At 44.8% G+C, this 520580-nt stretch overlaps 4 protein-coding genes and 1 long non-coding RNA gene across 14 annotated transcripts; 3 read left to right on the top strand and 2 right to left on the bottom strand.

Annotated features, from left to right (window-relative positions):
• The first annotated feature begins 7957 nt into the window (after positions 1–7957).
• Positions 7958–18979, top strand: SRP19 (signal recognition particle 19). Its single transcript, XM_075932006.2, has 5 exons — positions 7958–8134; positions 11306–11381; positions 12634–12705; positions 16966–17077; positions 18388–18979. The coding sequence occupies exons 1-5, from the start codon at positions 8097–8099 to the stop codon at positions 18519–18521; spliced, it is 432 nt and encodes a 143-aa protein (XP_075788121.1). The 5' UTR covers positions 7958–8096; the 3' UTR covers positions 18522–18979.
• A 17120-nt stretch (positions 18980–36099) lies between these two features.
• On the bottom strand, positions 36100–63314 carry REEP5 (receptor accessory protein 5). 2 transcript variants are annotated; one of them, XM_075932004.2, is made up of 5 exons: positions 62926–63314; positions 62149–62242; positions 43567–43705; positions 38087–38255; positions 36100–36473 (listed from the first exon to the last, which is right to left on the bottom strand). In XM_075932004.2, exons 1-5 carry the CDS (start codon positions 63041–63043, stop codon positions 36424–36426), a joined length of 570 nt encoding a protein of 189 aa, XP_075788119.1. In that variant the 5' UTR covers positions 63044–63314; the 3' UTR covers positions 36100–36423. The 2 variants fall into 2 exon arrangements, with proteins under 2 accessions (XP_075788119.1, XP_075788120.1); XM_075932005.2 differs by lacking the exon at positions 62926–63314 and adding an exon at positions 62445–62699.
• Positions 63315–67826: 4512 nt separating this feature from the next.
• Positions 67827–112277, top strand: DCP2 (decapping mRNA 2). 6 transcript variants are annotated; one of them, XM_075932000.2, is made up of 11 exons: positions 67827–68291; positions 81313–81464; positions 82347–82474; positions 84008–84106; positions 92881–93033; positions 95262–95374; positions 95456–95563; positions 97638–97773; positions 99636–99743; positions 102706–102757; positions 103695–112277. In XM_075932000.2, exons 1-11 carry the CDS (start codon positions 68218–68220, stop codon positions 103859–103861), a joined length of 1290 nt encoding a protein of 429 aa, XP_075788115.2. In that variant the 5' UTR covers positions 67827–68217; the 3' UTR covers positions 103862–112277. The 6 variants fall into 6 exon arrangements, with proteins under 6 accessions (XP_075788115.2, XP_075788116.2, XP_075788118.2 ...); XM_075932001.2 differs by having other exon boundaries at positions 67836–68291; positions 103698–112277; XM_075932003.2 differs by lacking the exon at positions 67827–68291 and adding an exon at positions 79439–79553.
• Positions 112278–112487: 210 nt separating this feature from the next.
• MCC (MCC regulator of Wnt signaling pathway) lies at positions 112488–512527 on the bottom strand. 3 transcript variants are annotated; one of them, XM_006134467.5, is made up of 20 exons: positions 512100–512527; positions 478643–478887; positions 443494–443705; positions 439281–439331; positions 225372–225485; positions 209019–209161; positions 200805–200947; positions 185050–185213; positions 178786–178992; positions 165855–166001; positions 165423–165512; positions 164366–164514; positions 159468–159608; positions 157828–157928; positions 154836–155019; positions 142454–142688; positions 137538–137744; positions 135988–136085; positions 119643–119765; positions 112488–117356 (listed from the first exon to the last, which is right to left on the bottom strand). In XM_006134467.5, exons 1-20 carry the CDS (start codon positions 512237–512239, stop codon positions 117176–117178), a joined length of 3075 nt encoding a protein of 1024 aa, XP_006134529.2. In that variant the 5' UTR covers positions 512240–512527; the 3' UTR covers positions 112488–117175. The 3 variants fall into 3 exon arrangements, with proteins under 3 accessions (XP_006134529.2, XP_025046187.2, XP_006134530.1); XM_025190402.3 differs by lacking the exon at positions 439281–439331 and having other exon boundaries at positions 512100–512524; XM_006134468.5 differs by lacking the exons at positions 439281–439331; positions 443494–443705; positions 478643–478887; positions 512100–512527 and adding an exon at positions 410275–411119.
• Positions 343328–345815, top strand: LOC149524156 (uncharacterized). 2 transcript variants are annotated; one of them, XR_016349893.1, is made up of 4 exons: positions 343328–343730; positions 344110–344237; positions 345333–345459; positions 345680–345815. It is a non-coding gene; the product is annotated as an uncharacterized LOC149524156 (long non-coding RNA). The 2 variants fall into 2 exon arrangements; XR_016349892.1 differs by lacking the exon at positions 343328–343730 and having other exon boundaries at positions 344028–344237.
• Positions 512528–520580: the final 8053 nt, after the last annotated feature.

Genomic DNA, 520580 nt, shown 5'->3' with positions numbered 1-520580 from the left:
ATGCAATTTCTGTGTCTGAGCCTTTTAATGAAGTAAGCTCTTTCAAGGTATGCCACAGTTGTATGAGATGTTCAGTTTACACCAGTCCAATGTTAAATTAACTCTTATGCATTTTATGAAAATAATTAACTTTAAATATATGTGTAATTAAATATAGATTATGATCAGCATCCATTATGGACCCATGAAGGATTCAAGCAAACACTCTTTTCTGGTACACAAGGGATTAACCCTAGCTTCAGTTCCTCTTATAGCTCAACTGTAAAAGCTATTGGAGAGAGAGAAAATCAGGAGTAAAGCTGTGGGGAGCATATTCATATGCAACATAAACCCCAGAATGGAGAATTCTTTTATGTATGTATGTTTCGTAATCTGTTTTGAGGTATGTTGCTATAGGTTTATTTTTGCTTGTTACCATTGTTTTATTTCTACTGAGCCTTTCCACCAGCTTACCAGTGATTTAAACAATGAACCCCAGGTTTGCCAGAATTTAAGAAGTTCAAAGGTGGTATTAGAAAATTAAACTTCATAGCCAAACTTGTGTAGTGAATGGGATTTGAGAATTTTTCACCTTCGCCTATAGATTTTATAAACTACACACAAGGAAGAACAAAGTTAGTCCACAAATTAACGAACATTTGCTTGTTAACACATGAGCCATGAAACTGTAGAATATTTAGGTTACGTGTTAATTCAAAAAATATTTTGTTGCACGAGGGATAAGGGATGGCATGAAATAGCACGTTATTTTGAAATTTGGTACTGTGTAGATATGCCAAATTTCAAAATAAGCTATTTTGAAATAGTTTTGAAATAAAATACACAATTTGCGTATCTTATTTAAAGTTTAGGGTGCTGTGTAGATGCACCCATGGTCTGCTAAACTGACTGCTGAGTTCCTTTCTTACTCATTCTAGAATTTTCCTAGCTAGTTTTTCCCAGATGAGGGAAAGGAAAATGAAGGCAGCCAAGAGGATATTGAACATATGTTTCTTGTGAAGAGACTTTATTAACTAGTATCTCCATATTAACTAGTGTCTCCATATGAGAAGTTTCAGGCTTATCTGCCATAGATTTTGAGACAGCAAAAAAAAAATCAGGTTTTGCAGTCATCCTCAGCTGATGAAAGGAAGTCTTCCAGAGGTAAACAGTCCAAAATTCAAGTTGGAAGAATGAAAACTAAGAATATAAGAATTATTGTGTACCTGTTTCTCTTCCCTATTTCTTGCTGTCCTGTGAGCAAAAGCCTTTGTCATGGTCAGAGCTGAGCTGGAGGGTTGTATCCTACTAGCAATGCTTCTTATTTATAACTAGAAGATTTACCCACCATTGCTCTGCTCCTTACATTAGTTTTTTTTTTTCATTTAAATCATTTTTCTGGGGTGGGACAGGGGATCAGGGGTTCAGTATGCAGGCTACCCTGGGGAGAGAGGACAACCCTAGACCTCTGTCACTGAAGGAGCTTGGGGCCAGTTGAGAAGCACCTGTTCATGGCTGCTACAGCAGGCATAACCAGGGGAGGGTTTCATGTACCCCAGCTGGGGGACAGACAGACAAACTCACTCTCTGAAATATATAGTAAATAGCAGTCCCTTTCTTTATCCATGCTCCCTGCTGGCCCTATGGGGTTATAGCTGTCGCATTCCCCATATCTGGCCCCTTCCTGCTGCCCCCCTATGGTAATTCTACAGTACAAAGTCCCTCCTACTAGATCCTTTCCTTTCCATTTTATGAGAAACAATCTAATTCCAGGCATGTTCTATTGTTTTGGCACAACCAAATCCTGACCTTGCTTTAAGTTATGATTAGAGGAAGCTGCGTACCAAATTGGGTGGTCCTAGCTCTTACCAGTTAGGTGGAGTTCTTGAACAAATGGACTCATAGACAGATGCACATTTTTAAAAATATATAGTAAGAAAAAAAAACATAGTAAAAATGTTCTCTGCCCTGCTAGTAAAGGAACTTTAGCTTGTGTGCCCTGGTGTGGATTCATTTCAAGCCAGCTTTTCAGAGAAAAAATTCTTTCCCTTGTAAAAACAATATTACTCACTGGATAGAGATAGAAATGTAGCCGTGTTAGTCTGGGGTAGCTGAAGCAAAATGCAGGACAATGTAGCACTTTAAAGACTAGCAAGATGGTTTATTAGATGATGAGCTTTCGTGGGCCAGACCCACTTCCTCAGATCAAACAGTGGAAGAAAATAGTCACAACCATATATACCAAAGGATACAATTAAAAAAAAAAGTGAACACATATGAAAAGGACAAATCACATTTCAGAACAGGAGGGGGATGCGGGGGGGGGGGGAAAGGAAGGAAGGTAAGTGTCTGTGAAGTGATGATATTAGAGGTGGGAAGAGTGGGATGTTTCCTTCCTTTCCCCGCCCCCCGCATCCCTCTCCTGTTCTAAAATGTGATTTGTCCTTTTCATATGTGTTCACTTTTTTTTTTTAATTGTATCCTTTGGTATATATGGTTGTGACTATTTTCTTCCACTATTTGATCTGAGGAAGTGGGTCTGGCCCATGAAAGCTCATCATCTAATAAACCATCTTGCTAGTCTTTAAAGTGCTACATTGTCCTTCATTTTGCTTCACTGGATGGACATTCTGATGGTGAAAGGTCATCTGATAAGTTCTCATTACATGATGTCATTCATCTACTGTTTGTTCTCATCCAGGGCTTTAATTGAACTGTCTGCGTTTTTTATTCCCTACCAGGAGACCACATCTAAAATTGGTAATCCCCATCTGGAACAGGTTTGCAAAAATCTAGTTGATATGTTATAATTTCCAAGCATTATAGGTACTTAGGCTTCTGCAGCATTCAGAGGAACTGTTCCTTGCTTGACAAAGAATCCTTTTGCTTGTAGCTGTGGGATTTAGGGATGTAAAAGGGTAATTGGTTGAGAATTTAACTGATAAACTTGATGCTTTTTTGGTTTCCTGTAACTATAAAACTCTGTCCAGGGTGCTGGCAAGCATCAGGATGCTGGGATCACTGGTGTCAGAACTGGGACCAGCTGTCAGGGCACCATGCTGGGCACACAGGACTGGCAGCAGGGATCCCTGGATAAAATGGGGTGCTACAGCGCCCTCTCTATCCCTAGTTCCCTGGTTAGATATTTAACCATGTAACTGGCAGAATTTTAATTGGTTACATTGCTATTGTTTTTACATGTTATTTATATCCCTTGGGGGACTGCTATAAAGATCCCACTGAGAGCTTGTGAAATTTGCTCCAGTGCAGAGGGCCGGTACAAGGCTTAAACACCAATTAACTATCTCTAAAATCCTATTTTGAGATTTTTAGTAGGAATTAAGTGCTTCATAAGCTTTGTGCTGGCTCTCTGCACAGGAACAAGTTTCAACTTCAGAGAACATTTCTCCATCTATAAATTCTATTACTCTTTAACAAGTTCTAGCCACAACCTTTCCCTTCATTTTTTGTTTTTTGCTTCTGCTTGAGACTTGCTTTTGATGTTGATGTCCTAACTCTAATGTACCCTTCTTTCAACAGTATTTGCGCATATTTTGTTTAACATTCAAATTCTGGATTTAGTCTTGCTATGCAAAACTATTTACTACTTGCGGTGCTATATAAAATTTATTTTTATTACATTTTGTCAGAGCAGAACTTTTTTCTGTTAGCATTTACTTAGGTCCAGGTATCTGTCTCCTTTGTCAGTATTATGATTTAATTGCAAAGGCAGTTGCTGGGGAGGCACTTGGAAGATGCCAAAGGATACCTGAATTGATGCTTTAAAAAGGCTATGTGGTTTCATTTGTGGCTATTTATATCTAGTTCAAACTAAATTTAGATTAATTGGCTAATCGAATAGTCAATGCAATTTGCATCAACTATTTGATTAGTTAATAAGAGCGCTTCCGCCTTTGAAGTGTAGCAACAGCCTGAGAACTGTTAATACACTTCAAAGGCAAAAGCACTGCAGGGAACAAGCAGTCCTCCACTGGCCCAGTGCTCCCTGCGGCATTTCAAAGCGGTAGCACAGCATGGCGCCTGCAGTCAGCAGGGGAGTCCACAGTTGACCCTGGGTTCCATACGGAGCTGCTGCTTTGAAACGCAGCGTGTAGCTGGTCACAAGTTTCACGCGGCACTGCTGCTTTGAAGCACCCCATTCTCTTCTCCTCCCCTTGCTGCCTCTTTCTGATAGAAACATCAAGGGTGGGAGGGGAGTGACTAGTCATTCACATCCCTAGTTCAAACACAGAATCAGAAATGTAGGATTAGAAAGTCATCAAGTCCAGCTGCCTGCATTGTGGCAGGACCAAGAAAACCTAGGTCATATCCCTGACATGTTTTTAAAACTTCCAATGATGGGGGATTCCACAGTCACCCTTGGAAGCCTGTTCCAGAGATTAACTACCCCTATAGTTAGAAATCCTAACTATCTGCTGTAAGTCTCCCTTGCTGCAGATGAAGCCTATTACTTCTTGTCCTGCTTTCAGTGGAAACAGAGAATTTATCACTGTCCTTGTTAAGTCTCCTCGCGGTCTTCTTTTCTCAAGACTAAACTTGTCCAGTTTTTAAAATCTTTCCTGATAGGTCATGTTTTCTAGACCTTTAATACTTTTTGTTGCTTTTCTCTGGACCTTCTACAATTTCTCCCCATCTTTCCTGAAATGTAATGCCCAGAACTGGACACAGTATTCCAGGTGAGGCCTAATCAGCACAGAGTAGAGTGGAAGAATTACTTCTCATGTCTGTCTTACAACATTCTATTACTGCATTGCAGAATGATGTTTGCTTTTTTGTAACTATATCACACTGTGGAGTTATATTTAGCTTGTGGTCCACTATAATCCCTAAATCCCTTTCTGCGGTACTCCTTCCTAAACAGTCACTTCTCATTTTGTATGTGTGAAACTGATTGTTCCTCTCTAAGTGGAGTACTTTACATTTGTCCTTATTGAACATCATCCTGTTTACATATCCATCTATGCCTGCATATTCTGTACTGAGGGTTTCAGTCCTGTCACCTTGCATTTCTAAAATGACAATACTTAAGCTTTGACTGTATCTCCTATCTTCAATTTCTGCATTATCTTACCCTCATTTCTTGTATAAAGTTAAAGCTTCTGCTCAATTCTGCCTAGATCTTCATGAGCATTTTTCTCCTTAACACGCACGATTTTCTAAAATCTCCATTTAACTCCTATGTCCACTTCTAACTTCATTATTTAATACAGCATTAGGAACAGTTACTCAGTTAATATCTACCTCTTTTCTTTTGGCCTTCCCTTCACTCCATTCTGTGAAAAATTACAGCTCTCAAGATCATGGGTGAAATCCTGGCCCAATTGAAATTAATGGCAAAACTTCAGCAGAGCAAGTATTTCTCTCAACATATCACTCCTGTGTGATTTGCATTATATATACTTTTGGAGAAGCTCAAGCTCTAGCATGCTGAAAATATTACCTCTTTTTAAATAATGTAATTGTTCTAAATTCTGTAAGCATTTAAAATGGAACAGAAATTAGAAGTTCTTTAACAACTCTCTAGAATCTTGATTGCACTGTAGTATATTTTCCTTCCTGTTGTCTTTAATAGTGACATTCTTTCATAGTGACAAAACAGTACATTCCTGGCTGAGTGGGAGGCTATCTCTATGCTGACATATGTAGGTACTACAAGCTAATTTGACAGAACCCTCAACTGAAATAATATTTTATATATTTCAAAGTTACTACTTCATACTTTTCAATGCCCTACTGTTAGACCAGGACTGGGCCCTGATTGCTAAATACAGGTCCTCCACCTGCTTCGTATCTGTATCACTGTGTATTTAGTCAAGTCCGACAAGGGGAGATTAAACAATAACTGGTTTATTTACAAATCTAAGGAACAAACATAAAATAAATCCGGTTGTCATAAGTTAAAATTGACAAAACCCTAAACCCCACAACAGAACAATCCAACCACCATCCCGACGTCTGGAACTGGAAGGTAAGTGGATGCCTTCAATCTGGAAAACTGTGGCGGAGGCAGGAATGGACCTCAAGGTTCAGTAAGTGAGTGGTCCTCTCCCTGGAACTTCGATCTTCTTTCTTCTGCTCTTGACACACCTTCCTGAGTGTGGTATGAGGACCCTAAATGAAATGGATAGTGTGCGTGCAAGACTCGCCCCACTGCATACCCTGCACTAATAAACCAAGCCCTGTTTTGGGTTTGTTTTAATTATTTAGGTTTCATATTTAAGTAGCTTGTTATAGTTTTGAAAACTTTTTTCTTTACTAGGAATCTGGAACAAAACAGAGCTAATATCTCAGATTTAAAAAGCTACAGCTTTTTTCATGCCTTTAGCATTACACGTGTTCCCCTCTTACTGTTGCTAAATTAGCCATTAAATCTCTAAGTAGAAGTCATTAATTGAAATATTAAATGAAAATGTATTGGATTGTATTTTCTTTGCAAAGAAAACACCCCAGTAAGATGGAGAAATATACAAGGTTTACTTCTACTGTGCAAAAGAGAATGAGGAAGCCAGACTACACTTCTGGTTCCACAAGCAAGCAGCTCAAGCTTTACACCATGACAAGTCCTATGATAATAGTAGAGAGGTAGCTGTGTTAGTCTGATCTTTCTAAAACAAAAAGAAAACCTATGTAGCACTTTAAAGACTAACAAGTTGGTTTAATAGGTGATGAGCTTTTGTGGGCCAGACCCAGCTCATATTCTGAAAGAGAATTGGCATGACCATATATACCAAAGGAATACAATGAAAAAAGTGAACACGTCATTAAACTGACAAATCCAATTTAGAACAGAGAGTGGGGCCAGAGAGAGGGAGGGAGGGAATAACTGTTTATAAATCAATGAATGGCTAATCAGGGCTTCAAAGAGACTTTTACACCAGATTACAAAGAGAAACTTCAGAACTTTCATTCATGCTTAAATTTGACATTTTACGAATGGGCTTTAACAAAGATGCTAATTACTTTACACATTATAAAAACAGCTTCCCTACTTATCACCTCTAATTAGCCATTCATTGACTTATAAACAACTATTCCTTCCCTCCCCTCCACCTTCTGTTCTAAATCTGATTTGTCAGTTTAATAATGTGTTCACTTTTTTCATTGTATTCCTTTGGTATGTATGGTCTTGCGATTCTCTTTCAGAATATGATCTGAGGAAGTGGGTCAGGCTCAGGAAAGCGCTATTAAACCATCTTGTTAGTCTTTAAAGTGCTACATCGTTTTTCCTTTTGTTTTAGCAAGACTTATGATGGCAGTGATTCTAGGCTGCTAGAAAGGCATGTGGGGCGGCTTAGGCTGCTCCAGGAGCAGGGAGTGAGAGGCAGGGTGATCTGGTGGTGCCTCATTCAGGCTGGCGGAGGGGCTGTGCCTGTTTGGGGGCCTGCTCTTCAGCATAGGGCCCTAAGCCAGGGTGGCCAGTAACTTTTGATGAATTTGGTAATCAGGCAAGGGCCTTGCTCTTCCCACAGGGCAGCTACTTTTTCCTTGTGGGTACTTGAGTACAATGTGTTCCTTTTGTACTTGTACTCCAGTATCCAGAAGGATACTTTGGCTTTTTCTTAAATACAGTTTTTTCAAAGTAGCAGCACTTTTACTCAAGTCACTTTTTGGGTACTTTTTCCACTAGTGCCCCAGCCTTTGTTAGTCCGTAAGGTGCCACCAGGGGGCTGGTTTTACAGCCCTTCTAGTTCTCCCAGCCCTGCCTTACGACGCTGCGGTTACACCGGCCTCGCAGCTGCGCACTATCCGCCACACGCGGGGGCCGCTAGTCACGACGTAAAAGGGTGACGAGCACCCTAGACCGCTACAGAACGAAGCTAAACGGCAACTGGCCGCCCGGCTGGCAAGCCCAATTCAACTCCCGCGAGAGTTGGAGCACAACACACGCGACGCCCCGTGTAGCGTCTTGCCTGAGCGACAGGGCTACCGTCCAATAGCAATGTGGCAGCGAGAGCTTGCGCGAGTCTCTGGGCGGGCTTGCCTCGCGAGTTCGCTGCAGCTCTGGCAGGACGGCGCTCGGCTGCTGTGGGGAGCGAGCAGCGCGAGCGGGTGGACTGGAAGGGGGAGGTGGTGCTGCCCCTCCCCCCCCAACCGCTATGGCCTGGGCCGCCACCTCCCCGGCGGACAAGGAGAGGTAAGGGGAGCCCCGGGGGCAGCGCCCGCCCCGGGAGGCTCCGGCTGCTCGGTCCCGTGGCGCCGCCGGGCTTGGGGGGCCCTGAGCTGCTCTCGCAAGTTCCCGGGACGCCTCGGCGCTGCCCCGCGCTCCCTGGCGCAGTGGTCCCGGCCCGGTGCAAAGGCGCGTGGGGCCGCGCAGGCTGCTCCAGGGGCAGCGAGCGAAGCGCCGGGTGACCTGGCGGTGCCTCGCTCAGGCTGCAGGAGGGGCTGTGCCCGTTCGGGGGCCTGCACTTCAGCGTGCGGCCCTAAGCCGGGGGGGGGGGCAGTAACTTTGGACGGAGGGGGCCGCTCCGAGAGCTTGGTAAGAAGTCAGGGGCCCTGATATTGATGGAGGGGCTGCGGGGTCTGGGATGGAGGCTGCTGCGGAAGGGAGCTGGGGGTAGGGAACGATTTCCTGTAAAGAAATTAAGGAAGAGTTTATACCTGCCCACCTCGCTTGCGGAGCTGCTCAGGGTGCCTGAACTAATTATCTACTGTCCTCTGAGTCCTGACCCTGTAGACGGAGAGGGTGGGAAAAAGCCTTTGGGCTGGGGGGGGAGGGCGCAACATTAAGGGAGGTCGGGAGGCAGAGTGAGAGTTGATGCTGAGAGTCTGGCAGCTTCAGGTGCTGTCCCTGTGCCTATAGAACAGAGGTGGGCAATCATTTTTGCCCAGGGGCCACTTCAAAAATTTGTGAAGTAGCCCTGGGCTACAATTGGCTGGAGGGTGGGAGAGCCCCTTCTCTCCACCCCACCCCCCACTAGGCACCCATGCCCTGGAAGAGGCTTGGCATGCTCCCAACCCCCAGGCCATTCAGGGTCTGGGGGTCGGGGAGTGCGGTACTCCTCCTACCCTCCGAGGAGCATGTGGCACTTTGATGTGCCAAGGGCTCTTTGCAGGGCTAGGGCAGGGTGAAGGAAGCTTCACACAGCTCCCCAGGCCTTGATTGGCTTGGGGGCGGGAGAGTGTGCGAAGCCTCGCCTCTCCTCCCACTCTGGGAGCAGGCGTAGTGCTTCAAAGTGCCACATGCACCTGTCAGGGTGAGAGGAGGCTTCATGTGCTCCCCTTTCTCCAGGCCAATTAAGGTCTGGAGACAGGTTGCATGAAGTCTTCTCCACTCTGCCCCTGCCCTGCACATGGTGATTTGAAGCACTGTGTGCTGCTCGCAGGGTGGGGGTGGAGCAGCAAGGCCTCCACAGGCCAGATCTTCTTCTCAGCTAAGGATATTAGATACTGTGTAATTGAATAATTGTGTAACCACATACAATTTTAGTGGTTACCAATAGGGATGGCAACCAGTGTGCTCCTAGCCTGGCTCCTGGGGAGCCCCTTGCCAGTCAGCGCTGCTGCCCCTCTGTATCAGAGATGGCAGCAGCCTACAAGGGGAGCTGGTTTTAAAAACTGGCTCCCACCTTCTACCCCATGCTGCTGCCTGCCTCCCTCTTCTTCCTTCTCTCTGCCTTTGACACAGAGGCACCTGGGGGTGGGGAAGGGTGGAGTGCTTTTATAGTCAATAGGATTAACCGATAAGCCCAAATTTTTTGGTTAATCATGTAGTTGACATTCCTCTTCTCATTTCCAGGAGCTAGGCTATCATCAGTGAGAGTGCTTGCAAATAGAAGCAGCACATGTTCTCCGCTGCCCGCGTCCTCCGTGGCTTGGCTCCGCGTCTCCCTAGTCTGCTGGGGGGGGGCCCAGCAGACCAGGGAGATGCGGAGCGGCTTTTCTTGAGCGAGAAAAGTGAGTGAGAAAAGCCTGGTCTTCTGGGGGAGGGGGGGAGGGGGGGGAAGCACTAGCTCTCCTCCCCCCCCCCCCCGCCCCCCCGAGCAGACCAGGGAGACGTGGAGCAGCTTTTCTCGCCGTGGAGGCCGCGGGTGGCGGGACCACGGTACATCTGGGTGGTCCCGCCGCCCCCGTTCTCCGCGGCGAGAAAAGCCCCGTTCGTATGTAGGGATCCGACATAAGTCGGATCCACGTAATTCGGGGACTGCCTGTACACTGTTCAGTAACCTTCACGGCTACATGTAGGCGCACTCGGTTCGCAAGAGGAGCTACCCCTCCTCAACCTCCCCATGCTGCTACCTCTGTATGACAGGCAGCAGCCAACTGTCACCCTCCCAACCCCTTGCATGTAACCACTAAACATTTCAGAAGTTACTCATTTATTTAAACAAATTTTAACATCCCTAGTATAATCATCAATGTAGTGAAGGTTAGTAAGAAAGTCCTGCTTATTCTAATAAAACTAGAATTTGTTTCCAAATGAAATTGGAAGATGACTAATTAAAGCTGCATAATTAGCTAATGGAGTTCTGTTGCAAGATTTCAAACCTTGTAAGTTAATAGCTTTTATATCTGCTTAAAATAGGACAAAATTGTAAGGGATATAAAAAATTCATATTTCTGGGCTTTAACTATGCACTAATTTTATACTGGAGGGAAAAGCTCTCACTATGATCATTACATCATTATCCACAGTATGGTGGGTGGGTGGGTGGGTTTTTTTTTGTTTGATTTATTTTTTGCATTTTCTCCTGAATTGTTTGGTACTTGCACAGTCTGGCTATTATGAAGTAAAACCATGATATGATTTGGTGTAACAGTTTCTAAGTTTTAGAAATGGGTATTCCTTTAGGGCAGGGGTGGGCAAAAGGACCTCCTGTGGGCTGGATTCAGCCTGCCAAGCAGGTGGATCCAGCCTGTGGGGGAGCGTGCGAAGGGTCTTCCCTCCCTGACAGGAGCACATGCTGCTTTGAAGTGCCATGTGCTGCTCACAGGGCCAGGGCAGAGCAGAGGAGGCTTTGCACGCTGCCCCGCCCCCAGGCCATGATTGGCCATGGGGCAGGGAAGTGCAGGAAGTCTCCTCCCACGCCAGGGGCATGGGCACCTAGGGAGAACATGGTGGGGGAAAAGGTACTCCCTCACCCACAGACCAATCATTGTCTGGGGGTGGGGAACCTGGAAGTATCTGGGGCCCACCCCTTCTGCTTGATGCCCCGCCACTTCCTGTGTGGCCCGGGGCCACTTCAAAAATTTCCTAAGTGGTCCCTGGCAAAAAATTATTGCCCACCCCTCCTTTAGGGGGTTTTATGTACTTTAGAAGACACTATAAGCCAGTATTTTCCAATAAATTTGTATTACTTTTTTTTAGATTCATCTGCATCTATCCAGCTTACTTAAATAACAAGAAGACAATAGCAGAAGGAAGAAGAATACCTGTGGACAAAGTAATTTGTGGGTGGCCTGGGAAAACTAAGATGCATCACAATAGCTTGGAGGGAGTTTGGGAAGGAACTAACAATTGAGGACACCGCTGCTTTTTTTTGATGAGAAGGGGAGAAAATTGAATTCTGTAACCTATATGAAGACTGGGCATTGGTGTTAAAATGTGAATTCAACATGGGAAAGACTGGGTTTGCAGCTTCTTGTTTTCACATGAACAAGGCTCAAACACAGCAAGACTGGATGCAACCTCAAAAAACTGGAAAGCTTACTAGCCCAGGACAAAATCTTGCAGTGATGAGGGGAACAAATACTGATCACCTGGACAAGAAGGATTTAATAAGGCTACCTTAATAATTTGCTTGTAATTTGGTGATCTAAGTAGTTTAGATATCAGTATTTTTCACTCTTGTTTTGACTGTAGAGGCCTCTGTGATATCAAGGCTGTCTGACAATAGAACACATTTACATAACTAAATGTACTATTTCTTGTTTGTTCTGTGTCCACAACTAGTGCTCAGGATCCAATAGGAAACCCGCTGATAATGGAATAGACATACACTATATAACTTACTGAGATGTGCCATAGATTAAACAATGACTACTAAAACATCCATATTCTCCATATGCTTTGTTAGATTTTTTTTTTTTCTGTGATAGCAAAAAGGCAATTTTAACTTGAACTAGTAGCTGAGTCTGTCATTTGAGTGATTAGGCCCCTACCTCTCCAATAACTGATTTCCTGGTCTTCTGTTCCTTTCTCTTCAATCTCTGACACAGGCAAACACCCATGCACACCTGCAATAGCAAGTTTCTGCACCTGGGTCTCAGACTGGGCTTGTGCTATGAGCTAATAATAACAGAGTAGACATTGCCTTTTGTCTTAGAGCCCAGGTGTCAGCCCAAGTGAGACTGTTGCATAAGCCCATGAAAGTACTAAATCTGTCCCCATCCTTCCTGAGTTCCTACTCAGGCCTGTCTAGAGCTAATATTTCAATCCATGCTGCTGCTTTCCTTTGGTTCCTTTCTTTTTATATATTCCAGGAAATGTACAGGTTCTGGTTCACAAATAACTTTCATAAATGGAGAAGCAAGCAGATCTGTTTTCTCTGTTCTTTGTGCCCTCCCTCTCCCTAACTGGTTCTTCCCCTGAGGGATGTCAGGAACCCATCCAGTCAAAACCTAATTAGTATGCATTTGTTTCTCAGCAGTAAGTAATTTTTAAAAGAAAATATAGTAATTTAATTTTTTTAATAGGCTGTTGAAAATCCCACATCTACAGAAATCCAAGATGTATGTGCAGCAGTTGGACTCAATGTGCTTATAGAGGTAATATGAAATACATTTGGATAAAGACTTAATTTTTCACATATTCAAGAAAATGTGATGTAGAAAAAACATTGTCATGCAAACTTATTAACCAAGTCCTTTGATTTCTTTGACTGTAAGTAAACTTACAAGTTAAGTGGATGTTGGCACAATTGAGTACAAAAATTTTGAAGTATGAGGGCTAGAGAGCATCTTATAGTAGATTTACTGAGCTCAGTCTTTTTAGCTTATCAGAGTACAACAGGTGTCTTTTAGTGTTTAACTGCTGTGATGAGAAAATATAGGTACCGAAGGGCTCGTTAACCTATTGGAGAAACAAAAAACAGTCTCTGCAAGATGAAGCCAGACAATTGTGCCTAATTTCTAATTTAAATTTTGTTAACATTAAAAGTAATTTGCATTTAGGACTAACTAGCAAGAGAAGTTGTTCTTCTCTTGGCATCTTCACATCAGAACTGGGTGCCTTTCTTGCAGATGTGTTGGCCAAATACAAGTTATTGAGCTTTGTGTAGGAGTAACAGGGTGAAATTCTAGTTTTACCTCCTGAATGTGTGTCATCTTTTTGCTTTAAAATTGTTTAACTGCATTGTCACACAGTGCATTTTGACAGCAGAAAAGAGTAATTACCTTACATTTAACCTAAAAGTGAATAGTGTAAAGCTTCTATCTTCACAAAAGCATTTAGATTTTCATCAATATGATTATCTTTGTAATGTAAAGAATTTAAATAGATTTTTTTTGAGAGGTAAAGAACACTTCAGCTGTTCTCTGGTGCATGAAATGCCTAATAGTATAAAATAATACCTAAAACTTGACCATTTGGATACAGATTTCAAACACACCATCTTAAACGTTCAAAAATCAGATTTTTTTTTACGTACAATCAGTTGTAATAGTCTATAATATCGTAATTAAAATTGAAAAATTTATATTTAAGGACCTTGATTTATTTCCAAGCATATATACCTTTATTACTATGCTTTCAGAGAGCTGGCTCTATTTTTTTCTTGTCCCTTTGAAACATAAATAGCAGTCGTGACTTGTGAAATGGAAGCAGAGCCAAATGAAAGAGAAGAACTTTTTACTAAGCATTGCAAAGGGTTTCATAACTTTCAAATGAGCCTCGCATTTGTATTGATAACAGTTTAAGAAGTAGATCATTAAATTGGTTTCATCAGCATGTCAAGGAAAATTTTAGAACATTGGTTGTTTGAAAGGGACTTTCAAGTACTTCTGTCTTATGATTTCAGTAGTCCCTTTATAGCCTTCTGAATCTCTGATGCATATCGACATTCCTTGGCCTGCCCCTAGTATGCTGTATGGAAGCTATAAAAGCCCCTTAGCCACCTGAGGAAGAGTTCTTCAGCTGTGATTTCTGCTTAACACAGCCTATGGCTCTCTAAGCATGGGAAGTATGATGGAGATATAAGGTCTTAACACTGTGGTGTTGAGCTGCTGAGAGGCATCCATGTGTTGAACTTTATCTGCCTAAATTATACTAGGTCACTCTTGAGCTATCTAGAATCCCAGGGCTTTTAAAGATACCTTTCCCCTCATGCACTAGAGGTGCAACATGCAATGTTCTCTGTCTTTAAGAATGTCAAAGATTTATATCTTTCCCTTTTTTCTAGATGAGACTCTTTCCTTTGTGTTCTGTGTGGATTGCTCTCATGATGCCACCTTCATTTCTAAGTTACAAGCTTCAAACATAAAATTGACTAAACTTTAATCAGATTTATCAAAATGCAGTGCTGATAGAGTACTGAGATGTAATGTTTCATACTCCTTTCAAATAACTTCCATCAGGGCATGTGGCTCATCTCTGGAACTTTGGGAGCATTGACTTTACCAGTATGTTTAACACAAATAGGTATGCAAAATGCATTTATTTAGCATGGGAGGAAAGGGGCTACAAGCTCAGGAGCCAGTACACATGGGGAGCTGGCCTCTCTGCCCCATGTAAATGTTTAACCACTTAAATCTTCAGTGGTTACACACTTACCTAAATGAATTCATTTTAACAGCAGCATGGGGGAATGGTGCACATGTAACTGATGAGCCTGTTTAATCATTTCACATCCCTAGTATGCAGCTAAGTTGCATGTAATTAATTTTCCTTTCATAACTGCTATTACATACATGGCACAATTAACCATCATTAAAATGTATTTTAAAAATCCTAAACAAAATTTGCACAAAATAGAAAACCATAGTTACCTGATGGTAATATATCTATTTAAAGATGAAAATATTATTGAGATTATTCAGTAAGTATAGTAATTCACAATACTTAGAATTTTAAGTCCCATGTATGGTTTCCATATGTCTAAACCAAGGCTTTTGGTTTTAAGGTCAGAAGGGTCCATTAGATTGTCTAGTCTGACCTTCTGTATGTCACAGGTCACTTCATTACATCCAGTTACCCTGTGTTGAGACTGATAATATGGGTTTGGTTTAAACATATCTTGATTTGAAGTCTACAAGAAAGGAATCCCCCACTTCTCCCTGGTGGTATGTTACTGTAGTAAATCACCCTCAAGGGTATTTTTTTCCTAATTTGAGTATGTCTGGCTTTAATTTCTAGCCATTTGTTCTTATGTTTTTCTCCACTAGATTAAGGAGCCTTTTATTACACAGTACTTTTTCTTACTTACTATAATCAAGTCACCTTTCAATTTTTTTGGATAAACTAAAATCAAATTCTTGAAAAGGATGCAGTAGTTCGAACAGGGTGAGAGCCGTTGAGCTAAATAGATTGAGATTTCACAGAAGGGATTTTTTTTTCCAGTTCTTGAATAATTTCTGTAGCTTTTTCTTCACCCTCGACAGTTTTTCCATATCTTTATACAGTAAACTTCCGATAATCCGGCACCTTTAGGACCCGGGGGTTCCGGATTATCAGATATGTCGGACTATCAGAAGGGGGGGCTATGGAGTCTGGAGTGGGGTGGGAGGGGATTCCACCCCAGACCCCTCATAGCCCCCCCTTACGATAGTCCGGCTCTGCCCCAGGCATCCCTGATTCAGCCGCTGCTGGTCAGTTTCAGCAGCAGCTGAATCGGGGATGCTTGCAATAGAGCAGCTGGGGTGCTGCTGGGTTGGTCCCGCAGCGCCGACGGGCGGCGCTACGGCACCAACCCGGCAGCACCCCAGCTGCTCTTGGGGACGCCTGGGGCAGAGCAGCTGGAATGCTGCCGGGTTGGTCTCGCAGCGCCAAAGGATGGCGCTGCGGGACCAACCTGGCAGGACCCCAGCTGCTCTGCCCCAGGGGTCCCCGATTCAGCTGCTGGTCAGTTTCTGCAGCAGCTGAATGGGGGAAGCCTGTTCGGCTGCCCCAGCACTTCCGGGTTCCTGATGGTGCCGGAGCATTGGATGCCGGACTAATGGAGTTTTACTGTCGTATGGACAGCCAAACTAACATGGCATTCCAGTATCTGACTCACCAATGCTAAAATCACCTTTGTACTCACTGGTCCCCTTTTTATGCATCCAAGGTTCCCATTGACTCTTTAATACAGAATCCGAATAGGTGCTCTTGTTCAGTTGTTTTGTTCTGACTTAAGTTTTTTCAGTAGCTGCTTTTCACGAAGCAGTTCCCCCTCCATTTTGTATGTGTGCCCTGTGTTCCTGTTCTTGCATGAATAACGTTGCATTTGGGTATTTTAAAATGCCTTCTGAGCAAATGGGCTCAGGTTATCAAGTGATACAGGTGGCTTTGATGGTCCTGTCCACATCATTTGTTCATTTCTTCACCAATCTTTGTATCATGTGTAATTACTTTTATCAGTATGTCTTCAAGCATCTCCCTGCTTTTTGTGTTCTCTTCCTCCTTCCCCCACCCCCAAGAGAAATCTGGGCAAGGATAGCTATTCTTTCCTTTGAAATAATATTTTCTGCTGTTTTAACAGTATTCACTTTATCCTCACTAATCCAGCTCATACCTAGATTGCCTTAACTTCGGAACAAAATTTTAGGAAATTTAGTATACATACAACTGAGCTAGTTACAAGTCTAGCATGTGAACATATTTTCTCAATAAACATATGAGACAGTTCATTTTCAAAGCATGCACCTGGGGTCCACGTGCCTATGACCCCTCCCTCAAAAAGTTGTACATCTATGAGCAGGGTCCACTGGTTATGGACATTTTAGTACAGAGCAATTTTAAATTCATATTTCTTTAATGTCTGCTTATATTATGAAATTACTTTCTGGCTGTCAATCTCTAGTTTAACTGTTTTTCTTTTTTCTACATGCTAGAAGAACAAGTTGTACCCTAGAGAGTGGAACCGTGATATGCAATATAGGGGCAGAGTGAGAATTCAGCTCAAGCAGGAGGATGGCAACCCATGTTTACCTCAGTTTCCAACACGTGAGTGGAGTATTTGTTGAGGGCATATGTGCAGTGAGAACTTGAGTAACTATGCATTTTATCTACTTGTAACTTTTTCTGTGTCAAGCTGTGTTTGTGTCTCCCACACTAATGTTATTGTGACCAGTCTGTTAAAATATTAATAGAGAACCTTGTCGTTATGCATTTTAGATCTACCATTTGACATGTTTGGCCACTGTAAACCATAGAAACTGGTAGCTAAATGTTGTGAACCTTAGTGAAAACATGATTCTATTTTAGAGATTAGTCTTTAGTCCTGTTTTTCCTCACTTGGCTTCATTCTCCTTTTAAAAATTGGGACTTGAACGTTGTTTTGGCACACTGGGTGACCATTATCTCCAACAAAGCAGCAGCGCTATTTTAAAGTACCGTGTTGAGGTAGAAAGTTTCTCTCCAAAACCACTTTTTTTGCTTCCAAATTGTTTTTTCTTGTGTAAACTGTTGTCATACCTCAGTTAAATTTCAGTGCAGTTGACTCTAGTAATCCTGTTTGACATTGCAATTTTCTGCCTAGAATGCTCATAGGAAATCTAAAAAACTGGCCTAACTAAAGAAGCCTTATTAATGTTGACAGATAAGTAAGGGACTAGTGTGCAAAAAGGATAAGGGCAAAGATCAATCCACAGGGTGGAAGAATGAAACTGCTGGAAACTAGAAAGTGTCATTGATGGTATGATGGCCCCATGAGTTCCACTGATCAAAAGGGGAAGCTAGAGTCATGGAGTCTTCTGGAGGGAGCAAATAGTTAGGTCAGTATCTTGCCTCCTTGCAACATGTTCTGGTTGTCCATTCGCTTGTCCTTTTGAGGTCCAGACTAGCCCCAGCTATTTACAATATTAGCACACCAAGCCTATATAAAGATGACATTATGATGCCTTTTGGAGGCGTGATCTTCCTCTCTGGTGTTGCTTGTGAAGCAAGTAACTGCTGTGGGAGAAGTAAGGCGGAGAGGGAGGTCTAGGGCACCTCTTATGTATCTGCAAACTTGATCATGATCTGATTGATAAAGAGCAACTCAATTCCTTGATTAGGTCCCAAATTATTGTGACTTTGTTCTATTCCATTAGTTCTAATGATTCAGTTTAAAACTGCTCTGCACAAGTTCCCCCAGCAAACAGTGAGTGCCCTACTTCCATAGAGCACCTGGTTTCCCACCAGTACAGGGAAAAGAAGCAGAGCTTGTGTATCCAACTTACTGGGGGTTCCAGGTAGGCCCTAACATTAGGTAGGGAGTCTGTTAAAAGTTTTACAAACATTCATGCTAATTAACCCTTGCCTTTTGTTTCTAGGTAAATCAGTGATGCTATATGCAGCAGAAACAATTCCAAAACTGAAAACAAGGACACAAAAAATGGCAGGTAGTGACCAAAATCTCCAGCCAGGAGAGGGAGGCAAAAAAGGCAAAGGAAAGAAGAAAAAGTGAGCCTGTCACTGGCACTTTATGACCGGTGTGGATGGGACATTACTATTCATGAATTTGAACTGAGATACTGAAAGAGAAAACTGGCAAAATTGTACAGAGTTGTCTTCAATTTTTTACTGAACTGGAATGCATGTGCCTCACATTGTGTAACAGTATTCAAAAAAAGCCCGAATCTTAAAATAGCAATCAGTTTTAGAAGTTACAAACCACATAGACAATTTGGAAATGGAAACATGATCCTTTTCATGGATAAATATGAAGTTGTTTGGCTTAAAAAAAAAAAGCTTATTTTATGTGGACAGGATATTTGAAGTTCATTGCCTCAGTACAAAATGCATGTGTGCTGATAAAAAATTTTTCTTAAGTCTGGAGCCTATATATCACTGTACGAGGAAAATTCAAAATGAAGTTATCATAATCATTCACGAATGTTAAGTGTAATAAAGGTGGAAAAAACACATTTTGAAAAGCTAATTGTATAAAATATTTCAGTGAGAACTTACTTTGTTCTTTTTTCCTTAAGAGGCCTATTTGAAGAGAAGATATTTTCTACATCTCACTCGTATTAAAAGCTTGTGACTGTCTGCCTTCCCTTATCAGGTAGAAGGTCACAGGTTTCTCTTATGCTGCATCTCCACGGGGGGCAGAGGCACAGCGGGGAAATGGCACAAGCGGGGACTGAAGCTAGCGCTGGTTCCTACTGCAGGTGCTTCTGCTTTTCAAAAAAGAAAGTGCCACAGGGAGCACAGGGCTATCAGGGACTCAAGCAGTCCCTGCTTGTCCTGTGCTCTCTGCAGCCACGCCACCCACCCACCACCACCACCTCCTCTGAGAGGCAGCAATGATGGGGGGGGACAGGAGCCAATACTGGGGGAAGCCTGCTTAAAACTGGCTCCCCCCAGCACCATCTCCAGGGTGCCTCCTGCATCCCCTGCTGCTTCTATCAGAGGCAGCAGGGAGGGAATAGCGGACGCTGTTGTGAAGCAGTCCCTGTCCACAAGGGTCCCAGTGGGGAGCTGTCTCTCCCCCCGCCCCTTCCCGAACAGGGGCTGGTGCCAGAGCATTTTCTGTTCATGGTGGTCAATGCGGGCTGTCAGAGGCTGGTCTGGCATGAACAGGGGCTGATGGACTCAGTGTGAGTCAGGACTGAGCAGTCCCGGCTCATGCTGATCTCTGTGCCTCTGCATTTTAAACATAGAAAGAGCCCAATGGTTCTTACTACCTTTAAAATGCATAGGTGCAGCAATAAGGACAATCAGGACTGCTCCAGTTGGCTCCTGGAGCTGCTAGCCCTTCTGCGGATCCGTAGAGCGGTTCTTAATGACTAATTGACTATATGATTAGCCAGATAATTGCATTTTTAACATCCTTAGTGCTTATTAAATCATGCTAGTACTTGTTAATTTGTGTTTACAGATACTAGAAACTACTCAGTTTTATCCATACACCTGTATGCGAGTGATGGTTCAGGCCCTCTGCCTAAGGATGATATTTTTCTCCTGTCCTGGATGTCTTCCCTGACGTACGACTTTTGTGTGGTAGTTGTTTAAACAGTGTTCAAATGTATGGACTAAATGTTGAACCTGTCTAGTCCGGCACTGTGGGCTGGCAGCATCCTTGGTCTGCCATGATTTTTAGTTATCCATGATAAGTGGACAATGAGCTATGGCCAAGTTTCCTGTAGCCTCAAAGTTCTACTGGCCCTGTGCTGTTTAGCTCTAATTTACTCCTAAATGGCTTCTAAGAGCTCAGTAAGTAGTGGCAATGTTGGTAATGCTGCTAGACAATATTGATCTACCATAGTTCAGCAAAATTGGTGGTTTGGCACTGGTCAGGTGCTCAGGGTGCCAAACTAGAGGGGTTTAACCTGTATTAGATTTGACTATGGTGGATTATGAAAGCACAAACAAAGATATACTGCTTAATTTCAGTTCTACCTTACTGATCTCGCAGTCCATTTCAGCCAGAGTTACTAACATCTATTTATATACCACTGTGAGGAATCCAAACACTTGGCTTTACAGATGGCAGCAGTTTTAATTCTTGACTGCATAAAAACGAGCCTCACAAGAATTTCAGAGGTTGATCTTCAACTAATATTAGAACATAGCTAATGGTTGATACACCATGTAAAACAACATGTCTGCTATTTGGCTCATTGTAACATCCCTAATTTTAATGCAGGTTTTTTGGTAAACCTGTAACTGTTGGAATTTTCAGTGGTTATATGTTACACATGGGGTGGGGAGGAGGTGGCTCTGCGAGAGCGAGTGCACACAGGAAGGTGTAAGTAGATTGTATTGTTTGTCGAGCCCTGTATATAGTATTATGAGCTTTTCCAATATAAAGGTGGTGGTTTGTTTTTTGGCTCCATTCATATGAAAAAGTGGGTTGTGCCCATGAAAGCTCATGATACTATATATATTGTTTTTGTTAGTCACTGAGGTGCTACAGAACCACTTTTTTTTTTTTTAACTAAGGATGTGAATGGTTAGCATCACCCTTAGTGCGTAATACTTATTGGTTAAAGTTAAACAGCAGGGCTTGTAGGAGATGTCTGGCAGAACAGCATGAATGGCAAGAATGAGGTGTAGTCAGTGGCAAGTCTCCTGAGAAGTGGCAAATGAGGCAGAAATTATTTTAGTCACCCTGACCAGTGACTTGCATTCCATACCTTTGATATGCCTCCAAAAAGGGTGGGATTGTGCACTTACACTGTCATTCATTGCCCCTTATAATTGCAAGGCATACTAGGAAAAAGAGAAACACAGCACTTGTGTCCAAAATACCTAGGCTCAACACACTGTTATACCTTCTTCACTCTCACTTGCTAACTCCTGTCCACTGTTGAGGAGGGAGTGACTTTGGTTTTCAGCAAAACAAAAGCCCCAGGCACATTTCTTTTTCCCTTGCAAAGTTGTGTGCAGAGAGGACAACCTGGCACCATGCTTTTGATATAAGCAAAGGCAATGTGAGACTTGTGAGAGACTGATCCTTGTGAACAAAAATTGAATGTTCACATTTAGGCAATTGATATTTTAAAGTATGTATGTGAGGTTACATACCGATGGGATGTGAAGCTACAGTTTAGAATGGCCAAGAGTACAGTTTTTGATAGCCTCTATTGGTGTACTGTCTGGATTAAACAACAGCATTTTAATTATATTGCCACTTCAGTTATTAAATGCAGTAAATACGTATTACAGGTTGTTCATCCCTTAATGGACTCCCAGGTCCTGCAACATCCATGGTCTGGCGATTACAATCCTGAAGCACAGAGCCTAGGAACAGGGAGGTCTAGCAATGGGGTTGCAGCGCCATAGGGGGCACCCGTGACTCAGCCGAGAGCCCCCGTGTGTATGTGGGAGGGGGAGAAGGTAACCCCAGCAGTGGAGCTCTGGCCATTGTGCTCTGGCAGCTGCAGGGCCAGAGGCATCCAGAGAGGCCTGGGGCCCTAATCTGGTGACAACCTGGGTCAGGAGAGGAGGGATCTTTCCTGATTTGGCAAATTCCCTCCTCCTGGGCCACCCAGGTCCCGAGAGTGCCCGACCAGCAAGGTTCAACCTGTAGTTTGTTTTCACTGTAATGCATTTGTTTTGAAAAGGAGCTGAAATGCTTGACAGGGGTGATTGGCCGTCTTAACTCCCTAAACTGATTTGATTAAATGAAACTACCAAAATGGTCAAAGTTGCTGAGTACAAAACTGACTGCACCTTGTAACTAACAGCTGGTAGTTAGAGAATTAAATTCACAATGTTGAAGGCCTTAAAAAGAGAAGCTATTCTTCAATCCCAAATACATCCAGGAATGTGTTTTTGTACACTAGCTTAATAGCACTGCTGTATGCAAAGACAAGTTTAATATATGTAACTCAAACTCCATAAATTGGTTCAGGAGCATCTCAACTTTGACCCTTCTTTCTGAGAGTGAGTTGAAAAAGGTTGGCTTGTAATTTTCTGGCCTCCTAAGGCGTCTGTTCTGAACTTTTCAACTACAGCAAGCTCTAAAAAACCAATAGTGTTATCTATGTGAGGTGATAGATACTGATCCTAAAACCTGGCTGGCTGGCTGTCTTCTCTCCCATGACATCCTTCTCAGGGAGAATGGAATTTTCAATAAACATGGACCACTCATGTATAATAGAATCTGACTGGGCCTTCAACAACTTAATATTTAGAATGAAATGTCAGATGCTACAAAAAAGTATGGTAAAAATCGATCAAAACACCTCGGCTATGTCTACTTCGTGCATTGTTGCACAAGACATGCAAATGAGGCTGTGCCTCATTTGCATACCTAATGAGCCACCATTTTGGGGGAAGGGGTTTTTGCACAAGAAGGAGCTGTCTACACTGGTCCTTCTTGCACAAAATACCCCTCTTGCGCAGGAGCCGTTCTCCCTGAAAATAAGCAGCAGTATACTGAAGAAACTCTCCCATCAACTCCCCTAACTCCTTGCAAACCAGTTGGAGTACTGGAATTAACTGGAGTGTGATCAGCAGTCAATTTAATGGGTCTTTACTAGACCCACTAAATTGACGCCTGGGAGATTGAGCTCCACAGCATTAATTTTCTGGCAATTGTAGACAAGGCCTGAGGCTCTGTCCCATGCAAATGTAGAATATTTTAAAGATAATGTTTCTCTTGAGAAGAATAGCCAAGATTGTTAAAAAGGGTCGCTTGAAGTTAAGTTCCTAAATTCATATTTTCAATGAGCACTAAAGATGCTCAGTGCTTATGGAAATCAGCTACTGAATTGATTTGTTTAATGATAGAAAATTTTAGAGGTAGGCAACTGTAACAGTTCAAAGTTTCTCCTTCATTGGCTTTTATTTTTAAAAGCATTATGTAAGGCTAGTTCAATCAGTTTCTCTAACATATTTTACTTTAGGGAATTTTAAATAAACGGTTGTATGTTTGTTCAAAACACATGTGCCTTTAGGGGTTTGATATATGTACATAGTTTTTGATGCCATAGCATAACAATGCCTTTATTTTGTTTATATATTTCAAATTACAAGTTGTACCATTTAAAAGCTTTTCATATCCTGACTCTTATGAATCATCTTTATTCTGCTTTAGAAGTCTCAAGTTCTCTTCTATTGTGTTTGAAAATGACGCTAAGTTATAGCCAGTTCCTAGCAACATTTTATATATAAAAATATACATGATAAACACTATAATCTATTTTAGTATATGTAAAGTAATGGGAATTTTAGTAGTAAAAGAAATATACTGGGGGAGGGAGGAACCCTGAGTGCTAATTAATTGTTTAATGTTCTAGGAATGCTGTCAGTTGATTATTTTTTAAAAATAACATTTTTTTAATGCTGCAGTTTTTCTAGTGTGCTCTTTAAGAACTCTAGCTCCTATGTCAACATTATAAACTTTTTGACCAGAAAGAAATCTAACTACAAAAAAATATATCAAACTTTTAAAAACCAATTTGGGGGACTACAAGGGATATAACTTGTTTGATATAACAATACTTTTATGTTATTTTAAAGTAGAATGAGAATGAAAATTTCTGACAAGTGTGATTTTTTTTTTCCCAACCTGACAGTGTCCCTGTAACATTTTCTTTAGACCAGATGATTGATATTACACAGAGCAAAGAATGCTTTGAAAAAATGAAGTCACACAAGAAAAGAAAAGAAATTAACAATAAAACAATTCAGCAGTCTAATAGATTAAACAGGAACTTCATTAACTTTTTTCAGATTTGAAGGCAGAATCTGCTGCAATTGAAATGCAGAACCTTGCAGTGAGCTCTTAATGTAAAAAAAGTAAGTGAGTTTCAAATATTTTATTTAAAAATGTACATTTGATTTGGGGAATTAAAAATTCCCACATATTGCTTTCCATCCATACCACAGAAGACACACTTTAAGAAAACAACTTTTTCATAGTACCTATGTGAAGAGGTTTAAAAGTCATGTCTGCTTTAGTTTTGTCATCTGTAAAAGTAGGATGATACACACTACTTTGTAAAATACTTTGAGATCTTCTGGTAAAAAGCAATATCTAAGCTGTAGGTATTTTTTATTAAAACTATCACTCTATATTACCATGAATACCTGAAAGTTTGTATACCTAAAACTTAAGAAGAATATGCTATTTATTAACATTTACTGCTTCAAAATACTTTTTTCCTTTAAGTAAGCCAATCCAAGCATTTTACATAAAATATCCCATTGTTACAGGCTGGATTGTTAGCACAGCTTATTAGTATGGTTACCTAACATTTCCATTACAAGACCTTGTCTTTAGTAGCTTGTAACTTTGCCAACCTTTAACAGTTTGAGATGAAATTTTCCATGCTAGGTGTGTGCGTTTTTAAAAAAAAAATTACCCAGAATAATTCAGTTGCTTTGGAAACTGATTCTAGAGGGGGAAATAGCTTGTTTTGACCATTTAAAAAAACAACCCCTTGCGACCTTGTCTGTCTAAAGTTCTAGCAGTCAGGAGTGGTTCAAGGCCAGCTGTGGCAGCTGGCGCCCTAGGCAGGCGCCACAATCTGCGCCCCGGCCTGCATGGCCATCAATGGCTGTGACGTCATCATCAGGCGCCCGAGCCAGCGGCGCTCTAGGCAACTGCTTAGTCCGCCTAGGCTCACGGGCCGCCCCTGCTATCAGTCCCAGGATTTAAAAAAGGGACTTGGAATTTGACTTTTGTGTTAGAATATATCTTTCGCTACTCCTGTGATGATGTCAATTAGGCCAACTAATGTAACTCTGAAAAATAGCAGTTGACACATGCTCAGTAAGGATTTCTGAGATTTTAGCCGTTACATTCCCAAAGATTCACTCCACACTTGTGAAATGTGATGAATTCTCCCCTGGGGTTTCAGCTAGAAGTAGGGTACCACTGAGCTCTCTGTCCTGCCAGCTTTGACTCCCTCTCACACTGTGCTGCTGTGACAAGCTGCAGACCCCCTCCTGGACTTACACTTTGACTAGCATACACAAGATAGGGACACACCCAGTTGCCATTACACACAGGCTCTCTGTGCAGCCATTGCATGAGAACCAACAATTAAGAGGCTGTAGCCGAAATGATCCCCAGTTTTCCAGCCTAGGATCCCAAAGTCGTACGGTCGTGCCCTGGTCCATACTTCAACCAGTATGAATTTGTTGTCCAGTAGGCTTCCCTCTCAATGTGGAAGGATAATATGCAAAAGTCTGTCTGAGCTAAAATTCCCAAACACTTCACTCTAACTCACTGATTTAGATAAAGTGTAACCAAGTTTATTAACTACAAAAGATAGATTTTAGGTGATAAGTGATAGTAAGCAAATCAAAGCAGATTGCCTACCAAATAAAATGCAAACTGAGTCTTAGATACTAGAAAGAGCAGATTTGAATTAAGTCTGTCACCCTTAATGATTGTACAAACTGGATGCAGATTCTTAATAGGCAAATCACTTGCTGTGCAGCTCAGAATCCTTGGGTCTTTTATACATCATCCTTTTGCCTGAATCCAGCACTTCTCCCACTTCAGTCTTTGTTCCAAAGCTACTTCTAGGAGTCTTCTTGTGTGAGGGTTGAACACCAGGAGATGTTGCTCCCTGCCGTATATAGCTTTAGCATAAGGCGGGAACCCGTTGTTTCAAAGTGGTTCCTAGACCAGTTTGTGGAAAAATATCGACATCCCAAGATGGAGTCCAGAATCATGTGGCCTGGTCACATGCCCTTGTAGAGCTATGGTAGCCATTACAGGCTGGTGTGTTCCCAGGAAGGCTCACCAGGTGGTAAAAAAGCTTCTCCTAAGGCCTATTATTTTCTCTAATGGCTCATTGCCCAGAACAGGCCATTCCCAACTTGCTAGCTAGACTGAAAACATATCTAGTGGGTATGTAACAAAAACGATACATGCATGAAAAATGGCATAATCATATTGAGCAAAGCATAACTTTTCCAGTGACACCTCATGTGACCCATCTTGTACAAAATACATCATGATTATGCCATAATCATCATAATATAACTATGAAGAATATGGGGTGTATTGTCACATCAAGTTCCAGCTGGAGATAAGGATGACTTTCCTTGCAACTGTAAGTCTAGCTGATGTGGGCTATATCAGATGCAAACATGTAACTTGAGAGCGGGGAGCCTGTATTATCAGTGCCTCCTGCTAGTTCTAAGCAGAGTACAGGAGGAAGCTGGGTGATCTGAATGCAGAAGTGACAAGTGCTGGCCCATGGGAGACAGGGGGAACAGATTGGGACAAGGAGCCTAGATGTGGAAATTTGGAGTGAAGACTTGCGAGACAGGAGAAACTGAGAGCTGAGGTACAGGGAGAGAGCAACTGATTGGACAATGAGACAGACTAGTTGGGTGAGTGGGGGGGAAGAGTGGGAGACAGGAGACAAATCTGAGCTGGAGTGGAGAAGCATTGGCTGGGGAAAGACTGGAAACGGAGCTGGAGTGGAGGAAAGAGTGGATGAGTGGTCTCAGGAGGGGAATTGAGTCAGTTTACATGGAAGAAGGGGGAGAGAAAGACTGGATGAAGGGAATGAGGGACTGATTTAGCAAAGACACTTTATTTGGAGGGAAACTGGAAATGGCTGGACAAGAAACATGGGGTGGGAATGGGAATGAGAAGCGTGAAGTAGGGAGACTAATGAGGTGTGAGTGGGACTATGACTAGGAATGGGAAGAGGCAGGATGGAGAGAGGAATGGGTTGGAGGAGGTGGGGCTGACTAGTGCTTAATTTCAAAAGAAAGAGGAGGGGCAGGAGCTCGAAATAACAAGGGTGTCCTCAGCATAGATATGATGCATGCAAGGTCATACCTTAAATGCCACTGACAGAAGAGGTGTGGGGGCAGAGCCATGGCACAGATTAAGCAGGGGGGCTGAAAGAGTCAAGAAAAGGGCCAGAAGTTTCTGCCCGCTAGAGAACGCTCCTCTCCAGTGTTGCTAGAACAGTTTTTAGCATGTGGATGCTGACCTGCACCCCATGTCCACTCCATGCACCTCCCCATCCCCTAGAGTTACACCAACAGTTGGGACCCAGCGGATGGGGAGAACTTAGGGCCGAGTGGGATCTAAGGCTGGTCATGGAGCCCCCAGGAAGCACAGCACTTGGGACCCTGGCACAGAGCTGGCGACAGGTACACTGTGTCAGTAGCTGGGATGCCCAGTGCAAAACCTGGTGATGCTGCAGCACCCTCTTCACCCTTACTTCCCCTCCCTGTGCTTGCAGTGTATCCAGAGATTCCTGAGTCGCAGCATCCCTGTGCTGTCAGCAAATAACCATGAATGACTCCTGCAGTGTGCCCCATCTTCCTTTAGCGCTGATCCACATAACAGATGACAACTTACTATTATGCAGTTACCCCTTGCTCAAAGGGCAGTCCAACGTTGGTAGTGATGCATGTGAGTGTATTATACCACATGTAGACAACACTGTTTAAATCTTGTAAATGCACAAAACTAAGTTAGGAACTTTTATTCAAACATGCAAAAGTTCAGAAAAGCCCAGAATTAAGGTTGTCTGTGAAACTGATAATAATTACAGATAATAGTTCTTCCCTACACAATTGTGATTCAGCACCATAAATGGAGAACCAAATGAGTTAAGGATTTTTAGACAAAATACACTAATTAGCATAGACTATCATAATACATGCCCACAAGGGGACAAAATGAGCGCTAGACTTTGCAACATTATGTTCTTATTGACGTGTGTAATTAACTACAACTGTTAGTTTATTGACATCTGTGTGGTGTAAGGACTTAAAACTCTTTATTATTATGATGGACTCCTTGTTGTTTTAACAAACTCCATCTTGGACAAGGGACTCCATTTTGTCTTACTAAATTCCATCTTGGATTGTGCCCTGCACTGGAAAACCAGCACCATCCGGTTTTTCCCACCAAAGCTGAAATCACCTCAGGGGTGCACTACGGTGCACACAGCATGGGACATTTTGCACACTGCACAGAGACAGTGCACTCAGCACCCTTACTGCTTTTCCCGCCTAAGGAACTTTAAAAGAACTGTAACCTGAGCGGCTCTTGCTCTTCTCTTCCTGAACACTTTGCTGCTCGGTCCTCTGATCCTTGGTTTGTTGCTGCTTCTGGTCATCCTGCTGTCACTCTATGGCAAAGGCTCAGGTGAGGCCTACCATCCGGCTACAGGATAGAAGCTGCCTGAGGACTGGAATCTCTGAGCTGCTGTGGGCGCCTCCCTTCACAGCCTCCAACAAAGGATGTGGGGATTTGTGTCTAGGAGACATGCAGCAGAGCTCTTAGGTTCCTTTGCCTCATACCAGAATCCTGGTCCTTACGATGAAAGCCCTCTGAAACCTAAAGAATCCGTGATTAGCCCAACATCTCCATGGGATCACCTAGTGTTCCTCCCTGACAGCAAGTTCCTTGCTGAATGGTAGAAGGTCCTAGACTTGACTCCTTCCTCCAACTATAAGGTTACGTCTACGTTGGCAAGATTTTGCACAAATACTTTAAACGCAAGAGTTTTTGAGTTAAAGTATTTGCGCAAGAGAGCGTCTACACTGGCATGAGCTTTTGCACAAAGATGTGCTTTTGCGCAAAAGCATCCATGCCAGTGTAGACGCTCTCTTGCTCAAGAAAGCTCCGATGGCCATTTTAGCCATCGGGCTTTCTTGCGCAAGAAATTCATGTTGCCTGTCTACACTAGCCTCTTGCACAAGAACACTTGCGCAAGAGGGCTTATTCCTGAGCGGGAGCGTCATAGTTCTTGCGCAAGAAGCACTGATTTCTTACATTAGAACATCAGTGTTTTTGTGCAAAAACTCGTGGCCAGTGTAGACAGGCGGCAAGTTTTTGCGCAAAAGCAGGCACTTTTGCGCAAAACCTTGCCAATGTAGATACAGCCTAAGTGTCATCTTCCATCTGAGCCAGATACCTATAAAGTATATTAACTTACCTGTTGTACTGGGGAATCCTTTACTATCTTCTTCTCTCTTTTGGTTTGAAGGTGTGGGGTTGGTTTACTGGTTGTACTGGGGTTGATTTGTTTTGTGTTGTCACATGCTGACATGTTTGTGTTGTACTGTTCAAATTCTTTAATAGACTGGCTAAATTTATATCTGAGTTGTGTTTTTATTGGGGCCATAAGAATCCACTGGTGATAGATACAGTTGTCAGGGGACCTGTGCTTCTGGTGTCAGGAACAAAATCAAAATCGAGATCAGATCCTAGTTCAAATTGTATCAGTTTCATTTTGTTACTGAGTTCCTGGGTAACAGAATTGGTGACCATGGCAGGACCTGACAAGGATTTTTGGCCTTGCTTGGGTCCGGGGCCCAGTTCAGACTTGTATGAACTGTGCCATACATAGCATATGATTTTAAGTACACCAGTTGAATGTTGGCCTAGCGGCTCAGGGAGGGAGAATCCTTTTCCGGGTCAGAGATTTTTGAGCACACTCTGCTTGAAATCCGGTGGTGAGCAGTGTTGGTAAGCCTGGGACGTCCGACCGCCACACTTGCCACCCGGTAACGGGCGGTGTTTTCCCCAGCTTTGCCCGTTTCCCCTACTTGTTTGCCTGGCCTATACCGGAACAGCGGCTTAGGCTTAGGCTAAGGCTAAAGGGTTGTCAGGAGCTTGTGTGTGCTGACTGCTTCCGAGCTGTGCCTTCCCTATTTTGGAGCCCAGGGTAGTCTGGTTACCCAGCTAACCCAGTGCCAGAAGTGAGGCATCCAGTGTGATAATGACGGATGGCATTGCCGGCCGAAACGGAAGCTCCCTCGCATATATTGTGTATACCTGTCTGCCAGTCTAGGGTGGCCTTGACCTGACCTGGTACATGGAGTGCCTTGTGGAACAGTTGGTGTCTACCAATACACAGAGTTGAGCCATGCCTGGAAGAGCCTCATATGTAGTCGAGCATGGGGCACAGCCACATGGGGCACAGCCACATGTCCGAATAGGTGCAGGCCTGTACACGCTGAAGCGTTCTGAGGAGAGCGTGAAGCGTGGCCAGTGGCTCAGTGCTTCCTTTGGGATCATTTGCTCTTTCTGAGCAGGATCCCTTCACCTGCTTGATGTTGCTCTGTTCGGGACAAGCACCATCTGCCTCCTAGCCTGGAGGACTTTAATCACTCGGTGACAGTGTCAGCGGGGGGACCTGGTGCATTTTGTTCTGCACTCCTGGTCCAGCTTTCTTCAGCACGTTCCACTGAGGAAGTACTCCATTATACTCCATCCCAGGTAACTTGTCTCTGGGACGGATTGAACCAGGCTGCAGTGAGTTTCTTGCCCCTTTTAGAGCTAGGGGCGAGTCTCTAACAGCCAGAGCAGTAGCTCCTCAGATGGTCCTGCCCTAGGCAACAGGCACTGACTGAGCATACCCATATGCCAAAATAAAGACACCCCACCCTGCGCCTGTTTTGAGATCATAAGATGCAGGCATGAAAGACTTTTTAAAAAATTATTTTTTTACAGATACTGCGGGTGAATGGAACGCAGCAGCAACGCCGGTGCCCACTCTTTGTTGTTTATGTTCTGCGGCACTTTTGTTAATCCTCATGCTCTTTTTTTCAAAAGCTTCTCAGGAGACTGTACTACACGCAACCGATGCTGGTGGCAGTTGAGAAGGAACTGCTGTCGGTGCATGCCTAACTGTCATTCCGAGCAATTGTGCAGCACATGCCGGCAGCTGGGGGACTGCTATTGAAAGATCTCTAGGGCCATGAGCACAGTGGGGCTGAAGCACCTAAGTGAAGCACCCACGGGGACCATCAAAGAAGAATATCCATCTCTGGAGATATTTAGAAGCAGGTTAGGGATGGTCTAGGGGACTGGACTCAATGACTTCTCAAGGTCCTGTCCCGTTCTAGTGTTCTATGATATAATGCATTTCTTCTGACTGTAGCTTCTTTTTTGCTCAGGAGAGACTGGTTACTAGAGAGCTAGATCCACAGAAGTTTAACTTTGCAGTATCCCCAACGGGCAAAACAAAACCTAGCACCAATGGAGCTTAGTGAATGGGCCTTTACAGCTTGAGCTATAAAGCCTGCTGACTCTCAGCTAAGGTTGTGTAGAGGAAACTCGCTCTTTCTGTCTGTAAGTGGACTAAGTGTCACTACATGGAACAGCATTCCACATCCAGAATGTGCATGGGTTATATTTGCACAACATTTTTCCTTGAATTTGCAGAATCATTAATGAAAAAGTTGCACAAAGGTACCAACTTAGACTGGAATGCAGACTTAACTTTTTTTTTCATTTGATACTCCTCTTAAGTGAGGTTTTTATAGAATAGTAGCACTGGCAGGGCCCTAAAGAGGTGCTCAAGAGGATGTCAAGTCCAGTCCTCTGCACTCATGCAAAACTAAGCACCACCTACATCATCCCGACAGATGTTTATCTATCTGCTCTTAAAAAATCTCAAATGATGGAGATTCCACAACCTCCTTAAGCAATTTATTCCAGTGCTTAATCACAAATAGGAAGTTTTTCCTAATGTCCAACCTTAACCCCCCTTGCTGCAATTTAAGCCCATTGCTTCTGGTTCTATCATCAGAGGTTAAGGTGAATAATTTTCTCTCCCCCTCCTTGTTATGCCATTTTAGGTACTTTAAAGCTATTATTTCCCTCTGCCTTCTCTTTTTCAAACTAAACAAACCCAATTCATTCTTCCCTTATACGTCATATTTTCCAGATCTTTATTAATTCTTGTTGCTCTTCTCTGGACCATCTCCAGTTTCTCCACATCTTTCCTGAAATGTGGTGTCCTGAATTGGGCACAATACTCCAGTTGAGGCCTAAAAACAAATGCTGGGTTCTCAAAGCTATGGTTTTCATTTCAAAAGGTGCCATTTGGTAAAAGGATAGAAACACAAATGGCTTAGGATTCTTGATATAGCAGTTTTGCTTCCACTGAGTGATCACAGTTTAATCAGTTAGTGTGAAAAATTCTTTTAATGGTTACAGCATTGTCACATTTCCTTCTTTAAGAGATTGCTATAGTGTGTTTGCAGTTACAGGAGATGAGGTGGAAGTGATGGAATATGTATATGCAAGCAGAGAAGGGAGGGTTTGATTGCTCTTATCTGCCATTTAAGGCCCCCTGCATTACTGCATGATGTCACTTGAGCATGTGTGCTTCCAAAGGCTGAACAACCTATAGGAAAGGAAAAGGCAATTTGAATCCCTTGTTTCTTCTCTACATAGCCTCTTTTATCCCACAGGGCTTGATGGTCACTAGTAGGGAGCAGAGGAGATCAAAAGTCAGGAAATGTGGCCTTCCATTGCTATCCCTCTGTCCAATACCTGCTCTTTAGAGCTTCAAAACTGCCTCTAACACACAGGCACACTAACTAAGAGTCCCAACCATGAAGTATTAAATACCTTCTGCAAGATCCTGCTAAAATGGGGGAAAGATGACAAGTGTGTATATTGTGAAGATGCTTTGCTTTTTTAACGCAGTAGTTTTCCATATAGTTGAGGACAGACATATTGAAAAACATTATTCCAGTAGTATAAGATACTGCTCTTTATTTATATCTTTCTATTCAGTACATTACATCTGCAGCACAGACAAACTAGCTACGTACGGTATACTAATTTTCCAAACTGCTGTGAGAAAGCTTACAGAATGGTACTGAACTGACAGGAGTTATTTTTGCTGCAGGAATCCTTCCCTTCCCTTTTAAGGCTACTGGAGTGAACAGGTCCTCTTAATCTGCACACCTTTGAAGAATCTTTCCAGTCACCTAAAGATTCAACTGATTAAGCCTCAAAGAATTTAAGGGAATGTTTTGTTATTGTACCATTTGAATTCCCTATACAGCAACTTTTATTAGTAGGAATCCACATAACTTAAGCAGCACAAAGCCACTTAATGTTTGTTCCAAATGATTTGCACTTGGACAAAGAATTGTTTAAAAAAATTGAGGGTTGTGTTGCACTAAAACATAGCATTTTAGTCTGATCAAGTAGACGTTGTTGTAAACACAAAATATTCAACTATTAGGTCCTGTACTTAAAGACTACTACTAAATTTCCCTTTACAACTGTCTAAAGGGCTTCGTGCCTCTAACTAAGATGAAATTTAAGAGATGTACTCTTGAGAGTAAAAAATGAACTGGGTTGAGGACATAGGCTATTTCATTGTGTCCCTTCAAGGAGGCTGGTGGGCCTTGGAAAAAAAAAAATCTATAAACTCTTGTTTTCCCAATCTCTTTAAAATAGGGACAGTAGTTAATGGGCCTATCAGGAATAGTTTGTTTATTTATACAGTATTTAGATTTCCAAGTACTAAACAGCAGCAATACCCATGAAGTAAACATTTGAGAATTTAAGTGTAACAGCTTCTAAAAAGGAAGCTGGTAGTAATGTTAGTGGCATAAGCTGACAGGCTTGTGCAGAGCTGATTTAAAATACTTAAAACAAAATAGGTTTTGGCCCCCTCGAATTCCACCAAATCCATTTTAGTAGATTTCCACTCAAATTTAGCACTCATGGTGGTAACTAAAGCTTTTCCTCAGACTATATGTTGCAGTTAAAGTGAAACCCTGCAGAGTATTTTGTTACTATCACACTGATATTCTAGTTCTCAGGAAGTTTTTAGTGTGCTGTTCACATTAAGCACTTTTGTAAGCTGCATGAGTGCTGTAAATTAGCCAAAGTTACATCTATCCAATGCGTAGCACCAGGGATTAAGTGATTTGATGCTCTGAATTTCCTTATCAGCTAAAATAGTTTGTAGGAAACAGTTGCAACCCTCCCAACTTTAGCTAATCCGCAGTCACATCTTACGCCTCCTTTGCCCAATGTCCTTAGAGTTCAAGGAAAAACTTACACTCTGCATTGGAAGAGTTGAAAGAAGACTGTAGAACTTTGAATAGTTAAATACCAATCCTTTGAGCCCTTCTACCTAGAATCTTTGCTCTGAGGCATTCAAATAGGGCAGGAAACTCAGTTTGAACTGAAAATTACAACAGCCCTTCCTATTACAATTCTAGAGGACTAAGGCGGCAGGGCCTGCTACGACAGAACCCAGCAGTTATTTAAGGGTCGGTCATAGTTAGTGTGGACTGTGGGACTGCTCCACTTGCACAGTTTTCTTTATCTGCTGTTCTACACAGGAGTCCAGCTTATAGCAAAAAGTGGTCACAAAGCAATGGCGAGTTCTACCAGCCAAACACACACACTATATATATACTTGTCTGCAAGCTGTGTTATTTCAAGTTCTCCATTCAGCTTGCAAACCTGGCCTGCAGAGAAGAAATACACCTGAGTCACTTAGCATTACTTACTAGCAATGCAGCCTTGCTCCATCCCATTTTAAGTTGTTCTCTTGATTACAGATTGGGAAGGGAGGAAATTATACCTCTTCATTAGTCTAGCTTTGATTTAAAAACCCATTCCAGATATGGCCCCAAAGTGGCTGTATTATACTTTTGTATTATTTCATCCATTGAGAGATCCTGATGAATTAACCCTTGCTATCTAATTCTCAAGTTGGAGAATTCAACATGTTTTGTGGAAAACTAGAAACCTTCATAGGTTTTACTGATTTCTCTACATTAATTGAAATGTGTTTTCCTTGAAGTATGTGGTCTGGATCACAATTATAAATATGGAAGAGTTATTTATATTTTAAAAATACTGCAAAGCATGCAAGCGCTAAGAAAACATCACTGGACACAAGGTCAATTAAGAGAACATGATGTAAAACAGAATTTTGTTGTGCACAATGTGAGTATACCTCAACATTCAAATAATAAAACAGCAACGCTAACAGATGCAAGCATAGATTCTGAAGGACCAGAATATTTTGATTTGCACATTTGCATTGTTCTGTTACTGTCCAAATCAAGTAACCTACATGTTGTACTGCCCCTGTAACAGGTTTTCGGATGCCCATACATTTCATGGAGACTGATTTGATTATTAACAGGAAGACCACCCATATCCTTCTTACAGATTCAGAGCAGACAATGCATTTTGCATGTAGAGAAAGAAGGGGTTGGGAACAAAGAAGGTAAAGAGGTAAGCTCTATGATTAGTATAAATTGTAACTAACTTCATCAGCTACTTCTAGAAATCATTGCAGTAGAGCTGATTCATTTACAGTTGATTTCTTCTTAGTGTAATTTTAATTGTAAGGCACTCCATTCCTGAACCATTTCACATGCCAAATAACATTTATCAAACATGGCAGGGGTTAATCTTTTGTAGTCTATTTGTACTAACTATTCAGTGCGGTCATTTCTGGGGCAAATAACTTCCCACCAGTATAAGCCTGATCATTTGCACTATTGAGCTCTTTTCTGTTTAAGAACTACCATTTAATATTCAACACACACACTTTGTACTAAATACTTCAGGTTACAAGTGGTACATGCAACAACATAGAATCTTCATGACTGACCAGATGCATAGTGCAGTTGGCTTCACCAGTGAGGAACATATTTCAAGCCACTTCCCTCTGATAATTATTTCTTATGTATGCAAGCATGAAAATCCATGTAAAACACATTACTTTTGCATACAAAAATGATACATTACAGGAAGAACCAGTTAAATGTTAATGGTAAATACAGATAATGCATGCACAAATAAACTTTAAAGTGCCGAGTCTGTGGGATAGATATTTTATTTAAATTTGTGTTCATGGCAAGATGAGAGACTACTGAAAGGTCTTTCCCCTGCATGGAGATGAATAAGATAAAAGTTTTCAGTAAGCTTTAGATGATGCCCATTGCACTGCATTTAAGTGGAAGTGCTTACTTTCTATACAGACAACATCAAATAAGCACACTTACAGCACGTTCCTTTAATATATCAAAAATGTTTCCAAGGCAACATTATTAAAATTATTATACCACAGTCTCCAGTAACATGAAGCTGTATAAAGGAGATGGGGGGGGGGGGGGGGAATCTTTCTTCATCCTGCTAACATTTACATTCCTTTCTTCTCATCGCCCAGTAAGTTCACTGTAGCTTTCTTGGCTGGAAGAGGGAGGGGAGGAAAAGTGTTAAATTTCTATACTGTTACAAATAAGTACCCTGGGTAATCACTATATACTGCAGATGAGATATAAAAATCTACCAGGGGGGTCTAGTGCATGCTGGGAACTGGCTTTTAAGCAGGCTCCCCACACATACCGGTGCCCCTGCCTGCCACCCCATGCTGCTGCTTCTGGTACAGAGGCAGCAGAGTGAAGTGGCAGCTGGCTCCCTGGGAGCCAGTGCATGTCAGGAGCCAACAGACTTGGGCTTATGACAAGGCGAGCAAGGATGTTGCATTGGGCCCCACACCTTCAGAGCCTTGCGCTGCCCGGCACCCGCCTACCCCCGCTTGCCTGGCTGCTCGCTTGCTGCCCTGGCTGGAAGCCGCCTGGCCATGGGATGCAGCCAACCACAACATGCCACCTTGAGCCCCACAAACTCTTTGGCCAGGCCTGGGAGCCAGCTGGCTCCCAGCATGTACTGGCTCCCACCGGTCACCTTGCTCCTGGAGCCATATGTAACCATTTGGTAAACTGGTAAGGTAATGCTTATCAGTTATCCATTTAAATGGCTACATTCTTATATCCCTAGAAAGAAGTTACTGTGCTTTAAACCTAGTTTACCAAATGGGAGGTGTTTGTCTCAGGAAGGATAGGAACGACAGATAAGGAATGAGTCATTTACATTCAGGTAGGGCAACTGAAGGATTAGAGAATAACGAGGAAATCAAAGATATTTTAATACTAAATAAAGCGTTTCAAATTTTCAGAAAATTCCAAAAATTATTCAATAAATTCTAAATCTGAAGGGAGAAAGGCGCTAACACTCCAAGTTCAGCTACATCCCCATTTATCCGTATTTTACATGAGACATTGACAGAGCAGTTTTCCTGCCTGGCTTTCTTGGGAGCTAAGTAAGGACTGAACAGCCACCAGCCTTCTTCCCTCCATGCCAGCCTCTCCAAACCATTTAGCTCAAGCAATTGTACATCTAGTCACTATGGGGGTTTCACTTTTCTCCAGAGATGTAAATCACTGTTTAATTAAAGAAAATGTTGGATTGAGCATATGGGGTTTCTGGGAGAGGAAAAATGCAGGCACTTATTTCACCTCAAGGGCTGAATTCCAAGTAATAACAATTCGTCATATTAAACATCTGCCAGTTTTTCCACAGCACCACATTCTTAAGTACTTCAGGTGACCCAGAATTCATTACAATACCTGTAGTTGTAGTGATTGCCTTGTGCAATGTGCTGAATGAAGTGTTTATCCCTGTGGTGTTCTCCCTAACACCACAACTTTATGGGCATGCTAAGCAGTTGTATGGACAAGCAAAACAACTGGACCATTTCATACAAGCAATGTCCTTCAAGGGTTCTGTTGCTTAGCATGGACACACATGAAAGAAGTATTCTCTACATCTAAGTCCTCTCTCCCCGTTACTTTCGCCTTAAGTGAAGTTCACTACAAGAACCAAAGCAATACACACCCCAACAAACCCCTGCCAAATCAGCATCTTTTAAGACAAAAAAAAATGGTTTGAAAGGTGTCAGCCCTGAAATTGTCAAGGTAAATTCCCAGTCCTTGAGGTCAAGTTTACATTCTTGGTCTCACCTTCTTTAGTAATGACATCCGCAGTTTCTGCAGCTTTATCTTTCAGATCCTTCACTACATTGTCCAGTTGAGCCTCATGCTTCAAGAAGAAAGGACGGATAATTCGGTTGTAGAGCAACTCTGCCCCATTGGAAGGGCTTGGAGCCATGCACCACACCAGAAAACCACACTGCACAGAAAAAACAAAATCAAGATTGGCATTAAGAGAGGAAGGATAAGATTCAGGAGAATCACAGAACTGGAAGGAACCTTGAGAAACAATCAAGTCCAGTCCCCTCACTCACGACAAGCCCAAGCACCATCCAGATCATGTCTATCTAACCTGCTCTTAAATAACTCTAATGATGGAGATTCCCCAACATCCCTAGGAAAGTTACTCCTGTGCTTCACTAGACTGAGAGTTTAAAAGTTTTTCTTAATGTCCAACCTAAACCTCCCTTGCTATAATTTAAGGTTATTTATTTCAGTTTGAGGCAGACACACAGTGTGGGAAATTTCAGCCTCAAGAGTTGAAATTTGGTAAAGTTATAAACCAACTCAAAGTAGGGCTTTCTAATGGGAAGTGTCAGGCAATTTTAATTGGTGGTTGGAACAACCCTATCTAGATTATAGAAACTCTGATATTAAGGGGTTAGAATTCACAAACTGGGCCAAATACAGATCTTTTTATAGCAGCACACCTGGAGGGTAGTGAGCTTTAGAAAACTCCTGAACAAGAGGGATAGATCATATTCTTTAACTGTTCACAAACAGGTTTTCGGTGTACTCAGACTTTGTCAAAAGGGTCCATCATGATCATCTAGTCTGACCTCTTGCACATCACAGGCCACAGAACCTCTATTGTTCCATAACCTCGGGCTGGGTTACTGAAGTCCTCAAATCGTGGTTTAAAGACTTCAAGTTACAGAGAATTCACCATCTATACTAACTTAAACCTGCAATTTTTACTATTTTGTTTTAATTAAATTTTACTATTTTGTTTTAATTCCCTTTGCAAGGCCCAATTCTGTTTGGCTTTTGGAAGTTTTTCATTTTATCTCTACACTTTCTGACCTTCAAGAGGTAGCCTTCCTTGATAATCCCTCTCATCTTCCATTCTTAAAAGGATAGCAAAATGTCTGTCTTAAAAAAAAAAATCACCTGTTTGAAAAGATTGCTCTGTAACTCTTCCCTATGATTTTCCCCCTTGCTTGTGAAAGCCTCCTGAACATTCAGATCCTTGAGTTCAGTTAACTTTACTTCCCTAATTAATCCCCCCCCCCAAGTTAGCTCTCTTAAAATCAAGGACCCTAGCTGCAGATCTATCTTTGCTTATCCTTCCACTTTTAGTTTAAAATAAATGTTCTCATGCTCCCTTAAAGCAAGGCTGTCCTCTACAACCAGTTCTTTTAGGAGATCCTCACTGCTCACCAACATCAAATCTAAAATGGCATCAATTCTTGATGGTTCATCAATTATTCAGTGAAGAAAATCTGTCATCTTACCACATCCAGGAAATTCTGGGTTCTACTATTATTAGTAGCACTTGTCCTCTAATCTGTATCTGCGAAGTTAAAGACTATTTAAAAAAAGTCACACAATCCCCAGTATTATTTATTTCTTTAAAAACATTGAAGAGGTCTCTAGCCATATCAAAACCCAAATCACACTGACACATTGCTTCAAGTTAACTGTGCGCTTATCTTGTCCTTTATAAAAGGATTGTGCCACATCTCCATTTTCTTTGCTACGCTTCAGATTTCCTTTTGAATTTTCCAACAGATCACATGGTTATAGCTGTTCTTTACTGAGGTTGGTGAAGAAATGGCCATTAGGGAAAAACACCTAATTATCATTTTGGTAGTTACATGGCTCTCTTCATGATAGTGCCTAAAAGAGTTTGATCATTACAAGGCAAGGAAACCAAGTACATTTTAATCAATTTTTCAGTTATTTTGAGGGAGTAAATCTTCTGTTGTAGTCTTCATAATCAAGTTGTCATGGTGACATAATCCTTAGGAAAGTATCAAAGGGGTTATAAGACAACTTTAATCTTTTTCTTCAGGTAAAAAAAAATTATAGTAGAGTTTCAAAGCTCTCCCAATTCCCATGTTTCTAATGAACAACCTGATCTTTTGAGGCTTTGGTTTAGACTTTACTGCACAAAACCCCACACCACCTTGCACCTTACCCACACACCAAGATCCACTATATATCTTACATCTGGAGTTTTTCAACTAGGGACATACAGATTAAAAACTAATTGTCTTATATCCACAAGGACTTTACATGGTTAGTTAACTTGGTATATTTAAAAAAAAAAAAACCCACAACATCCCCTCCCCAAAGTTTTTTTTTTACAATGAATGCACAGTCATAACATTACATAAATGAACTTCCTTGCGAGGAAAAAGCATAGCCCTTTTAGAGAGGGACAACAGTTTCCTTGTGAATCTTTAGCCAGGATCAACTGAACAGTTCAGCTGAGGGATTTGTGTAGAAACTTGTCTTTAAAATAAGGTGTTTTCTGGGAAAGAATATCAAACCTTGTATCTTTCTGCAGTCTAGGGATGTTAAGAAAAGAAGTTAATCATGTATTTGACAAAAGAATTGTTGAATACATGATTAATTAACAAGGGTTAGCACTGCAAGCACTCAGTCCTGGCTTGGACCACGTCCAGCAACTACCCTCCATTGCAGCTCTGCATGAAGAGTATTTTAGGAGCCAGCAGTCAAGGCAGCCTGGCTCAGTCCCAACTCGAGCTGGCTCTTGGGAGCTATCCTAGCTGCAGCTCTGCAATAATACTTTCCTTGCAGAACCATAGCAGGGGTAGTGTTCGGGAGCCAAGATTGAGCAGGACTGCCTGCCCACCAGCACCTATATGAGGGCTCTACAGAAAGTACATAGCAGTCAATTGCCCAGTAGAGCTTCCTCCACCCAGAAGTGTTTTTAAAAATGGCCTATTGAAATGAACACACACAAATTCAGTTTGAGAGTCTAAAAATATATGACATTTTTGTTGGCAAAGACAACCTTAAGCATATTAGGGAAGTTATAGTCTGTAGTTAAAGTGTAGCTGATTATTTACAGCCTGCTGAGTATTCAAGGTGCTACAATTCAGTGGCAAGGTACTGTAGCTCCAGATCTGCTCTTTCAGAAAGACAAGACACATATATTCCAAATCTGTATCTTCTCCTTCTCATCCCAGCGCCTCCCTCTCCCCCCCGGATTTATACTTTTTATTGCTGTCTTTGGAGTTACTTCTGCTAATCCCTTAAGTGGAGACCAATGCCTTGAGTCCCTTGACAGCACGGTATACAGTCCCCTTGTCTAGCTAAATTTTGGTTAGAGAATCAGATTTCCTGTGCTACACATGCTGTGTGCTCATCCTCACAGTAACTCTTGCCAATTTCCTCCATCTCCCGCTAACCTCAAGAAACTGTCACCGTTGCAGTTTGCTCTCAGTGTGTTAAAATGAAAATCGCTATACTAATCAGTCTAAAACAGCATTTCCCAAACTACGGGCTGCGGCCCGGTACTTGGCCACGGGAAAAAAAATACCAGGCCTCAGCATGTCTGGTGGCTACCGGCTGGGCCGGCCTTAGGCCGATTCGGGCCCCGGACCCCTGAACCCAGAAGTGCCAGTGAGTTACAGAGCTAGGGGCCCTGCTCCACCAATATGTGGAGCTGGGTCTCTCCCCCAGCTCTGCCTGGAGCGGCACCGCGCCCCCCTCCCCCCCCCCGTGCGTCCTCCCACCCTGCCCCCAGAGCATCCCCACCGTGTACAGCTCCTCCTCACCGCCTACTGCTGCCTATGTGCGGCATTGCACGTGGGCGGGGAGGACGCCCGGGCATGACGTGATGTCACGGCCCAGAATTTTAAAACTCTTCGGAGGCACGTGATGGGGCCACACTGGCTCCGGGTTTGGCCTCAGCGCGGCCTCCAGCCCTGCAATGTAGAAGGCAGAAAGGAGGGAAGGGGCTTGGGCGGCGGGGAGGGGAGGGGAGGCGGTGGCGGCGGGCTTGGGCAGAGGCAAGGAGGCAGCAGCGGCGATGGCGGCGGGGGGGGGGGGGAGGGGTGGAAGGAGAAGGCACCAATGGACAGGGTGCAGTAGAGAGAGAGAAATGCCAGAGAGACAAGTGCAGACAATGAGGGAAAGGGTAGGAAGGGAGGTGTCAGTGGGAGGGGACACACGGTGATGCTGGGAGAGGAGAGGGGAAGGGCATTGGGGGCTGGAGGACGAGGTGCTAGGAGAAGGCTTGAAAGAAGGGGTGGGCATGAGGAAGGCCAGGATGGAGCAAGTCATGTGTGAGGGCACAGAGTAGCAGGAGGGGAATGGGGCAGAGAGCAGTGAGAGGGTGGGTATCAGGGAAAAAGGGAAAAGGTGGCAGGTGCAGTAAGGGAAGGGGGAGGCACCAGGAGGGTGCAGGTGCCAGGGGATTCTGGGGGTGAGGAGGAGGGGAGAGCTAGCCACCGGAAGCAGCACTGGATGGGGGAATCAGGGCAGGCTGGAGAGATTGGGGGGCCGGTGGAAGCAGGGCTGCCGGGAGGTGCGAGGTTGGGGGCAGGGTTCTGGCCGGGGAAGATGGGGGGGGGGGGGAAAAGAGAGAAGCGGCTGCCGGAAGGAGGGCTGGACGCGGGCAGCGGGGCTAAGCGGGGGAGAATTGACTGCCCAGGAGGGGGCTGGGGGAAGTGGGACTGGCCAGAGGCGCAGCGGGGGGAGCAGGGGGAAGGAATGAATCAGCCTGCGGGGAGTGGAACTGACCCAGCCATATGTAGATCTTGGGACACTGCCCCCGTTGCCCCCGCCACAAAGCATCAGTCCAGCCTGGGGATTCTATTGTCGTCCGTCATCCCCCCCCCCCCAAACACTCACCCCTCAAGTAGTTGCAAACTGTCTGGCTGGTAGACACACTCATGCAGCCTGCGCACATTTACCAGCCAGGCAGTTTGAAACTACAAACTGATACATCTAGTAATAATACAACTTACCTAATGAGAAAATACCAGACATGTTATATGTCTGGTATTTTCTCAGTTTGTTTTTTATGTGTTTATATTTTTGGGCTGCAAAAAGCAGTACTGAAAAAAAAAAGGGTTCCAACTAAAGTAAAAAGTTTGGGAAACCCTGGTCTAACCAGCTTTCTGTCTGTCTTACAGTCCATTTATCCAATCCATATTCCTTAACTTGCTGGCAAGAATATTGTGGGTGACCATATCAAAAGCTTTGCTAAAGCTGGCACTGGGGGTTTTGGGAGGACCAGAAACAACTTATTTGAATATTCATCATTTGACTAATGAATATGCAAATGAACATTACCAGTCCCCCAAAAGTTCTTGAATGGATTTACTGATCCCCGTGTCAAAGTTTGGGAACCCCGGTCTAAAAGTTAACTATGACCCAGTAATGGAGAATCTTACTGCCATTTACTTATTTAGTAGATATTACACTAATATACTGAAATTCTTATTTTAAGGTAAAGGGTTGAACTAACAAACCTTCAGCATGTAGTAGAAAGGGAACCAGGACAGAAAGATGTCAGAGAAGAATTCTGCTATGCTGAAGATGCCATACACAACCCAATAGGTCAGCCACTGTGTGTCGTCTTCTTTGTTGGGGCTTTCAATAGCCTTGATTCTGAAAAGGAAAGCATAATAGGTGAGTAGGTCAGCAATAGCACCTCATTTACAAAATACACTGATCTGTACCAAATGTGTTAGGATATAGTGGAGAGACTGATCGCTTTGATTTGCCTGTGAATATTTACATGGGAGGATGAGATGAATAATTTTTTCCACACTGAGGACTTGCCCAGATAGGAACACAAGAACAGCCACACTGTGTCAGACCAAAGGTCCATCTAGCCCAGTGTCCTGTCACTGTAAATTACTCACAGGTTCCATATAAAGCAGCACAGGGATTAGCCCCCCTCAATTGGAATGCACCTAGTTCCTCTGCATACTAAATATTACAGTCTAAACCAGGGATGTAAAATCCCTTTTAACTGCTTAACCACTTAAACCTTATGATTAACCGGTTAACTGATTAAAGGGGGCTGGAGCGCCCCTGCCACAGGTAAGGACTGCTCCCCTGTTGGGCACCCAGGATCCAGACACTGGAGCCACCTCCTGCCCATAGCGGGCCCTCCGCAGGATTGGAGCAGCCCCTTGCCCGGCAGGCAGGGAGCTGCTCCAGGCCCCACCAGTTAATGAGAACCGGAAATCATCACCCATTAAGGGTGATATTTACTGGTTAGCCTTTCATATCCCTTGTGTAAACAGTAGAACCAAAATGCAGATCTGTGCAAAGCTACTGATGTTATTGTACTAGTTCCCTAGACCAAAGCCCAACTCTCTGGCCTAACAGTTTTAAAGTGCAATGATTACTTTAGCACTCTTCTATACAATGATTCTGCATGAGCAAAACCCAAATTTCACATAACTAGAGGCAAAATCATGAAGTTATGTTGTTGACCTTCATGTTATATCAAAACCCACCATTTACTAGTGAAATGCAATATAAAGGTTTAAACAAACTAGCTATCATTAGAAAATTAGCATGTAGATTCAAGAAAGTCTTACAACAGCCTGACTATAAAATAAACTAATGCACTCTTCAAAAAATAACTTAAAAAATAATAAGATTTATTTGGGCATAGGCTTTCATGGGTAAAAACCACTTTGTCAGATGCAAGTTTATGCCCAAATAAGTCTGTTAGTTTTTAAGGTGCCATAGGACTCCTTGCTGTTTTTTGCAGATGCAGACTAACATGGCTACCCCTCTGAAACTCACTCTTGTTATTCTGTGGCCGAGAAGAAAGTTAATCACCTTTATTTTAAATTGGATCTGAGCATCTAAGGGTTCTTCTACACAGCAACATTATTTTGGAATAATTAGTGTTATTTTGAAATAAGTTATTCCGCATCTACACAGCAGGCAGTTATTTCAAAATAATGTCGAAATACTGGCACCCTGAGAACTTTACTCCAGCTCCCGTAACCCACACTGTACAAGGAGTAAGAGAAGTAGGAGGAAGAGTGCTCTATTTTGAAATGAGTGCTGTGCAGGTGCTCCCTATTTCAAAATAAGGTATTTCGAAATAAGATACGCAATTGACGTAGCTCAATTTGCGAAGCTTATTTCAAGTTAAGCCCTGCAGTGTAGATGCACCCTAAGTGTTGTAAATATTGAATCTTATAGGCCTTGAATTTTCTAGAGAGTGCAATCTAGAGTTTCTGTAATATGTGGAAAGAAGTTCTAGATGGAGGGCAAGCAACTACTACACAGTGCTTGAGAAACTGGATATGCAGTTTGACCCAAACCATAATAACCTGGAGTTTATGTCTTTACATCAGAGGGTCAGCTACTGAGGAGAGTGTGGCGATCCAAGAATCCTATGTGTTACAGAGAACTCCTATGAAGTGTTATTATTTCAGGCAAGTTAGAGGGAAGTTCCAAAGACGGAGTTGTTATTAGATAACCCAGGTTAACAGATACACAATTTGTGAAGGTGGTTTTAAGACAGCTCCCACATGTTCTGGCTCCCACCTGCTGCCTCTGTATCAGAGGCAACAGCATAGGGGAGCAATCAGCTTACTAGGAGCTGGTATGCACCTGTAGCTGGCTTTTAAGCAGCAGCTGGTTCCTTGGGAGATGCATGTAACAGTTTGGGTAACTGATTACCTGTTTAAATGGCTACACTCTTACCCCCCTAGTACTTACCCAATTTGGTTTGTAATTTTCCATATACAATTCCTACTATTGTTTGTTATTGAGCTGAGAGTGAGAGGAGAATCAGTTGCATGAGGTTTTCTCTTAAACGTCTGTAATGCTTACTGACCCCTGTAATTCATGGCTATTGACAGTTCTGCCTTTGAATACCACCTCTGTTTTATGAAATGCTAAATGCCTTATAGTGCTTCAGATCCTGGTTCTACAAGTTTAAAAAAAAAAATCAATAATGTGACAGGGTTTACGGGTTAGAATAAACAATGGAAAAACCCTCCCCGGTTGACTTAACTGTTTAACCAAATTATCTTGAAGCACAGTATGGCACAAAGATATCGATTTAACTTGTTCATTATCTGGACAGAATAAACATCCTCAACTTTTCTGAGATCCTACAATTGGCTATTAACAGAATATGCCTGCCATGACCCACCCAGCACAGTTGTGGTGCTCAAGCCACTATGCAGGCAAAGCAACTGGAAGAACAGGTTTGTCAAAGAGTGCTGTTAAGGATTGCATTTCCACTCCACTGCTGCACCATAATTACACTCCTTGGAGTGGGGGGGATGTGGAGCAGTGACAGATAGGAGAGGGAGGAGAAAAGAACTGCATTGATGAACGGTCTAAGGGCAAAGCCTTCCGCAAGTTTAATGCCAAAAAGGGACCTAAAATCGTGGCAAAGTTTTTGCACCACTTTAGTGTTGCAGTCTGGAAATTCTTCTATAGTTGCATTTACATTAGAAATGGACATTTGAGATTGTGGGATAAGCACACCAACTGGATATTTGTGCTAAAGCAATCAACTGTTTAATTGTTAGCAATTTTGAGGCATGCTACAGGCTCAGGAAGAAACTATTGCACACAGAAAGCTGAAGGAATAGAAGAGAACAGAACAGAAATGTGAAATCCAAGAAGTGAGGGAGACACCAAAAATGAATGAATAGCTGACAAAGCAAAATTATATTTGGATTAGCTCTAGTTTGGTCAAATAGCAAGAGTTAAACAAAGGGGCTGCCAAGTGCCATTTGAAGTGGGAGGAGTACACACGGTATGTGTGGAAGAACGAGTCTGCCCATAACGGAGCCAGTCCCCAGCTCAAGGGCCAGAAAGAGTTCAGACCACGGCCTAGGCCACAAAGCTGGGGGGCCACTTTTCTCTAAACATTTGTTTTTGGGTAGCATCCATGAGGTGCTAGGTGCTTCACAAACAAACAGGATGAGGCAGTCCTTGCTCCAAGGAGCTCAGACTCTCAATAAAGCAGTTGATTTTCTTGGACGTTAGCACAGCGTTGCCAACACCGTGATTTTATATCATGAGTCTTGAGATATCCAGGTATTTCTCTTAAAGCCTGAGATCCTGGAATTATGCAATCGATCATATGAGAAATTAAGGCATTTATTTTTAAGGCAGGGAGAGGAAAGAGTAAAATTCTAGCCCTGCTGCTTTCAAATAAGAGCATGAAAAACATGAACCTTTACAAAAACTCAAACTACATGGAAAATAAAATTTTATCCAACGGGGTTTTTTAAATTATGTTTTTAAGCTAACCTCAACTAGAATGCTTGAAGATGGGAGTATTGAGAAACTCAGTCTCTCCCAAACTGTACTACAAATGTAGGAATCCTTTGAAAATGGTGTTGATGGGAGAAGAGTACTTCCCACCACACCAACCTTGCACCAAAGCTGAAAGCAAGCACTTGTTCCTAAGAACAAATGTTTTGTGTTAATGCCTGTGCTGTACATTGGCAACGATGAACATGAAATAGAGGCATATAGATAAACCCCACAATTATGAGTAATAAGTGGGATATTTGGCTTTATAAAACAAGACAACTTTTTATGGTTATGTACAATCAAAGGAGGGGTTTGTTACCCAACTTTCTGGTGTATCTACATTGTGCAGTTAACCTGAGCTCTTACTCAGATTTAACCTTAACTCTTCCCCTCTCCAGTTACTGTCCAAGCAGGGCAGCAAAATTACCTCTCCCCTAGGTCTGGAAGTGAGTTAACCCCAAAGTTAGCTTAATTTCCTCAGACTCTGCTTTAACTTGAGCTAAAACCGACCCACTTTGCAGAAAGGATGCAAGCAACAAAAAAAAAAAATCACTCTAGTGTAAGTAATCCTCCCATAGCCTTCCTACAATTCCCTACTAAAGGACGCACAACTTTTCCCTTAATTCAAAACAGACTGGGGGGGTGGGGGGAGGGGAGGAGAGAATCTTAGGCTGTTTCTCATTACTAGGAGCCCTGGGATATGTCCCCAGATACACAGGCAAGTGCAAATACAGTAAGCAAAATAAGGCTGTGTGAATGTATCCAACAGCTCTGGACTAACCTAGATGCCCAGAACCATGCGCTAGTTACAGAGATTAACTGTGAATCCTTAGTATTTGTCTATTGATCAGCTGACAACATTCAGTTCACAGGTAGAGTTATATGCACAGCAAAAACCATAACAACCCTGTTCTGAAGCTGTCCTATTTAGATGCTATGGGACGAAGTCCACTGAGGAAGAAAAAAAAAAAGATGGCATCTGCCATCATTTTAGAGATACCTGTCACCCTTTCTAAGGTATCGTGCAACACGCCAGCTGAGAGTAAGTACCAAATACATTTGTCTCTAATATGTATATAGTATTATTCTTTATTAATATACTGTTGTGAGGGAAATGGATGAAATGTATCATCTCCGCTGATGTCAATTTATAGCTGCAAGCTAGGGTGGTTAGAAGGGGCAAATATTTGGAGTTGTGACCTGCCATACAGGCAAACTCTAAACACCCCATCTGCCAAGACAAATCTCAAGTGTAGATCCATTTTTGGCACAAGATTTTCCACCATTTTAAAATACACTCCACTATGAGAGAGCTCACAAAAAGCTTCACATTCAAAAATCAGCAAGCACATTATAGTTATTAAAAAACCTAAAGACAAAATTCTTGGCCATTGATCAGTCTGGCAGCTGTTACTGGTATAAAATACTACCTGTGGCAGCACATTTGCAGCAACATGAATAGCTTCCTCAAAACAAAGCATATATTTTATTCAAGCAAGGGGTAAAGAGAGGCCCACTTGCACAGTCTCAGTTCACTTCAGCAGCTAATTCCATCTGTGGCAGGGAGAAAAAGTTTGTTCTGTATGTCTTCTTTCTCTGAACATCCAGACCACCCCATTCTCTCAGCTCATGCAATATACCTTTCCCTTTTCTAGGGTCTTTTGAGCTTTTGGATCTTTTTATATCTCAGGCTTTAGCCCAGGGGTGGCCAACCCATTCTGGGCAAAGAGCCAAGATAGCAATGGATCCAGTGCAAAGAGCCGGGGCAAAGTTGTTTAAAAAAAAGGGGGGGGGGGAGACTGCCCCTAAAGGAGCCGCAGGTCGCGTTTGGCAAAGCAAAAAAACCCAACACAACACCCTCTAAAAAAGGTTCTGCCCCTTTAAAAAACTGCATTTAAATGCGTTTTGAGGCTTTTTGGCCACAGCAGGCTTCCACCGCCTGTCACCATCTTTATTTTTGCAGCTTTCATGGCTGCGCCAGACGGCTCCCCTGCCCAGGTCAGCACAGGGAGCTGGGAAGAGAGGGGTGTTTTTGGGGGGGGCGGCTTTCAAGCCACGGGGGGATCACAAGACACACCCGGGGGGTGAGGGGAAGAAGAGCCACATGCGACTCCCAAGCCTCGGGTTGGCCACGGCTGCTTTAGCATTTGAAAAAATAAGCTATTCTCACCAAGTTATAGCCAACTTGTCCTAATGGTTATCTTAGGAGCTGGCAGCCTCCCCCTCCTCCTTGCAAAGCTGCCAACTACTGTTCACGTCCCTATTATCTAAATGCTTTATGTTTTCAAAATGCTGAATGGTTGCCACAATACCAATGAATTTAGGAAAAGTATCATCCCCTTTTAGAAATGGGAAATAGAGTCAAAGGAGCTTAAATGATATGCTCCATGCTCAAGTGACAGTGCTGGAATTAGAACTCAATTTATGGTTCCCAATCTCTAAACACAATCCACTATGCTGCCTCTCATTACATGAGTATTGATTCTGTTAGTGTTCTTCCTATGTAGCAAAAATGTTGTTTGATCAAAATATTAACAGCATAAATTAATAATTAAACTCTGCTTTAGCTTAACTGTTTCTGCTTTTTGACATTACCACTAAGGGTGTGTCTACACTACATGGCTCCGTCAACAGAGCCCTGTAAACTAGTTTACCCGACAGTCAATGAAGCAGGGATTTAAATAATCCCCACTTCATTAAAATAAAAATGGCCACCACACTGACAATCAGCTGATCCTGCAGAGCGGCAGTCTAGACGCGGATCGGTCAACAAGGGAAGCCTTGTCGAGGCATAAGGGAGCAGTTTCACGAGGCATAAGCGAGCAGTCGACAAAGGCTTCCCTTGTCGACTGATCTGCGTCTAGACTGCCGCGCTGAGCCGGATCAGCTGATTGTTGGCACAGCGTGGCGGCCATTTTTATTTTAATGAAGCGGGGATTATTTAGATTCCCGCTTCATTGACTATGTTGAGTAAACTAGTTTACATGGCTCCGTTGACAAAGCCCTGTAGTCTTGACACACCCTAAGAGTTGAAGCAGTGCAACTGCCTAAGTGACCTTATTTTTTTAGCAATTACAAAAAGCAGCAAGCATATTAAAAAATGTTTCAGATGCTTTTCTTAATCACTGAAGACATTGTCTGTTCCATTATTAAGTATATCTATATTTTAAGACACATGCACAGCTAGCAATTTTTTAAGTATACATTTTTTTTTGGTAGGTGGTTCTCTATCAATGGTTATGAGAGTGGGTACATTTAACAGGCTAATGTTCTGGAATGCATAGGAGAGCATAGAAAATATTAACAGCATTATTTAATCACTGCCAACAAACAGGTTTTCTAATATTGACTTTTGCCCCCTCTTTTAGTAGTCTGTATATTCCATTCTGTACACTTAAAGCCGGTTGGAAATAAAAGGTTTGTTTCTAAGGACATGTCTACACTGCAAAGTTTTGGCAATTAATGTTAACACATAAAAGTCACAAAAAAAGTTCCCAAAGCACGTTTATGCTAGCTCCCTCTGTCAACAGAGCATAACCACATGTCTAGCTCCTTCATCAACAGACTGTACAACGCAATGTGGATATGCATCCCACAGTGCCTACCGACATCTTTCACTAGGAACTGTAGGTATGTGGAATGGAACGCAGAGCATCTTGGGAATGTGAAAAGTGTCTCATCGGGCACTTTGTTTCCTAGCCCTCCAGCGGCTTCTGGCTCCTTCACGCTATTTATTAAACTGCCAGTCTTTGCTGTGCACTCCAGTATCAGCTATGAGAAATCATGCATGCCACATTTCTCTCCTATGCTGAGTTGAATGTTGTAAGGCCATCACACACTGCAGCAGAGCTACTGTTGAAATTACAGGACAGAGGAAGAAGGGTTGTCTGCCTGCAACACTGAGTGACATGCACAGCAGCAACCTGGCATTGCATTTGTCTGTCACAGAGCATCTGTGCAGGACAGATCGTTACTTTCGGGCTAGGGAAACCAGCACTGAATGGTGTGATTGCACTCCCATGCGAGTGTGGGATGAAGACCAGTGGCCACAATTTTAGGAAGTGCAAAGCCACCTTCCTGGAGCTGTGTGCTGAGCTGGCCCTTGAATTGTGGCACAAGGACACCCGTGGCAATTGCTGTCTGGAAATTGGCAACTCCTGATTGCTACAATTCTGTTTCAAATCAATTTGGGAAGGGGAGGTCACATTTTGCTGCAGAGGACTGTGATTCTGGGAAATGTGGATGACCACGATTGGACCTTTGCAGAAATGGGTTTACCTAACCAAGTGGGGCAATTGATGGCACACACGTTCAATTGTAGCATCAGCCCACCTTGCCCCAGAATGCATCATCAACCAGAAGGGATACTTCTCAATGGTGCTTCAGATGTTTGTGTATCACCATAGGCATTTCACAGATATAAATGCATGATGGTCTGGAAAGAATGAAGACGCATCTTCACAAACACTGAACTGTACAGAAAGCTGCAGGCAGGGGCTTTCTTTCCAGCCCACAAAATTATAGTGTGGGATGTGGAAATGCCCATAGTGATCCTGATTGACCTGGCTCACCCCTTACAGCCCTGCGTCATGCAGCCTTACAGGAGGCATCTGGATAGTATCAAGGAGCAGTTCAACAATAGTCTGAGCCTATGCTCCATGGTAGTGGATTGTGCCTTTGGTAGATTGAAAGGGAAATAGAGGTGTGTCTACGGCAGGCTGGACCTGATGGAGGATCATATCCCCATGATGATAGCCCCATGTTGTTTCCATAATCTGCATGAAAATAAGGGTGAAATGTTTGTTAATGTGTGGAGTACTGAGGCATAGCACTTGAGCGCTCAATTTGAGCGGCCAGACTCTAGGGCTATCAGAGGAACTCACAGGGCTGCCATTAACATCAAGGAAGCTTTGAGGAACCACTCTGCCAATGAGGAGTTCTTAAATGTTTCTTTTGGGATGGATTCTCAGCTGCATCCTACTCTTCATTCAGAGTAACACATTCCTATGAAAGAAAGAGATGTAACAGCCTTCACTATGGCCTGAGCAATTGGTTTCAGTTGTGAATCAGAAAATAAAATCAGTGTTCCATTAATAATGTTTACCTTTATCAATCACTGCAAATGACAGTCACACACCAAGGATGACTGTTTACTGGTAAAGGAGAATTTAGGTTAGGGAAAAGTCTCACAACTGGCAGAGTCACAATTCTGATAGGGAATCAAGTGCGGTGGAAATTGTGCATTCCCAGACTGTGAAGAGTGAGAGAATGTAGAGGGTGGGTTGCTGGACAAAGAATTTTATATTTGTTGCAAGGGAGGTTGATGCCACTTCTGGTCACTCTGCATTTTGGTTAAACACTTCAGCATCTCTGTTTGCTCCTCCATAACTTTGATCATCTGGTCAGTGGCATCTCCTTTCTGTTTCCCATCTCTCCTCCCTTTCTGGAATGGATCAAAACCTCCCTCACAATTTCCTACCTATTCTGCCTCTGTCTCCTCCTCAGTTGACACAGTCTGTCAGTGGGAGAAGTTTTTCTGAGTTCTCAAGGCCTCCTCTGCAACACAGAATGTAATGAAAGAGGGACTGGAAAATTCCTGCTTCAGGTTGAAACATTTCACTCAAAAGCACCTTTCAACATATGCTGCCACTTTCCAGTGACCCACGAGAGACACACATCTTTGCAGGCACTGTAAACACGGTGGCTGTGTCTACATTGGCATCCCTTTCCGGAAAAGGGATGCTAATGAGACACTTCGGAATTGCAAATCCGCGGGGGATTTAAATATCCCCCGCCGCACTTGCATTTACATGGCTGCCGCTTTTTTCCGGCTCGAGGTTTTTGCCGGAGAAAAGCGCCAGTCTAGACGCGATTCTCCGGAAAATAAGCCCTTTTCCGGAGGATCCCTAGTAGGAATAAGGGATCCTTCGGAAAAGGGTTTATTTTCCGGAGAATCGCGTCTAGACTGGCGCTTTTCTCCGGCAAAAACCCTGAGCCGGAAAAAAGTGGCAGCCATGTAAATTCAAGTGCCGCGGGGGATATTTAAATCCCCCGCGGATTTGCAATTCCGAAGTGTCTCATTAGCATCCCTTTTCCGGAAAGGGATGCCAATGTAGACACAGCCGGTGAGTTTTAGGAAAGGTAAAGAAGGAAATTAAGGGTGTACACACTGGCACATAAGAAAATACACCCCTGTCTTGTGCAGCAGATATGCATGGAAATAATTGTAATGATGCCTCACTTGTCCACAGGCTGGCATCACTCTGATATCTCACTCCCGAGGGCAAGTAGCGAAACTTGGGCTCTGTTTCTGGATGCTAACAGTAGTTGCTTTGCTCTTTACATGCCGCTTTGGTTCCTTCAGTACTGACTGAAGAACGATATGGGAGAATATCATAGCAGGGGGTAGGGAGAGACAGGACACAGCAGCACTGCCACAGAATCTGTGAGAGAAAATAAATACCTCAGCCAAAAGTTTCTAAAGCATCTCTCTTTAGGATTCAACTGACATCTTGGTGCATCAACAGCCTGATTGGACATAATGTCTAACTATGCCAGCTCACAGAAACACAGCTACCGCCCTTCGTTTGTGACCTCTCACGTACTGCAATCCCCAACGTAGAGCCTCTTACTCTGCCTCTCTTCCCTTGTTCCTGCTCCACCTCAAGCTGTTGCTGAGACTCACCATGCACTTGAAAACAGTTCTTGGCTGCCTGCCACATCAGGCGACACTGCTGTGAGCCCCATCTCTTCATCTATAATTTCTTCTTCCAGGTTAAGTCCTCTTTCTGATGAATCCATGCCTCCAAAGAATCCACAGGGCTCTAAGTGGTGGAAGTGGGGTTTCCACCAAAGATTGCATCCAGCTTTTTATAAAAACGGCATGTCTTGAGTGCAGCACCAGAACGACATTGTTTATAGTATGACTGCCTCAGCTACTTTATCTTTTCTCTGCACTTTGGTGTGTCCTGATCACACACAAGAATTGAGAAACGTGGCCATCGGTATTCTGTTTCCTATGGGTCACTTTCAGCTCGGATTGCAAAGACTTCTCTCCTTATACACTGCTGCGATCCAAAAGCTCCGTGGTAGTGGTCCAAGCACAAGAGCATTTGGAATGACAGCCAGCCATTATCAGCTGGGAAGAAGCCATTAGAGCACTCAGTGCCAAGCCAACCAGCAGAAAATGGAATTTGAAGTTCCTGGGGTTTGCATGAAGGAGGAGCAAACTGCTATTTACCTGGCAGCAGATCTCAAAGTGCTGTCCAGAGTGGCTACTTGGGCATTGTGAGAAAAATCCTGGAGTTAAATAAAGGCAAAAAAAGCTTCCTTTTGTAGTACACAATGCAAGATTATCAACAGGAGAGGGGACAGAAAAAGAGTCCCTCACATAAGTGGAAGTTTGTCGCCAAAACTGGGTGTTTTTCATTATTTTTGTTGTGTTGCAGTGTGAACGCTATTGATTTTGTGTCACAAGAAGGGTTTTTTTTTATGACAAAACTTGCCAGTGTAGACATGCCCTTAGTTATGCCACAAAAACCAGCAGGATTTGGGTCCTTGATCATAACACATAAAAGGAATAAAGTTTACACAAAATAATCTTCCTCAGGTAGCAAAAACATAAAATAAAACAGGTTGCTGATGGCACCATAGCTTACATAAACATACACATATAGGGATGTCACTAACTTAAAATTAAAAAAAAAAAATCAGACTCCTTGAAAATTGTTACTTGCTATTATTACAAAATTATACTACTTTTCCATTACAGTGATTTTAGATTAACTGGAAAAAAACAGATTCTCCTTCTTCTACCCCTTAGTTTACTTTGTGACATTCATGTAAAAGGAGAAATGAGATATAGAGTGAAAATGAAAGGCCAACACAAACAAGAAAGAGAAAACTTAACAGAAAAATACAATTAATTGTAAAACCATACAAATTGGTAGGGGGATTGTGTAATGATGCACAGCTACTTTCAAACTTGCATTTTGAAACTGACTAATTTTAGGCAGTCAATGTGTGCGTGTGTCTGCTGTTTGCTTTTAAGAAAGAGGAAGAACTGTGGTTGTCACAGGAAGCAACCCAACATTAAGATCAACTATCTCAGAAGTTAGAGATGGAATATACTTAATCGTTAACTTCTCAATTTGCTTGCTGTAGACTGGGTTGGAGATGAGAACCTCACATGGTCTCTGGTCCACATGGCTAGCAATACACATGGCCAACATGCTCATCACATGAACGAACAGCCAAGGAAGAAAGCATAGTTTTGAAACAGTTTGCGTAAATACCTTATTAAATGTAATTTTAAATGAGAAAACTAGACAACCCATGAAAATTAAACTCAGACCCACTTTGGCCTAGAAAAAAAACTAACGGGGAAAAGTTTGTTTTTCCTCTTCACCTTCTAAGATCTGAACCATTTTTCCGATGTAGATAACTGCTTTGATAACAGTCACATGAAGACCATGTGACAATATGCTGAATTTAGTTCACTTTATTCTCTCATCTCACATGTGAGCCACAGCTTTCAGTCTTACTTAAAAAATGTAGTTAGTGTCACAAGAGATGTTTTTAGTGAACAGCAGGATTTTTCTATCCAACCCCTGTAAGGTAGATTTCGCTAGTATTATTATACTATTCAGCATACTCAAATTAATATGTGCATTGCTCTCAAGAAGGTCCAATTAGTTATGCAGTAAAATTAAGCAACATTAAATTAGCAAGAAGCAGTTTATCCTTACAGAAATTTCTTATGATCAGAAAGACCCTGTAGCATGAAATTGTAAGTACCTATTCAACATGAAACAAAGTCTAACTTATAGACGTACATGTTAAAATGTGTTTTTAACATACAATGATGTAGGTTGTTCCACAGAATATCTTTTTAGCGTCCAAGAAATAAGACTCTGGTAACAGATAAGTATACTGCAATATATACATTCATGGACAGTTAATTTTTAAAACATTAAGCTTTGGCATGTAGCCCCCTGATCAGGGATGTTTGTATATTCAACACAGTTTACTGAAAACACAAGATAGTGGACAGGTTAGCCATAAGATACTTTTCAAAGCATCGACATCATCCAAGGGACCACCTTAGCCAGGGCTAAGCAAAATATGGCCCAGGGGCCAGATCCGGCCTGCTACCACACTGGATCCAGCCACCCTGCCAGAAGCCACGCTGCCGCAGTTTAAAAACACAATCCCTGTGGCTCTCTGTACAAAGTCTCCCCCTCCCTGCAGAGCATCTCCCCATCCCCAGCACAATCCTCAACTCCTATTGGCCAGAAACAATCGGTCAAGAAGAACTGACTTCAGCCAATCTCTCAGATGGCTGGAAACAGCCAGCCAATTGAAGCTGAGAGATTGGCCTGAGAGACTGGGGCAGCGCAGTCTCTTCCCTCACCTGAAGCGGAGAGCCACATGGAGGGAGCAGGCTAGGGCTGCAGCAGGCAGGGAGCCCTGCTTGCCTTGGAGGTGCTGCAGCCTGCTGGCAAGGAGACACTTAGGTAAACTCATCCCAGCCAGTGTCTGCCTCTGGTACCCCAACCCTTCCTGCACTCCAACTCTCTCCCCTAGATCACCATCCAAACTCTCTGTACCCCCTACACCAAGTGATAGCTCCCTCACAGACCCTGTACCCCCTCCTTCATGCCTTCCCCAGGCCAGAATCCTTTCCTGCATCCATAGTCCCTCCTTGACCCTACACCACAATCCCCTGACTCAGGTCACAACCCCCTCCTCAACCCAATCTCCTGTACCCCAGTCCCTTACCCTGTGCACCCCACCTCCAACCTAGATCCTAAACCCACAGAAAAGTGTGGCCCTTGACCACTTACCAAAATCTTGGAGTGGCCTCCCACCAAAAATTATTGCCCATCCCTGATCTTAGCCCAATGAATTGGGAATTTTTGTACTCCCCTCTCCCCACAAATAAATAGCTGTATTCACTTTACCTAGAAGAAAGCAAAAGAGGGTAAGTTACATTCAGAAGGGAAGGAAATAAACAATAAACCCCCAAGCCACTGAACACATCTGATTTGCCACTATTTGCCTCTGAAAGAATGTGAAAAGAGGTCTTTCTTCTGAGTCACTGAACAAAGCTCAGCATCAGTTTTTGGATATCAGCCTGCAGTAATTCTCCATGCACTCATATCTGAATACTTACATACCAAAAGATGCATTCAAAAAACTTACATTCTATAGTGATGAATGCTGTTAAAAAGTGTCCATAAAAACAAATGCTGCCCACATGCATAAAATGATTTGATTCTGACATATACAATGTGACAACTAATCTTAGAAAACGTGCCAGTCACAACTCCCATGTGGATATTTGTTATGAATTGAGTTCCAAGAGAAAAAAAATCTACTTTTTCACCAAGAGATCTTAGAGAATGAATATCAAGCATATATTTGTGTTACAAAAATGCTGAATAATTACAGTGACCTTACTATGCTAAGGGCTGCACAAACCGAACAAAAAAAGAAGATACCTGTCCCAAAGAGCTTACAATCTAAAATGCCTTTTAGCTACATTATATTTCTCTTAAGCTACATCTGTACTGCGCATTCTTGCAGAAGAAGATATGCAAATGAGGCGCAGCAATGAATATCATATAATCATAGAATATTAGGACTGAAAGGTACCTCTAGAGGTCATCGAGCCCAGTCTCCTGCCCTCATGGCAGGACCAAATACTGTCTAGACCATCCCTGATAGACATTTATCTAACCTACTCTTAAATATCTCCAGAGATGGAGATTCTACAAACTCCCTGGGCAACTTATTCCAGTGTTTGACTACCCTGACAGCTAGGAACTTTTTCTTAATGTCCAACCTAAACCTCCCTTGCTGCAGTTTAAGCCCATTGCTTCTTGTTCTATCCTCAGAGGCCAAGATAAACAAGTTTTCTCCCTCCTCCTTATGACACCCTTTTAGATACCTGAAAACTGCTATTATGTCCCCCCTCAATCTTCTCTTTTCTAAACTAAACAAACCCAATTTTTTCAGCCTTCCTTCATAGGTCATGTTGTCTAGACCTTTAATCATTCTTGTGGCTCTTCTCTGGACCCTCTCCAATTTCTCCATATGTTTCTTGAAATGCGGTGCCCAGAACTGGACACAATACTCCAACTGAGGCCTATCTAGTGCAGAGTAGAGCAGAAGAATGACTTTTTGTGCCTTGCTCACAACACACCTGTTAATGCATCCCAGAATTACGTTTGCTTTTTTTGCAACAGCGTCACACTGCTGACTCATATTCAGTTTGTGGTCCACTATAACCCCCAGATCCCTTTCTGCTGTACTCCTTTCTAGACAGTTGCTTCCCATATCGCTGCGCCTAATTTGCGTACCTAATGAGCCACCATTTTGCACAATGGGCTTTTGCACAAGAAGGAGCAGTCTACCCCTCTTGCACAGGAGCCGTTCTTCCTGAAATAAGCGGCAGAACGGCTCCTGCACAAGAGAGGATTTTTGCGCAAGGAGCAGTGTAGACAGCTCCTTCTTGCGCAAAAGCCCCTTGCACAAAAATGGTGTCTCATTAGGTATGCAAAGAGGCAAGGCGATATTCATCGCCGTGCCTCATTTGCACATCTTCTTGCACAAGAATGCGCAGTGTAGACGTAGCCTTAATGTATTGGTGTACTTCAGTTGTAAAGTACAGTAAGCTTCCGATAATCCGGCACTGTTAGGACCCAGGGGGTGCCAGATTATCAAATATGCCAGACTATCGGAAGGGGGGGCTATGAGGGGTCTGGGGTGGGGTAGGGGGATGCCACCCTAGACCCTCATAGCCCCCCCTTCCGATAGTCCGGCTCTGCCTCAGGCGTCCCCGATTCAGCCGGTGCTGGTCATTTTCAGCAGCGGCTGAATCGGGGACGCCTGAGGCAGAGCAGCTGGGGTGCTGTCCAGTTGGTCCGGTAGCGCCACCCCTTGGCACTGCAAGACCAACAATCCGGCAGCACCCCAGCTGCTCTTGGGGATGCCTGGGACAGAGCAGCTGGGTGCTGCCGGGTTGGTCCCACAGCACCGAGGAGCAGCACTACGGGACCAACCAGGCAGCACCCCAGCTGCTCTGCCCCAGGCGTCCCCAAGTCAGACGCTGCTGAAACTGATCAGCGGCTGACTCCAGGCTGACTCAGTTTCAGTAGCGGCTGAATCAGGGAAGCAGGGCGAAGAGCAGCTCCAATTGTCCAGCTGCGCAGAGCACTTCCGGGTTCCTGCTGGTGCTGGACCATCAGGAGTGCTGGAGCATTGGATGCCGGACAATGGAGTTTTACTGTAGTTGTTCTGCTTTAGGCGTGCAGGGCTTAGGCTAAAGGGATATTTAATTGTGTTGCAGATGTTTGGGCTTGGGTTGGAGCCAGGGCTCTAGGAACCCCGTAAGTTGGGAGAATCCAAATGTTTACAACACAATTACAGGGTTCCTTAGCCTAACATGCCTGAGTCAGCTGGAATAGGCCAGCTGTGGGTATCTAACTGCAGTGCAGATATACCCTCAGGTTTAGGGAGACCCAGAGCATGGGGTTGCATCCTTGACTGTCTTGCCTTAATAGGACCTATCATCTATGAACTTACCTAATAATTTTGTAATTCAATTAGGCTTTTTCATAAGAATAATGGCCATACATTGTTTCAAGAATGTAGCATTAAACCACTAACAGTGTGAAACTGAGCTAACTTTCAAGATGTCAGAATAGTCAAGAGAAAAAACAAACATTGCAATATAGTTTGCATTTTCTCTTGCAAACCAGTGAGGTGCAGGCCATATGCTGGCCATGGACAGCACACTTACAAATGCTGTTCACTATATTTAAAAACACAAGCACTTTTGCGTGAAAGGCAAACATCAGATTTTTGAAAGCACATAAATACTGTTAGAAAAACTGCCATTTTATGAACAGATTTGGAAGTTTTTGCATACATTTCCAAGAACTTTCACAATATTTGTATTCTGTCCCTAACAGGAAATAGCTTTAAAAATAGAAAAAATAAAACCTAATATATTGTTTGTAAAAGGTAACAGATTGAACTTGCTCTGCAGCAAAGGCAGTCAGACTGCCTCCCCATATTGTCTTGTGGATTTTTCAAAATATTTTAACCCCCCCTCCCTCCCTTTCCCTCTCCCTCTCTCCCTCTCATTTACTTCCAGTTGCTATTCCTACTTCTTTTTTCTAGCATCTTCCACAGCAAAGTCATTTTAAAGCAAGGAAGCCTCCTTAAACGGGGATCTATTCTCAGATCGTTTATACATTGCTATTTTATCATGGCCTAGGTTATATGGTTATACTAGATCACTGCCCTAATGAATATCTCGAAGTGTATCCTAAACTAAAATATCCGTATCAGACTTAATTCCTATTGTTACAATATTGGATATTTTTCTCATCACTAGAAACAAATGCAACATATGATTCAACCTTTCATAAAGGCATCAGACTTCCAAAACCAAAAGCTGGAACATAATAAGAACAGGTTTTTAAGCATTAAGGTTTCCTAACATCTTAATACTTTGCCATCTAGTACATGCAAAAAAAAAAAAATCTTCAGGAATGGAGGGGGCGGAGGGTAGAGAATGACAAATTTTCATATTTCCATTTTAATCATATAAACTCAATTGAGTTAACCCATTACCATAAACTAAAAATATTCAGAGGAACGATACAATTCAAGAGTATGCCAATCAGAGGCACTATGAAGAGCTTAATCCTAATAGTGTAATTTCACAATGGTCATTTACAAAAATATTTTAAAATACCCACTAAAATTGGAAAAAATGTACCTCCTTCCTTCTGTGGAATTGAGGGATAACTAGTAAGACAGATTGTTCTTATAACGGAACAGCTCACACAAGAGAAGCACCAAAAAGAGGGATAGACATTTAGAAATTTGGCCACCTTTTCTAGCATGTTCAAGAGGAAATCCTCCTAGCCAGCAAGCTAGAATTTTTAAGCCACACTCTTTGACTATTATACTGATCCTGAACAAGTAATGTATAAGGTAGTATGTTAATGTTTTATCATAACTTTTCAATAATACAAAAAAGATAAAATAAAATCAGCTAACATTCACGACAGAAAAGACAAGAAGTCATGGAATTATATTTAAAGCCACAGGCACTAGCCTCCCTGTCCAACTGATATTTGATCCCATGTATGTTTCCGGAATTCCAACCCTTTATTAGCTTTCTGGGCAGAGCCTAAACTGTGCAGTAGTCACCAGTCTTACTCCGCATTGTTCATTTGTTTTGCAACAACATCTGCCCACTTTGGTTCCAAAGTGGTGAGTCTTTAACTTAATTAAAACTTAAGAATCATAATTTATACCAGCTATAATGAATCTATACCAAGGGCTAGCTTTAACACAGTTCTACAAATATAAGCATCTAATGACTAACTTTTCACCTTGTAGGGAGGAACTCTATTCTCATAGGCAAAAATCCATAAACACTTTTTTTTTTGTTTTTTTTGTTTTTAAAAGAGCCCCACAGGCAATGTTTTGGCAAGCTGTGAACATAAGGCCCTTGGGAAGCTTCACCATCTGCACATTTCACTAGCACACATTCATCCAACAGACTGTCTCAAACTCAATTAGGAGAAAACAATGACCATCTCCAAACCACCATAAGTTTGAAATGCTACAAACACTGAATTGCATGCGAATTATCCCACAGAAGGAATAACAAGAATGGAACACATCTCACTCCAGAAAGGTGCTCCAGGCCTCCCCTTTCAGATGGTTTGTGCGGGGAGAGCACTGTGCCGGTAGGGTGCGTTTGAAGCACTTACGAGATGTAGGCAGGATAACCGAATCCAATCAGGTTGCACAGTAGCGATGCTCCATAGCCGATCACAAGGTACACGGCCAGCACGCCAATGATAGCTACCCAGGGAGAAAGCAGAGAGCGCATTAGAAAGGGGAAAGAGACCAGCTATAGATAGATGGGGCGTGTCCTTGACGGTTGTGGTGGAAAGGAAACCAAACTAACGAGTCAGCTCCTCGCTCCCCGAAGCCCCAATCGCCTATTACCAGCCCTCCTCCCTCCCCCCCCAAAAAAAAGCCAGCCGGTGGGGCCGCTCCCGACCTGTGACACTGAAGGGGTACATCAGGGCAGGAAGCAAACCCGACACGTCAGCCTCGCTGGCTAGTCAATTTCCACCTCCCGAGAGTAACTCGCTCGCTCTCCTCTTTCCTCCCCTGCACACGCCCGGGATCAGATGCCATGCACGAGGGAAGGGGGGGAAGGGTCTCTCTCTCGGCGATCTGCGGGGAGGGGCAGGGCAATGCACAGTGCGGCTCAGGAGCGTCCCTGCAGCAGAAATGGCCACAAGACGAAGGCCGGGGAGCAGTAACGGGGGGAAGAGGAGGAGTTGGGCTGGTGTAACTGGAGAGCACAACATTGCTGTCGCTCCTCAGCTGCCAGAGACACCCAATCCCGGACATACCGCCGCCTCCCCCAAACCCCGTTACATAACCCAGAGCACGGCACCGATCCCAGCTCCCGCCCTAGGGCCGGGCTTCCCCCACGGACCCGCAGCGGCGGCAAGCCCGCGGCAAGCACTCACCGATGGCGATGTAGGATCTGCTCACCCCCGTCTTGCTCTCGATCTTCTCCAGCAGGCTGGTCATGCAGTTCTTCTCGTGGAGGAACTTCTCAAACCGCTGCCTCATGGAGGCCGTCATGGCGATACCGCTCGGCTGCCTGTGGCTGGAGAGCGCGCCGCGCCCGGATCCTGCAGCCCAGCCTTGGCACTACGCGGCAGGGGCTGCAGTGGCTCTGCTGGCTGCAACACCCTGGCCGCCGAGAGGAGGAGGCGGCAGCATCATGGGATATGTGAGCGGAGCGTCAGCCCGGCCTCGCTGCCCTCCCCCTCCAGATCACTGCAAACACCACGCCCAGCCCCGGCGGCAGCTGCTGCAGCGGGCTGGGTGCTGCAGGCTCTGGCGAGCTGCCGGCCGGCGCCTGCACTGTTACTATGGCAAGAGGCGGAGGGCGGTGTTTGGGGAGGATAAAACAGGCAAAAGGGCCAGGCTGTGGGCTGAAAGGCGACGGGAGTTCGGGGCGGGGTTGGGGAGACATTTTCCAGGACGTCAACCCCTCAGTAAACAGCCAAGAGCTCTCACCGTGTTGTGAGCATGCGCTGCCGGGCGGCAGAGACCTAGAGATTATCCCCTTCAATTTTCCTCCTTCTCTCCCCAACGCAGCATACAGTGCCCCCTAACAGTCTCTCTCTTTCTCTGTATGTGCATATATATATGTATATGCGCTATCAAATCACTAAACTGGTACTAATGGATACTTAGCTGAAAGGCACAAAAGACCTGTCACTAGGGAGGCCTTGAATTTTTTTGAATGTTAGTGATATTATGTGCAAATAGATCTACATCTTAATTCTTGGTTGGAATCCATTCTTATTTTATATTTGTTTACTTTGAACAGGATTTTCAGTACCCAACATTGTGTATGATTTCATAGGTTAAAAAGAAGACTGTCAGTACTTGGGAGTACAGACTATCTAATTATAAATTTGAGACAGAGTCAGGGTAACACACTAGAGAAAGGATGAAATGAGGAAGAACAAATGTTATGCACTTTTACTGGGAATATGTATGACTGTGTGACCATCTACAGGCAGAACTAAACCTGGGACCTCTAGAGCTTCGTGTAGGACAGGGCTACTCAACACGTGGCTCCTGGGCCGCGTGCAGCCCATGGACTGACCATTTGTTTGCAGCCCATGGTGCAGTTTGGGTTTATGTGGGGCTCAACACATGGCCTGCAGGTGGGATCCTTTGAATATGGCTTCCTCTGAGAACATGCTCCACAACAGAGGCATCTCCCAGGCAGGGTAAGCACTGAAAGATGCAAACAGATGTGCTGGCTGGAACAGACAGGTATAGGTGATGGCATTTCTAGCCTCCAGGGAGGAAGTACGGGGAGTGCTGGGGCATTGTGGGAAGTGCTTTGTATTCATGCCCGTCAGTGTGAAATAAGCTATTTGCATATATATTTGCATGTGTTGCAGCCCTCAGCATGTGCTGTGAGTATTATTGTGGCCCCTGCATCATCCCAGCTTGAGCTATAAAGCCATCTGGTTCTCACTTTAAACTGTAGAGGTCATTCATTCTTATCTCTCACTGTAAGCAGTCTAAGTGCCACTACATTGAACAGTCCCCCCTTCCCCTTAGGTATGTGGGTTACAACAGCATCAGAGTAGTACTAAAAGTTTGTAACTTTACCATGGAAGTCAATTCTGTCATAGGTTTAGAATAGTTTCTCTGCCAACAATATGTAATTTACAAAATATGATGCAATCTTGGAACCTTTCTTGGCTTGCTGACTAGTAAATCTCTTTGTTTTAGCCCTTGTCCTGTACCAGAAGCTTCTTGATGTTACACCTTGATTCAGTGATGTGGTGGGAGCCTCAAGGGTTAAAGCCAACTACCCAGTGAAAACTACTGGATGATGGTGAAACAAATGATTTTTTATTAAATGGAATGATTCTTTTATCAAAACCAAATAGCTTTCAAATGATTTTAAAAAACAAGCAATTACCTAATGCTTATACAGGGTGGAAAAACATAAACTTAGCTATACTTAACTAATTACAAACTTCTTTGATTACAATTTAACTATACCAAATTACTTGTTTCTAATTCTCTTAAGGCAGCGCAGCATGCAAGCAAAAAATACAAAAACAAAGCCAATATAATGATAATATAAACTTCGTCCACAGCCAGCCCCTCTATGGTTATTTTAGGCAGCTGGTGGAGTTAGTCATTAATCTACCTCTACAACTTAACAACTCCTGGGTTACTATTTTTAACACTTATACTTAGCCTAAATACAACACCACTACGCAACGCAAGATTATACAATTTACACGGTGTAGTTAATAGAACTCAGTTACACTTTACAAAATTACACAGTGAAATTAACACGATTCAACTGTTAACTAAACCAAAACCTAATATATTTAAGCACTTCGAAGAACAGTCATTACTGCACAAGGTGCGTAACTTCCTTTTTTTTTCTCCAACTTTATCTTCTCTCTTTAGTGATCAAATCCTGTTCTGGATCCAATTGCCATCTGAAAATAGGATCAAAATTAACCACAGAATGGCACAAATTACTTGCTCTAGTGCCTTTTATGTTACATATGAAGTGCTGTTGTAGCTGCCGATCCCAGGATTTTAGAGAGTCAAGGTAGGTGAGATAATATATTTTAATGGACAATTTCTTATGGTGACAGACAAGCTTTCAAATTTACACTAAGCTAACCCAATGAAGAGCTCTGTATAAACTCAAAAGTGGGTCTCTTTCACCAGCAGAAGTTGATTCAATTAAAGATATTTCTAGAGCCCAGCACAGATACAAATTTCTAACCACAGATTTAGATATTCACAGATACAAACTGGTATCTGCTGATCTACATTACTCTGTTTTCAGGAACTGCAATGGTCAAATGAGAATAACATAGTGCCGCCATAGCCAGCATCCCACACCCGCAGCTTCACCTATACCACTCCAGTGGTGCTGTTCAACCCCAAACAAGAAAAATGGCTGGGTGTGGGGCTAGGGTGGGTACAGTCACATGGCCAGAAGAAACTGCTGGTGTAAGGCCCTGGCTATGACGGCACCATGTTCTCATTTGGCTGTTGAGACTCTTAGGAGTAGAGCCTTGCCTAGTGGATCAGTGGATACCAATTTCTATCTGCACATAGAAATTTGTATCTGTGTAGGGTTCTATATATTGCCTCACCTACCTTTACCTTTTCTATGATACATTTCAACTCATAAAATAACAATGTAAATTAAGTCATTATTATATATTATTGAACTAAAATAAGTGCCTGTATATGGGGTTTGTACCAAGTCACCACAATCAGTTTCTGAGGCATTGCACATCTTCAAACTTACATCAATATAATTAAGCCAGTTTAATTAAAATGGTGCAAACCATAGTGTGAACACTTATTTTGATGTAAAAAGGCTTTGCTTAAGTTTACCTTTAACCTGTGTATACTCAATTTAGCTAAACCAAATGAAGAATGTCCTGGTTTAATTAAATGGGTTAAAGTCATACCTTAAGTTTAAATCCAGACAATTGCGCACACTAACAAGACCTAAATGGATTTTAAAAGGTAGGATCATTGACATATGCACTCTTGATCAGCCAGAGACAGCAGAAGGCAGAGAAAACAAATAATTAAAAAAAAAAAAGGACAAAAGAAGGTAGAGTCAGAGATGGAAACATACAGGCCTCATCTACACTAAGAAAAGTGTGTTTGTATATGTCAATAATAATATGAACATGTAAATATCCTAGTCTAGATATGGACTAGGATATTTATGTAGTTGTAGTTATGTTAGCTGTTCAGAGTACAAAATATTTAAAATATGTCTCTGTGAGTTACGTAGCCCACATTGGTACTAAAATAATTGAAGCTAGAGAGTTTGATTAAGGCACCTGGTTGCACCTTGAGCCTGGGCCAGGCCCAGATGGTAGCTGAGCAAAAGCTGAGGAAGCCCATATAAGGAGTGAGATGAAAAGAATTTTTTAGTTTTTGTTGGCTTATTAAATGTCTATAGAGAGGTAAATCTATAATAGTCCCAAATAGGAGTTGTGGGAATGGGTTTGAAGGCTAGCTAATGTAGGAAGAAATCCAGGGAGAAAGTTATAGTTCCCCTCCTTTTTATTTCTACAATTATTAAGGAACGAACCCAATTTGTTAGTTCTTCTCTGAATAACATCATTTGCTGCCATTTCTTAGAGCACTTATAGCTTCTTTTAAGGCTTTGTAGAACTTGTGTAGCATGTACTACAGGTTCTGCAGCTTCTTTTGATCATATATGTTACTAAGAAGCACCTGTGTTTTACAAATACATCTTCATGTGATACTATTAATATTTACATATCTGGTTCTGTGTTTCTGTAGCAGTAGTTTTCTTCTAGGCGTATGTGTACTTCTGGGGATATGCAGATCTTCCAGGGGGTACATCAATTTATCTAGATATATGTCTAGTTTTACAACAGGCTACATAAAAACACTAGCAAAATCAATACAAACTAACATTTCATGCAAACACAATGAGAAAGTAAAGTTTTTCAGCCATAGTATGCCGTGGCATTTTTGTATGTTTGATTTTATAAGCAAGTACTTTTTCAGCGAGGTAGAACTTGTGAAAAATCAAGACAAATCAGAGACCTGAAAGTGGTGCAGTAGTCTGGAAGAGTTGAGAACCACTGCTCTATAGCATATATTCTCTTTTAAGGGACAAGCATCTCATATGAGTGTAGATGATTGCTTGTCTCAGTGTATCATTGCAAGCTCTTGTTTTATCATTTTCCCTTGGCCTATAAATACTAGAGTGCATGCTCCCAACACTGGAATTGTTCCTCCATTATAGTCTTTCCCAGATACTAGACTCATCCATTTTAAGCTGCTTCTTATAGCTCTCTATTTCAGTTTATATTATTACTGTGTCATGCTATAATCTTGTAAATCACACAAATGCTATATGTGTATGTGATGATGGGGTATGTACTCCCAGGCTACCATGGAAAGCATTATTGAGGTTGGGAAGGAGTCAGTTAACCAGATAGAGAACATGTGAGAGGAATTAGATGGCACAAATAACCCTGTATTAGTGATGAAGACTACCTGAGATAGTACAGCTGACATGTTTTAGAACTTGGCTAGTGACTGGAGGGTCCATTAGCTAGAATCCAGAGTACAGAACACGTTTGAATTCCTGAATTTTTTACCTTGGAAGAGGGGAAACATCTGGCTGGAGGACCAAACTGCATATCAAGAGAAACCCAAGTCACAAGTAAAAAGAGAAATGGTAGAGCATGCAAACAAACAACTTGGAGTCAGACCTGGAAAAACCTAATCCCCAGAGCAGCCAGGAAGAAATAACTCAGTGGTGAGTGACCCCACTACACATTTTAACTAAGTAACTTTTGAATTTTCAGCTTCTTTTATTCTTGTGCTTTAAGAATTGCTCTGCCTTTTTCATTTGAGAATCCATTTTTGCTGCTAATACATGGATTTCCTGCTTTCCCTGCATATTTTAGCAATAAGGGTTAGACTTATTACAGTTTCTATATATTTGACTGAAAGCTGGACACGTCCTCAACACATAATGGTTGCCCTATTGTTGGCATTGTTTCCTGCTTTCTATGTACCTTGAATTAGCATATATAACCTACACTCGAGTATAACCCGCACTCATGTATAACCTGCGGCTTTTCCTGATTGTGTAGAAAAGTAACCTGGGGACGAGTATAACCCGCGTGTTCTATACGCTAATTCACGGTGATTGCACATACCAGCTGCCAGTGGAGGGAATGGAGAGCATAGTGCAGGCGCGCTGGCCTGCACATTCACCCTTAGGCCCCGTGCAGCTGCAGCCAGGAGCAATCCACGCTCCTCCGGATGCGGGAATGGAGAGCACAGTGCAGGCACACGGGCTGGCCTGCAGGAGGGGAGCCACACTCGCTCCCCAGGTCCCGCGCAGCCGCAGCCTTGTGAGTAAAAATAAACGTGTATACCCTGCGGACATGTATATCCCACGGGGCAGGAGGGGCGGGCGGGTGCGGGCAGGCGGGCAGAGTTCGTAAAAACGTGTATAACCCGCAGGTTATGTACGTTAATTTACAGTACCTGTCTATGGCCAATTTAATTTCTGTGAATGTTTTCTCAGTCATCTTGCTCTATGTCTTTCTCTGGACTTTTTGTGTCTGTCTATCCTGCTGCTTGGTGTATACATATTAACCTTTCTAATTTCTCATCCATCTCCATTAATAACCATTCATGAGCTCCTTTTTATTATTTACACCCAAGAACAAATTAGTCTTTAAGTCATTTAATATTTTACATTGGCTTTTTAGTTTGTTATATGAGAAACTCCTTTACTGTTTCCTCCTCTTTCTGTATTTCCATCCTGAATATGTATCTCTCATAAACAAGATTTTTTGGAGAGAACACACAATGATCCTCAAACTTTTTATTTTTTCAAAGCTTTTTTCTTTTTCCCCACCAGTTGTATAGAATGCATAGTATACATTGAAGGCTTCCATACCTGATCAAAAGAGTACAGAAATGATGTAACAAGACTTACTATTGCTCTGTGTAGCTACAGCCTATGACTGCTTTGTCCTCCTTTCTGGGTTTCCTCCTTTCTGTGCCAACAGGAAGGAAGTGTGTTGCAGCAAACCAAAGACTGCATCTAGCATGTATAGGACGTGTGAAATCTATATTCTTCCTACAATCCTTCTTTGCCCTGTCAGTTGGGATTGGTGGGGTTGATCTTTGTCACCAAGCATTCTCATCAAGTGCATTTTCAAGCTGACACTAACCTTCTTCATGTCCATTGTTACTTTGAAGTTTTTTCCCCATGTTTCTAGATATTCTTGAGGTCTTTGTCCTGTGATTACTAACTCTTTCTTCCTATAGAGCGTACAACCCTGTTCTTGTTGCAATTCCCTGCCTCTTTCACTATACATCTTTCTTCTTTTGCAACTGATGAGCAAGGAACTTATAGGCAGTAGCTGCCTTCATGCAAGCTAGATAGATGAGTCTCAGGAAATAAACCTTGTGTATTAAATGAGGAAGGGAATAACCAGTGGAAAAATGTGATTATTATTAAAGGCTATCATAATGTATACCACAAAGAGGAGTGGGGACTAACATTTTACAAGCAACTTTAATTCTGGCATATCATAACTTTAGAGTGTTAAGCATTCTTTTAACTATTTTTGCTATCTAAGTTTTAAAAAAGCCAACTGAAAAAAACAAATTCCATCATGTGAAACTACATAGACACACATGGTTGGAATCTCTAGATCCACCGCAGAGATCTCTGTCACTTGAGCAGAAGGAGTAATTGGTAACAGTAGCTAGGCTAGCATTTTCTAAGTGAACTGGTCACTAGAGGAGGCTGACCCACATTCTGTCAGTGGGGTTCAAAATTTCTTGGCCAAGGTATAGTCAAAGTCTGGACTCCTGTGGGAGGGGTTCAGCCTTGTGCAGCTCCATTTAGGAAAGGTTGGAGGGAGGCACCTGCCCTGCCGTGTTATGTGTCAACACCAAGCATTGGGGGCTCACACTGTTAACTCCATGTGGGGCTTACAGTGGGAGACCGTGGCAACTCCCTGCTTTGATCACCTTTGACCAGGGACATGCAAAGCTGGGTTGCCACAGTTGGTTTAAACCATAGATTCCCAAACTGGGGTGCACGAGGCAAACCAGCCCCTCCATCAACTACCCTTCCCCCCCCCCCCAAGAAAGAACCTGCGCTGGTGTTACCTCCTGCAAAAATGGAGGTAGCTCCAGCTTCCTGCGGCATGGTGGTTGTGGGGGGAGTGTCCCGCAGCTGCACGACAGAGCTGGCGTCTCAGGAAGCGCATGCTCTGCTTCCCTTCCCCAAACAGCCGGCGTGCTTCCTGAAAAGCTGGGTCTGTTGTGTACCAACGACTTCTTTCCACATGCTGCCTTCCTGCGTGGGGGGCGGGTGAGGAGTGGGAGTCTTGGGTCCGCGCCAGTTCCAACTGCTCAGACAGCGCGTGCCTTGCTCCTTGCATGCTGCTTGAACAGTTGGAGCTAGCGTGGACCCAGGATTCCCTCCCACCCCACCCAGGAAGGCAGCAGGTGGAAGGAAGTCACCAGTACACAACAGACTTGGCTTTTCAAGAAGCACACTGGCTGGTTGGGGAAGGGAAGCACATGCACTTCCTGAAACTCCAGACCTGGCGCTGTGGGACCCCCAGGTACCAGCCTAGATGTCCCCTCCCCTTGCCCAGACCCCCACGAGTACCCTACCCAGACCCTCATGAATATCCTGCCCCGGACCCCTCCCTTCTCCCCCGGCCCTCCCCTGCCTTCTGCTCAGGGCCCCACCAGCACCCTGCTCCCTGCCCAGACCGCATCCAGACACCCACCTGCACCCTGCCTGTGCCTTGGAGCCAGACACCCACCAGCACTCTGCCTCTGTAGCCAGACAGACTGCCCCATCTCAAACAATCTTGCTTGCCCTCTAAGATGTCTGTATACAGAGCAGAGAAGGAACAATAAGAAGATCAGCATAGCCATTAAGCTTTGATCTGCTTTGACCAGGATATGCAAGTTTCTGACTCTGAGTAACGATTAAGGAAATAAGCTAAGCTCGAGGCTGCAAGAAAACAATGTCCCGTACTTCCAATTTAATCATCTCAATTCTCTCTTACAAGTGTAAATTAAGTTCACAACTCCCTTGTAACAACTGGTCTCACAGTGGACAGACCAGCATCAATTGGCATTACAGATAAGAAAGAGAAAATACGTGACCCAATGGGTATATAAGATGGGCCCAGCATACACTCACTTTGAGTGTCAATCTACCATTTACCTGCTGGTCGGGTTAGGTGGTTGACCTCCCGAGGTCCACGGGGACGCCCACCTCATATTTTCGTCTTTCCGAGGAATTGAGGGACCGATCCTGGCCTGACACGCTGGGACCGAGTGATGCAGAAAGGGGTAAAAATTGTACCTGTATGTGTCCTTTTGTTTTAGTGTATGCATAGAATAGAGCTCTTTAAAGATTAAGCTGTCATTTGGTACCATTATTTTCTATTTTCTATCTTTATTTCCCTTGTAACCATTTTTTTAAAGATCTATCTATCTATCTACCTACCTACCTACCTACCTACCTACCTACCTACCTATCTTTGCCAGCAGTTAAGAAATAGAATAATAGCCATTGCAACCACATGATTTATAAGCTTCCTCAAATAAACCTGTAACTGTTTAAGCTTTAACCTGACTCCTTCAGTTGCTGTAATAGAACCAAGCACAATTTAAAAGAACTTCAGCCGGTCATAAAGGGACAGATATAGGGAGAGCTTGGGCGTTTGGATTTGTGTCACACCCAGGTGGCAAATTCTGTTGGGGCGCTTCTCAGCCTCCCCGAGGCTGCCCGCTGCGAAGGAATTATGAATTCTAGCAGCTGAAATCTGAAGCGTAATAAGCTCTTTCTATACACTTATTGGGGCGCCCTTCAACCTCTTCCAGGTTGCCCACTGCAAGGGACCCCGGTCTCAGCAGTTGAAGTCTCGGGTGTATAGTACACACACACACACACACACCACTCACTGCCCTGACCGTCGGCTGACAGCCTCCTAGCTAGACACCCACCAGCACCCTGCTCCTGCCCTCTCCCTAATGGCCAGACACCCACCCCAGCTTGCTCCTGTGCCCTATTTTCCACCCAGATTTTGCACCGCATCCCTATCCCACTCACTGGCACATTGGATCCCCTGTCCCACACACTGGAACCCTCATTTTTGGCCCCACCTCAGAGTGTAGAGGGGCTCACAAATTCTACTTACTCTGGAACCCCAGAAGAGTTAATCTGGCCTGAGGCCTTAAACCTTAGTCCTACCTCCCCTCCCCCCATGGTGCTAGGGTGCCAGGGGAAGGAGGTGTCTCAGTTCGGGCCATCTCAGAGGTGCTTGGAGGGGTTGTTTTTTTGCATCTCACTTGTGTGGTCCCTGACTGATTTTTCTGTGGGTCAATGACCCCTGATCCAAAACAGATGCCCTGCCCCTCCCATAAATAAAGACAATGCTGAAACATTTGTGTTGGGCATATTTTATTTAAAAATGAAGCCTGGCCAACAAGCCCCCAATTGGGGCCAAGCCCCCATCTGGCTACAGCATTATAACACCCCTGTATTCCCACACACCCCTCAACCCTGAGCCTATCATACACTGGAACCCCCCCATCCTGAGCCTCGCACATCCCTAGTCTTCTGCCGCAACACTACTGTACAATCCACTCACTGCAAATCTGTGTCCTGAGCCCATCATACTTCCTACCCCCCTGCCCTGAGCCCCTCATATACCCCAACCTAAACTCCCGCACCCTCACATCCACAAGCATGTGGCTTGCTCAGTATCCCAACCCTCCACCTGACCCCAACACTCTCCAGCCTGGAGACCCCTCCCTGAGCCACCAGCCTCTTCTCCACTTCCTCCTGCACCCAAATTCCCTCCCAGAGCTTGTACCTTTCACCCCTTCATCCCACACCCAAATCCCTCATTCCCTTATTTCAAACCTAGGATGCAGCAGCATCCTTCACATTAAATTTGATTTGTTTCTGCTATTTCTTATGTTAAATTACATTTTTATTAAATTTTTGTACCAAGAAAAACTATTTGTGCATATTTTTAGCTTTCAATAATTTTATACCAAGATTTTGTGTTTATTTTTAAACTACGAATTGAATTTTGTGTTAAAAGGGGGGTTGGATGATGGTAAAGAAGAGGTGGGGAGGTGTGAGGGTTTCTCAAAAATCCAAAGGGGGACTAATGCCAAAAAGTTTGGGAACCACTGGTTTAAATTGTGGGTGGGAGTGAGCTGCAATTGCACCTTCTGGCCACTTGCATGTGCTGTGCCCCTCGTGGAGCAACCAGTCAGGCACTTTCACTCCTGCTGCTCCTCACTTGAGCCTGAGGATGTTGGAGGTGTCCGCAGGTACAGGGTGTGTGTTGATGCCAACCACTTTACTATGCAGCTCTAGCTTGCCCTGATATGTGGCCAGTCCCTCCTTTACCATTCAATTTTGAGGTTTGGTTAAAAGTCTCTGGCAGTCCAGATTTGCCCTGTGGTCTGACTATTGACTACTCTGATATATACTGACACTTTCTTCATGATTTTCTTGACATCTGTCATATTCCCCCTTGGGTAGACCAATATATAACCAGAACAGCAGATGTAATTTTAGTTTCTATATATTGCTTGACCATGTTATGGCACTATGCAAATAAGATTAAATGTTATAAAAGCAAACAAAAAGGCAGCTGTGCCACTGTAGTGTTTTAAGCATAGATGTAGTCTAAATCCCATAGGGCCCTCCCAAATTCACAGCCATGAAAAATGCATTTCAGGCTGTGAAATCTGGTCTTCTGTGTACTTTTACCCTATGCTATATAGATTTCACAGAGGACAAGCATTTCTCAAGTTAGGGGGATCCTGACCCAAAAGGGACTTGCTGGGGGGTGATGATATTGCCATCCTTACTTCTGCACTGCCTTCAGAACTGGGTGGCTGGAGACTTAGCAGTTGCTGACTAAAAGCCCAGCTCTGCATGCTGCTGTGTAGAAGTAGGGCAGCCGCAATACTATACAATACCATGCTTACTTCTATGCTGCTCCTGGCAGTTGCACTGCCTTTGGCACTGGACTTGCAGCTAGTGCTCTCCAGGTGCCCAAAATTGAAGATAGCTCAGTTGCAAGCAGTAGTGCCACAATCTTTCCAATACTCTCCTTTCAGTCAGAACCCCTATATTTACACTACTGTGAAAATTCAGATTTAAATAGTTGAAATCATGAACTTGATGATGCACAAAACTATGACTATGAAATTGATCAAAATGGATCATGAATTGTGGAGGGTCCTACCCATAACACTTATTAGATAGAGTTATAAAAGCTGCTTCTTTTTCCCTTCATCCCCTCAGAAAAGATGGTGGGCTTGTCTCCTCTTCATCTCTGCTCCTCCCCTTGGAGCAGGAGTATGTGTCCCTGAGAATGAAGCATTTTAAATTATGTGCAAGCTGGGCAAGGACAACTCTCTGCACTTAGCAGGGAAACACTACTCCCACACCTTACTTGAGCTCCACCCCTCTCAAGTGAAGGTATGAATAGATCATATTGTGGCAGTGAAAAGTGTTTGAAAAATCCCAGAGCCTGTGAACCATGCATTGAGCAAACACTGGTGCGAGCTTGGGAAGGGACTTGTACGTGGGTTGTGCTGATCTATTTTTTTAAATCTTATTTTAACTGCCAATTCATTTTATTTTAGTAGTCTGAGAAGATTATGACCATCTGAAGGCTATTTGGAGGGCTCTGTGAAATGAGTTGAGGTGTTAGTCCAATGTAACTGTCCCCATCACAACACTACTATAGGCTTTGTAAACCCAGTCTCTCTTCATCTAAAAGGCAATTCTTCAAACATCTTTGTCTACACAAGGAAATTAGGCCAATATTAAGTATGGGTACGGCTACACTGTGGTTTTTTTTTTCTGAAGGTATGAAAATTACGCTCACATTTGGATATCATCTTCCGATTCTTTTTCCGGAAGAGACTTTCCCGCTATTTGGCCCATCTACATGGGGCCAAATGTCGGAAAAAACCCCACCCTTTCGGAAGCCCCCATATTCCTCGTAAAGTTAGGTGTACAGGGGCTTCCGAAAGAGGGTTTTTTCCGATATTTGGCCCCGTGTAGATGGGCCAAATATTGGAAAAGCCTCTTCCAGAAAAAGAATTGGAAGAAGATATGGAAATTCAAGTGCAATTTGTATACCTTCTTCAAAAAAACAACAACACAGTGTAGCTGTACATTTTGTTGTCAGGGGTGTGATCAAGCCATGCCCTGGAAGCAAAAAGCTAAATTTACCTAATCCCAGTAAGGAGTACATTCAATGATGGGAGAATCCCTCCCATTAGTGCAGGGTGTGTCTTCAAAGAAGCACTACAGCAGCATAGCTATAGCATTTAAAATAAAGACAAGCTTGTAAAGCCAGAAATCTTGAACTTTTCAGAGATAGTCAGATGAGCTTTGGATGTGTAGGGGCTCTGAGGGAGATCAGGCAAACATTAAAGTAGACACACCTATCCAAGCTGCTTTGAGATCAAACAGAAAATCCACAGTTCTTCGGAATGTTGAAAAAGAAATCCCGAGAAAGCAGGCTGAGAGGGGCTTTTACTCTAAATCAAGGGGATCATGATTACGGGCCCACTCCTGCTATTGAAGCATGACTGTGGCCTGTTTTGTTTTGTAAAATCTGTAAACAGTTTTTTTAAAAAAAGTGCAATGGACACCCTCTATTGGCTGCAGTTGTAAAAATTGTTTTGTGTGACTTAGAACTTTTGGCATTGAAACGTTTTTGTTTTCCTGACTACATTTATTATATACATATTTCCATTTTCACAATTAATTAAAATGCCAGGATTAAACATTTATTGAATCTGTAGCATAAGTTGGACAGAACTTCGTTTTCTTTACCATAAATATTTTGAAACTTAAGTAACAAATAAATCATTAGAAGTGTAATATTTATTTTAAAGACAGCAAATGAAGTATCAAATGTTTTTCCTCAAGGTGAATCCTATGGGTGGTCTAGAGAGGCTGAGCAAAGGTAATTCAAAAGCTAGATGTATGTTGTACTAGTGGATTCCTAGCAGCTAAGTAAGAATTCCTCACAGTAGACAGAGGAATGCAGTGTGGAGAAACAGAACAGCATTTTCAGGATGTGCTACAAAGTCAAATAGTTCTGTCACCATGGCTAGACTCTAGAGGAGAAGCCCCACCAGCTTCTCAAGAATACTGGAATTATTGAGGCAGTCTGAACATATAAGATAGCATTGTATGTAAAGGCAGTTGATACATAATTTCCAGATCACTTAATAGAAATTCTCTAACAAATACTTCAGAAGCAGGTTGGAGTAGAAGTGTTTACCTGGAAAGCAAGAGATGATGTGTGCTAGCCAAACATCACCAAGGATTTTCAACACCTTGGGGGGAATACAGGCCAAGTAGTAAAAAAGAGTGAAAATACAAAACATTCTCAACAGTCTCTAGAGCAAATGTTCCTTTACTATACAAAGCACAAAAACTACCTTGTTGTAGACTTCTAGTCCAACTTCGGGAAATTAGACAAACTGTTAGATACTACTGCAGTGACTGTCAAGGAAGTATTTCAGCAGGCACAGTATCCCAAACTGTGTCATTTTTAACAGTGAAACCTAGTTTACATGCAGGGAGCTGAGAACAAGGATTTAGAATCATATTCCATAGTAAGTTGGTTGCATTAAATTGTTTTTTAAAATGGCTACGTCTTATTAAAGGCAGCTGCAATACGCAAAGAAAATATACATAGAAAGCCATCTTGAATAGAAGAAACACTTCCAAAACAGGCATTATCCAGCCTTGTAGAAAACTTGATGTCAAGATACATGATGGTTGCTGTCATGGTAGGAGTGAAGTGTCAAAATGCCACAGGGTTAAGAGAACCAAATGCTGCTATCATAAAGATTTGAACTTGCTCCAACAACATCAAACCCCAGGAAGGTACAAGAGAATTGTGAAAGATCTGTCTTCTTAAGGCTGGAGGAAAACACTGTTGTTACCAAGTAAATTAAAAGGTGCCAAAGGATTCCTGGTTTTAAAAAATCACGTAAAGAGTAACATTTATTCCGGCCTAAGCTTGTATGGGTAAAACCCACTTTTGCGCAAGAGTCCTTATGCAAAAGGTCTTCCACAAGAGAGCATCCACACTGCCATGTGCTTTTGCACAAGAGATATGCTTTTGCGCAAGTGTTCATGGCAGTGTGGACACTCTCTTGCACAAGAAAGCTTTGATTGCCATTTTAGCCATAAGGGTTTCTTGTGCAAAATATTCATGTTGCCTGTCTACACTGCCTTCTTGTGGAAGAGCTCTTGCGCAAGAGGTCTTATTCCTCGTGGAAAGAGGAATAACTCTTCTGGAAGAAGCCCTGTTTTCTGATGCTGTACAGTAAATTTACTTGCATAAGAATGCGCGTGCAGTGTAGACACTCCGCAAGTTTTTGCACAAGAACAACCATTCCTGCAGTGTAGACATAGCCATATATTTTTAAAGGAGCACAATCAGTATAGAGCCCTGTAATACAAAATTGGTATCTGCAGATATCCGCAGCATTGAATTTGTGTTCTGGACTGACAAGGGATGCAGAGGTCCCAGAAGGGGGTATTATAGTATGACTAGCGTCATGTGTAGGAACCCTGAGCTCTCTCTGAAGGAAGTACTTGATGAGAGAGACCAGGCTACTAGTGGTGCAGACAGAAATTAAGTCCTGCCTGCTGCCCTACCCTGGTTTTGGTTCTCTCAGGCTATGTCTACACTTGCGGCTTCTTGCGCAAGAACTCTTGTGCAAAAACACGTCTACACGGCCATGTGCGAGATGTGCTTTTGCGTAAGAGCATCCATGGCAGCGTGGACGCTCTCTAGCGCAAGAAAGCTCTGATGGCCATTTTAGCCATAGGGCTTTCTTGCACAAGAAATCCTTGCCGCCATCCACACTGCCCTCTTGCGTAAGAGAGCTTACACCTGTTAGAAAAGAGCATAGCTCTTGCGCAAGAAGCCCTCTCCTACCATGCTTTACTGTAAATCTTCTTGCACAAGAGTGGGTAGGCAGTGTGGATGCTTTGCAGAAGAAAGGCCCTTCTTGTGCAATAACCCGCCACTGTAGACATAGGGGCTGCCTCTAGACTCGCATGATTTTGCGGAAATACTTATTTCTGCAAAAAAGCGTCTAGATTGGTACAGATGCTTTTGCACAAAAGCATCCATGCCCAGTATAGATGTGCTTTTGCGCAAGAAAGCTCCAATGGTCATTTTAGCCATCGGGCTTTCTTGCGCAAAAAATTAAGATGCCTGTCTACACTGGCCCTCTTGCACAAGAGGGCTTATTCCTGAGCAGGCACGTCAAAGTATTTGCGCAAGCACTGAATTCTTACATTAGAACTCAGTACTCTTGCGTAAATTCTCACAGCCAGTGTAGACAGGTGGCAAGTTTTTGCACAAAATCTTGCCAGTCTAGATGCACCCAGACTGTAGACCCAGCCTCAGTGTCTCAGCACTGCAATGACAGCAGGTGTAATGCCTTGGGGCAATATTTTAGGGAGTCTTTGTTTCTTTTCCTGTGGGTCATCATGGCCAGGCAGGGGAGCGAGAGGCACCACACGTGCGTGCATGGGGAGATTATGTTAAAACATTCCTCTGCTCCACGCGGTCGCGCCCGCCAATGCAGGGACCCTCAGCTGAGTCCTGTCCTGACCGCGCCCGGGCGTGGCCCGTGGGAAGGCCGAGTGCGGGGGGCGGGCGGGCACGCGCAGCGATCTCGAGCGCTAGGAGCAAGGGGGCGGGGCCCGTGGAGAGACCTCGCATCTCCTACCCCGCGAGAAACTAGAGCGACACAAACCTTCCTCACGCCGAGGCGTTTGAAAGTGCGCATGCTCAGCGTTTACTCCGGCCTTTCTACAGAATCCCACCGACGATTGGTGAACTGCTCACATTAACGCCGCCGATGATTGGCTTGACGGGAGGTGACGTTTGAAGGGAAGCTGGCGACGCTCACTTGCGAGCTCTGGTTGGCCTGTTCCACGGTAGGGCCCGCCCCCCCAACCCTAGCGGGAGCGGGACGGAAGCGATTGGTCCCGCCCCCTCGCTCGGTGGGTTCGTGTGCTAGGCCTCCCCGCCCCCCTGCGCTGCTCGGGCCCTGTGGCGTCGGGATGAGCCGCGCTTCCCCATGGAGAGCAAACGGGCCGAGATTCCCAGCAGCGTCCTGGACGATCTGTGCAGGTAACAGCGGCCGCTTCCCCAGCACCCGGGCGCCTGGAGCCGCTTTCCCGCCCCCGCCGCTCCCCCCGCTTTGTGTCGGAGCCGGTACCGCCCGCTCCGGATGGGGAAGTTGCAAGTGAAACTGGGGCGGACAAAGGGCGCGCGCCAGGCTAGCCCGGTGATGCCCGTTGCGGTAGCTCCGAGCGAGTCACTACGCGCGCGGGCCAGGTGACGTCGATTGGCTAACGAAGCGATGGCGGCGCTAGGAATGAGGAAACCGTTATAACTTTCTCAGCCTGGCCTCGGGGAGTGGGAGCGCTGCCGCCCGCCCGCCCTGCGAGGAGCTCAAATGGGGCTCAGTCAGTAGGGGGCTTGGGATGGCGAGCGGTTCGCGTGCTGCTTGAGTGCTCCTGCCGGTGGGTGAGTGGTCTGGCAGCGAGTTCGGACCCGAAGTAGGTTATGTGACCTGGCCTGTGATATGGGGGTGGAGGGGCGGCGGTTTCTGTTGAAAGATCTGGTGGCAATTCTTAGGAGGAATTAAAACTGCACCTTCAGCTGCTGCTCAGCCTCACTAAGAGCCATCCTTTCATGAGTATTCAAAATTCCTGGAGAGAATTGAGGCATGTTTGTTTTACATTAAATCCTCTGTGATTTGTCAAGTTGCAGTTATAATGTTACAGTTCAGTTTTTGTGGGGTAGGAAGCTTGGTTATAAGCTAAGAATGTAAAATTCCAGTTAATTAGTTAACCAGTTAAAGCTAAGGTTTAACTGTTTAGGCAGGCCCCTGACCCCTGTGTAGGCATGGTGGCTGTCTTCTGGTCTTTGCTTCACCTTTACTCCCCTGCCTGGTTTATCTATAAGAACTAGGGATTTGAACGGTTGACTTGAACAGACCATTTTCTGACCTTACCTGCTTCTTCTGTGTCTTATCTTTTCATTTTGATGTTCCTGTTTATTGCTTTTTTCTCTAGAAAGTAACCTCTTGGGAAGAACATTTACCATCAAACAGCAAAATCCACAAAGTAAACTATTTTATTAGAGAGAAATTATTTTTCTCTAGTTAGTAACAAAAGTACATCCTGTGCTTTGAGTAATAATCTTGGAAATGTTATGTACCAGAATAGTTGTATGCTATGGCAGACAAGCCATCATGCAACGGGCTGGCAAAATTTATCTTCTATTTGGGATAATTCATTATTCAGTACCATGAAAACGTATTTAAAAAAAAATTCTGTCTCTTAGCCATGCTCACCTGTGGAGTTAATCTGGCAAAGCTCAAAGGTTGGGTTTAAAATAGTGATCTTTTTTTTACCTCATGCTCTTAGTATCCTCCATTTTTCATTGTGTAGACCACTTTGTAAGAGAGAGCATCTAATTATCTGCTTTTCCTCTAAATATTACAAGTCCCTGTTATGTGAGTCTCAAAATCTTTTTAATTGTGCAGACTGCTAGGAAGATCGCTGCTAGTGGGGTCCCTACATTATAGTTTGAAACTTCGTGCTCTAATAATGCCTTGTCAATGTTAGAAGTTTTGAAAATGTAATGTTAAACCATCTAACCTCTGTCCCTTTTTTCCTCTGACAGTCGATTTATTTTACACATTCCCAGTGAAGAAAGAGACAATGCAATCAGAGTGTGTTTTCAGATTGAACTTGCCCATTGGTTTTACTTGGATTTCTACATGCAGAACACACCAGGATTACCTCCGTGTGGGATAAGAGACTTTGCTAAAGCTGATATCCGTTTTATTGGTACACTATTGTTTGTTCAGTGCTTGTGGATAAACTGTGTACTCCGGTATGGTAGTGAAATCTTGTTTTTCTACGTAAGTGTTTGCATAACAGTCCCTTTGTTTGAGTGAAACAAAACTAGCTTAATTAGAAGGTCTTAATAGTTATTGCTGCTACAATATAAGAGCTTTAAAAAAAAAAACACTTGCTATCTTTCCCCAGTTTCCAAAGAGCCTTGAGAATTCATTAGCTTATTGCTTGATTTGGGGCCTGTCATTACTTTATCCCGTAATTGAGAGTTAAGTCAGGAGTTCCTTTTGTGTCCAGCGTGGTCAAGCCCAGGAGGGGCTAAATATAAGGGTTCTCTCTCTCTGGCATATTCCTTCCACTAACTTAATGGATTTCTGTGGAGATAGTGAAATGGGTGTTAATTTTGCTAGAAATAGAATAAAGTCTCTGGGTTTTACATGGCATGCAACTGTGAGGGGTTATGCTACTTGCTATATGGTTCTTTCATGATGTGTTTATTTAGTAATTCAAATTATTTATAGCCTCTCTTATGGTGGATTTTTATAATTTTCATGAAGATTCTTATACCTGAATACATGGCTTAAGCAATATTTCATTTGGGGTATTCTACACTGAACAAAGGCTTCTCTAACTTTAAAGAGGAATCATTGTATAAATTGCTTGCATAGAAGTTGATAAATCACCATTTGGTCTCTGAGTCTGCAGAAAGTAACTCCTTAAATGGATTATTCATGATATCTTAATTTTTGGCTCCAGATAAACAAAAGCAAAATGCTATTCTGTACAGAAAGTGGTGCTTGTAAACATTTGTTTTGGGTGGGTCTCTGTGCAGTTAGTTTCCTTAACATGTTTCTATACTTTTTGGGCATTGCCCTTTTTTACTGCCTCAAGGTGAAGATGTGCAAAGGGTTTTGGATGAGTGGAAGGAGTATAAAATGGGAGTACCAACCTATGGTGCAATTATTCTTGATGAGACGCTTGAAAATGTAAGTATAAAATTAATTTGGGAACATTTGTACAACAAGAGGGCTGAGTAGAAAGGATGTTAACTAGCTTTAACAGCCCCAGCAATTTTTTGTACTTTATGATCTTTTGTCTGAAGATGTGGTTTTTAAACATTACCACTTCACACTTCTGTTGAGTTTCTGTACATCCCTTGGTTGTTAGGTAGGCTGTAGGTGTTATCTTTATTACTATTATACCAAAGGCAGTTGTGTATTTTCTTTGTCTTTACACCACATTTTATTGCTTAATTAAAAAATATAATCCTATAACAGAGTTAGTAACTTTGATAAATCTGGTAATCTGTAATGCTAATGGAGCATATGATAAGGCCAGGCAAAAATGTCACTTTGAGAACTACGACAAATCTATGAGATCAATATTCTTGCCAGCAAGTTAAGGGAATGTGGATTGGATGAATGGATGGTAAGATGGATAGAAAGATGGCTAGAAGGCCGGGCCCAGTGGGTAGTGATCAACAGCTCGGTGTCAGGATGGCGGTCGGTTTCTAGCGGAGTGCCCCAAGGTTGGGTTCTAGGACTGGATTTGTTAAATATCTTTATTAATTACCTGGATGAGGGGTTGGATTGCACCCTCAGCAAGTTTGCAGATGACACTAAGCTAGGGGGAGAGGTAGATGTGATTGAGGGCAGAGATAGGGTCCAGAGGGACTTAGACAAATTGGAGGTTTGGGCCACAAGAAATCTGATGAGGTTCAACAAGGACAAGTGCAGAGTCCTGCACTTGGGACGGAAGAATCCCAAGCATAGTTACAAGCTGGGGACCAACCAGCTAAGTAGTAGTTCTGCAGAAAGGACCTGGGGATTACCGTGGATGAGAAGCTGGATATGAGTCAACAGTGTGCCTTTGTAGCCAAGAAGGCAGATGGCATATTAGGTTGCATTAAGAGGAGCATTGCCAGCAGATCCAGAGATGTGATTATTCCCCTTTATTTGGTGCCGGTGAGGCCACATCTGGAGTATTGTCCAGTTCTGGGCCCCCGACTATAGGAAGGATGTGGACACATTGGAGAGGGTCCAGCGGAGGGCAACCAAAATGATTACGGTGCTGGAGCATATGACCTACAAGGAGGGGTTGAGGGAGTTGGGTGTATTTAGTCAGCAGAAGCGAAGAGTGAGGGGGGATTTGATAACAGCTTCAACTTTCTGAAGGGAGGTTCCAAAGAGGATGGAGAAAGGCTGTTCTCAGTAGTGACAGATGGCAGAACAAAGAGCAGTGGTCTCAAGTTGTGGTGGGAGAGGTCCAGGTTGGATATTAGGAAAAACTATTTCACTAGGAGAGTGGTGAAGCACTGGAATGGGTTACCTAGGGAAATAGTGGAGTCTCTATCCCTAGAGGTGTTTAAGTCTCAACTTGACAAAGCCCTGGCCAGGTTGATTTAGTTGGGATTGGTCCTGCTTAAAGCAGGGGGCTGGACTTGATGACCTTCTGAGGTCTCTTCCAGCTCTATGGTTCTATGAATGGGTATTCACTACTGCATTGCTTGGATTCTTCAGGTACTGCTGGTTCAAGGATATTTAGCAAAGTCTGGCTGGGGATTTCCAAAAGGGAAAGTAAATAAAGAAGAGGCTCCACATGATTGTGCTGCTAGAGAGGTAAGTTCCATTGATGAATGTTTAAAAATTGCTTAACCCTGAATTTTGAAGGAACAGAATCTGGACACTATGTCAAGCAAGCAGGAGAGTTATTACATACACAGCACTGGGTGGAGTGTCACTTGTTAAGCTCAGTGAACACTGCTAAACAGTAGGTTACGACTAGTTATATAGGATGCTCAATGGGCAGATCAAAGTGATGGGGGGAAGAGTGGGGAGATCTTGGACTCCCTGGATAGATGCTAATATTAAGGCAAGATAAGAGCAATAATATAAAGTTACATAGTATTTCCAGTAAAACAAGTATTTAAACAAAGCAGACATCAATTATCAATCATCAGTTAAGTGGTGATATGTCTGTCAGCTTCAAGAAGGTTCCTCTTCAGGATGTGGTCCATCTGGGGATTAAAGCAGAGACCATTAGGAGTACTTAACAATGGTACAGTTGTGCCTAGCACCACTGAGTGTCATGTCCTGTCTCCCACCCTGGGCTAGGTGTGCGGGGTAGGGAGCTGGACGGTAACTATCATGTACTGTAACAAAAAACAGGACTATGTAACACTTAAAAGACTAACAAGATGGTTTATTAGGTGATGAGCTTTCGTGGGCCAGACCCACTTCCTCAGATCAAATTTGGAAGAAAATTGGCAGGACCATATATGCCAAAGGATACAATAAAAAAAAATGAACACATGTGAAAAGGACAAATCAAATTTCAGAACAGAAGGAGGGTGGGGGGGGAGGTAAATGCCTGTGAGCTAATGATATTAGAGGTGATAAATGCGGAAGCTATCTTTGTAATGGGTAAGATAACTAACGTCCTTGTTAAGACCTAGGTGTAAAGTGTCAAATTTAAGCATCAATGACAGTTCAGAGGATTCTCTTTCAAGTCTGGTGTTAAAAGGTTTTTGATGCAGGAAATCAGATTGTTCAGACAATTCCCTTTCTGGTTGAAATGGCAGGAAACTGTTTTTTCTTTGTGATCCTGTCTAATATCTGTTTTGTGGGCATTGATTCTTTGGCGAAGTGTCTGAGACGTTTGTCCAGTGTACATAGCAAACGGACATTGTCAACACATGATAGCATAAATTATATTTCTGGATGAGCAGGAATATGTGTTCTTGTAGTCATACCCCACTAACACCAACCCTGGAACTTTCCCTTACAGCAACCCGTTGCCAGCTTTGTCCACATATTCATTCTGCTGATACCATTAGTGGACCTAATCAATTGAGTTATGATCAAGAACATCTATTCCTGTCTAGAATATTTTAGTCTGCCTCAGAAATTTTCATCCTACAATTTAAAAAAAAAAAATTCTTTGACAAAGTAGTTTCTCACATGTTGAGAGTAGGAAATTCTAGCAATCTCATGGTGTCTTTCTACAGAAAGCGCCTCTTAAATTATTCTTATTCTTAGTGTCTACCACTACAGCATTTGGTCCCGTAAATAAGAAGGTGGTGCATGAAAGAGGTCACTTTTCACTCAAGATAAAGTTGCTTAAGTCTGCACAGTAGGGCATATTAAATTAAATCCGATTTTAATTGTTTTACATTTCTACTTTTTATTATTTTCCTAAAGAAGGTGGCTTTAAGTAGCTGTTACCATTAAAGCATGTTATTTGAAACTAAGCGTAGTCTGTACATTAGGGGTCTCAAGCTCTGGTTGGGGATGTCCTACCGACTAGGAGTAACTATAGAATCTGGCCTGGACTACCAGCAGGCCAAGAGGAAAGGGAAGCTGTCCATTACTGGCCTCCAAACCCTGCCTTTTCTCTCTCTCTCCCCCCCCCCCCCCCAACATGGCATCCTGTCTCCACAGACGCAAGTTTGGGGATTGCCTGTGCCATGTGGCAGCAGTGGTCGTGAGCCCCTGCACTCCCAGTGGTGGCTGGAGCTATGGAGGGAAGCAGAGCACACTGGAAAAGTGCACTTGTTCCATTTCACCACTGCTCCTGTTGCCTCAGGTTGTGCTGTGTGAGAGACCGCTACCACCATGCAGTACCAGACCCCCGCTCCTGGTAATCTCCGAGGCTGCATCCTCAGGAATGAGGTGCCAGTGAGGAGAAGAGGGTGGGACTAACCCCTCGAGTCTGCTGAGAGTCCTGAGCCAGATTGTGCAATTGCCACAAATCCCACAGGCTGGGAGATTGAGACCCCTTCATGCATTTCTTAACTGCTAGATTTTTTTTATTTCACTCTTTGTCAAGCTCTGTTTGGACATTCAGATTCAGTTTACTCAAACAGCATTTTCATTTTTTAATAAATACAACTACCTTAAGTGCTTGATACATAATGGGAAATTTTATCAAAATTTATCACAGAAATTATGATCTGTATTTAATTGAACTGAGTCATGTTCTTCAAGATTTTAGAACTCCTTGGTAGTGGGGGGTTTTTTAAGACTAGAAGAGGAAATGTTAGTTTTCCTGCTATTTCAGCTAGGGATGTGAAAGCTTAACTGGTATGCTGCTTAATATTCCAGTTAACCAGTGTGAGCGGGAGCTGCTCTCAGCTCACCATGTGCAAGGGGCTGCTTCAGCCACACGGGGCCTGCAGTGGACAGAGGCTGCTCTGGCAGCCATGGAGGGGGAAGGTGCTCCAGCCCATCTGAGCTGGAGCACTCCCCTTTATTCTCTCCCCCCCCCCCCCCCAATCAGTTAACTAGTTAAACAAAATTTAATATCCCCAATAATTAGAAGAGGTGAATTTTTTACATGGGGTACTGGTCTTGATCTTAACTGTAGCGGACTGAGCAGTCCACAGTAATGCCATCTAGACCGCCTCTAATCTACAAGAATGCTCAGGGAGTGTATAAGACAGTTTTGCTCATAGATAAAACGATGGATATGGAGAATCACATTGAATATCATAAAATACCTTAAAGCTGTAAATCAAACTAAATTTAGATAAAAAGCCACAAGACCCATATAAAGATTGTCATAAAGATGGTGCAAAGTCTGTAACTTGGTGGTTTCCTTTAAACTGTAAACTACATAGCTCAGAATTCAGTCACTGGTTACAGTGCCAAACATATGTAAATGGGACATGCATTATACATTTTAAGTCAATTCCTGTGCAAGAAAAATTTAAAATTGAGTTTTAACTTACAAAGCTAAAGGGTCAAGCCAGCTAATAAGCATAGACAATGCTATTAAGTTCAAATGACACAGCTACATTTGTTAGGAATGTGAAAAACAGCAATCCGGACTAGTGTATCTAGGCCTACTTAAAAAATGTCAGAATGAACATTGGTTTTCTGCCCATGTGTGGAATAAATGTTGTGTGCTGAGGTGTATGGATGTGCACCACCAGTAGAAACAAAAAATCCCGGTATTGCATGTAAGTGTAAATGAAGTAAAATTATGAAATGCATAGACTAGTCAAAATATTAAAATAACTCCCTTTGAAAGAATAAAATTACAGAAAATATATGTGCATTGCAGGAAGTACTAAGAAATAACAATAATACAAGTATGTGGGAGATGAGTGTAAGCCCGACTTAGACTCTGTGTGAGACACCAGCTAAGCTGGCTGTTGGAGAAATCTTGAAACCATGCATTTCCTCTTTTTAAAAAAAAGCACTCCATAACTGTTCAGAGTAGACCTCAGATTGCATCAGGTCTGAGTCCTGAGCCAGGCGGTGTACCCTTTCGTTGGGTCTGTGGAAATATGCACTAAATACTTACTCCTGGGGAAGTTCTGCGCCACTGTGCACGCGCAGAATGCATTTCCCTCACAGATTTTGTTCCCCGCCCCCAACCGAAAATAGATTGTCGGGGAGGCGCTGCAGTTATACATCTTATGTCTCCCTACACTCCCCTCTCATCCCCGATCTGCTGTGGCACCAGAAGAGAGGGCAGGAGGCTGAGGGTTAGGGTAGCCATCTGTGGAGAGAGGGGCCAGTGGCTGCCTTCCTCACAGTGCTCTGCTTGAGGGGCCAGGTGGGGAAAAACAGGACCTGTTTAGGGGACAGACAGGGACACATGAGGCTGCTGGGAGGTCACAACTGTGGTTCAGAAGGGCTAGTGCTTTTAGGGGAGCAAATTATGGAGAGGGCAGAGGAGGTAGTGAGGTGACAGGGTTGAGCCATTGGCTAATGGAAGTGGGGATGCAGAAACACATGTTGGGGGAGTGAAGGAACACATAGGGACAGGAATGGTAGATGTACCTGACAGAGAGATGCTAGAGATCAGTCCAGGGTCTGCATGGGGAAGACTCTCCAGCTCCTGACTCCCCACCCCAAACAAATAAACCCCAGTAATATTCTTCCACCCCAGATCCAGTAGCCCTTCAGGTCCAATTCCAGGCTTCTTTCCTGTCCTTCAGCTTCTTCATTACGCTGACTACCCCAAGCTGCTGTATTGCTTTTGGGGAGTGTGGGAAATAGGTGTAGTTTGAGTAATAATTTATTTAAACTACATTCTGTTTTAATATGTCTAGTAAGGAATCTTTGTCAAAGAGTTCCTTAATCTATTTTGTTGTCAGACATACTTGCTGATATTTATTTTGAAATAAATTGCCAAAATAATTGAAACTGGCATAATATTTGTTGCTTTGACAGTATTTTAAAATTTGGCATTTTTTATTTATGTGCAGAAATTTTAACATTTTGGCAGAGTTCTCCTGGGAGTGCATACTGGAAAAGGCCACTGTACAAACTGCATTCATTTACTTTTATATTTTAAAAAGTATACCTATCACCAGGTGACAAGATTGTACAATGCTATCGAATTTTTGACAAAGATTTTGTGACTGACTGACAGTTATGATGCAGCCTGCAATACCTTCATTCAATTTTATGAAGCTGAATAAAACCTCTGAGTTAGTTTTAACATCCTTGGAGTTTACTATTGAAAATGAAGTTGTGTACTGCTACTGTGAGATTGTTCTATTTACCCTTCCCATGAAAATACTTTCAATGACACGGGCTGATTAGGCAAGTTTATTCAGGTTGTGACCCTGTCAAAAAAGTTGCCCATTTGAGAGGTATGCAAATACTAGTTCACATAGTATTGTCCCTGGACAATCCCATCAAATACCATACTTGCCACTTATCTTTCATTAACAGACTGTGTTCACCTAACTGACAGTTTACATAGAAAAAAGAGCCTTGTGCCCTGCCTGTATTCTGCAGCTGAAATAAGGCAAAGTCCAGAGGTGCCCATGCACCTCTTCCCTTGGATAGATTAGAAAGAGGCTACAGCTCATCAGATTTTCTTTCATCCCACTTTTGAGCAGTGTTACCTTTAATTTTTTCCATCCATATGTGAAATAAATTTTTGCTATGTGAACCAAGGCATATGTGAATGTGCATCACCAGTAGAAACACGTGCTGCTGGCAGTGGGTGCTCTGCTAACCAGTTGGGGAACATTTGAATCTCTCTTGGGTGGTTGCCCAAATTCTCAGGTTATAGGGAATACTGGTGTTGAGTCTTTGCAGATACTCAAGTTATTTCTACACTGTTTAATACAGTTAACAGTGAATGCAGCTGGAGCATATGTAGATAATTCCCAGTTGCTATTGATTGATCTAGGGCAGAGTTCCCTGAAAGCTGTGTGGTTGGGTGGCTATGCAGGAGAGATTGGAATGCCGAGCAGAGCACCCACAGCCAGCAGCATGTTTCAACTGGTGATGCACATCTGCACATAACACAATGTTTTCCATACACAGATGGAAAAAATTGAAGGGAACATTGATCCAGGCATATACCGTAACTCTGTATTTCCTAGTTTTTTACGAATTGGGGCATTACTGAACTTAACATTCTAAAAGGGCACAAGCTATTATTATCACTACCTTTAACTCTGGGTTAACAAAGGTGGTTTTTGTTTGCCATTTAATCTTTGTTCTTTTTGCTTGGAGATATGTTAAGGAAATAGGGTTACTCTGGCAGCAACTCCTGTCTGCAGGGGTCCCAATGGGAACCTGTCCCTCCACACACACACACACCCTACCCCACCCCTGTGGACAGGGGCTGCTGCTGTGAAGCAGCCCCTGTTCACAGCAGCCTGGGCTGGCTGCGACCAGAGACTGCTCTGGCAGTAGCTCCTGCCTGTGGCCAGCTGGGAAGCCGCGAACAAGGGCAGCTAGACCTGGCATAAGCCAGCACTGAACAGTCTCAGCTTGCATGGGTCTGGGACTGCTGAGCCTCTGTGACTGCTGTGCCTCTGCATTTTAAATGTAGTACAAGCCACCCGGCTCTTATTACATTTAAAATGCAGAAGCACAATGGTCCCAGAACAAGCCTCCCCTTATCAACTAATTGTGTGGTCAGTACAAATTGTATCGACTACATGATTAGCAAAATACCCATTCCTTAATGTCTTTTTAGTTTAACAGCATTCAGCAAAACTTTCATATTTCCTCCCTATCTTCTGTTCTAACCCAGCACTTGCCTTTTACGTAGGAGACTAGTTCACGTTAAAAGCATTAGGCAAACAAGGGAAAAAAGACAGAGCTCTTGGATTTGTCTCCAGACTATAAAACAAGTTGACTTTCTTTTGGTGAAACACACAGAACTTTTCTGTGTCGTTCATTTCATGGATTAAATACTAAGTTATCAGGACATAGGAAAAATAGTCTTTTTAAAGGCTTTTATGTGAGATTATCTAACCCAGCTCCTCATTATGAAACAGCCTCCCTGAATGGCTTGTTTTTGTGAATATGGTCTTACCACACAAGGGGAATTTAGACATCCAGCTGCATTTTATTTTGGTCCCTTTTTATTAATCTTGGAAAATTTCTCACGGTATATGAAGCAGTAGAAGGTGTGTTGCTTCCTAAAATCTGTACTCTGAATGGTCTACCCACAACTGCAGAAATCTTATTTACAGATTTTTTTTTTTACAAATTATTTATTTTTCTTATGTATTTGTCAAGATCATAAGTGAGGGAACAATGCTAACTCCATAGAGACAAGTTGGACTGTGAAAACTGTTTAATCAAGAAGTGTATATGTAAAGGTTGGCACAGATGTCAGTGAAATGTCATATGCTGAACAGACTTTGCTTCCAACCAGTTTGGTGTGTACCTTGGTTCACAGATGTACATGTGCAAAGGATATAATTTGTCTTCAGTAAGATTCCTCAGGGCTGTTTTTTGGTAAGATGTTTACAATATTTTCTGTCCAGAGCTTTGATCAAAAGCTTCCAGTAATGATAGCTGTTTTTAGTTTCTAAAGTGACTTATTTGGTGAATGAGGAGATATTGGAGTCCCCTCACCTCACATATTACTTTGCAAAACATAAAGGCTATGTCTAGACTGCCCCCTCTTATTCAAGAGAATATGCAAATAAGGTGAAGTGGTGAATATGCTGTGCCTCATTTGCATACTTAATGAGCCACCATTTTGCACAAGGGGCTTTTGCGCAAAAAAGCTGTCTTGTGCAAAAGCCCCTTGCAGAAAATGGCTGCTCATTAAGTATGCAAATAAGGTGTGGCAATATTCACTGCTTCGCCTCATTTGCATAGTCTCTGGAGTAAGAGGGGGCAGTCTAGATGTAGCCAAAGAGCCTTAAATGTCAAGATGATTACTTATTGTTCTAATCTTCTCAGTAATGATACCTGGTAACAGTATAAATACTGTATTATGAAGTGGATGAAACCATTTTTTTGTTTAAAGAATTCTGCATCTAAACTTGGTTTGTGCTCATATTGAAGGGGCAGGTTTGTATTTTCCAATGGTGAATTGTGAAATATTCCAGTAAAATGTTGTTCCATTATTTTGTGTGTGTCAAGACTTAACACTTTGATTCCTTCTGAGCAAAAGGTTGTTATAGTATGTCAGCAGACAGAGTAATTCTAAATTCTGTTTCCCTTTTTTCAGCTTGAATGCTTAGTTTTAATTTAGTAATATTATATTTTTGCTAACCTACAGGTTATTCAGAGTAATTTATGGTACTGTTGCCTTTTTGATACAGAATAGACATAAGAATGAATATTATGTGGGGGTTCACATGGTAGTAATAGTACTAAAGATAGGAGAGAATTAAAATATAGCAATCAAGTTAGGAACTTTTTAATTTTTTTGTAACTCTCTGGATGTCTAAACTCTTTAGAGCCAATGTGTTTAACGTTTATCTGATGCAACATACTTTTTTTTTTTTTTTTTCCACATATCCAATGGGGATCTGAAAGGTTAACCAGTTAACTTGCGGATGCTGGAGCAGCTCCCCAGCTCTCGCCTGGAGCAGCCTCTGTCCACGGTGGGCCCAGGCAACCTGCAGGCAGGGGCTGCTCTGATGGGAGCTGGCAGCAAGCCTTAGCGCAGGGCTGGGGGCAGGAGCTCTGTAGGCGAAGGGCTGCTCCAGATGGTCTGGAGTGGTCCCCAACCCAGATCCCACTTCAGTTGATTTTAACCAACACCTAACCAGTTAACCTAAAGTTTAATCCTTTAGCTGATTAACTGAGATTTTACATCCACAGTGTCCAGCATCATCAACAAGCAGCTACACTGTTTTTCCTTGTATTTGCTTGCCAGTGTGGAGAAGCATCTTAGAGCAAAGATAAATTGGGGTAAATTAATTTCTCAGCATTCCCAGAAAAACCCTTGCTCTTTCACAGATTGTCTAAATTATTTTCCACTGCATGCTCTATAGCTATAATGTACAAAATCTGAGGGTACAGCGGTTAACTTCTCCCATTAGCAATCAAATGTCTATGCATTTGTGAAAATATTACAGTTGCTATCAAAGAACTAGTATAAAGTTCTGATGTACCTTCAAATACATTTTTGTAAGGCACAATTTTAATTTGACCTGTCTGATTCTCAGGTGTTTGAAGAAACTGGTTTTGATATTAAAGATTACATCTGCAAAGATGACTTCATTGAACTACGAATCAGTGATCAACTGGCACGTTTGTACATCATTCCAGGAATTCCAAAGGACACACAATTCAACCCCAAAACCAGAAGAGAAATTCGGGTACACATAGTTATGTTCAATAGACTTTTTTTTTTTCAGATTTCTATTACCTCAGTAAAGATTGATTAAGGTTTAATATTAAACAAAAGGTGGTGAATGCAGCATGAAGAGTGTTGGGTTATGTAAAATGTATTAGGAGTCTGGGGTGGCTATACGTTAGTGGTTAAGGAGCTATTGCCCTTTAAACATGTTTTTCCCCTTTGTCCTGGCAGCCTTGGGAGATGGTTGCATTGAACAGTGTCTTGTTTTGTTTTCGCACTTGTTCTGTAAAAATATTTTCAGGATCAAAGGGCTTTTCTCCCTCCTTATAAGCTGCTGATTAAGACAATATGTAATGCTGAATCAACTGCAAACCAGTAATCAAACAGGGGTGGATATAATTGTATTTGTCACCTGCTTATTAATATTCATTGTGTAGAGTTAATACCAAATAAGATTTTTAGGGAAAGCAGTGATAAGATGTGTGAAATTAACATACGAAAATAGATAAAAGGGTGTAACTGGTGCCAAATTATGGCCACTCAGAACAATGTGTTGGGGGTCCAAGGTTAACATGCATTGGCAATAAAGCAGTTTTGTGTACCTCATCTGCTCCTGCATCTCCTGTTTCTTCTCTAACAGAGACTGCTGGTCAACTGCACATTATGACATCTGGATTTATCATAAATTGGCACTGTAGTATACAGGCTGACTCTTAACAATAAAGCACATCCCACTTTCTCTTCCTGTAAATATGGAAAAGCTAACTGAAATGAAAAAACCCTCTTAAGTCTTTATTTTTTATAAGGTTATAAATATTTCTGGACACTATGTAAACCTTCATATTGGAAGAGTAAAATGGGCTTGCTTTCATTCTGTAAACAGTATAAACCAGATGTAGTGTATGACTGAGAGCAGGAGTAGATTTGGTTGTGGGACTTACTGGGAGCCAGCCAGTGTGTGGGTGATCTGAACTCAAGTGGACTTCTAGACACTGTTGTGATGGAGAGGAAATTAAAGCACCTAATGTGTGAAGTTCTTGTCACTGCCTGTGACATTCATTGCCTCCTGAAACTTGAATTTGAGTCTTCGAGCAGATAACGTTTTAACTTTTTATATCTATTTTGTTTTAAAACTAGAATTAACTCCCTCTTTAGCTATACCTTTTGACTACTGAGTGTAATAGGGACGACAGCCCTTTATTAAACATTCCTTTTTTCTCCTTAGGTTGGCTCCCTAGAGGTATAAATTACTAGCTCCTTGTTTAAGCACCCTATTGACTTGATCTAGTTAAAACCTTGATTTGCATTTTTATGTTTTGGGTAAAGGCCCTTCAGTCTGCCTTCCAGTATGCTAAACTCTGAGCGTGTCATATGAATTGCAGAATCATGCTAGAGCTGAACTGATTAGTGTGAGGGGTTAACTGGTCTTTGCACATTATTTTTTCTTAGTTCTATTTCGCATATAATTTAAAATCATGATAGCCAAAACCATCTTTGTAAGCAACACACATTATGATAGCCAAAAGCATCTTCACAACATTATATAAAAGGCATTTGCCCTGCCCCCTCCTCTTGCCTGTCTCTTTGCTTTTGTTTGTTTCCATTTCTTTGTCCTCTACCATACCCTGGAATCAATACCCTTAATGGTGTTTTTCAGTTCTGTTGACCTCAACATAATGTATGCTGAGGTATACTCTTGAGTGATTGCTGCTGATCTAATTCTGTTTAGACATAAAATAAGATGGGCTAGAGTTGGGGGAGGAGCAGGGAAACAGGCTTTGAAAGTTATTTGTATTTTCTAATTACCATTGTTTCATTGTGTACAATCAAGAACTATGTTGTTGCAACCTTATTTTAAATGGGCTGACTTTCAGTATGAGAGATTGCATACTGCATTCCACATTTTAGGGATCTTTGTCATCTCAGTGTTTATGCATTGTAACACACATGTGGTGGTATATCTTTTAATGGATCACCTTCATTGGTGTAAAAGATAGGCTTTTGAGTTGCACAGAGTGCTGTGCAGGTGTCTTTCATTCTGCAACCAGCACAGCTACAACAACTCTGCAAATTTGAGAGAGTGTCCATTACTTTGTGCTTGTGGCCAGAAAAGTGATCCTAACATTTTAAGTAATTCAGATCTTTGCTGTAGTTCTTTAAAAATTAAAAAAAAAATTGTGCATGATGTGCATTAGCTTAAGTCCCTTGATGGCTTCACTAAAGTAATTACTTTTTTCTGTGTTTCAGAACATTGAATGGTTCTCAATTGACAAATTACCATGCCATAAAAATGACATGACCCCAAAGTCCAAGCTAGGTTTGGCGCCTAACAAGTTTTTCATGGCCATTCCCTTCATCAGGTATGTTCAGGATAAGCCAAAGTCTAGCCTCTTGTTTTCAGGACACAGTTTTTTGTCAACAAAATCTAAACTTGTTCACAGACCATTGAGAGAGTGGCTTTCTCGAAGGTATGGAGACTCCTCTGATAGTGACAATGGTTTTTCATCTACTGGGAGCACGCCATCCAAGCTCAACTTGGAGAAAACAAGGTGAGAAACAAGATGAGTATGACATGTCTCGACATTTTTATAAATCATTGGCTATACAAAGCTGAAGAATGTCCATTCTCTTTCAGATTGGTCTTATAATAGGTTAAAGAGAACTTCATAGGACTGTTAGTAGAATGGAGAGGTTAATAGTGCCCTGATGTGCTTGAAGCTATAGAAAACTTTAGAATATGGCAAAACAGATAATGTCCAGAGTTCCTATATGGGAATATGAAAATCAAGTGAGAAACTTTTTTATAAAAGCTGAATTTTTTTTTATCAGAAGGTAAAATGGATAGATATGTTTTCTAAAATAATCAGTACAGAAAGGATGGAGAGGTGCCCAAAATGATGGAACAAAGAGAGAAGCAGTAATAGCTATGGTACTTAATTTCAGTTTTAAAGAAAGTTAGATAAAAGTGGCAGATGAATTTTAACTGATAAATGCAGAGTAATGAATATTGGAAAACAGAGAGAATAAATAAAAAATATAGTATGATGGGGGACTAAATTAGCTGTTTTCACTTGAGAGGTATTGGAGTCATGGTGCATTCTCTGAAAACATTCACTTAATGTGCAGCAGTAGTCAAAGTATACAATACAGTAACAATCTGATAGTCCAGCACTCCTGATAGTCCAGCATCAAAATGGCAAGAGCCTAGTGAGTGAGCTTCAGCAAAAAATGAGTCACAAGGTAACAGCGACAGCAGCTGAACTGAGCAAAAAGGGTAAAAAGGCTTTTAAAAGAAAATATTACAGTATACAGTATGTATAATAAAAAGGGTTAAGAACACTTTATATACAGTATAGTGTGTGTGTGTGTGTGTGTGTGTGCGCGCGTGTGTATATGTATATGTGTATATATAAATGAATAAAAGCAGCTTATAGTACCTTCTGATAGTCTGGCACCATCTAGGTCCCATAGGTTCTGGATTATTGGAAGTCTACTGTATTAGGTATCATTAAGAAAGTGATAGGACATATATTAATGCCCATATTGTGAATACTACATGTAGATGTGGCTGCCTCAATCAAAAAAAGATATCTTGCATTGAAAATTCAGAAAAGGGCATAAATTAATAGGGGTTTGGAATGGCTGCCATTTGAGGAGAGATTAATAAGACAGACTTCTCAGCTGGGAAAAGAGATGACTAAGGTAGTGGAAAAAGTGAATAGAGGCGTGTTTGTGGTTGTTTTTTTCCCCCTCCATAACGCAAGACCTAGGGGGTCACCAAATGAAATTAGTAGGTAGCAAGCTTAAAACAAAAAAGTGTTTTGTCACACAATGCACGGTTTCAATCTGTGGAACTCCTTGCCAGAGGGTGTTTTGAAGTCTAAGACTGTAACAAGGTTCAAAAGAAGCTTGATAAGTTCATGGAGGGTAGGGCCATCAATGGCTGTTAGCCAGGATGGGCAGGAATGGTGTCCCTATCTTGTTTGACAGAAGCTGGAAATGGACTTGATTACCTGTTTTGTTCATTCCCTCTGGGACACCTGTTATTAACCACTGTCAGAAGACTGGATACTGTGCTAGAAGCACCTGTGGTCTGACCCAGTATGGCTGTTCTTATGTAAAACCAATGTTATGGTGATAGAGAGGGAATTGGGTGAAAAAACAATCTTGTAACATGTTAAACCACTGGGAGATGATCTAACAAAATTGGAAGTAGGGGATCTTAAATGTAAACAGGAGGGTTTCTTAGCAGTTGTGACTTGTCAACTTGGATTGGTTTGAGAAGTTGCTAATTCAGCACCCAACACTGCTGTCGTGTTAAATTTAAGTATCTAGGTGTTATCTTGTTATCTACACAACCCTAGAGGTGAAAGGATTCTAAATATAATAAATCTTTTATTTTTTGCCACATACTGTTGTCTTATGATGTCCTATTTTTGCCTTTGTGCATAGCTCTTCCCAATAACCAGTTTAGTGAGTGGAGAAAATATTAAGATCCATTGTGTGTCAGCTTTAGTTTACCTTGTAAGATTGAAGAAGCAGAGCAGTATGTGTGTTTTCTGTTCAGTCATCATAGTCTTGAATCAAAGTTCTTTTGCAGATAACTTTTTTTTAATGGGTTAGATCCAAACTTCGTTATAGCCAGCAGATGTTTCCAGATGGCTCTCCAGGAGACCAGTGGACAAAATACAGACAACCACAGCAACAGAAGCCATATAACAATAATCATTCTGAGATATCTGAAGCTTTAAAAATAAAGGTAGGTTTCATTTTCCAATCCATTAGATTTGTTTGGAGCTCTTAAAATCAGTGGTAGCTTTGTTCACTTTTAACTTTTTGTTGTATGGGGATAGATTCTTGGGTTTATTGCTCTGTCAGTGGTGGATCGTGGTGCCCCTAGGAGTAGATCACCATGGCCAATTGACTGTGCGGCTGCCTCTTTTGATGCAGCCCAGCTGGAGCGTGGCACAACCATGGTGGGCTGAACGCCATGGCCAGCTGGGCTGAAACGTAGAGGGGTAGCTGCCGAGCCAACTGGCCACGGATTCAACCTGCCAAGGTTGTGCTGTGCTCTAGCAGTTAACTTGTTAACTTTCCAGCGTGGGGTGGGGTGGGAAGAGACATACGTGCATCCCTGGCTCTTGTCTCTCGCTCCAGGAGGGGGCGGGGCTGGGCCTGTTCCGCAGAGCCGGCATATGTGATGTAGTGTGCTGGGGACTGGGCCATGCCATGCTGTTCCCTGTGGGCTGTGTGCGGGGTTGGGGAGCCCCTTCCCCAACACCCCACTGTGTCCGGCCAGGCTGGAGCCAGTCCTGGGCTCTGCCTGCCGCAGCCCCGGACCTGCTGCCAGCGGACAAAGGGCTGGGTCAGACAGGGAAGAGACTCTTGCCCCCTCCTTGCACCAGTGCTATTCTTGGGAGGCTGCAAGTCACAGCAATGATGCCCTGTGGCGGTGGGGAGGCAGAGGTTGCACTAAGGGATGATGGGGGGAATCAGGGGGCTGAGGGGAGTGAGGCTGGAGATATAATTTTACTTTGCAGAAGCTGCACTTTCCTTTGCTCCCCACTTCTTTGCCTCTCTCCCCAACTAGCTATTCGGCTGCATTCTCACCCTTTCACCTTTTTTGTTACTCCCCTAGCTCCATTCTGCTTCCATAATTTCTCCAGCCTCCAAACTTTCTCCCAGACCCTGCCCTCCTCACTCCATCCTGAACCCAACCTCCCACCCAGATCCTGCATTCTTGTCCCACTCTATGGCAATTCTGGCCCACACATTGAGCTCCTCATTTTTGTTCCCACCCCAGAACCTAATTGTGTCCACAAAATCCACTAACTCTGTAACTCCAGAAAAGTAAAATCTGGCCTATGGGAAACCCTAAACCTCGGTCTTCCCAATCCCTTCCCCTCGCCCTTTGGGGGCTTTAGTGCCACAAGAATGAGGTGTCTCAGTTGGGGACCACATCGGTGAGGGAAGAGGGGGTTTTTTGCTTCTCTCTTGTATGGTCCCCAGCTGAATTTTCTGTGGGTCAGTGTTGATCCAAAAAAGGTTCTCCACCCTTAAATAAATAAAGAAAACATGGGAACCTTTTGTGTTGGACACAAACTATTTTACTTTATTTAAAATGAAGGTTGATAAACTAACATAGTCAAAACATTTAATCTGTGTAATAATTTAAATTAAACCATTCTCCCCAGCTGCAGCACTAGCAAGATGGCTCTGGTGTAATTATGTAACTGAGTTTCCACTAGCAATGGGTAGTCCACGGAAAAGTTTGGAGAGGGCAAAGCCTCAAGAAAGGTGTGGGATCTTGGGGAAGGGATGGGGTAGATCCTGGCTTTCCCTGGCAGTGAAAAAGTGATCTTGGATGTGAAAACGTGGGATACTACTGCTTTAAGTGTTGGGACTTCATTATATTCTGGAAAATCTTGTAATTAGACTGGGGAGTGGATATCAACAGGCAAAGAGTGCTTTTCCTGCTACTGGCTTGCTAAGTAACCTTGAATGATAGCTTTAACTTCCTTTAAAATGATTTGAGGTACTTGAATGACAGTAGCTATATAAGTGATATAAGGTATGACACTAGCGCTTTTATTTGTATTACCTTTTTCCCGGATGTGGCAGACTCAGAACATGAGGGGTAATGGTAGAAAGCAATATCAAGATACTTCTAGCCAAAAGAAGAGGACAAATGGGGTCCACAGCCAGCCAGCAAAACAGAACAATACATTGGTAAGATTGATAGCAATAGTTCTCATATTGTTAAATTTTACTAAAATCTGTTAATGTGTGGACTAAGGTTTTGATGATGGAATGTTAGATTTGTATGTCCATGAAAACAGGTCTAAATGCTAGTGTTCAATATATGCGCTGCTGCAGAAAATTGACATTTCTCTCACATGTACACTTGCAAAGCATTGAATAATTTATCCAATTAGCATTTTTAACTGAATTCCAGTGCATTTTAAAGTAAGCCTTCAATAGATGGTTTCCTGCAATATTCCAGGTGCTTGATAAAACAGTCTAGTGTTGTACATTGCAATGTTAGAATACCTTCCGCTTTAAAATGAATATACAGATATTTTACTGTGGTACAGCAAAACCATTGAATTCTTGAAAATGTAAAGTATATGCCTGTCACTCCCATCTTTTTTGCCTGGCTACAATCAGAGGTGTAGGCTTCAAACCTACTATTTTCATGGCACAGTGGGATCAAGTTCTACCTCTGCAAACCCTAAATCCTAATACATTAACTTATTCTGTCACATAAAATACTACTAATTCCCATCTCCTTACCACCATAAACCCCCCCCCCCATACATTGATCAGGGAAAATCTTGTTAAACATGTATTTTATTTGTTTTTGACGGGCATTTTTCTGTGAATAGGTTTTTTCACTTGTGCTCTCCAGGTGGCCTGGTTCTACACTCTCTTGGCTTTTGCAGTATTCTCCATTTGGCCAAGCTCAGAAAACTGCACCATCTTCCCAATACCAGTGTGTCAGGAACTAGAGGGGATTTTTAGCCATCTTCTCTGGCTCATCTTCATGGCTTCCTAGAGATCAATTGCTGCACTGATCTCCAGGCGCCTCAGTTTGTCAAGCATACACTTTTGGTTCTCTTCCTTCTTTGCTGAAAATCAGACTTCAACTCTGACTTCCTAATTCTCTGCTATTTGATTCCATTAAACAGTTCAGGGAGCATGTACTCTTGGGAAAACAAGGGAGTGAAAACAGGCTTCTGCAGCCTGGATCCTGGTGAGGCAAGGGGAGAGAGCAAAATGTCAGGAGGTTGGTGGGAGAAGAAATGTGGACTTCCGCAAACTTTGAGAAAATTCTGTATTCCAAAACCTTGGAAGCATAAGAGTACATGGGATCTTGATACGTGGGGCACTTTACACCTTGTAGCTATTGTTACAGGCATTGTGTAAACTTGGGTATGTATTTCTGCCTCAATTTATGCTTGGCTTTAGGCTTTAAATGTTTTCACAGCCATTAGGTTAGGAAAAAAAAATCTTGTAAAAAATGAAAACTTAGATTTTGAAATACAGTTCTGACTTTAGGGTTCAGAGAGGGTGTGGTGTGGTGTGTGTTTTTTTTTGTTTGTTTGTTTTTGTTTTTTGTTTTTTTGCTTGCATCAATTTCCATGGAATATCTGGGTCCTGCTTTTGTTCACTGTAGGAGTACATGTACATCTCATTATGGTTAGCAGTTAATTTCTTGGAGAGTGCACTTCTGACTCTGCTTTTTTAATGTATTTCAATCTGCCCCTTTTTCTTTAAGCAAATAAGCATGTCTGTGAATCAAATTTCCACCTATCAAATATTGATGTGATATCTATACTCTCAATAGCTTGTCTTCAAGCTCTCAGCAGGCTGTAATAGCGGATACTTAGAGGCAAAGAAGCTTTTTGATTTGCTTAAAACCTTGAGAGAGAGCTAGTATGTATGTAAATGGCCCTGTTTCACACGTGCAGAAGATTAATGAGTAATCTTGCTAGATAATTCTTTATAACAGTATCACAGAATTCACTTTTTAAAGATAATAAGCTAGATGCTTTGATTTAAAATGTATATTTGATGCCTAATTAAAGAACAGTTGTTGGTATTTATTAGCAGTTACATCTATTCATCTTTGAATGCTTGCTTATGTCCATTGCACTTAAATGTGCCTGTGCCGCTTGCACGAGGTCCTGAAGCTTTTAACCTGTACCCACTGGGCCAGCCAGGGAGCCCCCTGGAGTGGCACCAACATATCGGCGAATATATATACCCCTGCTGACCCTCCACCCCCTCAGTTCATTCTTACCGCCCATGATGGTTGCTGGAATGTCTGGCTTGCTTTATGCAAGTGCGCCCTTAGCACCTCTTATCTTTGGGACGTTGACATCGTGCAGGGGATTCACCTGCAGACTACCTACCTCCCGGGGGCCCTCAACACAGCAGGGCATTCTCGGCCCACAAATGGTCTCTCTAGGTCGGAGGTAGTAAACCTTCTTTTCCGCAGTAGGAGGACTCTGCCCCCCCCCCCCCCCCCCCCCTCCTCTGACCTTTTCACATCACAGGTCAACAAGAAGTGGCCCATTCCACCAGAGCCCAGGCCTCCTCAACAGCATTCCTAGCGCAGGTGCTGATCCTAGACATCTGTAGAGTAGCTACGTGATCATTGATCCGTACTTTTTACTAACCGTTATGCTATTAAGCAGCAGGCTAGACAGGATGCAGCTGTTGGCAGAGCAGTGCTGCAGTCTATTTGTCCTTAGGTTCCGACCTGTAGGTATGGCTTGGGAATCACCTAAGTGGAATGGACATAAGCAAACACTCGAAGAAAAAATGGTTACTTACCTCATAACTGTTGTTCTTTGAGATATGTTGCTTATACTTATTCCAATCCCACCCACCTCCTCTTCGTTGGAACATTCAGCAAGAAGGAACTGAGGGAGTCGAGGGCCAGCAGGGGTATGTATGGGCCAGTATGCTGGCGCCACTCCAGGGGGGCGGCACCCTGGCTGGCCCAACGGGTACTGCTAAGAGTAAAAAGCTTCCAGAACTCGTGCACACCTTAGTGGAATGGACATAACCAACCCATCTCAAAGAACAATAGTTATGAGGTAAGTAACCTTTTTTATTCCTTGTGAGAACTGTTAAAATTAAGGCACATATTATGAATATAATATATGTAAATTTTTTTAATCAGAAATGTGAAAAAAAGCTTAATCCAAGAAGACTTCAGGATAACTTTGAAACAGGCAAGTATATTAATATTAATGTGTTCACAAACATTTGTCTTTCACTTGAAATAACTTTTTGAGACTACAACTTATTACAGTTCATTCTAAAAAGAGAGAGCTTTTATTAAATGAAGATTTAAGATCCCTTTCTTTAGCTGTGAAATCTGTAGGATGGTAGAATATGCAATTGCTTATAGTTGACAATTGATTAAAAAAAATTGATTCAATCTATCTGTGGCGAGTAGAGCTGGGTTCGGGCGATCTGCGCATGTGCAGATCGCTGGACAGTACGGCTGGCGAGCAGAGCTCGCCGCGGTTTGGCGAGCCCTGCTCATGGTAGTGTGGCAATTGAAGCATCTGAGGTTGCTGAAGGTGCAAGGACTATTCTGAAATTGCCACTACCTGACTTAGACCCCAAGGGGCTCTCCGGCCCCCTCCACTTCTCCAGTCTCTTCTTTGGGAGAGTGTCCAAGCAGTTTGTCATTTTAACTCAAGGGTAGTCAATAAGCAGATTGTGGGCCAACTCGAGACCACCAAATGCTTTTGAATGGACTGCAAAATCTTATTATTTACGTATGTTGTCTTCTCTGGATCTTGACTATACCTTCACCAAGAAAGTTGGACGTATGTTTTGTAGAAGAGAATTAACTGGGTAAAAACTGCTGTTAATGTAGCTCCTACAAAAATTGTTTTGACCACTAGATGGCCAATAAAGATAAGGAATTGCTTGCTATGCTGCTTGTTTGAAATCACCATATTGATAAAATTGCCCGTGAGTAAATTTTAAATTAAGTTTAATATACAGCTTTTAAAACTTAAATAGTAGCATGTTTTCAATGGCTTAAATAGTAGCATGTTTTCAATGGCTGTTTCATTGAACATTACCAGTTAAAATAAATGTTCTATGGGTAAAGGTTTCTGTTCCCCACCCCCCCCCCCTTTTTTTTTTTTAAAGCAGATGCAGCATATGATGTGTGTTTCTCCTTTGAAGACCTGCTGGAACATACTGAGGGACACTCTGTGGCATGTAATGGTCATTACAAAGTCACTTTCTCATCAAGAGCGTTTTTGAACTTCAAATTTGACCATGATGCCATAATGAAAAGTTTTGACCTCTGTTAGCAAGCCTTTTGTGGAAGAAAAAAGATCAGAGACTTACCTGTTGCAGCTGAGTGGGTTTCTAATCCAGCCTTACTCTTTCTCAGGTGTTTTTTTTGTTTTTAAAGCAATGCAGGGACTGATTGGTTTGGAAGGGTTTATTCTCTTTACAGTATGGAAGTGGCATAGTGAAGTGTCTCGCTTTTGTGGATAAAGGCGGAACTGCATTTAAAAAGTACCTTTCCAGTGTTTGATTCACTAGTTCCTGCTTTTGCAGTAGAGGGCATTCTTTTTTTTTTAATAATATAACTGAAATATTTTAGTGTTGGCTGTGTACTAACACACAACTTTGAACCTTCTCAGATGTAAAGTTGTTTGCTTATTTTCTAGACTTTGCTGTAGTATAGCAATTAAAGTAATTCTCAGAGGACACCCATTTTCTCTAGCCTAGCAATGTTGAAATATTGGAGCATTTATTTTAAGTTATACATTTCAAGTCTTCTAGTTTGACCTCAAGTTTTGCAGTTCTCCTTTCCTGTCATCTACGTTATGTTCTTGCCTCTCTGTCATGCTTGAACTCCTTTCAGAATGACTTATGGTCAGTAGCGCCCAAAACTAAATCCACAGGGTCCCCATTCTGTCCTGACTTGCATCTTTTTCCTCTTCTGTGGAGATACACTTGCTGCAGTGATTTGGCTTTTCACATTAACTTGTTTTCTGTTCTTCCTTTGTGTCGATTAGAACTGTTCTCCAACAGGAGAAAATAGGATGCAAAACCTTTCACTTGCAGCTACTTTAAGATGGAGGAAGGAAAAGTAAATTTTGTGGGCAAGAGGATTATTACATATACTAAATATTTGTATTGTGCTGGATATAAATAAGTTTCTGGTCTCTAAATATAAATAAGGCCCTTCTGAGGAAAGAGGAGAATTGAGGTAGATGCATGGATGACCAGAGAATGTCATGTGCCACTTAGTGGCATAATCAAGTTTGCAATAATTTTCTAAATGTCCATTATAGTGTTCTATACGGTTGTCCTTGGAGGCATCTACTGTAATGTGTTTTTTCTTTCTCTGTCTTTTTGTCTTTCTCTCTCGTCTCAGCAGCCAGTAACTATATTTTGTGTGTCTCTTTTTAAATAAGTGGAATGTTCTTTCAGATTAAGCTAGGTAGGTGTGATGTAGTCATTCAGTCCTCTAAATTATACAGTTGTCTATCAGTTGCTGTTCCAAAGCAGCATCTCTTCTGTGGTCCAAGAATGTATGTCATCCACAGACAACTTCTTATATCTTTGGCATGGTATCTCTCAAAACTCTGTCCCTGTCTTCTTGCAAGCCCCCTATAATAGGTATTATATTTGCTCTCAATAAATAAGATTTAGCTTATTTTTATCCTTTAGTCTCTTCCTCCCTTTGGCTCAAGGAATCTACGAATTTTTAGTTAAAATATTTCCCACTAGGAAAGCTGAACTACTATATCAGTTAACAGGAGAAATAGACTCTAGTTTTTCCATTAGAAAATAAGTCCTAGAATTGGTCAGTTTTATTTTTAAAATAATTATTCTTCACTTGCTGGTATCTTACCTGTGACCATTTTACTTCCACCTCGTGGTGGTGGCTTGGCATCCCAAAATAATGTTCAATGGTTGCTTAAATCAATAAGCCCCATAGCCTACCTTAAAGCTATTCGTGTTGCCTAAATTCTCCTAAAATCAGTGGGAGTTAGGTACTAGTACATTTTGAAGATCTGTGCCTAAATGCAAAAGTCCTATCATTTAATTGAGAGGGCTAGATAATAAAGCAGGGGTGGGATGAATGTGTGAATTTACCTATTCAAATCCAAATGGAAGCAAAGCTTTGTTCAGTCTTTTTCGTTTGTGTCTAGCTCATAAGGAATCAAAGTTAGTTGTCAGACCTCCAGGTGGCTCCAGGAAACCTTTATTTCTAATAGGTGGGTTCCAATATGTTCTTTGTATGCCTCTTCACTTAATGCACCATGGATTAAATAAAGGGAGACTGATAGAGAGCAATGTCAATTTTAAACTTCTACTTGATGACAGTTTGGGATGTGAAATTGTAAAAGCAGAAGTGGTATAAATAGGATATGTAGGTGCTTTACTTGCTGGTATCGCTGAGTAAAGTGGGGTGTGTGGGGGGGGGGAGGAGGTTATTGTGAGGAATCTTCCTCCCCACCCCCCAAAAAAGGGTATAGAAAACCAGCCTGATTTTATGAAAATTAGCATCAAAGTGAGTTGAAAATAAATGTGATAAATATGCAATAATTTCTGTCTTTGTCTCTTATAAGGGTACTGTTTCAGAAATCTGAATTCAAAATCCTATTTGTGTTGTCATAGTTTCTACTTTCTCAAGGTCTCAAACAGGTTATATGCCAACACATTTAGTCTGCTATCTATGGATTTCAAGGTACCCTGCACTGTGAACATTTCAGATTGTTTAATCTTAAGAGGTCTTTTATGTCCTTGTTATGTGTTTTATGCTCAAAACGTTGGCTGAATGAATTAATAATTTTATACTTGTATTCCAAAGTGTAGGAGTACATTTTACTGGAATGTCTGTGTAAGACTGTAGAAGCAGCAAATGATTGAGTTTTATCCACTGGCTTTTTGTTCATTAAGAGAGTGGGTGGGCATTTGAAGAGAGGCAAGATAATCTAGTCAAATTTGGTTGCAAATGGACTTCGGAGATCTAGGAGTTTAGCATGAAGATGCTTGAAAAACGAGCATGTCCGTCTTTTGTACTTTGAATAAAACCCATTTTAACACTCACCTGCATTACTAATCAAATTGTGACTCTTGCTTATCTCTTATCCTTGACGTTAAGATTCCTGAAATTGAGGAAGACTGTTTAACAGACTAAGATCAGTATAGGTACTGGAAATCTGGAATTCACGTAAGTCTCTAGTACTAGATAAACAATTTATTTCAGTTTTTTAATAGGGCTGTCAGTTAACTGCAGTTAACATGATTAACTCAATTGCGATGAAAAAATCTCAATTGCACTTAAACAATAGAATATCAATTGAAACTTACTGTATATTGGATGTTCTACATTTTCAGATGTATTGATTTCAATTGCAGTACAGAATACAAAGTGTACCATGCTCACTTTATATTTTTACTACAAATATTTGCACTGTAAAATGATAGTGTTTTGCAGTTCACCTTATAAGTACTGTAGTAAATCTCTTTAATCATATAAGTGCAACTTACAAATTTAGTTTTACATAACTACATTAAAACTATGTAAAACTTTAGAGTCTGCAAGTCCACTCAGTCCTGTTCAACCATTTGCTCAGACAAATAAGACACTTCTTGTTTAGTGTCACCTAAAAGTGGGAACAGGCATTCACATGCCACTGTTAGGTATTTATATGCCAGATATAGAAAACATCCACAATTATTTAAATAGTATTCTTATTGTTTAACAGTGTGATTAATCTTGTGATGACTTTTTTTAAATCTCTTGATAGCTTCAGGTTGTTAGTGCAGTTGTGTGCATTTCTTTACCCACTCCTCCCATATTTTTTTATGCAGTGTACTGGGTTTTGGTTTTTAATTTGAGGATTTTGTGACCACAGACTTCCTTAGCATGTTTTGTATCTTGGTGGTCTTGGTACAGAGGAGGAAAAGGTTTTATCTCACTATTGAAAGCTTCTCTTTCTGTATGTTTCGTTTGTAGTAAGTTTCTCTTAAACTACAGGCTTGCATACCATGGTCTGATTGATGATAGTTTACTTTTGAGATCTACAAGAACAGTCTTTACTGTATTTATTCTTTGACTCTTAAAATGCTCCATATATATAAAAACTATTGCGTTTTAGCATTAAGGCACACTGTGCACGCTGGCTGTTTCTAATAAGTTTCATTTAATAAGAAGAGTGTATTTTCTGCTGTGATCATTGACCTGAAGTGTGTGGATTTTTTCCACTTTGATTTGCCCTCTGTTCTCCACTGCCTTCATCTCTGACTGGCCTGGATACTTTTGTACCTGTGTTGGAACATGAGATGTTACTGTTGAGCCATATGGCCAATTGTATGGTGTTTTATCTCAGTAAGCTTTTCATTTTCAGACTCCTGGTTCAAATTCTGATTTAACATCCTAGGGTATGTCTACACTACAAAGTTAGTTCGAACTAACGGATGTTAGTTCGAACTAACTTTCATAGGCGCTACACTAGCGCTCCGTTAGTTTGAATTAAATTCAAACTAACGGAGCGCTTAGTTCGAACTAGGAAAACCTCATTTTACGAGGATTAAGCCTAGTTCGAACTAGCTAGTTCGAATTAAGGGGTATGTAGCCCCTTAATTTGAACTAGTGGGAGGCTAGCTCTCCCCAGGTTTCCCTGGTGGCCACTCTGGCCAACACCAGGGAAACTCGTATGCTCCCCTCCTGGCCCCGGGCCCGGACCCCTTAAAGGGGCACGGGCTGCTACGGTGCCCGTGCCAGGTGCAAGCCTGCCAGCACCCAGCCAGCAGACCCTGCACCTGGCACGGATCGAGCCACCCACCTGATGCCCCCCAGCCCTCCCCCTTTTCCTGGGACCAGGCTGGTGGCTCCTGGGAGCTTGCCCAGGACTGCAAGAGGCGGGCACCTGCTTGGGCTAGTGCAGACATCGTGGACCTCGTCCACAATCTCCGCAGTAGGCACAGGAAAGTGGCTGTCTAGGGCAGGAGAGCTGCCAGCCTGGCCACCCAGGAGCAGGTGTGCAAGAGAATCAAGGGGGTCCAGTGAGACCCCCCGACCCTGAGCCCACAATGGCCGTCCTGGGTCAGACCAAAAGTCCATCTAGCCCAGTAGCCTGTCTGCCGACAGCGGCCAACCATAGGGACCCTGGAGGGGATGGACCGAAGATAGTGACCAAGCCATTTGTCTCGTGCCATCCCTTTCCAGCCTTCCACAAACCTTGGGCAGGGACACAACTCCTACCCCCTGGCTAATACTACTCCATGGACCCAGCCTCCATGACTTGATCTCACTTCCCTTTAAACTCTGTTCTAGTTGTAGCCTTCACAGCCTCCTGCAGCAAGGAGTTCCACAGGTTGACTCTTTGCTTTGTGAAGAACAACTTTCTGTTACTAGTTTGAAGCCTGCTACCCATTCCTTTCCTTTGGTGTCCTCTAGTCCTTCTTTATGGGAACTAATGAAGAACTTTTCTGTATGCACCCTCTCCACCCCACTCATGCTTTTAGAGACCTTTATCCTGTCCCCCCTCAGTCTCCTCTTTTCCAAGCTGAAAAGTCCCAGTCTCTCTTCATATGGGACTTGTTCCCAACCCCTGATCATTTTAGTTGCCCTCCCCTCTCCCAGCCTTTCTCTTTTCCTCTCCCACCTCCTTTTCCCAATCTCCCCCAGTTTTGTTCAATAAAGACAGATTCCATTTTGGAAGGCACGTTTTCTTTATTTTGCACATCAAGAAGAGGGGCTAGGGAAGGTGGTGAGGGAGGGGAAGGAGGTGAGGGAGGAATGGGGTACGAGTCCCCGATGGGGAGGACTGTGCTGGCTCTGCGGGCTTCTGGGGGTGGAAGCTCTCCTGCAGCCCCCCAATTGCCCCCTCTCCCCAGATGGCAGCCTGCAGCAAGTGCAGCCGGGCTCATGGCCGAGTGGTGTGATATGCCCAGTGTGGGTAGTCTGGGTAATCCAAGCCAGGACTGCTTTGCAAGCGGGGCACCCCTGAGACCTGTCTGTCCGGGGTGGGGGTCGGGACCCTTTAAGCACAGCCCTCGGCTAGCCTGAGAAAGCATCTCCATGCTCTAAGTCCTCATCTGATGCCCTGCCGGCACTGCTTCCGGCCATCCTTAAGCCCGGTTCAGGGTCCACTTAATGTGGACATGCTAGTTCGAATTAGCAAAACGCTAATTCGAACTAGTTTTTTAGTCTGGATCTGTTAGTTCGAATTAGCTTAGTTCGAATTAACTAGTTCAAACTAAGTTAGTTCGAATTAACGTTGTAGTGTAGACATACCCATACTGACTACTTCAGGCTAGAATCTGAAATGTCTTGTATTCTGGTGTCTTTTCACTAGGTAACTCCAAGGTATGTTAATCTTGTAAAACTAAATTTACTGGAATTTATTCTAACTTATGATGCACTTTAAACCAAACACTTTATGAAGGAGTTAGACGTTATTCCTCAAGCTCACTTTTTCAGACTAGTTTGCAGTTTAAATGTAGGCACAAGATTTTTAAACCTATATCAATGAAGCTAAAACACACAGCTTTTGGAATTACCCTAGACAAAACCATTTTTGTTCTTAAATTGTATGGATCCAGAAATATTTCAAATGCAGGTGCAAATCCTTTTGGAAATCTTAGGCATAGTCTGTGGAACCTCCAGGTTGAAAACTACTCTGTGCCTGGTCCAAGTTGAGTCCACTTCAGCATTAAAGTACTGAAGCAGCCAAAATATTTAAGATGTGAAATGTATACATGAAACTAATTCACCCACAGTAGTGCACTATAAAGGCTCTTATGGTAAAATGTTTGGAAAGCTAACTACTGCTGAACATGAGTAAGCTCTGGTCATGCTTTTTTTCTTTTAATACATGTAGCAATGTTCTTCAATAATGGAAAGAACAAAAAAGGCTAAAAGCTAGTATTTGTACTGCATCTACACTGTAGATGAGCACTGATAAGAAATGCAGTGTGTTCTTTCCCAAGTGTGCATTTTACTACTGTTCTAAGTAGGTTTTGAACTTTACTGAGAGTGTGACATTGCCTATTAGCAATTCCTTACTTCATGGTCACATTCAGGATGATGCAAGAACAAATGTCAGTCTTAAATGTATTTCTGCTGGCCTAATGCTTGTGTTTAACTCTAACAGTGGCAGCTTTTAGAATAAAGTAAAAACACAAACATTGATTTTCATGGTCTGTAACGTGACTCTGTTGTAGAACAATCTGAGAAACATAAACCAAAATGGTGGCATGCTCTATATTGCAGAATGGCCTGTGCTCTAGGTAGCTTGCCAGCTACTAACATGCAGGGTATTTGGGGAAGGAACAGAATGGGATTTAAAGAGCTTTACTCAACTACTTCTGAAGGTATTATATGATTTCTGAATGGATAGGGGAAAAAAACCATACTATATTGTAATTCAGGAAAATGTGTAGAAATAACTTATAATTTCATGGTAAATTTGGCTATTAAATATAAAACTTACTTTTAAACAAAGCCAGCATATCACTGTTTAAAAGTTAGTTTCACCAGTGTTTAAATGTGCTAGTTTCTCATACTACTATGAAGTTTGTTACACACCTTTTTAATAAGATATAGAAATCACATTCTAAATGTTGGAAGTGCCACATTGAGAGATGCTCCACTCTTTTCAAAGAGACTGTGTAAATAAAATGCTATAATTAAAAACTTAATTCTGAGTGTGGTAAGAATATGAATCTGGTAAACTCTCATGAGGACATTTGGATAATCTTTTTATTCTTGCCAGTTGGGAACTTTCCTGTTACATAGAGAACTATTTTAGGTGAACTTATATGCTAATAAATTTGAACAGTTACTTTGTTTTTAGAGAACAAGTATATTTCTCAGTCTTAACAGTGACATACAATATCCAAAGGAAATGATTCCATACGGTACAGTTTTTTTCCTGATTATCATTGCTTAAATTTCTGCAAGACAAGAATTTGTTCTGGGATGTGGAAGTATTCTATTGAGTAGGCCAGGAATGAGTGGTACTTTTAAGCATGTGCTCCATCTTTGATAGGTGTAAATGCTCATACTAGCTTAAAGTTTTTGTAGTAGTATGCAAAATGACTCTTTTGTTCAGTTTCTCTGAGCTAATCCTGAAGTGTGCCATTCAACTTCCAAATATAGGTAAGATCTGTAACTGCACTAACAGGCTATGTGTGTGTTTGAAGCATTTTTGAGTGTAATTACTGATCTAGAAAGTGAAACATTGTTAGTTAGAAACAGCCCATGACTAAATGTTTTTGTAATTTTAGCAGTAAAAAGTGCTCTAAAGGATTTGACCTTCTGGATAAAATTCATATTGTAATGAGCACGAACATAACTGTGGTTGGTTTGAAATTTCACATCTCTGCTGCCCAGGGTATCTTACTTTCTTATACTGTAGAACATTTTGACTTAGGTTGCCTTAAATGCATATTAGTAGCACTGTTTCTTCAAGTGCCACTTATGGGAGCATTACATTCTTGCAAGTATTGGTAAAGGAAACAAACTGAGCTGGATTCTGAATTATTTATGTGAGCAGGATATATGGGTGTTCTTCTGACAGTGTGGTACATTAAAAGCACTGACAATAAATCCTCTCAAAGTATTCACAAAATGTGTCATTAAAAGAATCAAATGTGTGCAACTGTACGTGCTCTTCCATTTAAATTGTTTTCCTTTAATGTATAATGAAGAGCCTAATTTATAAATAAATTTGTAGAGTTGTTGTACAAGGAGTTCTGAGAACTTTGCAGGCTTCATCCTGGGTTGTCCAAGTTATTTTTAAAAAATTCCAAAGTAGGTGGAATATAAAAAGGTGATATTCTCTAGTGGAGTTTTGTTTTCTACTCAGTCTAAGTTTTTTTTTTTTCATGATTGTCAGAAAAGCTGATAAGACTAAATTAACTTAGACTATGACAACGATGTCAGGTTAACAAGTGACACAGTAGCATTAGAAATATTTATTCAGAATATAAGAACATTTGTAAAATAAAAAGTATTATAAATGTCTCTGTATAAATAAATGCCGTTTTTACAATTATATATCAAACACAAAATAGCTATTTGACAGCAGCTAAGGAACTAAAAACACATTTAATGTGAATCCATTTAAGTGAAGTCTCAAATTACAATGTATAGTACAATGTTAAATGACATTTTAAAATGAAAAACTTCCAGTATAAACAGTGGAATACTGACAATGCAAACTTAGTCACATGTGCTTTGTAATAACTAATACATTCAAGCTGGTGTAAAGGTTTTATACCTTAATTAGAAAATTACTTTTTCAGAACACTATGAAATATAAAGTTTCCATGCACTATATAAGACTCAGACATTTTAAAAAAGTCAGACTGAGATACAAATTTAACATGGTTGCATGTGTCTGTTAGACAATGAGAATTTACTAGGTTCTTAAATAGAACCTATATCTTCTTCCACTTAAGTTATTCAATGCTGGAGTATTTGTTTAAATTTTGGGAGTTGGGTTGCAGTTGATGTGCGTTACTTCTAAAGAAGTTAGACTGCACATTTGTCAGTTCAGATAAAGGCTACATACTACTTCGAGCTGGTATTTCCGATTGTTGCATAACAAGTTTTTGGAAATTGTTTAAGGTGGTCACTGTTTTCATGACTAACGGTGTACTAAGGCTACTGCTACTGAAAACCTATTACAAGAAGCACTAGAACATTAAAACCAATCAAAAGTTTGTTTTAAAACTATTTTCACTACTATTTTCTATTAATCCTATCCCTACTCCCTTTTCTAGTGTACTAACAAACTGAACCAGTACTGTGTAGGTACACACCTCTCCCTTGTAACTTAACATTGCAGAGGCTGTAGTAAATAGTACTGCCTTGCTCATCTCTACCAACATTATGGAAGAAGTGTTTGGTCAGTCACTTTTTAATCATTGATATTTGCTGTAAATTCACATCTTTACAGTAGTCTTAACGTATTTAAAACAAATCTGCTGAAAAACTCAAAGGCAAGTTACTATTAGCATAATCACAATATAATTTATGATTTTAAATTAGTTGGAAAACATTTCTTATCTAGTGGACAGCTGTGTACAGTGTTGGCTTGATCTTCCTGCACAGTGAAAGAATATGGAGCTAATAGAACCTGTCCTATTTTGAAGAACGAGACTTTGAAATCTCAACTCAAAACCATAGACTATTAAACAGAATATAACTCTTGACCCATTATCTAGCCACTTACTTAGGTTTGATGGAGAGGTTTAAGTCTAAGGACTTGAATCCTGCTTAAGCTGTAGGCTGATCTCAAGGAGGTAATGTAGTTGATGACATAAGGAACAGAGTCCTTGAACCTGGGGGAACTGGCTTAGAAATGATATGGGGGGTGGGGGATATGCACTGAGTTGTGCACACATTCTTTTAGTACCAGCAAAGATTTCTCTAGGATAATGTACAAAAGGCACATGGTCTGATCCTGCTTGCACTAAAGTCCCATGACAAAACGTGCTGAGTTTAGAGTGGAGAAAGCTGCACTCATACACAATCCATGTGAATATTGTTCAGATGGGGTTTGCAAAAATCATCTTTTGCAGCCTAAAAGTAGGAAAGCTTACAATTCTGTGGGTAAAGAGGATTGGTTCCCACCCAAGCTACAAGGTGGGTACAGGCTGGCTTGGGCCTAAGTTTTAAGTCCCAGCTCAAGTTGTTTTCTGACCTTACCTCCAGAACTGGAGTTAGTAGTCCATCAGGCCCACACTCCTTCTGCCTGGGGGGTTCATCCAGGGCAGGCTTCATGCTCTGGTCTTACCATCTGCTTCTCTCTTACTATGCAGTGGAGTGAGATGCTCTAGCCCCTCAGCACTCAGACTATACAACACATGCAGTATAGCATGCTGGATTTAACTCCCTAAAGGTCTGCTTGCTTTTCCATCTAACCCAGATTCAACAGTTGTAATTGAGGTCCTTTTGTTTTCAAATCATGCATCTAAGTAATGTTAGTCTTTTTCATTTATGCAGACTAGCTACTCAGCTTTCACTGCTTTTTTAAGGAAAGAACAGCAATTGTCAAAGGAAAGGGCTAGAGCTGGAAACTAGCATTAGGAGCCACTGGGCTACATCTACACTGGGTTTCTTGCACAAGAAGCTTTTTGTGGAAGATATCTTGCGCAAAAGTTCTTGCATAAGAGCACCCTTGGCAGTGTGGACACTCTTACGCAAGAGGGCTTACTCCTCAGGGGGAGAGGAATAACTTGTGCAAGAAGCTCTCTGTTCCAACACCATACTGTAAATTTACTTGCCTAAGAACGCACGTGCAGTGTAGATGCTCTGCGAGTTTTGCGCAAGACCAGCCATTCTTGCACAAGAAGCCTGCAGTGTAGACGTAGATGAGAAGTTTAAATCCTATCCATGGCTGGCTGTGTTGAACCTGCATCCTAAAAACCTAAATCCCCTCATTGCCCCTGATTAGAAGTGCCAAAGGCTTAATTTAGGCAAGGATTACTAGGCATATAAAACCATAGCCACAGCCCTTTATAATACTTCAAAAACTAAATGCTGTGAGACAGGTGGGAATGAGAGAAGACTTCTGAAAAGCAATTTTCCAAGGAAAGCACTTCAAGCTTGACCAGTATGAAACAGTGTTGTAGTAATACATATTAATAACATTACGTGGCTGAATAGTGATAGTAACATTACTTGGCTGATACAGTTAAAATAAAACGTCAGTTAAGTGCTCAGACAATCTCAGTAATAGTGAAAACTAAAGAATCCTGTGATCAAGGCACTGCAGAGCTGGATGTGAGCCATGTCTGCAACTACACCTTTTGCTTTCTACAGGTGGCAAGCTGATCTTTGTGCTTCACTCAGCCTTTACTTAAAAAAAAAAAAAAAAAAAAAAAGACTCATTCAGCCTTACTGTATGCAACTTGCAGTCACGAAAGACAGACTGGCTTGAACGGGTAAGTCCGCACATCAGAACTGCAACTTATTAAAAATAGCCTATAAATGTAATTTTACATCAGCCATCAGCAGGCTATATTCATAGAACTACTCACATTGAACTAAGAGCCAGCTATTTGCTCACTCATTTTGTTTGTCTACATCTCTATCTACATGTATACACCCAATCCCATGCATATGTTTTAATAATGAATAGGCATGTTCCTGATAAGTACGTACCCTTTTGGTCAAGACAGTGTAAGTGCAGAGGGGGGTTTCTGCTCTTGCTCTCACACAAGTATAATGGAACCCTGTGCTGGTCTAATACTCTGCACCTAATACAGGCTTTCGAGCCTCTTAGAAAAACAAAATCCAGCCTTTTCTAAAATACATTTTAAACAAGGTTTTCTTCAAAATTGACATTTGGTGCTAACATATAACATGAACAAAAACTTCCTTGTAACTTCCTACCCAAAGTTGGCCCATACCACCTTCACTGTAAACTGAAAGCATATGCCCTACACAGCCTGCAAGGTAGGGGTAGGCAATTTTTGCAGGGGGCCATGCCACAAATTTGGTAAGTCATCTTAGGCCATGCTTTTCCCCCCCATATATTAACTGATGGGATGAGGAGTTGGGGAGGGAGTTTAGGTGCAGGAAAGGATTCTGACCTGGGGCAGAGGTGTAAGGTGCAGGCTTGGTTCAGGAGGCACTTACCACAGGTGGCAGCATAGCAGGGTGATCATGCAGGCTACCTGACATACAGACCCATGCTTCTGGAAGTAGTGTGGAAGGCTATGTCCCATGGGAGGAGGAGATGAAGGTAGTGGGTCTCCATGCACTGCCTGCACCCACAAGGACTGCTCCTATGGGCCTGTTTCCAGTCAGAGCTGGGAGGAAGGTGCTGGGAGACAGGTGCAATGTGCAGAACCACCTCCCTTTTCCACCAAGGGGGCACAGACACATGCCAGTAGGCTGGACAGAAATGTCAGGCTGCATTTGACCTGCTGACTGTATTTTGCCCACCCCTGTGGTAAGAGCATAAGAAATAAAAAAGTAGCATTATTGGGTTTCTAGTTGCTATGACCAGGAATCTTGCCTGCTAAAACTACTCTGAATTAGCAGCAGTTCTCCTCCATCTGTTGAGCTGGGTGCAGTGTGGACAAATACAAGTTTGGTGTAAGGTACAAACCAGGCTTCTGTCTTGGATACCTTTCTCCACCAAATGTATGCACATATGATGGATGTAACAGCAACAGCAGCTCTTACTGCAAGATTCCAGGACAAAGAGAGCTTGGAACTGGGAGAGCTATCAAACTGCTTTAAGATAAATACTTGTGTATGTTTGGGCATAGAGTATATTAAAAGTAATGTAACATATCACGATCAAAATGAAAGTATGGTGAGACTGCCACCTGTTAGTGAGGATGGAAGATAATTCTGCATGTGTGTGTATATACACACACACAATTAAATATACCATGAATGTAACTAGTGTGAAGGGAAACTTTACCTTCAGGCACTGTCCATTTCGAGCAGTCATCAATAAACAATCCTTTGCTTAAGCTTAAAATAGTGTCTCCATTCCTCCTGGCTTGATTTGACAAAGCTACAAGGTTGATCTATGCCTGTATTAGGTTTCATATCCTTTATAGAGTTCATTACCTAAAATCAGTCCAAAAAATTGGCACTAGATGTCATTTATATTTAAAAAAAATTAAAGAGAAGTTTCATTGGTGTGAGGTCTTGAGTTCTCCTCCTCCAGCAATGCTATTCTTTGCTTGAGCATCCTCACTTGAGTCTCATGCCTCTCAACCATGGCCATCATTTGTGACTCCAATTTCTTCAGTTTGTTTTGATGCTTCTTCTTTGCTTTTTCATAAGCAGCTACAAGATTACTGTTAGAAACAGACAGCAGTACAAAATCATTCAACACAGCATGCTCAAGTTAAGCACCTAGAAACTGACTCACCTAAAATAAGTGGCCACTTTTGAAAATGTGGCAAAATGATTCCTCTCTCAATGTGACTATCACATCGAGCATGTTTTTTCAAGCTTTACAAAATGATTCTCTCAATACAAGATCTTGTTTTTAAAGTATCAGCCATAAAGGAACTAATGATCCTCCCAGAAAAAGAGTTATCAAATGAAAGCCCAAGGGATCCATATCACAAAGCTGCAAGAACTGGATCTAATTAGTGAATGAAAATATCTTTGTTGGAGAGCTCTTAGCTATGTTGCTTTAATGCCACAAGCACTATAAAACACTAACTGATCATTTATTGTGATCAATTACTCTATGCTTGCTGCACAAATGTACTACACAGTTCCAGGTTATCGTACAATGTTTGAGCATTGTGGGCCTGATCAGTGGAGGTGCTGAACACCTTCCTCTCCCCTCTGGTGTGAATATGAGTAGAGGCTGCTCAGTATCTCACAGGATTGGACCCTACATGCATACCAAAACACTTTGTGATAAGGGGGCACTGTCAGATAGGTTTATGATCAAAAGTTAGACGTAATTAAGATTTATAAAACATGAAAGCTTTAAGTAAATAATAAAACTCCTCATCCACTGAATTATTTTTAAACTGTTTTAGTCCCCCTCCTAAGCCTATGCCAAAAAAAGAATAGGAATAAATAAAGAGGTGTGAGTGCCTGAAACTAGTAGGTGACACAGCTGCATCTCATTTGGCTGTGGTGAATGGAGTACAAAAAGGAAGTTGGGGAGTGTGTGCACATTTATAATAAGGCAGGTGAGCTCTGAAGGAGGGACAAAGGGGACAGGGACTTGGGAAACCTGGGTTCAAATCCCACCAAGTATAAACCTGGACAAATAATTTAATCTCTCTGTGCTTCTCCACCTGTAAAATGGGGATAATTGTACTTCCCAGTAAGATAATGCACTGATGAGCTTGAGATGATCAGGTATTATAATAAGGAAGATGTATAAGTGCCGAGATAGATCTTGAGAGTTCTTCTTTGAAGTCCAACAATGGACATTTTAGTTTCCAAATGCCCTCTCTCCAACACCTGTTGCCTCCCCTTTCACTCAACAGAAGACACTAAATGGATGCTGGTAGATCAAGTCTTGCCCATCAACTCAATTGCCAAGACTTCCTTTAACGGTTCATGAGTGATAAATGACATAGTTACAATTGTTGGTGCCTTTTCTTCAAGGACTCAACCATTCACTATCAGTCCAATTGATGCACATCATCACCTGGGGCACAGTCCATATTACAGGCAGTCCCCGGGTTACGAACAAGATAGGGACTATAGGTTTGTTCTTAAGTTGAATTTGTATGCAAGTCGGAACTGGCTCCAGATTCAGCCGCTGCTGAAACTGATCAGCGGCTGACTACAGGAAGCCCTAGGCAGAGTAGCTCTGCCCCCGGCTTCCTGGAATCAGCCGCTGATCAGTTTCAACAGCAGCTGAATCTGGACTCCTGGGACAGAACAGCTAGGGCACTGCCGGGTAGGTCCCCGCAGGACCAACCCGGCAGCACCCCAGCTGCTCTACCCCAGGTGTCCCGCAACAAAAGCCTGGTCAGCTGGGGGGGGGGGGGGCACTAGCTGCGCCCCCTCCTCCCCTAGCAGACCAGGGAGACCCGAGCAAAGCCGTGGAGGCGCAGAGGTCCCGCTGCCTCTGCGGCTTTGCTCCTGTCTCCCATCTGTGCTGGGGAGTCACCCCCCAGCACACCAGGGAGACCCGGAGCAGCTTTTTTCGCCCCGGAGGACGCGGTGGCGGGACCGCTGCGCTCTGGGCGGTCCTGCCGCCCGTGAGCTCCGGGGCGAGAAAAGCCCCGTTCGTAAGTGCGGATCCGACGTAAGTCGGGGACTGCCTGTACTGTCAGCACTAGGACTGAGTGGGAGCGTGGAAGGAAACTTGATAATAGAGTTTGAAGGAATAAGAGATACATGAGCTAGTCCAGGGAGGAGTGAAAACAGTAATAATTCACAACCATGACTAAACAGAACTGTTTTATAACACATGCTATTTTTAACCACAATAAAATCTACCCCTGCCCTGCCTCCCCTCCCTCAGTGACCAAGATTACGCTCTCAACCCTAACATTGCATCCTATAGGACACACTACTGGAAAGTAGAGGAGGATGTAGCAATTGCTCATAGGTAATGCAGCAGAAGTCAATGTGTGCATCCATTCACTAAGATTCCTTACCTATTTGCCCTTTTCAGGTCATTAACAAACTCTGCAGACTGCTGATGTCTGATTTCGCTGCTCTTTGTGAGTCTCTCTAAGGCACTCACTAACTCTTGCACTCTTGCTTTCAGTTTCTTCTCTCTGCACCAGGACACAAGGAGTGAGGAAATTAGTTATCCATACAATTTGTATTTTCCAGTGTATAAACAGCATTCAGGAAGCTTCTGTCTGTGTTAGATTTAAAAAGAGGAGAATATTGTTTTATGCTTCTTTGGTAAGCAAAGATTTCATTTTATGAAGTTAAATTTATATTACATTAATTTTTTTAAAAAAAGCAAAACAGTAACAATTTACACAGGACTGTAGGATAAAAAAGAAACATGGTCAATCAGATTGTCACTTAGTATGGTCTTGTCCACCCTACGTCTCTCTCACAGAAGCACAGAATAATGTGCAGTATCTACAGAGTTAGGCAAAGAGATGCATGGAAGAAAGTCTTTAACATACGGCAGGTTTTTTATATATTATAATTACTTAAGTGGGCAACTCAGATAGTAAAGAAAACACTGTAAAGGGAAATTAAACCTAAAGCTAATATGTAGCGAAAAATTAACTGAAATGCAGTCATGGCAGGAGAACTAGAGAATGTGCTAATCAAACATTATTAAGAACTCATTATTAGCAAAAACTCTAGCATTTCCTTCTGAGCCCTATGCAACCTTATTTTTCTTTTAACATAACTGTGTGTGTGTGTAATAAACGTATAATGCTACCAATGAAACTGCACAGTTACGCACTATAGTGATTTCTAGAGGGTGCACAGGTATTTTTCTGAATAAAAGCCACAAGAGCCGTCTGAAGCAGTTTCAGGATTGCATTAAGATAGCTTTGCTGCCAAGGTGTGGATTGGAATCCTGAATTCATAAAGTGCACTAATACTCAGATGCATATTAGAAAACCTACTCAAGGTTAGAGATTGGGTATGCCGTCTAGTAAAGCCACTGTAATGAATGTGTTTAATCGGGGGCCGGCCTGCCTCTTAATGTGGGATCTGCTAAAATAGTCTCCATTTGCTGTAAATGTCCTTTTTTCCCAACCCAAATTAATCAACAGTATTTTTTAACTGTGCTGACATTTTGAGCTTTATTATGAATTCCATTAACTTGACTCTACTTAGCTTCTTTCAGCCATTAAACTTTATTTACACATCTGTTGTTTGATTTAAGCTTCTCTTGTTTCCCCTCTGGATGGCTGTACTGGTCCATGATTCCGAGGTCCTTAGCTGGAAATCCATGGTGGGCAATTTATAGCATAAATTAAGGTTATGGGTTTAATCAACAAACCACACTTCGTTATAAATTGCTGCTATTTATGCTAGAGGCATCATCCTGATATGCAGTCCATAAGGGAAATCCAAAAGTTATGGCTGCAAACAAGACAGTACTGATCCCAGTACCACCTATCTGAATGTGGTCATTGGACAGTGGTTATTAGACTCTCAAGACTGTTTGGCACGGCTCCCCATGCAATGTAAATCTAATTTTAAACAGAATGCTTTTGTTTACTATGTTAGCCAAAAAAAATATTCCACAATTTGTGCATCTATGATACAAACAACCCAATTTAACAGCCTGTCTGCTTTAACTCCATTGTACACATGATATAAGTCTTTTTAACAGAATAGTGTATGCTATGTACCAAATGTACACTCAACCTCCCACATTAGTGATTACACTTTCTCCTACACAACTGTAAAATACAGAAGAGCTTGAATTTGAACCATGTTATTACCTCTCTGAAGGTCACCGCAAATACCACTTTACTCTACATATCCCTGTTATAGTGACTAAAAATAAATATTTCCTCCTGTTAGCCCTGCAGAGCCAACAGAAAAGTGAGCGAAAGCTAGATTTTGGTTCACTTTAGTTTAGACAGAATTTAGTCTAATTGTCGACAAAATTGTTTACTACATTTCATTTATAAAGTTAATCAGTAACACCTGTACAAGTCGACTGAGTGCTCTGGAGGTTGCAGTTATGGCAGAATCTCATTATGATATGGTTGCACAGGTGCTTAACAGGAAGATAATGTTCACTAATACAGGTGTTACTGAAGGCATATTTTGGCTAGCAGAACTGTTATTGCTGGAATGTATGTGCCAGAAGAGAAGTACCTAGTTTGACTTTCTGGCCCTAAGCTGGGTTTGCAAGGTTCAGTTAGGAAACAAGCATTTTTTAAATTTTAAACCCATGGTATCCAAGCAGTTCTGAAGCAATAACCACTATAGTGGCTACTACTATAGCAAACTAGCCACATTTAATCTGAAAATGCAAATAATTTTGTGAGACTCCGGAAAGATTAATTCTTGTCTCAATGTCAACAGAAGTCTTCAACACGGGTTTTAATCAACAGAGATCACCACATTTTGCAGAAATTCAATCAATGGGACAATTTTGTTTCATTGCTAAACCTTCAAAATCAAATCTTTCACTGCAGCACCCCTCAACTTGGGCTCCATATTTTCATCCAGTAACTATGACCGATACAACATGACAGAAAATGATGATTCACAAAGCCATGTTGAACTAAATATGGAAAAAGATTTGGAAACTGCAGTTTTCAAAATAGCTAACTGATTCTGTCACAAAAGTGCACCCCACATTGTCAAAACAGATTCATTTTTTGACTGATGGAGCTGACTTTGAAGTTTGAGTATATCTTCTTCAAACAAATGTTTGTCCAGGCCAAGCAAATTGACAAGTTCTTGAGAATTAGCAATGTTGAACTGAAATGGGTTTTTCATGAATAAAAACAACATCATGAAGCTTTCAAAATTTGCAAAATATTGGCTGAATTTCATTGCCAGGTTTTCAAGTTAATCTCAAATAATGCTGACAATCTAGGTCATCACACACAAAGTCACTATCTCCAGCAATTTTCTGCAATTTTAGGAAGTGGGTGAATTCACCTGCCTTCATTTTAATAATGAATAGCTTAATGGCTAAGGCAAAAAGTAAGGTATTTTCAAAAGTTTTTTGACAACCGATTGTAGCTGTTCTAATCACCAGAGTCCAGCACACAAACACCCATTCAAAACAAAAACAGATCTCAAAGGTAGCATAAACAGTACTGTACTTGCACAGTGAAAATTTAAAAAGAAAGATACTCACTTGAGAAACCCATTTAAATGAATGCCAGGACAAGCCTGGCCAGCTTAAAAACTGTGCTGCTTCATACAAGAATAATTTCACACAGAGAACTCAGTAGTACTTTCAGAAAGGCTTCGATGATACATACCAGTAGAAAACTAGTACCCGGGAATACCAGCTGTGGCTTACGATGATGCATGAGGATTTCTGCCCTAAGTGGCATATTTAAGCTGTTCTGCGAACTGGCGGAAGTCTCCATCCAGCAGATGGGTCAAATTAATGGATAGTGAGTGGCTTTAGAGTTTAGAAAGATCTTCTAAACTTTTTTTTAAATTCTCTGAAAAATGTAGTTTGATTTGAAAAATGTTTTGAATGCATCTATTTGAGATTTTTATTGTTCAAGCCAACTAGCCACACTCAACCGGCCAAATAGCCACATGCGGTACTGGACATCATGGTTTTAAATTTGATACATAATAACCGAGGCTTGTCAAAGAACAGCATTTCTGTATGGTGCCTGGCTAGTCTAAATCTGCACTCTATTAGAGTTGAGGAACGACGCACTTTAAAGACTAGGGATGTTAAAAATAATTTAATACAGTAAAAATCTTACCAGTTACATGGTTACGCGTGCTGTGGACTCTGCAGTGTAAAGCTTATGTTTATACTGTGCAGTCCACAGCAAAGCTTCTCTGGGTGCATGGCTGCAAGCCCCTGCCACCCTGGTTCCTGGGGAGTCTAGCCAGACAGGAACCCCCCTGTAACATCCATCTTGCTTGCCTCTTCTAGATGCCTGGAGCACACAGGGCACACACACAGCAGTAAAATCAGCACAGTCTTTGAAGCCTTGACAGGAGGCCCGGATATGCTAGCTCACAGTGACCCTGGACAACTGTAAGCATAGATATGAGGGTGATTGAGCTAATCGCTGACCAAGAGGCAGCAGAGGAGTGCCCTTGACTGAAACCCATATTGATATCACACACTCGTCCGGGGGGAAGGGAGGGGGAGGAATTGCCCGCCCAGTAAAGAATGTCCAGTACTCACAATTTAGTTCTCTCTCTTACAAGTGTAAATTAAGTTGAAACGCCCGTGTAAGAACTGGCGTCACAAAGACAGACCAACACAATTTGGCATCTTAGATAAGAAAGAGGATACGGGCCCCTATGGGTATAAAGATGGGTCCAGCAGCACACACACTCTGAGCAACAGTCTACCATTTATCTGCTGGTTGGATTAGGTGATTGGGCTCCCGAGGTTCCACGGGGACGCCTACCTCGTATTCGTCTTTCCTAGGAATTGAGGGACCGGACCTGGCCTTATACACTGGAGTTGAGAGGCACAGAAGGGGGTAAAAATTGTACCTGGATGTGTTCTTTGCCTTAAGTATACACATAGACTTAGAGCTCTTTAAAGATTAAGCTGTCACTTAGTACCATTATTTCTATTTTCTATCTTTATTTTCTTTGTAACCATTTTTAAGATCTATATTTGCTAGCAATTAATAGAGCAATAGCCATTGTAACCATATGATTTATAAGCTTCTTTAATAAACCTGCAACTGTTTAAGCTTTAACCTGACTCCTTCACCGTTGCTGTAACAGAAACAAGCACAATTTAAAAGAACTCCATCCGGTCATAGGGCAGACAAAGTGAGGGAGAGCTGGGTGTTTGTATCGTGTCGCCTCCACAGGACACATCCTTTGGGGGCATCCGTCACCGTTCCCTAGGCTGCCCTCTGCGAAGGGACCCTGGTCCTAGCAGCTAAAGACACGGATGAAATAAGCTCTCCCTGCACACCCTTGGGGCATCCATCAGCCTTCTCTGGGCTGCCCGCTGCGTAGGGACCACAGTCCTAGCAGTTGAAGACTCAGACGTGACACACTCTGCCTGCAAATTCTCGGGGGCGTCCATCAGCCTTCCCTAGGCTGCCTGCTGCGAAGGGACCCTGATCCTAGCAGTTGAAGACTCGGGTGTATAACACACACGTACCACGCACTGCCCTGACCATCGGCTGACAGGGAAGTGGCTGAGTTTAACCAATATCATTAACTGCTAAACATCAGCTTATCAGTTAAACAGTAACACTCCAACATCCCTATTAAAAACTACTGGACACCAAGAGTACATCTACACAGCAGGGGTAAAATCAAATTAAGCTACAATTGCATAGCTTAAGTCAAAATAGCTTAATTTGGCTTTTGGCTGTCTACAGCAGGAAGCTGAAGGAAGAACACTTTTCCTTCAACTTCCCTCACTCCTTGTAACTTGAGGGTTACAGGAGTCGGAGTAAGAAGTCCTCGAGCCTGACATTATTTCAAAATAAAGGCTTGCAGTGTAGATGTGCACTATGTTATTTCAGAATGATGTCGGTTATTCCAAAATAATGGTGCTGTGTAGATGTATCCCAAGTTATCACATTGCAGTGTGTGAAACCTTTTGAATTCCTCAATATGCTGAGATTCTTTGGAGTTGTTGCTCAATCAGACCACAATTCCAGTGCTGGCCTGAAAGTGGCAGTATTTTATAACTACAGAAAAAGCCATCTAACATGCTAGTTTAACAAATTTCAAATCCTTCTTCAGTAACAGAAGGGTTTTCCCAAACCAAAAATCAGGGAAAACCGGCATGCTAGTTACTTATACCTATGTACTATTGTCAAGATACCCTGGTTATATTAAAATGAGAGAGTGGAAAGAATCTTTTTTAAAGGAAAGTCTTAATTCTTTTGCTGAATAGACTCATGCCTGTTCTTATATTTCTAGTCTTTTTCTCCCTTTTTTGGGGGAGGTGAGGCTCTGCTTCCAAGTGCAAGGTGCATTTCTTTGCCCCTGCTTTAGCCAATATGAATAAACAGCAGTGTACAGATAATTGACCTTAGTTAACCAAAACAACCCCCCCTTTGTGAGCGAATCAGAGATGAATGAACTAGACATTCCAGAAGTTAGTCACATTGCTTTAATGCGCTTCTGACAGGTGCCCTGATACTACTACTCTTAAAGAGCCATTTAAGAACCTGAACAGAGTAGCACAGAGATTGAGTGCTTGCCTGCATTAAGAAAGTGGGTGGTTGGGGACTTGGATGGGGAGAGGAGAAGATATATTTATACTGGCCTGTGACACAGTATGAGTAGTAAGTGAGCTACGATGCATATACACAGTAAGTAAATTTTTTTTTTTTTAAAAAAAAGAAGGTCCATTTAAAATAAAGTATAAGCTAGAAAACACTGCACTGAAACAAAGACAAGACTGCGGCAACTTACACAAAGAGGAACACTTCAAGGCAGTAATTCATTTTTAAAAAGTTCTCAATACATCACTTGTGACAAAGTCCCAGTGTACAGCTACTAAAGTGCTAGGGAAGGAATGATAAAAGGGAGCTTGCTTTGTTTTTTTAAGATGTTTAAGTGCTTTCCTTGCACTAAGAGCAAACAAGCAACTGACTTGCTTCTGTTACATGGTGAGGTTGTTTTTATAAACTCCACTTTGCCAGTGAAGGAAGTTCTCAACCAATGCACTCTATGGATTAAATCTCTCTACCTCTACCTTTTCTTCCCCATTTCCAGGTTATTACAGACAGGCTGCCTGGGAGAGGAACTGAATTGTTACATTTCCTGCCTGATCAGTCCTCAGTACCTCCTAGATTGGTCAAATTCTTTTCAGGTGCAGCTTGGAGACTCTTGAGGCTTTATGCAATGTGTACTGTACCCCTTCTTCTTCCACACTTACTAGGATCCTTCAATGTGGGTCACACTGCTGAAATAAATCTAATTTGTAGTAGCCAGATTCAGGTAGTTCTGTTAGTTTGATGCTTTTTTCAGTGAATTGTTGCAAGACTTCTCATGAAAGACATTCACAGCAATTAGATGGAGTGAAGCAAGTATCCAGAGGGATCCAACACTTCTGAATTTTGAGTTCCTGCTATGTACTCGATTATTATTACATTCCACTGAGTTAAATGGGCCCTCTACCGAAAAGCATTACTCAGGCATATGAAACACTGAAGCAGCAGCAAAAGCAAAGAGTTATTCATCCAACATCTAATTTGTTTTGGAATTTGTTAAACTGAGATTTGTTTGAAGACTGGCAGAATAACCAAAACACATGAACTCAAGTTCTCTCCTCCCCAAGTGTTGTTTTTTCCAGTTTTACCAGAATGCTAGATATTTCATCACAGCTGCAAACTGCTAGTATATTAGCAGTCTCTATTCCTTTTTATAATCTTGTGAGAATATTCTCTGTGTCGTCAGAGCCTCCTTACTATCCACTGTTCCCCAATTAGCAAAGAGATGCTATTTTGGCATATGAAAATTCTTCTGACATTTATGCCCTTCCAGGCATTGTTCTGTAGTTTATATCTGACAGATAAGGAACTTGAATGTGCACTGTGTATTTCATTAATGCACTAAAGGACTATGTGCATTGATGGAATTTTGAGCACAGCTTCACTCTCCTGATTGCTATTATAAATCAGCAGGATATGAAGACTCAGCAAATACAGAAATAGCACATGTAAAAATAAGTGCTATTTATAACACAGCATCTCTTCAGAACACATCTATGTTGGCTGTTGTGTCTGTATTTAAACTTAAATGAGAGAATTATCTATTTTAAAAGGAACACTGACAACTTCTACATTCAGAAGCTGTTTCAACCTTACAACTTGTTTTTGTTTAGCTTGATGAAGAGCAGCAGCGCCTTTGTGCTCTCACCTCCCACACCTTCCTTTTTCCAATTGATCCTGCAGCAAGAGGGAGTTGAGAAAAACATAGCAGAAGCACCTCATGTCTTGTGTGAACTGTACGCAGAGAAAAATGGGGCATGTGTGCACTTGCAGGAGTGAGCCTATGATCAGAAACAGGCCTGCAAGCAGATCCAACAAGAAATTGTGGTTCTGTTTTGATCAGTTAATAACTTCCTGCTCCAGTGAAGAGTCAGCAGGAAACTAAACAAGTCATTTGGGGAAATCCCAAAGCACATTTTGTTCTGAAGGGAAAAACTACTCTGAGTATGTGCAGGCTCTGAAAAACGGTACCACTTATTCATTGAAATTAGTATTAATGGAGATTCTTGCTTTCCTTTTTAAGACTAAAACAATTGCGGAGTGGAAGTAAAGGGGACAACTGCTGAGTTGCTTTAAAGAGCTTTGGCTCAGGCTTATGAAATGGTTTCAGAAGCAAGGGTAGTTAACAAGGCCCCAATGTGTGTCTACTTTCATACATCTAGCCACACCAAATGATGTGAATCCAATTTGGGCAGAAAAATCCCAAACCTTGGCCCCACACAAAACAGCAAACTTTTTGAAGTTGTGTGTCAGTTTGGTTTCCCCATACTTGCTGTAGGTTTGGCCCATGGTGTCTGACCCTACTCCTAATGCCTGAATCTCCTCTTATGAGGGCATGTATCACATCATCCTGGAAGGCATGGTGACACACACTTGTCATTTCTGATTCAGACACCCATGCAGCTGAATCCTCTTCCCATTAGCATTTTAAACTAATAACCAATGCCAGCACTGCATGCAACATCCCTAAACCAATCAAACACAGCGACATAGGCCATGCAAGATGGAACTGGTAATATGGAACACAAAAGAAGAGGAGGCCACACAAATATTTGTTTCCTAATAGCAACAGCAATGAAACATCCATAAAAAGCTAGAGGGGAGAAAAAGCCTTTTTGAATTGACATCTGTCCAAGTCACATGTGTGTTTGGACCAACAGACCCCTGTAGTGTTGTTTCCTGCCACAAGTTTGGCTATGCAGAGGAGGAAAGGTGTGAAATGCTTCAAAGCTCGCCTTGCTGTTGTGTGCAGGAGTACTGCACTCTTCTACCCTGTGGCCTGATTATCAGTGGTTCAGAAGTCACAGCTCTCAGAAACCCATGGGAGCTGTGGGGGTATGGCACCTTGAAAATCAAAGAAGTGATGCTTATGGATGCAAGGGGTTCTGCACAATAATTAGAGAGGCACAGCGGAGACACTCTCTAGTCAAACTTCCCTGCACAGCTTTGTTCCTCACCTGGAGCTTTTCCAGTTCTAGGCCTCCTCAGAGAACACACTGACAATTCTGTCAAGATGGAGAGTAGCTTAGCTATTTGGGTGACTAACCTGTCGTCAGCAGAGCTACTCATTCTAGTTAAAAACAGATGAAAGTGATAATGGTTATTTGTGGAAAATGACAAAATAGCAATCTCTCCCCTCACACTTCTGAGGAGTCTGCACCAGAACGCCACTACACTTTACCACTCAGGATTTCTCTGTTGGCCGTGATTTATTGTATTACATAGCATAGACACATTCCCATAACCCTGTGATGTACTTCCCAAATCCCTCAATGGACATAGGAAAACTCTTCGACATGTGAGAGACTGGATAATGGTCAAGGCATGAAAAGTCAGGGATCCTTGGATTTTGCAGATGGCTGTGTTATTGTGACTTCATTGCAATCTGCCACAAAATTTGGTTCTGGAAAGAAATGTGATAGGTTGCTTTTTAACACTAAAAAGCTTTATTGACATCTGCATGTATGCTTTGGGCTGCAGTATAGCACCCAGGGACATTTCACTGTGGCACTTTTTTAGTTGTCTCTGTTCTTTTTGATCATTACAATATGCTATAATTTCGTTTTCCTTTTTTGGTCTGCAAGAGATGGCTTAATTTGTGTTTAAAATAGGCCTGAATTTTGGAGGCACTTATGTCCAGATCAGGATCCTAACGTGACGGCTTGAAATAACTGCCTTCAAGAGCTGAACTAAAACCTCAGATCCAAACAGCCCTGAGCTATGCAGAAGACTAAATGCAAATTTTGCCATTTGATCTAAATGCAATTGGTAGTATGTGAAGAAATGGCCACCTTCATGATTCAGCACAGCTTTCTGTGACACTGCTAATTTCCAAATATCAGAGAGACCTATTTCCAGGGTGCTGATGCTGCGACAAGCATAGGGAGCTCTTTGGTACATCTATGAAGACTACACTTGAGGACACAAAGGAAATTACAGAAGCTATAGCGAAACCAGACAACTTTTCAACATGCTAATAGAAGTGTCTATAGCCCTTGTTTCAAGGCAGGTGGAAGAATGATAAATCCTGAGCAAGGAGAAGTAAGCTCTGTCGAGAACATTTTTGTTAGTGCATTAAGCACTGGAGGAGGGGTGAGTGACTGGCAAACTGTACACCATAGCCTCATGATGCATAGAACTAGCTCGGCATATGCAGTGCACTGCCCACTTCACTGCACTAATTCAACACCATTCTACTAGGTGAGTCTCCATGCCCATTCAACCCTGGGCTTCTCTGCCAACGCTGTCACCATGGGCACAAAGCGGAATGGGAGCTTTTCGGATGTGAGCACCAATCCTCTGGACTGAGATCACTGACTCATTTCACATGGGCCCTGAATGATCATCAGATATAATGAGTTTTGGCCAACATTGACCTGGTCTGGATTTGAAGTGGTGACCCTCAGGTGAAGGACTGTGTGTCCCATTACTAGTCCCTGGAGTATCAGTCCTTCTGGCCAAGCATTTTAATAAATATAAAGAATTACAAAAAAAAAAAAAAAAATCTGTGCAGACACCAAAAGTATTATAGCTTCAGTTTTGTTGCAGATGGTTAAAGAAAGTGAGAGGGCCTAAAGAATCAGAATATTGATATATGGTCCTGAGGGGACGCAACCAACCATTTTTCACAGAATTATAGGAATCAGAGACTGAATAAGACCCAGTTACATCATCTTATCCATCTCCCTTCAGGAAAGTTCATTCCCTACAGGACATTTTTCTCATTTCCTCCTCTTTGCAGAGTTGCTGCCATAAGCATCCATGAGCTAATAAATACATGTATCAAAGATGAAGTAAAATGGACAAAGCTACAGTCCCCTCTCCTACAGCTTGAAAGAAGAGCACAGCAGGAAGGCATATACTACTTATGAGACTGTCAACAGTCACTGCTATGCTGAGCCTCCATTATTCCTGGCAACTGGGAATTACAACAAATCCTCTCTTACAGCCACCATCTCTGGTGAGACAGCACACAGTGCCAATGCTATGCCACCACGCTGCTGGGAATATTTTTTCACTTCATCCCAAACATAAGACATTGCCTTCCAACAATTTGTACAATTATTCATTGTCTTGAGACTGTCAAACTTTGGACACCCATCAAAGTATTCTATGAGACCACAGAGAGAAGAGAAATACATTGCAAAACATGTGTTTTGGAAAATGGGGCAGATTTACATTCGGCCAGAACTTGGCATAAACAAAGCAAGCAAGCCAATCAAGTCAGCAAGCCTGTCCATCCCAGTCTACAATAGTGGAAACCTGGTAGCCCAAATATGACTTTATAGAAGTGAGGAGCAATCTGCGCTAGCGAGTGGACCACATGAGTGGCCTTCCATCTTAGTGGGCCGCAAGATTCACAAGCAAGACAGTCTCCCAACACAGGATAGTTCTGCCAACTGCCCTTGCATTCCTACAGTTTGTGGGATGTGCGGATTGAACCACAGCAGTGCTTCAACTGGATGCAGAGGAGGCGCACAGCTCTCTCAATGTTGTGTGCAATCAGCACAAACTTCACTTCACATGCCCTTGCTTTATGTGCATGTCACTTTCATAACAACAGTAGAAAAAATACTCTGTGGGTGAAAAACAGAACCTGGCAACCCTGTGCATGGGCAACAGTAAACAAAACGTCTTGTGGGCCACACAGTGAACCCCAATGGGCCACATGCAGCCCTCGGGCCACAGGCTGCCACCACCACTTGATAGCATGCAACTTTCAGATAATTACTACAGGCAGTCCCCGACTTACGTGGATCCGACTTATGTCGGATCCCTAGATACGAACGGCAACTCCCGCACATGCGCAGCAGCATTCCCGGGGCTCGCTCACCTGGGTCCTAGGATCCTCCTCGGGCCGGCTCCAACTGGGGTCCCGCAGGGCAGAGGAAAAGTGCCTCCCCACGCCCGCTGCCCCCCCCCCCAACCCCCTGCCAGCAACAGGCTGCCCCCTCCCCTGAGCAACAGGCTGCCGAACAGACAAAAGCAGCCTCTCTGCCCCTCCTCCCCTCTATACATGCCGGGCTCCCGGAGCGCAGCAGCGTCCCCGGGGCTCGCTCACCTGGGTACTAGAATCCACCTCCTCCTCCTCTTCGGCCGGCTCCAACTGGCCTCTGCCTGCAGCAGCTGGCCACAGGGACAGGGATCCCGCAGAGCTGCCGGGCAGAGGAAAAGTGCCTCCCCACGCCCGCTGCCCCCCCCCACGGCCTCGCATCCTGCACGCCTCCCCCCTCCCCCCCTGCCAGCAACAGGCTGCCCCCTCCCCTGAGCAACAGGCTGCCGAACAGCAGACAAAAGCAGCCTCTCTGCCCCTCCTCCCCCTATACATGCTGGGCTCCCCGGGCAAACAAAGACTCCACCAAAACAAACAAAGTGCTGGCCTCATTGTGTTAGCAAAAAAAGGACCCTCCTCCTAGAACCCTGGGTGGTGTGTGTAAATAAAGCTATTAGCTCAAAGCATGGTGCAGAGCTGTTTGGTATTTGATGAGTTACTCCTTTAGTCCTGAGTTTGTCACAGGGACAGAAATAGATGTGAAAGCTTCTGAACAGGGGAACAGACAGCAAAACAAACATTAGAGGGGAGTTAACCTTTCCCTATGCTATCCAAAACTAAAAAAAATGTTTGGCTAGAGTTTCCCCTACAATATGTACCAGTTCCGACTTACATACAAATTCAACTTAAGAACAAACCTACAGTCCCTATCTTGTACGTAACCCGGGGACTGGCTGTACTTTGCGTGTGGCTTGTTTATAGAAGAGAAGAGGAAAGAGGTCTACGGTGGAAGCACATTAACAGAGTTTCACAGTGTACAAAGCCAAGAGAAACTCTCAAGTTGGTTCCAAAGCAATTGCGATGAGAGAACCTGAATAACTGGCACAAATACAAATATGCATCAAAACAGTAAGGTAAGAATATAATCTTTTTGTTGGATCTCCCCAAATCATTCATTTACGAGCACTATACTGACATTCTAGGGAACACCTAGACCAGTTGGGTGAACTTCAGAAGCTAAGTCAAGGGTCAAAGTTGTCTGAATGCAGGAAGACATTAAACACACCCTGCAGCAATCAGCACCCTTGGTGATGCTGCTGCAAAACCAGCTACAGGGCATGAAAAAGTAAATGCTTCCAAATTATTACGTCAATGTCTATTTTTTTCCTGCACAAGGCGATCTCCTTCTGCTTTTTCACAGCTATACACCATTTTAAAATATAATGAGCATTACTTCAATAGAGAAGGCTCCCATATGCTCTGCAGCAACTGCATAAAATCATGTAGGGGAAAGCTGTAGGTTTTGACAGCCAACAGGAGACAGTTGGTGCTTTTGGCAACTAGGAAGGTGGGGGAGGTGGTTTGGGCCTATAGTACTCTGAAGGGATTTGTGGCTTTTTGCCAAAGGGAAGAGCTGCACCTCCTCTTTCCCTCTCACTTGCGGGCAGGTTTGGAGGTGAGTGCATTTTTGAGGAATGTGACCTCCTTTTACCAGTTATCTTGGTGCCTCAGTATTCACCATTATGTCTAACCAGCACAATGACTGGATGTTTCTGCTAATAGAAGCAGCACTGAGAAATGTCTCTTAGGTTCCAGAGATAACTTTCAAGAGCTTTTCCCTCCCATGTTCACAGACAGAGGAAGAGAATGCTGCTTCAGTTCACTTTCAGCTCACATTTGGAAGGTTATCTTTGCAAACCTAACAGCAGAGCACATCCTTGTAAATGAGCGCTTACATTCTAATGCACAATGCTTTTTCAGAGGGGGGGGGGGTCTTCGCAAATTTCATTGATAGGACTCAGGGAGTATACCAGACATTGAAAATACATCCTTCTGACATGCAAGTGGGAGCAGGACTGAGAAATCTGCATACCAGCTCTCACAGCATCAGTCATCTCTTCCCCAGCAAAATGTCGTAATTCAGCTCACAGTGGCATTTGCTGTTGTGCGCACACAAACATCTTTATAGTTGCATTAATAACAAAAGGGTCCTTTTGTGGCTTTGCAGCTATATACATCTTATTTAGATCACAAAGCTTCTATCTACATTGAGAGGAAAACCAAGTTAACAAAAATTATACATTTTTAAACAGCCATTACTCATCAGGGTTTAGCATAGTTTCTACCATCTCTGGAGACAGACTTTTTGACTAAGAACTCTCTTAAAAACCAGACTACATAGGGAGGTTAGCCTATGGCTTGGTTTGGCTGACATGGTTCTCAGCCCAAATTCTTCTCCCCACTGATCATGGAAATCGTCCTTGAAGCAGAAGGCAATAAAATCCAAAAGCTACAGCTAGAAAGAAGACACAAAATGCTGACCTAGCTCTGTGTGCTAGGACTGGTTTCCATTCGGCTGAGGCCAAAAAAGCCTTGGATAATGATTACTCAACTCACTTACCCAATGGAACACACACTCACAAATAACAGGCCTGGGAGGGGAGGAGGGAAAGAGAAGAGTGTGAACATGCCCCCCCCCCCCGCCCATAGTCTTTCATGGTACACATGGGGCTGATTCCGGCTGAGCTAGGAAAGATAGGGGTGGTGCATTGCCCCGGCCTCCCTCCCCCATGGCTCCAGGCAGTGGGGGAAGGCTTGGGCTGATCCCCCATCCCCCCCTTCACCTAGTAACGAGGCTCCCCACACAGAAATTCCTGCGTGCAGGACTGAATACATTACAATTTTTTAACTACTACATGTTTTTGTTTTTACATCCAAGCTAAATATTCAGCAACTGCAATTTCTAGAGTAGGAGGCAAATAATGTGAGCTGTATTGATTTTATTGTAGTAATGACCTTACTTGTATATAATGCCTTTCATCCTCAGGGATCCCTATGTACATTACATACTTAAACTGAAATGAAATGGCCTCAGATATGAAACAGAGCAACTATCTGACAGACCACACCAACACTATATGCAGCTTTTTGGCCAGAAAGACAAATAAATATACTTTTCAAATGGGAATGGTTAGTGTAATTTTAGGTAGGTAGCATGTAATCAGCATAGGGAGCAGCCAGACTGCTGGTCTCTTGCCCCCCGAAAAAGTTCTACAGGATTGATAAAGGCTAAATCTTTACAACTGGAGGCTAGTGGAACATATATAGCAGGGGTTGGCAACCTTCAGCCCGCAGCCCATCTGTGTAACGTGCCAGCAAGCCAAGAGACATTTAGTTTACGTTGGCTGTCTGCACGCGCACAGCACCTCGCAATTCCCAGTGGCTGAAGTTTGGGAAGTAGTGTGAGCTGCAAGATAGCCCACCATTGGACAGGAATGGTGAATTGCAGCCATTGAGAGCTATGGGGGGGGGGGGGCCGTGCTTGCAGTCGTTCATTGCACACAAAATGTCTTGCAGCCTGCCAGCTGATTATCCTGATGGGCTGTGCACCAAAGATTGCTGTCCCCTGATGCATACAAGTTACATTAAGGGATCTAAATAAACATTTTCACTTTAAGTCACCACATGCACCACACAATTGCTACGACTACATATGGGAAAATACAGTAGGTATGCAATAGCCCTCATTTTACAAGTTTGGTTATTCATGGAAAAAAATGTTATCAAGACTTTAGTTTGTAAAGCATCTGAAAGCCAAAACTTTGTATAAAATAGCAACTGTATCATGAGAGGACACTGTTGTGGTACTCAATCAGATGGTGAATGCTGTTTTTGAATCAGAAAAACTATTCCCTGCAGCAGCTAGGAGTTCTTCAGTGGTTTCCCATCCAATTACTGACCTGAGGCCAAACCTGTTTAGCTGGAGCTCTGGATTCTAATCCCAGCACTATAATAGGTTTCCTGTGTGACCCTGGGCAAATCACACAAACTGTTTATGCCTCAGATTCCTCATGAATAAATTAGGAATAATAGTTATTTCCCTACCTCTCAAAGGTTTTGTGAGGCTATAATTCATTCACATTTCTGAGATGTTCGCTTTTTGAGCTCCTCTCTAATTTAGGAATAGACAAACTAACAAGTAAAGAGCAATAAGAAGAAAAGGAATTGTTATAAAACCGTAGTCCTGGTTCCTTCTCATAGGCAAACTTCTGATGATCACTAAAAATGTGCCAGATTAAAAGATACAACCCAAAATGAAATCTTATCCTAGGATTGTGGAATAAATCAGGTCTCCAGGAAGTGGAAGAGGTTGCTTACCGTCTGAGTGAATTTGTTAGTTCAGCAGCTAATTCACTCTCATTGTATGGTCTCAGCTCAGCTAGGGTTAATGGTGGTGTGGTCCCATCTGTGCACTCCTGAGAAATGAACAAGATCATCTTACTCAGAGTTACTCATCTTTGCAGAGAGGAGGGGCGGATGACTCCAAGCACTTTTAAACTCACAACTGCTTTTAAAACTGAGCCAAAAATCAAGTAAGTAAAAACACCACAGGCATCATGTAGAAACATCAAGGTACATCAATGCACATAGAGATGGGTCAATGCATTAAAATCCACAGAGTCATTCAACGTTTTATAAATCATCCCACAATAGTAAATAATTTGCCAAATTCTACTATACATTCTCTTATTTCACTTTTGACAACAGGTTTGAAGGGAAAAAACACAGTGAGTAAGCAAAAATTCAAATGATGTGTATTCAAAAACACACACACACACACACACACACACAGGAGGACACTATTCTGTAATTTTGTTTGCTGCTGAGGCTTTGTAGGACCATAGGAACAAAGGGACACAGCAGCATAGACATTGGATTATGGAATTTCTAGGGTACCCCTATTTCCTCAGAAAAATTATAAACCTACCTATAGTAATGCATAGATTTTGTGTTTACCTAAGGAACGCTTATTCCCCCTGCCCCAGCTATTGATTGGTACCTATCTGCACTGCAAGTGGATTTTATAATAAAACCTCCAGGCATTTCCTAATGAAATTAACACTTATCTTGGTTTATTTCTGGATGCACAGATCACATCACTATTGACTTTCAAGGAGATTCAACAGTCAGGTGACAATAAAGTTGGCAATAGCAGCTAGTGTGCTAGTGCCGAACGATTGTCATCTTCCCAGAATTAATAACTCTGCATTTTGCTCAGGGGACATGGGCTTAACTTTGAGTGTCTGTGAAGTGCCTAGAGAGCCCAAGATGGAAGATGCCATGTAACTAATGCTAAAATATGTCATGGCCAGAATCCGTGATTTCCAGACACCTCTGTGACATTTTCCTCTTCAGCCCCAGGGCGGTAGGGCTGGAGCTGGAGGCCAGCATGTGTCTCAGAACTCTTAGTTGCAGGTTGCAGGGGAGACCTTGGAGCTCTGGCCCTGGGCAGTTCCCATAGCTTTGAGCTGCTGTGGGGCAGCGGTGGGGACTCTGGCATTCTCAGCCACCATATGTGGTGGGGACCCTGGATTTTGGACCCACCACAGGAGGACTTGAACTGCAGCAATGGTTGCTGAGCAGCCCTTCCCCCATTTTGTGGTTTCTCATCCATTCTGTCTCAGTTACTTTTACTAAAAGTCATGGAACGACTTCTGAGAGTTTTTGTTTATTGCCCATAACTTTTACTAAAAATATCCATGTCAAAATCTTAACCTTATATATTATTACATGCCATCTGGAAGAGGGAGAAAGGCTTTGTACATGGGAAGGGAGAAAGCAGGCCAGGTTAACATGCTTAAAACAGGGAAATGAAATGTCTTTAGTTAGGTTTACACTGATTAAGGAGACTTCCATTAATTCCTGACCTTGCCCAATTTGTCTTTGCTGCCACTACTGGTGGAGCTGAGGGATCTCATTTTCTGTTCTTTTTGCTCTTCTACTTCAGACTTCAGGTGCTCAATGTGTACTAGGTAAGCCTGTTCTTGGGCTTCTCGAGTACTGAGTTTCAGTTCCAGGGCTTTCTTCTCTTTCTCTAACAGGTACAGTTGTGCCTTTAGCTCTGCCATCTCTTCCTGTTTAGGAGAGACAGATCACATCAAGATACCACTTCACACACTGTGCACAAATGGAGTTTTTAGTGAATGAAATCACATATGTGCTGCTTGCCAGCATGGTGCTTGAATAAATTTTTCATTTAGGAACTGCTCGTATTATTCAAATGTATTATCTAAACAAAGAACATTTGCAGACATAGGCAGCAGAAAGGAATTTCCAAGTGTAAATACATTATTGTTATTGAATGTAATTATATAAAAACAACCAAGGAAATGTTTGAAAAGCTATACCCTTGAGCCATAAAAGGTCCCAGGCACAGAGAAGTCTGAACTGATATAATATATATTTACTTTTAGCCACACCAGCTTGCGCTAAGACTCCCAGGACCAAATTCACAGGGATATGTAAAGGGGTAAGTGATATTATTACTAGATTTGCTCCTTACTTTGGAGTATGCTCATTTATTAGGGTTACTCCTCAGAGGGAGAGGGGTTCAATAATTCTATCTATGTGCTGCTTGTGTCACTTGAGTTCTCAAACAGAGTTTTACTTCTCCCTCCTTCCAATGGAGCTATTCTGCAGCAACCTAAATTTTCCAGAGCTGAATTCTTTCAACCCTAGAAACAGATGCACGCAGACGCACACAAGCACGTACCCGCGCGCGCACACCATGTCTGAAGACCAGCTAATCAGCATTCACAAGCTGATCCCTTATACCCTGGACTCAGACTGGGTTGGACCGCAGTATCAGGCTCTGACCCTCATGTGCCTTTGGACTCAACGGGCTAGGCTGAACAACACTTAAGATGCCACTCTCATATATCCCCAGGTTCAGCACTTCTCAATCCCCACTTTTATTACACAACCATCCTGCTAGTAACGCACTTGATGAGCAAATCCCGCAGGATTTGTGGGTGCTGCAGCAATCTTTAGTTTAAGGTACAAGGACCACTGCTGCAGAGCAAATGGGGAAGCCAAAAACCCAACCCCCCCCCAAAATCAACAACCCACCTCCAAGAGGAGGGGATGAAGAGAGACAGAGAAGCAACCAAATTAACCATGAAAACTATTTATTTCCAGGTAGTAATCATACAAGGGGAGCCAAAAACCAAAACCGTTACAATATTAAATCTAACTTAAATCTGATGCACAAAAGTTAGAGCTAGCAAGCCATAACTGATCACATACAGCAGGGCCAGGAGGCTATATCTAAAAAAGAGAGCGCAAGCGAGCGCCCACACGCACTGGAGCTCACCAATCTGTGACGCTTCAATCAGTCAGGGTTCCCAGGTGGCTGTGGGTCCAGAGGGCTGCAGGCAAGCAGAGCCCCCAGCACAATCAACCAGGAAAAGACGAAGTCCCCATTGGAACTAATGCAGTATTTAGATCCAGGCATTAGAACCCTTAGTTGAGCATGGATAGGGGTTTTGTAGGGAAACGAAATGGTTCAAAAGGGAACACAAGATTTGTTTATGGGTAAACTGATGATTCAAGAGAATATTCCAAAATTGTTCTGTTCAGGCTGGACAATAATAACTGATCATTCCTAGCTATGGGTGGTATTCCTTTGAGAGAGCTCACAACACAAGTGGGCAATTTCAGTAATTTGGATACTGAAGAATTTATTACTAGAGGATTTATTACTAGAATTGGTCTGATAATGACTGATATGAGTGTGCAGGTGTAGGTTCATTAACATCTGGAGCAGAGATTTCTTATCAGGCAATGCTTTCCTTCCTTTTGGGTCCCAGAATTCAGAACAATTCTTGCTTTGGACTTTGTTTTCTATTCTGTATGCTAACAGATGCCTTTTGCATCTTTGATTCACATGTGGGTAGAGAAGTTTGCAGATGGGTTTAGATGTGTCTTCTCTGGCCTTTTCATTGCCTTTTGTAAGTCTTCTGTTCAGCTCTGGTTCAAGAAGACACGGAAGGGGGAAAGGTCTTTCATGAGTCAGTCAAGCTGAATACTATGTCCTGTTTCCCTAAGAACACAGAGCTGCTCGGTAACAATATGCCGAAAACAGGTGAGAAAATCTAAGACAGTCTTTTAGTATAACTTATCCTATATGTTGGAAAGGTTCGGCAAATAGGTTCTAGTTTAGTCTCCCCTCTGAATCTGATACACAGACGAGAAATACCTATTCTTGACATGAAAGAAGATTAATTTTAGAAGTTTATTGCTGCAGATAATTCTCCTACCAGTCAGATTGTTACAATCGTGCTGCAATCTCTCTTATGGCAAACTCCTTGTTGCATGTATATAGTGTCAAAGTGTCCATTTCCTACACCCACAAGCTAGCTCTGCTCTCATACACCACCTCGGATACTTAAAAGAGGGCAATATCAAGGAGGAGTAGGGAAGTCATGTACAAAGCATGTGTGTGACCATTACTGGAAAATGGAGTTCACATTTCAAAAAGAATGTTGGAAAATTAGAAAGGGACCAGAAAGGGGCTGCAAGAATTATTTGAGGTCTGGCCTAACAATGAAAGACTTTAAAAGCTCCATCTATTTAATTTATACCAGCAAAGTTTAAGAGATGATTTGATCATGGCCAGTAAGAACCTACATGGAGAAAATTTTTGCTCTCTTTAAATCTAGCAGAAAAAGTTGGAAGCTGATGCTAGACAAATTCAGACTAGTAATAAGGTAAACATTTTTTATGAGGGTAATAATTAACCACAGGAACGATTTATTTAGGGACATGGTGGATTCTACATCACCTGAAATCATTGCATTAGGACTTAAAATTACAGATTAACACTACCCCTCTAACAATGAGTAGTCCTGTGGCACCCTGTTTTGTCTCTAAGGTGCCACTGGACTACTTGTTTTTACATTAAGACTAGATACCTTTCTAAAAAATAGGCTATAGCTCAAACAAAAATGAGCTTGACAAAGAAATTACGGAATGAGATTCTTAGCCCTGCTACTGAAAATCTCCATCCTCTGCTCCCACCCCAATTCTATGTTGCAGCACAGTGTTAAGGAATTGCTCTGAATTGGTGACTATTTGAGTGCCTTAAGGATGATAGCTTTTAACAGGCCCTTCTATTCTGAAGCAATGTGAAACGGAGGTGACTTTGTTCTGCCTCAGTGCACAAACCTTAGAGTATTTTCTCAGAGTGGTACATGCACAAGCTTGTGAGTGAAGTAATGAAACATTACATTAGACGTGCTGTCTCATGCTTTCGGTCTCCCTTGAGCACCGCTGCTGCTATCTCCTTATTGCAAGCATGTGGCTTGTTGATTACTGTGTCTTAAATTAGACCTATGGACTGAAGACCTTGCTTAATGCACATAGACATGGGCACTGCTAATGCCCTCTCTACCTACCTGGGCCAGAGGAATGTGACCTCCAACCCCCAAGTGTCTTGATCAACACTCCAGAACTGTGATCCTAACAAACAATCTTTCAGAGAGCAAGGGGACTAGGCATGCTATGCCCTGATAGTGAGAGTGGCAAGTATGCCAAGGGCTCCATGTTTAATGCAAACGTGTGTAAATAAAGCAGGATTGTCCATCAATTGCTGTTCAGTTGCTATATAGCTAATTATGCTCCAGAATTATAGCATTCTTTAAAAAAGAAAAAAAAAGTCTCTTCCCTTATCTGGGTTGCATCAAAATACGAAGAGGTACAGTGGGGCCTGACTGAGTTTGCAGGCATGCTGATTCTACAGCCCTCATTCATGTAGTTCTTATTCATGGCCCAGGCGTGTTACCAGGAAAGTCTGATGACAACTTAAAATAGCAACTCTAACTATTTTGTTGTTGATCTTTTCAGCAGAAACGTCAAGTGAACATGCTTCTTGTTTGCTCTTGAATGTAGTGACAGATTGCTGCCAAGAGTGGTTTGATGAGTTGGGTGGGAAAAAGGGGGAAGGAAAAACTCAACTATCTCCTAGATGTAAACTCCCCCTTGTCATATAACTTCCCAGTTCCCCACTACCACCTTCCATAATGCAGTTCTGTCCTGCAATTCAAACACCTAGCAGCAGAGAAAAATGTGGGGGCAGCACAACAACTTAATATAAAAATAAACAATCACAAAGGACGCTGAACTGATTGCATTGGATGTGGTAGGGGAAAGCAATGGGATCACAGTGCTATGTATATACAGTAAAACTCCAATAGTCCGGCACCCAATAGTCCGGCACTCCTGATAGTCCGGCATCAAAATGGCAAGAGCCTAGTGAGTGAGCTTCGGCAAAAAATGAGTCACAAGGTAACAGCGGCAGCAGCTGAACCGAGCAAAAAGGGTAAAAAAGGGTTTAAAAAATTAAAACATCACAGTATACTGTATACAGTATGTACAATAAAAAGGGTTAAGAACACTTTATATACAGTATATAATGTATACAGTATATATATATATAACCAGTTTATAGTACCTCCTGATAGTCCGACATATCTGATAATCTGGCACCACCTAGGTCCCATAGGTTCCGGATTATCGGAAGTCTACTGTACTAGGGTTCCTAACAAATAGTTAGGTCTAATAAGGTGCACAGGATACAGGGTAGTGGGTATGCTCCCACCTTTCAGAGACAGCAAGGCTAGGCTATGCCATAACCTGACAGAGACGGGTAAGCTGTGCACGCTCTTGCTACTGTCACAATATCCTTTGGGAGGTGTAAGTTTTACAGTGGTCCTGAGCATCACTGTTAGTTACTTCTCTGATACCATGAAGAAATCAGGGGCACAGACAGCATGTTATAAAATACCTTCATTGCCATGAGTTCTTGCATCAATACTGCATTTTCCAGATCTAGCCTCTGGCTGTCTCCACGAGGTTTGACATCATAACTAAGGGGATCAATATGGATGCTCTCCAGTTCCAACATGGTCAGCTTGACTGCTGCCCTGTCATTCTTCAGCTGCTGGATGTAATCCTTCAACCTCTGCTCATCCTCCTTTGTGAACTCTGTATCACAGCTACTTGCAGTTGAGCTGGTAGTGCTGGGAAGATCAAAAACAGCATCACTCATGGGGAGAAAGTTCAGGTCTCTAGCCTCCTCCTCCTCCTCTTTCCAATCCTCATTTCAACTTTGTTTTATTAACACTACACATCTAATTCACTCATGCATGTTTACACTCTCAGTTACCATAGAGTATAATTGTATCAGCATCATCATCAAACATTTACAGAGGACTGTAGTGCTAGCGTGAATGACCATGGTGACTTGTCTGTGACCTGCAGTGGTTTGGCGCTCCAGGACACCCCACCAGCTGACAGCTCCAGCCCTACTATCCCGGGGCTGAAGCAGAAAATATCACAGAGATGTCTGCAAGTCACGGAATCAATGACTTTCTTGACATACTCCTTTTCTTTACCAGGGTTGATGGTACTGCACCACGTAATGCTCAATCCCATAAATCCATGCATTTTTCAGGTGACTTTGCAGGGGGTGTTAGGCAGGGCTGAGGCATGTACCCCCTTTTCATGTTGATGGAGAGATTAAGAGCACTATGTGCTCATATGTTTTTGTCCTTCTTTTGACATGGCTGAGGAGTATGAAAACACTTTTGAATATAATGAGCAACAGAAGGAAGGCTAAAATGGCCAGCAGGATCCGTTGTGTATTAACAGTTTTACAGAAATATACTATAGGAATTAGCACCTTGGAAACTCCTATATTAGACAGTCCATTTTCAGTTTAGTCTGGACCATGTGTTGCAATATGCAGAACACAGACACAGACATCTGCAACTTTAAAATACAAAGAAGAATAAAATAGATTGTTCTTCAAACAAACAATAGAAAATATCACAATACCGAGTCAAATATTTCTTCATAGCAGAGCCAAGTAATTAGTTTTGTTAGAATACCTGCTTTTGGCACTAGACTTATAATTAAGTGCTTGTTGAATGTGTCATGCTGGGAGCAACACAAACTAAAATCCTGTATCTACAGAGCTGATATAGCACAGGCAGCAACACAGAAAGTGTCTGCATGTCATGGCACTATCTTTCAACTATTAGGACTGAATTTGAAACAATGACCAGCTACCTCAATGCTCATTTCCACAAGACATCCAAATCCCTCAACTTGGCGGTAGCTAAGTCATGTTTTACAGCACTTCTGCTAGAACACCATCACCTGACTTCATGGCAGCATTCTTTTTCCAAAGGTCATTTCAAAAGAAAAACTGCCAGACAATTGTATTCGCTCCACACGTCACATAATGAAGAGCTTTCATAAAGGGAAAACAATTTCTAGATAAGGAGGGCGCCTCAATGCCCCATCTCCATCTATGTTCATTTCAGTGTTCTAGGGAGCAGAGATTTATGGAGGTTAATTGCAATGCTGCTTTAGTTCCTTAACATTCCACTGCTGAATATAATTGCAATAACAGTAAAAGGAAAAGAAATAGCACTGCCTTTTCTACAACCCTACGCAGACAAAGCTGCCCGCTGTCTCCTGAGGACCTGTAATCAGCTGCTGGGTGAGGGTTAAGTCATCCATTAACTGTGCCTGTCTGGAATGCTGGATGATCTCAGTTATCAGCAGGGGAATAAATCACATTCTGTATTGAGTAGCATTATTTTTCAGCATTTTTTTGAGAAGGAAAAAACCCCACTCTGTGGACTCCTGCTGGAGCCAGACTAATGTAATGGAAATACACTTGGCTTGCACACTTATGCACTGCAGAAAGAGGAGGAGGGGAAAACAGGTTGGTTTTCTCTGTTTCTTCTCAATTGTGCTTGTGCTCACTCTGTTGATTTTAAGTTGCATCAGATAATTGCCAGTGGATCTTTCAGTGGATTCCAAGCCCAGGGCAGCCTGAGAGGAAACAGAGAATTGGCAGGGCTACAAAGACTTCCTTAAGTCTTTTCCCCTCATGAAATATCACGTTACATGGCTTTACTACAGCATTCTGCTAATTTCATATGATTTCGTCTCTCTCTTAGGGATAACAGGCGCCGTGTTTACTAGAAGTGAAAACCACTTTTTTCAGCTACTAATTCCCATCTGCAGTAAATCAGAAATCAGCTGGCCCATCTTAGGTAAAAATACATGCAGGTTTTAATGAGGTCTCCATAATACTCTGCTTTTCATCAGAAGATCTCAAAGCTTGTTATTTAATGAGGTCTCACTAGACAGCTATGGATGTGAACATCAGGAAATACAACAAAATTAGTATTCAATTCTATATTCGAGTGATGCTGTAGATCTCTAAGACTTGCAAAATAAAAAGATCTCCAAACTTACGGGGGAGACACACACACCACCGCCACCCATCCTCACAATTTTAGTCAATGTTAACCTTAACTTTTGTTTACAGAGAAAAATATGCTCCTTGCTCTCTTTGCTAGAAAGAAAGAGAGCCCTCAGAATGAAAACTGAGCACTGCCCCGTAAATCTGCTAGGAGGACTATTCCTCAAGAGCCCCAAGTATTTACCATACCAGCCACAGCTGCACAGAACTGACCTTTCAGGTCCACAGCTGTAGGTCTCTCCAGTTTTTGGCAACTAAGCCACAGCTGTGGAAAGCAACAGCAACTCAGGTTTCTGCCAATGGTGCTAGAGCTGTCTTTAGTTCAGCCCTGGCTGCTTGCTTGCAACTGAGCTGGCTCCTCTGCTGAAGTACTAGTGAGGCCTCTGGTTACAAGGTGAGGAATTAATGGAGGAGCTGTCTGAATTACAGGCAGCAAGTACAAAGAGGACAGAAGAGAAAGAGAACTGCCCTTTGTCCCCCAATCTTGGTGCCTGAATCCCTCCCACCCACTGTGAGAGATGAGGCAGAGGCAATATATGGGCAGCAGAGGAAAAGGATATATAGCCTTTTCCCCTACTCAAGAGGCAGAGACAGGCCCCAATGCCTACCTTTCCCCCTCCTGAATTGTGGAGAAGACATTCAGTGTGTGAGATGGCATGGCTAAGTGCTGAAACAATGCCGTGATACATTTGTGATACTGGATTATGATGCCACATGAGGCTCCTCCAAACACACTTTGATGGCTCTCACAAAAATCTTCAGGCCAGACCTACTTCCTCAGAGAGAAACATCTCAGGCTAGATACTGTGTAATGCTGAATTTGCCAGACTCTTCTGGCTATGTCTACAGCTGTTCTTGTGCAAAAACTTGCGAAGCGTCTACACTGCATGTTTGTTCTTACGCAAGTAAACTTACAGTAGAGTGTCGGAAAAGAGGGCTTCTTACACAAGAGTTATTCCTCTCCCCACGAGGAATAAGCCCTCTTGAACAAGAAGGCAGTGTGGATGGGCAACAGGGGTGGCTTGAGCAAGAAACCCTTATGGCTAAAATGTCCATCAGAGCTTTCTTGCACAAGAGAGCGTCCACACTGCCATAGATGCTCTTGTGCAAAAGCGCATCTCTTGTGCAAAAGCTCATGCCAGTGTAGACGTGCTCTTGGGCAAGAATTTTTGCACAAGAACTCTTGCGCAAAACAGTTCTTGCACAAGAAGCCTGCAGTGTAGACATTGCCCTCTATGTTTTCGGATGGAAAATCAGGATAATATGCATGAGGCTTCCTAGGTGAACTGAACAGGCAGCATGTCACAAACAGAAAAAATAACCAGATACATGATATGTCTTTCATTTCTCTAACATACAGGTAGGAGGAAAATATGAAACTCCCTCATAACTCGAGCCCGCTCTCTTCATCATTGACATCTGAAAGATTTCTGAATGATGCCCAATTAATTTGTATATACATTTTCTGTAGAGGTTACATGGTGTAATATTAAAAGGTGTACACATATATCTGCACACACACTACACGTGCATATACACACCTATATTTGAGAGAAAGTTTGTGAGTCTGTCTGTCCATTTCTCTGTTTGTCCTCCTAAATGGTAAGAGATAGGACCACCATATTTGGTATACAGCTTCCACTTATAACTTAAAGCAAGGTCAGGGTTTGATTGTGCCAGGAAAATGGGATGTGCCTAGAATGAGATTGCTTCTCATAAACCACACAGAAAAGAGACAGAATCACCAGGCAGGTGAAAAGGGCTGGCTGGGTATGTGGCCCCCCCACTCTATCTGGGACTACCCCAGGCACAAGCCTCCCAACCTCCTGGTGCTCTTTAGGGAGGGCAGGAACGGGGGCCTGAAGATTTTCCCCCACCCAATTAGTACAGTAACATTGCTAGCCGTTCCCCTTCGTCAGTGAGCAAGGGGAAAGCGTACAGTGTGTTCTCTTCCTCACTCTGGCTGGGCAGCACCTTCACTCAGACCAGTAGAATTTGAACAAACAGTATATTGGGCTATAATTTCAAACACATTGGCAAAAACCACCTCCCTCCTTAGGAAATCTGTTTGCTCTATGTTGAACTGTGATACTGAGAGCATGCCGCACACTTCGGGATTTGGAAGCATTAACATGATTCCTTATCAACATTTCCACCTTTCAGCCAACATAATCCTTTATTTCAGCTACTTATCCAAAATCCATGAGGTGGTTCTGATAGGCAGATTTAGCACTCGGTTTGGATAAGTTCAGATGGTAAGCAGTAAAACATGTAGAAATGCATTCCCTTTGCACGCAATGGGACATACTGTCCCTCCTGCATCTTTGTGGAAGGTTGCAGTTACTAGCAGTGCGATGAATACAAAACAGCAGTCTTAGTCATTCCACAGCAGCAATCTCCATCTCTCTCTTTTGTTTAATTCTTTTTACAGGTGCAATCAGTTGGATCTTCTTAGAAATGAATGCTCCTCTATCCATTAAAACAATTACGACTTCCAAAAAGCTATTTTTATTTTCAAAAATGAATTGGCAATATAGTTGGGTGGCTGCCAACCAAATACATTGAGATGATAGCTATTATTTTATTCACTTCACTGGTAACAACCTCTATGCTGGTTTTTCATTTCATCTCAGATGCTCCCTTTTACAATCTTTAACCCCCTTGTCACCAGGGGTTGCCTGTGCTTGTGTTCAGTGATTTGACATTCAGCATTTCATTCATGATGCCAAAATTAAGGCTGGGTCAGCACTTCCATTATAAACCTGTTTTGTGGGGTATCAAACTGCAGGGAGAATTATTCATTTTATTGACAACGTCTTAGCCAAAGAGAGGAGTTTTTTTTTCCTTCCCTCTTTACAAAGATTTAAAGAAAAATGTGCCTTGCAGTTTTGAGTTAGAAGATCTTCCTTATTACTATTTTTCCTTGCATGGATCAGGCTGGTATCTTATTTTGCAGTTATATCTACTATATAATTTGGGAGAGTTTGTCTGTGTGTGTCAGTCTGTCCAAGAACCCCTAAACAGTAAGAGCCAGGACCACCAAATTCAGTATACAGCTCCCTCTTATCACAACTTAAAGCAAGGTCAGTGTTGTGCCAGGAAAATGGGATGTGCCTGGAATCGGATTGCTTGTCATAAAACCATACAAAATAAGATAAACTCACCAGGCAGGTGAAAGGGGGTGGCTGGGGCATTCTCCCTCCCCATCCAGGACTGCCCCAGCCCCAAGCCTCCCACCCCCCAAGTACCCTTTAGGTGGGGGGAGCGGCTAGAGCCCACCTTCCCTGATTCATACAGGGACACTGCTGGCTGTTCCCCTTCATCAGGGGGCATGGGGAAAGGGCACAGTTTGCTGCATTCCTCACTCTGGTTGGAGACTGCAGGGGGCAGATGGGACATGCGCCCCTCCCCCCAGCTGCACCTGCTGGACTGCAACGGCCATGGAGAGGCACTTCTCACTTGGCCTCAAGCTGCTGCAGTGAGAGGGGGCTAGGGTAGTTCTCTCTCCCCAGGGCAGCCTGAATACTGATCACCTCATCCCCAGCCTCACCACAGAGCAATGATTTAAATCAGGGCTACTCAACATGCGGCCTGAGGCCTGTTCGTTTGCGGCCCACGGTGCAGTTTGGGTGCAGGTAGGGCTCAGCACATGGCCTGCAGATGGGATCCTTTGAACATGGCCTCCACTAGAACACGTTCCACAACAACGAGGCGTCTCCCATGTGGAGTGAGCATTGAAAGACGCAAGTGGATGGGCTGGCTGGAACAGGCTGTTGGTGTTTCTAGTCCCGAGTGAGGGGGTGTGCTGGGAGCACTGGATCACTGTGGGAGGTGCTTTGTATTCATACCCGTCAGGGTGAAAGAAGCTATTTGCATATATATATTTACAATTATATGCAACCGCACTTAAAAGTTGCGGCCCTCGGCATGTGCAGTAAGTGTCATTGTGGCCCCCGGGGCTTGCACAGTTGAGTAGCCCTGATTTAAATGAAGCATGCACATTTTCATTTTATTTTCCAAAAACCAACAATTAATTGAGTTAAGGACCTGAGCAACACCGGGTGAATCTTCAAGTATAATAGACAAATGTTTTTGTTACAGAGGTTAAGTGTAATCAAGTGAGGAATTTGTCCATTACCATGAACTATTCCCAAACTGTGGTCCACAGAGCACCTGCTGGTCTTATTGAACCCTCTCCTCAGTTGTGCCTACTTCTACAGGCCCTCATGTTCTTCCACAACAAAGAAAAAGCCTGCAGAAGCAGCTGGACTCGAGCCTTACAGCCTCTGCTAGTGGTTACTGTCACAATAGAGAGGAGACAGAATCCACCTTCAGTGATTGCAACCCATAGTGGGTGGGGCCGCAGCTGCTGCCAGCCACCAGATGGAAAGAACCATGGAGTATGGAAGGGTAGCAAGTCCAGGGCAGCATGGAAGGATGAAAGCAAAAGAAGGGCGCCAAGTGGCAGGGAGGTGTGTGCAAGTGGAAAGGAGGAGCAGGTAGCACATGCAAGATGAGATGAAAAAGGCAGCACAGAAGCATATGCAGAAAGGTAGCAGGAAAGAGAAAGGACGAGAATGGATGTCCATATGATGAAATGAAGAACAAAAAGAGCGAGTGTCAATTTCCTTTATAAAGGACAAAACGCATACTGCATTAGTCAGAAATATATACCTATTTTTCTAACATCTATGCAAACACTGTAATTGCCACAAAGATGTTAGGTGAATATGAATAGGAAAGGGTGCTCATAAGATTCTCTCTATTTATTGAGATGTGATCCACATTTTGGAGAAGTCTGAGAACGTCTATGTTACATCATCTAACTGCCTTTGTTCTCTGGATGTAAAAAATGGGAAAAAGGGGAGATTTTGTGTTTAACTGGGCTATGTAATAGTGTAGTCGATTAACCAATAAGAAAAAGCTTATAGGTTGATGCAATAGACTATACACATTTCCCCCGCCCTCCTGGTCAGTATATTTTTTAGCGGGTTGGCCAGCAGCCTGGCTCAGTTCTAACTTGTGCCAGGTCCAAGACGTATCCCTGCTGAGACTCTGCATTTAAAGTGCATTAAGAGCCAGGCAGACAGGCAACCCAACTCAGTTCCGACTCACAGTGGACAGGAGCTGCTGCCACTCCATACTGCTGCCTCTGTATAAGAGGCACCAGCGGGATGACAGGAAACTGGTCCACGAAGGGAACTGATTTTTTAACTGCCCTCCGCCCCCTTGTGGGCCAGCTCCCACCTGCTATCCCGTGCTGTTGCCTCTAATACAGAGGCAGCAGTGAGGAGTGGCAAGTGCACTGGCGGCCAGCCTCACCCCCAGGGACTATAGAATAGTCAAGTAACTGATAAGAATTCATGAGGTTAATCGACTATTCAATTAACCAATATTTAACATCCCTAAACTGGGCAAATGTTGCATGTATTCTCTTGATAGATGTGGATTTAAATAAGGAAAAGCAGAGTGGTCTGGTGGAATCAAAATATTCTGAGACTCTGACTGCGCCTGACTGGCCATATGCCCTTAGGTGGCCACTGACAGTAACATCTGTTTGTCTCAGACTCTCTAGTCTATAAAAAGGAGTTAATATTTAGTTAATTTTTCTCTGTAAGGAAATTGCAAGGATTCAGTCCCAACACTGAATGTATATGACATTACAGCTATAACATCAGTTGTACTCTCGTGTGTGTGTGTATAACCATTCAACTGTAACAGGAGTACACTATCAGGTGAACTGATATTACTATTTGATATCAATATCAAAGTAATTTATCATTTAATGATAGAGGAACAGACTCAAGCTAACAGGTCTCACACAAATTTACATATACGCATAAAATGTATAGATAGACATTTATACAAACTCCTTTCACCTTTACCTTCACAGATCATATTCTACAATCTTCTACCTGTTAAATATGAAATTTCACTCTATTCTAAGCATGTGTACATGCAGAGACATCTAGCCAACCAAAGCAAATTTTGCATACACATGCAGTCAGTGGAACACTGAGATCATTAGTTGCTTTGCTCCACAAACCCAGAGTGCATGTTTGTAGAATGATTTTTTTCAGCTTTCACTCAACTAAATGAAATCTGATTTTCACCAGACTAATGAAACTAGGGAAATGTCCCTGTCAAATTTTCAACAACAAAGCAAGGTAGCCAAAAAAAAACCACCTCTCTCTTCTTTCCTGGAAATCAGTTCAATTGTTTTCTGTGAGCGCGGGGGGGGGGGGGGGGGGGGGGGGGGGGACCATTCCCTGATTGAGCAACCAATTAGTCACAGAAAGACAAAACTTTGAGATTATAAACAACCAAAAATAACTGTGTAGAATATAAATGCTTAAGCAATTACAGGTGTGTTGCTATGTGCGCCAAATATACTAGCATATACCCAAACACACACAAATGCACATGTATACATATTTTTGCACCCAGACTATGAAAGAAAGGGTCAAGTGACCTGAAATAGTTTTGTATATTGCACTTCTAAGCAAGTCAATATTTTCATCATCAAAAGCTATTTATTTGCTAGTAAGTAACATGGTGTTACATGAATTTATGAACTCAAACATCATCTCCTCTTCAGAGTAACTCTGAAACTGTGGGTTATTTTTAAATCAAAATGTTTTGGTTTTAGACATTTACATTTATCCTCATATTTGATGTAGAATTTGGCCACATTTCTTAGTCTTTTCCTGCTCTTTAGACTTGTCAGCGACAATATAGGAATTGTAGGAAAAAATGATAGCTAACCAATTCTATATAAAAACAAAGGACGAATTTGCTTAAGAAACTGAGTACATAATTTTAAGTGAATCTGAGGGATAGAAACTGTAAATTAATCAAGAAAATTTTCACCTGTCTTCTGCTATATATGTGAGTGTGTGTGTGCATGTCTGTGTTCAAGAATACCTCCTGAATGGTAAAAAGCGAAGACCACCAAATTTGGTATGTAGCTTGGTAAGAGTATGGTTGTGCCAGGGCAATAGGATGTGCCTGGAATATGATTTTCTCTCATAGAATGGTAAGGGAGGGGTCTGCTAGCAGGGACAGTTATACTATAGAACAAAGTTCGGAAAAATCCGACCCACCAAGCCACTGGGATTCGGCCCGGAGACACAGCAGGGAGCTTCAGGTGGCTTCCTGCCTGCCCAGCACCCGCATGCTGCTTAGAAAAGCGGTTGCAGGGCCATTTGTCTTTCAACAGCTGCAAGCCCGGGGGCGGGGGAGGAGGAGGAGGAGAAGAGGCTTCTTGTGCTATCTCCATTCCCAGCACAATCCCATTGGCTGCCTGCCTGAAGCACAGGCAGTATGCAAAGTACCCCTCCCCTCAGGCTTGTAGCTGTTCACAGAAACACATAGCTCCTGCAGCCTGTGCAAGGGAAGGGCAGTAGTGCAAGCAGCCTGTCTGAGAAACGTGCTTAGCTACTGGCTGGGAGTCACCCAGGTAAGTCTCCCAGCCACAGCTTGCCTCTTGACACTCCAGCCCCCTTCTGCCCCAATCGTCTGCCCCTCCAACTCCTGCCCCCATCCCACATAACCCAAACCTTCTGCTCCTCCTCCTGCACCATACTCCCTCCCAGGTTTTTTTTTTTTAAACAAAAAAAAAGCAAAGGTGCCAGTATTCCAGGGGAAAAGTTGTTGAGCTCTGACTGGAGGTGCTGGTACTGCATCTGGAAGTGCCGGTACTGCATACTGGGCAGTACCATTACAAAAAAAGCTCTGCCCCCTCCCAAGCCCTGCACCTGCCTTAGGTCATGAATCCCTGCAACCCCTCCAGCACACCAGTCCCTACTCCAGGTCCCACCCCCCTCCTGCCTAAAATCACAGCCCAAACCACAGCACTGCCTTTTGCACCCTAGGCCCCTGCCCTAGGTCACAACCACCTCCTTCACCCAAACTCCCTCCCAGCTCCCAAACCTCCTCCTGCACCCCAGGCCCTCACCCCAAGCTCCCTTCTGCACCCAATTTCCATGCACCCAATTTCCATCCCAGAATGCACATCTCCATTAATAAAATGAAAGAGTGCGGCCCTTGACCACTTTCCAGCTTCTTGGAGTAGCCCCCCCCATTAGTGTTGCCTCTAAGCTGTGTAGCTGCACAGGTGATTAATCAGCCCCACCCAGCCAGTCAGCTCTGTTTGGGACCCATCACAAAGCTATGAAGACATTATGTGGCTAGCGCAACTACCTTCCACATCCTAATGACTCAACCAACCAAACAAGGGATACTTAAGAACAATTTGCACCTTCTCTATCAGCTTCATGTAACATGAACACTCTAATTCACTATTTTTCCCTTCCTTCTCCTCCCCATTATCCCCTATTTATTTTGGAACTGGATTTTTAATACTCCAACTGAAGAAGTGGGTTGTACCCACAAAAGCTCATGATACCATCTCTACATGTTTTGTTAGTTTTTAAGGTGCTGCTAGATCAGGCCTGCGAAAAATGCAGGCTACGGGCCGGATGTGGCTTACCAAGCCACCAGATCCAGCCCCCGGACCCTGCGGGGAGCCCCAGGCCAGCTCCCTGCTTGCCTTGCCCCACCTGCACACCACTCAGAAATGCAGCTGTGGGGCAGTTTTTCTTTAAAAAGTCTAAGTCCAGAGGGGCGGGGAAGCTTTAGGAGCTGCTCCTGACCCCAGTACAAGCCCACTGGCTGGTTTCTGGGTGGGAGGCTGATTCAGGAACCACTGCTGGCTGGTAAGTTTCCTGGCAGAGCCTACCTCTGGCACCCCAGTCTCTCCCTTCCCCAACCTTCTGCCCCCAACTCCTGCCCCCTACTCCACATACCCAAATCCTCTGCCCTTCTCCTGTACCCATATCCCCTTCCAGATCTGGCACCTCAAACTCCCTGCCCCAGATCACAGTCCCTTCATGCCTTTGTTCACAACCCAAATCCCTGACCTAGGTCACAATCCTACCCCCTGCACCCCAGTCCAGTGCCCCAGGTCACAGCTGCCTCCTTCACCCAAACTCCCTCCCTTACCCCAAGCTCCCTTCTACACCCAAGCTCCATTCCAGACCCCAAACCCCCTCCATTAATATGGAAGAGTGCAGCCCTCAACCACTTCCCAAACTTTTAGAGCGGCTGCCCCCATCAAAAATTATTGCTTATCCCTGTGCTAGACTATTCATTGTTTACGTTTTTTCTAGATCTTTTTTTCCATTTAAGTTTTATTATTTCTAAGGTCTAAGAAAGTCCAATATCCTGTTTTTTTCCTTCTGGAAAAATCCCCTACAACCTGCAAAAAATGTGTCCACTAGTCAATATTTGTCTAGAGTGTCAAATGTTAAAGGGAAGTTTTTGGGATAGCAGGGTTGTTATGAAAAATCATAACTGGTGGCAAAATAATTCTTTGCTTCTTACTCTGTTTTTGTAAGAAGTGAAATGGTTATAGCTGTGACATTTAAAACCAACAATAGTTGAAATGCTCTAAATGCTTAGGACACCTTGATGGGAGTATTTTTTTGGTTTCCAGTTCCCTGGAAATCTGTGATATATTCATATAATAGAGGTGAAAAAGAAGTACATACTTCAAGTTTCAATGAGACAGAAAGGAGGGGAAAGGGGTTAGAAACAGAATTGCTGAAGTAAAATAAATGTTATGGTTTTGCCTTTTATGAGAGAGATCAAAGTTCAGAATCACCCGCTTGCAACAAATCTATACAAAACCCTTCTTGGATGGAGCTTGCTCAATGTCTGAGAATAAGCTCACTGAAGCATGGTAGTAGTGATTTAAAAAAATAGAAACAAAAAGAACATAGCAGACTGACGTGAGGATGGATAGCTGAATAAATGGAAAACAACAATCTACTTAGGTCTGCAACCAAAGGCCTGGGGATTAATAGGTTCGATGAGTTGCAGTTACCTGGTGTGGCTGTTGGATGACAGGCTCTCCCAGGGCTGTACGTTACAGCCAGTGATTGCATAGGCTCCCCCGCAGCTGCCGTCTAATTTCATCAGCAGGGCTTTTGCTGCATTCTCAGCAGTCTTCCTGCAGTCATGGGCTCTCTTGAGCATCTGGGTAATGTTCTCATCACCTATTTGGTCCCCTAGTTTGAAGCAAACAATCAGTGTCAGAGCATCAAAGAGCATAATAAAAATTAACACAAGAAAACAGACTCAAAGATATATTCACTTTTGCTGTGACATTAACACCTAGCCAGCAATTTGTGACTTAAGTGAGACTCATACAGTGAAAAAGAGCACAAGGATGACATGTATTCATGTGGTTTGTACTAGAGGTAAACATACAATGCTACTATCAGACAGGACAAGTAAGAGACAGTTTGCTCTGTGCACGACTGTGCTTTATCCTCATTTAAGCCAAGCATTTCACACCCACAGTCTGGCAGTCTCTAAATTACATCCCTTTTCTCAAAAAAAGGATGTAAATCCCCGTCTAAATAGCTGTTTTCCTTTCAAAAAGCCCCCTTTCGGGGAAAAAAACGCAGCCGCAATTATGCAAATGAAGCACGGGAAATTTAAATCCTGGCTTCTATTGCAATTTCGAAGAGTCTAATTTACATCCCTTTTTCGAGAAAGGGATGTAGTTTAGACATAGCCTCTGAGTTGGGCTTTGGGTGCTAATGTAATATCAAAAGAAACAAAAAAAAGAAAATGCCAGAAAATTCAATGTGGGGAATTGCGCAACATCCCTCTTTTAACCAAACTGTTGGTCATGGAAGCTGCAGGAGGAATAATGAAAGATTTCATGCTGTACTTCCTGGCTTTTCTCCACAGCTATCAAACCTTTAACACTATACACACACCCAATAAAACAACCACGCAACAAATTTAAACAACAACATATTATCCCAACCCCTTCATCCCTTTTCTGGGTTTTCGGGCGACACCAGAGACTGTCACAGTTATTCTCTCAAATACCAGGATGTAGAGTAAATCCAAGACTTAGTAAATATGGCTTCAGTATCTTAGTCTACATTTTTATTCAGAAGCCAACTCCTGAGGTGCTTATTCAGACTTTTTTTGGTCAGTTCTCAGGCAAATTTCCCACTGAAGCCTATGTCAGTTTTACGTGAAAAGGACTGAGTAAGGGCATTAACACATTTGGTGCCAAATCCTATTTTAATTAACAGAACATCACAACCAGATTTGTGGTGCTATACAAATCTTTAATAAAGATGTATCCTGGAATTTGTGTGAATTTGGAAAATGTACATTTTTTTCCCCAATATGAGAAGATGGTCCCAGGGCTGGGGAGAGGGGTTGTTCTGTGTATAACTTTAAATATAACTAAACTAATTTTTAAACTAATGCAAAACAATAACTTTTGTCAGGCCAAGACTGACTAAATTTCATAGTGAAGTAAAGTTTCACAGACAAGCTATAACCTCCTGAACAAAAGCAAAGGTGTGAATGGTAATGCCACATTAAAAACAAAGTTGGCAACAGATAGCTATCGTCAGTTACACCCTCTCTTTTATAACCTGAACATGGAGAGGAAAACTAACACTATCCTTTTGGATTTACTTCTTGACCAGCTATCTAAGCAAAATCTAAGATCTAATACCCTAATATCCTTTCATAAAGGAACAGCAGTACAAATTCAATACCAGACTGCTAAAAGGAAGAGCTAGATTCAAGAGAAAAAGGGGGGGGGGGGGGGGGGGGGGGGAAAACACTAAAAAAAATTTGCTATGGCCTTTCCTGCATGACACACACTGCAAAGAGAAACTCACCTACACAAAGGCTTGCCCAAACCACTAGGAGAGATGCAAAGTAAACTGCCTGGAAACAGCACAGTAACTGTGGATCCCTGTGTCTAGCCTGCAGATGCAAGAGTTTGAACTCATTTATCTTGTGGCTTTGAAACCAGCTGGTCATTTAGTCCTTAAAAGCTCTCAGTTTACATTTCAGTGATTCTCGAGAACCCAGCACTATAAATTACCATCAAGGCAGTGTCTAGGTCTCAGCACAGAATGGAAAGCTATTTTTCTGTCTGAAAATTTCATATCCCTTCCCCCATCCCCAGCAAGATCCAAGATTCTTACTACCACCTTTTCCCATCAGTAAGAAAACGGAGTCTCTGTAAAACTAAGAATTAGTTTCACAGTGTAAACACATATCTTCTGGAAATAAATATGACCTTTGTGTGCATGGAACTCACATGTACCATGCTGAAAATGGATCAATAAACAGGCTCACACTGTCATTAAGATAGCACTATGCCCCAAAGAACATTTTCAAAAGCAGTTTTAACTAGTGTCAGTGGTTGCTCCTGAGTATCAAAATGAAATGGAAGAAAGAAAACAGAGGCTGAGCCCAGTCAGTAAAAAATGAGAATTAAGATATTAAAACACAGAGTATTATGGGAGATTGGAGGTAAAGACTGCATGTGGTATTTTATCAGCATTATGGTATAGCCGAGTGCACTGATTTAAGACCAGATTTTATTTATTTAATTTATTTATTTATTTGGTAACATACTAATTTTGTGGGCAAATACTGTGGCTATGTGCACAACTGTGGTAATGCCAAGCGCAAATTATGTAACCCAAATCACTACATGTAGTATGTGAAGTGCATGCTCAGAGGTATCAGTTTAATCACTGTGCCTGGTATATAGTTATTGCCCATTAAAAGTAACCCCGCAAGCCCAGAAGATGCATCTCTTGTAATACCATACTTTTTTTTTTAAACTTGCTTGTAATATTTTGTTTCAGTTCCGGTCCTAATGTGTGTGTCAAACATTTTATTTATTCAATTAAAAACATAAAAATAAGCAAATACGTGACTGGTGGGGAGCATGCAGTCAGGAGATGATTCATTGTTGCAACTAGATTAATGTTAACTAAAATGCCGAATGGGATTGAGAGAGCGACTCATTGAGATCTTACCAACAGACCCAACGCCTGCAGCTCTGAATTGACCAAGAATGAGATTCTGTTCACTTTCTGCCAAAGCCAGCAACAGCTCATATGCTTCTATGCACTGTTCACTGAAATAAAAATACACACACACACAATATTTGCAACTTAGACAGCAGAATCAATATCAGCAATCAACACTGGACAAGTGGCAGTTGAAGAACTAGATTATTCCCTTCTACTTGTAAGATAACAGGGACATTACAGGACTATAGCTCTGCCAGTAATTGATTTTTTAAAAATTTGATGGCAGTTCTAAAAATCAGAAAAAAAACCTGGTTCTAGTCAGGACAGATCTGAACGTTTTGGAAATATTCGGAGAATAGAATAAATTGATAAAAAGCCTGTTTTGGGTCAAATGAAATGTTTTCCACTTGAACTTGGGGTCTTTTCATTCCCACAAGAATATGCCAAGCTACAGAGTCACTCTCTCCTTCTCTGGTTCACTGACTAGCTAAGTAAGGCCTGGGCAAAATACAGCCCGGCCCACCGTATTACCGGATCCAGCCCACCGTACTACCGGATCCAGCCCGTGAATGTGGCAGGCAGCCCAAGGCAGGCTCCCTGCCTGCACAGCTGCCACCTGCACACTGCTCAGAAAAGCAGCTGCGGCGCCGTTTCTTTTTAAAACTCGTGAGCTTGGAGGCAAGGGGGGGGGGAAACCAGCCAATGGGGGCTGCCTGTTTGAATAATAGGCAGCACATGCAGCATCATGCCTCCCTCCAGGTCCTAGTTATTGACACATGCGCGTGGCCCTCTGGAGACATTTTTTACAAATATTTTAAAGTAAATATAGTTATCTGGGACCAAATCCTGAGAACTGTACCTCACTGTTCCTATGGAGCTCAACTTAAATCACACAAGCCAATGGGAGTTGTGAATTCTTTCTTTATACAACCACGCTTGTGAACAATGCCAGACTGACAGTAAGAGAAACTGAAGTCTCCTATTTATCCACTGGACAGCTAAATCACAGACAACTCTGGAGCAGCATTGAGCCAATATCCCCCAGACTTTACCTGGGGGATAACTGCAAGTGTGTAAGAGGGGAGTTTAGTAATTTTATCTACTGAATCTTTAATTTCTTGTTGGGACATCGAATGATCATGGCTACCTATGCGATGAGGACACTAGACTGCAAGCACCCAACGCACTTCAACTAGGGCAAGGCACAGACTTTACATTAATTTAGTCTAACTAAAGAAAATAAAAAAAAATAGAAAAATATTCCCAGCAACACCTATCACATTAACATCACTTTTTTCTTTTTTCATGCACATATAAGAAAGAGGGAGAAAAACTACAATCTTCACTAATTCTAACCTGCATTCTGTATTAACAAAAGGAAGAGGAAAAAACTCTTTAGTGTGGCAGGGTTAAACACATTCTTGATGAAACACCTCTGCATATATTTGAGCTACATACCGGAATATAAACAAACGTAACTGCTTCATGGAAGTTATCTAACCAGTGCATCATTACTTACACCATAATGGAACAGAAGCAGGTTTACAACTGCAGAACAGCAGCTTTATCTCCTAAACTTTTGTAGCATGTCATGTCCCCTCACTTTCCAGGCTGAAATTCCCAGGCTGCAAGTATTTATATACCTGTACTGCAGTGCAAGTCTGAGTGCAGTGGCATTGGATTCATATTTTCCAACCAGCATGCTCATCCTCTCGGCATTGCTCTTGCACTCTTCCAGCGTTATTGTCAACAAGTCATTCTGGGATTTTAAGTGCTCAATACGGCTGTGGAGAAGGAAATAATTGTTAGCCAGAAGTCTATTTGTATTGAAAATACTAAACCGATCCCAGTTTAGAATACCAAAGAACATGTGGCCAGTAGTATTTTAAAATACTACAGCTACATTGCTCAGTTCCATGTAGTGTGATGAGAACCTTGGAGGATGTTTACTTGGATCTGGAGCCATCTCCACCCACTAAAACAACAACTGAAGAACCAATCAAAGAATAAAACATCCCTTTTGGAATTCTCTGTTGCTTTCTCTTTGCAGCAAGCCTATGTAACAGTGTGGTCTTATCACTATTAGCCTTATCTTCCATCTACCTTGCCTTCCTATCTTTGGTCACACTTGCACTAGGGATGTAAAATCTTGTTTAATTGGTAAACCAGTTGAATGTGGAGTGGGCGGGTGCTACTGTGGCCATGCTGGAGTGCCCCCTTCCTTCCTAGCACCTCGGCCAACCGTGGGCAGGGGCTGCTCCAGCCAGGGTGGAAGTTCTCCGAGGGCACAGGCAATGCCTAAAACTCTAGGACACAACTGATTGGTACTGTACCTGCACGCAGTGAGCCAGTGTTATTATACAGGGCCATATCGGGCAGAAGTGTGACAGTCAGTCCAAAAATAAATGGGACAGAAACTGATATAGTGCCTGTGGGCACACCTTCAAAAGGCCTGCTGGATTCACCAGGGTACCTATCGGACATCAACTGGGAGGTTGAGGTAGACAGAAGTTGATGACACTGAAAGTAACCTCTCCCTTTTCTTTTATAGGTTTCCTGTCTCAGAGGCGGAGCTGAGAGCCGTGCTGGTGGTGGTGGCCATAATTCTTCTTAGAAGCAAATAAAGCATTGAGGCCCAAGGACCTGAGTGGTGCCCTCGAGTTCTTCCTTCTGCTCCTAAAATAGCAAGGAGACTTGGAAGAGGAAGATCCTGGATTGATTGCTAGAGCTTGTGAGGCAGTCCCCAAGACTGAAGCCAAAAGCATCACCTCATGGTTACAGCAGAAGCCAGTGTCCCTCGCCGCAATGTCTGTTGAATCTAATGCCACCTGGAGAGAGGCTCTGGTATCATTATTCCCCTCGTACGAGACCTAAGAACTCCTGCCTAGAATCCTGAAATTTGGCGGAGTCCCACAAATTGTACTCGTATCTCCCCAATAAGACGCATTATTTGACATATGAAGTTGGAAACCACCTGTTTCCTCCTTAACAGGACAAATTTATTTGAATCCTTCTGTTTGAGGGTCAAGTTCCATCAGCCTTGCTTATCCCTTTCCTTAGCCGCTGATACAACAAGGGATCCAGAAGGGAGTGAGTACACACATACGAATGCTCACTGCCTGGCACATAATATTTCTTCTCCGCCCTTTTCAAAGTGGGCATCAGAGAAGCTGGGATCTGCCATCCACTTTAGGAGTACAGGCAGTCCCCGGGTTACGTACAAGACAGGGACTGTAGGTTTGTTCTTAAGTTGAATCTGTATGTAAGTCGGAACTGGCGTCAGCCCGCTGCTGAAACTGATCAGTTTCAACCGCGGCTGAATCTGGATGCCAGTTCTGACTTACATACAGATTCAACTTAAGAAACCCAGGCGTCCCCAAGTCAGCTGCTGCTGAAACTGATCAGCGGCTGATTCCAGGAAGCCCGGGGCAGAGCAACTCTGCCTCGGGCTTCCTGTAGTCAGCCGCTGGTCAGTTTCAGCAGCGGCTGACTTGGGGACGCCTGGGGCAGAGCAGCTGGGGTGCTGCTGGGTTGCTCCAGTAGCGCGGCTCCATGGCGCTACTGGAGCAACCCAGCAGCACCCCAGCTGCTCAGCCCCAGACGTCCTGATTCAGTCGCTGCTGAAACTGACCAGCAGCGGCTGAATCCGGACGCCTGGGGCAGAGCAGCTGGGGTGCCGCCGGGTTGATCCGGAGCGGCGTTGCGGGACCAACCCGGCAGCCCCCCAGCTGCTCTACCCCAGGGGTAGGCAAGAAAAGCCTGGTCTGCTGGGGGGGCACTAGCTGTACTCCCCCCCCCCCAGCAGACCAGGGAGACGGGGGTGGCGGGACCGCCCAAGTCCTTCACGGCTTTGCTCCGTCTCCCTGGTCTGCTGACCTGGGAGACGGGGAGCAAAGCCACGGAGCACGCCCGCAGCGGGACAGCCCAAGCGCGCCTGGGCTGTCCCACTGCTGGCATGCTCCGAGGCTTCGCTCCCCATCTCCCTGGTCTGCTGGTCGGGAGACGGGGAGCAAAGCCTTGGAGCACGCCCGCAGGGGGACAGCTCATGCGCGCCCGGGCTGTCCCGCTGCGGGCATGCTCCAAGGCTTTGCTCCCCGTCTCCCTGCAGACCAGGGAGACGGGGAGCAGCTTTTCTCGCCCCGGAGGACGGGGGCGGCGGACCGCGGCGCATCTGGGCGTCCTGCCGCTCCCGTCCTCCGGGGCAAGAAAAGCCCCGTTCGTAACTGCGGATCCGACATAAGTCGGATCCGCGTAACTCAGGGACTGCCTGTATGTGGAGAGCCTGAAAATTAGGGATGTCACTGTGTAGACAACTACACAATTAACCAATAAGCCTGGGTTTATCAATTAATCCTGTAGTCTACATGCATTCCCCCCTCCTTGCTGCTTCTAAAGGCAGCAAGGAGGAGGGAAGATGGAAGCTGGGGCCCGTGAGGAGCGGACTTTTAAGCCAGCTCCCCACTGATAGAGTCAGCGGTGCTGATTGGAGGGACAGGCGGGAGCCAATATGCACAGGGAAGATGGCTTTTAAGCCAGCTCTTTGCACATGCTGGCTCTTCAGAAGTGCCTGCCCCTCCCCTGCTGCCTCCTACAGAGGCAGTGGGGGCAGGGGCAGGTAGGAGCTGGTGCTGGGAGAGGCCAGAGCAGCTTCTGTCTGTGGGGAACTTGGGTCCCCTGCAGACTGGGGCTGCTGTCACCCCGCGCTGTTGAATCAGAGGCAGCAGTACAGGGTGGCAGACAGGAGCCTGTCTGCACAGGGAACTGTTTTTTAAACCAGCTCTCCTCATGGACTGTCTCCAGCCTGCCACTCCACACTGATGCCTCTGATAGAGAGGGAGCAGCACAGGGTGTAAAGGGGCTCCCTCGGAGAGGGACTGAGCACACATTGGCCACAGGCCATGCCCCTGGGGACTATCGAATAGTCATATAACCACTAAAATTTGATGCAGTTACGTGACTATTCAATTACATGCTGTCTAACATCCCTACTGAAGATCATCTTGTGGCGATGAGTTGCCTAAGTAAAGAAGTTCCCTTAATGATAAGGGGAGATGGCACTAAATATTTATACTAACACTATTTACAACAGACAACCATAGAACACTAGAACTGGAAGGGACCTCGAGAGGTCATGGAGTCCAGTCCTCCCTGCCCTTACGGCAGGGCCCAGTACCGACTGACCATCCCCAATAGATGTCTGTCTAACCTGCTCTTAAATATCTCCAAAGATAGAGCTTCCACACCCTCCCGAGGCAACTTATTCCAGTGTTTAACCACCCTGACGGTTCGCAAATTTTTCCTAATGTCCAACCTAAACCTCCCTTGCTGCAGTTTAAGTCCATTGCTTGTCTTATCCTTAGACGCTAAGGAGAAAAGTTTTTCTCCCTCCTCCTTGTGACACCCTTTTAGATACCTGAGTCCCCTCTCAGTCTTCTCCTTTCCAAACTAAGCAAGCCCAATTCTTTCAATCTTCCCTCATAACTCATGTTCTCTAGAACTTTAGTCATTCTTGTTGTTCTTCTCTGGGCCTTCTTCAATTTCTCCACATCTTTCTTGAAATGTGGTGCCAGAACTGGACACAATACTCTGAGGCCTAATCAGCACAGAGTAGAGAGGAAGAAAGACTTCTCATGTCTTGCTCACAACACTCCTGTTAATGCATCCCAGAATCATGTTAGCTTTTTTGGTTGACTCATATTTAGCTTGTGGTCCACTATGACTCCTAGGATACCTTTCTGCAGTACTCCTTCCAAGACAGTTGCTTCCAATTCTGTATGTGTGAAACTGATTGTTCCTTCCTAAATGGAGTACTTTGCATTTGTCCTTGTTAAACATCATCCTATTTACCTCAGACCATTTCTCCAGTTTGTCCAGATCATTTTGAATTATGACCCTATCCTCCAAAGCACTTGCAACACCTCCCAGCTTTGTATAATCTGCAAACTTAATAAGCGTACTTTCTATGCCAATATCTAAATTGTTGATGAAGATATTGAACAGAACCAGTCCCAAAAGAGACCCCTGCAGAACTGCACTTGTTATGCCCTTCCAGCATGATTGTGAACCGTGTTACTAAAATACAGGTGCATAAGTGCATGGCACCAGAGGCACTATAAATGGCTCAATGGATACCACTGAGAGAAAAATCTCTGGCAGTGGGGCATGCCTAAAGTGGAATGAACTTGAACGAGCAGTTGAAGAACAAAAGTTCCATAGTGTGCACTGATCTACCCTGCTTCAAAGTGCACTACAGAAATGTTAGTGTGCCCCACTAAGATCCACATGGACAATTAGTGCAAGGCAGGCTGGGGTGAAGTAGATGTTTATCCCAGCTTGCTGCCAAGCACGTATTTTCATAAACATGCTCTAACACTTTATCTGTCAACAAATAAAAGGCATGCTAGACTGACTAGACTGGATTACAGCTGCCAACCATGTACTGGGAGTCAAATATAGGAGATATGTGACAGGCAATAATGAAAACAAAAACAAAATAAATTGTAGGCAAAACACTACAAGTAGTTCTAAACTTCCATCTTACCTATTTAATCTCTCTGTTTCTACTTCAAACTCTCGGATTTTGTTTTCAGAGATAGCAGATCCATGTGAATAGAGTGTCTGGAAGATTTCTTGGATGTTGGAGCAGTCTTGGAGAGAATGGGCCAAGTGTTCAGCCACACTGCTGGACACCTGCACAGAGTGATTAATAAACCTGCGGTGAGTGGACAGCTAGTTTTTAAAAATACTATAGATTTTTAAAAAATAATCAGGCTCTCTGCAGAGCATCTACACTTAAGAAAGCCGAGCAAGAGGCTCCAGGCCAAAAACTGCTCTAAGTTACACAGGTATAAATCAGGAGTAGCATTCTCCTGGATTTATATTGGCGTTATCAGAGCAGAATTTGGTATACTATTCTCTTCTAGGCTATGTCTACACTATACTGTTCTTCCGGAAAAAGCTATGCAAATTGCAGTTTGCAATTTGTGTCACTTTTTCCACTTCTTTTTTTGGAAGAGGCTTTTCCGACATTTGGACCATCTACACTGGGCCAAATGTCAGAGAAAAAATATTTCGGAACATCGCTTCTTCCTCGTAAAACGAGGTTTACAGGGATGCCAAAAAAGCATGTCTGCTCTTCCAAAAAAGATTTCAGAAGAACAGACCCATTCCCTGGACATAGAGTTTTTCCAGGATACCTCTGGTATCCCAGAAAAAACTCTGTGGTGTAGACATAGCCCTAGAGATGTCTGACCTCCTCGGGGTACAGCTGCCTAACCCTTACTTATGTGAGTAATCCTCACTCATCTTGTCCCCTTGAAGTCAATAGGATTACTCAGGTGAGCAAGAGTTCAAAGGTCTGGTCCTCTGCCACCAATGGATGACAAATGCATGGATAACATTAATGTAAAACTGGGAGATTAGTATTACTTTATTCTGTCTTTCCTGTTAAATATTTTCCATGAAATTAGCTTTGAAATAGTAATAAACTGTTTTTGTTTTTAACAACATAACAGTCAACCATGGCTCTTTCCTGCAATACTCATGTTAGTATGAGCTGTGTGTGCAGTTTATTATTTTGATGTATTATTAACACTCACCCCTATGCTGCTGATTTCTGATCCTAGGACAGGTCGGTCAGACGATGAAGACTCTGACCTGGTCTTTGAGAGCTTCACCCGTTCAGCAATCTAAAAGCCACAAAGCTACACAAGTTACAGACAGGCATCGCTTTCCCCTTGTTCTGCACAATTATGCAAAATGCAGCATCGTTCACACATCATGCTTGGAAATCACACGTGAAGTTGACAAACGAAAGCTGGCATCTGTGTTGTGACTACGAGAGACTTAAAATTATTAGCACTCTATCTCTTCCTGCAGCTCAAGTTCACAGGCCCGCTTAGGGCCCTAGAAAACACCCCTGGGATTCTAGATATTTCCCAGTTAATCGCATGCCTGCACAGCAGCTGTGCACAATGAAGTCTGTGTCTTCCAGATAATGAGAGGCATTACTGCAGCACACAACAGCTCACCTTGGCAATGGGAACGTCATTGCTGCTACTGCTCGTGCTCAGCTCGCCAGTACTGGGGTTCACAGGTCGGTTTGTGGAAGTGAGACGACTGGGGCTGGATGGGCCTGTTGCCTGGATGCTTTGTAAACGTGTCTGCAGTTCCCGAACCTAAAATCAAGTGTAACATTCTTTCATTACTTTGATAATCAGCTAGGTCTTCCCCCTCTTCTATAGCATCCAGCTGATGATTCCTGGCAAGATCAGGGAAGTTCTGCTTTGGCCTGTGATTAATACAAAGAGGGATCCAAGAGGGCTGGACACTGATTCAGAACTCTCTCCCACCGCCAGCCCCTTCTAACTTGTTCAGTGTGGAAATACACAAATCCGCTGCTACACAGCAAGTTTTACTTCCAGCTTGTTTCATATAATCCCTTAAATGCAACATTACATGTATAAGAATCTCCTTCTTTGAAATGAAATTAAGATAATGCTTCAGACTTAAATTAGCGCGTGTAAAGAACATGGCAAGTAGATAAAGATCCTATTGCTGGAGTCTTCAATGGCTGAGAGAGACGCTAAAGCTGATGAAATACTTCTCATGCATAAATATCCCTGAATGACTTCACTGCATTAAAAGGCCAAAGTAATTGAAATGTAAATAATTTATTAATACTTTCAAAACTACAATTAAATAGAGCACCATGGAGTGAGTAATGACAAGAATGGAAACTTCTAGAAAAAAATCCAATCAACAGTTTGGAGAAGTTCTCAATAACCACATATTTTGTAAAAGCTGCACTGTCCTCATTACATGCCAGATAAATACAGAATCAACCTCAAAATAGTTTTAGGGCTAAGAAAAAATAAAGGTTTAAAGAAGCCAAATGGCATTGCTGTGTAAGATTATAGGGTTTATTTTAGAATAATACTTAAACAGAATAAATGGCCTGCTTGAACACAGCAATTATACCACATGGGAAATTAGCAGAGCTCATTTTTCTGCCGAACTAGCTGCATGGCATCAAAGGAAAAGGGAAAAAACCATCATCTCCAGTTTGAAGGGGAAAATTCCCTGAATGACAGTTTATTTTTAACATATATTTAACTGTGTGTGGATTCTGATAGAACAATGAACAGCCAACGTACAATTGATGATATTTTGCCAAAAGAACCCTAAATTGCATATGACCTGTTTCACAGCCACTTGTAAAATTCATATTACAATTTCTAGACCATTGTACAATTATGATTTTATACATACATTTACAGTAGCATCAAAATAGGTTTAAGATTTCATGCAGAAGCCCTCAGTCAGTAAATGCCAAAGTTAGTTGTTGCATTAAGGTTTTGGGCATTCCCCAAGCTCCACAGCTCTCAAAGGGTGCGTTATACACTGTGGCACTAGATCAAATAAAGTACTCAGTTTGAGCTGTGAAAAAACTGTACCTTATTTCAAAATAGAGTGCTATTCCAACAAGTCCCTTGTGGAACGAGGTTTACCGGGATGTTGGAATAGTGTGCCCGTTATTTTGATTACATTTTGAAATAATGGGCGTGTGCTGTCATGCACAGTTGGTAACTCAGGCTCGGTTACACTCAGGTAAACCATGGTCACCCATGTCACTTTTACACTAATGCAGATATATTGAGGGGAAAAAACTACCATACAGACAAGACCTCAGTTAAATCCCCATCAAATTTTACCAACATATGCAAGAGTATTTCTCTTCACAAGGCTATCTCTATACTAAACTCTGGCTTTCATTTCCCAATTGTTTAGACCGGAAAGCTGTGCCAAAAAAACCAAAACAACCCCCCCCACAAATCCCCCAAAACAAAAAAACCCCACCAACTCCACAATGACTGTATTTATGAGAAAATTATCTCTCTCCTTTGCCTTATTCTGCATGTCCCCCCCCCCGCACACGCATGTGCGCCACATCTTTGACCAGAGATCAAACCTGGAAATTTCAGTCCCAAAGCTGAAAGTTTTTCAAAGTTATGTACAACTTTTAAAAACACCCGTTAAAGTGAAAAGGGTCTGAAATCTTAACCATGTGAACACTATTGTACCCAGGATGCTCTTTACACGGTCTCACACATACATTTTTAAAGCCACCTTCCACAGAATGTTCCAATGTTCTCAGTGCAATCAAACACTGACCAAGAGACATGTTCTCTGCTTTATACTTTATTATTGAGCAACAATTACTGACAATGATTACCAAATCAACTGAAGAGCTTGAAAAGCATTATTTGTAATAGAAAAAAAAATGAATCAAGTTTAAGAACAGTCAGGAAAAAAGTTTTTACTAAGGAAAGTGCATAGTCAAAAAAGAGCACAGTCTTATCAATCAATGTACACTGTCCTCTGCTTCAATACTCTGTTTTACAAGGAAGTGAAAACAAAGAGCAGTAACAAACGTAGACTGTGATGTCCCTTTAATATACAAATCTAGAAACTTAGTGAGTAGATTACAGGCTGAATTATTTAAAAAAAATGTGTAAATGAAATGAAGAATGCTTCCATTCTGCAGTGAATTTATAGTAAAGTAGAGTGAATGTATAGTAATATTGAATACAGTAATTTTGAGAAGTTAAATATAACAAATTTCTCTTGCAAGCTGATCTCAAAGGCTACATCTATACTACAGAGTTATTTCAGGATACCAGAGTATCTTATTTCAACCTACGGTGTAATGTAGTGAAGTGTAGACACACCCATAATAAATACATCACCAATCCAAAATCTGATTACTGAGCTGCCCCACTTACTGGAGAGCACAGAAGCAACTCAACTATTCCTGGTCACTAATACTTTCTTAATAGAGACGAATTCACCATCTCCTCAGAAAGTAAATATCCAAGTAACAGGTAATGGGTAAGAGAAATAATAAAAGCCTCCTCCCACACTGCCAGGAGCACAGGGCGCTTTGAAGTGCCAGACACTGCTCACAGGACAGGGGAGAGCAGAGGAAGCTTCACGTGCTCCCCCACCCCCAGATCCTAATTGGCAGGGGAGCGGGGGAAGTCTCCTCCCATGCCAGGCGGATAGGTATCTTGGGGGAATGTGGGGTGGGACAAAGGCACTCCCTTCATCCCCAGACCAATTGTTGACTGGGGGTGGGAAATCGCTTGGCCCTGCCCCTTCTGCTCCATGACCCGCCCCTTCCTGTGCAGCTTGGGGCCACTTCAAAAATTTCCAAAGTGGCCCATGGCAAAAAATTATTGGCCACCCCTGGTCTAAGGTAAAAGTACTGTGAATTGGGAAAATTAAAAGGCTCACACAGTTTGACACTTTCATGGTTTGCAATTCAGAGACTGTGAGGCCAGTTCATCTGTACTTGGATAATTTACTATTATCCTGTATATTTCCCCAGCTCTTCTGGTAATCAAGAGAAGAGAGAATGTGCATAAGTGGAAACTCACTAAGGAAATGAAGATGTCCATTAACCACACCAGGAGTCCCTTTTGCCTAGGATAATATATTGATGATATCCTCATGTGAAATAAGAATGGCTACATAAAAGGCATGACATAGGATAGGAACTGCATATACCATGCAGCTGGATGTCAGTATTGCTGAAATACACTGTATCCTGATATATCTTCTGTCATCCTGAAGAAAAGGCTCTAATATCTGAGCCAACAGTCTTGTGTGTTCAAGCTACTTCTAAAAAGCAGAGTAGATGAAGCTGTACTTGCTGGTGCGGTCTAAAATCCAGTGCTATGAGCAACATGTCTAACATGACTGACTCCATTGTGAAGCAGCAATCCATCTTTTCCCTGGCAGAGGCAAGGGCCAAGAAGCAGTCTTCCTGTTCAAAGGCTGGTTCATGACATCTGGGAATTCTCCATTTAGAGATTCTTCAATATTACTGACTGAGGTACAGAATTCCAGTGGCAGCAGGTGGGCCCTACTAAGCATTCTCTTAGAAAGAAAGTAACAGCTTAGGAAAGGCTTCTGACCTCTGAGGAGTAGTAAGTATGCTCTCTCACAGCATGAGGTAGCATTCTTTGACTTCAGAAGTCTATTGAGTATCCTCTCATTGCCAGGTGGCTTATGTGAGACTGTCTGTAGAAGAAATCTGTTTTTCATTTTCTGTGTTGAGAATCTTGTACACCATTCTTCAAGGAGAAATCAGACATGAGATAGCTTGAATAAAGCAGTAATTTAAGCAGGAAGCACTGTCACCACATTTATCGATGGAGACAGTAAACTGGGCAAGTACTGTGCACACAGCACAAATTATGGGAGAAGTTTCCACACTAAGGCTATGTCTAGATTATATCCCTCTGTCAAGAGAGGGATGCAAATGAGGCACTTTGAAAGTGCAAATGAAGTGGCGATTTAAATATCCCGCGCTTCATTTGCAAAATTGCGTCATGATGCTCTTTCGAACAAGCAACATATCTAAAGTAAAACCGCGGTCTAGATGCAGTTCTTTCAAAAATGGCAGGCTAGACGCAGTTCTTTCAAAAATGGCAGGCTCTCTCAAAAGATCCTATAAACCTCATTTTTTCCGAAGTGCCTCATTTACATCCCTCTGTCGACAGAGGAATGTAATCTAGCTGTAGCCTAAGAAAACGTTAACTGAGTTTACTCCATGATACACAGAAGACAAGGCAACCCAACTGTGTATCCCAAGGCTGATGGATGTATTAAGAATACTAAATAATTTACAGAGAAACTGGTTTTATATGTTGTATTCTCTGCTAGTACACACTGTTGTTACTAGTCTTATCGGAATACAAATTTAATTTATTTCTAATTAGGTTTATTAAAATTAAGTAATCCTTAGTAACACAAGTGAAAATGAAACCAGTATATGTTTAATTGCGTGTCTAATATTTTTCCTTAGAATGCAGAGGATTGGACTAGCAAAGGAAAAAAAAAACCCCCAAAATTATGAACCACTGAATGAAAAAAATGGAAACAGGATAGGAAACAGAGAACCTTGTCATACTTTATATTAAGATTGCATTTATCATTTATAAAGCATAGAAAAATGATTGCTAGACACATAAGTATGTTGGAGACATGAGTAGTATGGGTCATAGATGATTACAAGTACATTAGTAGCATATGCTCTAGTGAACATATTGACTTGTTGATTTCTGTAACAATTAATTATCCATGTAGTCAAACATTTAACTTTTTATAAACTATTTATGAATTTACACTCAATATAAAATATGACAAAACTCTATTTTGATGAAGAGATAATTAGTGGATTAATTCCCAATTCTATTTCAATAAAAAGTGCGTCAGGTGCAAAATCATTTCTACCTCTTCCTTAATTTGTGACTAATTATTTAGTCATTCAATACTTCCCTAAGAAATGGAAATTTTACAATTTTAATACTTTATTATTATTTTTCTGCTATAAGCAAAATTGCAAATTGCAAAACATGCAAAAAAATTGCATACCATTTCCCCACCTGATTTATTCATGCAGAACACAAGTCTTGAAGGTGGTAGGATGGAAGAACGCAACATTAGTGTATGACTCAGTCTTCTGACCATTAAAGGTATCTTGAGCAGTCAGTGCCTTTTCTAGTCTCTGGGTCTTTATGACTTTTCAGACACATCCAGTCCTAGTAATTTTCAGTGGGATGCGGAAGGAGCACTGGTGTGAGCAGGGACTGAATATGTGGATCAGGAACAGCACAATTATGTTTTTATACAATGAAAAAAACCCTTCTGTGTTAATTAATGAAGGTGCCAACATATTCTCAACAGTTTCAGAACAGAAATATACATACAACATTGTACATACTGACTCTAAACTTAGGGAGGCCCAAGTGCACAAGGCTAGCTGCAGCTTTCTTCTAAGCATTCTGTAGTTCTTGTAATCCTGGATACAAGTCTACAAGTCCCAGCCCACAATGCTTCATACTGATCCTTGCAGACCAGTGTTGGGGCATGTCTCTCCCTTGCAGAAGGAAGATAATGAAGAGAACGATTAATTTTATGCAAAATGCAAATTGTGTGTATCCTTCAGGTTACTGACAAATCTGCAGAACCCTTAAACCACTGATCATCACCTGGTCAATAGCAATTGACTGGTTGATCCCGAACATTCTCCTAGTAAATCATGCTCTCCAGTGGTGGGGCAGGGCAGCCGCTAAGGCAGGCTTCCTGCTTGCCCTGGCTCCATACTGCCAGTTCACTCCTGGAAGTGGCTAGTGTGGCTTCAAGCCCCCATGTGTGGAGTGGGGAGAGGAACGCGTCTATGTGCTGCTCCTGCCTTCAAGCACCACCTCCTGTAGAGCCCACTGGCTGGGATGGGGATTGTGTGAATCAGAGTTGAGGAGGAGGTGCCAGCAGAGAGAGGTAGCATGTGGAATCATGAATGTGCTGAGCATCAGGGCCGTAACAAGGGCAAGGCGAGCGAGGCACTTGCCTCGGGCGCATAGCTGAGGGGGCATAGACAAAATATAGAAAACTAGCTATTTGAAAACAGCTACTTATTTTCAGACAGCGCCACTTCCTTCCCCCACCCATTAGCGTCGGCCAGCCTGCAGTTTACATGTCAGGCTGCACGTTGCCACTCCATGATCCAGCAGTCACCAGCCTTGGCGGCTGCCCAACTCATCATCTGTTTCCAAACAGCACAGGAGGCCGGGCACCAGCTCAGCTGCGCCAAGCGCCACCATAAGGTGCCCTAGTGCAGCTCCCAGGAGTGGGGCACGGGGCAAGGGGAGAAGGGGCTCAAATTGCCCTGCACAGGGGGCAGAGGTGCAGGGGGTGAGGTGCAAGTGTCAGGCTGGGAGCCAGGACTCCTGGGTCTTGTCTCACCTGTGCCAGGGGAGTGGCTCTAGGTCTTAGCAGTATGTGATTAGAGCTGAGGGCCTGAGAGTTATGATCCCTGGGTTGTATGGGTCAGGGTCCAGGCCCTTAGCCTACTGGAGTCATGGTTTCCCCTCCAAAAACTGGAGCTCATGCTGCTGAGCCACCTGTGCCAAGTGCTTTGAATGTGCTACACAAACCAAGAGGACAAGGCAGTGATTGTGGCTTCTTGCAAAAATAATTTTAGTAAACTAAAATGAATTAAGAACTACCTTAGAGCTCATCAGGTCAGGAGAGATCATCAAAGATATCTATCTTACCAATAGAACACAATGTAGCGCATAATATTAATGTCAACGTGATTATTGATGAGTTTGCCTCATTAAAAACGTGCAAAGTACAATTATAAACAAATACCTAATAGTACCTGACATGGTGATATTTTAAAATTATATGTATATATGTATTAATTGATTGTTTCTGCAGATCTCAACTAAAATAAATGTTGTTATTATTGTGTATTTTCCCTTTTTCTACAAAATAACTACTATGAATATATACACGAGGGAGTGCAATTTTATATTCTTGCCTCTGGTGCAAAATTAGCTAGTTGTGACACTGCTGAGTATGATATATCAGGCTTATATTTTTTATATTTCCTCTGTCCTAGTATGAAGTCCAAAGGTTTTCCTGATTCCCCACATTTTCCAGAATAATTCTGGAACCTTTGACTATTGACTTGAAAACAAAAGGAGAGTCCTTTATTGTTAACTTGATATTTCTCTATAAGCAAACAATGGTGGCTCTTAACTTGCCTTTCCCTCTCCTCTGTTCATGGGGCAAGCTGTGAGACAAATGAACCCCTGTAAGAATTAAAGCAGCCTAAAAACTGTTTTAACTGGAGCTACCACGTAATGGTCCCCAAGAGGCCACTACTCCTTTGTCTTTTCAGCATCTGGAATGTCTTCTCCTATCCCTGACATTGGACTAACAGGAGGGGGTTGGAACAGAGATTCAGGAAAAATGAGCACTCTCATATGCCAGCGGAGCGTTTAAGGTCTGGTGCTAGTGGGATCAAGAATCTGGCCACTTGTGAGGTCCACCTGGGTTTTCAGAGGAGAGGAGTTTGGAAGCAAGTTCTAAATGTCCCTTTTCTAAAATGACTTATTTTTAGGGAACAGGAAAACTGGTCAGCTCAAAGGAATTCACGCTGACACACAAAGTTTCTTCGTGCTAGTCTAGGTCACTGGTTCAATATGGTCTTGGGCAATATGGCTAGTAAATCACCATTTGATACCTGGTTCGTTGGCCTCGGTGGCTGAGTTGGCAGACCCAGTTCAGTTCACAGTGGACAAGTATTCACAAAAAAATAAACAATTTTAAGTCTCCCCTGTATCAAATGTTACAGTTACATAGTGACATGCCCCGTAAAGCAGAGAAATGTTTAATATGTTGTATGTTAAAATATCTTGCCAGGTAACGACAAGCATGTAGAGTACGTGTTCCATCCGTTTCACTAACTTGACTTTGCTAAATAGCTTTTCTGCTGATGTCAAGCCACTGGCTCCTCTGAGCAATTGTAAATGGCACTTGCCTGATTCTGATCTGATTTATTCGTGTCAACTCCACGTATTGCTACAGAGTTGCCCAGTGTGAATGGGATTAGAAAGAGGCTGTATGTGTGCGCAAAAACCACTTTTTACCTGCAATAGCTGTCTCCAGACTTTAAACAATTTTCTTTTAGGACATCTATATCACACAGAGGCAGGGTAGAGTTCTGCATTGTGAAATTAGCAGTTATATTATGGCCATCCTATAGCAATAAGTAATTGTGTCATTTACTAATGACTGGTGAGAAACAAAAATCCGTATTGCATGTCATTTCTTAACTACTGCTCTGCAAAGTGGTACAAACTGTTCACTGAATGCATTAAATATCTAATTTAATTAAAACTCTAACAAGCCTCAGAAAACCTATTGAGAGCACTTTGTTTGATTACAGGCACTGGGCTAAAGTACCAGACATATTGATCAGCTCAGCTCCAACTATTTTATCTATCCAATTTAATTTGTGCAGAACAAAAACTAAGTTTTGGCAGTGTCTCCTCCCCCCACTTCCCTGGGGAAATAATATGAAGTGACTCTGGGTTCAGGGTTACATATATAAAATATTTAACAGGTCAAAGAAAACATTTATTGTGTGGCAGCTATGGACATAGGTTACATTATAAATGCAAACATGCTTTCTAGTGCAACAATTACATTGTGTTGTTGACACGGTCACATATAATAAATAGATTCCTCCAGGAGAATTAAAGTAATTATTCTGCATATTAAGTGTGGAATTCAAAACATATTTAATAAAATTGAATTAATGAAAGAGGCAGAAAATTATTTTTAGTTGTGTGTATAATCTATAGTCTGTCTTTGATTTTCTTATGTTGTGACTTAACGCACAGGATAGTTAGTGACTTAGTTGCATTTGGGAGCTTACAAGTGATACATCCATTACATTTATATTAAGAGGAGTTTTCTTAGCTTTTTTTAAAAAAGAATTTAAACTGGCTTGTTCAGTATGGTATAAGGATCACAGGATTGAGAGATTCAGGGCTTTTCACCTGTAAAGTCACTGATCTGAATCCAATTCAGTTCAATAAATAACTTAATACTGTCACCATCCATTAACTTTTATGATGGCTCATGTGAAATGAGGTGATCATCTTCAGTTCCTATCCGAGAGGTTTCCACACATGCACAAAAATTGCTGCTCTATGCAGCATCTTTATTAGAATGCCCAGCAGAGAGGCCCCACAAATGAACTGATAGGATGACTGAGCTATGCTCTCATTCCTAATCTGGGTCTACAATAGCAAAATTTTCAATACATTTCCCACTAGTGCTAACACAAGCTCAGCTCCATGGGTGTTCATGATATTAGAGGTCCTAATGTCAACACCAGCAGCATTTTCAACTCCTAACTGATTAGGCCTGCTCTGAGTAGGGTTATAAAACATGGCATTAACACACTAGCAGCAATGAACATTAGGGCTACCAGTGTCGTTGACCCTTTTTGGAACTTAACCAGTGTCAGCAACAGTGGCAAATATTCTCTTTCATACACAGTAGCCTAGATGCAAATCTTTCGGGTTACAACTGAGGTGACCTTTCGTGTTCTTGTGGGCCTTTCACAAGCATTACATTCATACTGCAAAAAATCATTTGCCTTATTTTCTTAAACAAATTCTACCTTGTTCCCGCAGATTCCACCCCAGCCACATCCTTCTTCTCCGGTCTGAAAATTCTTCCTTCCTTCTAGGTTTGGCTTCTGAATTCTCTATTAGTTTGCTTGCTTTTTCACTGTCTCACCTTTTTCACTTACTTACCTCTTTTCTTCTCAGATCTCATGTTCTGAACCTCCACTAGTTCTCACCTACTTCTTAATCCCTAGTCCATTTCTTCTGAGCCATCTCAAATATGTCTCTTCAGCTACGTGGAAGACTGTTTCAGTTCTGACATTCATATTATCTGCAAGTTTTTCCATCTCAATGCACCTGCTTTTGCAGGTAAGCAGCAAGTATATTAAACACAATATATATGGTCCTGGTCCATAAGGCACATTCACTGCACTTTTGCCATGCTGAAAATTGACCGTTTAGAGCTGTTCTTTGTTTTCTGTCATTTATCTGTTTTCTGACCCATGACTGTATGGCCTTTCACGCCATGATTTCTCAAATTCCTTAATGATGTCCTGTAAAGCAATTCTAGAAATCTTTTTGAAAGCTCAGCTTGTTTTTCTTTGCCCATTATTATACTGAACATGTTCAAAGAATTTTAATAAATTTGTGAGATACAATTTTCCTTTGTAGAACTGTTCCTGTTAGACCCTATTATATTAGCAAAAAAATGTTTTACCGTTCTATTATATTACAAAAAAATATGTTTTATCGTTTATTATTAAATCATCATTTACATTAATTTATCAGGTAAACAATTAAGACTTAGACCACGTTTACAATACCACGTATGTCACTCAACGGTGTGAAAAAACACACACTCTCTCTCTTCCTGACATACCAACTTCCACTAGTTTAATTATGTCAATGGAAGCACTCTTCCCCCCTCCAGCATAGAGTGGTTACACAAGAGATATTACAGTTGCACAGCTACCTTGGTACGTTGTGCTGCTATAAGGTCTCTAATGTAAGCACAGCCTTAATGATCTGTAATTCCCCAGACTTTTTTTTAAAAAAAAAGAGATGCAACATTTGCTATCCTCCAGTACTCTGGTGCCTATTGTGGCTGCTCAGCAAATTCATTCCTTAACACATTTGGATGCTTGCCAACTAGTTTCACTGCCCTTTAATTTGTCAGTGTGTTCCAGTGCTGCCTCTTTAAACACATCAACCTCTTGTAGTTCCTAGTTTTTATTACCAGAAAATGTAGGCCTGAGTTTAGTTATTGCAAATGTCCATGAGGACTGTACTTTCCAAAACCTCCTAAAGGCTGACATAAACAGACATCCTGAATAAGAACATTCTCCCAATAAGTCTTATGGAACACAACCTTATATTATGCATAGCTGAGGTATATTTGCACAGCTGAAGAGGAAAAAAAAGTAAATATTATAATCTTCGTTATTGTGAGAAACCAGCAAACACTTTTATGTACTTTGTCTGTAGCTCAAAATGTGGCAATAGTTCTGGTGAAAGTGAAAATACAGTGTCAAATATTCACTCAGTCTGAACATCACAAGGCTGAGAACTACTTATACCATATGGTACAGCCGCTCCCCGAGTTGCGAACAGTCAAGTTACGACTGTTCGCACTTATGACCAAAGCTCCCATGGAGCAGTCGTAAAGGCGGTCCCCGAGTTACGAATGCAACCCGCGCTTATGAACAGTGTGGTCGCGTGTAACTCAATGGGGTCAGAGTTACAAACAGCTCGAGTTACGGCCAAGTGTTTGGTCCCTAACTCGTTTGTAACTCTGAGAGAGGCTGTATAAGATTACACTGGAGACAAACATTTTGCAAGGGAAAAGAAAATGCTCAAACGCAAATTTAGGCATACATACATGCATGTATACACACACACACACACACACACACACTTTTAAACAGTGCCTCAGACAAAAAAAAAAATCTAGTAAGCACTATGGAAGATTAAATCTATAATTGGCCTGAGCATCAAATAAACTCTTTATATTGTGGTGGAGAGGAAGCTTTGTTGAGTGAGATGATCTATGGCTGGATACTCAAAGACTAGAAATGGCAAACGATAAAGTCTAATGCCATGGTGAAGCGCACTGATTTCTTCAAAAGATTGCATTGGAGGAAAAGGTTGCTCTGCTGCCAGTAGGTAAAAAACAACAATTTCAACAATTTACAAAGAATACGGATCTCTAAATTTTCACTCACTTACAGCATAAGGTTTGGAAGAAAAATCATATACATTCTTCAAAACCAAAATTAGTCACATGCAGATGTTTCGTGGAACACTGTAAAACTTCCTATCTTGTCTTGTAAGGAGAGGCAGCAAATAATGTAGAAGAATACTAGAGACTAACAATGTATTTTTTAAGCTTTCATATTTTCCTTTATTTCATTTCCTTTCTTAATTCAGAGTCTTCATAAAGAGCAATCATATCGCCAGATATAAAAAAAGCTGGAAAATAGAGAGACAGATACTGGGCATGTCTGGGACTACTTAAAGTTCAGTTCACAAAGAATTATTTCCCAGTGACAGGAGTCCTGCTCTTTTTCTTTCTCTGAATCACAAATTGAATTCTCAGAGACAAAGATCTACTTGGTATTCATAGGAAAATCCACTAAATGAACATCGGCTTTATCTATAAACTTACACATACTTTCCCACCCACGAATAACATCCTTTCAGTTAACATATGTTCTATGATATGAGGCTTCTGTATACCTCGACTGCTCATCACATAGAAACTCCTTGCAATTTCTTTCCATTCACTCCTACCTCTTTACAACTCATATTACCTGAAGAAGAAAAGAAAGACAAAAAGGTGCAAGAAAGAAGGTGCAGGGTATCACCTCTCCACAGTTACAAACTTATGTGGTCTAGAACGAGCAGATCAGATCCCTGTTACTAGAAAGGCTCCTGTATGTACTCTGCAGACAACTGGCAGTCTTACCCTTCTGCGCAATCTGTCCCTTTCTTCCCGGATAGCATTCATGGTGGCCTTGGTCCTGTTCAGCTCCTCCTCTTTGCTGCACAGCATAGCAGTGAGGCTCTCATTTTCTTCCCTCAGACCAGCCAGCTCTTTTTCCCACCGAGATCTCTCTTCAGACAGGTTTGGATAAAGATCCCGTCCCAGCACACCTTCAATCTCCTCTACTGTCTGCAAAAACACACAGTCATGGTCAGACAGAAAGGAGCAAAAGAGGAGAATATTAAAAAGGAATAATGATAATAATACTGCCATCACAAAAGGATACAAGGGGAATACACACATACACACAATTTACTTTTTATTTGAAGTTCAATGAAAGCTGTTTTCACTACAATAGTTTGTAACCTTTATACTCTTCAGCACTAAGAGCTCATGGGCAGAAGATGGGTGCTTTATAAATAAAGAGAAAATCACCCCACTGAGATATACAATAATTACTCATTTAACACGTGCCCGCTTAACACATTTTCTCAATAGCACAATTTTTTAAGGGAACTTTTTCAAACAACATGACTGTTCCCAAAATAACACGAAAATAATCAAGTGGTGGACTACTTCACGCGGAGGTATAAGTTGGTGAAAACAGTGGTAATATGCATGAGTGGATGAATACACGTGGTCACAGTGCTCCTATGCTCACTCATGTGTTTATCTTTGTGTTTTGAAAATCGCAGTAACTTGAGTTGCTAAATAGCTTGTGTTGCTAGATATCTAATGTTGACGTTGACGACAGAGCACCAACAAAAAACTGACTTTGTTACCACCACTTGTAACGCAACCCCCACCTTTTCCATTATTTTTAATGGGAAAATTGACCCAGCATAGAACGTTTTCGCTTAGCACAAACATTTTCAGAAACACATCTATAGTGTTCAATGAGGAATTACTGAACACTAACAACAGTGTGCAGTTGGCATTTATACAGCACCTTTCCTCAGAAGGCCTCAAAGTATAGCACATTCACTATGCCTCACAATGGATAAGTGTTGTGCCTCTTTTGCAAATGATTTAACTGAGTACTGAGAGGGTACATTTGCACAGCTGCAGGAATTGTGCATCCCAGCACAAGTACCCAGACTCATGATAGTTCAAGCCAGCTTGGGGGAGGGGGGGAGGGGGCAAGCAGAAGTGACAACTCAGTCTAGCCACATGCATACATACCCAATGCATCCAGGCAGGCTTGTCAGAAACCTAACCTGATTTATCATCTGTGTTACACTGCTATTTTTAGCATGCTCAAAGCAGAGCTAGTGCTGGGAAGCACCCTCCCAGTTGCACTGTAGATATACTCACCAGTGCCAGATTGTGCCTGGCCTATCAATGGGCATGTTGGGCTGGGAAGGATGCAAGGAACCCTCACATATTAGCATGACAGGAACAAGTGCAATCCCACCTTTGAGGGACCCCAAGGATGGTTCTTTCCATAGGGTTCCCTGGAAGGGCATGGGGAGATGGAGGAGCAAGAGTCTTGGCCAGGCACACTGAGTGAGTGGGATGGGGCACACTATGACTTAGGATGGTGCAACCTATGTGTTCCTTCTGTGCACCTCAGAGCTCAGGGAAGATAGGATTCTCTCAGGCACAATCCCTTCCAGAGCTTCCACCCAAGATGGTGCAGAGCCACACTAACGCCTACACAAAGTCTGTGCACAAAGAAGTTAAGCGATTTGCTCAAAGTTATGCTGCAAGTCTATGGAGAAGTAGAAAGAGAACCTGCATATTCTATCAATTTCCTTCTGTAAACAAACACTGCCATGTTTCTCCCTCATCAGGTTTATAATTGGTTTACAGTTGTAAATATAAATATAATGATTCACACAGTTAGGCTCTAGAGCAAGTACCAAAAATACACTATTCATTCAGAGGTTCCTATCCTCTTTTTCTGATTAGCAATTACTTATAATACACAACACAGAACAAGTTGCTATCCTTCATAAAGAATGAACCTTCCACCTAAATCTACAGATCTCCAATAATCAGATTCAGAAAACAAGACATGTCACTTCAAGATAATATAATGCTTCCAGGAGCATATAACATTCTCATTGCATGAATGAGTTTCATTCTTAAAATGTGGGGGTGGGAGAAGAAGGAGGAAGAAATAAAAATTCCTGAGATATGGTAAAAAGAAAAAACAGGATATTGTTGAAGATTCTCTTGGTAATGGAGACAACATACTGGAAAGCTACTCAAGCAGTCAAATCTTATTTGGAATAAGAAGTTTTGTATTTATAATTAAATCTTTTTAACAGCCATTTCACATGCAATGAAAACTTCCACCTAACATATAGCCTGTGTCAGCACTGCTAATCTGCTTACACTATATTACCACTACAAATAAACAAAGGTAAAAACAAAATAAAAAATGGCCTGCAGAAAAGGTAAAAGGATACCAGCCCCTTTTTCCAGTGCTTCCTTTTGGAAAAGCTGCATAACATGGTAAATGCACCTAATCACCTTACTGCTCTGACAAGCATGTTGATAACCACCATGTACAAAATTAACTGAACCCAAGTTATCATTCTACCCTTATGCTCTCAAAAAGTGACATGAAAACATCTATTTGCTAACTGAACGATCTGCATTTCTCTGGATGTGGCGTGCTCTGCTTCAGCACTGGTTCGTTGGCTAACACATGAATAGAAGGCAATTGCTACATACAGGGAACTATTTCCTGTGGGAACTAATGAGTTATTGAGTTTTTCTTCATTCTTGATTTTACAGTGTTACAGTTCCGTTTGATAATGCATGCTGATGCATCAAGGGTAAATCCAGACTCCAGTCTTGCATGTCATGTGATCGAAGTTCTGAGCAGCCAGGAATATGGCCGACGGTTAACACACAGCACTGGGATTCAAGATTTGTCCATTAAACATACGCACTCTTCAGTTGTTCCTGCATTTGCATGATAATAAAGAAACTCTTTGAAATGTTCTTTTCAGAGAGCCCATGACCCCTGGTGCTGTTACTATTCTCACATCAACAATCCCAGACTAAGGTAAACAAGTGATGGGGATAGGTCTCCTCAAATTGATTATGCCTACAGATAGTGTGGTGGAGGAAAGATCTTACTGACAAGAGAACAAACTGCTGCTGCTCATGTTGTAAACATCCGGTCACTGGTTATACAAACGAGAACACATTTAAACAAAAACAAAATACAAAGTATTAAAAATGAAACTTCTGTTTCCTACTCTGCTATCCCACTGAGTTGACTTCCTACAGGAGCTCTAGGTCCTACCCTATCTTAGGAACAGGAGGGCTCTCTCAGTGATTCAATACAGCCAAGGACAAGCACACCAACAAATCTACAATGCATCAAGGCCTTGTTTGGACAATGATAGTTACTGTGAGCGCTTCATTTTAATGTGCCATAAAATACTGGATCACATTCAAAGTCTAGATCCCAATTTTTCAGGGCACTCCAAACAATGTTCCTCTATAATCTTTTCTATTCAACTGCTGATTTTTTTCCCATCCATGTGCACGATAAATTTTGTCGTGCACTAAGGCAAGTGTGCACGTGCATCATCAGGAAAAATAAAACCTAGTTGTGGGTGCTCTGCTAATCAGCTGGGTGGCATTTGAATCTCTCCTGAGCGGTTGCACAACCACATAGCCCACAAGGAACACTCTAGGGCTATGTCTACACTGGCGCGATCTTGCGCCAGAGCTATGCAAATGAGGCTAAGCGTGGAATATTGCTGAGCCTCATTTGCATATTTAATGAGCCACCATTTTTGTGGAAAAGGCTCTTGTGCAAGAAGAAAAAACCTCTTGCACAATGCCGCTACGCTGATTATTTTCAGGAATAACGGCAAGAGGGTTTTTCCTTGCGCAAGAAGGGGCAGTATAGTCAGCTCCTTCTTGCGCAAGAGCCACAAAAATGGCGGCTCATTAGATATGCAAATGAGGCTCGGCGATATTCCACACTTAGCCTCACTTGCATAGCTCTGGCGCAAGATCGCACCAGTGTAGAATAGCCTAAGATATCTCTCTCTCTCTCCATGATGACAGTCCCCCAGAGAGCTACATTCCTCAGGAACTAAGGAACTCTCAGTCTGAAGGATGAAACTCAGAGGGCGACATCAAGTTTTCCTAGCAACAGGCTAAAGGCTCTGGAACTTATGTAGAGAAGGTCAGACCTCACTCCTTTCAGAGCGTTAAGTGTAATGCTCACTTCACAGTTTAGCTTTCCCACTGCCACAACAAACAAACAACAACAAAACAAACGGGGGTAGGGAGAAGTAAGCAGGAAAGTAGATGAAAAAATATTGCCTGGTTTTCTTGTCTTTGTCGCAAAGCAACTAGCCCCATTCTTTATATTCTGGCTAAGATGACGATGAGAGGTCTCAGATATCAGGGTGATCAGAGTACAGGAGATGGATTAGGTAGAAAACTGGAAGAAGCTTTACAATATAAAAAAAATAAAACTCAAGCTTCCCTCAATAGCAAATTCCTACATGTTTGATAATGAAGTATGAGTTTGGTCACTTAATGCTCCACAGTTAACAACCAACTGGCCATCTACAGCAATGGTTCTCAACCAGGGCTCTAGGACCTCCAGAGGGGCCATGAACAAGTTTCAGGGGGCCTGCCATGCAGGGACAGTATTTGATTTGCTAAGGCCAAAGTTAAAAAGCCAAAGCGCCCCCGCCTGGGGATGAAGCCAAAATCTCAATTAAAAACAGCTTCACAGGGGCCTGCTACCTTCGAATACCAACCCTGGCTTTTATATGCAGAAAAGCAGTTGTTGTGAGGTAGGTGTTCTGTCTGTGGAGTTTTTATAGCATGTTTGGGAGGCAGGCTTAGAAAGAAGACAGCAGAAGAATAAAATGAAAGACAAGATTGAGAAGATGGCTCAGGAATTGAAAAGGTCTCTGCTAACACAAGGACTGTAAGCCAAGCAGAGTATAAAATAATTTGGGAATCAAGTAAGGTCTAAAACTCAGAATCTTTCAATTCTCAGAGGGAAAAGGTTTTGCATATCTGGGGTATATGTAGACAATTAAATACAGACAGAGTAGGAACAAACACACAATCCTCTTTATGGCAATACATTTTCCCAATCTCTCAGAAAAAACCTCCTGACACAGGCAATTCTGTTGTCCGAGGAAACTGTAATTGCTCTCTTATTGATTCTTAGGTCAGACAACATTTTCCAGAGGCAGTCCATTAAAAAAATTAAATAAAGTACATTTTATTAACTTTTCCTGATCAGAGTCTTTCAGCTAAACAAAGCAGGGAAAATACTTTAAAAGATGTTATTGAGGAAAACATCTCAACATCCATTTTCTTTCTGGAAAATTCAAATAGCACAATCTACCTAGACTTATCTGTTCTGAAATATGTCTCCCACAAAACAACTTCCAATGAAGGTTTTTAATGGGAAAAAAAGATATATGGACTCTGAAATGAAATGGTAAAGAAACTGGTTGGTATGATTTATATTGTGATCTGTAGTCTGTCTCCGGAAACTGAATGCTTATACATTATCTCTTTGATTTTCCATCTGTTATAAAACACAACTTGTCTCACCTGTTTCCTCACATACACGAGACAGACTATTATTCCCTTGCTTCCAGGCTCTTTGTTGCATGTTACCTATCACTTGTGCTTTTGGACACTATTTATTGTTTTGTGATATGGATAATAAATAAGACCAAGATCTAATTTTAGAAGGACTAGCTAAATTGTAAGCAAATTTAGTTTATCTTGTCAGAAATAATAGAAAGTACAAGCTATGTCTGTATTAAACTACTAGTTTTATGTTGTAATAAAAAGCAAAAGGCTTACAATGTTTACATTCAGGAAAGCAATATACAAGATTCTTTAAGATGCAGCTACCAGCCACACCCACCAACTAGCAGTGTGACCTTAGACAACTGACAATGGACTGTGTGAACTTCTCTAAGTCAGTTCACCTATCTGTACCATAGTCTGTGCATCTTTAAAATAAGGTGAGGCTTACCTGTATTTGCAAAGTGCTTTGAAATCTATGGATGAAAAACTATACACAAGATCTACAGGTAATTTTTCTGTGACAATGCACTCATATGCAGTGTAGGTATACTACTACTGTACCTGCCTCACACGATGTTTTGAAACACAGTAAATCTTTGTGAAGTAGTCTGAAACTCTCAAATGAAGAGTGCTATGAATACGACATATCATGTATCCCAGTACGTACACAATGCATTTAGTGACTAGTTAATGATGTTGCACCTTAATAGCTAGGTCACAATGTTCACTGGCAGTGGTGAGCTGTTCAATGTGTCTGTCCACTTCTGCTACAGACAGACTGCAACTGCTCTTCTTCCTTCCACAGACTACACTCTCCAGCCCCGTCAGCACTCTCTGCAGTTCTGAGTTCAAGTCACTGCAGTTATCTATGAAACAGAAAGAACACATTAGACATACACTGGGTATCGCAAGCTAGAAAGTTACCATTCAATACATGCCTTATAGATATATAAAAATAAAGATATAATACGTGGCTCTTTGCACTACTATCCATAGCTATTTTGGCTCGTAGTCTCTAATTGGTTGGCCACTCCTGTACTAAAATCTCAAATTACTCAAAATCACACAAATAATCTTCTCATCCACATATTTGGTGTGGCCATTGTTGTTTGAAAAACCTTCTCCACATTTTAAAAGATATCATGTTTAAGCACATTCCTATGTCACTGTTCCAATTTTTTTTTTTTGGGGGGGGGGGGGGGGGGGGGGGAAGAATATCACTCTTTCATCGCTGCAGCTTCTCCTGATTTTTGTGCCCAGCAAAACTTTGTCAGAATCAAATTGGTCCTTTGCCCAGTTCACTCAGTGATGATATAATCCAATGCTCCTTTAAAAGAAAGGACTTTGGGGATTTGTGCTCAAACTACTGCCAAGTCTCCAAAAGCTTACACAAAAGTCCCCAGAGAGATTATTTTACAGAGCTATAGTTTCATTTTCACAGCTGTTTCTTCTTTGCATGAAGCTAAAGAGAAGACTGGGAATATTTGTGCCCTTGTTTTTGAGGCTCTACATCATGATCATATTCACAAGATCCTTTAGGATGAAAGCATCACCATAATTCTAACAAGGTAAGGGTCAGAGGACCCTTCCCCCCACTACACACAAAAGAACACTCTGTTTCGGGGTGTCATCCACTCACCCTGATTCTGTGAAAATAAAAAATGATCCCTATTGCTTTGTGAACTAACTTCACAAATGCATTACCTCCAACGCACATTCAGTGATAAACATCAGCAGTAGTTCCTGATGTGCACCATATCATTGAACTCATGCTTGGGTTCAGATGCTTCTTGGATGTGTTCATTTATGGGCCACTAATTAGCAAGGCATTGTGCAATAATCAGTTATTGCATTATACAGCACAGAATAGATTTATATTTCATGACAGCGCATTACTTTCACAGGGGATACAAACATTTAAAAGGACGGTATCCATTCATGAGGTGTTATTCCTATGGTATTGCTACTGGTAAGACCTCATAAAAGTTAGACTTTGCAATCAAATATAAAACATAAGGCTGATGTTTTCAAAGGAGCATAAGGGAGGTAGGCAGTCAAGTCTCACTGAAATTCAATGGGAGTTCAGCACCTAAGTCCCTTAGTTCACTTTGAAAACCTGAGTTTAAAACGAAGGATAACAGCTGATTATGAAAGAGTGAGATGCAAGGAAACTATGAAATAAAACTTTAATTTCACAACCAAATTCTCATCTAACACTTTGATTAATACCACACAAATTGCCAAACCTGATCACTTAAACTGCATTCACACATGTGCAAAACCCAGACAACAGTATGCAAAAAAAGAACTAGATAAATTTATGGAGGTTAGGTCCATCAATGGTTATTAGCCAGGATGGGTAGGAATGGTGTTCCTAGCCTCTGTCAGAGGCTGGAAATGTAGGACAGGAGAGGAACTCCTTTGATAATTCCCTGTTTCCTTCACTCCCTCTGGGGCATGAAGCATTGGCCACTGTTGGAAGACAGGATGCTGGGCTACGTGGATTTTTGGTCTGATCCAGTATGGCCATTCTTATGTTACAATGTACACATTTTATGTCTGCAGTTTAGGCAGCTATTTTAAAAAAGGCCTAATTAACATATAGGGCGTATCTAGACTATGCAGAACGGTCGAAAGAAGATATGCAAATTCTGCGGGAATTAAAAGTAGTGAAAGTAGTTAAGATGCGGCTTTTTCAGTGCCCCTCCCCTTGAAAAGCTGCTCTTCCTCAAAAAAGGAGGTTTACACAAGAGGGGGAGGAAGGGGAGGGTTTCGTTGAAAAAAAGCCGTATCTTAACTACTTTTAGTTTCGAAAGCACGATCAGAAGAAGATACGCAAATTCCCACAGAATTTGCATATCTTCTTTTGACCGTTCCCCATAGTCTAGGGAAAAATAAAAGCAACCTTAAAATCAAAACAAGTACGTCCTACAATGTGCCAGTGATGCTCTCATTCAGTTACACAGGCGAAACACGTAGAATTTCATATCAAGCTCAAGGTCTCTGTCCTTATCTTCAGGATGGATCCATGGCCTATTTCAATGACCCTCTAAAGCCCCACGAGAAAACCACGGCCAACAACTATGCTCCACTGGCACAACGGACTCTTTAACACAGTGGTCTCCAACCTTTTTACAACCAAGATCACTTTTTAAATGTCAGGACAAGCCAAGATCTACCCCATCTCTTCCCCAAGATCCCATACCTTCCTTGAGGCCTCGCCCTCTCTGTTCCCCTCCTCTCCATCACTTCCTATCCCAAGTCCTTATTACAGGGGGTTCCAACCTTTTTAAGCAAAAGATCACTTTTTGAATTTAAGTGCAATCCAGGATCTACCTCAAACCCAAATACCCTGTCCCCGCCTCATTCATGCCCCTTCTCCGAGGCCCTGCCTCTGCTCACTCCGTTCTCCCATTCTCCTTCCCTTTCACCAGGCAGGGGCAGAGGGTTGGGACACAGGTTCTGGTCTTGGGCTAAGGGATCTGAAGTGTGAGGGGGCTCTGAGCTGAGCCAGGGACTTGGGGTTCAGGAGGGGGTGCAAGCTCTGTAAGGGAGTTTGGGTCGGGGGGGGGGGGGGGCTCAGGGATAGGTCAGGGGCTTGGAGCTGGCTCCAGCTAGACACTGCTTACCACAGGTGGCTCCTGGGTGGTGGCGCAGTGGGGCTAAGGCAGGTTCACCCCTGCCGTGGCCCTGCGCCACTCTCAAAAGCAGCCAGCAAACTCCCTCCATCCCAGGCCCTGTTGTCCCCCTCTCCCCATTCTGTGGAGATAGAATACAGAGTGGAAGAAAGGGCACCCTAACATCAGCACCCCTCCTCTTCCTTCCCTGCTCTGTACCACAAGCAGGAGGCGCCAAGGGGTGGGAGGAAGCTCCCAGGCAAAGGGCAAGAGGTGCGCAGCAGTGGGGGGAGGGAGAGCTGAAGTACCAGCACTTGATAGCCTCTTGGCCAAACCAGTCAGGATCACCTATCAGAGGCTCCAAGATCTACCAAAAGATCCCGATCTACTGATGAAGACAAACGGAATATGTTAAGCAGTGGTCACCAACCAGTAGATCCCGATTTACTGGTTGGTGACCACTGCTTAACATATTCCGTTTGTCTTCATCAGTGATAAGCATAATATAAAAGCTGATATAGAACAGAATAGCATCATCATGTTATCTCAAAATCAAAATGCAGAATTTGTTCCTTGTTTAAGTTACAGTAGCAATATCGTGGACCCTTGTCTTCATGCAGTATTTTCAACCTTGCATATGGAGACTAACAAAAGTGTTCTAAAATTCTCTTTGTGTAGGAATAGATTTTAAGCAGAGTAAATGTGAAATTACTTCTGGCTAACAGGAATTCATGTTAAAAACAAATCCATCAACATATTAATGGCATGATAAATATGGATAGGCAAAGCAGGGTCTGAGATCCTGCAATCTGTATGCATGCAAACTCCTACTGAAGATATATGGGCAAGAACTTCCCACAAACTCAGCTCTCCCACCAAAACAACTACAGTAGACGTCCGATAATCTGGAACCTATGGGACCTAGGGGGTGCCGGATTATCAGATATGCCGGACTAAATTGGTTATTTTATATATATATATATATATATATATATATATACACACACACACACACACACACACACACACACACACACACACACACACACAGTATACATTATATACTGTATATAAAGTGTTCTAAACCCATTGTATTGTATATACTGTATACAGTATACTGTAATGTTTTAGTTTTTTTAAGCCTTTTTTACCCTTTTTGCTCAGTTCAGCTGCTGCCGCTGTTACCTTGTGACTCATTTTTTGCCGAAGCTCACTCACTAGGCTCTTGCCATTTTGAAGCTGGACTATCAGGAGTGCCGGACTATCGGATGCCGGACTATTGGAGTTTTACTCTAATAAGCTTTAGTGTTAATAATCTGTACGGAAGCTTATTTATTAATAACATGCATTTATGAATCACAGATGCCCCACCAAGAATACTTAATTGTAAAATCTACCTGTTTTGCTTCTGCTCCTGAAACTCAGTAATATGTTTGTATATATATTTTGCCTCATTTTATAACAAATTTCCCTCACAAAATAAGACCTTATATGCTAAGCTCTAGCCCTGAAGGAATGTTTCTCCCAGAAAATAAGACTTTAACACAATGTCAGAGACCCCCACATTTCAAAGGGAAGCTAGCGTAAACCCAATCACAGGATTTACGAGATATAGCAGAGCAGATTAACAATGTTAGCTCTTGATGTTTTTGTTGCCTACAGCTGAAGAACAGCATATCTAAAAGCATTAGTGTATCATGACACATTGATGTAGTTGGTCAGTCAATGAGCTTGCTGCATTAGTGCAGTATGCAGTGCCATGTTGTTATCAGGTCATGGTGAATTCACTTGATGTGAATAACTAAAACAACGATTTATTTTTAAGAGATACTAAACCTAAACCAAACAAGGAAGGACAGAAGGATGCTTGTGTGGGGAAGAAAGAAGAATACCTTATAAGCCCATTATGAAAATAGGTAGTTTTGTGTAGCAATGTTTCTTTGTATTTCTACATTTGCCTGCCGTGCTGGAAAAGAACGGTTACTTACCATGTAACTGATTCTTCGAGATGTGTTGCTCATGTCCATTCCAATTAGGTGTGTGCATGCAGCATGCATGCGTCATCAGAAAATTTTCCCTCAGCATTATCCTTAGGACCAGCGGGGAGCCCTCTGGAGGGCGCCAGTATTTCGGCCCACATATACTCCTGCTGACCCCCTCACCCACTCAGTTCCTTCTTACCGGAATAATCCGGAGAAAGGGCGGCAGGCGGGGATTTGGAATGGGCATGAGCAACACATCTCGAAGAATCACATTTACAAGGTAAGTAACCGTTCTTTCTTCGAGTGATTGCTCATGTGCATTCCAATTCGGTGACTCCAAAGGAGAACCTATGGAGGAGGGCTGGATGTTGAAGCTACAGAGGAGTGGAGGACCGCCCTGCCCGGGGCAGCGTCTCCCCTGGCCTGATGTGTTAGCACATAGTGATTGGCGAAGGTATGGACAGAGGACCATGTCATGGCTCTCCAGATGTCCAGGATGGGAACCTGCACCATGAAAGCGGTGGAAGCTGCCACAGCTCTCGTGGACTGCGCTCTAATGGGTGGAGCTGATACCCCCCCCACTAGGGCATAGCACTCCTTGATAAAAGTGGTTATCCAGGAGGAGATCCGCTGTGAGGACATGGGTTGACCCCTTGCCCATTCGGCAATGGCCACAAAGAGTTGCAGTGACTTCCTGAAAGCTTTTTACTTAGAAAGGACAAAACCAAACGCCCTGTGCACATCTAAAGTGTGTAACAGCTGTTCTTTCCCAGACACATGTGGATTGGGGTAAAAAAACTGGCAGAAAAATGTCCTGGGAGGTGTGAAAGGAAGACACCACCTTAGGCAGAAAGGTCAGGTGGGAGCGGAGCCTAACCTGGTCTTTAAAAAACACCGTGTAGGGGGGAGCCGAGGTGAGTGCCCTGAGTTCGGATACCCGCCTGGCAGATGAGAGAGCCACTAGGAGAGACACCTTATACGACAAGTACAGAAGGGAACATGTCGCTAATGGTTTGAATGGGGGTCCCATAAGTTTGGAAAGGACCAGGTTTAGGTCCCACTGGGCTGGTAGACATGTGGGTAGAGCCCGTTCAACCCTTTCAGAAACCTGTTGACCACTGGGTTAGCAAACAGTTTTCCCCCCTTCCCTCGGGTGGAAGGCCGAAATGGCCGCCAAGTGAACCTTGATGGAAGAGGAAGAGAGGTCCTGGAGCCTGAGGTCTAACAGGTAATCCAGGAACAAGGGGATCACAGTTTACCTTGAGTGTACCCCCTTCTGGGCAGCCCAGATACAGAACCGTTTCCACTTAGCCAGGTATGTGGTCCTAGTGGAGGGCTTCCTGCTGCTCAGTAGGATTTCCTGGACCCGTTCTGAGCACTGAAGTTCCTCGGCCATTAGCCATGGAGCTTCCACGCTGTCAAATACAGCAAGTGCAGGTCTGGGTGGTGGAGCCTGCCCGTGTCCTGGGTAATCAGGTCCGGGAGCAGCGGGAGGGTCATAGGTCTCTTGCATGACAGGTTGAGGAGGGCTGAGAACCAGTGTTGCCTGGGTCAGGCCAGGCGATTAAAATCAGGGTGTTCAGGGCATCCCTGAGTAAGACCTTGTGGATCAGCGGGATTGGTGGGAAGGCATATAGTAGGCCCTGTGGCCAGGTGAGAAGGAGAACATCTGTCCCTGTCCCATGAGGGAGCAGAATCGGTGGCATTCCTGTTCTGCCCTTTAGCGAAGAGGTCCAGATGGGAAGATCCCCATGCACGGAAGATAGATTGGGCTACATCCCACCTCAAAGACCATTCGTATCCTGCAAAGGACCTGCTCAGTTTGTCCACCAGGATGTTTTGGGAGCCCGGGAGGTACGAGGCCGTCAGGTGGATATCCACCCCGACACAAAGTTCCCATAGGTGAATCGCCTCCAAGCGCAGGCGAGGGGAATGAGACCTGCCTTGCTTGTTTAAATACACCACTACTGTCGTGTTATCCAATAGGATGGAGGACAGACTTGCCCGAGGTGGGGAAGGAAAACTGCACAAGCCAGTCGGACTGCCTGGAGCGCACTGATGTTGATATGCAGGGAGATCTCATCCGCAGACCACATACCTTGTGTGTGAAGGTCTCCCAGGTGGGCTCCCCAGCCGGTGTCCGACACATCTAAGACAGTCGGGTGGATGGTACTGCCTGTAAAAAGGTACCCCGCAGAGACTTCTGCCTGGATGGTCCACCAGTTCAGCACGAGAAGACAGGAGCAGGGACCATCACCACCCTGTCCCACGAATGGACGACCGGGTTGTGGGCTTGTGATAGCCACATCTCTAGCAGGCACATGCACAACCTGGCACGTTGCACTACATAAGTGCATGTGGCCATGAGACCCAGGAGGCGCATGCAAGTCCGAGCGGTAGTCACTGGAAAGTTCTGGAGCTCCCTGACTGCCACGTGTATCATGAGAAACCAGGAGCTGGGAAGGGAGGCTCTCGTCAAGGTAGACTCCAGGGTGGCTCCCACGAACTCTATTATCAGAGTGGGCATTAGGGACTTGTCCAGGTTTAACAAAAGACCTAGATCGTTGAAGAGTTCGCGCACCACAATGATGTGAGTTCGCACCTGCGACTGCAAGCCCCCCCCCTCCCCCCCCAGGAGCCAGTCTAGAAAGGGGAACACCCAGATACCCATTATTCTGAGTGCAGCAGCTACCACCACCATGCACTTGGTGAAGACCCAAGGGGCAATGGAAATACCAAATGGGAGGGCAATGAATTTGTAGTGGTCCGGGCCCACAGTAAATCTGAGGAATTTGTGGTGGTGGGGAGCAATGGAAATGTGAAAGTAAGTGTCTTAAGTCAAGGGCAGTGTACCAGTCTCCAGGGGCTAGTGAGGGAATTATGGACACCAATGTTACCATTTTTAACTTTGCTTTGGCGATGAAGGAGTTGAGGGCTCTTAGATCCAGGATAGGATGCAGGCCCCCTTTGGCTTCCAAGACCAGAAAGTAGCAGGAATAGAACCCCCTCCCTCGAAACTCAGAGGGGGAGGGTACGACATGTTCTACTGCCCCTTCCATAAGGGGATGTTGGACCTCCTCTTGAAGTAGAGGCTCGTGAGAGGGGTTCCTGAAAAGACGACAGAATAGGAGGTTGGGAAGGGAGAGGGGAGTGGAAAGGGATTACATAAACCCTTTCCACTATCACGAGCACCCAGCGGTCCAAAGTGACCGACCGCCAGGCTAGGTAAAAGGGGATAAATGGTCCTGGTAGAGAAATGGGGAGACTGGAAGGTTGCCCTCATAGGTCCCGTCAAAACCCCTGACAGAGACCAGAGGGTTTGTTGGGGGGCCCCTGGTTGTGATCAGGGGTCAGGTGAGGGCAACACCAGTTGTTCCTGCTGTTACCGACTTCTCCCGCCGTAGGAGTAGAAGTGGTACATGGACCTGGGGAGGTGCTCTAGGAATATTCCTAATCAGGGTAGCCGGGGTGTCCATGCCCAATGATTTTAGGATAGCAGGGGTGTCTTTCAGGCCATGGAGCCTCTGCTCAGTTTACTCATAAAAGAGTGAGGGGCCTTCAAAAGGGAGGTCTTGTATGGAGTTCTGGAACTCTAGGGGAACCCCAGAACCCTGTAGCCAGGAACTGCGGCGTAAGACCACCCCAGAGGTCATTACTTGGGCAGCAGCTTCCACCTTGTCTAGAGCCTCCTGGAGAGCTGCCCTGGAAATCATTCTCTCCTCCTCATGGAGAGCTTTGAATTCTGCGCAGAAGTCTCGGGGAAGTAGGTCTGTGAATTTGTCCATCGAGGCCCAGGTATTAAACGCATACCGGGACAAGAGGACCTGCTGGTTTGCAATGTGATACTGGATACTACTGGACGTGTAGACCTTCCAGCCTAGCAGATCAGTTTTCTTAGCCTCTCTGTTCCTAGGGACAATGGCGGGCTGACCTTTTTCTCTTTGATTCACAGCTTGTACCACAAGAGAGCCCGGTGGAAGGTGGGAAAAAAGATGCTCATTACCCTCCTGGGGGACAAAGTATCTCCATTCGGCCCCCTTATCTGTAAGAGGGATGGACGCGGGAGTCTGCCACAAGGCTCTGGAGATCTTGGCCACTGTTTTGTTAATCGGGAGGGCCATTCTAGAGGGGCTCCCGTGTGAAGGATGTCCATCATGAGATCGCAGTCATCAGATACCCTATCCGTCTGGACTCCCAAACATTGGACCAGATGTCGGAGGAGGTCCTGGTGGGCCCTGGTGTCCATAGAGGCCATGGATGGTCCAGGGTCTCCCAGAGCCTCGTCAGGGGAGGAGGATGATAATCTCTTTCTGACTTCTCTGGCAGATAACCTCAAAAGTGCCGGAGCTGCACTCCCTGAAGGACCAGGAGACTTCTGGCTGGGAGGCAGTGACTGGCCAGAGGTTGGTATTCTGAACAGGGGGGGGTCACCGAGGGAAGGGCCCAAAGACCTGATGCAACCGAAGCCGACCTGGAAAGAGAATTTCCCTGGGCTTAGTGATATGCCCAACGAATCCAAAATGGCCACTAGGCCTGAGGTTGAGGAGGCCACGATTGCCGGAGCACCGGTACCAGGACTGATTGTGTCCATTGCTGCTGGTATGGACGAGGTGGATTATGGTGCTGGAAGCGGTGCCATGACTGGGACAGGGAGCCCCGAGAAGACCAGGTAGATTCCACCTCGGAGTCAGACGTGTACTCCGAGGTGGACCAGGGAGTAGCCGAAGCAGATACCTGCAGATTGGCTACGTGCCTGGCCACAGATTCCGGCTTCCCAAGATGCCGAGGCGATGGTGGTGGCACAGTGGTACAAAAATTGGTGCAGAGGTAGGTGCTGGAACTGTGTGAGCTGGTGCCGGGGTACGGTACCGCGGTGCATCCGGTGCCACGTCCTTATGGGGCACCGCGGGTAGGGATGCGCTGCTGGTCGGTGCTGCGGGTGGTGCCGGTGGAGCCAGGAGGGGAGGGCAGTGGGCCCGGGCCTCCGGTGCAGAGGTCTTGGGCTGTTTCGACAGCCTAATTGGAATGCACATGAGCAATCACTCGAAGAATTTAAATGTCTCATATCCTTGCTTTTACCACAACGAATGAAGTGGTAAAACTAAAGAAATAACAAACACTGAAAAGTAAATTGCATTGCAAAAATTATGATTAAATATTATTAGTAACACAGATAAAGAATACAGCTCAAACTTTTCAAATGTGGGTACCTGAACCCAGGCAACAAATTAATAGGCATTAACAACCCAAATTTGAAAAGTTTGCCTATTGTTTTTAAAATACAGAATTTTTCTAGTAATGTTTCTGTACTTCAGTGTTATTAAAAATTTTACAGCACTTTGAAATCCTTGGGTAAGAGATACTTCACATGCATTACATTGTTATTTTATTACTATTAATACTACTGTGATAATTGAAACATGAGACTTTTATAGTCACTCTTGTATTTGTGATCAGCTCTACCTTAACTCTAAAGCTAGAATAATGAATTCAGCCTGAGATGTAAAATGACATAAAACAACCTTTTTTCCCCTTTCGGCTGTTTACAAGAGCCAAGTATTTTTTATATTATTAAATTTGAATTCACAACTGATTACTATGTCCAAAGGTCAGCTTACCTCAGAGAAGAATTGCACCAAATTATTTGTTTGGAAATGTTCTTACAAATGAGATGCATAGGCCTAGTACACTGAATTTTTTTTTTTTTTTTAAACAGTTTACCATACACAGAGAAGCAAATACTGTATATTGATTAACACTTATATAAGCTCATGGAAAGATTCAGGCTTGAAATTTGGCAACAAGAATTTAAAAAGACTGATGTTTGAATGATTTACTATATTGGTGCTTATATATGGTACACCTATCTCTGTTACACAGATCCAATTTACTTAATAGACAAGCGGCAGAGGGAAGGGAGAAAGTGTTATGCATTTATTAGGGCTGTCAAGCGATTAAAAATTTGAATTGTGCATAATTCCCCCTTGAAACACCATGATGGCATTTCAACAGAGCAGCGCTGCATGGAGCCTGTGATCAGATGGGAGTCCCCAGTTGACCCTGTGCTCCATGCAACACTGCCCCTTTAAGGCACTGAAGCGGCACTTCAAAGGGGCAACAGCACAAGCTGGAGTTAATTTTTTTTAACATGTTAATCCTGTCCTGCTTTAATCACAGGCATTAACACAGGTCAATTGACAGCCCCAGTATTTAATAAATATACAATATTTTTGAGCATCGGCCATGGGGGGACAAAACTTAAGAGAAATCTTTTAAAAGAGCTAACGTGGAAAGAAAATCATAATAAGGATCACCCTGATAATACTAGTCTCCTAATCTATAGTCCTGATTGGCAGAAATGGCAGCCAGTCTACAATAGAGTATTGATGAACAAGTAGGACAGAATTTTTGTTTTCACTGAGTGAATGAGAGAAACGACAGCCTGAACATAATAGGAATCCCACTATAAAAGAAACCAAATGTTTTTATACTCAGGGACAGATTCAATGCTGGTTTTCACTTCATATAATCCTTCTGAAGTCAATATGGTTGTGTAAATCCTGACTCTAGGTTTTGGTGTCAAATCAAAGTGTCTGACTTCATGTGTTTCAAAAAAAATTCCAGGTTTAGAGTTGAAGCCTTTTGCCTTAGTAGGTTTTATTCTTAATTGAAAAAATAAATGTGGCATTCAGGCACGTATCCAAAAACATATATTCTTCAGTCTAGCACATGAATTATTGAAAATAAACTCAACCATTAAAAAAAAATAAACCCACAAATATGGAGTCCCTCTCACAAGAAAAGCCACATGTTCTTTTGGCCCTCAGTTTCCAGCCTGTCAAGCCTTTTGATCCAGCCTGTGGCCCATCCTGTCATGATCCCAAGATAGGCTCTCTGCTTGCTGAAACCCGAGGCTTTTCAAAATGACTGGTGGCTCCCTCTATGCCGAGGGAGGAGAGCGAGATACTTCATGTGCAGCCCTCGTGCTCATGCCAATCATCACAACTCCCTTTGGCCAGTTCAGCAGTGATGACTGGTCTGGGGGAAGGGGCAGCACACAAAGTCTCCCCTCTGCCTCTGCCAGGGGCATGCTGCTCTGAGCAGCACATGGAGGGAGCCTCTTCCATTTTGAGCCGCTTGGGGCTACGGTAGGCAGGGAGTTTGCCTCAGAGCTCCTGGCCAAGAACCACCAAAGGTAAGCACGTCCTGGCCAGAGCCTGCCTCTGGCACCCCTCCCCCCACCTCTGGCACCCCACTGCACCCCCCAACTCCCTAGCCCAGGTCACTACACAAACTAGGGATGTTAGATATCAATAATTCAATAAACATGTAACCACACAATCTAAGTGGTTACACGATTACTCACTAGTCCCCAAAGGCAGGACCAGCAGCCAGTGCACTCCCAGCCCCATTCCCAGGGAGCCCCCTTACCATCCCGCACTGCTGCCTCTGTTTAAAAATTGGCTCCGTATGTAGACCAGTTCCTGCCAACAGCATGGGGTGGCAGCAGCCTGTCTGCAAGGGGCTGACAGCTCTGTGGGATCAGGTGCTCATGAGGAGCCTGCTTAAAAGCCAGATTCCCAAAAGCACTGCCTTCCGCCTCCCCCGCGTCTTACTGTCTCTGATACAGAGGCAGTAAAGGAAGGGAGGGAGGGGCAAATGCATGTAGTCAATAAGATTAATTGATAATCCCAGGTTAATTGTTTAGTTGAGTAAACACCAACATCCCTAATCCAATTGTCAGCACCCCCCACGCCCAGGTCACAACTCCCTCCCAGACTCTGCACCTCCTCCTATGCCCCTTCCCCAGGCCAGAATCCTCTCCTGCACTCATACCCCCATCCCTAACCCTACACCCCTCCTCCTCCAGCTCACAACTCCCTGCCAGGCTCTACACCCCCTCCTAATATCAGAGTTGAAAAAGACCGACCTCCTATATCCCTAGCCCAGGTCAAAATCCTCTCCTGCTCTCCTATCTTCTCCTGGTCCTTGCACCCCAATCACCTGTCCTAGGTCACAAGCCCCTTCTTCACCCAAACTCCTCAGATCCCACACCCTTTCTTGCACCCCAATCGGTTACCCCAATCTCCCTTCTGCACCCAATTTCCATTCTAGACCTCACACCCGCTCTATAGAGAAGTGCAACCCTTCATCACTTATCAAAATCTTGGAGTGCTCCCCCACCATCTGGGGAGGAGGTGTCCCAGAGCCCCAGTGCCGTGTGTGCAGCTTCCCTGCAGAACCTGGAGCACCCCTGTGCGGCATGCACAGCTGCCCTGCGTATCAGCTGGGCTAGCAAGAGATGAGGAATCAGCTGGGAGGCCAATGGACCAGGGAGGGGGGGCAGCAGCAGGAAGATCCAGAAATGACCTCCTCTGGTTTGGCAAAATCCCTCATCCGGGACCAATCAGGACCTGGGAGGTCCACCCTGCACTAACTATCCTTTACTTTCCTGGGGTGGATTATTCACAGGAATTCTTATACCGACAACAACCCAATCACTGTACGACAGGTGATGTGTCACAGAATCCTTCTGGGTATAAGAGGGATCCTCATTCTTTTTGGGGATGGCAAACAAGATTCCCCCTTCCAAGATAAATCTTAAAGTTATAATGGGGAAGAGCGTGCCTCTCTCTGAAACAGAATCTTTGGCCTGAGATAAGGGCATAACTGGAGGGTGGCAGATAAGCTATTGCAAACAAAAAGAGTGAAATCAAAAAGTATAGTATTAATTGAATCTACACCGGGACACAAGCATTTTCAGATGGACACATCCAACTGACATTAAAAATCAGCTGAATGTCTATGACGTCAGTGAGACTGATGCACATTTATCTGAAAACAGAATTTGACCCTCTGTATGAGTGTAAGGAAATAATTAAAAAACATCTGATATTTTCATCTTTGTCTCTTCTTGGATAAATCACACCAGACTTAGGATTTAGTCCAACTTTTTCACCAAGGCATGCTGGCATCTGGACACTGTGGTAGCCAGTATCTAATAAACACCTATGATAGAAGGAAGGGGGAACTAAACTACAGCCAAGGATATATCCCTGATTTACACTGATGTGAATTAAGGATATTAAGTATTGGGTAATTGACTAATTGAATAGTCAATGCATTTTGCATCAACTATTCGATTGATAGTTGGTAGGGCACCTCCGCCTTTGAAGTGTAGCAACAGCACTAGCTGTTGCTACACTTCAAAGGTGAAAGGGCGGCATGAAGCTCAGAGGTAGCTGGGGACTCCCCAGCTGATCCCAGGCTCCCCGCAGTGCTGCCTCTTTGGGCTCCCTGCAGTGTTTCAAAGAGGCAGCACTGCAGTCCCGAGCAGATCCCTGGCTCCACATGGCACTGCCACTTTGAAATGCCACATGCAGCCTTGGAACACTCCAGCTGGCCCCAGGCTGCACGTGGCTTTTCAAAGTGGCAGCGCTGTGTGGAGCCCAGGGTCTGGCCCTAGGCTTCAAGAGTTGCTGTTTGAAGTACCCCTTCTTCTCTTCCCCCCCTTGCTGCTTCTATGTGAAAGAGACAGCACCGGGGGGAGGGGAAGCGACGAGTCTACTAGTCTTTCATATCCCTAATGTGAATGAGAACAGAATCTGACCCAGTAAGACAGACGTTTCCCCTCCATTAACATCACTGATGCTCCAAGCCAGTATGCAGTAATCTCTCTAGCTATCCCAATACTGATATCTTTATTGCTGGGATCTTAGAACCAGATCTCTACAGCTAGTACTAACTATACTTTACTTTTTAAGTTTGAAAACCCCAACCTAAGCACAACTGAAAAATAATAAAATTACTGGACTCTTTGCCATAAAAAACCTTCCTTAACTAGGGTTGTAAATACACCTATAATTTTAATTGTTTAACCAGCATCTGGATAGCATGGGGCCCCCCCATGGTGGGGGTCCTCTACAGCCCAGCCCTCTTTCGGTAGTGGAACTGCTCCAGTTGAGTGGGTCCTGTTGACTGTGCTGCAGAGAAACAGGGGTTGCAACCCACCCACCCCCGGCCTTCAGTTAACCAATTGCCAGGTAAGCATGCTAGTAAAGCTAATGCTTACTGGGTAACTGGTTAACATCGTTATCCTTAACACTCCACAGCATAGGTAAGTGTCATTTAGAAACTTGCTACCTGTATATAAATTAACGGCTCTCTGAAAGCAACAAGTCTTAAAAGTCATGGCCTGGCGACAGAAGTATACAGCACATGGCTCTGCCTCTTACTGAATGTCTCTAGATGCCTTTATTTCACCTCTGCAATTTCCAACCATTTACATTTTATAGTTAAATAAACTAGCAGCATTTAAAACAACCTTCATTCATTTATAAATAACATACTTTTGGTATTTGATAAAATAAATCAGGAACGGGATTAAAAAAATCTTTCCAACTAATCAGTCAACTATATGGTCAAGTTGGTGTGTGTGTGTGTGTGTGTGTGTGTGTGTGTGTGTGTGTGTGTGTGTGTGTGTGTGTATACACACACACACACACACACACACACACACACACATCTTATTTTAAAGGTGGTGAGTGTGCTCCCCCCTCCATAATTTCCCCTCCCCCCCAAAGGGCGCTCAGTCAGGCTCTTCAGTTCTTCCTGACAAGCTCATTTTCTGTTCTCTCTCTATATGGCTATTCTAGTTCTGATGGCCTGGGACCAAGGTACTGAGATTTTTTTAAAGGCTATAATTTATTCTCCTGGAAATTCTCAACACTTTTGGTTTGATTAAGGAGATCTGGAATGATTTATATTCTTGTGTCTCTGGGCATTCTGATTAGCATTTAAAGGCTACAATGGCTTCCTACTAGCAGGAGACATCCTGTCTATTCAGAAACTCACTAACCCATGTCAGCAGTGACCATAGTGGACTGGTTCTCTGGCACTGAAACAGAAGTCTGATCCTGGTCCATGCTGCGTGAATCTTCATTAGCCTCATGCTGGCTGTGGCTGAGCTCTGATCGTAGTTCAGAATATTCATCTTCCTCCCTGAAGGAAAGCCACAAGAAAAAAAATATTACTGAAGGAATAAGCAATTCTATAGAATGCATTTCAGTCCTGTACTAACAGTAAGTAGGGTACACACTTGACAACAAACTTTCTCCAGCTTAACTAGACTATTACGTGGACCAGAGTATGCTTTCCATAAAACAAACTGACTTCCTGCATTGTACTCCCAACTGCCATTTATGTGGTGGTAGCGTATAGTGTGCATTTCTGTATCTGAAGTGTCACTGAAGTTCTTGTGATCCTTCCAGACCATTGTTCACCATTAGAAAATGTACTGCCAGATTAACAGTGTATTTGTGTCTGTGTGTCACTCTCTAAACTCTCCTGTTGTCAAGTGTGTTTTCGTTTGAAATCTATTAATCAGATTAAATTAGAATGGCAGTGAACTGTTGGACAAAAGGGCCCCTTGAATATCACTGTACATGCTTTCACTGTTATTTGTCAAGTGTGCTTCTTCAAAAATGTTTGCACTATATTGGATATTACCTGCAACAGCAAGATTTATAAAAGTTGTCTCCTTTCCCTGTTTTTGCACTTAAAATTCAAGGAATTGGAGATGGAGATAAGGACAGTGGTGGAATATGAAATTGGCGCCCAATGAAACACTTTAAAATGTTTCTTTTCTGTTTTAATGAATTTGCTAACCCAACTAAAAATGACCTTTAGAAAGACCTGTTTTAACATGAGAAAAACCATCTTCAGTTTTTTGTAATTATTATTTTGTCACTTTCAGATATGTACATTTTAAACAAGAAGAAAAACATCAGCAGTATAGGTACAGAAACAACAAATCAGAAACCTCTGACGAATTAACTGTTCGCTCATTTGGGTACTCATTAAGTGAAGTATTTTGTAGAGGTTTATTTTGCTGCTGTTTCAGCAGAGGCAGATGATTTTAGGGTGAGGAAGAAGCCAGCGGGAATAGAGTTCTTTAGTGAGGGAGGGAAAGCAAAGAGCTTTGAGGGCACCTCCAGCTGGGCAGGAGGCGCCTGTGGTCTAAGAGGGTAGTTTGGTACAGTAATGAGCACTTTCCACTTCTATTCACGTCAGTGGGAGTTGAGAGCTCAATACCTTGCAGGAATTAGCCCCTAAGGTTAATGTCTGTTGGGAAAAATAGCTGAAAGGAAGATAGACAGGGAAACACTACAGTCTGTAAAAAACAGTCCAATCCATAAGAAAAATTTCTTGTTTGCCAAGCAGGATGTAGTAACACTACCCCACTGTCATTTTAATAGGAATGATCGCACACTTCTAACCCCGAGAGGCAACTCAGACCACCACAGAAAGCTATATCTTTATCATAAGCACTTAGTAATTATTATACAAAAATTAAGATTGTAAGGTTCAAATTAGGATTTAGATTAAATCAAGGTCTTTATAGGTGATAGGCAATATAAAAGTGAGAGAACCAAACCACAAACAGCATGAATTAAAATACAGGCTACTGAAGACACATAAATGTGAGTTAATGTTCTGTGTATAAGTTAATTATTAGACATAGCATAAGCCAATGATAATTAGCTTTAGACAAAAACAAATTACTAAATGCTCAGAGTTCTTTTCTTTTGGTCTAAAGGGTAATTTATTTGTTAATTTATCCATCAACCTGCTTTGCAATTAGTGATTCATTTTAAAATGTGAATCACTTCCATGAACGGCTGACCTGATCATAAAAATGATGATTGTTGTACACACACGCTAATCAGCTCTGACTTGTTCCACTTTCTGGAAGAGACTGGCTTTCTTGGTTAAATGACAATAGCTAAGATTGTCAAATTGACGTTTGGTTGTCAGACAAATTTTTCAAAGTTTGCCTTGAAATATGCATGGAAAACACACCTCTTTATACTGATGTAACTGCACATTAAAAATGAATGCAAATGGTATATTATCCACTTTGTGTTTGTAGTAAGTTGAGGGTCAGTAACGTGGAGTCAGCAGGCCTAAATAGAGGCCTGTAGCATGAAAACAGCAACAGGCCTGCAATCTAGCGAGCAAGACTTTGGTTCAGGAACACAGGAGCCAAGAAAGAGGCCCTACTGATAACTGTAACTGGGTAAGTTAAAGCATGGAAGGTCACAGGGAAGCACTAAGTACACACTGTAAGCCAAAAGGGAGTAACGGAACATCTTAAGGAATGTCCTGGTACAAGAACTCCCTAGGAATTAGGCACATACCAACCTAGGTTCAGGACCAGGTCGGAACTGACAGGATGACAAATAGAAGAGCCCCCCTTGCATAAGGTGAGGGGTGGTATCTAGGCAACAGAGGGTGGCAACCGAGTACGTAAAGAAATAATGTAAGTTGTTTGTACCTGTCTATAAAAGGACACCACAAAGGGTGCTCTCCGGCCAGTCTTGGGGAGAGGGAGGGGGGCGGCGGCACACTAGGCACATGAACGGCAGGTGTCATTGCCTAAACTTAACAGAATGCACAGTAGCTTAACTTTGACTAACTGCTGTTAATATCTGTTATATGGCAATAGGCCTGCCTGGTGTCGGTACCTTGTCAACATGGGCCATAGTGCCCAGTGGTGTAACATTGGATTGATCTCTGTTACCAACTGGTAGAGCTTCACATTTGACAATAAACCTGCTCGACTGATTTCAAACCTTGCCTGCATCGGTCATTTCTGGGGCCTCTCAGAGATCTCCTGTGTTGACCCAAGTGCACGGGGTCTAACACTCTAGATAAAGATACCGATTGTTACAGATGCAGCTGAAAGTTTATCATCACCGATGGAGTAGAGGTCCTGTCAGCAGCGCGCCAGGACGACCCTGACCAGACGACACTGACAGTTCAGACCACCTAAGGTACCGAGGTACGACAGTGTTCACAACAGCATATTTCACACGTGCAATTTATCTTTTCTACTGTAGGTATTTGAAGAACACCAAGCTGCACCATTCACTTTTATACATGCTTATAATTTTGTGTATGCAACTAAGGTGCTGATTTTTGAACATAGGGGCTTTCTAGTTTAGCAGCTGTTCAAAGGCAATGCAAAATCCCACTCTTCTATCCTTTTCCCTTCCCTTTTAGAACACTGATGTGTGCTGATTTCAATAGGATTTTGAAGTGAAATGGTTATACACCAACACAGAATGTTTAAAAATGGATTGAAAAGTAACAAAGGGGTACTGGGCCAGATCCTCCTGTACAATGAAGCAGTTGTGTGGTTGAGGTGGTTCAAAACTATTTTAAAGCCTGCTTAATAATGCTCAAAATGGCAAATTCTCAGCACCTCCTCTTCCGCATTACAGCATTCTGGTGGGGTGTTGCCAAGGTGTGTACACACAGATTCTCTCAGTTTCAAGCAGAGATTGGTTTCATCACAGTAGGTGTTGGCCATTTTTCAACTTTTGTTATATTTTAATGAATGCTTTGTAAAACACTTTGAGAGCCTCGATAAAAGGCACTGTATGAGTGCTAACCATTATTAGTTTTTTATGATGATGTCCATTATTCTCTTTCCCCCTTTTCTTCCTGGGTTTCTACATAACCCATATTTCTAGATTAATATTCTGTTGAGTAATGCCCTAGAGTTCATGGCTACACAGCATTTAGTCACAAATGGTTGACTGGTTAGATTGTATGTCTTTTGACAGCTGCTAAGAATCCTTCGTAGATACCAACAGACAAGAAAGTCCATAAGCTGCATAGACCTATTTCAGCACTAAGCTGAAAGACAAACCTCTCTCTCTCTCCTCTTCTCCCCTTCCCTTCTTTTGCTGGGCTCTCAGACATGACTATGTAGCTGATCCTGTTCTCAATCACATGGCGAGGTTTACTTTTTTTTAAAATCACTGCATGACAAATGCATTTTCTTACTGAAGCCATGACTAAAAACAAACAAAATATTGCATTACGATGAACTTTTCTTGGCCAACAATTCTCACTTTCAAAACAGACACAGTATTATCTAATGTCTTATTTGGTTTGGGACCTTCTTTATTCCTCAGAGTTTGATCTTGTCAGGGTATAACAGACACACCCTAATATGCATGTATTTTTAATACACTCACACTGTTGCTTCATTTGGACCTACCCATTTGACTGGCTTTGCCCTTTTGTGATTTTGGTTCAAGCCAGTGGATGGAAAGCAGTTCAGGAAAAGACAGTTAATTAATGTATCAAAGTCTTCTGAGAATGGAAGGAATAGAGGCTGGTGACAATTTTACTTGCCCACTTCCAAATGACTGGTAACAGGGGCTCAGAGCTCTGATGCTGCAATGAAGAAAATTTACATTGAAAAGAGTATGGAAAGCATGTTCTGCCCCTTTCCTGCATAACAGTTCCAGTTTAAACAATCTTATTCTGAATTTGGCTTAAAGCTGTGACTCAAATTTTATGAATTTAACCAAAATGCATTCACCTACAAAAAAAGAAAGATGAATGTATCATTGTTCTGTGTGGAATTTGGAAGCATTAGGAATACTTTAATATTTTGTGTGTGTGTGTGTGTGTGTGTGTGTGTGTGTGTGTGTGTGTGTGTGTGTGTGTGTGTGTGTGTGTGTGTGTGTGTGTGTGTGTGTGTGTGTGTGTGTGTGTGTGTGTGTGTGTGTGTGTGTGTGTGTGTGTGTGTGTGTGATAAAAAGATTCCCTGCTCCTGAGTATTTTTATTACTCGAAAAATAATAGCAAAATAGAACTGCATAAACTAAGTCTCTCTTGACAACACCGAGCTTTATCAAAAGTTATTCACTAATTAAAGGGCTGTTGTATATCCACACTATGCTGTTGCATCCTCACAAGTAGCTCTTGTATTGGCACAGTTTCCTGTGGGTAGCTATTCCAATGTGCAACTGGCTGCAGAGTGTTTTGAGAAGGGTTTGCAATGCCTCATGAAGCAACTACAGAGTCACCTGATGCAGGTTTCTCAATAGCATCACTCCATGGGCATCCTACTAGATTGTCAGCTGCTTTTCAATTGAAGCAAGGGATGTGAAGGCGTGAAGGGGAATTGTGTGACTGTGTGCACGCGTGCAAAAAAGGGAAAGTGTGTGCTGGGAAGTGTGAATGTTGGGGGAGAGCGGGTGTCAGCATTCTGTCTATTTAAGATCAGACAGAAGCTTGAGCAATCTCTCCACTCCCTCTCCCCAATGTAGTAGTAGCCTGCTCTGCCTGCCTGCCGGGGAGAGCAACATTCCACATTAATAGTTCTGATTCGCACTGAATTATACCACAGCCTCCTCAGCTATCAGGAGCAGCAGCCTGAGCAGCTCATAGAGCTCTTCAGTGAGCAATGTCAAAGCTTCCTGGAGCTTTGAGACGGACTCAGGCCTGCATAGCTGGATGCAGGGCAGCAAAGTTCAAAACAGCGAGCAGAGCACTTGTGGCCAGCATTGTGGGATGCTGGGGGCAGGCCAGTTATGTCAACATAACAAACGACAGTGTACACTGACATTGTGTCACCTTAACTTTGCCACAAAAAGGTTTATGCCTCTCATCGAGGTGGTTTTATTTTGTCAGCAAAACAGCAGAGTTTTGCAGGTAAAGATGCTTTGGTAGAGCACTCTATATACACTTTTGTTGGCAAAAGGCAACTTTTGTCAACAAAACGATGTAATGTAGAGAAGGCCTAAATCTTTTCCCCAGACTTAGGCTACCTCTACAGTTGTACATGATCAACAAAACTATTGTCGCTCATGAGTGCTTAAAACCCTCCCCTTTGTGAATGAGAAAGTTTTGCTGTGGCAAGGATGAACTCTGCTTTTTTGGCAGGAATACTCTGCTGCCAACAAAATGAAAGCAGTTCACTGGGATAAGTATTTTGTTGTCAAAGGTGCCAACAAACAGCATTTACACATGCTGAATTTTAGCAACAGGGCTGTGTCAACAAAGTCTTGTCACTAAAAGTTGTGTGGTGTAGACATACCCTTAGGTTGCTCCTAGGACCTCTCTTAGAATCTCTCTCATGTTCATGTTAAAGTAGAATAAGGCACACATGTCCCAATGTACGTGGCATTAATTAACCTACATTTCTGCAGGATTCCAATAAAGCAAGGCAAGAGAAGAAGCCTGATATGTTGTTACAGGAAAATATGAAAATGACAGGAGTGAAGAATTAATTTTTTCTTCCCACTATCTTTAGAAGTGGAACAGAAGTTCTCTAAGCTCATGTTGTTCACAATTTTTTTAAAAAAAATGTATTCTCTGTCAGAAAACCTTAGCTACAATGTGAGCATTAAAGAAAAGCAAAAAGAAAGAATTCTTTGCTTACAAAATATTTATCACTGCCACAACAGGAGAATCAATTCAAATAAAAGTGGCAAGAAACATTGTCTAGGGATCTGAGCACAAAGGACTAACACAGGATGCCAAGTGGATGGAGGTTGTGCCTAGGTTCTTTGTCACAGTGGCAGACCCTGAAGACACTTAGGCCTTCAGGGACATGCACACTTTGCATCCTTTCAAAGATGCAGTGTACATCTCATTTCAGATTCAAATCTGTGTCTCACTTTGCCCTGGATGTTGAAGCTGATCTTGTGTGGAGATGTATGCTTTTAACCTTCTACAGCATCTGTCAAAGAAAAATATCCCATAATTTCAATATGTTTTCTAGTTTAGTGGTTTCAAGGTCTCAGTCCAAACATTTCTGTGATGAGTTTTATACTCTTTTCCTTCATTTTCTGATACACGATCAACCTTCTTTGATGGGAAAAGCCTGGCAACTCTGACTCTTCCCATGCTTTACTATTTAGCCTGTCTTTGCCCATTTACAGAGTGGGACACAGTTTGGGCAGTTTCATTCTCAAAATAGGGCATACCTTCTGGAAAACTGAATATGAGATTATTTAGCACCCTATCATCATCTTTACCTACTGCAGAATTTGCAATATTACCCTTTCAAACAATATTAATACAGGTTGAACCTCCCTGGTCCGGCACCTGCAGGACCGGAGCAGTTCTGAAGGAGTGAGTTTGCCCCTCTGCTGATGGAGTCTGGGCACTCCCAGACGGGCTCCCTTCCTGGCTGCCGGGATCCTCTGCCCTCTGGGAAGCAAAACTTCTGACTCCACAGCCAGCCCTGAACCACCACGCTCCCAGCTTCACTCCCTGCCACTGGGCTCTCAGGATGCTGCCGTACCAGAGAATCCCGTATCAGGGAATTTCAACCTGGACAATGTGACTATATTTTTATGCTGTAATTATGGATATTGTTACCTTCTATAATTTAAGATCCATCAGTTTGCTCTTTTACACACATATATTTTCCTGGACATACAATTTAAACAAAAGGGCTCCTGGCTTAATAGCCAGTACATATGAGACAAAAATAAAAAAAGTCATTAATGAAAAACATGCAGGAAAATAAGCAAGAAAAACTGCATACTACTACATGGGGAAAATTTTAAGTATAAGCTGTAGAGAGATGTGAACTCTTTATTTTCCAAGTGGGTATTTAGGTTTAAAATTCCTAACTTGCCAAGAATCTAAGATAAGTTCCCAATAAACTTGACAGCTTGTGAGGTCACAGCAAACTCCTTCACAAAGTAATGGCAAAAGTAATGGCAAAAAGGCCACAATAAGCTAAGAATAGCCGATATGGACAGATGGATGAAAAGAATGTTTCTTTTTGGTGAAATCTAGAACTTGCATGAAGAATTAGCTAGTACTAATTGAGTAATGTATTAAAAGAGAGGTGTCCAAATGCTGACATTAACTGAGTATGCAACATTAGCTTGATTTGCTTTACTTTGCATTTCATGGGGACTGCTGAGGCAAGAAGGTGCAAGTCTTCGAGCCAATTTTAGTTTCGCCTCTATTATGGGATTAATTCAGTCTTGGTTGAGTTTTGGATGGCATAGGAGAAAGATAAAGGGAGATGGGGAATGGGTTGCTTTGCCTTACATACTTCTATAAATTACTTTTCTTGCTACACGTACCTTGTTCCCAACTCCCTAGTATATACACTACACTCATTTTTGCACACTCACTGAATCTCTGTCATAGCAAATCTAGTTATACCATTTTTACGATCAATTATTACACACCACCTTGCATTCCAGTTCTGAATTGGGCCCAAACTTCCACAGGAGTTGACATACCTTATTGTTGTGCCCTGTAGTCGGTCAATCTTCTTATTTAACTCAGCAATAATGCTGTGGAGTTCTGTGATTCGTTCCTCATAGCGTAGTGTTGTTCGCTCCTGTACGTCTTCATGCTCTCTCATTAGATGAGACTGTTCACACTAACGCAAGAAGAAAACAAAATAAAAAAGGAAGAGGATGGATTTTAAGGCTAAACATATTGACATTAATGCACATAACAAAGCGTTGCCTAATGTCTAATAGCCTACCAGTCCTCTCACCAATTTTCAAGTGGCCTTCGAACTTGGTACAAACCAGGGACTTTACAGGCAACATGCCAAATGACTAAGGATGTCATCTAAGTTTGATAAAAATAAACCATATTTCAGCTGCCCTCATCTTGAATATACAGTCTCACCATTGCTCAGAAAAGCCTGGAATATCATAACCTGGAACTTACAGTCCGTGAAGATTGTCATCCGGACAGCAATTGCCTGGACTCCTCCCAGGTTTGCCATTCCTTCCCATACCCTACAAAAATATATTATTTTTGATGCCCACTAAGTCATCCCATTATGATACTGTTTTGTAGCATCAGATATTATGATATAATGTAATAATAATAATAATAATAATAATAATAATAAAGCAGCTTCCAAAACCTTAAGACATACTGTGGTGATATGCTAGACACCATGTCATGAAGTTGTGACTGTCAAATATGTTCCATTAGACAGAACTATAGCCAATTCCAGACACAAGCAGCATATTTTAACACTATCATGTATGTCTTAGGCCTCCCAAACATTTCAGGTGCATCCAAGTGTTTCACGATAGATCAAGGAGATACTTTAGCACAAGACAACAAATGTGGCTGATACTCCTCCATCATTCTGGTTGAAAGGATGCAGTGAGGTAAACATGTTTAAAAGAGACAAATCCTAGAGTATCTGTAAGTCTTTCTCCTTCCCATTAGGATTTTAGTTTTTTGGTCTAAAAAGGACGTTGTACAATTCAATTATTTACAACACAATAAAAAGTTTGTCACTGAGTGCTGAAACAACAAGCCTATTACTTGTATTCCTGTATGATCCACACAACCCTGGCTAACTTTCCCTCCAACAGCATTTCAGTTCGGCCTCATTATGGTTCCAGAGCTAGAAGCCACATGCATTCTATTTATAGCACTAGTTATGGTAAACATTAATTAGGTTTAGTAGCAGATTAGAAGTCTTGCCCTTTCCAATCTGCTTCTGTCCCCATGAAGGAATCAGCTAGGCCCCTCCCCCTCCTGCAGCCACACAATAGGGATTGTGCTCCTGTTAAAATAAAATCTCAGCTTAACACTGATCTAAGCATTGGTACATCAACTGAACATATCCAATGCCTTCTACTAAAACCATTTCTAAATACAAAAATATCAGAAACTACTGCATGAATTCTCCTGCATTATTTCATCAAAAGTCACTTGTCCTGTATATCACTTTATATGAATTATAATACAGTAATGTAATACACAACACATAAAAAATTCCTATCTACAGTTAGGGGTGTGACAAGATTTTCATAGTATCCCCTTATGTTCATAAAATATGACTTAGGATCATCATCTATATGAGAATAAACTTCCTCCAAACTGAAACATGATGTTAAGTTGACTTTTTTTTTTAAATACAGATAATACAAACAGAAATCCATTTTAATATTTTTAAATTCCAGGCGTACAAAGAGTTGTGTTGATTTTCATTCTAACTGCTGTAAAATGTACAATGACTTTCACATTATAAATCTCCCTTTGACAAGATTATGTTACAATTTAATTGTGCAGAACTCTACAGTGTTTTCTGTCCAAATGAAGACTGAACTAGCTTCTTGCCAGAAGACTGAACTAGCTTCTTGCCAGAAGTATGATGATCAGACAATGGAGCTACCTTTGTTTTCAACATAGAGGTACAGGATGCTGACACTACAGATCCCATTATATTGTGAGATAAAAGGTTCCAACTTTTGCAGGGTGGAATTCCATTTGGATGAAGAGTGTCCCCCTGTACATTATCTCCATACTGGCGATGAGGGAAGCTGAGGGCCAAATTCTTGAACTCCTGCAGGCCACACAGTCTACCTGACACAGCTACTGCAGGCAGACATCAATGTATCGCCTTACTTCTCATATGCTACCCAGAAAAGGATTAATTTCTCTGTTCCCTCTGCCTCCTCCATGCCTCAATACTTCACCAAATAACTACTCCCTCCTCCAGAGTGTAACAACACAGGGAATAAAGTATCAGCTTAACAAAAATGCTAGACAGATTAAATGCTGGGAAAAATGGAAAGAAAGTGGCTTAACTGCACTTTTCTAAAGCAAATTTCCTGTGACACACTTTGATGCCCACAAACACTGTCTCAGCGTTCTCCAGCCCAGGGAGTTAGCTGCTCAGTGTGGGAGGGGTTTTTTTTTTTTATTATTTTCTGTTTCTGAAAGGCTATTCAGACAGAGTGTATAACTATTTGACAATAAATAAAAAGCCTACCACACCAGATTTCATCTCTCTTAGCGGACCACAGAAAAGCTAAAATGTTGTTTATCTTGGCTGAAGATATACTGACTCTTGCTAATGCACTTCAGTGACAGCATCAGGGTTACTTTCTCTCCCTCACACTCTCAAGTCATTGCACAGCCACCATTCTTCACAATAATCTTTACTTGGTGACAGACACGTAGTGACTAACAGAGGAAAGGATGTTTTAAAGACAGAGGAAAAGTGTGTGCCCTGGAACCAGCTTCAAGTATTTGTTTAAAATGGTATTTGGCTTCACGGGGGCAACAGTAAACGGGAGGAAAAGGGAGGCCAGAAGGTGGGGATCCATCCTCCTTTGCCTTGGTATAATGCAAATGATTTCAAGGACAACTTGTACAACTTGGCGAGCCCGGTCAGGCATTAATGAGTATAATCTAAGTGTAAATGTATGAGCAATAGACGACAGGAGAGGGATCATCCCTTGATGACTACCTGTTCTGTTCACTCCCTCTGGGGCACCTGGCACTGGCCACTGACAGAAGACAGGATACTGGGCTAGGTGGACCCTTGGTCTGACCACCATGGCTGTTCTTATGTGAAAGGAGACAATATAACCTATTATGCAACTTAGGCTCTATGGAAGAACCATCTCAACAGAGGACTGCCTCTCTATTGGCCAATTTTTATCCTTAGGTTTAAATTAGGGACGTTAGAGTGCGGTTGTATAACTGTTTAATGGTGCTGATTAGTCAGTGGGGAGGTGGCTTTGCTGCAACAGGGAAGGGAAGCTGCCTCCCCAAGAGCCGAGCCGGCAGAGGCTGGTGGCCCCAAATCCCAGGGAGGCTTTGCTGCGGGCTCTGTAGTATAAAAGCTCATTTAAACGTTAAAGCCTGCAACGTGTAACCATGTAACTGCTGAAGATTTCTTCAGCGGTTACAGGGTAGGGATGTTCGATAGCCGTGTAACTGCATGAAACATTAGTGGTTACACAACTCTCCGATAGTCCCCGGGGCATGGCTGGCAGCCAGTGTCCTTCTGAGCCCGCTCACAGGAAGCCCCCTGCTACCCTGCGTTGCTTTCTCTCTATTGGAGACAGGAGCTCAGGGTGGCAGGTGGGAGCCTGTCCGCGAGGGGAACCACTTTAAAAATGAGCTTCCAGTGCGTACTGGCTCCTGCCTGCTGCCCAAGCCCCTCATGGACACTGGTGGCTTCCCCAGCAGCAGTCCTTATCCTTGGGTGGTCCAAGCTCCCGGCAGACAGAGGCTGCTTCATGGCAGTAATTCCTGTCTGCGGGAGCTTGGACCCCCTGCGAACAAGGGGCTGCTGCCATAGAGCAGCCTCTGTCCGAAGAGAGCCAGGGCCACCGTGGACAGAGGCAGTTTTGCGGCAGCCTCCCCTGCCCACATCCCTCCCTGCTGCTGCCTCTCTATCAGAGGCAGTAGAGCAGGGTTGGGAGGAGAGGGGGGGAGAAGAAGGGGAGAGAGAGGCAGATCTAGTGCTTGAAGGGAGATGGCTTTCAAGCCACCCCCTCATGGGCACTTACTCCTGCTCCGATACAGAGGCAGCAAGGGGAGGAAAGGTGGGGGCACGTAGACAACAAGATTAACCGATAAACCCAGGCTTATTGGTTTACCATGTAGTCATCTATACATTGACATCCCTATTACACGGTTACCTATTTAACCGAATTTTAACATTCGGAGTTTAAATTTGACACTAGTGGTCACTGATAAAATGTTTCTCAATATGCAACCTAAAGTTTCCTTCCATTAAATGTCATCACATTATTATTTATATCCCATTTAATTGGGTTCCTTCCTTCCTTCCTTGTACCTCATAGTTGTTTCTTAACTAAGATGTATGTACATAGCTCTTACAATCTGTTCTCACATATCAATTACTTCTTGTTACGAAATAAATGCCTCAGATACTTGCTTTCTTCTCAGCCTTGTTTTGGTCTCATATTAACTAGAATTATTAAAGGCACCATTTGGCAGAGAAGGAAGGTACAAGAACAAGCCACAGATTCCTGGAGGGGATTGCACATCAAGAGCAGCTGCCAGAAAAAAGAAAGTGTTTCCAACAAATTTTTTTGCCTAAGTGACCCAGGGTTTCTGGGAGAAGACTGCAGAGGTTACAGAACCAAGTTACCATGCTTGGGAACACCTTTGGCTCGTTCCAGTCTGATCCCCTCAATAAAGGGAAGTGCTGGGAAACAATCATCAGGCCAATACAAATTGTGAAGTGAGGGAAGAGAAAATACTTCAGCCTCAGGATGTTCGCACAAGTAGGTGTAGCTGCCTATAATCTACGTGTAGCAACTTGCAATACAAGAACCACCAGGAGATACATGTGCATTACACTTATTGTACTCAGCTAGAGGATAAGATCAAAATCTAATCTCAGTGCTACAATAACAAAATCCCCAGAGCCTCAAGCATCTGCATGAGGTGGAAGTAATCCTAGTAACACATTATTTCAGGAAGAATATAAGTCATTATCTGAATCTGCTACAAGAACTTGTTAGACAAGTTTATTAGGAGCTAAAATTTTTGGTTAAACAATATTGTATTTTAATTTACGGCAAGTGGAAGCTCGTAGGATGCCATCAATTAATTCCTGTATCTTTTATATGCTTTCTGTTGGCCCGAGTCCCTTCCTAACAACCCACATGGATAAGAATGAATTGTTTTTGGTGGTGCAATCTGTGTCATGTTTCAGGCTACATGAGAGTATGGGTAAACCACCTCCTCTATTTTCTATCCATTTAAACTCTAAGCAGTATTTCTAAGTATTTACTTAGCTCAGATCTTGATTTCCTGTCATCCAGCAAGCCAAAAGAGCACAAGAAGAATGGCAAAGATGAATCTTGTAACTAGAACATAGAGCAAGGGTGGGAAACTTAAAGCCAGGAGACCAGATGCAGCTCCTGGCTTGCCCAGATCCAGCCTGCTGAGGCTAGGGGCTCCTCCCTGGCACGGGGGTGCTGGCGAGCCAGTGCAGGCTCCCCAGCCATCCTCCACACAGTGCGAGAGCACACAAAATCTACTAGCCTGGGCTAGGGTTGCCAGGTGCCCGGTTTTGAACCAGACAGTCCAGTATTTGAGCTCTCTGTTCGGGAAAAATTGAGAAAATATAAACGTCTGGTCTTTTCTAAAGAAGATGTAATGTAAATTGTGATGTAATGTCAAGTGTGTCCGGTATTTTTGTTGAAACCATCTGGCAACACTCGTCTGGGCCCCTCCAGGGCGCTCTCTGGCATGCAGTCGGAATGTGGGGAGTGGCTTTCTTCTCTTCGGTTGGGGGGTCATATCAGGGAGGGGTTTTGAGGCTTTTTTTCCCTTCTCACTTGTGTGTGGTCCCCAACTGATTTTCCCGCGGATCAGAGCTTGACTTTTGGCAATTGTCTCATCTAGGATTTCAGACTTTTGTCTTCCACTTTGCATCACTGCAGATCAGAGTAATAGATTATTATAGTCCTGATGGAAATGTGTAATTATATGTGGTGCAGACACACTGCTATAGTATTCTATAAGGCAGTGGTGGGGAACCTTTTTGGGGTCAGGGGCTGCTGACCCACAGAAAAAATCAGCTGGGGGCCATACAGATCAGAAGCGAAAAAACCCCCAATACTGACACCTCACTGACATGGCCCGCAACTGAGGAGGAGAAAGACAACTGAGGAGGAGAAAGACACTCACCCAGCCTAGAAGATTGTGTGCACTCAAGCCCCAACAGGAGTGCCAGCGCGGGCATGTGAGAGGGCGGGGGGCTCCTGAGCTTTAGGGGTTGGATCCAGGCAAGCCGGGGCCTAGACCTTAGGTTTCCCACCCCTGCCATAACATAGGGGAAAGGAAGCAGCAGTAACTAATTTAAGATAAATTCCTAATTGCAAAATCCCTAGTTTCCAAAATCATCATAGCATCGCATCTATTGTGGTGTTTTCTTTGGGGTTTTTTAAAGCGACCTAGGGGACTGCGCTCCCTGCTCGCTATGGTCACCAACAGTCACCTCTCTGGGAGTAGGTATTTGGCCAGGGGGGAGGGTGCAAGAGCAGGAGAGGAGCAGGAGTAGGCAGGGGGTGAAGGGATCTCAGCAAAAGGAATAAGGTGTTTGGAGGGAATCGGGCTCGGATGGCAGAAGGGACCCGGCACGGCCCAGGAGTGGAGGAGGGCAGATTGGATGGCAGAAGGGACCCAGCCCCAGCAGCTCCTCCTCGGTGGCACAGACCTCCAGGGTGTGAAGCGGGAGCCGGGGCTGGAGCAGCCCATGCCCAGAGGGGACGATGCTGAGGCTGGCCACAGCAAGCAGCTGAGGATGGAGGCGGGCTGCGGCAGCAGCGGCATGAAGATGCAGATGAAGTGATAGCGTTACTCTGTCACCCACAGGAAAATGTTTTATAGAAGAAAGAAACAGACAGACATTCACAAATGGCACATCTTGGGACTATAGTCCTGTAGGTTTGTAGTCCCTGAAAAGTCCTACTGAGAAGGAGGAGACTACCTTGAATCAACCTTGGAAAAAGAAACATTTATACAAAAAGCTTTACACAGGCTGTATTTTTCTGTTCCCGCATTTCTCTTTTTGCCTGATCCATCACTTAAAACAAGAACTAGAGCTTCAAATATTGGCTGTTTCTGTTCACACAGGTCTCAACAAACTTTCTTCAGTGCTGACTTAAATGGCTTTTTATCCCCTTTTAAAGTTTGCTTGAAGTTTCAAATTAATTTGAACCCCAAATAACACAACTATCTTCTCACTCTATGTTTTACTTAAATTCCATGCACTGTCCCTGGATTACAGTTTGGTTTAAATCAAACCCAGAAGTGGACCTCTATTTATCTTTGAATGACACATAGTGGACTGCACTTGAGGGAGATGGGAAGTCACTTTAGAAATATGGGAGAACAGTGGTTTTGATTTTAGTTTGTCCTTGCAGCAATATGCTGATTTGTAGGAAGTTATTCAGAGTTGTAAGTCAGAGGAGGTGCCAGCACATGTATATATAATGTTTAAAGGACCCATTCCAGTGGTCTCTGATGAAACCAATGCATAAAAATAAGTCTGATACAAGGCACTAGATGCAAATGCTTCCATTGTGGCACAAAGGTGAGCTGGTTTTTAGAGTGGGGAGGACAGGTGGAACAACTGCAGCTCTTCAGAAGACACTGTATGCTGACCAACAGACTTTTTGCTAACAGCAGAGTGGTGAAAAAGCATAGGTTAATCCCAACAGGATTCATATACATTAAAGACAAAGGGAGCTTTAGGCAACTATCCAGGGCTGCTGATGGGAGATGGGGAAGTTGCCCCAGATGTCATCCCTACCCTCTGCACCTACACTGGCCGGGACATGGTGAAACCTGTTGCCAGGCCTGCAATTGGCTCTAACCAGCACACCACAACCAGAAATCCAGAGTTCCCTAGCGTGTGCTGATTTCAGTAGGCATGCCCAGCACTGGTGCCCCAATTTCCTACAGTTATATAAGCAGCAGTACTATCCTGTGTGGCATACAAAATCAATCACTGGTGGGGGAAAAAGGAATATGCAGCATCTGCTAGTCAGTCAGTCTCTCCCTCCCCTTTTTAAAAAAAAAAAAAAAAAAAAAAAAACCTGTAGTAGATGAGAATTTGTGCATGCCTCCATTTAAGGGCCTATTGTACACAATGAAATGGTGATGAGAAAGTAGAATCATACTAGTATTAGAAGAAGCAGTAGCAGAGTGTAGATAAGAGAGAATACAGCCAGACACAGAGAATCCTCCCAGGTCCCAATCTCTCAGGTATTTTAGAGTATGAATTACAGTCCAGAACAAAACAAAAAAATAAGTAACAAGAAGTGAAGGAAAAACTGGCGAGAGAAAGGACAAACAAAAGGTCTGCATCAGGGCTACTCAACATGCAGCCTGTGGTGTGTTTTGGGTTAATGCAGGGCTCAACATGTTGCCTGCAGGTGGGGTCCTTTGAACGTCATCTCCACTGGGAGCACGCTCCACAACGGCAAGGCATCTCCCAAGCAGGGTGAGCATTGAAAGATGTGTTGGAAGAGAGAGGAGGTGCTGGGAGCGCCAGGGCATTGTGGGAAGTGCTGGCGGCTTAGCATTGTGGGCAGAGCCTGAGAGGTGCTGACTGGTCACACTGGCTATGTTTAGGTCCAGCTCTGCGGCTGGGAAACCCTGCCTCCATTCCGCATGGAGCAATGGACTCTCGCATGGGGACATCAGCCTTTCTGGGAATCCAGGACAGGACTCCCAGACACCATTCTTTTTTGCCTCTTGTCTCCAGACTGACTCACCCAGCTCCCCACCCACTGCAGGTTGGAGCGCTCTGGCTTGGAAACTTCTTTTTACAGTAAAAATCACTCCTAGAAATGCACAACCTTAGGCCTCAAACTAAACATCCAAACACTTGTATACAATTTTATTTTTTAATAAGAAGCATTAAAAATGGCAACAAATGGCTTGTTGAATGATCAGAGGGTCTTCAATCCTGTTTGGATAATGGAATTCGGTTTTGTGGAGATCAATGGAAAATCAATGTGTCTTCTTTGTCAAAAGACTATCGCTGTGTTAAAGAAAACAAACCTGCAATGGCACCATGAATCTTGTCACCCTGAGTTCAAAGATTCGTATCCACCTGACAGCAATTTGAGAAAAATTCCTTATTGGAAGGTTACCAGACTCAACAAGATATGCTCCGTTCGCAAGTTAAAGGCAGCGATGCCGTTACAGTAGCTTCCTTCAAAGTGGCTTGGCACATAGCTAAATCAAAAAGACCTTTTACTGAAGGAGAACTGATGAAGCAGTGCTTCTTGGACTGCAGCGAATCACTTTCTGCAGAATTTAAAAGCCAAGAGGATATAGTTAAATAAATATCAAAACTGCAAGTGTCCAATTCAACTGTAGTAAGACAAATTGAAAGCATTTTGGGCGATCTGTTTTCTAAATTACTAAAAGACATTGAAAGCACTGAGTATTTCAGTCTGGCAATGGACAAATCTACTGGTCATTCAAGACAACTCATGATTTGGGTGCGTTTTTTCCATGGCAAAAAGTATGTAGAAGAAATGCTTACTCTGCTACTTTTGACATGTCAAACTAGGGGAGAGGTCATTTATTCTATGTTAATGGCATTTTTTGAAGAACCAGGAAAATGCACTGATTTGAATAAGCTTACTTCAACAATAACTGATGGCACTCCCTCCATGGTTGGAAAAGAGAAAGGGCTATTTTCTTTTCTGAAGAAAAAGCCCGTTTCCAGATTTTTTTTCATATCATTGCAATCTGCAGCAAACCAAAGAGGATTTCTCAAGAGCACAATGGATAGTGTCACAAAAACCATCTCCTTCATTGCTGCAAATGCCTTGAAACAGACAATTTTGAGCTTTTGTTGAGGAGTGCGAAACACAGTATGGTGACTTGGCAATGCTTGCAGAAGTTAGATGGCTGAGTCAAAGCAAAGTGTTAGATAGTTTTATGGATCTACTGCCTGCTGTACAAATGTTTTTGGAGGCAAAGGATTGCCAGGATTTACTGTTGTGTTTAGACAAGAGACATTCCTGGTAAACGTGGCTTCTCACTGATATGACACGCCACTTAAATGCACTCAATCTTAAACTTCAAGGCAAAGGAAAAAAACCTGCCTTCTCTGATGTGCAATGTTTCTGCATTTGAAACAAAATTGGCCCTTTTTGCAGATCAACTTCATGAGAAAGACTTAACTCACTTTCCCATCCTCAACTCAAGTGACACAGCTGAGTGAACATACATCTTTTTTACCGGATTTCTTTTACGGAGTACATCTCAGATCTGAAGACTGAATTTTCTTCTCGTTTTCCAGATGTCAAATCCCTGAAGACCGTTCTTGAATTTACTGAAAATCCATTTTCAGTTGAGGTAAAGGCAGTCTCACCTTCAGCAGCGAGATTTGGTGTTAAAAGGGCCACATTTAAAGACGAGATGATAGAATTGCAAAACATTAGTATTCTAAAAGCTAGGCACATGGATGAGGACACTGAAATATTTTGGATGATCTATGCACAGGAAGACATGTACCTTGCATTACTGAAATGTGCCAAAAAAAAGTGCTAACTTGCTTTGGGTCTACATGTGTCTATGAAAGTTCATTCTCCTCCACGGGAATCATCAAGTCAAAACTGCGCGCTTCTCTTACAACAGACATCTGGTCCACTGTCTCCATGCTGCTACAATAGAATACAAGCCTGATATGAAACAGCCGGTGAAAAGTTTGCAGACACAATCTTCACATTGATTGTACTTATATTACAGTAAATTCCAGTACTGTATCTGCAGTTTTTGTTTGATTTGTTAAAATTGTGAAGCCAAAACAAAAAAGGATGTTGATATATGGTCTTCTGTTGATATGTGTTGTAGTAGTTAAATTCCGGAATTGCTCATTAAAAGTGCTGTCATATGAGTGGAAGTCGGGTATATATTGCATTTTATTAATAATCAGAAGAACTGACTTAAATGGGGTCTGCATGTTGAGTAGTCTTGCCTTAATCTTTGTATTCATGCCCGCCAGTGTGAAACAAGCTATTTGCATAGATTTGCACAGATGTGGTTGCATGTACATGCAACCACACCTAAGCTGCGGCCCTCAGCATGTGCTGTGAGAATCGTGGCCCTCTGGGCTTCTAAAGTTGAGTAGCCCTGGCCTACATATTACAGCCACAAGCAGCTGACAAATACGCAAGGGAGCTGAACTCTCTTTCCAGTCTGTTTCTGAAGGTTCTCCCTCCCCCGCACTGCATAAAATTGAAGGAAAGTCAAAATATAAGTAAACAGATATGTTCTGTGTCAAGATGACTCCTGGTGCATACTGTAGAACGCTCTGGACAACAACTGAAATTCTGCACATGCAGTGCTTTTAGAAGATGATGTGTATGTACATGCTGAAGTGGCCACAAATTTCATGCCCTATTATCCTCCTGCTCGATACTTTTCAAGAACTGTGGCAAAATTTGTTCAGAGGGCAAAACAGTGGACTGGCACAAACTGCCAACATACACAATGTGTACCATACCCCACTGGCCCCAAAGTTTGACAGTACGAGTTAGAGATGTTAAAATATGTTAATACACAGGGGACAAATCCAGCTCTTGCCTGTTTTCCCCTGCCCCCGCTGCTGCCTCGGATACATGCATGAGCATGTGCTGGCTCCCCACGTATATGGGCTCCCGCCTGCCCCCCTCCAGTGCTGGTGCCTTTGTATCTGTGGGAGCTGGCACATGGAGGAAGCCAGCTTAAAAGCCTGCTCCCCCCCCTCACACACACACTGCCTCTAACCATGTGGGTTAACCAATGAGCCCAGGTTTATTGGTTAACTATGTAGACGAGTGCACGTTAACATCCCTAGTATGAATCAAAATAAGGAGATGAGCTATGAAGTCACTCAGAGATCACCTTCTTCAACATGCACACCTGGGCTGATTCAATGCGAGTTCCTGAAGACAAACGGAAGTTCAAAGTTTGCTTCCAAAGCAGACTTAGGGAGTGCTTTTGACACTTGTAAATTGTGTCAGACCTCTGACTAAGGTGTGTGTTCAGATAAACAGTCATGCTCCCAGAACTGCTCAAGGGACACTGCATGTTTGCTGGAATAGTTATGGGACAGTTTGTATGGAGGAACACTCATGACTTAGTACTATTTGTCAGCAGCACCTCGTCCTAGAGCTTCTCCTTCTCTGAATAAAAAGGGCAATAAACCACTAGTAGTGTTTTATTGAGAAAGTCTCACTCAGAATTGTCTGAGGTAGTGCAATTAATTACTGACCTCAATCTGACTTATTATGAGCAATGGAGATTTGGAAACATTCAAACACACGATTAGCTTGAGTTTATAGCCACAAAATACCATTGAAATCAAGAGGAGCTTAATAGGAGTTAAAAAGAAAAGATTTAAATATTTATCTGGATTACAGGAACATGCAGAGTTGTCATCACAGATAATCTAATATATAAAGGAGAATGTTCGTAAATTTGTGTGCTAATAACTTGAACACTATAAGAGCTACCACAACCAAACTTTACATGGGATAACCTTTCATCCAGGAGAAGGTTTTAAGGTAATTTAGGACCCGATCGGGCTCGAGCTCAAGCTACAAAAACAAAAAAGTAACCCGCGCCGCTGCAGGGGCCGCCTCGCCCACCCTAGGTCCCTGTGCCCACCGCCTGCGCTCCCTAGCGCCATCCAGGACTCGCCCCCTCCCACGAGGTTACATAAGCGACCCTCTTCCCTCCTCCCCTCCTCCCCCGCGCTGGCACGCAGTGCCCTGACCCCCTGCGCACAACGGCTTGGGCACCCGCTCTGCCCCTGCAGCCCCGGGCGCGAGCTGGAGCATCCCTCCCACATGTAACCTCCCCTCCACCCAAGGTTGCAGCCCCTCCCCAGGGATGACGTGGACCTATATTTTAATCCCTATAGCAATCAGCACAACTTTCCTACCATTCAAAAAAAGATAACGGTCTACTGTTTTTCTACATTTTGTTCCTCCAGTTTCCCAAGCAACGCCGGGTATCTCCAGCTAGTAAAAAATAAAGCCAATGTTTTTGAAGGGTTATAAACCCTCATGCATCAGAGCACAAACCAGCCTCTATGTAACAGAAATAAGTAGGAAACTCACTTAGTCTAGATGGTAAGTCCCCCAAGTGACACTGCAAGATTTCTTATGTCTTTCTTTGAAGCAGCTGGTGCTGTTCGAGGCCAGAGATATGATACAGGACTGGGTGGCCCTTTGGCATCTGATCCATTAGGGCAATCCCTGTGTTGGTATGGGGTGGTGCAGCTACTCTGCATTCTTGACAAAAGGCCTTGCAAACACAATTTCAAATGAAAAAATAAGAGAGGCATCACCTCAGTCTGTAAACATAACAGGATATGGGAGCAATCACCTGTCAGTGTTCTATTTCATAAAACTCTGTTTCCTCTCCCCGTTATCTTCAACTGCTTCTTCTTCTGGCTCATTTCCCTCTACTTTCAAGCATGTTATTTCCTCTACATTGCAAAAATCAACTTTCCATTACAATTCCTATTCTATTCTGGTTCTAATATCAGACCCATTACTGTGGTATCTATTGCCCATCTCCAAAATACTCATAATATTTATTCACCCTGTAACCTTTGCTTTGATTAACCTCTTCAATCAGGCTCCTATTCCCTTCTTTGCATCAAACAATTGATTACTTCCTTTTACATAAATCTCGGAGTAATTCTAGATTATTTTCCCCTCCCCTTTCCTCAGTTCTGTCCTCCTTTCCCTACACAAAAATAGAAAGTTTCATAGTGAAAACATATGAAACTTTTGCTACTTTGCACATGGAACTCAGCTACACACAGAAAAACTGTCACTGACATGTGGAATGAGGGTTTGCAACAAACTCCTGAAACTCTGCCACTCATATGTGTCTGGGTAGAAAGATGTATTTTGTTTCAGTTTTGCCTACAGATTTAGGAACCTAAAAATGTGTGTGAATTGCAGCTGTACTACCATTTCCATGGGTGATGCTGAACTTGAAAAATTTCATGTTTGTGGTTCACAAATCTCCAGTTATAACCCGGTGTCTATGACTTTACAGTTTGTGGCCACAGAAATAATTGTGATATTGTCAATTGAGAACTCTGATTTCACTGAGGGACAAAAATATAAGAAGCTGGGCTTTGGGGAGGGGCAAACACATAGATCATGTGTAAAGATTAAAATTAGGTTTATATAATACTGATAGATCACACACTGAATAGATTGTGAACTAGGTGACAAACTGTAGTTTTCAATGGGAATTCAGCATCAAATGGGAGTGATTCTAGCAGGGTTCCCCCGGGATTGGTATAAAGCTCAGTGCTATTTCATGTTTTCAGTAATGATCTGGAAGTAAATAGAAAATCACTGTTGATAAAATTAATGGATGACCCCAAGACCAGCAGACTGATAAATAATGACGACAATACAGCTGTCATACAGAGCAATCTGGATCATTTGATAAACTGGGTCCCATTCGAAACAGCCACATGGAAAGATACATACCTATGATCAAGGAACACATGTCATGCCTATAGAAAGCACCTTGAAAAGCAATGACTCTGAAATTGATTTAGGGCAATGACTCAAATGGATTTAGGGCAGGAGTGGGCAAATTCCAGCCCATGTGCCAGATCTTGTCCACAGGGTTGTCCGTGGCTGGCCCCCCACCTCCATGTTTAACTGTGCCTCCATAGGTATCGAAGAATCACAGCTCGTTTTGGGATGTTAAAATTTGACTAAATTGACTATTTGTTTAGTCGATAAGGGCACTTCTGCTTTGAAATGTAGCAAGAGCCACCTAACTGTTGCCACATTTCAAAGGCAAAAGTGCTGCGCAGAGGTTCACCTTTGAAATGTTCAAGAGCCCAGCAGGCGCTCTTGTGCATTTCAAAGACTGAAATGCTGCATGGAGGCTGGTGCTAGCAGGGAGTCCTGCTGGGGTTCTTGTACATTTCAAAGTGGAAGCACCACATGGAGACTGGGGCCAGTGGGAGACTCAGACTGGATGCCTTTCTAGAAGATATGGTTTAGCCAAACAAACTCAATACACAGATAACTGGCTGAAACTTAATGGACTTGTGATGTACAGGTAAACTAGATGAGGTAACGATCCCTTCTGGTTTCACACTTTATGAACACATGAACAATATTTTGAGCCATTTTAGAAATGTAAGGCATATAAAAGGTGCCAGAGTGACATTTGAAAAAGAAAAGGTTTTGTGTCTAAAGACGACTACAATATAGGACAAAAAAAAACAACAAATGGTCTGGTAGCACTTTATAGACTAACAAAACATGTAGATGGTATCATGAGCTTTCGTGGGCACAACCCACTTCTTCAGATGATGTTATGAGTAGGGGATATGAAAACTCAAAATAAATAGAAGAGAAGCGGAGGGGAGGAGGGAGGAAAGAAGGGGGAGAGGGTAGAGAAAGATGCTCTGTCTCCCACCCCCCCTTCCTTTTTACTGGAGAATGGGTGTTAGACCAAAGCAGATAAAAAACAGAGTCAGTAGACAGATTGCTAAGGCAGGAAGGATACCATTCAGAAAGCTGTTAGCACCTCAGTGATAAAGTCCCTACCATCCGAAATCTCGATTAAGCCCAGTAGCATGTGAATTGAATTTGTGTATGTAATGTAATTCCAGGCACTTAAACATCACAAGTTTTCCACATCTGCCTTCCTGCTTGTTTTTATTCTGGCATGAAAGCAACATTTCTAAGGGTAAAAGAATCTAATACTGATCTTCTCTACTTAACATTAATTGTGATGACAACTGTAGATATATGGACATTTGTTCACTAGAAACTGGACTGAGATCAGCATATAATATGTCAAAGACCACAACAGGTTGAACCTCTCTAATTCATCACTTCTGGGACCTGAGTGGTGCTGAACCAGAGAATTTGCTGGACCACGGGAGGTCAATTTTGTCTAACAGCATTACCAACATTTCCACTGCTTACTGGACTCTTAGGAAGCCACGGATATTGCTGGATCACAGTGTGCTGGACTAGAGAGGTTCAACCCCGTATTAATCGGAACTGGATCTAAACCTGCCACAGAAATTTAAAAAACACAAAAAAAAACAACCCCACACCTTTATTCTATCATCTAAGCCACATATATCCATCAGTAATTTATATTTCCTGATACAGTATATTGCCAAACGTTCCTTATTATAACTGGTTATTTATTCTGGCTACCAAGGAAACCAGTTAAAAGTTTAACCCATGCCATCAAAACATAAACAATTAACATCTTTGGCAACAATATTTGTTATGGTTTCTTCAGGATATTTAAACACTCACCTGTGCCTTTGCCAATTTTTTTTCCAGCAGGTCCCGTTCCCTTTCTGTTTGCTGCAGACGTTTATTAAGCTCTACTATATCTCCCTTTAGCGATGCCAGGGCTGCTAAATGGAGCTGTAAAACAATCAAAATGGATCCAGGTTAAACTTGTCTACCAATGTACCACTTTTAATGTAGCACTACCGTAATCTACTGGGAGGCATCAGTGTGATGCCTAGTGCAAACTTTCACATTTGAGAACTTCTAAAACACAAAATGGAATATAGTAATCCACATGCCGCTGAATGCCTTTTCCTGCAAACACTCCAACAAGGAGCATATGCTGTACTGAGAAAGAACACATATGACATAAGTAAATATAATGTAGTATAAGTTGGAATAAAAGCTATCCCAGAAGATACTAGCCCAGAGACCTGTGTTATAAAAGAAAGTGCAGCGTTCTTTCATCCACTTGAATGATTACAGACATAAGAGCCAGGGCCAGCCCACAACATTTTGGCACCTGAGGCAGGGAGCTCAAACGACACCCCCTCGCTTGGGCCAAAACTTTGAAAGGTCTCAATTCTGATTTCTTCCTGTTCTACTCCTCTCATGGCACTCCATCTCTGTGCATCTAGGGCAGAGAGAATACATATGCACCAGCAGCAGATATTTTCTACACTCTGGGTCCTAGTGGCACCCCCACCCCCAGTCTGGCGGCCGCCTCTGTTTGCCTCATGGTAAGGCCAGCCCTGATAAGAGCCCATGTAACCCTCCTATAGAGAACAATGCAGATATGGCATTCAAGAGTTCATAATTTTACTTTGAGAAATACAAATTCCACTTACAGAGCTACTATTTTGCAGTTGTCTGAGAATTTTTTCCTAAAAACTCACTTTGTTGTTTAAAATCATTAAACAAAGCTTTACTGAAATTGTAACTGAAGGACCTAACCTGCATTACATTACAATTCTAGATAGTTTATCTAGCTTGAGTGATCATACTAAAGGCAAAGTCCTATCCTTACAATTCGTAGTTATTTGGTAGATCCCAGAGATATTTTACAATTTCAAAGTGTGAATTCCAATACTCTTTTAATGCTTTTCAATCTTCACTGTATGTCTTCTGTGTATCAGTATTAAGGACTCTTTGCATTCCCCCCCCCCCCCCCAAATAAATATGCAATTCCTAACTTAATATTGAAAATTAAAATTAAGCACATCCAGCTATAGAGAACATGCTACTAATAACTAAATTGAAGAATGGAGAAAACACCCAGAATAGAAAACAATAAAAACAGAACAAAAAACTGGATGCAGATGGAATACAAGGCATATCCCCAACTTATTTGATGTCATGTGCACATTTACAATTACTAGGAAAATTGTGGCAAATGAGCAATCAACTTCAATTTCTACTTTAAAAAAATTAGATTGAAAAATCCTCCCCCCTTTCCTGCATTTAGTTACCCCATTCATAGTTCAAGAGGCATACCTGGGAGGTCGACAAATGCCTTTGATGGCGACCGCGGAACGTCCAGACTACCGCGCTGAGCCGACAAACAGCTGATCGGCTCAGTGCGGCAGCCATTTAAATTTAAATGAAGCGGTGATTATTTAGACTACCCTGCATAGGAAAATGAAGCGGTGATTTAATCTACATGCCTCTGTTCCCAGGGGCATGTAGTCTAGACATACCCTTAGTCTGCTGCCATCTATATCTATGGCAGCCAATGGCAGAGTATTCCATCCCCTCTAGTTCTGGTCCTCAGAGCAGGGGCAAGCAAGATCAGGCACACAGGCCGCATGTGTTCTGCCAAGTCTTTTGATCCGGCCTGCCCCACCGAGACTCCATGGTAGGCAGCCCGCCTGCTGTAGCCCAAGGCTGTTCAAAATGTTGGACAGTCACGCGCCTCTTTCTTTTATTTTATTTTTTTATTTTGGGGGGAAGAAACAGCCAATGGGTGCTACATTGATTGGCTGGCGGAGGGAAGGGGACAGAGAGCACACAAAATCTCTCCCCTCCTCACCAGGGGTGCTCTGTGCCATGTGTTACATAGAGGGAACCTCAACTGTTTTGAGCAGCCTGGGGCTGTAGCAGGCAGGCAACCTGCCTCTGGGTCTCTGTTGGGTTGAGTCAGGAGTCACCTTAGTAAGTGCCTCCCGAACAAAACCTGCCTCTAATACCCCATCTCTTCCTGCTTCCCAACTCTGCACCCCAGGTCACCACCAGTGTTCCCTGTAAACTGCCCAGCAGCACAGCTTCACAGTTGATTCATCAGCCCTGCCCAGTCAGAGGCTCAGAGCATGCAGCTGACTGACTGGGTGGGGCTGATTAATCACCTGTGAAGCTGTGCTGCTGCAAAGTTTAGAGGGAACATTGGTTACCACCCTCTCCTACTTCAAGTCACCACCCAAACCCTCTGCCTCCCTCCCAGACCTGGATTCCCTCCTACATCCTCCCCCAGGCCAGAATCCTCTGCACACCCTGCACCCAGGTCACCACCCAAACCCTGTGCACCTCTTCTCCCAGACCCTGCATCCCCGCTTACACCTCTCCCCCAGGTCAAAATCCACTCCTGCATCCATACCCTCTTCCTGGATCCAAATCCCCAGCTCCAGCCCATAACCCACTCCTTCACCCAAACTCCCTCTCAAACCTCACACCCTCTCCTGCACCCCAAACCCCTACCCCAAGCTCTCTTCTCCACCCAGCCTCTATAACAGACCCCGCACCCCTTCCATAGAAAACTGCAGCCCTTGACCACTTACCAAAAATCTTGGAATGGCCCCCTCATCCAAAGTTATTGCCCACCTATGCCGTAGATGGTGACAACTTACTATTGCTATCAGTTACTCTGGTAGCTCAAGTGGCAGAGAGGTCTGTGTGGTAGAGCTAAAATTCTTGTAGACTAAAACAATGTGATCTTGTAGTTAAATACTATCATTATGCACATGCACTAGGAGGTTAAATAAGGCTGTGCAGGCAACCTTAAGTTTGCTATTTCCTAACTTTAAGTGTGTGACTTCATGTAGGCCTTGCATGAACAATGAAAGAATAGTAGTAAGGAAATGGGTTAACAATGAAAAAAGCATAAATTCATAAACAGCCTTGTAAATAACATGTCGTTAGTAGATAAAGAAATAGTAATAAGAGTAATGGGTGATAAGTTGCAGCTACAGGTCTACTTATTAGTACACTCTGCAGCTCATGAGCTGTACAGGGATTGGTTCAAAAAATTAGCAGACCAACCATAAAGGGCAAGATGTATTAACACCCATGGTGTTAAGTGTCTATATAAGCCAATTCATAATTATGTATGTTGGACGTGTGGTATTCCCTGAGCCCACCTCCTATGCTTGAGCCTGATCAACTCAAGTGTTCGATTGTATGACAACGAGGAACACGCAGTGATGAGTCCAGAGTTGAACTGATTTCTTGGATTCCAGACGACTGGGCAAAGTGTTCTGGATAAGATGAGTAGAAAAACTCTTAAGCTTTGTCTACACTGCATGGTTTTTGCTCAAGAAGCCTTTTGTGCCAGAGTTCTTGCACAAAAATGCACCCAGACCTCAAAAGGCATCACAAAAGTGATGTGCTTTTGCAAGAGAGTGTCCACACTTCATGGATAATCTTGTCCAGGAAAGCTCTGAAGGCCATTCACAGAATGGCCATCAGAGCACCTGTGCTTTTTCCCCCATAGGGGTTTCTTGTGCAAAAACTCCTCCGGAGCGTCCATACCTGTCTTTTTGCACAAGAGCTGTAGAGCAAAAAGGAGTTATTCCTCGTGGGGAGAGGAATAACTTTACCGGCAAAAGCCGATTTTCTTGCGCAAAAACCACGTTTTGAGGTGTGGATGCTCCGCTATTTTTTGCACAAAAACCTTGTAGTGTAAACATAGCCTTAGAGAAAATCCCAGCATTGTGCAACCCTAATGCTTCTTTAAACACAATTTTGGTATGTGTGTATACACACACACGCACACACACACACACACACACACACAAGCCTAATTATGCTGTAGAAATTGGGTCCCTTCATGCAGTATGGAAACCTTCTTACTTGCCCAGTTGGACACAGGAGAATTTATTTTTCAAGCACTGGGTTACACTTTTTACACTATGCACTTTGGACACTCTTGCTATAGAAATGGTCACATCTATACATTTCTTATCTTATGACTTTTTTCCCTTAGTATTAGGTTATTGGCTCTTCTAATTAGTGCTCAAACAAAGTAATACCACACATACTTCTTTAAAAAAAAATCAGGGAAAAATCTTTAGTTTTTTACTAGCACTACTACTGAGTACAATAAAGTGCATCTGTCTCACAAAACTATTTAACACACACCCCTCTCCCAAGCTACAATTCCCTAAATTGTATAAAATCAGTGTGTGTCAGCCAAGTAAGTATCTCTTCCCCTTCGCACATAATTCTTCAATGACTACCAGCTGTGGTCCTAATTAAGTAACAGGCCAACAATGCTCACATACTGAATGGCAGCATAAAAAGACACTGTTCATTTCAAATTTTACATTTAAACTCCCTGGGCTTCCTTATCAGTGTTAACATCTAAGAGTACCAATATTGAAAGCATATTACATATTTCACCATTTATACGGTTTACTTTTTAGATGTAATTCACTGTGACCAACAAAAATAGTTTCATATTTCTTAGTCAATTTGTATCACAATGCTGCAAAGTTATGATTGTTCTAAATTTCTATTACTACTAGTTTAAAAAACATATGTTTATTATTCTGTAAAACCTTATATTTATTATTCTGTTTATAAAACTTAAATTTTGGACTTCCTTTAACCAAAGAACCCCCCTTTCCCTTATAAAATTTAATTTTATTGACACTTTAGTATCATACAAAGCCAAATGTATACCAAATAAGGAAGGAAAAACCCCAAAATACTGAAGTGCTCTGCTAGAAAATATTACATCAAGCCAAAACAGGACACAAGGTTGAACACCTATTAGCAGGGCTGGACAATCTATGTAATCTAATCGCCCGTGGCGAGTAGATTACAACCCGGAAGAGCCGGGTTTAGGCAATCTGCGCATGCGCAGATCGCCAGACAGCACAGCTGGCGAGCGGGGCTCGCTGCGGCTCAGTGAGCCCTGCCTATTAGAACTTACATACACGTTCATATTGTGGGTCTGCATCTAGGGATGGTAAAGGTTAACTGTAAGCATATACCTTACCGGAATGCTTACCGGCTAACTAGAAGGTCCTCACCCATGGTGACCCTTATCACCTGGGGCTACTGCCAAAGCTACCCCCGCTGCTTGAGGCCACAGATGGAGCTGCCCCTGCCATGTGGGGCAACAGCAAGTTGGCAGTTAAAAGATTTATTTAACAGGTTAACTGGTTAACTATTCTGGGTGGTTTTTACATCCCCAGCATTTACTTCACATTGCTTAATGTAAGAGGAAACAGTCACAGTAAACAAGCAGTTTGTCATATTCAATGGCAGGAATCAGCTTCTCTCCATCTCCACAATGATTCATATCTTTAAAAACTGCTGTACTGGAAGCAAGGGCTGTGGAAGGAAAGTTGAAATTCTCATGATTTTGACAAAGATCACTGCTAATTTTGCCCCCCTTAAAATCCAGCCAGCTCACTGGCAGTCTCGCAGGTCCACAAACACAAGTTTCAGCACAGTACTGTATCAGGGTCGAGGCTACAAATTAAAATTCTAGTTAGGAAAAAAAAGGAGAAGCAGTGAGTGGAGTTCCCAAGTGCTCTTAAATCCCAATGTTCAAGTGCTCTATAGACAGAGGTAATACATCATATAAACCAGGGGTGGAGAACCTTTTTTGGGTAGGGGGGGCCAGAAACACACAGGAAAAAAAAAATCAGTCAGGGTCCACACACAAGTGAGAAGCAAACACACACCCTTGCTGACATGGCCCCCTAACTGAGAAGACAATACACCCCACATTCCCTTCCCACCCCAGAGTGTAGGGGGACCCAGCCTATTAGATCTTGTGAGCTCCAGCGCCACAGTGGGTGGGGTAGCAGAGGGGTTGGAGTGCCACTGTGGACTTCCCAATGCTGGGGAAAGCCTTGAGACTTGGGGCCCAGACCCAGGCAAAATGAGGGCTGGGCTGCATGTGGCTCCCAGGGCCTGAGGTTCCCCACTCCTAATATAAACAAAACATTTAACATTTTTGACCTTTAGTCACACACAGACTAAACTTGCTCTGACTGACTATGTCATGTCCTGTTTCAGTGCAAGAGATTTCGACAGTGTTTTCAACCTCAGATCTATACCTCTCAACATTTAAAAGGAACAAGTTCTAATAGTTTAGCCTCCAAATTGTAAGCTTTATTTGAATGGTGTTACAGGACAGTTTTTCCATTACAGGTAGTCCCCGAGTTACGCGGATCCGACTTATGTTGGATCCGCAGTTACGAACGGGGATTTTCTCGCCCCGGAGGACTCGACCGGCGGGACACCTGGTCCTGCCGCCCGCCTCCTCCGGGGCGAGAAAAGCTGCTCCCCGTCTCCCTGGTCTGCTGCGGGAGCCAGCAGACAAGGGAGACGGGGAGCAAAGCCGCGCAGGACCCGGCCCGACCCGCGGCGCTTCCAGCTGATCTGGAAGCGGCCGCGGGTCCGGCCCCGGGTCCTGCACCGCTTTGCTCAGCGCCTCCCTGGTCTGCAGACCAGGGAGACTCTGAGCAAAGCCGCACAGGACCCGGGCCGGACCCGCGGCGCTTCCAGCTGATCTGGAAGCGCCCCGGGTCCGGCCCCGGGTCCTCCGCAGCTTTGCTCCGCGTCTCCCTGGTCTGCTGGGGGGGGGGGGGGGGGGGGGACATGCAGCTAGTGCCCCCCCAGCAGACCAGGGAGATGAGGAGCAAAGCCCGGGGCCTGTGGTCGAGCAGGTGGGGCGCTGCCGGTTGGTCCCGCAGCACCGCTCCTTGGCGCTACTGGACCAACCCGGCAGCACCCCAGCTGCTCAGCCCCAGGAGTCCTGATTCAGCCACTGCTGATCAGTTTCAGCAGTGGCTGAATCAGGACGCCTGGGGCAGAGCAGCTAGGGTGCTGCTGGGTTGGTCCAGTAGCGCCGAGGAGCGGCCACGTTACTGGACCAACCCAGCAGCACCCAAGCTGCTCTACCCCAGGCGTCCCCAAGTTAGCTGCTGCTGAAACTGACCAGCGGCTGACTACAGGAAGCCAGAGGCAGAGTTGCTCTGCCTCGGGCTTCCTGGAATCAGCTGCTGATTAGTTTCAGCAGCAGCTGACTTGGGGATGCCTGGGGTTCTTAAGTTGAATCTGTATGTAAGTCAGAACTGGTGTCCAGATTCAGCGGCTGAATCTGGATGCCAGTTCCGACTTACATACAGATTCAACTTAAGAACAAACCTACAGTCCCTATCTTGTACGTAACCCGGGGACTGCCTGTATACATTTGAAAAGTATCTAGTGGATCCTGATCCACACTGAGGCCTAGATACTCCTGCAACATCTAGAAGCAGCAGCATTCATCATCCAAGTGAAAATGGTCAGTATAAACGCATGTTTTTTCTACAGTTTCTCTTGTTTTCCCTTTCCTTATTACTGTCTGTAACATATACTTGCCCATCTTTTCTCAGACTGCTGTTTTAGGCAGAGACTGAGTTTCACACTCTGCTTGTGTAATACTTAGCAAAACATAGCCACAATGGGGCCTCTAGAAGCGGCTATAATTCAAATTATAAACAAGCAGCAGCTGAAAAGATAAAACGGACAAAAAGGATAAATGGTAAAAAACATTTGTATTTTTAGAATCTTCAGTTTAAATAATCCAAGTAATTATCTTTACAGTGTCCCTTTAAGAGAAACTGATTTTCTATAAATAAAAGACAATTTATTACTCAAGAAATTTATAGTTGTGATTTTTTTGGTATCCAGGAGTTGCAGAATATGAAAACTGGAGACCTAGAGAGAAGAGAATGGAGGCAGTCAAGTGGGATTATACTGCTTTCTCACTGGTAAACAATGACAGCGAAGGCAGCATCACTGATATACAGGACTGAAATCTCACACTTAATGCTCAAGGTGGGCTGCATCTTAATGATACAAAATTAGAAAACATATTAAAGACACAGCAGTTTATGATGATTAAGTCTGTATAATCAGACATTGTGAATCTTTTAGTGTGCAGTAAATACTGATTTGAGTCCTCAGGCTGTAACTCCCAGGGAGAATTATATGAGCACAAAAAAAAAAAAAAAAAAAGAGTTCTCTGACAAGGCCTTCATTGTTCATAAATTTTTAAACTGATCCAATTTAGTAGGTGTTGGCTTCTCCTATTGAACAGAAACTAGTGCATTTAATGCACCCAATCAATACAAAACAGTAAGCAAGGCCAATGTATTTTACAACAACAAATGAAAAGGTTCAGAAGACCCCTTGCTTTTTTCTCAGTGAGTGCTCAAGGAAAGCAAAATTCTTCCTGTGAATTAAGAATTAGAGGCAGAGGATAAATGTGCTATACTGTACATTTTACAATTAGAAGCCATGGTTCATTTGAAATGTGATTACATATGCACAAGCACGTGACTCACGCCTACAAAAACCACACACAATGCTCTTCTATTCTTCCAATCAGCTCTGTGCTTAAGTGCCTGAAGGGTAATGTACAGGACTCTCATAAGTTTCAATGTGCCACTAGCTCACAAGAATGGAGCAAGAAAGCTGGGAGATCTACCATAATTTCAGATCTACTATCCTCTCTTCAGGCTGGTAGGCTCCTAGCTACACAATGACTCTTCTGCCTGCCAAGGTCCAGGAAGAACAGAGCATTCCTTCCCCCCTATTAAATTGTTGCCAACTTTAAAAGTAACAATTTTGTTGCATATGTGCAAGGCATCTGCTGGCTCCATGTAAATCTAACTCTGTGCACCAAGCCTGGACTGAAAGTGTTTAAGTGGCAGTATTCACCATTGAAAAGGTGGTTTCTGTGAATGTAGTATACTGGTTCCTTAGTATAGGGGAAAACTGCAACATGTTAAATATTACTCTGAGATTACTGCTGGCAGATATCTGCTTATTAATGGTGACCACAGCACATCATAACTTAGAGAGTTAATGTGATCTAGAACAGAGGTTCTCAAGCTGGGGAGGAGGAGGAAGAGATATGAATTTTTTTTTTTTTTTTTTTTTTTTTAAGGGGAAAGTGGGGGAAGGAAAGCACACTGCACACATTTTACCCACAGCAAGGAATAACTAGCAACACTGACTCCTCCTGACATCATATCTCCTAAGATGGAACTGCACATTTTAAGGATGTTAAAATGTGGTTAATTGACTAGTTGATGGAATTTCCACCGACTAGTCAATAGGCACTTCCGTATTCCTCCTTTGAAACCTACAAGAGCCCCAGCTGTATGCAGAACTCCGCATACAGCCCAGGGCCAGCGGGAAGTCCCGCTGACTCCAGGCTGCATGCAGGTGCCTGCTTTGAAATGCACAAGGGTGCGCAGCAGGTGCTCTTGTGCATTTCAAAGCCATGGAGGCCAGGGGCAGCAGGGGACACTCAGTCCCCGCTGACCCTGGGCTCCATGCTATGGACTCCCCTACCCCTTTGAATTGCACAGCTGTGTAGCGGCTGCCACCTCTATGCAATTCAGAGGGGAGGCAGGGGAGCTCGGGCTCAGCTGGGGAGTCCCCAGCTGACCCTGGGTTCAACAGCAGCTGCCCCTTTGAATCACACAGAGGTGGCATTTTAAAGGGGCAGCCCGCTGCACATTCCCACTTCAGGCCCCACCGCTCCCCACCTCTTTCTGCCCTTGCTCTGCCCCTACTCAATCCCCTTCTGCTAAGCCAGGGGTGGGTAATTATTTTTGACCAGGGGCCACTTCCGCGTGGCTTCAGGTGGAAAGGGCTAGGCCAGGACACTTCCTGCTTCCCCACCCACAGATCCCTGATTGGTCTGGGGGTGGGGGGAACATGCAAAGTCTTTGTACTGCCCGCTAAGAGAGCCGCCAGCTGTTCTGAACAGCTGTCTCTTCCCTCTAGGTAGCCATGCCCCTGGAGATAGGAGACTTTGTGTGCTCCCCACTGCTGCCTCCAGGTCAATCAATCAGGGCCTGGGGAGGGGGAGCACGTGAAGTATCTTGCTCCCTGCCCCCACCCTGCAAGGGGGCACCACACTGGAGTCAACCACCAGCTGACTGGCCTGGAGGTGTGGGGAGCACACAAAGTCTCCTCCCACCCTGCAAGGAGCATGTGGTGCTTAGAAGCGCCACACCCCACGCAGGGTAGGAAGAGACTTTGCATGCTTTCCCCCACCCCAACCAACCAGGGCTTGGGGGCAGGGGAGCATGTATGAAGTTTCTTCCTTCCCTGCCAGGAGCATGTGGAACTTCTAAGCATCGCACACTCCTTTCAGGGCAAGAGGAGACTTTGCGTGCTTCCAGCTTCCTTGGCCTGGGGGTAGGAAGAGTGGCAGGGCCTCCCCAGGCAGAATCAACTCTCTTGGCAGGCCAGATCTAGCCCGTGGAGGCCCTTTTGCCCACCCCTAAGCACTGCTCCTGCCCCAATCCTTACCATAGCTCCCTCCCCCAAGCAATGCAACTTGGGGGATTACTGAGGGGAAGAGGGATCTGGCAGACAGCAGGGGTCAGCCTCCCACTGCACTCACCAAAGCACAGGACTCTTACATTAATCCATTTGCTACAACACAGTGAGTACATTTAATTGTAAGCATTCATCACAATCTCAGTTTTGCTCGTTACCTTGGGTTGTTGGCTCTGAATCAATGCCTCACTTTTTTAAAGTATTTAGTTAAAAAAATCACGCTTTTTTATAGTCAGTATACGTACTTGTATGGCTGAGGAGCATACACTAATACAGACACAAAAAGGGGGAGGTGATCAAATACGTTTTAGAACCCCTGATAAAGAACAAGAACCAACCTGGGAGAGACCAGCCCTTGACTTCTAATCCAGACTTAATTTACCTCAGGTTATAAAGACTTCATTGTCTCTGCCCTAACTTCCCCATTAGTAAAAATGTGGATAGAGAATACCTACTTGCCTGTCAAGAGGTGAGGTAAACAGTTAATGACTTCTTGTTTGCACAGTGTTCAAAACATAGTGTTTGCATTGTGCTTTGTGAACTACTACTCTCTGAAAGTATTATTAGCTTTATTAGATCTGCAGATACGCAGGTTTAAAAATATTTAAGGATTACTGAAAACAAAATTCACACAACAAAGACAGATGGGATGTCAATCTGGACTGGATAAAAATGGAGCCACTGATGTTGAAAACAGGAAGTCTTCACTGTGCGTGTGATAAGTAAGTTGTATGGGTGCTGACACCTGGTAAGTTCCAGGATGAGTTTTAGCAAATACAGACTTCTGTTGACTTTGCCACTGAAAGCCACGATCTATAGCCTGTTAGAGTGAATACCATGAACTACAAAAAACATTGTCAATGTTAATTCATTTCAGCAAAAACCACTAGGAGTCCAGTGACACCTTAAAGACTAACATTTATTTGGACATAAGCTTTGAAAGTGGGTTCTAGCTCAAATAAATGTCAGGCTTTGAAGTGTTAGAGGACTCCTTGTTGCTTTTATAGAAAACAAATACAAGAATGCCCAGAAGATAATGAACGTGATGCCAATATTTAAAAAGGGCTCTAGAGGTGATCCTGGCCATTACAGACCGGTAAGTCTAACTGTCAGTACGGGGCAAATTAGTTGAAACTATAGTAAAGAATAAAATTGTCAGACACACAGATGAATAGAATTTGTTCTGCAAAGGGAAATCATGCCTTAGTAATCTACTAGAGTTCTTTAAGCAGGTCAAGATGTGGACAAGGGGGATCCAGTGGATATTCCAGAAAACCTTTGACAAGGTCCCTCACCAAAAGCTCTTAAGTAAAGGAAGCTGTCATTGGATAAGAGGGAAGGTCCTTTCATGGACGGATAACTGGTTAAAAGACAGGAAACAAAGGGTAGGAATAAATGGCAGGTTTTCAGAATGGAGAAAGGTAACTAGCGTTATCCCCCAAGGGTATCTCCTGGGACCAATCCTATTCAATTTATTTATAAATAATCTAGAGAAAGGGGTAAACACTGAGGTGGCAAAATTTGCAGATGATACCAAACTGCTTAAGATAGTTAAAGACCAAAGCAGACTGTGAAGAGTTTCAAAAAGATCTCACAAAACTAAGTGATTGGGCAACAAAATGGCAAATGAAATTTAATGTTGATAAATGTAAAGTAATACACATTAGAAAAAATAATCCCAACTATACATACAATATGATGGGGACTAATTTAGCTACAACTATTCAAGAGAGATTTTGGAGTCATTGTGGAGAGTTCTCTGAAAACATCCACTCAGTGTGCAGCACCAGTCAACAAAGCAAACAGACTGTTAGGAATCATTAAAGAAGCATTGAAAATAAGACAGAATATCATATTGGTTCTATATAAAACAATGGTACACCCGCATTTTGAATACTGCGTACAGATGCAGTCGCCTAATCTCAAAAGAGATATCTTGGCATTGGAAAAGGTTCAGAAGAGGGCAACAAAAATTGTTAGGGGTTTGGATCAGATCCCATATGAAGAGAGATTAAAAAGACTGGGACTTTTCAGCTAAGAAAAGAGGAGACTAAGGCGAGCGGTGGGGGAGAAGGAGTGTTAGAGGCCTATAATATTATGACTAGTGTGGAAAAAATGAATAAGGAAAAGCTATTTACTTGCTCTCATAATATAAGAATTAGGGGTCACCAAACAACATTAATTAGTAGCAGGTTTAAAAACACATAAAAGGAAGCTTTTCTTCATGCAGTGCACACAGTCAACCTGTGGAACTCCTTGCCAGAGGACGTTGAGAAGACTAGGACTTTAATAGGGTTCCCCCCCTCCAAAAAAAAAAAAAAAAAAAAAAAAAAAAAAAAAAGCTAGATAAATTCATACAAGTTAGATCCATAACTATTAGCCAGGATGGGTAGGAATGGTGTCTTTAGCCTGTTTGTCTGGAAATGGAGGACAGGAGAGGGATCACATGATGATTACATGTTGTGTTCACTTCCCCTGGGACATCTGGCATTGGACACTGTCGGAAGACAGGATACTGGGCTAGGTGGACCTTTGGTCTGAACCAGTATGGCTGTTCTTATGTTCTTAAGAATGCCCTATGGAAACCTATCCAACTATGTAATAGTGTAGTATAATCTGTCATTTTATTCATTTTGAAATAATTGTTTCTTACAATTTTTAAACCAGTGACATGTCAAACAAACCACAGATGCGTCAGGATCTGGATGAGAAATGTGCAGACTGTATCTTCATATAGTAAAAAAAGTACTCCATGATGTCATTAAAACTTTGTATTATCTGGACATAACCAATTACCACCTGATCACCTTAATTATTTGCTGTTTCCTTTTCCCTACCTCCATCTCTTGATCTGCTTTGTCTCTCTTAAAAATGTAAGCTCTTCAGGGCAAGCACTGTGTTTTCTTTTCCATTTTACAACATCTAGCATATTATAGGCACTACAAATAACTAATATATTCTCTCTGATCAAGATGTTCAAATAAAAATACATCTCCACTCCAAAAATCCCAGCAAGTGTCCATGCTACATTTCTACAGAACAAATCTGAAATCCCAGGAAGTTTATGAGGCATGGCAGTGAAGATGGTGTTGATTACAGAGACATGCAAAATGTAGTTGGAATACCATTTAGGAATTGAAGTGATGGCAAGAGGACAATAAATGATGGTTAAAACATTTGGGTAGCTTATCCTGCTTCCCTTCAAAGAGGATACAAACTGCCTGTCAAAAATGGCTAAAAACAAGACTTACCAATATGGGAAAAGCAGTTTGCAATGTGAACTAGTATGCAGAATTGTGCGAGACACGTCACTGGTATAATAAAAAGCACATTGACACAAAGATTCCTTTCATTGGTATTTTTAGTTTTAAATTTAGAGATTTTAGTGTTTAGAATTTTGTCATTTATCTGCATTTTATAGTGAAATGCACATAAAAGACTATAACAGTACATCCACCTTGCCTTCTCCCCAGCCCAAATCCCGCTCTGCATGTGTGTGCAGGGATTGGGAAAATGGGGATAAGGCTTCAGAAGGGAGGACACTAGTCCATGCTCGTGTTTGATTACCTTGAACATTAATACACAGCTGGACAGGACATTAAAGTAAACAGCAAGTATTTAAGACAAATTGCAGCTAGGATACATACAACTTAGTCACAACTGAGGGAAACATTTTGAAAACAAAAAGTCCATCATAAAAGTAGGGATTTTTTTAAAAAACAATTTCTTTTATGATCTGCAGTTTGTGTGTAGCCATTTGTTGTATGTAAAAATCGCGACATTTGCGTTGTTATTCACATTTCAGCAGTTTTACAAGAGGCTACAGAATTTCTTGCCCATCAACGTTCGTTTAAAGTGATTGACATATAAACGAATAGCTCTCTCAACAGTTTTCATTCTTTTACACTTATTTTCAATAGCTGTTTTTCTACCCGATACTCTGCAAAGATGCATTTTACCGCCCAAGTGGTAAGATGAATGTAATCAAAGTCCATTTCAGCAAGTGCACTGACAAGGCTGGAATGGAAAATCCTACAAGAGCAATCACTGTCTAGAATTAAAAAGAGGACGGCTCAACATTCCCTAAAACAATATGTTGTATAATCTCTAGGACATAAACCTGAAATACCACAGCCAATTGCCCTTGTAAGTAATTATCTTAGGAAAAGCCAAAAATCACTCAAAAATGCTTCCATTATTATTGATGCAGGTTTCTAGAAAAACATCCCAATAAATAATTGTTTTATGTTAGACCCCAAAGGCGCAAAAACTGCTACTACAGGTAGGGCTTCCATGGTCCGGCACCGTCAGGGCCTGAGTGGTCCTGAACCACAAAGTTTGCTGGACCATGGAAGGTCAAGGCTTCCCTCCTGGCTGTTGGCCCTGATCCCCCACTGGCTCCACTGCCCCTAGCCTTGCCAGGGCTGTGCTCCCACTTAGGGACAGAGTTGTGCTTTCCTGTGCTAGGAGCGCCAGGCCCCACTGCCTCCAGCCTGGCTGAGGCTGTGCTTCCCGCTCTGCTTGGGCTGCCCTCCCAGGTGCCAGCTCCGCTGCCTGTGGCCTGGGCAGGCTTATGCTCCCTGACACCAGCCTCAGCTGGGGCTAGTACTCTCCACCATGCTTACCCACTGTGGCCAGGGCTACACTCTCCACCACCAGGCTAGCCCCTGCACCTGGCCAGCCATGGATGTTGCCGGACCCGAGAGGCCCATATTTTAGAGGTTTAACCTGTATATTGAATGACTTATGAAACACACAGGCTGTGACTTTCCAGTTGAAGTAATTAGGTCATATTAGGCATTCCATAGTCATTTCATATGGTTTTTTCGATATTAAACAAATGGCATGCCAAAACAAGCCAGGATGGAGCCAGCCAAATTGTAGCAAAACAAAGAATTTATTATGCATGTGTGCTCTTTGAACACATCTTCTGCAGATTTTTTGAATCAAAGCAATCTGTTCATGGTACTTTTAAAATAAATTTTTTTTCTAAAATGATCACTTTTCCATGCACATTAACATTTTCTAATACATTTAATATGCCTGTGAATCTTCCTAAAAATACTTTGAAATAATTCCAGACTACTCTTGCTGATCTAGTCATAGTAGGTAGAGATTAGAAAAAAATACTACACAGCAAAATCCCTAAGGGACTGAAATACTGATCAACGTACATTTTCAGTGCTGCAGCCTCAGGCGCTAATGAGAGTAGGGTCAGGATCAGAACAATATAAAACAAATACATACTATAAAGGAAGGGAAAATATCTCCCTTTTAAAACTTGCATAGGACAAATGGAGTATAATGGCAAACAGCTAATGTATACATTACTAATCTGCACCAGAGCTAGATTCAACCATAGGCACATAGTGCAACAGCTTTAAGGGTTGTGAGATTATATAACCATCTCAGCTTTAATAATAAAAGTTTCTATCCACCATAATTGTGAATAAAAGCTTGAAAATGTGATCCAAGAATAACCCACACAGCAATATTTGCCTGTGTCTGCAGACAGACTACAACAATTAATGGTCTTCATGAATCTCAATACCAATATCCACCACAGGCCTGGCCCACCCAGCCAGGCGCACACACTCTGACTGATGGGTTAACTACTAGTCTCACTGCCTGACTGGAAATGAGGAGTAGGGGAAGAGGTGCAGCACTTTAACAGTGTTCACTGTGAGCTGTGCACTTGTGCGGCCACTCAGGAGAAATTCAAAAGCCACCCAGCTAATTAGCAGAGCATCCACAGCTGCCTTTTGTGTTTCTACTGGTGGTGCACATTCACACATACCTCAGTACCCACAAAAAATTATTTTGCACATGAATGGAAAAAGTCTGTACATGGATGGAAAACATAAGAGGGAACACTGATTGCCACCTCAAGTAAGGGCTGAGTTCACAGAGCAAGAGTCGAGTTATAAAGGGTCTTATAGCATGCAGATTGTCTTAATTCAACCCCGTCATACCTATTAATTGCACTCGCAAAATGGAGTCTTCTCCCCAATTATCAGCAAAGATTTGATATGAGAACTTTGCTATGAATTCACATTGTTAAAACGTCATTACTTTCACAAAACGCATGTCACGGGACAGATATTACCATATTGACTAAAAATCAAAACTACTTGCACTGTCGTCTTGAGTATTCTGAAATCACTTCAGTACCAAGCCTACTGTTTAAGTGTGCCAAGCAAATTAAAATGACTCTGTTCAGTTTTACTGCTATCAAGAACCCTGTGAGCTACAGTCAAGAATCACATCAAGAATCACATCATTTTTATATTATTGCTACAGGAAATTAGAGATTTTGCTGCTGATCTTCTCTCCCTCTACATACACACACGAGTCCTATTCATGGGGTGAAGAGCTCAAAAAGGATGGGGGGAAGGATGTACAGAATTCTCTAGTGACCCTCGCCAGAAGGTTCTTTGACATGTCAGAGTAGTGGAGATTCATCTACTCACAGCAGTTAGAAGTGAGGAAAAGTTGTCCTGTGGCTTGGAGGCTTGGACTCTAGTTTGGGACTCAGAAGATCTCCCCAGACTATGCTGCAAACTTTCCTGTAAGTTTGGGCTATACAGTTTCTCAGGGTTTCAGATTCCCCCCGTCTGTAAAATGGAGATCATACTCCATAAGTTCAAGAATTTGGTAAGAATTAAATTATTCATATTTGTTAGGTGCTCCAGATACTGTGCTGTTGACTGGCCAAATATAGGTAGATGGCTCTGGAAGGAAGAGACGAGACAAACTTCTCTTTCCCTTCCAGCAACCATGTATAGGAAGTTTCACTGTTATAGGATACCTATAGGCCATTTTCTTCCACTACTTGATCTGAGGAAGTGGGTCTGGCCCACAAAAGCTCATCATCTAATAAACCATCTTGTTAGTCTTTAAAGTGCTACATTGTCCTGCATTTTGCTTCACCTTCCATAAAGGATTGCTTTTCCAATCAGAGATCATCCGCTGGTATGATCCTGTTTCCACAGCTGATGGAGAGGGCTGAGCTTCTCACCGGGGCGCACACCCACATACATTCCACTGCCAGGTGTCACTGGGAGGCCCCCTCTCTTGTGGCTTTCTACATCTGGCCTGTGTTCTACTAATGGTAGATGTCTGGTATATTTTTCAGTCTCTAATAGCCAATAATATTTGGCTCCCCCACTTCTTATATATTTTCAAGAAGGGTCAATAGATTGTGAATGTGTTATGTGGATCGTTCACTGGTTGTGTATAACTTAAGGTATGTTCACTGTTTTGTGCAACAGTTTCAAAACCTGATGCTCCCAGCTGGATTCGCTCAGAAGTGTAATTGTTAAAGATGCAAAAGAAGTTCATTGTGGGTCAAATGCAGGGTATTTGTAAACAGAAGGTCAGTCTTACAATGCATGTCTTTGACCTCTTTTCCTCTAAGCAATCACCTTCTGAACTGTTGTGGGGGAGGAGGGAATGAAAATTATGTCCACGCACTGTCCTGCATGATTGTAATGAATGGACAAATACCTTATTTTTATAACAGTGGTTATTCATGCTGAAGAGCCAAGACTGAAGATATGAGCGCTAAAAAGCACAGAGTCATTTCAAGATAGCAGAAGTGATTTCACTTTTCCACAGCTTGAGTCTCTCTACTAAAAAAACTACAGTTCAGTTAAAAATCAAATGATTGTCTCATTTTATAAACTGTCCTTGGCTCTTTGGTCTCCCATGTGTAGTTTAGCTGAAAGGTGGTACTGAATGTGTGGCCTTTATCTGCTTAGGGCACAGTTCGTTTTCAACAATCAAAGAAAAGCCCAAGCAGCCTGAAGAAAGTTTTAAGTATCATTACTTGCCTTTGTTTCCCTGAAGCAGCTAAATGGAACTCAAGAGTGATGGAAGATAACACTCATTATGTCCAAGTACTGTAAGTACCTGCTTAGCAGTGCTCAGCCTGGGAGAGAGAGCTCTTATCTCCACACTGTCTTCCTTCCTTTTAGCCTCCATGGTTACTTTTGATTAAGACCTTCACAGGAAACTGTCCCTTTTCCTGCCCCCAGACTCAGCTCATGTCCAAAATGGTCCATCTCCTCTCCACAGATAATGTGGTTAGTCCTTATGCTCACACTGTAGTGAAGGCTCAGGGGCCCTCCACCCAAGATAAGGAATAATTTACTGGGATTGTTACAACTACACTTAACAGAAACGGTTTTAAAACCTTGTCCCTTTAAAAATGCTCCTAGGAGAAAACATACAAAAACACTGCATTAGAAAAATTTTACTGAGGTTGTGACGTCTAGGAGCCAGAATTAAGGCAGCCTCCATTTGGCCTCCGTATGCATATGTATTATGACACTGACAGACTTAAATTACATATTGTTTTTTCCCCAGGATTCTTGCCTCAGTCAGTTGGTGAAGGGCGCTCAAGGACTCAGTCAGGACTGTTCAGGATTCTGATGTTTCCAGAATTCCTTTATTTACCCTAAAAGTTGGAAGATGTGAACTATTTGTAAGTACTGGAAACAGGCAGGTCTAGACCCTCCCATAGTTAGAGGCCCACCCCCTCATTTGAAGGGGAGGAGCCATTGAACTCTGACTGAAGCTGAATACCAGAACAAAACATGAATAAAGAAAGGGGACAGGAGTAGGGTTGCCAACTTTCTAAATCACACAAAACAGAACACTCATGTCTGGCCCTTCCTTCTCCGAGGCCTCACCTACGCCCAATATCCCGCCCCTTCTCCAAGGTCCCACCCGTCACTTGCTCCCTCCCCCCTCTCCTCGATCACTTGCTCTTTCCCACCCTCATTTACTTTCACTGGGGTGGGGCAGGGATTTGGATTGCAGGTTCCAGGTGGGGCCAGAAATTAGGGGTTCATAATATAGGAGAGGGTTCTAGGCTGAAGCAGGGAGTTTGTGTGCATGAGAGAGGGAGGGTGTAAACTCTGGATGGGGGGGTGCAGATTCTGGGGTGGGGCTGTGGATAAGGTGTTTGTGGTGAGGGGGTCTCAGGTGGCACTTACAGGAAGTGGTTACCAGGTCCCTACACCCTTTAGGCGCATGGGCAGCCATAACCAACACAGCTCTGCGTATACCCTGCAGCTGCGTACACCCTGCAGCCAATGGGAACTGCAAAGCTGGCATTGGGGGTCAGTGGCAGTGTGCAAAGCCTCCTAGTATGCGGCCACCCAAGCGGCTGCAGGGACCTGATGTCCACTTCCAGAAGCAGGGCAGAGACAGGACAGATAGAGCTAAGAGGCTCTTTAAGGCCCCCATTGCACCACTAACTGTAACTATTACTTGTAATAATGGATTCAAAATATGGATGTGAACGACTAGTCGACTATCTGATAAGCAAATGTTTATCGGATAGTTGACAGGCTAGTCAACTTGTCGCTCCCCACCTTGCTGCCTCTATCAGATAGAGGCAGCAAGAGGAGGTACTTTAAAGCAGCAGCGCCACATGCAGCACGGGGCCAGCTAGGTTGTCTCCAGGCTGCACGTGGCATTTCAAAGTGGCAGCGCCGCTTGGAGTCCGGGATCAGCCTGGGATTCCCCAGCTGACCCTGGGCTCAGGGCGGCACTGACACTTTGAAACACCATGTGGAGCCTGATGCTGGGTTCTCTAGGATTGTTGCTACACTTCAAAGGCTGACGTGCCCTATCGACTAATGAAATAGTCAATACAAAATGCATCGACTATTCGATTAGTCAACTATTCAATTTAACATCCCTAATTCAAAAATTCTCCTGCTCTTTTCAAGATCTCTCGGCAATAAAAATTAATTCTTATTCCCAAAGCACAACTGGGGATTTTACAAAAAAACTGCATTCACTGTATCATAAAGGTTCACTGTCTTTTAGAATGACCTGTATGATCTGCTAACACACTATATTTAAATACACAGAGTTTGTCTTGGTAAGCTAAGCCAGTGGTCAATCAATCCAGCATCCTGCTTTTGGCAGAATCTGATACTTCAGACAAAACTGAAAACAACGAAAAAAAACCCTATACTGTACCTGGGCAACCATGCAATGTTGTATGTATGTATCTATCTAATCTAATTGATCAAACACACACACACACACAAACACACACACACACACACACAGTGGCTGACTAATGCCTCCGCAGCATTACTTCCCATTCTTAGCTTCCACAACTACAATTTTAAATAGTCTTAATATTAACAAACAGTTTCTTAAATACAAATAAAGGATTTGACTATCTCATCACTTGCTATAGCAAAATCCACCGGCTGTCTGCACACAAGTTTGAAAAAGATTAATATAAATAAACTACATTAAAAATTAACTGCTTTTTCTCACGTAATGAGATAACATACAAAAGGAGGGAATCATCAGTTTTCCTTAAACATTTAATAACTTACATTTAGGGGGAAGAACAGTGGCAGACTAGTGCTCTTTCCTGATGACTTTATATTTCTATTAACTGGAGGATACTAGTGCAATATGCTTTTTAATCAATCAGGTATATTGTGTAACAAAGATAATTGTTTAACATGGGTAGTCATGATTGTGACTCAGCGTTAAAGGTATGCATTTGAGAAAGAGAAGCGCTAAAGCGGAAACAACTGGAATTATTTTGAGGGCTTGTTTATGATACAATAATACAATGTCATTCTTGAACAGGCTTTTGTGTCAGAAAAAGTATGTTATATTCAGATGTATACTTATCCTCAGCTCAAAAAGTACAGTCAAAAACATGCTAGAATAACCTTCTCAAAGAAAATTCCCAAGATCTACACAAACTTCCTCTCTACTTTTTCCAGGCCACAATCCTAGTCAAATAAGTTTCTCCACCCTATTGCATAACTCTGTCCAAATACATTTCTGTATTTCTTTCTTTAAGGAATTCATTCAAAGTCTCTTTACCTCCCAAGAAAGTCTGGAATAATAAATAGAGCCTTACATCGTATAGTGAGAGTCATTAAGTTGGGCTGTCTCAGACGAAAGACAGCAAACGAGTTGTAGCGTTTCAGGGCCTCTCACTGAAAATGCCCTTCTCACTCTGCCCCCTCTTACTAAACCAAAGGGTCTATTAGCTTGAGCACTTCCGATATTCACAGCTACAATGGGTAACGCGCATAGGAGCGAGAAGTATCTAAGGGTGCATCTAACACTGCACCCGTAGGTCGAAATAAGATATGCAATTTGAACTATGCAAATTGCATATCTTATTTCGATCTATTTTCAAAATCTTATTTAAAATTAAACCGCTATTCTGAAACGTCCCTTAACCCTCGTGGAACGAGGGTTACAGGGACACCTGAATAGCGAGCCAGTTATTTCAAACACACATTTTAAAATAACGAGCTAGTTCAAAAGATGCGGAATAGCACCACAGTCTAGACATACCCTTTAAGATACCCATTTAGAACTTTATAGATCAAAACTAATGCTTTAAAATTCATGTAGAAATCAACTGGCATCATGTGTTGAATAGAACACACAGGGGCAATTTGCCATCTATGCAAAACATTGTTTAGTGCTGCACTTGCTGCAATCCTCAGATATTTTTCATCTTCTAGCATGACCCCATGTCATAGCGTTAAGAACACCACAACTCTGAAGTAACTGTGATAAGTTCCCTACCCCACTGAAAAAGTCAAAATCTTCTTACCAGCAAAAAGTGACAAGCAGCATTAAGATCTGTTGCTCTGGTGAAGGCAAGTTTACCTAGAACCAAGTGTGGCCATAATTTAGAACCTTTGGAGCCAGAAGCAGGTATCAAACACCTCCTGCGTGCAGAGCAGAGTTACAAATGGCAGGAATACTCTAAGTCATCTCCACACTGAAACTAGGGATGTGATTCTAAGCCCACATATATAGACTCGAGCTAGCTCTCATCATGCCAGTATGGAGTATTCATAGCAAGGTAGCTGCAGCAATACAGGCAGCAGCAGCAGACACACCTGAGACTGGTGAGTAGGTATTGGGCATGGCTAAACAGTGCTGTCACAACTGCCACCCACAATACCATAGGTATGACTATTTATACACACTAAATCTCATCATGCAAAGTATATGTATGTAAGCGGGAATCACCCTTACCTTGTAGTGTAAGACATGGCCTTAGTGAATTGTTATCTGGATACTTTTTCTGGGTGCTTCTCCAAGCCTAGAACCAAGTCCTGTGCACTATGGAAAATACTTATAACCAAGTCCCCTGATAGCATTCCAACTGATTGATGGCAATACTTGGTAAACATTGATGGCAAGACTTGGTAAACAACCAAGAACCATATGAAGGTACAATTAATTAAAAAGCAAACTTGAAGCTAAGGCCTGGTTGGTAGATCCTGATGCTAAGATCTTCCCCTGTAGGTCATCATATCCCTTTCTCCCACCTTAGATCTGATTTTGCCATTTTAAATAATAATACTGCTGAGCGAGGAGACTACATCTTCCTTTTTTGTAGAGTACTTCCTACAACATATCCCTGATCCCAAGACAGTCTTTGGGTACTCCCATAAAAGTGTGTACTAGCTGTTTTAGACAGAGAAAATAATTTACTCGCCAATTCAAAGTCATCTCTAATCTCTGCAGGGTACATCTTAATTGGGACTCTCTGCAATTCATGATGATACTTCCAGGTGTTTTGGTCAAAAAAACTCACTCAAGATTAAAATGTTTCTGAAACATTGTTTAATGAACAACAAACCTTCACTGTACGTGGTGCACACACATCTTCAAAATATTGATAAAAAGCTTAGCCTAAGTTTAATACTTTCAGTCACAGATGAAGTAATAAAAAAAGCTTCTCCAACAGTTGTATGGGTTTTTTCAAAAAAGGGTCCCCTCCCCCCCGAAAGAACCCCGTTTAGACTGCGGTTTCTTTTTCAAAAAAGTGAACTCATGCGATTATGCAAATGAAGCACGAGATTTGTAAATCTGTGCTTCATTTGCATTTTCGATCGGGCTCATTTACATTCCTCTTTTGGAAGAGGAATGTAGTTTAGACATAGCCTTTATGAACATGGTTCTGTGCTTTCAACAGTAATTGATATAGCTGTAAATCCACATAATGTTCAGGAACTAAATCTTGTGCTCTCTGCTGCCAATATAGGAATATTACTCTTACCGAGAGGAGCACAATACAGTAGTCCATTTTCTGCTTGAAGTAGAGCAGATATTGGATTCATGTTAATTGTCCTAACTAAACGGGCTCAACATATTTGAGAAATTTCAGCTCTTCACACACATTATCTAATTAATGCTAAGCTTTATCAATCAATATAAAACAGTTCTGTGAAGACGACAGGCAGGTATCATTCCTATTCACTCATGAGGAAGCTCAGAGAAGGACATTAAATCCTACACCTGCTAATTTGTGGTGCCTCAGGTGTGTAGTCTTCTCCCATTTTTAGAGTAGCTAAGTACCCGCCAGTCCAGCTGACGTGAACAATAGGGGAATGTCTAGACTGCATCCCTCTGTCCACAGAGGGATGCAGATTAGGCAGGTCAACATTGCAAGTGAGAGAGGGATTTAAATAAAAAAAAATTAATGGAGATTGCCTATCTCCTAGAACTAGAAGGGACCTTGAAGGTCATCGAGTCCAGTCCCCTGCCTTCACAGCAGGACCAAGTACCATCCCTGACAATTTTTGCCCCAAATCCCTAAATGGCCTCCACAAGGATTGAACTCACAACCCTAGGTTTAGCAAGCCAATGCTCAGACCACTGAGCTATCCCTCCCCCATCTGTTGAGAAAAAAAGCCTGGGAGGCATAAGGGATCTGTCGAAAAAGGCTTTCTTTCTCAACAGATCCCCCTATAGACTGCTGCATTTTGCTGACAAAGTGCTGAGTTGGCAAAACGTGGTGGCCATTTCTATGCAAATTAGGCACGGGATATTTAAATCCCTGCCTCATTTGCAATGTCGACCTGCCTAATCTGCATCCCTCTGCCAACAGAGGGATGCAGTCTGGACACACTCAGCACGTCTGAAGATCGGTCAAAAATTGTTTCAAGCCAAGCGTCAAATAACTGACAACCAAAAAGTAATGCACATTTTCAAATATTTGTCTCTAAGGCTATGTCTACACTAGCAGGTTATTTATTTCAAAATAATTCCTGAAGTAACTATTGCAAGATAAGCGTATTCCTCTTCACAAGCAGGAGTTATTTCAAAATAACAAGCCCATTATTTCAAAACAGGTTTGGTAGTGTGGATGCTCGCGATTTCAAAATAAGAGGAGTTATTTTGAAATAACTCCCCAGTGTAGACATGCCCTTAGTTACATGCCTAAGCAAATAGCACTGGTAGCAGGAGTCCCTGGTTCTCAGCTCCATGCTTAGTCACAAGGCCATACTCCTGAATTCTATTATTGAGTGACTGTTACTCATGAGGACACACTGATCCTTGGAAGGTAGATGAACCCTCCACAAAAACTTGGATAACAAGTTTTACTCTACTGCAAGCATGATGAGTGGACAGGGCTACCCAACATGTGGCCCGCAGCCTGTTGGTTTGCAGCCTACGGTGTGGTTTGGGTTTACATGGGGCTCAACACGTGGCCCGCAGGTAAGATCCTTTGAACATGGCCTCCACTGGGAACATGCTCCACAACGGCGAGGCATCTCCCAGGTGGGGTGAGCAATGAAAGATGCAAGTGGACAGGATGGCTGAAACAGGTGGGTACAGTGTGCTGGCCCCCAAGGAGGTGGTGCCGGAAGCACCAGGTCATTGCGGGAAGTGCTTTGTATTCATGCCCATCAGTGTGAAAGAAGCATGTATACGCAACCACACTTAAGTGCTGGGAGTATCATTGTAGCCCCCAGTGCTTCCACAGTTGAGTAGCCCTGCTTTAGGATGTCACCTGATGAGTCAAGATACTATCGAGCCTGACTTTTCTGCCAGCATGGGAATCCTTGAACCCTGTCTTGCTGAGCCAGGCTCTTAAGCCTCCTCCAGCACACACACTAGGGATGTTAGAGTTTAAACAAGCTGATGCTTATCGGTTAAACTCAGCTGGCTCCTAGCAGGGCAGTGCAGCGAAGCCTCCTTCCCAGGAGCCCAGCCAGCAAGAGCTGATGGCTTCCTGTGAATTAAGGATTCACTTTCGATTTCCTGCAGTTTTAAGTTTACTTCAGAAAACAAATGAAGAATGTTTGTGTTAATTAACAAATATTCTCTTGCACTCAAAAAAATATCAGAAATTAATAGTGATCTAAAGAACAATTCAAGGACAGCATAAGTGAGCTGACACTGTGACAAAGGGACATTGAAACTATAGGATCCATTATAGTAACCTCTGAGAGGAGAGTCAGAAAAAGGTGTATGGGTTGCATAGACAGGTATTTATTTAAATCTTAGCCTATGCCTCAGATTTGTGATTATACACTGCATCAGATTCAAGTGTACCAGTATCAGCCAATTGGAAATCAAGTTTTGGTTTACATGTTCAGCTGGATGATTAGAGGAGATTTATATTAAGATTGAAAATAGAAGACAAGAATTGTATAGCTTGTGAGAATCACAAACCCAGGTAATAAAAAATTAACATCCTAACAGCCATATGCAGCATGTACACAGAAAAAAAAACACACCATCTTTTTGCACTCTCAACAGGCAGAGGAAGTGCAGGTTTTATTCCTAGCTGAACAGATCCACAAACACCCTACTTACTATCTATCTATCCCATCCTACTTCCCTCATACTTCACCACTCAAATTGGGAAAAAAAGTGCTCAGGGAACCAGTATAGGACCCATGCAGACTGGTCATAATGAAATGTACTGTGTTCTAAAATAAAGGAGACAAAACAGTTTACTCAGCCACCCTTTACCCAAGCTTCTAAGCGTGACAAAACAAGACATGTTTATGGCATTTACCTGATGCAATTTCTGTGCTGCATAACGAGACAAGACAGAGGATAACAGAAAGGTGATCATTTGAATCATCAATAAGGGCACTTTGGCTTTGAAATGCAGCAAGAGCCTGCCCAGCTGCTGCTACATTTCAAAGGTGTTCCGCCTTTGAAATGCACAAGAGCCCCAGCAGGAACTCTTGTACAACTCAAACGTGAAACGCAGCTGCTGTACCCCGCTCCCTCCCATGGAGAGGGAGCTGGGGGGAGGAGGGACTGGCTTTTAAGCTGGCTCCCTCCAGCACCTCTTCCTCTTCCCCCCCTTGCTGCCTCTGATTGACTAGTCAGCTGAGAAGCAAAAGCTTGTTGGATAGCGGAGACACTAGTCTGTTAGTTACTTTACATCCCTAGTGCAGGAGGGATGCGGGTGCAAGGTCTAGATGGGAGGTAGGGTGCAGGAGCAGGCTGGAGAGGTTGTCTTGCCGGGGGGGAGGGGCGGGGAGGAGGAGGAGGTAGGGATGTAAGTGACTAGTCGACTGTCCGATATGCGGTGGTGGACCACTGTGGACTGCAGTCTGAGAACCACGGATGTAGACCAAACTATTGTAGAAAACTGGCCAGAGACCTGTGCCCAGTAATACCTGCACCAAATTTGTACCGATAGTTTGGAAATTCATTACCAACAACCAATTTGTGTGAATCAGAGAACATGCAAACACAGTATGTGATTGCAAAGGTTCTGACAGCTTCCTGTATTATGTTTGAAGTGCTGGGATGATTTTGGTCAGGTTCTGTAGCCAATGTGATTAGACACTTCCCGCACATTGGCAGCTCTTGTGCTGAAGGGCTAGCAAGGCTTGGATCTCCAATTCACATGTTTCCAAGGATATTATTGTGTAGTATTTTATTAGTGTAAGTAATTAAAATCTTACAAATATATGGACAACTCACATTGGTATTCTATTATTAAATACAGGCAGTCCCCGAGTTACGCGGATCCGACTTATGTCGGATCCGCAGTTACGAACCGGGCTTTTCTTGCCCCGGAGGACGGGAGCGGCGGGACGCCCAGATGCGCCGCAGTGCGCCGCCCCATCCTGCGGGGGTGAGAAAAGCTGCTCCCCGTCTCCCTGGTCTGCAGGGAGACGGGGAGCAAAGCCGCGGAGCACGCCCGCAGGGGGACAGCCCAAGCGCGCCTGGGCTGTCCCCCTGCGGGCGTGCTCTGCGGCTTTGCTCCCCATCTCCCTGGTCTGACCAGGAGACCAGGGAGATGGGGAGCAAAGCCTCGGAGCACACCAGCAGTGGGACAGCCGCAGCGCGCCTGGACTGTCCCGCTGCCCGCGTGCTCTGCGGCTTTGCTCCGCGTCTCCCCAGGTCAGCAGACCAGGGAGACGGAGCAAAGCCGTGGAGGACTTGGGCGGTCCCGCCACCCCCGTCTCCCTGGTCTGCTGGGGGGGGGGGGGGGGGTGCAGCTAGTACCCCCCCCCCAGCAGATCAGGCTTTTCTTGCCTACCCCTGGGGTAGAGCAGCTGGGGGCTGCCGGGTTGGTCCCGCAGCGCCGCTCCGGACCAACCTGGCAGCACCCCAGCTGCTCTGCCCCAGGCGTCCCGATTCAGCCGCTGCTGGTCAGTTTCAGCAGCGGCTGACTTGGGGACGCCTGGGGCAGAGCAGCTGGGGTGCTGCTGGGTTGGTCCAGTAGCGCCGAGGAGCCGTGCTACTGGAGCAACCCAGCAGCACCCCACCTGCTCTGCCCCAGGCGTCCCCAAGTCAGCCACTGCTGAAACTGACCAGCGGCTGACTACAGGAAGCCCAAGGCAGAGTTGCTCTGCCCCAGGCTTCCTTGAATCAGCCGCTGATCAGTTTCAGCAGCGGCTGACTTGGGGACACCTGGGTTTCTTAAGTTGAATCTGTATGTAAGTCAGAACTGGCGTCCAGATTCAGCCGTGGTTGAAACTGATCAGTTTCAGCAGAGGCTGACGCCAGTTCCGACTTACATACAGATTCAACTAAAGAACAAACCTACAGTCCCTATCTTGTACGTAACCCAGGGACTGCCAACACATTTTTTGGTGCCAATTACTAAATTTGTGGTTTAAGAATACAGAGAACGAAGAAAGTTTTCCTGCAGTACTAATTTAAAAAAAAAAAATCAAGTAAAACCACGAGTATGCTAGTGAATACAATTATATCTGTCCAATGGAAAAAGAGAGGGCACTTATTCCTACAATACTATGAATATGGAAATTAGAGAGTTTCCACTGTAGTTATTATAAGGGACCTGTAGTTTTGATTAATCTATACTTGACATGTTAACAAATTAATATGTTCTAGTCTCTGTGCTAACTGTGGAGACATCAAGTCAGAGTTAATGCAGGTGGGTTGTGCCCACAAAAGCTCTTGGTACTATCTATATTATTTTGTTATTCTCTCAGGCTACATCTACACTGCAAGCCTGAGAGAACAACAAAAATGGCCATTTTTCCACAAAAAACTGTGGAGTGTCCATACCTCAAATGTGCTTTAGCGCAAGTAAATCAACAGTAGAACGGCAGAACACAGGGCTTTTGCCAATGTAGGTAAACCTCCTTCTATGAGGCATAACTCCCTTTTGCGCTATAGCTATTATGCAAAAAGGCAAGTGTGGACGCTTCAGAGGGGTATCTTGCGCAAGAAACCCCTATGGGAAAAAGCATAGGGTTATGTCTAGACTACATGGCTCCATTGACGGAGTAATGTAAACTAGTTTACTTGGCATAGGCAAAGAAGCGGGGATTTAAAAAAATCCCCGCTTCATTAAAATAAACATGGCTGCCGCGCTGTGCCGACGATCAGCTGATCTGGCACAGCGCAGTAGCCTAGACACTGATTGGTCGGCTGGGGAAGCCTTTGCCAACCGACCCTGTAAGCCTCATTTCACAAGGCATAAGGGATCAGTTGGCAAAGGCTTCCCCAGCCGACTGATCCGCATCTAGATTACCGCGCTGTGCCGGATCAGCTGATTGTCGGCACAGCGCAGCGGCCATGTTTATTTTAATGAAGTGGGGATTATTTAAATCCCCGCTTCTTTGCCTATGCCGGGTAAACTAGTTTACATGGAGTCACGTTACTGGATTGTGAGGGGAGCAGAAGGGTCACTGCTGCACCCATGGGAGGGGGTGTTCGCCCCAAGGGTGGTACAAAAGGGGGCCACGTGAGGGGTCAGACAAGAGCTTATTTTCTTCTGATTCTGTGTCTGCTCTTCATGTATCCGTATAATGTCTGTGTGTGGAGCTGGGAGTCTGTGCTCTGTGTGGAGACTGGAAGTCTCTCTGAATGTGCTTGAGTAATGGGCTAGGAATGTTTGCCTATGGACATGCTAATGAGCAAAGCTCCAGGGAACAATGGGCCTCTGATGGCCAAAGACACACCTGGTCACTGGCCATGTGACTCCCTCCAGCTTGGAAGAAGCCAGGGGGGGGGGGGGGGGGGGGGAGTATAAGTAGGCCATGTGACTGACTCCATGTTGTCTTCAGATCAGTTTCTGACCCCAGGGAATCACGAGCCAGGAAGAACTGTGGACCCATCCGGACATAAGATGTGCAACAAGGACTTTTAAGCCAGCAGCTATAACATTTCTGCTAGAGTCTGCAGCGAGAACTGGGAGATTCAATGCATGTAATGTATGATTCTTTAACAACCTTACTCTCATGCTTTTCTTTCTTGTAGTAATAAACCTTTAGATTGTAGATTCTAAAGGATTGGCTCCGTGTGATTTGTAGGTAAGATTCAGAGGGTAAATTGACCTGGGAAACTGTGGCTGGTTTCTTGGAACCAGACAGAACTTGTTCGGGATAGGTGAGATTGGGTTCTAAGGCCCCTCACCTGTGTATGAGGCCTGGGGCCATCTGAGGCACGGATATTGCTGGGGTGTCAAAGGGGTTTCGCTTGTGAGGCTTCAGGCAGGCAGCTGAAGCGCTCTGTGGGACTGGTGGGCGGCCTGTTTGGAAAGGTCTCCAGGCTGTAAGGAGCCCCGCATTTGAGCAATTTGCCCTGAGTGGGTGCCCTCAGCTATGCCCAGACCCGTCCCGTCACACATGGGTCTGTCGACGGAGCCATGTAGTCTAGACGTACCCCAAGTGCTCTGATCGATTGATAGACATTCACAGAATGTCTATCAATCAGAGCTTTCTTGAACAAGACCAGCCATGCAGTGTGTATGGTCTCTTGCGCAAAAGCACATCACTTTTGCGATGCACTTTGAGGTGTGGACGTGCTCTTGCTCAAGAAGTTTTTGTGCAAGAAGCCTACAATGTAGACGTAGCCTCAAGGCACATCTACACTGCAGGGCAAAAGTCAAAGATACATAACTTCAGCTACATCAATTGCTTAGCTAAAGTCGAAATAGCTTAACTTGACTTTTGGCGCTGCCTACTCAGCAAGAAGTTGAAGGAAGAATACTCTTCCTTTGACTTCCCTTACTCCTCATGAAATGAGGGTTACAGGAATCAGAATAAGTTATCCTCCATCTCGACATTATTTTGAAATAATGGCTTGCTGTGTAGAGCACATTTCGTTGTTTTGAAATGTCTGTTATTCCTAAATAATGCTGCTGTGTAGATGTACCCTAAGGTGCTACAGGACTGCTTGTTTTTTTAGTTTCTGTAAGTTATAGACTAACAAGGCTACCCCTCTGAGATTTGCAGGCTATAGCAGAAAGTCCAGCTTTTACAGCTCATTGTATACCTTAAGATTACTGTAATTCAGCAGCCAAAAACTTAAGAAAATGGAAAAAAATAAATAAATCAGACCTGCAGCCAAGCTTGAGTTAGATCCCATTATCTAGGGACATGAGGAAAGGGACCCAGAGTAAAACAAGATATAAAGCCAGGCTGAGTTCCAATGTTAAGTATAGTGGATATAAAAAAGGGCTGTACATTATTTATAGTTAAGAAGCAGGCACGTAGGATGGGAATTGAAATAAAAGATACAGCTCGTATTAGTTCCAGCTTGTTCACATTTGATGCAAGGTCTGTACTCGTATCAGAATGCCTTGTTTCCCCATTATACATTAATCATAGCAGTGAAGTCTGTTGTCAAGCACCGTAAAACACAGAGGCAGCTGAGAAGACTTCTTATCATTTTAAAACAAAAGCAAATTAGTTCTTCACAAAGCAAGTATCAGCAGACAGAGAAACACCCATTCAGGCTACGTCTAGGCTGCCGCTTTTTTCGGAAAAAGATACGCAAATTGTTTTTTCAGAAGAGGCTTTTCTCCAAAGAGTCTACACTAGGCCAAAATTTGGAAAAACCTCCTCTTTTGGAGGAATACAGGGCTTCCGAAAGAGCACGTCTGCTCTTCCACAAAAAAAGTTGGAAGAGCAGATGCGTTTCCTGGTATCCCAGAAAAACTCTGCAGTCTAAACATAACCTCAGATAGCAGTATCAATTTTTACAAGTCTGTTATGAAGCTGCACCAATCTACATTACTTTTTATTTTAACAAGGAACAAATATTGGGGACTTCACAGTTTGAAAAATTACGTGTTAGATAAACAGTACTGTGAAAAGGCATCATATACTGAAAGCAGTGTAGGTTTATTTTTTTAGCTTAAGAACATCACCAATAATGGATAACTAAAAGAAAAACCTTCATAGGCATCTGGAATTCAAACTACTTATTTTTTCATGAATGAATGAACTGGAGCAGGGCACAGCTAAGTGACTTATTTTAAAATTATGAAACCAGTGAATGCTGGAAACATGTTACATGTAATATATTTGGATTAAAGTAAAGCCTCCAATATAGTCTTAAAGAAATTTTGATCCCAAATTTACATAATATGGTCTTATACAAGAATAGTGACCCAGTGAAGTAAACTGACAGGAATGATTACAAGCCATGCACAGGAGCGGTGCAGAAGCATTTCCTGATAGTCCTAGTCTTAATATTGTGTGGAAGAGGGATTAAACAATGGGACAACAACATCTGCAAATGATACTTAACTGGGAACTGCTGCAAATGCCAGTGAAAATGGAAATAATACAAGGACTCAGATGGTTTGAAAATTAGAGTGAACTTGGAAAAATACCAGCTACTATAGCCGGGGAAAAATAATTAGAGAGAGTGTCAATGGGAGGAAGAATCCTGGAGAGCAGTAAAGTTGAGACAGGTAAAGAGGAAAATGAAATGGCACCAAAAAGGGCTGGCAGTCCTTGAGGCTGCACAGGCAAAGAAATCATGTCATGAAGCATGGAAGTGACTATTGTCTACGTGACTCTTGTAAGAAGTCATCTGCAATAATTCATTCCATTCTGGGAAATTCAATACCAGGAAGATATTCATGCACTGGAGGAAATTCACAACAAAAATATTTAAAGCAAGGAAGTGATTAATGTATCTATAGTACAGGGGGTTGAATATGATGTCCATCATATCAGATCTGAGCACCTGTGAAGTTAACATGCAAGATGCATATTTTGGCTAAGGAACAGGATAACAGGAGAAAGAACAACAGACTACATTTTGAAAGGATATAGAACCCAGTGAGGAATAGAACTTGTGGTGCACAGTAACATAGCTAGGAGTAATGGATGGAATTAAGACAGATCTATTCAACAGTGAACAGCCCTCATTGGAGGTTGTGGAAACCCCATTACAGTACTTGCGAATTTTAGAAAGCAGGATAAGGTACTAAAAGACATGTAAGCTATCCACTTGATACACCTTCTCCATAGCTAATCTCGAGTGATTCATTTAGAATCTCTCTCTGGGTTTTATATCCTTTATTGCCTTTCTTTAGAAAAATGGGAAATAGGAGTAAAACAAAAAGGCAAAAAATTTGAGAGAAAATGAAAAAAAAAGTGTTTTCAGTTTTGCAAAATGTGAATTTGCCTTAGGAAATGTCACTTAAGCCAGCATTACTACTACGCTTGCCCCACAGGACTATGTTATATCCTCACCTCACAAACAGGCTACTAGCTCTTTTAAAATACCTGTCTTTATAGTAGCATAAGGAGTATGCCTGGATTCCTTAGGAAACTGATTTAATCACAGCATTGAATGATTACACTTCAGGAATGCATCTAAAATCATTAACTGGGTAGCTCGGTCCAGTTCTGATCTTTCCTTTGGTCGATATTACATCTTGCACGTCAAAGCGGACTCAATCATAATCCCCTACAGCACTTAGCAATTACAACAGCTGATGTCTTTCTTGGTAAGGGACATCACATTACATTGCAGAGTGCTGACTACAATTCTTCCCAGATACACTTTTAAGAGCCAATTATTTTTGTTTACAATGAACACATCACAGACTTGCACAACAAAAACCCCAAATGAGAACATGAGAGGAATAATAAAACTAACACATTATGGCCCCTATCAAATACAAAAAAGCTACTTTAGTCCAGTTTATTAAAGTGGGGCAAAGTTAAAGTTTCTGAAAGAATGACATGGCTGCTGAGACAAAGGAACCACAGAGACCAAGGTCTCTGGTATCCTGCAATTAAAAACACATGGCTGGCTTGTGCCAGCTGACTTAGGCTCACAGAGCTGAGACTAAGGGGCCATTTAATTACTTGGGTGGTAATTCAGATGCTCGGGCAGTAGCCTGGGCTCTAGGATCTGCATAGTGGGAGTGTCCCAGAAGCGTATCTGTGTTAGGCTACGTCTATACTACGATCCTCTTGCAGAAGAGGAAATGAGGAAAAACAGCTCTTGCGCAAAAGGGGTTTTTTGTGCAAAAAGGTGCCATCTCCACAGTGCTTTTTTGTGCAAAAATATCTTGCGCAAAAGGGAAAGGAAGAGGAAATGCAAATGTGTGACATATGCAAATGAGCACTCCATTTGCATTTCCTCTTCCGCAAGAGTATGGTAGTATAGACGTAGCCTTAGTCTGTAACTTCAAAAATAAGAAGTCCTATGGCACCTTAGAAATGAACCAAAGTTTTTTTTTTTTTTTAAATTATCAAACTTTTATGGGCAAAACCTCCTCCAAGGTAGGGGGAGATGGGAGAGGAGAGAAATACCTGCCAATTGTGGTGCCAGTGCTAATGAGGCTGAGTGGACTGGAAGTGTCCCATACTTAATTTTTTATGTCAGCTGGGTGTTGAATGTTACATGTTGAGTACTTTTCTCCCACCCCTTCCCTTCTTTTTCTGTTATAAATTATGAGGGTCCCCCCTTTTCTCTCCACTCTGCTCATCTGAGGTAATGATAATATAAGGATGTTAAAGACTAGTCGACTATCCAATAAGCATTTGCTTATAGGATAGTTTTTTGACTAGTCGACTAACCTTTCAAAGGAGGAATGCGGAAGTGCTTATTGACTAGTCGATTAACCCCATTTTAACATCCTAGATAGATAGGTTAGCCTCTAAGATGCTATAGAGCTACTCATTTTCAATGGAATTGAACAGTCCCTGAGCCAGAGTGTCCTGAACCCAAGTTAAATGGCATGAGTCGACCACGGGTTTTTAATTGCAATGCAGACAAGCCATAAGGGAACAAGCCGACAGAGTTTGCCAGTGGAAGGAGTCAGTGAAACAGGGTTGTATGTTGTTTTTTGTTTCCTTAATTTTCAGGTACTCTACAAGGAAGATGCTGCTATGAGAGGAAAATGATGTGTCGCCAACACCACTGCTAGCTCTTCCTCTGCCTATACTGAGAGAGACCCTAGGAGACAGTTGTACACAGACACACTGGTTTTGACTTGTTGGGAATGTGGCCTGCATATTCCTGCCTATACAAATTTGGCAGGGGGATCCACCAGGTTTGAGAAGTGTCTATTGATAAGAGACCCTCAAGAAGCAGTTAACACAGGTACAAAAAGTGGCAGCTTGTCTTCATAGCATCCAGGAGTGCTGAGATGTCACCAACAGGATGCAAGTGGAGACATGTGGGGTGGTGAATGCTGGCCAACCAGAGATAACTACAGCAGCACCAGAGGAAACAGAATCAGTTGCTCTGGGAGAAGAAGATTTGCTCATGACCCTACAGGTTATTTATCCACTAAAGTAAAGAACCATTATGAAGCACTGGCAACAGGTGGTGAGGAGTAGACCCCAATAGCCAAGGAGGAGCAGCCATTTGCTCCAATGTCTGGTCAGCTCCTAATCACCACGCCTGAGAGATGGAGATGTAAAATACTAATGGTTGGGGAGTCCCTTCTGAAGCATCCATCTGACATGATGATCTAGAAGCTACCAGAGGCCTGCACCTGACACAAAGGTTACTGAGGCTCATCCATCCCTCTCACCACTACTCCACACTGCTGCTCCACACATTAATGTGGGCATTAATAATACTGACAGATTATTGACCTGGTCAGATCAGCAGAGACCATAGGGCATTAGAGGTAGGGTGAAGAGGTGAGGGGTGCAGATTATGTTCTCATCCATCTGGTTGCAGGATTGCAGGTGTGGGCCCAGGCAGGGACATATGCATCCTGGAGATGAATGACTTGCTGCACAGATGGTGTCAATGGGAAGGCTTTAACTTCCTTGATCATGGGATGCTTTTCCAGGAAGAAGTTCTGCTGGGAAGACATGGGTCCATCTGACCAAGAAAGGTAACAGTCACTTCACGCACCAACTCAATCTGGGTGAGAAGAGCTTTAAACTAGAGTCAAAGGGGGGCAGGTAAAAAAAAGTCGCAGGTAAGTGTAACAAAAGGGGATTTGAACAAAGGATTTAGCCCTTTTTTTGAGGGGGGCATGGAAAGTTACAATAGTGTCATAGGAGCAACAAGAGGAAATCTCATCAACATCTAATACATCTCTATACAAATGTGAGGAATGTAGGGAATAAACAAGAAGATTTGGAAGCAAAATAAGATCAATTATTACTTGAGTGGCACCTCAGAGACTTGTAGGAGTAAGTCAGAACTGGAATGCTGGCATAGCAGGAAGCTTGCCCAGGAAGGACAAGAAGGGTAAAAACAGAGATGATGATCAACAATACGTAAGTTTCTTCTGAGGTCCAAAAGGAGGTGGTGGGAGACCAGAGACTTTCAGCTAAATAAAGATAAAGGGGGAGGAATGGTAGTGGACCATGGGAGGAGGCTATCAAATTAGGAAGAGGGAGGTAGATGACATACTTCTAGAACAAATAGAAATAGATGAAACACAAAATGTAGTAATGGAGGATTTTAACTATCCAGACATCTGTTAAAGAAGTTAAAAGGCAAAACACAAAATGTCCAGTAAGTTCTTGAAATGTATTGGGAACAATTTTTTGTTGCATGAAGCAATGGAAGTAATCATAGGAACAGACATTTTAAACTTGATTCTGACCAACAGAAAGGAATTTGTGGAACCTGAAGGCAGTCTGGGTGAAATCCAGAAAGGTTTCAGGATTTTAAGGAAAGGAAGGAACAAGAGGGATAGAATACAGACAATGGGCTTCAAAAAAAAGCATATGTTAACCAACTCCAGGAGGACTTCCAGGAGACAAAATTAAAGTCATAACTCCAAACTAACCCAATGCAAGGGAAATATAGGAAGAATATCAAAAGGACAATATGGCTCCATCAGGAATGCTAATGATCTATAAAAAGTGAAAAAAATAGACAATTTGCTAAAGAGGAGTACCAACGAATGCCACAAGCATGTAGCAAGCCAAAAAAAAAAAAAAAACCCCAAACCACTAAGGTGCAAAATTAGTTACTTCTAGAAAACACAAAAAGGTAGTAAGCGCATGTCATCTAATTAGGAGGAAAGGAGAGCTCACAGCTTATAGAATCTAAAATGCTGTGCTCTTCAATACCTATTTTGCTTCAGTATTTACTGAAAAAGTTTAAGGGTAATTAGTCACTAAACAATATTAAATAGGGAAGGAATGCAAGCCAAAATAGGGAATACACAGGTTAAAGAATATTTAGATAAATTAGATGTACTCAAGTCAGCAGAACCTGATGCAATTCATCTTCACATACTTAAGGAACCACCTAGGAAATCTCAGAACCATTAGCAATTATCTTTAAGAAATACTGGAGGATGTAGGATGAAAGAAGACTAGTGCCCATCTTTTAAAAGGAAACAATGAGGGAGGATCCAGAGACTTACTTCAATACTTGTAAAGATACTTAAAATTGATTGTTTAATAATTTATTAGTGTATCTATGTAAGCACATAACGAATGGCCAAACTGGGTCAAACCAACAGTCGGTCTACCTCAGTATCTCATCTTCTGGCAATAAACTAGATGATCCCTCGTTGATACTAGAGTTATAAAGAAGAGCCAGCATGGACTTGTCAAGAACAAATCATGGCAAACCAACCTAATTTCCTTTTTTGACAGTTACTAGCCTAGTAGATAGGGAGACGAGTAGATGTGACATTTTTATTTTAGTAAGGCTTATGACAGTCCCACATGACACTCTCATAAGCAAACTAGGGCAATGTGGTCTAGATGAAATTATGACTGCATTGTGGGTGCAAAACTGTTTGAAAAACTGCACTGCAAGTAGTTATCAGTGATTTGCTGACAAACTGGGAGAGCACAGGAGGGATCAGTTCTGTGTTTGGTACCATTCAATATTTTCATTAACGACTTCCATAATGGAGTGGAGGTTATGCACATAAAATCTGTGGATGGCACCATACTAGGAGTGGCTGCAAACACTTTGGAGGACAGAATTAGAATTAGAGCATGACAAATTGAAGAATTGTTCTGGTTTCAACAAGCTGAAATGCAATAGAGGCAAGTGTAAATTACTTCAATTAGAGAGAAAAAAACCAAACACAAATACTAATGGAAAATAAATGCCTGGGTAACAACAGCTGAAAAGAATTTGGGAGGTTATACTGTCTCATGTAATTAGCGATCCAACAATAGGATGCAGATCAAGACCCAGTAACAGGAAGCCAGATTTAGCAATCATGGCTGGAGTCTACAGGCAGGGCAGTTCATACTCACACGCAAAACATGCAGCTGCATAGCATACCACGAAATTTGGGGCTCCAGCCACCCCCATCCCTATCCCCCAACTTAACGCCAGGTCAGCAGCTGCCAGTCCCATCCCTCAGTTGCCTCTCCTCATCATCCCCCAGCCCAGCACTGGTCTAGCCACAGCCCTCCCCCAACCCCAAGCTCAGCATCCAGCCCCTGCTCCCCAGGAGGCGGTGAGCAGCCATCATGGGTTGAAGGACTCAGATGGAGCAGGGAGCAGCTGACAGCTGGAGAGAAGTGGTGCTTTCCCCTTAAAAGGGCCACGTCTCTCTGGCCAGCTCCCTGCTGCTATTCCAGAGTCCTTTCCTAGAATGGACATCACTGCAGTAAATGGGGCCTGGTCTGTCTGGTCCAGGAGAGTTGGCAACCACTTTCCACCACAGCTTCACCCCTCCCCCGAGGCTGGGGGACACCAGTGCTGGGCTGCGTAGGGCAACATTTCTCAACTACTCGAGAGAAGTCTGGGAGGTACATCAACAACTGAAATTTGGAGAAAAATGAATTTTTGTTTTAAGTTTGAGCGCTTTTTGTACTTTTTACACCCCAAAATTCTATTGCCCGCCCGGCTAGGATTAAGTTGTTTAAACAAATGTGTTGCAATGGTAGAAAAAAATTGTGTGGGTCTGAAAACCATAGGTACTGGGGGTACTTATACTTTTTTTTAAAGGGGTACTTTATAAAAAAAGGTTGAGAAACACTGCTCTAGAATAAGCTTCCAGGAGGCTGTAGAATCCCCATCACTGGAGGTTTTAAAACAAGTTAAAATAGGTTGGACACACACTTGTCATCTAGGTTTAGCTGGTCCTGCCAAGGTGAAGGGAGCTGGACTAGACTTCTTGAAGGCCTTTTCAGCCCTACATTTCTATATCTAACTGAAACATACAGTAAAATCCTGCAAAGCTAGAAGAACTGACTTTAAAAGTGTCTAAAAATAAATTTAAAAGAATGGATTGCTTATGACTGCTCTCAGGATGGCCTCTCTCCCAGAGAGTGAGAGTGGGATCCACCCTGCTCTGATTGTGTGCAAGTCTGGATTTGCAACTAGATTCGGAAAGAAGGAACTTGCAAAATCGTCACATATTAAGCCGCTCTCTATTCTGCATATGCAATTACTGCGGCATGAATACTTATGATTTACAGGTATAACTACACAAGGGACCAGATGTACTGTCGCCTTTCAGAATTCATCTGGAACCATTTTTAGTGTAGCTAAAACGTTCCTCCCACTGGTGCAGAAACTGACTGAAAGATCTCTACTGTAAAATTCCTTCCAGCTTCAAAAAGACAAAACTTCTGCATCTAATGTGCGCGCCAAGGGAAAGAGGATTTGGGCAAAGAGAACAGCAGAGCTAGCTGCTGAACCACAGAGGAAGAAACCAACTCTATTGAGGAAGCAAATCTAAGCAGTTCTGTGAATACAACCCCCAGATAAAACTACAAATGTCAGATGAGAGTTTAAGTTCTTAAATAATTTATATCAGGAGTTAAGAGTAACAACAATTACAAAGGCAGTTATAACTGTTAAAAGCTACAGTGAAACTGAAGCCAGAGTTTCAGAGAGGGCCTGGTCCAATACAGAAATTCCAGCCAATTATCAGGATCCCCACCCCCACCCCGAGCACCACCAAAGGCCTCAAGCTGCAAAGTCCTGAGAAACCACCCAGTGCTGAAGCACTTCCCACTAGGTCAATTAGACTACGTCTACACTGCACCGCTATTTTGGGATATCAGAAGTATCTCGAAATAGCTATACTGTATCTTTTGAGCGTGCCTGTTATTTTGAAATATCACTATTCCCATGTCCCTGTAAGCCTCATTTCACAAGGAAGAAGGGACATTTCAGAATACTGATTTATTTTGAAATAAGTGCTGTGTAGACAGCTGATTTAGAAATTTGGTGCTATTTCAAAATTAAATCTAAATAAGTTATGCAATTTGTGTAGATCAAATTGCTTAGTTTATTTCAAGCTCCAGGTGCAGTGTAGATGCACCCTTAGTACCTCCAATGTTTTGACTACACTGAGCCTTCTGAAGGCAACTGAAAATTGCCATTTGGATTCCAGCAAGTCAACAAAATCCCAACTGCACCAAATTTACTTAATCCTCTCACCAGAAGATACAACAAAATAGCAATGACTGTAGTTTAAAGTGTAGCTCTCATGACACCATCTAGCCTACCCTTTTAAAACTAGCATAAAATAGGTTTGTGGCGTTTAAATATAAAAACAAATATTTTACATCAAGTTTGTTTTTAAAAACAAACCCTATTCCTTGATTGAGAACAGGCCCTTCCCCTCGTCTATTAACCAGAAAGCCTGTGGCAAGGACAAATCAGCAGTTGCACTCAGGTACCTACTGCTGACAGAAAGGCTCACATCTGCAAAGCTAGAACACTTCTAGGGAAAGAAGACTCCCTCATGTCCTATTTTCCTATAAAAAAGCTATGTACACATATGTTTGAAAGGTCTAATCACCTTGGAGAATAGGTGCTATGCATGCACACATTCAAACAAAATGGTGACAGAAGGGTGAAGGCCATTGCTGCTGCTGTTCTATATACAAGGAGATCAGTACTATATACCCAATAACCTGAAGAGAATGAATGCAGTTAGTATCTTTAATCTGCCCTGGGGAGTTGCCAAAATTTGGAGCAAGCTCCCCCATCCTACTAACAGCAGCAACACCATCCCCCATTTTTATTCAAATTTGTTTTTGTGAGCAGTTCTGGAATGGGGTGAAGTGGGCAAGTACCGTCACCAGTAATGGGGAACCTTCTGTCCTGTGGGGCAAGAGGGAAAAAAAAAAAATGTATGGCAGTGGTCTTCAAATACTTGAAAGTCTATCATATCTCCCCCTTTAATCTCCTTTTCTTCCCAAATTAAATAGCCTTTGCTCATACAGCTTTGATCATCTTTGTTATTCACCTTTGGAACCTTTCCAGTTTCTCTTCTCGCCCTCTTCTCAAATATCTTCACTGGCTTAATTGCTCCTTCTGCATTAAATACAGGCTCCTTGTCCTGACCATCAAGCCCCTGTACAACACTGAACATGCCTATCTCTCGCCTTTCACCTGCCAAACCGACTTCACTTTTCCCCATCACGCTCTTCCTGGATTACACTTCTCGTGTCTCCTTCCCCCAGTCTTGTTCTTAGATACTGTATTTTTGCAGACCCCTATATACTTGCAACTGTCTCCCTATTTTCTGAGTAAAGTGTGTTCTCTCTCTTACCTATCATCCTCCAAGTCCCACTTCCTTTGCCAAGTTTTCCTACAGCGACCTTCTTAATGAAGTCTCTTGTATTTGAAATGTCTCGTATTATTTTTGTCACAGTTTTGTCAGTTCATAAACTGCAGGACTGAGCTTATGTTTCCGAATTTTGTTTAGTGCTGAGCACATTTACAGAGCTCTGTGAACAATTACTAACTGGACATTTTTGTCTGCTACACCGCAAAAGCTATGGCTGGGTTGCTACTGACAGGGAAGAAGCTGTCAATCTGGCAGGCTTGTCAATTTTCTAAATTTTATCTTGAAAATTAATGTGGCAAAATAAACTGGAACATCAAAATTCTGAAAAAGAGGCTGGTAGCCTAGCAGAATACTAGCAGCCCAGAAGTACACTTGATATTTCACACTCTGATCTTCTGAGTGTTTTGGGGGACCTTAAACATCCAGTCTATAAGGAGGTGTGAGGAAGAAGAAATCTCTCTTCTCTATGAGCGTATGTGTGAGAACAAAAGACAGAAAGATAACTAAAGAAAAGATGAGAGAGCATGAACATGCTTGTATCTGCTTCCCCAGCTAGAGGCAAGGTGCCCCAGCAACAGATGTGGAATATACAATGAGTACAAATGAAAATATAAATGTTATTTCTACAAAACCAGTAGACACATATGAACAAAATGTCCTGTGTACTACATACTATTACAGAATGACAGGGTAATGTGCTGACTGGGAACACCAAATTTGCCATAATAGATCAGGACAGTCTGTCAGGTGCAGTATGTTGTCTCTAACATTGAGCAGTATCTGATATTTAGAGGGGGAAAAAATTGCATAGCCAATGCGATACTCTACATGGCAGATAAATTCTTTCCTAACTCCATAGGGAAATCAGGCTGAGGTGATTTTAACAGTCTTCTAACTGCCCTGAGTTGCATAAAAGATGGTTAAAAAAACCCACCCTGAGCCTTATTTACACCACCACCACTGCTGCTCTCGTCTACCAGTGCAGATACAACCCTAATGAAGTGTTTAATGCATCACTTCTAGTGCTTCACAAAAAAAAAATAGCAACATACACTGCAAATGCAACTACAGATAGGAGATCTGACAGTGTGGGGAAATTAGGGTTGCCAGGTGTACCGGACAGTCTGGTATTTGCGCTCTGTCCAGCAAAAAGAAGTCAGAAAATACTGGACACATGCGATGTAATTTTCTGATTTTTCTGGCTGCGCACCAGACAGAAGCCTGGCATGGGGAGCAGCTGGAAGGCAGGGCCACGATCCGTGCTGGAAGCCTGTGATTGCGCAGACACCTGGCAGGGGCGGGGGGAATGGCTGGAACTCCCAGCCACTCCTCCCGCCAGCTGTCTGCGCAATCACAGGCTTCCAGCACGGATCGTGGCCCTGCCTCCCAGCCTGGGAGTCCCAGCTGGGAGGCGGGGCTGCAATCTCCACTCTGGGCGCATCAGAAGCCCAGTTGGGGAGTGGCTGGGAGCCGGGGCCTGATCAGCACTGGGAGTTCTCTACAATCATTTCAGCTGCAGGATAAAAAGGAGTTCCTCTAAATTCTTCTATAGCCTTAGCGGAATAGAAAACAATGAAAATAGCATGCACAATTACTTCTAAATCTCTTTACATAGAGATGGTGTAGGATGAAGACTGTTTATAATAAAGTTAAGCATAGCATGTGTGTTCATGGCAGTGTGTGGTTTTTTTTTTTTTAACTTGACAAATTTTTAGCCTGCATGTTCGGTATTTTTACTACCCCCCTCCCTCAAATTGTTATTCAAAGTTAGGAAAGGATGGTAGGAACCTTCCTTTGCAAGAAAAAGGAAAGGACTGGCTGTGGCTAGGGATGTAAAGGGTTAACCAATTACCGGTAAGTGATTACCCTGCAGCCCAGCGGAACTGGAGCAGCGCCTAACCCAAAACAGGCAGGGGAGGCTGCTCCAACCAGCTGGGCTTCCTGCTCTGCACCACAGGTGGGGGGCTGCTCCAGCCCAGCCAAACTGGAGCACCCCTACCCCCAGCCCACAGTGTTACTTTAAATTAAAAGATGTCAAAAAGCTGCAAAACCATCCTCCCAGTCATTACTGTTAATAAAGTCATTTGTTCTGCAGACTAGACCTCAATGACTTTTTCATAGAAGTTGTTTTTTATAACAGAATTTGTTAAAAAGATAATTTACACTCTCTGAGGTTCACTAGTGGGGATGAGAGGGAGACCCATCCAACTTCCTTGTCTTCAGGAGGGTTGCTAGGCTACAGGGCCAAGGATATGTAAGAGGATCAGGCAGAAATCCCGTATGACCCATCTCAGCATGCCAAAACAAGCAGAGACTAGATAGTAGGATAATACAGCCTGTATTTTCAAGATTTCTCAGATAAGCTGGCCCAAACCAAAGTGCTTAGGTTTAAAAGCAACCTTGGAAGCTTCATGGAAGATTTAATTCTTTCAATGCCTGGCTGCGGAAGAGGGACGTGTGAATTGCATATTCCCATCCTTTTGTATCTCGTCTTGATAGAACCTGCCTAGAGACAGGCACTTCTCTAACTTTGAACCTTGTCAGCAATAGTATGTTTTGCCAATTTCTCATCAGCTCCACCACACTGGTAGAAGTTCTTGTTTACACAAGGTTCCAGGAGGGTGCTGGAGCTCAAATGTGTTCCTATTGAAAGCAAGCATACATGCCATGGTGATTAAAGCCCTGATGTCTGCTAGCTGTTCTCAACAACAGCATGATGCCCTCTGAGCTGAATCTGTGGAAAATTTTGTTAAAAAAAAGTCACAAAAACACTGTAAACAAGCTTTGGATGCAGGCAAAAGGCTATCAGAGCAGCTGCTACAGGACATGTGGTATCATAAGGGGAAAATAACTACTGCAACACGAAAAAAAGTCATGCTGGGATTCAGAATCATTATTATTTGTATTGCAGTAGCAGCTATGAGTCCCAGAAAAGAACCAGGACCTTATTGTGCTCAGCACCATATGAGCACAGTCCCTGCCTTAAAGATTTTTACACTAAGGCTAGCTAAGGAAATGCAGAAATTAAAGATCCAATAGTAATGCTAACAGCAACTCAGTGTTCTCTCCATACATTTCCTATTACTATAATTACATATGTGAATTGAAAGGCTACATCAACATATTCTGCTCCCTTATTACATCTTTGCATTGTCCTTATTTCAGGTTCTTTGCTGAAAATCTTTCCCTCCAAGCCAATGAGTTGTTATTTCTTGTTTTCCAAAAAGCCTTGAAACCTATTATTTTAGGCCACAATCAACCCATAAATACAATCTAGTGGTCTGGGCACAGGATTTGGAACCAAGTCAAGAGTTATAATTTTGGCACAATCCTGCCTCTTTTATGGCGTTAAATATGTCACTTAGCCACTCTACCTCAGTATCTATAAAACAGAGTAATTACAATGTGGATTAAAAAAAAAAAAAAAAAAAAAAAAAAAAGAGTCAGGAGAGCAATTTAACTTGTCACTCCTTCCAGCAATATTATGTAACATATAGAGCCACAAAAAACAGGATGGGGAAATTTATAATCCACGCAGTCCCAAGAATAGTTTTCAGCAACCTTTGTTTAAAAAGGTATGTCTTGTCCATCCACGGTGGCACTCTGACACATCTGTAAAAGTTTCTGGGCATAGTCCATTAGGTAGCAGAGATGAGAACTAAACATTAGGTTAAGTCTATTCTAGCACTTTTTTCTGTATACAACTTATGTTGCTCAGAGGTACATGAAAGCATACAAATACTGCCTTTCCTCACAGTAGTGCTAAGAGCATAAGTTACACCAGCAGAAGCACCAGTATGGATAGCATTATGCCAGGGGAGTGCTTGCTGAGGGTGATTTAATTATAGCAGCAGATCTTACACGGGGTGCAGCTGCATCAGTATAAATGTGCTGCTGTAAGCTCTCAAGTGTAGACATGACCTTAGTCACAGAAAAGAAAAGATGCAAAATAAAAAAGGACATAACACACTGAAGTATCTGGAGCTGGCTATCACTTGCTATTTCACTGCTCTCCTGGATCTTCCTTGCAGCTTCCGCAATTTAGGCAACATCTATCACTGCTATCACAGCACATGACTTTTCAGAACCTCCAACTGCAGCCAGCAAATGTAAATACTAAGACTTTCCTCTGCTAGGCTGTCCCTCCCAGCCCCCTCCTCCTTGGCCGACTCACTCTCTTCCCCCATTCCCAGCCCCTTCGCCAGTCTTGCCAAACTTTTTAACACCAGAAATTCAAGGGAGCAACAGTCATGAAAAACATGGCAAGTCATGATTATCTGACTACAGTATTCAGCAGAAGCAAAATAAAAGCGTGGGTGGGAGAGGGATGATTAAATATTAAGAAGCTTTATTAGTCTGTCTTGGTGCATACAGAGACATAAGAGGAAATAATGACTGTTCGTCGCTACATCCAGGAAAAAAAAAAAATCAAACTCACCTGATAGTTTGTTCTTGACCCAGATATGTACTTCTGATTGCAGGTTTTCTAGTCCCCTCCCCTCCACACACACTGCGCGAGAGGGAGAGTTGAATGACCTAAGTTAAGTCTCAAGGGAAGCAAGTAGTAATCTACTAACCTACTAACCAGCAGAGCTACCCTTTTAGTCTCATGTGTCCTTCTTCTAGATCTTTTCCCTTTTGTAATCCTTTCAAGTCCGATTCTAGCCACAGCTATGAGTTATATGATCTGCCTGTGTTCACAGCTGCTTCCGTGGTACAAGCCCTTCTCGTGTGTACGTGTGTCTGTTTGTTGGAGGGGGAGGGGTCCTTAAGAGAAGAGACTAGTGCTTTATATCCAGTCTCAAGCCATGCCCTGCTTGTTTTCCAGAACAGGAATAAAGCTGCATTCTTCAAACAGGAAAAAAAATGCAGAACGTTTAACTCAGGAGATTGTTTGTAAATAAATCCACACCCTCCTCACATCCACAGCTAAAGTTAATAATGGGCCAGCATGGAAGTTGTCTGGCTTTTAATGTGTGTCATGCTAATTATTCTTTAGCACCGGAGTCCAATAAAAGAAAGCATTTTGCATACTTCAGCATTATAGTCCATGTTCCGCCCCCCCACCGCAGCAGTGCTGCTAGACATCCTAACCAGACTCCTGCATACTGCAAATATTTAATTCTACTTCTTTTACAGTTAATACATAATGTCACAAAATGCAGAAGATGGCTAATTATTACTGAAAATCGCTGTCTTCCTGTTTCCCTTTAAGAGCTTCTTATCCGCATTATCAGGAAACCTTTGGGTAATCAACCTCCTCCCTTTTGTTCAAAAACATTGATGCTGACTGACCATGAAGCAAAAACAGATCAGTCCTGAGTTCAAAAGCACTTTGCATTCTAGTTGCTTCTCAGACAATGCCCAGTTAAAAAGCAGCCGATTTTAGTGCAGCACAACACAGCCATGTGCACTTTAAAATAGCCTTGTAGTAACTTTTAAGTCAAACTTCCAATATTTACTTCTAAAATACAATGCCCTTACCTTAAGGGTTTCTTCCTCACATAAGTGGTGAAAAGAGTGATTTTTGCCTCTCAAATCCTACAACTGTTCAATCCATATATCTTTCTGCACCCTCAGTCTCTACAATATCTTGTAATGAACTCAAAGAGACTCCACTTTAGTTTTCCTTCCCTCCAGCACAATTCACTGTAAGTGGATCTCACTGCTTTTAATCACGTGAGACAGGAGGTCATATTTATCAAGACTAATCTCTTATCAATTAGAGCTTTCAATTTGATCCAGACCAGAGATTACTTTAAGTCTCAACACCACCTTGTTGACCTTCCCAGGAGGCTGAAGAGCATTTCCTTTTGTATGTCTCATTTCCAGGCAGTACAGGAGATTCCTGATTAGGTAGCCCAGATTGGTTACTATGCAGATTTACTACCATCTGCAATATGAAATTTATACACTCTGAAATGGAGTATAAAGGGATCTGAAGCCTGACACAGGATTAGAAGTTAATTGGGGGAAAAAAAAACCACACCAAGATTTCAGTCTTAGGGAAAGGTTTCACAAGGCAATCATATAAATCTAAATAGGCTAGTAGTGAACACTATAAAATATTTTAACCAATAACAATGCATGTGTATATTAAAAGTATGACCACTAACAACTTCCATATTCTGTTTAATAAGGACTGAATGTTATTTAGTATAAGAATTATAGCAGCACCCAAAATATGCTAGGTTCAGTGCAAATATACTGTACTTGAAATCTAAGGATAGCCAATTGCCTCTACAACAGCATAAGAGAGGATGAGCATTTACTGTATAGGAAGGACTAAGGACTAGTCTACACTTGAAATGCTGTAGTCATGCTACACTGCAGCAGTTGCGTTGCAGTAGCACTTCTGTCTGCATAAGTAGTGTCTTCACTGGCGGGCTTGTAAGTAGACGCAGTAGCCACATTAATATGAGAATTCCCTCATATACATAGCACGGTCTACACAGGGGGTTAGGTCAGTTTCACAGCCTGGATCAGGGCAGCAGTATGAGTGATATAATTATACTGACCTATTTCCTGGTGTAGCTGTGCCATAAACACAAAAGCAAAGATATGCCATAAGCATGTAACACATTATTAGCACCCTGCTGACAAGAGTCACCTTCCGAAATCCATTCAAATGATACTTCACAGAATCTAAACATAGTTCTGAGTTTCATGGCACCAAAGCACACCTAGTATTTATTGGTGTATCAAGTATTTATTGGTGTATCACAGTACAGATGCTTACAATATGTTGACATATGCACACAAGGCTGCCTGTCCAGAGATAGATGTCAGTTGTCACCTTTACGGTCAAACCCCACTAAAAAAGGTAAATAATTGCTGGCACAGACTAATATTTCTGTCTCTCTCTCTCTCTCTTTTGCTATATGCACACTACAAAGCATTTTGCTAAGGAAGAAATCCACTCCTACAAGAGTAGAGCAGTTACAGAAGAATGCCTGTCTCACATGCACACCTTTGCTGAGAAAAACGACAAACAGGAGGAACCAATATTCAACTAATGCACGCTCAAGGAGATAAACTAATATGCCATTAAATCCTCCAAAGTATGGTAGCAGGAAACCATTCTTTTGATAAGTTCTGAGAGAGAGTGAAGGTAGTTCAATCAACAGTACAGACATCAAAAATGATTGTTATTGTCATTATTGTTTCATGCCTTGAGAAATTTACAGATTAAGATCAATATACAATTTAATGGTCTGCAAATAATTATAGAATAATCAGGCCTGGATGCACAAAGGATTTAGGCATTGTGATGATGATCATTGCAATGTCTAAACTTTAGGCACCTAAAATAACAGAGAAATAACCCTGCAATCCACAAAGCTTGAGTAAGATGCCTAGGCTCCCCTGAATAGTGTGCAAGAGTGCCTACAAGTCACAACCACAAATGACAACCAGAGCCACCTAATCTAATCAGAGAGTGATGCTGATAAGTGGGGTGCATCCTATTGAAGGTAGGTCTACACTTGCACTTTACCAACAGAATTTGTGTCATTCATAGATACTTAAACTCCTCCCCACCATGAACGACAGTTTTGCTGCCAATAGGGAAGTGAAGGACTATCCAATAAGCCAGGGGTTCCCCAACTTGTTGATACTGGGGACCAGTAAATCCTTTCACAAGCTTCTGGAGGACCTGTAATGTTTATTTGCATATTCATTAAGCAAATGATGAATATGCAAATAAAATGTTTCTCATCCTCCCAAAGCCCCCAGTGCCAACTTTAGCCCACAGAAAAGTCAATCAGGGCCCACACAAGTGAGATACAAAAACACAACCTCTCCAACCCCTCAAACCTCACTAATGTGGCTCCCAATTGTGTTTGTGGGTGCTGGGACAGAGTTCTGGGGAACGGTGCCAATGAGTGCTGGGGCAGGGGACAGGGTGCTTGTGGGTGCTGGGGCAGGGTACTTGTGGGGGCTTGGCAGGGGGAGGGGACAGGTACTAATACCTGGGGATCCTGTAGCTGCCAAGACCCAGGAAGCGTGTAGGCTGTTCTCCTGTCCCCCAAAAAGCAGCAAGGTACCTGACACACTGGTCTGTTGCACACCTGATGCCTTCCTGCTCGGGGGGAGAGGGGAGTCCCAGACCACGCCAGCCCCAACTGCTTGGGCAGTGCGCACCTTGCTTCTCCGCTCCCCACGGCAGCACAGCGTGGAGCCTGGGGTCAGAGGTGCCCTATTGACTAATCGCCTGAGCAGTTGGAGCCGGCACAGTCCCGGATCTCCACCCCTCCCCCATGTACAGGAAGGCAGCAGGGGAATAAAGTCCCCAGCACGCGACCGATCAGCGTTTTAGGTACCGCGCCAGCTGTTGAGGCAGGGGGGAGAGCAGCCTGCGCACTTCTGGGACCTGGCGCACAGCTGCAGAACTGCCCCCCGACCCTGCAGGAAGCCCACGCTACCTCCATTGACCCTGGGAGTTCAGTGCGGCGTTCATCTTGGGAGTTGCGGGCAGAGGGGTGGGATCTCTCGCAAAAAAATTTCTGAGGCCTGGTATTTTTTTCCTAAGGACCTGTACTGGGCGGGCCACGGACCACAGTTTGGGAAACGCCGCGATGAGCAAATGCTTATTGGATAGTGAACAGGATAGTTGACTAATCGCTTCCCCCACCTTGCTGCCTCTATCAGAAAGAGTTATGGGGGGGGGGGGTGGAAGAGGAGGCAATACTTAAAAGCAGCAACCACTGCTTTGAAATGCCACATGCAGCCTGGGGCCAGCTGGGGTGTCCCCGCGTGGAGCCCAGGAGCAGCTGGGGACTTCATTGCTGACCCCGTGCAGCACTGCTGCTGCTTTCAAATGCTGTGGGAAGTCTGGCGTTGGGCTCCTCCAGGCATTTCAAAGAGGTAGCACAGCGTGGAGCCTGGGGTCAGCTGAGTCCCCAGCTGATCCTGGGCTCCATGAGGGGCTTTCACCTTTGATGTGTAGCAACAGTCCTAGGGCTGTTGCTACACTTCGAAGGCAGAGGTGCCCTATTGACTAATCAAATAGTCAATTAAAAAATGCATCAGCTACTCGATTATTCAGTTAGTTGATACTTAACATCCTCAGCTGCCACAAGTGCAAATGTGAATGCTGCTTTGTCAGCAGGAGCACTCTCACACCAACAAGGCAAAATACATTCATTGGAGGTAGAAGTATTTTGTCAGCAGAAGTGCCAACAGTATTTTCACATACTGACTTTTAGTGACAGGGCTGTGTTGACACAGCCTTGTTGCTGAAAGCTGAGTAGTGGAGACATACACTTAAGGTGCCTAAGTCTGGGCTTCAGATAAGTACCTATCTCTGCCAGTGATCCATCTACAGACTAGAGCAGCAGTACACACATTTATATGATTAGAGAGCCACATTTTTGCAACCACCATTAACCTAAAAAACCACATAACTACGGAATGTCCTACAGCCCCCACAAGCATGCACATACTTCCCCCCCCATTTAACTAACATTGCATAGAGGGGTTAAGAATGCAGGAGAAGGTTTCAGGGTGTGGGAGAGCTCTGACTAAGGGTATGGGCATGAGGGGTTTGTGGTGCAGGAGAGGGCTCAGGATAGGAAGTTAGGGTGTGGGAAAGGGCTCAGGCCTAGAGCAGGGAGCTGGAGTACAGGATGCTTACCTCAGAGAGCTCCCATTCGAGGGCAAAGCAGGATCCCTAATTACCCTAGTCAGGTGGCTCTATGCACTGCTCTCATGTTTGGGCATCCCCCTCACAACACTCATTTGCCAGGATTCCTGGCAATAGAAACTGCAGGTGCAATGCCTGCAGGTGAGATCAATGATTAGACAGTGTCAGCACTTCCCCTGATTGCTACACAGCTCCAGCCCATCTGGAGGGGGGTGGATAGGGAACAGCAGCATAGGGACAGCAGCATAGGCCTGCCCACTCACTAGCTGGATTAACATAAGGGCTACGTCTAGACTGGCATGATTTTCCGCAAATGCTTTTAACAGAAAACTTTTCCGTTAAAAGCATTTGCAGAAAAGAGCATCTAGATTGGCACGGATGCTTTTCCGCAAAAGCACTTTTGTGCAAAAGCATCCATGGCCAATCTAGATGCGCTTTTGTACAAAAAAGCCCCGATTGCCATTTTCGCGATCGGGGCTTTTTTGCGCAAAAGGACTTTTGCCCGAATGGGAGCAGCATAGTATTTCCGCAAGAAGCACTGATTTCTTACATGAGATTGTCAGTGCTCTTGCGTAAATTCAAGCGGCCAGTGTAGACAGCTGGCAAGTTTTTCCACAAAAGCAGCTGTTTTTGAGGAAAAACTTGCCAGTCTAGACACAGCCAGGGGCTTTAAGAGCAGCAGCACAGGGCCCCAGGCAAAGAGGCTCCCATAAAATCATCTGGACTTTTGGTGGCCTCGAGATGTTTTTGTGGGCCCTTTGGCTGCAGTCCCTAATATCCCTGCATTAATCCAGCCCTGCTCCTTCCCAGAGTGCTCCCAGTGAATCAGCTGTTCATGGTGCTCCTGATGGCATTTTGAAGAGCCATCGGTTCCATGGCAATGAGCAACATGTGGCTCACAAGCCATGGACTAAGTATCACAGGACTAGGGGAAAATGAGATAAACAGAGTAGCACCTATCTTGCATAGGGGTCCAGTCTGGTAGGCATGTTCAGAGGCCACCTAACCTCAGTCAAAACAGCTGGGGGAGAGAAATAGAGAAGACCTTTCTTTCTAACCTTTAACCCAGCAGCTAGGATAGTCACCTGTGATGTGGGTGAGCCCGACTTCAAATCTTACCTCCACTTACTGAGACAGGATTTGAACTGTGAACTGCCACCTCTCTGACAGGTGCTATGATGACTGGACTATCAAGCAATGGATCCAAAACTTTTTCAGAGCAGGGGACTGGGTGTAACTTCCAATTAGGGTTGCTAGATGGCTGAATCAAAAATACTTAACACCCCCTTTCTCCCCCCATGGGAAAAAATTCTGTTGAAGGGGAAAAAAGGGGGAGGGAGACCAAAGTTATTGAGGGGGAAGGGGGGAAAAAAGGACTCCAAGGACTTAAGCCACACAAAAAAAAAATTAAAATAAAACAGCATCAAAACAGCATGTCCCCTTTAATACTGAGTGCAGGGATAGGAACAGGGGAGTGGTTCAGCACTAAGACCCAGGGGAAGCAGTCCCCTAGGTCTTTTGGCTGGCAGCCATTTTGTGCTGGCAGCCTTGGGGAACCAGGTAAGCATGGGGACTAAGGGTGGGCTGTTGGGGGCCAGTGGGGGTGGGGAGGCCAGGCACTGAGTGTTTGTAGGGTTGCCAGGTGCCTGGCATTTTCGTCTTCTGGCTGGGGAAAAATTCAGAAAATACCAGACATCTTAGGTGTCTGGTATTCTCTGAATTTTTTTAATAGACCGGAGGAGAAAATACTGGACTGTCTGGGTGAATACTGGACACCTGGCAACCCTACGTTCCAATCCACCCCCCATGGATGGGTTTCTCTTTTCCTTCTTGGTGGGGCATGCTCCACTGTTTGAGGACCACTGCCATACAGTTCAATTGGCACACCCTGAAAATTCTAGGTACGCAAACATGATTAGCACAACTACCCGATCCTGGGAGATGGTCTTGGTTACAATAATCTTGCTGTCCACTGAGATGAAGGTGGACCATTCATGAAGCCTACTCACTAGCTTAGGTTGCCCATCACTGCTCGAGGAAGCACGCTTTCTGGTTGTTGGTACGCAAAATTGTTCTATCCTACACTGGTGATGGGAAATTAAATTATAGCTACCAAAACTTTGCTCCTAATACAGGCAGTCCCCGGGTTACGTACAAGATAGGGACTATCGGTTTGTTCTTAAGTTGAATTTGTACGTAACTCAGAACTGGCTCCAGATTCAGCCGCTGCTGCTGAAACTGACCAGGGGCTGACTACAGGAAGCCTGAGGCAGAGTTGCTCTGCCCCCAGCTTCCTGGAATCAGCCACTGATCAGTTTCAACAGTGGCTGAATCTGGATCCTGGGACAGAACAGCTGGGGCACTGCCGGGTAGGTCCCCCCAGGACCAACCCGGCAGCACCCCAGCTGCTCTACCCCAGGCGTCCACAACTAAAGCCTGGTCTTCTGGGGGGGGTGCACTAGCTTCGCAAGAGGGCCAGTGCAGACAGGGAAGAAATGTTTTGCGCAAAAAAGCTCCGATGGCTAAAATGGCAATCAGGGCTTTCTTGCGCAAAATCACATCTAGACTGGCCACAGATGCTTTTGTGCAAAAGCATCTGTGCCAATCTAGACGCGCTTTTTGCGGAAAAACTTTTCCGTTAAAAGTATTTCTGCAAAATCATGCCAGTCTAGACGCAGCCACAAGGTTCTGCTCTGCAAGTCAAAAGCATCAAAGCTAACTTAGAAGAATCGAAAGCTTATCTCTCTCACTAACAGAATTTGGTTCAGTAAAAGGTATTACCTCACCTGCCTTGTCTGTCTAATATCCTGGAACCAACATGGCTACAATCACCCTGTTTATAATTAGAGCTGGCTGTTTCTTCATATAGTTTAAGACAATAGCAAGGTCTTTTCATTATCTCCAGGAATTACTGAGCATAAATGAAGCAAACTCACAGTTCCCTCTAATCTTTTCTTCAAATTGTTTCCATCCATGTGTGGAATAATTTTGTGTGCACTGAGACGTGTGAATGTACACCTCAGTAGAGAAAAAACCTAGCTGTGTGCGCTCCGCTAATCAGCTGGACCACACTTGAATCTCTCCAGAGTGTCCACACAAGTGCACAGCTTCCAAAGAACACTGGGCTTCCAGAACTGTGAAAGGACTAGATATGCTGATCAGAGCATCACACTGATGTCCACTGCAAGGCAGCCCTACTGATGGGGGTACTCTCAAGTGGATGATATCCAACATGAGAGCCGGGCAAGAAGCTTACCAACCAATAATGGCAACCATGATTAGTTATAGGAAAAAATGGTCCAAAAGATAAGATGCCTATTGCTAAAAAAAAAAAAAATAACATAACACCACCATGGTGATCCCTGCATGACTGGAAGCACAAAAATGGCTTCTGTAGCAGAGCTCATCCTTCAGTTTCAGCAACAAAATCCCTTTCTTGTCTTCCAGTGGAAGAAACTTTAGGGTCAGATTACTAAGGAGATAAAATGTTCTTTAATACCGTAAAAGCAGTACTTTAAAAAAAGTAAAATAAATCAACTATATTTCCCTCTCTCCCCAAAAAATCATGGAGTGTCTGAAGTACAATACAGTAAAAATAACGACCATTAGGAATTGTTCTGTCCCTTTCCCTCAGACAATAGTGAGAAAGATGTGTTGTTTTATTAAAAGCCTCTGCCTTGCCCAGCACTCTAAAAGAGGTGATGTTCTGCTTTCATACATTAAAGCAATGTTAGCAGCTCCAGCTGACCTACTTATGGACATGGCTGATTCTACTGAAGAGCTATGCTAGACCATCTGTTTGCATGACACAAAAATTTGGTTGGAACATATCAGCCAAAGGCAAGAGTGGGTTCAATAAGATATGAAAAGTAAGCCAGCAAAAGACACTGAAAGGTCATTAGATGAAGTAAATTTATGTACTGTCTAATCTGAATTATTTATTTTAGTGAAAGAAAATCCCTACAGACTTGTCAAGCTAGCCAAGACATTTGTAATGGAAGGAAGGGAGAAGTCTAGAGAACATAGTCAACAATAAATGTATTATTTAAAATCACTCAATACGTAATTTCTTCTTTTTGTATCTATTGTATCTCTACATTCTTCTGTGAATTCATTTGGATCACTCTGCAGAAAGCTAAGAATTAACAGAAGAATAAATTAGGGCAAGGCAGCAAGGTTTACAGTGGTGATGACATTTAATCAGCTAATGGCATTTAATCAGCATTTAATGGCATTTAATCAGCTAATTGATTAGTCGATGTAATTTGTATCGACTAATCAATTAGTTGATAAGGGGGGGAAACCGCAGAGCTGTAGCGGGGTGAGCTCCTGGCCCCAGGAGCTATCGCCACTGTAGCTCTGCCTTTTAAATGTATTAAGAGCCACTAGGCTCTTAATACATTTAAAAAGCACAAGTGCAGTAGGGAGGACGGGTGCAAGATGGGAATCAGCTGTTTCCCAGCTTGCGCCTGGTACCCCGCTATGCCTCTGTCTCCCTTGCCCCCCATGGAGATGGTGCTGGAGGGGGATCAGCTTCTGACAGAGTCAGCAATGAGGGGAGGAGGAGCAACTAGTCAAGTGTTATTAAAATGTGAACAACCGTTATTAAAATGTGAACAAAGCTGTGACATGTTTCCCAATCTTTCTCTCCATTCAAAATAAATTTTTGCTTCCAGATCATCAATACTCCAGACAAAGGAACTCTTTTGGAGTAGCAGTGGACTCAAGGAAGAGCATTATATCTCAGAAAACTAGCAGACAGTGTTGAAGTAACAGTGACTGCCCATGGGGGAAGAAGAGGTATATGTGGTGGAGGCAGCAATGACTAAAAGACTGCAGTTTCTGGGAATTAAAAATTACCAACACATATATATGTATATTAAACAAAAGAACAGCTTATTTCACTAGTATACATAATCTCTTAAATTGATATACACAGATAAATAATAATATAAATTCTACCCATGAAAACTTCAATTAAACCCTAGTTGCTAATAGGAAGCCAGAGTCAGAAATCGGGCAAAGAGTAGGGCTGAAACATGACAGGAACAAGGCTGGAACTTGTTGCCCCTAGTTCTCAGGTGTATTTTCATATCTGAACAAAGGATTCTGCAGAAATTGATGGTGGGCGGGGGGATAAAGCCGGCACAGGAGTGATTGCATCTAAGGGCATTGAGCAGACACTGAATTGCTTCTGTGGCTGGGTTTAACAACTAGTGTGACTTTTCCAACCATCTTCTGGACAGTCTGGCCAATCAGGTGATTTTGCTGCAAGTCAACCCTGATTCAGCTCCACATTCTCTGTGGCTCACTAAAGAGGTGGAGCCACTTGGTCCTTGGCTCAGCTGCAAGTCCTAATTCCTGACACTGAAGTAACATCCTGCCTCTGATTTTTAAACAATAAATACTGAAAACTCACAAACTAGGGATATCTGATATTGTGTAACTGAATAATCATGTAACCACATCAAAATTTAACGGTTCCATAACTATTCGATAGTCCCCAGGGACGGGGCTGGCAGCCAGTGCGCTCCCAGCCCCTCTCCCAGGGAGCCCTTGCCACCTCACGCTGCTGAAACTGGGTCCCCACACACACCAACTCCGGCTAGCTGCCCTTTTGGGGCAGCAGCAGTCCTTGTTTCTGTGAAGTCCAAGCTCCCTGAGGACAGAGACTGTGGTGGAATTCCACAGAGCAGCCTTTGTCTGCTGTGAGCCTGGGCCCGCCGCAGACAGAGGCTGTGCCATGGCAGCCTCTCCTGTCCTCCCCACTGCCTCTGATAGAGACAGCAGCGGAGGGAAAAGAGGACAGAGCCAGTGCTCCCTTAAAAGCTGCCTCCCCACAAGCACTGGCTTCGACCTGCCTCGCCCCGTCTCTGTGGGAGGCCACAAGGGGGGGCAGATAGCTCTCCATGTATATTGGCTCCTGCCCTCTCCCCCTCACCCTCTAGGCTGCTCCCTCTCTATAAGAAGCAGCAGCAACACAGGGATGGGGGAGGGCTTAGGTGGCTCCATGGGATCCAGTGTTTGTGGGGAGCTAGCTTAAGATCTGGCTCCTCATAGGCACCAGCTCCCGCCTCCCCCCGCTCTGGAAGCAAGGCGGGGGGAGTGCGTGTAGTCAACAGGATTAACTGATAAGCCCAGGCGTATCATTTAATTGCATAGTCGACTACACATTCACGTTCCTAAATTAAAGTTTAAATTCAACCAAATGAGGATAGATTTTGCAGTGGTGACAAACAATATGTGATATTATTTACACACACACACAGAGTAAACTTCGACTAAGCTCTTTGGGGCTAGAACTGTCTTTTTGTTCGGTGTTTGCTCAGCACCTAGTAATATGGAGTCATTAGGCTGTACCAGAATATAAAGAATCAACAATATGCTTTCAAAGGAGTTGAGCAACAACAGTCTCCTGTGCAATCCCTTGGCCAACTCCTGACTCATCCCGTAAACTCCCTGCATGCTGGGATGGATTGAGCCCCCAAAGAGTGAAATATAACACCCTTTCTTCTAGAGCTGATTTCCTGCAAACTGACCTGTGACTTCAGTCTTAATACCCAATTACCTCACTTGTGTAGCTATAAGACAGACCTGAATTGCAAGTTTGATGTAGGTGGGGTTTTTTTCTTTTGTTTTAATCAAGTTCACTTAGTTCAACAATGCATCAGTGTCAACTGTGCCTTGTGCATGTGAATAAAATGTGTAAAGAATGTGAATGTCAGTTGCTAGCATTGTGTCCAGCAGTAGCTCAACCTCCAGAATGCCTTAAGTAGAAAAAAATATGGTACACTCCAAACCTGAACACAGTCCATGCATATCTATCAAGGCTGTTGTTGAATCTCTCTCCTGTGGTATTGGAACGCTGACTGAAAACGTAGTACTCTGGTAACTCAGCTTGAATTATCAACTCATCCAAAGGACTAAAACTGACACAGATTCTTCCCCGTACAACAATTTATATTTCCACTTAATACATGTAGTTTTGATAAGCAACAGAATTGTTGAATATATTTGTAATTAGTTAGGAAATTGTTAATATAATTTCATTTCATGTTATCCCAGAAATCTGTATTGCAAGAAAAACTTTGCTATGAAAGGACTTAATTTTGTTTCCTTTATAAAGTAGTACATAAGTTTCCCTCTTGCACCAAATTATGAGTGGGAGAGGAAAGTATGGGTTTTATAGTCTTCCATTCCAACAAAACATAATGTATTATTTTTTTACTGTGTCCATTTGCACAATTTTTAGTTTTTAAGCAAAATTACACACAAAGCACCAGTTTGTATGCATTAAATTTAATATTTATTTCAGTAATAAGGAACTATCATAATTAAGAAATAAGCCATAAGGAGCTATTCCACTGCCCCAAAACATTTTTCATTTTCTATAGACAAAATTCTGCTCTATTTTACAATGGAAGAACTTAACTCTGACTGACAAAGTCCCATAACACATTCTGCATTATTAGCAGAGACTGTTCTGGGATGCTATCAGGAGGAGGTTGAATCCAGGAATAGGTGCAGGGGTGTATGCAACTGGGGTGGGTTTATGAACTGATGGGTTGCCAGGTGTTTGGTTTTGAACCAGACAGTCCAGTATTTGAGCTTTCTGTTCGGGAAATAAATTGAAAAATATAAATGTCCAGTATTTTCTAAATAAGATGTAATGTAGATTGTGATATAATGTCAAGTGTGTCCGGTATTTTTGTTGAAACCATCTGGCAACCCTAGTTGGGGGAGCCAACTCTCAATGCAGGCACTGGGAATGGCGCAGGAAAGCAGACAAGCACACAAATTGAACTGGCTTAACTTGGGATATATTTTTATATGATTCAGTTAAACTGATACTTGGACAGGTAACTCTTAAATTGATTTTAAAATGTTTTATATCCTTTAACTTATGCTTTTCAGAGTCATTTCAAGAAGTCTTTATTTCACATCAATAGCTATTCTATTGCTTATTACAATAGTCCATGTTAGTTCCCTTCAAGCACAAGAAATTAGATTTCTGCCTACAATACTGTGAGCCAGACATGGACTTAAGTGGCTTCTAAGAGTGTGTCAATGATAAGTGAAAAAGACTCTGAATGGACACAGATTTTGTGTAATGATTAGTTGCACTCAATTGACAGAATTAAAGGCCAGAAGGAACCTCAATAATCTAGACTGATCTCATGCTTCACACAGGCAACAGAACCTCACCCAGCAATTACCTGTCCCTGTAACAAGCTTAATGTGGCTATTTAGCAACAATGTTTTGATAGAACTCTTCTGGAGCGAACAAGCACATGCCTTACCATCTTGGCTGTACCAGTCCATCCTGAATCTCCAGAACCACTTTCAGCACAAGGAGCTCAGTATTGCTGCTGGAAGTCGGGACTTCTGTGTAATATCTAAACTCAAAAGACTGCATTATGGGAGAGGACATGGAGAATTGGTGCAGCAACAATGCTATTGGCTTCCGATCCACAGTGGGAAGAAACAACTGTAGGTTGTACTGTTTCAGTCACATTTGAGCTTAAGATCTCATCCCAGTTGTTGAAACCAGTTTGGTACAATGAACACTCATGGAACAACCAGTGTAGTTTTTCTGAGTGGGTACAAGTTCATACACATGTTGCAAGCACTGTTCCCTCTAACCCTTTCTATCCTTGGGCAGGTTGAATTTTCTTATAGGCAGTTTGAAATTTCTTATGTGCAATACCAATATTGAGGTGGTGTGCAGATGTACACCACCAATACAAACAAAAAACATATATATTTTTAAACAGTCCATAGGTGTGGAAGAAAATATATTTAAATGAGGCATAATTAACAAGGAGAAACTGCCATTAGAATATATGTATCATCATCATTTCTAAAAACTCAAGCTAGTAAACACACCAAAATGCACATTATCTACACACAGCTTAGCTTTAAGATGCTAAACAAATCTATGAGTCAACTAGAAATAGTCATGCTCTCCTTGCAAATACTGTAGCCAGACAGACCCCCCCCCATCTCATCCATCTTATTTGCCTCTTTGAGGTTCCTGAAGCATACAGGGCAGAGAAGGAGCAATAAAATCAGCATAGTCTATGCTGGCTCATCTGATCCTGAGAAGCTGAAAACATAGATATGAGGAAAGAGCGATTAAGGCAATAAGCTGACCTCGAGGCTGCGAGAACTGCCCCAGCTGGCACCCATGTTGATACGATCACACATAGTCCCTGGGAGAAGAATCTCCCAGGGTACGTCTACACTACAACGTTAATTCGAACTAACTTAGTTCGAATTAGTTAATTCGAACTAAGCTAATTCGAACTAACGGATCCAGACTAAAAAACTAGTTCGAATTGCTAATTGGAACTTGATTTTAGGTCTAGATGCACTAGTTTGAATTAGCTTAGTTCGAATTAACTAATTCAAATTAAGTTAGTTCGAATTAGTGCTGTAGTGTAGACATACCCTAAGAAATCAGTGCTTCTTGCAGAAATACTATGCTGCTCCCATTCGAGCAAAATCCTTTTGCGCAAAAGGGCCAGTGTAGACAGCTCAGATTTGTTTTCTGCAAAAAAGCCTCAATCGCAAAAATGGCGATCGGGGCTTTTTTGCGCAAGAGCGTGTCTAGATTGGCATGGATGCTTTCCGCAAAAAGGGCTTTTGAAGAAAAGCGTCCCTGCCAATCTAGATGCTCTTTTCCGCAAAACTTTTCCTTTAAAAGCATTTGCGGAAAATCATGCCAGTCTAGATGTAGCCTCAGTGTAAGGCGAGAAATGAGTGGTGTAGGGCTCAGGCTGAGATGGAAAGTAGTGACGGGGATGAGAGACGGGGCTGAAGCAGGAAGCAGGGAGGCTTAGGCTGAGATGGGTACCAAGTAGTGTGGTATTCAGGCTGACACAGGTGGGCTCAGGTTGAAATTGCGGGATACACTGAAGTGGAAAATGCTGCGACAGGAGGACTCAGGCTGAGGGTAAAGACAAGAGATGGGACAAGGCTGAGGCATGAAGAGCAGGCACAGCGTTTTGAGGGGTGCACGACATGGGCTGGAGTATCAGGAAGCAGTGAGGTGTAAAGAAGAAATGAGGAGGGATTGGAGGTTGAGGAGGGGAGAAGCCCTGACCCAGGAGTCTCAGGCTGAGGGGGCAGGAAGCACTGACGCAAGGTGAACACAGGCGGAGGTGGGGGGAAGCACTAAGGGAGAGGGGCTGAGCCTAAGGTGGCAGGATAGCTGAAGTAAAGGGTAAGGCTGAGATGGCAGGAAGAGTGAGGAGAAGAGGTCAGGATGAGGGGACAGGAAACACTGAGGTGGGGGGGGCTCAAGCTCAAGAGTTGGTGTGGAGGCTCAGGCAGGAAATGGGGAGGCTTAGACTAAGATGGAGTAGTTAGTCCTGAGGATTTCAAGAGAATGCAGGCATCCTCAGGCTGAGGTGGGAGGGTGGTAAGTGGTGAGGAGAGGGGAAGAGCGGAGGCAGATAAGCTCAGCGTGATGTGGTGGGAAACACTGGCGGGGAGGAGGGGGCTCAAGCTGAGGTAGAGGGAAGAGCTAAGGGAGAGGGGCTGAGCCTGAAGTGGCAGAAAGCTGAGGTAAGGGGTAAGGTTGAAGAGGCAGGAAGGCCTGAAGAGAGGGGCTCAGGCTGATGAGGCAGGATGCACTGAACATAAGAACATAAGAACGGCCGTACTGGGTCAGACCAAAGGTCCATCTAGCCCAGTATCCTGTCTACCGACAGTGGCCAGCACCAGGTGCCCCAGAGAGGGTTGACCGAAGACAATGATCAAGCGATTTGTCTCCTGCCATCCCTCTCCAGCCTCTGACAAACAGAGGCCAAGGACACCATTTTATCCCCTGGCTAATAGCCTTTTATGGAACTAACCTCCATGAATTTATCCAGCTTCTCTTTAAACTCTATTATAGTCCTAGCCTTCACCGCCTCCTCTGGCAAGGAGTTCCACAGGCTGACAACACGCTGTGTGAAGAAGAACTTCCTTTTATTAGTTTTAAACCTGCTACCCATTAATTTCATTTGGTGTCCTCTAGTTCTTCTATTATGGGAACTAATAAATAACTTTTCTTTATCAGCCCTCTCCACACCACTCATGATTTTATAGACCTCTATCATATCCCCCCTCAGTCTCCTCTTTTCTAAACTGAAAAGTCCCAGTCTCTTTAGCCTCTCCTCATATGGGATCCGTTCCAAACCCCTGATCATTTTAGTTGCCCTTTTCTGAACCCTTTCCAAGGCCAAAATATCTTTTTTGAGGTGAGGGGACCACATCTGTACACAGTATTTAAGATGTGGGCATACCATAGTTTTATACAGGGGCAGTAAGATGTTCTGGGTCTTATTTTCTATCCCTTTCCTAATAATTCCTAGCATCCTATTTGCCTTTTTGACCGCCGCTGCACACTGTGTGGAAGTTTTCAGAGAACTGTCCACGATAACTCCAAGATCTCTTTCCTGATTTGTCGTAGCCAAATTAGCCCCCATCATACTGTACGTATAGTTGGGGTTATTTTTCCCGATGTGCATTACTTTACACTTATCCACATTAAATTTCATTTGCCATTTTGTTGCCCAATCACTCAGTTTGGTGAGATCTTCTTGGGAGTCCCTCACAATCTGCTTCTGTCTTGACTATCCTAAACAGTTTGGTATCATCTGCAAACTTTACCACCTCACTGCTTACCCCTTTCTCCAGATCATTTATGAATAAGTTGAAAAGGATTGGTCCCAGGACTGACCCTTGGGGTACACCACTAGTTACCCCTCTCCACTGAGGTGGGGGGCTTAGGAGATGGGCAGTGCTAATGTGGGGGGCTCACACTGAGGGGATGTGAAGTGCTGAGGTGGTGGGTCAGGCTGAGCTGGGGAGAAGCAATGAGAGGAGGGGCTCAGGCTGAGGTGGTGAGAAGAGGTGGGAGGGGTCAGACTCAGATGGTGGAAAGAGCTGAGGAGGCAAGAAGCGCTCTTGTGAAGCAGCTCAAGCTGGGAAGAGGGGAACACTGAGGTGAGGGAGTTTAGGCTGAGGTGAGTGGAAGTGCTGAGGTGGGGGCAGGCAGGATGAAGACGGGGAAGCGCTGAGGGAAGGGACTCGTGCTGAGGTGGGATTTGCTGAGAGAAGGGGGTTCTTGCCGACTCAAGAGTAAGGGGCTCAGGCTGAGGTATTGAGAAACGCTGCTGGAGGGGCCTCGGGTTGAGATGGCAGGAAGCGCTGAGGGGGGGGAAGCACTGAAGCGGAAGGGCTCAGGCTTAGGAGGTGGGAAACACTTAGGCAGGAGTCACTTTGAGGAGGCGGGAAGTGCTGAAGTGGGAGGGACAGGCTGAGGTGCCAGGAAGAACTGATAGGGGAGGGAGGCAGGCTGTTTTGGCGGGAAGCACTGAGGTGAGGCTGCTCAGGCTGAGACAGAAAGTGCTTGTGGTGAGCTCAGGTTGAGGTGGGATGAGCTGAGATGAGCAGTGAGAAATGGGGGCTCTTGCTGAGTCAAGAGTAAGGGGCTCAGGCTGAGGTTGTGGAAGCACTGAGGTGGGGGGCTCAGGATGAGATCGGGGGAAGTGTTGAAGTAGGGGAAACTCAAGATTATGATGGGGAAGTGCTGGGATGGGGGGCTTCAAGATGAGGGGTGGGAAGCACCTAGGTTGCAGCTTCAGACTGAGGTGGTGGAAAGTGCTGAGGTGAGGGGGCAGGAATTTCTGAGGCAGCAGGAGCCACTGAGGCAAAGTGAGGTCAGGCGGAGGTGGGGGAAAGCATTGAGGGAGAGGGCCTGAGCCTAAAATGGCAGAAAGCTGAGGTAAGGAGTAAGATTGAGGAGGCAGGAAGGCCTGAAGAGAGGGGCTCGGGCTGGGGAGGCAGGAATCACTGAGGTGGGGGGCTCAGGAGATGGGCAGTGCTAATGTGGGGGGCTCACACTGAGGGGATGTGAAGTGCTGTGGTGGAGGGTTAGGCGGAGCTGGGGGAAAGAGCTGAGGTGGGGAGCTCAGGCTGAGGAAAGGGGCAGCACAAGGGGCTCAGGCTGAACTGGAGAGAAGCAATGAGAGGAGGAGCTCAGGCAGATGTGGTGAGAAGAGGCGGGAGGGGTCAGACTCAGATAGTGGACAGAGCTGAGGAGGAGGTGGGGCAAAGCATTGAGGGACAGGGCATGAGCCTAAGATGGCAGAAAAGATGAGGTAAGGGGTAAGGCTGAGGTGGCAGGAAGAGCTGAGGAGAGGGGCTCAGGATGAGGGGGCAGGAAACACAGAGGTGGGGGGCTCAAGCTCACGAGGTGGTGTGGAGGCCCAGTTGATAATACAGGGAAGCTCAGATGAGAGGAGAAGTCCTATAAGACAGGGTAAGAGAAGTGGGAGCTCAAGTGAGAGATGGGAATAAGGCAGAGAAAGGGTTCTGAACTATGGTGGGCTGAGGCTGAGGTGGTGAGCAGCAGGACACTCAGACTGCGTCTAAACTGGCAAGTTTTTCTCAAAAACAGCTGCTTTTGCGGAAAAACTTGCCAGCTGTCTACACTGGCCGCTTAAATTTACGCAAGAACACTGACGATCTCATGTAAGAAATCAATGTTTCTTGCGGAAATACTATGCTGCTCACATTCAGGCAAAAGTCCTTTTGTGCAAAAGCTTTTGCCCAAAAGGGCCAGCCTAGACAGGTCAGATTTGTTTTCCGCAAAAAAGCCCCAATAGCGAAAATGGCGATCGGGGCTTTTTTGCACAAAAGTGCATCTAGATTGGCACGGACACTTTTCCTCAAAAAGTGCTTTTGAAGAAAAGCGTCCCTGCCAATCTAGATGCTCTTTTCTGCAAATGCTTTTAACGGAAAACTTTTCCTTTAAAAGCATTTGCGGAAAATCATGCCAGTCTAGACGTAGCCTCAGTGTAAGGCGAGAAATGAGTGGTGTAGGGCTCAGGAAAGTACTGATGGGAATGAGAGACAGGGCTGAAGCAGGAAGCAGGGAGGCTTAGGCTGAGATGGGTACCAAGTAGTGTGGTATTCAGGCTGAGGCAGGTGGGCTCAGGTTGAAATTGCAGGATACACAGAAGTGGAAAATGCTGCGACAGGAGGACTCAGGCTGAGGGTAAAGACAAGAGATGGGACAAGGCTGAGGCATGAAGAGCAGGCACAGGGTGTTGAGCGGTGCACGACATGGGCTGGAGTATCAGGAAGCAGTGAGGTGTAAAGAAGAAATGAGGAGGGATTGAAGGTTGAGGAGGGGAGAAGCCCTGACACAGAAGTCTCAGGCTGAGGGGGCAGGAAGCACTGACGCAAGGCGAAAACAGGCGGAGGTGGGGGGAAGCTCTGAGGGAGAGAGGCTGAGCCTAAGGTGGCAGGATAGCTGAAGTAAAGGGTAAGGCTGAGATGGCAGGAAGAGTGAGGAGAAGGGGTCAGGATGAGGGGACAGGAAACACTGAGGTGGGGGGGCTCAAGCTCAAGAGTTGGTGTGGAGGCTCAGGCAGGAAATGGGGAGGGTTAGACTAAGGTGGAGTAGTTAGTCCTGAGGATTTCAAGAGAATGCAGGCATCCTCAGGCTCAGGTGGGAGGGTGGTAAGTGGTGAGGAGAGGGGAAGAGCCGAGGCAGATAAGCTCAGCGTGATGTGGTGGGAAACACTGGCGGGGAAGACGGGGCTCAAGATGAGGTAGAGGGAAGAGCTAAGGGAGAGGGGCTGAGCCTGAAGTGGCAGAAAGCTGAGGTAAGGGGTAAGATTGAGGAGGCAGGAAGGCCTGAAGAGAGGGGCTCAGGCTGAGGAGGCAGGAAGCACTGAGGTGGGGGGCTCAGGAGATGGGCAGTGCTAATGTGGGGGGCTCACACTGAGGGGATGTGAAGTGCTGAGGTGGTGGGTTAGGCTGAGCTGGGGGAAAGAGCTGAGGTGGGGAGCTCAGGCTGAGCTGGGGAGAAGCAATGAGAGGAGGGGCTCAGGCTGAGGTGGTGAGAAGAGGTGGGAGGGGTCAGACTCAGATGGTGGAAAGAGCTGAGGAGGCAAGAAGTGCTCTGGTGAAGCAGCTCAAACTGGGAAGAAGGGAACACTGAGGTGAGGGAGTTTAGGCTGAGGTGAGTGGAAGTGCTGAGGTGGGGGCAGGCAGGATGAAGACGGGGAAGCGCTGAGGGAAGGGACTCATGCTGAGGTGGGATTTGCTGAGAGAAGGGGGTTCTTGCCGACTCAAGAGTAAGGGGCTCAGGCTGAGGTATTGAGAAACGCTACTGGAGGGGCCTTGGGTTGAGATGGCAGGAAGCGCTGAGGGGGGGGAAGCACTGAAGCGGAAGGGCTCAGGCTTAGGAGGTGGGAAACACTTAGGCAGGAATCACTTTGAGGAGGCGGGAAGTGCTGAAGTGGGAGGGACAGGCTGAGGTGCCAGGAAGAACTGATAGGGGAGGGAGGCAGGCTGTTTTGGCGGGAAGCACTGAGGTGAGGCTGCTCAGGCTGAGACAGAAAGTGCTTGTGGTGAGCTCAGGTTCAGGTGAGATGAGCTGAGATGAGCAGTGAGAAATGGGGGCTCTTGCTGAGTCAAGAGTAAGGGGCTCAGGCTGAGGTTGTGGAAGCACTGAGGTGGGGGGCTCAGGATGAGATCGGGGGAAGTGTTGAAGTAGGGGAAACTCAAGATTATGATGGGGAAGTGCTGGGATGGGGGGCTTCAAGATGAGGGGTGGGAAGCACCTAGGTTGCAGCTTCAGGCTGAGGTGGTGGAAAGTGCTGAGGTGAGGGGGCAGGAAGTTCTGAGGCAGCAGGAGCCACTGAGGCAAAGTGAGCTCAGGTGGAGGTGGGGGAAAGCATTGAGGGAGAGGGCCTGAGCCTAAAATGGCAGGAAAGCTGAGGTATGGAGTAAGATTGAGGAGGCAGGAAGGCCTGAAGAGAGGGGCTCAGGCTGAGGAGGCAGGAATCACTGAGGTGGGGGGCTCAGGAGATGGGCAGTGCTAATGTGGGGGTTCACGCTGAGGGGATGTGAAGTGCTGAGTGGAGGGTTAGGCTGAGCTGGGGGAAAGAGCTGAGGTGGGGAGCTCAGGCTGAGGCAGGGGGAAGCACAAGGGGCTCAGGCTGAGGTGGGAAGAAGCAATGAGAGGAGGGACTCAGGCTGAGGTGGTGAGAAGAGGTGGGAGGAGTCTGACTCAGATGGTGGAAAGAGCTGAGGAGGAGGTGGGGGAAAGCATTGAGGGATAGGGCCTGAGCCTAAGATGGTGGGAAAGCTGAGGTAAGGGGTAAGGCTGAGGTGGCAGGAAGAGCTTAGGAGAGGGGCTCAGGATGAGGGAGCAGGAAACACTGAGGTGGGGGGCTCAAGCTCAAGAGGTGGTGTAGGGGCTCAAGCAGGAAATGGGGAGGTTTAGACTAAGGTGGAGTGGTCACTTGTGGGAATTTCAACGGGAGGAAGGCAGCTTCGGGCTGGGGTGGGAGGGTGAGAAGCGCTGAGGAGAGGGAAGAGCCGAGGCAGATAAGCACAGCCTGATGTGGTGGGAAGCCCTGGCTGTGAGGAGGGGGCTCAAGCTGAGGTAGAGGGGCTGAGCCTGTACTGGCAGGAAAGCTGAGGTAAGGAGGAAAGTTGAGGAGGCAGGATGGCCTGAAGAGAGGGGCTCAGGCTGAGGAGGCAGGAAACACTGAGGTCGGGGGCTCAGGAGATGGGCAGTGCTAATGTGGGGGGCTCACACTGAGGGGATGTGAAGTGCTGAGGTGGAGGGTTAGGCTGAGCTGGGGGAAAGAGCTGAGGTGGGGAGCTCAGGCTGAGGAAGGGGGAAGCACAAGGGGCTCAGGCTGAGCTGGGGAGAAGCAATGAGAGGAGGGACTCAGGCTGAGGTGGTGAGAAGAGGTGGGAGGAGTCTGACTCAGATGGTGGAAAGAGCTGAGGAGGCAAGAAGCGCTCTGGTGAAGCAGCTCAAACTGGGAAGAGGGGAACACTGAGGTGAGGGAGTTTAGGCTGAGGTGAGTGGAAGTGCTGAGGTGGGGGCAGGCAGGATGAAGACGGGGAAGTGCTGAGGGAAGGGACTCATGCTGAGGTGGGATTTGCTGAGAGAAAGGGGTTCTTGCCGACTCAAGAGTAAGGGGCTCAGGCTGAGGTATTGAGAAACGCTACTGGAGGGGCCTTGGGTTGAGATGGCAGGAAGCGCTGAGGGGGGGGAAGCACTGAAGCGGAAGGGCTCAGGCTTAGGAGGTGGGAAACACTTAGGCAGGAATCAGTTTGAGGAGGCGGGAAGTGCTGAAGTGGGAGGGACAGGCTGAGGTGCCAGGAAGAACTGATAGGGGAGGGAGGCAGGCTGTTTTGGCGGGAAGCACTGAGGTGAGCCTGCTCAGGCTGAGACAGAAAGTGCTTGTGGTGATCTCAGGTTGAGGTGGAATGAGGAGGGCCTGAGCCTAAAATGGCAGAAAGCTGAGGTAAGGAGTAAGATTGAGGAGGCAGGAAGGCCTGAAGAGAGGGGCTCGGCCTGAGGAGGCAGGAATCACTGAGGTGGGGGGCTCAGGAGATGGGCAGTGCTAATGTGGGGGGCTCACACTGAGGGGATATGAAGTGCTGAGGTGGAGGGTTAGGCTGAGCTGGGGGAAAAGGCTGAAGTGGGGAGAAGCGCTGAAGCGGAAGGGCTCAGGCTTAGGAGGTGGGAAATACTTAGGCAGGAGTCAGTTTGAGAAGGCGGGAAGTGCTGAAGTGGGAGGGACAGGCTGAGGTGCCAGGAAGAGCTGAGGTGGGAGGGAGGCAGGCTGTTTTGGCGGGAAGCACTGAGGCGAGGCTGCTCAGGCTGAGACAGAAAGTGCTTGTGGTGAGCTCAGGTTGAGGTGGGATGTGCTGAGATGAGCAGTGAGAGATGGGGGCTCTTGTGAGTGAAGGGTAACGGGCTCAGGCTGAGGTAGAAGCACTGAGGTGGGGAGGCTCAGATTGAGATGAGGAAGTATTGATGCAGGGGGTACTCAGGATTTTGAGAGGGAAGTGCTGATGTTGGGGTCTTCAGGATGAGGAGGTAATAAGTGCTGAGGTTAAGGGCTCAGGCTGAGGGGGTGGAAAGTGCTGATATGGGGGGTCAGGCTGTTTTCGTGGGAAGCACTGAGGTAACAAGAAGCACAGAGGTATGGTGAACCCAGGTGGAGGCGGGAGGAAGTGCTAAGGGAAAGGGACTGAGTCTGAGATGAAAGGAAATCTGAGGTAAGGGGTATGTCTGAAGTGGTAGGAAGGGATGAGGAGAGGGGGTCAGGCGGAGGGTGCAGGAAGCACTGAGGTGAGGGACTCAAGCTCTGGGGTGGTGTGAAGGCTCGGGCAGGAAATCGGGAAGCTTAGACAAAGGTGGAGCAGTCAGTGGTGGGAGATTACAAAGGGAGGCAAGCAGATTCAGGGTCAGGCGGGAAGTGCTGAGGAGCTTAGCCTGAGGTGGGAATTGCTGAGGCAGGGGAGCTCAGGCCAAGGTGGGGGAAGAGCTGAAGAGAGGGGCTCAGGCTGAGGGGCAGGAAGCACTGAAGTGGAGGGCTCAAATTCAAGAGGTGGGAAGTGCTAGTGTGGGGATTGGAAGTGCTGAGGTAGGGGGTCTGTCTGAGCTCGGAGAATATGTGAGGTGGGGAGCTCAAGCTGAGGAAGAGGGAAGCACTGAAGGAAGGGGCTCAGGCTGACCTGGGGAGAAGCAATGAGACAAGGGGCTCACGGTGAGGCGGGGAAAAGTGTTGAGGCGGGAGACACTTAGGATGAGGATGGGAAAGTTCTGAGGTGCAGAGGGGTCGATTTGAAGAGGTGGGAAGTGCTGAGTTGAGGCACTCAGGCTGAGGTGGCAGGAAGAGCAAAGAGGGGTAAGACTCAGATTGTGGAAAGAGCTGAGGAGGCAGGAAGCACTGAGGTGAGGTGGCTCAGGCTGAGGAGGGGGAAACACTGAGGTGAGGGAGTTCAGGCTGAGATGGATGGAAGTGCTGAGGTGAGGGCACGCAGGATGAAGACAAAAGCGGTGAGGCAAAGGTCTCCAGTTGAGATGGGGGAATTGCTGAGGCAGGGGGCACTCAGGATTACAATGGGGAAGTGCTGAGGTGGGGGGCCTCCGGGTGAAGAAGTGGGAAGCATTGAGATGGGAGTCAGTTTGAGGTGGCTGGAATTGCTGAGGGAAGGGTCTAAGGCTGAGGTGGTTGAAAGAGGTGAGGTAAGAGGCTCAGGCTGAGGTGGAGGGAAGTGTTATGGTAGGGGGGTAGGAAGCCCTGAGGTGGCAGGGAGCACTGAGGCAAGGTAAATTCAGGCTGAATTGAGGGGAGCACTGAGGCAGGATGCTAAACTGAAGTGGCAGGAAACTAAGGCAGGAGCTCAGGCTAAGGAGGTAGAAAATTCTGAGGCAAGGGACTCAGGCTCAAGTGGCAGGAAGTGTTGATGGGGGAGGGGCTCAGTTAGAGGAGGTAGGAAGTGTTAAGGTGGGGGCCCCCAGGGGTGAGGCTGAGTGATGAGATGGGGACCAGGCGAAGTAGAAAATTCTGAAGTGGGGAAGGGAGGGATTAAGAAGGGAAGGGCTAAAGTGGGATCAGAGGCTGAAGTGGAAAGCAGCTGAGGAGTGAGGACTGTGAGAGAAAATACTCACATGGGAGAGGAATAAAGAATGAGGAAAATATAGAAAATACTGAAGGAGAGGAGATAGGGATCAAAAAGATAACCATGAACTGTCTATTCAATTTGTATTAAGAATTTGGAGGAGCACAGTAAAATAGCTGTCAAGGAAAGATTAGAGGTTTTCTCTTCGAAGTATAATTTTATTATAAAGTTTTGTTAGAAAGCAGAATCCCTGTAAAAATATAAGGATCCAATAGAAATTTTTTGCATCTGGAATTACAGGGGCCTCTCTTGCTCATACTATGTTTTCACTGCGGATGTGGAATGGACTAAGCTCTGTCAAAAAGTTGTCTTAACTTCTTCCTTTTTCTCTTTGCAGTACCTACAAAGAAGACAGCAGAAAACCTCTAAGAACCAGCAAGCAAATAGTAAGAAAGAAAGCAAGTCCCTTAAGGCAGAGGAGAAGGAAAGGAACTGTGGACAGAGTGAGCACCCCATAATTAAGGCTCAAGTTAAAGTGGATATTGAGCATTTTAACATCTTGAGCAGTGTGACCCCCCTATAACTGGGGTTCAGGTCTGTGCTCTCTTGGCAGCTTTCCATAATGCTCCTTTAATTGGCTACTGAGAGTGACTCCCCTGTAATTAGGGCACAAGTAATGTTCCTATGATTTAGGGTAAAGTCTCTTGGCCCTTCTCACTGGGTACGAAGTTGGGATATATATATATATATATATATATGTATTAGCATATCAAAAAAGGGAATTACTTCTTAAGTGTAGTACCAGTGTTTTCGAGGCCAATTCAGTCAGAGCGGATGTGGCTCACGCTAAGCAGTTATGCGGAGATAAGAATACTAAGACACGGAAAATGGCCTTATTCAGACCTAATTTAATCATGTTAAATTTGCAAATGAATTTCAACTCATCTGTTTGTCTCTGAGGTCTGGATTTGAAGATTGGTTTTTTTGTAAAAGAATTACTACTTTTAAATCACTTACCATGTGTCCAGGTTAGTTAAGTGTTCTCAAAGTGGTTTTTCTATGTTACATATTTTGTATCTGATTTGTGTCCATTTAGCCTCTGACACACAGACTGTCCAGTTAGGACAGTACGCATGGCAGAGGGGCATTGCTGACACATGATGGCGTATTTCATGTAGTAGATAAACAGGTGGTTGAGCCCCTGATGGTGTGGTTGATTTAATTAGGTCTGTGATGGAGTTTCTTGTATAGATATGAGGACAGAGTTGGCAATCAGGTGTGTTGCAGAGATAGCTTCCTGGGTTAGCGTTTCAATGGTGTGCTGTGAGGCTAGGAGTAAGTATTTAACATGATCAAATAAGATGTGAATAAGGACTTAGAACAGTTAACCTGCAAAAAGGTAATTTTCCCTCTCTTTTTACTAATGCCTACCCATCCTGCACAGAGAATGGGCCACATCCACCTGGACTAAAGTGTCCTTCTTGACATAGGTCCTACTCTTCCTAAGTAACTACCTTCTTTTCAACTGCAGGTACGAAAATATATCCTAAACTTGAGGATTTCAAATCCATCAGTATCATGCAGTGATTTTCACCCATGAAAGCAAATGCTAAAATAATACCATTAGTATTAATATCCCACAGGAATTCTTCTATTTGTAGAAACTGAATAATATAGATACCCATTTCTACCCAGTGAGAACTATACTGCTGTAATGAGGGGAAAGTGAGCTCTTTGGAACCCAGACCAGTCAGACCTCCCTGTAACAAGGGCTCAGGTCTATCTTAGCGTGACAAGCCCGTGAATACGGTGCACGTCACGAGCATGCCAAACCCCTTTTTCTTGGGGCATACTGAGGCTTTGGCTGCCTGGACCAGCGAGACCTCCCTGTAACTGAGGACAAGATCTCTGCCCCTCCTCATTCGGCGTCCATGCGCCTTTAGCTGGTGACTTAAGACTGGCCACCCTGTAACTGAGGGCAAGGTCTCTGCCCCTCCTCGTTCGGCGTCCATGCGCCTTTAGCTGGTGACTTAAGACTGGCCACCCTGTAACTGAGGGCAAGGTCTCTGCCCCTCCTCATTCGGCGTCCATGCGCCTTTAGCTGGTGACTTAAGACTGGCCACCCTGTAACTCAGGGTCTAGGCTGCCTCCCTCCTTGACCTACGGAGGCGGGCGCAGGGGCCTTTTTGGTAACGTGGGCAGCGTGGTCTCCCTGTAACCAGGGTTCGAGCCCCTGCCCGTTAGTCGCTTGACATTCCGCTGCCGTAGCCCGCTGGTCCGAACGAGGGCCCTGTAAGCAGGGCACAAGCCTCATCAGTCACTATTCCTCGTGCCCCCGCCCCTCACAACTCTACCCGAGCAACTCTGTCCAGAGTCCCGGCCCCTCGCACCGCCTTGCCGGCTCATCTGGAATTCCGCAGCCTCTACCCCGCTTCCCTGCCGGGGACAAGACATCGTGCAGCAGCTGCTGGTAAGTTCCCAAAGAGAGGTTCCCTTGCCTGTTTGAAAGACGACGGATCAGAACCCGGTACCGCTGTCGGGCACACAAAGTCAGTGGTGTCAAGTAATTTCCCACTGCCCTTAATCGTCTAACTCTTGATGCCGTTGTGTTAAGAATCGTGACCTGCGGTGTGCACTAAGTGTTGAGGGGCAATGTGGAGATGCTGGCTTAGAAACAGGATTTTGGTGGCAGCATGGTCAGCCGGGGAAGGCCGGGCAGGCGGAGGAAAGCCGCTCCGCCTCGCTCGCTCGGGCTCCGTTTGCGTTGGCGGCGGGGCGGGGCGGGGCCTCAGCTCTGTCCTCGGGCCGCCTTTATATCTCCTCTCACTCTCTCCCTCCCTCCGTTTGCAGCACCACCGAGGAAGACGAAGAGGAAGAGGAGGAGGAGAAGAAGGAAGCCTCTAGGAGCCGGCAAGCAAACAGGAGGAAAGGAAGCAAGTCACGGAAGGCAGAGGAGAAGGACAGGGACTGTGGACAGAGTGAGCACCCCACAATTAAAGCTCGGGTCACAGGGGCTACGGAGCTCTTTCACACCTTGAGCAGCGGGACCGCCCTGTAACTGGGGTTCAGGTCCGTGCTCTCTTGGCCGCTTGGCCTCATGCTCCTCTAACCGGCCAGCGAGAAGGACTCCCCTGCAATTAGGGCCCAAGTCACCATCCTGTCGCTTACGGGGGATACTGAGCTCCTTGGAACTCCGAGCAGCGTGACCTCCCTGTAACTCAGGGTCAGGTCTCTGCCCTCTTGCCCTTTCGGCATCATGGCCTGTTGGCAGTCTGGTCAGCTGGACAGCCCTGTAAGGAGGGTTCATGTCTCGAGCCTCCCTCTCTCTCTCTCCTTTGTGGGGACAGACTGAGCTCTCTGGACTCCTGGGCAGCGTGGCCTACCGGTAATTCGGGATGAGGCCTCTGCCCTTTAGGTCCTTGGCACTAGGCCCCAGGAAGCAGCCGGTCTGAACGGGCCGCCCTCTAATTGAGGTGCAGGTGGAATCCCTCTGGTTGAGACGGGATTAGGACTAACTTTGGTGCCGCTGATCCCGTGGCCTGCCTGTAACTTGGGTTCAGGTCTCTGCTCCCTTGCCCTTTTGGCTTGGTGGGCTGTTGGCAGTCCAGCCCGCGTGACCCTCCCTGTAAGCGGGGTGTGGGTCGCCAGTAGCGAGGGCTTAGAGCCCGTTTTCCACCGTGGCCTGGCTGACCACCCTGTAAGCAGGGTTCCGGTCTCTCCCCTTTTGGCGCTCACAATAATGCTTTCGTATCCGGCTGTAACCAGAGAGCTTCTCCAGCCCCTTGCTTCTGCGGGGGAAGGATCTTTGAACTGTGTGACCTCCCTGTACCGAGGGTTCAGGTCGGCCCTTGCGGCCTCCATACTGTGACGCTCTAGTGACTGCCAAGTGAGAGCGACTGCCCTGTAATGAGGGTGCATGTCGCTTGTCCCTGAGTGCTGAGGCTCATTCAACTTTCTGGTAGCTTGAACTCTTTGACCACCCTGTAAGCGAGGGCTCTGGTCGGCCCTTTTGGCCTCCTGCTATTATGCGCTCGTGGCTGACTAGCGAAAAGGACTCCCCTGTAATGAGGGTGCAAGTCCCGTGGCCGCGGCTCCTGGGGGGACATCGAGCTCTTTGGAACCCTGAGCACTGAGACCTCCCTGTAACGAGGGCTCGGGTCTCTGTTGGCAGTCTAGCCGGCGTGACAGCCCCGTAAGTACGGTGCACACGTCACGAGCTCCCTCCTCCCTGCCTGGGCCCCCCCCCCCACCGCTTTTTCTGTGGGGCACACTGAGGCTTTGGCTGCCTGGGCCAGCGAGACCTCCCTGTAACTGAGGACAAGGTCTCTGCCCCTCCTCATTCGGCGTCAATGCGCCTTTAGCTGGTGACTTAAGACTGGCCACCCTGTAACTGAGGGCAAGGTCTCTGCCCCTCCTCATTCGGCGTCCATGCGCCTTTAGCTGGTGACTTAAGACTGGCCACCCTGTAACTGAGGGCAAGGTCTCTGCCCCTTCTCATTCGGCATCCATGCGCCTTTAGCTGGTGACTTAAGACTGGCCACCCTGTAACTGAGGGCAAGGTCTCTGCCCCTCCTCATTCGGCGTCCATGCGCCTTTAGCTGGTGACTTAAGACTGGCCACCCTGTAACTCAGGGTCTAGGCTGCCTCCCTCCTTGACCTACGGAGGCGGGCGCAGGGGCCTTTTTGGTAACGTGGGCAGCGTGGTCTCCCTGTAACCAGGGTTCGAGCCCCTGCCCGTTAGTCGCTTGACATTCCGCTGCCGTAGCCCGCTGGTCCGAACGAGGGCCCTGTAAGCAGGGCACAAGCCTCATCAGTCACTATTCCTCGTGCCCCCGCCCCTCACAACTCTACCCGAGCAACTCTGTCCAGAGTCCCGGCCCCTCGCACCGCCTTGCCGGCTCATCTGGAATTCCGCAGCCTCTACCCCGCTTCCCTGCCGGGGACAAGACATCGTGCAGCAGCTGCTGGTAAGTTCCCAAAGAGAGGTTCCCCTGCTTGTTTGAAAGACGAAGGATCAGAACCCGGTACCGCTGTCGGGCACACAAAGTCAGTGGTGTCAAGTAATTTCCCACTGCCCTTAATCGTCTAACTCTTGATGCCGTTGTGTTAAGAATCGTGACCTGCGGTGTGCACTAAGTGTTGAGGGGCAATGTTGAGGGAGATGCTGGCTTAGAAACAGGATTTTGGTGGCAGCATGGTCAGCCGGGGAAGGCTGGGCAGGCGGAGGAAAGCCGCTCCGCCTCGCTCGCTCGGGCTCCGTTTGCGTTGGCGGCGGGGCGGGGCGGGGCCTCAGCTCTGTCCTCGGGCCGCCTTTATATCTCCTCTCACTCTCTCCCTCCCTCCGTTTGCAGCACCACCGAGGAAGACGAAGAGGAAGAGGAGGAGGAGAAGAAGGAAGCCTCTAGGAGCCGGCAAGCAAACAGGAGGAAAGGAAGCAAGTCACGGAAGGCAGAGGAGAAGGACAGGGACTGTGGACAGAGTGAGCACCCCACAATTAAAGCTCGGGTCACAGGGGCTACGGAGCTCTTTCACACCTTGAGCAGCGGGACCGCCCTGTAACTGGGGTTCAGGTCCGTGCTCTCTTGGCCGCTTGGTCTCATGCTCCTCTAACCGGCCAGCGAGAAGGACTCCCCTGCAATTAGGGCCCAAGTCACCATCCTGTCGCTTACGGGGGATACTGAGCTCCTTGGAACTCCGAGCAGCGTGACCTCCCTGTAACTCAGGGTCAGGTCTCTGCCCTCTTGCCCTTTCGGCATCATGGCCTGTTGGCAGTCTGGTCAGCTGGACAGCCCTGTAAGGAGGGTTCATGTCTCGAGCCTCCCTCTCTCTCTCCTTTGTGGGGACAGACTGAGCTCTCTGGACTCCTGGGCAGCGTGGCCTACCGGTAATTCGGGATGAGGCCTCTGCCCTTTAGGTCCTTGGCACTAGGCCCCAGGAAGCAGCCGGTCTGAACGGGCCGCCCTCTAATTGAGGTGCAGGTGGAATCCCTCTGGTTGAGACGGGATTAGGACTAACTTTGGTGCCGCTGATCCCGTGGCCTGCCTGTAACTTGGGTTCAGGTCTCTGCTCCCTTGCCCTTTTAGCTTGGTGGGCTGTTGGCAGTCCAGCCCGCGTGACCCTCCCTGTAAGCGGGGTGTGGGTCGCCAGTAGCGAGGGCTTAGAGCCCGTTTTCCACCGTGGCCTGGCTGACCACCCTGTAAGCAGGGTTCCGGTCTCTCCCCTTTTGGCGCTCACAATAATGCTTTCGTATCCGGCTGTAACCAGAGAGCTTCTCCAGCCCCTTGCTTCTGCGGGGGAAGGATCTTTGAACTGTGTGACCTCCCTGTACCGAGGGTTCAGGTCGGCCCTTGCGGCCTCCATACTGTGACGCTCTAGTGACTGCCAAGTGAGAGCGACTGCCCTGTAATGAGGGTGCATGTCGCTTGTCCCTGAGTGCTGAGGCTCATTCAACTTTCTGGTAGCTTGAACTCTTTGACCACCCTGTAAGCGAGGGCTCTGGTCGGCCCTTTTGGCCTCCTGCTATTATGCGCTCGTGGCTGACTAGCGAAAAGGACTCCCCTGTAATGAGGGTGCAAGTCCCGTGGCCGCGGCTCCTGGGGAGACATCGAGCTCTTTGGAACCCTGAGCACTGAGACCTCCCTGTAACGAGGGCTCGGGTCTCTGTTGGCAGTCTAGCCGGCGTGACAGCCCCGTAAGTACGGTGCACACGTCAGGAGCTCCCTCCTCCCTGCCTGGCCCCCCCCCCCACCGCTTTTTCTGTGGGGCACACTGAGGCTTTGGCTGCCTGGGCCAGCGAGACCTCCCTGTAACTGAGGACAAGGTCTCTGCCCCTCCTCATTCGGCGTCCATGCGCCTTTAGCTGGTGACTTAAGACTGGCCACCCTGTAACTGAGGGCAAGGTCTCTGCCCCTCCTCATTCGGCGTCCATGCGCCTTTAGCTGGTGACTTAAGACTGGCCACCCTGTAACTGAGGGCAAGGTCTCTACCCCTTCTCATTCGGCATCCATGCGCCTTTAGCTGGTGACTTAAGACTGGCCACCCTGTAACTGAGGGCAAGGTCTCTGCCCCTTCTCATTCGGCGTCCATGCGCCTTTAGCTGGTGACTTAAGACTGGCCACCCTGTAACTCAGGGTCTAGGCTGCCTCCCTCCTTGACCTACGGAGGCGGGCGCAGGGGCCTTTTTGGTAACGTGGGCAGCGTGGTCTCCCTGTAACCAGGGTTCGAGCCCCTGCCCGTTAGTCGCTTGACATTCCGCTGCCGTAGCCCGCTGGTCCGAACGAGGGCCCTGTAAGCAGGGCACAAGCCTCATCAGTCACTATTCCTCGTGCCCCCGCCCCTCACAACTCTACCCGAGCAACTCTGTCCAGAGTCCCGGCCCCTCGCACCGCCTTGCCGGCTCATCTGGAATTCCGCAGCGTCTACCCCGCTTCCCTGCCGGGGACAAGACATCGTGCAGCAGTTGCTGGTAAGTTCCCAAAGAGAGGTTCCCCTGCTTGTTTGAAAGACGACGGATCAGAACCCGGTACCGCTGTCGGGCACACAAAGTCAGTGGTGTCAAGTAATTTCCCACTGCCCTTAATCGTCTAACTCTTGATGCCGTTGTGTTAAGAATCGTGACCTGCGGTGTGCACTAAGTGTTGAGGGGCAATGTTGAGGGAGATGCTGGCTTAGAAACAGGATTTTGGTGGCAGCATGGTCAGCCGGGGAAGGCTGGGCAGGCGGAGGAAAGCCGCTCCGCCTCGCTCGCTCGGGCTCCGTTTGCGTTGGCGGCGGGGCGGGGCGGGGCGGGGCCTCAGCTCTGTCCTCGGGCCGCCTTTATATCTCCTCTCACTCTCTCCCTCCCTCCGTTTGCAGCACCACCGAGGAAGACGAAGAGGAAGAGGAGGAGGAGAAGAAGGAAGCCTCTAGGAGCCGGCAAGCAAACAGGAGGAAAGGAAGCAAGTCACGGAAGGCAGAGGAGAAGGACAGGGACTGTGGACAGAGTGAGCACCCCACAATTAAAGCTCGGGTCACAGGGGCTACGGAGCTCTTTCACACCTTGAGCAGCGGGACCGCCCTGTAACTGGGGTTCAGGTCCGTGCTCTCTTGGCCGCTTGGCCTCATGCTCCTCTAACCGGCCAGCGAGAAGGACTCCCCTGCAATTAGGGCCCAAGTCACCATCCTGTCGCTTACGGGGGATACTGAGCTCCTTGGAACTCCGAGCAGCGTGACCTCCCTGTAACTCAGGGTCAGGTCTCTGCCCTCTTGCCCTTTCGGCATCATGGCCTGTTGGCAGTCTGGTCAGCTGGACAGCCCTGTAAGGAGGGTTCATGTCTCGAGCCTCCCTCTCTCTCTCTCCTTTGTGGGGACAGACTGAGCTCTCTGGACTCCTGGGCAGCGTGGCCTACCGGTAATTCGGGATGAGGCCTCTGCCCTTTAGGTCCTTGGCACTAGGCCCCAGGAAGCAGCCGGTCTGAACGGGCCGCCCTCTAATTGAGGTGCAGGTGGAATCCCTCTGGTTGAGACGGGATTAGGACTAACTTTGGTGCCGCTGATCCCGTGGCCTGCCTGTAACTTGGGTTCAGGTCTCTGCTCCCTTGCCCTTTTGGCTTGGTGGGCTGTTGGCAGTCCAGCCCGCGTGACCCTCCCTGTAAGCGGGGTGTGGGTCGCCAGTAGCGAGGGCTTAGAGCCCGTTTTCCACCGTGGCCTGGCTGACCACCCTGTAAGCAGGGTTCCGGTCTCTCCCCTTTTGGCGCTCACAATAATGCTTTCGTATCCGGCTGTAACCAGAGAGCTTCTCCAGCCCCTTGCTTCTGCGGGGGAAGGATCTTTGAACTGTGTGACCTCCCTGTACCGAGGGTTCAGGTCGGCCCTTGCGGCCTCCATACTGTGACGCTCTAGTGACTGCCAAGTGAGAGCGACTGCCCTGTAATGAGGGTGCATGTCGCTTGTCCCTGAGTGCTGAGGCTCATTCAACTTTCTGGTAGCTTGAACTCTTTGACCACCCTGTAAGCGAGGGCTCTGGTCGGCCCTTTTGGCCTCCTGCTATTATGCGCTCGTGGCTGACTAGCGAAAAGGACTCCCCTGTAATGAGGGTGCAAGTCCCGTGGCCGCGGCTCCTGGGGGGACATCGAGCTCTTTGGAACCCTGAGCACTGAGACCTCCCTGTAACGAGGGCTCGGGTCTCTGTTGGCAGTCCAGCCGGCGTGACAGCCCCGTAAGTACGGTGCACACGTCACGAGCTCCCTCCTCCTTGCCTGCCCCCCCCCCCCCACCGCTTTTTCTGTGGGGCACACTGAGGCTTTGGCTGCCTGGACCAGCGAGACCTCCCTGTAACTGAGGACAAGGTCTCTGCCCCTCCTCATTCGGCGTCCATGCGCCTTTAGCTGGTGACTTAAGACTGGCCACCCTGTAACTGAGGGCAAGGTCTCTGCCCCTTCTCATTCGGCGTCCATGCGCCTTTAGCTGGTGACTTAAGACTGGCCACCCTGTAACTCAGGGTCTAGGCTGCCTCCCTCCTTGACCTACGGAGGCGGGCGCAGGGGCCTTTTTGGTAACGTGGGCAGCGTGGTCTCCCTGTAACCAGGGTTCGAGCCCCTGCCCGTTAGTCGCTTGACATTCCGCTGCCGTAGCCCGCTGGTCCGAACGAGGGCCCTGTAAGCAGGGCACAAGCCTCATCAGTCACTATTCCTCGTGCCCCCGCCCCTCACAACTCTACCCGAGCAACTCTGTCCAGAGTCCCGGCCCCTCGCACCGCCTTGCCGGCTCATCTGGAATTCCGCAGCGTCTACCCCGCTTCCCTGCCGGGGACAAGACATCGTGCAGCAGTTGCTGGTAAGTTCCCAAAGAGAGGTTCCCCTGCTTGTTTGAAAGACGACGGATCAGAACCCGGTACCGCTGTCGGGCACACAAAGTCAGTGGTGTCAAGTAATTTCCCACTGCCCTTAATCGTCTAACTCTTGATGCCGTTGTGTTAAGAATCGTGACCTGCGGTGTGCACTAAGTGTTGAGGGGCAATGTTGAGGGAGATGCTGGCTTAGAAACAGGATTTTGGTGGCAGCATGGTCAGCCGGGGAAGGCTGGGCAGGCGGAGGAAAGCCGCTCCGCCTCGCTCGCTCGGGCTCCGTTTGCGTTGGCGGCGGGGCGGGGCGGGGCGGGGCCTCAGCTCTGTCCTCGGGCCGCCTTTATATCTCCTCTCACTCTCTCCCTCCCTCCGTTTGCAGCACCACCGAGGAAGACGAAGAGGAAGAGGAGGAGGAGAAGAAGGAAGCCTCTAGGAGCCGGCAAGCAAACAGGAGGAAAGGAAGCAAGTCACGGAAGGCAGAGGAGAAGGACAGGGACTGTGGACAGAGTGAGCACCCCACAATTAAAGCTCGGGTCACAGGGGCTACGGAGCTCTTTCACACCTTGAGCAGCGGGACCGCCCTGTAACTGGGGTTCAGGTCCGTGCTCTCTTGGCCGCTTGGCCTCATGCTCCTCTAACCGGCCAGCGAGAAGGACTCCCCTGCAATTAGGGCCCAAGTCACCATCCTGTCGCTTACGGGGGATACTGAGCTCCTTGGAACTCCGAGCAGCGTGACCTCCCTGTAACTCAGGGTCAGGTCTCTGCCCTCTTGCCCTTTCGGCATCATGGCCTGTTGGCAGTCTGGTCAGCTGGACAGCCCTGTAAGGAGGGTTCATGTCTCGAGCCTCCCTCTCTCTCTCTCCTTTGTGGGGACAGACTGAGCTCTCTGGACTCCTGGGCAGCGTGGCCTACCGGTAATTCGGGATGAGGCCTCTGCCCTTTAGGTCCTTGGCACTAGGCCCCAGGAAGCAGCCGGTCTGAACGGGCCGCCCTCTAATTGAGGTGCAGGTGGAATCCCTCTGGTTGAGACGGGATTAGGACTAACTTTGGTGCCGCTGATCCCGTGGCCTGCCTGTAACTTGGGTTCAGGTCTCTGCTCCCTTGCCCTTTTGGCTTGGTGGGCTGTTGGCAGTCCAGCCCGCGTGACCCTCCCTGTAAGCGGGGTGTGGGTCGCCAGTAGCGAGGGCTTAGAGCCCGTTTTCCACCGTGGCCTGGCTGACCACCCTGTAAGCAGGGTTCCGGTCTCTCCCCTTTTGGCGCTCACAATAATGCTTTCGTATCCGGCTGTAACCAGAGAGCTTCTCCAGCCCCTTGCTTCTGCGGGGGAAGGATCTTTGAACTGTGTGACCTCCCTGTACCGAGGGTTCAGGTCGGCCCTTGCGGCCTCCATACTGTGACGCTCTAGTGACTGCCAAGTGAGAGCGACTGCCCTGTAATGAGGGTGCATGTCGCTTGTCCCTGAGTGCTGAGGCTCATTCAACTTTCTGGTAGCTTGAACTCTTTGACCACCCTGTAAGCGAGGGCTCTGGTCGGCCCTTTTGGCCTCCTGCTATTATGCGCTCGTGGCTGACTAGCGAAAAGGACTCCCCTGTAATGAGGGTGCAAGTCCCGTGGCCGCGGCTCCTGGGGGGACATCGAGCTCTTTGGAACCCTGAGCACTGAGACCTCCCTGTAACGAGGGCTCGGGTCTCTGTTGGCAGTCTAGCCGGCGTGACAGCCCCGTAAGTACGGTGCACACGTCACGAGCTCCCTCCTCCCTGCCTGCCCCCCCCCCCCCCACCGCTTTTTCTGTGGGGCACACTGAGGCTTTGGCTGCCTGGGCCAGCGAGACCTCCCTGTAACTGAGGACAAGGTCTCTGCCCCTCCTCATTCGGCGTCCATGCGCCTTTAGCTGGTGACTTAAGACTGGCCACCCTGTAACTGAGGGCAAGGTCTCTGCCCCTTCTCATTCGGCGTCCATGCGCCTTTAGCTGGTGACTTAAGACTGGCCACCCTGTAACTCAGGGTCTAGGCTGCCTCCCTCCTTGACCTACGGAGGCGGGCGCAGGGGCCTTTTTGGTAACGTGGGCAGCGTGGTCTCCCTGTAACCAGGGTTCGAGCCCCTGCCCGTTAGTCGCTTGACATTCCGCTGCCGTAGCCCGCTGGTCCGAACGAGGGCCCTGTAAGCAGGGCACAAGCCTCATCAGTCACTATTCCTCGTGTCCCCGCCCCTCACAACTCTACCCGAGCAACTCTGTCCAGAGTCCCGGCCCCTCGCACCGCCTTGCCGGCTCATCTGGAATTCCGCAGCGTCTACCCCGCTTCCCTGCCGGGGACAAGACATCGTGCAGCAGTTGCTGGTAAGTTCCCAAAGAGAGGTTCCCCTGCTTGTTTGAAAGACGACGGATCAGAACCCGGTACCGCTGTCGGGCACACAAAGTCAGTGGTGTCAAGTAATTTCCCACTGCCCTTAATCGTCTAACTCTTGATGCCGTTGTGTTAAGAATCGTGACCTGCGGTGTGCACTAAGTGTTGAGGGGCAATGTTGAGGGAGATGCTGGCTTAGAAACAGGATTTTGGTGGCAGCATGGTCAGCCGGGGAAGGCTGGGCAGGCGGAGGAAAGCCGCTCCGCCTCGCTCGCTCGGGCTCCGTTTGCGTTGGCGGCGGGGCGGGGCGGGGCGGGGCCTCAGCTCTGTCCTCGGGCCGCCTTTATATCTCCTCTCACTCTCTCCCTCCCTCCGTTTGCAGCACCACCGAGGAAGACGAAGAGGAAGAGGAGGAGGAGAAGAAGGAAGCCTCTAGGAGCCGGCAAGCAAACAGGAGGAAAGGAAGCAAGTCACGGAAGGCAGAGGAGAAGGACAGGGACTGTGGACAGAGTGAGCACCCCACAATTAAAGCTCGGGTCACAGGGGCTACGGAGCTCTTTCACACCTTGAGCAGCGGGACCGCCCTGTAACTGGGGTTCAGGTCCGTGCTCTCTTGGCCGCTTGGCCTCATGCTCCTCTAACCGGCCAGCGAGAAGGACTCCCCTGCAATTAGGGCCCAAGTCACCATCCTGTCGCTTACGGGGGATACTGAGCTCCTTGGAACTCCGAGCAGCGTGACCTCCCTGTAACTCAGGGTCAGGTCTCTGCCCTCTTGCCCTTTCGGCATCATGGCCTGTTGGCAGTCTGGTCAGCTGGACAGCCCTGTAAGGAGGGTTCATGTCTCGAGCCTCCCTCTCTCTCTCTCCTTTGTGGGGACAGACTGAGCTCTCTGGACTCCTGGGCAGCGTGGCCTATCGGTAATTCGGGATGAGGCCTCTGCCCTTTAGGTCCTTGGCACTAGGCCCCAGGAAGCAGCCGGTCTGAACGGGCCGCCCTCTAATTGAGGTGCAGGTGGAATCCCTCTGGTTGAGACGGGATTAGGACTAACTTTGGTGCCGCTGATCCCGTGGCCTGCCTGTAACTTGGGTTCAGGTCTCTGCTCCCTTGCCCTTTTGGCTTGGTGGGCTGTTGGCAGTCCAGCCCGCGTGACCCTCCCTGTAAGCGGGGTGTGGGTCGCCAGTAGCGAGGGCTTAGAGCCCGTTTTCCACCGTGGCCTGGCTGACCACCCTGTAAGCAGGGTTCCGGTCTCTCCCCTTTTGGCGCTCACAATAATGCTTTCGTATCCGGCTGTAACCAGAGAGCTTCTCCAGCCCCTTGCTTCTGCGGGGGAAGGATCTTTGAACTGTGTGACCTCCCTGTACCGAGGGTTCAGGTCGGCCCTTGCGGCCTCCATACTGTGACGCTCTAGTGACTGCCAAGTGAGAGCGACTGCCCTGTAATGAGGGTGCATGTCGCTTGTCCCTGAGTGCTGAGGCTCATTCAACTTTCTGGTAGCTTGAACTCTTTGACCACCCTGTAAGCGAGGGCTCTGGTCGGCCCTTTTGGCCTCCTGCTATTATGCGCTCGTGGCTGACTAGCGAAAAGGACTCCCCTGTAATGAGGGTGCAAGTCCCGTGGCCGCGGCTCCTGGGGGGACATCGAGCTCTTTGGAACCCTGAGCACTGAGACCTCCCTGTAACGAGGGCTCGGGTCTCTGTTGGCAGTCTAGCCGGCGTGACAGCCCCGTAAGTACGGTGCACACGTCACGAGCTCCCTCCTCCCTCCTCCCTGCCTGCCTCCCCCCCCCCCCCCCACCGCTTTTTCTGTGGGGCACACTGAGGCTTTGGCTGCCTGGGCCAGCGAGACCTCCCTGTAACTGAGGACAAGGTCTCTGCCCCTCCTCATTCGGCGTCCATGCGCCTTTAGCTGGTGACTTAAGACTGGCCACCCTGTAACTGAGGGCAAGGTCTCTGCCCCTTCTCATTCGGCGTCCATGCGCCTTTAGCTGGTGACTTAAGACTGGCCACCCTGTAACTCAGGGTCTAGGCTGCCTCCCTCCTTGACCTACGGAGGCGGGCGCAGGGGCCTTTTTGGTAACGTGGGCAGCGTGGTCTCCCTGTAACCAGGGTTCGAGCCCCTGCCCGTTAGTCGCTTGACATTCCGCTGCCGTAGCCCGCTGGTCCGAACGAGGGCCCTGTAAGCAGGGCACAAGCCTCATCAGTCACTATTCCTCGTGCCCCCGCCCCTCACAACTCTACCCGAGCAACTCTGTCCAGAGTCCCGGCCCCTCGCACCGCCTTGCCGGCTCATCTGGAATTCCGCAGCGTCTACCCCGCTTCCCTGCCGGGGACAAGACATCGTGCAGCAGTTGCTGGTAAGTTCCCAAAGAGAGGTTCCCCTGCTTGTTTGAAAGACGACGGATCAGAACCCGGTACCGCTGTCGGGCACACAAAGTCAGTGGTGTCAAGTAATTTCCCACTGCCCTTAATCGTCTAACTCTTGATGCCGTTGTGTTAAGAATCGTGACCTGCGGTGTGCACTAAGTGTTGAGGGGCAATGTTGAGGGAGATGCTGGCTTAGAAACAGGATTTTGGTGGCAGCATGGTCAGCCGGGGAAGGCTGGGCAGGCGGAGGAAAGCCGCTCCGCCTCGCTCGCTCGGGCTCCGTTTGCGTTGGCGGCGGGGCGGGGCGGGGCGGGGCCTCAGCTCTGTCCTCGGGCCGCCTTTATATCTCCTCTCACTCTCTCCCTCCCTCCGTTTGCAGCACCACCGAGGAAGACGAAGAGGAAGAGGAGGAGGAGAAGAAGGAAGCCTCTAGGAGCCGGCAAGCAAACAGGAGGAAAGGAAGCAAGTCACGGAAGGCAGAGGAGAAGGACAGGGACTGTGGACAGAGTGAGCACCCCACAATTAAAGCTCGGGTCACAGGGGCTACGGAGCTCTTTCACACCTTGAGCAGCGGGACCGCCCTGTAACTGGGGTTCAGGTCCGTGCTCTCTTGGCCGCTTGGCCTCATGCTCCTCTAACCGGCCAGCGAGAAGGACTCCCCTGCAATTAGGGCCCAAGTCACCATCCTGTCGCTTACGGGGGATACTGAGCTCCTTGGAACTCCGAGCAGCGTGACCTCCCTGTAACTCAGGGTCAGGTCTCTGCCCTCTTGCCCTTTCGGCATCATGGCCTGTTGGCAGTCTGGTCAGCTGGACAGCCCTGTAAGGAGGGTTCATGTCTCGAGCCTCCCTCTCTCTCTCTCCTTTGTGGGGACAGACTGAGCTCTCTGGACTCCTGGGCAGCGTGGCCTACCGGTAATTCGGGATGAGGCCTCTGCCCTTTAGGTCCTTGGCACTAGGCCCCAGGAAGCAGCCGGTCTGAACGGGCCGCCCTCTAATTGAGGTGCAGGTGGAATCCCTCTGGTTGAGACGGGATTAGGACTAACTTTGGTGCCGCTGATCCCGTGGCCTGCCTGTAACTTGGGTTCAGGTCTCTGCTCCCTTGCCCTTTTGGCTTGGTGGGCTGTTGGCAGTCCAGCCCGCGTGACCCTCCCTGTAAGCGGGGTGTGGGTCGCCAGTAGCGAGGGCTTAGAGCCCGTTTTCCACCGTGGCCTGGCTGACCACCCTGTAAGCAGGGTTCCGGTCTCTCCCCTTTTGGCGCTCACAATAATGCTTTCGTATCCGGCTGTAACCAGAGAGCTTCTCCAGCCCCTTGCTTCTGCGGGGGAAGGATCTTTGAACTGTGTGACCTCCCTGTACCGAGGGTTCAGGTCGTCCCTTGCGGCCTCCATACTGTGACGCTCTAGTGACTGCCAAGTGAGAGCGACTGCCCTGTAATGAGGGTGCATGTCGCTTGTCCCTGAGTGCTGAGGCTCATTCAACTTTCTGGTAGCTTGAACTCTTTGACCACCCTGTAAGCGAGGGCTCTGGTCGGCCCTTTTGGCCTCCTGCTATTATGCGCTCGTGGCTGACTAGCGAAAAGGACTCCCCTGTAATGAGGGTGCAAGTCCCGTGGCCGCGGCTCCTGGGGAGACATCGAGCTCTTTGGAACCCTGAGCACTGAGACCTCCCTGTAACGAGGGCTCGGGTCTCTGTTGGCAGTCTAGCCGGCGTGACAGCCCCGTAAGTACGGTGCACACGTCAGGAGCTCCCTCCTCCCTGCCTGGCCCCCCCCCCACCGCTTTTTCTGTGGGGCACACTGAGGCTTTGGCTGCCTGGGCCAGCGAGACCTCCCTGTAACTGAGGACAAGGTCTCTGCCCCTCCTCATTCGGCGTCCATGCGCCTTTAGCTGGTGACTTAAGACTGGCCACCCTGTAACTGAGGGCAAGGTCTCTGCCCCTCCTCATTCGGCGTCCATGCGCCTTTAGCTGGTGACTTAAGACTGGCCACCCTGTAACTGAGGGCAAGGTCTCTGCCCCTCCTCATTCGGCATCCATGCGCCTTTAGCTGGTGACTTAAGACTGGCCACCCTGTAACTGAGGGCAAGGTCTCTGCCCCTCCTCATTCGGCGTCCATGCGCCTTTAGCTGGTGACTTAAGACTGGCCACCCTGTAACTCAGGGTCTAGGCTGCCTCCCTCCTTGACCTACGGAGGCGGGCGCAGGGGCCTTTTTGGTAACGTGGGCAGCGTGGTCTCCCTGTAACCAGGGTTCGAGCCCCTGCCCGTTAGTCGCTTGACATTCCGCTGCCGTAGCCCGCTGGTCCGAACGAGGGCCCTGTAAGCAGGGCACAAGCCTCATCAGTCACTATTCCTCGTGCCCCCGCCCCTCACAACTCTACCCGAGCAACTCTGTCCAGAGTCCCGGCCCCTCGCACCGCCTTGCCGGCTCATCTGGAATTCCGCAGCGTCTACCCCGCTTCCCTGCCGGGGACAAGACATCGTGCAGCAGTTGCTGGTAAGTTCCCAAAGAGAGGTTCCCCTGCTTGTTTGAAAGACGACGGATCAGAACCCGGTACCGCTGTCGGGCACACAAAGTCAGTGGTGTCAAGTAATTTCCCACTGCCCTTAATCGTCTAACTCTTGATGCCGTTGTGTTAAGAATCGTGACCTGCGGTGTGCACTAAGTGTTGAGGGGCAATGTGGAGATGCTGGCTTAGAAACAGGATTTTGGTGGCAGCATGGTCAGCCGGGGAAGGCCGGGCAGGCGGAGGAAAGCCGCTCCGCCTCGCTCGCTCGGGCTCCGTTTGCGTTGGCGGCGGGGCGGGGCGGGGCCTCAGCTCTGTCCTCGGGCCGCCTTTATATCTCCTCTCACTCTCTCCCTCCCTCCGTTTGCAGCACCACCGAGGAAGACGAAGAGGAAGAGGAGGAGGAGAAGAAGGAAGCCTCTAGGAGCCGGCAAGCAAACAGGAGGAAAGGAAGCAAGTCACGGAAGGCAGAGGAGAAGGACAGGGACTGTGGACAGAGTGAGCACCCCACAATTAAAGCTCGGGTCACAGGGGCTACGGAGCTCTTTCACACCTTGAGCAGCGGGACCGCCCTGTAACTGGGGTTCAGGTCCGTGCTCTCTTGGCCGCTTGGCCTCATGCTCCTCTAACCGGCCAGCGAGAAGGACTCCCCTGCAATTAGGGCCCAAGTCACCATCCTGTCGCTTACGGGGGATACTGAGCTCCTTGGAACTCCGAGCAGCGTGACCTCCCTGTAACTCAGGGTCAGGTCTCTGCCCTCTTGCCCTTTCGGCATCATGGCCTGTTGGCAGTCTGGTCAGCTGGACAGCCCTGTAAGGAGGGTTCATGTCTCGAGCCTCCCTCTCTCTCTCTCCTTTGTGGGGACAGACTGAGCTCTCTGGACTCCTGGGCAGCGTGGCCTACCGGTAATTCGGGATGAGGCCTCTGCCCTTTAGGTCCTTGGCACTAGGCCCCAGGAAGCAGCCGGTCTGAACGGGCCGCCCTCTAATTGAGGTGCAGGTGGAATCCCTCTGGTTGAGACGGGATTAGGACTAACTTTGGTGCCGCTGATCCCGTGGCCTGCCTGTAACTTGGGTTCAGGTCTCTGCTCCCTTGCCCTTTTGGCTTGGTGGGCTGTTGGCAGTCCAGCCCGCGTGACCCTCCCTGTAAGCGGGGTGTGGGTCGCCAGTAGCGAGGGCTTAGAGCCCGTTTTCCACCGTGGCCTGGCTGACCACCCTGTAAGCAGGGTTCCGGTCTCTCCCCTTTTGGCGCTCACAATAATGCTTTCGTATCCGGCTGTAACCAGAGAGCTTCTCCAGCCCCTTGCTTCTGCGGGGGAAGGATCTTTGAACTGTGTGACCTCCCTGTACCGAGGGTTCAGGTCGGCCCTTGCGGCCTCCATACTGTGACGCTCTAGTGACTGCCAAGTGAGAGCGACTGCCCTGTAATGAGGGTGCATGTCGCTTGTCCCTGAGTGCTGAGGCTCATTCAACTTTCTGGTAGCTTGAACTCTTTGACCACCCTGTAAGCGAGGGCTCTGGTCGGCCCTTTTGGCCTCCTGCTATTATGCGCTCGTGGCTGACTAGCGAAAAGGACTCCCCTGTAATGAGGGTGCAAGTCCCGTGGCCGCGGCTCCTGGGGGGACATCGAGCTCTTTGGAACCCTGAGCACTGAGACCTCCCTGTAACGAGGGCTCGGGTCTCTGTTGGCAGTCTAGCCGGCGTGACAGCCCCGTAAGTACGGTGCACACGTCACGAGCTCCCTCCTCCCTGCCTGGGCCCCCCCCCCCCCCACCGCTTTTTCTGTGGGGCACACTGAGGCTTTGGCTGCCTGGGCCAGCGAGACCTCCCTGTAACTGAGGACAAGGTCTCTGCCCCTCCTCGTTCGGCGTCCATGCGCCTTTAGCTGGTGACTTAAGACTGGCCACCCTGTAACTGAGGGCAAGGTCTCTGCCCCTCCTCATTCGGCGTCCATGCGCCTTTAGCTGGTGACTTAAGACTGGCCACCCTGTAACTCAGGGTCTAGGCTGCCTCCCTCCTTGACCTACGGAGGCGGGCGCAGGGGCCTTTTTGGTAACGTGGGCAGCGTGGTCTCCCTGTAACCAGGGTTCGAGCCCCTGCCCGTTAGTCGCTTGACATTCCGCTGCCGTAGCCCGCTGGTCCGAACGAGGGCCCTGTAAGCAGGGCACAAGCCTCATCAGTCACTATTCCTCGTGCCCCCGCCCCTCACAACTCTACCCGAGCAACTCTGTCCAGAGTCCCGGCCCCTCGCACCGCCTTGCCGGCTCATCTGGAATTCCGCAGCCTCTACCCCGCTTCCCTGCCGGGGACAAGACATCGTGCAGCAGCTGCTGGTAAGTTCCCAAAGAGAGGTTCCCTTGCCTGTTTGAAAGACGACGGATCAGAACCCGGTACCGCTGTCGGGCACACAAAGTCAGTGGTGTCAAGTAATTTCCCACTGCCCTTAATCGTCTAACTCTTGATGCCGTTGTGTTAAGAATCGTGACCTGCGGTGTGCACTAAGTGTTGAGGGGCAATGTGGAGATGCTGGCTTAGAAACAGGATTTTGGTGGCAGCATGGTCAGCCGGGGAAGGCTGGGCAGGCGGAGGAAAGCCGCTCCGCCTCGCTCGCTCGGGCTCCGTTTGCGTTGGCGGCGGGGCGGGGCGGGGCGGGGCCTCAGCTCTGTCCTCGGGCCGCCTTTATATCTCCTCTCACTCTCTCCCTCCCTCCGTTTGCAGCACCACCGAGGAAGACGAAGAGGAAGAGGAGGAGGAGAAGAAGGAAGCCTCTAGGAGCCGGCAAGCAAACAGGAGGAAAGGAAGCAAGTCACGGAAGGCAGAGGAGAAGGACAGGGACTGTGGACAGAGTGAGCACCCCACAATTAAAGCTCGGGTCACAGGGGCTACGGAGCTCTTTCACACCTTGAGCAGCGGGACCGCCCTGTAACTGGGGTTCAGGTCCGTGCTCTCTTGGCCGCTTGGCCTCATGCTCCTCTAACCGGCCAGCGAGAAGGACTCCCCTGCAATTAGGGCCCAAGTCACCATCCTGTCGCTTACGGGGGATACTGAGCTCCTTGGAACTCCGAGCAGCGTGACCTCCCTGTAACTCAGGGTCAGGTCTCTGCCCTCTTGCCCTTTCGGCATCATGGCCTGTTGGCAGTCTGGTCAGCTGGACAGCCCTGTAAGGAGGGTTCATGTCTCGAGCCTCCCTCTCTCTCTCTCCTTTGTGGGGACAGACTGAGCTCTCTGGACTCCTGGGCAGCGTGGCCTACCGGTAATTCGGGATGAGGCCTCTGCCCTTTAGGTCCTTGGCACTAGGCCCCAGGAAGCAGCCGGTCTGAACGGGCCGCCCTCTAATTGAGGTGCAGGTGGAATCCCTCTGGTTGAGACGGGATTAGGACTAACTTTGGTGCCGCTGATCCCGTGGCCTGCCTGTAACTTGGGTTCAGGTCTCTGCTCCCTTGCCCTTTTGGCTTGGTGGGCTGTTGGCAGTCCAGCCCGCGTGACCCTCCCTGTAAGCGGGGTGTGGGTCGCCAGTAGCGAGGGCTTAGAGCCCGTTTTCCACCGTGGCCTGGCTGACCACCCTGTAAGCAGGGTTCCGGTCTCTCCCCTTTTGGCGCTCACAATAATGCTTTCGTATCCGGCTGTAACCAGAGAGCTTCTCCAGCCCCTTGCTTCTGCGGGGGAAGGATCTTTGAACTGTGTGACCTCCCTGTACCGAGGGTTCAGGTCGGCCCTTGCGGCCTCCATACTGTGACGCTCTAGTGACTGCCAAGTGAGAGCGACTGCCCTGTAATGAGGGTGCATGTCGCTTGTCCCTGAGTGCTGAGGCTCATTCAACTTTCTGGTAGCTTGAACTCTTTGACCACCCTGTAAGCGAGGGCTCTGGTCGGCCCTTTTGGCCTCCTGCTATTATGCGCTCGTGGCTGACTAGCGAAAAGGACTCCCCTGTAATGAGGGTGCAAGTCCCGTGGCCGCGGCTCCTGGGGAGACATCGAGCTCTTTGGAACCCTGAGCACTGAGACCTCCCTGTAACGAGGGCTCGGGTCTCTGTTGGCAGTCTAGCCGGCGTGACAGCCCCGTAAGTACGGTGCACACGTCACGAGCTCCCTCCTCCCTGCCTGGCCCCCCCCCCCCCCCCCACCGCTTTTTCTGTGGGGCACACTGAGGCTTTGGCTGCCTGGGCCAGCGAGACCTCCCTGTAACTGAGGACAAGGTCTCTGCCCCTCCTCGTTCGGCGTCCATGCGCCTTTAGCTGGTGACTTAAGACTGGCCACCCTGTAACTGAGGGCAAGGTCTCTGCCCCTCCTCATTCGGCGTCCATGCGCCTTTAGCTGGTGACTTAAGACTGGCCACCCTGTAACTCAGGGTCTAGGCTGCCTCCCTCCTTGACCTACGGAGGCGGGCGCAGGGGCCTTTTTGGTAACGTGGGCAGCGTGGTCTCCCTGTAACCAGGGTTCGAGCCCCTGCCCGTTAGTCGCTTGACATTCCGCTGCCGTAGCCCGCTGGTCCGAACGAGGGCCCTGTAAGCAGGGCACAAGCCTCATCAGTCACTATTCCTCGTGCCCCCGCCCCTCACAACTCTACCCGAGCAACTCTGTCCAGAGTCCCGGCCCCTCGCACCGCCTTGCCGGCTCATCTGGAATTCCGCAGCCTCTACCCCGCTTCCCTGCCGGGGACAAGACATCGTGCAGCAGCTGCTGGTAAGTTCCCAAAGAGAGGTTCCCTTGCCTGTTTGAAAGACGACGGATCAGAACCCGGTACCGCTGTCGGGCACACAAAGTCAGTGGTGTCAAGTAATTTCCCACTGCCCTTAATCGTCTAACTCTTGATGCCGTTGTGTTAAGAATCGTGACCTGCGGTGTGCACTAAGTGTTGAGGGGCAATGTGGAGATGCTGGCTTAGAAACAGGATTTTGGTGGCAGCATGGTCAGCCGGGGAAGGCCGGGCAGGCGGAGGAAAGCCGCTCCGCCTCGCTCGCTCGGGCTCCGTTTGCGTTGGCGGCGGGGCGGGGCGGGGCCTCAGCTCTGTCCTCGGGCCGCCTTTATATCTCCTCTCACTCTCTCCCTCCCTCCGTTTGCAGCACCACCGAGGAAGACGAAGAGGAAGAGGAGGAGGAGAAGAAGGAAGCCTCTAGGAGCCGGCAAGCAAACAGGAGGAAAGGAAGCAAGTCACGGAAGGCAGAGGAGAAGGACAGGGACTGTGGACAGAGTGAGCACCCCACAATTAAAGCTCGGGTCACAGGGGCTACGGAGCTCTTTCACACCTTGAGCAGCGGGACCGCCCTGTAACTGGGGTTCAGGTCCGTGCTCTCTTGGCCGCTTGGCCTCATGCTCCTCTAACCGGCCAGCGAGAAGGACTCCCCTGCAATTAGGGCCCAAGTCACCATCCTGTCGCTTACGGGGGATACTGAGCTCCTTGGAACTCCGAGCAGCGTGACCTCCCTGTAACTCAGGGTCAGGTCTCTGCCCTCTTGCCCTTTCGGCATCATGGCCTGTTGGCAGTCTGGTCAGCTGGACAGCCCTGTAAGGAGGGTTCATGTCTCGAGCCTCCCTCTCTCTCTCTCCTTTGTGGGGACAGACTGAGCTCTCTGGACTCCTGGGCAGCGTGGCCTACCGGTAATTCGGGATGAGGCCTCTGCCCTTTAGGTCCTTGGCACTAGGCCCCAGGAAGCAGCCGGTCTGAACGGGCCGCCCTCTAATTGAGGTGCAGGTGGAATCCCTCTGGTTGAGACGGGATTAGGACTAACTTTGGTGCCGCTGATCCCGTGGCCTGCCTGTAACTTGGGTTCAGGTCTCTGCTCCCTTGCCCTTTTGGCTTGGTGGGCTGTTGGCAGTCCAGCCCGCGTGACCCTCCCTGTAAGCGGGGTGTGGGTCGCCAGTAGCGAGGGCTTAGAGCCCGTTTTCCACCGTGGCCTGGCTGACCACCCTGTAAGCAGGGTTCCGGTCTCTCCCCTTTTGGCGCTCACAATAATGCTTTCGTATCCGGCTGTAACCAGAGAGCTTCTCCAGCCCCTTGCTTCTGCGGGGGAAGGATCTTTGAACTGTGTGACCTCCCTGTACCGAGGGTTCAGGTCGGCCCTTGCGGCCTCCATACTGTGACGCTCTAGTGACTGCCAAGTGAGAGCGACTGCCCTGTAATGAGGGTGCATGTCGCTTGTCCCTGAGTGCTGAGGCTCATTCAACTTTCTGGTAGCTTGAACTCTTTGACCACCCTGTAAGCGAGGGCTCTGGTCGGCCCTTTTGGCCTCCTGCTATTATGCGCTCGTGGCTGACTAGCGAAAAGGACTCCCCTGTAATGAGGGTGCAAGTCCCGTGGCCGCGGCTCCTGGGGGGACATCGAGCTCTTTGGAACCCTGAGCACTGAGACCTCCCTGTAACGAGGGCTCGGGTCTCTGTTGGCAGTCTAGCCGGCGTGACAGCCCCGTAAGTACGGTGCACACGTCACGAGCTCCCTCCTCCCTGCCTGGGCCCCCCCCCCCCCCACCGCTTTTTCTGTGGGGCACACTGAGGCTTTGGCTGCCTGGGCCAGCGAGACCTCCCTGTAACTGAGGACAAGGTCTCTGCCCCTCCTCGTTCGGCGTCCATGCGCCTTTAGCTGGTGACTTAAGACTGGCCACCCTGTAACTGAGGGCAAGGTCTCTGCCCCTCCTCATTCGGCGTCCATGCGCCTTTAGCTGGTGACTTAAGACTGGCCACCCTGTAACTCAGGGTCTAGGCTGCCTCCCTCCTTGACCTACGGAGGCGGGCGCAGGGGCCTTTTTGGTAACGTGGGCAGCGTGGTCTCCCTGTAACCAGGGTTCGAGCCCCTGCCCGTTAGTCGCTTGACATTCCGCTGCCGTAGCCCGCTGGTCCGAACGAGGGCCCTGTAAGCAGGGCACAAGCCTCATCAGTCACTATTCCTCGTGCCCCCGCCCCTCACAACTCTACCCGAGCAACTCTGTCCAGAGTCCCGGCCCCTCGCACCGCCTTGCCGGCTCATCTGGAATTCCGCAGCCTCTACCCCGCTTCCCTGCCGGGGACAAGACATCGTGCAGCAGCTGCTGGTAAGTTCCCAAAGAGAGGTTCCCTTGCCTGTTTGAAAGACGACGGATCAGAACCCGGTACCGCTGTCGGGCACACAAAGTCAGTGGTGTCAAGTAATTTCCCACTGCCCTTAATCGTCTAACTCTTGATGCCGTTGTGTTAAGAATCGTGACCTGCGGTGTGCACTAAGTGTTGAGGGGCAATGTGGAGATGCTGGCTTAGAAACAGGATTTTGGTGGCAGCATGGTCAGCCGGGGAAGGCCGGGCAGGCGGAGGAAAGCCGCTCCGCCTCGCTCGCTCGGGCTCCGTTTGCGTTGGCGGCGGGGCGGGGCGGGGCGGGGCCTCAGCTCTGTCCTCGGGCCGCCTTTATATCTCCTCTCACTCTCTCCCTCCCTCCGTTTGCAGCACCACCGAGGAAGACGAAGAGGAAGAGGAGGAGGAGAAGAAGGAAGCCTCTAGGAGCCGGCAAGCAAACAGGAGGAAAGGAAGCAAGTCACGGAAGGCAGAGGAGAAGGACAGGGACTGTGGACAGAGTGAGCACCCCACAATTAAAGCTCGGGTCACAGGGGCTACGGAGCTCTTTCACACCTTGAGCAGCGGGACCGCCCTGTAACTGGGGTTCAGGTCCGTGCTCTCTTGGCCGCTTGGCCTCATGCTCCTCTAACCGGCCAGCGAGAAGGACTCCCCTGCAATTAGGGCCCAAGTCACCATCCTGTCGCTTACGGGGGATACTGAGCTCCTTGGAACTCCGAGCAGCGTGACCTCCCTGTAACTCAGGGTCAGGTCTCTGCCCTCTTGCCCTTTCGGCATCATGGCCTGTTGGCAGTCTGGTCAGCTGGACAGCCCTGTAAGGAGGGTTCATGTCTCGAGCCTCCCTCTCTCTCTCTCCTTTGTGGGGACAGACTGAGCTCTCTGGACTCCTGGGCAGCGTGGCCTACCGGTAATTCGGGATGAGGCCTCTGCCCTTTAGGTCCTTGGCACTAGGCCCCAGGAAGCAGCCGGTCTGAACGGGCCGCCCTCTAATTGAGGTGCAGGTGGAATCCCTCTGGTTGAGACGGGATTAGGACTAACTTTGGTGCCGCTGATCCCGTGGCCTGCCTGTAACTTGGGTTCAGGTCTCTGCTCCCTTGCCCTTTTGGCTTGGTGGGCTGTTGGCAGTCCAGCCCGCGTGACCCTCCCTGTAAGCGGGGTGTGGGTCGCCAGTAGCGAGGGCTTAGAGCCCGTTTTCCACCGTGGCCTGGCTGACCACCCTGTAAGCAGGGTTCCGGTCTCTCCCCTTTTGGCGCTCACAATAATGCTTTCGTATCCGGCTGTAACCAGAGAGCTTCTCCAGCCCCTTGCTTCTGCGGGGGAAGGATCTTTGAACTGTGTGACCTCCCTGTACCGAGGGTTCAGGTCGGCCCTTGCGGCCTCCATACTGTGACGCTCTAGTGACTGCCAAGTGAGAGCGACTGCCCTGTAATGAGGGTGCATGTCGCTTGTCCCTGAGTGCTGAGGCTCATTCAACTTTCTGGTAGCTTGAACTCTTTGACCACCCTGTAAGCGAGGGCTCTGGTCGGCCCTTTTGGCCTCCTGCTATTATGCGCTCGTGGCTGACTAGCGAAAAGGACTCCCCTGTAATGAGGGTGCAAGTCCCGTGGCCGCGGCTCCTGGGGGGACATCGAGCTCTTTGGAACCCTGAGCACTGAGACCTCCCTGTAACGAGGGCTCGGGTCTCTGTTGGCAGTCTAGCCGGCGTGACAGCCCCGTAAGTACGGTGCACACGTCACGAGCTCCCTCCTCCCTGCCTGGGCCCCCCCCCCCCCACCGCTTTTTCTGTGGGGCACACTGAGGCTTTGGCTGCCTGGGCCAGCGAGACCTCCCTGTAACTGAGGACAAGGTCTCTGCCCCTCCTCGTTCGGCGTCCATGCGCCTTTAGCTGGTGACTTAAGACTGGCCACCCTGTAACTGAGGGCAAGGTCTCTGCCCCTCCTCATTCGGCGTCCATGCGCCTTTAGCTGGTGACTTAAGACTGGCCACCCTGTAACTCAGGGTCTAGGCTGCCTCCCTCCTTGACCTACGGAGGCGGGCGCAGGGGCCTTTTTGGTAACGTGGGCAGCGTGGTCTCCCTGTAACCAGGGTTCGAGCCCCTGCCCGTTAGTCGCTTGACATTCCGCTGCCGTAGCCCGCTGGTCCGAACGAGGGCCCTGTAAGCAGGGCACAAGCCTCATCAGTCACTATTCCTCGTGCCCCCGCCCCTCACAACTCTACCCGAGCAACTCTGTCCAGAGTCCCGGCCCCTCGCACCGCCTTGCCGGCTCATCTGGAATTCCGCAGCCTCTACCCCGCTTCCCTGCCGGGGACAAGACATCGTGCAGCAGCTGCTGGTAAGTTCCCAAAGAGAGGTTCCCTTGCCTGTTTGAAAGACGACGGATCAGAACCCGGTACCGCTGTCGGGCACACAAAGTCAGTGGTGTCAAGTAATTTCCCACTGCCCTTAATCGTCTAACTCTTGATGCCGTTGTGTTAAGAATCGTGACCTGCGGTGTGCACTAAGTGTTGAGGGGCAATGTGGAGATGCTGGCTTAGAAACAGGATTTTGGTGGCAGCATGGTCAGCCGGGGAAGGCCGGGCAGGCGGAGGAAAGCCGCTCCGCCTCGCTCGCTCGGGCTCCGTTTGCGTTGGCGGCGGGGCGGGGCGGGGCGGGGCCTCAGCTCTGTCCTCGGGCCGCCTTTATATCTCCTCTCACTCTCTCCCTCCCTCCGTTTGCAGCACCACCGAGGAAGACGAAGAGGAAGAGGAGGAGGAGAAGAAGGAAGCCTCTAGGAGCCGGCAAGCAAACAGGAGGAAAGGAAGCAAGTCACGGAAGGCAGAGGAGAAGGACAGGGACTGTGGACAGAGTGAGCACCCCACAATTAAAGCTCGGGTCACAGGGGCTACGGAGCTCTTTCACACCTTGAGCAGCGGGACCGCCCTGTAACTGGGGTTCAGGTCCGTGCTCTCTTGGCCGCTTGGCCTCATGCTCCTCTAACCGGCCAGCGAGAAGGACTCCCCTGCAATTAGGGCCCAAGTCACCATCCTGTCGCTTACGGGGGATACTGAGCTCCTTGGAACTCCGAGCAGCGTGACCTCCCTGTAACTCAGGGTCAGGTCTCTGCCCTCTTGCCCTTTCGGCATCATGGCCTGTTGGCAGTCTGGTCAGCTGGACAGCCCTGTAAGGAGGGTTCATGTCTCGAGCCTCCCTCTCTCTCTCTCCTTTGTGGGGACAGACTGAGCTCTCTGGACTCCTGGGCAGCGTGGCCTACCGGTAATTCGGGATGAGGCCTCTGCCCTTTAGGTCCTTGGCACTAGGCCCCAGGAAGCAGCCGGTCTGAACGGGCCGCCCTCTAATTGAGGTGCAGGTGGAATCCCTCTGGTTGAGACGGGATTAGGACTAACTTTGGTGCCGCTGATCCCGTGGCCTGCCTGTAACTTGGGTTCAGGTCTCTGCTCCCTTGCCCTTTTGGCTTGGTGGGCTGTTGGCAGTCCAGCCCGCGTGACCCTCCCTGTAAGCGGGGTGTGGGTCGCCAGTAGCGAGGGCTTAGAGCCCGTTTTCCACCGTGGCCTGGCTGACCACCCTGTAAGCAGGGTTCCGGTCTCTCCCCTTTTGGCGCTCACAATAATGCTTTCGTATCCGGCTGTAACCAGAGAGCTTCTCCAGCCCCTTGCTTCTGCGGGGGAAGGATCTTTGAACTGTGTGACCTCCCTGTACCGAGGGTTCAGGTCGGCCCTTGCGGCCTCCATACTGTGACGCTCTAGTGACTGCCAAGTGAGAGCGACTGCCCTGTAATGAGGGTGCATGTCGCTTGTCCCTGAGTGCTGAGGCTCATTCAACTTTCTGGTAGCTTGAACTCTTTGACCACCCTGTAAGCGAGGGCTCTGGTCGGCCCTTTTGGCCTCCTGCTATTATGCGCTCGTGGCTGACTAGCGAAAAGGACTCCCCTGTAATGAGGGTGCAAGTCCCGTGGCCGCGGCTCCTGGGGGGACATCGAGCTCTTTGGAACCCTGAGCACTGAGACCTCCCTGTAACGAGGGCTCGGGTCTCTGTTGGCAGTCTAGCCGGCGTGACAGCCCCGTAAGTACGGTGCACACGTCACGAGCTCCCTCCTCCCTGCCTGGGCCCCCCCCCCACCGCTTTTTCTGTGGGGCACACTGAGGCTTTGGCTGCCTGGGCCAGCGAGACCTCCCTGTAACTGAGGACAAGGTCTCTGCCCCTCCTCGTTCGGCGTCCATGCGCCTTTAGCTGGTGACTTAAGACTGGCCACCCTGTAACTGAGGGCAAGGTCTCTGCCCCTCCTCATTCGGCGTCCATGCGCCTTTAGCTGGTGACTTAAGACTGGCCACCCTGTAACTCAGGGTCTAGGCTGCCTCCCTCCTTGACCTACGGAGGCGGGCGCAGGGGCCTTTTTGGTAACGTGGGCAGCGTGGTCTCCCTGTAACCAGGGTTCGAGCCCCTGCCCGTTAGTCGCTTGACATTCCGCTGCCGTAGCCCGCTGGTCCGAACGAGGGCCCTGTAAGCAGGGCACAAGCCTCATCAGTCACTATTCCTCGTGCCCCCGCCCCTCACAACTCTACCCGAGCAACTCTGTCCAGAGTCCCGGCCCCTCGCACCGCCTTGCCGGCTCATCTGGAATTCCGCAGCCTCTACCCCGCTTCCCTGCCGGGGACAAGACATCGTGCAGCAGCTGCTGGTAAGTTCCCAAAGAGAGGTTCCCTTGCCTGTTTGAAAGACGACGGATCAGAACCCGGTACCGCTGTCGGGCACACAAAGTCAGTGGTGTCAAGTAATTTCCCACTGCCCTTAATCGTCTAACTCTTGATGCCGTTGTGTTAAGAATCGTGACCTGCGGTGTGCACTAAGTGTTGAGGGGCAATGTGGAGATGCTGGCTTAGAAACAGGATTTTGGTGGCAGCATGGTCAGCCGGGGAAGGCCGGGCAGGCGGAGGAAAGCCGCTCCGCCTCGCTCGCTCGGGCTCCGTTTGCGTTGGCGGCGGGGCGGGGCGGGGCGGGGCCTCAGCTCTGTCCTCGGGCCGCCTTTATATCTCCTCTCACTCTCTCCCTCCCTCCGTTTGCAGCACCACCGAGGAAGACGAAGAGGAAGAGGAGGAGGAGAAGAAGGAAGCCTCTAGGAGCCGGCAAGCAAACAGGAGGAAAGGAAGCAAGTCACGGAAGGCAGAGGAGAAGGACAGGGACTGTGGACAGAGTGAGCACCCCACAATTAAAGCTCGGGTCACAGGGGCTACGGAGCTCTTTCACACCTTGAGCAGCGGGACCGCCCTGTAACTGGGGTTCAGGTCCGTGCTCTCTTGGCCGCTTGGCCTCATGCTCCTCTAACCGGCCAGCGAGAAGGACTCCCCTGCAATTAGGGCCCAAGTCACCATCCTGTCGCTTACGGGGGATACTGAGCTCCTTGGAACTCCGAGCAGCGTGACCTCCCTGTAACTCAGGGTCAGGTCTCTGCCCTCTTGCCCTTTCGGCATCATGGCCTGTTGGCAGTCTGGTCAGCTGGACAGCCCTGTAAGGAGGGTTCATGTCTCGAGCCTCCCTCTCTCTCTCTCCTTTGTGGGGACAGACTGAGCTCTCTGGACTCCTGGGCAGCGTGGCCTACCGGTAATTCGGGATGAGGCCTCTGCCCTTTAGGTCCTTGGCACTAGGCCCCAGGAAGCAGCCGGTCTGAACGGGCCGCCCTCTAATTGAGGTGCAGGTGGAATCCCTCTGGTTGAGACGGGATTAGGACTAACTTTGGTGCCGCTGATCCCGTGGCCTGCCTGTAACTTGGGTTCAGGTCTCTGCTCCCTTGCCCTTTTGGCTTGGTGGGCTGTTGGCAGTCCAGCCCGCGTGACCCTCCCTGTAAGCGGGGTGTGGGTCGCCAGTAGCGAGGGCTTAGAGCCCGTTTTCCACCGTGGCCTGGCTGACCACCCTGTAAGCAGGGTTCCGGTCTCTCCCCTTTTGGCGCTCACAATAATGCTTTCGTATCCGGCTGTAACCAGAGAGCTTCTCCAGCCCCTTGCTTCTGCGGGGGAAGGATCTTTGAACTGTGTGACCTCCCTGTACCGAGGGTTCAGGTCGGCCCTTGCGGCCTCCATACTGTGACGCTCTAGTGACTGCCAAGTGAGAGCGACTGCCCTGTAATGAGGGTGCATGTCGCTTGTCCCTGAGTGCTGAGGCTCATTCAACTTTCTGGTAGCTTGAACTCTTTGACCACCCTGTAAGCGAGGGCTCTGGTCGGCCCTTTTGGCCTCCTGCTATTATGCGCTCGTGGCTGACTAGCGAAAAGGACTCCCCTGTAATGAGGGTGCAAGTCCCGTGGCCGCGGCTCCTGGGGGGACATCGAGCTCTTTGGAACCCTGAGCACTGAGACCTCCCTGTAACGAGGGCTCGGGTCTCTGTTGGCAGTCTAGCCGGCGTGACAGCCCCGTAAGTACGGTGCACACGTCACGAGCTCCCTCCTCCCTGCCTGGGCCCCCCCCCCCCCACCGCTTTTTCTGTGGGGCACACTGAGGCTTTGGCTGCCTGGGCCAGCGAGACCTCCCTGTAACTGAGGACAAGGTCTCTGCCCCTCCTCGTTCGGCGTCCATGCGCCTTTAGCTGGTGACTTAAGACTGGCCACCCTGTAACTGAGGGCAAGGTCTCTGCCCCTCCTCATTCGGCGTCCATGCGCCTTTAGCTGGTGACTTAAGACTGGCCACCCTGTAACTCAGGGTCTAGGCTGCCTCCCTCCTTGACCTACGGAGGCGGGCGCAGGGGCCTTTTTGGTAACGTGGGCAGCGTGGTCTCCCTGTAACCAGGGTTCGAGCCCCTGCCCGTTAGTCGCTTGACATTCCGCTGCCGTAGCCCGCTGGTCCGAACGAGGGCCCTGTAAGCAGGGCACAAGCCTCATCAGTCACTATTCCTCGTGCCCCCGCCCCTCACAACTCTACCCGAGCAACTCTGTCCAGAGTCCCGGCCCCTCGCACCGCCTTGCCGGCTCATCTGGAATTCCGCAGCCTCTACCCCGCTTCCCTGCCGGGGACAAGACATCGTGCAGCAGCTGCTGGTAAGTTCCCAAAGAGAGGTTCCCTTGCCTGTTTGAAAGACGACGGATCAGAACCCGGTACCGCTGTCGGGCACACAAAGTCAGTGGTGTCAAGTAATTTCCCACTGCCCTTAATCGTCTAACTCTTGATGCCGTTGTGTTAAGAATCGTGACCTGCGGTGTGCACTAAGTGTTGAGGGGCAATGTTGAGGGAGATGCTGGCTTAGAAACAGGATTTTGGTGGCAGCATGGTCAGCCGGGGAAGGCTGGGCAGGCGGAGGAAAGCCGCTCCGCCTCGCTCGCTCGGGCTCCGTTTGCGTTGGCGGCGGGGCGGGGCGGGGCGGGGCGGGGCCTCAGCTCTGTCCTCGGGCCGCCTTTATATCTCCTCTCACTCTCTCCCTCCCTCCGTTTGCAGCACCACCGAGGAAGACGAAGAGGAAGAGGAGGAGGAGAAGAAGGAAGCCTCTAGGAGCCGGCAAGCAAACAGGAGGAAAGGAAGCAAGTCACGGAAGGCAGAGGAGAAGGACAGGGACTGTGGACAGAGTGAGCACCCCACAATTAAAGCTCGGGTCACAGGGGCTACGGAGCTCTTTCACACCTTGAGCAGCGGGACCGCCCTGTAACTGGGGTTCAGGTCCGTGCTCTCTTGGCCGCTTGGCCTCATGCTCCTCTAACCGGCCAGCGAGAAGGACTCCCCTGCAATTAGGGCCCAAGTCACCATCCTGTCGCTTACGGGGGATACTGAGCTCCTTGGAACTCCGAGCAGCGTGACCTCCCTGTAACTCAGGGTCAGGTCTCTGCCCTCTTGCCCTTTCGGCATCATGGCCTGTTGGCAGTCTGGTCAGCTGGACAGCCCTGTAAGGAGGGTTCATGTCTCGAGCCTCCCTCTCTCTCTCTCCTTTGTGGGGACAGACTGAGCTCTCTGGACTCCTGGGCAGCGTGGCCTACCGGTAATTCGGGATGAGGCCTCTGCCCTTTAGGTCCTTGGCACTAGGCCCCAGGAAGCAGCCGGTCTGAACGGGCCGCCCTCTAATTGAGGTGCAGGTGGAATCCCTCTGGTTGAGACGGGATTAGGACTAACTTTGGTGCCGCTGATCCCGTGGCCTGCCTGTAACTTGGGTTCAGGTCTCTGCTCCCTTGCCCTTTTGGCTTGGTGGGCTGTTGGCAGTCCAGCCCGCGTGACCCTCCCTGTAAGCGGGGTGTGGGTCGCCAGTAGCGAGGGCTTAGAGCCCGTTTTCCACCGTGGCCTGGCTGACCACCCTGTAAGCAGGGTTCCGGTCTCTCCCCTTTTGGCGCTCACAATAATGCTTTCGTATCCGGCTGTAACCAGAGAGCTTCTCCAGCCCCTTGCTTCTGCGGGGGAAGGATCTTTGAACTGTGTGACCTCCCTGTACCGAGGGTTCAGGTCGGCCCTTGCGGCCTCCATACTGTGACGCTCTAGTGACTGCCAAGTGAGAGCGACTGCCCTGTAATGAGGGTGCATGTCGCTTGTCCCTGAGTGCTGAGGCTCATTCAACTTTCTGGTAGCTTGAACTCTTTGACCACCCTGTAAGCGAGGGCTCTGGTCGGCCCTTTTGGCCTCCTGCTATTATGCGCTCGTGGCTGACTAGCGAAAAGGACTCCCCTGTAATGAGGGTGCAAGTCCCGTGGCCGCGGCTCCTGGGGGGACATCGAGCTCTTTGGAACCCTGAGCACTGAGACCTCCCTGTAACGAGGGCTCGGGTCTCTGTTGGCAGTCCAGCCGGCGTGACAGCCCCGTAAGTACGGTGCACACGTCACGAGCTCCCTCCTCCTTGCCTGCCCCCCCCCCCACCGCTTTTTCTGTGGGGCACACTGAGGCTTTGGCTGCCTGGACCAGCGAGACCTCCCTGTAACTGAGGACAAGGTCTCTGCCCCTCCTCATTCGGCGTCCATGCGCCTTTAGCTGGTGACTTAAGACTGGCCACCCTGTAACTGAGGGCAAGGTCTCTGCCCCTTCTCATTCGGCGTCCATGCGCCTTTAGCTGGTGACTTAAGACTGGCCACCCTGTAACTCAGGGTCTAGGCTGCCTCCCTCCTTGACCTACGGAGGCGGGCGCAGGGGCCTTTTTGGTAACGTGGGCAGCGTGGTCTCCCTGTAACCAGGGTTCGAGCCCCTGCCCGTTAGTCGCTTGACATTCCGCTGCCGTAGCCCGCTGGTCCGAACGAGGGCCCTGTAAGCAGGGCACAAGCCTCATCAGTCACTATTCCTCGTGCCCCCGCCCCTCACAACTCTACCCGAGCAACTCTGTCCAGAGTCCCGGCCCCTCGCACCGCCTTGCCGGCTCATCTGGAATTCCGCAGCGTCTACCCCGCTTCCCTGCCGGGGACAAGACATCGTGCAGCAGTTGCTGGTAAGTTCCCAAAGAGAGGTTCCCCTGCTTGTTTGAAAGACGACGGATCAGAACCCGGTACCGCTGTCGGGCACACAAAGTCAGTGGTGTCAAGTAATTTCCCACTGCCCTTAATCGTCTAACTCTTGATGCCGTTGTGTTAAGAATCGTGACCTGCGGTGTGCACTAAGTGTTGAGGGGCAATGTTGAGGGAGATGCTGGCTTAGAAACAGGATTTTGGTGGCAGCATGGTCAGCCGGGGAAGGCTGGGCAGGCGGAGGAAAGCCGCTCCGCCTCGCTCGCTCGGGCTCCGTTTGCGTTGGCGGCGGGGCGGGGCGGGGCGGGGCCTCAGCTCTGTCCTCGGGCCGCCTTTATATCTCCTCTCACTCTCTCCCTCCCTCCGTTTGCAGCACCACCGAGGAAGACGAAGAGGAAGAGGAGGAGGAGAAGAAGGAAGCCTCTAGGAGCCGGCAAGCAAACAGGAGGAAAGGAAGCAAGTCACGGAAGGCAGAGGAGAAGGACAGGGACTGTGGACAGAGTGAGCACCCCACAATTAAAGCTCGGGTCACAGGGGCTACGGAGCTCTTTCACACCTTGAGCAGCGGGACCGCCCTGTAACTGGGGTTCAGGTCCGTGCTCTCTTGGCCGCTTGGCCTCATGCTCCTCTAACCGGCCAGCGAGAAGGACTCCCCTGCAATTAGGGCCCAAGTCACCATCCTGTCGCTTACGGGGGATACTGAGCTCCTTGGAACTCCGAGCAGCGTGACCTCCCTGTAACTCAGGGTCAGGTCTCTGCCCTCTTGCCCTTTCGGCATCATGGCCTGTTGGCAGTCTGGTCAGCTGGACAGCCCTGTAAGGAGGGTTCATGTCTCGAGCCTCCCTCTCTCTCTCTCCTTTGTGGGGACAGACTGAGCTCTCTGGACTCCTGGGCAGCGTGGCCTATCGGTAATTCGGGATGAGGCCTCTGCCCTTTAGGTCCTTGGCACTAGGCCCCAGGAAGCAGCCGGTCTGAACGGGCCGCCCTCTAATTGAGGTGCAGGTGGAATCCCTCTGGTTGAGACGGGATTAGGACTAACTTTGGTGCCGCTGATCCCGTGGCCTGCCTGTAACTTGGGTTCAGGTCTCTGCTCCCTTGCCCTTTTGGCTTGGTGGGCTGTTGGCAGTCCAGCCCGCGTGACCCTCCCTGTAAGCGGGGTGTGGGTCGCCAGTAGCGAGGGCTTAGAGCCCGTTTTCCACCGTGGCCTGGCTGACCACCCTGTAAGCAGGGTTCCGGTCTCTCCCCTTTTGGCGCTCACAATAATGCTTTCGTATCCGGCTGTAACCAGAGAGCTTCTCCAGCCCCTTGCTTCTGCGGGGGAAGGATCTTTGAACTGTGTGACCTCCCTGTACCGAGGGTTCAGGTCGGCCCTTGCGGCCTCCATACTGTGACGCTCTAGTGACTGCCAAGTGAGAGCGACTGCCCTGTAATGAGGGTGCATGTCGCTTGTCCCTGAGTGCTGAGGCTCATTCAACTTTCTGGTAGCTTGAACTCTTTGACCACCCTGTAAGCGAGGGCTCTGGTCGGCCCTTTTGGCCTCCTGCTATTATGCGCTCGTGGCTGACTAGCGAAAAGGACTCCCCTGTAATGAGGGTGCAAGTCCCGTGGCCGCGGCTCCTGGGGGGACATCGAGCTCTTTGGAACCCTGAGCACTGAGACCTCCCTGTAACGAGGGCTCGGGTCTCTGTTGGCAGTCTAGCCGGCGTGACAGCCCCGTAAGTACGGTGCACACGTCAGGAGCTCCCTCCTCCCTCCTCCCTGCCTGCCTCCCCCCCCCCCACCGCTTTTTCTGTGGGGCACACTGAGGCTTTGGCTGCCTGGGCCAGCGAGACCTCCCTGTAACTGAGGACAAGGTCTCTGCCCCTCCTCATTCGGCGTCCATGCGCCTTTAGCTGGTGACTTAAGACTGGCCACCCTGTAACTGAGGGCAAGGTCTCTGCCCCTCCTCATTCGGCGTCCATGCGCCTTTAGCTGGTGACTTAAGACTGGCCACCCTGTAACTCAGGGTCTAGGCTGCCTCCCTCCTTGACCTACGGAGGCGGGCGCAGGGGCCTTTTTGGTAACGTGGGCAGCGTGGTCTCCCTGTAACCAGGGTTCGAGCCCCTGCCCGTTAGTCGCTTGACATTCCGCTGCCGTAGCCCGCTGGTCCGAACGAGGGCCCTGTAAGCAGGGCACAAGCCTCATCAGTCACTATTCCTCGTGCCCCCGCCCCTCACAACTCTACCCGAGCAACTCTGTCCAGAGTCCCGGCCCCTCGCACCGCCTTGCCGGCTCATCTGGAATTCCGCAGCGTCTACCCCGCTTCCCTGCCGGGGACAAGACATCGTGCAGCAGTTGCTGGTAAGTTCCCAAAGAGAGGTTCCCCTGCTTGTTTGAAAGACGACGGATCAGAACCCGGTACCGCTGTCGGGCACACAAAGTCAGTGGTGTCAAGTAATTTCCCACTGCCCTTAATCGTCTAACTCTTGATGCCGTTGTGTTAAGAATCGTGACCTGCGGTGTGCACTAAGTGTTGAGGGGCAATGTTGAGGGAGATGCTGGCTTAGAAACAGGATTTTGGTGGCAGCATGGTCAGCCGGGGAAGGCTGGGCAGGCGGAGGAAAGCCGCTCCGCCTCGCTCGCTCGGGCTCCGTTTGCGTTGGCGGCGGGGCGGGGCGGGGCGGGGCCTCAGCTCTGTCCTCGGGCCGCCTTTATATCTCCTCTCACTCTCTCCCTCCCTCCGTTTGCAGCACCACCGAGGAAGACGAAGAGGAAGAGGAGGAGGAGAAGAAGGAAGCCTCTAGGAGCCGGCAAGCAAACAGGAGGAAAGGAAGCAAGTCACGGAAGGCAGAGGAGAAGGACAGGGACTGTGGACAGAGTGAGCACCCCACAATTAAAGCTCGGGTCACAGGGGCTACGGAGCTCTTTCACACCTTGAGCAGCGGGACCGCCCTGTAACTGGGGTTCAGGTCCGTGCTCTCTTGGCCGCTTGGCCTCATGCTCCTCTAACCGGCCAGCGAGAAGGACTCCCCTGCAATTAGGGCCCAAGTCACCATCCTGTCGCTTACGGGGGATACTGAGCTCCTTGGAACTCCGAGCAGCGTGACCTCCCTGTAACTCAGGGTCAGGTCTCTGCCCTCTTGCCCTTTCGGCATCATGGCCTGTTGGCAGTCTGGTCAGCTGGACAGCCCTGTAAGGAGGGTTCATGTCTCGAGCCTCCCTCTCTCTCTCTCCTTTGTGGGGACAGACTGAGCTCTCTGGACTCCTGGGCAGCGTGGCCTACCGGTAATTCGGGATGAGGCCTCTGCCCTTTAGGTCCTTGGCACTAGGCCCCAGGAAGCAGCCGGTCTGAACGGGCCGCCCTCTAATTGAGGTGCAGGTGGAATCCCTCTGGTTGAGACGGGATTAGGACTAACTTTGGTGCCGCTGATCCCGTGGCCTGCCTGTAACTTGGGTTCAGGTCTCTGCTCCCTTGCCCTTTTGGCTTGGTGGGCTGTTGGCAGTCCAGCCCGCGTGACCCTCCCTGTAAGCGGGGTGTGGGTCGCCAGTAGCGAGGGCTTAGAGCCCGTTTTCCACCGTGGCCTGGCTGACCACCCTGTAAGCAGGGTTCCTGTCTCTCCCCTTTTGGCGCTCACAATAATGCTTTCGTATCCGGCTGTAACCAGAGAGCTTCTCCAGCCCCTTGCTTCTGCGGGGGAAGGATCTTTGAACTGTGTGACCTCCCTGTACCGAGGGTTCAGGTCGGCCCTTGCGGCCTCCATACTGTGACGCTCTAGTGACTGCCAAGTGAGAGCGACTGCCCTGTAATGAGGGTGCATGTCGCTTGTCCCTGAGTGCTGAGGCTCATTCAACTTTCTGGTAGCTTGAACTCTTTGACCACCCTGTAAGCGAGGGCTCTGGTCGGCCCTTTTGGCCTCCTGCTATTATGCGCTCGTGGCTGACTAGCGAAAAGGACTCCCCTGTAATGAGGGTGCAAGTCCCGTGGCCGCGGCTCCTGGGGAGACATCGAGCTCTTTGGAACCCTGAGCACTGAGACCTCCCTGTAACGAGGGCTCGGGTCTCTGTTGGCAGTCTAGCCGGCGTGACAGCCCCGTAAGTACGGTGCACACGTCAGGAGCTCCCTCCTCCCTGCCTGGCCCCCCCCCCCACCGCTTTTTCTGTGGGGCACACTGAGGCTTTGGCTGCCTGGGCCAGCGAGACCTCCCTGTAACTGAGGACAAGGTCTCTGCCCCTCCTCATTCGGCGTCCATGCGCCTTTAGCTGGTGACTTAAGACTGGCCACCCTGTAACTGAGGGCAAGGTCTCTGCCCCTCCTCATTCGGCGTCCATGCGCCTTTAGCTGGTGACTTAAGACTGGCCACCCTGTAACTCAGGGTCTAGGCTGCCTCCCTCCTTGACCTACGGAGGCGGGCGCAGGGGCCTTTTTGGTAACGTGGGCAGCGTGGTCTCCCTGTAACCAGGGTTCGAGCCCCTGCCCGTTAGTCGCTTGACATTCCGCTGCCGTAGCCCGCTGGTCCGAACGAGGGCCCTGTAAGCAGGGCACAAGCCTCATCAGTCACTATTCCTCGTGCCCCCGCCCCTCACAACTCTACCCGAGCAACTCTGTCCAGAGTCCCGGCCCCTCGCACCGCCTTGCCGGCTCATCTGGAATTCCGCAGCGTCTACCCCGCTTCCCTGCCGGGGACAAGACATCGTGCAGCAGTTGCTGGTAAGTTCCCAAAGAGAGGTTCCCCTGCTTGTTTGAAAGACGACGGATCAGAACCCGGTACCGCTGTCGGGCACACAAAGTCAGTGGTGTCAAGTAATTTCCCACTGCCCTTAATCGTCTAACTCTTGATGCCGTTGTGTTAAGAATCGTGACCTGCGGTGTGCACTAAGTGTTGAGGGGCAATGTTGAGGGAGATGCTGGCTTAGAAACAGGATTTTGGTGGCAGCATGGTCAGCCGGGGAAGGCTGGGCAGGCGGAGGAAAGCCGCTCCGCCTCGCTCGCTCGGGCTCCGTTTGCGTTGGCGGCGGGGCGGGGCGGGGCGGGGCGGGGCCTCAGCTCTGTCCTCGGGCCGCCTTTATATCTCCTCTCACTCTCTCCCTCCCTCCGTTTGCAGCACCACCGAGGAAGACGAAGAGGAAGAGGAGGAGGAGAAGAAGGAAGCCTCTAGGAGCCGGCAAGCAAACAGGAGGAAAGGAAGCAAGTCACGGAAGGCAGAGGAGAAGGACAGGGACTGTGGACAGAGTGAGCACCCCACAATTAAAGCTCGGGTCACAGGGGCTACGGAGCTCTTTCACACCTTGAGCAGCGGGACCGCCCTGTAACTGGGGTTCAGGTCCGTGCTCTCTTGGCCGCTTGGCCTCATGCTCCTCTAACCGGCCAGCGAGAAGGACTCCCCTGCAATTAGGGCCCAAGTCACCATCCTGTCGCTTACGGGGGATACTGAGCTCCTTGGAACTCCGAGCAGCGTGACCTCCCTGTAACTCAGGGTCAGGTCTCTGCCCTCTTGCCCTTTCGGCATCATGGCCTGTTGGCAGTCTGGTCAGCTGGACAGCCCTGTAAGGAGGGTTCATGTCTCGAGCCTCCCTCTCTCTCTCTCCTTTGTGGGGACAGACTGAGCTCTCTGGACTCCTGGGCAGCGTGGCCTACCGGTAATTCGGGATGAGGCCTCTGCCCTTTAGGTCCTTGGCACTAGGCCCCAGGAAGCAGCCGGTCTGAACGGGCCGCCCTCTAATTGAGGTGCAGGTGGAATCCCTCTGGTTGAGACGGGATTAGGACTAACTTTGGTGCCGCTGATCCCGTGGCCTGCCTGTAACTTGGGTTCAGGTCTCTGCTCCATTGCCCTTTTGGCTTGGTGGGCTGTTGGCAGTCCAGCCCGCGTGACCCTCCCTGTAAGCGGGGTGTGGGTCGCCAGTAGCGAGGGCTTAGAGCCCGTTTTCCACCGTGGCCTGGCTGACCACCCTGTAAGCAGGGTTCCGGTCTCTCCCCTTTTGGCGCTCACAATAATGCTTTCGTATCCGGCTGTAACCAGAGAGCTTCTCCAGCCCCTTGCTTCTGCGGGGGAAGGATCTTTGAACTGTGTGACCTCCCTGTACCGAGGGTTCAGGTCGGCCCTTGCGGCCTCCATACTGTGACGCTCTAGTGACTGCCAAGTGAGAGCGACTGCCCTGTAATGAGGGTGCATGTCGCTTGTCCCTGAGTGCTGAGGCTCATTCAACTTTCTGGTAGCTTGAACTCTTTGACCACCCTGTAAGCGAGGGCTCTGGTCGGCCCTTTTGGCCTCCTGCTATTATGCGCTCGTGGCTGACTAGCGAAAAGGACTCCCCTGTAATGAGGGTGCAAGTCCCGTGGCCGCGGCTCCTGGGGGGACATCGAGCTCTTTGGAACCCTGAGCACTGAGACCTCCCTGTAACGAGGGCTCGGGTCTCTGTTGGCAGTCTAGCCGGCGTGACAGCCCCGTAAGTACGGTGCACACATCACGAGCTCCCTCCTCCCTCCTCCCTGCCTGCCTCCCCCCCCCCCCACCGCTTTTTCTGTGGGGCACACTGAGGCTTTGGCTGCCTGGACCAGCGAGACCTCCCTGTAACTGAGGACAAGGTCTCTGCCCCTCCTCATTCGGCGTCCATGCGCCTTTAGCTGGTGACTTAAGACTGGCCACCCTGTAACTGAGGGCAAGGTCTCTGCCCCTTCTCATTCGGCGTCCATGCGCCTTTAGCTGGTGACTTAAGACTGGCCACCCTGTAACTGAGGGCAAGGTCTCTGCCCCTCCTCATTCGGCGTCCATGCGCCTTTAGCTGGTGACTTAAGACTGGCCACCCTGTAACTCAGGGTCTAGGCTGCCTCCCTCCTTGACCTACGGAGGCGGGCGCAGGGGCCTTTTTGGTAACGTGGGCAGCGTGGTCTCCCTGTAACCAGGGTTCGAGCCCCTGCCCGTTAGTCGCTTGACATTCCGCTGCCGTAGCCCGCTGGTCCGAACGAGGGCCCTGTAAGCAGGGCACAAGCCTCATCAGTCACTATTCCTCGTGCCCCCGCCCCTCACAACTCTACCCGAGCAACTCTGTCCAGAGTCCCGGCCCCTCGCACCGCCTTGCCGGCTCATCTGGAATTCCGCAGCGTCTACCCCGCTTCCCTGCCGGGGACAAGACATCGTGCAGCAGTTGCTGGTAAGTTCCCAAAGAGAGGTTCCCCTGCTTGTTTGAAAGACGACGGATCAGAACCCGGTACCGCTGTCGGGCACACAAAGTCAGTGGTGTCAAGTAATTTCCCACTGCCCTTAATCGTCTAACTCTTGATGCCGTTGTGTTAAGAATCGTGACCTGCGGTGTGCACTAAGTGTTGAGGGGCAATGTTGAGGGAGATGCTGGCTTAGAAACAGGATTTTGGTGGCAGCATGGTCAGCCGGGGAAGGCTGGGCAGGCGGAGGAAAGCCGCTCCGCCTCGCTCGCTCGGGCTCCGTTTGCGTTGGCGGCGGGGCGGGGCGGGGCGGGGCCTCAGCTCTGTCCTCGGGCCGCCTTTATATCTCCTCTCACTCTCTCCCTCCCTCCGTTTGCAGCACCACCGAGGAAGACGAAGAGGAAGAGGAGGAGGAGAAGAAGGAAGCCTCTAGGAGCCGGCAAGCAAACAGGAGGAAAGGAAGCAAGTCACGGAAGGCAGAGGAGAAGGACAGGGACTGTGGACAGAGTGAGCACCCCACAATTAAAGCTCGGGTCACAGGGGCTACGGAGCTCTTTCACACCTTGAGCAGCGGGACCGCCCTGTAACTGGGGTTCAGGTCCGTGCTCTCTTGGCCGCTTGGCCTCATGCTCCTCTAACCGGCCAGCGAGAAGGACTCCCCTGCAATTAGGGCCCAAGTCACCATCCTGTCGCTTACGGGGGATACTGAGCTCCTTGGAACTCCGAGCAGCGTGACCTCCCTGTAACTCAGGGTCAGGTCTCTGCCCTCTTGCCCTTTCGGCATCATGGCCTGTTGGCAGTCTGGTCAGCTGGACAGCCCTGTAAGGAGGGTTCATGTCTCGAGCCTCCCTCTCTCTCTCTCCTTTGTGGGGACAGACTGAGCTCTCTGGACTCCTGGGCAGCGTGGCCTACCGGTAATTCGGGATGAGGCCTCTGCCCTTTAGGTCCTTGGCACTAGGCCCCAGGAAGCAGCCGGTCTGAACGGGCCGCCCTCTAATTGAGGTGCAGGTGGAATCCCTCTGGTTGAGACGGGATTAGGACTAACTTTGGTGCCGCTGATCCCGTGGCCTGCCTGTAACTTGGGTTCAGGTCTCTGCTCCCTTGCCCTTTTGGCTTGGTGGGCTGTTGGCAGTCCAGCCCGCGTGACCCTCCCTGTAAGCGGGGTGTGGGTCGCCAGTAGCGAGGGCTTAGAGCCCGTTTTCCACCGTGGCCTGGCTGACCACCCTGTAAGCAGGGTTCCGGTCTCTCCCCTTTTGGCGCTCACAATAATGCTTTCGTATCCGGCTGTAACCAGAGAGCTTCTCCAGCCCCTTGCTTCTGCGGGGGAAGGATCTTTGAACTGTGTGACCTCCCTGTACCGAGGGTTCAGGTCGGCCCTTGCGGCCTCCATACTGTGACGCTCTAGTGACTGCCAAGTGAGAGCGACTGCCCTGTAATGAGGGTGCATGTCGCTTGTCCCTGAGTGCTGAGGCTCATTCAACTTTCTGGTAGCTTGAACTCTTTGACCACCCTGTAAGCGAGGGCTCTGGTCGGCCCTTTTGGCCTCCTGCTATTATGCGCTCGTGGCTGACTAGCGAAAAGGACTCCCCTGTAATGAGGGTGCAAGTCCCGTGGCCGCGGCTCCTGGGGGGACATCGAGCTCTTTGGAACCCTGAGCACTGAGACCTCCCTGTAACGAGGGCTCGGGTCTCTGTTGGCAGTCTAGCCGGCGTGACAGCCCCGTAAGTACGGTGCACACGTCACGCGCTCCCTCCTCCCTCCTCCCTGCCTGCCTCCCCCCCCCCCACCGCTTTTTCTGTGGGGCACACTGAGGCTTTGGCTGCCTGGACCAGCGAGACCTCCCTGTAACTGAGGACAAGGTCTCTGCCCCTCCTCATTCGGCGTCCATGCGCCTTTAGCTGGTGACTTAAGACTGGCCACCCTGTAACTGAGGGCAAGGTCTCTGCCCCTTCTCATTCGGCGTCCATGCGCCTTTAGCTGGTGACTTAAGACTGGCCACCCTGTAACTCAGGGTCTAGGCTGCCTCCCTCCTTGACCTACGGAGGCGGGCGCAGGGGCCTTTTTGGTAACGTGGGCAGCGTGGTCTCCCTGTAACCAGGGTTCGAGCCCCTGCCCGTTAGTCGCTTGACATTCCGCTGCCGTAGCCCGCTGGTCCGAACGAGGGCCCTGTAAGCAGGGCACAAGCCTCATCAGTCACTATTCCTCGTGCCCCCGCCCCTCACAACTCTACCCGAGCAACTCTGTCCAGAGTCCCGGCCCCTCGCACCGCCTTGCCGGCTCATCTGGAATTCCGCAGCGTCTACCCCGCTTCCCTGCCGGGGACAAGACATCGTGCAGCAGTTGCTGGTAAGTTCCCAAAGAGAGGTTCCCCTGCTTGTTTGAAAGACGACGGATCAGAACCCGGTACCGCTGTCGGGCACACAAAGTCAGTGGTGTCAAGTAATTTCCCACTGCCCTTAATCGTCTAACTCTTGATGCCGTTGTGTTAAGAATCGTGACCTGCGGTGTGCACTAAGTGTTGAGGGGCAATGTTGAGGGAGATGCTGGCTTAGAAACAGGATTTTGGTGGCAGCATGGTCAGCCGGGGAAGGCTGGGCAGGCGGAGGAAAGCCGCTCCGCCTCGCTCGCTCGGGCTCCGTTTGCGTTGGCGGCGGGGCGGGGCGGGGCGGGGCCTCAGCTCTGTCCTCGGGCCGCCTTTATATCTCCTCTCACTCTCTCCCTCCCTCCGTTTGCAGCACCACCGAGGAAGACGAAGAGGAAGAGGAGGAGGAGAAGAAGGAAGCCTCTAGGAGCCGGCAAGCAAACAGGAGGAAAGGAAGCAAGTCACGGAAGGCAGAGGAGAAGGACAGGGACTGTGGACAGAGTGAGCACCCCACAATTAAAGCTCGGGTCACAGGGGCTACGGAGCTCTTTCACACCTTGAGCAGCGGGACCGCCCTGTAACTGGGGTTCAGGTCCGTGCTCTCTTGGCCGCTTGGCCTCATGCTCCTCTAACCGGCCAGCGAGAAGGACTCCCCTGCAATTAGGGCCCAAGTCACCATCCTGTCGCTTACGGGGGATACTGAGCTCCTTGGAACTCCGAGCAGCGTGACCTCCCTGTAACTCAGGGTCAGGTCTCTGCCCTCTTGCCCTTTCGGCATCATGGCCTGTTGGCAGTCTGGTCAGCTGGACAGCCCTGTAAGGAGGGTTCATGTCTCGAGCCTCCCTCTCTCTCTCTCCTTTGTGGGGACAGACTGAGCTCTCTGGACTCCTGGGCAGCGTGGCCTATCGGTAATTCGGGATGAGGCCTCTGCCCTTTAGGTCCTTGGCACTAGGCCCCAGGAAGCAGCCGGTCTGAACGGGCCGCCCTCTAATTGAGGTGCAGGTGGAATCCCTCTGGTTGAGACGGGATTAGGACTAACTTTGGTGCCGCTGATCCCGTGGCCTGCCTGTAACTTGGGTTCAGGTCTCTGCTCCCTTGCCCTTTTGGCTTGGTGGGCTGTTGGCAGTCCAGCCCGCGTGACCCTCCCTGTAAGCGGGGTGTGGGTCGCCAGTAGCGAGGGCTTAGAGCCCGTTTTCCACCGTGGCCTGGCTGACCACCCTGTAAGCAGGGTTCCGGTCTCTCCCCTTTTGGCGCTCACAATAATGCTTTCGTATCCGGCTGTAACCAGAGAGCTTCTCCAGCCCCTTGCTTCTGCGGGGGAAGGATCTTTGAACTGTGTGACCTCCCTGTACCGAGGGTTCAGGTCGGCCCTTGCGGCCTCCATACTGTGACGCTCTAGTGACTGCCAAGTGAGAGCGACTGCCCTGTAATGAGGGTGCATGTCGCTTGTCCCTGAGTGCTGAGGCTCATTCAACTTTCTGGTAGCTTGAACTCTTTGACCACCCTGTAAGCGAGGGCTCTGGTCGGCCCTTTTGGCCTCCTGCTATTATGCGCTCGTGGCTGACTAGCGAAAAGGACTCCCCTGTAATGAGGGTGCAAGTCCCGTGGCCGCGGCTCCTGGGGGGACATCGAGCTCTTTGGAACCCTGAGCACTGAGACCTCCCTGTAACGAGGGCTCGGGTCTCTGTTGGCAGTCCAGCCGGCGTGACAGCCCCGTAAGTACGGTGCACACGTCACGAGCTCCCTCCTCCCTCCTCCCTGCCTGCCTCCCCCCCCCCCACCGCTTTTTCTGTGGGGCACACTGAGGCTTTGGCTGCCTGGACCAGCGAGACCTCCCTGTAACTGAGGACAAGGTCTCTGCCCCTCCTCATTCGGCGTCCATGCGCCTTTAGCTGGTGACTTAAGACTGGCCACCCTGTAACTGAGGGCAAGGTCTCTGCCCCTTCTCATTCGGCGTCCATGCGCCTTTAGCTGGTGACTTAAGACTGGCCACCCTGTAACTCAGGGTCTAGGCTGCCTCCCTCCTTGACCTACGGAGGCGGGCGCAGGGGCCTTTTTGGTAACGTGGGCAGCGTGGTCTCCCTGTAACCAGGGTTCGAGCCCCTGCCCGTTAGTCGCTTGACATTCCGCTGCCGTAGCCCGCTGGTCCGAACGAGGGCCCTGTAAGCAGGGCACAAGCCTCATCAGTCACTATTCCTCGTGCCCCCGCCCCTCACAACTCTACCCGAGCAACTCTGTCCAGAGTCCCGGCCCCTCGCACCGCCTTGCCGGCTCATCTGGAATTCCGCAGCGTCTACCCCGCTTCCCTGCCGGGGACAAGACATCGTGCAGCAGTTGCTGGTAAGTTCCCAAAGAGAGGTTCCCCTGCTTGTTTGAAAGACGACGGATCAGAACCCGGTACCGCTGTCGGGCACACAAAGTCAGTGGTGTCAAGTAATTTCCCACTGCCCTTAATCGTCTAACTCTTGATGCCGTTGTGTTAAGAATCGTGACCTGCGGTGTGCACTAAGTGTTGAGGGGCAATGTTGAGGGAGATGCTGGCTTAGAAACAGGATTTTGGTGGCAGCATGGTCAGCCGGGGAAGGCTGGGCAGGCGGAGGAAAGCCGCTCCGCCTCGCTCGCTCGGGCTCCGTTTGCGTTGGCGGCGGGGCGGGGCGGGGCGGGGCCTCAGCTCTGTCCTCGGGCCGCCTTTATATCTCCTCTCACTCTCTCCCTCCCTCCGTTTGCAGCACCACCGAGGAAGACGAAGAGGAAGAGGAGGAGGAGGAGGAGAAGAAGGAAGCCTCTAGGAGCCGGCAAGCAAACAGGAGGAAAGGAAGCAAGTCACGGAAGGCAGAGGAGAAGGACAGGGACTGTGGACAGAGTGAGCACCCCACAATTAAAGCTCGGGTCACAGGGGCTACGGAGCTCTTTCACACCTTGAGCAGCGGGACCGCCCTGTAACTGGGGTTCAGGTCCGTGCTCTCTTGGCCGCTTGGCCTCATGCTCCTCTAACCGGCCAGCGAGAAGGACTCCCCTGCAATTAGGGCCCAAGTCACCATCCTGTCGCTTACGGGGGATACTGAGCTCCTTGGAACTCCGAGCAGCGTGACCTCCCTGTAACTCAGGGTCAGGTCTCTGCCCTCTTGCCCTTTCGGCATCATGGCCTGTTGGCAGTCTGGTCAGCTGGACAGCCCTGTAAGGAGGGTTCATGTCTCGAGCCTCCCTCTCTCTCTCTCCTTTGTGGGGACAGACTGAGCTCTCTGGACTCCTGGGCAGCGTGGCCTACCGGTAATTCGGGATGAGGCCTCTGCCCTTTAGGTCCTTGGCACTAGGCCCCAGGAAGCAGCCGGTCTGAACGGGCCGCCCTCTAATTGAGGTGCAGGTGGAATCCCTCTGGTTGAGACGGGATTAGGACTAACTTTGGTGCCGCTGATCCCGTGGCCTGCCTGTAACTTGGGTTCAGGTCTCTGCTCCCTTGCCCTTTTGGCTTGGTGGGCTGTTGGCAGTCCAGCCCGCGTGACCCTCCCTGTAAGCGGGGTGTGGGTCGCCAGTAGCGAGGGCTTAGAGCCCGTTTTCCACCGTGGCCTGGCTGACCACCCTGTAAGCAAGGTTCCGGTCTCTCCCCTTTTGGCGCTCACAATAATGCTTTCGTATCCGGCTGTAACCAGAGAGCTTCTCCAGCCCCTTGCTTCTGCGGGGGAAGGATCTTTGAACTGTGTGACCTCCCTGTACCGAGGGTTCAGGTCGGCCCTTGCGGCCTCCATACTGTGACGCTCTAGTGACTGCCAAGTGAGAGCGACTGCCCTGTAATGAGGGTGCATGTCGCTTGTCCCTGAGTGCTGAGGCTCATTCAACTTTCTGGTAGCTTGAACTCTTTGACCACCCTGTAAGCGAGGGCTCTGGTCGGCCCTTTTGGCCTCCTGCTATTATGCGCTCGTGGCTGACTAGCGAAAAGGACTCCCCTGTAATGAGGGTGCAAGTCCCGTGGCCGCGGCTCCTGGGGGGACATCGAGCTCTTTGGAACCCTGAGCACTGAGACCTCCCTGTAACGAGGGCTCGGGTCTCTGTTGGCAGTCTAGCCGGCGTGACAGCCCCGTAAGTACGGTGCACACGTCACGAGCTCCCTCCTCCCTGCCTGCCTCCCCCCCCCCCCCACCGCTTTTTCTGTGGGGCACACTGAGGCTTTGGCTGCCTGGACCAGCGAGACCTCCCTGTAACTGAGGACAAGGTCTCTGCCCCTCCTCATTCGGCGTCCATGCGCCTTTAGCTGGTGACTTAAGACTGGCCACCCTGTAACTGAGGGCAAGGTCTCTGCCCCTCCTCATTCGGCGTCCATGCGCCTTTAGCTGGTGACTTAAGACTGGCCACCCTGTAACTGAGGGCAAGGTCTCTGCCCCTTCTCATTCGGCGTCCATGCGCCTTTAGCTGGTGACTTAAGACTGGCCACCCTGTAACTCAGGGTCTAGGCTGCCTCCCTCCTTGACCTACGGAGGCGGGCGCAGGGGCCTTTTTGGTAACGTGGGCAGCGTGGTCTCCCTGTAACCAGGGTTCGAGCCCCTGCCCGTTAGTCGCTTGACATTCCGCTGCCGTAGCCCGCTGGTCCGAACGAGGGCCCTGTAAGCAGGGCACAAGCCTCATCAGTCACTATTCCTCGTGCCCCCGCCCCTCACAACTCTACCCGAGCAACTCTGTCCAGAGTCCCGGCCCCTCGCACCGCCTTGCCGGCTCATCTGGAATTCCGCAGCGTCTACCCCGCTTCCCTGCCGGGGACAAGACATCGTGCAGCAGTTGCTGGTAAGTTCCCAAAGAGAGGTTCCCCTGCTTGTTTGAAAGACGACGGATCAGAACCCGGTACCGCTGTCGGGCACACAAAGTCAGTGGTGTCAAGTAATTTCCCACTGCCCTTAATCGTCTAACTCTTGATGCCGTTGTGTTAAGAATCGTGACCTGCGGTGTGCACTAAGTGTTGAGGGGCAATGTTGAGGGAGATGCTGGCTTAGAAACAGGATTTTGGTGGCAGCATGGTCAGCCGGGGAAGGCTGGGCAGGCGGAGGAAAGCCGCTCCGCCTCGCTCGCTCGGGCTCCGTTTGCGTTCGGGGCGGGGCGGGGCCTCAGCTCTGTCCTCGGGCCGCCTTTATATCTCCTCTCACTCTCTCCCTCCCTCCGTTTGCAGCACCACCGAGGAAGACGAAGAGGAAGAGGAGGAGGAGAAGAAGGAAGCCTCTAGGAGCCGGCAAGCAAACAGGAGGAAAGGAAGCAAGTCACGGAAGGCAGAGGAGAAGGACAGGGACTGTGGACAGAGTGAGCACCCCACAATTAAAGCTCGGGTCACAGGGGCTACGGAGCTCTTTCACACCTTGAGCAGCGGGACCACCCTGTAACTGGGTTTCAGGTCCGTGCTCTCTTGGCCGCTTGGCCTCATGCTCCTCTAACCGGCCAGCGAGAAGGACTCCCCTGCAATTAGGGCCCAAGTCACCATCCTGTCGCTTACGGGGGATACTGAGCTCCTTGGAACTCCGAGCAGCGTGACCTCCCTGTAACTCAGGGTCAGGTCTCTGCCCTCTTGCCCTTTCGGCATCATGGCCTGTTGGCAGTCTGGTCAGCTGGACAGCCCTGTAAGGAGGGATTGTGTGCTAATTTCTCCATCTTTTAGTCATTTGGCTAGTCCTGTGAGCTGGCATCTTGAGTAGCCTGATTCATTTGTAATCATCTCTTTATAGTGCTGTCAATCACGGAAGGCTTGACCGCTCTGTTCCTGACAGCCCAGTTTGTTCCAAGAGATATCTTCCACAAGAGTTTCTAAATTCTGAACAAAAATTACTAAAAGTGTAATTATTAGTCTGTATGTGGCACTTCAAGCACACACAGATTTCTTTTTTGCATACGCTTTTTGGGAAAATCCAGTTTATCAAGTCCTTTATCTAACTTGGTTTTTCCCATGAACAGTAATGCCCAAATACATTTGTTCATGGTTGAAGTACCAGAGCACTCCATTTCTTTTCAAAAAGTGAGATTTGTTTGGTAAATTTAGTATGAGTTACGGTAAATTGTCATTCATATTGTAATATATGTCACTTTGTTTATGCTGCTGTAAGTGTTCTTGTTGAGTTCTGTACTAAAATGTATGAAGTATTTTCTATGTGAGGTGTCATAGCAAAATTCTGGTATCTTGACTTTTAAAAGGTATGGCTTTTTTTTTTTATTACTTTTTATGTTTCTTGTGGTTTTTGTATCAGAGGTGATTGCTTTTGTTCAAGTTTTACATTTCCCAGCTCATACGTATTTCATTTAATTTGAAAATTCTTGACTTGATTAGACTAATTTAGTCTTTATACTATATTTTTGTCATTTGATTTTTAAATTAATTTGGTGCTGCTTTTAATAATTTGTTTCTAGGTTTTGTTTTCAGAATTTCGACCTTCTTTAGAGTTTTGCTAAAGCTCTTGTATACTGTTTCCAGCCGTAGGGACAACTTGAGAAGAAGCAAGCCCCCAATGAATAAGGAAGAACTATTTTTAAGGAGGTATGAAAAGCAAAGGGGAACCACATACTGAAAGCAAATAGCATTTGGAAATCCCTGTAATTATGGAATACTTTATTGTATGATTTATTCAATCATACAATAATCTCTCACAGGAAATAAAAGTTGAACTATTTTTGTTCACTAAAGCAATATTAATTATTCCTTTTGAACTTCATAATAAAGATTGCATTTAATTTTTTTTTTTTTTTGTTCTCTGCAGGTTTATTTCCATCACTATTGCACCAGAAAGCACTGAAAGGATAAATGTAATAGAATGACTACTCTCATCTATTACAAGTTTTTTAAAAGCAGTAGTATCTCAATCAATTTATTAGTCATCGTAAAAAAGAATTTTTAGTGAACTATGACACCAATGATTCAACAGTTTACTGCTGCTTCCTTTTGGTTTTTTCTCTAACTGCTTTTGTAATGAGAGTACACAGATAATACATTTTATATAAATAGCATGTGTATCCTCCCAAGAAAACAGCATTCAGCCTTTGTAGCATGCTTTGTGGTTCATACATTCACATTCTGGGAAAATACAAGATGGGGGCTTTTGAGTTTAAGGTATGAAAATTAACTGTTATCATTTCTTAATAGCCATTTTGATAGTTATTTAGGAATCTAGGCATTATGTTTAGTAAACAAGTCACTTCGACATTCTTAGTTTGTTGGCTACAACAACTTGTTCCAAGCTCAAGAACTATCTGGAAAGGATGTAAGAAAGCAGCAAGATTTCTTGTGGCCAACCTCAAGAGGTTGAACCACCTACGTTGCCCTTGTGCTACTTATTTATACTACTTCCTTCTCTCAGGACCTTAATAAACTCCTCTTTTAATATTCAGCAGTGCTAGTTATGTGATATAGAATTAAACTAAATTCCTACCTATTTTGAGGAAGCCAATTAAAATAATCAATGGAACTAAAGAATTTCCATTTAAATGTTGATTTCACCTTGATAAGTAGCAACATTTAAAATGCATGTTTTGTCTAGATGACTAGCTGGTTTTAGTTGACTAGCTGGTTTTAGATTAAATAAATCCCTTTTTAGACAATGTGTTCTGAATGTTATTTAAAATATTAGTTGCCAAGCTACATAATTTGTACTTCTGTATTTACTAACTGGTTTTTCCTAGGTACAGAGGAACAATTGTGACTCTATGAAGTAAACATCCTAAATACAAATGCTGTATCTATTGTTGTCACTATTCTTGATTTAAATAAAAATGAAACAAAACACTCTCTCACTAGCAGTGCAAAGATTATCTGGAAAGAAGGGATGTATTTGTGTTCTACCATCAAAAAAACCTCTAAGATCATTTAAAATTGAAAAAGTTGTTAACTCTTACTCCAGATAATGCCTCAGCTAATATTTTAAAGCTCCTTATTATACTTGTAAAATCAAACAAACCTAGTAAATTAAGAGGTAGGGTTTCCCTCTTTGCAACTTTTAAGTACTTACTCTGTTTTAATTGACACACCAACCAAACTATGCCACGTATTCAATTTTAACTTTGCAGCTCTTGGGTTAGTGTATTTTTGACAGTTGGCATCTTGAGTTGAATGGTGGTAGTGGTGTTTTTCAGGTTTTTTCATATTTTTAAAGAAAGCTTATGGAATGATGTTATGGAAAGTTTTTGTAGGAATTTATTTCAAATGTTAGCAGTCAATGTTAGGGTAAAAGGGCAGTTTTGTGATTACTGTTTTTGAGGTCTGGTATGAAGAACAATGTGAGCTGTAGAAACTTGTGGAAATTATGTAGACATTTCTGTAAAATGTTAGCTATCAAAGTTGTTGGTGTAAAGGTAGCGTCTTGTGAGAACTCTTTTTGAGGCCTAGCCTCAAAGAGTGCTGTGAATTGTTGAAAATTATAGATGTTTCTGTATGTGTACATTATTAGATGTAGCAAAGAGGGCAAGTTGAGGTTGCTTGCGTGGTGCTGTTTGGATGGTGTGAACATTAACACAAAATGGGTGCTTGAAAATAGCAACATTAAAATTTTAAGATCAACTGGGATCTAGGTTACCTCAGCTCTTAAATCACAATTTTGTGATAAGAATGTGAAACGATTTAACAAAGCTTGATTATTGCTATTTGTTGAACTCTGTGATTTAGCTTCAGCTGTCGTAATGATATAGCTTTATTTCACTTTCTGTAACTCATTATCCATTATTGTAATTTACTTAATGAAGTTTATTCTATGTTTCAGTAAAGTTGCTATTATTCCGTTTAATGTGTGATTTTAATTGCATACTTTCATGAGTTTTGGAATTAACTGACCTGAAATGTAGCAAGTTTCATTTTTTTCTTGCTTTCTGAGATCACTTTTTTTTTCTGGGTGGGGAGGGCAGACTGCAGTAGAACCTTGAAATGAGGAGGCAGAGCTTACCACTGCACTGACATAATATCTTCCTTGAGCTTGAGAGTTACACGATTGGGACTTTATTTGTTCCTTGTAGATCCACAGGCCTTCAGTTGCATGTAGATTTTCTACTCCAGCAAACACAAATTCCTGCATACTTGTTACATGAGGTTCCTATGTTTTATACAATAAGAGGGGCATATATAGGTGAGCCCCCTTTCCCCCCTCCAATTTTCTGAAGCATTCCAACACAGGAAAACACAAAAGTGATCAAGTAAATTAAACATGGGGGCTAATACTACAATAATTTCATTTAATGCTCATAAATTAATTCCTCTTATGATATATACAAAAACCTAAATAGTATTGAAAATGTAATAAGTGAGAAACTGCATTTGGGTGACAGACTTTGAGAAAAAATGTTAAGTATTTGTACCTTGTTCTTATGCTTAATCAAAATTTTAATTCATAATTCATCAAGAAAGATAGTTTTTTGTTTCCTGACTTTTGATAATCCCCTTATATTGCATTAGATGCTCTTTGTTGTACTAAAATATATGAGGATGTGTTAAGACAGGGGTGGGCAAGAGGTGGCTAGTGACTCAGATCCGGCCCACCAAGCCACTGAATCTGGCCCACGGCTGCTTCACCCAGTGAATCCGCAGCTGCTTTAAAGGTGGCTACTCTATGCTCTGGATACTGGGGAGTAAGGAGGGTGGCTCTGCGCTCTGTCCCAGCCCCCAGCAAAATCACTCAGCTCAATTGGTCAATTTCTGACCAATGGGAGCTGAGAAATTTTGCTGAAGACAGGGGCACCCAATGAAGCCTGCTCCCTTCCACCCCATTCAGAGCAGAGCCAAAAGGAGCTGACTGTGATTGCAACTAAGGTTCCTTCAGAGCTGCTGGCTGGGAGTTGCCTAGGTAAGCACCTCCCAGCCAGAGCCTGCCTCTGGCACCCACCCCCTTTTTTCCGCCCAACTAACTTCCCCAGACCACCAACAAACCCTCTGTACCCCTTTCCCCACGTCACAACTCCTGCCCAGACCCTGCACCTCCTCCTACGCCCCACCCCCAGTCCAGAATCCTCTCCTGCACTCATACCTTCACCTGCACCTTGCACCACAAGATTCTGCCCTGATCACAACCCCCTCCTTCACCCAAACTCCCTCTCAGACTCCACACCTCCTTCTGCACCCAACTCTGTCCCAGACCCCGCAGCCCATCAGTAGAAATGCAGCCCATTGACCATTTCCCAAAATCTTAGAGTGACCCCCCCAATTAAAAATCATTTCCCAGCCCAGTGTGAAGGTGTCACTTCTGCTTCATTGCTCTACCCCTCCCATGACTTTGTTAAAAAATAAGCAATTTGGAAAGCACATAATCCAATATTAGGTGATAGCTCATCCACCTTCTGCATGAAAAGCAGAAGGAAGGGAAAAAAGTCCAACACAATTTGCTAAATGACACTGACACACACACACACACACACTTGACTTGCATGGAAGAAAGTTGGCTTGAAGCACTGTCTACTAAATGAAGTTGAATCAGGATGAACCTTAAAGCTTACATTTTTTAATAAGCCTGTTTGCAGTTTACATTTGAGTAAATAGCTAGAGGTTGGGGGAAGGGGAGAAGGAGAGACCCTCTCTGTTAGGCTACCTGCACTATTGGGCTAAGCAACCAGAGCTTCAGGAAAAACTCTGAGATACCCCATAAGAATGGCTGTACTGGGTCAGACCAAAGGTCCATCTAGCCCAGTAGCCTGTCTGCCGACAGTGGCCAGCACCAGGTGCCCCAGAGAGGGTGGACCGAAGACAATGATCAAGCAATTTGTCTCCTGCCATCCTTCTCCAGCTTCTGACAAACAGAGGCCAGGGGCACCATTTCTATCCCCTGGCTAATAGCCTTTTATGGACCTAGCCTCCATGAAATTATCTAGCTTCTCTTTAAATTCTGTTATAGTCCACACAAGCCCTAAGCCATTTTCACAAGAGGGGAAGAGCTAAAGATCGCAGAGTTTAGAGTGGCTTCCCTCAACCCTTATGAGCACTAGCACAACTCCTCCTCCTCACTTTTCTGTTGTTGCCCCATGGCGGGGGGGGGGGGTGAACTGCCCCATGAACAGTGTGGTAGGGGAGACACTGCCAGTGACCCAAATTCTGGGAGGAGAAGCATGAAAAAAAAAAAAAACCAGGAGCAGAGATAAGGCAAGGGTGGCAGGGTTGTATTTATGGTGCTAGGAATTTTGGATTACACCCTATGTAATTTTAGTTAGCTAATGCTAACATTTAAAAACACCTTTTTTCTATCCAAATATGGAGAGCTGCTATATGTCTGTCTTTAAGTATTGCTAAAGTAGAGAAAGAGAGAGGCTGCTCTGTGAGAGGTAACTAAAATATACCTCTGCCCACCCCGCTCTTCTCTCTGTATCCCAGGATTTTACTCAATTTTTCCTCATCATGTCCTCAATAATTTATCATTTCTGCTACCTTGATTCAATGTGGCATCTATTCCCATTTTGGACAGTAGAGTAGAATGTGTCTTGGACCTCCAGACTGTCAGTGATTTCACTGTCACACTGTGTTTGGCCTGTTCTTTAGGTTTCCCAGATTCCTCTACTTTATGGTTTTTGTTATTTGGTGAGAATCAGGCAGAGTTTTGCACATTCTGTCTTTAGAAAGCAACTTTATGCCACCGTGTGAGCACTCTGAGTAGAACAAAATATTTGGTTTATAGCTCCTATGCCATCAAGCTTCATGCTACTCTCTAAACATTGGGATTTGTTCAAGTATCTTTTCATGCAACACTTCAGCACCATGGTTATGTGTGTGAAATATTAGGATTGCTTATCCCTCCTAAGTGTTAGATACTGTGCCCTAAGGCATTTTTGTTTAACTTCTAAAATCAGGTGCATTTTTTGGCAACAGAGCGTGCCAGGGTAGACAAGCCCTAAGAAGTCCCCTGCAGAAGACTGTGGTGAACTTGGTACTAGGGATGTTAAAATTAGGTTATTTTAGTAATTGAGTAGTCAAGGCAGCCAGCCCAGAATCTGCTAGCACTGGGTCCAAACCCTGCTGCACCTCTTGCAATTTAAAAGGCAGTAGGAGCTGGGCAGCCTACCCCCCAGCTCCTACTGCATTTTAAATTGCAGAACTGCAGCACTATTTGGTCTTGGCATGAGCTGGGACTGAGACAGGTTGTCTGCCCAGCCCATAGCAGCCACTGCCGGTGGCGCCTGGCTGCAGAGAGGGGCTGCTTTGCAGCATCAGCCACTGTCCATGGGCAATCCCAACTTCCTGCTGGAACCTGTTGCCAGAGCAGCCTCCCCTGCCCTCCCTCCACTGCTGCCTCCGATAGAGGCAGCAGCGGTGGGAGAAGGGGAGAGCGGAGACAATGCTGGGGGGAAAATCAGCTTTTAAGCCGGCTCCCCCCAGCACTGGCTCCTGCTCTCCGCCCCCTTGAGGCAGCAAGGGAGTGCAAGGGAGTGGGAGTGCAAGTATTCAACTGACTACTCTCGCATAAGATATGATTGGCACAGAAGGTGGAAGATGGGACTAGCACACAAGAGTGCTCCCAGCAGTGAAAGAGATGACTTTCTTGGAAAGTTTTATTTCTGTCAAAATTCAACAGAAAATGGACCAATTGAAAGCCAATCACAACTCTATTAAACTCACCAGGCAATGTAATTGGTGTGTTGAAAAAAATCCAGTGTTAATATTTTCTTAAAATGTGTGCAGGCACAAGAAGCATCCCTCAGCAAGAGAGTAAGCCAAAGACATAAGAACACTGCATCTCCAAAAATGTGTCACCTATCGGCAGCTGGAACAGGATGCTAATGTTTAAAGACAAATTAAACAGGATAGAAAAGGGGAAAGGATCTTTTAATGAAAGAGCAGCAGCATGAGGCAGAGTAATAAACATGACAGTCTGATCATCTTCCAATATTGTTCAAGGTAAACAAAAAAGGCAAATGACAGCATCTGAAAAGTTCACAAGAGAAGAAGGCTCTGCCCAGCATTCATCCGATGCTCAAACTGAATAGGCGAATTGCACAGATGATTACACGGCACTTGTAGCCACACTACTTTGTTGATAATAAGGGTTTTGAGAGAACTGGTTCTGTATGCAGAGCATTGATTCAAGAGCTATATTCCTTACATTTTATAGATGAGGTATAAGAGAAAGCTAAAAGACATTTGAGAAGACATCTGCAAATCCAATGACATGTACACATCTTGTTTACAGTATGCGCATGAACTGTCCAAAAGGTGACAGCAACCTGGCATCAGTTAATTAGACCATATATGGTTCAATTTCTACCCTCTTGTATTACTGAATCCAGCAAGCACTCCAATGAAGAATGGCGTAAGGCTCCACTGAAAATTAGGCTCTATATGTTAATTTAATATAAATAAATTCTTGCCTCTTCCAAATTATTAATAATTAGCATGGTACTGTATAATACTACACAACATTGTTACTTGCAGTGCCTCTACCTCTTAGCATATTAAGAACAGCCATTAACATTTATATACCCAGAGAACAAAACACTATGCAAGAGCTAAATATTGTAATTATTACTGATAAGAGGTGAAATCTATTAGACCTGATCTATACTAGAACATAAGTCAGCTTAATTATGTCACTTGAGATGTGAAAAATCCACACCCCTGAGCAGTGTAGTTAAGCTAACCTAACCCCTGCTGTAGGCAGCACAACACTGAAGGCAGAATTCTTCTGTCAACATAGCTATTGCTCTCAGAAAAGTGGATTACCTATCCTGATGGGGGAGCCCCTCCCATCGGCTTTGGTAGAGTATACATGAAAGTGCTACAGATGCATTGCTGTAGTATTTCAAGGGTTGACAAGCCCTCAATCTGAGCACACTGAGTGACAAACATCACTGCCAACATTTCCCCTTCTTAAAAAGAGGGAAAATTATATTTATTTCCATTTTACAACATGGGCAAACTGGCATAGATCGGCTTAAATGATTTATTCACAGCCACAAAGGAAATCAGTAACAGAACTAGAATTAACCTGGCATCAGTTGATTAGACCATATATAGTTCAATTTCTACCTTCTTCCATTACTGAATCCAGTTACATGCTCTTGCTAATGCTTGGAATCTATTTTTATAACTTTAAGAACACCTGACCCCTTTCAGGTTTAGTCAGTCCTTAAATGACACAGCTAACATATCTGTGATCATTTTCAGTCACTCAGGCTAATTGCATTACCATACGCCATACAAAGCCATCTACTGAAATATTCTCAGAAGAACCAACTAGAAATTCAGCTTTTGCAAAATTTGCTCATTCATTAGTATTCTGCATCTAGAATGGAGAGAACTTGAGGGGAAAAACATAGGAGGGCATCAAAGGTAATAGAAGATATTTTCTTAAATGATAATCAATGAACACTCACAAATCATTTGTCTTGCATTCTTAAAATCTTTTGAATCTATAACAATGCAGCCTTCAGCCAGCAAACATTTGACACTGAAAACACTTCTTGAAGAAACAGGAATGGTGAATGATTTTATATTGAATGGGATACAGCAAACAGCAAAATATTAGGAGCTGCATAAAACCTTGCTACGGTTTGGCCGAAATGCCATTGAGGTGAATAACTTAAGTATGAGTTCACATTTCACATAAGTGGAAACATAAGCCCAAAGACAAAAGGAGTACATGAATCTAGCCCAGGAGCTTTTGGACAGGTATGTGTGGGAGTGTGAAAGAATGCAGATACTGAGGTCGCAGACAAGAACACAGAAATGCAGGAGAAAAGAGGCAAGAAAAGCCAAGCAGGACAGGAGCCTGTAGACAGTGTTACCCTGGAATAAACTAAAGTAAGCTTTTGGAACTGTTGTTGTATAAGGAAGCTTGAGATGTAAATTAAAACACTTCTCAGAAGGAAACCAGAACAAACAAAAGGAGTTCAGAGAAACACAGCTTTGCACGTGCCTCGTAAATAAGTCTGCTCAAAGAAAATACCAGACTATCAATTTTTACTTTCAACTGGAACACCCTTATGGACCTAAATTTAGACTAACCCGAGGGTGGGCAATAATTTTTGATGGTGAGCCACGCAAAAATTTTGGAAAGTGGTCGAGGGCTGCACTCTCCTGTGGTATTAATGAAGGAGGTGCAGGGGGTCTGGGATGCAAGTTGGGTGCAGAAGGGAGCTTGGGGTAAGGGATTGGGGAGCAGGAGGGAGACTGGGGTCTGGGAGAGAGTTTGGATGAAGGAGGTGGTTGTGACCTAGGGCAGGGGACTGGGTTGCAGGGGTTTGGGATGTGATCTAGGGCAGGAAGGGATTGTGAGCTAAGGCAGGGGACTGGAGTGCAGGGGGGACTGAGATTTGGGGCAGGGAATTGGGGTGCCAGATCTGGAAGGAGGTATGGGTGTAAGAGGGGGGCAGAGGGTGTGGAGATGTTGAGTAGGGGGGAGCAGAGGGTTGGGGAAGGGAGGGTCTGGGGTGCCAGAGGGAGGCTCTGACCAGGAGACTGACTACCAGCAGCCCAACCAGCCTGCAGAGCTAAATGCTTGCAGAGCTTAAAACATTTCTCTGCCTGCCTGCCCCGTGCCTGCACAGCCATGTGCTTGTGTGAATAACAGCCGGAGGAGAGGGGGGATGTGGTGCTTCGATTGCTGCCTGTTATTCAAACAGGCAGATCCAACTGGCTGGTTTCTGGCCAGAAACCAGCCTATGGGATTATGCTGGGAGCAGGGAGAGTTCACGAAACCCTCCCCTCCGGACTCACAGTTTTGAAAGAGAAATAGCCCTGCAACCACTTTTCTGAGGGCCTGAGGGGCAAGCAGGAGAAGCCTGCCTGGGGCTCCCTGCTGTGTCCGCGGGCCAGGCCTGTTGGCTTGGCGGGCCATATTTAGCTCGTGGGCCATATTTTGCCCAGGCCTGGACTAGCCCCTCAGATCAAAAGGGGTAGTGATATATTTGTTCCACTCTCATACACACACAATTCCAAATATTGGTAATTCTACATGGAATATATGAGAAAAAAAACAAACTGAAGTTTTTTTTCCTCTAACAGAAGAATCTGGTACGATATCCTCCTCCTAACTAATTCCTTTTTCCTTTCTTTCAGGGTAACCGTATTTATAGTGACGCGTTGAGTGAGAAATGCTTCATAGGGAAGGAATGAAAACACTGTGCTCTGTACTACAATAAACGGGATTGTGTAGCACTTTAAAGACTAACAAGATGGTTTAATATGTGATGAGCTTTCGTGGGCCAGACCCAATTCCTCAGATCAAATAGTGGAAGAAAATTGTCACAACTCTTCCACTATTTGATCTGAGGAAGTGGGTCTGGCCCACGAAAGCTCATCACATATTAAACCATCTTGTTAGTCTTTAAAGTGCTACACAGTCCTGTTTTTTGTTTCAGCTGCAAGAGACTAACACAGCTACATTTCTACCACTGTACTACAATAAGCATTTTGAAAGAGAAAAGAACTTTCCCATGGCCTAGAATCTTGTACTTGTAGACCCTGTTAGATTTCTTTTTAATTTTTATTTTAAAAATTCCACTTACTGTCACAGTAACCAGAAATTCCATTAAAAACACTAAAGTAGTAGAATTACCTGAATGGATTGACAACATACACTGGGCTAAATTCTACATCCAGTTAATAGAGTTAGTCTGGTTTAACTGAGAGCACCACTTTGCTTGTCCACCAATCATCAGAGGAAGATTAGGAAAGGTCGCTTGAGTATTTACAGTAATAACTGAATCAACAAAGACCCTTTCTGCTGCTTTTAAGGAAAATCAAACACATGCCTCAACAGTGCAGTTAACAACAATTCTAATAATACAGTGGGCTAAGGGCTAGAAAGAGACAATAATGTATTTAGTAAACAAATACAAAGCTCACGTTATTACACTGCATCCCCAATATCAGCAGAAGCCACCCTTGGTTAACAATTTCCATCAATGTTTATGAGAGTTGTACCTCAGAAAAAAAGTTATCTTTAGTCAAAGGTTCTTCACAAGCACATTTAACTGGAAGCCAGATGCCCACATTTTCACCATGAAATTACAATAGATTTATGTTGCACCAAGGGATTCTCTGAGACACAAAGTTACATAAACAGAATCATTCGATTGTGCAAATGATACTGCATATACTTGAACGGTACCATTGGTACAAATCTATTGTTTAGATTTTTTTGTCATTTTTAATAGCATGCCAAGGAGAAGAAAATCTGTATCAGAGGCAAAAAATTAAACGTTACAGCTGACCCTGGAGAGGATACAGTTTTACTCAATAAGTGAAATTCCAACCCACAGGCTACTGCTTCTTTGCTGGGCACAGTTTTTTTTTGTTTGTTTGTTTTTTAAACCCACTCAATCGAGGTCTATTTTCCTCTGCAAATGTATATGTAACTCATTTTTCCTGTGTTGCAGAAAATCTATTCAGAACCTTCCTGACTTATACAGTAATAAAAGCATTTCATACTATATTCCGCCAGGAATGGAATATTGTCCTCTGCTTTGCTTTCTTCAGCTGGCTACATTTTAACTCATGTCTTCAGATATCTATTATTCCCAAAATCCCTTCATTTTAACTTGTTGCTAAAAAGAGTTGTGGAATGCTCGTTTCAGCTAGAACTATAAAGATGCTGCAAGTAGACTTTATTGATTCTCTGAAATGGCATTTGCTTTAGTTTGTCCAGCACTACTACTTCCAATAAAATTAAACTAACTTATAAAAATGCATAAAATACAATGTATGGGGATTATAGGTAATGGGAAGCTTAGAAAAGCTCTTTAATAGCTTGATCCTACAGTCAATATTGTACAGAGAGGACAATGCTAATTTCAACAGAGTATTCATGGAATAGAGCACAAGGACTCAAACATATGGTATGATCCCATATGGCATACCAGCATCAGTCTGAAGCTACTTGCTTGTTCTCCAGATTTACGTCTTTTGTTGTTTTAAAAAGTAAGTTTCTAGCTGTTACTGTTGCAGAAAAGCTTTCAATTCATATTTTTTAAATTAACTGAGGTAGAGAGATGAGTAGTCTACAGAGAGACTGGAACAACAACTGTGGGAGATCAATGTGTAGTGCCCCATTCATCTCAGAGAAGGGTTAACTCAGATGCTCAGTCATGATAATTTAAATATGAAGATAGTTAACTATTTCATTCCTCCCTAGAAAGAAGGAAGAAGATTATAGATTTGCATACAATACTATAAGTGACAGCTTACCTTGGTGCCACAAAGTAAGTAGCATTTCAGAAATATGATGGCATATTTTTAAAGGAGGAGCCAAATGGCATATTCAAGCCTACCGAGGGAAGCCAATATCCAAGAGGCCAATGGAGTCCAGAGGCATACATGCTCATGTTTTGAGTATCTCCATTATCTACTTGGAGGCACATTTCATTCTGACAATTCACACGGAGAGAACCTATTATGTAGATGGATATTGGAAGAGTGCATCCACCATGAGCACTATTCCTTGCGATAAGCATTTTCAGGATCATACCCTTTAAGAAAGAAAGCCTAAGTTCTTTTTTAGTAACAATTAAAATGGCATCCTGTTATGAAAAGAACCTTTATCATGAAAATCCTGCGCTGTCCATTCTTGAAATAGAAATCTGCAAAATGCAGATTGAAACATGAGTCATATAGAACGAGACAACACACACATAAAAACATTAATATTAACGTGCAACTTCATTTCAAATAAATTGTTAAACAATCTTCCTTTAAGAGCCAAATAAGAACAGATGTAATTATGGTTACAAGAGTAATATACACACAGTTATGGAATATTGACTGCCTTAAAGGGGAAAATATTTCCATTATTTTTACCCAAGGAAAATTTTCCTTCTCTAAACCACTGTTGCCCCTTCAATTTATGTGCTGAAGTTTTTATGTCCATATAAACCATATAGTGCATAAAAACTACACTAGCTAACCAGTTCCCTCTACTTCTTCTATTCCAGACTAGCCACTAGCCTAACAGTTCTTTTTACTAGCAAGGTAACACCAGCTAGTGTGCTCCTCCTCCTATGGAGATAATGGGTTGGCTGACACTGCTTCTCAAGAGAGATTTTAGGCGATCCAGCTGTCTACTCTCGTGAGATTGTGGAGCTGGCTGCCAAAAAGGTTGGCCTTTTCCAGGTGTCTGTGTCATCTGTCAGAGAGGACATCAGTTGTAGAGAATTGTATCCCACAGAGTTCTACTTTAACTCTGATACACACACGCTGGACGTGTAATACTTAAGAGCCTTTTCAGTTTAAATTCAGCACATGAAAATGTTTGATAAAATGCAATGTTATTCTGGAGCAGTGTTGCATCTTCTAAAACTGCAATGCAATGGACCTAACATTAAAAGGGAACTTGTCAGTCCAGCTGTCCGAGGCAAGAAGCCGTTGTTCTTTCCTCTCAAAAACAGAAGAGGAAAAATCACTTGCTTAATAGATCAAAAGCTAAACCACATTCTTTGAAATCAATATTCTGAGATTTTTCCCTTCTGTATTTTTTAAACAATTATTGATGATTTGCAGAGAGCTTCATAGGTTCACCCAACCAGCTAGAGTTTGTTATGACCTCCTGGCCCCAAAGACCTTCCCTAATTTAGCCAGCCTTCTCTAGGTCTAGAACATTGGTCTCCAACCTTTTACACCCAAGATCACTTTTTAAATCTTCGAACAGGCGAAGATCTACCACCCCGCCCCTTTCTTGAAGCCCCGCCTTCTCTATTCTCCTCCTGTCCATCATTTGCTATCCCCAGCCCTTACTTACACACTCTGATAAACAATTTATTTTTAAATTATACAATGTATAAAATTAAAATCACGTGTTTATAGTTATGAAATAAATGGTCTGTTTTTTATTCATGCTATTTAAATCTAAAATGAAGCATTTATAATTATACATTTGTGGGGACAGTTCTGTGGCTGGGGGCAGGAGAGAGGGGGCAGGGTGCTGGGAGGGCAGAGGACAGGGTTCTGCAGCAGGGGACAAAGTGCCAGTGGGGACAGGAGAGTGGGGACAGAGTTCTGTGGCTGGGGAGTGGGGGGCCAGTGGGGGCAGAGAGTCCCCTGTATTGCCTCCTCCCAGGATTCCCCCACCCCCAGAGGGAAACCAGCGCGTGCCTGCCCCAGGGCCGACCCCCCCGGCGCAAGGAAAGCCCGTGCGTGCCTCTGCCGGGGCTGACTTACCCCTCCCGTGCGGTGCAGGGAGCCGATGCTCCCTCCCGCAGTACACCCGGCAGAGCAGCTAGCGCTACTTCCAGAATCGCCGGAATTGGCGCTAAGCTGCACGACTTCTGTCCATCCTCAGGAAGCATACACTACCTCCATTTTCACTGGAGGTAGGTAGTGGGGCTTCTCAGGGGAGGGAGGGAAACAGGGGCGGGGAGGACAGGACGCCTCGTGATCGACTGGTCGAGGCCTCGCGACTGACCAGTTGATCGCGATTGACCTGTTGGTGACCACGGGTCTAGAACAAAGATCTGTGTATATACTTAGATCCTAGCCAATGGGGAAAGGCCTTGCAAAACTGTAAAACTCTACAACTGATCTACAGTTAAGGCTGATTCTACAGAAAATTATGTTTAGTTCACAGTAGCCCCAGAGTCCCCTGAACCCAATCCCCCCAGTGCCAGCCTCCCTCCAAGACCTACAGTGCCAGCCCCCCTTACAAAATGCCAGATGCCCCTCAATGCCAGTCTCCTGCTTCCAGAACACCAGTGCATCCCCCAGGGCCTCCCCCAGTCCCCAATATTAGATCCCATCCCCCCCCCCAGTGTTAGCTTTGCTCCCAGAGCCCCCCAGAGTGAGCCCCCACCTCTTTAGAGCCCTCCAGCACTAGCACCGCCCCCAGAACCTGCCCCAACCCCCTCACCTAGCCCTGCACTGCCTCCCAGCCGCCAGCTGAGAGCTGCAGCCTGGGTCATAGCTGGTCTAGGCTGCTGTGCAGAGCTCCACACAGCAAAGCACTCTTCTGCATCTGGGAGGAGACCCTGCCCCTGCCTGGTGCTGGCTGGCTGAGAGGCAGGGCAAGACATGCCTCTCCCAACAGCCACAGAGCGAGGGGAGATGCTGGGTTGTGTATCCCAGCCCTGGTCCCCAGAGCTACCGCAGACCAGCACCAGTCCGCGGACCGGCAGTTAGGAACCACTGCCTTAGGTGACCAGAATGCCAGGTCTGCTTTAGACTCCTAGCACTCTTTGCCTGGGGAGTGCAGGGCTGTGGGTTCAAGTCCCACCCACCCTGAGAGCAACCACCCACCCTGGGAGCAACCAGACAGTCAAGGCAGGCCCACTCCTGAAAGCAACTGGCATGTACAGCAGTGGCTCCATGTGCTGCCCCTCACATACAGGCACCCAAACCCAAGAGCAAATGGGTTTATTCACTTTGGGACTGTCCTAGGGTATAATCCTTTTGTAAACAGGAAGTTTAATATGATAAATTGAGACCTCCTTAAAATTACTTGATAGAACTTCTGTTTTGGGATATATCCCATCATTTTGGAATCTCTCCAACTCACAGAAAGCATGGTTCTCTAATACAGGACTTGTAGCCAAAAAGCATTGTTTAGATTGAAGAGCAGATTGCCTCTAGACTTGAACAGTAATCAGGCTGACCTGGCTGCTAAACAACAAGTAATATTTCTGAGAAGACAGACCCCGTACAATTTGAAAATATTTGGTCTGACTTTTAAGAAATCTTAGATTCCTAGCATATGAAAATAAAATTGTCACTTTTCCTTCTCTGCACCCTTTCATTCCTGTTCCTTACCAGTCTTTATTTTGTTTTTTTCTTAATTCTAATGTTTGACAAATACAAAATAAAAAAGAATGAAAAGCTATTTTTCAAAGCCTCTCTGATTTACAGCCCCATTTGCTGTACTCTCCTTATTGCCCTGATGTATGGCTGCTTATAAAATATTGGCTAGGCACTGTGCTTGCCCCTCTACCATCCTGCCATATAACTTTCCCCTTAACTCAAATATTATGGAGCACACAGCATGCTACCACCACAATGGGAATATTGCCTTTCCTGAGGTCAAACCTAGTCAGACTGCAAAACCTTCCCTTTAAATGCCCAAAAACACATTCTACCACTACTCTGCACTTGCTCAGCCTGTAGCTGAACTGCTCTTCACAGTGGTCCAGGATGCCTGTGTATGGCTTCCTGAGCCATGAGAGCCAGGGGAAGCCTAGGCCTCCAAGGATCACTATTGACATTTCAACACTTATAATGTTATTTTTCCAGTCTGGGAAGAAAGTTTCAGTTTACAGCTTTCTGAAGAGGCAGGAGGTCCTAAAATGCATGAGTCATCCATCATTCCCGACGACGATGTCAGTGAAATGGCCCTTATGATCCACAAGCTTCTGCAGCACCATGAAGAAGTACCCCTTGTAGTTTATGTACTCTTTGGCAAGGTGGCTGCATGCTAAGATAGGGACGTGTGTTCTGTCTTCCCACCACAGTTAGCGAACCCCATCACAGCAAAGCACTCCCCTAGGTCTCGCATGTTTCCCAGAGTCACTACTCTCCCTAAGAAAAGGGTTCAGATTGCCTTGGCTACTTGGATCACAACAGCCCCCACTCCAAATTGATTCCAAACTGACCAATAGCTGTCTGGCCTCGCAAGCTTCCACAGGGCTACTGCCGCTCCCTTCTCCACTGTCAGAGCAGGTCTCGTTCTGGTATTGCGCTTCAGGAGGGGGGAGGAAGCAATTTGAAAATTTCCGTGAAAGTGGCCTTACGTTTTGCAGCCACTGCTGACCATCCCATAACTGCATCCTCAGCCGTCTGTGCTTCTGACAGCACCAGAACCAATGTTCCACTGAGTCCATGGGATCCAATGCCAGTGGCATTTGCCAGTTGCTCAACTCAAGTACTTCACAGAAGAGCATGAACATGGCCTCCTGAGATTCTTCCTTATTCCAGTGGACCCCGGAGATACTCTGAATATACTTCAGTATAAGATACAGCATGGTTAATATGACCGCCATAATACTTTTCTGCTGAACAGGTTCCACGATGAGTTCCATGTTTACCCTGCTATGGTGTCTGCACAGATAGACAGGGAAAAAAGGCACAAAAAGACTGTTTGCCATTGCTTTCAAGCCAGGGCGGGGGGAGGAGGGTTCATTATAGGACACCGATGACATGTACCCAGAACCACCTACAGCACAGTAATGGTCCCAGGATGCACTGGCAGCATAACCCAGAATGCAAAGGGACAGCAGGAATTGTGGGATAGCTACCTATAGTTCATGACTCTCAAAGTTGATGGTAGCCACCCTACTGGGGATTAGGGATGTTAAAATGTGTACCTTTTTGTAAACGTGTAACCCCTGAATTTTTCAGCCATTACACATTTATATGCGGGGGTAGGTTGGATCCAGTTTTAAGCCAGCTCCCCACAAACACCAGCTCCCGTCTGCCCTCCCCGCACTGCTACTTCTGAGAGAGGCAACAGGAAGGGGGAGGTGCAAGAGGCTCTGTGGGAGGCAGCATGTGCAGTGACCCGGGTTAAAAGCCGGCTCCCCACACACACTGGCTCCTGTTTGCCTGCCCCCCTGCACTGCTGTCTCTGTGGGAGACAGAAGCACAGGGGAAGAGGGCCAGGCAGCTCTGCAGGAGCCAGTTCCCCACACGTACCAATTCTCGCCTCTCTCTCCCCTTTGCCTCTGATACAGATACACAGGTCCTCATTCACATCCCTAACCATAATATTGCACTTTTGCCCGCATTGCTAATACCAGCCTACTGAAAAAAATAAGCTACACCAACAAAAACTGTTTTGGTGGCCTAAGTGCATCTACACAGGGCCTTTTTGCCAGCACAGCTGTTTGCCAGGGATCACACACCTCTTCCTAACACCGCTATGTAACGCAGACCAGGACATAGTGTCTATCCTGGCCAAGGAAGCTGAAAAATATGGCAAGAGACACTTTCCACTAGCCAGAGAAGTGACAGGAAAAGGAATGAATCAAATGGTTATTAACAGGGCTCGACAAACAGTGTAATCTACTTGTGCGTGACGAGTAGATTACACCCCGGAAGAGCCCGTGTGGAGTGATCTGCACATGCGCAGAGCACAGAACTGCGTGGCTGGCGAGTGGGGCTCGCTGCCGCTCGGCAAGCCCTGGTTATTAATGTACCCTATCACAGTCAATCCACAATGGGATGTATTGAAGACTCAAAGGAAGGATGGCTATCAACCTAATATAAAACTGGCATTGCACTTTTTGTTCTGGAAATGCTTGGAATTTAAATCTTTCCTTCCCACCCCATGACCAGCAGACGATTAAAAAATGGTGGGTAGTAATAATGACAACCAGACTAAGAGTTTACAGAGTAATTTCCATTATGAAAAGTAATGTACAAATATTAGCCAATTAATGTTCACAACTCTGTTTATACAGGTGGACAAACTGAAGCAGAAATACTGTGAGATACTTGCCCAGGACCACACAGTGAGCCACCTTACACCTGCATACCCACAGAGGTTAGTGGCAAGGCAACAGTACATTAGTGCTACACTAAAATAGACAAAATGAGAAATAATAATGAAACCAGGGATTGAAACAAAGTGCATCAGTTATGAAAATACAAAGAAAATTCACTTAACTTCTGTGGCATTTACACAAAATTGCTGTTCACAAGCATAAATCACAACATAAGAGAACAAAGGTCCAATACATTCTCTTTAGGGGATCAGGAGGAAAAGGAAAGGAGGAGGAGGAGGAGGAGAAATTCAAAAAGGGGTAGAGAATAAGGAAGAAGAGGAAGGATGTTTTATTCTAAATTAAATTATCCCTAAAAGCAAAAACCTGAATAAGCCCCTCACAGAAAAACAAATACCCCACAAATATACAATAAAAACTTGTGGAACCAATACTTATGTGGTCAATAACTGACCAACTGATCTAAATAGCATTGCAGAAGTAATCCCAAAATAAAAACAGTTTTTGAACTATTTTGTGAATGCATTAACTGTAAGAAAAGATTTCCTTCTCCAATGTCAACCAGGCAGGTACTTTTTCCAATAAATCTTATATTTACACTGGTCAAAGAAAACAAAGTTTTGATGTTGCTTTACCTTAAGGTTCAATTAAAAAATGTAATGCCTCTTTAAGGTGAAAGATTTCCTGCAGCATTTCTTAAGAATTAATTATCCTTAAAAGGTTATCAGTCTTCTGAGTTCTGATGTGTGCTCTTGAAAGTGCACTATGAGGCAAACTAAAATAAAGTGAGAAGCTGTAGAATTTGGTGTTTTACAATTGATAGGAGATGTTTCTAAAGAAACTCTGCACTCTCCAGAGTTATTATTTCTCTAACTTTCTATATTTCTTGAATTTCTACTTCAGACAGGGAAGGCAGGAACTAAATAATGCTTCTCTAATACGTGTGTAGAGAGCGCATTTAGAGTTAATACTCAAGTCGTCTTCCTGCCCACTTCCATTGGGAAATTCAGGACATCCCCACCCAGCCTCTTACCAAACAGTATATTACTTCATGTATAATGCATGTTGGCTGAAAACAAAAAAGAAGCTGACTCTGCCAACAGCAAATGTTCCACAAGCGCGCGCACGCGCACGCACACACACACACACCCACCCCTCATTTACCGTAGTATCCAACAGAGATGTCAGCATATAGCCTTTTAAACAATTAATCGATACACCTGGGTTAATTGGTTAATCCTAAAGACTACACACAGAGGCAGCAACAAGGGAGGCGGTGCTGGATCCGGCAGAGTTGCCTGGCCCCCCTACTCCCACGCACCTGCCTTTGATAGAGAGGCAGCAGCATGGACAGTGAGGGGAGCAGGTGGGAGTCAATACACACGGGAAGCAAGCTTTCAAGCTGGGTCCCTGCACATATCAGCTCACAGGGAGCTGCCTGCCTTCCCCCACTCCCCTCGCTGCTGCCTCTATCATGGAGCTACAGCTTTTAAGCTGGCTCCCCATGAGCACTGGCTCTGTGAAGCAGGGGCAGCGGGGGGGGGGTGAGTAGAGAGAGCAGGCAGGATTGCTGGAGCAGCCTCCATCTGTGGGGAGCTCAGATTTTTAAACCTACAGAGGCAGCAGAGCGGGGTGGCAAGGAGTTCGGCTGGGAGTGCACTGGCTACCAGCTCTGCCCACGAGAAGTATTTTAGTAACCACGTAACTAAATGTTTTTTGCACTTACACAATTACTAAAATAAACATTAACTAACATCCCAAGTATCCATCCAAGATTCATTACTCAGTAGCAAGAGTTGACATAATTGCCCCCAAGATTACTTGAGGCAATGGGTCAGATCCTCAGGTGATTTAATCAGCATTGCTTCATTGGGCTCATCCATTAACCTTCACAGTTACACACAGGGTCCCAGTACATGCAGGGAGCCAGCTGAAAATTCGGCTCCCAGGGAGCTGCCTGACCCCTCCCCCTTGCACTGCTGCTTCTGTATCAGTCAATCAGGTGGGACCTATTATGCACAGGGAGACAGCTTTTAAGCTGGCTCCCATGGAGCTAACGGCCTCCCTCCCCCCATGTAACAGTTAACTGCTGAAAATGTCAGCATTACAGAGTTACTTACTTAAATGCATTTTAACATCTCTAGAGTCCCAACCAAAATTCCAGTTTGGGTGACTATATTCTGCTTGTGGAATGCTCCCTTTCTATTTTCAAATTGGATATGACATTATTCACTTCCGTGCAAATTTACTATATGTGGTTGCAATATATGCTATAGTGCTGCAGTGTTGCACACTGAAGTGGCTGCATTTTATTGGGTGGGAGTAGTATTCTTACATGTTTAATTTTATGTCAGTCTATAAAAAACAAAATTCTTGATGAAATGCACTAAAATATAACTCATATCATTACTGAGGGTACGTCTACACTACAACGTTAATTCGAACTAACTTAGTTCGAATTAGTTAATTCGAACTAAGATAATTCGAACTAACGCGTCTAGAACTAAAAACTAGTTCGAATTAGTGTTTTGCTAATTCGAACTAGCAAGTCCACATTGAGTGGACTCTGAACAGGGCTTAAGGATGGCCGGAAGCAGTGCCGGCAGGGCATCAGAGGAGGACTTAGAGCGTGGAGATGCTGTCTCAGGCTAGCCGCGGGCTGCGCTTAAAGGGTCCCGACCCCCACCCCGGACAGACAGTTCTAAGGGGTGCCCCGCTTGCAAAGAAGTTCTGGCTTGGAGTGCCCTGAGTACCCACACTGGGCACATCACACCACTCGGCACTTGCCGCAGGCTGCCATCTGGGGAGAGGGGGCAATCGGGGGGCTGCAGGAGAGCTTCCACCCTGAGAAGCCCGCAGAGCCAGCCCAGTCCTCCCCATCGGGGGCTCGTACCCCATTCCTCCCTCACCTCCTTCCACTTACCCTTCCCTAGCCCCCCTTCTTATTGATGTACAAAATAAAGATAACATTTCTTCCAACATTGACTCTGTCTTTATTGAACAAAACTGGGGGAGACTGGGAAAAGGAGGTGGGAGAGGGGAAGAGAAAGGCTGGGAGAGGGGAGGGCAACTAACATGATCAGGGGTTGGGAACAGGTCCCAGATGAAGAAAGGCTACAGAGACTGGGACTGTTCAGCTTAGAAAAGAGGAGACGGAGGGGGGACAGGATAGAGGTCTCTAAAAGCAGGGGTTGAGTGGAGAGGGTGCATTCATAAAAGTTCTTCCTGAGTTCCCATAAAGAAGGACTAGAGGACACCAAAGGAAAGGAATGGGTAGCAGGCTTCAAACTAGTAAGAGAAAGTTGTTCTTCACAAAGCAAATAGTTAACCTGTGGAACTCCTTGCTGCAGGAGGCTGTGAAGGCTACAACTAGAACAGAGTTGAAAGGGAAGTGAGATCAAGTCATGGAGGTTGGGTCCATGGAGTAGTCTTAGCCAGGGGGTAGGAGTGGTGTCCCTGCCCAAAGTTTGTGGAAGGCTGGAGAGGGATGGCACGAGACAAATGGCTTGGTCACTGTCTTCGGTCCATCCCCTCCAGGGTCCCTAGGGTTGGCCGCTGTCGGCAGACAGGCTACTGGGCTAGATGGACCTTTGGTCTGACCCAGGACGGCCATTGTAAGCTCAGGGCTCAGGGTCGGGGGTCTCAGTGGACCCCCTTGATTTTCATGCACACCTGCTCTTGGGTGGCCAGGCTGGCAGCTCTCCTGCCCTAGACGGCCACTTTCCTGTGCCTAGTGTGGAGATCGTGGACGAGGTCCACGATGTCCGCACTAGCCCAGGAAGGTGCCCGCCTCTTGCGGTCCAGGGCAAGCTCCTGGGAGCCGCCAGCCTGGTCCCGGGAAGAGGGGGTGGGCTGGGAGACATTGGGTGGGTGGCTCTGTGCCGTGGGTCTGCTGGCTGGGTGCTGGCAGGCTTGCACCTGGCACGGGCACCGTAGCCAGCCCGTGCCCCTTTAAGGGGTCCGGGGCCGGGAGGGGGGCATAGAGTTTCCCTGGTGTTGGCCAGAGTGGCCACCAGGGAAACCTGGGGAGGGCTAGCCTCCCACTAGTTCGAATTAAGGGGCTACACACCCCTTAATTCGAACTAGCTAGTTCGAACTAGGCTTAATCCTCGTAAAATGAGGTTTACCTAGTTCAAACTAAGCGCTCCGCTAGTTCGATTCAAATTCGAACTAGCGGAGCGCTAGTGTAGCGCCTATTAAAGTTAGTTCGAACTAACGTCCGTTAGTTCGAACTAACTTTGTAGTGTAGACATACCCTGACATACTAACACAGTGAAAATGTAATAGGTTTTATTTTGTTAGTAAAATATTGATATTTAAACAAAATTTTAAAAAAATATGCAGGACAAATTCTCATGGCTTTATCCTGTGAACTACTTTGTAAGTTAAGAGGTCACTTTCTTGACCTTTTTTCTTACCTCATCTCCCCACTCCAGCTTGGTTCTCAAAAGGCTTCATTTCTTGGACCACAGCGAAGGGCTCCTCCAACGGCCGTTTGAAAGAACACTAATACAAAACAATCTTCCAAAGAAGCCAAATCAAACCAGCACTTCTTCAAAGAAATGCCATCAACTGCTGGAGGCTCAGAATTAAGCTTCCATAAAGGACATGTTTTATAAGCCTACCTGTTTTATAAATCGAAGTATACAGACTCCTGGTGAGCCTTGTAATTAATGTTCTGCTTCTTCTGAACACTGCATCCCAACTGGCAGTAAGGGTTACACTGGGAATGGAGCAGTATGGGACTACTGGCTTGGTTTCACAATCACATGCAGGGGCGGCCCGTGCCTATAGACAAACTTGGCAGCTGCCTAGGGCATCAAGTTAAATTCCTTGCCACTTCCCCTTCCCATAACGCCTGGCGTCAGCCCCGGAGGAGGAGCGCAGCAGCTTCCCTGCACCGTGGGAGGGAGGGTCAGCCCTGGGGGAGGAGACGCGCAGGGGAGTTTCCACATGCCGCAGGAGGAGCGGGTTAGCCTGGGGGGAGGCATGCGCTGGCTTCCCCTACGCTGGGGGGGAGGGGCAGCCCTGGGAGAAGCGCTCACAGGGGTTCTCTGTGCTGCGGGAGGGCGGGGTCAGCCCCGAAGAGGCACGCACCAGCTTCCCCTGCGCCACGGGAGAGGGGGTCTGCCCCGGGAGGGGCACGCGCGGGGGTTCCCTGCGCCGCAGGAAGGGGGAGGTTGCCCCAGGAGAGGTGCACGCCAGCTTCCCTCGGGGGGGGGGGGAGGGAGAGAATCCTGGGAGGAGGTGGGTGCCGGGGACTCTCTACCCCCACTGGCACCCTGTTTCCTCTCCCCACTCCTCAGCCACAGAACTCTATCCCTAGCCCACCCACCCCCAGTGATGTGGTGGTAATGGCAGTTAAAGCAGGATAGCGTAATGGACTATTTTGGATTTGTAATAATAAAAACTATAAATTAAAATGTATAATGCATTTTTATTTGAAATCGTACTGAAATATCGTCTAGCGGTCGTGTACAAATCTATTCTGAAAATTTCCTGTGTCTATTTTAATCTGATCTCAGAAACAGTGGTTGGACGGATGGGCAAACTGAATAATTATGTCTGTTCAAATAAATATGCTTAAAAAAACATAAAATGGAAAATAGGGGCAAAATGTTTCCCAGTTTACCAAAAACCTCAGCCTATATCTGCTCTTGGGGTTGTGGGAGGGGGCACCGATTGCATGGATCGCCTAGGGCGCCAGTTGCTGGCAGCTAGTCTAGGGCTGCCCTGATCACATAGGGTACGTCTACACTACATATATTTTATTTCTAAATAGTTATTTCGAAATAACACTTCTACACACAAAATGCATTTCAAAATAGCTTTTTGCTATTTCAAAATAGCACGTCCACACTGAGTGGATGCTGAATCGCATTTAAGGCCGGCTGGAACCAGGTCTGGAAAGGCATCAGCTCAGGAGTTGCTTTGGGTGGCTGCTGCCTGAGGCTATCTGAGGCCTGTGCTTAAAGAGACACGCCTCCCCGCCAAACAGCCAGTTCTCAGGTTTCTCTGCTTGCTTGACTACCTTGATGAGGGACAGCAAAGCATTTTGTCTCTTCATGCTCTGGTTGCCCTCACTAGGGACACCACAGCTCTCTGTAACATGGAGCCGGAGCTGCCCCTGGGCACGCTGGTGCTTCTTGTGGATGCGTTGCTGCGAGCCTGGCTGCACTTTCTGCAGGCTGCCATCCATTGGCTGTCAGTATCCAGGAGGCCCTGTGGGAGGGCTTCCACCCTGAGAAGCACTAAGAGTCTCCCTGGTCTGCCCCACTGGGGACTTGTGCCTCATAGAATCATAGAATTATAGGACTGGAAGGGACCTTGAGAGGTCGAGTCCCGCCCCCCCGCCCTCCAGGCAGGACCAAGCTCCGTCTACACCATCCCTGACAAATGTCTGTCTAACCTGTTCTTAAATATCTCCAGAGAGGGAGATTCCACCACCTCCCTTGGCAATTTATTCCAATATTTGACCACCCTGACAGTTAGGAATTTTTTCCTAATGTCCAATCTAAACCTCCCTTGCTGCACTTTAAGCCCATTACTCCTTGTCCTGTCCGCAGAAACCAGGAGGAACAAATTTTCTCCTTCCTCCTTGTGACACCCTTTTAGATATTTGAAAACCGCTATCATGTCCCCCCTTAATCTTCTTTTTTCCAAACTAAACAAGCCCAGTTCATGAAGCCTGGCTTCATAGGTCATGTTCTCTAGACCTTTAATCGTTCTTGTCGCTCTTCTCTGTACCCTTTCCAATTTCTCCACATCTTTCTTGAAATGTGGCGCCCAGAACTGGACACAGTACTCCAGCTGAGGCCTAACTAGTGCAGAGTAGAGCGGCAGAATGACTTCACGAGTTTTGCTTACAACACACCTGTTGATACAACTGAGAATCATATTTGCTTTTTTTGCAACAGCATCACACTGTTGACTCATATTCAACTTGTGGTCCACTATGACCCCTAGATCCCTTTCCGCCATGCTCCTTCCTAGACAGTCGCTTCCCATCTTGTATGTATGGAACTGATTGTTCCTTCCTAAGTGGAGCACTTTGCATTTCTCTTTATTAAACCTCATCCTGTTTACCTCTGACCATTTCTCTAACTTGCTAAGGTCATTTTGAATTATGTCCCTATCCTCCAAAGAAGTTGCAACCCCACCCAGTTTGGTATCATCTGCAAACTTAATAAGCGTACTCTCTATCCCAATATCTACGTCATTGATGAAGATATTGAACAGTACGGGTCCCAAAACAGACCCTTGCGAAACTCCACTTGTTATCCCTTTCCAGCAGGATTTAGCACCGTTAACAACAACTCTCTGATTACGGTTATCCAGCCAATTATGCACCCACCTTATCGTGGCCCTATCTAAGTTATATTTGCCTAGTTTATCAATAAGAATATCATGCGAGACCGTATCAAATGCCTTACTAAAGTCTAGGTATATGACATCCACCGCTTCTCCCTTATCCACGATGCTCGTTATCCTATCAAAGAAAGCTATCAGATTAGTTTGGCATGACTTGTTCTTCACAAACCCATGCTGGCTATTCCCTATCACTTTATTACCTTTCAAGTGTTTGCATATGATTTCCTTAATTACCTGCTCCATTATCTTCCCTGGGACAGACGTTAAACTGACCCGTCTGTAGTTTCCTGGGTTGTTCTTATTCCCCTTTTTATAGATGGGCACAATATTTGCCCTTTTCCAGTCTTCTGGAATCTCCCGTCTGCCATGATTTTTCAAAGATCATAGCTAAACGCTCAGATACCTCCTCTATCAGCTCCTTGAGTATCCTGGGATGCATTTCATCAGGACCTGGTGACTTGCTGACATCTAACTTTCCTAAGTGATTTTTAACTTGTTCTTTGTGTATCCTATCTTCTAAACTTACCCTCTCTCTGCTTGTATTCACTACGTTAGGCACACCTCCAGACTTCTCGGTGAAGACCGAAACAAAGACACAGTACTCCACCTTACTGCTCCCTAATCCCACTTCCTGATGTCAAATATAATACATGTATTCTGGGCACCGCATTTCAAGAAAGATGTGGAAAAATTTGAGAGGGTCCAGAGAAGAGCAACGAGAATGATTAAAGGTCTAGAGAACATGACCTATGAGGGAAGGCTGAAGGAACTGGGTTTGTTTAGTTTAGAAAAGAGAAGACTGAGGGGGGACATGATAGCAGTTTTCAGGTATCTAAAAGGATGTCATAAGGAGGAGGGAGAAAACTTGTTCATCTTGGCCTCTGAGGATAGAACAAGAAGCAATGGGCTTAAACTGCAGCAAGGGAGGTTTAGGTTGGACATTAGGAAAAAGTTCCTAACTGTCAGGGTGGTCAAACACTGGAATAAATTGCCCAGGGAGGTTGTGGAATCCCCATCTCTGGAGATATTTAAGAGTACGTTAGATAAATGTCCATCAGGGATGGTCTAGACAGTATTTGATCCTGCCATGAGGGCAGGGGACTGGACTCGATGACCTCTCAAGGTCCCTTCCAGTCCTAGTATTCTATGAACATAAACTCTCTTTATTTAACAAAACTGGGGGGAAGGGGGATGAAACTCTGGTGAGACTGGGGGAAGGAGGCAGGAGAGGGGAAAAGAGAGGATGGGGGAGGGGAGGGGGAAGCAAGGGGAAGAAGGGAGAGGGGAAGCTCAGCGTCTCGCCAGACCAACTTGATTTTCATGCGAACCTGCTCCTGGGTTCACATGTGGCCTTTGGTGGCCAGGCTGGCCGCTATTCTGCCATAGACGGTCGCGTTCCTCCGTCTAGTGCAGAAGTGTTGGGGGCTCATGTTTTGGGGCCACTGGGTCAGGGGCAGTGACTGCTGGCTCTGGGTTGGCAGGCTTGGAGCTGGCACAGGCACTGTGGCCAGAGTCAATCCCTTTAAGGGCTCCAGGGAGAGGGGAGGGAGAGGAGTGTTCTTGGTTGAGGCTGGAGTGGCCACCAGGGCACCCTGGGAAGGCCGGAGGCCCCCTATTTCGATATAAGTGTACACAGCACTTATTTCGAAATAGCTATTTCGAATTTGGTCTTATTCCTCGTGGAATGAGGTTTACCAAATTCAAAATAAGCACTCTGCTATTTTGAATTAATTTCGAAATAGCAGATTGGCTTTGTAGATGCTAGTAAAGTTGTTTCAAAATAACGGCTGTTATTTCGAAATAACTTTTCTGTGTAGACATACCCATAGATCCAGTGGTCCTAAAGCTCTGTGTGAGAGGTGTATGCATCATTCCAGTTCACAGGATGCATGATGGAGGAAGACCTCCCTGTAATCCCATGCTCTGATCTCAAATTAAGGAGTTGCTTTTGATGTCCCCATTGTACCCACATAAAGCCTGATAACTCAGGTCTTGTTGGAGAACAGTGAATTTCACCTACTTGATTTTTATCTCAACAGTGTCCCTGTAAAGTTTTTTATTTAATCTAGATGGGTCATGCCACCAAAAGAAAATATTTCCTGAAATAAACCAGTATAATTAATAAATCAAGCTTTGTTTTGTAGGACAGAAATTCTGTGTGCAAATCAGTTTCAAGAACATATTTGAATAGAATGGTTTACATGACTATCAAATATACTTATAAAAACAAATCCTGTGAGAGATTTCTTTTGTAAATAAATAATTACATTGAAATGACAGTGAACAGCTAATGTCAACCTAACTAGTGGTGTCCTTTTTAATGAAACTGGCTAATTTTTCACATGCTTTTTATTTAATTCTTTATGCCTCACATCTTTGAATTTTTAAAGCTAATTTGCTTTTTTTCCTTAAATGAATAGTCAATATATCTTATAATTTTTAAAAATCTGAAAGTTCCATCAGCCATTTGAACTATATAAATTAATTGTGAAGCAACTAACTATCTTAATAAACAAACTACGGAAATATGCTCAGCGTTATTTCAATTATTTTATAATGGTCCTTTGGCTTGCTTGGACTTGTCTTCTGGGTTTTTTTTGTTTTTTTTTTAAATCAAGAGCACCTTTTACCATGCCCTTTTTATGCTAATCCAGAGGCATAATTTTATAAGGCAGGGCACCAAATGAATCAGAAGTGCAGCAGCATTAAATTAGCTCTGGACTCCCCCTTAAAAAAATCCTGCTGTCTCTGGGACTGAACTTTCCTCCCTCCCCCAGAGTTCAACACAACCCATTCCATAATTTCTGGTAACAGTGTCTGGACAGTCTGGTGCAATCATACTGCAATAAGCAAGCGTGATATAGGTGCCATAACTGCACTCCTATGTGCTTCCTTCTCAGGCCTTCTCTTTGTAGCAGATAGAAGGTAGCGAAAGGCATGCTGTCCTGTTCCTTGATTGAACTCAACCTAGGGCAGTGGTCACCAACCAGTAGATCGGGATCTACAGGTAGATCTTGGAGCCTCTGACAGGTGATCCTGACAGGTTTGGCCAAGAAGTTATCAATCCCAGCACTTCAGCTGCTCTTCCTCTCCCCCAACTGCTGAGCATCTCCTGCCCTTTGCCTGGGAGCTGTCCCCTCAGGAGTCTCTGCTTGCTAGGCGGGGCAGGGAAGGAAGAAGTGGTGGTGATGTCAAGGTGCTCCCCCTCCCACTCTGTATCCTATCTCCATAGAGCAGAAAGGGGGCACAACAGGACTTGGGATGGAGTTTCCTGGCTGCTTATGGGAGTTGTGCAGGACTAGGACAGGGGTGAACCTACCTCAGTCCCACTGCACTACCACCCAAGAGCCACCTGAGGTAAGCAGTGCCCAGCTGGTGCCCACATTCCAAAGCCCTGTCCCAGTCATGAACCCCCTCCTGCACCCCAAGTCCCCTCCCCAGCTCTGAGCACCCCGCATCCAAACACAACCTGCACCTAAAACCCATGCCTGCACCTCAACTGCCTGTCCCAAGCTCATCTCAGAGTCCCCCTCGCACTCCAAATTCCTTAATCCAAGACTAAAGCCTGCATCCCAACCCCAGCCTGATGAAAGTAAGGGAAGGTGGCGGGAGGGAGGATGGAATGAGCAGGGGTGGGGGCCTCACAGGAGTACAAAGGAGGTGGGGCAAAGGTATTTGGGTTTGAGGTAGATCTTGGATTGCACTTAAACTCAAAAAGTGATTGTATGTTTAAAAAGGCTGGAGACCACTGACCCAGGGCATAAGCTGCCTCTCTGGCCAGGATGCAAAGTTGGAACAGAGCAGCATTAACTTCCTTACTGGCTGTGCAGAATGGGCTTTCCCATAACTGCACAGGGTAGACAGAAGCAGCTCTCAAGCTCAAGTCAGGCTGGACTTCTTACAAAGGCCTGCCTGTTAAGATAGGTTGCAGATCCTTACAGTCCACAGCTGTATATGCTCACATTCAAACATCTGTAGCAGCACAAAGCCCACAGTTTGGCGCTTCAAATACCTCCTCTTCATTCACAGGGCTTATGGACTTCATCTTCATTTCAAATGGAGAAAGGGATGTTCAAATTGCTACATCTCTGCATTTTTCCAAAAAGCTACTTCCGCAGTTGTAAGGACTACAGCCAATATTTAACAGCACACCAACTGCTCATGTGGATCCTGCTCCTGCATACTAAAAGCTCTGTGGCGTGCTCTGACACAGCATGGTTCCAAAGAGAAGTCCATCAAACCACACTAGGGAACTTGTAAAACACAGCAGCAGAATCCACACAGTATTTTAGTGCATGCTGGAGATTTCTACACACCAGCTTGACATGCAGTATGTCTCCATACAGACAAAAACCATACGAGACAGAAAAAACATACAGATAAACCAAATATGAGCATTCCAGTCCCAAAAAAATGCACTTCCACATTGTTTTTTGTTGCTTTTACCTCTGGCTCATCACCAATGGCAACTAATATTCTCTTTCCACTTAATTCTACTGGAGCACCTTATCCTTCAAACTCAATTGTTTATATGTTCTACCCAACACAACTGAAATATTTCACGGTCATAAATTATTGAGTTCATTTTAAAAGGAAATGACAATGAGAAAAAAAATCCTGTTTTGTAATAGATATTTGTGTCAACTTCCTTTTGTTATGGATGGCTTTAATGGGTTCTAGATGGTGTTGTTCGATCCAGACGTTTTTGAAAAATAGCAGATAAGACTTATCTATTGAGAGATATTACCTTACAAAGTGAATCTATTTCTCTGTGTTGCTCTTAATTCACAGTAGATAAAAAAGGGTAGAAGAATTTGTGCCATTTGTCTATATCCTCTGGTCTTTAAATTATCCTATATGCCACTGAACTATCAAGAATATGGTAGGCTTACAAGATTCTGACTGCTGCACATATAACTAACTGCTTTTGTGTTATATTACTGAACAGTTTCATAGCAAAATAGGAACTAGTGGCAGAAAAAAAAATGATGAAGGTTCTAATCTGACAAGGAGACCAAACAACAGAGTAATATAATCATACACTCTATGAGGACATATATATTTACATGCATATACATACACAAAATGCCAGATCCATACACACAAATTCCATGAACAACATCATAATTTAATCTCACCTGATCAATCCTTACACATGCAATGTTTCTTGACTGATTCATGCATGTTTAAAATGCTGCAGATATGAGCGGACAGAGTGAAATAGCACTTTCTGTGTATGCCATATTGAAGAGAAGACTGAAATATTCTTAGGTAAGTGAAATATAACTTCTTCTGCAGCTGTCCTGTGCTGCCAATATTATCTGAATTACATCCTTCAGCAACATCAACAAATCAAATGGATTGAGACAATAAATGCATTTCCCAGTATTTCCTGTCTTTTCTCCCTTCCAATGTAACCACAGTTAAAATATTTCTAGCTGCTAAAAATATTTATCAGGCGTCAAGAAAGAAAAGTTATGTTCACATATGCACTGTGTGGAATCCTCATTAATTAAAGCACCATATGTATGTGCCCTGAAGTTACAGAATCAAAAATGCTTCTGCACATAAAATTGCATTATACTCTACATTTTAACAACGGTAGAGATTATTTTTCCTTTTTTTTTTTAGGAACATTTGAAACTTTAAATGGGATAAACTGTGGCTTGTATTAGCAAATCACAAGTCAGCTATTATATTTATGTTTTAAATCTATTGTTGTGTGCTCTGTCTCACAGAAAGAAGCTTCTACTGTAAAAGTATTTCTTAAATTCTAAGTGTCCAATGGTTTTTTATAAGTAAATACATTAAAAAAAATAAAGAAAACACAGTAAAGGTCAAGACCAAGCCCTGCCTTTGGATGTATGCAAGCTGCAAGCAGTTCTCAGCGATGGCAACAGGAGCCCTACACTCCTATTTCAAAGGGTGGAATTTAGCCCTGAGCAAAACAATACATGAAGAACATTGCACACTAGTCCTTATGTACTCACTTCATTTTAGGCATATCAACAGAACCCCTATGGCTATAGCAGAACTACTCATACGAGCAAGGTTAAGAATCTGCATAAGTGTTTGCCTGACTGAGGCCAAATCACTTTAAATATTTTAAGTGTTCACAGACAGTTTAATAGTTCTTCATCTCTTCTAATATATCCCATTTTATAACAATGCTATATATTTGAATGCTAAAATTATAATCAAGTAGCTTCATTAAAACTGTCTGATGCTTCTCCCTCAGATAGTTTACACAAATTGTAGTTTCCCCACCTCCAGTCGTCTAGCTTCAGCAGAATAATGAAAAGTAGGCAGATTAATTCAGAAAGTTAATACATTAGTTGCCAAACAACAAACAGATGCTCCTAAGATTTAATTAAAAAAAAAAAACCCCCCCACACACAACAAAAAAAAAACCTTTAAACTAATATGACACATTAACAGGTTATGAAAGTGGGGGAAATTATATTTAAAAAAATTTAGGATTACAGTATATCATAGCTAACTAACGCCAGCCAACTGCAGAGTTGTACAATGCAACCCAAGGTTGCCCTCCTCTTTAATATGCAATTCTAACCCACCTGGATTAAAATAGCTCCCTAGATTCTATAGCCACATCTCTGCACCAAAATGAGAGGCACTCCAAAAAGATCCATTCACACTGAGAAGCGGTTCTAGTATGTTGCTAATTTGATTCTCTGATGGACAACAGTTAAGACGCTCCTGCTTAAAATGAAATATGTACTTGTATCTGTTTTCCCCCTTCCTTGTAGTTTTGTAATTATCCCAGAGGAAAATGTTTCATTCAAACAGAATACTCCGCAACACATTAACTTGCAGTGTTACTTTCTTGAAAAGGCCAAGCAAATAAATTGTTTCTCAACCTTCACTCAGAGACTTCTTTAATCTTGGGGGCTAACAACTCAAGCCGGAAAATGGGAGTCTGAGGTTGCTATATTTAGAGGCTGGGAGAAGTGACTAGAATAAGAATTTAAGTCATGATTAACTTCCCTAGCAATTTATATTGTAATCGGGGGAATTGCAAGAGTGTTTAACCAATGTACTTTTTTTATACAGACAGATAGAAAAGTTTTATGGTAACTTTTGTGCAAAAGAAAATATTTGCTGTGATTCAAAGCCTTGCCAAGTGTAGAATCCTTGGGCCCTGCTCCTGTCTTCCTAAACAGGGAGGGCACCTTCAGTACAGTGTCTCTACACACAGGCTGAAAAAAATCTCAATGTCCTTTCATGTTTGTGATTGGAGAAGCATCTTCACTCTCTGACCAATGCTGTCAAGTCTAAAGGAAGGTATTATTTCCCTTTTAGTACCACACTTAACAAGAGAACCTGCTTGTAGATGAAGTTAAACATCACCCTAAGCTTAATTTTCCTTAAGTATGAAAAGAATGAATTTGCACTGAAATACAGTAGAATGCATCTTCACTAAGCCAAAATCCATTATGTCCTAATTCATGGTTGTCCAGTTCTGCTACATAGTACCTCTACGTGCAACAATGAAATTCAATCCTATCCGGGGAGGAATGCAGTGGCCAGAAAGAGCAACAGTTTAAGATGGAAAATTAATATGATCATCCAGAAGGAATTTCCTGATGGCTGACTGTAATTAACTAAATTGAAATTTGGCCAGCACACTGAGATTAAGACCCTTACTTGTACAAAGAATACATGGTCAGGAACTTTGCTACTTTCTCTCATCTAAAACAAACATCTGTTCATGCAAACAAAAATACATAATATTTTGTCATTTTTATTTTAAATCAAAGTCTCTAAAAATTTTAAAAGTTAGATAATTAAGTATAGTATAAAACAGATGTTTAGAATGAAGAACTATAAGAGATCTGTGACAAAACTCTGAGGACTGTGTAAGGGAAACATTTAAAACTAGACTGGATAACATACTACAAAAAACAATCTTGGACTGGCAGAGAAAAAGAGTGAATGATTTAATAGGTCTTCTCCATCTCCAATGTGTACTGTTTATAGCTGAAAATATTTTCTACATAATCAAGGAACCTTGAAGCTATGAAGAATTATTTGTCTGTCTCAACCAGGAAGGAAACAAAAGGAAATGCCGAAAATGCATATTCTACTATTAGAGGAAGTGATTTCACTCAGCTGTGTCTTCAAAGGAGTAAAGAAACATGTTTTTAAAAAACTTATATTAAGAAAAAAAAGCTTCAATTAATGCCCTCTCTTTTAATCATTGGCTTCAAAGCTATTACGTCAAGAAAGAGCAGCTAGTTCACTACAAACTTAATAGTTACTTCGGTCCACATGTGATCCTAAAGGGTTGAGGCTGAGCTAGAAGCTGGTCTAGACAACGTGGTTTTCAATTTGAGCACTTTGGATCTCTGCTAAATATCAGCAAAGCTGGGTCCTAGGTACTACGGCAGGGGCAAGCAGCCTTGATATCGTTTGCCACAGTTCGCCGTTGGCAGGCTGCCAATCATTTTATTTACTTGAGTGGCCACAGGTATGGCTACAGTTTGCTGTTCCCAGTCAATGGGAGCTATGGCGAATAGTGGCCAACAGGAGCTGCAAGCATCATAACTGCAGTAACTGGTGGTCCACCAGCAATGAACCAGTGGCCCATCCATGCACTATGGTATGGTAATAAAAATGGTAACACTCCATATTTAACATAATTGTAATGCAGAGTCAGTGACTAATCAACTAGTCAACTATCTGATAAGCAAAAGCTTATTGGATAGTCGACACAGTAGTTGTCTAGTCGTCCCTCCCCCCCCTTGCTGCCTCTATCATAAAGAGGCAGCAAGGGGGGGGAGGAGGAGGTCTGTGGGACAGGACAGGGGCACAGCGGAGGCTCTTGTACATTTCAAAGCAAAAGCGCCCCATGGAGCCTGGAGTCAGCGGGTCCCCGCTGGCCCTGGGCTCCATGAGGCATTCCAATCTTAAAAAACAACAACTTATAAGTGTTCATATAGCTTAAATCACAATTTGCTTTCAAAAGAACAAACAACAGACTAACGTTGTAATAGACTGTTCTGACAAGTTCTTCACTGTGATGCTGTTCTGACAAGTTTTTCACTGGGACAATATTATCCAACTTCCTACTTCTCTTCTCAGCAAATTAATATACTACACGCAGAATATAAAATAATAAAAATTACTCATTTTTTAAGTTCCAACCCTTAAAAATCTGCTCCAGACAAGGATTAATTAGTTCAGTGGAGTAAGCAGCAAGTTTCTGAATGGCAGATGATGTAACCACATCAGAATATGCTGAGCCAAGTCAGTCAGAGTCAAGAGCCATTTATATTTTCATGAATGCTACATGCTTTTGAAGGGAACATCTGCATTGTGTAGCTTAAGTACAAGTGCTGTGGTTGAAGAACTTAAATAACTGCAGTCACCTTTGTATAAATACCACAATGAGATGTTGAAAATCTGATAATTTTCTGTTGGCAAGAGTGAAATGATACATGAAAAAATGCATCAATAAAGAGAGGCAAAAAAGGTTTCAGACTGAGATTAACGGTTTTCTTCCTTTTGCCTCTGGCTGCCTGTATGCTATAAATGCCAGAAGGCCGTCGCATACTCAACTTAGAGTTAATTTCAATACTAAGACACAGCAATTGTCATGTTATGGGCTCTTCTAGGACCTATGGCCCTCTGTGCTGCCAGCCATGGCACTTCCAAAACCACAACTACGTGTAACAGGAAATGAGAAGCTTTGGGGAACCCTAGGATTCGTTTTGCTTGGTGCTAAGGTGAAGGAAATCACACAGAACTATTCTTAAAAAGCTAGTGCCTGCATTGCCTCCTTCACGTATACCAGTGGTAGACAAATTTTTTGTCAAGGTCCAAATTTCTTGATCAAGCTACATTCAAGGTCCACATTCCAGAGATCATTTTAACAAATAACAGTAATTATTTTGGGGTCCATTCAGAAGCATCTCGTGGTCCAGATTTGAGCTCTGGTTTCTGCCTAAGACTACCCCAATGTATAAATCTGTAGGTGTTGTATAAGTATAGGGCTAAGACAGATGCCATCAGGAAACTGTTCCAACTGTAATATAAAAGTATGCAAGGCCAGATGGGAACATGTTAGCCATTATTAAATGAATTTTTTTTAAAGAGACACACAAGGGGAAGAGATTCAGAGGGGTAGCCGTGTTAGTCTGTAATTGGAAAAAATTAAAAAACAATGAATAGTCTAGCAGCACCTTAAAGACTAACAAAAGTTGGCCCAGAGGAAAGGTAGTAAAACACAATCCGGTTGGCTAATACAAAGTCATGATCTTATTTAGCCTATCACTAAGCTAATAAGGTGCTGCTGCCACCTATAACGATTGATCAATTCTGCAAAATTATTTTAGTCATGTGATATCATCTCATCTAAACAACTATGCTTGACTATTAAAGGAAACCTGCATAATACTTTCAAAATGGGACCCTGGTACCGTACTTTCATAACTCTGCAGACACAAAAAGCCATGGACATAACAAGAATACTGGTTTTATGGCTCATTACAAGGATTCGTAACACGCTATACTGCCTCCTACCCTGAATTGCCCAATTCAAACGCTTCATGTGTAACAGTCTAACCCCAATTGTCCACTTCATTTCTAGGGACATGCCAACATGCTCATCCCTCCTGCTTCACAATCTGTCTCAATTTACATTTAGCTCAGATCCTTTGCAATCTTCCCCAGACGTGAAAAAGAACTCTGTAGGAGCTTGAATGCTTGTAGCTTCCACCAATAAAAGTTGGTTCCATATTTCCTCACTCACCTTGACCCTTTCATTAAAGGATGTAACACACAAATACAGCTACCCCAGCAGTGCAGTAAAAGTAGTAGTTGTCAGACATGTTAGGTATGTGCTTTATCTAAAAAAAAAAAAAAAAAAAAAAAAAAACCCACCACACACTGACAAAGAGAGACATAAGTCAAGAGGAAAAATGAAATTGCAGGTTGTCCGAGTTTACTGTAAACAAACATATTTTGAACATAATATGTCATATACAGGCAGTCCCCGGGTTACGTACAAGATAGGGACTGTAGGTTTGTTCTTAAGTTGAATTTGTATGCAAGTCGGAACTGGTACATATATTTTTGGGGAAGGGGGAAGGAGCTGGAGTTAGGTGGAAAAGACCCTGATTCTCATACAACTTCCTTATTCTAAGAAAAACACATACTGTTTTGATATGAAGGTTTTTTTGGTTGATATTTTAATTAAAAATTGATCATAAGTTTCAGTGTTTCATGCTATATCCAAATCTTCCTTTTGGGGTACCTGAAAGATCCCAGTTATTCATTTAATAGTCAGAATCTTTGTTTTTTATAACTAAAAAAAAGTTTATTCAATGCATATTACTGTTCCAAATAGAATTTGCTGCAGATGGTTCAGTGAAATGGGTATTAAGTGTAATCAATAGTCATTGGAGAGCACAGTGAAATATTGATACAATCAAAGCTGTTGTTGTATTCTGCTGAGCAGAAAATGGAAATCCCTTCCTGTGAAGCGTGTGTGTGAATTTATCCACAGGATTAATTTTAAAGAAAAATTCTGTGTTGGGAACAGGAGTTTGTCACATGTGGGTTCTCATTGTCCACACACCCACTTTGCAACTAGACCCATCCCCTCGGGGCTTACACCCTCCTCTACTTCAGCCCTCTTTCCTTCTGTCCTGCTCCTCCCCATTCTTGCCCACCCACACCATTGGGTAATTTTTCAGCTTCACCTCTGCCAGGCTGGAAGGGACTTGTTAATTTCACGTGACGCTAACAAGATACTTGCAGCTCTAGTGCTGAAGAGGGAAAGAGCTGTTGCTTCCAAGGTGGGGATTGTAACACAATGGGTCTCACTGCCTGCTGCTCCTGCTGTTCCCTAGGAAATTAATTTTTCCGCTCTGGGGTGCCCCCTTTTGGCTGGTGTCTTGTTCCCCCCAGCAAGCCAGCGTCCTCTGTGGTGAGAAAAGCCGCTCTGCGTCTCCCTGGTCTGCTGGGGGGGGGGTGTGCTAGCTTCGCGTCTCCCTGGTCTGCTGGGGGGAAGTGCCCCCCGCGCCGCCAGAGGCGGCGACAGTGGGGGAGGCACCCCGCACTAGCTGCGCCCCCCCCCCCATTTGTAACTAGGGATCCGACGTAAGTCGGATTGATGTAACCCGGGGACTGCCTGTACAATACAGTCAGGCTTACAAAATAAATTGCTTGGAATCCGGCCATACCAAAAATCTGTATTTAATTTTCCTTTACATTGTCCCTTTATTTTGACATCCATTTTATAGTGGTAAAATGAGAAACAACCTTTTTTTCTTTATCCTTGTAAAAATGTCCTGTCTTATCACTAGCTGGATTTTTTTTATTGATATTGACAAATTAAGTTATTAAATTGCAGTGACTTTGTAATTAATGCTTTTGATGTACATCCATAAACTGTGTACCATTTATTACATTTGCTAATTAGGAGCTGCAGGGTCTTTATCTTTTTGTATATACAATTTTATGCACAAAATGCAGCAGTGCTGAAAGCAATACCCTGGGTTAATACTGTTAATGAGTTTAGCACTGCCAAAATGTCAGTGGTTCTCTGATCATAAAGGTCTCAGTTTATTCAGTTCAACTGCTTTTTGTAATTTTTAGTAAAATGTCAAAGCACAAATTAGCTGACTACTAGATTGGACTCAACTATGTTATAGTCTAGTATCATTTTTAGTCTTCTAATATTTATTAATTGTGTTAATTTTCCTTTAGTTTTAGATAAAAAAATTTCAGTGTTCTCTAATTTATTTTCCTCCCCTCCAACTTAACTCACATGGATGACTCAAGGGGCAAAGAGGGAGAAGAGTTTGAGAGGCACCAGATACACTCATATCACTTGTTGAAGTATAGTCCAGGTCAACTGGAACCAAAATTCATTACCATTTGACAGTTCCCAAATGTTAGTTATAGTGTGAAAGATTTACCAAAAAGGAAGATTTTGTCCATTTTTGAAAAGTGGTCAAACAAGGAGGATAGAAGAAAGATCTTGAAGAGGGTTTCCAACCCAGTACTGTTTTCTCTCTATTGTTCAAAAGAATAATGACCCAAGAGTCTAATCTGAAAATATTTAAATCTGAAAAACAAAAGAATATAACAAGGCCAACAAAATGCCAGGTCGGCTTCTGACTTTTTAGAAAGCCCTCTCTTGCTATACAGGCCCCATTGCAACTAGCACCTCTCTAGTCACTGCGTACAGGAGGTGCTCTCTGGCCATCTCCTGAGCACAGCTCCAGAACTCCACGACCACAGACACCACATCTAGAGCATCATTCTCAACAGGATCCATGGGCACAGTGATATGACTAGAGCATCATCACATTGCCCAGACCTGTTTCAGCTATAGTATCTCCACAGTCACACAGAGGAACTATGGTCCAATTATGATCTGTGGTTAAAGATTTGATGGCTGGGTTTCTGTATGTAGGGAGCTGGAGAATTCTGATCACAGGAAAAGTACCAAGAGCAGTCCCTTTTTAGGCTGGTCAAACATTTTTCATTTAAATCTTCCACTGAATATGGAGGTTTGACTAAAGAACATTTTCTCAAAAGTGTCTCTTTTCCATGGGAAATTGAATTCTGTTGAAAAAGTGTCCTAAAACCTAAAAAGTTTGGTTTTCAACATACGGCCAAAAAGTCGACATTTGCAGCAGAAGATTTTGACAAAAACACTAAATAAATAAAATTGGTTGTATCCACATTTGAGGGGGAGGGGGAAGGGATGGGAAAAACCTCCATTTTCCAACCCACTCTAACCATATCTCTAGAAATGTGGCCTAAAGTTCCTGTGTCATCAGTCTGAAGCTCTCCAAATCAAGAGACTAACGCTCCTGGTGGAGAGCAGTACAGAAGGTATCTAAAAATCAGGAGACGACCAGTCACTATGGGAGAACTAGCAACTGCAAAGTCACAACTATGTTAATGAGTAATTTTCCATTTTCATTTCTCCCCTTAACACCTTTGTTCTTATATTGTAGTTCAGAGGTAATTCACTTCCCAGTACGTACCCAATCCAAGTAGCTAGCCTGGGTGCTATGGAGAAGTACAAGTGGGAGGAGAAAGGACTCCTCCTCCTCCTAAGGCAGGGGTGGACAAAAGGGCCTCCAATTAGGGCCTGGAGGTGGGGGAGCATGCAACAATGGGGGTGGGGAACCCAGAAGTATCCCGTCCCCACCCCTTCCGTTCAAGGCCCTGCCCCTTCTGGTGCAACCGGGGCCACTTCAGAAATTTTTGAAGTGGCCCCCAGCAAAAAATTATTGCCCACCCCGTTAAAGGCAAAAAGAAGCTGCAGAGCTGCTCTGTGGACACAACTTACACTTAAAGGCCAGAGCAAGGAATGGACCCTAGAAAATCCCCTTAGTAGGGAGGTAAAGAGAAATGGAAGATCCATGCAGACAGGATCTCTGACAGCACTCTTCCCCTATCCCATCTGGGCCCCTCCCATAACGACATGTTGCATGCTATGATGCAGAGAACACAAACTGAAGAGAGAAGAGTAAATGCGTAAGGAGAGATTTAACAGTGATCTATTCTCCCAGCAATCATGCACGCAAAGTCCTCCAACAAAATCCTCAGGCTTTGTCTATACTTACCCAGAGATTGATCTTCCAGGGTTTGATTTAGTGGGCTTAGTAAAGATCTGCTGAATTGGTTGCTGATGGCTCCCCCATCAACCCTGGCATAGTGGGGAAACCATGGCAAGTCAAGCTAAGGTACGTCAACTCCAATTATATGATTCATGTAGCTGGAGTTGCGGATCTTAGTTTGACTTTCTCTCCCAGTGTAGACCTGGCCTCAGGCATCAATACTCAGTTTTAAAAATGGTGTTGCTTACTTGCCCTACATTTAACTGATTAAAAGTAATAAAAAGGATTGATTAAATAATCTGGCTAGAACGAACACAAAACAACATGCATTTTTGTTCAAACAAAATCTGAGTATTTCCTCCATGCTAATTTAATTATTAGACATATATTTTTGACCTATACATAAGTTTGTGTAATTATTATTTAAACTGAAAGTGTTCGATTGTGTTAGGCACCATACAAACACATAGGAAGATATTATATCTCAAAGAGTTTACAATCTAAAGCTTTATCCAGTACAAATGCCTAGCATTCCCATTCTACAATCTTTTTAAAAAATTAATTTAAGCCTGAACAGAATACACCCAGCATTTCACATGATTAAGGCTTAATTAGAAAAGGCAGGCAAAGGTATGAGAACGGCACATACATGCAAACAAAATGATCAGCAATGATTGTCAAACGTTGTGTAAGGTGCACACTGGGGTTTTTGAGCTATCATGCAAAAACAGGTAAAGCAAGGGAAGGGCAATGAATTAACAAGTATAAAGCAGAAACAGGAGGAAGGGATGGAGGAAACGGAAAGGGGTGAAGGACATGGGAGCATTGAAAAACACAACCATAGACAATGTAGTTGGTGATAAAGGGGCTGAGAGAGAGAGAAAAGAAAAGAAAACATAGAATCCTAGGGCTGGAAGAGACCTCAGGAGGTGGAGTCCAGCCCCCTGCCCAAAGCAGAACCAACATAAACTAAATCATCCCAGCCAGTACTGTATCAAGCCAGGACTTTAAAATATCTAGGGATGACGATTCTACCACCTCCCTAGGTAACCCATTCCAGTGCCCCACCACCCTTCTAATGAAATAGTTTTTCCTAATATCCAATTTAGGCCTCCCTCACTGCAACTTGAGACCATTGCTCCTTGTTGCGCCTTCTGTGTCTACTGAGAACAGTCTCTCTCCATCCTCTTTAGAGCCACCCTCCAGGAAGTTGAAGGCTGCTATCAAATCCCCTCTCACTCTTCTCTTCTGAAGACTAAATAAGCCCAAATCTCTCAGCCTCTCCTCGTAGGTCATGTGCTCCAGCCCCCTAATCTATTTGGTTGCCCTTTGCTCTTCAATGTATCCACATCCTTTCTGTAGTGGGGAGCCCAGAATTGGACAAAATACTCCAGATGTGGCCTCAGCAATTCCAAATAAAAGGGAATAACAACTTTTCTAGGTCTGCTGGTAGTGCTCCTCCTAATGCACCCTAATATGCCATTAGCCTTCTTGGCTACCAGGGCAAACTGTTGACTTATATCCAGATTCCTATCCTCTGTAATCCCCAGGTCATTTTTTGCTCAATTGTTACTTAGCCAGATGGTCCCCAGCCTGTAACAGTGCATGGGCTTTTTCCATCCCAAAAGCAGGACTCTGCACTTTTCCTTGTTGAACCTCATCAGATTTCTTCTGGCCCACTCCTCCAATTTGTCTCGGTTACTCTGGACCCTATCTCTGCCCTCCAACGTAACACAGGTTGACAGCACCAACAAATCAGGAAACAAAAGAATGCTGATGTTACTTGAGCTTAGGAGTTCTGACTACTGATGATGACGACCATCTGCCCTGGCTTCCACCACAGGAAGTTCTCTGCCTTCACACTTGCTTCTGATCTGCCTCTCTATCTTAATATTTAAGGAAAGGGGAGGATTTGGGGAGCAAATGTCTCAGGATTTAATAGTGTTGTTGATTTAAAACAGGGTTATGATTGCTTGGTGAAAAATTTCCACTTCGGTGCAATGAAATTTTTTCTGTTACTTTTTGTTCAAACGGCAGATAAGTGTTCATACCAATAGTTCCACTACATTGTGTAATGGTTTTACTAGTAATTCTTCTTTAAACATACAAGTGGGAGTCACTATACCTTTTTAAATCCATAAATCCTGCAAATCAAGCATTATTTTATCTGTTGTTTCAAAATTACTAAACCACAATGCTTCCAACTCTACCACTCAATACCATCAAATCTCCTTAGGATTTACAATATTATTTTTTTTAAGATGTAAGAAGGTCCAAATTCAATCCACCATTTAATGGATTTTGTAGAATTCCTTTAACTGTATTTCAAATCAATTTCCCTCTTCCATCTCCATAACTTCTAATAGTCTAGACTTTTATGCCCAGATAAGATGGGCTCGCCTTTACAATGCCAAACCAGGCAACAAGAATTGAGTTATCAGATTGGCTAATAAGATTTCTGACAGTGACTGTAATAAAATATAATTAACAACTTGGAATGTATGAGCCTCATCTTTTTAACAATATATTTTATATTATGTTAGAATTTCAACAAAATACTCCAGCTATAGTGTATTCATTTACTTTTCTAAGACATACTGTTTTCTTAGTCTCCTATTTCTCAGTTCTTTTGACAATACAGTCCAGTGTTTCTGGCACCACAATCTGCCAACTGACTTCAGGCTATGGAGGAAGGGAAGATGATTAGAACTGGAAAGGTCAGTGTATGGGAAAACCTGCAATCTGTGTTTCTGCTAATTTTAAAGCATGAGAAGAAGAATCAGGTAAACGATTTGTCCGGCTTTTCACACAGATTTTGTATGACTTTAAATAAACTGCTTAATTTCTGTGTGCCTCATTTACACCATCTGTAAAATGGAGATATTACCAAATCGGTCTCAAATATACTGAGACACATAAATTACGTTTTTAACTTGATTTCAGAGACTAGATGAAAAAGTACTTGAATCTTGTGCATTAATTATGCTGAATACATACACAAAACTGAAGCTTTCATCAGCCAGATGAAAGAGTTACTCACCTATGCAGTAACCTCTGTTCTTCGAGATGTCCGTCCCCCCCCCCCCCCCGTGGGTGCTCCACTAAAGGTGTTGGGCTCGTCCTGGCACCACAGTCCAGAGAGTTTTCATTAGCAATAGCCCTACCCCGCTGGAGCACGCATGCACAGATGCGTCTCGCGCCGTTCGCGCCCTTTCTGGCCTGCCAGTTCCTCCTAGCCGGAAGCATCTGAAAAACACAAAGACAGTAGTTCCGAAGCAGGGAGGAGGGCGGGTCGTGGAGCATCCAGAGGGACACACATCTCGAAGAACAGAGGTTACTGCACAGGTGAGTAACTCTTTCTTCTTCATCGAGTAGTATCCCCGTGGGTGCTCCACTAAAGGTGAGTATATGAAGCAGTGGTTCGGTAGTAGTATGGTGCTTTGGAATCAAGGTCTCTGCACCGTGGAAAGGACTGCCTGAGCCACTGTAGCGTCTGTCTTTAGCATGTTTGCAAGGCCATAATGTCTGGCAAAGGTCAAGGTAGAGGACCAGGTAGTGGCACCGCATGTGTCACGTAATGGCACACCCTTGACGAAGGCCATGGAAGTAGCAATGCTTCTAGCAGAATGTGCTTTCTGCCTGTAAGGTAACGATCTGTTACGCAAAGAGTAACAGCAAGTGATACAGGCAACTGAGTAGAAATATGTTGTGAGGAGAGTTGCTGGCCCTTAGAACAGTCCACTACAGACAATAAGAGATACTGCAATTTTCGAAAAGGGCATGTTCTCTATAGATAAAAGGCCAGTGCTCTCCTCACGTCCAGCGTATGTAGGCACATCTCCTCAGCGGTGGAATGTGGTTTTGGGTAAAAGGTAGGTAAACTTATAGGTTCGCATTTATATGGAAGGGCAAATTCACCTTTGGCATAAAGGCTGGGTGAATGTGAAATGTCACTCCCCGCTCAGTAAATAAGGTATGGGGGGGAGGGGAGAAATCAGCGGAGAGTGCAGCCAGATCACTCATGCGTCGTGCAGAAGTGATGGCAAGCAGGAATGTCACTTTCATGGTGACTGTGTACAGGTTGCATGTCGCTAGGGGCTTGAAAGGGGTGCGAGTCAGCGTGTCCAGGACTAGGGCTAGGTCCCCAGGCTCTGTAGGTGGTCTGTGAGGAGGATATAGGTTTGCGACACCTTTCGGAAACCTTTTGGTCAGCGGATGCACAAAAACTGAGCTGCTTTTGATGGGAGGACGGAAGGCGAAGATTGCTGCCAAGTGGACTTTAAGTGAGGACATCGCCAGATCCTCTGACTTCAGGTGAAGGATAGAATCGAGAATCTGTGGATAGATACAGAAAGAGGGTCAATACCTCGTCTCACACCACGACTGGAACCAATGTCATTTACGAAGGTAGGTCTTTTGGGTGGTCTGACGCCTACTATGGATAAAAGTGTCTTTCGCTGCCTGAGAGCAAGTCATTTCAGCACCTTGGAGCTAGCTAGGAGCCAGGCCATTAGATGAAATCAGTCTATGTGAGGGTGAAGGAGCCGTGGTGCCGCGACAGTAAATTGCGTAACTGCGGCAGCTGTCATGGCTGTGATACAGACATCCGCATTAACTGGGTTAGCTACGTCTGTCAGGGCCAAAATGGTGCTATCATTATCACGGTCGCCCCATCCGTATCTATTTTCTCTAGTACGCGTGGAATAAGTGGGATCGGAGGAAAAGCGGTGCATTCCCCAATCGATAAGGAAGGCATCCCCCTGAGAAGCTGTGCCCATGCCTGCTCTCGAGCAGTAAAGGCAGCACTTTCTGTTGTCTCGAGTGGCAAAAAGGTCTACGGTGGGGTATCCCCAGTGCTCAAAGAGGCTGCGGGCTACTTGGTCTAGCAATTCCCACTCGTCCTGTAGAGGGAAGGACCTGCTGAGCATTGGCAATAGTATTGTTCTTGTTGGGGAGTTATGCAGCAGTTAGCCGGATAACCCAGTGCCACAGACAGACGGATTTAGCACAGAGAGATCAGGATCTGGCACCGCCCTGCCAACTGATGTAGTAGACGGTGCAAATGTTGTTGGTGAGGATCTGCACTGTGATTCCTGTTATTGCGCGCAGGAAATATTTGCAGGCGTTGAATACCTCCCGTAACTCTAAAAAGTTTATGTGCAGGAGGGATTCCTGATGCGTCCACAGTTCCTGAGCACAATAATTGTGCATATGGGCTCCCCAACCGATTAAAGACGCGTCCGTGGTGATTTGTACCGCTGGTTTTTGGCCGTGGAAGGGGATACCTGCTAGGGTATTCCTCGAGTTGAGCCACCACGGTATAGAGTCTCTCACGTTTGGGAACAGCCACAGACCTTGTGTGTACTCTTGGTGCCCGGCATATATATTGTGAGCACCCAATGCTGAAGGCACCTCAAATGGAGTCTCGCATGGAGGCCGCCATGTGCCCCAGAAGTTTCAGGCAGATGAGTATGGGTGTTTTGGGGGCGGTGAGTCGAGTATTCCCTAGGTCTTGGATGGTAAGCGACCTGTGGAGAGGTAAGTACGCGGCCTCGGTTGTGGAATCCAATCTTGCCTCGATGAACTCAGGAGACTGAGAAGGAGCTAGGGAAGACTTTGGTAGGTTGATAAGCCTTAGGGCTTCGAATGTTGCTCTGGTTGCATTGACCGCCGCTATAGCTTCTTTTAGACGGCCTTCAGTAGGCAGCCATCCAAATAGGAGAAGATGGTGATGCCTCAATGTCGAAGGAGGCAGCTACAACGGCTAGGGTTTTGGAGAACACTCTCGGTGCTGCCGAGAGACCGAACAGTAGCACCCTGTACTGATAATGACAGTCGCCCAGTATGAAATGGAAGAACCTCCTGTGGGCTGAGTGAACCGTTATGTGGAAATACGTGTCCTGGAGATCGAGGGACGTGAACCAATCTCCTTTGTTTACGACTGAAATGATAGAGGCTTGTGTGACCATCTTGAATTTTTGTTTTCGAAGGTGGCAGTTGAGCCTGCAGAGGTCCAGGATAGGCCTCCATCCTCCAGACTTCTTTTGAGTGAGGAAGTACCAGGAATAGAAGCCTTTTCCTCTGAACTGATACAGTATCCTCTCCACAGCCCCGATGGTAAATAGGTGAGAGAGCTCTTGCTGTAGAAGAGGTTCGTGAGAGGGGTCCCTGACGAGGGACGGGGAGGAAGAGGTGGGCCGGGGCCGGGTAGAAAATGGAATGATGAGGCCAGATGTGACGATGTTCCTGAACCAACTGTCTGTGGTTATAGCAAACCAGCAGAGATGGTATGGTCACAACTGATGATGAAATAATTTGGTCACATTATGTGGAGCCTCTGTAAGGGGGACAGTACGAAGTCCCTCGATGGACACGTCAAACCTGCTGCCAAATGTGTTGTTGGTTGGATGTCTTACTGGGTGGTTGGTGGTGTCACTGAGGTCGCTGTGTCTGTCTTGGCTGATCATATGGTCTGAAGCGGGGCACAGCATAGGAGAATGGTCTTTGTTTATATAGGAGCTAAATCTCTTGTGTCTGAATGGTGGAGTATACATTCCAAGCGTCCTCAGAGTGGTGCAAGAATCTTTGCTAGAATGAAATACCTGATCAGTGTTCTGAGCAAACAGCAACTGATGATCAAAGGGTAAGTCCTCGTCCTTTGGTTGGAGGTCTTTTGGAATGGATGCTGGGTGGAGCCAGGAAGCACAGCACATGACTACTGATGTAGCTATAGCCCGAGAGGTCGTGTCAGCAATGTTGAGGGCGATTTACAGCCCTGTACGGGCAGCTGCGTAGCCTTCCTGCACCATGGCTTTCAAGATTTGGCTCTTAGCATTAGGCAAGTACTCCATGAGGGCAACAAGCTTGGAGTAATTGTTAAAATCGATTGGCAAGTTGAGCTGCATAATTAGCCATCCTAGCATTACCGTGGCAAAAGAATAGACTTTTCTGCCCAACAAGTCCAAGCGTTTGGCATCCTTATCAGGAGCTGCATTCCTGCCCTGTGCCATCTTTGACCTTTGTTGTGTATCATCCGTAACTATGGAATTTGGCTGAGGATGCATAAATAAGAATTCTGTGTCTTTAGTGGCAACAAAATACTTCTTGTCTGTATGCTTATTGGTAGGTGGCGCAGAAGCTGGAGTTTGCCAGATATCATTGGCAATTTCCAGGATGGCTTTGTCAAAGGGAAGAGCCAATTTAGATTTCTGGGACGGCTGTAAATTTTTCAGGAGATGGTGTTGCTTCTGTGGCATATCCGTTGTGTGTAGTTTCTGAGACTGGGCTACCCTTTTAAACAGCTCCTGGAACTTTTTATACTCGTCTGCAGGGGAAGAGTCGCCCTGAAAAACTGCATTGTCCGGTGAGGACGACGATTGATCTGTGGGGGAGTCCACGTGCTGTTGCTCTCGAGTGGGGGGTAGACTGTCATCCCCCTCATGGTGCATAGAAGCAGAGGGTGTAGTACCTGTGGGTGTCGGAGGAGCTTGTTGAGGAGGTGGAATGCTCCAAGCCGAACGGTGTGGTGATCTGGATGGTGAGTGAACTGTAGTACGCAAGCCTAGACGTTCAGTGTAACGCCGGCTACGATGGTGATAATTGTCAGGGGAGTGCCTCCTGTAGTAGCGAGAGTACCATGAAGGGAGTTGGAGACACCGGTGACCTGGATCGTACTGTGTAGTGCGAGGGTGAACAAGAGCGATAGGACCTGTAATGACGAGGAGGGGTGCGGGGCCGACATGCGGATGTGAAATGTCGTCGTGGAGGTGAGATGTAGTGTGCATGGCAGTGACTTCCTGAGTGATGGGGAGGTGGAGGAGAAGGCTCTGGAGAAAAAATAGCCATCTCAGGGCTCGGCGTTGGTGTGCACGCATGCCTAGTTTTCCACTGTGCCTTAGTTGGTACTGTGGAGGCATGCGAAGGAGGCGAAGCCATGACTACGGGACTATTAGGTGTGGAGTCGAAGGATCTTGGTTTTGACCCCTCTCGGCACTGAGGTGGTGTTAGCGGTTCCGGTCTCGGTAATGCCGGCGCTGATAGCAAAGCTGGACCCGCTGCAGACGAGGCCCGTATCGATGGAGACAGAGGCAGTGCCATGCACTTTGGTGCCGGGGCCTCCGATCTCAGAGAGGCACGTGTTTGAGTCGGTGCCGTCGCCAGTGCCGATTCAGGTCGCGGTGCTGTGCGTGCCACTGGCACCGGCATAGATGTATTAGCAGGACTCAGCACGAAGGTACTATGGCCTTTGGATGCCTTGACTGCCGCATGCTTGGGCAGCAACCCAGACATGCTCGGTGCGTCTTCTGCACTAACACTCCTGGCGGGAGCAGAACTCTTCTTGTCATAGGACTTATGCGCCACAGCAATTTTGTCTGTCGAATGGCCTGCTGATGACGGCTGTAATGCCTTGTTAAACAACAGCATTTTTAGCCGCATTTTCCCGTCCTGCCTTGCGCAGGCCATTAATTTTGAACAATGTGCGCACTTTTGGGTGGCCTTCCCCCAAGCACTTTATACAATGGGAATGGCCGTCCGACGTTGGCATGGCGTCCCAGCACGAGGCACACTTTTTAACCTCGGGGGATCCAGGCATGATGCTAGCAAAGTCCAGTACAGTCTCTATAAAGTCAGTCAAGAGACTGAAGAACTATGTACATAAGAACTGTTCTTTTCTTTTCTTTTTTTTTTTAAACTGGAACCAAGTGAACTAACTAAACTATAGGGAGGGGGGCAAACTGGGATGAAAAACAAACTTTCTACTCTCTAACAGCTTTTCTATCTTTCTCCTCAGGACGGAGGAAGGAGCTCGGCCCAATTCTGTCTGCGGCCGTGGACGGTTAGGAGGAACTGGTGGCCCAGACCACGCATCGCAGAAAGGGCGTGAACGACGCGAGACAGCGTCTGCGCATGTGCACTCTGGCCGGGGGGTGGGGGGGGGTGAAAAGGGAGGGGCTACTGCTAATGAAAGCCCTCCGGACTGCGGCGCCAGGACGAGCCTGACACCTTTAGTGGAGCACCCACGGGGACACTACTCGATGAAGGATTCCTCTTTTCATAATGTCTTTGTCATCCTTGATAAGAAACTCATTTAAGTTCTGTCTATGCACACAAGATCTGATTTTCTGCTCTGGGCCTTCCTTCCATGTTTATGAATTATGAGCACATATGATCAGAAATGCAGTTACGCACTCATTCTGTATTCTTAATTTGTGAGAAGAAAAAGGTCTCAAACTTTTTTTTTTAATCAAAATTTAAAATCTCGGAATTCCTATGTGTGATTTAAATTACTTGCATTTCAAATACAGTTCTATTTTAAATGTCACAATGTCATTTTTACAATAAATGCCTATGCTTATTATGTCTCTGACTTGATATAGAATTTGATTAGTTTATAAATAAAATGGAGTTCAGGTGATGATGCATGAGAAGAAGAGAGTCCATTTTGATTCTCAGACAATAGACCGAGTTGGGAAGTTTGACAGGTAAAAAAAATAAACAATGTAGGACTTACAAAATAAGCATATCTGATTTAGTGATGACTGGGACACAATATAGACATCCTATAATGCCATTTTTCTAGTAACTTTGCAGAGTTATTGTACTGTACCAAAAAAAGTCTGCCTGAACTCCCACTATTGAGAAAAGCATAGCTGTCACTCATTCAAAAAAATCTGGTTCTGAGGGACTTGCTTTGAGTATATTATTAGTAACCCATTTTCCCACAGCCTCATTCATAAACCCAGGAGAGAATGAGATGACAGGACAAGAAGGAGCTCAACTGGTTACCAGAACACTAGTACAGTAGCTTACTGTTAGTCCAGTACTTTAGAGTTAAATAGTATTTCAAAAGGTTGGGGAAGATTTCTTCAAATTAAACAAATTTTTGCTACATTCATCTTAAACAAAGAGTTGTGTTTTCATCGTCTGGTAAATTCAAACTGAAGTACATGCTTTTCCCAAGACATCTATTACCACATTTTAGTTTTATAGTACAGAGTGAGGTATGTATACTGCTAATCTAAACATTGGTTTGATGTCACTTTGATAACTGAATTACATTTTAGCAATGTAAGAGTTAGGAAAATTCTTTGATCAAGAAAATTGCCCCATGTTATAATGTGACTGATTCCCTTTTTTGGAGCCTTTTGCTCCATCCCATATTTACACAGACAGAGTCAAGGCAGCAATTTCTCAAATATGGGGCACTCTCTAACAAATAATGTTAAATTGTAAAGATCTCTCCTAACCAAACCAGAAATTGTACAGATATCCTTGGACTGGATTTATTGCTGAAACCTCTCCTGGGAGGTTTCCTGGACAATGGATTAGCAGTAAGATCACAGTAACTAGAAATTCCTGTCTTAATGCACTTCTGTTGCCACAAGCACAGAATCCACAGAACGGAGCTAGCAAACACCAGGAAGGCTCAATCCAATCTCATCCCTTTTTTATCACCACTTTTGGTTTGGAGATGCTGACTGGTGTTTGTTAAACACCGTGAGTGTCTTTAAAACAAACCATACAGCAAAAGCTAGAAAAGCATGTTTTAATGCAGACTATTTACCAGTGTTCCCTGTAAATTGAGCATTTGAACAGCCACTCAGGAGAGATTCAAATGCTGTCCAACTGACTATCAGAGTGCCACAACTGGCAGCATGTGTTTCTGATGGTGCGCATCTGCACATGCCTTGGTGCACATAAAATTTATTCAGCACACGGGTTAGGTAAAATTAGAGGAAACATTGCTAGTCACCCATAAAAGGTTTGTTGGAAAGACCAGTTGATTCCACAGAAGGAAACTCTGGTCTTGAGTCACACTCTCCCTCTGGAAAAATTTATTGTTTTCTTTCATCATAGGGGAGTTCTGTCAGACTGATAGTTTTGAATGGCCTTGTCAGACTGTAACTCCTGCTAGAAGGGTTAGGATCTCCCAGAGAACCTGCAGGACATGAATAAGTGAAGCGGGGAACAGAGGTTGCCTTATGTGGATATTTATTATTATTAAATATGTATGCACGAAAAGACTAGTTTGCAGAGTGCTTTAGGTTCCTTTTGAGATGGTGGCAAAACCCGATGGCCACAGCTGGGTGGCAGGCCTGGAGTTAAAGCAGTTAACTGTTGTAACATCCCTACAATAAATGTCATGTGCTACACTGCAGACAAAATTAGTTTAAAAAGTCATATGCAAACCACATTCGATTCTGATTGTACCAGTCTAAGTTAAAAGGAAATATTAAAACAGATTAAAAATTCCATTTTTAACTTCTTATGTTGTCAGTTTCAGTCTCATATATGACAATAGTCCCTTGTGACTGAAATGCTTCTAGCAGAATTAACCTTCTTACTGCTGTCTCAAGTAACCCTTTTGACACTATTTCTTCGCTGAAACTGTATCACACCTTTTTGGTCTAACATGCACAATGGTATACTATGCTCATTACATGTTGGGACAGTAGTTCAAGTGTCTAGAGACATGCTAATGAAAACTGAAATCTTATTACTCGGGAGTATTACTACGTCACATTCTGAATGATGGCTACCCTTTCCTGATCAGAATCAATTTTTAACTTTTATACTATGATACACAAGAAAATGGATTTAGCATGAAACATAACAGTAGAGAATACAGGATTTTAAAGCAATTTCCACAGGATTAAGAGAATAATTCATCTATGAAGGTGATTATAATAATTCTTTCATTTGCAAAATGAATAGGTATTGAAACTCAATTGCATAGACTTTCATAGTTCTTAAACATAATTACCGATATGCACAAAACCAGGAAGCTATGCCTGCAGAATGTGGAAGGCGATCTCTGTATGGAACAGTATGCTTTCAGGAAAGAAAGGTCTCTATAAAGCGGAGCTGAAAGGTACCTTTGACGCTTTGGTATCTAAACTTACATGTGTAAATTATCTTGGGTAAGAAACAAAGAGACTCAATTCACATTTTAAACAACATTTTGTCAAGACAGAAGCCAAATTGAAAATTACTTCTATTTAAATATTATTTTGCCTATAGATGATAATAGTAAGTCAGATGATTGCCATACACAAGAGATTAATAACATCACTGGATAGGAACAACACATACATTCCTGAAGTATCATTTACTGGAACAGATCAAAATGGCCTAATCATTTCATTATATTGAAAGCAACAGCATACTTTACTGAAAAAGGGCCAGAGGCTTTCTTGGAACATCTTTACTGCAAGGAATGGTGTTAGATCAGGTAGAACAATTTCACACCAATGAAACATCACAGTGAAAAACATTGTTATGTGATTGTGTTATATCTTCAGCCCCCATAAATTTAGGTCTCTGGAAGTAAATAAACTGCTCTTGCAGAGACCACAATATTAGACAGATGCTGGGGGAACGGAAAGGCTTTATTTGTAAAGAACTGCCTGATACACAAAGATGGACCAATAAAAGTTTGTTTGAACAAGAGTTAAACAAATCTGCACATCACAATAATAGCAGCATCGCTAATTAGCATAACCTTTGCTAAATGTGATACAGGAGAGCCAATATTTGTAGAAGCAGCAACAAAAGGCTATATAAAAGGCTCCAGATTGGTACTGACAACTGACCATATTCTATTACTAATCATGCTGTACAAGTTAGCATGGTGGCAAGATAATGCAGAGGATTCTGCTTGGTATGTCTACATCACAGCTGGGCATGAGTCTCCCAGCCCAAACAAATAAACTCATGCTAGTGAGGCTCAAGCTATCCCACTAAAAACAACAGTACAGACTTTGCAGCTTGGGCAAGGTGGGAGCACTCAAATATTAGGAAATGCCAGAGCTCGGGCCACCTTAATTCACTGTGTACATGAGGTATGTGACAGTCTTTAATTACATGATCATATACTACTTTATCATTCCAACTACAGCTAATTGTTGATAGACTATACATACCCAAATCTGCTTATTTTGTATTTTCAAAAACTATTATAAAGATTAATAAAGTGTCTTGCACAGCCAAGTTCTCCACACACTCCAGGTCCTTTTCTGACCCCATCTGTATTTGAATCAGACAGTTTCTGCCCTAGGTATGTAAGCAACTAGTCGACTACCTGATAAACATATGCTTATCCAGTAATTGAGTAGTGACTCAACTAGTCACTCCCCCCACCCCCTGCTGCCTCAATCAGACAGAGACAATGGGGGGGGGGGGGGAGGAGCCAGTGGGAGCCAGCTTACAAACTGGTTCCTCCCAGCACTGTCTGGGGGAGGCAGAGGCATAGCTGGGACCTAATGAGAGTCAGGAATCACCTAATTCCTGGTTCACACCCAGTCCCAGATTCTGCACCTCTGCGCTTTTTTAAAATGTATTAAGAGCCTGTCAGCTGATTCCTGGCTCAGACCTGGTGTTCCCTCCTCCCGTGCCTCACTCCACCTCTGCCTTTTAACTGTATTAAGAATCACTAGGCTCTTAGTACATTTAAAAGGCAGAGCTGCAATGGGGTTAACTTTCAAGGCCAGGAGAAAACCCCACTGTGGCTGTGCAGTTTCCCTCCTTATCAACTAATTGACTATTCAATGGAAACTCCAACCACTACTGAATAAGCTGATTACATGCAATTTAACATCCCTAGCCCTCACACACTGGCCGGGCCCAGGGGAGTCACCTGGGCCCAGGGGAGTCACCTCAGGCTCCCTGCTTTCATTTCCTGTACCTAGACTCCACCTGGCTCAGAGCAACAACTACAAGTAACTCTTGTTAAACCACAAGCTAGTATGCTAAGTGCAGATGGGACTCTTTTCAGAGCTCTTAAGCTCTCGCAAGTCTCTAGTGTCCATTTGTGAACTCTTCTGGTAAAAGGCACATCCCTGACACAAAGGCTACGCTCCTGACAGATTTCAAGTCCCTGCTCCAAAACTTTGGGATGACAGAGCTTTCCAAAACTAAAGATCACATGAATGTTAAGTTGATCAAAACAAGGTATTATTCACTAGCCTTATTCTTGGAATCATCAGAACCATTTTGGCTATAATTTTCCAATTTTAGCTTCATGCAGACACTTGGGCTTGAAAAATTTTAACCCGAATAATTTAACTTAAGAAACGTTACAAGCAACTGAAACCAGTATCTTCTAATGGGAAGTGATAGGTAATCTTAAGAATACATGGTGTTTCTAGCCCCTAATGCAGTAGTGTTTATAGATTTTTATCACTCCAACTACAGCTAATTGTTGATAGCAGACTATACATACCCAAATCTGCTTATTTTAGATTTTGAAAAACTATTGTAAAGATTAATACAGTTTCTCAAGTTTTTGACATGGTATTAAATGTTTATAAATAATTAATTCACCAGGACAAAACTGATCTCTAATAGGTATAAATAAGCTGGTTCTACTTTCCTCCCCACATCCCCACTTTCTATAATGCAATGGAAAGACTACATTAACTGTTCTTTATAACAAATGTTACTCTTACCAACAAACTTATCAGTAGTAAATAAAAATACAACCATGAAACAGAAATATGTACTGACAAATGTCTTCAAAGTGATTATTGTTTTAGAAAACATCACCAATACAAGATATTGGAAAATTTAAGAAATACCAACAGAAGAATTTAAGGGTGTTCAAGAAAAAGGGTGAGAAGGAATTAGAGACACAGAAAAGGGAAATAAGTCACCCATACTCACAGACATAGACTAGCAGAGAGCAGGAAATAGTACCCAGGTCTCTTGGGCTATGTCTACACAGCAACATTATTTCAAAATAACATAGTTCATGTCTACACAGCCAAACTGGAGGACCTCTTACTCCAACTCCCATAACCCTCATTGTACAAGGAGTAAGGGAAGTTGGAGGAGGAGTGCTCTATTTCAAAATAATCGCTGTGTAGACAGCACCAAAACTCGAAATACGCTATTTCGACATAAGCTACGCAATTGATGTAGCTCAATTTGTGTAGCTTATTTTGAGTAAGCCCTGACCTCAAGCCAGAGACACTGTTTGGGAACTAGAAACAGAACAACCTTACAATTCTTAGGTTAAAAAAGTTATGTATTTTCAGTAGCACATACACTTTAAATTGCTGATACAAATTATTCAGGTTTACAGTACACAATTCATTGCATCTACATACATAACTCTGAATTTTTTCTATATAGATATATGTACAGAATATTAGTTCAATTATTTTTAATTTGGTGAGATTGAACTAGATTTACTTCAGTCATTAAAAAAACAATTATTTTCATTTTAACTACAAAATTTTAATCCTAGAAGTCAGCAATAGAATTGATCTCTTAATATGTTATCTTAACACATTTACACGGGTTTGTTTAAAACAATATCTAAATAATTCATGCAGACAGAAGACTCATTTATATGGCAAGCCTTAACATAGGACTGATGCACTGTGCCCTAGGTCTCAGGAACAACTGGTAATTCACCAACACTATCCAAATCTACCTCCCTCTTCCCCAAGAATCCTCAAATTCAGAGATCACTACATCTCCCCACAGTGTGTGTTTGCACTGACATTATTACTGTATGTTAAAGGGGAGCTTCCACAGGTTTTCCTGTTGTGTTTAGAAATCAACAGTTACCAGCACATAAGTGTAAACTGAACATTTCGCTGAAACACAGTGTCGCATACTTAATATAATACTTCTTAACTGACTGAAAACAATAGCAGGAACATATTCTGCATCTTAATAATACATACATCTACTTACAGTTCCATGTCAGAATCAACATCTCACTGACACCCTTATAATAACCTGACAATTTCCATCTCCAAACCCTTACTCTTCCCCTCCACAGTTCTGTCTGCAAACTGGTAACTCTGAAATCCACATTCAACTCAGAGCAACAAAAAACAGCTTCTGAAAGACACACAACATCCTCCAGCTTTGGTTTGGGCCTTGATAGCTTGAAGGCTGATCACTTAAAACCGTGATTTTCTTCTCTTCCCACTAAGGTTGAGGCCGCAGGGGTGGGGAACCTTTTTTGGGTCGGGGCCAATGACCCATAGAAAAATCTGTCAGGGGCAGCACACAAGTGAAAAACAATGGAAAACAATACCTCCCTCCCCAAAATCCTAGCTTTTGTGGCCCCCTGACTAAAGAGGAAAAAAGACACCCCTCACAATCCACTGGCACACCAGAGCCTAGTAGGGCCAAGACTTGTAGATTTTGTGTTCTCCAGCCCCGTGAGCTCTCCAATGCTGGGGGGCAGCCTTGAACCTCAGGTGCCAGATCCAGGCAAACCGGGGGGTTGCATTCAGCCCTTGGGCCTGAGATTCCCCACCCCAGGTTGAGGGGATCTCTTGATCTTTAGCTAAAAAACCTTTTCCAAGTATTGAGTTACTGGCACTATAGCTCTCGGAATAAAAGCATTAAACCTCTGTAAAAACATTTAGGGAATGCAATATGTTGTGAATGCTACTCTCCCAATATACATTTGTCCTTATTAAATCTCCAGGTCATGGGGCATTTTTCCAATGTTCTGTCTTAATAGCTGGAAATATTTCAATATCAGGCAGATAAGTTACATAATCTTTGCCATTTTTTCATTAGGAGTCTGGAGAACGGCATTATCTGCACTGACAGTGTCTGGGCGTTTGAGTAATCTTTTTATAGTACTTCAATTTAATAACATCCAAGCCTGAAACACTGTGTGCCTGATAAGCAGCTCACACAAATCCAGAAAATAAATGTTCTTTGAAGTTCGTATGGTTTTTTACACCGGAAATGCCATGCATCAGTCACACTGGAAATGACATGCACAGGTCATGCCAAAAATGCAACCCCCGAGACAGAAGTATCTGAGCTCATGTTCTAACCCACATTACTAAATTGGCAGCACAGCACCCTGATAACATGCCATCAAGCCAGCCTGACAAAGCCAATCTGTTAATACCCGTGTGCACGCACAGTATCTCAAGAATGTCTCATCTCCCCCTCTTTTAACGGGTACTGACTCATCTTTGCAATTCATCATAAATGATCACAAAAAAAGCATAAAAATAAATTAGATTTAGCAAAATTATGAATAACCAGGATTAAAGTTTATCTGATTTAGAAGTTACATGCAGACTTCCTGGCTACCATCCCTGAGCTTTATCATTAAGATTCTCCATTCAAATCCCCTCCTTAAATTAAATATCTGCAACAATGTGAAATCTACTATAACTCTTTAGGTGCTATAGTTATACCATCTGTCAACTGTGGGAGTAGGTAAAAGCTGGCCCACCAAGCCACCGGATCCAGCCTGCGGCCCAATAAACACTTCAGCCAGGCTCCCTCTCTGCCCTTCAACCCCACATGGCTCAGAGCAGCCATCTGCAGTGGCCATGTGTCTTGGGGGGGGTCGGTGGGGAGAGGCTTTGTGCACTACCCCTACCGCCAGCACAGTCTTGCAGCTTGGCCAACGGGAGCCGCCTTTTTTGCAGGACAGGGAGTATGTGAAATATCCTCTCCCTCTCCCCTTTCCTCAGGTTCACAGACCTCCGAGAGGGCACATGGCCCCTGCAGCTGCAACAGAATCTCCCAGACACAACACTTCGCTGCTGAATGGCTCTTGTGGTGTTGCATGGAGCCCACTAAAGCCCAGCTGTGATGGGAGTGAGGATGTGTCTACACAGGAATTATTTAAAAAAAACAAAAAAAACAAACACACCTTAAGGCTGGCCCAGGTCATTTCACTTGCACTTGCAGGAGATCCAGGGATGAAAAACTGCTGCGTAGATGTTTGGGCTCAGGCTGGAGCCCAAGCTGCAGGATGCTGCAAGGCTCCAGCTGAGTGAGAGCATCTACACAGAAATTTTTAGCACTGTAGCTCACGTCAGCTGACCCAGGCTTGTCATGGCCATGCCATGAGTCTCCTACATACGTGTAGGCAGCAGAGCTGTAGCGGGCTCACTACACTGCTGCCCCTGCCCTATTGATTATCTGAATAAAATTTGCACCCCCCATTGCTAGTGTATACTAGAGATCAGGGTGGGGAATCTAAGGTTTGGGGGCTGGATGTGGCCCCTGGCTTGCCTGAACATGGACCCCGAGGTGGGGCTCCCACTCTAGCATTGGGGAGCCCATGCTGATACTCCAGCTCCACAGCCCCAGCAGTCTTGGAGCACCCAGCGTCAGCTCCCCGCTGCTGGAGAGGAGCCCCAACCTTTGCGAGCAAGCCAGAGCCTAATCCGACCCACAGGCCCTGCCTGGCAGGGGGAAGGAAGCTTAGGGTCCCCCTAGTGTGCAAGGTGAATGTGGAGAGCATCTTTCTGCTTCTCAGTCAAGGGAGCAGGAGGGCTTTTTTCTTTCTTTGTTTGCTTCTCACTTTAGCACAACCCCAACAGATTTTCCTGTGGGTCAGCTGCCACTGACCCCAAAAAAGTTCCCCACCCCTACTGTAGAGCAATGGGAACCAAAGAAACGCAGGCCAGATCTACCAAAACAATGCTCTGAAGTTTGGTGGTTGCACAGTGTACCTGCCTTGCCTTACAAGTATCTCATCTTACATTAGGTACTTTCTGATGTGAGAAAGTCATTTTTACCAGACATGCCCATTAGTGACATTAAATTGCAACAAAAAGCAGCACAGTTAGCTTGGATTGATGTGATCCATATGAGCTGTTTGCTTATTATTACCCTTTAGGTCAGGTATGAATCAATTCTTCAATGCTTAAAGTGCTCTCAATACTGCCAGGTCTGCCACTGCCCAACAATGGAATGTCATTAACAAACAAAAAACCAAGGCCTTTTCAACTTGAATATATACAGTTATCACCAATTTTTCAACAAGTGCCAGAACGCTGATCTTCAAAGTATAGGGGGAAACTGTAATCTCTCCTATTTACCAATATGCAGTATGTGTCACCTTTTAATAGCAATCTCTGTATACCTTTAATGTTGTTTTTCTTTCCAGGAGGTCAGGCACATGTCTTGTAAACCTATACAGTGGAGTGAGAGAGGGATACCCATGCGAGATGGAGTCACTATGCCTGTAAATGAGTACTGCATGACTGCAACAACCCCACTGCAGCTTGGCCAGCGAGGGCTTCACACTGCTCTTTCTGACTGTCCCATAACAGCACTGCATCAAATTCAAGATGTTAAAACTCAGACGACAAAAATAAGGCCATAAGATTTATTTCCAACCTGAATCATGTACAGACCTGTTCTCAGTTCCCCACATGTAGATTGCAACACTAGCGCAAGCAGAATCATGTGCTAAAAAAACCAGAACACATACAGAAGAGTGGGGATTGCACACTGGGCTTGTATGACTGTCAGGCTCCCTCACTTGTATCTGCCCCACATTCTGGTCCACCTGAGACAGCAAAATGTCTTTGTGCTGGGTACCGTATGTGACTCAAGCAGTCTCGTCCTTTGCATTTTGTTCCTCTTCATTACTTTCTTGTAATGGGAGCAATCAGGGTAGCGATGGCAGTTAGGTGGAAATACAAATCTGAAATTCTGAAGGACATCACTAGGTCATAGGTTCCTGTTTTGCACCTCTCAAACTTGGCACTGACCCTTTAATTCTTCATACCTTACACTATGCACAGAATTATATCATTCCTCTTCTCATGTATTTCACTCCTCCAGAGACTTCACTCCTCAACCTCCTCCCACCAAAACAAAACCAAACAACAACAAAGCCTTGATATTTTTTTTTGGGGGGGGGGAGAGGGGGACTAAGGTGACATAATATTCATACACCACTTTGGTGACATTTCTCTCTCTCCTTTAAATAGATTGCTGTATATTAAATACTTTGTTCCTGGCATTAAAAGTGGTTAAAAAAATGGACAACTGTATCTAAGAGTGAAAGCAACTATGTTAATTTTCAGAACTGCTGAGATCCAAGCAGAGATAATGAAAAGCAAAGGAACGAAATTAGGCACCTGAGAAGAAGGGATATTTTTAATTTGCTGCATTGGAAAGATACTAATACCCATTAGAAAAATGATGTCCCTATCACAGCTTACACTGCAAAGAGTAAAAGAAAAGCATCATACAAAACAAACCACAATTAAAATAATAAATGTTTTGCACAAATTGCAGCCCTGAGTCTGCAGAAACCTTTCTTAGGGCCTAATTCTGTTCTTGGCAGATGTGCACAGCTTCCATTGACTTTGACAAGAATCATTTATGCATAACCAAGGGCAAAATTGGGCCCTTAAGTATATACCTGATAAGGCCCCAATCCTGCAAATATTTAGCCTGTGCTTAATTTTACAGTGAGTAGCCTTTGTAGACTACTCAGTGGGGAATTACAATTAAGCACATGGATAAACAATAACCATATATATTAGGGATGTTAAAAAGCGGTTAATTAGGTAACCACATAACCGCTGAAAATTCTCAGTGGTTACACACTGCGGGCTCTGCAGTATACGCTTCATACTGCAGAGCTTGCAACTCAGGGCGGCAGCAGGCCCTCAGGAAGCTAGTGCAAGCCGGAGGCTGGCTTTTAACCTGGCGCACAACAGCTCCCGCCTGCCAACAGCACTCCTTGGGAGCCAACTGCCTCTCAGCGCTGGCGCTGCTACCTCTGTACTGTAGGCAGCAGTATGGGGCAGCAGCCAGATCCAGGAGCCGGCATGTGACGGAAACCAGATTTTAAGCCAGCTCCCAGCTCCCTGGCTGCTGCTCCACGTGGCAGGCTCTCATACAGAGCCATCGGTCTGGGGTGGCAGCCAGCTCCACAGGAGCAGAGCTGGGAGCCTGCATGTAACCCTTAGCAGTAACCAATAAGCCTGTTTATTGGTTAACCATTTGAACGGATATCCTAATACATCTCTAGGATGTACTATGGAAATAAACTGTAATAAGGACACCTCATTGTGAACATTCACTCAAGTATGCTGCAAAAAAGTGGGAATATTCTGCAGTAGACATAATTGGAACACTGTGGGAAAACTGGGGAGGGGTATGGCTGTTATCTTTGTAACTGCAAATACTTTTTCTACATTATTGTTGCCTGTAACAAACTGCTTAGGTGGTATTAATGATGTCCGTTTGTAAGAACACATTGTGTTAACTTACACTCTCCATAGTTAATGGTAGCATTGGACTAATGACACAGGCCTGAACAGTGATTATCTAATTCTGGGTGTCCAATCCCAGACTGATCAAACCTCAAACATCTCCATCATCACAGCACTAGCAGCAGCTAGCCTGTTTCACAACACTACAACCAGGTCTTGTGGGACCTTATTAATTATTTACAATGTTAACAAAGTCAATCCTACATTCTGATAAGTGGCAGCAACATTGCAGTCAGCAATTTCCAGATTTTTCTGACCAGCCTCTCTTAATATGTCTTTCCCCCCTGAATTCAGCATCTTTTGTACAGTATGCCTTGTTACTTTGCAATCCGAACAGTATCTTTTTAATTTCTCACTGAAGTTACCTCAGGCTGAGTATGTCATATGGTTAAAGCATATATATTAAGTAAAGGAATGAATCTCTTGGTTTTTTGGAGGGAGAGTAGAGGGAGAAGGTCAACAAGAGAAACTGCTGATACTTACACCAAGAATGACAATCTTCAACTCTGGAGTTCAGCAACCACCGAAATCAAACTGCTCTGATGAAAATATGACTGGCTTACCATGGAAATCAGTTTTCCGTGGTTTCTGTGTGAACTTCATAGGGGAAAATACGCAAAGGAAAAGAACGTACTAACTAGGTACCAAGATTTTGTTTACTTCTATAATAAATCAGAGATTAGATCAACTTTTTTTCTTCCCCCAAATCAAAACCAAAACACACCCCACACATTTGTATAAATGGCGGGGGATGAGGTAGAGATGCAAAATCCCCTTTTATTGTTTAACCAGTTAACTGATTAAACAGGAGTGGGGGGAGAGGAAGGCGTGGCTCCAGCCTGGCTAGAGCAGCCCCCCCGCCTTCCACTGGGCTGAAGCTGTTCCCCTGCTGCAGGCAGGTGGAGCACCAGCCAGTCTGGAGCATCTTGTGCCTGCGGGACACCTGTGCCTGCTGTAGACAGAGGCTGCTCCAGCTGGGATGCTGGAGCAGCCCCTGCCTGCAGTAGGGCCAGGTGCTTCACAGGCAGGGGGTGCTCCACCACAGCCAGAGCAGTCCCTGTCCACTGCAGACCCCCAGGAGGCCTTGAGCACTTCCTGCCGACAGCAGGCAGGGGGCTGCACCAGCCTCCACCAGTTAGCCTTAACCAGTAAGCCTCCCCAGTTAACCAGTTAAACATTCACATCCCTTTGAGGAGTTAGAGACAATAAGTTCAGTGATATATATATTTCCCATTAATTTTAATGATCACTGTTCCTTCATTGGAACTTTGTGCACTGAAGTGAGGATATAACTCCCCTAAATAATAATGTGCATTACTGACCCACTGCCATGTTTTACACCAAACCAGATGCACCAGGTCTTGCCAACAGGGAGACAGCTACAGAATGAAAAACTCACTAAGACTGGAAAATTCCCACTGCAGCCAATTCTGCTTGTTTCCTTTAAATTATTTGCTACGCTCTTCTACTGGGCAAAGACAAAAGCCATAAGCAGGACAGAAAGCCTGAAGAGTCTAAAAAGAGAAAGGGAGACAGGAAGACCAAGAAACAGGTGCCCTGCAAATCCACATATATCCACTTTGCATCTGTGGATATCCATGGCTCATTTTTGCAGATGTGGATGCAGATACCAAATTTCTATGTGTGCAGGACTCTTACGAATAAGTACAAAACATAGGGAAACAACCAAATACACTACACAGCACTTCACATCAGTAATAACATTCCAAAGCAATATACCAAGATGCAAATGCTATTGAAAAATGGTGTGCTCTTGATGACTGTCCAAGAGTCACCCTCCCAAGATGCTGCACTGGTTTGAAACTTTTATTGCTGAAAGAGACACACACCAAAAAACACACACAAAAATTAGGAAGCATTTGAGATGTAGTTTGAAAAACAAAGGGGACATAATCCAGTTCGCATAGATGTCAATGGCAACACACACCTTCACTTCAGTGGGAACAAAACTAGCTTCTAGTACTGTCCAGTAAGAACTGCACAATAAGGGCTGGCCACCGTCAGAGGCTGCTCCAGCAGCAACCCCTGTTCACAGCAGCCTCCCCAAACTGCTGCCACCTGCAGCAGCCTCCCCAAACTCCCGCCACCCACCACGCTGCTGCCTCTGACAGCAGTAGCATGGGGGAGGAGGCACTGCAAAGATGGTGCTGGGGAACTGACTTAAAGTAACACTCTTCCTTCAACTTCCCTCACTTCCCATAAATGAGAGTTACAGGAGTCAAGTAAGAAGTCCTCCAGCTCACCATTATTTTGAAATAATGGCTTGTAGTGTAGACACCCACTGTTATTTTGAAATAATGTCAGTTATTCCAAAATAATGCTGCTACGTAGAAGTAGCCTTACATCCCTACTGCATGATCCTACTTAAAAGTAGCATGGTCAGAGGTGAAGTGCTATTCAAACTGCTGTTGCACCAACACAGATAAGGCAAAAAAAGAGTACGCTCTCATTTTAAAAATCAAATTATAATAGTGTTCATCCCAAATATATACCACACACACACACACACACAGAGAGAGAGAGAACCCCTAAAATACAACTTCTGTAGGAGGGACTCCATTAACCAGCAAGAACACAGAACACTGCATACAACCTAGAAGTGTGTTAGTTTGGATCAGAGACACCAAGGTTGTCTCCCACCCTACAAAAATGATCAAGATAGCTTTAGTTTTTATGCTGAGAAAACAAGACCTACATTCTTAAGTTCCCCTTTGAAAGATCCACACACAGTTAATGAAATGGAACGCCTACTATTTGAATGAGTAGTAAAAGACACAATTGTATTATGGAAGAGAATTTAAATAAAAATACTGTATGGATTCCTACCCTGAACTGCATGATTCTGCACTGACATGGACCTTTACTCCTCACTTGTGCCTTTTCCACAGTGTTCCATAGCCCCTCACTCTCACTGGTCTGCTAGAACGCCAATTTGTTTCCTTATTAATTTTATATTTCCACTCTTTATCTTGATATATCGGTTTTTTCCCTAGCTGTACGACAGTGATCATACCTAACTCTGTAAACCATTTACTCTTGTCTCCTTCCTTCTGTGAAACATTGTATGATGCTTTTCATGAGAGATAGGAAAAAAGAAATAAACTGTATGGCGCATAAAATGTGTGCCAAAGGAGGAAAAAATGATTTTTTAAAAACCAAGACAGTATGCTCTGTGGAACATCAAACCCAGGTTTTAAGCCCAATAAGATACTCTGGGGTGTATGTGGTGACCAATATCAGCAATTTCCAGTCCAATCAAAGCTACCCAAATGATGTGCCCAAGGCACTTCAATAACTGTAAAAACATGCAGCTTAGAAAAACTGTTTAAATATGTTCATAATACTGGATGTGGCTTTAATTTAAAATCTGCTTAAAAACATAATGCTGTCAGAGCATAAAAGGACAGACACATCTACAACTGTAAGTATTGAATATTACAGGCTTTTACCCTGTGCTGCAGAAGAAGAAAAAGTTCCCAGTTGCTTATTTTCTCTCCCTTCCCCCCCCCACTTAAAATAATATTAATCTAATCTGAAGAAACATTCCGTTGGCTGAACATAATCAAATACATCATGTGATTCTACCAAAGTTGTTGGCTGAATAATGCTGTTTGCTTTTCACCCTCCACTCCAAATTAGTAACCATCTGTTTAAGCTCAATTGGGATTGCTGTGTATTTTACCTACTGCAAAGAGGAATGCTGTGTATAAATGCAGCACTTGGGAAGGTGGGGGAATCCTTGCTGCAGGACGACAGAAAATAAAATGTCTCTGCATAGTTATAACCATTTGCCACTTATTTCTGACTGAAGCAAGTTCAGGTCATTTTCTGACTAGTACTGCAAGTTAGAAAAAAGATACACACTATCTTTGATTGAAGTGCCCCCAAACTATAAGCAAAAAGGGAATGGTACTGTATTTAAAAAAATAGAAAAAACAACCCAATGATATTGAAACTGCTTACCTCGCCGGGTTCCGCAGAGGAGTCATTTCCATATTTCATAGCAACTCCAGAATTCATGATTAGATTAGTCTTTTCAGAGCTCAGGTATTTCTACAGATTATAATGCTTCCAAGCTTTGCTTGATTGATTCAACACTCCTTTCTTCTCTAAGATTTTTCTGTCCTACACATTTTGCTCTAGACAGCCATTTTCACTTAACATTTATAGAGCCTAAATTAATGATGCAAGGTCTTCTAAAGGAGCCAAATTGGTTTTCATTTCACAAACAATCCATTGCTGCAAGAGACTCATTAAAGCTGCAGATTGCAGGGTCACAGAGAATGCAGACAGTCAGTCATGATCTCCTGGATACTAAAACTGCCCAAGTCCATGTGAAATCTGTTTCAGCTTTGCCTCTAGTTTTACACTGCCCTTTTCCAAGCTAGGTTTGAGCGCATCTCCCATAAGAGTTCCATAACCTGGCAACTATTTGGTGAGCTTCACATGAATTCACAGCGAGAACACAATCAAGTACTGCTAAGGTCTTAGGAAGGAAAAGAAAAACCGAGACAAACTGATGCTGCACTTCACGCTAAAGTTTCCCCCTCGACTAAGCCCGGAGTTGTAAGTGGTTTATGATCAAACACAGCTGTCTTCCTTCGAGCGAAAGGGTGCATGGAAGGGGCGGTGCCAAAGCAGAAAGGGAGGGGGAAGGAGAGCTACACAGAGTTCATTTTGGAATTGTAGGCTTCTGTCCAGCTTTCTGTAGCTAATTACTACTGATTACTGCAACCAAAACTACAAGGTAAGCATGCAACAGTAAAAGTTACCTGCATAGCCACGTAGTTAGATTCTTATTTCCCCTATTTCCATGTGCAATTAAATGAGGTTCTTTTTATGATTTAAAAAAGTTTTAACTGAACCTGAAGTTATATTTAAAAGCCAGGGATTTTACATGGTACATGAAAATTTTACAAAATTTAGGCCAGATATGACTAGATGCATTTTTTAAAAATCATGTCAGCATCTAACTAGTAGCCCAGGAAATTCCTAGGAGTATAGGTTTTTTTTTATAAAGAATGTGCTGATTTCAACAAAACAGACAACAGAAGATTTAGTGACAACCTTTTCCCCTCAGTCCTTGCCTACTGTAAGTACTCCACTCAGAGAAAAAAATGTATACTGCTTTGCACAGCTGGTGACTAAAGTGTATCTGCTCACAACCTACTTCTAAATTATCAAATCCTGGGAAGAGTTTTTATAAAGAGCAAAAATAAAAATGAGGACAAATAGGACATAACCTCAAAACTTGGCAAATCCATTTACACAGGAAAAAATGTTTACCAAGAGTAGCATTCTACAAAAGACCCTCTGAATAGTGTCAGAGGGCTAGCTGAGTTAGTCTGTAACAGGAAAAACTTTATAAAACCCAACAAATAGTCTAGCAGCACCTTAAAGACTAACAAAACAGGTATATGGTATCATGAGCTTTCGTGGGCAAAACCCACTTCTAAATAGTGATTACTGACCCTTTGATTAATGCAGATAAGGATAATTCTTCTCAATCACAAAGTCTATTCAGACCTCAGAGGGAAAAATATTAACATAATAGCAACTAAACCTTTTGGGTTGCAGCACATCCTGCTATAATATCAGGATCTGTGGGTCACTTGCCACCCCAGTCATGCCAATAGCTGGCGGGTATAGATGCTGCAGTCTCCCTGTTAAATACATTCTCTTTTCCTACCCGCCGTGGATCCATTTTCCATCCTTTCTTTTCCTTCCTGATTTTGCTTTCTATACTCACTTATTTGTTTTCCTCACCTAGATTCTTCCTTGTCTAATATTTTTCACTCAATTTTCTGCACCCAATTTTCTTATATTTCCTTCCCTTTCCCATCTCCTCCTCCCTCAGTGCTCTCTTACATTCTTGCCTGTTTATCTCCTTTGTCCCCTACCAGTGTACTCTCCTCACCTTCCCCCAGCTGCTGGCAACGTACTGTGCTGCTCTCTCCTGGTAGAACGCTGCTGTGACTAATGCAGGGAACAGCACTAAACAGAGCGACAGGGCCAGAGTACACGCTAGGGATGTAAAACCCCATTTAAAAAGTTAAATGTTACGTGTAACTGGTTAATGGGGACTCGCAGTGCGGTGTAGTGGGCACGGCCGGGCAGGAGGGCCATTCCATCCCAGTAGCTCTCCAGAAGAAGACAGAAAGATGGACATCCCCACTCCTCTGTAAAGTCTGATGTGCCAGACAGGTTGGGAGTCCAAGTGTTGAGGAATATGTGTCCTTATTTTCACATGCGGAGTAGTTACTCACTAAAATGAGAAGACCCATGTTTTCTCTTGTGAATGCAGAGACACCTGATGGTGAATTATCATAAAACATTTTGATACAGTGTAAACCTTGAGTTATTTTATGTCCAGGCGCACCCTCCATGGGTGCTCTGGGGTTGGAGCACTCACATTAAATGGTAGTATTGGGCACTCAGCACTTCCTGGCAGGCCTCTTCTCCCCTGTTTACCCAGTACCTCCTGCCACTGATGGGCTCCACTGATCAGCTTGTCTCTGTGCTCATTATGTCGCTAAACAGATGAGCTAATGGCAGCTGATGGGAGGTGGAGAAAAGGAGATGGGCCTGGATGATACATGGCTCAGATAATGGGAGGGGAAGGGGCGGGACCAGCACCTTCCAAACCAGTGGCGGGCAAGATATGGCCCGGGGCCTGCCAAGCCTTTTAATGCAGCCTGCAGCCCCCATCCCTGGGATACAGAGCAGCTTCACACCATTCAAAGCAACTGGCTCTCCGGACCATGCCGGGGGGAGGCTTCGTACACTGCCCCCACCCACAGCACAATCTTTCAGCTCCTATTGACCAGTTTCCGCCAATAGGAGCTGAGAGATTGGTGCTGGGAGGGCAGAGGCAGCAGGCAAAGCCTTTCCTCTCTGCTTCTCAGAACAGAGACACACATGTAAAAAGCCAGCTGCTTTGAGCAGCCTGGGGCTGCGGGCAGGCAGGGAGCCTGCCTGAGGGCCCTTCTGGGCTGATGACTGGGAGCTGTTTAGGTGAGCACCTCCCAGCCACAGCCTGTCTCTGGCACCCCACCCTCCCCCAACTCTCAACTCCCTCCCAGACCCTGAACCCCTCCTGCACCTCTCCCCCAGGTCACCACCCAAACTCCCCCGTGCCCCACATCACATCTCCCTCCCAGATCCTGCGCCCTCTCCTATACCCCTCCTCCAAGTCAGAATCCTCTCCTGCACCCCAATCACCTGCCCCAAGTCACAATTCAAACTCTCTGTACCTCCCGCCCTCCCTAATCCAAGTTTTCAATCCCCCCCTTCATTCAAACTCCCTCTCAGACCCACACCCCTTCTGCTTCCCAGTCCTCTACCCCAAGCTCCCTTCTGTACCCAACCTCCATCCCAGATCCCATAGCCTCTCCATAGAAAAGTGCAACACTTGACCACTTACCAAAATCTTGGAGTGCCCCCCCCCATTAACAGTTATTGCCCACCCCTGTTCCAAAGGCTGAAACTGCTCTGCAGCCCTGCTCAGTGGTTGCCTGCAAGAGCCTGGCTTGGGAGGTGACTGCCACTCCCTGCTGAAGCTTGGGTGCTGGGGTTCTCGACAGCTGCCTCCTCACCAGCCAGGCTCTCTCAAGCAGCCACCGGGCAAGGCTGTAGAGCAGCAACTGGGAGCGGCCAGCATTAAAATCAGCTCGCTCCTGCTACCTGACTGGAGTTGCAGAATGGGAAGTGAGGTGCAGCTGAGAAGAGAAACAAGCATGGCGGGAGGACATAGGGTTTCCCACCCTCTGCAAGTACCATGCAGCAGAGAGAGCACAGTGGCCCTGGTGCTGGGCACAGGGAGGACAGAACATGTGAGACTAACCTGCCCTTTAGTTCATGCACCCCCATTATGTGGAGGTACCCACTGAAATTAGGGATGTAAAATCTTGGTTAATTAGTTAACTAGTTAAATGCTAGGTTTAACCAGTTAAACTAGTTAACTGATTACACCGAGATCTCGGTGGGAGATTGCTTCAGCTACCCCTCTTCCAGCTGCATGGAGACTGCCCCCCTAGCTGCATGGGGGCTGTCACTGCCAGGCCCCCAAAACCACAACATAAAGGCTGGAGCAGCCATTGATGGACCTAACCTCTATGAATTTATCCCTCTTGAACCCTGTTCCTGGTCTTTACAACATCATCTGGCAAGCAGTTCCACAGGTTGACTGTATGCTGCATGAAGATAAACATCCTTTTGTTTTAGGGCTGTCAAGCGATTTAAAAAATTAATCGCGATTAATCACGCAATTAAAAAATTAATCAGACTGTAAAAAAATAATAAGAATACTATCTATTTAAATATTTTTGGATGTTTTCTATGGGTACGTCTAGACTACATGCCTCTGTCGCCAGAGGCATGTAGATTAGGCTACCAGACATAGGAAAATGAAGCGGCGATTTAAATAATTGCCGCTTCATTTAAATTTACATGGCTGCCGCGCTGAGCCGACAAACAGCTAATTAGCTGTTTGTCGGCTCAGCGCGATAGTCTGGACGCGCGGGTGGCGACATCAAAGGTATTTGTCGACCACCCAGGTAAACCTCATCCCAGGAGGCACACCTGGGTGGTCGACAAATACCTTTGATGTCGACACCCGCGCGTCCAGACTATCGCGCTGAGCCGACAAACAGCTAATCAGCTGTTTGTTGGCTCAGCGTGGCAGCCATGTAAATTTAAATGAAGCGGCGATTATTTAAATCGCTGCTTCATTTTCCTATGTCTGGTAGCCTAATCTACATGCCTCTGGCGACAGAGGCATGTAGTCTAGACGTACCCTGAATCTTCTAATATAGCTGGTCCCCGAGTTACGAACGCGTCGACTTATGACCGTTCGCACTTATGACCAATCTCCCATTAACCCCATTACAGCCGGTCCCCAACTTACGAACGCACCGTCCACACTTACGAATGGCACAGCTGTATTTAAAAGCATGTATACCCAACTTACGAACAAATTGAGTTACGACCAGGTGTTTGGTACGTAACCCATTTGTAAGTCGGGGACCAGCTATATATTGATTTCAATTACAGCAACACAAAATACAAAGTGTATAGTGCTCACTTTATATTTATTTTTTATTACAAAACATTTACATTGTAAAAAAAAAAAACCCTTCAGTTCACCACACTGAAGTATTGAAGTGCAAATTCTATCATGAAAGCTGAACTTAAATTCATCTATATAATCAATATATTTGTGTCCTATTCAAAAGAGTTCTTTTTTAGCTCAGCCCCAGCTGTGGGCGGCACAGGGCCAGAGGGGGGTAGACTCTGCCATGGGCAGTGCAAAGTTTGGGGGGGCTCATCCCCCAACTGCAGGTGGCATAGGGCTCAGGGGTGGGGGTTATCCCCCAGGCTGGGGGGGGTATACCCCACCATGGGCAGTGCAGAGTTTGGGAGGGGGGACTCAGCCCCAGAATCAGATTGGGGGGGAGGATCAGTCCCAGCCCCAGGCGGCAAAGAGAGGGTGGCTTGGGTGAACCCTGCCCAGAGGATGGGGGGGAAGAGAAGGGAAAGTTCTTCTCTCTTGCTCTTCTCCCCCCCCTCCCCCCAGGAGAGAGGGACGAGGGTTCAGGGTCTTTACTTTTCTTGTTTACTTCTCCACTGGAGCTGGAACAAAGGCTTCAGGTTTTTTTCCTCCTTTCTGGCTGCTTTGTTTTTCCGTGCACCCTCTGGTGGCAGTTTGCATTACTGCGCCTCACCAGAGAGGGTCTCGGAAGCAACTCATGCTGGTTTGCTGACCTGGGATTAACGAGAGTTATTTTTTTTTAAACATTAATTCTGCCCTGCGTTAATCGCGGGCATTAACTCCCACTAACTGACAACCCTATTTTGTTTGTTTCAAACCTGCTACCTATTAATTTTATTTGGTGACCTCTAATTCTTATGTTTTGGGAACAAGTAAATAATTTTTCCTTATTCATTTTTTCCACACCAGTCATGATTTTATAGACCTCTAACATGTCTCCTCTTAGTCTCCTCTTTTCTAAACTGAAAAGTCCCAATCTTTTTAATCTCTCTTCATATGGCAAGGTATTTCATATCAGAAAAGAGAGAGGGAAAACAAGTAGATTACATAGTAGGCAGTTGCAGCATGTGGTTGTCCCATAATATCGTCTCATCAGTTGGTCCTAAATATAGAGATTTATTTTATCCACTGTGGAAATGCTTTAGATTCACATACAGTATGTGGCCACTTTGCAGACTATACATACAGTAGATGAATGTAACTGGAAAAAGATTAGTGTGATCGGGTAGAGTAGCTCTGACAGCCTAATAATGTGACAGTTTCCTTTGCATAAGAGTCTTTGGTGAGGGACCTTGTCAAAGGCTTTCTGGTAATCTAAGTATCCTATATCTACCAGATCCCTCTTGTCCATATGTTTGCTGACCCCCTCAAAGAACTCTAGTAGATTAGTAAGGCACAGCACAAAAATCAACACACGGGCAGAGCTAACTGAAAACCTCCAGACAGCCTCCCTGTTTATAAATTTATGTAGAGAAGCCAAGTATAATACCATGTTGATAAGAACAGTATAAATGCCAGTTGATAGTAGGGATGTTAAATTTAGTTTAATCAACTAATCGATGGAATTTCCATTGACTAGTCAATTAGTCGATAAGCGGGGGGGTGGAGCCCTGGGGAGCTAACCCCACTGCAGCTCTGCCTTTTAAATGTATTCGCTAATTCCCGGCTTGTGCCTGGTCTAGGGATATAAGCAAATGCTTATCGGGTAGTCAAGTAGGAACTCACCTAGTTGCTTCCCCCCAACCCTTGCTGCTTCTATCCGAGAAAGGCAGCAAGGGGTGGAGCACAAGCCGGTGTTGGGGGGACCTGGCTTAAAACCCAGTGTGTCTCCCCCCCTTCCCCAGCACCATCTCCATGAGGAAGAAGGGGGCAGTGGGGAAACAGCAGGAGCAGGGATTGAAACAGTCCCACTCGCGTCCATCCCACCGCTGCTCCTCTCCCTTTGGAATGTGCATGCGCCACTTGCAACTCTTGTACATTTCAAAGGAAGAGGCACAGAAGGGAACCCGTGCCAGTGGGGACTGCTTTGCTCTCTGCTGGTGCTGGCTCTGGCTCCCACTACTTCTTTCCCTTTGAAATATACAGGAGCTGCCACGGCTCTTGTACATTTCAGAGAGAGAAAAGGGAGAGAGGCAGGGGGAAGGCCTGTGTTTCACCCTTTGAAATATACATTTCAAAGGGAAAGGCGCAGTGGGATAGTGTGCGCCCCCCTTATCAACTAATCGAGTAATCGATGGAAATTCCATTGACTACTCAATTAGCTGATTAATTGAAATTTAACATCCTTCGCCTGGTCCCAAATGCTGCCCCTCTGAGCCTGCTGGCTTTTAATACACTGAAAAGGCTGGTGCACTGTGGAGGCCCCGGCGTAAGCTGGGAATCAGCTGTACCGGCTCACACTGGGTCCCCCAGCTGCAGCTCTGCCCCCCTTACTGCTGGCAGGCTCTTAATACATTTAAAAAGCAGAGGCGCAGTGTCTGGGATCATCATCTACCCCTCAGCCTACCCTGCACCCAGCAGAGACAGTGCTGGAGGGAACTGACATTTAAGTCTGCTCCTCCCAGCTCCCGCTCCAGCTCCCCCACCTTGCTGCCTCTGATAAAAGCAGTGGGAGGGGGGGCGAAAGCGACTAGTTGAGGGACTAGTCAACTGATAGCCATAGCTGACTAGTTGCTTGCATCCCTAGTTGATAGATTAGGTGCATTTTTACAATGTCTTGTGCCACGGGCAGCTTTCAAGGGCAAGAAGAGTCAAAACTTTCAAAAAAAAGGAATTTTTTATTGCCAAAGGGAAGAAGTAGTCTTGTGGCCACAGACGCTGATTTCCCCTGTAACCAGGGAGTGCCCCACCCCTTTCCCCAAGTTCCTGCCTCTTCTTGCCCCTGCTCTGACCCAACCCACCCCCTTTTTACCCTTTTCCCCAAGACCTGCCTGTGCTCCACCCCCAATACAATCCTGCACCCAAGCTCCCATTCCACCTCTCCCCTGCCTCCTCCCCTTCCCTTTTAGGGCTTCCTAACACCACGAATCAGCTGTTTGCGGTGTTCTGAAAGCACTGGAATTGTGGAAGTTGATCAGCAGGGCCACTAGCAGGTGAGAGGCGGGGGAGGAGGGAAGGCTGGGCTGTCAATGGGTGCTCAGCACCCATTAATTTTTCCTTGTGGGTGCTCCAGCCACGGAGCACCCATGAAGTTGGCACCTACGCTTGTTGTGGCTAATGAATTGCAGTGGTACTCACACATCAGGGTTCAATTTTTGGTTCTGCCACGGTTTTCCTGCATGATCACACAGGCCATTCCTCATCTGTAAACTTACTGTCTCTGTTCCTCATCTGTAAACCAGGGATAATAAATGTTCCCCTTCTCTTAGCCTTTGTCTATCTTCTCTATTTAGACTGTAAGCTCTTTGGGGCCAGGACTTTCTCTTAAGGTATATGTCTATATTAGAACTAAGGATGATTCCTCATGTTAGATATACTTGTACTAGCTTGAAGAAGCTAATGTGTTAAAAATAGCAATGTAGCCATGATAGTGGTGGCATATGCAGCAAGCATGGTGACATGAGGGCTGGCTGTGCTGAGTACAAACCCACCTGGTCACTGCAGTCAATGCTATGGAGGCAATGCTACTACTTTCAGCACTCCAATCTGGGAATCACGGCCCAGATCCTAGTGTAAATATAAACTTAATAAGTGTTTGTACACGATCTAGCTCAGTGGGGCCTTTATCTCAGTTGAGGCCTGTAGTTACTACCATAAAACAAATACATAATAATAGACTGGACATGATTCATTGTCATTGAAGCTGATAGGGAAAGAAAACAGATAATAAAAAGTATGTTCTTTCAAACCAAAGACAAAAGGGTGAGCTACTCCATGTATACAATGCATTCCTATCAATGAGTGTTTTTTATAACCCTGACTAACTACTGAGGTTGTCTATGGCTTGTAGTCAAGTATAGTTTCACTGACACAGTCTTCGGCTACGTCTACACTGGCCCCTTTTCCGGAAGGGGCATGTAAATTTCACTAGTCGTCGTAGGGAAATCCGCGGGGGATTTAAATATCCCCCGCGGCATTTAAATAAAAATGTCCGCCGCTTTTTTCCGGCTTTTAAAAAAGCCGGAAAAGAGCGTCTAGACTGGCCCCGATCCTCCGGAAAAAGTGCCCTTTTCCGGAGGCTCTTATTCCTACTTTGAATAGGAAAAGGGCACTTTTTCCGGAGGATCGGGGCCAGTCTAGACGCTCTTTTCCGGCTTTTTTAAAAGCCGGAAAAAAGCGGCGGACATTTTTATTTAAATGCCGCGGGGGATATTTAAATCCCCCGCGGATTTCCCTACGACGACTAGTGAAATTTACATGCCCCTTCCGGAAAAGGGGCCAGTGTAGACGTAGCCTCACTGTGATAATTTTAAAACTAGTAGGGAATAGTCTTCCACTTTCTAACCATAACTGGCCCAATCACAACTCATGAAGTGATTTTCTATCATTCTTGTTAGCTGCAGAGTGAAAACTGCACTACAAAAAGCAGCTATTTCTTAAATATAAATATACAGATTGGTACATAATATATACAAGTAAAAAAAAGGATGCTTAGGCAAGTGATTCCACTTCATATAGATAATGAATGATTAGCCCTTCACAACTTCAGCATGCATGAAATGAGGCTTCTTTGGTTCGTTCTCTCCAGTTAAATTACTAAATGTCACTACTGAAATTTCTTAAATATTTTATCAATGTAATGCTCACATAACTACTGCAATTAAGGCTGCACCCTTCACAGTCACAAGCACAAACAGATCATCTCTAATGTATTGTAAACTCCAGCTCATTCTGAACACTATGCAGTATTGTTAGAGCAGATTCCTGTTTTCACTTTAACACAAAATATACAGGGGTCCTAGTATCAGTGGTTTTATTTCCAGGGACAGAATACTAGTACTGAGAAGGTTAATGTGGAGTTCTTAAAAGGAAATTCAATACAATACTTGGATAAAGTTTTCAGACAATTCTTATTCAATAGCACCAATGCATTCTGATTTAAAGATGGTCTGCTATTCTTGATGGAAATGATTCCCATCAGTGATACTGAAGGTTATCTACTTGTGTCAAGATAAGAATGTCCAGTTCATCTGAAACAACGGAAAGTAACCCTGCCCTGAAAAAGTACTAAATCTGAAAAACGTGAGTTGACTTCATGTCTCTGTCCCTTCAATTACACTATCTTGATTATTCTAAAATGGATAGTAGATCTAGAGTAATGGGATTTCCAAACATCACTTCAATCAGTTACTTACCCCTTTGCCCCTCTCCAGATTCTAAATCTATATAAAATGTCACGTCCTTGACCAGACAAATTTTCTTTGCAGTTTACATTTGATCTCTTTAATCATCCTTCAACATTTCATGTCACCAAACCACTCACTAATCTGTCAAAACCAGCAACCCTAATTACTGTCTTTGCATCCACCACTATTATGTATTCACAGTGATTCCACCTAACCTTGCAGTACGTCAGAAACAGGCAGAATGATAAACAAGGCACCAGAAAATAAACACATGCCTGTTATTCTGACCATACAGCAGAGAGAGATGCTGGTAATTTTGAAGTTCCATTTCCCTCACAACCACCTCATCTTACTCACTATCAGCAGCTTACCTTCTGCTTCTGTATAAATTTGGCCATGCTGTGGGCTACAATCTTTCATATTCACTACAGGCAGTCCCCGGGTTACGTACAAGATAGGGACTGTAGGTTTGTTCTTAAGCTGAATTTGTATGTAAGTCGGAACTGGTACATATTGTAGGGGAAACTCTAGCCAAACATTTTTTTTAGTTTTGGATAGCATAGGGAAAGGTTAACTCCCCTCTAATGTTTGTTTTGCTGTCTGTTCCCCTGTTCAGAAGATTTCACATCTATTTCTGTCCCTGTGACAAACTCAGGACTAAAGGAGTAACTCATCAAATACCAAACAGCTCTGCACCATGCTTTGAGCTAATAGCTTTATTTCCACACACCACCCAGGGTTCTAGGAGGAGGGTCCTTTTTTTGCTAACACAATGAGGCCAGCACTTTGTTTGTTTTGGTGGAGTCTTTGTTTGCCCAGGGAGCCCAGCAGGTATAGGGGGAGGAGGGGCGGAGAGGCTGCTTTTGTCTGCTGTTCGGCAGCCTGTTGCTCAGGGGAGGGGGCAGCCTGTTGCTGGCAGGGGGGGAGGGGGGAGGCGTGCAGGATGCGAGGCCGCGGGGGGGGGGGCAGCAGGCGTGGGGAGGCACTTTTCCTCTGCCCGGCAGCTCTGTGGGATCCCTGTCCCTGTGGCCAGCTGTTGCAGGCAGAGGCCAGTTGGAGCCGGCCGAAGAGGAGGAGGAGGTGGATTCTAGGACCCAGGTGAGCGAGCCCCGGGATGCTGCTGCGCTCCCGGAGCCCAGCATGTATAGAGGGGAGGAGGGGCAGAGAGGCTGCTTTTGTCTGCTGTTCGGCAGCCTGTTGCTCAGGGGAGGGGGCAGCCTGTTGCTGGCAGGGGGGTGTGGGGGGGGGCAGCGGGCGTGGGGAGGCACTTTTCCTCTGCCCGGCAGCTCTGCGGGACCCCAGTCGGAGCCGGCCCGAGGAGGAGGAGGATCCTAGGACCCAGGTGAGCGAGCCCCGGGAATGCTGCTGCGCATGTGCGGGAGTTGCCTCACCCCGTTCGTATCTAGGGATCCGACGTAAGTCGGATCCACGTAAGTCGGGGACTGCCTGTACTTTTCTGCTTCTCTTCTCTACTCTCTCTTTAGCTGAGTTCTCCGTTCCTCACCTGACATGCTCTTTCATCCCAGTTCAAAGTTGCCCCCAATTAGCAGCTTCTAATCTCATATCATTGCACGAGTTCCCATGCTCTGGAAACAGTCCTGAGATCTTGCATACTTATTTAACTAAAATTTGGTCCTATCCTCCTTCACTTTGGCTAAATTTCTCGCCAAACATCTCTACTTTCCACCATAAGAGACAGCAATGTCCCCAACACCTGTTTCTTTATACCTTAAATTCCTTCCAAAGCCCTCCCCATTTGCATCTTCCTTTCTTGGTGCACAATATTGTACTAGCTTCTTCCAAGAATTGAGCTACGAGAACTGCCATGACATCCATCTTTCCCCACTCCAGCACTTTCTCCTCCTTCTTCCTGTCACTGATACTGGAGTTTCTTGCCTAACCTATTCCTCGTCACCATTCCATCCCGCTACCTGAAGTCCCTTACTCTGACTCTCTCCGCCCTTCCCTCTGGCTCCTTTCCTTCACAAAAAGAGCATGCTGTGGTCCCCTCTCCTGTCTCCAAGACTCCTTCAACCCCACCCAGCTGTCACCCATTTCCCTTCTTCTCTTCGCCTCCATACTCATCAAGCAAGACATCTATAACCATAGCCTGACGTTCCTTGCCTTTAACTCTGCTCTGATTTCCAGCATCTCCAGTATATTCAATAAACTTCTCAACAATAGTAATCTCACCAGGCCAGTGGGGTGTTTAATGGTTGGGTAGATACTGAGATCCACATAACCCCTTCAGTCAATACAAAACATTATAAATATCACCTCCTTGGCCCTTGTACTCAGGTGCTTGGTGATGGCATGATAGGTTAATCTGAATTCAACAGAACCATCCTGGGACTTCTCCCCTGCTTTCAGCATTGCTGATCCTACTTGACATCTTGCCCTTCCATAACTTTCACAACACTGTCTTGTTCTGGCTCTCCTCCTCCTTTTGCCATTCTTCCAGTGTATGTTTTGTCAAGTCCTCCTCTCCATGTTCCCTCTAAACTTTTTCATTCATGTGCTGAATAAATTTTAAAATGTACCGAGGCATGTGTGAATGTGCACCACTGTTAGAAAAAAAGCCCTAGCTGTGGGCACTCTGCTAATTACCATTTGAATCTCTCCCAGGCTGCTGCACAAGTGTACAGCTTACAGGGAACAGTGCTTGTCTGCATTCTTTTTTTTTTATGCATCTGCCTAAGCATGGAATGTCTTTCTTAAGCCTGACTGCAAAGCTACTCATTTTCTCTTTTTAAGCCCCTTCTCCCCCTGAACCATTTCTTCTACACAATCTACAAGAATGTTGCTGAATAAATCTACTGCTTATTCATTTGTTTAATTTCTCTCATCCAAAAAACAAACAAACGCCCCTCCACACACACAAAACCTCTTAAAATACTTTCTTTGCTCTATCAAGTTGTGTAGTAGCCTCAACAGAATAACTACATAATCATAGAGTATGTCTACTCTTGCACCCTCTTTCGAGAGAGGATGCAAATGTAGACATTCTAAATTGCAAATGAAGCCGGGATTTAACTATCCTGTGTTTCATTTGCATATTTGCGTTATGGTGCTATTTCAAAATAGCGCTATTTCGAAAAAAGAAACACTGTCTAGATGCGGTTATTTCGAAAGAAAACACTTCTTCTGAAATAACCCTTATTCTTCCTACAATGAGGTTTACCAGTTATTTCGGTGAAATGTGATGCCCAGAACTGAACACAATACTCCAGTTGAGGCCTAATCAGCGCAGAGTAGAGCAGAAGAATCACTTCTTATGTCTTGCTCACCACACTACTATTACTGCATCCCAGAATCATGTTTGCTTTTTTTGCAAGTGTCACACTGTTGACTCATGTTTAACTTGGCTTCCACTCTGACCCCTAAATCCCTTTCAGCAATACTCCTTCCTAGACAATCACTTACTATTCTGTATGTGTGAAACTGATTGTTCCTTCCTAAGTGGAGTACTTTGCATTTGTCCTTATTAAACTTCATCCTATTTACTTCAGACCATTTCGAATTTTGATCCTATCCTCCAAAGCACTTGCAACCCCTCCCAGCTTCGTATCATCTACAAACGTAATAAGCATGCTCTCTATGCCACCATCTAAATCATTGATGAAGATATTAAACAGAACCAGCCCCAAAACAGACCCCTGCAGAACTCTACTTGTTATGCCCTTCCAGCATGATTGTGAACTGTTAACCATTCTCAGATGATAGATATTATCCAGCCAATTATACACCCACCTTATAGTAGCCCCATCTAGATTATATTTGCCTAGTTTATTGAAAAGAAGGTCATTTGAGACCGTGTCAAATGCTTTACTAAAGTCTAGGTATATCACATCCACTGCTTCTCCCTTATCCACAAGACTTGTGATCCTGTCAAAGAAAGCTATTGTTTTGGTTGGACATGATTTGTTCTTTACAAATCCATGCTGGCTGTTACCTATCAATTTATTTTCTTCCAGATGTTTGCAGATGAATTCCTTAATTACTTGCTCCATTATCTTCCCAGGAAACTACAGACAAGTCTGTTTAACTTCTGTGCCAGGGATGTTCTTATTTCCCTTTTTATAGATGGACACTATATTTGCCCTTTTCCAATCTTCTGGAATCTCTCCCAACTTCCGTGATTTTTCAAAGATGGCAGCTAAAGGCTCAGATATGTCCTCTATCAGCTCCTTGAGTATTCTAGGATGCATTTCATCAGGCCCTGGCAACTTGCAGACATCTAACTTTTCTAAGTATTTTTTTAACTTGTTCTTTTTTAATTTTATCTTCTAAACCTACCCCCTTCCCACTAGCATTCACTATGTTAGGCATCCCGTCACAATCATTGTTCTTGACAAAAACGGAAACAAATAAGTAATTAAGCACCTCTGCCATTTCCAAGTTTCCTGTTATTGTTTCTCCTTCCTCACTGAGCAATGGGCCTACTCTATCCTTGGCCTTCCTCTTGCTTCTAATATACTTGTAGAACACCTTCTTGTTATCCTTTATGTCTCTGGCTAGTTTTAGTTCTTTTTGTGCCTTTGCCTTTCTGGTCTTGCCCCTGCATACCTGTATTGTTTGCTTATATTCATCCTTCGTAATTTGACCTAGTTTCTACTTTTTATATGACTCCTTTTTGATTTTTAGATCACGTAAGATCTTCCAGTTGATCCAAGGTGGTCTCTTGCCATACTTTTTAATCTTTCCTACGCAGTGGAATAGTTTGCTTTTGGGCTCTTAGCAATGTCCCTTTAAAAAACTGCCAACTCTCTTCAGTTGTTTTTCCTCCTAATCTTGATTCCCATGGGACCTTACCTACCAGCTCTCTGAGTTTACTAAAATCTGCTTTCCTGAAATCCATTGTCTCTATTTTACTATTCTCCCTTTTCCCATTCCTTAGAATCATGAACTCTATGATTTAAGAACTTAAGAACATCCAAACTGGGTCCAACCAACAGTCCATCTAGCCCAGTATCCTGTCAGCCGAGAGTGGTCAATACCAGATGCCCCAAAGAGAGGGAACACAACAGATAATCCTCACGTGATTCTTCCCATATCCAGACAAACAGAGGCTACGGACACCATTCCCACCCATCCTGGCTAATAGCTATTGATGGACCTAATCTCCATGAATCTATCTAGCTCTTTTTTTAACCCTGGTAAAGTCCTAGCCTTCACCACATCCACTGGCAAGGAGTTCCAGAGGTTGACTTTGCACTGAGTGAAGAAAAAATTCCTTTTGTTTGTTTTAAACCTGCTTCCTATCAATTTTATTTGGTAACCCCTAAATGAAATCATTTGGTGATTTCATGGTCACTTTCTCCCAAGCTGCCTTCCACTTCCAAATTTTCAACCAGTTCCTCCCCTATTTGTTAAAATCAAATCAAGAACAGCTTACCCCTAGTAGCTTTCTCAACCTTCTGAAATAAAAAATTGTCTCCAATTTAGTCCAAGAACTTACTGGATAATCTGTGCCCTGCTGTGTTAGTTTCCTAACATACGTCTGAATAGTTGAAGTCCCACATCACCACCAAATCCTGCGCTTTGAATTATTTTGTTAGTTGTTTAAAAAAAGCCTCATCCACCTCTTCTGCCTGGGTAGGTGGTCTGTCGTAGACTCCTAGGCATGACTTCACCCTTATTTTTACCCCTTTTAGCCTAACCCAGAGACTCTTAACAAGTCTATCTCTTATATCCATCTCCACCTCAGTCCAAGTGTATTCATTTTTAATATACAAGGCAACACCTCCTCCCTTTTTTCCTTACCTATTCTTCCTGACAAGGTATACCCTTCTATACCAATATTCAATTGTGTGTATTATCCCACCAAGTCTCTGTGATACCAACTATGTTATAGTTGTATTAATTTATTAGCACTTCAAGTTCTTCCTGCTTATTCCCCATACTTCTTGTATTTGTATATAGGTATCTAAGATACTGATTCGATTTTGCCTCCCAGTTCTGCCCTCTCCCTCCTATATCTCTGCTATTATAGCCGATGCACCTTCCCATTTCTCACCTATCTCCAAGGTCTCCATGTTTTTCACTTATCTGTGGGCTTTGGTCACTTGCCACCTTCGAACCTAGTTTAAAACCCTCCTCACTAGGTTAGCCAATCTGTATCCAAATACTCTCTTCCCCTGCCTCAAAAAGTGAATCCCATCCCTACTTAGCAGTTCTTCTTGGAACAGCATCCCATGGTCAAGGAAGCCAAAGCCCTTCTGGCCACACCACCTTTACAGCCAGGCATTCATCTCCAGGATGCACCTGTCTCTGCCTGGCCCCCTACCTTTGACAGGAAGGACTGAAGAGAATACCACCTGCGCTCCAAACTCCTTCACCTGTGCTCCCAGAGCCTTGTAGTCACTCTTGATCTGCTCAAAGTCACACCTTGCAGTATCATTTGTGCCCACATGGATGAGTAGCATGGGGTAGTAGTCAGAGAGCCAGATAATCCTTGACAAAGCCTCCGTAACATCTCTGATGTGGGCCCCTGGCAGGCAGCATACCTCCCAAGATGATACGTTAAGATGAGAGATGGGTGTCTCCATCCCCCTCAGAAGTGAGTCTCCAACCACCTCGACCCTATGTTTCCTCCTTGCAGTGGTGGCTGCAGACCTCCCAGCCTTAGGGGTATGAGGCTTTTCCTCTTCTGCTTTAGAGGGTGACTATCTCCCATATCCAGAACAGCATAATGGTTCACCAGTACCACCGTGGGAGGGTTGGGAGCAGGGGTGGAGCACTGCCTGTTGCCAGAAGTGACCAGCTGCCAATGTCCCCACCGAGACAGGGCCATCTCCTCCTACACCAGTGGTGTGTCAGCAGTCTTTTGTAATGGAGTAGCTTCCTCAACCTCAGCAGTCTCCACATGAATACTCTCTAGGAATTCCTTACAGGACTATGTAGCACTTTAAAGACTAACAAGATGGTTTATTAGATGATGAGCTTTCGTGGGCCAGACCCACTTCCTCAGATCAGATTCCTTTTTGATCTGAGGAAGTGGGTCTGGCCCACGAAAGCTCATCATCTAATAAACCATCTTGTTAGTCTTTAAAGTGCTACATAGTCCTGTATTTTGTTTCAGCTACCCTAGACTAACATGGCTACATTTCTATAGGAATTCCTTGTGGATTTGGATGCTCAGCCTAGCCACTTCCTCCTGTAGCTTTCCCACCTGCTTCCTGAGAAATTCCACCAGTAAGCACCTTTCACATTGGATGGTCCCCCCAGCCTGGATTTCAGTAAGTGGGAATTGCAAGCCACAGTCCCTGTAAAACCACACCAGGATCTGGGTAGAGGCATCTCAAGTACTGCTCCTCTGTCTCTCCCTTCAGTATGGCTGCATAACTCCTACTGAGGGTATGTCTACACTACCACCCTAGTTCGAAGTAGGGTGGTTAATGTAGTCATACGAACTTGCAAATGAAGCCCAGGATTTGAATTTCCCAGGCTTCATTTGCATGTTGCCGGGCGCCGCCATTTTTAAATGTCCGCTAGTGCGGACTCAGTGCCCACAGCTACACATGGCATGAACTAGATAGTTCGGACTAGGCTTCCTATTCCAAACTATCTGTACGCCTCGTTCGGAATAGGAAGCCTAGTCCGAACAATCTAGTTCATGCCGCGTGTAGCCGCGGGCACGGAGTCCGCACTAGCGGACATTTAAAAATGGCGGCGCCCGGCAACATGCAAATGAAGCCCGGGAAATTCAAATCCCGGGCTTCATTTGCAAGTTCCTATGACTACATTAACCACCCTACTTCGAACTAGGGTGGTAGTGTAGACATACCCTGAGTTACATTATGTCCAAGGTAATTTATAGGTTCCTGGGGCAAAGTCCTTTTACCTGGTTCAGGAATCCCCCAAGGTAATTTTGGGTGCTGTTAAAACAAATAATATTTTTTTCTCTCTCTTTCTACCACAACACACACACATATACAGTTTCCATATAAAAATCAGATTCATCTAATAAAAATACTTAACATTTCTTTAAAAATACATGGCATATAATACTCCCACGCCATGACTTTCCTAAGATTATAACTTAAAGTAGGCAGCAAAAAGTAATAGAAAATGCAAAGGGTAGGAAATTGGAGCTGGGCTTTTAGCCTTAGGGCACAGCCCTCACTGAGGCACATCAGTACGCTTCTTATTCCATTATGAACTCTTCATAGAACAGAAATGGCCCTTTCTGAAATTAAAATAGTTTATTTTGCTTGCTTCCTACAAAGAAGAAAAGTAGAATTTACCAATACATTGAAATATGGCTGTTATAATCAGTCTCCCTGCTATGGATATCATAATGTGAATTTGTATTTTGAAAAGAAGAAATCATACTGAAGTGTTTCTCCACAAAAAGAAAGATGTGTGCAGAAGCACTCATCTCCACAGACTTTTTTCGTGCAATGATACCAAAACTGTTCTGAAAATCACACAGTATTGCCAACCAGTCATTCATTAACAAATACTCAATCGAAAATAAGCATAGGGTTGGCACAGGGCTCCTTCAAGTTGATTTCCCAGGGCTAAGTGTAAGAAGCAGAAATCTCAGCCCCTGGACAGCAAGGGCTCTCTGGCCAAGTTAGCAGTGGTACTACTGATGTGTTCCTACAGAAGCACTATCCAGTAAACCTTGGCCAGGAGGATGATGGCAAGACACAGAACTGGGGCACTGAAAGTGCCATAAAGGTTGCTGCTCCATTATGATGGAGCTTTTGAAAGCATTATTAGACTGTGGTTTCCCCTGCGAACATCGAGCTTTTAATTTTATTCCTGGAATTACATACCTAGACCAGCCACGGCACACAGCTTTATTAAGTTATTTAAGTGGATGAGAATTCACCTAGGCTAAACATGTGTTGGGTTAGCCTTTGTGCTCTGAGAACAAACAGAAGACTCTGGCCTTGTAAACAGAGGCTGCTGCAAATATCTAGGGCCAGGAAATTACTCCAGGGGAAATTCTGTACCACTGCACGTGCACAGAATGCATGTTCTCCCAATTTCTTTGGCACCAGTGGAAGCCGGAGACGTGGGCCCCTTTGAATCACCAGACCCCAGAGCAAATGCCCCTTTACCTCCCCCATTGATGGGCTTGTTTACACTTCTCCCCGTCCTCCAATTTCTTGCTCCCTTGTCTGCTTAACCCCCATAAATTCATACATTCCCATACCCAGACCTCCCCCCGCCAAGCCTCACCCCTCTTCACCCAGAATCCCCCTAAAATCTCCCTGCCGCTGAATTCCCATCCTGCCAAGCCTCAGCCCATGCACCTGGCTCCTACCACTGAGCCTAGATCCTCCACAGCAAGCCCCCTCTGTGTCTGGACCCCGCCAAGCCCCTGACCCTTACAACTAGACCTGGGCCCCTGCTGAGCCCTAGCCACAGTCTTCACAGCAGATTGTGAAGAGCTTCAAAAAGATCTCACCAAACTGAGTAATTGGGCAACAAAATGGCAAATGAAATTTAACGTTGATAAATGTAAAGTAATACACATTGGAAGAAATAATCCCAACTATTCGTACAGTCTGATGGGGACTAATTTAGCTACAACTACTCAAGAGAGAAATCTTGGAGTCACTGTGGCTAGTTCTCTGAAAACATCCACTCAGTGTGCAGTGGCAGTCAAAAAAGCAAACAATGTTAGGAATCATTAAAAAAGGATAGAGAATAAGACAGAAAATATCTTGATGCCTCAATATGAAACCATGGTATGCCCACATCTTGAATACTGCATACAGATGTGGTCACCTCATCTCAAAAAAGATATACAGGCAGTCCCCAGGTTACATGGATCCGACTTACATCAGATCCCTACTTACAAACGGGGTGAGGCAACCCCGCACTAGCTGCTTTCCCCCAGCAGACCAGGGAGACGCGGAGCGGCTTTTCTCAGCGGACATCTCAGCTTGAGAATAAAGGACTGAGGGAAGTGAGGTGTGGGAGAATAAAACTGAGCTCTGGAGAAATGTTTGGCTAGAGTTTCCCCTATAATATGTACCAGTTCTGACTGGCATACAAATTCAACTTAAGAACAAACCTACAGTCCCTATCTTGTACGTAACCCAGGGACTGCCTGTATTGGCACTGGAAAAGGTTCAGAAAAGGGCAACAAAAATAATTAGGGGTTTGGAATGGGTCCCATATGAAGAGAGATTAAAAAGACTTGGACTTCTCAGCTTAGAAAAGAGGAGACTAAGGGGAGATATGATAGAGGTCTATAAAATCATGACTGGTGTAGAAAAGGTGAATAAGGAAAAGTTATTTATTTATTTCCACAATATAAGAACTAGGGGTCACCAAATAAAATTAATAGGCAGTAGGTTTAAAACAAACAAAAGGAAGGTTTTTTTTTCCCCACTCAGCGCACAGTCAACCTGTGGAACTCCTCACCAGATGTGGTAAAGGCAAAGACTTTAATATGGTTCAAAATAGAGCTAGATAGATTATGGAGGTTGGGTCCATCAATGGCTATTAGCCAGGATGGGTAGGAATGGTGGCTCTAGCCTCTGTTTTTCTGGACGTGGGTGACAAGGGAGGAATCTCGTGAGGCTTACCAGTTGAGTTCCCTCCCACTGGGATATCTGGCATTGGCCACTGTCAGCAGACAGGATACCGGGCTGAATGGACCATTGGTCTGATCCAGTATGGCCGTTCTTATGTTCACCTTCATCTGAACCCCTTGCAAAGTCCCATTGTCAGTGCACACAGAACCTACCCAATGAGCCACCTTGGTGTATCCAGATTCCATCCTCTGCTGCACTGGGACCCCACCATGAGCTGTCCGGGGCCAGGCTGCCACACCTAGTACTCTCCCACCCCACAACTGGATCCCCCACACTAAGTCCCTCCACACTTGGATCATGACAGGCTGAGTCTGCTTCTCATACCTGGTGTACTTGACATGGAAGGCAGGGCCCAGGGTGCTACTAGGGCAAGCTTAGCCCTTTCCCTTGTGCTCTTGTGGCCAGACAGCCCGCCTCCATATCATCCATCGTATTTGCCTTCCTGAAGCATACAGGACAGAGAAGGAGCAATAAAATCAGCATAGTCTATGCTGGCTCATCTGATCCTGAGAAGCTGAAACATAGATATGAGGAGAGATCAGGATATGTGAGACTGCCACCGGCTGGCACCTATGTTGATTCGAACACACACACAGTCCCTGAGAGGAATTTCCCACTGAGAAAACAATGTCCTGTACTTCCAATTTAATCATCTCAAATCTCTCTTACAAGTGTAAATTAAGTTCACAACTCCCTTGTAAGAACTGGTCTCACAGCAGACAGACCAGCATCAATTGGCATGACAGATAAGAAAGAGAAATACGTGACCTCATGATTATATAAGATGGGCCCAGCACACACTCACTTTGAGTGTCATTCTACCCACTACCTGCTGGTCGGGTTAGGTGTTTGACCTCCCGAGGTTCTATGGGGACGCCCACCTCGTATTTTCGTCTTTCCTAGGAATTGAGGGACCGGCCCTGGCCTGACATGCTGGAGTCGAGAGGCACAGAAGGGGGTAAAAATGGTACCTGGATGTGGTCCTCTGTCTTAAGTGTACACATAGAAAGAGTAAGCTGTTACTTGGTACCATTATTTCTATTTTTCTATCTTTATCTTCTTTGTAACCATTTTTAAGACCTATATTTTGCTAATAGTTAAGAAATAGAATAGCCATTGCAACCATATGATTTATAAGCTTCCTCAATAAACCTGTAACTGTTTAAGCTTTAACCTGACTCCTTCAGTTGCTGTAACAGAACCAAGCACAATTTAAAAGAACTTCAGCTGGTCATAAAGGGACAGATATAGGGAGAGCTTGGGCGTTTGGATTTGTGTCACACCCAGGTGGCACAATCCACTGGGGCACCTTTCAGCCTTTCCCCAAGGCTGCCCTCTGCGAAGGAACCCCCTGTGTTCTAGCAGCTAAAATCTAAGGTGTAATAAGCTCTTCCTATATAACGGGGCGTCTGTTGGCCTGCTGGCCACCCTCTGCGATGGGACCCCGGTCCTAGCAGTAAAGGCACGGACGTTAAACCTTTTCTCGGAAACATACACACACACACTGCCCTGACCGTCGGCTGACAGCTCTATCAGGGTGGGTGCAGCCTGTCCACCGAGTCTCTGTCCCAGAGTTGCCGGGGGGGTAGGACAGGCATCTCCCACACGAGGGCAGCAAGTGGCTTGTGCCCCTCACTGCCAAGCTGGAGCCTCCACATTTCCTCATTTATTGATAAATAAAATGTACAGAATTTTAAAATATTATGTGCAAACATTTTACTTGCTAGGCAGAGAATTCCTTTGGGAATAAGAAATATCAAACTCTGCTCATAGAAGCCCCTGCTGCTACGGCTTTTCTGCAGTGTTTTTGGCAGGCTGGAAATCACCAGGTTAACAGTACTACAAGGTTCTTGTCCAGGCCCTCAGGCTCCACTTACCACCACTGTATTTCGCACAACATCGATACAAAATTCTATTTAACTATCTGGATTGGCTTAGTCTAGGCGGCCAATTGCCCTTGATTTTAGTCAACTGGAAAAAAAAGTTCTGAAAAAAAAAATCAGATCTGAAAGTCTGGATCTGAGCCAGCACCCGCCTCCTAATTAGGAGGAAAGAAATGAGATTTGTGAAACACTTTCTAAACAGTATAGGGCATGGCGGGAGGAGGAGGGAGGGAGGGTCATAAGCCTTTTTAATTACATTAAATTAGAAGGCTTGAATCTGTGCCCCAAATCTTCACACTCTATTTTTATTTACACACACATTTATATACAGCACACGCTGCTCTAACACCTGGCCACTTACACCATTTTCAATACACAACTGGCGCCATCTGCAAAAGGCGGCCACAACACACCATTTTGCTGCATGGAGGCTTGCCTATAAGGGAAATCCTCTCACTGCCATATAAAAGATCCAATTAAAAGCCTCCAGTAAGAGCATTTATTAAAAGGCTAACTGAACAAATGTGCCTTGTACTATGCTCAAAACCTGCCAGTTGGGGCTCCGAAGGCAGTGGTAAAATGCTGGGGTAACCTTTTAAATACAACACAAATACAGTATTAAAAAATGTAAAAGGGGCTTTGATTTAGTAATCTACTATTGAAGCAAAAATGGCACCCGTCTGCCAGAGAGGCAAGCTTTTGTAAGAGTTCAATATTTTCCTCTTGCTCATCTATATTTCTGTCATGATCCAGTACGTTCAAGAGGCAGAAACACTATATTTCACATAACACAGATGAGTCTTGGCACATCTAATCTACAATCTCCACTTTTAATTTATATGAGAAAATGAATGACTGAGCAGTGCTATAGGGATATAAAAGCAAGGGTCATATAAACACAATACATAATCCTATTACACCTGATGCCCAGCTTCTAACAAATAAACTCCATTACAAATGCTGGCATGGAATCAAAGCCTGAAAAACCAAACGGCTTCCCCCACCCCCAAACAAACACGTGAACGTCTGTCAAACAAAACAACTTTCAGCCTGCTTTCAGATAAGCCACACTTGCTAAATCCATATTCCTATAATCAATTTCCATTTCAATAGAATCATTTTCTAATTTAAGGCTGATAGAATGGAAATGATGATAGGATAGAAATGAAAGAGCAAATGAGAGTTTCATCTCAAGCTGAGGTATTTTATACAAGTGGATTTCATCGTCCAGATGCCCTATTTGAGACAGGTTTCACTGGCAGAGATCATTAGATTGCATTTTTAAATACTAGCTATATGACAAATGTTGGGTAGGGTTGCCAGGTGTCCGGGTTTGAACTGGACAGTCCAGTATTTGAGCTTTCTGTTTGAGAAACAAATTGAGAAAATATAAATGTCCTGTATTTTCGAAATACTGTAAGATGTAATGTAGGTTGTGATGTAATGTCAAGTGTGTCCGGTATTTTTGCTGAAACCATCTGGCAACCCTAATGTTGGGATTGTATGCATGAGACACAGAAGACGACAGACTAGTGAGGAGAAAATGGACAGAAGGACCTGTAGCTATTAGAACACATGCCATTCCAGGAGCAGGAGCAGAAACCTGTATACCTTAGTCCCAACATTCCTCTGCTGTCTACCTAATAGCTGTGAAAACCACTTGGAAAAATGTGTCAGAAGGGGGATGAGCCATGTACCGGATCTTTAGGGGATAGGCTTCCAATACACTTCCCACTCACTCCTGAAGAGGCTGCCTGCTCTTGAGATTCAGAGAAGACTATCTGCTCCTGCAGCAACAATGACTTGGGGGCCTAGCCTTACATTAATAATAAGAAATCACCTAGTGTGATGGAGTGTAGCAACCCAACACAGAGCTAATGGGAACCAATGGATACAATCAGCCTTGTTCCACTACATTTGCACTAGGCAGGAGGAGGTAAAAGAGAAAAAGGCCAGTTCATAGGTTGAGCTTTTCCCCTATCAGTCATTTGGAGACTAAATCAGGCATACACGCTTGATGCCTTACAATGGAAAGGAAAAAGGAGATGGAAAAGTAGGCACAGAAACGCTGTATATTTTTGAGCACTAAAGACTCCCATGGTACAATGGGAAAAAATACCAGGGTTGTATCTGGCACTTTACTTCCAGTACAGCGTGTGATGTGTGAGTTAAAACCTGAGACTGAGAAGGCCTGCAGTGCGCTGTTTGAAAGTAATAAAGAAGTTCTGAAATATTAAGATCTTGCAGACAGTCATTTTATACCATATCCCCATCTGCTATATTAAAAGCAATACTCACTGTAAGTGTTGACCATTCACTACTTAATTTATAGCTATATATATGCCACAGTAGGCAAATGGTTACCCATTATTCAGTGAAAAGAGACCATTAATGCTGTTTTGGGCAGCCATCCAGAATCTACTGCATTGCAGACAAAAATAAATTAAATCTTCAGTGATAATCTTGAATTTGTTGTTATGTAGATAAAATCTATTTATATAAATGGAACACACTACAATGAGCAATTTTACAATCTGGTTTTGATTGTAAGGGACATGATTTCATGGTGAGAAGGAAAAATACAAGAGATACTGGCTGCTAGATAACTGTCACTTGAATAAGCTATTTCAGCAAAAACAAAATAAACTTCTTCCCATCCTGAAATCAGCTGTTCCATCATAGCAATTCTGTGCCCTTACAGGTGAGTAAATTAGCAAAATGAAGCTGTATTACCAGGGTCTAAGAAAAGAATATTACACAAACTATGTCTTTTGGATAGGTGTATGCTAGAACACTTTCTAAGAAGTTACCATTTAACCAGTCAGAAAGCAGACCAAGTTCTTGTCTCTCAGCTTATATAGACAGGGTTTTATAACCCCTCTTTTCTCAGTATTATTTTCTCTTGCTCTGGCTGGGAAACCTCCAAAGAATGCTGTGTAAAGTGACAATAAATAGTATTTTCCCCTCTGAGTTAGCTAAGAACTAATACCCTTATGTTCAATCGGGCAATATTGTATATTGGAGTTGTTGTCTTTGAGATCAGATGTAAACACAGAGTCCTGATTGCAAGTGGTCAAGAAAAACACCACAGTATGCTTTTTACAATGGTCAGCATGAAGTTCTGGCGCCTAAGTTAACCTCTAACTCTGGTAACTACATCCTAGCTAACTAAATTTCTTCATCAGATGTTTAAAAGAAAAAACGCATTTACAATTTCTTCTCCTCGTCTGTTAGTGTTCTTGTTAAACAACTGTTATTTCACCATAGACGTACCTGGATTTAAGTGGCAGATGGAATGGTCTTAAGTTTAAAGCTTTTGTATCAGTTTGTAATATGTATGGAGTAAAATATATCAACTTTATTAGATAATGTCCATTTACATGATAGCAGTAAAAGGATCACTGGTCATCACCAACTTAGAAAGCAGTTTAAAAAATATTTTAAGCCAAATTTTCAAAATGTAGCATCTGTGTGTGCATGTGCTTTTTTTAACATTAAGACATGTGTGCGCACATGAAATAATACAGAAGCAGAAAATTATCCAAATGAGTTGTGTCCGTAAGTTCTATCATTGTGCTCACAAATGTGCTCTACAGTCTTATTGACAGTGCAAGCAGACGAGAGAGGTGAAAAAAGTGAGCACATAGGTGTTTGTGCACAAAAAATACATATATGTGCATACAGAGGTGCTAGATTTGAAAATAAGGCATGATGTAGAAACATACGAAAGCCTTATTCCAGAGTAGTCACTTGTGGAGAGAAGTATGGTAAAGAGGAGCACATTGATCCAAATCCCATTATTTCTAGGGATGTAAAAATCCAAATTAATCAGTTAGCTGGTTAAATGTTAGGGTAACCTAACATTTAACCGGTTATTTGACTAAACGGGGTCCCAGTCGCAGGACCACTCCAGGCTAGCTGCAGCAGCCCCAGGCCTGCAGGGCTCATGCTCCCTACCCCACGTGGGGCTGGTGCAGCCCTCCACTCACAGCAGGCTGCAGTCAGAGAGCTGCTCCTGGAGAACTGGTTAACCATTACCTGGAAATAGTGGTTCTCAAAGTGTGGTCCATAGACCACTAGTGGTCCGTGACTATCTTGCAGGTGGTCTGCACGCTTGGAGCTTGCCCCTCCCCTACAGTCAGGAGCCTGCACTGGTGCTCCAGCCCCGCCTCTCCCACTGCAAGGTCATAGTGTCAGTACCAGCTAACCCACTGCAGGGAGGAGAAAGAGGGTAAGCCTCACGGTCCAGATAGGGCTTGAGGGGGAAGAAAGTGACTCTGCATGCTGCCACTCCGCCTTCTCCCAGCTAGGGGAACTGCAGAACAGGAAACTATTCATCTGGAGGCTTTCCCTGCTGCTCCCAATGGCCAGAATCACGGCCAATGGGAGAAGCGGGAGGCAGTGCTTCGGAGCAGCAGGAGACATGTTGCCAGGTAAGTGCCCCCCACCATCATCCTCATGTCCAGACCCCACACCCTATCTCCCTCATGCACTTCCCTCCCACCGAGGCCCCCAGGTTGCTCCTGCACCCTCCCTCCTACCCAACCCCTCTACTTTCAGGCTGCTCCTGCAGCCTACCTCCCAGCCAGACCCAACACCCCCGTCCTCTGCCCCCCCCGTTATCATGGTAGGTTGGCCAATGGTCCACAAAAAGGTCTGCATTGAGCATGGGAGGCTGTGGGCCAAAAAGTTTGAGAACCACTTCCTAGAAAGCATCACCAGTTCACACCTCTAATTACTTCCACCTATCAAGTGCTAAAATTCCAGAGAAAAGGCTACATATCACATCTGTTGCCATGTGGAGGACACTCAACTCCTAACACCAACTCTCCCATCCTGCATCAGTTGTACAAGGAAGGATAAAAGGAGAACCAAGACTATTTGCATCTCCATTAGCCCCTGACGGAGGCATGCAGGTGGTAGCCCATAAATCAATTAACTTTTTCACTACTCAAGTAAGAATACACACATTTAGAACTGTGGTCTGACTCTGATGTTTAAAATACAATGTCATATGTACACCAAATTCCTGACAAAGCTGGAATTTTTTGCTATCTGCAAAGAGGAAATTGTATTCTTTACACCCAAGTATGGTTAAATTAAACTTTGCCAATGATTAAATTTAGAGCCTATATAATGGCTCCTGTATACAATATTTATAGCAGTATTTAACCTATTGACTCTAGCAGGTGCACCAATAATAAATGGTTATGGTGTCAACCAAAGAATCAATATATTAGGTATAAATTTTACCAACCAGGTGAAAAGGGTCAAAGAGAAATATGCTCTCCATATGAAAACTAATGATAGAACAGGGAGAAAATGCCACAAGATTTGTCCCTATAAAATTACAGATTTTGTCTCTCAAAACAAAGAGCTAAATATGAACATGTTAATAAATCAAGGCAAAACAGATAAAACACACACATTCTGGGGTGAGTAGTCAGTAACTGTTGTTGGATATCAGAATGTGAAGATATTTATTAATCAAATCATTCCAAGAGACCAGAATAATATGTCTCTAAAGAAAGGATCATCCTCACTTTACATACAATTTCCACTTAGAAGTATGCCTTTTTTAAAAAGTCATTAAAACTCCATACTTCTAATAGTAGCTTCAAGTTTTTGCAGGGACACTTGTACACACTGGGAAAAATCAATTCACACTGCACCAGGGGACAAACGTAACAGAGATAAATAACGAGTAATGTCACGTCACCTTAGAGACTAACAAAAAACCTACTTGTGGTTTTGAAAATTACAAACTAACACTGCCGCCTCTCCGAGAGATAAACAAGAGATATTGTGCTGTACAGCAGGTATTATATCTTCACAAAGCAGAGTTGTACATTCATGCTGTTTTAAAAATGCATATGGATTTTTCTACTTGGTAGAAACAGTTAAACATTGGACAAAGAACTGCTGCCTGTTTATGCTTTTACATCTCTGAAAACCTTTTATTTCAATGTTGTGAAGGACATGGGGTTGCTCTGCATTAATTTAGGAATGTTATGTATGCCATACGGGCATCCAGTTGCTGCAAGAAATATTTTCTATCTGAGGAATTTATTTAAAGGCGCTATCAGGAAAAATAAGCAGGATATAAAACAATGACTAGAGATAAGACCCCTGGGAAAACAGTTCAAGGTCTTTAAGAGAACAATGACTGGGCTATTAAGTTGGAAGAGCCTACCTGTCTCGGCTCCAGCAAAATTACAAGGCTTGTCTTGCCAAGGCTGGGAACCTAAGATTAAAAGAACACTAAACAGTTAAAAAGTCAGAGGGGCAGAAGTCAGGAGATATATAGGCTGACAAAGAGAACCTCTACTGAAGCAGTCTGAAGATGCTAGACACACTTAGCTAGCATGGGAGGGCAGGGTTATATGCATTCATACAAATTGACTGATTCTTTCAAAAACCTTGTTCTCTTTGATGTATGTTTTTGATGTTCCTACTGTTAAAAGTAAACAATGTGTTGTTTAGAAAAGTTCACAGTTCACAAAGGGCAAATTTGAAGGTCTGAACCTTGGCAATTGAGAGACAAAGCTTTTGTTGTTCACAGGTGCTTAAAAAGACCCTGAAGACAAAAGCTTTGCCTAGGCAAGTACTAGTGTAAACAAACAGTGCTTTGTCAACAGGAGTGCCGACAAATGCCACTCGGTAGGGGGCGGAAGTTTTTGGTGGGCAAAAGTGCAGACAAATAGTATTTAGACTTAAAAAACCAAATGATCTGGTATCTCTTTAAAGACTAACAAAACATGTAAGATGGTATGAGCTTTTGTGGGCACATACCACTTCTTCAGATGACGCAGGCCATGTTGCTAAAAGCTGTGTATTGTAGACTTACCCTAAGTCAGGCCTACTGAAGTAATCATAGTTGGTATGCAAGGTTCTTAACGCAGATCCTTCTCTAGGAGTATGTCTACCCTACATATCTTATTTTGAAATAGTTATTTCAAAATAATGCATCTACACACAAAATGCATTTTGAAATAGCTTTTTGCTATTTCGAAATAGCACGTCCACACTGAGTGGACGCTGAATCGCATTTGAGGCCAGCCGGAACCAGGTCCAGCAGGGCATCGGGTCAGGAGTTATTTTGTGTGTTTGTGTGGCTGCTGCCTGAGGCTATCTGAGGCCTGTGCTTAAAGGAACCCCGCCCCTCCCCGCCGACAGCCAGTTCTCAGGTTTCCCTGCTTGCTTGTGTCATGTTACTAGATTCTGAGGGGAGCAGCCATATCACTGCTGCACCCATGGTGGGGTGCTTGCCCTAAAAGTTGGTACAAAGGGGGCCATGTGAGGTGTCAAACAAAAGCTTACTTTCTACTGATTCTCTATATGCTCTTCATATAGCTGTATAATGTCTGTGTGTGGAGTTATGAATAGGTACTATGTATGGAGACTGGAATTTTCTCTGTATGGGGTTGAGTAACGGGCCAGGAATGTTTGCCCATGGACATGCTAATGAGCAAAGCTCTGGAACAATAGCCCTCTATAGGCCAAGGACACACCTCAAGAATGGTGACCGATACCTAAGGACTACCAGCAGGGGACACAGGGATAGGCCACGGGCCAGGTGACCTGCTGCAGCCAAGAAGAGACCAGGAAGGAGGTATAAATATGCCATGTGGTCGACTCCATGTGGGTCTCCAGATCTGCCCGACCCCAGATGTGGCCTTGCGGGGATTCACGAGCCGGGAAGAACTGTGGACCCATCCTGGCATAGGATGTGCACCAAGGACTTTTAAGCCAGCAGCTATAACATCTCTAAAAAATTAGCTTAATGGAAATAAGCTCCACTGGAACCCAAAACTAGATGGGAAGATATTTTTCCTAGACAGTAAGAATACTGGGATAATATTTGTTCACCCATTTTTCTTTAAGGCATAGTTGAGTTATGTTAATAAAAGATTAATGAAGCAATGCTCACTCTATATGGGTGTTAAGGAGCTACCAACCAGATTTTAAAACAGTGCACAAAATTACGTGATTGTGATGCTTTGAACCCTCAGGCAACACGTTGGAACTCCCACATCTACTATGGTGTTAAAATTATGATCTATCTTGTACAAAATGTGAAATGTCAATGGAAATGTTATGGTTTGCGGCATATTATCATTATATTTGTACACATGTATCATTTTTGTATCTGAAGTTATGAATATTGACTATATACCTACGTTTCAAATGCGTTTGCTCTAGTCATAACTCCCACGTTTACATACAATCTAGCCAGCATATTGTGAATCGACTATTCAAGATGATCTATCAGTGAACACGTAGAAGAAGCTTATCCCCATTTGATCAACTATCCTGTGGACATTCTAGCTGGAATATGGGCAATGGCACCTGCTATAACTCATCAAAGCATGGAAGGGCATGTGACCAGCTCACGTGACACTGAACTCTATCCCATGCCTATACTTTTCTATTAAATGTGCTAAATCTTTTTTTTGTCACAATGAAGTTCCCTCCCCATGGCAGAAGCTATAAAAGGGGGAAGTGACTATCACTTGGCTTCACTTCCTTTATAACTCAACATGCCAGAAAACAAAGAGTTGTGAAAGAAGTAATCCCAGTCTATATATGGAATATTGGTGAACAGTTTGTGCCATCAGTAAAGCTCTTCATGGATAGAAAATTTTGTAGCCACATCTGTAGCCACAAAAATGAGCCACAGATATCCACATTCACATCCACAGATGAGGATACCCATGGATATAAAGTAGATATCCACAGATTTGCAAGACTCTAGCGATCAGGGTGCGGCACAGCTTGAATCAATCCTTCCAAGTTTATAGAACTCAAATTGTGAATTTCTTTTATTTCTTGGGTAACCAACTTTGATCTGTACACTTATTTATAATCACTTAAAATCTATCTTTCTGCAGTTAATATATCTGCTTTATATTGTGTACCCAATACAATTTGTTGTTTTACATGTAAAGGGAAATCTGCTTGGAGAAAGGGGCCAGTGTGCTGTCCTCATCACACTGAAGAGGGGTGGACTGGGTAAAGAATTTATGCTGGTCAGGCTTCTGACAAGGCAAGTACAGCTCTGGAGTCCTAGGGTGAGAAACTGGGTGGTTGGACAGAACTTCTCTATGTTGGTTCATGAGTAGCTGGCAAAAGCATTCATGTAACTCAGCTGGGTGTGTCCCTGCCTGTGAATATTTGTGTGAGTGCAGTACCTGAAGGGGTTTGCAGCTTGTCATTTTATCAGTGTGAGCAGGCACTCGGGTTGGTAAGATGGGGTTCAGTGGCGTCCAAGTTTCAGGTTGCACCCCACGGAACGTGGCACAGTGACGTGTTGCTGTCACTCATATCAGCTGACTACATTTCCATTTTCTTCTGAATGCCCACCCTTCACTCTCAGTAAGCATTAACTAACAGTATTGGCTTCACCAGTACAAAGCTAGTTACGGTCACAGCATTCTAAAATGGCTTCCTCAATTTTTCCCCACAGCTTTTAGTTTGGGCCATTTTGAGCTCTTGCTCCCTCTTTTCAGTTTAGGAGCATGACCCTTTGACCACCAGAAATGAGCTACAAAATGGCTATAAAAGTATAACACACCTGGTCTAAATTTACTTAGAATATGTCTACACTGCAGTTAAAAATATGCAGCTGGCCTCTGCCAGATGACTTAGCTTTACTGTGCCTGTCATTAAAGGGTTGTTTAATTGTGGTGCAAACCTTCAGGATCAGGCTGTGGCCCAGGCTCTAGGATGCTGCAAGGTGACCCTGGGCTTTACATTCCAGTGTCAGTTGCCACAGGCCAATCAGTGGTGTCCTATTGCAGTATAGGCATGCCCTTAAACAAATGAATCAATGTCTAATTGAAAACAAAAAAACCCACTCACTTCACAAAGACATTGGATTTTTACTGCAGAGAATAATGTGGTGAATACCTTTCTTATGTGGCTTCCCTATGAGAATAGTAAAACACGGGGCTACACAAAGAGTTCCACACAGAAATCTCAACAAATGAAGTGGAAAATCCTGAAATATAAGGGGAAATGTTTTCCTGCATGACACAAATTGATTTAATGAGCAGAGAGATGTTTACTTGCACTGTCAGCCACTGGGCTACCAAACCATTTTTTTTTTAATAAATAAATGTTTTTAAAAACTGGCTATGTTTTATAATTAAATCTGCATAAGTTAAAAACTTCAGCTAAATGCATTATGCAGTGTACCAAATCCTTTTTGTTCAAAGCACATCCTTAATTATACAAGTAATTTCTAAATACTTCTCATTATTTGCAAAGCTGAAAATTTAATGACGTGGTAGATGAAAACTACAGTAGCCTAATAGTTCCCATGTGGATCATGATTCAAAAGTTTATTATATTCAAGCTGGGGGGGAACCCCAAAGAACTTTACAGTGAAGATAAAGGGTACTTACAGTGTTGGCAAGCTCTAAATAGCTTCCTCCAACTGAGTTGCTACGACTGGAGGCCTGACTTAGCAATTTCTGCAAAGCAGCTTGTTGATTCATACTGCTACCTCCATACTCCAAGAGCTTCTGTAGGGTACAATGACTCTGCAAATCAGGACTCTGAAGGTCTCTAGCTCCAGAATCATATTCCCAGCTTTCTCTAGCACCTGACAAAGCACCTGAAGCACAGAAACAAAAAAGAGATCCAGCTGTAATCCCTTGGCAAATATACAAGGGGTAACATCCCCCCTCCCCCAAAAGAAAACAAAAATAAAAAAGAGTGGTTATGGGACATGGTAGGGATTTTCAAGACCCATGGGTCACAGAAAAAAACAGCTTTTCATACAATATTTAGAAATATTACTTACATCTGTTAATAACAGAAGAAAAATACTATCTATTAGTATGATGGTGGAAATAAATCCAAATACACAACATAACAAAAACAGAAAAAATATTCAGAGATAAGTTTTATTATACACCTGTGTAATTTATCATATATCCACCACAGTATTCCTTACCTTATAGCAGGGCTACTCAACACGTGGCCCATGGGTCGCATGTGGCCCACGGTCTGTTTGTTTGCGGCCCACAGTGCAGTTTGGGTTTATGCGGGCTCAACACACGGCCCACAGGTGGGAGCCAAAACAAAATAAGTGGTCAATATAATGGTCTTCGGTTGATATTAGGGCTGTCAAGCGATTAAAAACCTGAATCGCGATTAATCGCGCATACTGCCCCTTTGAAACACTGTGGCGGCATTTCAAAGGGGCAGCACCGCGGAAGCCTAGGATCAGCTGAAGTCCCCAGCAGACCCCAGCTCAGTGCAGCGCTGCCCCTTTGAAGCTCCAGACCGCCGCTCCAAAGGGGAAGCGTAATGCAGAGCTGGGGGATCATCTGGGCACTCCAGTTGATCCCCAGCTCCAATGTGCTGCCCCTTTGAAACTCCAGAGCAGCACTTCAAAGAGGCAGTGCAATGCAGAGCCGGGGATCAGCTGGAGTGCCCAGCTGATCCCCGGCTTCACGTTGCACTGCCCCTTTGAAGCGTCGAACCAGCGCTTCAAAAGGGAAGCGCTGCATGGAGCCTGGGGTCAGCTGGGGCCTCCAGTTGATTCCAGGTTCCTAATGTGCTGACCCTTTCAAGCGCCGGAGCAGCACTTCAAAGGGGTAGCACAGCATTAACACCAGCAATTAATGCATTTAAAAAAAATTAACGCATTCATCCTTCCCTGCATTGATCGCAGGCGTTAACACACGTCATTTGACAGCCCTACTTGATATGCGTTTTAGTAGTTAAATTCATGGACAGTTATTGCTCATTAAAAGTGCTGTCATATAGGTGGAAATCACGTAAATACTGCATGTTATTAATAACAGCAGAACTGACTTAAATGGTGTGACTGTGTGTTGTGTGGTCTTGCCTTAATCTTTGTATTTATGCCCATCAGTGTGAAAGAAGCTATTTGCATATATATTTTCATGGATCTGCAACCACACTTAAAGTTGCTGCCCTTGGCATGTGCTAGGAGTATCATTGTGTCCCCCAAGTAGCCCTGCTATACAGAATCACTAGAAGACTTAGTTGCCCAGTCCTTCAAGGCAGGGGGCTGGTGGTGTGGGGAGTGCAGGGAGTCAGGGCAGGAAGTTGGCTGTGGAGGATGCTCAGGGCAGGAGTAGGGGTGCAGGATTCAGGGTAGGGTATGGGATGTGCCCTTACAGACTAATCGAATAGTTGATGGAAATCCCATAGACTATTCGATTAGTTAATTTATCTAAATTTAACATCCTATGTGTAACCACATGAAATCTTAGCAGTTACACAACTATTCGATAGTCCTCAAGGGTGGGGCCGGCAGCTAGTGCACTCCTGGCCCCACTCCCAGGGCGCTCCCTGCCAACCCACGCTGTTGCCTCTGATACAGAGGCAGAAGCGCGGGGTAGCAGCAGCACCTGTCCATGGGAGTCTGAGCTCTCCCCGGACCAGCCTCTGTCTGCGGTGGGCCCAAGATTGCCACGGATAGAGGCTGCTCTGTGGGATACTGGAGCAGTCTCTGTTCAGAGGGAGCTCAGACACCCCACAGACAGGAGCTGCTGCCGCAGACCAGCCTCTGTCTGCAGTGAGCCTGGGCTTCTGCAGACAGAGGCTTTCCCAGCAGCCTCCCGTGGTCCCTCCCCACTCTGCACTGCTGCCTCTTCTCGATGGATCACTTGAAGATTACCTGTTTTGATCATTCCTTACAAAGCACCTGGCATTGGTCATTGACAGAAGGACAGGATACTGGACTAGACAGACCTTTGGTCTGACTCAATATGGCCATTCTTATGTTCTTAAATGGTTTGGGCATGCTCTTTTTCATGATGGGTATCTGCTTCAGAGTCAATATTTTTTGTAAATTGCAAATAAAAGTTAGCCATTTCTGTTTATTGCAGAAAAATACATTATTTTGGTAATATAAAAAAAGATGTAAACTGCGTAAACTGTTTTATTTAGAAGTGCTAGAGTCTCCATGCTTTCAGCAGCAATTTTAAATTTGGTGGAGGGTTACCCATGGTGTCCCTGCTCAAACCTGGCCAAGTTATAGATTTCTGTAAAATCTCAGTTCATGTGATTTCAGCCCTCAGGGAAATACTGAAGACTGGCCTGTTAGGAAATAACTTGATGCTAACTACTTGCAAAGAACTAACCTAAATTTAATCAATTTTCCCATGAGAACAGAAATAAGTTACAACTCTCATTTGAGACATCTCACAGAGAAAGCTTTAGGGAATTCCAGGAAGTAAATGGATCTTCCTGTAATATCTTCAAGACTGAATGCTTTGCAAAACTCTTGCAAAGTCTGCCACAGTAAGAGCACAACCTTCCAGTAGTGCCAAATGGACTTATTTTAGAAAAAGAGACCTACCAATCTAAGCTCTTTACAAGCAATACCTTTCATGTAAGCCTTTTAAAAGCAGCTGTTCATCTTCCATAACACTTTTAATCCCTAGATCCCCAAACATTTCATAATGGTGGGTATCGCTATTCTGTTTTGCATCTGAGGTAATTAAGACATTAAGTGACTTGCCCGAGCATACCCAAAAAGAAGTGGCAAAGTAAACATCAGAATCTACTGACTTTTGGACGCGATTTTCAACCCACTAGGCCACAGCAGCCCATACACAATAATAAGTTATTCTGTCAGATTAACTCAATGAACTGTGTTCATTCAAAATATCCATTTACATTCAAAGTGGGTATATATCAATACATGATAATTAATTACTCACTCAATAAAATGCCAGTTAGCAATAATAAATCAAGCAAGCAAGAGGCTATGTTGTCCCAGGATCCACATGTACTGAAAATATGAAAAAGTTCATCATGCGGGCATATGCATGACCGTGGAGTTAATAGATCAGATGGGAAAAAAAACCAAGGGGCTTATAAAGAGTTAGTACAAAGTGGGTAAAATAGCAGTTTGACAGTGACAATCTTGTTAACAAAAAACTTTATATTGGTGTTTGCACGGAGCAGAAATAAATGGTGAGTTGATTAAAAATATTTACATATTTTTCTACTCAACTCACCAAAAGGGAATATACTATAAAGTTAATATATAATAATCCCATCAAAAAAGGAAACAGAATTAAATGAAATTAAATCATCAAAACAAATGGTACTCTCCCAAACAAGAAATCACAAGAGAGGAGTGAGGTCTGTTCTATTCTACAGAAAAAGTGCAGGTGAAACCAAAAGGTTTAGATACTACTTTAAGATAATGCAGTTTAAGAATGCTTTACACTTATTTAGCTGCATATATATTAGAAGTTTGCTCCAGTGTAATGGGCTCAATAATACACTAGTGCAAGTTGTCCAAAACAGACAAGCCCTAAAACGTTTGTCCATCAGACTAAGTCCAAAAAATAAACCTTCTGGTAATGCAAAGTGTGCACACAGTAATAGACGTGGGTACCATCGCCCTCTAGTGGCTGGACTACAGCTGAGCAGTAAAGGCATTGTCTTACAAGCAAGAGGCTGTGTTCTATCCTTCTTTGTCTAGATTGCAAGCTTCTTTTGGAAGAAGCTTTTGCGGAAGAGATCTTCCAGAAAAACTTCTTCCAAAAGAGAGCGTCCACACTGCAAAAGCATATCGAAAAAGCCATCTCCTTTTTCAAAAGATAGCATCCACAGTGAATTGATGTTATCTCGCATTTAAGCTGTGATTACTATGGACAGAGTGGCCACCAGAGCACATCTGTTTTTGCTCTTTCCTCTTCTTTCAAAAGAACTCCCTCTTCCCCATCCACACAAGTACTCTTTCGGAAAAAGGCTTCTTCCTCGTAGAATGAGGATTACCAATGTCAGAAAAAAACATCTGTTTTCGATTTTCTTTTGAAAGAATGCAATTGCAGTGTGAACGTAACTTAAGTTTTTCTGAAAAAACTCTATAGTGTAGTCATACCCTCCTTCTCCCAGGATCCACATGTACTGAACATATGAAAAAGTGCATCATGCGGCATGTACATGACCATACAGTTAATAGAGCAGACTTTATAATATTAATATTCTTGCTTGCATGGAGTTAAAATGACCTATCCTCTGTACTGTATTTATATATGAATTCAGACTATTGTTTAGACTGTTTTGTTCTGTAGAAGAACACCTAAATAAATGAAAGTTAAGAAAAACAAACACAAATTACAATACATCCCCAATTTTTTATTGGTTCAATAGTCCCATATCTGTAATGCTTATATACAGACTAGCCCCGCCGCCCTCTACGGGGCAGGCACAATTACATTTTCCATGGTAAAAGTGTGGTTCATGATGCTATGCTGTCTTGATGGGGGGAGAAAATAGCATTGCATTTTAAGATACTCTACAATTAAAAAAGCATAACACTGCTCCTTATTTAAAACAGATAAAGAAACTCAAGCATAGATATAAACAAAAATGCCTTTTTCCCATAACAGTGTTTAATTTGGGTTTTACTTTTCCACTTTAACTAATTCTTCCTCCTCCCATAAAACCAATATGTTGACTTTCAAATACTATCCTCAGAGATTCTTCATTTTTCATATCTTAGCTTCTTGCTAAGGAAATAATTAGGTTAGATACTGTCCTTTTACTCCTTCAATGAAGGGTGAGAAAACTCAAGAATTGACTGCTCAACTAGTATTGTACATTTGCAAAATACACCAGACACTCGTCCTTTGTAGAAATAGCCTAAGGGAAAAGAATGTAAACATCAGAGGGAAGGAGGTATAACAGATACTAGAATTCAGCAGTTCCTGGATCTCTGAAAAAAAATCACTCTTCATAGAATATATAAATCCCATAGTAGTTTTGTTTGCTATATGGATGTAAGAATGCCTGTATAACAGCAATCAACAAACAGTAGGGGACTGATGTCAGTAACAAGAGTACAAGCAGTCCCCGGGTTACATGGATCTGACTTAGATCGGATCCCTACTTACAAACGGGGTGAGGCAACCCCGCACTAGCTGCTTCCCCCCAGCAGACCAGGGAGACACGAAGCTAGCGCCCCCCGCAGCAGACCAGGGAGACGCGGAGCGGCTTTTCTCAGCAGACACCTCAGCTTGAGAATAAAGGACTGAGGGAAATGAGGTGTGGGAGAATAAAACTGAGTTCTGGAGAAATGTTTGGCTAGAGTTTCCCCTACAATACGTACCAGTTCCGACTTACATACAAATTCAACTTAAGAACAAATTCAACTTAAGAACAAACCTACAGTCCCTATCTTGTATGTAACCCGGGGACTGCCTGTATATGTGAAGACTTTCATATACGTAAAGATTCCTAGATAGTGAGTACACAAGGAAATTGATGCTGTTATTGCCATGTCAACATAAAATGTCATTTTATACCTATTTATCTCAAAATAGCAGCATTTGAAAGTACACTTCAAGAGGTTTGCTCTACTACATTTGGGAAACAAAGAAGATAGCTTCGCACCCTTTATTGATGAAATAATAGCACAATGTTTATGCTCTACCCAGAGTTGGCTGAAAACACTAAAGAGAACTTAGGGCATGTTTACACTAGAAAACTAGTCAAAAAAAGTAAAATCAATTTAATAACTCCCAAAATAACAAAATTGAAATAGTGTGTCTACAGTGCAGGGAAGCCTCAAAATTAGCCTGAGGCAGGCTCCATGAATGTGGATGTGCTACCTCGACCCAGGAAGCACTAGGGAGTTCAAGTTACTTTGGGGAGTAGTTATTTCAAAATAGCAGCATCTGAGCATCCGCACTACTGTTATTTTGAAATAACGATTTTGAAGTTAGCATTATTCCCCGTGGAAAGCAGGAGTACATATTTCTAAATAAGCAGCCCATTATTTCAAAATAGCACTCCACTTATTAATTTGACCTAAGAGGGGTTCGAAATAGAGCCCTATTGTAGACCAGGGCTTGGGGTGAAAAACTTCTTTAGACAAGAAAGTAACATGATAGTTAAGTTTAGTCTCTAGAAGGCACATTCTGATTTTGTTTTACATGTAATCATTTCTTGGCATTATTCTTACTCGCTATAACTTAAGTATCTAATCTTGAATAATAAACTTACTCTTGTTTGCACAATAAATATATCTAAGGGCTGTAACACTAAGTCAAGTGCAGTCCTGAGTTGAATCTTATAACCTTGCGTGTACTGTTCCTTTGGGAACAGCAGGCCTGATAGTTCAGAGTGTGTTCAGTGGATAAAGGGCTAGACAAAGAAGGGAACATTCTGAGGATTTGGGCATTGGTGTGAGTCTCTCATTACTTGTAGAGCAAAACCAAGGCCTGCAGAGGCCTGAAAGGAAGTGTTTGTGCTGCAAGTGGCTGTTGGTTTCAGAGAGCTGATCCCCAGCAGCCAGTAATTAGACTTACTTATGCTAAGGGCAAGTGTAGTGAAGTGCTTTGCAATCCTGGGTACACCTGGGGAGCATGACGAGTACCTCTATGCAATGCCCTCAGGGAATAATCAGCCAGGAGAAGTCCATTCTCAGTCTTAAAAATTACCAACAAGACAGGTAATCAGGGTAGAGTTAACCCTTGCCAGCCTGTATTGAACCTAGTGTCTTATTTCAACCAGTTGTCGAACTCCCACAGTCACCTGAAATGCTGGACAATGGTGCTGCAATGCGAAGGAGATGGGTGTCAGTTGCATTCTACTTGCCAAGAAGTCTACTGCATTTCAGTCTCGAGATGCATCACAGTGGCACACCTATTTGTGTGCAGCTGCACTGCTGCAGCACTTTTGTGTGAACAAGCCCTAAGTCCATTACCTCTGTCAAGTCTCTCAGGCAATTACATCAGACGCTGCTGAGTGACAGAGCACTTGGAGCACATGCTTTTATCCATCATTCACCACAGAAAAGTGACCAGCCACCAGAACAACCAATGCACCAGTCTTAGAGCCATATCCTGGTCTGAAACCTCACTGTAAGATGCAACTAAGACATTAGCAGTCCAATGTTACTGATGGTCGTTCTGCATAAGCTTTTCAATTATCTTGTTGAAGACCAAGTGCAGCAGGACTATTCACTGGTAGCTATGATTGCAAACGACAAGACTGTTGGTACGGATAGCTTGTAAAGCATGAGCCACCTGTAAGCTGTGCGTTTGTGCGGCTGCTCAGATGAGAATCCAATGCCGCCCAGCTGATTAGCCGAGCACTCACACTAGCTTTGTGTTTCTTCTGGTGGTGTACATTTGCACATGCCTCAATACACATAAAATGTATTCTGCACATAAATGGAAAAAACCTGCACACGGATGGAAAAGATTAGAGGGAACATTGCTAGCTATATATGTCATGGAACCCAGTAGACTCTCCCCACTGAAAGAGCCATTGACTGAATCAGCAGAGGACCTGAGGTCTCATCATTACTTTTTATGAAGTGCCAATCACACGTGCTGGTTTGAACTTCCTTAAGAATTTGTAGCGTTTCTGATACAATAAGCTTTCTAACTTCTGGGTAAGAAATGGACATAATATACAGCTCTCAATTTCTGGGAGCCAGAATGAAGCCCAGATCCTAGGAATGCAATCTGTACAGCAGGCAGAGAATTCCTTGCTGTGTTGGGGAAAGGGCTGAGAATGTGGAAAGGCAGTCCCATTTGTCATATGAATTCACAATATAGAATATTTCAGTAAGTCATGGCACAAATAAATCTGTGTGTGCACAAATTAATATATTTTTGTCTCCCCCTTGTGGCTATAACATAGGAATGTATTAATTCCTTGTGCTGTAGTCTGTCAGGGTCAACTTTAGCTTATTAGTGAATTCATAGTGTTCAGACTGGCAGCTGGGAGATGAAAGGCTCCACATCATATCAAGAAACAACTGAGCCATCTAGTCTGCCCTTTATTTACCTATTTGTTGCTTACATGTCCTTCCCTACCGAGATTTTGGGTTGACTCATGAACATGTCTCCCTCCAGTGGATAATCTGACTGTAAAAATGACTATTTTCAGATGCCAATGTCCTCATTGGTGATTCTTTATTTAATAGGCAAGGTATGACTACTGAAAATTAATACAATTTTTAATAATCTTCAAAGGTCAGCAAAATGACAATGGCGACTATAACACGAGATATCTACAAAAAGTTTTAACTTATCAAGATTAATAATCATTGTGGGATGTATCTACAGGTAATATTTAAGGAACAATGTATTTATATTGTAAGTATGATTTATAGACTTGGAGTAAAAATTAGTTACCAGGAGACAATGTCTTGGAGATGGCCCATTTAGGCAGGAGGGAGTTATCAGCCCACCCTATTTAGCCAGCAAAACAAAGCAAGGCTCAATTGTTTAGCTTTACACAATGCTGACTTTCAACGGAAAACTCTCAGAGGCGACTACAAGCAATCAAAACCACTTACAGATTAAAAAAAGGGGGAGGGGGCAGAACACTACAAGAAGACAAGGGATTCAGCCTGTCTATGAACAGGAACAAAAGTCTGTTTCCAGTACAACACAAAGGAGGGAGATAGCCTCTGGATTCATTCAAACCTCTTATGGAGCAGAGATGTTTTTATGAATGGTATGATTTTGTTTTTGTGAAACTACCCAACTCTATAATAGACTGCATTTTGGGGAGAAACCTACATTAATTAGAAAGGAAAGGCAGCTATTAGAAAGTGGGACCCAGGTTTGTGTTTTATGACTTTGTTTTATATTTTAACCCCATTTGTTTCCATAACTTTCTCATTTCTACTTAAATCATTATCCTTTCTTAAATAAACATACTTTTGTTTTATTGTAAGTGCTCACAAGTGTTGTGTGGTTTACAATAGTGTTGAATTAAAGGTAAAAGGCTAACTGGAGTGCACTGCATCTTTCGGAGCAGAAGATCTAGATTTTGTATGAGTAGGTAGTATTAGGGGCTGCATATCACAACGAAATGATCTGAAGGGACTTGGAACTGGGGTGTACCCATTGTTAACCTACAAGATGAAGACAAGGCTGGTATAACTCAGAAGAAAGTGTTTACAGGATCTGATGACAAAGGGTTCTGGGGTCAGCAGATCCTCGTCTACACTACCACGCTGTGCGGACAATCAGCTGATCGGCACAGCGTGACGGCCATTTTGATGTAAATGAAGCAGTGATTATTTAAATCACTGCTTCATTTCCCTTTGCCGAGTAAACTCATCTACATGGCTCTGTCGATGGAGCCAAGTAGTCTAGCCACACCCCTAGAGTGCTCATGACAGAGGCACTATCAGCATGAAGGGAAAGGCTTCCAAAATGAAACAGAAAAGGCCAGTTTCCCTTTGCACCCAAGGGAAGAGGAAGAAGAGCAGCAATATCCCAGTATGTGCAGCTGCAGAGCCTCCCCTCCCCCACCCTCAACAAATGGCACCATCCCTTCCTCTCCCGTGCCCGCAGTGACCTCTGAACATACCCTCAAGTCCCCTATCCTGACTCCATCTCCACAGCCCCCTGCTCTGAGCTTCCAGTCCTGACTCCTGAACCCTCCACACCACCCAGCTCCCTGTCCCAAGTCCTTCCTCATACCCCAACCCTTTGTTCACACCCCTCAACCCTGACTCCTGCACCCCCACACACCCCAACCCTCTGCTCTGAGCCCCTCCTCAAACCAGACTCTTGCACACCCCCAGACCTCTGGACACCCTACACTTCCAAACTCCTGCCCTGACTCCTGTACCCCCCACATCCCCAACCCCTGCCCTGAGCTCCCACACTTACATTTCATAAGTTACTGTTGTATCGCACACCCTATCCCTCTGCCCTGCTCTCTCCCCGGGACGGCGCGATGTGACAATACCTGTAAGAAAATTAAGTTATTTTCACCCCTGCTCCCATCCATAACAAAATATATATTTACAAAGGATTAGCAAGCTACAAGGCTAACCATTTAAAAACAGAAGAAAAAAGGAAAGGAGAAGAATGATTCTAATATCCCAATTCCTCTATTGTCATTTTGCATATGCAAAGATTGATATGATCAAAAGTACTTTAAGAAAATTAAATTCAGACTAGACTTCTGATTGTTTAAAGCACTAAAGCTCATTGAAGGTCAGATGTGTTCCAAAGTCAGGCAAAGAACAAGTGGGGTCAAGTTTACAAGCAGCCAATTTGGCTCAGACAGTAAAACCTAGACAGTCATGTTTAGGGCTTTTGAGGACTCTTTATTTCTATTGTTTTTTCATAATGGAACATAACCTCTCTCACATCCTGCTGTCTGCAATACTGTTCCCAGAAGAGCTATAAAAATACAATGAGGAGGGGAAAAGAAAGAATAAATGTTCTTGTTGTTCTTGAAAGGGTTTTCTGACTAAACCATGCTAGTAATGGAAATAAAACCTACTGAAAATGAGGAGCAGATGATCACAATGGTCTCTGTGCAAATCAGGAAACAGCTCTAGCGCAGGAGTCAAAGGCCAAAGCCTTCACGGAACTTCATCGTCAATGGTTATTATGCTGCACATAATCTAAAGCACTTGACTATAGCGGCAATGTTACCTTAGTGAATGTGAATTTATTCAAAGGCATATTTACAATGGACTACATAACGTTCTCTGCAATAGCATGGAAGCAATAAAGGATTGTAAATGATTTGCATCAAGAACCTATAGTTTCTTTGTGATATGCAAATAAAGGGCAACTGAAACATATGGCTATGTTTTGTTCAAGAGAAACCTCTTCTCAGCAGTGACAACAGAAAAAGCTTTTCAAAAATTGACTGTAGTATGTTGATTTTAAGCATTAGTTTCAATCACCAAGAAGGCACCAGCCTCCCACAGCTTGTTGTGTTCAAACACACTGATGCACCCATTAACCAAGTGTGTTCTTGCACTATTGTAAACCCTTTTCTCTTTGGGATTATAACTCCTGCCCTTCAATAAACATCTCAGGCGATCCACATACAAAGACAATTTGCGTATGCAAATTAGAACTCTATTTCCTCCTCCAGTCTCCTCCCCTATTGCTACAACAGTGAATGCAGATGGCAACAGAGCTGATTTTATCTCTCTGACAGGTCAGAAGTGTTCCACATAATCATATCAAGGTTGGAGCAGTAAAAGGTACCTTGCTCTGTAAGTTGTCATTCGTTCAAAGCACACACGAAAATGGTTTGCTCAAGTTCTGGAATAAATCACACAACTTCATCTACCAATTCTGTGACTGCTAACTCCATAGATCTTCAAATCTGCCAACAGGTCAATGGAGAAAACCTGCCAGTCTACCGCAAACACCTCTCTGATTGACTCTCAATCCCTACTTCCCCCATATTTTAGGAAGGTGCAGCCTATTATGCCTATTCCATCTATGAAAGAACTTCTGCCCCCTTTTTAATATACATGAGGGGCAGAACTCCTTCATCCCTTTCTTAACCTGGGAGTATTCAGCCCTGCTGCTCCCCAGCTGGCTCAACAGCACCCCCTCACCCAGTGACAGTGCTGCCTCTTTCAGGCTGGGGGCATGATAGCACCCCCCCCTTTTCATGTCCCCACACCTGGGGTGTATGTGGAGACAGACTTCTAGCTGCCCCATCATCCTCGGGCTCAACCAGCACCTGGAGGGGCTTGAGGGAGAAGAGCAGGTGGGGAAAAAGAAAATCGCTGGGGATTGTCTGTGGGTGGAGGATAGAGATGTAAAAACCCGTTTAATTGGTAACTGGTTAAACATATTGCTTAACCAGTTAACCGAATAAAGGGGACAAGAAGGGAGACGGTGGCTGTTACTTCTACACCAGTCTGCATCTTCTATGGCCAGCCTTCTGGCCAGCTAACTCTTCTCATTCAGACCCTTCCAGAGTAACAAAACTCTCACAACCTACCACACAATGAAGTTCCCCTTTCTTTACTCCTATACCTGGGCAGTGGGAGCTGAGACTTCTCCCATAGAGACTCTTCTTCCTAACAGGTTTCTACTCCCTCCCCTGCAGGGAGAAGTTGAAGGAATCCTGGAGACCTCCCAGCTTATAGCAGACCTTTTTCAGGGCTCTCTCCAGAGCCCAGTTTGCTTCCTGTGCTTCCACCTGCCTAGATCCCACGCTTCCTTTCTGTAACCCCTGCCACAGCTTCATCTTCCCAGACACATTCAAATCTTATTGAGGCCCACCTGTTCATCATAACACCGGATCCCATTGGTTCCAGCCCTCAGGTAATTACTTATGGTATCTGTGCAGTTAGCCATTTCTTCTGAAAGGAGACAGACACCATATAACAATAACATGGCATCATATCACCGTCATGTTATTAGAACTCATTTGTTTTTCTAATATAGTTGCAAAAACTCCAACAGCAAGAAATTCATGTAAAAAAACTTGTTAAATCTTTGAGAAGCAGCAGCAACAGTTTGATCAACACCCACTTCCATATAACCAAATCAAACACTACTTAAATACCAACCTGTTTTTGAGGAGCCTGGCCACTTCCCTCCAGCACATTAAAGTTCATCTGGAGCAGTGATTTTCAAAGTATGAGTCACGACCCAGTACCAGGTTATGGAATGTCCCCACTGTGCTGCTGACCAGGAGTTGCCAGAGGTAAGACAAAGCCCCAGTCCGCTGCCCTGAGCCCTCCCCCACCAGGAGCCCCCTCCTGCACTCCAAACTTCTCATCACCAGCTCCACTTTGAAGCCTGCACTCTAGACAAACACAATTATGTTGGGTTGTGGGCATCAACAATTTTCTTCAACTGGATCACTAGAAAAAAAAATTTGAAAACAACTGACCTAGAGATTAATGCCCAGCACTCACTACACCAATCCAAATTTATATTTGTGCTGTTTAAAAATGAACCAACCCAACAAGTAAAGCTTTCAGCATTGAGGTCAGAACACGGGGAGAAGCTGCTACAGGGAGACGGGCAGTTGGATGGAAAGTGCAGTTGCCAGACTCTCCTCTTCAGCATCTAGGCTAACGGCTGTTTATTTTGCACAGAAACATGTTGCTTGGAACTTATTTAACAAAATTGCAGTAATGGAGCCTAAAATATTCCTATTTATCCCTGTCTCTATCAAGATTTTCAAAACTAACTTGATAACAGAACCTGGGATGACTGGGAGCTTGTTTGCCCAAAGTACTTTTCACAAAGTGGCAATGCTTCCTTCCACCGATCCGCAGATGAAGAAATGTAACTCAGTGGTGCAGAAAACATATTTTGCACTGTCAAGAGAACACATGGAGAAATCTAATCCAAGATCACTGGAATAAGCAGCACACTACATCGGGTGCTGTAGTCAACATGAACAGAACAGATTACAAACAAGAGGCTGCCAGACAACTCGCCAACACCAGATTCTACAGGCTTCTTTCCTCTGATACCCCTAAAGAATACCAAAAGAAATGACACCATCTGCTCATGAAATTCCCTGCTACAACTCAGGACCAAATTTATACAAACACTCCCCCATATCTCCAACTAAGGGCTTTCTCTCTGCTACCCAAGATCCACAAACCTGGAAATTCTGGACATCCCATCATCGCAGGCATTGGCACACTTACAGCAGGATTATACTGTTATGTTGACTCTCTCCTCATACCCTATGCTACCAACACTCCTAGCTACCTCTGAGAAACCACTGACTTCCTGAGGAAGCTACAGAACATCAGTAATATTCCTAAAAACACCATCCGGGCCACCATGCATATAGAAGCTCTTTACACCAACACTCTACTTGATGACAGATCTGGCTGTCAGGAACACTATCCCCGTGATGCCACTGCACACCTGGTTACTGAGCTTCATGACTTTTTTCCTCACCCACCACTATTTCCATTTTGGGGACAATTTATATCTTCAAGTCAGCAGCACAGCTATGGGCACCCGTATGGCCCCTCAATATGCCAAGAACTTTATGGCTGACTTCAAACAACGCTTCCTCAGCTCTCATCCCCTAGTACCCTTCCTCTACTTATATTACAGTCATGACATCTTCACCATATGTGAAGCATGGGATGCACGGGAAGTAGACCCTTAAAGAATTCCACAGGGATTTCCACCTCACCATCAACCTTAATTTGGACCAGTCCAAACAAGAGATCTACTTCCTTGACACTACAATGCAATTAAATGATGGCCATATTTCCACTATGTTATACCAGAAACCTACTGACTGTTATACTTACCTACATGCGTCTGGCTTCCATCCTGGACACATTACCTGATCAATTATTTACAGCCAGGCCCTAAGATACAACCAGATTTGCTCCAATTTCACAGGCAGAGACAAACATCTACAGGATCTCTATCAGGCATTCTTAAAACTAAAATGCCCACCCGGAGATTTGAAAAAAGCAGATTGACGGAGAAAGACAAGTACTCAAGTACCAGCATCTTCAAGACAGGCCCAACAAACAAAACAACAGAACACCGCTGGTCATCACCAACAGCCCCCAACTTAAACCCCTCCAGCGCATCATTAACAATCTACAACCTAATCTGGAAAATGATCTCTCACTCTTAAAGGCGTTGGGAGACAAGCCAATCCTCACCTACGGACAACCCCCAACCTCAAATAAATTCTTACAGCAACCACATCACACCTCAAACATACTCACCCAGGAACCCACCCCTGCAATAAACTCCGGTGCCAACTCTGTCCACACATCTAAACAAGTGACATCAAAGGACCAAAATACATAAGCCACCACATCGGAGGCTCATACAATTGCACATCTACCAATGTGATCTATGCCATCAAGTGCCAACAATGCCCCTCTGCCATGTATATTGGCCAAACTGGACAGTCTCTACAACAAAGGATTAACAGGCACAAATCAGATATTCAAAATGGTAACATACAGAAACCTGCTGGGGAATATTTTATCTTGCTCGGACACTCACTAATGGATCTAAAAGTGGCCATTTTCTTAGGGTATGCCTACACTACAGTGTTATTTCAAAGTATCTTATTTAGAAATAACACGTCTACACACAAAATGCATTTCGAAATAGCATTTTTCTATTTTGAAATAGTGCGTCCACACTGAGTGGACACTGAATCGCATTTAAGGCTGGCCGGAACCAGTTCCAGCAGGGCACCAGGTCAAGACTTACTGAGTGGGGCTGCTGCCTGAGGCTATCTGAGGTCTGGGCTTAAAGGGACCTACCCTCCCGGACAGCCAGTTGGCAGGTTTCCCTGCTTGCTTGTTTACCTCGATGAGGGACAGCAAAGTATTTTGTCTCTGTGTGCTCTGGTTGACCTCACTCGGGAAACCACAGCACTCTGCAACATGGAGCCAGAGCTGCCCCTGGGCACTCTGGTGCTTCTCGTGGATGTGTTGCTGCGGGCCTGGCTGCACTTTCTGCAGGCTGCCATCCGGGAGGTCCATCGGGGGACTGTCAGCATCCAGGAGGCCCCGAGGAGAGCTTTCACCCTAAGGAGCTCTAAGGCTATGTCTAGACTGCAAGCCTCTTTCGAAAGAGCCTCTTTCGAAAGAGAGCGTCTAGACTGCACGCGGAGGCTTATCTGGGGGCTGTCAGTATCCAGGAGGTCCTGCGGGAGAGCTTCCACCTTGAGGAGCACTCAGAGCCTCCCTGGTCTGCCCCACTGGGGGCTTGTGCCTCATTCCTCCCTCACGCCCTTCCACTTACCCCTCCTTAACCCCCCTTCCTGATGCCAAATAAAATACACGTATTTTCAAAAATATAAACTCTGTTTATTTAACAAAACTGGGAGGGGATATGAAAGTTTAGGGAGACTGGGGAAAGGAGGCGGGAGAGGAAAGGAGAGAGGGTGTTAGAGGGGAGGGGGAAACCTGGGATGAGGGAGGTGGAAGGGGGAAGCAAGGGGAAGAAGGGAGAGGGGAAGCTCAGGGCTCAGGAGTGGGGGTCTCGCTGGGCCAAATGTCTCCCAGAACGGCAGGTGCGGGGGCCTCGGCATCCCCAGGGGGATGGGGAGGAGGGTGTGGAGGGAGAGGTGGGAGGGGGAGAAGGAGTGGGAGGAGGGGTGGGAGCTGGGGAGGCAGCAGGCACTGGAGCAGCACGAGGCATCACACTCTGCACCAGGATCTGCAGATGCGCACAGGTGGCACGACCCTGGGCAAGCAGCTCCTACCGGAACTCCCATTCGTCCTGCACCCACTGCTCCATGGTGTGGTGCAGGGCTTGCAGGGCCCCCAGGTGCTGGTCTCGGTACCCCTGCAGTGTTGCGGTGGACCTGCTGAGCCCTCGGGTGCATGAGAATGTCCCGGGCGGGGTGGTGCGCCCTGCACGCGCAGCTGGTGTGGCTGTGAAGAAAGAAGAGAAGTGGTCAGTTCTCCCTGGGGACACAGTGGGTGAAGCCCAGCCCCCCTCTGTGAGGTGAGGATGACCATGCCCAGCACTGTCAGAGCCTCTGTGCTTGCTCAGAGGCCATGGTTGGAATGTCTGGCTATCCCCGGAAGTGGGAGTTGCCCGGAGACCGCACCCATGCCCCTGTGCTGTGTATAGTGCGGCCGAGGTGGGGGGGAGATGCCCCCTGCCTCTATGTAGGGAGGACATCCTGCTGTGTCCCGCCCCGAAGTCAGGAGCATGTCAGGTCTCGTCACGGCTATCAGGCCATGGCCCCTGTGTGGCATGCGGCTGGAGTCACCTGCCCAGGGGTAGCATGGCATGTGCTTGTACGTGCACAGGTTGCTGCATGATCCATGGTAAGCAAGGCCCATGCACGCGGTCCCTGGTCTCCGCCTTCTCCCCTTTCCTCCCCCCCAGGAAGGGGACAGTGATGGCACTTACATGGTGTGGCCTCCCCAGATGACCCTGGTGACTCTGCTGCTGAGACAGCTCGGGGGTCCGGCCAGCGTGGCACCCTCCATGGCGGCTCCTCCTCTGCGCCCTGGTCAGGGCCCTCCGGTCCTGGATCGCTGCCCCCCGGGGTGGCACAGACCGTCCTGCCCCCATGATGTGGCCCAGGGTGTTGAAGTAGGGGCAGGTGTCTGCCCCTGCTGAGGAGCTGCCTTGAGTGGCTCTGGCATATGCCTGCCGCAGCTCCTTGATCTTCATGCGCACCTGTTCTTGTGTGTGCATGTGGCCTTTGGTGGCCATGGTGCCAGCTATGCGTCCGGAGACGGCGGCATTCCTCTATCTAGTGCGGAGATCATGGACATTGGAGGCCTCCCCCCAAACCTCATTGAGATCCATGATCTCCGCACTAGTCCAGGAGGGCGCCCGCCGTCTCCAGCCTTTGGCTGGCTTCTGGGAGCTGGGGGACTGGGTGGGGACAGCTGGCTGGCACTGGCTGCCCAGCTCATTCTCTGACCACTGGGTGAAGGGCAGCGACTGCTGGCAGGCCTGGGTCTGACATACAGTGTGGCCAGAGTCTACCCCTTAAAGGGCTCCAGGCCTGGGGGGAAAGGAGAAGAGTTTTCCTGGTCTGGTCCACAGTGGCCACCAGGGGAAACTGGGAAGGGCTGGAGGCCCTATTTTGGAATAAGCGTCTACACAGCGTTTATTTCGAATTTGGCGTTACTCCTCGTAGAATGAGGTTTACCAAATTAGAAATAAGTGCCCCGCTATTTTGATTTTATTTCGAAATAGTGGTTTGCCTGTGTAGATTCTAGGAAAGTTAATTCGAAATAATGGCTGTTATTTCGAATTAACTTTGATGTGTAGACATACCCTCACAGAATAATTAAAGGAACCAACTAGAGAGAGAAACTACAGAATTGGCCTTTATATGCAAATTAGATACATTTAGGCACGGATTGAACAAAGACATTTCTTGGATGGGCCATTATATTCAACACCCAGCTGACATCAAAATCTAAGTATCAGACACTTACAGCCCATTCTATATGCCTCATTTAGCACAGACATTTTAATTGACAGGTTTGTTTTTTCTGCTCCTCTTCCCCCCCCTCTTTCTCTGCTTTATATTTGTATCTCTGTGCCCCTTGCTCCACATTTGTCATCTGAAGAAGTGGGTTATGCGCATAAAAGCTCATGACACCATCTATACTTTTTGTTAGTCTCTTGGGTGCTATAGGACCACTTGTTTTTTAAGCTTTTTAATAAAAACCAGAAGATTTGGTCCCTAACTGTTCAGATATCTTGTCATTACTAAAAAAAGAATCTCTGATCAGATACATGGTAAACAGGTTTTCAAATCTCATGGGAAACAAACTCGCATTTATCTATTTAAGAGCACACAGACTCCTGCTCTGTGACAAAATATTCAGCAACCTTCTTTGAGCCCTGCTACTAAGGTCCACAAGTACCTTGAGAATTGAATTGGAGTTAGGCACTTGTTTTGCATGGACTTGTCCTTGTTTTACCTAGCTTTATTTATAAACATTAAAAAAAAAAAACAGATAATTGAGAAAGCATTAGAAAGAGAGACACAAACATTGTGGTTCAAAAACATTTCCCACCTGCTGGTAGCATGTGCACTCAAGTGAAAAAATTCTGATGCCACCAAAATTTATTTCTAAATTAGAGGATTTAGCCCATGTTGCTTTGGTCCTTATGGGAGCTCAGGACAGAGGATGGGGGTGCAGGAATTGGGGCTAGGAGGGCTCACTGGAGCCAACCGCGGCAGCATGGGTGGCACTGCTCCAGCAAAGGCAGCTCCCTGGGGTGACCAGGGCCATGCTGCCCGCCTGGTGGCACCTCTGGGAAGGGGTGTACGTGGAAGGGCAGCTGCGCTGTCTGGCCCCAGTCTGTGCAGTCCAGAGGGGAAAGGCGGGGGGGGGGGTTCCTTTAGAGAGAGGGGCCAGGGCTCCAATGCCCAGCCCAGGGCTCCTGGCACGGGGCTGCGTTGCCCAACCTCAGTGGTACTTCTGATGGTGCTGCAGAGGTGGGACTGCTGGCCGGGGTACTCTCACATTTGGTGCTGTGGCCGAGGGCCTGGATGAGGGGTTTGGGGCAGGGTACCACTTACCCATGGCCAATGGCTAACAATATGGAGAGCTCTGTCCTGAGCTGGCCACTCTCTCCCTGGTGCAGCTGCCCGCCTGTGATCACTATGAAGTACAACAATCTCCCATGCTTATTGCCCCCAATGGTCACTGCAGAGCATAACTGTCCATGCTCTCGTCTCCCTCCCTTTCTGTGTTATGGAAAACAATCCTATTCCAGGCACTTCCCATTTTCCTGGAACAACCAAAACCTGACTTTGTTTTAAGTTAAGACAAGAGGAAGCTGCATACCAAATTTGGTGGCCTTAGCTACCATTTAGGAGGAGTTCTTGAACAATGGACTCTCAGACAGACAGACAGACACACAAACTGTCTAAAATATATAAAGAGAGATTACCAAAATGTGCCTAAAATTAAGTAATTCACTAGAATACCAGGCTATAAATTGACTGTTTTATTCCATGGAGGCACTGTACATATTCCCTGACTGTTACTCAAAACAATATATTTAGAAAAGCTGTATCAAATTCTTCAGTACCATTCATTTTATTACACTGTAAAGTGTGTCAGGACTGCATACACATCATTAATTGTTAAAGGATTGATCTGACAAAGCTTTGACTCTTGGGCTGAAAAGAGAACTTTTAACTGCAACATTCTTTCAGAGCAAGATTATCACTAAAAATAACAGCTGCAGAAGGCCAGATTTATGCAGGACTGACAACCTGATTAAACAGTTAAATTAATTTAGGCTGAATGTTAATATAACATAAGAAGAGGCAACATTTGCATTGATTTATTATCAAACTAATTGGGGATAAGGAAAGAGACCTTTTGCAGACATCGCCTTGCAGGAAGTTTAGCTTGAACATAATGCACTCCAAATTTACTAGAAGCTGATTTCCTCATACTTAAATGGCCCCATTTTCAAAGGGACCTTCAAAATGTGCCTATACCGGGTATCTGAAAATAGGCACTTATGCATAAAGACTAGGTAACTATGTACATAAAGAACATTTAGGCATGTAAATATGTCACTGGGAATGCAAAAGCTGCATTCCATTTTCATGAAAGCATTTTTGCAGCTACAGTAAACTTCCGATAATCCGGCACCATTAGGACCCAGGGGGTGCCGGATTATCAGATATGACGGACTATCGGAAGGGGGGGCAGACCCCTCATAGTCCCCCCTTCCAATAGTCCGGCTCTGCCCGAGGCGTCCCTGAGTCAGCCGCTGCTGGTCAGTTTCAGCAGCAGCTGAATCGGGGACCCCTGCAGCAGAGCAGCTCCAATGGTCCGGCTACCCGGAGCACTTCCGGGTTCCTGATGGTGCCGGACCATCAGGAGTGCCAGACCATCAGATGCCAGACCATTGGAGTTTTACTGTACAGTACTTTAAAAGTTTGTTCTTAAATATAATATAAATATATAAACAAATATAATATAAATATAAACATCCATCTCCAAAAGAATGTCATAAAAATTGTTCCTGTACAGTAGAAAAAAGAAAATAAACTATTTTAAAAACACCTTCTCCATTCAGTATGGGGAAGAATTCTTCATAAGCACCTACTGGTGAAAAAATCCCCCCTCATTGTTTCATTGGGGAAAGCAATTTGCTTTACGACAGGAAAAACCCACGAGATCCACCCCAAAGTGTGGCAGAGTTTGTAGGTAGCTTAGTAGCAGGGCTCAGAGAATCCCAGGAAGTGTGGGCCATCTCTGCCAGCACTGGGCTTCCTACCGCCTATGGACACAGTTCCATCTCAGAAGCAGCTATCCAGAAAAGACTGGGAATTGGGACTATTGTCTTTCTTGACTTGTCCCCTCCCGCTCTCTATTGTTGACAAAAAGCCAGTGTAGACTCTGCTGTTTGTTTTGTCAACAGAAATAGCTTTTGCCAATATCCCACAATGCCTTCCCTGATCACTCTGCCTAGTGTTTTGATCTCTGCTACCCTGCAGGCATCCATCCCTCCCCTTTGCAAGTTCCAGAATGTATCTGACAGCTGAGTATGCTGCTCAATTTGGGGAAAGAAACAAAGATCAAATAATTGGACTGTTCCTGTTTGCCCTGCACTAGGAACAGAGTGGGTGCGTCTAGACAGCACCCTTCTGTCAGAATAAGCTACGCAATTTGCCCTATGCAAATTGCATAGCTTATTACGAGTCTAAATCGAAAGAGCTCATTTTGAAATCTGACTGTATAAAATTTCAAAATAAGGCACTGTTCCGACAAATTCCTTAACCCTCATGGAGCGAGGGCTACAGGGATGCTGGAATAGCACACCCGCTATTTCGGGAAATAGCAGGCATTTGTAAAGATGTGGTGTTGCTATTTTGGGATATTTCCGGTATCTCGAAAAAGCAATGCAGTCTAGATGTACCCATAGTGGTATGCAGACTGCTGCTGCAGACAGAGGGGGACAGGCAGCTGTGCTGCTTTGACTTTCCTCGGCATGGAGAGTTCGCAGAGCTACTCATGATGCCATTCCCAGTAGCTGTGCATGCTGTGGAAAAACCTGAAAAGAATCCTAAGATGTGCAGGGATCAGCTCCGCCTTCCCACAACACTGCACTGTGGGATACGTACCCACAGTGCACTACTCAGACAGTCAATGATGGTGCACCCTGTGGAGACCTGATCTGTTAACAGAAGGAACAAGTGTGAACACCCTTTGGGGATTTTGTTTTGTCGACTTTTGGTTGTGGACATAAGTTACGTCCATAAAACTTGGTCGTGTAGGCATACAAACTATGGTGATTCAGAGTCAAGAAAACTCCTTTCTCTCTTTGTCTACGTTTGCAATTGAGTGACAAAGCTCTTGTCGTTGACCAGTGCTTAACCCTGCCTCCCAACCTCAGCAGCTTTGCAGCAACAAGTACTAGTGTAAATATGGCTTTGCGGGCAAGAGTGCTGATAAAGCAAATTCCACTCAAGCAGGAGAGGGGACAAAAGTGCGGACAGTGTTTAAACCGCCTGACTTTTAGCGACACAGATGTGTTGACAGAGCCCTGTCACTAAAAGTTGTGCAGTGTAAGCATACTATCAGTTCAAGATGTTTCAAAGTTTCCTCATTAACTGTAATGGCCCATATGCTTTTTTCTAGTTTGACAAAGGATAAGCACTTGCATTTAGTTTTGTGCAAACAACTGGCTTGGAAAAAAACTCTCCCAAGTGGGAGATTTATTTGAAATGGGAGCACCGGTCATCATCACAATATTCTCTAGACATAAATACATATACTTATAAACAGTCTGTATACATCTTTCATAATGACCATCATGTGTAGAACTTCATAACCTCATCCAACATTTTTAAACACAACAGCACTGATTCAATTGTTTCTTCTTTGAAGTTCAGACCCCATTTCTCCACTTGGGATGTTGGGACCCTGATTGTCACAAATGATCTAAGTAAACTTAGTCACACTTCAGAATGTGAGGTTGGACCAAGTGACCTCTCACGGTCCATTGCAGCCATACATATCTATGATTAAGTCTCATAACAAATTTAAATAATATTACCTTCTCTCTCTTTAAATCTTGCATTTTTATATATATTAAGTTTTACACTAGGTATCAGGTAGATGCAAAAAAAATTTTTTTTTAAGTATATTTATCCAAATTATGACAATGTTCATATTCTGGCACTGAACTCTCCTAAAGTCTCCTAAATCTATCATCCCAGAGCTTAGCATTTCTATAATCTGAGATAAACTGTCCAATTGCTGTAATTCTGTGTCACTTCAGATTCTTTTTGCTAAATCCTAAAATTAGGGAAATATACTTTTGTAAAACTCTTACACTAATTGCAGTTTTTAAAAAGTATGCAACAATTTTGGGAGGATTAATCTTTATTTTCACTCTCTAGGAACAAGCTGGGGTCTATTCTTTGTAATGCTGATGGTCTGCATGGGAGACACACTATCCAAAAGTTCTTTAGTATATTCAAAAAGCAAAATTAATCTGATATCTTAGAAAAGTAAATACACAGAGTGCTTACATGAAAACCAGAAGAAAATAAACATGGTGTGCCAAGAACAAAACCATGATGTAATCATGCAAAGTCAAGTGTCATGTTATCTATTCAGCCTCATGAGTTCAAAACATAAGATTGCCATAAAACAAAAATCAGATAATTGGCCTAGAAAAAAAGTATCCTGACTCCGGCAGTGACCTTGCTTGACAATGCTTCAGTTGAATGGAAAATTTCCTACGATGTACTGGCCATCTGTCCAATGCAGTTTCATGGATGGGAAAGTTTCTTTCTAAATCTGTGAAGATGATCAGTTTTCAGTCTGAAGCATTCAGATTTATTTCAATTAAACAATATTTTTAAATTGCTATCTTAAAAGCTTTTAAAATTACTCTAAAAACAAATGTTTGACCTCTCCTCTTTTAATGCACAGCTACAGGTTTGCACATGTATAATAAGTAATAAAGCAGTAAACAAAATAAATCTCTAGGAAATTCTTTAATGCTACAAGTGAATATCTTAAAAGATCAAAAGGGATAATGAGATACTCATGCCTAATTAAACATCACTTAATGAATGGAGAATCCTTTTCTTACCAGCTAACCAACAATTTTTATTGCACAAACATCTAAAAAGCTGGCTAAACAGTATCACTGAAAATTGGAACTGGTTCAGGACACCACAGAGCAAGCAGTACCATATGTCTGGCTTGAGTTAGATAGTACTGAGAGATGTTTTTACATTTATTTTTGGGTAGTTTTACTTGGTTTATGATCCCAAGAATATTGTCAGCAGTGACATGTTGCGCCTTAACCACATTAAGACCTGGGCATCAGATTAACAAACAAAACCTAATTTTTATGTATTCTTTAATTAATCTTGACTGACATGAAGTGATTGCTACAAGAGAATTTCATTAAATATATTATTTAAAACTACTATGTGAAAGAGTGTCTACAACATATACAGTATACAGGCAAGAACAAGAGGATACTATAAACTGGTATGTTATTGTAGGCAAACACAATCTGTGGTAGCATAGATATTTAAACCTGGAATTTTGAAATACTACCGTGCCCCTTGACAATAAAATCCTTAAAGATGTTCTTTCAAACAATGAAAATCTAAATGTATATCACAAAGTATTTAAGCTTTTCGCATGTTACTGTGACTCTTTTCCCAACTAAGAGATCAGATACATCAAAAACGGCTTCTTATCACTGATACCTCATTTTCTCCTTCTACTGGAGTCTGCAATTACTAATGTTGACTTTGGAACATCACAGTCATTTCCTTAGTAAAGAACATGAACCTAGAGATAAGCCTGAACTGAAAAATTCGAATTTAGAAGTGAAAACGTCCAAAATGCAGGTGTGTTTGTACCAAAGGTTTTGATTCAGTTGTGTATCGCAAAAATTAGCATAAAATCTAAACTGTTCCAAAGTTGAGGGCCTTCAGAGCTGCAATTTTGGTTTCAGCCAACTGGTGAAAAAAACAAAAATTATGTCAGACAAAAGACTAAGACTTCACTGCAAGATCATGCAGAAAGACTAACAGGGGAAAAGATCTTGTTCAGTCACAAAAAGCAGGATTGGAAATGGAGCTAGATTTATGTATGCTAAAATAGGAGCATTCAACTCCTACAGGAGTATATTGATCATCACAGTGTTCAGAAAGAAATGTCTTCTGTTCATTCCCTGTGGGGTACCTGGCATTGGCCACTCTTGGAAGACAAGATAGTGGGTTAGATGGACCTTTTGTCTGACCCAGTATGGCTATTCTTATGTTCTGGAGTACAAGGCCATAGCTCCTTTGCTGTGCACTGTTATACCAAGCACCACCTTCAGGATGAAACATTAAAAACACAACATCCAATGCTGCAGTCAGCAGTTTGAAGGCTGCTTCTTCAGACACAACAGCAACTGCCAACAAGACCCCTAAATCCCACTAAGCCCTATTGTGTCATTCCCTCCCCACAGACACCTGCTCTATGGAGGGGGCATAGACACCTTGACGTCAGGATACCCTCTCCCCGCAAACCCTGCACCACAAGCTAGAGGCTCTCGGGAACAGCTGGCCAGAGGCTTCAAAGCAGAGGGAAGGTGCAACCAGGACAACGCTTCAGTTGAATGGAAAAGTGAACAGGGCACTTGATAGCCTGCTGGGCGGCCGCCCAGCCACACAGCTTAGAAGGAACTTAGAATGGAATTACAGAGGAAATATTAGGTAAGTAATATTTATGTAACCAATCATACTTGACCAAAATACCCATATACTTGCAAAAAGTGTATTTCTATCTCATGACTATGAATCGTTAGCTCAGTTTAAAATTACAGTTGTAGTCTATATTGAAAAGGTCAATAATATTTTTCTCCAGAAATTAATTAGCTCTACTAAAAAGTTTATAAAAGAAAGATGTGCATTTATCTTGAAACAACACAAAGGTTAGATGAAGTTCAAATGTGCCCTCCAAACTATATAGGTGAACCATAGAATACAAATATTTATATATGGTTGGACAGACAACAATATTTTCTCTTACATTACAAAAAAATCCCATGCATAAAACTAAACAGCTATAATCTGCCTTTTTTACACTACATATAGTTTGGATTTTCATCAGAACTAAATGAAGTCATCATTATGTGGGCATGCCATTTCAGTGACCAAAACCATCTACAGTAAGTCTGACACATTGACAATTACACCAAGGAGGGTGCACACCATTCAGGAAGGTGGAAATGGAGGAAAAGATGATAATAAGTGACCTGTGTAAGTTAATATTTTTCTCTTGTTAAAAAAAAAAAAGCAACAGTGAAAAGCAATGCTATCCCAGCTCTGAGTTGAAATTTACAAATATCCTGTAACAGTAACAAATATGCAGAGTGCCAAGACACTCTAAGCACTCCTATCCACAGCAAAAAACTACAGAGAGAGGGAAGGATTGTGGGAACTGTGCTCTACCATAAGCACTTTTCTCGCAGAATTTCCACTGCTTAGCAATGCATGTTAGTGGTGCTATCCAGAAGGAATTGGCAAGGCATCTTCTATAATCACCAGCTTAAATAAAAGTTAGTCACTGAAAATCTACAACTTTAAACCCCAACTACAAGTCTTCAACTGAAACGTTAATTCCACTTTAACATACAACCTGAAATTTATCAAAGGTACAACAGATAGGCAAATGACTTCAAAAACAAATGTCTCCAAAACCATTAAGAATTAACTGGATAGAATTTATAGCCAATGTTCAGATTGATTAGAGTTTAACAACTATTTATCTCCAAAGTTATGTGGAAAAGAAGATGGCAATATCTAGACAAGTGTTCAAAATTAAACCAGATCATTTGCCCACATGCGATTGGGCAGCTATAGGAATATGTAAAAGGAGACAATCAAAATAATCCCTCCACTAAACAGTACAAAGAGAAGGAAAACATATGGGATTTTGCAATACAGAGGATATGCAAAGAAGGGTCCAGAATAGATAGGGATGGTGGTGACTTTTTTGTGCTCTGAGAAATGAATGGCAGAATGAAGATTCAGTTTGAATGTGGCAATAATGGTTCCCCAAATCTAAAAGAAGCTTCAAAAACATGTTTCTTTTCAGAGAGAGTTAGAGTCTGTATGGTGTAAACAAATTTACTTACAGCTAGGTTCTACTGACATAATCTCTACTTCTATAATCCAACAATAGTGGCTTAATGGATGGACAGGTTATAACAACATCTACTGGAAACATGAATGCAAAAAGTTCTGAACCCCTTCAATACCAAGGATTAACTAAACCTCAATAACAGCAGCTTTCCCACCCATCACAGCACCTTCCAGACCTTCAGAGAAGAAAAAACTAAGTTAGGGAGAGAGAAAAAACGAGCAGCAGCACATCACTTGGTGAGGAGGAGGCTAAGATGAAGAGTGTGAAAAGAAAATATTATAACAGGATTACTGCCGAATAATTCTGCCTTGCCATGTATGTCTCTTCTTCAAAACTATCACTGTAAATTACAGCAGATGTGGGAAGTACTAACTCCAGGAGGCAAGTATCAGAGGGGTAGCCATGTTAGTCTGAATCTGCAAAAGCAGCGAGGAGTCCTGTGGTACCTTATAGATTAACTGAAGTGTAGGAGCATAAGCTTTCGTGGGCAAAGACCCGCTTCGTCAGATGCATGTAGTGGAAATTTCCAGAGGCAGGTAAAAATATGCAGGCCAGGATCAGGCTGGAGATGACGAGATAGATCCAATCAAGGAGGATGAGGCCCACTTCTAGTAGCTGATCTGGAGGTGTGAATTCCAAGAGAGGAGAAGCTGCTTTTGTAGTTAGCGAGCCATTCACAGTCTTTGTTTAATCCAGAGTTGATTGTATCAAACTTGAAGATGAACTGTAGCTCAGCAGTTTCTCTTTGAAGTCTGGTTCTGAAGTTTTTTTGCTGCAGGATGGCTACCTTTAGATCTGCAATTGTGTGTCCAGGAAGATTGAAGTGTTCCCCTACAGGTTTTTGTATGTTGCCATTCCTAATATCTGATTTGTGTCCATTGATTCTTTTACGTAGGGACTGTCCAGTTTGGCCGATGTATATAGCAGTGGGGCATTGTTGGCACATGATGGCATATATTACGTTAGTAGATGTGCAGGAGAATGAACCAGTGACAGTATGGCTGATCTGGTTAGGTCTTGTGATGGTGTTGCTGGTGTATATATGTGGGCAGAGTTGGCACCGAGGTTTGTTGCATGGATTGGTTCCTGAGTTAGAGTTATTATGGTGCGGTGTATAGTTGCTGGTGAGAATATGCTTCAGGTTGGTGGGCTGTCTGTGGGCAAGGACTGGCCTACCTCCCAAGGCCTGTGAAAGCGAAGGATCATTGTCCAGGATGGGCTGTAGATCACTAATGATGCATTGGAGAGGTTTTAGCTGAGTACTGTAGGTGATGGCCAGTGGTGTTCTGTTGGTTTCTTTCTTGGGCTTGTCCCATAGCAGGAGGCTTCTGGGTACACGTCTGGCTCTGTCAATCTGTCTCCTCACTTCCTCATGTGGGTATCGTAGTTTACAGAATGCTTGTTGAAGATCTTGTAGGTGTAGGTCTCTGTCTGAGGGGTTGGAGCATATGCAGTTGTACCTCAAATGGAGTCCAGGAGGCAAGATACTCTTACTGTGGGACTAGAATGGCCCGACAGCCACACTGAGAAATAGCGAAGTCCAGTTTAAACTCCATATTCAGGAGTCAGCAGATGACCATGCTGCCATCTAGCAAACCTTGGAACTGGATGCTTTAGCAGTCATTCCAATGAAGAGACTGTCTGTGGGGGCAAGAACTTAGTCTGTTTCAGCTAGACCAGACTAACACGGCTACATCTCTATTACTATTCTCCAATGAAGAGGGCACTACTCTAGCAAAATGGAGTCTGAAGTTCAGAACACAACCAACAATCTGGTCATGTGCTGTGAGAATGCAGCCTAAAAAACCCCAAGCTATGGTGGTTTTGTCACTGCCTTGTGCCCCTGGTGTACCTCCCAAACCAAATCAACAGCAGCTTTGACCATTTATATTTTTGAGACTGGGGAAGGTAAAACTTGATAGTATTCTTACCATGCACTAACACATCCTCTTGGCACAGAGGAAGGAAGATGAGAAGGGGTTTGCCAGGTGGATTTGGTATAGGTTGAAACTCTCTGTTCCGGGACTCTCTGGTCCAGCAACATTTGAGGTCTGGCAGAACCATGGATGTTGCTGGAACAGAGAGCCCTGACGACTGTGAATGGAGAATGGCTAAGTCCGGTGGCCAGAAGCCCTGTCAGGGGACCAGCTGCCAGGAACAGAACTGGTCTGGTGGCCAAGGGATCAATGGTCAGGAACGTGCCTAGGGCTGGGAGCAGAGACAGGCTAGAAGCCCAGGGACAAAGAGCCCATCCAGGGCCAGGAGTGGAGCTTGATGGCCAGGACTGGCAGCTGGTTCAGCAGCCAGGGCTGGTGCCCAGGAGGGGAGCCCAGCTAGGAGGTTGGCAGCCCCTAAGGAAAGCATGGAGGCTGGCAGCAGAGGTGCCAGAATTGACCTCCCCTGGTCCAGCCAATTCCCTCATTCAGAACTGGTTAGGTCCCCAAGGGTGCTGGACCAGGGAGGTACAACCTGTATTCACCTTGCAAACAAGTTCAAAATGAAAGTTAAAAATCAGCTTTCTGAAAAGTACTAAGGAGAGAAAATGAAAATGAATTAACTTCCTCAACTGTCCAATATCAGCACAATAGAAAGGCCAGTATAAATGAAAGTCTGTCTTAAGGGGTCAAATGGAAGGTCACATCTGAATCTGCAGAATAAAGATCAAGTCCTAGTGATGGCACATCAGATAAAAAATTAATACTCAAGACCCCTCTTGAACACTGACTGAAGGAACTCCACAACACCAACTAGAGCCAACAAGGTAAGCAAGAATGCCCCTATTGCCACAAGAGGCCACAGAACAATTCCAGATCACGGGAGAGAGAGGATTAAAGGGACTTTCCATTACTCCCCAGACAACCTAACAGGTCAGAAAAAAAGATATCCCTTAAATAACATCTTTCAACTTGTATGTAGCCAGCCTCAGTTGAACATGGCTGCAGAGAACAGAGCGTCAAGAAAGCAGGTGCACGACATACGGAAATATCCAGAGGGGTGCTCATTGCAAGGCTTTGTCCAATCTGAAAGCCTATGGAAACAGAGTCACTTATTCCTGAGCATCTTGGCTGCGTCTAGATGGTCATGATTTTGCGGAAATACTTTTAACGGAAAAGTTTTTCCGTTAAAAGTATTTCTGCAAAAGAGCGTCTAGATTGGCACGGATGCTTTTGCGCAAAAGCATCCATGCCCAGTATAGACGCGCTTTTGCACAAGAAAGCTCCAATGGCCATTTTAGCCATCGGGCTTTCTTGCGCAAAAAATTAAGGTGCCTGTCTACACTGGCCCTTTTGCACAAGTATTCTTGCACACGAGGGCTTATCCCTGAGCGGGAGCGTCAAAGTATTTGCGCAAGAAGCACTGATTTTGTACATTACAAAGTCAGTGCTCTTGCGCAAATTCAAGCGGCCAGTGTAGACAGCTGGCAAGTTTTGCACAAAATCTTTCCAGTCTAGATGCACCCCTTAGGAAGCAGTATCTCCCTCAAAAACAGAGGGATGAATTTCCTTTCTGGGAACTGGGAATTTGTGCCAGAGTTGAAAACCCCGGTCAGTGAGGTTAGCCTGCATGTCATCTGTGACCACCTCTCTTCCAGGACAGGTGTGTGTGTGTATACAAAGTCAACAAACAGATCCATTATTATAAATTTAATTACCCCAAATGTGTATGTACATAAGCTAGATATTCACAATAGCTGTAAAAGTCAAATAAATCCTGGGTGAAAATTTACGGGTAAATCTGAGAAAAAAGCCGCACTACTTCATAGTACTGTACATCTGAACGATCACTCCACAGATTTTAATTAAACATAGAATAAATAACTTTTAATTATCACTGCATCAACTTCTGAACACAATTTATTTACAGGGAGATCAAATGCGGAACAGCAGAACAAAAAGCAATGATTTCTCAGACCCAAATGACCCTCTTTTCTTATCCATAAGATTAATTTGGGTTTGAAATGCTGGTTATTCCTTACATTTTTTCTCATAATTGATGTGTAATCTAAATAAATCATCATTATATCATAAGCCCGGGAGTTTCATTTTTGGAGGGAGACAAGGAGAACTGGTTACGAATTAATTAGTTATGATCTGCTAAAGTAGAACAGCTCAGAATTGCTTATGGTCTGTTCCCCCCCCCCCCCCATCTGAGCATCTGGTCTGTAGAATCATCTTAGTAGCCATAGTGCTCCCAGTTGGACAGCAAAACCACTCACTTGTCTCACTGAATTAAGATTTTACTGATAAAAATTTTTTATATAATACCTGTTCTCTCAAAAATTATGCTGTGCCTGTTAGTTGTATTTTTAGTAGAATACCTTTACCACTGAAGATCCAGTAAATGCACTGGTTTTCTTAAAAATGATAGGCATACCTATATATATAAATAAATCGTAAAGCACTGTGTGAAGAGTGGACTATGTCCAAATGCTCCCTGCTGGAGATTGTAGCACTTTGCCACATCCATCCCAGGATGGGAGCAAAGGAAAGGTCCTCCGAGCAAGCTAGAGTGGCGGCACCTGAAACGGCCAATCAGGGCCCAGAAGGGCCATATGAAAAGGAGTTGCAGAACAGAGAGAGAGAAAGAGTTGTTAGGTTGAGCTGCTACTGGGAGCTAAAGAAGGATTACAACACAACACAGATAAGGGAGAGGGGGCAGGGATGTGGGAGGGCCCCAGGAAACTAGTGTCTCCAAGGGGGAAGCCCTGGGGATACATATCTCCATACTAGGGCAGAGACTGGTTAAAGACAGAGTACAGGTGGGACTACAGAAACCACCTGAGAACCTCTGAAAGGGGTGACCAGAGGAAAACGAGTGCAAACACATGTAACCAGAGAGAGCGCTCATGAGAGATGGATGCTGACTCTATCATGCATTTATTATCACTTTTCCCATAAAATATGAATCACCTTTCAAAATTTTAAGAAATACAGTACCACATATGAGACACTCCACTTGTACTAGGTAACTTTTCTGTTTTAAGAAATCACAAGAAAGTAGCCTCAAACACACAATTACTCTGCTAGATTATTACACAGTCCCTTTTGTTAAGCAATCCATTTGTCAATCTCTTGAGTGGTCATTTAAAACAGGTTACTGAATGATGTCACCAGGTCTCTCAGGAAACACTTGAAATTCTCTCAGTATTTCCTTCTGAAGATTAATTCTAGTGACTGAGACTGGACACAGATACTGCAGCTCCCAATAGCTGACTTTCTAAGTTCATTTTACCTGTGTTTTATTACTTTTACTGTGTTAAAACAACACCACACAATATTTAAGCAACACAACTTACCTTACTATTCATGTGTGCATAGGGTTAGGCCCTACTGACTTGGAAGACATTGTTAAAACACTCACTGATTTTAATGGTGTAGGACTGAACCCAACATGCATTTTGAGAACCCTGGAACTAGGACATTAATTAAATAAAAAATGTTTTTCTAGAGACTTCAAAAGTGTTCTGTTTTGTCATGTATTCAAATGGAAGCGTCAGTCCACTGTCATACTCTGTGTCATTTAAGTGAAATGGTAGAAACAGGTTTCATAGATTCTATGGCCAAAAGGGACCACTCCCACCATCTAGTCTGACCCTCCTGTATTACTTAGGCCAGAGAACCTCCCCAAAATAATTTCCAGAGCAGATCTTTTAGAAAAACATTCAATCTTGATTTAAAAATAGTCAGTGATGGAGACTCCACCAGGCCCATAGTAAGCTGTTCTAATGGTTAATTACTCTCACCAATATTGTGGTCTAGTATATTGAACACAGAACGTGGGGCGTGGGAAGTGTCAAGAAATTTCTAAGTTCTAATCATGATTAACACTTCTTCTTCCCTGGACTCAAGATAGTCTTCTCCCTAACTTGAGCTACATCCCCCATCTGTAAAATGGGGATAACAATACTTATTGGCAGCGATGTTAAGACAATTCTCAATGACTGCAATGAGTGAAAAACAATCAGAATTAATTTGAGGGCCATGTTAATCTGTAACTTTAAAACCAAGTAGTCATGTGGCACCTCAGAGATGAACAAAAATATGTAAGATCAGGAGCTTTTGTGGGTAAAAACCCACTTCATCAGATTTTTGTTAGTCTCTAAAGTGCCACATGACTACTACTTGTTTTTAGAATGATTTATTATGAAATTTTACTTTTCTCTTTCTTTTACCTTGTTTTGTAATGGGATACAGTGAGTATAGTAAATACAAGTGTGTAGCTTTACACTGAGCATTGTTAATACAAGTGTGTAGCTTTACTTTAAAGAGGTATTTTTGTACCTCTTTGAGAAGAAGATAGCTGCAAGTCCTTATATTTCACAAGGCCTGAACTATGTGCTCTTTGTACAATCTCCAAACACACTCCTCAACGTAAAAGTCCTTTCAAAGAAGGCAGATTCCTTTGCTGCAGGTCACAGGACCCCTGCTGCTCAGTGGCAGCTAAATGAATTTGGAGTTTTTGTAATGTATGCACTTCATATGGATGTTGGATAGAAACTTTCAAGGGGTAACAGTGGCTGACACATCACATAAAAATAAATCTTGAGGAAAGGCCTATAAACAGTCTTTGAAGACACCGGTTATTAAAAACAGTGTACCCCCCTCAAAAAAACTAGCATCCATTAAGTTTATTTGTATTAATTAGCACATTTTGATGTCTCCTGTCTTAAGTAATGTTTACAAAGCAATAGGGAGCAGGTTCAAATAACATCACTAGCTCTTCAAGTCCTGACTAAATAAAAAGAGGATATGTGCCCCTGAAGAGCTGAAAGGCAGTGAAACTTATTGCAGCTCATTAGTCAGGACTGCTAGCATGCTCCAGGTCATATTATGTTTGTGCCCAGTGAAGTGTTTTTAAAAGCAACATGATCACTGAACTTCTCTGGAGCACAGGAAGAAAAATCAAAGCAGGATAACTGTATAGAAATCATGAAGTTTCCAAAAGGCCTAAAAATATAACCAAAATGTAAGCAAAGTGAAAGATATAAACCTAGATTTTATCAGAATAGAATGGAAAATAATACCATGGGCAGGGAATTTAGATATTCAGTCTGCTTCTACCATCTGACTGACATACTTAAAAAGCTGTGAAAATATCTCAACAATATAAGAATGATATTAATTCAATTGTCCACGTAGGAAAATGCATTAAATAAACTTTATGTAGAAAACTGGTAAACTTGTCAAGTGTTATGTTTGCGTGTTATTTTGTTTCATTTGGTTTATTCTGAGACAGGATGGGAAAGTAAAGGACAGGATTTTGTATTCTCCTCAATCATAACATACTGGATTAGATGAAGTAATTTTTTACTCAGGCTGGCAACTCTCACGTTACTACAGAAATATACTAAATTAAAAGGAAATCAGAATTTGACACCAACTAAAACAGGGTCAGATTTGCTTGATAAGAAAGACAGAGAAGACAGTACTATGTTCTTTTTGTCTTTAACATTTCTAGCTATATATTAGTTCAGGCTTTCCAGTCAATGTAGTCAGGGCAGGCTTTAGGCCGATTCGACTGATTCCCCCGAATCGAGCCCCACGCCCTAAAGCTGGAAGTGTGCTGGTGTGCCGGGCGCGCTGCGGGAGGGGGCATCTGCTGCAGGAGGGGTGAGTCAAGCGCAGGGGTTTCCCTGCACAGCGGGGAGGGGAGGGGGTCGGCCCTGGGGTTTGGCGGGACATGACTCTGCCCTAGAGCTGGAGATTTGAAGGGGCTGTGACTCTTTTTGTGTGTGTATGGTGGGGTTTTTTTTGCTCAACAAAAAATCCTGGCTGCCAGGGCCCCATCGAAACTGTTCGAATTGGGCCCTGCATGTCCTAAAGCCGGCTCTGAATGTAGTCACAACATTTCCTCTCATTTTAGTCATCAGCTGAGCTCTGTGCCTCATGTCTTTTCAGGGAAGTGAACCTGTTCCGGCAGTAGGCTCATAATCGGTGTGCCCATAATTTTTTAGGAAAAGGCTGTTCTGTACTTTTTCTATGATACATATAAGTTGACCCAATACCATGATGATGGATGATGGGCTATTATTCATTAATGATTACAATCTGTTATCTGATGATCTTATGCCACAGCATATTTGCACAACTCTTAGAAATCCCATTGACTTTAGCAAAGCCAGGATTTCTGCCTTCATTATTTATCCCTGGAGAAGTATTTGAAAATGTACCTACCCAAACTGTTATCACTACTCGTTGGCCAGGAGGCTATTCTGTCCCTTAACTTCTTTTTACAAGAGTCATCTGATTTCACAGAAAGCTCCACTTCCTCTTTCCTGATTTCCCGCACAAGCTGCATGCGACACCGAGTAAAATCCTGAAAGGAAATCTTCCCATTTTCATCTGCTCCCAGTTGGTGCATGATCTCAGCAACAGACTCCTCCATATTCAACTGACGGCACACCATCAGCAAGTCATTCCTGGGGGGTAGAAGGAGGCAAGAAAAAAAGCAATTTAGTTTATAAAATAATGATAACCCTGTCTAATCTGGAAATCCATTTATTTTTCACAGACATTTACATCTAATACAGCAACTGTGAATTTTGTGACTCCAATAAGGGAATTGTGATGTTGGCAGATTTCAATCACAGGAATAATGCCTGAACAAAATAAAGTTATGAACTCCCATTGCTTCTTAACAAAGCTGAACAGGACAACCCCTGATGAAGCTGTATGTCCAGATTTTAACAATATTTACCAGAAAGATTTAGACTCCTATTCCATTATGATGAAGCAAATTCACCCCAGAAAGAGCAGAAAAGGGGAAAAATACTAAACAACAATTTTATTACTGTATAAATCTCCAGACTTGCAGTTATATTAACATTTCTACTCCCAGAGATGCACAGAACTAATGAGAACTGAAACTTGTGCCATTACACCAATGGTCCCGCAACTCTGGGTCATACCCCAAATGGGATTGTAGGTCTAATGAGTCAGACTTAGCCCACGAGATACTGCTATCTGCCCCCAAACACCAAGCCAGAAGCTACCATTTTAATCTACAAAATGGTGGCATCCATACAGCATGATCGCACATATACAGTCCATTAAAAAAAAAAGCAGCTTCATGGAACTTGGGAAGTAGGTGCAGGCATGTTCATTGTGAGGAGGTAGCTGTGCAGACACCATTTTGCCATTTGTGTATCTGGCTGTGCAAGCATCCAGGTGAGAGACTTGAATCAAGTTTTTTGTGGGCGCCAGCCTTCGCAACAGAGTGACTTATGCTGGTAGGACCTGTGTTAACCTTTTCTGAGATATGAATCTGCATAGGCTTGTAAGTACTTTAAGTCAAGGCCCATGATTTTATGCCAAATACCCTGTTAGCACTCGTCGCTTGCTCTGTGCTGCAAGTCCCTCATAGCCACAGGTGATGACTGAGCATCTCAGCCAGATAGTTGAACACATTGCATCCTTTTTTCCCCAGTATGGACATGCCAAAGTATGGCTGGGGGGCAAGCCTTTCAGTGCAAGCATAGCTCTACCAGCAGCTGAAATTGAACAGCTCATCAAAATTTCTTAACGATTGATTCTTGCAAGGAATATATGCCCAGACCAAACATATTCTCCCAGAGTTCTGGTTCACTGTCAGGAATGAGTACTCTGAACTTTCAACACTTGACTTGAAACTGATAGTTCCATTTGCAAGTCCATATTCATGTGAAGCTAGATTCACAGCACACTTGTGTCCATCAAGTCTTGGTACCAATCTACTGATTAGATGTTCAAATTTCTAGCATACTGCCAGATTTCAGGAACCTGTGCTGCAACATACAAGCCCATGTCTCAGTTTAACAAAGCCCTGGCTGGGTTGATTTAGTTAGAATTGGTCCTGCCTTGGGCAGGGGGCTGGACTTGACGACCTCCTGAGGTCTCTTCCAGCTCTATGATTCTATTTCACATTAGAGAGCATTAAATAAAATATCAGATGTGTAGCCATGTTAGTATGAATCTGCATAAACAACGAGAAGTCCTGTGGCATCTTATATCTGTTAGTCTATAAGATGCTACAGGACTTCTCGTTTTTAAATAAAATACTTAATGTATGATTGCTATGTTGTTGTCTGGGGTCACAAGAAATAGTAAGTTTCAAAATGACAGCAAAATGTTGGGAAACCCTGCATTATAGTATCCTGTAAGATAGTTCTAAGAGGTAGGTATCAGGAATATATATTTAAATAACTAATTTATCAGAAAATGGGTGAGTACTCTGGTTTCCATTACACTCAGGAGCGGTAAAGCAGTAAGTTAAAAACCCAAGGAGGGAAGAAAAAATAAAAGGAGAAATATTAATTTGAATAGCTGGTTTCAAGCCTGTTCCCAGTCTGACTACCTTTTCAAATCTTAATTCTTCCAACTGTTCAATGAAAGTGACAATAAGGAAGGAAAACTCTGAATTCAGATCCACATATTCTAACAAATCTAAAAAAGCAGTAAGAAAGTTGCAACAAAATCAATTCTAAAGGTAGTATAACTGTATATATCTTTTGGTATGAAATGTAATTAAGATCGATGCATGTAAATTAAACTAAACACACTGCTAAAGAAAAGTGATAGAGATGTAGCCGTGTTAGTCTGGTGTAGCTGAAACAAAATACAGGACTATGTAGCACTTTAAAGACTAACAAGATGGTTTATTAGATGATGAGCTTTCGTGGGCCAGACCCACTTCCTCAGATCAAATAGTGGAAGAAAATAGTCACAACCATATATACCAAAGGATACAATTTAAAAAATGAACACACATGAAAAGGACAAATCACATTACAGAACACATGGTTGTGACTATTTTCTTCCACTATTTGATCTGAGGAAGTGGGTCTGGCCCACAAAAGCTCATCATCTAATAAACCATCTTGTTAGTCTTTAAAGTGCTACATAGTCCTGTATTTTGTTTCTGCTAAAGAAAAATCATTCAAGGACACTAGTATTAGCCCCTGTTTTGTCTGAGAGAGAGAAGGGCCATTGGAGAGTCCCTTGAGTCAATGAGAGGTGATGAGGAAGAAAACTTTCACAAATGTCTCCTATCCTGAAGACCCTTCTTTTGCTTTTTCTCCAAAAGGAGACATAACACAATTTATAAAAGAATAATAAATGCTAGTGTAACCGCCACCGGGCAGATTTGAACCTAGGACCTTGGAAGCTGAGTACAGGAGCCTCTACCCTCTGAGTGAAAAGCCAGTGGCTTTTCACTCAGAGGGTAGAGGCTCCTGTACTCAGCTTCCAAGGTCCCAGGTTCAAACCCGCCCGGTGGCGATTACAAGTGGGGGCTTGTCCAGGATCTCAACAGGGTCTCGGAAGCTCGGGACATGCTTCCTCACCTAGGGGAAGTATGTAACCCCTGTCATTTTTGCAGAAGAAGCTCTTGAGCAAGAAGGAGCTGTCTACACTGCCCCTTCTTGCACAAGAAAAACCCTCTTGAGCAATGTCGTTATTCCTGGAAATAACCAGCTTAACAGCATTGCGCAAAGGGTTTTTCTTGCGCAAGAAAGGGCAGTGTAGACAGCTCCTTCTTGCACAAGGGCCTCTTCTGCAAAAATGGTGTCTCATTAGATATGCAAATGAGGCTCAGTGATATTTCACGCTTAGCCTCATTTGCATAGCTCTGGCGCAAGATCACGCCAGTGTAGACATAGCCCTAGTGTGGTTACTGAGCAATGCAAGTGGTACCTAGACCAGAGCAACAGTTAAGATCAAGAAACCTCTACAGCATAGGCTGGGAGCCAGCCAGCTTTTAGCTCAGAGGGTAGAGGCACCTATAGTCAGCTCCCAAGGTCCCAGGTTCAAATCCTCTCAGTGGCAGTTACACTAACAGTTGAAAGGACAGGTAGGATAAGTCACAAGGGGGAAAAGATGGCTTAGCACTAACCAGAAAAAAATTACACAGTTCAAATATCTAATATTCCAATTAATGATCTATGCTTCTGTTAAGTGATATTAAAATACATGATTTGCTGACTCAACCCTAGAGCAGAGCTCAAAAAATTCACTTGTGGAAAATTCTCTGACTGGCAAAAGACCTATGCCATCAATTTCTAGTTTTTGTGATTAAAAAGTAAATTTCTTGCTCATATAGTACAAATACAAGACTCTCAATTTAAATTAATATTACTTAGGAAACCAATAGTATTCTGAATAGTGTGCAGGAAGCTTATGTGTATGACATAAGTACCTGAAATTCTTTATATAATAAATGTACAGCACGTGTTACACTACAGCCATTTGATATTACAGTCAATGTCCATCTGTTCTATAGAAACAAGTTATAGATTGCCTAGAGCTTTATAAATCAGTAATTCCAGAACAACTGCCTGACTAGGCCTCCTGGCGCAGGCATTTACAGTCAAACTAGAATATAAAAACAATAGTAAAACACATTCTTGATGACAGTATATTTTAGCCAACAATTTTCCCACTTAGTTTATCACAGAAGATGTAAATCACAGGATGTATATTGACTATAAATAACTGATTATTCATTATAGATTTTAGGCATATTTTTATTTATTTTAAAGAGAACAAAAATGGGCATTAATTATATTTGATATATGATAGCCCTTTAGTATTATCCTCAGAACTATTCATATCAACGCTGTGACATAGTAGCCATTCCTCAAGCACACTTCTGCAGCCGACGATGGCACACCACCTCTGTTTCCCCTTCATTTGTCAGTAGAAAGAAACAAAATCTCTCCATTTCAAAATGCCATATTTAGATATAATTTATTCACATGATAATCCACAGAACTTTCATGATAAAACAGCTCTCCCCAAAACCCCAAAGTACCACAAATTCATGGCAGTTTTCCACACTTCTCGCTCCCAAGACATTATTTCCAGATCAGCCTCCTGAGAATTCATAGCCAGTGTGTTTTCAGACTTTTTGCCCTTGTCAAAAAACCCACTCCTGGCACTATATTCCTGTTCTTCTCTGCTGCTCCTATTTTTCCCTAGGTCTCTCCTTCCCTCCTGAGGCAGCTCTCACCTATTCCTTTCCTGACTTCCTCTCCTCTCAGTATCTCCCCACTTTTATGCCTCCTACACTCTTTTAATGCCCCAATGGGAGGCAGCTGATAAGCCACAGGTGCACCAGATTCCACTCCCTCTAAAAAGGAGACTTTTGGCCAGTCTTTCATGGGATCTAGGAGTTAGGATGGTAGGTTAGTGCTGAACAGTCCCAGGTTTAAACCCTTACACCGCTACAAGCTTTCTGTGTGACTTTGGGCAAGTCATGGCTCAGTTCCCCATCTGTGAAATGGGGATAATACCATAACCTTACCCTCACATGGGGGGGGGGGAGGGTTTGTGGATAAACACATTAAATATTGCAAGGTTCTTAGACACTAGAAAATTGGGCCATATAAGTCCCTAAGATAAAGAAGACAGAATTCCTACTCATGTGCTTTTAGTGTGCGTTTGTTGTTTTTTGGATCTAGGCTTATGATAGAAATAAGAGATCAGAAAGATAAACCAGGTGTGGGAGTATCCCCCACAGGAAGACAAGGATTAAAAAGTAAGCAATCATGAGATGATCTTATTTTTATATATACTCCTTGTGATTTTCTTAGCTGTCCTCTAAATACAGAGATTAGACAATATCTATAATTTTTAGTTCGTTGCAATCTGGAGACTGTGCCCCAAATGAAGTCTGAAGAGTGCGGGAGGTCAGTGAAAACGGTTATAAGAAACTGTTTTTATGCTATGATTATCACATCAATTAGCTGATGACATCTAATGTTACTGAAATTATTGATCCAGTTCACACCTCACCATATCAACCATCCTGGAATTACATTTATCCATTTCCCTGTATTATTACATGATCATCAGAATAATAAATTTTTTCTTTAGTACAGTGAAGTACTTTTAAGATACACAAACCTTATCTAAAAACATATAGGAATTTATTCATTTAAATACCCGCACATGGAAATTAACATCTAAAAGGTAATATATGCTTCCTTTCCATTAAATTCCTGATTAATTCCCACTCAAAGATACCCTGAAGCACAACATTTAATGATATAAAAATTGCAATTTCCACAGCTACCAATTGGGACATAAGAGGCTTATGATTTCAAGTGTGGAATAAGCAGTAAAATCATCTTAACTAAAGAAATAAAGATTCCTGTAGTCATAAAATATCCTTAGCAATACAATTACTGGAGTAGGAAGTCATAAAAATAGGACATAGCTGAATTACTGATTGATAGTTAAGATGACTCAAATTTTCCAAAAAGGCTTAAGATCTTCTCTCAGGCTTCAATCCGGCAAATAAATACATAAAGCAAATGCTAAATGTCTATGCACAGTAATTGCCCTATGACAGACATATCTACTCACATTCTGGAAAGTCAATAACATGTTTTAATTTTTGCTGGACTGGAGCCTAAGATATGCATATGCTGGACTGAAAATGTCATTAGGTCTTTAACAAAAGTTCAGTTTAAGAACTAGGTATTATCATCATCTTTCCTCTCGAGCATAATCCAAAACTCACTGAAGTCAATGAAAATCTTTGACTTCAACGTGATTTGCATCAGGCCTTTATTTTGATGGAACACACTAGGATCAACTGGCAACATCAACAGCATATGCTGGAGGATATGATCATTCCCTCCATGCATAACAAAATGCATCTGTATGCGGGCTAGGATTTCAAAGAGGCGTAACAGCGTGGGCAGCCTAAACTCCTTAGGGCTCTTTGAAAATCCCAGCTGTAACACAACCATACAAAAATATTTAGCAATAAATTATGTACAAACTATTTAGAGGAGATGTATTGGTATGCTAGCATGACAATTTTGCTATGATACTCGAATCACTAAGTATTTTAATCACTGATTAGACACTATGTTGATAGGCATTAGAGAAAAATTCAAGTTAAGTATCTAGTCAGAATAAACTGAGGGCTTGTCTACACTTCTTGTGCTGCAGCTGAGACACTATGGTGCTTAGTAAAAATGTTACCTATGCTTTGGGACAGTTTCTTCCATCAGCATAAGTATTTCACCTCCCCAACAGGAGGTAGCTGAATTGAAGGGAGAAGCTGTCTCAGTGACATAGTGTTGTCTACACCAGGAATTCAGTTGGTATAACTAAGTTGCTCAGGGATAAGGACTGAGTCTTAAAAGAAAGGAGCCAAAACAATTTTGGATTTAATTGCATTTTCCCATATATAACAAAAAAATACTTTGTACTTTGAGGACCTGTAACCTGGTTTTACATCGACTGAACTCTGGCTTTTCTGAAGATAATCCCGATTTATGCCAGTGTGAGATCATACAGGCCCATCATCTTCATTCTTTAAAATATTCTTTCAAAAATTTTAGCTTTTTAGGGCAATCTGGACATAAAAGACACCAAGCACAAGGAGAAGGGGACCATAATTATTTACGAATAGAAAAGAAATAAAGACCAAATTAATGCTTCTTGGCATTTCAAGCAGCTTTGATGTCAAGGACCAGGATTTGGCTTTGAAAAAGGTTGGCACAGGCCTCTTGTAACAACTCCTCTAGTTGGAGGTATCTCCATCCTTTCAGGTTTTTTTCAACAGGGCAGCACTCACCTCTCTTCAGCAGCCCCCTCTGGCAGATGAATCTCTCAACAGACAGGGTATGTCTACACTACCACCCTAGTTCGAACTAGGGTGGTAATGTAGGCAACCGGAGTTGCAAATGAAGCCCGGGATTTGAATTTCCCGGGCTTCATTTGCATAAAGCCGGGCACCGCCATTTTTAAATGTCCGCTAGTCTGACTCCATGCCGCGCGGCTACACGTGGCACAGACTAGGTAGTTCGGACTAGGCTTCCTAGTCCGAACTACCGTTACTCCTCGTGAAGCCTAGTCCGAACTACCTAGTCCGTGCCGTGTGTAGCCGCGCGGCACGGAGTCCCGCACTAGTGGACATTTAAAAATGGCAGCGCCCGGCTTTATGCAAATGAAGCCTGGGAAATTCAAATCCCGGGCTTCATTTGCAACTCCGGTTGCCTACATTACCACCCTAGTTCGAACTAGGATGGTAGTGTAGACATACCCATAGATATTAAGTGACTCAGTCCTCGGGCTGACCCACGTACACTGACCCTGTAGCCCTTACCAGGCTCCATTACCCTTGTTGGACAGATTACATATGAAGATTTCTTCTCTGGGATGGAATGGCACCTTCCTCCCTGGGGCCTCTTTGACTTCCCTTTAGGGCTCTGACTCCAGCTTTCCAGCTGGGTCAATCTAGATCAGCCGCTTCATGGGAGGGGCAGGTAAGTGGCAATGGACATCCCTTCTATGGGCATGTCTTCAATGGCAGCCAGCCAGCAGCTATTCCATGGCTTCCCTGATCCCTGCAAGCAACAATCCACCTTCACAATACAACCAGAAAGGAGCACCTCTTGCATTCTGTCTCAGGTAGCAGAATGAACTATTCGGGCCCTTTCAGTTTCTGCAGACAGCCAGGAGCAATAGCTTCTTCTCCAGCTTCCAGCAGGAACTCCCTTGTCTCTGGCTCTATAGTCATTTCCCCCCTCCAAGACCATGGGAAGTATTTTCTACTTTAAAATATTGCTGTATTGTAACAATTACATCTTCGCTCTATACTGCATCCATTTTAGAATTAAGGATTAAATTGCGTTTAATCAGCCAATTGATTAGTCGATGAAATTTCCATCAACTACTTTATTAGTCAATAAACGGGGAAACTGAAGAGTCACAGGAGGGTTAGCTACTGGCCCTGGGAGCTGACCCCGCTGTGGCTCTGCCTTTTAAATGTAGTAAGAGCCACCGAGCTCTTCCTACATTTAAAAGGCAGAAGCACAGTGTCTGGGACTGGGCATGAGCCAGGACAGCTGAGTCCCGCTCACGCCTGGTCCCCTGCTACGCCTCTGCCTCCCCACAAAGATAGTGCTTTTAAGACAGCTCCCTCCCTACCCCCCAGCACTGACTCCTGCTCCTCCCCTTGCTGCCTCTGATAGTGATTTGACTACTTAGGTTTATCGGGTAGTCAACTACTCACTTACATTTATTGCGGAGTTCATAAGTTGCAAGATAAAAACCCTCTGCCTCAATAGACACTTTTTAAAATTCATGACCCATAACTGCTTAAATGTACTAAATAATATGTTTAAATGATACTTTGGCAATCAGAACCAAGATATGTAACACATGTCGGCTGTGTCTACACTGGGCCACTTATTCCGGAAAAGCAGCCGCTTTTCCGGAATAAGCTGCGAGCTGTCTACACTGGCCGCTTGCTTTTCCGGAAAAGCAACGACGATCTACTGTACAAAATCAGCCGCTATTCTGGAAAAACTATTCTGCTCCCGCTCGGGCATAAGTCCTTATTCTGGAACACTGTTCCGGAAAAGGGCCAGTGTAAACAGCCCAGTAATCTTTTCCGGAAAAAAGCCCCGATCGTGAAAATGACGCTCGGGGCTCTTTTCCGGAAAAGCGCGTCTACATTGGCCACAGACGCTTTTCCGGAAAAAGGGCTTTTCCGGAAAAGCAGCCTGCCAATGTAGACGCTCCTTTTCCGGAAAAACTGAACACGGAATAGTATTCCATTTTAAGCATTTCCGGAAAAAGGTGCCAGTGTATACGTGGCCGTCTTGTGGACAATTAGTAAGAGAGTTAAAAAAAAACCTAGTTTGAGCCCCTGCTGACACACAGGAAATGGTGAACAGTTCTTAACAGGATTATATCAGTGTGCAGGTTGTTATTCTGTCAAGTTGTGTGTGCGTGTGTGGTTTTTTGTTTTTTTTTAATGATTCGGCTGTTCTTTTTGGCCTTTCTACTCAGAACAGCAGTAAGTTTCTCAACTTTCCAAATCTTAGCCATTCAGATTAGCAAGTACAGGATTTATGCAAATATGAATAATTATAAAATGGAATTGCCAAAACTGCAAGTTTTTGTAGCGTGATACATAAAGTGCATTCATCAACTATGTAAAACTATCTTCCCTACAATTTATATTTTTAAAGCAATCTTCAGTTATACTTTATTTTACTCATTGATTTGGGGAATGAAAAGAACTAACTGCACAAGAATGTTTGTGTCACTTGCATGTATGCTGACGCATCTTTCCTGTCATTTATATAATGAACAATAAATTATTGGATTATATAAAATCAACAGCAATTATGAGCCACTTAAACTTTTTTAACAGCTGAAAATGCTATTTTGCTAGGAAATTAGTTAGATGACTATTGTGTTGACAGTGACTAAGTGCATCTTTAATTTTCAACTTTCTGCTTCATAAGAAAGTTTTTCCACAAAAAATTTCCTAAAAGCAGTGTAAAAAAAAATCCTTTCCCAGATATTTAATGCATAAAATACATTTCTCAATCTGTAGACAGCTAGTGATCTATTTCAAATAATACTGAAGATTCCATTCTTCCTGAACATTTTGTAAAACCTAAGATAAATTCTTATAATGTAATTTATCAAAATAAAATATTTTTCTCTAATTCCTGAAATTTGTAATGCTTTTGATAGCCCTTCATGTAGAATCAGTTCATAGGTTCGCTTCCATAATCAATTAGCTATCAGTCCCAAAACTATTTACACAAACAATTTTAAATACAGTAAAACTCCGATGGTCCGGTATCTGATGGTCCGGCACCATCAGGAACCCAGAAGTGCTCCGGGCCGCCGGACCATTGGAGCTGCTCTGCTGCAGGCGTCCCCGATTCAGCCACTACTAAAACTGACCAGAAGCTGAATCAGGGAAGCCGGGGGCAGAGCAGCTGGAGTGCTGCTGGGTAGGTCCCGTAGCGCTGCCCCTCGGGGCTGCGGGACCAACCCGGCAGCACGCCAGCTGTCCCCGATTCAGCCGCTGCTGAAACTGACCAGCAGCTGACTCCAGGAAGCCCGAGGCAGAGCTGCTCTGCTCCAGCTTCCTTGAGTCAACCGCTGGTCAGTTTCAACAGCAGCTGAATCGGGACGCCTGGGACAGAGCAGCTGGGGCGCTGCCGGGTTGGTCCAGTAGCGCTGCACCTTGGCGCTGCGGGGACCAACCCGGCAGCGCCTCAGCTGCTCTGTCCCAGGCGTCCCGATTCAGCTGCTGTTGAAACTGACCAGCGGTTGACTCAAGGAAGCTGGAGCAGAGCAGCTCTGCCTCAGGCTTCCTGGAGTCAGCCGCTGGTTCAGTTTCAGCAGGGGCTGAATCAGGGACAGCTGGGGTGCTGCCAGGTTGGTCCAGTAGCGCCGCACCTCGGCGCTGTGGGACCAACCCGGCAGCCCCCCAGCTGCTCTGCCCCAGGCGTCCTGATTCAGCCGCTGCTGAAACTGACCAGCGGCTGACTCAAGGAAGCTGGAGCAGAGCAGCTCTGCCTCGGGCTTCCTGGAGTCAGCCGCTGATCAGTATCAGCAGCGGCTGACTTGGGGACACCTGGGGCAGAGCAGCTGGGGGGCTGCCGGGTTGGTCCAGTAGCGCCAAAGAGCGGCGCTGCGGGACCAACCCAGCAGCACCCCAGCTGCTCTGCCCCAGGCGTCCCCAAGAGCAGCTGGGGTGCTGCCGGGTTGGTCTTGCAGCGCCACGGGTCGGCGCTACCGGACCAACTCAGCAGCACTCCAGCTGCTCTGACCCAGATGTCCCCGATTCAGCCGCTGCTGGTCAGTTTCAGCAGCGGCTGAATTAGGGACGCCTGGGGCAGAGCCAGACTATCGGAAGGGCAGGCTATGAGGGGTCTGGGGTGGCATCCCCCCCACCTCACCCCCCTCAGAGCCCCCCCTTCTGATAGTCCGGCATATCTGATAATCCAGCACCCCCTGGGTCCTAAAGGTGCCGTATTTTCGGAAGTTTACTGTACAACAACAATCATAGGAAGTTGATACCGGTGCAGAAATGTCCTGGGGAGAGATTGATGGATGGGCTGTGGTTGTTGACTTTGTGGTAGAAATCTATGAGTGAGTTTTGGTCATCGGTCCACAGCATGAACATGTCAATGTAGCTCAGCAATATCATTGTTTTCTGTGGTGCAATTGTCCAGAAATGTTTCCTCTATACAACAATCAATAACCAACCACTAACTCTTTTGTCCTGCAAATGCAGGAGTTAACTGCCTGCTTCCAGGGTGGGCAATGATTTTTAAAAGGGGGTCACTTCATACATTTCTGAAATGGCTCCAGGCTGCCCCAGAAGAGGCGGGGCCTTGGGTGGAAGGAGCGGGGACAGGAGACTTTTCATGCTCCCACCCACAGACCCTGATTGGCCTGGGTGTGGGAGAGTGTGTTAAGTCTTTCCTGTCCCCACCCCCAAGAGAGAATCACCAGTTGTTTTAAAACAGCTGACAGTTGCCTCTAGGGGCGCAGCAGAAGGACACCTTGCACACTCCCCTCACCCCCAGGCCAATCAGGACCTGGGGGCCGGGAGAGCGCACCAAGTCTCTTGCCCACCCCGGCCTACTTCATTTTAAATATCCTCTTATACCATGTTAACATCTTATTCTGTACAATCTGTTTCACCTTGTTATTTGACTGTGACCCTGACTACCCTCCCAGACCTGAAGAACTTGGTGTAGCTTGAAAGCTTGTCTCTTCCATCAACAGAACTCCAATAAAAGATACTATCTCACACATGTCTCACTGTTATATCCTGAGACCAATATTTCTACAACATTGTAAGTAGCATAAAAATTCCCCTCATTACCTTCTGCCCAAGCTCAGTTAATGCTAGGGTACCACTACTGTTGGACTTCTCAGCTCTCCCTAGAAAGCCACTCCCACCTCTGGGGGAGAAGAAAGCCATTTGTCCCTGTAGGTCAACAGCTTAACCTTTTCCAGCAAGATCAATATCTCTTAACAAGGTGTTTCAGGAAAAGACTTCAGGCCTGTTAAGTGAATTGCTTCCTTGAGAGTAAGTACAAACCAACATTTGTAAAATTAACTTCTTAGAAATAAAATAAATGTCCCTTTCAAATGTATTCTGACCCTTTGTCTCAGAATAATGATACAAACTGCTTCTCTTAGCCTAAGGAAAGGGAAAAGGAAAGACACACTGTCTTCTCTAGTAATAGAAATGTAGCCGTGTTAGTCTGGTATAGCTGAAGCAAAATACAGGACTAAGTAGCACTTTAAAGACTAACAAGATGGTTTATTAGATGATGAGCTTTCTGGCCCACAAAAGCTCATCATCTAATAAACCATCTTGTTAGTCTTTAAAGTGCTACATAGTCCTGTATTTTGTCTTCTCTAGTTGCATCTTGTGTAAGGTGATAGGACTACTACTACTGTAATTTATTAATTGTGGGGAAACAAAGATCTGTTTATCAATAAAACCTGTTGATGTTCTGTGCTTTCCCTTTGTTTTAATTTTCTAGTTTTGAATTCTGCTATTTAAAATACAGCAAATTATTAAAAATATATTAAAATAGTATATTTGACACGGCCCACCAAATTCACTGCAGGACAGAAAGTACAAAGAATTCAATTGTCACACTCCAGATGTAGCGTACCAATGCTAGTATAACTAAATTTTGCATTATTACATTTAAGAACTTAGTTCTCAATAAAATTCTCAGCAGGAATGATGTGTTAAATGTGCTCTTTAAAGATACCAATGCTAATTAACACCACAATGCTAGGGAACAGCAATTGAATAGTAGATATATTGCATACTTACACTGCTAACTCTAGCAGATGCATGTGAACACTCTCACTAAAGATATAAAGAAGATTTCAAAAGCCACATATACTTATGGGGAAATTAGCTTTTCCACACCAATTTCCAGACTTGTCTGAACAACTCTCTCACAAACCCATCCTGTTGATAAGGCTCAATTAAATGCTCCACTGACTTCATTATTCCCTACCCCATACTTAATGAAACATAAGATGTTTCAGTGAGTTTTTTTTATAATTTAGAACAGTTTCAACATTCAGAAGTTGGCAACTGATATTCCAAAGTGAAGGGTCAGAAAGGTAACTGAGTCTTCACCTGCTGTAGGCTGTCCTACATCTAAAACAACTACTAAACCAGCAAGGCACTTCTAGCCAACAAGATAGGAATCGCCTGTGTGCACATGGCATCTACAGAGCAACACTCTTAAGTGTAGATGCAGTTGTAGGTGCATTAGCCATTTCAAAGACTCTTCTATAACTCTATAAATATCGTCCAATTCACCTTTGAATTCATATTTGGGCACTGTGTTATAATGTGTTCAGTGATTTGGATAGGGATAAATAAACTCCAGTGAGGCTGCTGCTTCTGGAAGTCAACGTGTGGGATAACAAAGGCATTTGTAAGGACATTATCTCTCAGGAGACTGGATAACTTTAAGGCTAAGTCTACACTGGCACTTTACAGTGCTATAAATTTCTGTCTCAGGGGTGTGAAAACACACAGACACCTCAAGTGCAGCAAGTTACAGCACTGTAAAGCACCAGTGTGAACCAGTGAGCCACACTCCCAATGCTGTTAGTTACACCCCTCAAAGGGGTAGTTTACATCGAGCGCTGGGAAAGGATCGTGCCATGGCCACACTTTCAGTTTAAAGCAATGCCACCGCTGCGCTTTAAACTTTTAAGTGTAGACAAAGCCTAAGAACATCCTTAAAAAAGCCTCTCTCAGGAGACACAGTTTGTATCCACAATGACCCTGAACTATTTCCTAAACTATTTTAAACAGTAGTTACTTCATCCTGTATGCTGATTTTTAAAACAATGTGACTCGTTTCCAGCCACCATAGCCAACTCAACTGCTTAAAACTATTTAGTTATCCAGTGGCCCACCACAATCTGGCAAGATAAGGGAGAAAAATATAATACAATGAATTAACTGCCCAAGTGGTGGGACTTTTCCCTTAGCTAAGTATCTCCCAGTACAGGCAATGCACTTTTTTATTATGATGATTTTTAATTGCAGCGTGTGTTTGTTTGTTAAAATTCTGAATCCCACTAAAAGTCTGGTATTTCTTCAGTAACTTGTGCTAAAGCAATTGTGGTAAACCAGCAGTCCACATGCCACATGGGGCCCATTGGGGATCTATAGATGGCCCACAAGACATTTTGTTTACTGTTGCCATGTACAAGTTTGTCAGATTCCAATGGTTTCCGTCCACATAGGGTTTTTCCTACTAGTATTTTACTAACATGACACGCACACAAGGTGCATGTTGATTGCACACAATACTGACCACAAACCTGCATGCAATCAAAGCACTGCTATGGTTCAATTGGTACATTGCAAATTCTAGGTATGTAAGCGTTGATATCAAAATTATCCTATCCTGGAAGAGTGTCTTGGTTACAATAATCCTGCAGCCCACTTAAATGAAGAACGGCTACTCATGTGGCCCACTCACTAGCCTATGTTGCACGTCACTGTGCTAAACCATGTAATTTACTTACGTCCTGATCTTGCACTTGGTTCTAAGCAGACAAAACTCCACACCCACCCACACAGAACCCTCGTGCCAAGTTAACTGCAGTATCAGAGTCTTACTTATGCAGCCAAAATGATGGCTTGGCTCACTTTGTACATTATAACCAAAGTAAAAAACGAAACTGAGCATCTTCTGAAAATTATTTAGCTTTTCTAGATGACCCATTCTACAAGATCATTAGAGAAAATTTTCAGCTGAACAGCTCTGTCTTCCCATGAATAGTTAAAGTCCCTTAAGAACCACATAGGTTTGGATCTCACACTATAATAACCAATAACATAAAATATTGTTCTGTTTTCCAGCCTTATTAATAAGTAATCACAAATTTTAAAAGACAAGAAACAGCTTCAGTAGTAGAAAGTTAGTTAATTGTTTTTGTTTCAGTAAATTGGATTTTTTTACAGGGAAAAGAGGTACAATTTCATATTACAGTCTGTGTAAATATTAAGGCCTCTCCATAACAGTGAAAAAACTTAATATCCTAAATCCAAGATTTATATTTAAGTAATTTCTTCTTGGATTAATAATACTCAGAAGAAAGAGGAATAAAACAAGCTAGGTAAAACACATAGATATGTACTAATTTTCAATTATGAATGACTTCAGTTAAAAAGAAATATTGCTGTTTTCAAAGACCATCCTGATGTTTACATAGAAATTGAATAGATCGCTAGATTTAATTATTAAAGATTCTGAAAATGTCAGTTCAAATATCCTCTCCATGACTGTGCATTAATTCTGACAAGTACAGATTTCGAAATGAATGAAATAAATGTTAATTCCCGGTATGAATGCTAGTCACAGTATTAGACAAAAGGATTATTTTTTCCTTCCCAAACCAAGCATAGAGTTGTCTTTAGCCTGCCTACCTTCTCCCATCTCTTCCCCTTATTTATTCTTGTGGCTAAAATGGTCTGAAAGGACCTGCAGAGAACAAATGTGGAATTATGTCACCTTCATTCATAAAGCTCCTGGATGAGGAGCAGCTAACTGAAGCAAATCCCAAGAGAAACATATGCTGCAAACTGGACTGTGCTCATGCACACAACCACCATGCACTTCATTCACTTAACTTCTGGGTTCCTTTTTTTTTCATATACCACACACCTATACAGAAAAACACTAATACAAATTGAATCTCTCTACTCTGGCAACATTTGTGGTCCAGCATGATTTTAGTTGACCACACCCATGATGAGTGGCCATCCAGCTAATTTTCCCACAATCCAATAAAGTTTGTTTACAGCTGACTCTTCCTTGCATTGTGTCTGTCGCTCACTTGGTTTCTCACTAGTACTAACTGCTGTACTTGGAGTGACTGTGTCCACTGACAGGTTTTGGTTTTGGTCACTATCAGCCAACAGAAAATAGCATGAAAGGGTTAGAAAATACCTGCACTTGGGACGTTAACTCGTATGTGTGTCAAATCTCAAGAGTGCTTCACTGTTTATATACATGGTGTCCAACCAATTCTGAAGCAGTAGCGAATTAGCCACGCTCAATTGGCCAAATAGTCACATATGGCTAGTGGCTAGCCAATTGGGCACCATGGGTTTATATGAATATAAGCTGTTGGTATGATGATGTATTATGGAAAACCCATGTTCCAACAGCAACTGCAGTATATCCTGAAAGACAGATGAGCTTGAAAATTAAAAGCTTTGTTAAACATGCATGTGCATACTGAGGATCTGATGATGTTTTAGCGTCATTTTGGAGGCAGACACTGAGGTGAGGCACTCTCCAGATGATTATCAATTCACACAGTGCTCTAATGGCTTTAAAAAAAATAAAATCACTATATCACTGTGTTGGAAAAGCACTAATACCACATGAATGTTCATTGCTGCCGTCACCTGGTATATTTGGCACCTGGGTGTTCAATGGAAGCTTCGAAGATATAAATCGGTTGGGTTTTTTTCTGCACTGTACCCTAGGGATGTGAAAGGTTAACCAGTTAACTAGTAAGCATCACCCTCAATGAGTGATGCTTACCAATTCTGGTTAACTAGTGGGCGCTGGAGCAGCTCCTCACCTGCTGTGGGCCAGGGGCTGATCCAGCCCAGCGGGGTCCACTGAGGATGGGGGGGCTGCTCCTGCCCTGCAGCAGCCCCTGTCTGCGGTGGGCCTGGGTGTGCTGTAGGTCGAGGCTGCTCCAGACATCCAGAGCACCCTCTGTCCCCGGGCATCCCACAGGCAGGGGCTGCTCCAGCCCACCCACCCATTAATTGGTTAACTGGTTAAACAATACGTTTAACCAGTTAACCAATTAAATGGGATTTTACATCCCTACTGTCCTCCTCCTCCTACCCTACATTGGCAGTGTACAAACTTCCAGTTCTAGCTCGTCAGTGTCAGCGCAGGCTGAGGAACATGCTGGCTATCGGCATGGAGCCTTTCAGCTTCCACTGGCTGCTGTTTGCTGTTCCCAGCCAATGGGAGCAGAGGAAGCAGTGTGGGTCAAGGGACGTGCTGGCTACCACTTCCTGCTGCTCCTGTTTACCCAGAATGGTGAATCACAGCAACTGGGAGGTGACAGACTCCATGCCTGCAGATGCTCCAGGTACATAAAACATCCTGGCATACCAGTGGTTTGCCCAGCTGGTCTGGAATTGAAGTTTGCTAATCACACCCTACAGTGGGAAAAAAAATGTGAAGCACAATGACCTGATCATAAGCCGACCCCCGCTCTTCACAGCATGATTTTTTATCAAAACAACTCAGCTTATGATCAAATATATTAGGTAAACGCTTGTCTTGATCCCCTTAAAGATGCCCCCCAACTGGGGCTTCATCAGTCTCTAACTAAACTGCTACAGACAGCAGCCAAATGATCATTTTTTTAATAATTGCATCCCATGCTTTGGACTGAACAGCAACTTAGTGCAGATGGTAGATGCCTTGGAAACAGGCCACAGTTATCTCAAAGGTATCAATAAAAACTACAACTGAAGAGGCACAGTAGCTGTGCAACCAGCTGCTGATTTGCAGGAGAAGGATTCCTTCATCAAGATATCTTAGATCCATTTGCAAAGCCTGTGGGCTTATTGCAAAGAGAGGCATTATCTTAGAGCAGGGCTACTCAACATGCAGCCTGCTTGTTTGTGGCCCGTGATGCGGTTTGGGTTTACATGAGGCTCAACACGCGGCCCTGCCCATGCGTAGGATCCCCTGAACATGGCCTCTACTGGGAACACGTTCCACAACAGCAAGTCAACATAATATTCTTGAGTTGAAATGCATTCTAGTAGTTAAATTCCTGGTCTGTCATTGCTCATTAAAAGTGCTGTCATATGGGTGAAAAACAGTTAAATATTGCATTTTATTAATTATCAGCAAAACTGACTTACATGAGGCCTGCATGTTGTATAGTCTTGCCTTAATCTTTGTATTCATGCCCGTCAGTGTGAAAGAAGCTATTTGCATACAACTGCATATATACTTGAATGTATATGCAACCACACTTAAGTTGCCCAGCATGTGCTGTGAGTATCATTGTGGCCCCTGGGGAGTCCAAAGTTGAGTAGACTGTCTTAAGAGTGTTGAGCTGCTTTAATATATGAGCCCTCTACCCCTTCTATTTCATGAAAAAACAATAACTGAATTACAGTAGTTTGCAGAGGTGATGTACCCATGTTGGTCCAAAGATACGAAAGTGACTGAGCTAAAGACAAGTTGGAGATATTAAGTAGGGATGTAAATATCTAGTAAAAAAAGGTAACCGATTAAACAATATATTTTTAATCATTTAACCAGTAAACCATGGAGGGCTGGGGGGCTCCAGTGGCAGGGGTCTTGCTGGCTAGCACATCATGAGTAGGGGGACTGTTCTGGCCCCACCAAACCTGCTGCTGATAGGGTCCTGCCAGCCAGGCTGCCATGGGGAGGGCTGCTCCTGTCAATCTGGCTCTCAGGTTAACCGGTTCCTAGGTAAGCATGCTGGTAAGACTAATGCTTACCAGGTAACCAGTTAAACTTTTATATCTCTGTTGTTAAGCATAAGGGGTTATTACATCTTAACTTGTAGAAACTGGTTTCCTTCCCCAGAGTCTGCAAAGCTCAAAAACTTGTACTTTCCACCAACAGAGGGTGGACCAATGAAAAAGATATTACCTCATCCACCTTGTCCCTCTCATAAAATGTTAGTTTTCAGGGATTGTTGGAAAGAGTGTAACCTATGCTGCACTGCAAACATGTCTTGGCAGCTTGATTACAGTAGCTTTAAGAAATGCTATTGAACATTTATACTACAATCTGAGAGGTATCATTCAAGACCTTGAACTGAACTAACGACAGACAGACAGCTGGGAATAGAGTTTAATACAAATGCGTACACACACAAAATTAGTGTTCATACACAAAGAACAACAAGAGTCTGAAATTGTTGCACTGGTGAACCACTAAGTTTTCAAGAAAAAGATCTAGCTGTCTCTCTCATGGGAATCTTCTCAGCAGCAATCCATCAAACAGCAGTAGGAACAGCTACCCACTTAAATATACCAAGCTGCTGGATAATGGCCAAAAACTGAGGAAGGGAATAAAGTTACAGTAACAATAGAGCCCATATGAGTCTTGTCTACTCCACAGCTTGCCTTCTTCCCACCACTGGCGGACCTGCATTGACAAGCACAGGTGGTATACTCCAGGTCCCATTTTTGTCAGCATAGATGCAGCCCACTTGACTGCTCTCACTGCCATTGAAGTGTTATTTTATTTATTAACTAGAATATTTACCTGGTGTTGCTTGTGTGCTTAACTCAATTAATATTTTTTTTTGGAAAATAAAATGAAAATGTGCATGCTTCATTTAAATCATTTAAATTGGTCTGGGATGGGGTTGAGGATGAGGGGAGCAGTATGCAGTCTGCCCTGGGGAGAGAGGACTACCCCAGCCCTCTCTCACTGCAGCACCTTGGGGCCAAGTGAGAAACAGCTCTCCATGGCTGCTACAGCTCCAATGGGTGCAGCTGGGAGAGGGGTGCATGTCTTCCAGCTGGAGCAGTTCTAGTTTCATTTGACCCCCTACACTACTCAGCTAGAGTGAGGAATGCAACAAACAGCACGCTTTCCCTATCTCCTTGATTAAGGAGAACAGCAAGCAAGGTTCCCATACAAATTGTGATGGAGAGAGGAGCTTCAACTCCTCCTCCCCTACTCTCCGTAAAGGGCACCTAGGGTGTTGGAGGCTTGGAGCTGGGTCAGTCCCAGATGCCTGCCCCCCAGCTTGCTTCTTCCCACAGAGACAGCAGGGAGGGAGACAGGCAGGAGCTGGTGCTCGAGAGAGCTGGCTTTCCACTCAAATCTGCTGAACCCTTTGCTTCTTTGCTGGCAATAGAGAAAATATTGTAGGTTCTGCACAATAAGAACAGCTATTTAAACACATACACAAATATGCACACATTTTTGAAAATTATTTTATTTAAAAATTCATCTATTAGATTAGAAGTACAATCCCCACACCAATTTTGGACAGATTAATATTAGGGTTTAAATGAAAAGATACTATAATATTTTTTATCTACAGAAATTCTTAATAAATTCAACAGTCCTATAAATAGATCAAGTTCATGGGTTTACATGAATTACAGCATGAAACCCAAATAAATACTTTTTCATTTTTTTTCCCAGTGGACTACAAAGACATGAGTCATTTATTTATCTCCCAAAAACTGTAACTGGATGTCAGTTTGACATGCTATATTGGTATGTGAGATCAAACACAAATCTGAATCTAATGTACTTCAAATAGTTTTAAATACAATGGCCAACTTTATCCCTGGAATAAGTCCACAAACCACAGGAAGTTACACAGATGAATTTGGACCATTTTAATAAAGTTGCAGTTAAGCTGCCAACTGTCAAATCACACAAACACCCTTGCCCTGCCCCAACCCATCCCCTCTCCAAGGCCTCCTGGCCCCCCTCCGAGGTTCCACCCCACGCACTCAATCCCCCCCAAACCTCTGTCACTTACTCTCTCCAACCCTCACTCACTTTCACACTGCTGAGGCAGCCAGTTGGGGTGTAGGCTCTGGGCTAGGGCTGAGAAGTTCTGAGTGTGGGAGGAGGCTCCGTGCTGAGCCTAGGACATGGGGTTGGGATGGCAAAGAGAGTTCAGCTCTGGGAGTGAATTTGGGTGCAGGAAGGAGCTCAGAGCTAGGGCTATTGAAGCATATTATCAAAAATAGGCACATTAGTATTGAATGTTTGTAAACCTGAATGATACAATGAAATGTTTTTAATCTATATGTTCAACAACATATAAAGCACAGAGGAGAAGTAGGGATGAAAAGGACATCAAATGTAGACTAAAGAAATAAATGGAGATGGGGCTTACAAAAATAATTAGGGATTTCAATTAATCAAAGTAAATGCATGCATTTACACAAAACAAATTAACTAGATTAAAAAAAAAGTTGTGATTAATCACAGTTTTAATAGCACCATGAAACAATAATGGAACACCAATTTGAATTTATTATAAAGATTTTTGGATGTTTTTCTACCTTTTCAAATACACCTAATCTGGGAACAGTATGGTACTAGCAGGCAGAAGGGGAAGTGGCTCCACGCACTGCTACTTCCCTTCCCCCTCAACTGGGGGAATGGCAGCGCAACGATGTGCTTCCCCTGAGCCTTTTCCTCACGGCTCTCATAGCAGCAGGGGGCAGTGCCACACAGCATGGAGCCACGGGTGCCCCTGGGAATAGGGTGCCAGGTAAGTGCCCACCCCAATCCCCTTCAGGCCCAGACCCTGCAGCACCCTCACTGGCCCGGCAAATTCTTTAATCCAACATATCCTGTTTCCCAGGGTTGCTGGATTAAAAGAGGTTCACGTGTATGTTGATTTCAATTACTACACAGAATACAAAGTGTACAGTGCTTACATTATTATTCCAAATATTTATACTATAAAAAGAAATAGTATTTTTCAATTCATCTTATACAAATCCACTGAGTCCTACTTCTTGTTCAGTCAGTCACTAAGACAAACAAGTCTGTTTACATTTATGGGAAATAATGCAGTCTCTTCTATCTTCAATGTCACCTGAAAGTGAGAACAAGCATTCACTGGGCACATCTATGGCCCACATTTCAAAGTATTCACATAGCAGATACATAAGCATTCATATGCCTCTTCATGTCTGACTTGTAGGCTCTAACGTTTGACATTTTGTTTTGAGTGCAGGCATGTAAAAAAAAATTATACATTTGTAAACTGCACTTTCACAATAAAAAGACTGAACTACAGTACTTGTATGAGGCAAACTGAAAAATACTCTGGTCTTTTTTATAATGCAAATATTTATAATAAAAACAACAAAGTGAGCATTGTACATTTGGTATTCTGTTATTGTTTAACAGTGAAATTTAAACTGTGGTTAATTGCGACTTTTGTAAGTACTGCAATTATTGTTTTTAATTATTTGACAGCCCTAAAAAGTTTATAAGGAGAAATTATTGCACTCAGGATGAGGAGACATAAATGCAGAAATAGGAGTTTCAGCAAAGGAAGGGTTCCACAATCAGAGTTACAGACCTCCAAAAGGCAATAGAGTTCAGGAGTTCCTGACAGTAAGAGTGAGTATAAAATTTGAGTAGAAGAGAAAGGATGGTGACAGAATATTCACGGAAGGATTCTCACTAAGCAAACCAAGTACTAAAACTGTCAGTTGAGGATACAGTGGGTAAAGTTATGGCAGGCACATGATCTAATTAAACTAAAAAAAGTCAGAAAGTGAGGAGAGCACCAAAACAGGTAAGAGTGGGGTTCTTTTATCTCCACAGAAGATATACTAATGACTGAATTTAAAAAGATGACCATCCAGATTGAGATAAGAGAGAAGCCAAGATGACAGCTAGAGAGACAAACCTCTATGGCAAGGGTGGGCAAAAGCCTCTCAGATCCAGCCCGCCTTAGGATTTGATTGGCCTCGCGAGGCAATAACAGGCTCCGCCCCCAATGGGTATGTGTTGGGGGGGAACTCAGCCCCACCCTCCATCCCCCAGAGTCCGCTGCAGAGGAAGCAGCGCTGAGGCTCCTCAACAGAGCCTCGAAGGCACCGTTTCCACGGCCAAGTGGTCTGGGCTGGTCCCAAGCTGCAGCTGCGATGCCTCTGGAGCCAGCCCCAGGCCATCTGGCCATGGTAGCATCGCCTCTGGGGCTGGCCCCAAGTCGTGGCAGCAGCACCTCCAGGCCAACCCCAGGCATCTGGCCACAGCGCCTCCGGGGCCAGTGCCAGGAGCCTCCAGGGCCAGTGCCAGGCCTCAGCAGTGGCACCTCTGGGGCGTGTGGCTTCAGCGCCTCCAGGAAGGCCTGTGGCTGCTGTCCACAGAGGCAGGTCTCATGGCCACGGCATCTCCGGGGGCGGCATGTGGCCGCAGCACCTCCAGGACCTGCCCCAACCCATGTAGATATGTCACTGGCGCCTGCGGGGCCAGCCCAGAATGGCAGCGCCTCCGGGGCAGCTTGTGGCCACTGTCCCTGGAGACAGGCCTTGTGGCTGTGGTAGCAGTACCTTCAGCCTCTGGGCTGTCCTGTGACCAAGGTGCCTCAGGGCCAGCCCTGGACCACATGGCCACAGCAGTGGTATCTCAGGCTTCCAGGACCACGTGGTCGTGGCAGCAGGACCTCCCTCCGGGGTGGCTGAGACAGTGTGGCTACAGCCACTGCTGCAAGGGAGCACAAAGCCAGATAAGGTTCCTCCTCATGTCCAGAAACTCTCACCCAAATCCCATCACTTCCCTCCCCCTCAAGACCCAGCACTTCCGGCTTGCTCCGACATCCTCCCTTATTCTTGCACCCTCTCTCCTGGCCACATGCTGCATCCTCCCTTGTTTCTACTCTTACCACCTGGCCAGAAACCATATTCCCAGCCTGTTTCTGCACCCCAACTCCCTCCCAGATCCTGCATCCCATCTCTATCCTACTTGCTAGTAGCCCTGTCTCACGCACTGTACCCCTCATTTTTGTCCCTACCCCAGAGCCTAAGGAGGTCCATGAAATCCACTAACTCCAGAACCCCAGAAAAGTAAATCTGGTTTCTGGGAAGCCCTGAACCTCAGTTTCTCCCTTCCCTTCCCCTTACCCCGTGAGGCTGGGGCACCAGAGGAGTGAGGTGTCTCAGTTGGGGCCACATCAATGTGGTTTGGGGAGGAGGGGTTGGAGCAGATTTTGCTTCTCACTTGTGTGATCCCCAACTGATTTTTTTGTGGGTCAGTGACCCCAGACCTGAAAGGGTTCCCCACCCCTGCCATAAATAAAGAAAACATTGTGTTGGCCATAATATTTTACTTTATTTAAAATGAAGCTTGATAAACTAACATGAGAAAGTTAAAACGCTTGATCTGTTTCATAATTTAAACTGTTCTTACTAGCTGCAACTGGTTCAGAAAATAAGGTCACCGTAACCAGCAGGGTAGTTCTCAACCCTGCACCTTACACCCAAGGCCCAGCCCCTTCAAAGTCAGCCCGCAGCCACGTCCAAAATTTGTTAAGTGGCCCTCCTTCCAAAATTATTGCCCACCCCAGTTCTATGGAGAGATGCCAATTACAGTAAAAAAAAGGTTGTCTAGGAAATCTATGAAGAACTACGATCAGCAATAGATCTCCTTGAACTAGTGCCAATTTGCCTGCTAATGATGATGAGTTAAAACTGTAATTCTAGGAATACTGTAATGGAGACCCTTCCCTTCTCAACAAAGTAGTGGCTCTGGATAGGACCAGAGCTCTGTCTATTGTCTAGCAATTAGCGGAAGATGATTTTAAAAATTATCTAAGAGGCTGTCATAAAAGATGGAGCCCCCTAAAAAATAACTAGAGACACCATTCTAACAGAAATCCCCCTCCCCTTGACCTTCCCAGTTGCACTGAGGAGAGAGAGTAGGGATTTATGACATCATTTATGGCAGCCACCCATCCTCCAATTTTATCTCTCTCTCAGGCAAGTAGGTTTAGCCTTCCAGACAGCAGCTGTCTGGTGAACTTTTTCAAGCCTGACTATACTTTTTACTTGCCTCAAACACATGAGAACTAAGGAACACTATAGATGAAGTTCTGGTTCAACTGAAGTCACTGACAAACTCCCATAGACCTCAGAGCAGGTAGAATTTCGCCCTAAACCTTTATCTCATGATAAAAACATTATTAAGCTATAAGTTGTAAATATGTAATAAAATTAACATACAAGTTAAGAAACCCAGATAACACACATTTCCAAATTTTTAGTAAGCTAAAACATTTTAAGAATGTCACAAAGTGCCCTTAAGACTTTTTTAAACTGTACATGTGGCCCATCACCACAGATTTTGCAGAGCTACCAAGTGATTATGGGGACTCAGATGAGGGTCAAAATGAAGAGACAGGACTCCTGTGGCCCATGAAATACTTAAGTAACAGTCTGATTGGAGGGCCAGTGAGTGTTCACAGATCTATTAATGCCATTCTTGTAATGTGACAAGTCAGGCAAGTTTCCTAAGGCAATCCTGAGAATCACTATCAAAAGAAGCTTTCAACATAGTTTTAATGAGCTTTACCAACTACAGGCAGTCCCCTGGTTACGTACAAGATAGGGACTGTAGGTTTGTTCTTAAGTTGAATTTGTATGTAAGTCGGAACTGGTACGTATTGTAGGGGAAACTCTAGCCAAATATTTCTCCAGAGCTCAGTTTTATTCTCCCACACCTCACTTCCCTCAGTCCTTTATTCTCAAGCTGAGGTGTCTGCTGAGAAAAGCCGCTCCGCGTCTCCCTGGTCTGCTGGGGGGAAGCAGCTAGTGGGGGGTTGCCTCACCCCATTTGTAAGTAGGGATCCGATGTAAGTCGGATCCATGTAACCTGGGGACTGCCTGTATGTATCAGATAGGCAGGTTTCATTACCTCTTACAGATCACTAGTGTTCCTTGTTTTCAGTTTTTACTGAATTTCACAGATAAATTACCAGATTATTTTAATTAAAATTTAGTTTTTACTGATTTACACGCAAATATCTATCACTCAGTATTTTTTCAGGTTAAAGCTTTACACAGTTGTGTCCTGCAACTTTAAGACTGAGGCAGTTCCAGGGTGCAACATACAGAACACACATGGTGGAAAAATCAAATAATGTTAACATTGCACTATGACGGACTCACAAAGAGAGGTTGCTTGCCTGGTTTTGAGTCCATTTAGTATAGCACTGCATTTAAATAACCAACCCTCCACAGAGATGTAATGTCCTCTATTCACTGATTACTTCCATTAGTGCCCATGGTTCTTCTGGATGCCCACACAACCAGTCCTGCCATGTCCATAGCTGGCTCCAAACTACCCCCAAAATCGCTTCTCTCCCCCAAGGGCTCCCAGGAAGGGCATCTCACTCCCTACTGATCAGGCAAGCATTTCTTCCCGGGGTTTCCCATGTGAATCACTTTACTCTGCCACTTCCTCTGAACATGCATGCCTTCAATCCTTCCCCAAACCAGCAGGGGACTCTATTTTTCTACACGGTTTCTCTCCTCTAGTGTCTGGTATGTCTAGCAGACTCTGCATCAGACCTTGCCTTCCCCTTCCTACCCGGGACAGAGCTCCAGGAACCTAACTCCTTGGAGCTTACTGCTACAGCTAGACAAAGATAAAATGAGGTAAAAATGCAAATCTATGCACAAATACAGGCAGTCCCCGACTTACGCGGATCCGACATATGTCGGATCCGCACTTGCGAACGGGGCTTTTCTTGCCCCGGAGCTCACGGGAGGCGGATCGCTGCCCGTATCCTCCGGGGCGAGAAAAGCTTCTCCCGGTCTCCCTGGTCTGCTAGTGCGCCCCTCCCCCCCCCAGCAGACCAGGCTTTTGTTGCAGGACGCCTGGGGTAGAGCAGCTGGGGTGCTGCCGGGTTGGTCCTGTGGGAACCTACCGGGCAGCCCCCCATCTGTTCTGTCCCAGTCTCCTGATTCAGCAGCTGTTGAAACTGATCAGGCTGATTCCAGGAAGCTGGGGGCAGAGCAACTCTGCCTCCGGCTTCCTGTAGTCAGCCCCTGGTCAGTTTCAGTGGCAGCAGCTGAATCTGGAGCCAGTTCCAACTTACATACAAATTCAACTTAAGAACAAACCTATAGTCCCTATCTTGTATGTAACCCGGGGACTGCCTGTACCAACAAGAAAATCAGTGCTTAGATATTTTCATGAAAAGTAAAGGCAGGAGTGAAGACGATGCACTTAGCTGCAAGTGCTGCAGCACTGAGATCAGTACTTGTGCTGGCAGAATAAAAGAGCATGTTGAAAGCAAGTGACACGAAGCTTAAAGAAGAAAGAGACTTCAGGATAATGAGTCACTATCAGGAGCTTTCACTAGGGCTTTAATGAAAGAGAGGACCTAGCATGACTGTGTCAATGAATTTGTATGTGCTGCGGGTTTCACCAGACACTGCTGTTAATTGCAGTGTCTTATCGATGTCTTTGTGCCACAATACTGTCCTCCCTAATGCAGAAATCTCACTCATAAGATGCTCTAGCAACTAATGGAATTAACAATTGGAAATATGTTGTCTAGTCTAATTTTTGATAAAGCTCTTGAAGCTTCAATCATCTGACTCTTGGTCTTCTGTATAATTTTTATTTCAAAGTGAATAAACTCATCTTGTTTTGTGCCAATATGATGTTCACCCCCTCTGCTGACAGCCATTTATCAATGCAGCAATAACTGACGTGTAAGATGTACCAACTAATTTGGAAAATGTGAGCACAACTAATACAGATTCTTCTGCTTCCTGCATGGCTAAGTTGGCATGGGAGGTTAAACGCAATCAGAAACCAGAAATAGTATATATTACCTGTCCTACGCCTGATTATTTTGCATTGTCAGCAGATACTGCTATAGAAGAATGAAAGATGTGAAATCTAGCATCTTGAATTTGGGGCTATTTTAAACATGCAAACGAGCTGAACAAGTCTTTGTTTTACATAGTTCCAGCTGCCAATTAAACTACCCTTGTTGTGCCACATCAGTAGATGACTATTTTGCCCTGTCATGTAAACAATGTGTGGACTGTTCTACTGGGTCTCCTAGATCATCCTGAATATGTAGGTTCTGAAGCAGACTCTCTAAAGAGCCTTCAAATAAACTGACCACTATATTCCATCCATTAAACCTCATTTTTTAAGGAGTAAGGGTTTATTTCGAAAGAAGGGGTTTATTTCAAAATAACTGTGTCTACATGGCGTTTTTTATTTCGAAATAGCGGCCGGATGCGATTATACAAGTGAAGAGGGGGAAATTCAAATCCACGCTTCATTTGCAATTCCTCTCTCGAAAGAGGAATGCAGTGTAGACATACTCAAAAAGTCTAGCAGTTCTGAATCTACTCTGTGACCATCAGTGGCCCCAAACCAGCTCTCTGCGGATGACAGGGTTCTGTCTTTGTTTTTTTGTTTATTTCTAGCTTCTTCTACAGATGTCCACAATCTTTATTACAAAGCTGAACTGCAGGCCTGCAAAAGGAGCAATGAACAAGGAAGGACCTGTATCTATTAGAGGTATAGGAGAGAAGGCAAAGGAAACAGGAATTAACAATGGGAACTAGAGTCACAGTGGACAAAGAAAGTAAAGAAAAATCCAGAGAAGTAGGACAAGAGAGGAAGCCAGGCAGCATGTCTAGCAGAGTAGAGAGAAAGAGAAGAGAAAGATGCAGCAACAAAAAGAAAGTATAGATAGCAGGTTAAGATTAAATAAAAAAGGAAAAGAAGATAGCACAATTAACATTTCAAAAAGGACAAACGCATTACATTAAAAGGAGATACAATTCAAAAGCACTTTCCTAAAATTATTTTTCCATGTAAACAGAGTGCCACATGAATGTTGTGTTATTGTGAATGGGAAGGAAATGTCTGAAACACAACCACCTCACTGCAGATGACCCATACTATGAAAATGCCTGAGAACCATTGAGCATACCCACTTCTGCATACAGAATTTAGGTAAAGTACATTAGAAGAAAAAAAGAGCAGTATGCAATGCCAAGAGAGGGATACATTCCATTTCCAAGATCCATGTCCAAGGAAATCAACATATTATCTGTGCCTTTTGCTTACGACTAAAACCTAATTGATAGGCTTAAGAAAAATTAATGACATACAAAATATCTTGATCATTTTCCTAAAAATATTAAGTTTAAAAGATCTATATTACTTTTTTTTGGACCAAGTGCATATACCATTGCTCAACTGAAAATACATTTCCCTTTCCAAAGTAGGTTATTAACCATCAATAATGGACCCAAAGTCACCCGATACCTTTGCTCTGGCTTTCAACCCCTTTCTTTTGTGTTCTATTTGTTTCCTGATGTATTCCAGTGCCCCTCCTACACCAGTTTGGAATTTTAGAAGCTCAGCCCGCAGAATTTTTGGGTGAGATTTAGAATGAGCTGTGACAGTAATATACAATTCACTGATTATCTCTTGAATGGCCTAGAAACGCACTTTCATTTAACATTTTTAAGTGGATTTCTTATAAATGAAGTTATCATTCTTTGCAACTCTCATCTTGAAAGATTGATAATCCTAAACTTAGAGAACTATTTTCTAGCTCTTCTGGGGGGGGGGGCGGGGGTTCTGTGAAGAATGTCAATTTGGTCTCCTTTACATTTCCATTTAGCTATTGCTGTCTGCAGTGAGATTCTGTTTTTCTGGAAGATATCCACTTTAGAAGTTTTATCTTTTTTATAGTTCTCTCTTTCATGTTACTTGCAATACTTCTTCATAGTGTCATTTTTTTCCTTTTTAATTAAACTGTTTCCCAGCTTTTGAGATAAATAGGAGCAAAGCTAATTTAAAATACAGCACTCTGGTTTGATGGCTCATTACTGTCCCCTAATTGTCCACATAAAGCAATATATTAACATTTCATTAGCAAGTTTTGAGTACGCTAACTACAGTAGTTGATTAAACTGCACTTCAGTTTACATAGAAAAAAAAGTAGCAGTGGTATATCAGCAAGTTATTATAATCAGACAACATATATTGTAAACAAGTGTTTCAAGTTTTCTGACAGGCAAAATAATTTGTATGATATACAAAACTGAAAGGCAAATGCCATACTGGATTGATACACTGGTATATACAAGTGTACATTTTAATTATTTTCATTTCAGAATAATCATTAAAAATAGCTCCCTATTTGGAAAAAATACTCAGAATGTCTATTAAAAAACAAATGGCAAAATGGCTAACATAAAATGGCTCTTTTTTAAATAACCTACAGATATAAAGTCCCATTATTTACTGATGCATAGAATTTGAGATTTTCAGTAATTGTCTAATTTCAAACTGTGTCAAGAATTATACTCACTTGACCTCTATTCAGCGTCATGTTCTTAGGTTTCAAAGGAGGTCTTAGGATAGATTAGTAACTTTCTCTCACACCTCAATTTTTCAAAAGTGCAGAGCACTTTTACTGAATTAATTTGCAGCTACAGGTACCAAACACCCTTGAAAATCCTATTCTGACTCTGAAAGCTTATAAAAAAATTTGAAGGCCTTTTACAGAAAAAATCCTGCCACTAGTCCTCTCCTGCTTAAAACAGATTTCTGCTAGCTACGGATGTACAAATATCTAGGGTGTGATATGTATTTCCAACAACATGCACAGTACTGCACACTAGACATTTAACGCCCATCACTGCCACGAAGATTTTATCTGATCCTTAAACTGATTTTGTGTGGGTACAAGAGTCCACACATGCCCACACAATTGCAAGCATATCATCTCAACAAAGACACAGCTACAATTATATGCATGCACAAGAATAGCAAAGGAAGTTTTAAAGCATTGTACAGGCAGTCCCCGGGTTACGTACAAGATAGGGACTGTAGGTTTGTTCTTAAGTTGAATCTGTATGTAAGTCGGAACTGGCGTCCAGATTCAGCCGCTGCTGAAACTGACCGCCAGTTCTGACTTACATACAGATTCAACTTAAGAACCCCAAGCGTCCCCAAGTCAGCTGCTGCTGAAACTGATCAGCGCTGATTCCAGGAAGCCTGGGGCGGAGCAACTCTGCCTCGGGCTTCCTGTAGTCAGCGCGCAGCGGCTAACTTGGGGACGCCTGGGGCAGAGCAGCTGGGGTGCTGCTGGGTTGCTCCAGTAGCACCGCTCCTCGGCGCTACTGGACCAACCCAGCAGCACCCCAGCTGCTCTGCCCCAGGCGTCCTGATTCAGCCGCTGCTGAAACTGACCAGCAGTGGCTGAATCAGGACTCCTGGGGCAGAGCAGCTGGGGTGCTGCCGGGTTGGTCCAGTAGTGCCCAGAGCGGAGCTGCGGGACCAACCGGCAGCACCCCAGCTGCTCTGCCCCAGGGTCCGGCAACAAAAGCCTGGTCTGCTGGGGGGGAGGGGCACACTAGCTGCGTCCTCCCCCCCCCCCCCGCAGCAGACCAGGGACACGGGGAGCAAAGCCGCAGTGGCAGCGGGGTGCTGCGCCTCTGAGGCTTTGCTCTGGCAAAGCCTCAGAGGCACGGGACCACACCGCAGCTGGGGCTTCGCTCCCGGTGCCCCTGGTCTGCTGGAGACGGTCCCCAGCAGACCAGGGGCACCGTGAGCGAAGCCGCAGCAGCGGCGGGTTCCTGCGCTTCTGAGGCTTTGCTCTGGCCTCAGAAGGGGAAGGGGAAGGTGGCGAGCCCGGGCGCTCCGCGCGCACGAGCTCAGCACTCGCGCACGCGCCCTGCTTCCTGGGCCCAGGATTCGTGTTCTAGCCTGGAAGGCGCCGCGGGAGCGCGTGCCCACTCACACTTCCCAGCTCGGCTCCAGCGCGTCCGCCAGAGACGGTCTCCAACAGACCAGTGGCACTGGGAGCAGTTTTTCTCGCCCCGGAGGTCGAGGTGGCGGATCGCTGCCTGTGAGCTCCGGGGCGAGAAAGCCCCGTTCGTAAGTGCGGATCCGACATAAGTTGGATCCGCGTAAGTCGGGGACTGCCTGTACACCACTTACAACTAATATGTTAGAGCTGGGGTGGAGAAGCTCAGGCCCGGGCGAGCTGATGCAGCCCCCAGCCTGCCTGGATCCGTCTCTCTGAGGCTCCACATTGAGGAGCCTGTACTGGCACTCCAGCCCCTCTACCACCTGCGTACAGGGCTGGAGCACACAAACTTTACTAGGCTGGGCCCCCCTAGGCTCTGGTGTGCAAGGGGAAGGTGGGGAGTCTTTCTCCTTCTCACTCAGGGGCTTCTCACTTCACTTCACACTTGTGTACAGCTCCTGACTGATTTTTTCTGTGGGTCAGAGGCCCCCGACCCAAAAAGGGTTCCCCACTCCTGTATTAGAGTGAAGACATCTGACTCATAGGGGTTAGTCTTTGTGGGCCTTTTGGAAGTTACCTTGTCTGTGTTAATAGAAATGTCAATAACAATCAAATCTGTTAAAATATTGTAAAAAGATGTTGGCCCTGGACAATTAGCGCTGTATGATGTCTGTACAAAACCCGCCTTGATTCCTAAACACCTATTTGATAGTACTGATGTGATATATACAGTACACTAAACTTTTGGCTAATCCCCACTACTCTAAAGAAAAGGAAAGTTATCCAGAAAGGAAGCAAGGCAGGCTGAGCCAATATCACTTTTCTAACCCAGAAGTTTGGAAGAAAACACCAAATAAGACACATTTCAGAAGAGAATGTCGGATATGGCTGCATAGCTGTAAATCTGAGGCAAATGATTCATCCAAATATTGTGCTGTAAAGTTTGAATACTAGTGAGACAGCATCGTGCTGTTCCTTTGGGAAACGGCACCAGCAGAATGACTGAGTGGGTGGGACTATAGATGTACAAGCTAGACTTGCACAGGGCTAACTTCCAGAAGTTGATGTGAATTCACCTTCCTAGCTGCTGCCCACAGTAGCAGGACAGTGCAAGAATGTTGCCCCCTAAAGGAGCTCTCACCTCCTTTTATGCTAAAAAGGGCTCAATCTCATTTTACATCATCTGAAGTAGTTGAGGCAAAACAGAAGCATCGCTTGAGCCAAGGATTCTTGTAAATACTAAACGTGGTGCCCAGATCTACCCAAACGAAAGATGAGAACTACTAGCCAAGAAGGTCCCGCAAGCTGAGCTGAGAAAGGATGGTCCTACTCTCCAGGCTGCCCCTATTGCTCACGGGAGAGGCAGCCCCGAATGCACAGCGCCACTGGCCGCAAACTCTCCCCGAGAAACTTGCTGAGAACTTGCGGTTTCACTTTTTGAGGGGCGAGGATCCCCGCTGCACAAGCCCTTGCCTCCCCTCGCGGCTGTTACCTGCTGATGTAGCCGTCCCCGTCGCCATCGCAGGTCTGGAAGAGGCGCCTCATCCTCTCCTCCTCGCCGGTGCTGGACGTGTCGCTGCTGCTGCTCCCGGTGCTGCTGGCGCTCACCTCCACCACCGCTGCCGCCATCATGCGGCTCTGCTCAGGAGCAGGCAGCGCAGCCCGCGGTGCTCGGGACCCTCTGTCCGCACGAGCCCTCCCCGCCGTGCAGGCAGAGCGCGGCTCGCGAGCAGCGGCGCAGGGGTGGCGAGCCCCGGCGCTCCGCGCGCACGAGCTCAGCGCTCGCGCACGCGCCCCGCTTCCTGGGCCCAGGATTCGCGTTCTAGCCTGGAAGGCGCCGGGGGAGCGCGCGCCCGCCCGCTCACACTTCCCAGCTCGGCTCCGGCGCGTCCGCCAGAGGGAGGAATGCGCCGGAGCCGGGGCCGCTGCTGGGGGAGCGGGTGGGGAGGAGCGCCCGGCAGAGCTGCCCCGGGCCGTGGGTGCGGCTTCGCTGCCGGTGGGACCCGGTCCTGGGAACCCGGGACCGCTCGGGGGGAAGCGGAGCCGCTGCCGCACGCCTGAGTCTGGCGCGCTGCCCACGCATGCTCTGGGCGCCGGCCGGGCGCTGTGCCCCTGCAGCTGTGCCTGCCGCAGCCTGCTGGGGAGCTGGCGCCCGGAGGCCAACTCTCTCCCGCACCCCAGCCCGCTTCCCTTGCCGAGTCATGGAGCGGCCCAGCCTGTTGCCCAGCTGTGTGGAGCTTAGCGGGTGTCCCGGGAGGGGTTGCCAGAAGTTCGGATCCGGGGCACAAGAGGGGTCTGTGTCCATAAACTGTCCTGTTCTGCTCACTCCCTGCGAAGGGGCGGGGGTGTGGAAGGCCAGGTGCGGCTGGAGGGAGCATTGGACTGACCTTGTAAGGCTGTTCTTTTCTGGATCGCTCAATAGTCCTGATGTTCAGAGGTTGCTGCAACCTTTTGCCACCAATAGGCATTTGTAGAGCCCCATGACAATTTTTTTTGTGGGGGGTGGAGAGTGTTTTATTGCGTTTCAGTCTCCACAAAATGGAAGCCCTTGGGTGTGAGTTTCAGACAAGTCTGCCTAGCACTCATCCTGCAGTGAGCCTTCATACAGGGCTGGGCAGGCACTGCAACCTGAGTGCTGCTCAGGTTTGGTCCAGCCCATAGGCTACTGCTGTGGAAGGACAAAAAAGGGGGCACCTGCCACATGATGGATCCTCTCCACCTAAACCCCACCTCTTACCTCCATCTCCCCCCCCCCACACACACACACCTTTCCACAATCCTAAATCCTAAATGGATCTCAAACTCTGGTACAAGAGTTGACTATAGCTGGACTGCTTGGAAATCCCTGTGGTGGGAAAAACATCACAGCAGCCCAACACTGTGGCATTTAATTTCAGGAAGGGTAACTACACAAAAATGAGAAGGTTAATTAAACAGAAATGAAAGGTAATGTCAAAAGTAAAATCCCTGCAAGCTGCACAGAAGCTTTTCAAAGACACCATACTAGAGGCTCAACGTATACCCCAAATTATAAAAAAAAGTAACAGAAAAAAAATTGCCACTGTGTCTTACCAAAGTGAGAGATAAAAAGGCGTAATTTAGAAAATGAAAGGTAAGTCCTATTAAGGAAAATAGAAAGGATCATAAACTATATCAAATGAAGTGTAAAAATATAATTAGGAAGGTCAAAAAGGAATTTGAAGAACAACTAACCAAAAATTCAAAATTTAATAGAAAAAAAAGTACATCAGGGCTACGTCTACACTGGCATGATTTTCCGGAAATGCTTTTAACGGAAAAGTTTTCCGTTAAAAGCATTTTCAGAAAATCACGTCTAGATTGGCAGGACGCTTTTCCGCAAAAGCACTTTTTGCGGAAAAGCGTCCGTGGCCAATCTAGACGCGCTTTTCCGCAAAAAAGCCCCGATCGCCATTTTCGCGATCGGGGCTTTTTTGCAGAAAACAAATGTCTTCTGTCTACACTGGCCCTTTTGCGCAAAAGTTTTTCGGAAAAAGACTTTTGCCCGAACGGGAGCAGCATAGTATTTCCGCAAAAGCACTGACAATCTTACATGAGATTGTCAGTGCTTTTGCAGAAATTCAAGCGGCCAGTTTAGACAGCTGGCAAGTTTTTCCGCAAAAGCAGATGATTTTGCGGAAAAACTTGCCAGTCGAGACACAGCCCAGAAGTAGGAAGCCTGCAAAAGAACCAGTGGGGCTACATGGCAATCAAGATGCTAACGGAGCATTCAAGGATGGTAAGTTCATTGTGGAGAAACTAAATTCATTCTTTGCATTGGTCTTCACAGCTGATGGTGTTAGAGCAGTGGTCTCCAACCTTTTTACACCCAAGATCACTTTTTAAATTTCAGAACAGGGGAAGATCTAACGCCCCGCCCATTCCTTGAAGCCCCACCCTCTCTATTCTCCTCCTGTCCATCACTTGCTATACATAGCCCTTACTTACACACTCTGATAAACAGTTTATTTTTAAAGTATTTGATATATAAAATTAAAATCATGTGTTTATAGTTATGAAATAAATGATCTGATTTTTATTCATGCTATTTACATCTAAAATGAAGTATTTATAATTATACATTTTGTGGGGACAGAGTTCTGTGGCAGGGGGCAGAGGAGAGGGGGCAGAGTGCTAGGGGGACAGAGGACAGGGTTCTGCAGCAGGGGACAGAGTGCCAGTGGGGACAGAGTTTGGGGAGTGGGGATGGGAATGGGGCAGAGTTCTGTAGCTGGGGACAGGGGAGTGAGGTCTGGGGAGCGCGGAGTGCAGACGGGGGGTCGGAGTGCCAGTGGCAGCAGAGAGTCCCCTGCATCTACCTCCTCCCAGGATTCTCCCCTCTCTCCCCCCCCGAGGGAAGCCAGCACGTGCTTCCTCCGGGCCCGACTCTCCCCTCCCCCCCCGCGGTGCAGGGAAACCCCGCGTGTGCCTGCCCTGGGGCCAACCCCCTGTTCCTGCGGTGGGGCCAAACCCCCCGTGGGCACCTGCCCTGGGGCCAAACTCCCCTCCCGCAGCGCGGTCTAACCAAGACAGCCCCCTCTCGCATTGCGGCCAACCCCTGCGGATGCCTGCCCCGCGGCAGAGCTGCCTCTCCGGCGGGGCCAAACTCCCCTCCCACCACACGGACAAACCCCCGCGGAAGCCTCCCCAGGCCAAACCCCGGGGCCGACCCCCGCTCCCATGGTGCAGGGAAATCCCTGCGCTGAACTCACCCCTCCCAGGGAAGCCACTGTACTCCTCTTCTGGAGCCGATGCCCCCTCTCCCAGCACATGACAGAGCTGTGGGAGGGGAGCAGCCTGCGCACTTCCAGAGCCCCCAGACATGATGCGGGCTTCACCCAGGACTTCTGTCCACCCCGCAGGAAGCCGGCACTACACTAGAGGTAGGTAGGGGGGCAAATGGGAGGTGGGGGTGCGCAAACACCTCGCGATCGACTAGTCGATCACAATCGACGGATTGGTGACCACGGTGTTAGAGAGATATTCCCAAACCTGAGCCATTCTTTTTAGGTGACACATCTGAGGAACTGTCCCAGATTAAGGTGTAATTAGAGGAGATTTTGTAAGAATTTGATAAACTAAACAGTAACAAGCCACCAGGATCAGATGACATTTACCCAAGAGTTCTTTTAGAACTCTAATGTGAAATTGTGGAGCTAACAACCTGGTTTATAATCTATCCTTTAAATCAGCTTCTGTATCAAATGACTGCAAGATAGCTAATGTGACACCAATTTTCAAAAAAGGCTCTAGAGGTGATCCTGGCAATTACAGATGAGTAAGTCTAATTTCAGTACTGGGCAAAGAACAGAATTGTCAGACAAATAGATTAACATAATTTGTTGAGGAAAAGTCAACATAATTTGGGAAATCATACCTTACTAATCTACTTGAGTTCTTTGGAGGGGGGTTGTCAATAAGTTTGGGACAAGAGGGAATATAGTGTACTTAGATTTCCAGATAAAGTCTTTAACAAGTCTCACCAAAGGCTCTTAAGTAAATTAAGCTGTCATGGGATAAAAGGGAAGATCCTCTCGGGCTCGTCTACACTGGCCCCTTTTCCGAAAGGGGCATGGTAATTTCAGAGATCGTAATAGGGAAATCCGCGGGGGATTTAAATATCCCCTGCGGCATTTAAATAAAAATGTCCGCCGCTTTTTTCCGGCTTTTAGAAAAGCCGGAAAAGAGCGTCTACACTGGCCCCGATCCTCCGGAAAAAGTGCCCTTTTCCGGAGGATCATATTCCTACTTCAAAGTAGTACTTAAATAAGCTGCCTATATTTGCAAGTGGACATTGCAGAAGTTAACATAAGTCAGAGCACAAAGGTGCTTATATTGTTCTGATAGTTAAGGCGCAGATAGCTTGTATTAACATTATTGTTTAATTTAAAACATTATGTAACACAGCAACAAGATCCTGCTGTAAGCAGCTGCCTGCCTTTCTAGTCCAAAATCCTTTTTTTTTCATTTTTATCAATATTTTATAGGGGAAAATATGTTTTCAACCAGCTTTATTATCAGCTACTTCTCAAACTAGGATTCAGACTAAATTATTTAACATGTAGGATTTGTGAATATCTGAAGCGTATTTTAAACTCATGCCTACTCAAACTTGTGATCAAAATCCACTTGTAGATAAGTTTTTATATCATAATTGAGTTTCAACTCTTTTGCTACGCTGCATATGCCCTGTATGTAGGTACCAATTATTACTTCTCTGATATGATTTAGAAAAGTAAATGTAATGGTTACAAGGAAATATGCACTTTGGTCCTACATGCAGGGTAAGAGGTATAGTCACACAGAGAAAGTCACTTGAATAGAGCCCTGCAAATCCACGGATATCTGCTTTCAGATGTGGATGCAGATATCCATGGCCCATTTTTGCAGATACAGATGTGTATATAGATATACATTTTGTATGTAGAATCTTGCAGATTTGTGGATGTCCACTTTATATCCGTGACATCCATCCATGGCTCGGTTTGCAGATATGGATGTGGAGACAGAAACAAAGTTTGTATCTGCACGGGGATCTAAAGATTACTTAAATAAAGTTTTGCCAGATCAGGCCTTTTGAGTATTTCTAACAATTAAATCAAAACATAACAACCAGGAGATGAGCAATGATCTGAATACAGAGTACAGTAAAACTCCATTAGTCTGGCATCCAATGCTCCGGGACTCCTGATGGTCTGGCACCATCAGGAACCCGGAAGTGCTGGGGCAGCCGGACAGGCTTCCCCCATTCAGTTGCTGCTGAAACTGACCAGCAGCTGAATTGGGGAAGCCGGGAGCAGAGCAGCTGGGGTGCTGCCGGGTTGGTCTCGTAGCACTGCCCCTCGGGGCTGCGGGACCAACCCGGCAGCACCCCAGCTGCTCTTGGGGACGTCTGGGGCAGAGCAGCTGGAGTGCTGCCGCGTTGGTCCCGCAGCGCCAAAGGACGGCGCTGCGGGACCAACCCGGCAGGACCCCAGTTGCTCTGCCCCAGGGGTCCCCAAGTCAGCCGCTGCTGAAACAGATCAGCGGCTGATTCCAGGATGCCCCGGGCAGAGCAGCTCTGCCCCGGGCTTCCTGGCATCAGCCGCTGATCTGTTTCAGCAGCGGCTGAATCCGGGGCCCCTGGGGCAGAGCAGCTGGGGTCCTGCCGGGTTGGTCCTGCAGCGCCGTCCTTTGGCGCTGCGGGACCAACCTGGCAGCACTCCAGCTGCTCTGCCCCAGGCGTCCCCAAGAGCAGCTGGAATGCTGCTGGGTTGGTGCCGTAGCGCCGCCCCTCGGCGCTGTTGGACCAACCCGGCAGCACCCCAGCTGCTCTATTGCAGGCATCCCCGATTCAGCTGCTGCTGAAACTGACCAGCAGCAGCTGAATCAGGGACACCTGGGGCAGAGCCGGACTATCGTAAGGGGGGGCTATGAGGGGCCTGGGGTGGCATCCCCTCCCATCCCACTCCAGACCCCTCATAACCCCCCCTTCTGATAGTCCAGCATATTTGATAATCCGGCACCCCCTGGGTCCTAAAGGTGCCGGGGATTATCGGAAATTTACTGTATGTACTTTTTGCTCTTTGCATAATCTTTTTTATAGGTTTGTCTACGAGGGAAATTTCCCAGCATAGATATTTGACTATAGATCTTCAAGTATAGTTTAGCTATTCTGGAGTAACTTCCCTGTTTGAACGCCAGACCAAAATAAAAATGAGTTTATACCAGAATAATTACTCCACTCCTGAAGTCAATTAATTTTTTTTAAAATAAAGTCACTTTTGTTTAGGCATAAGAGTGTCCACATAGTTATTGTGCAGCAGCTATATCAGAACAGTTATTTTGCTGTAGATATGCCTCTCAATTTCACCTTGTTATTGGCAGCCATCCAAACTGGATCATGGTATATATGTAAGAGCTCTAATGAGGTACCTGATGAATCCACTTATGGCTGGCAAGACAATCGAAGAGTGACACAGCTTATTACAAATTTCATAGATCCATGTGTTCTCTGAGTTGGAGTCCAAAGTCGCAGCATACTGCTTCTTTCTCACTCTGCTTGCATCAAAGCCATGTTGATCATGTAGAGAAGTGTTTCTTGAACTTTTTAAGATCGAGAAACACCAAACAATAATTTTTTTTTATGAGGAACACCAAGGACTTTTTGCTGAGAAAAAAAAAAAGGTTGGGAGGTTTGGGGGGGAAGACACTGAGCAAAAAAAAAAAAAGTCAGGGGTAAAATTATTGAGGGGGGGAAAAAGGTCACCTGCCCCTTTAAGGGTGGCCATTTTGAACTCTGTTGTTCTCCGCGGCGCATCAGTATGCTGTGGAACACAGTTTAAGAAATAATGATGTAGAGCTATACTCCGTGCCAGAAATCCCTTCCAAATTGGACAGCATTTTTAATGCTCCTCCGTACATAAATGATAAATAACTTTGTATCATTTTTGCACATGTGGTACTGCCATAAAGTATGACCCTGCTTTCTAGAGATGTCCTGAAATATTGTTGTGCACATTATTCTTTGGGATAAGGTCTCTTCCCTGACACAACTAAGCTGTTGCAAATTTCTTTTTCATAGTGGTTTCTAATTTCTCTTTTTGATAGTGGATCAGTCCAGTGCACTCCAGAATCTCTATGTTTAGTATTTTGTCTTGCTACTTTATTTTCAAAATCATACACAACCATCTCACATGGAAGCTGTTTGGTGTCTTGATGTGCCTAGCATTTATAGTCCATTTTTCTGAGCAAGGATGATACTTGGTACACAAGTCTCATAAATTCACATCTTCACTTTAGCCAATAATTTGCTGCAATTCTATGCACATCTCTATAAAAGCCTGAAATTCTTAACTGCTTTTCCAATCCTGTTGGTTGAATCTGAAGCTCAAATTTCCTGCTAATCATTGACCCCAAGTATCAAAGCTGTGGACAAGCCCTTTGTATTGAAATGATAAACCCCAAACATAGAACAGACATACAAACAATTTTTAGAAATACATAGAGAAGAGTAATATGGGGGATGTGAAAGTAAACGAGAAATCATAGTTATAGGAGAGAGACTATCCTAAACACATTATATTAAACACAACATCTCGCTAGCTTTGAAACTTGTTAGCATGACAACTGGAAGCCTGGAAAATCTCCTTATGAATGTGGAAACTGTTAAATAATTTCTGTGCAAAGATTTGCTTTACTTTACAGTGCTAATCATTTAGAATGCTAATATTCCACGAATGAATTGAGCAACTATCACAGTGCAAAACAAAGTATTAAATCTGGTGAAAGTTTTGGGGGTCCTAGTTACATATAATTTATGTAACAATACCGCCTTGTAATTTTACAAACTGTTGCACGTTTGTGCATATTAACCTGTTTTGTCACCACCAAAATATAACAGCAAAAAGTGAAAGATATTAATAGTTCATAGTACTGAAGACTTGAGTATTTAAAATGGCTGGTTTTGAACAGATTCATTACAGCAAAAGGCAGCAATCACCTTAGTGTAGTACGTTAGAAATATTAGGAACGTGGTCATATCTGATTTTGTGAGTCATCAAGCTGAATGTATAGAGGAGTTTATTGCAAGCACTTATTTTAATTGAAGAAGCAAATTGTCTAAGAAACATTTTCTTAGTTCAAAATGTTATTCATTCAAATTAAAAGATTTTACAAGAAAACAGAGTTTTAAACTGCCTACCTAAAAATTCTTTTCTCTTGTAATAGCTCAATTTTCATTGTTTTGTCTTTTGTGATCTCACCATTGTACACTAGTTCTTCCATCATCACACCATCTTTATGTCTAGGAAGGATCTGAGGTTGCAAAATTAAAACAAGTTTCTGATCTTCTTTATAAGTAATTTTAAAGAGCACAGTGCCAACTTTTTCTTCTTTGCAGGTCATCTTTAAGTTAATGAGCACCAGATGCATGAATGAGGGTAGAATGTGCCCTTGGGCTTAGACCATATTCTCC

Source organism: Pelodiscus sinensis, chromosome 6 (genome assembly GCF_052426305.1).
Source record: "Pelodiscus sinensis isolate ZL-2025 chromosome 6, ASM5242630v1, whole genome shotgun sequence".
In the NCBI taxonomy this organism is placed as follows: Eukaryota; Metazoa; Chordata; order Testudines; family Trionychidae; genus Pelodiscus; species Pelodiscus sinensis.
Note: the sequence above shows the minus strand (reverse complement) of the source record. Positions and strands in the feature narration are given on the sequence as shown.

Bases quoted from the DNA above. Each gene is read 5' to 3' on its own strand.
- SRP19 (XM_075932006.2), top strand. From the start codon at position 8,097: ATGGCCTGGGCCGCCACCTCCCCGGCGGACAAGGAGAG. The intron at 8,135-11,305 runs GTAAGGGGAGCC...ACTTTTTTTTAG, and splicing joins TCCCCGGCGGACAAGGAGAG to ATTCATCTGCATCTATCCAG. The intron at 11,382-12,633 runs GTAATTTGTGGG...TTTTTTTAATAG, and splicing joins GAAGAATACCTGTGGACAAA to GCTGTTGAAAATCCCACATC.
- REEP5 (XM_075932004.2), bottom strand. From the start codon at position 63,043: ATGACGGCCTCCATGAGGCAGCGGTTTGAGAAGTTCCTCCACGAGAAG. The intron at 62,243-62,925 runs GTGAGTGCTTGC...CTCCCTGGGTAG, and splicing joins CAGATCCTACATCGCCATCG to CTATCATTGGCGTGCTGGCC. The intron at 36,474-38,086 runs GTGAGACCAAGA...TCCCTCTTCCAG, and splicing joins GGATGTCATTACTAAAGAAG to CCAAGAAAGCTACAGTGAAC.
- DCP2 (XM_075932000.2), top strand. From the start codon at position 68,218: ATGCAAACAAACAACTTGGAGTCAGACCTGGAAAAACCTAATCCCCAG. The intron at 84,107-92,880 runs GTAAGTTCCATT...TCTGATTCTCAG, and splicing joins ATGATTGTGCTGCTAGAGAG to GTGTTTGAAGAAACTGGTTT. The intron at 99,744-102,705 runs GTAAGATTGATA...TTTTTTAATCAG, and splicing joins CAAAACAGAACAATACATTG to AAATGTGAAAAAAAGCTTAA.
- MCC (XM_006134467.5), bottom strand. From the start codon at position 512,239: ATGATGGCGGCAGCGGTGGTGGAGGTGAGCGCCAGCAGCACCGGGAGC. The intron at 164,515-165,422 runs GTGAGTGTTAAT...CACTCTGTGCAG, and splicing joins CAGAAATCAGCAGCATAGGG to GTGTCCAGCAGTGTGGCTGA. The intron at 136,086-137,537 runs GTCAGGAATTAA...TTCATTTCTCAG, and splicing joins GCAAAGACAAATTGGGCAAG to GAGTGCACAGATGGGACCAC.